Source organism: Larimichthys crocea, chromosome IX, assembly GCF_000972845.2.
Source record: "Larimichthys crocea isolate SSNF chromosome IX, L_crocea_2.0, whole genome shotgun sequence".
Classification (NCBI taxonomy): Eukaryota; Metazoa; Chordata; class Actinopteri; family Sciaenidae; genus Larimichthys; species Larimichthys crocea.
In genome coordinates, this window is record NC_040019.1 from 9312770 (window position 1) to 9883731 (window position 570962).

General features: G+C 38.7%; 5 protein-coding genes across 11 annotated transcripts; 3 read left to right on the forward strand and 2 right to left on the reverse strand.

Annotated features, from left to right (window-relative positions):
- Positions 1-22899: 22899 nt before the first annotated feature.
- Positions 22900-62751, forward strand: znf618 (zinc finger protein 618). Of its 5 annotated transcripts, none has more exons than XM_019274102.2 (15): positions 22901-23787; positions 38440-38725; positions 40703-40780; positions 43307-43351; positions 47095-47184; positions 48875-48955; positions 49446-49535; positions 49910-49999; positions 50206-50295; positions 52128-52205; positions 53596-53640; positions 54360-54437; positions 55334-55546; positions 55737-56836; positions 57165-62751. In XM_019274102.2, exons 2-15 carry the CDS (start codon positions 38467-38469, stop codon positions 57708-57710), a joined length of 2883 nt encoding a protein of 960 aa, XP_019129647.2. In that variant the 5' UTR covers positions 22901-23787; positions 38440-38466; the 3' UTR covers positions 57711-62751. The 5 variants fall into 5 exon arrangements, with proteins under 5 accessions (XP_019129648.2, XP_019129647.2, XP_019129650.2 ...); XM_019274101.2 differs by having other exon boundaries at positions 23004-23787; positions 38440-38779; XM_019274103.2 differs by lacking the exon at positions 54360-54437 and having other exon boundaries at positions 22900-23787; positions 38440-38779.
- A 13870-nt stretch (positions 62752-76621) lies between these two features.
- pappaa (pregnancy-associated plasma protein A, pappalysin 1a) lies at positions 76622-167823 on the forward strand. 2 transcript variants are annotated; one of them, XM_027282268.1, is made up of 22 exons: positions 76622-78190; positions 83389-84493; positions 93611-93756; positions 94066-94359; positions 94723-94915; positions 95169-95290; positions 102942-103443; positions 111906-112034; positions 112209-112300; positions 115311-115507; positions 131340-131450; positions 131881-132016; positions 132264-132477; positions 135626-135800; positions 143399-143582; positions 143927-144128; positions 144308-144542; positions 145237-145384; positions 145693-145808; positions 149656-149727; positions 150938-151036; positions 161876-167823. In XM_027282268.1, the coding sequence occupies exons 1-22, from the start codon at positions 77803-77805 to the stop codon at positions 161978-161980; spliced, it is 4965 nt and encodes a 1654-aa protein (XP_027138069.1). In that variant the 5' UTR covers positions 76622-77802; the 3' UTR covers positions 161981-167823. The 2 variants fall into 2 exon arrangements, with proteins under 2 accessions (XP_027138069.1, XP_027138070.1); XM_027282269.1 differs by having other exon boundaries at positions 144308-144512.
- A 5010-nt stretch (positions 167824-172833) lies between these two features.
- astn2 (astrotactin 2) lies at positions 172834-413079 on the reverse strand. 2 transcript variants are annotated; one of them, XM_027282012.1, is made up of 23 exons: positions 412375-413078; positions 366788-366975; positions 343270-343690; positions 322737-322889; positions 304477-304584; positions 301785-301931; positions 296095-296262; positions 286742-286826; positions 285804-285878; positions 282712-282849; positions 269499-269649; positions 257661-257827; positions 254625-254813; positions 233663-233787; positions 232360-232464; positions 231907-232086; positions 219420-219742; positions 211692-211825; positions 209571-209719; positions 188425-188566; positions 177973-178073; positions 176861-177044; positions 172834-173929 (listed from the first exon to the last, which is right to left on the reverse strand). In XM_027282012.1, the coding sequence occupies exons 1-23, from the start codon at positions 412832-412834 to the stop codon at positions 173692-173694; spliced, it is 4131 nt and encodes a 1376-aa protein (XP_027137813.1). In that variant the 5' UTR covers positions 412835-413078; the 3' UTR covers positions 172834-173691. The 2 variants fall into 2 exon arrangements, with proteins under 2 accessions (XP_027137813.1, XP_027137814.1); XM_027282013.1 differs by lacking the exon at positions 304477-304584 and having other exon boundaries at positions 412375-413079.
- trim32 (tripartite motif containing 32) lies at positions 224713-228187 on the forward strand. Its single transcript, XM_019274108.2, has 2 exons — positions 224713-224851; positions 225648-228187. The coding sequence occupies exon 2, from the start codon at positions 225660-225662 to the stop codon at positions 227709-227711; it is 2052 nt and encodes a 683-aa protein (XP_019129653.2). The 5' UTR covers positions 224713-224851; positions 225648-225659; the 3' UTR covers positions 227712-228187.
- Positions 413080-484854: 71775 nt separating the features above from the next.
- Positions 484855-485888, reverse strand: cmlc1 (cardiac myosin light chain-1). Its single transcript, XM_019276272.2, has one exon. It carries the CDS (start codon positions 485781-485783, stop codon positions 485175-485177), a length of 609 nt encoding a protein of 202 aa, XP_019131817.1. The 5' UTR covers positions 485784-485888; the 3' UTR covers positions 484855-485174.
- Between the last annotated feature and the right edge of the window lie 85074 nt (positions 485889-570962).

Here is a 570962-nt window from a genome sequence, read left to right on the forward strand (position 1 = left end):
ATAGTGGGTGTTATTTTTGTATTTAAGACAATAGCTCTGTTGGAGTCTTTTTTTTGTTCTCGTTTTAATTTGGTTTTGAAGCACCCTTAGTATTTGCCTCTCTTTTGTTGTCATTCCTTGTTAAAACAAGCGCCTTTTGTTAATTAAAAACAACTTTTAAACCTCATAACACCTGGGTATTTTTATGTTACTTCCCTTTTCATGTTACTTCCCTTTCCAACGAGCTGGTCGTAACATAAAGTGGGGGCTAGTCCTTCCCCAATGTCATTATCCAAAGCTGCTTTGTTGTCAGTCCATGTACTGTAAGGGGCTTAATGTGCTGGATTGGAATGTATTCTTGGAGTATGAGTAAAGGATAGAAAACACTTTTTTAAAAACACTTCTGACTTGCAAGTATTGAGAAAAGTGTAATTTGTGGATAGTATTACTATTAAATATGTTTTCATATATGGTGAAATTGTTACCAATAAACAAATCAGAGACAAGCACAAGATTGTTTCTTTGGCATAACCTAAAGAATGAGTCTATTTGTGATGGCAGGAAAAGATGATTGGATTTAGAGGTAATGGAGAGGTCATAAGCGATACAGGGGTGATTTTTAGTAAGTGAGGTATTGAGTTTTCTGAAATGAAATATAAAGGAGCAAATCATCTGCATAGTGTGACGCCTTGTCGATCATTTCTCTCCTCATCACTTCAAGAAGACCATCACTTCTTTCCTTTTCCACTGTTAGATGCTCAGTGACCAAATTAAATAAAAAGAGGGATAAGAAGCAGTACAGAGGACTTCCTGTACCTTCACATTGGGATATGATTTCATCATACATAAGTTTAACAATTGGGGGAAGGTTTTGAGGAAAATGCTGCATAAAATTCAGTGGGGAACCCTTCATAAGTAAAATACCCAACAATGGTATGATATAAAGATACAATTTATATGTTTGGGCCCTCGGGAGATTCCAAAATTTCTCATTCGGGTCTTGAGCTGAAAAGGTTTGAGAACCCCTGAGGCCTTGGATTTTTCAGGTTAACTAGAAAATATTGTATAAAGTATTAACTAGAGCTTCAGAGGAGTACAGGGAAGAGTAATAGTGTTCGACCTGGCTAATAATTATTTTTGGATCAAATGTTGTTGTACCTGGGCCTGTGCGAATCTCTGAGATTACACTCCTGGCAGCTGACTGCCTTAGGTGGTGAGCCAAAAACGTCCTGGCTTTTTCCCCATGCTAATACAAAACCTGACTTGACTTCAACAACATCTTTTCTGTCTTTGTAGTATAAACATTGTCATACTCAAACTGGAAAAGCAGTCTTTACCTATACAGATCAGGATCTGGGGATGTAGCATACCTCCTAACTATATATAAGATGAGTTGAGTTGTGTTGTATATGAAATGAGTTGTTACCTTGAATTAGCCAGTGCATTGACAGACTAATGGGGTGCTGTTTCCTCTGTGTTGAAAGGAATTTATCCAATCTACTACAGAATAATATGCAGGCTATTTCATATGGTCAAATTTTATAACATGAAAGACATGCAATGTAGCCTGTTTTCAATTAAAATGATAATACACTTTTATACTTAAAGAGTCTTGGGCTGCACCCAAGTGGTTCCTACTTACATACTGTAAAATAAAATGACTTTCAGCTTTAGAAAATAGTAAATCCTTGAGTCTGACTGGTGGAAAAGAAAACCAAAATAATTATTAGTTCTTCATCCAGAAACAAGATACAAACAAAGATACATCTGAGATACACTTGGCAAAGATCTCACCCACTAATATAAAAACCTCCTTTACAGAGAGAGAAATATTTGGCCAGCAAGCATCAATCTGAACTCAGTTGTATAAAGTTTATCTTCCATCACTAAGAATGTGGTGACTGATGGCATTGGATGAGCTAAAGGGGTTTTCAGAGGTTTCCATTTGGCAGTGAGTCATACATCTGCAAACTGGATCTCCTTGAGGATTCATGTGTCAACCAAGTATGTGCAAGTTAATGCAGGAGGCAGAAAAGAATATAGTTGGGGCTTAGGTCCTAAGAACATTGCATTTAATAATAACTTGAATGTGTTCCTATGACTTTTTAAGTTGCCTACAACAGACAGTGTGGCTGAATACATGCTGTGTCAATGGGTTGCAGCTGGATGGTTAACCTTAGCTGGCTTGCTTTCTAATGTTATTATTAGTAAAACACTATGATCTGAGTGGATGTGTATTAGCTTGCCAAATTACCTCAGCAACTAATGTAATCCATGACACTACCTTATTTATTAAGACAAAAGTTGACAATAACAATAACAATAAATGATGTAACTGCCGATACATACAGATGAATACAAAACACATTTAAAAGAGGTAAAACACATGAAAGGTGGCAAGAGGACTGGAGAAGGGAAATAATAGGAGTGTCTGCTTAAGTACTCTTCTCCATACTTTTCCTAGTAGAATATTTCCTAGAAGGATCCATTGAAAGTCCATTATTGGCTCATCGTGTGTGCAATTATGGCATGAGGATGGAAAAGACACAGCAAGAGCTTGGCCACAGCTTATGCTGTAGCTGCATTAAGTGACTTCTGACTGTTAGAGTGCTGACTCCAAAATATGCTCACAGCTACAGTCTTTGAATTTCGTACTGTATCACTCTTTTGAGATTTTTTTATGGTGAACATGTTAGCAAGTATTTCCATGTGGTAACTATGTCTGTAAGAGTCAAACAGACAAAGACAAGGTCTAACCTCTGGATGGTAACGCCCAGTGGGAGAGTTATGGATTTGTTGAGGCAGGTTACTGTCTGACATGTGGATGACTTGTTTCATCTCCTCATCATCAGGGTAGGGTGTGGGTGGGGGTTTGGTTGAGGAGTGGTGCTGTCATATGGGATCAGAGGCTGACACGTCAACAGATGTTCACTCTTGGCTTTTGGCCACATCCTGTGATTGCAGACCACTAATTCTTTAATGGTGCATTTATAGGCTGCCGGATAAAAATGGATTGTATACTTGATTTAAAAATAGACCAAAAGGGAGGGGCTGGGTGTAAAAAAAAAAAGAAGGACAGCATCTAAAGCAGAGTACAAGGTCGAGATAGAGTGGGGCAGGACAGGACACAATACAACTTTCTCAACATACACATATTATGCCATGTTTATGTTATATAAATTACTATATTAGTAAATAGTAATTTGTATAATTAGTTCTTGACTCCTTTTCTAGGCTTTCCATTAAAAACATGTCTTAGGCAGAGTAATTTCTAATTAATTCCACACCACTCAAAGTCTCCCTTAGGTATGGATAAAATGTTGCATGAATCTATAAATAATGAGCATGTGCCCAGCTCGGCATCTGTCTTTAAGTCTTATTTCACAAAGCTCTCCCCAGTGGCTAAAAAGTAAATCTCAGATTTACTCTTGTCTGACGGCCTCTTGAATCTTAGCTTCTTCGGTTGTCCTCTTCAGTCTCTTCACAGCTGCCATTATGTCCATAGAGGCTGCTGATCCCGGTTACATTGCCCGTTTACCCAGCTCCGGTTCTGGCACCACACTGGCTCTGCTCCCTGTCAGCATTCCCGGGCTCCCTCAGTCTTAGAACCTCCTCTTCACAGTGGTCCAAAATGCCTGGTACAAATACTAAATGATACAAAAATGCTCCATGAGTGCTCTGAACCCCCTGAACAAACTGACTTTATCCATCAGGAAACCTTGTAAATCACATAAAGTTGAGGCTGAGCAGCCAGAGGACATCAGCTGGAATACCATAAAACATTTTCCCTTAAAGTATGATCGAGTTTCAATTTTATGGTTTAATTTTTATTTTTGGTATGATTGCAGGTTGAGCCAAATAAGAGCTGCGGTATGTGAGGAAGCCTCATCCAGCAACAGAAATAGCTGCTTCTGTGCTATTTTAGACTACTCAGAGACAGAAAGAGTTGGACAGTTTTACCACTAATCTTTTAGAAATCTTACAATCCACTAACTCTTACCTGCTGACAGAAGGCTATAGTTGCAGAAGGAAATATCTTCTTCTGTGCCTTGGTTTCAGGAAAACAAATGTGCTTCATGTTCCAGCTGTCACAAAATAACAAAATCATAAGCAGTGAGGTCTGCCAGCCATTAGTCTGGTCATTATCACACATATTGTGGAAAGATTGTTGTCCAGCAATCCTGGAATTTATTCACAAAAAAGTTCCAGCAGATGATGGTGTGCAGCTTTTCAGACTTTTTATTTCTATTTTTCAGCCCCATTGTGTATCCTTTGTTGATTACTGCTCCTTCAGGCTGAAATCTATACTCTGTACTCACTTTGGTTACATCACAAAAAGCAAACACGTGGATGGGTGAGCTCGTGGATGATTTTTGGAAAATACAGCAGTGCAATTTTGGTCTCCAAACAGCTTTGCTTCTTTGAGGCTGTTCTTGTCCTTAATAAACACCTCTTCCATGTTAAAAAGGGACTTTAAAAAGTTTATTTGGTTGGTGGTTAGACAATGGCAGAATAACTGCTTTGAATCTACAATAGTAGCCACAAAAGCCTAGTAAAAACCATAGTGATGACAAATGAGCTTTTTCCACTGGGTGACTGCTTTCACTTCCTTTGGTTCTATTCCTGTCTCAGACATTGCGTCCCACATACTTAACTGGTGGTTTGAAAAATTGCAGGTATACAAGGTTTCGCAGCAGTTTCACATCTCCCACAGTTTTTTTTTCTTTGAGCCTCTTAAAAACAGCAGGGGGGCTATTGATTTCTATAAGTACAAGTCAAAGTCTGGATCGTGTAAAAGCTTTGGCAATCTGGCACCTCACGTTTCGAGAGATCAAGTGTGGAAAACCACTTACACTCTGACAGGCAGCTGAAAAGCATGGTGTAGTGGAAGAGTTTGACGTCAGCTGACATCTTCAGAACATCAAATTCACCCACGGAACAACAATCTCAGTGGTAGTCTGTGGCAGCACGGCTATATTTTACATGTTTGTGCCCCTGGAACAACGCTTTCTTTCAGTGACTGTTATACCTGCACAGTGAAGCTATTTTGCAAATGGCACAGTGCATGCTTGTTTGCTGAAATGGCTCATTACGACTCTCTCTCTCTCTCTCTCTCTCTCTCTCTCTCTCTCTCTCTCTGTCATGACTCCATCACATCTTAGAAAAGGCAGTGGATATTTTCTGTCAGGACTGTTTTTAGAAACAAGAATATTTTAATCTTTAATCTTGCTTTTGCTTGTGTGACTATTTGCTATTCGTGTGAGAACTATCTTTAATATCTTATGTTTTGTGTATGTGTCATTGGATGAGACAACACATCTGTGGGACTGATGCATTCAGAAAAAAGATACATAAATGGCCGTCTCACAAAAGCACCTCTGTAACACACACCCACTCTCTTTTTCATTGCAAATGTCAAGGAAAAACCTCATTGTAGATCCACTAAATCAAGCTAAACCTAACAGGAACACATGTCCTTCCTTTGCCCACAAGCGTGTTACCTAATACCACAATGGTTAATGTCAGCTTGTGCTGCCAGGTTCTGAATGTGGGGCCTAAGTTTTCTAAGTCTGGAAAGACAGAAATCACTTCAGGTTCATTAGGCCGAAGGTGAGTTGACAAATTAATTGGTTTCTGACAATGACAATGTCTTCTAAGCTTCACTCACACAAATTATATGCAGTTCAGTATAGTTTCTGTTGTTTTCACTGTCAGTTAGAATTACAGTAAAAATCTGTTGGGCTGATGATTATTTTATTGTTCAAAAACTCACCAGGCAAGCATTGATGACTTCAGGAAGTCACTTCGCTCAGTCATAAAAATAGTCCCAGCACATATATAATTCAGGCACCTAAATCCCTGTAAAACCACAACTTGTCATTAACTTGTCATTTTTACATTTCAGTTTTTAAACAAATGAGGTGTAATGTATGGGCTGAAATATGTGCCACCAGAAACTGAATTCGAATCATTTAATTAATGCAAATGTTAATTAGTGAGTTGTGCAGGAGCTGGAATTTTACAGTTTCTGCCTGTTTCCAGTTTGTGCAGGAGCTGGAATTTTACAGTTTCTGCCTGTTTCCAGTCTATGACATGAAAATGGTATAAAATGTCACAGTTAATTTTGACCAGTGGTTTGAATTTTACTTTTTATTCATGTTTTATCAAGTGCAGGTTAGACACCTAGCTGATGATGTCAAATACTTTTTTTCTGTCCATGATCTAGTTAATCCGTGCACAAATCCAGCCTCATTGCAGTGGCGTCAATAGCACATTAATAGCACTGGGAGGGCCAAGTGATGCGTAATAAGTGCTGCTAACCTACTCATCCTTCTCATTTCTCTGCTTCGTTACACATTATTAAAGACACGCTGCACGGATGGGGATTCACATTCACACAAGCTTTGTGTGACTAGAAGGAGCTGAAATAAACTAATTAAAGTTCCTGAGGGACTTTCCTACAGTATAAACCGCACAATAACTGGTGCTGAGCTCTTTTTAAGGCAGAGTGCCATGTTTCAGGGTGTCTAATTATAGGAAGAAATTATGAGTCATGCTTTGAATTGGAATTCCTCTTTTCTAGTGGAGCGCTGATCAATAAAATTGTGTCAATCCAAAACAGAGGCTAGAGCATATGAGCAATAATGTAGTAATATGCTGCACATGCACACAAACGGATGTTGGCATGAAAAAACAAACCAAAAGGAATGATGATTCTGCTTATTTATACATATTATTTTTGTTCCGTAGTGATGTAGAGGTAGAAAATTTTGTATCATTTCCTGCGTTCATTTTTGCTTTCTTTCACTACACATTTTCCCTGGTCAATGACTCACTCTTGTCATTCCTTTAGCCCCTGACTTTCCATTAGTCTCTTAGCAACCAGGGCTTGATCCCTCAGGATGCAGTCCAGAAACCCCTCATATCCTCATGTAAAATTAGAAAACAGGAACCAGAGACTGGCAACATAATGCCTCATTCTACTCCCTACTGACTTGACAACTGGCTGGCTAAGAAAAGGCAACAGATTGTAATTTCTACTATGAGCAATTGCTATGTTTTTCCATCGTTGTGTCAGGCAGTGGCATGTGTCTGCAGTACATCAAGAGAGGATTATAGGGAGTTTTGGGAAACTTATCAAGATATCTAGTGTCAGAAAAATCTTTGCGGGAAACCACATGTGTTATCTGAAACAGATTTCAAAATAAAACATCTTTCTCTAATATCCTTTTTACTTTCCCTTAAATACTTAAAAAAACACACATCACTCAGAGCTTTTCAGTGAGTCCAGGTTCAGTGTTGACAGATGCTGAAAAGGAATGTTTTCAATTTATTTTCAATTACACGACCTGTTACACTGAGTGTGGCTTTCCAGTTAAAGATTTTCAGTATTTTCCTCTTCTTACATTCAAAATGGCAATAAACTGTAATAATATTGAAACTGGCAAGTTTCCTTCTTCTGCTCAGCATGGAAGAATGATAAAACACAAACTGCTGATCTGGGGCTAAAAATAACTAATGAAATTACAGCAGCAGTTCTACCAGGAAGGCCACCTCAGTCTTTACCCCTCACACAAATCTAACATTTATAAGTAGCCTTCTGTGTACCATTCATGCCTTAGTTATTCCTAAAAGATTGAATCATGTAATTTCTCTATTTTGCCCACGAAAGTATATTTTTGTTGCTGAACTGATGTCATAACAGGGATCATCTGAGTATGCTGCATAAACAAACTCCTATGTACAAAGAGAGGATGAGTAGTTGGGTGTGGTGGATGAGTAGATGGGTATAATGTAAACAGATAGTTCATCAGATGATCAAGGTGACGGACAAACAATTAAGAACCGGAAATGAATGAATCAACACAGAACTTTTGAGTTATGTTGACTCTTACAGCACACGCAAAGACGCAAATAGTTACACCAAGCTCATGCCAATAACTCTATCAGTTCAGTATGACGCATGTTTTACGTCACACTGTAACTAAGTAGCTCATGTGGCCATTTAAAGAGGGATTTGAGAATTGTTCCCTTAGTGTAATGCTTCAAGAAAGCATGACCAAACACCGTGGCAACCAGAATGACGCCACTCTATTCCCCTGAGGAGGAATGAGACATAGGGAGAGAAAACATATAGCAGGTATTTTTCTTGTTATGGTGAATAACTCAGCGTGTCCACCCCCAGAGTAGGAAGGTCTTGAGGTAAAAAGATACAATTTTCCCAGAGAAAGTCTAATTCTGGTGCTTTTTTGGGACACAATCGTTAGTGTCTTGCCACTTGAGGTTGTCTCCCATGTTTTCCAGGCTTGAAATGTGCAGTTAAGCTTTCCCACAGCAAAAGGTTGTCTCTTACCTTCAAAAGAAGGTCAAAAGCATGGTTGTGAAGGCCACCGTGATACAGTTATCTGTCCTCACCACTGTTAACTTTAGTATCTGACGTCTTTGTACAGAGTCTTTTAGTCATATGTCTGCTTTTAGTCCAGAACCGGCTGTTTTAACAATCTATGGACCAGTTTTAGGTGTGCTCAGACAGAAAGTCTTTTAAGAAAGGCATAAATGCTTATTTATTAGAATAACATACATATATGTATGCTATTGAATTCCACAAATCAGAATTTTAGGTATATATACCTAAAATTCTGATTTGTGGAATAATGGTGGATGCTAAATGGATAAGCATTAGAACAAAAGACACTGAGGAGTATTTAGTCAAACCTAAAAATACTCTCAGGTGGATCTCATTCATTCAGGAATAAAACCATAACTGGAAGCCTAGGAAAAAGCATCTAGGTCACCTCAGAGCTCCATTCCTACTCAAACCTCAAAGATAAGATAGGAGCTGTTGGGAAATCATCCAGATTAGACCTCACGTTTGGTTTAGGATAATCCTCAACACTGGCATCATCAGCAAAACGTTATAATTGGAAATGATGCATAAACAAAAGTGCACATTCACATGTGTGTGTGTGTGTGTGTGTGTGTGTGTGTGTGTGTGTGTGTGTGTGTGTGTGTGTGTGTGTGTTCGTCTGTACACACAGCTGGATTTGTAGCATCCAACGTCACAGGAGAAGGACTCATCCATTAATGTTATTTGATGTCTATTTTTACCTGCGTGTATGAAAACAAAACAAAAGGATGAATGACATCATGTTGATACTCACAAATATAGAACCGAAAATCGTGCAGCTTTGTTGTTTTTAACATTAAAGGGCAAATCTTTGTTAAGGAAATTACCAGCGTAAAGTTCAATGTTAAACCATTGATTGCGGTTCTAATCCAATACACAATTATTGTTATTATTAAGATTATTATTATTATTTTATTTTATTTTATTTTTTTTTGTTCAGATTCAGTGAATATCTCTGGCTCTGTGAATGGGACGCCAACAATCTGACCAAAACCACACAACACTGACTTGCTATTATACTTATAATATACATAATTTTAGCTGTAATAGTCGGAGAATTGTGAGTATCACTGTCTGGAGCTGGCTCCAAGTTACAAAACTTTATTTAAAATGTATTTGTTTTTACATTTTCCCACATTTGGAAGAATAATTATATTTCACAGCATCAAATAGTACATTGTGTTTGAAATCTTTGTACTTCTGTACCATCCAGTGCTTTCTGTTATCATTTCTCTCTGTATTTGGGCCAAAGAGGACGGAAATTACGGTAGTGTTTTTACTTTGCATTGGCTGAACAATGAGAAAATAAAGAAAAAGAACAGCATATTCCCTACTCTCCAAGTCTGTTATACCTGTAGGTCAATTATGTAATTTCACACAATTAGAGCGTGTGCTTGAGTGGCTCTATTTCTGATGCATGTAAAGGCAGAAAACGGACTGACAGTCCGTAAAAGAAAGGAAGGAGGGACATACAGAAAAGAACATGGAGGAGAAAAACAGGAGCACCCTGCAGTGGGCTGATTGAGAACCTCATCAAGGTTTGCATGTGCATTTGCACGTGCTCCTGAATTAGACTTTGATAGGAATACATTTGGACAACTGCACCCACACAAATGCACAATAAGTCTAGTCTTGTTTGTTAAAGTCTGTGATGTAATAGTTCTGTCTCATATCTGTCTAAAATAAGTCCATCCATCCATCCATGAAACATTTTCTCTTTTTCTGCATAAATAAAAAAGTCATCCTGGATATAAGATTACCCGACATCAAGGCCAATTCAAAATCAGGTGCCTTGGCTATACAGCTTTGGAGTTGCTCTATGTGGGAGCCATCAGGACTTCAAAGAGGATTTTTTATTCCACTTTATAGGCAGTAAATTATTTTATGTGAAGCAGCAAACATGGAGAATGGACTTCAGCTCTGTTCAGTGGTGGAAACTCTCTCTCTTGTTTATCAGAAACTGGCTGGTACAAAGTGTACACATGTATTTATTCATTATTACTGTCCAAAATCAGTTTAAATCTACATATGAGTCACTCATAGCTAATCAGTCCACTCATTGTAGGTGTGTGTGCGTGTGTGTGTATATATACATGCACGTATAGGTACTGATGAAAGTAGGGCGGCACTATGAATAACAAGTGCTGCAGTGTTTTGTAACAGGCTGCAGAGTCCCATTCTCAATCTCAGTCACTGACTTTTCATTCACAAGAGAGAAAGACAGACAGAGGGAGGGAGAGGGTAGAGGACTGAGGGTGGGTGGGAAACTTTCCTGTCTTTATGATGTGAGATGTTAAAGACGATGGAGGACAATGTAAAGGTAATGTTCAGAAAGGAGAGCAGGAGGGAGAACATGCCCAAAATAGCAGCAGTTGGGTCATAAGACAAAATTTAAAGAGGAATGAAACAAAAAAAGCTAAAGTCCATGTCCAAAGACAGAACTGTGAAATGTCCTCCACCTACTTATAAATTCAGTTTAATTAAGTCATTCTATTTTGTCTCTGTGGCTACACTTATCTGCAGTTGCTTGTCATGCTACACTGAGGACAAAGGAGACAAAACCAAGCCGAGAGGATCCTGAGTGCAGATTACACAAAGGATGATGAATATGGAAAATGAAAAAGGCTCTTCACATAAGAACAGTGGCTTCAAAGAGCTGAATATACAGCTCTCAGAAAATGTGGTTGGACAGGCAAGTGCATACTGAATGGACAAACATTTAACAAGGTAAAGGAGCCACAAAAGGGGTAGAGAAGTTAAAGGATGGATAAGTAAACAACCTAAAACTATATATTTCTAAGCCCAGTAAACATTGAAATAATCTATTCACGTTTTTTATAAAAGGCCCATATAGCATCTGTTTAAAAAATAGCTTTTTCCAGTTCCTTACGTAAAATAGAAACACTACACTATGAAAACACTCCTTCACAATTGAATATCCTGCCTACAGATTTTTTTTTACTTACTACTGTTTAGTAATATACAGTAGTAGTAAGTATTAACAGTAAAATGTAGTCAGTATTATCAAAAATAAAAGTGCTTTCAGAGTGTTACACTGATAATTGACCGTATAAAGAAGGGGCATCGCATCTGTTACGTCACACATAGTTTCTGAAGAGCTGTTTTCAAGCTAAGACTGCGGTGGCTCTAGCCGCTGCCATCTTGGTGGTCGTACTTCTTCTGCCTCCTGGTTAGTCTAAAAATCAGCAAAGACGTGGCTCATAGCTGGACCTGAGGTGGGCTGAATGATGCCTGGGTGATCAAACAAGCTATCTATAATGACACCCACCAAAGTGGCCACGCTGTTAAGTATGCTGAACTCTAGGCCTTAATATATTTTGAAAGGGTAAGTTAAATAGAAATTCAACCTTATCATGAACTGTCATGAACGTTGAAATTAGTTGTACCAGCCTGTAAACATGTTTATTTCTGCTATGAAGTTAGATATTTTTCTTATGGTGATTGACTATATATATATATATAATGATATTTTATTATTGCAACATGAAAGCAGTCTGTTTTGGTCCATTCTCCATAGTTTGCCTGCCAGACTCTGCTAACTTGCTTGAATTTAGACATTTTTCTTTGGTTTATGTGATTCTACGATGGGTAAGTTGGCTACGTAGTTAAATTCTTTCCCTTCTATCTGTTTTTATGATCGGGTGTCTGCACAAGATGTTTTATTTTGCTGTTTCTGTGTCTGACTTCCAGCCAACTTGATCTGCTCTGTGTCACTTGATGCAGCTGGCTGCATATTCTGCGGAGCAGAGCTGAGCAACGCTTCTGAGCCACTTCTGATACATGCTGACAGTCCTTCTCTAGAAGAGATGCAATGAGCTCTGGCGGCCATGAGGCAGCCGAAACATGTTGCAGCCATGCCTGATGATGTTTAAGAGTCCAGTATGTTGAAGAGCTAATGGAAGGCAATACAGAGCTGAGAGGAGAGTGATATTTGCATAACTTGCATGCATCAGGTGAATAGAAACATGAAAATGAATGCTAATAAATGCAACTAATGTTTGTTAAAATGCTAACTTAAAAGATGGCAATATGTCATTGCTGTGTTCACAGTTTTCTTCTAATAGTTTTCTTCTCCTCAAGTGGCCAAAAAACTGTTATTATAGGTTTGAAGCAAGAGAAATCAAAAGGGCATTCAGTGGACCAATTTTCTGTAATTGCTGTAAGTGATTGCTGTTAGGTTTCATAGACTCACTGGAAAGACTCATGCTTTAAGGTACAAGGTCAACAGGAAAACCATCAATAAATGTTAGCAAAGACTCTGGTGAGATTCAGATTTAGAAATATTTTAAAAAAACTAAACATTGTAGGCTTTTTCTTTTCCTTTCAAAATGAGCCTCACAATCTGCAGCAATGACACACAGTATAACTTTTCAAAGGTGATATCAGGCAACAATTCAGAAATGAACTCTTTTGCGGAAGAGCCAATAAGACGTCTCTTAGTGTTGCATCACTGGCAGAATTTAAAGCCCCCAGGGTCCTTGAGATGCCCCGTCTCTATTCTAACAGCCTGCTAATGAGGTTCCATTTATAGACTGTTCATTTATATGATGTCAGTGCTCAGGTCAAGCCAACACACACACATGTATCTTCATATCCAAGTCTCAAAGGAGCACATTCCTAATGGATAAATGTAATTTACGAATACCTTGAGAAGTCTTGCTTTCCTAATTTATTAGTCCAGTAATTTATGTTAGGGGTTCCTCTTGACCCATATGCATACTGTTACAGTCACATAAGATTGGATTAGAAACTAAAACTTGAGGATGTACTTGACAGCCTTCAAGGTCAATCATATTAAAACCGCTGACCAGCCATGAACAAACATGGCTGCCATGCTGGCATGTAATCACTTCTAACTGAATTGAACCTGGAGTATCTTGCTCTTTTCATGAACTATAAAGGTGCAGATCAGCTGTTTTGGGCTTTATGGCTCAGCTCTCGCTTTATCATCTTGATCCAGTACTACCTGCATCCCATGATGTGTGAACTCTTCTTTTTCAGGCAGCTTCTGTCTGATCTCACTGATGTTTATCCTGCATCACATTTTAGGACAAACCATTCCCTTGCAAGGAACTGAATTGTAAAGTTGATGGTGCATAACAATGAGGATTTTGCAACATTTGAATCAGATTCTAATCACAGGTGGTGTATTGTTTGATCAATGTAAAGCAAAGCTTGTCAAACAAAGCACACAGTCCAACCTCCTGATGAAGCTGAGTGTTAAACCCTTAATAAAAAATACTTAATGTTGTTTCATATGTTGTTGTTAAGCTTTAAATGTTGCTTGTTTAATTATGGATGTAGAGGAATGCTTTTAAATCTTTGAAATCCAGTTTTTAGGGGCTTTAGGGAAAGTGCTCATGAGCCTTTTCAGAATTCATTACACAAGTAGACCCCAGTTTTAAATTCCCATTATCTCTGAATAAACTGTGACCTCTGGATAATTACATTTTCAGATGGGATGAAGCTATGCATCATAACCAAGTAATATCAAGTAGTTTTCCCGACAGCATCTCTAGTGGTGCGTGTGTCATCAGCCGTCTCCACATCTTCTGTCTGTCTGGTCAGAGGTCAGACAGTCTGTCCCATGTCAACTGTCACAACCCCTGCTGTGGGTCAGAGCAGAGGTCATCTTTGAGACGATGAGCATGCCACATGGTGTCAAACATGCAAGCTCTTCCAGCCTGCCAAAAAGAACTGACTTTGTTTACATTGATGTGAAGCTGAGTAAGGCACAATGGTGTCTACTCTCATATAATATCTAGCTGGATAAAATGTGTGCCCTGTGAGAGGTTCCTGGTTTAACACTTACTGTATTAAGATGACTTTACTATTGCCCTGGTGGCCCTCTTTGTTGCCACTGACACGTTTTATATACACTCTTGAAACGACATATGTCCAGCTTTAACTTACATCATGTGTTTTGCACTTCTAAGCATTTAAAGAGGGTCATTTATTGAACAGTTGTGTTTGTCCTCATCTTGATAAGAAACCATCTGTGCTTTTTGTGAAATTTTGTCACCATCTGTAATTCCTGGCACGTACATTCCTCCCTCTGCAGATGGAAAAATCGTTTTGTTTTCCTTAATACTTGCAATGCCTTGTAATCAGATGTCGCTGTATTGGCTCTCTTCCTGGTTTTGTTCTCCAGCAAGCTATGACAGATGGTGCATTTAGGTCATTGTCACTGTTTTCAATACACTAAACTCAATTTATCTATCAGTGTGCATTCTTAATTTAGCTAGTAATAAACTCAGCAGCCCTTGAGAATGTGGAGTGCTGCAAAGTCAGCAGTGTTCAGAGTAAACCAGGACTTGTGGGGAGCGTCATGTACTGTACATGAGGATACATGGTCATTCAAATCAGTTTTTATGCCTTCTAAGAAACTGTCAACTTTAAATCACTAGTAGTGTTTAACGTGTTGGTCTAGAGAGATTCATTTTTCATTTTTATCTTTCACCTGAGGGACAAAAGAAAACAGGGTTTTGCTGTTAAGATGTATCAGTTCTGGAGGACATCCAACTGACCAAAGAATGACTCTGACACAGGGGAGAAAAAAGAATAGAAATAGATAACGGACAGAACAGATAAAGGATGGAACAGGATGACCTGGCTTCATTTCATTTATAGTTTTGAACTCGCAGTGGCAAATACTGAGTGCTGGAAATTTTTGTGATATGGTACTATCACATTTGGCATAACATATAAAGAAAGAGAACAAAACTGGTGGTGCTTGTTTGGCCAAATATGAGTGATAATGTTTTTGTATAGATGGCTATAAATAATATATGACATATATAATATGGCAGTAGTCTAAAATTTCTTATGGGTGCTTAAATAAACCTCTACAGGCAAAACACAAAGTACTGTGTCCAAGAGACAAACCAGACAAAAAACAGAGACAAGAGACCTCATAAAAACTTTTAACTTCTTTATGGTATTATATTACTGTGATGAAATGAGAAGGAGCCTTCTCTCACTTGTAGTTACAGAGGAAGAAATTCTGGATTCCTGACATTGTTCACCAATGGTAGTTTTAAATAATACTCCACAGAAAATGAGAAACAATTATTCACCAAAGCAGACACGACAGTAGTGCAAATAATAATTTCCAAAAGAAAATCTATGAAAACAAGGCTGATGAATGCTTGGTGCTACTTGGTGTAGCACCAAGAAGTTTTACTGCTAATTGGAGGAGACATGAATGGAATGACTTGTTAACCTTGGCCTTAGCGTGAACTGCATTGTGTTTTTTTTGGAGGACTAGAAATATCCTTTTATTTGAACTACAATAGATTCTAAAATATAAAGCAGTGGGAGTGTGACTCACAGGAAATGGTAACATACAAATAATAAATATGTTTTTCTACATTAGCTTTTTTCTTTTGGCCTGATCCTTAAGCCATACTAGACACTGATTATCAGCCCACCACTTTGATCCAGACTGGAAAATCTAAAAACTGTTGGATGGATTTCATTTTGGAAAGGCATTCATGGTTTCCAGATGATGAACCCCAATGACTTTAGTGATCCTGTGAGTTTGCCCTACACAACCATGAGGCTGACATTTGTAAAACTAATTACATTCCCATCAGAATCAGTTGTGCTTCGTGTTTAGTGCTGATTAGCAAATGTTAGCACGCTAAAAAAGGATGTTGAGATAAAAACAAAGGCATCTGGAGAAGGTTAGATGTGTTGTGTTTGAGAGAGAGTTTGTTTGTGAGACATCATTCTCATGAATTTAAAGCATATCTGGCTTTCATTGGCAAGATTAGAAAGACCACAACACCCAATTTGTGTTTAGAGGTTTATTTTACAATAAATAAGTTAGAATTATTTAGTCACGTACTAATTTTACTAAAGTCACCGGATGTCTGGTCTGATTTCCACTTTGGGCGAGTTAAAATATAAATACACTGCATGCAGCCTTTGGTATTTTCAGTTCCTTGATGAAAAAAAAAGTTCTTTACAGTGACCAAACATAAAAACAACATCCAAGTGCAGAAAGTGGATAACTATAATTAGCTTAGGAAAGGGCAGTGCTGTAATCAGATGCATTTTGTCATTGTGGGCAGCAGAGGTTTACTGCACAATCATTGTACGTTTTATTCTTAGCTTCTTCTTTGACTTCTCGTACATATGAAAGCATAGGAGGTTCAGTCAGTTCATACTACCCTGTCATAACTATAATTACATTACTCACTTTTCTTTCCCTAATCAGGTGCTCACAATATAAGTGTAGAGATGGCGTTAAAGCAATCATGGGCTTTTTTTTTTCTGGTTGCTATGTGCTCTTGTCATGGTTTGCAATCATGTTGGGAACAAAACAGCCAGGAGCCTTTGATTACCAGCCTGAGGTTGAAAAGTAAAAATGATCACTTGTCTCAAAATAGGCATAGTGCCATCAGTGTATTGTGGAATCTGTAAAAAAAAAAAAAAAAAAAAAAAAGCTACACTTACACATTGACACATAGAAGCACAATGTTTTACTTCTCGATTTGTGTGTGAGAAGGCAATGAGAAGAATATAACTGGACCGACAGTGAAACTATAGCGCAATCACAAAACGTCACAACTGCAAAATGAAGGTATACAGCATACAGGTAAAAGAGTGTGATAAGTTGTGTGATGTGTATTTTTATATAATCTCTATAAGTATTTATTTCATTGTGTGATCCTATAGCCAGATTACTTAAAACCAACACATTTAATCCCATCATCAAGAGTTAGTGTGGGTGACTAAAGTTGACTGTTTTCAAATATAACTAATATTGTGAATAGACATTATATATAATATGCTTATATACATTGAGAGGCAAATTAAATTAAATGTATATGTTATGTATGTTGTGACCCTGATATAACGCACATGAGAGACAGCTTTGGAGCTATATACCGTATACTGGGAGGTAATGCTTTCAGTCTTTGTGCAATGCTCAACTCAACTTCACAACTGACTAAACTCTGAGCAAAATCCACTGATAAAGACTGTAAGATGTGTTTGATCTCATAGATCTGTATGTACAGACATCTGTGTGTCTGTAAACTAGACACAGTTAAGTTAAATACATGTTCAACCTCTAATCTGACTCTCAGCAAACAAGTGTGTTTTTCAAAACATCTGACTGTTCCTTTAAATATGTTAAGCCTAAAGTCTCCAGCTTGTTTTAAATTCAGGTAGGTTAGAAAAACAAAATCATTCTATTTTTGGTTTGGGGTCAGCACTGAACAAGTTCCCTGATCCTAAATAACACACAGCACATGGACACGAGAGGCTTTTGATTGGCCTTTGACAAAAACCTGCAATTACCAGTGAGAACGCAATGAACAACAGCAACAGGATTCCTACCTGCTTAAACTAGTCTGTGGTCAGCCAACAACTACTGTTTTCTTGTACCAACAATACATATTAGGTAACAGATGAACCTGGACAACAGAGATTGGTCAAAGATTGTATCATACTGTTTACTGATGAGGTTATAGTGTAGTATAACTATTGTCTGAATCAACACTGACATCATTGCATCATGCATGAATGTCAACATACCCGAACAACAACAAAGGTATGTGTACACATACTCTTGTCTTGTTTGTGCTCAACACTTTCCTTTCCGTAAATCCAGGCCTCCTCTTGCGTGATTTGTGTGTTTAACAGTTTGTGCGTAAATTAGTACACTGAAAGTAAACAGTATTTCCATTCCAAGGCTGTGATTCAAGAAAACTGTGTTGTTCTTCAGGGACTGCTTGTTACATGATGTTACATGTTTTCCTGGAAGTAATTCTGACATGTCCCGGCAGGAAAGATGTAAACAATAAAAGGAATGATGGTTGACTTCCATTTAGCTGCTTTAATTTGAGGGTATTGCGCATGCTGTACCACTGTCACACTGTCATGGCCTATTTGGATACGGTATTATGACAAAATGTCTGAACAACAACAACAACTGTGTTGCAGATATATGAATGAATGAACCGGTCAGAATTCATCACTGGATGATGAAATCCTGTCTGTTCTCTGTTAAAAAGAAAAAGAAAAATCTGATTCTAATTTATGTAACTGTGGTTTTTATTTCGTAAGGAGTTGAAACCATGCCACTCCTGCATGGAAGGAAAGAATTCAACCACTGAACCTACACTAGTGAAATATAAGATGAAGTGAAAGAACAGATATGAGGCTCTACAGAGGTTCAGGGCCAAGATGTAGAGCTTGCGTCTGTTGTTCACTTTTTCGTTTATGTCAGAAAAGATTGCCAGAGTAGAAGTTGCAAGAAAAGCATCTCTTTAAGGGATCAGTTCCTTTGTCGACCAGTTCTCCAAAGGGAGATTTTTTTTGCTGTCAAACAGCAAGAACTGAAGGCAGAAACTGCAGCTACAGAAAGACACAATGAATTTTAATTAATTTCTAGTGAGATTTGATGTGCTTACACTTTGTTGTAGTAAAACCACTGAAATGTTTTTTCTGTGACATGCTAAAATGTACTTGTAACTTATTATATTCTGTTGAATTTTGGACCCGTTACATTGTGGTAGTATTAGTTGGTTGTATTAGTCTAGTGTGGGAGAATTGTCTCCTAATATATGCCGAGCTCTTGAGCGTGCAGCAAAGGTCTGCCGGCTCTCAAGTCCCAAGTAGGTCACTGAGAAAAAATAGCATCCTTGTTGTCAGCTCCACTCACCTGTTGGTTCTTCTGCCACTTGAAGGAATATTTCTCAAAAAGTAGGCTGAGAGGAGGTCAGGCCAACCTTGAGCTATGAAAAATGAGAGAGGAAAGCTAGATTGTGTTTTGTAATATTAAGGACACTGTGGTTGCTAGGTTTTATCCCATATTTCTAAACTGCCAAATGCTTCAGCAGGAGTCAGAAACTCCTTCTCAGTATGAGTCAGTGGATTCAATTTGTTTTCAGCTGCTGCGAAGAACTGTCTCATTCATTCCTCTCTTCCTGAAATATCCTTAAGTCTTGGGCTCATGTCTTACATGCAGACCTCAGCATTGAGTGCATTTGTTGCCACCGCTGTGGAAGAAGAAAACCTCTTAAAGCAACATTGGTTGACTTAAAACGAATCACCATGGACGCTTGGACACAAATAGTGAGCTGCTGGCTTCAGAGTTTAGTGTGTTCAACCACTTCCTGCCTACAAACAAAGCATCCTGGGAGTAATAACTTATGTTGACCTCAACTTTTACATCAGCAGCATCACTAAAATAGCCTCATTGTTTGCTTGTTTTTAAATCACAGTCAGACCTGGAAACACATGTCTATACATGCTATACACATATTTTTCATCACTCTGTAAATCACTTTGTATTGCTTTTGTATGAGATAGTGCTCTGCAAATAAACTTGAAACTATATCCATTTAATCCAGCATTATTATAATAAACAGGAAGAATTCCTCCACTTTAGTCACATATAATTTCCCAGCTTGGGATAAATAAAGTCTATCTATCTATCTATCTATCTATCTATCTATCTATCTATCTATCTATCTATCTATCTATCTATCTATCTAGCATATCAATCACTACTACAGAACCAAGAAAGTGATACCATGAAGAAGAGATTATGTTTTGCCAGAGAAATCTGGACTCTCCTAGACACCAAATAGATGCTATTTGCTGTCCGCACCGCAGGTATGCTGATGTTTACTTAACAGCCCCAGCTAAAAAAAAAAAAAAATTACAACACTTGAATGGATGATTAACTTTCTTGCATGAAGACATGCCAGAACCCATGAGGGCACTTTTCCTGATTGTTTCTGGGCTTGAATCCGAGACTGAACAGCTTCATTGTTGAGTGTCAGACAACACATTATCCTGGGGGACAGACTCCAGTAGTGGTAACTTATGGGATGAACTGGATAAGACCTTTGCAAAGTCAAGGCAGCAGAGGGAGACAGAGAGCAAAAAGAGGGCAGGTTCTGATGTGCACATGCAGCCTACTCGCTGGCCACTGCATAGGAGCAAAGGAAGTGACTATTTATTGGTATGTTGGTGCTCTCTGCTGGACAGAAACAATAAATACATCAAGACAGAGAGACAGGGAGAGGGAGAGGGAGAGAGAGCAGGGTTCATCTAGTGTAAAAGTGAAAAAAAAAGAAAGAAAAAAGATTGGCACTGAGTGCTGATCATAAACACTTCACTGTACGTGATATGCAATAAATCACACCAGGACCAATTACGAACTTACAAGTATATCTGTGATAGAATTAGCATACAAAGCAACTCTGTGGAACTGATGAAAATGACAGATAACGAGAGGAAAGTACGTCTTTATTTATGAGCGCTTTATGAGCACAATGAGGGCAAGTATTGGAATGGACGTAAACTATTTCCTCCACCCTGTGTGATCATTAGACTTGTTATGAATAAGACAGGATAAATGACCTCCATTAGTATGTGTCTGTATTGTAAATAGAAAGAATAATTCATGAAATTATCAGTGATTACTTTCCAGTGGTGAAGGGCGATAATTTCATTATTGAGCAGTTGTTGAAAACATCATGTTGTTGAGAACATCATGTCTTCTGGATTCTTGAAAAACAGGAAATTGTATATATATACATACATACACACACACACCCACACACGCACGCACACACACACACACATCATATCCTCATATTTTATTATTACAGTGCCCCACTCCTCCTTCTAACCTTGGACTTCTTCCTGTGTTGTTTTACAACAATGAATCACTGAATCACTGTGAAATTATGTTTTAAAAGACTGATAACAGTAAAAAAAAACAATGTCAGAGTGAAAACTACAAAGTGATTTCAGTACAAACACACATTAAACAACCAGCTTTCAATTAATTTGGCAGAGGCACCTTTGCTTTGACAGCAATAGCAGCCTTCGTCTATGCATATATTTTTCAGCTTTTTACATCTGGCCCCACTGCAGCTTTGTTAAGTTACACAAGAGCCACAAGGCGAAAGCAAGTTACAAGTCCCGCAACAAATTCTTGACTGGACTCTGGACTCTGGCACTCCAGGACATAAACATGACATGTTTTTCAGTCATTTCTGTGTGGCCGTGGCTTCATGTGTAGAGCTGTTTTGCAGCATTCACCTGACCCCTCTGCCTTCACAAGCCCTCCTGAACCTGCTGCAGAGAAGCATCAGCATGAGGCAGTATATTGTGGTCTATGTTTCTGAGTCTTTTGCATGCCTTCTGTACAACTTCAGCCCAGATGTAATTGATATCATCTTCTTTCTATCATTTTCTTTTGTCTTTCCTTTCCTGTCACTCTGTGAAGCACCCAGACATTTGCAGCTTCTTCTGAGTTCTTTTGGTGACCACCCTCAGTGTTGTTCTCGTGGGGACACGGGTTTGAAATAAGACCATATTTTTGACTGATTTTACTTTACTCTAAGGAATATTTGATGCCTTGAATGATTTCTTGCAGCCTTTCCCAGATTAGTACTTTTTAATAACTTTGTCACAGATCTTTTTCTGTTCTTTTTGTTTTTTATAAGATATTGTCCATTTTCTATTTATACTTTCGGACTTGAGCAGTACTTTCTTTCATCTCTATTTTTATTTTTCTCGTACTATATTTATTATTGTTATGCACCAATGCACCAAAGCAAATTCCTTGTATGTGAAAACTTGGCAATAAAGATTCAGATTTGGAGTGTTTCTTGGTATACATGGATTCCTTCACCTTTTGAGATATTTACAGGTCCCTTCTAAAAACAACTGGTCCAGTCAGATTCAGCTGTGTCATAATAAAGTTAAAGTCAAATAGTTATGCAACAAATTATTTACATTATTTTGTTTTCTGTAGTTAAGAATTCATTCATGACATTTAGTTATGTCATGAATGTAAAAACAGTTACTGTGATTTCATGTAAAAGTGTCAAAATAATCAAACTGTTATAAATAAATCAAACTGAGAGTAGGGTTGTAAGAGATGGAATATTACTGAATGAATGTATTAAACATTTGTAGATTGATTGTAGTTTTCTACAGCTCGTAGATTTTAGTGTCAATTACTGTGGCTTTAACTTACTTATGATCCATAATTACTAGCTCACTAATTAACTAATTACAAATGTATTAACTGAACGACTAACTGGATACATTTATGTTTTATAAAATGTGTTTAGTAACTAATTCATCTATTAATTCAGATTCAGTGGAGAATAAAAGCCTTAAAAGGGACAAACTGTCCTAAATATCTTTAGTATTTATTATAATTCTGTTGCTTATGGAAACGTGCTATACTGCATGATGTTTTATTTGTTACTGTATGTTTTCATTATTGTCAACTTCAGTAAGTCATGACTGCACAATAAACACATCAGAAACATTAGTGGACGAGCCAAAGCTGCTTCTTTAGACATCCTGTCACCAACACAGCACACAACACATCTTACTGGAAACAAAAACTGAACTATAAAAAAAAAAAAAAAAAAAAAAAAAAGATTGTTAATTCTCAGAGTGGGGATTTGAAATCAAAATGTGTTGGCCAACCAAAACCTTTCTCTTGACAAGTGCCAAACTGCATGTGGAGCCTTTGCTGCAGTAAACATTCACATTCACATGATGTGTCATAATTACTCACATTGAAAACAATTAGAAAACTTCCCTCTGGAACAAAGAGGGGGGGTTGTTATTGTTTTCCCCCTTTTCATTATTTCTTCATTAGAAATGAGCAATTTGGGAAGCAGCAGTGAAACTTAACATAAGCTTAAACATTAATCTGATTCAAACAGCTCCATGTCTGAGCAGCGCAGAGCTGCAGTAAGAATCCTGCGATTATAACGCACATGTGAATTTTTTCCCCTCTGCGTAATTTCGGCTCTCTCTCTCTTTTTTTTTCTCTTCACCGTGTAAGTGCATAGTCGTCCATCCTCTCTCCCCCCTCCTCTCCTCCTCCTGTCTTCTTCCCAGACTTTTTCCCTTTTTCTTTCTTTCTTTCTTTTCTTTTTTTTCCTCCCGTGTAGGCTAAAATACAAGGGCCGGCGCTGCAATTTTGGGAATCTGCCCCCCCTCTGTATATGGCGGACGAAATTTCCACGGGAGGAAACCGCGACACGAATCCCACCGTGCAAGGCAGAAACACGGGGAGAGAGAGAGCTCTGCACGGAGCGAGAGAAAAAAGCTCGGCAAATTTACGATTCATTACGCCATTACTCTTTCTAAAAATGTAACGTAGCGTGTCGCGGAGGGGGGGCGAGGAGAGAAGAGAAAAAAAAAAAAAAGAAAAAGGGGGGGTGGGGGGGGGGAGAGAGAAAAAATTGTAACATTTGGGAATTTCTTCATAACTAATTCACAATTTTTCTGAGGAAGCAGTTGTGCAGTCACCTCTGGTCGGGGAGGGAAGATTTCTGGAGCGGCAGCCTGTTTCGCATGAGCTGCATCGTTTTTTGGAGGTATGTCACACACACACCGCTGTTTTCTTTTTTTTTCCTAATTTTGAAATCTTCATTTTTTTTTTTTTTTTTTTTAGACATTTTCTCTAGAGGATGTTAAGTTTCTGTTTCTCGTACTTGATAGTCGAGACCCTGTCAGTGGGGTTTTCTTTGCACTATTGCCTTGCCTTATAAAAAAAAACCAGGTGCAGGGCTTTGATCCGAAATAGACCTAATCTGTTGATGTTTTTTTTTTTTTTTCTGAATTTTTCCTAATGAAGTTTTAACTGCTGACTAGTCGTCTGTGCACCTAGTTAGTTCACATATACACCGCCTCGGTAAAACGCACTGTGCATGTTCAGATAGATACAGCAAAAAAAAAAGAAAAAGGGGGACCGGGCGATAGTGGCAGCAACATGAAGGACGATGAGGGGAGGAACAATCTGAAACACAGAAACCTCCTGCAGCCATGTTTTTGTGAATTTTTTTTTCCAGCAAATTTGAGCAGAGCTCCGGAGTTGCTTTTCCTCCTCAAACTCAGACAGCGTTAGCGTTTACTCCCGCTCGCATTTGACGCCTTCGTGTTCACCGTGAATGCCCATGAAAAGCCAAACCAAAAGTGTCGTCATGTCAAAACACATTTTGGAATTTTATTGTATTTTTTTTTATTTATTTATTTTTTTAGGGAAGATACAGGATTTTTAAATCGCCATGTCATTGGCGCCACCTGTAGGCAGTCATTTTTAGAAATTAAAAAAATTGTAATGAGACTTGTTTTTGATACTTGTTTTTTTTTTTTTTAATCTAATGTTAGTTTATGCGAATGGAGACACATGTTGTTGTGCTTTTTAAACGAACAGACGCCATCTGGATTTGATGTTCACGCATTAAAATGAAAAGTGCTTTTTTTTTTTAATGCTAATTAATACAAAATGACCTTTTTTCTTCTGTGCAAGTTAATGAAATAAGTCCTCTTTGGTTTTATTCATATTCAGGACTTGAGGGTTTATTCGAAACAGCTTCGAGTGCATGAGAGATATAAGATTTAAGAAAAGGGGAAAAAAAAATCCTAAATCTTTTCAGCCTAACCTGCACATTAACTGTAATTTTCCTCTTTTTCCTCACTTGTTTATGTGTTTTTATGTGTGCTGGCTATGCAGGTATAATTTACCACTTGGTAAACATGGAACAATTTGGACTTTTATTTCTAGAGATTGGAAACGTGTACGTGGAAAATAACTATCCAAAGTGAACTGAACAGCACTGGAAGAAGAAAGAGCATGTCAGCATAATTTGAGGGCAGGAAAAACAATCACAACCAGTGCCTCCACTGTTTATATTAATCCTGCAGACGCCAAACAGTTTCCCATCTTGCATGGCTTGCTTTTATTTTAATGTAAGGGAAACTGCGGAGGCCATTTTGCTGTGGGTAATTTTAATGCTGACCTTCAAAAAATCTGTATAAATTCAAAGAGCTGTTTGGAAATTGTATGGTTGGTTATGCAAAATCTGGGTGTAAATTCTGACCTTTTCCTTGGAAAGTCTATATCAGAATGCAGGAGTTTGAGTTAAAGTACCCCGAAGTGAAGAGAGGCAACCAGTGTCATGACTTTAACATGGATCAGTCTGTGAGTGATGGGAATGTTTATGCAGAATACCTGAAGGACCAAGTAATAAACTATAAAGCTCTCAGGAGTAATGCTGCAGTGTTGAAATGAAAAACACCTAAAACCCTGATATGGCTAATGGGGAACTGTACTCTGGGAGTGTTCTCATTTTAAGTAAGGTAGGAGGAATGCTGGTCTGTCTGTACTTTAATGAACAAAAGCTTTGTTTCACTGAGGATATTTGGAGCGAATAGTTTGGATGGAGAGGTGAAACTTGCCCCCCCCCCCTCACCCCCCCACCCCAGGCACTGATAAACACAAGATGGTGAGGGATCATATCACAGCCTGTGGGTTACAGCGTTCGAAAACATAGTTGCTGCTCTTAATTGTCATTAACTCAGCACAGAGGTTTTGTTTTCTGTGTAAAGGGTAAGCGACGTTCCACAAACAGCTTCTATCTTTGATGTCATGCCAGTCCTTCTCTGTTTTTCTTCGTTATTAATGCGCAATTACAGATTTATGATCTGTGCTTAAGATGTGTCTGAACAAACATACATCCTTCCTAAACACGGTGAGAATGTTAGATTCTGCTGTTTCCTTAGTGGCATGTTGAAAATGTCTGAAAATGGCTTCACTTAAATTAGTCTCCAGGGAATGGCTTTTCAGGGGTTGGGGCTGCAGCATAAAAAAAAAAAAAAAAAAAAATTCTGTGCATTCTGCACATATTTTTTCCTGCCTCTTCCTTTTTAAAAATGAACCTTATTGGTTTCATGAATAATGCATAAGGACGTTCAATTGCTGCTGCAATGAAAATTAGGCCTGTTTACGTGCAGTGGTTATGTACACAGAAGCTTCTTTTTTTTTCTCTCTTGACCATTTTCTGAAGGTAGAGCAGAGCCTGAGTAGCTTTTCTGAAAATACAAATTTTCAGCAAAGCAAATCTCATTTCTTTTGAGTGAAAAGGGGAGGGGTGAAACTCCCGCGGGTTTAATGAATCCATAAATCACAATAGTGCCAGGTTTGCTGCGCCTGCGTCAGTGTGCAGTGTAATTTTGATTTTCATCAAAAATTTAATCTGCCAGCCTACAAGGGTTTAGCAGCAGACCGGATGCCGCCCTGAATTTCTAATTTTAGGGGCCTGATCTTTCAGGATTTATTTTTGTATAATTCAAGTCTGCTTTTCAATATCTCTTGTTATTAAATTTTAATTCATGGCATTAACATATAGATTGAAAAGGTTTTTATGGGGGTTTTGAGTGTATGCTGATGGAATTTTACTAGACGACACAGTTTCTTTTTCCAGTGCGTCCTGTGTGTGTGTGCGAGGTGTGTGTGTGTGTGTGTGTGTGTGTGTGTGTGTGTGTGTGTATGTTTGAGGGGGGGGCGGGTGGTCGGTTTATCCATTTCTCTGCATTATTGCTTTTTGAAATCATTGGTCATACACCATCTTGGAAGACATTTATTACAGAGGACAGGAAAATGTGCATTTGATTAAAGAAACAGGGAAAGCAAAGCTTTTAGTGTGAAACAGGTTTTGGTCAACCCTTGCTCCTAGTCACTGACTCTGCTCTGGATAATACAAACATGCAGTGAAAGCAGTGATTGAAGTGACCCCCCCACACCCCCCCTCCATCCCCCATTTTAGCTGATTACTATTTTTAATCCCTCCAGAGTGGAAACATTTTCATGAGCCTTAAACAAATTTGTATTTTATATTTGGAATCTCTACTCCGGTCTACTTAGCATGCGGAGCACAGTGATTTTTGGCAATGCAAGGTACAATTCAAACTAAGAAAATCTCTCTAAGTTAGAAGCACAGGATTTTTTTTTTTTTTTACCAAGCACAGTGATTGATTTACTTCTTTATTGTGCAGAGGCAGATACAGTACTGCCCAAATATAGGCCAATTATTTTAAGTACCTCGACTAAGCTCTGAATTCTGAACAGAGGTATGTCCTAGAGATGTTTTTTCTTGTATGCCTAACCTCCTTATTCTGTAACCCTAGATACATTTAGTACAGCGATATAATATATTATTGTTAATAAGCACACACCGACATTTTAAAACACAGCTGGCCCAAATCACAAAGAGAAACTAGTTTAATAAATTGACATGTACCACCTACAGTTTCCTGCCTCGATACCCATTAAAGTGATAACATCTATAGATCCTTTATCTGCAAATAGTTTTTGATTATTTAATGTGGCGTTTGTCTTTACTGGCCTTTTTGTTTTGGTTGGTTTTAGGTTGTCCTTTATTTGTAATAAACATCAAGCAAACGTACATCTGGTTTGGATTTCTGTTCTGCATAGTGCTGTAGGTTACAGTATATCAGAACACTCAGACTTTGAAAGAACAGAAGGCCAGATGGCTAATTTTGCATTTTGACTTTAATTAGAGGAAAACAGACCACAACAGGCATTTCATACATTCAGGCTATGCATTGAAAATGTTACACAGGAGGTATTACATGGTTGACTAAGGGATCGATCTAATTCAGACATGCATGTTTCCTTGCCATTATTTTATAATTACACACTATTTAAAGTATTTTCATTTTTATTTAAGAAGTCAGTGAGATGCATTTCTTTGTTTCACCCAGAGCAGGGATACTCCGATCAATCAGGATCAATGTCTGCCAATATTCATTACAAATGACTCAACTGGCGGTCTTAAACGTAGCTGATCAAAATAAACAAATAAACAACCCAACCAAAACATCGCTATATAATAGGCGAAGCATAGAATTGATTTCACTGCTCGATCCATCGTGGCTGCTTGATCTCCTTCTCGCAGATGTCAGAGGCAGCTTATGGTTTTCTCTAACCAAACACAGACTTGAGGTGGCCATGTTGACCACGATGTTAGTGAGTCCATGTGGGACTCCGGTCCGCCAATTCTCTCCTGTCAGCTACTGGTAGTGCGCACCAAGCACTGGGGAACTTTTGTGAGCAAATTTCCTGTTCTTTTTCTAAACGAAAGCAGATTTTTCAAAGATAAGAAAGACACTCAGTGTCTGAATTGCCAAAATACGAAGACGGGCAGCTGCAGTAATTAGCTAATTTAACTAACAGCGTTAACTAGCTGACTTTACAACATCATTACATGAGATAGGGTCATCTTAGGCCAGAGCTAGAAATTTATTTGGACTATCTGAGGTGGCAAAGGTCCAGCGGTCCTAATTCTTCACATTTTGATATATAAATCAGCTCATTTACAAGGAACAGTGGCAGCAGCCTGGATGTAATGTAATGTAATGTTAAAGTTGCTATCTCTCTCTTCTTGCAGTGGATGATAAATACACGTTATGTATACAACATGTAATGCACAAACAAACTAGCTCTTATCAAAAGCAGAAGAAAACAGGAAGGGATGTATTTATTTATTGTATTACAATAACACTGGGGAACAATTAAAAAAAAAAAATCTGTTCAGTTAGATTTTTTTGCTGATTAAAACTAAAATTGGCATGCTGATTCCAAAATTGCAGTCAGTTTTTTTTCTAGCACGTCAAGTTTTTTCTCCACAGCTTACCCTCCAGACAAGAAAGCTGTAGTAAGACTTGCAGGCTGATTACGATTGGACTCATCTACAGCTACGTGGCAACTTGTTTGTGCAGTCACAATTGAGACAGTGCGGTGAGAGGTGTGTGCAGCTCCCAATAGGTCAGTACTATCAATATCTGCAAACAGAAAACTAGCATTGTAGGAATGAAGAGGATTTGTTCTGGCTTTTCTCTTAACCTTGTAACCATGGGCATACCGTTGTAAGTTCTATTTCGTTTTATGCTTTTTTTTTGTAGTTTTCGAAGCTTGTAACTATTCCATCTTAGTGTTTTATTTACCTAGGTGTATATATTTCCTTTGTTCCAGATCATGTCTGCTCCTGCTACTTCTCGTCGTGAATGCCTAAACAACCCTGACTCCTTTTGCTATATTTGTGGTAGTTTCACCATTCCAAGTCAGAGGGCAAACATCAGTGCATTTGTCAAACAAGCATATTTTGCATATTTTAAAGTCAAACTCGGTGATCAAGACAAGCCATGGGCCCCTCACAAAGTGTGCAAGCAGTGTGTCGAGAGTTTACGGATGTGGACCAAAGGAACACGTGAAAAGTTGGCATTTGGTATCTCCATGGTTTGGCGAGAGCAAAAAGATCATTGCACAGACTGTTACTTTTGTTTAGTGAAAACAAGCACATATCTGTTAAGTACAGTATTTCTCATATTTTTTTAAGAAAACGGGGATCCTATAGTTAAAAAACCTGACGTGATAGAGAAAAACTGAGATCAGTTTTGGATTCCGCACCCAAAAATGAGTTAAAAACAGCTGTCAGACCTAACTCAACAAAAATTGTGTTCCCCCAGTGTTATCAATGTTCCTAACTTTCCTATCTACATGTTGGATTCAGTAACAAACAGACCCGGCTTTTTTGCTAGCTTGCAATCCCTAACTAATGTTTGTGTTCAATAATTATTTGAATATTCTCTTGTATTAGTCGATATAGCAACTAAATGCAACTTCTGCCTTAATTCTGATGGATTTCTGCTAATTATACACTTTTGGTCTATTAAATGAATACTTTGTACTTTATTATGTACTTTACTTCATTACGTACTATGTCAGCACCAGAGTTATCATAAAATCATCAGTAATTAGCATTTAGTAGTATATTAAAAAAACCTTTTTCACCTGTTACCAGTCAGCATGCCTGAATGTTACTTTAAGCTATTCTCATACTCAAACATGGCTGTTAAAATTACACGACTGTGGAAAAAGTTAAAGTAAACATAAAACACTGAATAAGAATGTCAGATGATACAATGTCTAATGTTATGTTACCATAACAGCAATGACGCAGAAATAACTTTTTAACATGGGGGTGATAAAGAAACATTTAGAAAATCAATTACACTGGGGGAACACAATTTTTGTTGAGTTAGGTCGGACAGCTGTTTTAACTCATTTTTGGGTGCGGAATCCAAAACTGATCTCAGTTTTTCTCTATCACGTCAACTTTTTGAACTATGGGATCCCCGTTTTCTTAAAAAATATGAAAAATACTGTACCTAACAGATATGTGCTTGTTTTCACTAAACAAAAGTAACAGTCTGTGCAATGATCTTTTTGCTCTCGCCAAACCATGGGGATACCGAATGCCAACTTTTCACGTGTTCCTTTGGTCCACATCCGTAAACTCTCGACACACTGCTTGCACACTTTGTGAGGGGCCCATGGCTTGTCTTGATCACCGAGTTTGACTTTAAAATATGCTAAATATGCTTGTTTGACAAATGTACTGATGTTTGCCCTCTGACTTGGAATGGTGAAACTACCACAAATATAGCAAAAGGAGTCAGGGTTGTTTAGGCATTTACGACGAGAAGTAGCAGGAGCAGACATGATCTGGAACAAAGGAAATATATTCCTAGGTAAATAAAACACTAAGATGGAATAGTTACAAGCTTTGAAAACTACAAAAACAGCATAAAACGAAATAGAACTTACACCGGTATGCCCATGGTAACAAGGTTAAGAGAAAAGCCAGAACAAATCCTCTTCATTCCCACTATGCCAGCTTTCTGTTTGCAGATATTGATAGTACTGACCTATTGGGAGCTGCACACACCTCTCACCGCACTGTCTCAATCGTGACTGCACAAACAAGTTGCCACGTAGCTGTAGATGAGTCCAATCGTAATCAGCTGGCAAGTCTTACTACAGCTAATCAGTGGCATTTTTCTTATCTGGAGGGTAAGCTGTGGAGAAAAAAATTGACGTGCTAGAAAAAAAACTGACTGCAATTTTGGAATCAGCATCAAAATCTAACTCAACAGAACATTGATTCGAACAAATTGTTCCCCAGCGTTATAAGTGACTACTTATAGAAACACATTTATGTGTGTTAATAGTTCCATTATATCATGCCTGCGCATGGACAAAGTGTCCTGAGATGCTTTCGCATATGTCCGTGCTTAGTGAAAATGGGACATTTTCGCATAGCAGAACTTAGAGCACCACCTTGTTGGGTTTATGTCTAAAATACTCCCACTCAAGCACATCAGACTTGATGATCGTGGGTGAGGTGTTTTTAGCTGCAGCTTGTTCTCCGGGTAAAGTCCATGGGAGAATAATGAGAAAAGAAAGGCGGTGTGGCAAAATAGGATCGACCACAGCTATATAATCAGTTATTATAATCACCAAGATGGCACCCATTCAATCCAATGAGAATGTTCACTTGGCGCATACACTAAAATAGTTTTCTAGCTTCTTGGTGATGCTGTTAATTATGCGTAACTTTAAGTCTTAATATTATCTGAACGGGTGAGTTAAAAAAAATTAATCCTCCTTACAGTTGTCGTGAACGGGGAAATTATCTATAGAGACCAAAATGGTTGCCTGAACCAGGCTGTAAACATGTTTATTTCTGCTGTGAAGTTGGGCATTTTAATCCACATGCTTGTGGAGGTTGACTTCTGCAGCCTGTCTCAAGCGCTCGCTCAAGGATTTACAGTTTTTAGCACTTCTGCAGAGGTTGCCGCTTGGCATTGGTTACCTGAGCTAACTGAGCTAACAGCAGGTATAGTTCGCAGCAGTTACTTTTCCATCAGGAAATTCTGTGAATCACAGAGACCTGAGGCGGAGTAGAAAACATTCTCCATAAAATATGATCCAGTTTCACCAAAATAAGTGAAATAGTATGTTATGTATGTTACTTAGTGCTAGGGATGTAACGATACACTCAACTTACGACTCGATATGGTTCACGATTTTTTGTTCATGATACAATTTTCTCAAGATTTAAAAAAAAAAATTTTTTATCAAAATGAGCTACAGACAAATTATGACCAAATAAAATTATCGTTTTATTTGTAGGAAAAAAATCTTAGGTGCTTTCTTTACAGAGACTCTCAAACACCTCGACTCATTTTTTCTGTCAACCGGTGCGAATCGTCATGCATTTGTACCGATTTTTAATCATGTCACGATACATCGTTACATCCCTACTTAGTGCCATCAGTGTAACATACTTCTCCCGATTCAGGTGCCAAAGTTACAGAGCGTGCATAGTGGAAATTCCCTGGTTACAGGTCTGCGTAATATCAGGATGACGGTGAAGCTGTTACACAATGCTTGCTTGGAAAAATATTATCAGTAAAAGTACTCTTTCCACAGTAATATAATGTATGACATTATCATACTGTTAATGGTAATGTAACAATGTGTAGGCAGCATTTTACTGTAACTGGATGAGGTGGAGCTCACTGGAGTTTACTTTATCAACTTTAGACAGTCAATCAGTTTAATCCACCTCTTCTACATGTCTGAAGATAAATGGTGAGATAATTAATGGGAGAGGAAAGTTCTGCTACACAAAATCTGTTTGGACTTTTTCTAATCTTTGCTTTTTTGTAAAATAATGGATAATTTCAACCGTTTGAGCTTCAAAGACTTATTTAAATGAAACCATGTGAGAAGTTTAGAGGAGGGAAATGTCCTTTTTAAATGTGGCAAAAGGGTCCCAGCCAGACAAACACAAAGATTGAGAACCACAAGTTTAATCTTTAGCTGTGTGTTCTATTTCATAATCTTGCTAAATAAAGTCCTGCACACTGCCTAGCTTGTGATAATACATTTATTTGCAACATTTCTCTGCTCAAACGTCATCAGGCAAGGCAAAATCCAGCTCCAAACGGTTCATTTTGCAAATCTTGATTCACTCGTCCCTTTCCTACACACATCATATGTCTCATCATATGTGTTTCCATGTAAAATTTAAATCTGTGAAACAACAAGTAACTTTCTGTCAGATATATGTAGTGGAGTAAAATGTACAATATTACTCTCTGAAATGAAATGTACTGGAGTAGCAGAATATAGTAATATAAAATGTTATGTACTTCAGAATTTGACCCCAGGACAACAGGAGGGTTAACTCAAAAACAGGGTATATTTGTAATGTAAACAAGGTCTATTGGCCCTAAATTACAAAATGAAGGGGGAAAATTGTCATAATGTGATGGACTGAAGTAAGACTAAACGTGTAACACAGAATTGGGTGACATTAAGTAAATCTTAGTTATTTAACACCCATTGGTAACTAGAAGTATCAATCATTTAAAAAAAGAAAAGAAAAGTTAATCAGGTAATAAACGGGTCCCGGGGCTAAGTTGTTGATAAGCTGTGGTCGGTATTGGAGAAATTAAGACTTTAGTCAGGTGATTGTTTAGGTATAAATATCAGTGTTTATCGATTCAATCTGAAATAGTCAGAGCATCATCCGAACAGTCGTTCAGAAATTCTGTTTCAGAGCACTCAGAGCAACCTGTTGACTCAGTCTGGACTGATGCAGATTGTTTGCGAACATTACAGGCCATTAATGGGATCAATGGACAGTATCTTTAAGAGTAGTAGTACCATTTAAAATCTCAAGACCCATCCCTAGTTGTACTATAGATGAATAAGTTTGACTTTTACATGTTTTTTTCTGTTGAAGTAAAAATGGTGAATAGGAAGTAGTTGCTGCGTTGTAGTACTTAAATCAAATGGCTTCACTCCCATAGCAAGTGACTTGATCAATGCATCTTCTTTAGTGTTAATAATTTCTAACAAATGATAAATGCATCAAAGATAAGAGTCACTATATTTGTGCTGTCTTCGTTTGTTTTGGCTGGGATTTAAGCTGACAGAAGGCCTTTACCGATCATTCATAAAACAACAATGATGACACATTGCTTTTTTGTATGCGTGGGGGATTAGGCTTGTCACGGTAGGAAATTTTCATACCAGTGTAAGTTCTGCCAGAACACCGCCAAATACTGGTGTTGTCGACTTTGAAATTGCTTCCCTAAGGCTACGCTATGAAAAAAGGCTGAGACAGAGAGGCCTGGTTTTACTGTATTTTTCATGACATACTGTTAAATTTGCACAGAAACAGACTTCACACAGCATTTTCAGCAAGGGGAAGATTATAAGAAAACATAGCCAGTTACTTTAAAATTGCCTTTTAAAGGAAAAAAAAAGAAAGACAATCCACACACTGTAGCTAAGCTTCTAGACTGTAGGTAAAAATGGAAAAACAGGCCTCACAAAATTTACATTTCCCGTATACGTTGATCAAACTTGCATGCAGTGAGAAGTTGGCTCAAGGCTGAACGTAAATTGCTGCCATACTGAAGTTTATTTTGGCAAACAATTTACTCCTATAATTTATCTACAGTTACATCATTTCTTTCTCCATGAGTCAGAACATGTTAAAACTGAATTCCCTTTCTCTCCCAGGTGCTATTTGTTCTTGTGGATGTCATTTTTGTTTTCACATTGGCTTTAAAAAAAAGTTACATGACAGTGCGTACGTGTGAAATTACACTGACGTAGTATTGTGGACCAGTGATAGTGGGAACTACAACAAGCCTTGTAAGGATATGTTTCCAGAGATGTATAGTCATATAGAGACAAACACCAGCAAAGCTTTTATTATAGTTGTGTTCTGTAATACAATGCTTCAGTGGTATTAATTAAAACAGAAATGGAGACATGTACTGTTTACACATCAGTGTACTAGAAACAAAATATTTTTCCTGCCTTAACTCTAAAACATAAAAACAGTTGTTCCTTGAGCAGCAACATTTGAGGTGTCCTCGGGCAAGGCACTTAAAGGAGAACAAGAATAAACTCGTATTAAAAACAGCCCAGTCCTAAAGCCAGAAAATGGAGAGCTGACCATTTAGTTTATGATGTCACTGGGATGTGAAATTTGGCACTGCTGCGTAGACAATATATGTGGGCCACTGACTTTGCTGACCCAAAATATTTCTCTGCAAGTTTTCTCTGCATTCAAATGAGGTTTAAATTGTGGTTCATAAATCACTGTAGCAGTGCTAAAACGTACTTTTCATTTGCAGCATGACAACTGCTGTTATGACAAAACAAGTGTCACAATTTTAAGATTTTGCTCTATTTTCTAGCTTTAGATAAAAGAGAATGATACATCCATAGATATTACATATAATATTATATATATCTATGGATGTATAAATGAAGAGTTCATGTGTGATCTTAAACTCTTCAATCTAGTAGTATATACCTGCTGCTGTGATATACAGACCCAGAGTGTTAAATATGGAATAATACATTATGACTAAATAATCATGTGATGGCTGTTGCTGTTGTTGGTCTGCAAAAAGGGTGCATATTTATGTATTTGACCTTTTTTAATATGTTATAATTCAAATTAAATAGATTTAGTTTTTTATATGGTATTTCATTTTGATTCTAAAAATGAAATTCGAAAAATGTTTCCAGCTACGAAGTCATCAAATGTCGTATGGAAACAAGGAAATACATTTAAAATAAGTTTACTGTAATATACAACAAGGAAGAGTAGCAAATTCTCACATTTGAGAACCTGAAACGATCAAATGTTTAGCACTTTTGCTTGAAAATTGTTCAGGATTGTTTTTCTTTCGATCGATTAATTGACTAATAGTTGCAGCTCTTTCTGCATAATTATTTTTTCAATAATTCAATCAAGTCACTGTACTGTTTACTTCTAATTACTGTTAATTTATAGTTACTGTTATCTTTAAAAATAAAGTTAAAAATGTTTCTCTGCAGCATAAATACTTTCAATGTCCATTTTACTACACAATCCAAGACACTGTTCTCTGATAAATTCTACCTTTGTGATACCTTTCTAGTTTTTTTTTTTTTTACACCATCATAGAGGTGTTAATTCAATCATATGTTTTAGCAATGAGGTTTGTTAGTGGTGGTTTTGTGCTACGTTATATCCAGAGGTGTTTCTTCTACGTTATATCCAGAGGTGTTTCTTCTACATTATATCCAGAGGTGTCTTCTTCTGTAAATAGAAATAACCAAAAAACATCACTCAATAAACACGCAGTCCAGTACAACATTGACCCCTAACTATGACTCACGGATAAATATGCAGTTGATTTTTACACATTTTTGACAATGCCAATAATAAAGGAATATTATAATAAAGCTGTAAAGGTATAACACTGTTGTATTGAATTATATAAGATTGTACAGGCTGACCTAAAAAAAAGTATGTGTATGTATGCCAGAGTATGTGGGGCCTTATAGCTTTTCGGCCTTTTTTCTCAATTCGTTAGCTGCTTCCAAATGTAAGAAGACATTGACTAAAGATGACTCAGAAGAAGGCATGGTTTACCTCAACACATTTTGTAGATTTGTTGTTTACAAAAGCTAAAAGCATAAGTATCTTCATGTAACCAGCTTTGTTGTATAAATCAAATCTGCCAGCTAACAAAAAGTTGTAAAGAATATTCAAATTTAAAGTAATAATCTTAAATCTAACCTAATCTTAAAATACCCTAAAAACTCATCTCACTTGTACTGAACCTCTCCCAGAAACCCCGTACTTTTGTTGGCTGCTTCAATTCATTGTAGAGAGCTTGAATTCATGTGGATTCATATCCCATTAGTGACCAGTTTTCACTGTGGAAAGAATGAATGTATAAATGTCATTCATTACTTTTTATTTCACTTCTAATCAGGCTGTTAAATGGAACAAAATGGTTCACACAGGTGTTAAGCCCTCTGCAGAACACAGAAATAGGTTTTCCCAACAAGTGCTTCCCAAAGGTCACACTGAACAAGCATGTGACACACTTTTTTTTTAACGTTATGTAGACATATACAGCACACATATGAATGTTCAAGGATCTATGGATTAAAATTGTAGTTGTGAGCCTTTGGTTAAAGGTGTATCAATCTGGTTTATTTCTATAGTACAGAGACATTTTTATTTTATTAACAGTATTTGTTGGTATTAAAATCTGAAACAAGGTCTTGTTGCTAACCCGTAAAAATAAACAAAGCTTGTTGCTTTTTTTTTTTATTGCTCACACTTTCAGTCCAAGGACAGTATAAAATTACACAGCTGCTGTACACCGTATGCCACTGGTGAAACTAAACACTATGTCCAGAGTAATAGAAAGGGAAATTGCAAAACCTAGAAATGGAAATTCCTTAAAATGGAGAAAGACATAAAAAATAAATGCTTAAATACTTAGTGTGGCAATGGAAAATTGAAAAGGAATCCCTCTTTAATGAAAATGAAAATGAAAAATGGCCTTAATGGAGAACCTAAAATGGAAGTACTCAGATTAAAATGGCAACGTCGGCCATTAAATAGATGGTTTGCCATGATATGTGGCCCCAGAGGTTCTGGCTATGATTAGCCCTGTAGCACCACTAAGAGGTCAAATTTACTCTTGTCCAACAATTTTGTTCATTAAAAGATGGAAAAATTGACTGAATTCTCATGAAATATAAATGGTTTTTATGGCATACAGAATAAAGAATTGAACATAAAATCTACCTCAATATCTAAAAAAAGCACAACTTGCACAACTACAGGCCTGCACGATTGAGCTGACAGTACTTTTTTTTTTTTTTCTCCACAGATGAATGTAAGCAATTTTAAACTGAAAACCTTAAATGTTTTGACATGACATTATCCATTTCATGGGCCTGTTTGCTGAGGTGTCTTGGTCGTGTGTCATATCCAGAGAAAGGTGTATTTGGGCTATGAAAAGGCTTGTTGTTGCTGTATTGGTGCGCTATTATTAGAAGACCAATTTTCCCTCTTTCCATAATATCAGTCATCCTGGCATAACTCTGTTTTGCTTGGTTGCATTTTGAGCACATTCTCTTGACAAGTCCTTTTATAGCCCTGTGCTGAAGTGGCAAGTTGTGTAATTTGGATATTTCTGAAATTAGAGCATTTGGGTGTCACAACGCTGTGGAATTTATGCCATCAAAGGTCATTTAAGAACAGTCAAGCATCCGTTCTTTATGGCTAACAAGGAAATCTTTACATTGTCACAGATACATTACCAGTGCATTTTGAGCTCACACTCAGGAGGGTTTTTCTAGAACACAGGCTACTGCTTATTATGCACAGGTTGCTCTTAGGTACTTAAGTACCTAGATACGTACAAATTAATGCTGAACGCTGTATATTGTTAAAGTATAGTAAAGTCTTTGCTTGTCTCTGTTTATTCCCTTGGTACAGAAGCACAGGCTCAGAGGAGGTGGAGTCATGAGCGCACAAGAGGGACCCAATCCTGGGAAGGAGCAGGCGGACAGTGGGAGTGCACCCGCAGATGGCCCCTCACCAACCTTAGCCCCAAAGTCCAATAGTACTACTCCACCACCTGTCACAATAAAGAAAGAGCCTGGGACCTCGGAGACGAGTAACGGAAAAGTGGGTGATGCCAACCCTGCTGAGATCTGTGTTGTCATTGGAGGAAATGATGGAGGAACAAGTGGAGGTGGATCCCGTAGAGCTCAGACCGAGGGTATGTTTGCCCTTGGTACTCCTCCTCCAACGAAGAGCACAGACTCATGCATAGGTGTGTGAATATTCTGTACACATGGATATATACACGCATTTCCTGACTGCAATCATGTTTCTCTTGACCCTGACCTTTCTTCCTGACTGACAAAACAACATGAACAAACTGCACGGCATTTAAAAAGGAAAAAAAGCAGCTGCAGTGCTTCTTTTCTTCAAATTAAACCCACAGACCTCACTGAAAGCTTAAAGTCAGATATCTCAATAGCTGTGCAAATGAAATCAAGACTAAACAACACTATCTGCATAACTACAGACCGTACTTGACTTCCTTTTGTAATTTGGGTGAATAATTTGCACAAATGCCCACATTCAACGGCGCTGCAAAAATCCTACTTTCATCAAGGTTATAATGTTTCTAATATTTAGTGTATCTGAATGAGGAGGACAAAATATAAAGATTTCTCAATTTAATATGAGTCATGTAATTCAACAGCACCATGAATGGATACAAAGCAAACATTTTGACCTGTCTAAGCCGGAAAAATGCAGGTGGATGTCTCCAGTATGACCGCCCCATAAAGTGGTTTAAAATGTCAATCTTGGCACCTGACATGCAAATTCTTTGAATCAGATTTGTAGTACTTCTTTGCTTGGGCAACAAAAGCTGCATAAAAAACCCATCTTAGAATTTTAACATGCAGAAAACATTAAATGTGTGTGTGTGTGTGTGCATGTGGATGTTTACTTGACGCTTCCAACATTAACTGATTATTGGTAATATTTTGGGTATACTGGTATTTAGTTTGTTATTATGGAGATTACTAAGAACATGAAAGAATGTTATTAATATGCTATAATCTATGTACAACCCCATTTCCAAAATGGTTGGAATGCTTGGTAAAATGTAAAAAGAAACAAAATGTGATGATTTGCATTGAACATTAAAACCCCATATTAAATTGAAAACAGCACAACGACAACTTTTACTGTTTTTGAAAAATTATATGCTCCTTTTTGAATTTTAATTTCTTTTGAATTTCTTCTTTTTAACACTGTCTGTGAACTGAGGACACCATTTGTTGTAATCTTAAAAGTGAAATGTTTTCCCATTCTTGTTTGTAAGATTTCAGCTGCTCAGCAGTTCGGGGTCTCTTTTGTCATATTTCATGTTTCATAATGCGGCAAACATTTTCAACAGTCAGAGTTACAGGCAGGCCAGTTTAGCACCTGGACTCTTTTACCATGGAGCTATGCTGTCAGAATACATGTTGAATGTGGTTTGAAGCAAGACCATCCCAGAAAAAGACCCAATCATCTTGGCAGCATATGTTGTATATATCGTTCAGCATTAATGGTGCTTTCACAAGTTTGCAGTTTACCCATCATGCCAAGCGCACTAATACACCCCCATATCATGACGGATGTAGGCTTTGAACTGTGCCCTGATAACAAGCTGGTTGATCTCTCCCTCCTCTTTAGCCTGGAGAATGTGGTGTCCATGATTTCAAAACAGAACTTCAAAATTTGACAACTTCACCCCAGTCCATCTTATGATAAATGAGCTCAGGCCCACAGGACATGGCAACATTTCTTCATATTTTTAAATGATATTATGTACCATAGACAATGAAATCCCCCAATTCTTTGCAATGTTAAGTTGAGAAACATTCTTATTTTATAGTGCAACACCTTCCTATCTTTACTTCAGAAAGACCTATTAACCTTTCATTTCACAACTCTCCCAGTCTTTTGTTACAACTGTCCCGACTCTTTTTAAACCTGTTGCTGGCATCAAATTCAACGAGTTTCCAAAAAATAATAAAATTTCTCAATCAAGTTGTCTTTCTGCTATTTTCAATGAAATATCAAGACTCAATGTATTGCACATCACATGTTGTTTTCTATTTTGGAAACGGGTTTGTGCTCCTGATGATACTGTAACTTTGTTTCTCTGACACTGTTTTGAATTCTTGTGCAGGTTCCTATGTATGTGGGGTTTGTGGGAAGAAATACAAGTATTATAACTGCTTTCAGACACACGTCAGGGCACACAGAGGTAAGATGTTTTTTTTTTAATGTACACTAAACACAAATATAATTTAAACTTTTTGCTTCCATTTTTAATGAATAAAAGATCTAAAACTTTCTGTGATGTTTAATGCTCCTTAAATCTTGTTAGCAAATTTATTTGAATCCGTGTTGGTGAGAATCCATCCGCCTGACAGGTGTGGATATCAAGATGCTGACTCAATGTCATGATTATTGCACAGGTGCGCCTAGGACTGATCACAATAAAAAGCCACAAAAATGCAGTTTTATCACATAGCACAATGCCACAGATGTAGCAAGTTTCGAAGGAGTGTGCAATTGGCATGCTGACTGCAGGAATATCCACCAGAGCTGTTCATTTTACTAACATAAATCATCTCCAATGGCGTTTCTGAGAATTTTGCAATATCCAGCCTTACAACCACAGATCACGTGTAACCATGCCGGCTCAGGACCTTTACATCTGACTTCTTCACCTGCAAGATGGTCTGAGACCAGCCACCTGTAAATCTAATTCAACAGTTGGTTTGCTAAGAGAATTTCTGCACCAGCTGTCAGAAACTGTCTCAGGGAAGCGCATCTGAGTGCTTGTCGTCTTCACTGGGGTGTTGACCTCTCTGTAGTTTGTTGTTCTTGAGTGGGCTCAGCTTCAATAGTGGCTGCCACTTTGAAGAAGTGTTCTCTTCAAGGATAAATCCTGGTTTTCACTGTACCGGGCAGATGGCAGATAGTGTATATGACAACATTGTGAACAGAGTGGTGGCAATGGGGTTATGGTATGGGCTGGCATTAGCATAATCTGGGCACAGCTTTTTCCCTCAATCTTTTTTCTGGCTTGGTGGTATGTTTTAAATGTTTTGGATCTTGAATATACCAAATAAATAAAGTATTATTAAGTAGTGATTAAAGTAATCAAAAGGATAAGTTTGTACATGTACACAAGTCATCGCTTTACTTTATCCTCTTTGGCTTGGCAAAGGACTTCACCATGGCATGATGATATGGAAATGTATTAAAATCTTTATCCACTCTTAAGTGCTCTCTTTGCAGCTTGTTCCTAAGATCTGTTTTCCCCTATTAAAAGTATAGATAGATTTATATTGCTATCAAAAGCAATGATGGGTTGTAGTGAGATGTAACCCTGTACCCTATTCATGGTGGAGAAATCGCATTCAAACCATGTTCACAGTTCAAATCAGTGTTGTGCAAGTTTACTCTATGCAAGAGCTATTTCAGTTGCCAAAGTGAAGTTCACAAAGATTAAATTTAGCTAATTAACCCTCATCGGTCCCAAAAAATTAAGTTTTTTTTTTCTTTCCCTTTTTTTTTTTAAATGAACCGACCAACTGACTCGTGGTCCCTTTTGTTAATGATTCACTGAGCTGACTTTCCAGCATTTGGTTTTTCTCTCTCTTCAGTGGTGCACTAAAGATAGCTCTGTAGGCAAATACAAGTGAAACTTGAGTTCTGCCTGGTATCATTTCCTTGCTTGGCTCTTGGTTTTGGAGAAAAAGGTTAATTTATTTTTAAGTGACACCACGGTCAGGTTAGCTAAAGTGAAGTCCATCTTGCACCATCCAAGAGTTCCCCAGACAAGAACACAGAGATTAATTCATGTTTCAGAACAGCCGAGCACAGACACACACAAACGTGATATTTCCTGTTATTTTTGGCATTTAAAAAAAACACTTTTTTGAGCCTGTGCTAAATCTGAGAAACACAGACAAAGGACACAGTTGCATTTTATTGATGGCAATTTGAATGCAGAGAGTTACTGTGGCAGGATCCCTGAGGCCCTTTGTTGTGCCATTCATGATAATAAAAATGCACTGCCACATGATGCAAGGATCTATATGCAATTCCTGCAAGCTGCAAAAAAAACCACCCCAGTTCTGGCATTGCCTGCGTCCTCACCAAACATGTCGCCCATTGAGTTTGGGATGATCAGGATTGGTGTTTTTGGCAGAGTGTTCACAAAGCCATTGAAGAGGAATAGGCCAGCTACAATCGACAACTTGATCATCTTTATGCAAAGGAGATGTCTGCGCGCTGCATGAGGAAAACAGCGGTCACACCAGATACCCTACTGACTGGTTTACACCTGTGCAATAATCATGCTGTTTAATCAGCATCTTGATATGCCACACCTGTCGGGTGGATGGATTATCTTGGCAAAGAAGAAGTGCTCACTAAGGGCTTGTGTCCATACTGCGTGCCAGCATTTTTTTTTTGTCAATTGTTCCCAATAAAGACAGCGTGCATGTGGCAGCTTGCGACCACTCTGCGCCCAAAACGTGTTGTTCAGTTTTTGTTTGGTCTTTACAAAAAAGCCAATAAATAACTGATTGCTTGCCTTGTTTTTCTCTCTTGACAGTCCTGAAATGATTCACTTCCTCTACATGAGTCATACATGTCCTGTTTTGGCCAAAAATTGTATTTTATTAATTTTATCTGGATTGTTTTGGTGCGAGTTGGAATTCGTGAGCACTCATTGATCTATTTACAGATTTGTTATTTCTTCCCCCCCCGATAGAATCAGAGAGCATGGTTGGAGACGGTCTGCCACCAACACCCAACAGTGAGTACACGTTTGCACACTCATCCAGTAAACACAATTAAGTTTATTAGCATGCCAACACAAGCTGTTTATTTCATACTTGGCTCATTTAACAGACATAACTGAAGACACTGTTTGTCTCCATGATGTAGCAGGCTAAAAGCCAGATTATTTACTCTCTTTTTCCCCCTTCCTCTCCCCCACCCGTCGCGTCTCCTTAACATCATCACACATCACATGTGACATCCTAATATCAAGTACTTGTAATGGAACATCCAACATAATCTCAGCATTTCCGGCACAGTCCTACAATGTGTGGACACAATGTTCTGATTATCACAATGATATTTTGCTGATGATATTAGCTCAGTTGAAGTTTAACTTAATTATCTCACTGGAACCAATTTAAGACTCTCCTCACAGCCAAAAAAGACACACTATTCTCATTGTCTGGCAACACCAGTTCTTCCAATTTAACTTTGATAAAGCTGTAACTACTTATAGGGGGGTCTTTTAATTGTATGCAATGAGCTGCCAGGGTCTGTATTTATCGAGTATCTTAAAATCACAGTGAACATTTGATTAGGACTAAAAATACTCCTACCTCGGAGTAGTACTTGAGAGTTATTTATAAAGTGTCCCACACACACTTTCAGCAATCATTACAGGAATGTGCACATAGCTTAAAGGCAGCGGTATCAACATGGCAGGGGGAAAAGACAGAGTAATCGTCTTTATACAGGCAGACAAGCAAACACACATTTTTCTTTTCTTTTTTGGCTGCATGAGGAATATAAACAGTGTAACCAATAAGACTGTGATATTGTTAATAAGTAGGCCAGTGACAAAAAAAAAAAAATGCTGATAGATTAAATTGTTGAGAGGATGGAACATCCTGTGGAAAAATTCGGTTGACACCACATATTCAGACTTTATACTTAATAATGACTGGCATGCTAATTTATGAATATATTTTAAATATAACTTGCTTCTGTGAGCGATCCAAGTGGCCCCAAAAGAATGTGGCAGCAAGATGAAACAAGCAGAGGCAAATTATAACCTGTTTCAATAGCAGTTAATTTCATATATATTTCATATAAGAAATAGAATGATTGCCTTGGGAAGAATAACATTGGTTCTAAGTACCAGTGATCAAAAGTTTAAAGCTCAGGTTTAGAGCAGCAAAGTGAATATATGGTATTATTGTTCTTAATAATTGGTTACTATAGCAACTTACTCGAGATTATCCCATGCTGCCAGCATTTTGAAACCGACGGAGGAAAATGAAGCCAGGCAAACTGATAATAAGCCCGGATTTTTCCAGTTCGAATAGTTTGTAAACGATTGCTGCATTAAAGGAGTGTGGGTATTTTGAAAAGCAGAAGACAACACCGGCTGTAGTGTTGTGGAGGAGTTCTTGGAATTGAAGAGAGTATTTTCAGAGCCCAGCTAGAACAAACGTTTACGTAGTTCAGACTGAGTGGGCGTTAAGACCAAAAACAGTCCTGCGTTTAAAAAAAATAGGAAGGCGTAGGTAGGAGTGTATTGCTTCAGGTACCGGTGAGACAAAACAATGCGATACAGGAAGTCTGGTTTGACTAATAGATCGCATATCTATTCAAACCATCAGGCAGCCAAACATTGCACAGAGATGGGAATCCTATGAGGTTCCGATCACACTGACATCATTTCATAGAAATAGAATAGAAATATGACATTCACGCTGCAAGGTAATATAAATCGGCAGACCGTGTGTAAACGTGATACAAACTGTACATTGAATTTGAATGTGAAATATTTCATGGCTTGTAGTGCTTATTCAAATGAAAATGCAAACTGGCATTTTGTTTTCACTCCATAACAGAATTTTCCGAGGTCATCCATCACAGCTAGTGGGTGGGTGTTTTATTTAAACACCCAAATAAGAAGATGGGCAACGCTGTCAAATATTTTCGCACTTCTTTTTTTGGGAGTCACTTAAATAAAGTGGAAGTGGTCTCTTTAGCTGTGTAATAGCCAGTGACACAAAAACATCACAGTAAAGAGTCCAAACTGCAAGGATCGTGTATCCACAACCTGTTCTATCTGTGTTGTTACTGTATTTGTGTCGATTTGCTCTGAATTTGTCCTCACCTGTGCTTGAAGCAATGATATTATGTGAGCTTTAATTACACACAAAAAAATGCCAGGAATTGACTAATTTGTGGAAAATAGTTTTTATCATGTTAATTTGTGGGGAAATTGTAGAATAGAATATGCATACTATTAGAGCCTTAAGGTGTTATAAATGCAATTACAGTTGGGCACCTTAATAATCGCTTTTTTAGCTGTATTTTCTTGTTGCCAAATAAGCATAAATTGCATGAACCCTCCTGCTGTAAAGTGGAGAAACTGGTTGTTTTGAATCAGCTGTGTTCCTCTGCCCCCATGTAGCCTCATATCTCATTTCTGGGACAGCCATTTACTGTGTTTCCAAAATATTGAAAATTCTTTTTGACAAATGTTCTCTTGCTTCTCAGTGGGGTGGACCAAGATTATGAAGACTTAAGTAAAGTATTTTGTATAGCGTTTAAACACATCTTTGAGATACCTCAGGAATCCAGCCAAGAATGCAGCTGATTGAATTAACAGAGTCGGAATGAAAATGTAGAAGTTGTCGCTCTGCTGCTAAATGATAAAACATTTGTCACATGGGTGTCTAAGGTCAGGGGCCTTCTGCTGGGGTAACATCACTCAGACATAATATTATTATGGAGAGAAGAGTAAACCTGAACCAACTGGACAAAGGAGGTTAGAAATTGACTTTGTCTCACAGTTGTCCTATGTCGTGCTGTTTATGCAACAGATTGCCTTCAGACAGGATTTCATTGTAGTGTGTCAAGAGGCACTTCACTGAATTCTTGTCAACAGCCACCTGGCTGCACGATGCTTTCCTCTGCAACTAAATTAGCAAAAGCAGAGCACGTAATCTACGTCCTTTCCAGTCCTTTCACTTTCTTGGCTCTCTCACTTGGCATGAGGTGGCTAAAAGTTAATAAATGTGTAAATGAGAAGCAAAATTAATGCACGTCTAAAAATGCACGTTTGCATGATATGTTACTCCAGTTCAAATAATCCAGTTTAAAATATGTGTCAGCAATATGTGTAATCCGTCAAATTCTTATTTTATTCTTAATGACTCTACTTTATATTCTACTTTATCAGACTGTTTTAATTCAAATGTAAACCGGAGCGTTGATCTAATTTGCATTGGAATTTGTTTTGCATGCTCTTGTTATTTTAGCTTTGTTTATATGGAGGTGTCCCTCTTAAAAATAATCAAATCATTATTAACTTTTCTCTCACTTTCCCTCCAGGAATTCATCTGCCGATTTATCTTGTTTATCTAATCTCATTTAGCCTCCCCGTCTGTCTGTCCCAAAGCAATCAAATCTTTTCCTGTGTATTTTAATCTTATTTCTTTGTTCATTTATCCATTTTTCTAATGCGGAATGACTAAAATCACAACTCTCCTCCTCTTTGTATGGCTCAATGAAATGCTTAATTGGAACACCTCGGGGTACGAGGTGTTCTTTAAACTCTGCACAACTCAAGCAAGGTTTCGTCATTATTTAAATATTGTCAAGTTATTATCTACCAAGTTTGCAATTTTGGCTTTGGTCATCCCCAAAATACTGGTTGTCAGTGCCATTAATATCCATTGTCTGCATGTTAGTCACATATAAACAGTGCTGCTCTCTCTCCCTCTGTCTGTTCATCTGCAGATAGCTTCCGTTACTCCTGTGACATCTGTGGCAAGAAGTATAAATACTACAGCTGCTTCCAGGAGCACCGTGACCTGCATGCAGTTGATGGTAACCAATTGAACAATTTTTTTTCTTTGAAACTTGCTTAAAAAATAGACTAAATTAAATCAAATGTTTAATAATAGTTGATCTCAGGTAAAATACATTTCAGACAGGGTAGTTTTCACTTTAGCAGAGGTAGACATGTCAGAATTCACTATACTTTGACAAAATGTCACATTTTCCCCATCTTACCAGCACTACAGACTATCACTCCATTTGAAGTCATAGCTAGGAAGGTAAAAAATGTATAAATATGTAAGTGAACAGTAGAATGGCCTTGCCACTCTGCACTGTAAGTAGAACAGAAGCATAGATGCTGTTGTTGGTTATCTTTTCTGTTTATATAACCCCCTTTTCCAAAAAAGTTGGCACACTGTGTAAAATGTAAATCGAAACAAATGTGATGATGCAAAACATTGAAACCCCACATTTAATTGAAAATAGCACTAAGACAACTCATGATGTCTCATATATATTTCAGTAAATGTTGAAACTGAGAAATTTTGGAGGATTTTTTTTGGGGAAAAAAATGCCCATTTTGAATTTGATGTCAGCAACATGTTTCAAAAGTTGGGATAGGGTCGTGTTTACCACTCTCTTGCATCACTTCTTCTTTTAGCAACACTCTGTAAGCGTCTGGGAACTGAGGAGACCATTTGCTGTAATCTTGAAAGGGCAATGTTTTTCCATTCTTACTTGATGCAGGATTTCAGCTGCTCAAAAGTTCTTTATCGTATTTCTACGTTTTATAAAGTGCCAAACATTTTCAATAGGTGACAAGTTTGGGCTACAGGCAGGCCAGTTTAGCACCCACGAAGCAAAACCGTCGTTCCTGAGATGGTGTCCACTCTGCAGCATATGTTGCTCCAAAACCTGTATATGTCGTTCAGCATTAATGGTGCCTTCGCAACTGTGCAGGTTACCGATCATGCCATGCGTCCTAATGCACCCCCATACCATCGCGGATGCTGGCTTTTGAACTGTGCGCCGATAACAAGCTAGATGATCCCCCTCTTCTTAGGCCTGGAGGATGCGGCGTCCATGATTTCTAAACAGAATTTCAAATTTTGACTCATAAGATCACAGGACAGTTTTCCACTTTGCCTCAATCTATCTTAAATGAGTTAGGGCCCACAGAAGGCAGAAGCAAGGTTTCTGTATCTGGTTTATATACAGTTTCCTTTTTACATGGTAGCATTTCGACTACAGTATCGTGCCTGTTTTTGATGCAGTGCCATCTGCGGTCCAGAAGATCATGGCCATCCAATATTGTTTTTTCAACCTTGTCCCTTGCATACAGAGATTCTGAATCTTTTAATGATGTTATGTAATGTAGACAATGAAATCCCAGGAATCTTTGTAATTTCACGTTGAGAAACATTATTCTTTAATTGGTGCACTATTTGCCAGTGCAGTCTTTCACAGAGTGATGAGCCCCTCCTCATCTTTACTTCAGAAAGCCTCTCTGGGATGCTCTTTTTAGACCCAGTCATATTACTAACCTGTTGCTAGTTCTAATTAATTGTGAGATGTTCCATCAGGTGTTTTCTTTTAGCATTTCATAATTTTTAAATACACCGTTTAAGGGAATATGCACACGTTCAAAATAACTTCCGACAAGCAGCAGGATGAGATTTCTGAAATGTAAAGATGATGTAAATATAATATCTGCCAACATCTTCCTCATCTCTCTTAGATCCATATGAACAGGTAGTGTTACCTGTGGATGGCCTTAAAGAGGAGGAGCCAGTTGAACCCTACCAGAAAATTGGACCAAGTAAGACTGTTTGATGCACTATTTGAGTTCCACAGACATACCATAGCAGAACAAGATTACAAAATGTACTATGCATTCAGTAGCTTAAGCAGCAAATTATACCCTCCAGAAGAAATAGATTAAATAGGGATCATTTGTCACTGTAACTCATTGCTTCAAAATAATTTGCTTGAATTTGTTACATGTTTATATTCCAGTGGTTATTTAGAGGAGAAAATATGAAATCTGAGCTCACATATTTTCTTAGTTGGCATTAAACTTCTTAATATTTTTAGGTGCATCCATAATTCCTTTTGATTGTTCTTAACATGCCATACAGTTTAACAGCTTCAGGTCCACCTGTGTCCAGTTCAGTGCATTGGACACAGTTTGCAGTGAAACGACCTTAAGTCATGGTGATGGTCCATTTTAGGAAAATAACGCTAAGCATATGAGCTAACTCCACACTGGAAAGGTTTCAGAACATGAGTCCAAAAGTCCTCCTTCGCAGGGGAAAAAGCACTCGCCCACCTCCGCAGAGACCGCGGGTTCAACCGACGGCAGCGGGTGTCCCTTCAAACACAATTGGCAGTGTTCGCAGGTGGGAAGCCTGCACTTGTCACTGCACTAATGATTGGGGGGATAGCGTGAACCTCCACGCACTATGCAGGGGAGACCCCATGTGTGTTTTATGTTCTCTAACATTGAGGTCTTGCTAAACGTAAACATTTAGATGGGAAATTTCATTCGGGAAAAGATACGATCAAAATCACCAGTTCCTTCCTCTTCTCCACTCTGTTAGGACCTGTTCTCTCCATAGTTAAATGAGACATGATTAACAGACTGATTCTGTTCTTTTTAAATTGAACACAACTAATCCACCAAACCTGATCTTAACTGATATCACACAGGTTTCACCAGTACCATTAAATTTGATACAAACAAAGGTTTGAATTTGCGTTTTCTTAAATACAGAAACTGGGAGCTATGTTTGTGAGTTCTGTGGGAAGCAGTACAAGTATTTCAACCCATACCAGGAACATGTCGCTCTTCACACACCAATGGGTGAGCCCTTTTAAGTTTCTGCCTGAAGCCACGATGTGTTAGATTTGAAAATGTCTTCAGAAATGTATTTATTTTACTGATTTTGTTTGTTTGTGTAAATACCTCTTATAAACATGCATTATTGTAGGAAGTGCCAACATCTTGAATTTAGTTTTCAAAATGAGCTATCATTGACCGTACTGAGAATCTGCTGTGTCTTGATGTAGGCTCCTTTGATATGAAGGCATCACGGGTACAGGAATGTGGTAGCATGGATATGACTAAATTTGGCCACAGCCAGGCTGGTAAGATCAAAAGTAAGCATCATTTTTTTCACTCTATATTTCTTTAGTAGTTTTGTCGATTCATTGTATAATGCTAAGAAAGGCTGTTACGATTCTTTGCTATGCCGTTGTTTATTGTTTTATATTATCAAATCCTAATTTCTAAGATCAACAGATTATTGGTTTAACACCCTCAAAACTGTCATTACATGTTCAAATGAATCTTTAAAAAGATAAACTACACAGAATCAAGTGTTACTTGATTGGTTGTGGATTTAACAGTCATATCTTTTGGAATGTATCACACTAAGGCCACATGGACAGATTTTAATAACAGTAACTTGCCATGGGGAACAAACACACAGAGTCAGTAGATGACAGAAGGATATTTTACAACAGCTGACCTACAAAAACCTGGGTACTATGAAATTGTTGATATTGCTTTTGATATTTAAAATTTAAAGCCCATTTCAATCAACAAAAAAAGAATATATAATTACGTTGTTTCTGCACTGGTTGGTGACTAATTGAAATATGTTCATCAAACTCAGTCTCATGCATCTTTTGTTTTAGCTTTTACTGAGAGCTAAGTATAATATTTAGACATCATAGACATGATATATTTGTTTTTTTGTTTACGTTTATTAGGGACCATGTACAATTAAAACATAAATGCTGCCATTTCATTTATCACTAGTGATGTAGATCTTAAGTGCTTTGTTGAGGGCTCAGAGTGTCAACATGACAAATTGTAATATCGTTGGAAATGGATCAGGTCAGAATCGAGCAGAGATTGATGTTGATAAAATGTGAAAACAATCAAGTGAACACGATCAGAAACCAAACACCTATTGGCTGTACTGTTAAATAATGTATTTTTAAAATGGCAGCCAGTTTAAGGGCACGGTCTGTCACAGAAATATCATTGTCCTGCAGTGAGCGGTGGTAAAAATTCGGAAGAGCATAACTCACTATGGCTGAAGTGTGTTACACCGAGCCAGTGGAAACAGGATATAAGAGAACCCTAAGAGATTGAATGTAAGGTTCTGGGTCACCTTGCCACTGTATTTGTGGCAACCCTGCTGGAAACTATTAACCTTTAGTGAATGGTTAATTGCACAATTTCACTGATGATACATTAAGCGTTTTTTTTTTTTTTTTTTTCCCTTGTTATGAATCTTTTTTAATTGCCTCCAGCACCAAAACATATTAAAGTTATGATTAAAAACATTAAAATGAAATTTAATACAGGCCGTGCAGATTCCCTAATTTCTTACCAAATGTTAGTCTCATTAAAGCTGTTGTCTTTTTTTCTTTTTTTTTTCAGAGATTAACTAAAAAAAAAAGCAAACAAGACTGACTGCTGTTTTAGTATATTACATATAGTACATTGTCAACAATGCAGGCAATTTTTCGATTATGTTACTCTGCTGTATTGCTACACCAAAACGTTTGTCCAGCTGTCATAAATCCATGATTATTTTTCTCCCAACTGGTACTGTATTTTGTGGTACATGACCCCCTCGTCTTTCTGCTAAGAAGCACTCTGCCGTAAAGAACTATTTAAAGCATGGCACACACTCACATCTTAGAAGTGGGTCAAAAAGATGGAATGAAGAGGAGGAATTAAACCCATATTTAAATGTAATACGAGCATTTGGATCCTTTTGTCAAAGCTGTTAGTGTGATTGATTTGCATGCTGCAAAGTAAAATAAAGATTAAGAAATTGCATATCGTGACTTTGCACCATCTTAACTGCTGTGTGTGTGTGCGTGTGCATGTTCATAGCTTAAATTAAGAACATTATTCACATTATTTAGCACGGGCATGTCAATCATTGTTTCTCCTGCGTTTTCACTTACAGGCAGTCCTTTCAGGCGGAAACTGGAAAGTGCAATTCAGTCTAGTCTGGTTGACACAAACAGCTCACAAAATTCAAGCGGTGAGCACTGAGCCACTTATTTTATGTGTATGTGTGTATATTTGTGTGGAAATGTATCATTTCTACCAAACAGTAAAGGATTTTCAGTTGCCTGGGCTGAAAATTGAGATGGGGGTTGATGATGTAAAGAGGTTTATGTGACCTACCTCGCATCAATTGTTACTATATAAAACTCAAGTCCAAGAGCTCTGTTGTTATTATTCAACTCCACACTCAAACCATGAAAATGGACACCTTGATAAATACTGTGTTGGATCATCTTTGGCTCTGGGAACAGCTGCCATACCATGGCAGTCACCCAAAAATAGACTTGTAATTAAAGGCCCTCAAAACATATTTTTATAATCAGCCACGCACTGTGAACAATGCCGTCCTACATGAACACAAAATTGTCTGCAAAAGTTACAAAAGACTGATGACAGTTATTTGCCTGTGCTGTTTTTGTCTGTGCTTTACTTGTTTAAAGCAGTTTGGACTAAGTTGGAAAAAGGTGACGTCATATATCTCTGTGCCCCAATCAGCAACATTTGTATCAAATCTGATGACTGTGTGACGTTTGTCTGCTTCTCTTGTCAATTCAACTTAATGCAACCACACCCACCCAGACAAATTATACCCAAGGAAGTTAATATTTTTCAGAATGAATATTTCATGTTATGAAGAAGATTTAAGACTTGAGATTTGAAACCAAAGTTTCCAGGGGCTTTAAGTTAAAGCTGTCAGTGCTTCACTTGATGTGTGCTCCTCTCTGTGGATGGCTTTTCCACTTTCAGTAGTTTTCCATGGACAACAGAGGTACTGTGAGTCTGTCATGATAACTGTTACAACTTATGACATCTCCTACCCAGCAATCATTTTGAAACGGGGAACTCTGCCGTGTTGATCAGGCTCAAACCAGCCCTTGTGGCATCCAAGAACTTTTTCAGACTTTAATAGATCACACTTTTAGCGTGTTCCCAGTAAATGTAGAGTTTAAGTTAAAGTGACCATAACATAAATACAGTAGGGGCAGTATAATACCTTTTCTTTACGGGTGTGGTTCTATTGTCTATTGATCAGTGTGTGTAGTAGGTGCATGTGTTGATATGAGGATTGAGACTTCTTGTGGTTTTGGGGAACTTGTTTGTTTGCCTGGTGGTGGAATCAATCAATATGTGCCTGTAATAAATACAGTATTTCAATTGAGTGTATACAGTGACTGATGAACATTTGTGTGAGGTCTCATAAGGTTTGGTACCAAATCATTGAAATATACAGTAAATTTCTTTGATTGCAAATCATGCTTGTCTTAAAAACAAAAAAATAAAATGAAACCATGTTGACGACGGACGGAAAAATGGCCCACTCTGTGTCTGTAGATTTAACTCCCTCTCTATCCTCTTGCACACAGGAACTCCGAGCCCTCTGGTGGCCACCTCCTTCTCTACAACCCAGAGTAAGTGCAGCCCCACCTTCCTGCTCAGAACAGAAAATATGCATGCTGCCCCTTTCCTATTTCTTTTTTTTTTTCTGTTGTGCTTCAGTTTGTGTTAATCCGTCATTGTTTGGTGTATATAGCTTCTCTGTAATCCATTGTGATTATCCAGATTCTCTGCATTTAGCTTCATTATCACTAGGCAATGTTTGAACGGGATTGTTAACATCAGTCCTATTGTACATCTGCATTGTGTTCAGATAAAGTAGTGTGTTGTATTGACTGATAACTAAGTTGACTAAAGTTTTCTTTTGAAAAACAAGAATTGTTGGAATTGTTACAAATTTTTGTATGTTTTTATTTAAAGATGTCAACATCAATTTGTTTATGTTTTGTTGTTTTATTAGTTAGGATAGAATGAATAAAAAGCAAAGCCTTCAGCCAGATTCAAACCAGGGACATTGTGCTTACATGATTACATGGTCAGCTCATTAAACCCCAGCAGGACGCCCCAACATACAACTTTTTAAAGATCGCTTTAATTATTTGCAAAGTAACACAGTAACTTCACAGTTTTTCAGAAATGTTACTTACTAAAAATCTCAAATGCCATCTTGGTTGAACTGATTTTCAAAGCAGCTGATCAGGACAAATAGAGGCTAGCATATGGACAGATGCAGTGTATTCATTTTGTCCTCTGAATAAGAGTCAACACTCTTCTGGGCCTTGTGATTTTTTAGAACCCTACACTTGTGGTGCCTGTGGCATCCAGTTCCAGTTCTACAACAACCTGCTGGAGCACATGCAGTCCCACGCTGGTGAGTCCACGACTACAAATGCATGTTAAGCTCAACAGGGAAACAAATAGAGAATATGAACACACCCTCAGTGGCTCCAGTGCATGTGAAAGTCAGATCACACATCATTTTTAATTGTTTATTGACGGGTAGCCGTTAAATTCTTCCACACAAGATGAATCCCATGGAATTTATTGTTGTATTGAGGGTTGTTGCAGATCTGGTTCTGAGACTGCTGCATATGATTTTTATGTTTATCAAGTAATGAATTATTTAGTGTGTAAAAAGTTAGAAATAAAGTCCAATTAGAATCTCAAGCAACCACAAGTGAAACTCTAAAATTAGAAGTATAAAATTATGTAGTCTTGTCAACAAAAATATAAATTTTCAATGGTATGAAAACAAGGATAGCAAGCAAATAACCCTGAGTTGAGCTACCTAATGTTTGGTATTTCTTCTTGATAAATGACTTAAGTGCAGTTTGTTTACCCTCTGCTGCATGAATCATGTTATCTGTCATTGCATGCAGTTAGAATCATAGTTATTATCTGGACAGTCTTAAAATAATATTATCCAGGCTTTACCTATGAAAAAAAATTATTTACACTAGTAATTTATCATACACTTTGCAGTTTGGCGTTTCCTGTGAGACTGACTTCATTTAATGACACACCCTGCAAGATATGTGGCTGAATTATTTTTCAGATCATTTTGAAGGAACATTTTGTTAATGAAAGACTGAGGGAGGCCATGTATTTTTCTCTTTTCCTTTGCTGGTTGTTTTGTTTGTTTGATTTTGTGTCATATGTTTATTATTTACCTTTTTCTCCACTGGAATCACTTACCATACAAACTTCCCATCAAAAACCTGCAGTATTGTTGCTTCTGCCTGATGTGCCATCTCTGTATCTCCTCAGCCGACAATGAGAACCACACCAAAGGGGACTCTCCCAAAACCACCTCAACCTCCGGTCCTCAAGAGCAGTTGTGGAGAGGTGCTCAGGCTCAGGCTCAGGCTCAGGCTCAGGCCCAGGCCCAGGCCCAGGCCCAGGTCCAGGTCCAGGCCCATTCCTCAGTTAAACTACAAATTCAGCCTCAAAATATCTCCCAGAGAAACCACACCCTCAGCCGTAAGTACTGTCATTAACTTCATTTCACACTGTTGGAGTTACTGTATTTAAAGGGCTATGAAATTTGTATACCCTTATAGTCTTTGAAATGGAAAATTTACTAACAATATGTAAAATCAAACATTTACACTAATTATCTTCATATTTTGCTCTGCCTTCCTACCCATCAATCTGCTGTCTATGCTGGCAGAAAATAACGGACTACCTGAGAAGGAGCGACAGCAGGTGGCTGAGCGTCTCTTACGGGTAATGTGCTCAGATCTGAGCATGCTTAACGTGCTCAATAGCAAGGACTTCCTGAAGTTGGCACAAACCCTAGTGGATACGGGTGCTCGTCATGGTGCCTACTCCACCCGTGATGCATTTGGCAACATGAGTGCCTTGGCACTGCGTCAGCTGCCCCGCATGTACAACCAAGTCAAAGTCAAAGTCACATGTGCTCTAGGTTCCAATGCTTCACTTGGCATTGCTGTTACCTGCCACTCCCAGACAGCAGGCCCAGATGCTTGCTATGTTCTAACAGCCTACCAGGTTGAGGGCTCGAGACTGAAGCGCTACGTGCTTGGTGTGAGGGAGGCTGAGCTGAGGGAAGGGCCTGAACAGGTTCACCACTGGGTGCAGAATGTGCTGTCTGAGTTTGTGATGTCAGACATTCGCACTGTGTATGTCTCGGAGCCAAGAGTTTGGGCAGCAGGATTTGCGGGATCACCACTTGGTGGTGGCGGCCGGGGCAGGATATGCTTGCGATGCGCAGGGTGTTCACTCGGTGCAGTTGTCCAGGCTGTGCTGGGGAAACGTAGCCTCCAGGCCCGAGGTCTTCATGAGTTGGCTGAGCTTCTCTCAACGTGCCGAGATATCGCCTCCTCCTCCACGCTGGCCCTTCGTGAGGACCAGTGCACCAACACATCTGCAAGCACAACAGAGGAAGGTACACAGGGCATCCCTGCACAGTGCCCCACCCCTCCTTGCTGGGATCGTATGGCCGAAGCTCTTCTGCAGGTCCATGCCCACTTTGAACAGATTTGTGAGGCTTATGGACGCAGTAAGTCCACGGCTCCAGTCCTCCAGGGTCTCAACAAGCATCTGCTAGGGACATTGGCTTGTCTGCTGGCCCCTCTGCGCCTGGCAGCTCTCGAGCTGAGCAGTCAGAGGAGACCAACTTTACAGCAGGTGCTGCCCGTCTACCTACGCTTGGAGAAGTTTTTCACGTCCAAAGCTGGAGAGGCTGGAACCGGCACGGCTAGCAAACTCTGCCACTACTTCCTGGAAGCACTTAAAGAAAATTTCAAGGTACTAAATATTTGTTGTCAAAGTTGTAAGATTCCTCTTAAATTAGTAATCTACCAATTCTGGTGCTGATACAATGAGTTTTGGTTTTGTTACCAAAGCAGCTGTACAAGAACTTTGCCTAAAGTCTAAAACTAGAAATGTTTAGACCAACTATTTTAGTCATTTGTAATCAGATTATACAGTACAGATTATACCAGACATTTGTTGCTTTGACCAACTTGACAGTTGGTACAATTGGTACCAAACAAGTATTGCCTTGCCTTGATACATGATGAATGCATGGTTTTAGGAAAGACCGACAGTCATTGAAATGTTCTGCTGTTTCTAGGTTGAACGAGCTCACCAGGTAGCCATGGTTCTGGACCCACAGCTCAAGCTGCGTTCAGTGCCAGCGTACCAGCATGAAGACATAATCTCTCGTGCTTGCGAAATGGCTGCTGAATCCAGGGATGGAGGTATGACTGGTGGCGGCAGTTCAGGTGGTGACGAACGAGACACCGATGGCCCACCAACCCCTAAAATAAGCCGCATAGAGGGAGCGGGAAACACTGGTGGCCCTTCAAGGGGGAGCTCCTCATCTGCAGTGTCTGGTAACGATGAGAGTCAGAGCCAAATAAGACAAGAGATTTTTCAGTACCTGGCTGAGCCTCTTCTCCAAGGCACACCTGACCTTTTCCAGTACTGGAGTTCAGCAGTGGGCGAGAAGTTTCCCAGGCTTGCTCGCCTTGCATTGTGGCTCCTTGCTGTGCCTGCTGTGGGCATACGCAGCGAGTGTGTGACTGTGTGCGAGCAGAGCTTGGCTATGAAGAGGAGGCAGCAGGTAACCGTTGAAGAGATGAACAAACTCATTTTCCTTCGCTCCAACATGGGCTAGGAGAGAAACACAACCAACCCTAACCAACCAAACCTTCACCTCCAACCAATGACTTAAGACTATTATTTATATACTGTAGGTTTAGTCCAACTGTAAACTTAAATGTGTATGGACATAAATACTTCTCAAGACAGATATTTACAGGAAACTCACAATGTACAGGTTGCAAACACCCATAAAACAATACTGCTTATTACATATTTTATACGGAGAAGGGACTGTTGAAAAGTACTGTGGACAAAATGTAGGGGTGGAACGGTAACTCTCAAAAGATTGTCCTGTTTGGTACGCCCCCCTCGGTATAGGATGCACATGAGCAGGATGAATTCCAGTCCTTATCCCAGCCAGTGATTTGAATTACTCCAGCCTAATGACTAAACTGCTAAAAGGCTGTAATGCTGTTATTCTCACTGGATGGCAACATTTTCAGGTAAAGTCAGCTTTCACTGCTTGAAACTACTGTCATAGACCTCTGAAAACAATAGAGATATACTGTATAGCAGCCAGTACTGCAGCATGTACAGTACGACAGAAAAAAAGATCATTTTCATTGGTATATGACAAGAAATTGAAGTGGTGAATCCTCACTGCCATTGCACCTCTGACAAATAAGTGAACCAGGTTCATGATTTACTATCATGTCACTGAAACATATATTTTTAACATATTCAGCCACGGGAGATGGTCAGGCAACTGAGAGCAAAATCATTGCAGCTAATCTGATGGTTGCTTCACTGGCCTAAAAATGTAGCTGTGGATCATTTGCATGCACTGTGCTGCATGTATTTTTATTTAAAGTGGTAAAAAAAGCAGCCGATAAAACATTCATGATAATATGCTTTCCTTTTTGTTTGTTACAAATTGTTAAAAAAAAGAAAAAGGAAAAAAAAAGGAATCTAATGATTTATTTTCTTTCTAAAATTAAGTTGAGGTCTTATGCTGCTAGATGCAAATCAAATGGTTAGATTTGCAGTGAAGGGCCAGTAACATGAAGCTAACTTGAATAATAATCAGGCTTTTGGTTGAGATTTCCCCCAAAAAATATTTGTTTTGTTTTTTGCACAAAAAGTAAAGCATCATATTAAACTATAACTGTAACTGTACTATACTGTAGCTTGATTACACCAACAGGAAATTAAATGTTGGATTAGGTAAATCCTTTAATTTGTGATGCTGCAACTCAGTTTTTATGTCCGTATCTACACAATAATGACATGTAGAGGCCATTTTGTCTGGCTTATTGATAGTTTGCAGTGCTGGTAATTCAGGAACGTTACATCAGTCAGCTCTGCAAAAAGAGATACCTACAAGTATAAGTTGCCCTCAGATAAACAGCAGTAATGTTTTTAGCCATCAGTTTGGTAAGCTTGTAGGCAAGGATTTAATTCATAATTGCATAAATCCTTGTGTGGTGGCCCACTGTGTACATGCATATATGTATCTTCATTGGAACTTATTATTTTATTTATTCTTTCCTCATTCTAATATAAACATCGTCTTCCTTATGTAAGCTACAATTTTCCATTTTTAAGGCAATAAGCTTTATCCTCGGGCATAGTTTCCAACTTTATCTGCTACATATGACTGTTCTCATGACGCACCTACAGTTTATTATTAATAGTAAATTATTTTCTGTTTGTGAAATCAATGGGATTTTCTCAGGAATGAGTGCACCCACGCAGGCACCGCCACTTTTTTCCTCACTGTACCGAAAAACACACCAAACTGTGACCTCAATGCCGAGGTATGTACTGAACCGTGACTTTTGTGAAACGTTCCACCCCAAATACAGTTAGTGCCATTTGCAACAAGCAAACAAAAAATGGATCACTGAGGGTTTAATTTTTTTTCAGGATGCAGCAAACTCTGCCAGTACATTCACTCAGTCAACACATGCATACTAATGAAGTTATTTATTTTTTTATGGATTCTAGTATACATTTACTTGAGCCGATACCTCTTAAAATGACTTGGATGAATGGAAGTTATACTGTAAATGTGTTTGTTGCATTTGGCACTAACTAGTCAAGTACTAGTTTGTCATCTCTGTTTTTGGGCCTTAAGTCTCTTTCATGCGACCACATTAAACCCTACAGTCAGAGCCAACATCATGCCTTTTTATTGCTGTTAAATGGCCTTCTTTTCACCATCTTTTCTAAAGCTTGTAGTTTTTTTTTTTTTTTTTTTTCCTTGGTCCTTTTTTACTCATGTAACTTAATTGGACTTTGGCTGATGGTTGAAAACAGTGTCCTCTAGTGGTCAAATGTAGACCTGGTATTTGACAAGTGCTTTATTCCAAAGTTTTCAAAAGGTTGAACTTCTCGAGCATGCATGCTTTTTGTAGTAAATTCTTGTTTTATAAAAACAAGTCAGGAATTATTTTAACAACAACTTCAACAACACACCCAAGCACAAGTATCCACTGTATAAACTTACACTGAAAAGACTCCGTAGTAGATTAACAAAATCACATTAGCAGGTCTATATTGGAGGCAGTACCAGAGCAGGAAGATATATCAATACAGATATTGTGGTACAAAACTCTTTTCTTGTTTATCATAATATTTGTGGTGCAGCTTAAAATAAATATTTTGGATCCTAAAGCATGCAGTACAGTTAAATGCTCCACATAAATGAACAGGGAATGTCTCCACCTGCTTGGCCAGAACAGTGTTTTTTTTTTTGTTGTTGTTTTTTTTTTGCCAGAGGCTGCATCATCTACTCCTTATTCCAATATTAAACAGTAATAGTGATAACTGAAAATATATTCCCATTATCAACAGCAAAAGACATTTTTTTCGTGTTTTATCATGTTTCTCAGCATTAAGCCCCAGAGGTACAGTCACCTTACATTTCTGCCCAACACACATTTACTCAGTCTCCTGTTTATTTCAGCTGAAGTGTGTATGGTGGACACGGGTTAGAGTTCACCTTTTGTTCGATTTTGACCTCACTTGGAAAGTCACTCTTGTAGCCCTGTGGCAATTTTAACGTAAGGCTAATGTGACTGTACCTTTTTATGTTTATGTTTAGGTTATAAGGACACAGGAAGTAGGAAGTCAGTACACTGCACATGGGAAATTATAGGGCATCTGAGTGAATGGTCTAGTGTAAAGCTAAGAACAGAACATGGTTCTCTCTAGAATGAGAAACTTTTAGTCTACCTGAATACAGTTGTCAGTTTTCATATGATTCAAATATTTGTATCAGAAATGCATAAAAGGTCAAAAATGCTTGTCAGTCAATCAAATGTGAATGGCTCTGCATTGCAAACTGTTTCACAACTACAGAAGATGTTTTTAACAGACTCCTTACCTCCAATTACTGCTTTTGATTTCAGTGTTTCATAAATGTTTTTCTCTCCTTTTTAAAGAGTAACTTAACACCAGCACTGTTTTGCCGCCCTCTCTGGTTGAAGGTTTTCAAGGCTGTTTTCACTGGTCAGAAATGTGCACTGTTGCACCTGTAACCACACCCAGCAGTGATGTCATGGGGTCTTGGAGTACACCTGTATATCACGGCAGCCAGGTGAGAAGTTAAACCAGTGGAGGTCAGCAATGACTACATTTTCAGGGGGTGTTAAGTTACAATATAATGGTTTCTTAATGTCTGATTTTTTTGTTGAAAGGAATTATTATGTTTGAGTTGATTTGGCAATCAAACCTCTGAACAGTCAATCTGTTTTTCCTCTGTATATCTTGGAGACTTGATTCAGTGTAACCAAGACATACATTTTTCTTTTCATCGTGATAATTTTCATTCCTGAAATCAATATGTATACTGCTGTTTTCAAACTGATTTATGTCATACATTTATATTTTGGTAAAAACAGAAAATTGCTGTAAATTATATTTTAAATTTAATTTTCTAAGTACCAATCCAATGTTTTACCTCAGTACTCAGAAGGTAATATTGTAACTTAAAAATTGGAAATCAGCTGTTCATACAATATCTAGCTTTGGTCAGAAATCTAGTCAAAATACTGTAGATTGGTTTGCGGTTTTAGCAGTGATCCTTGATTGAACTGATGAAGGGATTTTTCTTACAGTTTTTAAATAAGTATTTTAAATAGAATATGCTCTGGGACAAAATGCCATTGTTGACGTGATGATGTCAACTTGATTTTACTTAGAAATAGCGTTCCTTTTGTTGATTAAATGAAAATTATATCTAAGATATGCATGCTTTTAATAAGAGTACTCATATATAAAGTTAGAGCCAACATGATTCACTTGCATCTGATGACAAACACTGGCGTTTGAGTAGACGTTACCTTAAAACACTCTTATCAAGAGTCAGATGAGCAACCCGGTATGAATTTGAACCTTTTTCAAGGTGAGAGTAGCGATGCTGATCATAGGTTGGTGTTTATGGGTTGACATCATCCATTTTCAGAGGATGTTTTATGTAAATACAAGAGAACTGCTGTTTTTATGCCACAAGGGGGAGCCTTCATTTCAGAGATACAGTAGGGAACACCAATAACATTATACCTCTATTTTCTACAGTAGCATTTCAAAAGGTTTTGATATAATAGAAAACTCAACTTAGATACTGTTATTAGAAAATTGAAATCAGCTGTAAGTTTTATTTTGTTTCAGGATTTTAACTTATTCAGATAATAATTGTACAAATATGGTATAAGAATGCTAACATGGAGATCTGTTCTGTTTAACTATGGATTATAGTCGGTATTATCAATTCAGGTTAAGAATTTAGTGTTGCTTTCATCCTATTTTACAGGCATTACTTCCTTTTATACTCTGCTAAAATGCAAAAAAATGTGTTTGATTCTATTCTTTTTTATTGCACTTTGGCAGCAGATTCCTGTGTAGCTTCCAATCTGAGTTGTCTTATTAGTAAGCCTAATTTATACTTTTGTAGCAACACTATTTTTATATAATGGCAAAGAAAGGGTTCAGTGTCTTTTTTTCTTCTTCTTTTTTTTTCCTGTGTCATATGTGGCAGCGCTGTTCAATGTTTCTTGAATACATTACCCACTGTAGTATGTGATGTGTGAATAAACTCCAAATCTGTCAAACTGTGGTGTATATATAGGAATGATAGCTTTATGTATGTATGTGCGTGTTGATAGAGGGAGGATGGTGAGGGACCTGGAAAGTATTTTAATGCCTTAAATCCAGTTTTATTCCCGTAGACGTGTGTTTTTAATGGTTAGACTTGAACCTAAATAGCTTTAAACTCCCTTTGCCCGCATTTACAGTGAAAGAAGTTTCTTTTTCAGTCAAGGGGTGATGTAAAATGTTTAGAGAATCTGCTTCTGTATTTATGAATCAAGAGAACCTGAGAAAATATTTGACAATCTTCCTGTAAAAATGAGCCTGGTTGCTTATTTTCAGTGTGAATGAGGACTCCCACCCAGAGAGAAATGAAGCAGAGCTTTCCACAGTGGCTGAGAGGGAGAGATGGAGGGCCTCAAACACATGTAGAGGGGAAAGAGGCCCTATATAAGGGCAGAGCGATTGAAGACTTGCACATGGGGAGTGAATATACAGAGGCTGCTTAGAGGTGCGTGCAAGGGTTCCCCAGGGGTTATGAATAGGGCAAAAGAGCAAGGCAGTGAGACAGAAAGAAGGGAAAGAGCGAGCAAGTGTTCATCTCAGCCTGCTGTCTTTCTCCCTCCGTTTGCACCCGGGTCAGTCAGCCCCCAAGGTGCGGCAGTCTGCAGCCATGCAGAAACACCCACACCCTTGTCTCCTTGGCTGCTCCCGGCACAAGGGCTGCCTACCAAAAGCCTAATTTGCAGCACATGCAGTCCAAGTCCCCCCCCCACATCCACCACACACACACACACGCATACAATACAACCTCCTCCCTTCCTCCACACCCCACTGCTGAAGGTGACGTTCTTCCACAAGTCATTACTACAGTGACATGCTAAGTTTGTTTTTTGCTTACAGCACCAAGTGTTTGTGAGCGGACCCTAATGAGAAGCAAAAAGGAGTGGAAAACAATCGTTTCCATTTCATTCTGGGTTAGGGGAAAGTCGCACATCAGCTCTTTGTATGTAAGGACGTGTATGTGGGACTGTTGTACAATCGGCATACATCCACACAGAAGTCACAGAAGCAGAAAATATGTTCAAATTCTAAAATGATAAATTTGGGCTTCGACTGCACTGGGAGTGTGATAAATAAATGCAGCAGCAGCTGGATATAAAGGGGTTTCCTTTGTGTACCAGTTTGTGAACACTAGGTGGCAGTATCTGGCTTTTTATTGGTTACAGAATCAAGAATAAAAGCATCACAATACAATGCAGTCCATTATAACAACACTACAAACTAAGGTCTCAGAAGTTCACATAGATTTGAGAACAAAAATCATATATTAGCTTTTGATAACTGGAAACACTGACATGCTGTTGAGACAGAGACTGCCAAATGCTCATGCAATAATCCAAAATTTGGAAAGTGAGAGCAAGCCAGAGCACCTGAAGAAATCCCCCGACAACACGAAACCATATAAACACAACAACTAAAAAAACACACAGTCAGGTTGATAGCCATGAATGCAGCACTGTACCTACTGTACACTTGACCCCCCTTCATGTTCACTCTCTGCGCTACTACACTTAAAACAGTTCTCTTTTTTTCTGGTCAGTGCTTATGTTTGTTAGCTCTTTCATGCTGACACATTAAAAAAGATTCAGCCCCTGAAGCTGGTTGTTTTGCTTCACTCAGTAAGACACTTGTAGCCGTCCAGCTACATTTACAGTAACAGAGAAACTTCTGTGGACTTCCCTTTGCCCTTGGCTGTTACACAACCAAAAGAGAGGCATCCAGGTTTCACTTTCCAAGCCCAAATCAGGCGATGCTTTGCTCCTACCTCTGGCACTGACAAGGTTGGCACCTTCACCCTTGCCCAACCAATGTCCATCACAGCTGTCCCGACTTGTCTGCTCAGTGAGCACTGGAGGGACAGGGAAGGAAGGAAGTGTTCTCATCCTCCTCTCCCTGTCCTGTATGGAGGACCCGGTGGCGCAGGAACGGTAGTTTCTCCTGCTCAGCAGGTGCTGACTTTTATCAGTAGTGACATGAATGTACAGAACTGCCAGGGCGCATCCACCCAGTTGCTGTCAGGTGTCGTTCCCGCTAACACTCCACCTAGCCCCTGACCTCACAAGTACCCGGTTTGCCTGTCTGTTCGCCTGCCTGCTCTGTTCCCTCTGCACACCTGCGCATACATACACATGCACGCACATCATACACGGACTCGAGTCTTTTCCCACAGTAGGCCAGAAAGATTGAGTTAGTGGCTTCTCATGTACCTCTCAGAGTTGCTGGATTTTGCCCAAAGCCACATATGATACAATATGATGTATGATGCTCTCAGTGACACACAGTGATTGTCCAGGTGTTTTTGCACTTCTAGTACACACCAGCACACAGGTGGTGGCAACATCCTCCCTGGAACAAAGAGCACACAGTCTGTGAGGCTTGTGATGAGGAATTTCACTGCCTATTACAGTAGTCAGAGCAGCATTTGAATATTTCATGTCTAAGTCAGAGTTATGAGATGATGCCTAAGTGTGAAAATATGATGTTTGACTCTTGGCTTGAGAAAGGCAAGTGTGGTCACTGTGAAAAAGGAGGTCAAGGTTAAATTTGCTCTGTGGATATAAATAGCCCTTCAGTGATGTCCCCCTGATCTCACCGTTGTTATTTATTAATCATCGTCATGATCTGGGGAGCACATCCAGCCTCACTATGCCATTGAACAGCTGAAGTCAATGACAAGAGGAGCACAAATATCTAACCTGAATTTTAGACCCTCAGAATGAAGCCCGTATATTCTGGGGTTTAGTGAAACAGGCCTATTTGTTTTGTGCAAAGACGTAATTGCCCTTTTGTTAAACTGCCATATACAGGATTGCTGACGCTGGTCTTTACAACCATTGTTATTGCCAGGGCATATCAGTGGTTATGTTCCCGACATGACTCTGCCTTTTGTTAAGTATGTTTTTCATTGACATAATTTCTGTATTGTACAGTTAATTTGCACCAAGAGAACCTAAGGCTTGACAAGTAACATTGCACATACCAATAAAATTGTGTTATTTGGCTGGGAATTATTACAAAATGTCAGAAGTTGAAAGTAATCAACTCCTCTGTCTTGGCTTATTATACGATCTGTTCCTTCTGTTGCAGTTTTTTTTTTCTCGCTCCCTTGTTTTGTCCCTCCTCTGTAGTGTCTGCACAGTTTTCAGCTCCTCAATCAGTTCACCTTTTGCTGCACCTTTCAAACTTCTTTCCCTGCAAATGAATTGTTAGACACAGTCATTTGGGCTGTGTTGACAGCTCACTAAGCTTAAACATATACCATGTACATGTGACATAGTGAATTTAAATCCAGTTCATGACCTGTTTGTTCTTTCATTTCCTTTCTCTCCTCCCTATTTCAGGAACCTGTCCCCCACTGCATATAAGTATCATTTAAAAAATGTTTTTAAAGGACCAGTGTGTAGGATTTTGGGCAGAATATGAAACAATTATATCATAATCATACTCATAGTGTATAATCACCTGAAAATAAGAATTGTTGTTGTTGAGTCCACCATGTTAAACTTCCATATTTCTACCATAGCCCAGCAGGCAAACAATTACACTGGCTATAGATAGGGCGTTTTGCTATTCATGGCCACCATTGTTTCTCTTATACACTTGGATGGGGATGGTGAGGCGAGTGGTACTCAGTTGGTTTCAGTTTACAACTTCACAACTAGATACTACAAAAATATACACACTGGACAATTAAAGAATATAGTAACACCAACCACCAACATTGGTCATGTTTTCAAAGTACTGAGTTTGAACTCAATAGTACATAAGAGTATATATATATATATACCACCATCACTTCTGAAAAGGTGGTTATGTACTATAGTACATAAGAGTATATATATATATATATGGGAGATTTTTTTTCTTTTTTAACTTTGGGACAGAGCTAGGCTGTTTCTTCCTGCCTCCCAGTCTTGTCCTCTCAGGCTAAGCTAACTGTCTCCTAGATCCAACATTTTTGGCATAGAAAATTGATAGTAGTATGAATCTCCTCATCTAACTCTCAGCAAAAAAAGCAAATAGAATTTCCTATTCCTTTAAAGCCTGCATTGTTTCAACTCGCAGGATTTTATGATTCATGATATGATGATTCATGCCCGTGTCACTTCTCTGTATTTAAAAACAAAACAGGAGAATGAACAAAAGAGGAATGCACAAATAGAGCACATCAAGAGTTTTCTGTTTGTTAAAGATGATGTTATTCTTTTTTAGTTTTTTTTTTTCTTTTGTTGTCTTTTTTTGTTTTGTGGCGCCAGGTGATGGCGATGGCAATTTACTGTTTTCTCACAATAATGAATGCATTTATGATCTTAAGGTAAGACAGTAATGAGGTTCAAGAAGTTTTGTGAGTGACTTTCTCCTTCTGGCAGTCCAAGTGTCATCACTTAAGTATACTGTTCTGTCTGATTTTAAAGCATTCAAATTGTATTACAAACCTTTTAAATCTGTTTTACTGCTGCATGTCATGACTGTGTTGTTAGGATATTGCCCTTAGTTTTAAAAGAATTATCTTCTACCACAGAATAGCATAGGCCAGCTCACTCTTCATGCTTGGCTCTCCGCCAACTAATGTCATGTGAGGCGTCGCTTTGGAGCTGAGGTAAAGAAAGTACATTTTTAATGATTTAGCATTGAGTGCCTTTCTATTCTATATTCCATCATCTCATTTCCATGATTTGTAACTACTTGGTGGCTGGAATGATTCCTTGGGGAGAATAATTCCTTGGCACTGAAGCAGACACTGAATTGAAAATACACACTGGGCAATTTTAATTTGAGAGGATACTGAAAAATGACCCATTTATTAAGCCTGTTTGATAATCAAAGCTAATGGATCATTTCAATTTTCTTAACTCTGCAACTGCTAAAAGGAAATGAGGAGAGGCCGTCTGTGTCTGGTGATTTGGATATATGAAATGAGGTGATTTATAATGAATGGACGTATGCTTTTGTAATCGTAACGCTAATTGTTTGAGTTATTTTGCAAAAAGCAGTTTTTTTTTCCAACATAAGGTTTTTAGATGAATGTGTTCTCCTACAAATATTAACTTTCTTTAAAAATTATTGCAATCACTAGATAAGGCAAAGATGATCAGTGTGTGTCTGTGTGTGTTATTGCCATAAGGAACTGATCACTATGCAGCCAGGGATCAAAATCTCCTCCAAGGTGTCTCTGATCTGGAGCAAACACAGAAGGACCCAAGGGCATTACAGGTGCATTGTGATGACGCACACCACTCATTAATGTCCTTCTAAACTGAGAAAAAAAAAGAAGCTTCTGGGGTCTGTTCACCGAGGCGGGCTTGTTTACATTCTCCCTTTTCCTACTCCTCCTGATTCTCTCTGGCGTTCTTTTTCCTCTCACTCCTTTGTTTTGATGGAAGCTGGCATCTCATTGGTGGAAGCAAAAAAGACAAATTGATTGATCAGGCCGGGGGGTATTGATCAAGATGATCCTCTGCCATGACCCTTGACCTTCTGATTGACAGCAGCGCCTATAATGAGGCCTCAGAACAGAGACCATAGCATAGGGGGTTTTTGGGAAGGGCATCTGTAGGGAAAAAAGAAACCCAAGGGGACGGGTAGTGTACACACACGCACAGCTCAGCTCAATCAAGTTGATGCCATTGTTACATTGCAATGCCCTCGATAACCCCAATTTGCATAATCGGCTTTTGCATTGTTTGGCCCAGACACATTAAGGTGCGGCATTGCATTGTTGACTGCAAATCAGCACGTGCCCATTGTTTGCTCATTTCAATGTAGCATTAGGCATTGTTTACTTATGCTGCAGCATGTGTTTTTCTGCTTACTGACTTCACCATCTCACTAAACGCATTATGTTTTCTTTCCCAGCCAGAGTAAAATATACATTACATCTTACACAACACACTGTGTGTACAGAAACCCCAACGTTGTTTACGTATTCCACAAACCACTTCGATTATTTCCGACACTCCCAAACAGAATAATACAGATATATACGTGTTCTTTACAAAGGTAACTACGTTTTGTTAACGTTGTGTACCAACCACATTCTATACATTCTTCTCTTAGTTATAGTTGCCTAAGGACTGCACCTCTTTGAATACTGGGAGACATTTCTACCTTTACACAGAGAATTCACTTTTTTTCCATATTGATTAAGGCACGCCTGCTCACTACCATAAAGTATGCTGGCTTAAACCCAGGCTATTTCCATTCGTGCTCACAGGTAAAACACACCTCCGCCGACCATGTGCAATCTACTTAAATGCAGTCATACGTATAAATACTGGTGTGCAAGTGTGCACACTCATACGCATATATACCACAGAGCTGTGACACTGGCGCCACTCGATGACTCTGATGCTTTATGAGTATTTGTCACGTAGTTTTTCTTTTATTGTTCAGTGTAAACATGCCCTGCCAATGAAACACATAACCTCAGAGACGTTGAGCAACGAGGCTCAGTTGTATTAATAAAAGGTCAACTTTAATAGATGTGAAGCTTTGATATGTAGTCAAAAGGATACTTGAGAGAATGTTGACTTTGTTGTACTTGTGTAGGGCTTGTCCATTTTTTTTTGACAGCTGTTAAGTTAGCCTTAGTCATTCTTGCATCTACAGGTCAGTAGCGTATAGTAAATATTCAGATTTATTTCTTGTATTTAAAATTTCAGACTGAACAGCAAAACACAGGGACATTCACTGGTCTCTGTGATGATTCCCTTTTTGTTTGTTACTAATCGTCAATGTGATGTGTATGATGTGGAGACCTCCTGACCTTCACACTATCAAAGAAATTGTGCTGTCTCAAGCCCCACATCAGCATTACCTCCAGTTTGAAACCAGTTAAACTATGGCGGTAGTTATCTATATCTTTCATCGGTAATGTTTGAGGTTTTCTCTCCTTAGTGCTTCACAGTGTCGCTGCTGCTCTGTGGTCACCACTGTCAAATTTGATTGATCCCTTAACAACCTCTGTGCAACCTTATGTAGTTAGTGTGCAAGTGTATGCAGTAATTTTATGACGTTTTTTGATTGATGGATATGAAATGAAAGAATTCTTTATGCCCTTTTTATGATCATTCTTGCAACCTTTAACTCCAAATTGGACATAAAGCCATTAGTCTTAGCGTTCAAAAAGAAAAGTTATTATGAATTACGAAAAACAAAAATGCTGCCTTTTTGGTTTTGGTTTAAAAAACAAATACAACAAACAAACATTTGTTTAAACCTACATTAATTGATTTTGTGGTTATTCATGGGCAGTGCGATAAGCTGTAAACACAACAGTGCAACATTAGCAGTCCATTTGGTGTCCAGTTGTGTTCGCCTAAGAAATGTAAGTTCAATATTCACTCTCCTTTTAGCTCTTTTTCTCTCCACTTTAACTCCTGAGGGAAATATTTTGCTCTTTAGTTGCTAAATGCCCCACTAAGTTCACAAGCTAGTTGCTAACATTGTCTGGTCTGTCATTTGGCACCGGGAAGGTAGCGTATAGTGAGTTTATTAGCTTTTTTTGCAGGCTGTAAAACCAAAACAATGCGTAAAAAGACCCTATAAACCTCTGTTGTGCTGATGGGGTAGGTTCATCTCTAAAGGTTTGAGCAACATTTTTCACGATGCACTTAGTCATTTGATCAGTTGCTAATGTAAAAATGTTTATTAATACTAATAAAAGCTACAATTAATGTATATTGATTGTTTGATTAAGATTGGGATACGTGTGGTCATGTTTTACTTACATTCATGTAAAAAAAAATAAAAAATTGTGGGTTAAAAGGTTTAAATTTTTCATGCAAATCTAATGGAAACAAAACTTTCTTTTTTGCACAGTTAAGTACATTTTCCCCCGTGGTAGTACGTTCCCTAATTAGACTAAATCATGCCAGTCTTTGTGAATGTACAGTAGGTGTTGAAAGGGCTTAAGGTGCTTTAATCTACAGCTCCAAATGTCAAACGGGGTCAGATATACCATAAATATCATTTTTATGGGTGTATTTTACAACGTGAAAGCCTACACAATATATCGTTTATTTTATGTGAGGAACATCTTGCAAGTAAAAGAAGGAGGGGTTTGACTTAGTTCAATGAGTTCAACGTGTGAATGTAATGCTAAGAATTCAGTAGTGACAAACTTGGAAAAGCTGTTGCATGAATTTGGTCTTTGCACACCCTTCATAAAATTTTTCAGTTTTTTAAATAAGACCAAGCCATTTTTCTTCCAATGGGCCATATCCCATTCACCTTACCAGACATGTTTCCACTCTTCCTCACCCAGATGGATCAGACTACCTCAAGCAAAAAGGTTCAGATCTTTTCCAAGAAATAATTTCTTTCCTTATTTCTTTCTTGGAAAGCATGCAGTTTGAGCCATCGTTTGGTGAAATTGAGGCCTGCGCCAAATTGTTGTCAGTCCTGGGGGCTTGATGCTTCAACCTGGTTAATACCACTCTACTTTGTGTTTTTATGGACAAGCGTCACTGCAACTGTATTTCAAGTAGGCCGGCTAATGAGCTTTTTAACCATCTCCATATGGACGTGCTCTAACGTCTAGACGGAGGGGCAGTAGTGGTGGCAAGCAGTGGTGTGCTGACTGTGCCGTACTCTGCTCCCCTGCACATATAATTCTTCCCCACAAGCAGCAGAGTTAAACCAAGGGCAAGCCTTGGTTGCCGTTGGGGACCCATAATGGGTTATTGTTTACCACACAGCTCACAACAGCGGCTAAAATCCAGGATGTGAAGATGATGAGGAACACACTCCTCATGCACATTTACATATGCAGACAGTGATGTGATGTTTAGCATGGTTCTGTATTTCAACTGAAATATTTAACCTTGGGAGTTAGAAACATATTCCTGTTAAACTATTGCTCATAGACTCACAACAGTTTCAAACTATTTACTATTATATCAATGTACTGAAAAGTCTGTATTATTTAGCCATGCTTCCAGTGGAGTGGCACTTGTCCATCTTATCTCAGTAAATACTATTGGACTATATCATCGTGCATCTGGGAATCATGTTTCATCATGATTCTGAAGGTGTCTGCTTTCAAAGTTTGACAAAAGCATTATTTATATTGTGCGTCTTGGCTGTCCAAAGCAGATAAATTAGAAAATGCCAGTCTTGCATTGCAGTAAGGATGGGAAAGTTACGCTGATGTATAATTTTTATGTGCTGAAGCTTTCAAAAACATAGCCAATGCACTTCCATTTACTGGAAACAGAAACACACCAACTTTCTGCCACCTCCAACTCTCTTATGCATTTATTTACTTTATACTAGCCCAGTAGTCTGACAACAGAAAAAGCAAGACAAGACCACAAAGAAAGTAAGTTGCAACAGAAGTGAACTAAGACTGAGCAAAATGCAACAGCATCTGAGTTTGTCAAATAAATCTACCTAATTAACCGCACGGCTTACCAGATGCTGGTGGTAAATTATCATGGCATTGTTTGTCAACCAGCATTTTACTATAATACAATGAAGGAAAAAAAAAAGGTTTTGGCATTAAAATGTGGACAGCAAACATTTGGAGAATAACCTAAAATGCAAGCGTGGACAGAAAAGTTTTGATTAGTAAATTACATTTTCAATTGTATCCATGTTCCTCCTGTCTTAGTATGTGAATTATCTCTGTCTGGAAAGTTTGCATGAAATTATACTGTATATGTTACCTTGATTAGCCTTTGTGAGCTGTTATATAACTGAAGTGGTGCTGTGTGGTTAAGCCTTCCAGCCTTTTACTTGAGAAAGTGGATTTTTTTGTGCTATGGTGGTGTTTACTTTTGTGGGTGGCAGTATGTTGGGTAGAGTATTTGAGAATAGTGTATGAAAACTACCGTTTGCTCTAAGAAACAGTTTTGATTTGACAGCGAAAATCTGCCCTAAAGGTGTAGGTAAGTGGACAGATGTAATCCGACTGGATTCTCTGTGGTGAGAAAAGCTTGAGGCAGAGATACAACATAGTCACATCCTCTTATTTCTGTTGCTCTACAGCTAGAAGCCATGACTAATGAATGATGTAGTACTTGGATAAAGGAAGATAAAGGGGCAGACTGGAAAGTTAAGGGGGTGGTTGGGATATGGATGACATATAGAAAAAAATGAATAGAATGTAATACAGTATATCATAGCACAGTGATACAATTGCACTTAGGACAGATGATTAAATTACAGACAAAAAAGTAGGACACAACCATGTGCTTGAGTTAACTTCTCCCTGTTCGCTATGATCCAGAATGATCTACTATCTGACTTAGGATAATTCAATTTGCTGTGATGAATTCATGTAAATTAAACAGTAGACTTTACTAATTCACGTGGAACGAGATGGAAAAATTGACATTTCGGTATTCATCAACAAAAGATGACATTTTATTGATTTTATGCATCATAGCAGGCAGTAATCTGACTACTCCCTGCTATGAATATTTAACGTATACAATTCTGCCAACACTATGATTGTGTTTTGATTCTCAAACGATAACACAATAGCGTTCTCTCACCCCGGTGTTCGCATTTACTGTCCAGCTGAACTGGCTGCCCTTCCATGCTAAGAGCATATAAATGACAGCTGTGATAAGTATTAGAAAAGATTAAACCCGATTTATGTGAATGTATACATTTTCTGTAATCTTTGCGATATTCTATTTAAAAGTAACAAACAACACCTCTATTTCAGTCAGCACATATTTGGGCCAGACACTATTTTTAATTGTGTCGCTATTGCTTTTATTTTCCTTATACGTCTCTCAACTATTCACAATTCCCCCATATTTATTGTAATCCTAATCTGCATTATTCTTTAACATGTTAACATTGTTGACACTCGAGTGCATATCATTTTACTCTGCAGATCATCCACGAAATAGTAATAATGATAATAATAATAGCAATAATAATAAGGCAAAAGCATTTAGGTTTGCACTTTAGAAACAGCCACAGTCACAGATTAAGCTGGGTGCATTAATGGATTATAGGACAATGTTTTTTTTCCTATTTGACTCACACTGCTCCACAGTCACTCAGATGACGTGGTGGGATTATTGTAAAATGCCTCATCCACTTTTCTCTAAACAGAAGTGATATGGAGGCACCATGGGAGCATAGTGGAGCTCCAGATGAAGCTTGAGGATGCTTACGATCTACATGTTATTAGACAAAGTTAATACAGTGAAAGTTAGATACATGGAAACATTTTTTTAAAGAGCCATAAAATCCACATGTTAAATATAAACTTACTGATCTCTGTGTTCATATTTCACCCATCTCACCAAGCTGTTTTTAGCCTGCAAAGATGTAATCTCTCTGGGTCAAAAGTGAGTGGCGAGAGAGCGAGAGAGAGAGAGAAAGAGAAAAAAAGCCCCAAAAATGTTTGCATGAATTCAGATAATGAATCTAGATAATCCTAAAAGTGTCATTTATTGTTATATCTCCTTTTATTTTACTTATTCCCATACTACACAGCTTTTGTGTAAGGATAGATGGTTTGACATTAAGCGATTTCATGACAAAAAGGTCAGATAATGTCACTCAAATAATTTGGGAGTCTCTGCATTTTCAATTGGGTTAAAAAGAGATTATTATATTATAATGACCCTGTTCAAGATGAACCAATTCCTGCTGCATGTGTCTTTTATTCCCGTTTTTTTTCCTGATTTGTTGAAGGTTTGTGTTTGTCCAGTGCTGTTTCACTCACTGTTGAACTTTGACTGTTCTCAGCATTACGTGTCTGATAGCGATGCAGTCGGTTCTACTTTATGGAAAGACTCAGATTTGCAGTGGGATTTGCAGAATTGCACAGGGGCTCCATGACATAAACCATCAACATTTATTAGGTTAAGATGGGATGTTGTCTTCCTGGACCATCAATTCCAGGAATAACTAGAAATCGGCCTGTTTTGAAAAGAAGAAATATCGTGACGCTCTTCGGCAAACTGGCAAATGGCAGAGCCAGGGAGGTACACCGTGTGAACTTTGTGCATGTTGATTGGTCTGTGACCTGAGGGGTTTGGTGGTGGGTGCAAGACCATATTAAAACAATTCAACGTAATCTCCCTGCATAACAGAGCGATGATGAATGACCTTTATGTGAGTATGTTTCAGTGCCCCCCCCTTCTTCAGTCTGCACATAGTGTACTAACCTGAACGGATGCTGACTGTAAGACATTAGGTCATCTTTTCTATCTTCGGCACTCATGTTCCTTTACAGAGACAGAGGGTTACAGTCTGATGTGAGGTGAAGAATGCAATTACAGGACCGGAGAAGTCTTTCACCTTCTGTCATGATACTTTGGCACCTTAGTGGGTTCGTATTTCCATTTTTTTTCAGTGTTAACTTCTTATATCAAGTACATTTTATGAAGATCTACTCACAGTGCATTGCAACACTGAATTACATTCAAGTCTGCGATCCTTGTTGGCTGAAAAGATATAGGTCAGCTGAAAAAAAAGCATGCATTTTACTTCAAATTGTGCATCAAAAGCAAGCAATCTCATCTGAATCAGGGGTCTCTGAGACAAGAGCCCAAACAAAACGTCTTTCAAAGAGATGGAAGTGTTGCCACACAACCAAATCTGAAAGGAGAATGTGTCATGTGAAGTTTGGACACATAAAGTAATGTACTGACTCCTTTGACATGATTTAAATGTGTGGTCCATGTGAAACTCTGCTTCCAACTACTTTCAAGGTCAAACTCCTTTCAGTATGTCATTTCCCCCTGCTCAAGACACAAAAGGAAATATGTGGAACCAAAGTCGCAACACCATATGAAAAAGAAAGCAAATATTTAATGTTTGTTCTCTCTTCCCTTTATGGTAGGTGGCAATTTTTGGCTGTCTAAACACACATTTACAACAAACAACCGTGGGAGAGCAGAAAGGGGAACACTGACATTCCAGCTGACCGTCTCTATGGAAAACCATTAAAGGTAGAGTCACTGTCTTCTCTGTGTCAAAATATTCTCTGACTAACAGTAACATTGACCAAAGGATCGTTTTCATTTCACTCAGCAGCTGAGAGTTACGAAGGCTTCGTCACTGCCGGTCTCAAAGGCTTATAAACCATAGTCAAGAGTGTGGTTTTGAAACTCACATCCATCTAAAGTGACGGGTCTGTAAACACTAGGATGTGTGAGTCAACCTGAAACCTACAAATCTGTTACATTTTTCTTTTTCAAATCCCTTTGACATGAATCCTTGTATGGTAATAGTAAATTGGAATAAACGTGTATTGTTGAGTAAAACGATGCAGATTTTTAAAGGGGAAAAAACAAACATTCGCAGGCAGAAAATGCACGCATAAGTGCACTTATTGCCATTTTGTGATTAAAAACATCAAGCTATTGCTTTTAAACAGTAAGAAGAAAGGGCATATTATCCATCAAATTAAGTTAAGTAAAGAAGGGACAAGAAGTGCTATGGATTTGTCATTGTTCTCCCATTATATCTTTGATCTACTGCTTGCTTTATTTTGAAAAGACATTAATGGGAAACATGACTTTGACGGGACAGTCAGGTCTACTTTTAGAGAATACATCATACTTTAACAAAGTTAAAATGGGAGGACTTTCCCGAAAGTCTGTGAGTAGCCTAAGAGTGGTAGAATTATATAGAACATGTAGTATTTTTAAATTGATTACTCTGGATTATAATAGGTCTTTTATTTTGATATAAGCTTTGATCTCTAAGTCATATTTTGCACAATATATAGAGCCTATATTGTGTTTTACAGTGAACTGGAAGCATTTACAGTGAGGAGTAGTCTAGTTAACATTTTCGTGCATATCTGGAGGAATGAGTGTCTGAATGACTGAATTTGAAAATGAAATCAACTTTAAACTAGATCTTTTTTCGGCGAATTTGAACAAAGAACAACAAAGATCGCAGTAATTCTCTTGTATTCTGCAATAATTCCCTTTTATTCTCAGGCTGCTTGGTTTCTGGTCCTGTGTTGTGGACTTGGTGGAAGTGTTGGATTGTTTAAATTGTAACCGCTAGAGGGATACATATACGCCTTTCAAACTCCGTAAACACCATCCTATCACTATGTGCCACAGAGAGAATTACCGTCAGTGAGAGTTGCCTACCTGTGTGACTTCCCACTTTGAAAAAAAAAAAAACACACACACACACACACACATACACACACACACACACACACACATACACACACACACAGCCCCGGAACATTTGAAACATGAGTTGTTCTTTAAAAGACTTAGAGAGAAACTGCCTCTAAAGCGGACGGCGAGCTCCGACTCCTCCAAGTATATCTGCTCCAGGCAATCAATGAGGACCGCGATGCTTACTTCTGCAGCTCTCTGTCCCTCTTTCTCTCATTCGCCTTAGCAGATATTATAGTGCATTTCAACTTTTGTACAGGCACACAGGCAAAGGGAAGTTTGGATTTGATTTTTTTTTTTTTGATCACATTTTACCTCTTGTTTCCTGTAATAAATATGAGAGGTCGGTTTGTTGTCACTTTTCTTTGGAATTTAACATGTGCCATTTCTTATGCTGTTTTACGGGTAGGATAAGGAAACAACAAAAAGGTGTGACAAGAGCTTGGCGGACAACTGTGGATTTCTGCGAGTAACTCCTACCGTCCAAAGGGGATGAGGGGGGCATCGGCCGGACCCCCCTCTTGATTGATTACTTATTAGTCATCCCTTTGGCTAAATGGGACCCATTGAAAAGGCACCGTGGAACACATACATGAATGAATTATTCTTGTGTCCCCTGAATGTCTCCAGAGTAGTTTTGCTTAAGAGAGGGGGTCGTGGCTTAGCATTATAAAGAGGGAAAAACAGCATAGCTTTATGGGTTTATTTAGACAGTTTCTACGGTTTGACAATCTACCGCTGTAAAAAAGAGAGAAGGAAAAACTCGAGAAGATTCCAAAGAGGAGAACATTGTGGACATACATTTTTTTCTAGTTATTCCGTTGTTTCTTTTTTATTTTATTTTTTATTTTTTTCTTATTTTAAATATTTTTTTGCCATTTCCTCTCCCGAAAAATGAAACTTTGGACATCTCCCTGGGTGTCTTGCCTGGTGATTCTCATCTTGTGTTTTGGATCAGAGTGCGGGACAGTCAGAAAGGGGAGATCCAAGAGGGAGTTGGTGCGCATTAGGGAGGCGAAAGCCACCATCCCAGGGGCTTGTGCCACACGTCTGCCCCGGGGCAAACGGTCTTTGCCCGGCTTGGAGCGACGGGTGCCTCGCCAGCGTCGGCGCTCCTCTCAAGCGGAGGAAAACTCTCCAGGCCGGGGGAAAGCTGTCTATTTTACCGGCAGGGGAGACCAGCTACGGCTGAAGCCCGGCGTGGAGATACCCAGAGGGAATTTCACTCTGGAGATGTGGATCAAACCGGAGGGAGGTCAACGATCACCCACAGTGATTGCAGGTAGGATAGTCTACACATCCTCCATCCAATTGTCAACCCAACTCCTTTTATCTGTAAAAACTCCAAAGCGAGTTCAATTCTCATTGAGAAGTAAACATGCAAATGTGCAGTATTTTATCCCAGTGTCATGTAGTCTATCTAACAAAGCAACATGCAGTTTCAGCGAGTTGAAAATGAGTTCATCTATCAGACTAGACAATGATGTAATGCACTGAAAAGTACAGCGGATATTTTAGGTAGTGCAAGCACAGGGTCACTGAAGATTTTGATCACATTTAAGTTGGCGACCTTACAAGAGAGTAAATCGCTGCAATGTGATTTTACTTTTACAAATTATTATTTTTTCCCCCACTTCGGAATGATGATTTGTGCGGGTCATGATCATAAAAATCTCATTGAGGAGTACAGTGGCAGCAGATATAAGCTACTGCATCATTTGACCGGCAGCTGATGTCACTGTGCGTAAAATGTAATTTCTCTCAACCGACTTGGCTATTTTAGAACTATGACGTAATGGCCAAAACTTTGTGAGCGAGCACGTCAGGCACAAAGCGGGAGAGATCTGTTGTGTATGTGTAGCCGCTCTCAAAGCGCGCAGCACAAGCCGCAAAGCTTGAATGCGTGCCCCCCCCTCCCCTCCTAAAGAGAGAGAGAGAGAAATAAATCGACACCTTTGGATTGGCTACCGGAGTTACGGGACAGGACTGAGAGATCCAGGGTTTCCCCCCCCCCCTCCTGCCCCGAAAATGTCCTGCTTGCTTATGTTTGTGTGGTGACCGGTGATGTCGTGCACAGTCTCTCTCCAAAAGCGCAGACCATTGTGCGAAATCACGGCGAGTTTCTAATTTAAGGCACAATCAGATAGTGACGATGCATCTCTATCCACTGACTGCGCAGAGGAGGACACAGACACTTAAGCAGGTCCCTGTCGGAGGAGGAAAGCTCCATACTCTGTCCTGCCGGGGTCTGCAGCCACGCGTAAAGGAGCAACCAAAGAGGTGTTAAAACTGCTCTGCATTATCTGTTATGACCAACAGCGCTTTTTGTGCATTACAGTATAGGACATTTTTTTTTCTGTTGCTTTTCCTTGCCGATAGGGAGCGTTGCATACACAACTCATTGCCTGCTACAGTACTTGCAGATGGCTTCCTTTGAACTGAACTGAACTGAACTGAACTGAACTCCTCAGCCTCCTATATGCCAGCCACATTTGGAGACTTTATGAAACCATATGAGTACATTTACATACTCATTTATTTTCTCTCTGTCTGGCTCTCTTAAAGCACTGTCCTCTCTAAGGCACACACACACACACTGTTATGACCTCAGTGACTTTTAGATTTACAGAGGTTGGACACAATAACAGGAACATCTGTACGGTTTAATGCAATCCAGTACAATAACAACACGAACAACATCTCCACAGTGATCATAAAACACCTCCTAGATCTAATCTTGATAGAAAAATGAACATTAATAAGCGTTACAGATGTAAAGATCTTATTATTTTGTACAGGTGTCATTGTTTTGACACCCCCACATTTTTTACTGGCTTCTGCCTGCTAGGGGATTACCACTCATTTTGTGTGTTCATTTTTTTTTAGGATTGACTCCCATCATGCTCATGTCAGTGTTCTAGAGAGGCGACCTAAACAGAGCAAATAGGATGACCAAACAAATTCAATAAAGCCTAATCTTTTAGACCTCAGAAATCCCAGTGCCATCCCCTTGTTTTGATCCAGGCAAAGTGTTGTTTGCATTAGCAGCTGTTTTTTTTTTTTTTTTTTTTTTACTGTGTTGTTTTGACCACTGCAATTTCTCTCTCTCTCTCTCTCTCTCTCTCTCTCTCTCTCTGTCTTTCATTTGTTCTTTGCCTTCTTTTTCCCCCCGATTTCAGTTGACCTTTTTGTTACAGCATGTTGACTTATGTTGTTGTTTTCTGTGCAATTGGTGGGCAATCATCACACACAGTCTTAAAAATGAAAACTAGACGTTGTCTGGGGGCTTTTACATCCTTGACTACCTCTGATGACTCTTGTCTTTGTTTCTAGCACACACACACACACACACACACACACACACACACTTCTCATAACTCTGTTGAGATCATTTCGAAACAATGGATGAGAAATAGAAAGTAGAAACTAAACGACTATTAAAGTTGCATTTGTTTTTTTTGATTTGACAATATGATTTACTGGCGTTACAAAAGTTCAGTTAACCAATTTTCTTATCGCAATTCCTTGGCAAAGTAGAGCAGGACTACTTTTGGATGAAATGAAAATGTTCAGGAATCAATAGCTGTTATTTTATACTCGCAGATGACTGGTCAAACCATCACCGACACAAGTGTGGATTGTCTTCTTCTGGACAAACTGAACCACAAGACTACAAAAACAGCGCTTCCTGTGCTGTCATTTCCCGAGTGTGACAGTTACATGTGGTCAGAATTGATCCCAGGTTTAAAAGCATTTGAAACCCTATAAGGGTTCAGACCCACACACACATATACTCAACACGCACGTACATGCACAACCCCACCCGTCCACACACATACACACAATCACACAATCAGAACATCAAGTTCTGTGTTCAAATGTTATGCAAACTTTGTTGTGCCCTATTAGCCCTTGTATCCGGGTCATGTTGGGTTGTCCCGCATCAAAGGAAGAAGAAAATAAATCACAAGAGGAATGGAGGCTCTCTTCCATGACCTGTTGGGGACAATTATTTACAGACGTTGGCAGATAATTCAAGTGATAACGAATATGCTTTGGTGCTGTTTTCTAGTGTGATGATACTCGCTGAGGATCTCCACAGTCTTCTCAGTAGTTTGAATCATCATCATGGTCATGAGTGCCTTCCTGAGTGTTTGGAAAACTGTTGATGAGTACCCCAAAATCCAGATTAATATCTTTAAACTTGATTGTGGAGGTTTTCTGTAATAACAGTGCTGCAGTATAAGTTACAGTGCAGAGAAAAGTGTTGTCAATTTAAGCAATCTGACATTTATTTATGACTCATTTAAACCACCATTCAGTTGAATGAATTCATAGTGAATCTTGACAGCCAAGTCAAATGTTTAAAGTCAAGTGTTTTTAAGTGCCGTGATGACATTTTTAGAATCAATATCCTTGTTATGTTCATTACGTTTGTTTTTAAAATATCAATGGAATTTTCCATTGTCTCCATGGGGAAGTCACTTCAGTATGACTATGAAAAGTGCCTTTCTTTGACCTTTCAGAGCCAGAACAGCTCAAAAGTAAACGGAGTCTTCATTGTTCCCTTCCTCCCTGCTTTTTATCAAGTCCTTGTGACATTTTTCTTTGTGTGTGTATGTGTGTTTTTTTTACTTTTCCTTTTTTCCTGAGCGTGTTTTTCTTGGAAGAAGACAAATGGCAAGTGCGAGGAAGGTTGCCTTTGAACCTGACAGGAACAGCTCTCTACCATGGCGTGTGCACATGCAAATCCCAATGCGTGTGTGTGTGTGTGTGTTTCTCTGAGAGGACACAAATGTGTACTTCAGTATTTCAATTTGTCTGTGTGTATGGATTTGTTCATGGGCATGTATATATGCATGTCTGTATAAGTATGTGCATATGTGTGTGTAGGTGTATTTGTGTGAGCCAGAGGAGGTGCAGTGCAGGGTCTGGAAAAGTGTAGTGTGTTAGATTAATTGAGCATGGCAGAATTATGACAGCTGTTTACACTAGGAGCCCTACGAGCATTTTAGCACACCTTTTAGCCTTGAGTGCACTAGCTGACAGATGGAAGGCTTTTTCCTTCCAGTGTAGTGGAAAGCCTGAAAACGTCATCCACCAAAGGACTGACCTTGATGCTGAACCCAACCCTTACTCTTTGAACATTAGTCCATTGAAATACCAAGTTAATGAATGCATACTGGAGTGTGCATCTAATTAGAAACAGGTCAAAGCAAGCAAGATGTCAGTGCAATCACCATTAGCCAGCCACTTATTGCAGGCTCAGGTAGCCTAATCGATGGGGGAACAAAGGCATCTGAGTGGACAAGTACTTTGAGGCAAAGATATGATCATCACCATGATAATCAGCTTATAATTTCAGATGATACTAAAGGTAGCACAGACAAATATCAAGGGTATTTACAGGGATATGATACACAAATCCGAGAAACAACTGTAAAGGACACTCCATGCCTATATGGGCTGGGTGTGCAGGTCACAGATTGAGTGTCTCTTTGTGGACAGATATAATTAGAAGAAGTACTACCCTGACAGCAAATCCCTGAAAAGTATTCTTGTGACAAGAGTGTAGTCCTGCTCTCGCCCCATAATCACCTGTGAACACAGACTTTCACTTGCTGAGATGGACCTTGTGAGGCATGTCAAGGTGCTTTGGAATCTTTGCACACTTTGACTTGACTGTATATCCACATAGTCACGAACATGCATTAACAAATACACATGTACACACACACACACAGACAGACATGAACTTGTGCGCCTGCACACACGTACCTCAACAAGCGCTAAACAAACAAACAGTTAACATTCAGAGATCCCCTAAGAAGTGAAAACACATTACCATGCTGAAGCTGACATGCACGGTCCAAGTGAAACAGGAAAAAGGTGTTTTGGTGCCTCTACAAAAACAAGGCTTTAGCAGAAAACTACGCTTTTCTGGCTACCCCACTGGCAAGGGACATTTACACGAACAGCTTTAAATGCGCTCAGTGTTCACGAAAGACCTATACAGAGAGATTTCCATGGGGTCTCCCTCTGCTAAACATGCACTTCAACCCAATATCAAAACAACACACACTTAGTTATAAAAAATATATGTCATATTAAAACAATTGCTCACTAATCTCAACTGTATTTTCTGTCTTACTCTGTCTCACTTTTCTGAATATTCCAGAATGAAAGTGTTCAAAATATACACATTGAAATCTAATTTGTATGTTAACCAAAAAATAAAATGAAATAAAATTAGCATTAAGAATCATTTGGATGTGATCTGTAAACATCCCAAAAAAATGCTATTATTAAAAAGAGATGTGGTCTCACAGTGCCAGGTAAAGTGGCAGCTCTCTTACAGGTAACCAATGAGCAATGCTTTTTATTACTGCTGTTAATTTTCTTCCATGTTTACTTTCACATTCACACTTGAAAATAAAGGCAGTCACATATTAATAGATTTTTTTTTCATTCTCTCTACAGGCCTATACGACAAATGTTTCTACGCATCCAGTGACCGAGGCTGGCTGCTTGGCATCCAGGCGGTTAGTGAACACGGGAATCGTGACCCCCGTTTTTTCTTCTCCCTTAAAACTGACCGTGCCCACAAAGTGACCTCCATCAACTCCAACAGTCGCTACGTACCTAACCAATGGGCACATGTGGCAATTACATATGATGGCGTGTACATGAAGCTCTTTGTCAATGGAGCCCAAGTGGGCGTCAGTCGGGAGCAATCGGGCGATGTCTTCAGCCATTTGACCAAAAAGTGCAAAGTGCTGATGATTGGGGGGAATGCACTGAATCATAATTACAGGGGGGCAGTGGAAAGGGTGGGTCTATGGAGGAATGCCCGAGGGCAGAGGCAGATTATCAGGGATATGCAGGGCCACGAGGACCCCCAAGATCTACCTCAGCTGGTTATTCGTGAAACATTCGAGCACCCAGGCCGAAAGTGGCTGACTGTAAAAGATGGTAGCTTTCCTCAGCCTGAGAAGGGAGGAGGTGGACGATTAGGGGTTGTGGGTGGTGGTGGAATTGGAAATTCAGAGGGATTATTGGACACAACGTTAGAGCCTCCAACTTGTGGTCAAACTGTCTGTGACAATGTTGAGGTCATCAAAAACTACAACCACCTTTGGAGCTTCCGTCGACCCAAGAAAGTACGATATCGTGTCATAAATATTTGGGACGATGCACGGATGAGGCCAACGGTATCAGACCACCAGATCAGCCTGCAGCACCAGCAGCTAAACGATGCCTTTGGCCCCTACAACATCACCTGGGAGCTTAGCATTCACAATGTGACCAATTCCTCCCTTCGAAACCGTTTGATTCTAGCTAACTGTGATATCAGCAAAGTTGGCGATGATGCATGTGACCCAGAATGCAACCACCCACTGACAGGGTTTGATGCAGGTGACTGCATGTCAGGTCATCGGAGCCGTTGCCCCGAGATCAAGCAGGGGAATGGTGTTTGTGACCCTGAATGTAACTGGGAAAACTTCTTTTATGATCTTGGCGACTGCTGTAACCCTAATGTGACGGATGTGACCAAGACATGCTTCAACCGCTCTTCTACACACAAGTAAGATTGCTTTCTTCTCATTTTTCATGTTATCATGTTTTCAGCACAAGTAATCCTCTTAAGTAGTTGTTTAATAAACACAAGACTTAAATTCACCGAAAAGCTTTAACTAACCACAGCATTCCTTGCCTAATTTGATACATTTTTTGGTTGACTTGATTGAATAATTTTGGTGAACCAACTCCACACCATGGCCTTACATGCCTAGAGTAAATCAAACAACAAATCTTTCCATACATGTGTCCCCGAAGAGAGGTTTTGATGTCTAGTCCTACTGTTTCCTGACCACTTCAGCTGAGTGTAACATAACCCCCAGCCTGTGTGGCCTGAGAAATCATCTGGGAGCAGCGAGTCCACACACTAGTCCAATCTAGCCTTGGCCTGGTTCAATCAGTGTTCCACACTTAAGCAGGGCAAAACAAACTCAACCGGATGACTTTCCTGGTAGCAAATGCGTAGGCAAGACTGTTCAATTTTGTATCAATTTTTCAACAACTCTCCCTACCTTTTTCTACTCTCCTATACCTAGTGGTCCTAATTAAGCTGGCTTGATTGGAGAAGGGAGTTGGTTTGGAAAGAGTGACATACTAAACAGAGTTTAAGGACAATTAGAGGTCATAAAAGAGAGTTCAATATGACTTTTGCTTGCAGCAATGGAAATAATTTCAAAGACATACCACTCTCCAGGAAACCACTGAAAGACATGTTTCCTGAGGAGGAAGGTATGGGTCCCTAAACATTGATGCCTGAAAGGATTTTCTAGGAAAAAACAGTTAATAAAGTTTACTTCACTTGCACAAAAATACCAATACTAGGTGTACTGTACATCAAGCAAGAAATGTGGTTTCATGCGGCTACTTTAGGAGAATACAGAGGCCTTTATAAATGCATGCAATTTTTTGTTTTTGTGGTAATCTCATTGTGGCTTGTAGATGATGAGTAAAAGCTGGCAAGGAGAATAAATCTCAGGAATTTCACTGTAATAAGGTTTGTGCCAGACCTCCAATAGCAGGATTGTTTGTTTCTCGGTGCGCTGAAACTCAACACAGTAGACTGAGACATTTTTGTGGACAATGTAGGGGGTCTTTATGGTTACTCCAGAAAAAGAGACAAAAATGACAGAAATTCAGATGTTTTTTAGTATTTCTTGCCATTGTCATGTGGGGGACGAGCAAAGGGGCTAAAAAACTAGTAGACCTAGTGTGTGGGATTGTTTGGGTCTTTTCTTATAGTTTGAATCAAGGGAACCAGACTGTTTTCAATCACAGTTAAGCTGGGAGCATCGTCTGTTTGGCACTATCCTGTTGTTTAAAATGACCGCTAAATAGCGAAATAATGACATCTAATTAACAACATCAGAGGGAAAAGCAGGTGGGTTTGCCGTTACTTCCATCTCTCAATTCCCACAACATCCCTTCCAGCATAGTCATCATTAGAAGCTCATTCATCAAGTGACAGGCAAACTACTTAATTTAGACATCAGCCATTGGCAAAACACTTGCCGCTGCAATGTTCAAACCTCCTTGTGGGCTTTTGAAGGATGGGCTTGTGAAAGGAAGGTTACCACCATGAGAGAGAAAGACACAGACATAATTCTCTTCAGAGAATTCTCAGTCTAAAAAAAAAAAATAGATATAATCTCCTCAAGTGGTTGCTTATTTTGCTTTGATTATGGTATGTCTGGAGAGACTTGCAGAGAGCTGCACTACAAACAGTTAGACATTCCTCCTTAATTATGGAATTCTGGATGAACAATGTACTGCGTATGCAGGGGAACAATGGTTGTGAGATCCTGCATTTATTTTTGCTAGCCTTTGCGCCTGTTACCACTTACATGTAGTGTTTTTTAAAAATCTGGCTAACACAGGACACAGGCAGCTCTGTGGTCCTGCAATAGTCTCTCCTCTGAAAATACCATTGATAATAATCCCACCCCACCCCCAGCCCCTTTCCCTCCCCCCACATTTGGCTGAAGAAAATATTTTGCATTGTTTTCACAGCCCTTGGTTTTGACACTTCTTATGGTTTTGGTGGTATTCGATGTTATCTGACAGCTTGTATTGTAAGGCTGAACATTCTTATGTCTGGCGCTAGGGACATCTGAATTTGCGGCTGTAATTTATACACTGTGAATTACATTATGTCTGCAGAAAGGCAGAAAACAAATAGCACTGTGAATAAGTTGGTTGAGAAGCTGATGCGTGTGTTTGACTGTCAATGAAAGATGAATGTATTATCCGAGCAACTGGAAAGAAGATCATTCCCATAATATCAGAATTCATCAGAGTCAGAGGGTTTATGTGAGTCCCTGAAATTAAAATGATTTTCTTTTTGGAAACACCTCCCAAACTCAAGCAAGATGGATAAACAAACTTTGAAAGGTGGATATTAGGCCCATTTCAGCCCCCATATGTTTTGGGGAAATGAAGTTCTGGTCTGGCTTTATCAGAGGCTAATAGGTCATCTGTTTTCCCTTGGCCTCTGTCTCTCTCCCCCTCCTGAGTCAATACCTCTCACTGTGGCAGGTTAATGGATGAACCACTCTTTCTCTTTCCTTCACTCCCTCTCCCTGCTGTATTCTAGCCCAGAGTGGGGAGCTAATCCCCAGGGCCCTTGACTTGGGTGTTTTACAGTTGGTCGTCTAAACCTTAAGCCCCCATCCCATAAAACATAATGGAGTGCTTGGGCGTAAATACCAGGACTTTGCACTTCCCCTTTAAAGCCACAGCACACTTATAAAAGCACCTGTTGTCAAGGTTTCACCTGTGCTCTCATGGGGGCTGATAGAAGTCGCTTTGCTTCTCTGGGAGGGAAAGTGGAGAGGGCTTTGCTTAGGCCACTAGACAGGTAGGGCAGCTGCATCTGGCTATGATGAAATAGCATGTTGCCAGATAGTGTAGGTGGTCTCTTGGAAATATGACACCCCAGGGAATTCAGTTGGTAATGCCTTGGCGAGGTCATTGTGGTTCAGAAGTCAAGGAAGGCACTGATGAAGAGGTTCACAAATCTTTGCCAGCACCGAGAATATTCCTCCCAGTATTCATTGAAGAGTTCTGACTTCAGATACAAACTAGAAGCGTTTGGGAGCATTTGCACCATCCCAACCATCTATTCCATATGTCTCCACATCCTGCTTTTCCAAATTCTGCTCTCAGCAGCGAGCAGTCATGGCAGGATCTCTGGAATCTGAGTGTTGACACAGTTCATATGCATGTGTCTTCCTTGGAAGGGAAAAATAATCAAGAGGAGTAAGTTGGAAGGTTAAAGAGGAGAGTGCAAGTATAGTAATAAAGGTAGAGATGAATGATGGGTTTAGGGGCTGTGGTGTTGACCGACTTGATGACAGGGGAGTTGAGGGCCCCCTCCAATTTTAAAAGTGTTCTTGGCTGTGAGAACGTCATTGCCATGCCAGCTCACCCCAGCTTTCACCCCATGCCACCCCAGACATATGTATACAAGGCAACATTATGGGCTTATATGAATTATATATGGGTGTAAATGGATGAAGTCATAATCCCCCATTTAATATGTATCAGATATAAAAGCATTAACACGGCAGTTTGCCTCCTACACCCCTGGATCTCCCTACAACAGAGGCCTGGGAGTGAATTGAGTGAAGTGAATTTAGCAAAGCTTTCTGCACCTTACCTTTCTTAGTCTCCCTCCCTCCCTCAGTTTTTTTTCTCTCTCTCATTCTCTATCTTTGTAAGTCTTTAAAAGTTTCTTTTTTCCCAGGACATGTCTGAAAAGTGGTGTGGTTAAATGCATGGAAAATCCTATCTTTCCCAAGTGGCTCATCTCGGCTGAAAAAATGTATGATGAGAGGCAAGAGAGGGAAACAGGGGCTATGGGATGGGGAAATAGTTGAGGGGTGTGTGAGAGAGGGAGAGCACACCAGGGGCGGGGTAAAGCGGGGTAAAGGGTTATTGGTTTGAGTAAGATGTGGATGAACAGATAGACAGTGTTTGAAACGTCCAAACTGACAACACCCTCACAATGAAGTCATTGGGTACAAACTTCACACAGTGGCAGTTAACCAACGCCTTTACCGAATCTTTATTAAGGTGATCATTAGACATTAGTGTGAAAATCAAAAACATGTAAACACAAGTATTCACACATGCAATGCCTGTTTTTCAGTTGATTATACTAAAGCTGTCTGCTTTTAGTCTGAAAGTTCCCCTGTGCATAAGTCCAGCATGTGATGCACATTGTATTTTTGTGACAGGGCCAAGGGCGTTAGAAAAATTGAACTCATATTAGTTAGGTTTCAACCCTACAATATAGTTGCTGCTCTTATTCATTGCTGACTCAATCATTTCAGCATCAAACTTCTCTGACCCTCTCCCCCCTCCTGCATGTCCAAAACTCTGGACAAATATTTTCTAAGGAAATAATGAAATTCCTGAAATTATTAGGAAGAGGGACCTTTTATCATCTGTTCTCTCTCTCGCTGCTTAGACCTGGCCCCAGCGAGTGCCCCCAGTTGCTCTAGCATAAGCTTGAAGAAAGCATTTTCTACACTGAACCCTTTATTCAAAACGTCTGGTTCAAGGGAATGCTGCATCTTCACTAAGCAGTTCCTTATCCAATTTGTCATTTGAGACTTGTCCAACAAAGGCTGTAGAGACGTTATGAAACATTTCATGTAGCTGCATATGAAATGTTCATTGGTGGTAACCTTAGCAGGCTTGTTGCAATGGGAGAATTATCTCACTGGTGTAAATTCTTCCAGAACACTGCCAAACATCAGCGTTACTGACTTTTAAATTGCTTCCTTTAGGCTACATTGAACATACGCTATGAGACATCTTGGTCCACATTTTAATATTTTATGCAGACATGTGGTTTTCAAACATAGAACTATTAACCAAAAAAGGAAAACAGCATATTGCTACAGTTTGCAGTTTATTATGATTTTAAAACATGCTACACGTATAAAATAGATTCTTCAGGTCAACTTCAGAGTCTTCACACTAAATAAAACAGTCTAATGATCTAAAAGAATAGATTGTCTAATAGAAACAAGACTTGGCGCAATTGAAATGTCTTTTATATGATGAATAGAAATTGGCATATGAAGAGAAACTAGCTTAACACTGAATACTAAAGTGGTACCACCCACGCAGTTGCACCACTTTGGCAACCAAATATTCCACTATAATTTATCTCAAACCTCAAGACGTCAAATTTGATCCCTTCTACTTTGAGCTGCCATTATCACAGGGCCATTAATCATAAACTGTGCAGCATGTCAGTGAGTCTTGCTGAATGATTTTCTTCAGAAAACTATTAAATGACAGTATGCACAGTAGTGAAATTTTACCAGTGTATGGGCTATACTGTGATAACCTCACCCCCTTATCTTGTACCAAAGGAAATCAAAGTGTCTTTGTCCAGTGGGACTGTACACCACCTTATAACTTTACAGCAACTCAATACGTAGAGTAAATACACTTTATTTCAAGTCAGCTGTTGAGTAAGAGAGTAAATATAAATAGTACACACTAGGGTTATGCACTTTACAAATGTAGTATGAGTCTTTGAAATTTTTGCTTTTATCCTATATTTACCTTCACTCAAGTGGGACAAATGTGCTGTGTGCTTCAAAAAAAGACAGAGCATGACATTTATAACATTTACTCTTAGAATGGTGTTGCAGAAAATTACACGTGTGTATGTTTTAATAGTTGCTAGTATAACTTGAGTAAGAAATGTCCAAAAACGTTTGTCAGGTTTTGTGCTTATGATATATGGAATGGATAAAACCAAAACACCATGATAATGACATAAAATCAGATATGTACTTCATTAAAAAAACAAAATATGCAGTGCAAATCATTCTTGCACCAAGGTAACTGCTTTGACATGACCAATCAGTCTATTATTTGGCAAAGCACAGTCACAGATGGCACATAAAGTGCTGTGCCTATTCCTAATCTCATTTATACATTGCCATTATCTATCAGCTTGTTTACCACCCATACGATTCACATTTTCATCCATTCATCCCCCGTTCACTATTTATACTCAGGTCTGAGCAACCCACTTCAATTTCAGCCAAAACCCTTTCACAAAGGTCCATTCCTGTTTCTTAGTGCACCCTTTTGCTGGGAGGAGACTCTCCCTGGTGTATGGGGTCAGGTGCAGTAAAGGCATGTTGTTTTAGCTCCAGTGTTATTGCACTTAATCTTAAAGCCTAAGCACTTCCAAAATATGAGTACAGAATATAAGGCGGGCAAGTGGGTCACGCAAACTAGATTAGAACATCTGAAGAGGATCTAATTTGGGATAGTAGGGCCAATATCATGTTTTTTTTCTGATAAACTCCTGTTTTTGTATCCATTGCATATCTATTTCCAAAGCTGTCTAAAGCCAAAAGAAAGGAATACACTCTCACTTCAGCATATGTGACAGATTATTGACTCTTCCAAGAGATGACTGAGCTTGTTGATGCTGTTTGCCAAGACCACCAGCCAGGCTCAAAAAGAAAAAAACTTGTTTGGTGTGTTCATAAAATGAATGACAGTCTTACTGATGGAAATATATCGGTAAAACCATATTTATAGTGCATTATAGGGAACATCCATAGTGAATTATAATGCATCCATAATGCTTTAAGACCACGCTCATGAACACACATAATGCAAAAAACATTATAAATGCGACTTAGAATAAGTAACTTCAAGTAAAGTAAAGCACATATTGATGCATCTATAACAAAGCATCCTTCATCATAACATTTCAGTGTTGGTGCTAAATAAAATGTAATACATTTTGAAGCATTAAAAATAATCTGTGCTGTAACCAGTGGTGGACAGTAACAAAGTAAATTTACTTGAGTACTGTACTTAAGTACAGTTTTTGAGTATCTGTACTTTACCTTAGTATCATTTTTGGGGGATAGTTTTACTTTTACACCACTACATTTGAAGAACAAATATTGTACTTTTTACTCCACTACATTTCTATTGATGCTCTTGTTATTCGCTACTTTTGAGCTTACGTCAGCTGCTGATTTTTTATTTTTATTTTTTTCATAATTCTGAGAAAATAAACTGTTTCTGCTGATTTGCGTATGGTTTGTCTTAGTCGGAGGAAGAAACTGGAGAAACACATGGAGATACTCCCACCGAGCAACTGTGGCCTTATTTCAAACCCATGTTTGAAAACTGATTCTTTTCAGTTTAAAGTTGTGTACTCTGTCCACCTCTGGCTGTAACACAAGTGATAGAACCCCCAATGCAGAGAATTACAAGTAAAACTTTGCTGTTTTTGAACCTTAAGGTTTAAAACCTATATAATATATTTTCAGAGTAAGTCATAATGTGTTATAAGCACCATCAATAAACCACTAGTTTCTAACTAGTCAGGAGCATCCATCAGATACTTATAAATTATATACTTATACTTAATAATAATACTTAATAATAATAAATATATTTTTTAATATAGTCACATCTATAAAGCTTCATGACTGTATACTGCATCAGAAAGCATTATGCATGTTAATGAGTGTAGTCTTATGAATGCATTATAATTAACTATGAAGGTCTCCATAACACACGATAGATGTGGTATTCTTAAAAAGATATCTCATTGTGCTGAACGATTCCAGTCTTCAGTGTTGCTGTTTGACATCCCAGGGCCAAAACAACACATTGTGTCTTGGATAGAGACATCAGAATATCTAAACAACTGTCTCAGGCTGACTTGAATGGGTCTGGCTCATCTGAAATGCTATCAGACAAAAAAAAAAAAGTTAAAACACATTTTGTGCTAAAGATGCAATCTAAATAAAGAGCAAACGAGACCCATCACTGCAGGGACACATATTTCATGGCCACTCTAGCACCTTGTCATATTCAGTATATTTAGCGCTTGTGTGAAGATTTAATCTGTAATATCAAATATCAATGTGTATAAATCAGCCTAGCAGAAGTCACACTTATTTCACTTAGGAGTCCATTCGAATAAATTTAAAAAAGTAATTTTACAGCCGTTCAGCCTATAAAACCATAAAAAACACTGACACAATATTAAAATGTCTAAAAAACCCTGATTGTTTTTAGTCTCACTAGTAAAGTGCATTTATTCCCACAAGCACCTGTTTGGTACTTATGTGGCTTGTCATGACATCGCTTACTGTAAATGAGGAAACACACTCGAGGGAATCGTCAAAAACAGACGTATAATGAAAAAAAAGTTTTATTGCACTAGTTATTGCATTCACTTTCTTCCAACATAAGACATCCGACATCGTCATGCACATAAAAACATTGCGGCTTGGCATTTTGTGTCTCCACAAGCAACAATTCAACTCTAAAAAGCACTATACGCCAAAAACTGCATACTTGGGGTATTGTACTGTTTATTTGCCTGCTGCACATCCTAGACAACAACATCAACAACATGGTCTGTAATCACTCTTCTATTACACAAGTGTAAGTGAGCAGACTGCTATAAAACCGAAAGGAATGAGAAGAAATGATTTGGTCGAAATTGATACCAGCCCGACCTTATCTGACACCATTTCGAATCGCACTGCAGGTGCACAATCACTGTGCCAGGCCTTCTAGACAGAACATTGGCAAAATTCTCTTGGTCATATCCAAGTGAGCAAGTGTTGTTGTATGTCAAAAGAAACTAAAACATATTGTTGTGGAATTATCAAACTACAAGATGGTTTGTTATGAGGTCAACCTTCATTCTGGTCACAGAAAGAAAAATGTACTTTAGGCTCTCTTAGGTAGAACAAGGAGAGAAGTTTTGGTAAAAGTCTTTATTCGTTTAGGCATATTGGTTAAAAAGCCAATGGGTTCCAACCACACAGGGTCAAATATTCCTATTCAGCTTTCATTCTGTTGGTTTAAGGGCCATTTAAATTGTCAATAGACTTTAATCAAACATTTAAAGTCAACAGGGACCTAATTCTGAGTTCTGTTTTTCTGAAAGATAACACCAAACTCTTTCTGGCCAGGAGCACTGTTGTTATTTGTAAAACTCTGCCATGATCAAATCTGTATTTGCTAAAAAGAGACTAACCTCATTGCAAAGCTAATAACTTAATTTGAAATACTCTTTTTCCCCCCTAATTTTTAAAAAAACAATTTCCAGAGCCTATTTGGATGTGAAAGAGCTGAAAGAGATTCTGCATTTGGATGGCTCAACTCACCTGAATGTCTTCTTTGCCAATTCTTCTGATGAAGATCTGGCGGGGGTCGCCACTTGGCCCTGGGACAAAGAGGCCCTCACACATTTGGGTAGAAGACCAACAAACACGTATACAGTACATGCATGCATACATGCACACTCACTTGCACACATCCCTTCTTTGCCAGCCCAGATTGTTGATTTTGAGTAATTACAGTTCAAGCCTCAAGCAGTCTTCATCACAGGTCTAACAGGGAAGAAGGTGATAATGAAGCTGAGGAGGACCATAAATAATTCATTATCTGAATCTTACTATAATTCTACGTTTACTTTACTACACTAGGAATAAGCTTTAGTGTTGTATGCATGCTGTAGTGTTTACATCGTGCATATGTGTATCTTCTTCTGTGTTTTCTCAGGTGGCATTGTGCTGAACCCTTCCTTTTATGGTACATTTGGTCACACTGATACAATGGTCCACGAGATCGGTCACAGTCTTGGGCTTTACCACGTGTTTCGAGGTATATCAGAGATCGAGTCATGTAACGATGCATGTTTGGAGACTGAACCCTCAATGGAGACTGGGGATCTGTGCGAAGACACCAACCCCACTCCCAAATACAAAGGCTGCCACGATCCTGAACCGGGCAACGAAACCTGTGGCTGTCGGCATTTCACACACACGCCGTTTAACAACTACATGAGTTATGCAGGTGAGATGCGACTTACCTGGGCAAAACGTCACAGTTATACCTCTCACATGCAAAAGCTGACACACAGAGATCACCATAGAGGAATTTGTTGAGTCTGTGTGCATACTGAGACAGGTGTGGAATTTAGCAGGGACATTTCATGGGAAAAACAAAGCAGGGGGCACATCCTTTAATGTTGCTCCTTTTGTGCAAAAGTTCAACATTTTTGTCATAGCTAAATGGAAAAATATACAAAGTGGTGGTTTCATTTATTTAAGCTTGAGACCTGTGGAATGATTTAATACTTCCTTTACCTGTCATCGATTAATCACCAAAATCTAATCCCCTCTTCTTAAACCAATCAACCCCCTCTGTTACCTGCAGACGATGCCTGTACAGACTCCTTCACACTGAACCAGGTGGCAAGGATGCACTGCTACCTGGACCTCATCTACCAGACCTGGCAACCCGCCTCCAAACCTCCACCAGTGCCAATGGCACCCCAAGTGGTTGAGCAGCATCATAATTCCATCACCCTGGAATGGTTTCCACCGATTTCTGGACACTTTTACGACAGGTGAAATGAGCTACATAGGTTGCCAAACAGATGCGGGTGTGTATGGTAATAAAGTTGATAGAGATTAATTACATTATCGATTATTATTTGCCTCAAATTAATAGTAGTGTAATTAAATTGTGTGTAATATGTGTTTAAAACTTTACATAAAATCTTAGGTTATTGTCATTACCATTATCTTTATATACTTGTGAATTATGTGTATTTGGCCTGTATCTAAGTTGGTTGCTGTGCCTGTCTGTTGGTTTCCTAGAGAAGTGGGATCAGTGTGTGATAAATGCACTGAGGGGAGAGTTCTACTGCAGTACGCCTCCAATTCCTCCTCTCCACGACCGTGTGCTCCTTCTGGACACTGGTCCCCACGAGAGGCTGAAGGTACTGTCTTATGATACTATATGATCAATGACTAATATGATACTATACTATACTATACTTTGTTGTTGTTAGGTTTTATGGTGTTAAGGTGGTTGTTGGTTTACTTTGTGTGGCTCAGGTATTCACTCACTGATGCTTATAATAATAAACATAAACATTTTTCCTTCCCCATTCCACACTCTGCGCTCAATCTCACTGCACTGATGGGCTGTTTCTACTTAAAGCAAATTTAATATAAAAGCAAAGCCACATCCACCTTTTATCCACAGTTTACAAAAAGTATGATAATATGATTTGAGGTTTGCTTTTTGCTGATTTTCTGAGTAAATACTCCAACATGCAAAACAGTTTGGTGACTCAACCTCAAAACATGCAAATGACTCACTGCATTCATGACACTTGGGCCGTGGGACAACATCGAAGGATCAAGGAGGTCGCTTCCCAATGGATGGTGCTATTGGGTACCGCAATTCCCATATGAGGGCTCAGGCCCAAAATGGTTAAAGATCATGTCTTAGCTGTAATTCCCCCTTTTTTGAAATTTCAGTTTAGGAGTATTTAAGTGCCATTAATGCTGAAATTAGTGGGACTTCATAAAAAAAGCAGTTTTCTCTTTTCTATTTTTGCCCTGCTAGTGATTCAATATTAGAACAGCTATACATGGACAGGCATTAGCGATGAGGTATTTAAGATATAAAAATAGCTGTTGTCCCATCTGTGCACCTCTGATTACTTTGTTGTTCTGGCAGTAGTAACATGAACATACTCTGGATATTATGCATGTGACTATGTAACTATGTGTATATTTTGTTGTTCGTTTACACTTTACTTCACTAATGAACATTTTCACTTTTGTGTTTTTAAAATCAAAGTCAGTTGCATTAGACACCATGTCTTGGAAGGTTGTGTTCAGTCAGATATCTTCTCGGGAGTAGCAGTGTTTCCAACTTGTGAAAAATATTGTGGCAGTATGGTATCATAGATGCCCGAACCTTTTTCTGTTAATTTGGACTAGCAAATGTTCTCTTTAAAAGGAGCAAGATGACTGTGTTTCTGAGAGAGCCCGATGATTTAAGAGCATGTTGCATTCTGGGTTGGTTGTAACCTTAGTGTTGCTTGACTAACAAGTTTATGCCTGTCATTCACAATAGTACAAATGGTAAAACAGCCAGCTTTTAAATGACAGAGACTTAAAACACACTGAGGGTATGCCAAGCAAAGGAGAAAGCGATACTTGAACCTTGAACCCATGAATCTGACGTGTATCTTGGGTAAACAAGGACACAGCTGCTACATGAACACTGCTTTGTAGTACTAATACATACTAGCAGCATTAGAAGTTAGCTAGTTACTGGGTTACTCTCTTTGAGACAACAAAATGTAAAAACACGAACTTCTCATGTAGTCCAATATTTTATAGTTAGTACCAGTAAATTGTAGCCTATATTTTAATTAACCCTACCAAGAAGGCTGTGCACAGTCAATCATCAGCATCCATCAATAAGATGTGATGATTTTTTACATCATTGTAAGGTGATGTTGTCTGAACCAAGTTCTATTATCCATCCGTTACTCCACCTTTAAATCTAAATGGCTGACTTTTACTGTTTTGGTCCTTAAACTATGGAACCATCTTCCAACATATATCAGATCAGTTAAATATGTCAGCAGAAGCATTAAAACACATTTTTATTTTAAATTATCCCTTATTTGTTTTTGTTTATTTTAATTGTAATTTGTAATTCTACATCTGTATGTTTCTGTTATATGGTGCAAGTTCAAGGCTGAGTTTGATGCAAGTGAAATTTTAATTGTACTTCCATCAATAGCAGATAAATAAATACAAACAATCAATAATACTATTAGTACTACTATTATTAGTTGTAATGATGATTACATAACAACACAATTTTTTTTTTTAACTTTTCATTCTGAGCTCATCAAATGTGAGCTGTATATACAGTATATAACAAATATGGTGTATAATGTGGGTAATGGTGTCATCTGCTCAATGCCACATATTCCTATGTTTATAAATGAGCCCAGAAGTAATAGGAATGGTTCCCTAAATAATATAAACATCTCTGACAACCAAGGATGCATATATAAGAGAAAAACTACAAAAAGTGTACTTTTAAAATAAGAATAGTAATTATTTTATTATTCCCTTTGGGAAATTCATTTTCACTCTGTTAGTATATTTTTACACACACACACACACACCTGGTCCATACTGGCCACTCCCCAGTACTCAACACGTTACTGCAGTCCTAAACCTACCTTTGGCTGATGAGTGTGAAGTTGATAAAAATCCAGATACATTCATCTTAATTTCATCCATTTCAAATTTTGAACCAAAACCTTTCATGAACAACAAACCTTTTGTGTATTTCCATTTAATTATGATTAAATTGACTTGGTTTTACAGTAAACATAGTGAGTCATCAATCATCATTCAATCAAACCAGTATGTAGAACACTGAATCAAATACTGGATGGAAGCAATTTGTGCTTCCATGTGCAAACCATTGACTGGAATCACCTGCATCAAATAAACACATAATAATAATCCAACAACAATACAACACCAATAATAATATAATGACAATAATATTATTCCAAACTATTTAATTTGCAGTTTTGTGTCTTTAACCCTGACTGTTTTGCCTTGTCTGGATGTCCATCTACATGTTTGCATGTGTGTGTGTGTTCGTGTGTGTGTGTGTGTGTGTGTGTGTGTGTGCGTGGATGCTATAGATTTTAAAGTCACTGAACCTTGCCTTAACACTGGCTATAGTGTGTGTACCAGAGGCAAGTCTGGGCTTGTCTAACATGCTGTGTGTGTAAACTGTACTCTATTTTCCCTCTTGGAAGGGGTCCCTGTTTGTGGCAGCTCCCCATTCCCTGTTAACTCTGTTTGGGCCAGCTTCTTACTGGATACCACAGCTGCTGTTTCCTGCTGTGATGGTGCATATGTGTCCAGCAGTTAGTAACTTCCAATACACATTCTGGAGAACTGCTGACTCTAAGACACTGTATTATGTAACTTAAGCATTAATATATTAACTACTGGCATAACATCCTTATATCTGAAGATAAGCGTGTTAACATATGCACTTGTTTGACTGTGCATGTGTGTCGACGCGCATTCATCAACATTCATGCACACACATGGCACCTGTTATCAGAAGTATTTCTGGGCTGTGCCCTCACACTACTTGACTGGGAAACACTGGAGTGGTCGGATTGACCCAGAGTACCTCTCATAAATCTTTAGCACTCTGTGCTCTGAAAAAATATGGCTTGAAGCAAGAATGAAAAGAAAGAGGCAAAAACACCCATGGATATGGATTCAAGGAGGTGGTAGGAGAGGTTGGGTGGGGTGGAAACAACCCAAGATAGTTAGGAGAATTGCATGTGGTTAGTGACATCCACAAGGGAGGATCCTGGGTTGATTGAAAACAGCAGTGTGGATGAATGGAAGTGAAAGGTCCAGCCAGGATGTGTATGTTCACCATCGTGTGTGTATGAACGTGTGTAGCTCTAAGCGAATACACATTCCTGTCATTATGTGCACATGGAGGTGCACTTATAAAGTAAAGCTCTTCATATGAAATTGCAATATACGGAATGTACAAAATGTTTGCTTGTGTGTAAATGTATGGATTTACTTAACAAGTCTTAACAGCAAACATATGTCTACATGTATTGGTCCAAGAAATTCGTAGAAGCTTCAAAGAAACAAAGTATTGGGCCTTTCTGGTTTATGTGATGTCACACAGGGTTTGTCTTACTGACATTTTTCAAGAACAGAGGGTTCAATTTAATGCATCCTCCAGGTCCATGAAGAATAACTAACTGATATGAATAAAAACATGCCTTTCAGACACTATCCATGTATAATTGCCCTGATGCATCAGCCGGTTTTTAAGCTCTCTGGTCAATGAAACAACCTTTTCACCACAGCAAAGATGTCAAAGTTCATCCATTGGTTTTAACAAACACGATGACATTACATGACTCTGCAATTCCCTGGTAGCAGTCAATTTGTATTTGTACCTAATTTGGGACAGAAAAATGTATATGAGTACTGAATGTACTACTCCTTGATATCTTGATGTAATCCATTGTAATCCATTGGTATATTATGTGATTAGCTATGTGATTTAGAAATGACACCCCCTTCCCCACACACGTATGTGTTTCGTGCAGCGCGTTCGCACATGAAGTTTACTCAAATTTACTGACATTATCCCCCAGATACGATGTCAAGGTTCTGCCTAACATAACCTCCCACATAATAACTGTTGAGCCTGTTGAAAGATAGAAAAATGTTCTTCACCGCATGCTGCCCTGCACGTCATCCATCTCATCATCTCTCGAGATTTCACTCTCCTGATAGATTTAAGCTTTCTCTTTCATGCTGTCTAGTGAAATAAGCCTCCTGAATTTGTACTCAAAATGCTGTCAAAACTTTTATTTCGAATTTCCAATGCAGCCTTGCAAAAAATAAAATAAAATATATAAATCACACAGAGTACTATTAGCGCTAGAGCACTATTACAGACATAACAGATTTGCTCAGGATTAGAATCATGTATGACAATTTACACAATTATTACAAATGACTAGAGGTCTCTAGGTAATACATGTGAATAGTACTAATGTCATTAAAAGAGAAAGGGTGTTGTCCTTTGATCTGCAAGGATCAACACTGGCCAGGCTCGAGAAAATGGTCTAATCTCTGATGTAGCTGACTTTATTTATAACACCCCTAGTGAACAATAACTCTTTAGAGAGAAAACCACAAAGCTCCCTTCAAAAACCTGTTCACTTTTACTTTGCTTGAAGCTAACATTATTTACAATGTGAAACAGCCTCCACAATTTGTTCTTTCTCATTATTTTCCCTCCGTAAACTTGATATTAAAAGCAAAAGAAACATCAATCTTCAAATTTTGGTTCCCATACCATCCTCTGCTGGCCATGATCTTTCTAGTCAATGATTGCTTTACCAACAACTTTCACTCAAACCCATCTGTAGTGATGCGTACCCAGAAGCAACACTTGTAACCTCTGAAGACAACGTGATGTGACATTGGTTCCCAAGCCATGGAGTGTCTACAGTATTGCCCCCATAAAGCGTGTCTGTGAAGTGTCTCTCTGTTTGTGTGTGTGTCAGGGCGAAAGGGTTGGAGTGGGTTGATGTCTGCCTTCTGAGTGAGGAAGTGTGTAACAGTGTGTGACAGTGAGTCATCAATAGTGAGAGCCAGAGCCAGACACTTCTTAGAAAGCATAAAGCGTGCATGCCCGGACATATCCCTGTCTGTTTATCCATCCGGCTCTGTGGACTTTTTGTGGATCAGTATGATTCTCCAGAGCAGAAGGATTATAACTGGATAGTGAGTAGGCACCAGCATCTATCCTGTTATACTTTGCCAACTAGTCACTCTTTAGATCATTTCTGCAAGTTGTATCAAACATCGCTTGAGAACACTATATCACATTTTTTCCACCAGGCTCAACTTTTCTGCAATGTGCGAGGCCACAGTTGTGGCAGATTACTTTGTAACATGAATTCTGTGCTTCTACTGTTTACTCATGGATCATTACAATGAGACAAGATAAATTATTGTAATTTACATAGTCCTAAGATCCTGTCTCATATTATTATAAACCGCTGTCCAGTCTGATAAGCCTTCAAACCCAAGGATCTATTACTCAAGCTAGACTTCCTGGATCGTATTCCAGTTTTCAGTGGTATCTGAAATAACATGACCCCCCCCTTTTGCCTTTTTCTATGGTCTGAACACAATAAAATCTCAAATCAAATCAGCTGGAACAACACCATGTTGTCGAATTAGGTCGAACAGTCAAATAGACAATGCTTACTATCTATTCTAAGGTCGTTATCCAAATCTAAAACTTTTCAAATGAGGAATTCACCTGATTTTCTACAGTACAAGTCAGTTGTAGCAGCAGCTGTAAGCTTCCTATCAAAATTCAAATAAAATGTAACCTTGTCCATTTCAGTCACATTTATTCAAAACTCTGCCTGTATCTATGGAATAGTGGAGAGCTTTTAGGGCACAGAAATATTGGCTTAAGTTGAACATAGCACTAATTACGCCGCAGTGATGCCTTATGTATTTCACTCATTTTTGCCAGAGTCAGAGTGTTTTTTGTCGACAGACTAATACCCAGATGGGATCAGCTCATCAACACAGAATGAATAGCTCATATTCAAAGCTAAGGTCTGGTTGGTTCAGTCACCTTGAGGCCCCTTCTCCCAGCTCTAAGGGAATTATAGGTTAAACACTTCAGAGGTTGGCTGTTTGTACAGTGATACACATTTTTGGTGGGCCTGTATTCTGCTGTGAGGTTTGGAGAACTGAAACATTGATATGAAATATAGTATTATATATTTTTGATATCATTGCTGTGTTTACAGTTAAGCAAATAATTAAATATAAATCATGGTTTTGATGTTAGATTTCAAGCCCTTCGTGCACACAGATTGTACTGCCAATCATAGATATATCTTCACAACTTTGAGTGCAGTTGAGTACAGTTTACATTGCCTTAGGTTACACAGTGGATGACACCTCTATTCTGTCTCCTCTTAAATCTCCAACCACATTAGCAGCAATGCCAGACCAGGAGTAGGGCCCATCATAACAGCTGACATTACAAAATATTTTCAGTGGCTACAGCTCCTTTCCTTGCAAACTCAATGAAAATGTACCCAGAAATCCAGGACTACATGAGACGAGCAAAGCCAAACTCTTGGAGTATCTTAGTTCACTCTCTCCCAACCTTGCCTCCTCTTTCTCCCTCCTTCTCTTTTTCTTTAATTCACCTCCACTCTGGCCACACACACACTTACAGTACAATAATAAATGTGTTGAGATAATGTGGCTTGGAAACCGTATTCAGTCCTCACTTGATTAAACACTGGAATTTTTGCACGGTGCCCAGAAATGAGGTTAGCAAATGGCTTAGTTGGTTGCCAGCTTGGAAATGCACAAAAGGAAATCGAGGGAGAACATAGTGTCTGCTGCTTGCTGGCTTCTAAAAGTGCTTGATGAATGTTAGTGTACGTCACTTGGGATAATGCGAGTTAGCTGTGTGTGGACTCCAAATATGGCTGGAGTGTGACTGTTAGAGGTTGTAATGACTGTGCTGAAGTGAGAACCCTGCACAGGCCCCTCTCATAAGGTACACACCTCAGCTCTGCCTTTCCTCTGCAGATGGACTCACAATGAACTCTCAGTTTCATCTCTACCTTGATGTTGCATGAAGTGTAGATACACTAAAAATATTAGTGATGCAAATTCTTGTTGCGTCAGCTCTCATATCATAAAAAATGATATTAACTTCAACATTTTAATTGAAATCGCTATCTTATCTACATCTTTTTCTTTTATGCATTATTTGAGGAATTAAAGGACCTGAAGCATTAATATTTATATTTGACATTACACATCGTCTAACAATCTAATAATCATTCATTATGTTAGCTAAGGAAACGGCCAGGTGGTTTTTGCTTATTGTGTCTCGAGTTATATTGAATTTCATTTTGCTGTATCTATAAATTAATTTGATGGCTCTTTATAATTTGTGTCTCATTTTTTTGTAATTTTATCACACAGGCCCTCCAGATGTGGAGCAGGCTTGTGAGCCAAGTGTGCGCACCTGGAGCCCCAATGCAGGGATTGAGCAAGGAGTTGTCGGCCTGTCGGAGTGCCCTCTCCAGGGCTGCATGCTTCAGCTAGAGTTCCCCTACCCGCTGGTACCAGACTCCCTGACTGTGTGGGTCACCTTCTTCAGCCTTGATGAAACAGCACTGCCAGCCATCCATAACATCTTGCTACTGACTGTCAGTGGCAACGACATTTCATTGGGCCCCAGTAATGTCTTCTGTGACACACCACTGACTCTGAAGCTGGACATAGAAGAAGAGGTGTATGGGGTACAGTTTTTCACTATGGAGCAACACCTAGAGATTGACGCCACTCTCTTGGCATCCCGGGCCGACTGCAAACTTTGTAGGCATTGCCAACCATTACGCTACCACCTGTTGCGCGAACCACACTTCAGCCATGCACCCCATGGTCTTATGCTGAATGAACCTACCCGACGATATACAGACAGGTGAGTGATCTGGTAGGTAAATATTTTAGTCTGAGTGCACAAATCCAGACATCAGTCATCAATGACTGGCTGTGCCAGTGGTCCGCATAAAACTCAATGTTCTCCCTGACATTTCTGGGTTCAGAGAACTCTAAATTACATATACAATAAAAGTTTTTTTTACAACACATTGGAGTTGCTTTGGTTTAAAATCTTTTTTTTCTTTTATGAGTTGAGAATTGCTGATCCTCTGATTATCATTTAGTTTCCTTCTTCATTGTGAAGTAATTAGGAGTTTTGGACACAACAGTAAGAAGGTGTTTATCTATCTGTGGAAACTATCCACAAAAATATGTTCTTGTAATACCAGATATCCTTTTCATTACCCCCAGGAGCACTAGCAAGCCACTTCTGCTTCTGCAGTTTCAAATCTGCAGCCCAACATTTGTTTCCTAAGTCACAGGTCAATCGTTGCCCACATTTGTTTTTTCCCATGTTCCATGAAGCAAAGACAAACACATGGCTTGTTAAAGGTATTATCTGCACACTGTGGTGAGAGTTTAGTGCTTTGCTTTCATGGAATGTGCTGACTCGATAAAGATTGTGCTATGCATGGCACTGCTGCGCGTTATGCCATCTCACTACTGTGCTGTCAGCGTGGTTCACATGAGAAGGAAAATGCTTGATAAGAGGCGAAAGGGTGAGTATGCGTGTTATGCAAGATGGAGTGATGATACCTAAGTTTCATGTCAGTACACAACTTCCTGGTTGAATTGCAGTGTCTGTGCAAGACTGTCTGCAGTAGGGATGTGTTTATTTGGGGGGTTTGGCACACTTCAGTGATTATTGATGTACTGTAGGTAGTTTCGCTGCTGTGGTATATTTCACTAGCTGTGGTTGCATTCCAGTGGTAGTGGTCAGTGGTGCTGGCTGACTGTTTTCTGTTGTGAGAGCATATGGTATCTTGTCTCTGTTAGATGGTCAGAGAAGTTTTGTATCAAGTAAGTATATGTGTTCCAGTGATAACAAATATTTAGTCAATTTAAATGAAGAATAAGTGCGACAACAACTAAAAAAAATATACAGTATGTTTGTAAATATTTTTTGAAACAAAATATAAGAACGTAAAATCCTTAAAAAAAAATAAAAAAAATTTAAGAATAGAAAAGCAAAGAAAACAAGACATGCTTTGTACTTTTAGTGTACAGTTATTGATCAATGCACTGATCTCTGTATCAAATGTATGATACTTAGAAGCAATATGTGAGTATGACCTATCATCTCATATAACAAACATAGCCCTTGACGTGGTGAAGAAGAGAACAAAGTTCTCTCAGATGTTTTGGCATGCCACAAATCTAATGTTAAGTCTTGTGTTTGATGATCGTTGGTCCAGCTGCTGAAATGCTTTTGTTGACCACACAGTAAGCTGCTTCTTCTTGCAACATGTTCCCATGGATAAAGCAATGGAAGTCTTAATGGGGGTGATTGACCTCCCGCTGTCAAACTATTGGCCTTCACCTGAGCAGGGGCAAACAGAGCAAGAGGACAACTGACACTTCGGCTCCTTTGGCTTCATCCATGGGTGGTGGTTTGTTTGAAATAGCTAAGGGCTGGGAGGTCAGAGTGACAGAGTAAATTATGGTGGGGAGAAAGAAGGGTAAAGTGAAGAGCAAATGCAGGGGTGGAAGGTTGGACCAGTTGGGGGTAAATCATTGCTAGGCTGAAGGGGGCCAATAGGTGATGGAGGAGCACATTAGGGGGTCGAGAAAGTATGAAGAGAGAGGGTAGAAGGATTTGGTTTGTTTGACCCTATCCCTCCGAGGTACCCCAGCCCATGGACTAATCCTCTTCCTGACATGGGCTTCAGAGCTGTCATTCAGTCAAAGCCTATCTCAGAGCTGATGTGAAGAGACCTCCCAGCCAAGAGAGAGAGAGAGAGAGAGAGAGAGAGAGAGAGAGAGAGAGAGAGCTGCTCCCCCAGCATCACTACTACCCCCACACCCCCCCTGTAATCTGACTCTACCCTGGTTCTGCACATCTCTTCCTCATTACATTCCCCATTCATTCCTTAGCTACTTTGCTGACATGTCTGCTTCTGCTTGAAAACTGAGGGTACCTCATATTTCCTTTTAAAAAGAAGATGCAAGATGTACTTGTTTATGTTTTTGTGCTACACACTTTTTGGCTAATGTGAAATACTGCCGAAATAGCTCCGCACTCATCACAGTCTTCACTGTGAATTTCAAATTTGAACTGTACTTTATTGTATTTCTTTTATTTTATTTTATTAGAATTAAATTTTTAGTAGACTTTAAGTGTCATTGGCAATATTTTAAACTATGGTTTTGGCAAAACTTTCTGTTTCCCCATAATTTTTTATTTCCTCTCATCACTCAATCCCGTTGATTTTACTTCTTAACAGTTTCTTCTTTTCATATCAGGCTGACCCCCCCCAATCACCACCCCCACCCCCTTACACTCAACCCTCCTTCCCTATATAGGATGTTGGCCTTGCGTAATCCTTCTAATATGAACCATTCATAAGTTGCAGACAGAGTGAATAGTGTAGTCCTCATGGGGAGTCATGGGATGTCTGGTGCAATCACTAGAATTTCTCCAGCACTCCTGTATTCCAGGATAGGAAACAGACAAATTATATAGGAATAAATCGGGACTGCTCTGACAAATTGGCTATCAGAAGTGGGTTGACAGGTTTGTATAAGAAGAAAGTTGAATATTCTTGGGTTGAGGCTAGACCGGTGGTTACTGTACCCTTTTCAATGTAAAGACAGACATTTTAATCAATAGCTGCAATGTAGGCATTTAGCAGGCTAATGAAATATGAACAAACTTCACCTAGTATGCGTGTCTGTGGAAAGGTTGGGGGCATCCACATGATATGAACCATAGTGAGCTGGATGCAAGCTGTGATTCAGGTAAGTAGTCAGGGAAAACTGGGCTATCTTTCTTTCTATCTTTAGTTAGCTCCATTGATGATGTATCACCAACACGAAGCTGTATCTGTTAATGCAAAAACAAGCTGTTAACATAGCAAAACAGACGCCCTCTATAATGCATGCATTTGCCATTAAAACAATCTCCTGTCTCCTGTAAAGAACCTCTTTTAGGTCTAAATATGTGGAATTAGTTTGTTAGATATGCTGTATGTGTAAAATTAATAGCAGTAAAACCTCAAATTCATCTCAGTTGCCATGCTGACAAAAGGAGTAATGTCCTGTTTGTTGTTCTTGCAGGCTTCAATCTAAGATCCGTCCTTAAATTTATCTGCCTTTCTCATCTGGGATCTCTCAGCCAAGAACAACAAGCAGCTACAGAACGGAAACACATCCATATGAATGCTTACACATAAACCTAGAGCACACATAAGTGAAGGCTGGAACACACACACAGATGAACACAGACACACACCAACACTCTCAGTAGCAGGCACGTACATTAGCACATGCTTCCATATGTAATCACCTGGTGTTATCAAAACACCTTTGAAAGGCATATTACAGTGCCTTGTGCCTGACTTTGAGTGAGAGCCAAGATAAAACTTCTACTCCTACAGTGGTCTTGAGAAGAATGTCTGGATGCACAAAGAGGCACCAACGATGAAATCTTATCATGTGACACCTCGTCTCCAACTAGAGTTCTTTGAAGTATGAGTTGCATTTTAGATCAGTTACATATCATGTCTAATCAGTTAGAGATGAAAGTGATGTCTGGATGGCTGCCAGAAGTCATGTCTATCACTGAATATTATCAATTACACAGACGTGTAAAATAATTGGACCATATCGAGTGAGAGCTGGAGATGATGCTGGCTGGCCATAATCTCACATTCACAACATTTCTGTTAATTAATGTCCATGTTGTTTTAAATGTTGTTCCCACTTGCCGAGTTTGAAAGGATGGAGAAGTTGTGGAATTGTGTTACATCTGCACCATATGTTCTGTCTTATTCATCCCTGCCTAACACAGCATGGCTATTAGTAGTGAGTTCAGGACAAATCAAGCATGCAACTAATTGGGAACAGGGTGAGAGCCGTGTTTAAACAGTTGTTATCACGCTATGAGAAGTAGCACTGTTGAGCCTGCAGAGCCAACACAACACCCAGGCTACATTCTTTCCCATAGTGATTGAGTATATTGTGAAAATGTCCTTGGATATCTATCTATATATATTTCTGAAATAACATATGCAGTCTGTTTAGAGAGATTTTGGTATGACATAACTTGTTATGACATTTTTAACTCTGTAACAAACAAAACGATGATAACCAACTGCTTCTCCTGTGAAGCACAAAGGCCTGCACTAGGCAAAATAGTTCTGATCTAGTCATTTGATAGCTTTGATGGGGGCAATGGCCAGCATTGTGTTTGCTCTGCGACTGAGGTAGTAGCTGTATAAAGAGTAGTTCAGGAGACTATAGATCTCTTCAACTGAGACCTAAACAGTTAGATAAGAACAAGGAAAAGTTATGTCATGTCCTATGGGAACCCTTTGCGTAGGAAAAGTGCCATACACAAAGGCTTGCTGCAAAACAAAACCTTTTATCTAGGACCATAGAGAAAGGCCCCAAGGCCTGTAGATGCTTTGATAGTGTGAGGGAGCTGCCCATGTGGCCCAAGAAGGTAGCAATTCATGACATCTGAGTCTTTGTGTAGTCTGGGGAAATATTTTGGGATGGTCTGGTAGAGTTCAGAGTTCAACTCAGTGTTTTGAATTGAATCAATATGCCTGAAATGTAAGGAGCGGACTTTTGTGAAAACTCTTCTAAAGCTGCCTGAGACCTTTATGACTTTTTACAGGAGGAAGTTGTGGAGTCTGGTTCAAAAAAAGTGTTTGCAGTAGGCTGCAATTGACACTGCTGACTAGTTTGAAGTTCCTAGCCTAGAGAGAAAATCAACGTTGACTGTGGATGTAAACCACAGCCTGTAGTCTAAGAGACTGTGGTTGTCACACCAACATTACTCTGCTTCCACCTTTTCTGCTGAAATGGGACTGCCATTAAAACATTAAGACAAAACTGCCAGACATTGTCAGGAAAATCTTCAAAATCTCCAATAACTGGCTACAGCATGAGTAACTAAACACCAGCTGATTTAATGCTACTGGGAGAGTGCTATCTTGAGTCTAACTACGCGTCGGAAGACCAGTGGAATAAATCAAAGCATAATGTGGAATAGATGACTGTTACCTCATCATATTTTCCGCAGAAGTCCCCCTGCCCTATATGCACAGCTTCTCTAGACCCTTTTTTAGAACTCACCATTTTCCCTTATCTTTTCTATCTTTGTTGCGCTATGTATTTTCCTGTTGCCAATCCCATTTACCTCCCACTTAGTTAGATCTGTCCACTTGTCTCTTTGTTCTGGCTTGCTCTTGCATGACCACGTATCTCAGTTTGGCCTTATCAATGAGCGCTTATTTTCTGTGCATTGGATTACCTATGATAGCCAGAATGCCTCAATTAATGTGCTGCCTTGCTGCAAAGCAATATCTGTTACTCTCTTGTTTCCGTCTATTCTGTGTATTTGCTCCCCCCCAAAGATAAAGTCTCCCACAGCTTGACTTTTCCAGGGGCTAAACTAATTCAATTAGAGGGGGCATGTTTGAGTGTAGCCTGGAGTTGCACCAGTGTGAGCCAACATTGCAGAACAGGACATACTGTAATATAAAAGAGAGTCTGTCAGGTCAAACTTCTGTGTTGATAATAATAAAGCCAACATAAATATCCCATTCTAGGTGCACCTTTTGCTGTGGGGAAATTCATTTTGTTACTTGATCTTTAGGTCGATGATTTTTTTTTACATTTAGGGCACAGCTAAGTTGAACACGGTCTACTTCCATCTGCTGGGAATGTGATGAACACAGGACAAATCAAAATGACGGGGAAAAAATCAAAAGCCACAGACCTTAGTCAGAAATCCCATGAAGAAAGTACTTTTTCCTGTAATTTTCTTTTTGTTTGTACCTAAAAATCTCAAGCAATGCAATGTATTTGTGCAAGAGTATACTAAATACCTGCATCCTTCATTAAATATGTCTTCAAGAATGTTCTGGTATTCTTGATCTGCACTTGAATATAAATGGTAAATGGACTGCACCTATATAGCATTTTTCTACTTTAATGGACAAAACAGTGATTTGCCTCTCATTTTACCATTCCCAAGTGGTCAGATCGATGGTGATAGAGCTACCATGCAAGAAACTGGAATTCAGTGTTTTGCCCAAGGACTTTGCATTGTGGACAGGAAGAAGACTGAACCACCAACCCTGTGATTAGTCGTCCTCTTAATTACTATAGTTTGCCTCATCAAACTGAATTCAACTGATTGGTTTGACTTAAAGCTCATCAAAGGTTATGGGTTCCCTGCACATCGCTCAAGCACTTTCTTGGTTTGATTGCTAACTTTAGCTTTGGCCTTGGGTGAAACCTTTGTGGTACCAGAGCGATGTTTGCTGTTGGTGTTGCATTGCCCCCACACTGGCGATTACATGGCCTCAGTGGGAATAGTGGTTTTTGCCTGTACACTCTTGTTTAAGTTTAAAGTCCATAGTTGGCTGGCAGTGTGTTAACCAATACCAAAGATATTGTGTGTCTGTGCCAGCATGCATGTGTGTGAGTTGTTTTGCTCCTCACGAGCAGCACAGTATCCATTGCAAAGGGTATTCAAGAGGGCATTAGGCCTGTGGTACTTGATGGTCCACATGAAATGATCTATGGCTAACCTACTGGTCCTTTTTATCCCAATTTGCTAATGTTGTTCCCTATCTATATAAATATTTTTTTAGCTAGCTATAAATAATATATAATATACTAGCTATAATTATGCCATAATGTTGTGCTATAATTATACACAACAATTCCTAGCCCTGTATGCATTCAGAAATAGAGGATGAAGCATCTCTACTACCTCATTTTCTCTATAGTGCCATAGTCATGTGTACCAAAAGTGAAACTGCAGTAATTTTTAATTACATAAAAGTAAAGTATAAAAGAACTGCCGAAACTTTTAAAACATTTCTTACTTTTAGAACAGTTCTTTTGCTTACCGCTGATATTTTTTCCATCCTGAGTAAAACCTCACATGAGCATATCATGTCCTTACTGAACATTTGTTTTAAAATCTAATATTAAAATCAAGTCATCACCTGCCATTAAAAAAAACAAAAAAACAAAAAACAAACGAAATTGCAACCTTATCAGGATGACAATAAATGGAAACTACATACAACAGTCAACGCTTAAAATATAGATTTCACATATTATAACTTATTATAATGAGTGCATATCTAAATCAAAATCAGAATGAATAGAACAAACTTCTTAACTTTGGTCTTCGGTCTTGTTTACACACATGCTCATAAACACTACTCACGCACCCACAATGAAGGGTCAGAAACTCTGAAAGCCAAAAAAGAAAACCATGAAGGAGAAACCATGACCATAAGCTACAAATCAAAACTAGAAATGAGAAACCAAAACTATAAGCAAAAAGAAAAAAAAGGAAAGTCAAAACGGAAAGAAAACTGTAAACTGTTGCAAATGAGTGTGCTGATGTGAAAATCAGTTATCCTGTTTTTATTGTTTATATCAGGTAAATACATAAACTCTTAGATTCTTTGTTTGCCTTTACCTGTTTTTTTGTTTGTTTATCCTTCTGAAACAATACATAATAAAACTTTTTATTTAAATTTTTTTTAATTTTTGATAAGTCTGAAGAGAACAGTGGCTTACAGTACAGAGCCAGTAAGGCTGCCAATTGTTAAAACAGTGTTAAAACTATTAGACTTTTAATAAAACAAATAAGATGTAAAGGCAAACAACAGATGGAAGAGATAGTTAGCATAAAGTAAAAATAAAAACAGGACAACCAAAACCATGTCAGCACACTCACTTGCACTTTTGTGATTTCTGAGTTACAGTTTTCTTTCCTTGAGTTTTGTTTTGTTGCTTTGCTTATGGCTTTGGTTTCTCATTTATAGCTTTGATTTTTTTGTTTATGGTTTTGGTTTTCTCATTTATGTTTTTTTCCTTTCAGACTTTTATTTCAGACTTCCTTATCATGGTGACTCAAGAAACCATCATGGCGACTTACACCGGCAAAGTGAGTAGTCCCCCAATATTTCTCCTGTCCATTGTGTATCCATCATGATGGTTCCTTCAATCACTATGATAAAGAAACAAAGCCAAGCTGGACCCAAAGCGGGTAAATGCAGCCATATCTACGTGAACGGGATAGGTACATATGTGGAAGTATGTCAAGAGGGATATTTTTATTTGTGTTGACTGGTACCACCAGTGTTAGCTGCTAAACGACATACACACTCACTAGCAAAGTCCTATCAACCCATTCTTCACAGGCTTGATCCGAATTTTTACTCTTCTCCTTTCCTTATACAGATTCCTTATCAGATATTATACAAAAATGTGTAGACTTACTCTCGTATTTGCCTCTCTATGCAGGGATGTGGCGCCACATGTTGTGTACACCTACCGAGTCCAAACCATTTCCACCCGGAGTGAGAGTGAGCCCTCCCCACCTCTGGTGCATGAACTAGGAGCACATTACTGTGGGGATGGACGCATCCAGAGGTAACAAGCACAACACTAATGTGATCACTGGTACTACTACTAAAATGTATGTATACAGATGTGCAATGAAACATTTTCCGAAATAAACTTTAATCGCAATGTTTTTTGGTATTTATTAGCTTGGCAGTATATTTCTGTGTGGATGTTTTCTGAGTGCCACCTTCTTCTTTTTAGTTCCAAAGGAGAAGAATGTGATGATATGAACTCTGTGAATGGGGATGGCTGCTCCAGTCAGTGCAAGAAAGAGCCCTTCTTCAACTGTATTGGTAAGTCATGAAGGTTATAATAGGAATGCTTGCTCACTGGTGGTTTATTTCTCTGGTTTGCTGTTGAGAAAAATATTGGAAACAGAGAAGAGTTGGTTCGAATCCAGCGCAAATTTTGACCAAGGTATTTAACACCTGACTTCTCAAGCATATCCGCTCTATTGAAATTAGTTGAAGGATGTGATTGTAATACATATCAGAAGCAGTCTGACAAAGCAAAGCATTGCAGTAATAAATGTGTCTAGGACTGACGCAGTTTGGAAAGAGAAGAATAGGATACACACAACCAGTTAAAGACTGATTTATTTTACGAGACCTTTGAAGAGAAAAACTATGAACAAGAATAATAGAAAGAAAAACTTGGATGATTATATTATGTACTGTACAGCAGCGGTCCCCAACCACCGGGCCGCGGACCGGTACCAGTCCGTGGGTCATTTAGTATGGGGCCGCACAGAAATATCTATCTATCTATCTATCTATCTATCTATCTATCTATCTATCCATTTTTCTCGGATTCTCTCCCAGTTACATCCGACTGTGCCTCTTGACACAGGTTAAGACAGGTCAAGACGCTCGTCTCGGTCACGGGATACGTTACCCCAATTAAGCCCTCAAAGCTAGCAAAAATGAGTAAAAAACAAACGTCTTTGGAAAGCTTTTCCAGCCACCAAAACAAAATTACGGAATAGACTGGACATAAGGAACACACTTTGCGTGTCATTGTCTTCCAGTACTCCTAGATGTTTGTGGTGGAGAAACAAGCTCAGAGTTCCCACTAATTCAGTGTAATGATGAGTTGTATTTTTATGCACTTTATATTTGTTTTTATGCCGGTCCCATCATTTTTTTTCGTCGTATTTACCCCACACACCTTGAAGGCCGGCCCGTGAAAATATTGTCTTACATGAGACCGGCGCAGAAAAGGTTGGGGGCCGCTGCTGTACAGTATTCAACGTGTGTTGTGTGTGCAAATATGTGTTTGTGACTATTTTAATAACATTGATTGATAAACCTCTAAGCCTGTTTTGCTAGCCAAAAATGACATTTTAAATGGCACGTAACATGCACACGCCGATAGGAGCCACAGGCTAACTTTGTGAATGAACAGATTTGACATCTGGGCATCTTTTATCCAAGTACTTCATGCCTTTCTCAAAAGAATAAAAATGCCATTAGATACCATAATCACTTTGACCTCCAGTTAAAAAGAAAAATCTGGAAATCATTATTTTTCAAAGGGTGAGTCATTTTACTTTACATAGTTAAGTGACTGGCATCTCCTACATTTTTTTTTTTATGAATAGATGGATAGTTTCCTGTCCAGTTCTCCTGCTGTCTTGACAATCATTTTACCCCCTGTTGTGATTTTTGGTGCATGTGTGTGTGCATGTACAGTATATGCATGCATGCACACACATGTGCGAGCCTCTGTGAAGTGGCCACTTAATCCCTGTCAGATTGCTGGATGACTGCATTGGCTGTGCTGTTTTTCCACCAACTGCAGTGCTCAAGGGTGTGCGTAAGTGTATGTGTGTGTGTGTGTGTTTGTGTGTCTAACACTGTCTGACATAGTTGTAGTTTTGCACAGAAATCTGACACTATAATGATGGGACCTTCTGTCCATCTGCCTGTATGTGTGAGAGAGTGCCTGCTTGTCAGCGTGTTGGATAGTGAAAGAGAGAGTTGGATGGAGAATTGACACTAAGTATACAACAGGGCCAGGGTGCTACAGTCTGGATGAGCTTTAATAGGCTATTCACACGATTGAGCCGAATTATATCTGGAATTGACGAAATCGACAAGTTCTTTTCACATGACCCCACCTGGCGTTACAATCCCAGTGGGCTTGTCTCAGTAGGGCTCCAAGCCACAGTAAACACAGGTGCAAATAAAGCATAAAGGAAACGCAATCAGATTTTCTTAAGCCATATTCACATATCCATGCTATCATAAAAGTGATGGTTTTAGCAGGTCAGATTTGCCCCACTTTGTCATAAAAACACACAGGTATAGTTTGTTTTGACAGCCTCTGAGCCTTTTCTCCATCTCTATTCATCTTTGTTCATCTCATCACTCTCTTTTTTTCTCCAACTGTAGCGCTCTTCTTTTTTGCACTTGCACTAATCATCTTTCCACTTTTTCCGTTATCTGTTTATTCTAGCCCTATCCAAATTCAAATACTGTTGCAATACTCTTTCTGTTTTCCATCCTTTTCTCTCCTCTTCTCTCTTCTCTCTAGCTCACGCTCTACCTATTACTTGTAGCTTTCACAAGCCACTGTTTGAGCTTCCTCTTGTCTCAGCTTCGCTCCTTCCCTTCTTCCCTGCCTCTGTTCCTGCTGAGTGAGTGGCGGGAGCGTATTCCGTATGCCCCCTCAGTAGCCCCTTGGTTCACCATTGCCGGAGCACAGAACTGACTTGAGTTTTTGGCTTTGCTGAGGAGGCTGGAATTTCGAGGAGGAGGCCCCGGCCAACTTGGCACAGAATGCCGCCTTTCCCCCTCACTGGAACCCCACCGGCTGACACTGCTTTAGCTGAGAGCTGAGAGCAATGAGGCCCAGGCAACCTCCCTGCTCTGCTCCCCTCTCCTCCAGTCCATAAGCCTCCAGTTCCAGACCTTAACTCCGGGTGGAACGTCTGTAAAAATTATGGCTGTATTTTTCTTTACCTCTCCTCCACCCCTCCTCTCACTCTCATTTTATCGCTTTCTCCCTTTCATTCTTTCTTTTTGTTTCTTTCTTCCTTATGTTAACATATTCTCCCATATGGATACTCATAAACCCAAGAATTTATCCTCCCTTTCCCATGCACTTTTATCTCTTACCTTTCTCCCCCTGCTTTATCAGGTCCTCTCCCTCTTCACCTTTCAAAATAATAGCGATAAGGTTATAATGGTATCCAATGGTGGGAAATATGTAGAAACAACTGATACTTTAGCTGTACTCAATCCTCACTTAAAACACAGATTATAATTTATTTGATTTTTTCTCTCATCTGTTCACCTGCAGAGGAGCCAAGCATGTGTTACTACTATGATGGTGATGGAGTGTGCGAGGACTTTGAGCGAGAGACGGGTGTGAGAGATTGTGGCCTCTACACCCCCAGTGGTTTCCTTGACCAGTGGGCCTCCTCTGTTGAAGTTTCCCATGAGGCCAAGCCCTACTGCTCCGGTGAGGTGGCTGCTGGATACCCTGCTGTTACTAAGGTAAGGTTATGTAAAAGGTTGGTCCTGTATACAGTACATGTGTAAAACTATTTGATGTAACATTTACAGTTTTTAGGGGGTGGTTTAGTTATTCTGCTGATTTGTTGCTATTACTTTCTCAATCATAAATAATTTTACACATTAATAATAATGAAGCCTCAATTTTTGCAAAACACTTACACTTAGTAACTTATTTTACTTGTTTGCCAGTTATGTAATTTGAGAGGTTGGGACATTTAATTAGATGTCTCCCAGGGTGGGTCACCTCATTAGCATTCTCATTGCTCCAGGAGGATGACTCATACTGTATTTTCATTTTTGTTCATCCCATAGGTTAAATGCTGCATAAAGAAATTGAACCATAAATTAAACTCCAATTACACACAATTATGGTTGATTAACAGCCTTTTGGAAGATTTTTGCAGTTGTGCAGGTATTCAGTGCATGCTTTAGGCCAGGTGAGCCTGTACAAACACCTCATTAGCATTCTCATTGCTCAACCTTTTGTTTGCACTCAATGGGCTTTTTGGTCTCCCATTGTCACACAAATCACAAAGCGGAAAATGCAGCTGGTTTGTCTACCGTGTACTATACAGTAGCCTTGTGATTTGAGTGTGTTCATGAACAGGAGGATGTTATGTTATTATTCAATAGTCATAAAGGAGGGGGAGTATTTATGGTGTTTATATCTAACATGGCACTGTTTACTAAATCAACAACATCTAGGCTATTCTGTCATTAAATAATTACTGATGCTCTCTTCCCTCGTGCTTGCGCACTATCTCTCTCCTCGCTCGGTCCTGATCGGCATGTAGTTAAAGCCACAGCTGGACACACTGGTCTATAACAGCTGTTCATATGTAGCAATCAATATGACCGCTATGGCGGTCTGAGGAATAAATACTAAGAAATCGGGTGTGTTTCATTGGCTTCAGAAAGCATCAAGCCCTTAAAAAAAGCATGTTGTTGTTGTTCTGCGCAACATGGAGCTGCAGATACGAGCAGCCTCAGTGTTATCTTATCACAATTTTTTTTTCCATCAACCGATCCGTGGACCACTTGGTGCCGGTCTGTGGGCAACGGATCACGGATCAACAATGATCCATTGCACCACTAGCCACATCCATGATTGTGCTCTGTCTCAGCTGATCAGCTCACCCGCTCACCCCAGCGTCCCCATCTGTTCAGATGTGTCTCTTTATACAGTCTATGGTGAGAGCAGAAAATTAAAATCACTGCTCCTCAAGCTGGTTTTCACTGAGGCTGCTTAGGGGCGTTCACTGACTGCATCATCGCGGGGGATCACACTACCCCTGAGGATCAGTTAAGGACCAGTCAAGGACCAGTCACGAACCAGCCATGGACCCATCATGGAAACAGGAAGGAACCTTTGAGTTGCTACATCTGTAGATATACTATTAATTTTAAAGCTTTATTCTTGTCAAGTTCCTTAATTGTTCTTTGAGTGACGACATTATGCAAATACTGATAACCATGCAATGGACACTTTGTGTCAAAGTTATTAGGGTTCACACCTCTGCATGGATAGTGCTCTCTCTTCAGAGGTATGTGTGTGATGTTGGCTGTAAAGCTTGTTCTCACTGCCGATGATGCATTTTACAAGGCCAGTGAACTAGGAATTTTTGAACAGCTGCGGTCAGGTACCTTGCTCAAGAAAAAAAAAAAAAACAAAGGTAGGAGATTAACCAGCACCGTTTATTGCATTTGATATTTATATGGCACCACTTCTGTCTGAGCAAAAAAGTGTTCCAACCAACAACTTTGCAGATGGTTTATTCTCTGAGAGGAATGAGAAACCGGTGGAACAGGTCCATGTAACCATAAAGAAAGGATTTCTGTTGTAAAGGACACTTTGTTCATACAAAAACCACTTTTACTGTGGAGAACACACTGTTCCTCAAGGGTCATATGTGGTGAGATGACCTCATTACAAGGCCTGTACACTCTATGTGCACACACAAGTATATGTGTGGAAAATATGCAAACACAGGTTAACAAAACACTCTTCCGAATCGCTTCTTTTCACTAGCCGTAAGTTCTTACACATTTTGTCATCTATCCAGTAAGTCTTGAGCGTGTAGGTACACTGTTACAATAAAAACTGTGTCCTTAAAGCCAATTCTTCTCACCAAAATCAGCACATATTATTGTATCTCTGACATTTATTTTTCCACTCTAGTAACATGCACTACAGCAGCACCAAATGCCATGCCTTCAACTCCAAATTAGCTTTGGTTACACTGTGTCCTTGCAGTTTCAAGCATATGCACACACAAAAAAAACCCTGCACGCACAATTGTGCACACTTGTGCACACTTGTTTGCTTATGGTAGTCCCTCTCGAAAAACAAAGATAACATAATAAGGCCTTAAATAACTGAAGTTGAGATTCTTGTTCAGGCAATGATCCTAAGCAATTGTGCAATTGCATGCATGTGGCCGTGGCAACTATCCTGGAGGTTCATGCCACAGATGAGGCATGCGAGGATTGGTTCTGGAGATGAAGACCAGGCAGTAGGCTTTCCTTTGTTCATGGATCCAGTTTAAATGTGGCAACTTTAGAACAACATATAAAATACCACAGTGTCTGATTGGTAGCAAAACTAAATTATTGAATATATTACCTATTTTGAAGGAGCTTTTAGTGACATCTTGCATCTGGTATTTTAAATGCTGTTTTAGCCAAGAATTGGTCTTGATACCAACCAGAATCAGCCAATGAATAGTTATTTTTCAGACATCTGGATCGCATTCCCTATCTAGAGTACTTTGTCCTAGTTTTCTCAGTTTGTAGGTGATTGTTGGCATAAGGACTCTTTGGTGGAATGGAATGTGAAATGGCTAAAGGCATTTGATGTGATAGCAACCAAGAGAACCAAAATCCAAGCCTCAGATCTGCAAGTCACTTATGATGGTAAACTGTTGAGGTCTGATCTTTGTTGAGATTTTGATGTCATTTTTCTGAGCAATGTAGTCTGCCAAAAGCCCTGTGGCTTTGCTGATGCAGACTCCCATATTGCCCTTGACAGGGAGTTAGAAAGTAAATTGCTTGGCAACTTTGAGATGACTGTCATCAGTGGCAAGGACTGAGAAATGGTAACTGCTACTGAGGTGCAGGGCTTATTTTCTGTATTCAAGGGAGGCGACACTGAATACTTCTTATGTACTAAACATTTGTCCTGGAAAATGAGTATGAACTCGTGAAGTCACCTTATTGCAGTGATGTTTGTTGGAAGAGCTTGACACCTGCTCTCTTGGCAATAGAAAGCAGAGAAATGTTATTGCTCGCCTTTTATTGACAGTGACATGACAAGATCTATTTGGCACTTATTGAATTTTGTAACATAGCTGCCAATGTTAATGACTTCCATGCAGTTTCTGTAAATAGTTCATTGCCATGGATTTACCTACTACTTCAAGGCTCTCAGCAAAGGTCAGACAATGTCATCAATTGTCTGACACATTCATGAATAAAGTGAATAAATTGAATATGTAGGGTAGAAAAGGTTAATTGGGCCATGGCTTAATCATTTGAATAATTTTTTCTCTCCTTCTACTTGAAGTTACCGAGGTAGAAATACAGGGCATATTGCGACATAGTATCTGTTCTCAAGAAACAACTGTTATGAGCGCTGAGTGACCATGCATAAATAAACTTAAGGTTGACCCTGTCAGGAGCTAAGCTGCTGTTTGCATGGCTCTTGGGTTACATAGCATCACAATGTTGTTACAACACACTCATTCCCTCTTTGTCATTCACCTATTCCCTGTATACTAAACTTACAGTAAGAAACTTACACTACAACAACCATGATACTAAATGAGTACATCAGATTCTAAAGCCTGACAGGATCAGTAATAGAGATACAGAGGAGGGCAACTGTCATTTGTTGTTGGGAACTAGGCACAAAACCCTCTGATATAACGCTCTGATCTCAGCTAACCACACCCCAGAGACAATGTCATTACCACGGCATAAAGCCAAAATGACAGTAAAGTTCTCTGCTGGAGTTAGTGTCTGGTTAACCACTAGCATCCATCCCACAATATGTACCATTATTGTCCTTCTCAGTGGTTTTGTATGTGTGTATGTGTGCTTGTGTTTGTGTGTGAGAGAAAAAGGAAGAGAACCAAACTGAGGGCCAGAAATAGGTTAGAAGTGTAAAGAGAGGGTACAAAGTAAACCAAAATTAAGTGTCTTAGTAAGGTTCTGGGTCACCACAAGCCACCAGATCAGCTTCAGTGCTCCTTTGCTTCTCCAGATCCCTAATGGTGGAAATGAGCACTGAGAAACTGAACTATGAACTAGAGCCGTATTCTATCTAATATTTTTTGAATAATATATACTGAATACACAAATGCCAACCAATGCATCAACCCCCCAACAGAATTGTTCAGCCAGTGCCCTAAAACAACATGTGTTTACATTCAGGCCATCCAATTTACTGTCATCTAATTTATCCTCTGTAGGCAATGGTCAATGTTTTGGGGCTTCCAGTGTAGCCCATGTGGATAATGCATATCCAGCCAAGACTTCCTCTGCAGTTGATTAGCAGCTTGACACTTCATAATATGGAGAAAGACACATTTTGGCACATCTCTATGAACACATCAATAATCTGTTCATCTCTATGAACAGAATAAATCATTGTCAACACATAACTGATGGATTCAGAGATTGCATTTCGGCTAATACTTTCTGCTTCTTTTGCTCTGTACATGGACTGTTTACCTGCCTGCAACCAAAGCCTGCTCAAACAGACAGACAAACAGAAACCAGAACACTTCTGACCAAATTCTTCATCACTTGCCCAAAGATTCTACATTGATATGCAGATATCTCTTTATAGAGATTAACATTCAAGTGACAAAGCCGTCTAGAGACCATAGTGATTATGACTCTTGGAGGGAAGGTGGAAATAGTGTGATGTTGTTATAGAGTCATGAAGTCCACAATGAGATGGGGACAGGGTGGGGGACAGAGCAACAAAGTGTTTTTGTTTTGTTGTTTGACACGGGACACGACTGTTTGTTTCCTGTGTTTGACCATCTTTTAACCATGACGATAAATTTTCCCCACACCATACAAGTTTTTTTTTTCCTGAACCAGATCAAAAAATGACTGTGTGAGATTTCTTTCAAAATACATTAAATGTTGGAAAACAGCTGCTGAAAAGACTTGATGGGGAGTTAAAAGTCATCCTGCTTATATGGATGTTAGTCCATTTACAAACATGTTTTTTCAGTTTATTTGGAGAACCTGTTGCAGTTTGGCTGCGGAAGTGCGGTTCACACAGGGATGTCCACCTGAAAACACAGCAACCTGTGGCAGAGGAGTAGGATCCAACTTTGGCAAAATCGCAGCCAACTAACCAACCAATCAGAAGATCAGATCAAGTCAAACGCTTCCACAGTCAGCCTGAAATGAAACTGAAGCTATCCAGGTGGAGTTAGGGGATAAACTATGATAATCTACCTGTTGTATTCTGCCTTTATTTAATTCATGCACTCATCTTAACCTTTCTGGCTAACAATTTTCACTGCAAAATAGTGATAAGAAAGATAGAGAAAGAAGTTTAATTAGCTTATGTCCGATGGTTTGAGGGAGAGAGAGAGAGATAGAGAGAGAGAGAGAGAGAGAGAGAGAAAACTTTGGTCAAGAGACATAGACAGTGAATGAGACGCTGAAGGCTGAAAGTCCAGGCTAGTTGTAGTTGTTATAATTTTCTCAGAAACTAACAACACATTGTCCTGCCTTGTTAATAATAACTCACTTCATTCTTTGCGGTTTAATTTAATCAGGCTTCCATGTTCATGGCTCACAGCTCATTGGTAGGAGTTGTGCTAAAAATGTGCTTCCCTGATACAGGACAATGTGTAACCAACTCTGTGTGTTTGTGTGTATTATGTTCTGAATGAGCGTCACAGTACATCATTTCCTTCTGATCTAGTAAACAAGTCCTGCACTGGATTTGTGTACCAGTTCTGTTTGATGTCTAAAGACAGTCCTGATTATGTGTGTGTGTGCGTGTATGTGTGTACGTGTGTCTTTGTGTCTGACAGAGAGAGTGCAAAGCGGGCAGCAGTGATAGGGATCTTTGCGGATGCAAGAAAGCAACAACAGCACAAGAAGGCACTTGAGCAGAAAGAGAAATCATGTATCTGCACGGAATCTACTAAATGTACTTGCGTGTGCGTGTGTGTAAGGGGTTTACAAAGAAGTATATGTCTACTGAGAGGGAAACAGAGATACACATCAATTTGCCCATTAAATACCATGGTGAATGATCATCTCAATATGCAGCATTAGTGCACGACAGCTGAACTTTTTTTCTTAACTTGTGAATCTTCATGCACCAAAGCAAGGCCAAGGAGAAGGATGGGTGAATGCTCCCACATTTAAAGCACTGCTGAGGGAGGGTTCAGCATCATAAAAATAATTGGTGCATAGAGCCATAAATACATATTGCCCTTTTGTACACAATAGCTTAGTAGCCTGCAGTCTACCTTTACAGAATGTAAATGTGTGCTAGATTTTTGTAAGAATGACACACATTCATTTTTGGGTCATAGAGTGTTAGGTTGAAGCTACAGTGGCAGCGCTATAGTAATGTTTTTTGTGCTTGGACGGTACACAAAAGTTACATGATGAAATGGCAGAGAGTAAACAACAAAAACTAGTCAAGTAATGCAGGTTAAGAGAATGAAGGACATATTTGTACATGAAAATGAGTAAAAAAGACACAGCTGTCAAACGAGCAAAAATAAACGAGTAATCAATATACACTATATGATAGCTGAAATGATGTCTGAAATTATATACAGAGTCAGAAACACAAATGAAGGATGGAGTTAGTGGCTGTAATTGGAGGTAAAACAAACTGGAAATTAGTTTGACCGACAGTCTTACTGCATTCAAAAGAAAATACATCATTGAATAAAAATGATTGTGAAAGTAGAAAATGGTCCAAAAACGCTCTTATTGGCAATTCCCATATTAGAATGTCCTCAAATGAGCAGTTTGATCCAATCAAAATACCATATGGACACCAGAGAATGTATGAAGTTAATAAAGTCGAGGCACATTAATGATCACAAAAAGGCATAACTGCCAAAAACATTCTAGCCAGGTTTAATAGTTATATTGTTTTCCATTTTTGGGAACCTTTCTGTTCCTTCATTTAACGTCAGACTCATTACAAAATGATGTTGAAGACCTCTAATGTGGGACTACCTGTAAATAGATTAGGGTGGCTTCAGCTTGTTTAAACGATTCTCCTTACACACAGGTATACAGTCAGACACACACACACACACACACACACACACACACACACACACACACACAGTACCGACTCCATGCAGGATTATAGGGCAGGTCCATAGGGGACTGAAATGTACTACTGCTGTCTTTGTGGAGCAGAACATAATGTTCCCCCACTACCACACCATGGAATATGGTGAGCCAGCTCAACTTGCTCTAGGGGGATTGGACTGGAGAACTGGCCCTAGCAACTAACCTGTGTGTGTGTGTGTGTGTGTGTGTGTGTGTACCCATGTGTGTATATCCATCTATGTGTGCAGGCCTTCATGTACATGTGTATGTGTGTGTAGATGAGTTTGTGTTAGTGGTGAGTGTGCGTGTGCATTCAAACTTTAAGATCAAACAGCAAACCAGGTGATTTCTCCAGAGAGGACTGCTGCCCAGGCAATCTCTGACGCAACCCTTGGGCACCCCTGGAGAACACTCCCCTTAATTATACATAGGCAGCAGAAGGGATAACATTTTAGTCCTCTCACGCTGCACGAAATTGCCTATATGAAGTTCACCCATCTTAAGATGTAAAACAAACATATGTGCATGAGGTTTGAATTAAATAACGCCTACCACATCTTTAGGTAAGTAATGCTTTAGAGGTGAAAGGGAGAGAGAAGAGAAGCACTGTAAAATAAATTATTCTGGCTGGTAAAAACAAGGAAACAATAATTGGCCCAGTTTTGTCCCAAGCAGTGTGTGTTTGCGTACTCAAGTGGGGGACACGTGCATACTGTATATAGGCTACTGCAGAGCACACATACACATTTAAATACATTTTGGTCTACATATACATGCAAACAAACACACAGACAAACTTGCACATACCGTTGCGTGAGCTGAAACACACACACACACACAAATACATAACATGCCCACAAAAACAAAAGCTCATACAGTAGCCGAGCTGTTGCTTTCAGCAGCACAGGAAGGCCAGCTTTTCTGGCACTGTCTCTCTCACCAACATTCCCCCAAACCACACAGCCCTCGTCAGGCACAGTGCCAGTGACATAAGCGTGTGGTAACATTAAAAAGAAACCTCTGGGATGGCGTTCCTTTTTCCCTTTTACTTTTCCTGTTTCAATTATTATTGTGGTTCTGCCATGTGGAAACCTCATTGTGACTGGGGTATTTTTTTCATGGCACTGATGACCCCCCATAACATTTTCAAGCTGTTAATATGCAAGGTTTTGGCCCTTTTTTATTGAGCATAGGGGGCCACTGACTGAAGGACATTTATATTCTCCGCAGACCCATCTGTTTTCAACTTGCTGGCATTGTACCCTCACCAGTCCCTATACATTACTTTGTGGTCCGCGTTCCCTACCACCCAGTCACTACTCATGTCTGCCTTGATGAGACTGGGATAGGTAAACTGCATAATTGCACCCACTCACTAACTTTTACAGCCCCATTCTCAGTAGGCCATGGAAGTGGCCCATCATTAGGCCTGGACCAATGAGACGGTGAGCTTCAGTGGGTATGGGTGGGGCTGGGTGACAGGACATTACCTCACACACCAGGCGCTCACCAGCATTCCAGTAAACCATGGGATGGTGCTTGGAAACTCATACTAGTTTCTCTCTGTTGCTCTTTCTCTCTTTTTCTCCACAAATGCCTCACAGATGCTCACTCCTGCTTCCCGTGCTCGGGCTTCACATTTGTATATACAGTATATGGCTTTGACAAAGAGAGAGGGAGCAATGGAAAAGAAGAAGAAATACCTTTTAATGGAAATAAACACTTTTTAGGAGGTGCTGTGACAGGATAAATATTCTGTTATATATTGTTTTCTTAATTTGCATGTGTCCAAAATTTCCACAAATCCGAAAGTAAACCAAACAAACCAGGTTGCTGCCTCACTTCACACAGTCATAAAGCAGATTCTGGGACAAACAATAAACTCAGCAGGTATCCTCCTGTTGACTTCTGGTGCACTTGTGCACACACTGTGTTGAATAAAGTGATTGCATTTGAGACACGCAAAATTAATGAACAGCTTAGTTGTTTTAGTGATTATATTCAGTGGCTGCTTGAAGACAAAAACATGCACAGAATATAAAGAAAAGAAAAAAAGCACAGAAAAGAGAACTTGTAAATTGGTGTAGACAAGGGGATTGTGGGTGAGTTGGCTGACAAAGATATAGTCGTAACAACTGAAATGCTCCTACAAGCCAAATCACTGATAATATACCATTTTCATTCCTCCACATGGAACATAGTATGTGAGACATTACTGTATGTTGTGTCCTTGTGTCTGTCTGTATATAAATATATGTTTCCATGATCACCACTTCATAATACCTATAGAATTCATTTTCGTGAAACGGATGCATCATCTTAATAGTTTAATATATAATAATATAGACTGAGTTTATCTATTTATACCACAGGTAATCTGTTACGGACACAGAAATATATGCTAGTTAGTTATTATGTTGTATTACAGTACTTTAATTAATGACCCCATTAGGTGTGGCATGGGTTTATAATGACAGGCCATGCCAATTTGAAAAATGACATCTCTCTTCTTTGTGTTGTACGTAAAGAGACGTGAGTATAGACTAGAGTGTTAGAAAAGTCCTTGGTTGAGCTGAGATCTTCCTCGAGCTCCTAGGTCATCCTCCTCTATTTAAACAGGGAGGACCTTTGCATGGGCCCCCTAAATGTCTGAGAGCCTCGGTAGTCTTTCAAGAACATATGGCCCATGTTTGTGTTTGTGTCTGTTTGGTTTATTGATATGAATCCAAGATAGGACAGTTTGACAATCTGGAGGCTTCAACATCAGTATTCGAGCCAAGGTGGATGTAGCATATGTTTACGTTTGTATGGCTATGTGCAGGCATCCCTCTGTAGAGGTGATCTAACTTCACTGTGGCGCCAAATCTCCATCACAAGGGCAAAGGCTGTGGTTGAGGTACATTATGGTTATTAGAGCCATTATTATTGTCATTACTCTGTCTTCACTAACAGCGCCACTCTCTATTTCCCCCTTTTCAAGTTTATGTTTTGTTTTATGCTCCTAATGAACGTTTTTACGGCACACACATATTTTCAGGGTAATGAGGCAGAAGTTGCACCCTCTCTTTCTCCTCACCTTTATCTCCCTCAGTTTCCCCTTGGCTCAAGACACTTAGCTCTCCTTTTATCTGAAGTGGTGATTTACAAACACCAGTTTGTGTCTACAGACCAGGGATTGGCTGTTGTCTGCCAGTCTGACTAGCCAGCTGGTACAAATTAAGACCATGTGTGTAACTGTGTGATTGTGTGTGTGTTAAGAAGTTGAACTCATCTATAGTGTTCTTGTTACTGTTTTCCAAGGAAGGTGAGAAGTTGTTGTTTTTTTTCCCAGACATTTCGTCACGTGAATTATGCACCTAGAATTTGGTTATGTCTTTGTCATGAATCAGAATAAGGGAACGTGTTTTCGAATGAATGGGGTTAGGAAAGGCTATCAGAGGTAATAATTTAACAGTAACGACTTCCACTTAGAGGCAAACCTCTTTAGAATGATTACACATTATGAGCATTACAACATCATCGTTTCCTGTCATCTGTAACAGTTTTAATCATCCATTTTACCTCATAATCAGCAGATCTCGCATGTCTTTTCTCAACTGAGAGACTACTTTTGACTGTCTTTTGTTAATTCCTGCTGTGATATTGTAGTTATAATCAACTATTTGAAGGTCTGCTGACAGGTGGTATATTTTACAGACATAATGGATTGAAGGAGGAAACAAAAACAGGATTTAGTTTAGATGCATATGTGCTGTTTCTTTACTTAATTTCTATATTTATTTATTTTTTCTTGCATGATCTGTTTAGACTCAGAGCCTATTCATATTCAATGCTTTTGAGATCCTTTGTGAAACACACATACTGTACAAGGCATCCATTAATGTGATAATATTGGTGTTACATCACATGTGCAATTTTTTTTATTTTTATCTTTCTGTTCACAAGAGGAGTGGTTCTAAAAACCAAACAAACCACACAAAAATACAGTAAATAATGTATTTGACACCAATGACTTTTTGCTCCAAATCTGATGATTTAATATTCCTAATATTAGGGGTGGGCTGATTGCAGTATGTCTGGGATAGAAGAACGCACATCTGTTTTTTCATTTGATCTCACTGGATTCAGCTGATGTATTAGCCATAAAAGTGTCTGATGGGACAGAAAAAAAGCCAAACCAAAGACATAGACAGAAGTTGACCTGTACTTTTTAATAACAGATTCTCTGTAATAGAATAAATTTATGAAATGATAATACTGGGATGTTTTGCGCAGATATTAAAAATAACAGTACTTATACTGATAAGTGTAGCCATATGTTGTGAAGCTGCAAATTCTGTGCATCAGGTCTTGTTACTTAATCTATGATAAAGTGAGGGCTATAAATGTTTCTGGGCTCCCATCCCTCTCTCCTCAGTACATTAATCAACGCACGTGCCTTTTACCGTCCTTGGGGACTTACTGTTGAGAATGCATTTACCTCAGTCCTTAATTAACACCTGATCATGGTACACATCTAAATCTTAACCAAAAGTGACAAAAATGGGCACCGAGTTCATCATATTTGTTGATTTTATTTGTAAGGAAAAAACTTATAAACATCTATTATCGTCAAGAGTGAGCAGAGCTGGCAACAAAAGAAAGAAAAGTGTTTTGCCTGAAACATTGTGCTTTAATAAAACAAAAAGGAAAATTCTAAGAGGAGAAGAATGCTGTTTTTGTTTCCTGAAAGTCTACCATATTGTGTGAAACATCGACTGTCAACAGTTTCTCTGGCATGCTTGACAGAAAATTCAAAGTGGCAGTGTGGTTTATCAACACTTTTGTTTTAGATTAGCACCATTAGTATGGGCTGAAATATGTGCCGCCAGAAGCTGAATTTGAATAATTTATATTTGAATTTGAATTGCTTAACTTGAATAATTGCATTAAAAAACTGCATTTGAATCACATAATTTGAATTTGTATTGTATGTTCCAAACTAATAAATTCAATTTCAAATTACAATTCAGATTCAGTTTTTCAATGCAATGATTCAAAGTGAACAATAACAAATTCAAATTATGTGATTCATATTCAGTTTTTTAATGCAATTATTCAAGTTAAGCAATTCAAATTCAAATATAAAAGATTCAAATTCAGTTTCTGGTGGCACATATTTCAGCCTATATATTAGCTTAAAAAAAAAGAACATTTGACAATTCAAATTTAAAAAGATATGCAGTGTTAAAATCTAAAAAAAAGAAAAAAAATCTTGGAATTGAAAAGACAGTTTGACAGTGGTAGCACCATGGTGCAATGTTTTGCATGGTTGACTCACAGCAAGAAGGTCTTGCAGTCTTTAGATGGCCATCTGGGGCCTCTGGAGTTTATAAGTCCTTCCTGTGCTTGTGTGGGTTTCTGCCGGATGTTCCAATTTTCTCTTTCAGTCTAAGACATTCATGCTATGTTAATTAGCCACTCTAATTTGCCTGAAGGTGTAAAAGAGAGTTAAAATGATTGTCTGTCTCTATGAGTAAACCCTGTGGTAGCAACCTGTCCAGGAAGTACCCAGGCTCTCACCCAATGTGTGCTGGAATAGACTTAGCCCTTTGTGACTCTGAAAAGTATATACAAACATGCATTACCATCAACTTTCTTACCTTTTCTTTTAATAATTAAATCAAATCAATAACCTCTGATGTTCTATTTAAAGAGCTTTGACTCTTGGCATTGCATGAGAAGGAGGTTAGAGGAAGTGTACTGAGCCATGGGAGACTTGTGAATTGTATCCTACTGTTGTGATACTTTATGGGGGTTGTTTGCTTGAGTACAGGGGCTTTGACATGCCAAGTAGTGTTTGCCTGTCTCGAACAGTGGGTTGTTAGAAAAACACACTAGGAGCTGAGGAGTTAAGGATGAAAGCAGGAGGGTGGAGGAAGGTGTAGCTAGTGCCACCTGTGTTTACACGAATAAGTAATCAGTTTGCAAGTCATCACAGTTCTACGAGTGACTATTACCTGACAAAGTTCACCAAGTTGAACTCCATTGAATGTAGACATCGTCCCTTTGCTCACTCAGAATGGAAGTATACAGGAGAAAATTCACCAGTTTTGATTTTATGTCTGACTGTAGCCTTACAGAGACTTCAGAGTGTTGAGGGTTTTTGTGGGTCAAGACCAAAGTCAAAGTTGGGATGGTAACCAATGTTGGACTCTGGGTTCCCCCACACTTGCCAGAGTAAAATAATCCTGTCTTTCAATTTTGTTACTGTATTTATTTCATAATTTTATTGATTAGCAAATGACTATGTTTTCTGATGAATTAAAAATAAAGATCTACACAGCTCAAATGCGCGCTCAAATGGAGCCAAAGTCTCATGGCGACTGATCTCAGGTGTTTGTCACCTGCATTTCTCATTTCTGCCACTTCAGCTCTGGGCAGAAAGGTCACGTCAACAGATCCAGGGGACAGATATATAGACAGATAGCTGGCCAGTTTTCCACGGTGGCAGGATCTTACAGCAGCCGCTCTAGCAAAACTCTCATGTTACTGGTGTCTCATTTCACTAGCTCAGGGCAGCGGGCGAAACTCACCGTCCTTGGGTATGTGCCCTCTCTCCCCTTTGTCTGTTATCTATTGCTCAATAGTCTTTTACAGATGTGTCCATCTATCACTTTTTTCTGTCTTTCTATTTCCTTTTTAATCATAATGACTTTTCAAATCATTTCATCACAGTTTTCTCTACATCCTTTCTGTCCATGTTTCTCACCATACCATGCATGACCTCACCCTAACCTATCTAATGAGGTGATAATGTGTGGGACACAAATCCTAAAGGCGCTACTTTGATCTTCTGCATGTCAGCAAAGCTACAGCAATGAGATGACTTTGTCAATGTAGAATTTACAATGACTGGATACCAGTATAGTTTTGAATTCAGCTGCATTCCTGCTCCTTTTAAAACTATGCCATACTGTTATAAGTGCTTCTGATGATGGAGTGGTAAAGGAGAGGTTGAGTAGCTAATCACCTTAGTAGTTTTGGCTTGAATATTCTATATGTGTAATTACAGGTGGGTTACTAGGGTAGAAGAAAGTTTCAGTTGCTGTTTTAAAAGCTATTTTTTGAAGATTCTCTATGTTCCCCAGATGCCATAACATGATGTGTGGTCATAGTAGAATTGGCCTAGTGAAACTGACTCCACAGGTTGCATTTTCCGTTTATATCTGTACTTGCACACAACATTCTGTCCCATTCTGCTACTTGTATTCTTTAAGTATGTAATTATACAAACAAATACAAAAACCCCCCAAAAAACATCAAACCATATAATAGTGGATAGACTTTGTTTGGTTTGGGGAACAAATGTACCTTCTTTTTTGTTGAAATAAAAATAGGCCAGAACCTGTTTTAAATTATCTGCTTGTGTAATTAGCGGTAACTTTTAGTGCAGCCGGAGTTCATGTTGTCTTTATTTTGTATTGTCTTCATTTTGTTTCACCATCAGGAATGTTTTCAGTGTCATCTTTTTCACCGTTACTCACAAACCTCCACTTTCTTCTGTGGTAGGACAGATCCATGGTCACATTGAATGGATTGGGATTCTGTAACCACTTGTAGACACAACAGCAATGGTTTATGAACACATAATTTGTTTGTCTTTTACCAGACAGACACATTTTTTTCATCATTAGGAAATATCTGTGCAACAGGTGAGCATGCCTAGGGAGAAACTGCCATGTGTAGTACACATAATGAGTCTGTCTGGCACACTAATTCAGGTGCTTCATGTAATCATGAAAACTCTCTGAGGGCTTCTAGTGGGCAGGTGTGGCATGACAAGGTTTAAAAATCCAGTACAAGGCGAGAACACAAAAACACACAAAGACTAGTCTGCAGGAGAATCCGACACAGAAGTAGAAAAGAGGGATGTGTGGCATGTGATGCATCACCGGGTGCTGGGTTTGTTGACAAGACACAAAAAAACAGCTTTGTACAGAATGCACGTCAGCTACACGTCAGCCCAAGCAGCAGACAAACAGCTGACAGCTGTGGAAAAACAGGGGTCACAGCTTTTAAGGGCAAGACAGTAACCAAACTGAAGCTTTTTCCAGTATGTGTAAAATACAAGTCAGTTAGCTACAGAGCTAATACTCATTTCACTGTGAGGATACAGACACGGTAGTTAAGTGTTTCCCATACAAAAAACAACAAGAAAACAAAAACAAAAGAAATATCATATCATAGACACAGATTATTTTGATTTTGATATTATATATATATCAATTATATATATATATATTTTGATATTAAGTTTGGTTGAAAAAAATCTGTTTAATTTTATTTCTTTATATTTTTTGGACCTAAAACATGAAAAAACAAACAACAACAATAACCAAAAAAAACAAAACAAAACAAAACCCCAAAGACATCCTAGTTAGAATGATGTCCACAAATGTCCCAATTTCCTTCTTTTTCTCTTATGTTTCTCTAGACATGTCAGTCCAAGGTGTTTGATCTATCAGATGGCGTGTCCCAGTATGCATGGTTCCCCTGTCGTGAGGCCCATTTGGCACCAGCAGCGTATCCTAACTATGTGCTCACGGTAAGATCTATCTGAAAAGAATGATGCAGAAAAAGAAGTCCGAATCCGTGTATATCACTGTTTCTAAAGCTATTTATGATGATGATTATAATGATGTTGTAAGCTTTAATGGACATTTGAAATTTAATGGAAATTAGGAGTTATTTGTATTAAAAGGAATGCCCAACAACAATAATGTACAATAAGGTGTGCCAATATAGTAAGATAATGACACCATGCAGTGCATTATAACACCATCATTGCCATCGTTATGGTGGCTTAGAAAACACAACACATTACAACTTAAAAATAACCAAATGCAGAAGAAGTGTGGATGATTTTGATAACATATGATGCATCAAACATAATTCCACTGAGGAAATTATGCATTCAACTGTTAAAAAAAACGGTTGCTTGACTATACTTTTTCTTTTTCTTTTTCTTTATTTAGGCCTTCTTTTCTCATCCCATGGTGGCAGCAGCAGCCATTATACATCTCGCAGCTGATGGGACTACTTACATTGACCAGACTCAGTGTAACATCACTGTTCAGCTGGTGGATACCAAGGAGGCCATCCATAGTCTTGGTGAGAACTGTCTTATGTACTTTTAAATTACAACCTTGAATCAACCTTGGTGTCAGATTGCTAAAACTGTGTGGAAAGTTGAGCTCAAAGTAGCATTGTACAAAATGAAGCCAAGCTCATCCATCTCTGCATCACTCTTTTAACAGTAGCATGCTATTTTATGCCTTTCAACCCTTTTCCCCCCCTAGTTCACAATCAAGGTTTGATTCCTTTTTCTCTCTTCCTATCCCCTATATCTTCTCCACAGGTGAATGGCGTCTCAGCTGCCGCACCAACCCTTTGGTGATCCCAGTAAGCCACGACCTGTCAGTGGCCTTCTACCACACCAAGGCAATTATGGTCATGTTCACCTCATGCATCGTGGCCATCTCCGGTATAGGCCTGCGCTCCTTCCAGTCCTTCGACCCCATCACGATAAGTGGTTGCCAGAGCAATGAGATCTACAACCCCACAGGCCAGAGGTGAGGCTGGAAATAGGGAAAAGAAATGGAATATTGGTGAACATAAGGCCTGCATATGTTACCCACCCATCAAAACCCTAGACATGCCTATGAAATGACATTTCACAAGAATGCATCAACTCACACCATAGTTTATTCTTACCATTCACACAAAAGGAGAACAGGAGACAGGAGAGTGTTTGTGTGTGTGTATTTGAGCCAGAGAGAGGGAGAGGCAAGCATTAATTAATGTTCCCAACAAGCTGTTTAATGTTAGAAGTCTGCCCAAAGCTACAGCTATAACAGTAAAACCTTCTAGGTAACAAATATAATATCGCTGGAAATGTACAATTAATTTGAACCTGTTGCTGAGCTCCACAAATTTCCAACAACAGAGCCGCCGTGCTGCCTCCAGCAATAAATCTTGTTTACCACCCCAGTTTGTTTTGTATTGAGTTCGGCTGAAGTGCTCTCTGCATACAAATATTCTTTCCAACGTCCTGCCAAAGCGGATGTTTCTCTGGTAATAGTTTTTGCATTGCTCAGCTATACATTGAGGTTATTGGTTGCCATTTTTCAACTTTAACTAGTTAATTAAATTTAAAAAATGACCTGTCAATCAAAGCTATCACTTCAAAGAAGCTGCCCAGGGCAGAGCGGTATTCCATATTTGGATATTTTTCTGTGTGTGACGACATGATTCATAACAGCTGGAAATCCAGAATCTAAACCAGGAAATGAAGATGAGCCAATTTGAGTAAAAAGCCCTAACAGTCACTGAAGACATTTCTAAGAGCTGTTGGCAAGACCACCAAAAAACAGTTAACACCCATTTAGCTGCAAATTCACAATTTCTGAGTCTCCGGTACCTTCAATTTTAACTAGCAACCATATGATGTCAAGTCACTCCTCACAAACACAGCTAAACCAGACCACACATGCACAACCAGTCACAATTTACCAATTTCCACACCACTGTCATGCATGAGACAATTCATGCTGCTGATGCTCCCACAACCCTTTCAACAAGAAATGCACTAATAAACACCACAATACACAAAGAATGGATGCTCGGGGGTCTGTGCAGGGAGATAGAGTTGTTTGTGGCTTTTGTTGTGTGCCAGTAAGACATCCAAGAGCACCTAAATAGATTAAAACTGCTGTGTATCTGCATCAGCCAGGAAATTGTTTGTTACCACACACACACAGAGTAGTTGCTTTCTCCCAGAGTTCTCGCTGACTTTTCTTTCTTTCATACTCTGCCCCCTTCTCCTAATTGTCATTGGTTCTTGAAAACAAATGTTCTTTATGATCGCAAGTCAATCAGACCAGTTTTGACTTGAACACAGCACAAGTTGATAATTATAATATAGTATTATGATGAGTTATGATTTACCGGCTTGTTCTTACAACATCAGTGGAGAATCCTGGCTCGGTCTCTTTTTCTTTTTATGTCATTGATCTGTTTCTTCTCCTTAATCGACTCCAATACATCATCATTCTGTCCTCTATACCCCACTTTCCAAATTTCTTGTCCCTCTTCTCCACTTTTCCCTCTCTCTGTCTTCACTTCCTTATTCCCTCTCCCTGCTTTTCCACATTTCCCCTCTCCCTCCTCCCCTTCATTATATGTTATCCCATGCTGTCTTCTCATCCTTCACTTTCACATCATCCTCCTTTGCCTCTACTGTAACTGTTTGCCATCCCCTTCTCCTTAATTCTCCCTTTTCTGTGCCTCCTGCTCCCGCTTTCACTCTCATTCTCCTGGGCTGAGCAACACATTTCCCGTAATACTAATGCCTCCACAAAACACCACATCCCTTTTCCCTGAGTTGTTAACAACAGGAGCTATTAACATGACTCAGTTTTATGTTCCATGCTTGCCTGCAAATACATGCACATGTATGTTTCCCCTTTCCTCTCAGTTTTTCGCCCCCTTTTTTTCTCACTTTAATGTTTATTTTTCTCAGTTTTTATGCTCATCGCCTCTTTTATTGTTACCGCTCTGCCCTTTCTATTCAATGCTTCTCTTTGTCGTGCATACTATTGTATTGTGCTGTATACTGTACTTCTCATTTCACAGGGGAGGAGGATAGTTTTCCAGGTAGTTAATTGTAATTTATGTCAGAAATTCCAGAGTGACTAGCAGAAAACCACAAAGAGATTTTGTTCCAAGCCAAAGTGTCCACAGAAGAGGCTTCTAGGCTTCCCTAGTTTGTCCTCAAAAAGCCTATGAGGGACTGCAACTCTTGTGCTTTATAAACCGTCTTCACCTGCCCAGCTTAGCATCATTTCAACATGAGTAATTTAATTGTGAATTTAGGGTTTTATTTTTGGTTTTACTTTCTTTTAATATCAGTTTTTTTTTTCTGAGTGTTATAGTGGAAGGGACAGTATGGTGGTGGGAAAATTAAGAATATACAGAGTAATATAGGTGCATTAGAAGGTTTGGGTTATTAATGCATTCAGAAAATCTGGATAGAAAGGTGAAAGAAGTAGAAGCAGGAAAAGAACTGGATGAAAAGAGCAAAATAGAGAGTCCATTCTTACAGGAGCAAGTTTAACAATGTTTCCCCAGGTCTGTATTTCCTTACATCCTCTCTCTCCCTCTCTTCCTCTCTCTCCCTCTCGATTAGCTTCATAAGGGAACCCTATACTATAGAATGTGAACTGTTGTAAAAAGGTGCCTTGGGCATCCAAGCATTCCAAGAGCATTAAATGCCTTCTCTATCAGTCTACCAACATAGAGCTGTGACCAAACTCTGCCATTGTAGCCTGCACATAATATATCCTGTCGCTCTTAATTCACAAAGTACACTCTGGCGTGTGTGTGCTCGCGCACAGACACTCTTTTCATAGCAAATATGGCAATCTTTTCTCCATGTGGTTTATTGATTCGATATGTTAAGCAGTCATTGATGGATGGATGTGGCAGACTCAATGCGTAGCTTTTCTGTTTGGGAGCAAATGTATGACTGCTACCATGTTTTAGTGTCTGCAGTGTTATTTTATACACTAAATTTATGTTGGTTGTAACTTTAAATGTGATGTTTAGTTTTTTTTCCCTCCTTTCTCTCTCTCTCTCTCTCTCTCTCTCTCTCTCTCTCTCTCACACTTTCTTTTACCAACGACCCCCCCCCTCTCTCCATACACACATGCTCACTTGTAGTTGTGTACATTATTCGTGCGAAGCCATTGACTGCCAGGAACCATTAATCCGCAATGCAGAGCTCAAGTGCAGTAGCCCTGGCCGCCACTTCTACAATGGAGACCGCTGCACCATCTACTGCAACTCTGGATACGTCCTGCAAATCCACCAGGATGATGACATCATCAAGAGCCAGGTAAACACACTGCTACACACATGTTTAAAGGCACACACACACACACACACACACGACACACACAGGTTGGTCGAGAAGCTCGGTGCACAAAGAGGCACGCGGATGCATAAAAATGTACACATGCAAACACTTAAGTGCAAAAGCATTTCTGCAGCATATGGTAACCTGAGTGCAAACATGAATTTGTGAATGCACACATGAAGATGCATTGATGCAAACTGAAGTACGCATATGGCCATAAAAGAGAGAAACGCAAACACGCTTTTCTCTCTGCTCTCCTCTCTATCTCTGCATTTATTTTGTCACCTGCAGAAACTAGGCTTGGCACGGCAAGCCTCAAGGGAGAATGACATCATGAACATCCAGGTAGATGAGTGCTGCACTGAGGAGTGGAGACGCCCCAGTCCCCTCCTCCTGTTGGCTTGCTACACATATACAAACACACACACATACGTGCACGCACGCACACACACACACACACACACACACACACACACACGCACACACGCACGCACGCACACACATTCTGTACAAGCACAGACATAATAGTGTTTAGTCTCTTGCTGAGCATGCTGCACCATCACCTCAAACAGTCACTTTGTATCGCTACTCCGCCGGGACGATGACATCATCGCATAGTGTCTGCTCCCTCTCCCTCCCTCGCTCCATCCCTGCTCATTTCGCACACATTGAAGTCTCTGTTAAAGGGCAGAAATTTGCTACTGCTCTCACACAGCAGCACACACTGACTGCTTCCATGTAGATACCGACACAGTACAAGACAATCTCCTGCATAAACAGAACACAGATGTGTACAGATAGAGTATACACACAGATGCACGCACACCACAAGTAAACAAACAAACAGGGTAGTTGACACCACATTGTAAACCTTTTGGATTGAGGCCAAGCTGCTGTAAAGGCCATATAAACGCTTTATCCTTCTCCACGGCTCTGTAAAGCAGTCTGCAAGACAATCTATTAATGCTCCCTCAGAGAGATGGGAGGTTCAGAGAACAAGGTAAATTTTGTTTTATGTGTATTACAGTCTGGGACCGTATGTGTGGGTGTATTTATGCGTATGTGGACAAAAACATTTACGAAAAGAGAGTTTTACAGAGTAAAAGAGAGCGGGAAATGATCATGGCAATGTGTTATTTATCAAATCTTCACAAGGCTGTCACTGTGATCTGTAACTCGTCATAATTGCACGACTTTTAAAACCTCAAAGTCCGTCAGCTGTCTTTCAACAAATTACCATATTCACACGTGTACATACTGTATAATGTATCTGCACACAGAAATAGGCACGTGTGTGTGTGTGTACATGCACAGAAGCACATTTAGATCCACGTCTGTACTGTATGTACAAACACTATCAGAGTAGTTTTCCATTGAGTCTGTACAGACTTCTAATTGCATTAGATTTTGATTGACAGTGCACTATGTGGCTATTCATCAATGTCAATTCATTTAGTGATAAATTATGCATTTCAGAGAGGGGGATGCAGGAAAGTACAGGAAAGTACTGAGAACGTGGGGGACAGGAGAGAATAGAAAAGAAGCTAGGGCTGTGCCAAATATCTTTTCTTTTTTTTTTTGGACTTGGAAGGTGCACAAATGATGACTGACAGTTCAAAGGTATTTAGAGGACCTGTTATTTATGAATAACTTTTGCCATCCATTCAGTCCACTAAAAGGAAAATGGTCTGTTTTGTTGGTTTTTATATCAAATTAGCATTTTTCACTTACTTTTAATTAACAGTACTTTCCAGAATTAGATACATACATACATACTTGTAAAATCTGGACTATTTAATTTTCCTTCTTGGATAGCAAAATATCACATGTTTTTAGATGTGATTAAAAAATCTAATTTGTGTTCTGTGACCTAAACTGTGCAAAATGGCCACATGTAGTGCTAATTTTGTAAATATATTGGATTAGAGTGTTTTGAATGACATAAAATATCTTTCTTTGTACAGTATTATCTACTCCACTTTCTGGAATTCTGTGTTGTTTATAGATGTTATGAATACTTGCATGTGCTGTCATTCAAATCTTTATTTAAAAAAAAAAAGTGTACTAGTCTAGACTTGATGTATATGGAAAAAGTCATGAAATAACTTCTATTATGATTTGGCGCCATATAAATTAAATTGAATAGAACTGAACTGAGTCTTCATACATAGCCATTCCGCGAAACAACAGAAATCTATGTGCCAGAATCCTGTTTCTAAGTTCCGAAATCATTTTAAGCTCAGCCATTTAATGTCAACGAGGACAAATAAATCATTGTGTTCAGCTGACATGCCACTGGTAAAAAAAAAAAAAATGATGCTGCAAACTAGATGTGCAGACTGAATGATGTTTATAATTACCATAACAGAATCAAATCCTCTTTTAACTCACCCTGTCTGCCATAGCTTCTATTACTAGCTTGTTGATCCATTTCAAGTCCAAGAGTGAAACAATTCTCTGGGAAATGATTTCACCAGTTGCACGTCCCTCCAGGGGCAGTAGAAGTCTCCTCCCAAAAGCCTTTGTAAGTTGGAACGCAGGGACAGTCTCACTGCAAGCAAACACATGGGCACAATTCAGCAAGTTGTTTTTCTTGTCCAATCACTGTAAACTTTTATTTATTTTAAGAGAAGAATGCAACATTTTGATGCAGGTTTTGTCGCCAGCTGTAGAATCCAGTGAGGGACAGCAGTGTGTTGTTTCTTTGACTGCAACAGCGGCACAGCTGCGACTGACTAAACTATATGACTGCAGGACAGAATTTAAAAAATAGGACAATAGGGATTTGAAAGAATCACTGGGCACATCCAGTCAAGTTCAAACGTAATAAAGGAAATGTGCTTTATGTCAAGTAGTTAAGGAATTAGGGCCAATAAAAAATTGATCTGGCAAGATTCACGGGGTACATCTGCTCTCATCTGCAGCTCAAATGTGGTGAATTTTTATATAAAAAAACAAACAAAAACAAAACTTTCAAAAATGAAAGAAAAAAAAACATTTAAAAAAATAACTTCACCTCAGACCACCCTGCAGCCACCATTAAGCACCATTAAGCACAATCTTGTCTTCTTTCATTAGCCAATTACGTTCTTGTTTCAGGGATGTCAAAGTGGTTCTGGGAACACCACCTTCTTAGATAATACTATCTTTGGAAAAAATCAGTTTCCCTCTTGTATGATTTGTATTTGTGTGTTTTATTGCAGTCTGCTTTCCCTATCTTTCTCTTTCTCTTTGAAGTGGTTAGGGAACTCTGACTGCTGGCACTGAAAAGGACAGTTTTATTTCAGATAGAATTCTCCTTTAACAGGCTCTTTATGCTTTACTACTGTACACCATATAATGTAGAACAAGGCCATCAAATAACCATTACCTGCCCACTATGACGCCTATCCACTTGCTTTAAATGACTGAAAGACCTTCTTCGGGTCTCATCAAAGTGATGACCAAAAATTCACACATTTAGAAAATAACCTCATATATAACTTCAGCTATTATATACAATATGAATTTAAGGCCTAGTAATAGCCATATCAACATATTATTTTTGTCTCATACAAGTGGGCAGTCTGCCAGCTTAGCCAAAGAAAAACTTGTATGAGTGTGTTTTATGGGCACCCAAATATAGACGTCTGAAGATGTTTTTCAGCATTTATGCACAGTGAGCAAGTGGGAACCATTTTAAAATACAGAATCCAGCTTTCTTTTCAATCATGGTATAGAGTTTGGATGTTAGTGCTCCATATTTCTCACTCCAAAGCATATGCATGTAAGGTAATGCATTAGAAGTACTCTTGCCTTTGACCTTCATCAAAGCACTGGCCTGAGAGCTGGAGTTGATCCAGAGGTGCTGCGCTGTAGCTACTAAGGACGGGTCGACTGCAGAGGACAAATATCACCATAGTAATTTGTAAAGTATAACATAAATAAACTTAAAGGCCCTGTCCCAGAATTACATCCCTTTCCCCTGAGCCAAGAAGTAAAGTAATGAAAGCTATGTGCAAGTTTTAATCCTCTATCCTCCATCTCTTGTTACATGCTACATAACAAAATCTTGAACTCTGGGATGGTTTCATTAACGTATCTAATCAAATTTGTTTTGGAGTGACTAGCTAACCACACCCATCATATAAATTGCACTTTTCAGTTTCACATAAAAAAAAGAAAAAAGTCACATTACAGAAGCTCTGTGATTTTCGGGTCTATCAGGCTATTTTTAAATAGCACTTTTTACTTTTTCCTCACCATGTGCAGAGGTGTTATGGAAGCGCTAACAACACTACCGCAGGGAAAACCGCACTGGGCTTCACCCTTGTAAGCTTATAAGCAAATCTTGTCTGAATGAGAGTGAATGCTTTGCATTGTAATCCCTTTAACATTGTCACTCTGTTGCTCCTCAAGCTGTAGACTTTGTGTTATTTAGTGATAGCGATTAGTGATTAAACAGTTGTATGGCTGGTACCAGTTGGGGCCACTGTGGCTCAGGTGGTGGACTGGGTTGTCTGCTTTTTTTCAGGGTTAGCAGTTCAATACCCACCTACCCCTTACCGTCCCACATGCCGAAATGTCTTTGCACACTCAACCTAGTAAAAGAAATGTCTGGTACCAGTTGATTAGCACCACCTCACTGAACCGGCAATGTCAATGTGTGAAGAATGATCAAACCTAGAGAGCCATTCCCTGTACTCCATGTCTGCAAACAGAAAGTGTGTGTAAATTTCATTTGTGTCCACAATGGGAAAAAAAACAAGTTTCTTTTTTTTTTGGACAAACTTGTACATTTTCATCAATGCAAACTTCTTACTTCTTCCACTCTCTCTTCCAAAGCTCTCACATAGTGGTTTGTAACACAAGTTTTAAATCCACTCTGTCCAAACGTGGTTATTGTTTGAAGAAAAAACAAAAAAGCCCCCCAGAACTTTTATGTACTGTACTTAGAAGCACATCTACTTCTGAGTATCGTTAGGTCAGAACATGTACAGTATATTCCAGGCAAATAAAAACCTCTCTGCTTCTAAGTATTGTTGATTATTTTCTCCAAAACTGTTTCATAAGGGCTTTTCCATGAGGACTAGACAATAATAAATTATACTTAATACCACAACTGTAAAATCTCTGCCCATTAATGTGCAGCTCTGGGTTATTACTATACATGTTTATGTGTTTGTGTGCCATTCAAGCTAAGGTAAGCTCCTTAGCTGAAGGAAGAGGTTGTACGTCTGTCGGTTCATTTGTCTGTTAGTCTGTCTGGCTTGAATTAGGCAGAGTAGCCAGAGGTTGTTAAAATTGCTTCTGGAAGAGAAATAGTCAGCTGCAAATTTTTTAAAGGAAGGAAAATTCCCACACATTTACACACACAGTACACACAGAGGCACACAAGCCTATATACACTCACACACTTGGGGATACATGCTTGATTAAACGCAAAAACATCGCATGGCAAATGTATGTAAATGTGTTTCTGTGTGTCTTTGTATATCCGTATGCATGACCACAGTTTTATAGACACATGTTGTAGGACGGGCAAAAAGTGTACTTTCCCACACACACACACACACACACACACACGCACACACACAATTTCACAAACTCACTTAACGTTCCATTTACAGTCAGTGCATTAACACTAAATACATCCTTCCACATTTTCTTCCACGTAGACGTCCCCCACAACCTCCCATCATCGTTGACTCATTTAACCCTACACCCAGTTATTTTTCAGCAGGCGCTCACATGTGATGCATATGTTACTTTGTTGGATATCCAAATATGAAAGGAGCTTATTTATTTTGAGGGAACCTGATACTGTTATGCAGTATCATATAATGGGATCAAGATGAAAAATAGAAATACATGGAAGAGGGAGAAGGTTATGAAACAACAGATATGTAACGCTAACTGAGTCCAGCTTGTGTGGCCTTAAAGTTTGTCCACTCTTTACAAAGATGTGTGTAATTAAAGTTAACCAAAACAGGGGAATGTAACTCTGGTAAAACACAGGTTTCCTTTTTTTTCTGTTCTGAGAAGGAAAAGTCAGAATGATTGAGCTCTCACAGCTTTGTTGTGAGATTTCTTGGCATCACTTTCAATTTAAGCATTCTTTTTGCGTTACATGGTGCTATTTAATGGAAGAGGATGAAAACAGTTGAGGTTTGGATGATGCAGTGGCTCCCCATTTTGGTCTCATCTTTGCAAATATCATACCGCAAGCCAAATAATTTACAGGAATCAGAGCTATTTCTAATAGGAAATAGACCTATTTTTCAGGAACAAGAGATTGAACCATTTTGGTTGCCATCGCTGTTTCCAGGAACTTCTATAGCAGCAAATGCTGGGTCCTTAATGTTATATTCTCTGCACAATCTTCTCATCACTCTTGATCAGGAATGGTTACACATTGAAGTGCACAGGGTATATAAACACAAGTTCACACACACATACACACACAATTAATGCAAGACATGTGCTAGGTCATAGCTCCTTCAGCAGTATCCTGAATGGCTGCTGTTTCTAATCAAGGGCTATTCTCTATGACAGGTTCATAATGGGAATGGAAGGGATGTTAATCTATTGTACTAGGTCTTATATTGTGTTGTAAGACTTGAGGTTGTCTTTGTTTGTCATAGTAGAGTGGTGTTACAACTGTTGGTCCCGGCCTGAGTCAGTTTCTTGCAGATTTTTCATGTTCTCCCCATGTGTGGATTTCCTCTGGGTTCTCCAGTTTCCTCCCACATTCCAACAACATGTAAGGGCCCAATCGCACAGAATGTACTCTGTAGGCTTGAAAGTGTGAGGCAGTGCCTTGATTTTGAGAAGCTTCCACAAAAAGGAGTACTGGAAAAGTTGTTTTTGTTTTTTTTATTGTCGACAGGCAACTGCATAGGCGACTACTGTCAACCACTAAGCCACGCAGAGCTAACTTTAAATTGCACTCATGGCATTTGTCTGCAAAGCTGGTGTGCTTTATTTTTCTATGTTTGTGCAAGAGCCACCTTTTTTTCTCCTCTAGTTTCTCACCTAACAGCAAAATCGATCGATTGCAAAGCAATTCCTGAATATAATTTCTGTACTGGATAAAAGTCATACATCAGAAATGTCAGCTTTTTATTTCTTAGTATCATGATAAACAGCAATTCTGAAAAACGATAAATTCCCCACAGTGTGTGTGTGTTTCTCAGAAGTTGTCACACTTCCACCAAAGTCAATCTGTTTTGTGTTAGGGCTGATTGTGCAGTTGTTGGATATCAGTTGTCTGAGTGGCATGACTTGACCTTACAAATGCTATCAGCAGTTACTTGAGCTGCAGGGTAGCCTGTGAGGCTTACTGACATACAGTAAACTAAGCCTGATCAAGCTTTGTTGGGTTACACACTGATTAGAGAGCGAGTGCTGAATTGCTGTAGTCATTTTTTGTGAGGTAAACATTTAAAGGATGTGTGTAAGACATCAAGTCATCGAGTCTCAAATGAATACGGGTGTCAGTGCATACTTATATGCATATGGCCCACTTTGGAGAAAGCCTGTTGTCCATATATCTGTCTCTATCTGACACTTACTTAATATATTGTCTTATTTTCCAGTCGGACTCTTCAGTGACTATAACCTGTGCAAATGGGAAATGGAACAGACAGGTGTCATGTGAGCCTGTGGACTGTGGTCTGCCAGACAAATACCATGTTCATCCTGCCCATTTCACATTCCCAGAGGGCACTACCTACGGCAAGAAAAGCACCTTTCAGTGTCGAGAGCCTGCCCAGCTCGTAGGTAAGATACATAGAGGAGCGTGCACAACCATATTTTTGCCTTAGATTTTACAAGCTTAATGCACAGGATCCTGATTAATTACACATTATATCATGAATAAATGATCTTATACGTATACGTAATATGTATTTTATTTAGAATTATTGAATTTGAGTTGTTTTTTATTTAGGTTTTAATCACAATAGTCATAAAACTGTCTTTCATTGGTTATTTAACAACTGCATTTCATATTCATATTTCATTTCATACTATATACAATCTACAGAGTTTCTTTTTTGTTTGTCTTCTTTTGATCTCCTTTTTCAAATTCACTGACCATATCATTTTCTCCTTTCTCTCCTCAGGTACAAACAATACTCTCACTTGCCTAGAAGACGGTCTGTGGTCCTTCCCGGAGGCTCTTTGTGAACTCCGCTGCCCTGCCCCTCCCCCCGTCCCCAATGCTGTACTGCAGACCAAGCGCTGCAATGAGACAGGCCTCAAAGTGGGAACCTTCTGCAAATACAAGTGCAAACCAGGCTACCATGTGACCAACAAACCTAAAAGGTAAACAACGAAATAGAAATGGTTGTTTGGTTCTTCATCAGAAAAATGTTTCCAGCTGAAAGTAAGGCCTGGAATCAGTTACATTTAAAGACTATTTATGTGAACCTTTACTGTATATAAACCTCACTAAAGTTACCAAAACCCAAACTCTAAATGTTAATTGTCTCCCTTCCCTTAAGGCGTGCTTTTAAGCGGCAGTGCACAGAGGATGGCAGCTGGCTAGAGGGGGCATGCGAGCCAGTGACTTGTGATCCACCGCCTCCCATCTTCCACGGCTCCTATCACTGTACTGATGGCTTCCGCTTTGACAGCGTCTGCAGACTCAACTGCACTGATCCTGCCGGTAATACAGCTCACGCCGCCACAGGAGGCTCTGCCCATACGGTGAGGCTGCTGCACGCTCCATGCAAGCAGGTCTGTTCATCTCTTTCCTCTCTGTCTTTTCTTGCTTTATCTATATGTTTGTCTTCTTTTGGTCTTTGGTATAAAAAGTAAACATTCTCTCTTTTCCCCCTGCTTTGCAACCTTACTTAGTAATGAATAATTTAATCAAAGCGAATGCTTCCATTAGAAGTGTATTGTTATATATTTAGGAACCAGACCTTGAATAATCCAGTATTAGTCTACTACAGATACATCATTGTAGACATACTCTCAAATAATCAAATCAAATATCAAATAATCAAATCAAATATCATATATGTATAATATACTCGTGATAGCTGAAGATAATATGCAGAATTTACAAATACACTCACTATCCTTGTTGTCTTTTATCCAATGCTTCTTACACTGCCCTCACTGTCTGAACTCCTCTCTCTCACTGCCTGTCTCTCTCCCTGTCTCCCTTAGCCCTACTCAATTTGACGCCATGCTAATTAGATTGTTATTGATTTCCAGAATAGTCCTGCTGCCACAGACTTTTGAAATGTATACACCTTTTAATCTGTTCTGCCTCTCAGGCGTTGTGGGTTGGATGCCTGATAAAAATTGGATTGTATTTCCCCTTTTGCAACGGGATGCCATCTCAATGTCCTTGGCCTGCTATTGTTTGCGTGTCGATGTGTGTGTGTAATTGTTTGTTAGTCAATATATGTGTTATTTTCAGGGGGCAGCGTCCAATGTGATCCGCTGTAAGAAGGATGGGAACTGGACAGGGTCGTTTCGCCTATGCCCACACAGCAAGGGCCAGTGTTCTTTACCTCAAAACCTCCAATTTAGCCTGCAGTACTCATGCAAGCGAGGATATGGCATAGGTCTGTATTACTCTTTTATAATAACAATTTTCTTCTTCTTCTTTCATTGTTTGTATTACTCACAGCTTTTGTTAAGTGTGCCATTATTCTTCATTGTTACTCATTCCTCAATCAATTTGTACTCTTTATAATCGTTATTATGTAACATATCACTTTGAATTTAACACAATATCATCATCATTCGAATGTGAAAGGGGAAATGGGTGAAAGATATGTCATTTGTCTTTAATCTAGTTGTAGTTTGAACGTACTGTTCTCTTATTGGTTTTGTTTTTGTGGTTCTCTGTTGCTCACACACATGCACACAGGTGAGGAGTGTGAGCTGACGTGCAGGGAGAGTAACAACGACGTGGTGATCCTCCCTAGCAACATGACAGTTGAAAGTGTACTTAAAGAGCACTGGAGGAACCCGCACAAAGTCAAGGTAAGTTTGTACGGGTGTTTGTGTCCACCTCGCAGCTCTGACAGACGCACTTCACAAAGTTCCGTGATCCACAACTCTCCTGTAAGGAATTTCACACGTAGCGTCAACATCCTGGCTCTATTACCCACAATGCAAAATGCCAGCTTGTCTTTTGTGCACAATGCCATGCAAATATTTGTCTTTGATGCATGGCAACCCTTCAAACATTTTTGCTCTGTTTTTGATTGCAAGTGTGAAAACATGGTGCTGCCCCTTCGCATCCCTGCCCCGACATTTCTTCTTAGAGAAATAAGAAGCTGCAAAGCATCTGTGGGAATTATGTGTTGTCCCTACAGTGAAAAATGGTGCAATTTGTAGAATTCAAATCCCCAAGTATTTGTCTTAAATAACCCCAAATGAAAAAACAAAACAAAACAACAAGAACTGCAGAATTCTTGTGAGACATTTGGTCCCCACTACCACTGTGTCCAAGTTGTAAAACCTTATCAAATGCCTACTCATTTGTAATCACTGTAATTTTCTGAAATAAACCTATGACGTTCACTGGTAAATGACCTCATTTGATTTAGATATACCTCACAGCTACCGTACTGATTAAGTACTGTTTGCTTAAACTGGCAGATAGCAAAAACACAGAGGTTGGAGGTTATAGTGGGGGAGGTCATTACACACAGAACTGTACACCTTGTCCCTGTGGGAGTGCCACTCACACATGAGTGTGGCCCCCATGGTGTCATTTGGGACTTTTATGGAGCCTGTGGGTGGGGTCAAGAGGTGGGGGTAGGGTTATGGTGTGTATATGTGTGTGTCCGTATGTGTGCAGTAGGTGAAAAGTACTAGACTACACCTACTCTTCTAATTTTACTCTCCCCATTTAACTTGATTAATGTCAACGATGTGCAATTTGTTTTAAGTGTTTTGTCAGCCTAATGCCTTTTTAGCTGTGCATTCAGAGAGAGAGATCCTACTAAATGGCATCAAGTTTTGTAACTAGAGAGGGGGAAAAGAGAAGCCACGGCCGAGTAAAGGAACACATTGTATTTCTCACTGTATTTTTTCCCCCTACAACTCCTTTTGTTTTTGTTTCAGAGTCACACTGAGTCAGCAGCTTTTTGTGGTGGATGTTGGGAGAGAGAGGTGGCTTGGGCCACGTGGACATGAAATGATCTGTTCTTCATGGATTTGTGTAATTGATATGATTTGTGTCTCAGTGGTAATTTGAGACCAGAGGGTATGCTGCTGCTGGGGGTAGAGGATAGCATAAGAGAAGTCAGAGAGGTGAGGGTGATGGGGTGAGTGTTTCAGACATGTACCAGTGGTGGAGGTTGGAGAAAAAGAGTTGCTGCTAGTAGCGCACGCTTCAACATGTGTCATGTTTCGTTCTCTGCCAGCGGTCAGCCTATAGATTCCAAATAGATTGTTTCCAGAGTTTCCTGTGTTGATATATGTATAGCAAGGACAGTCAATTACACCACAGACTCTCTCACACACACACACACATGTACCAGCACATAATGTACAACTTTTCCAACAGTAATCAAAATGATTGCAAACATCTCAATGATGAGCAGACAGAAATGTGTCTTATTTCAAAATGCAGGACTGTAGGACAAGTGGATGCTCCTGAAATGAATACCCACTGGCCAAGCGGAACAGATACATATGCTTATATAAGAAAGAAGATAGAAGAAATGCACAGGGCTGTCAGGATTGGTGTTAAGAAACAAGAACAGGAGGAGACTGCTGTGGTGGAAAAAGAAATCAATCACAGCAATGGCTAGCAGTTCTAGTAACAGTAGGAGTGTAGTAAGTAGGAGTGGACATTACGACGTACTTTTAAACTCCCCTCAAGGATGGGATTCTTCATTCTGTATCTAAAACAGAATCCACGTCCCCAGATCCACTTTCTAGTTCTACTTTGCTGAGTTGGAGGTTAATGTTTCCCACCTTAATAAGTGATGTTGATTTATTACCTTTAAACTAGTTGTATTTCGGTTCTTAGTGTGACCCACTTAGAATTCTCTCCTCCTTCCGTACCTCCACCTCCTCCTATTCTCTTTCCTGTCCCTCTATATCTAACGATTCTGCGCCCCCAGCACCCTCCTCCCCCTTTATCAGCAAAATTACCCTGTCGGGCTTGCTGTGGAATTAGTCATTTTCTACATGACATGACCTCGTCTGTGGTGGCGCTGAGATAGGGATCTATTTTTATGTGGTGTCAGCGCCCCGGGGAGGTTTCAGAGGGTGAGGATCCTATACGTAGTGAGGGGTGAGGCCAGGCCACGATCATGGATTATCATGATTTACGGCCTTGCTGAGAGAGGAAAAAAAGAGTGAGAGAGAGAGAGGGGGGGGGGGGGGTTGGGGGGGGGGGGGGGGGGGGGGGGTTCTGGATGACATCATCATAGCAGACCATGGGAAAGAGAGAATAAAAGTACAGAAGTTGCAAAAAGTTTCACCTCTAAGACAAAAAAAGTGCTTAATCTTCCACCATACAGGGACTAACCATCCTAATGAACACACATGCGTACACACCACAGACGTGCCTGCATTCTGCCATGCAGTCCTACATCGCAGTAGTAGAGCAATTACTCCCGCAGCTCTCAGTTGTCCTCAGATGCTATGTTGTTCTTTCTATCCACCTTCAACCCCCCATCTTTCTTTTTTTTGCATTGATTTGCTGACAGCACTGAAATGAAAAAATACCTTAGTTTGCAGCAACAAAAGAAAAGCACGTCAAATTTGTGAGATATTGGGACACAGGGGGTCTGAGAAATGGACCATCTGAGGTCAGCCAGTCCTTTGCTGTGGATGGCACTTTTGATCATGCATACACTACTATCCAAGTATGGGGTCACACTTATACTGTAAACAAAACCTTTCTCCACCTGCTGGCTCGAGTAGACATAGATATACACAACTGCACTTATACCTAACACAAACACACACACAGTCATGAAGCGCAAGGCACGCAACTCCATTCAGAGTCATGTGAACACATGCCGTCTCGTGTGCCTATAGCGTATGACTGCATGTATGTATTTTCCATGGTACACATTCTATGCACAGTGCTTCCCACCTCCCCTAAGCACAAATGTTTTCTGTTGCATTTCAATGAAGAGCACAGTGGGGGAACAGGATGGGATTCCACACATTCTGCAAAGATATTTGAGAACATGGTGCTCTTTACCTCTCTCTCTCTCTCTCTCTCTCTCTCTCTCCAGCTCTCAACTCCTTGCCCTCCTGGGGCCATGACTTAGTTATGAAAAAACACATTTTTATTAAGTTATATCATGTCAAAATCAACTTATTCAGCTGTGTTATGAGGTGAGAGAAAGAGAAAGGTCACTTTAAATCAAAGAAGGATTCAGGGTGTCATTTAGCTCAGTTGATAGAGCATCCACCCCATGTACAAAGGCTCAGTCTTTGCCGCAGCAGCCGAGGGTTCGAATCCGACCTGCGGCCATTTGCTGCATGTCATTCCCGAACTCTCTCTCTCCCCACATTCCTGTCAATCTTCAGATGTCTCTATACAATAAAAGCTTGAAAAAAAAAAAAATCTTTAAAAAAATCAAAGAAGGATTCAAAATGAAAACCTCCATTTGTAGCACATAAGCTCTCCTGGTAACTCCTGTGTTTCCCTGTGTTTGTATATGTGTGTGTGCAGCTAGAAAGTACCCAATGACTTTAGTCAGGGTTAGAGTTATGTGGACTGAAACACAGGTAAAAAGAACACAGTATTTGCAAAGCTTTTCAATTGGTTCAGTTAGCACGTGCTGCACAAGCAGTAACCCAAACCATTGAAAACACCAGTGTTTCTAACCCCAACTTTTGTCTTATCTTTCAGAGTATAGTCTGTACAATGGGACTGAAATGGTATCCACATCCAGAATTGCTCCACTGCCTCAAAGGATGTGAGGTAAAGGCTCAACCTGATTTATTTTTATAGTATTTTCTTTGTATTTGTGGAGTAATAGTCTCAATCATACTAGATGTTAATACTTAAATACTTCCACCTTCCTTGATCCCAGACAATAAAAAAGATGAGAAATTTAATAGAATATATTGCCAGATTTGAGTATATAGCTTGTAGTGGCAAATATCACATTACACAACGCTTTTATGGTGAACATACAAGCATGAAAATACAAATACATGAAATGTACACATGGACATGACTGTCTGTACATAGTTAGTTTTAGAAACAAATTAATCAGGCTTAATCCTTAATCCTCTTCAAATGTGGTTTTATAATTTTTTATTCGTAATGGAGTTGGACAGATGATCGTTGCCAATTCAGACAATGGATTGGCAGATGCTTGACAAGTAAAACTCTGAGACCAACCTTCACTGTCTATGAAGATTTAATCTCTTGGATTCATAAGTCTAAACATGCTTCTATTTAAAGCTGAGATTGGCAGGTATTTTTTTCTACAGGCTGGTAGATATGGGGATGAAATAAAAAATATCTAACTCGCAAGTAATTGTTCACACTGATGTTTTTTTCTGGTGCCAGTTGGTGAGGACATCCACCTGCACAGGGTGCATAGGTGGTTGTTAGCAGAAACCATTCAAACATTTGTAAGCCAGTTAAAAATGCTATTGCCACATCTGGTGTTAGACTAATGTGGCTACTAGATGCTTATTAACCTGCTGTAATTAGATGACACTAAATTACTACAATAACCTTTACATACACAATCACATGCTAAACCTGCTTTCCGCTCAAATTGTACATCCACATGTGAACACTTCACTTCAAGGAAGAATGATATCATCTACTCAGTTTAGGCCAGTTGGATAACCTGATTGGTAACCCAAGTGGACAGGGTGGGGCCAATCCAATAAATCACCTTATTGGAGTGTTTTGTGCAGTGAATAGTTTATGGTGTTTGATTTACGGGTCAGGCCCACTAAGGGCTTAAAAAGTCACATTGAGAGATGAGGGAAATTTAATGTAATCAGATGCATCAGCAAAAACCCTCTAAAGGGCCTCTGTAGAGGAAACTAACACTACAACAAAAAGCTTTGTCGGTAATCTACCTTTTAAGCATTATTAACCAGCTTAAAGGTGGCACTTTCCTCACTCTGTGTTTTTGTCTAATTGATGCCCTATCACTCTCGTATAGCCTTTCATGGGAGACAACTACTGTGATGCGGTCAACAACAGAGCCTTCTGTAACTACGATGGGGGAGACTGTTGCCAATCCACTGTCAAGACTAAGAAGGTTAGTGGCATGCTTGTACTTCAGAATAATCCTTACACTTCAAGACAATGACATGAAGTTCGATTTGGTCCTGATCACACTGATCAAGAATCAGTGTTTGTCCCTCAAATCTGCAGTTACACATATCTTAGGAGTACGTAGGCTTTTTTATTTTCCCTGTGTCTTACCCACGTGGACTTTACTTTCTCACTGCTGTGCATCCAGTAGAGGTCGCATGTTGTTAGTATCAAGCTTTGACATTTATAAATGATTATTTCTGTCTGCACAAGGTAAGTATAACGGAAGAATGCTGTATTTCACGTCTTGGAACATCTCTAAACAAATTCTTTCTTTCTTTTCCTTGTGTCCAAACGTAGATTACTGGTAGACAGATTACTGATTCCACATCCAAGAGTGTGGGAGTTTTCAGACTTCAATAGTCTTTGTTTTTCTGTGCAGTTTCCTAATGTATAAAACGTCTATATTTGTCTTTGTATGCCTGTATTCATGTGTAGTTACTCACACCACTGCAAAATGAACATGTTTTAAATGTAGTTACTATAGAGAGTAAAGGTCATGTCTATAAGAACTTGACATAATTGACAGTCTGGTTAATAAAACATCTGTCAACACTCTATTAGCTGTGTTGTATTTCAACATTAAGCTCAGCAAGACAAAAGTTTGGTCATCTTTGTGGTCTCTTAATTCAGGGAAGTACTTTGTGTAGCTCGTTCCAACCAGCTGCTGGCAGGGGATCCGATTGGAAGTGTATTGTAGCTTCTGTACTGCAGCATCTTATTCTCTGGCCTGGCCTGTTTCTGTGAATCTGACAAGGGACTTTCATTGTACTCCTGGCATATCCATCTGTATGTCTGGCTGGATTTATATTACAGCCTATGTGTCTCACTGGCTGTATCAGTGTGTTTATTTGGGAAAATGTCATACAAGGGACATCTTTCCATTTTCCACAGCACAATCAAAGTTCCCATGATTGCTTTCCTGGTAGCAGTACTTTTTGTATTTATTCTTCGTTATATGACAAAGGCATAGCCTTTGCTTTACAAGGAGCACCGTGACATTTTTAAAATGGACAGCAATCAACAAACACATTAACTTTCTTGCTGGCAGAACAACAGCACAACTTTTAGAGAGATGCAACCTGATGTCACACTGAGGTGGCCAAACTAGCCATTGATCGTCAAACTGCTTCACAATTACCTTGAAATGTTTCTGAAACCAGTCTCCTGTCCAGGAGAAGTTCACGGACCTATTATACTCTCCCAGTAGTGTCCTTGCTTTATTTCGTGTACCCAGCATCTACATCTGTGTCTGACTTGCAGTCTATGTTCTAATAATTAAAAACCAAGAAACTTCCTTTGGTATGTGTCTGACATAGAGAGACAACAGTGGTTGAGCGACATAGACGATGGCCGAGTAGAGGGAGCACTGGTTATATGGTTATATTCAGCACAAATAAACACACTCACACCACTGCATAATTGTGCAGCTCACCGCCACAATGTCTGCTTTAGTCTAAAGACAGCCTGACATCACTCTGGCAGCCCTCCAGCTGCTTCCAATCAAACTCAGACACTGACATCCCCCTCGGGTTTATCGTAGCATTTATCATAAAAGTACTAGATGTCTGTCAAAATTAGTACTAAGCATATCAGGTTTAAGAAGCCAAACAACTACTCTTCATACACTTGATTGTACTGTGCTACTCGGCTATGACAATAACTCACCTCCGGCTAGAAAGTTTGTTTTTGTCCTTTATTCATAACTTCAGTATCAGATGTAAGGTATTGTATCCTAAGTTCAATAGCAGCGGGATAGTCAGTGAGCAGCCCACTGGGAAGTGACCTCACCCCTGAAGTGGTTTCGCTGCTGTTGATTGACGCTATCTCATCTCTACATCTCCTGGCCCCAATCCAGTCCAGGGGCTCAGCCAGAACTTGCATAACTCACTTTTACTGACAGACCCCAGTGGGAGGATAGACTCCATTGAATTACTGCAGCAACAAGAGGTTGAGTGGAGCAGGTTGAGGAGAGCAGGCCATAGGTCTTGCTAGGGTTAGTGTCTGTCATGTTGTACATCAAAGAGGGGCATGGTTAGTTTAACTGAACATCTTTTGTTCATGTCACGTAAAAAAATTATAGTCTTAAAATAAAATTCCTTGATGGCTTTGACATTTTGGTCCACGACTAATCCAGATCAAAGACAAATTTCAATGGAAATGGGTTTTTTTTTTTTCTTTTCTTCTGCTACAGCGTACATACCAACTCTGTAAATCACAACCTGTCTTCCTCTTTGAAAATAAATTCAGAAACTGGAAGGGAAAATTTTATATTTAGCTTTTTTTTTTTTTTATCTGTGTTGGCTTGTTAGTTGTGGCTCCATCTATGCAGATGGAGAACTTGGTTCAATACAGACAATCAAATTGCTTAATTCTGTGAAGGTTCTCAGTCATCTGGGTCATCTTTCTTCAAAAAAGGTTAAGTCTGGGGCAACTGGACTCTTTGTATATCTGTGACAATCATAAACAGCACTTCACACTTAGCCTCATGTGACTCTAACGTCCATCGTTCACGCTAGACCATCAAGAGGAATCTGGTCCAAATTTGCTGTTGCTGTATTTCCAAGCCAAGGATGCTACATGCCGATGGTCAATAGTAGTGTCTGCACAACAGGTGTTACCAGTTTGCCTAAATAATAATTACAAGCAAATGGAGCATCAAATTACGTGGTTGGTGCTATTTTTTGTCACACCAACAAAGACATACTGGGTAAAAAGCAGTTTTATTCCAACTGTTCCAACTGTTATTTCAGTGGTCTGCTATAGTATGATACAATAAGTGGATTACCTGGGCTTCAGAACTCCAGGCTGCTTTTCCAAATTCTCCTTGAATGCATTTTGCTCTGGCATTGTTTGAGGAAAACAGTCTGCCTGTGTTTTCCACTAGTAGATCCCTGGAAACTATTCGGAAAGATACGAAAAATTGCTCTGAAATAACCAATCATAATTTGATTTATCGGCTGCCAGGAGAAAGGGGAGAGGAAGGTTACTGTGGGTGAGAAACAAAAAGGAAACACTAAGGAATGAGGCTGATATGTGAAATTGATATGGGAACAGAGGAAAGCCAGATGTTTGATATAATCCCTTTTGCCCATTGCCTAATTGATGCCGCTTGCTTGCATACACATGTTGTTTAATGGATTGGCCAGTATAAACATACCTTATTTCCATGAAATTAACCTGATTGTCAGTTTTAAATTAGTAGCCAGCCAACCTTCCTGACAACATCACCTTGTCATTTTATTACTTTGATATTTTTTGTCCACATTTAAATTCCCTCTGTATTTATTATCGTTTTGGTACTTGCATTTAGTTAGGCATTTGGATTTAGTTGTTTATTCCTCTTGGGCAGAGCTTATCCTCATAGTCATCCCTATTTGATCAACTCAGTCAAAACAGAAACAGGGTAATTTTGCACCTGATTCTGATTTTCCACAAACTGAACACATGCGTGGCAGGCGCCCAAGGACGGAGCTGCATAAAAACCTCAAAAAACAAAACAAAATGACACAATATATGACAAAAGGAATCTGTAACTCATTTATGACAGTCTCTCTCCTCTGGAATAACACACTTGCTGGGTGACAAAGACACCCAGTGTTTTCCTCTTTTGGGGGAAATCAATGTTCTTCTCCAGACCACAAGTGAAGACTTTGTCCTAACTTGTTTAATTGTTCCTGTACACAATTTTTGTTATTACAGATTCTTTTTGCCTGTGTCACAGTGGAGGTCATTTGATGTCAATGATAAATTATCTGTATTTATTGGTGGTCCTGGCATTTATTTTATACACAGAGAAATATTATATTGTGTTCTTCCTGTGTATTTAATAGATCCTCTGTTGGCTCTCAACTAAAACAAAAATTGATTTATGGATAGTACAAATAATAAAATCTGTTATTTGTGGGGTTGGATTGCATTCATTTCACTGTTACAGTTTAAGAAGCAACTATTTCAAAGGCCTAAAAAAGACCTAATAAATATTTACTTATGTAAAGGTTTAGTAAAATATATATTTTAAATGTATTTCAGGCTGGGTGCAGTGCAAACTATATGACATGCCTCTTTTGGTCTGACCTGCTCTTTCTGACAGAAAAATCCATGCACTAAAAATAACTTTAAATAACAGCAATAATGAAGTCTAGAGATGTCTGGTATGCATTTTATTGTTAATAACAATGAATTAGTCCTATAAGAGTTTGAATATATGTAACCAAAGCCTGACACAGCTCATTCGTATCTCATTCCAATACATTAAAAACATACCAGTGAGCCACAGTGTTGCATGTTCATTATAATGAACATGGTATCTGTAGTTTCATTCATTTCAACCCCACATACTACATCCTGCTGGATAAATACTATATCATACTAATAAATACTGACCCAGGAGCAATGGTCTATTAATCCACGTCCATTTTCTTAAGGTTTACATTTTCAGTAGGAACAAACACAACAGACATTGTGTTAAGTTAAAGAGAGAGGGGTTTTTGTTATTAAGTGACCCTCACCAATGTAGAGGGGGTGGACAAAATAATAAAAACATCTGTATCAGCATCCAAAATAAGCACACAGTTTCAACAACAGGACTGCTCTATTAGACTATATAGTTTTGCTAAGAAACTTGTAGTTGTGTGTATACTGTATGTCAAGTAACACATAAATATTGTCATATATGCAGTTTCATACACCAAAAACCACAAGTGTTACTTTTTGTGACTTTGGACATTAAGGCCTGTGAAAGACAAATGAAAAAGCACACCTTCTTTCCCCCTCATTCACTTTCTCTATCTCATTCAGTCTTTCTCTCTCAGATACTCATTCACATTATCCTTCTTTCACTCTCACTCTCTCTTTCTCTCTCTCTCTCTCACACACACACAGAGCACATGAACAGACACACCAGCCGTCAGCTGTTAAGCACACGAGGTCTGTTGACTCAGTGGGAATCTAGCTCAGTGTTGATGTCCCTAGTGTGCTGTGACATAGCACATTAGAACAATGATATGACCCCTTTCATGCCACACACACACACACAAACACACAGAGACACGCCTATTATTTCTTCCTCTGCCACACACTTTTACATCTATTAAAGACTTCCCTCATCATCCAGAGTCATATATATTTTTGTCCTTTTATCCCATCCAAACAGCCCAAAGCTTAAAAAATAACACTCATCTGCCTCACTTGTTCACTTTGTGACCTTAAACAACATGCTCTTAGCAGTATTATTTCTTCAGTCAACTGATGGAGGAGTCACAAAACACGGATGAAAACATCTGCTAACCCCTCCTTAGCAGAAGATGCTTAAGGGACTTCTTTACAGCAATTGCATGATTGTTTATTATGTTTTCAAACATCAAACACCATGTCTCTTCAGTCTAAAATGATTCAATGGTTCAATATGAAAAATCATTTTCCAGTTTTCCAATTTCTTCCAGATACAACAATTGGGCCATTTATTCTCTATCCAAATAGTCTTAAATGCTATTGTACGAATTAGGTTATCAGCAAATATTAATGTTTTCCACATTCCTCCTGTTTCTCCTGTTTCTTTTTTTTTTCTTGTCAACTCAGAAATTCATCCTGATAAGAGCCGAATAACTGAGAAAGGAGAAAAAAGGGAAAAGTGACCAGTGTTGTGGAAAGCAATGCAACTCAGCCGCACATTTACTTTCACTCCCCTTCCCAGCATATGCTTCCCTTGTCTTTTATTTTGGTAGAGATTTGTGTATTAAGGAGTTCTGGATGACTTGCTGTGTATTATTCCACCCTAGGAGCTTTGAAGGTGCAAGGACTGGCTGCACGTAAGGTCACCACAGGATCTCCCCTTAATAGTTGCAAGCTGTTGGCTGGATTTGGAGAGGCAGGGAGGAGAGGAGGCAAGGGTATGCAGTGTAGCTTTCTGAGGGTTGCCTGTGCAAGACCCTTTTTGTAGGTCCCCCCACAACCCCCACCCCCCACTAGTTTGGAAGGAATTCCTTTCTTGGATGCTGGAAGCAGTACGCAGAGGGCACCGATTATATAGTTATACGGCTTGGCCTCTCTAAAACAACGTGCCTGTAGGTTTTTCTGTCTGCGTTGGTGGTGGGGTCTTGGGTAAGTGCTGAGATCCCTCCCAGTCCTTCACCCCTGTTTACAACACTCAGTCTGCCACAAGTATGCTCAATACGTGACTTGCTTTGTGTCACGACTGATGTTTGTGTCTAAACTGATGGTCCGTGATAGCCACCATGGCCACAGCTGACCACTTAACCCCTCTGTCTCTGGTGATTTGCGTAGACAGAATCCTTTAAAATAACATATCGGATGTCATGTTCTCATTTTGGTTTTGGGCTGTTACTTATTCCTATTTAATCCACACAAATCGGATTTTAACAGACCATCTTTTGGTCATTTACAGGCAAATAGATATAGACAGTTGTTGACAGATGTTTATCAGTAATAAAAAACATTTTTTTCCACCTCATTTTCTGCTTTAACATATTCTACAATAAATATTCACATAACTAGATGCCAAAAAGGCATGCCATCAACAGCTCTTTATTTTTTAAATGTCTGAGGGCAGCTAAGGTGACTTTATTTCCCCTTTGCCAAGGCTCTGCCAGGGCAGTTAAAGCAAAGGAAGGGGCTGAGGCACAGATAAAAGCAGGCCCTGCACATACAGTCAAGGGATTTCTTGGTCATGGCATTAAGAGTTTTTCTTCCTTATTACCAAAATACATCTGAGTGGAAGGAAAGGATAATGTGGAGGGAGGAGTAGGGCTTTTCTATACAGCTGAGCAAAGGTAGTTACACACTGGGATTGGGGGTAGGCACAAACTCCCCACAGTTTTTAGGAGTTTTGGCTGTTTGCTGATGCCAAGTGCTTGCACTTATTTTGCCAAACTCAGTTATGTGTTCTTTTGCTCTTTCCCCTTCTCAATCGTATCCATTAAAACTCTCCTCTCCTCTTGCTCTGTTTCTTTCTGCTTCTCTCATTCAGACATTTTTTCAAGTTAGGCATATAGAGTAAATATTTTTTTTCCCCAAAGACTTTAGATTTTTGTCAGATGTCACACTTGGCTCAATGGTTTCCAGTGATTGATTTATTTGAGGATTGATTGTGCTGTCAGGCAAGGTTGTTTGTAATCACAAACCGTAAGAACATAATTGGTTAAAGCACAGCTCACTTTTTTGTATTCCTATTATTTAGCATTTTCTTTGCAGTAAATTGTATGTCCCTAAAACACCCCAGAAAAAACAAACAAAGTTGAAACTGTCTTAAACTGTCTCTTAATACATTTTGAAGACTGACAAAAATGTTGCAAGGTTTAACTCTCTAATAGCAACTGTTACTTGCTAATGAACAGTGTGTTATGCATCACTAGATCAGCCGGCCCCCCTTTCCCCAGGAGTGTGCCCCTTACACACCTTCTTCCCTTTAAGCACAGGCTGACACGCACATACTGCGCACACACAGAAATGAGAGGAACTCTGTGTTATTTTGACCTGTTCCTGAGGTGGAAGGATGGGGCTCTGACAAGGTCTGCGTTCTTCAGAAGGGCTTTCATGTTGCTGTTAGTGGGTGTCCTCCCCCAGCCCTCCTCCAGCCCTGGGACACGGGGCAGCATGAGGGCCCCCAGGCCCACAAGGCCAGCCAGTCCCATTTCCCAGCCACCCTGCGAGAACCTCAATTCAGGGCCAGATGTGGCAGCTGGCCCAGCCACCCTTGAGGTCAAGGTCAAAGGAAACCATGTCAAATTTGCCACCCACCATCATTTTCTAGATAGAGAGATAAACAGAAGTGGCCTTGGAGTGGAAGTGAGGTGTAGAAGGGGAATGTGAGGGGTAGTGGGGACTGCAAGAGAGAGGAGTAATAAAGCAAGGCAAAATAAGGAAGATAATCTAAAGGAGACATGGTGAAAGTGTGAAACTGAGAGATAGTGTAATTAAACTAAGAAGAAGTCAGGTGGGAGTGAGTAGCCGTGTGTTCTTGGCTTCTAAATGCCACAGAGGAAACACTGCTCATGCGGTTGACAGCTGTTTCTGAAGTGTGTCCGGCCCTGGGCTTGTAAAGTCATCACATGCAGGCCTCATTTTCTCAGAGGAGTCTGGGCACTGCCCACCTGGCCCTCACATTAGGAACACCCCCCGACACAAACAACTTATTTTATACTCCCTTTCAAAGGGGAGCCTGCGTCACTGCTCCTCAGTGACTAGCATGCTCCCCCATGTCATTACACAGACCCGCTGTCTACAAATCACTGACTCTCACAAACTATCGGTGGTGTGTCTTGCATTAACCACTAACTATAACATATATAACAAGCAAAACGTGAGACCAATTTAATGACATACTTTTAACAAAACTAAAAGAAAGTGGTTGTGCGATTTTCCAAAACTCTTCTTCATCAAAAAATGTTTGAACAAAAATTTGATTTTCAAAGAGTAAATATTTATCCATTCAAACATAGCACCCTGTAGCATTTTTGAATTGCCATGTTGCTGAAATGTACTATACAAATAAACTTTATTTGTCTTAAACAAACAGACAAAGAGACTCTGTTTTCTGATCCTCTTCACTTTCCATTATTGGAAGATTTTCTGAAGTGCGGAACTTGTTTAACGGTGGTCAAAATATTTTTGTAGCAGGAAACACAACAACCTTCAGGCACATGACAATCCTCATCTATCAAAGCAATTTAAAGGAATTTGGTCCTTTTAAAAAAAGTTTGTGTATTTTTCCACGCAAATTGACAAAAATGAAAACAATTAGTGGTAAGAAACCTGTCACCACCGTTCCATTAATATTTAGCATAACAAGATGAATTTGTATTTATATGTTTAGTCATTCGGGGACTTTGAAGCTGACTTAGGAACCCGGACATTGATGTTGTGCTATATAATGGATGCTATTGTTATGAATGCATCTTTTAGTGGATGGGAAATTCTCATTCTTTTCTAATGCATTTCGTAATTACCTGACTACCCCCCACCCCCCCGACTGCCTAGCCCCACATAATATTAGCTCATGATGCAATTTGTTTGTTTGATGTCACTACGGTACTAGTCTGAGTAATTATACAGCAGCTACTCCATATTCAGAGAATAGCACCATGACCAGCACCAGGCAGACATCAGCTTTCGCTAATAGCATTGAAGGCATAGCTGTCTTTGGTATGAGGTGCACCGTCAACTAAGCATCTGTGTTCGTTACAGTGCCCATTATCCAGATCCAGAGATCCATTGTGCAAAAAGCCAACACCATTCAGCCAAAACACCAAAAAGGAACACTGGCCACAGGCCCCCACAGATTGATCTGATAAGCCACCAGGACACACATGCAGACATGCCCTTGGTCTGCTGCCTGCCTTCCATGACTTAGACCACATGTGTTCCTTGTTTGGCCTGGAGAAGGGGGACACATTTTGTGTACCCAAACAGCTGAAGCAGGCCCCCCGAGAGGCAAGCAGACAAGGCAGCAGCAGCTGGTGCTTGTGACGCATTGCCAACGTTATCCAGTGACGTCAAACGCCAGGGGCAACGGCCACGATCTTCCGGTTCTATTTTCACCTATTTCACTTTGACATCAGACTATCAGAGAAAGTGGGATAACAATGTCCCTGATATTCTTAGACTGTGATGTATTAAGGGTCTTCTATGAACGCCAAAGGCACATTCCGTATTATGACCTTAAGTATTAGAATAAAGAAACATACTGCTTGACAGTGTCACATACATGTATGTGTATAAAGACATACGAGTTGTCGCCTGTCATTAGCAGGAAGGTGCTCATTATTTTCTTGGACCTACTTATCTCTGATGCATTGTTTTTTTTTCTTTTGCCATTTTTAAGTTCAGAGTGTTGACATGTTGAAATAACAACACTATGGACACTATGAACAGTTAAGCTCTGAGTTTAGGTACACTTTGTACACTGAGTTTGTGTGCCCATTACAAAATGGCCTAATGAGAACCACAACAATTCAATTTCAGACCTGTTTGAAATTTGCAAGGATCTGGTCTACATCAACTATGAGAAGAGAAAAAATTATAGACCTAGAGTGTTTGTGTGTGGGGACATCTGACAAAGAGAGAGATTCGGAAAGCTACACGAAAGAAAGATAAAGAAAGATAAAATATTAGTGACAGTAAATAAATTAAATGAACTACTTTTTCAAAAGTTTGATCACTTCACAGTTTGACTCCATTGAGACAACTAATAGAGCAGTTTGCCTCATGGAGTATATGCCTGAATTAATTTCAGTAGGTGCCCCAAAATGACCATCATGTTACAAAAGCCTCTAGTGTCCATAGTAATTATGACAAGAGCAAAGGAAGAAGTCAAGTGATGCGAAGTCCACAGACAGACAAAGCCAGAATAGAGTCAACAAAACATGGTTACCACAAGGGAGATAGGCCTGAAGGGGGCACCCTCACTATCATGACCACAATCTAGCCTTAACCAAGTAGTCATTAGTTATTATTGTAATAAACTTAAGTAGTTAACCCAAACCATGATCTTTCCTTAACCCTAAATCCCCTAAAGTTCCTTAAAGTTCTTTTTAGTGTTTAAACCTTAATCATAACAGTGTAAGATCAGATTCTGATTAGAAGAAATTCTGTCTTTAGGGCATTGACCAACAAAGTCTTTTTTTTTTACCTATTTCCCAGGAATTCAGCATGACATATCTTGTGTTTTTTCAAATCGTACCTGGAATTTCGAATCATTGTTACAAGCCTTTGGGATGTGGAAGTTATTACACTTTGTGAAGGTATCTTTCTCTCTCCCACCCAGGTGATTCCATTCCCCATGTCCTGTGACATACGGGATGAGTGCTCCTGTCGGGATCCCAATGCTATAGAGAACAGAAAGGATGAAAATGTCCATTCCCTGGGGTGACCAACATGAGCAGGGACTTCTGTTCAACGTCCCAGGACCCTTGCTCCAACACAACACAGCCAGAGTGGCCGAGGCAGACCCCTCCTTCATCCTCCTCTCGGTCTCCAATTTCCTGCACATGCTGCTTAACAGGCATACCTCTCCATCCATACTGCAACCCCAACCAGCTGAAATGCCTCCGCCTCCACATCACAGAAAGATCTAGAATAGAGGCTGGGACTCATGAGACTCCACAGAAAACTTCATTTCTCAGCTAAAAGGAAAGTAACCATGCAATATCATCATTAAAAAAAAACATATATAGCAAGGAGAAAAAAAATTACATGAAACAAGACTTTTTTTTTTGAAAGAATGCAAAAACAAACAAAAAAAACCTAAACTAACATAATCAAGCATAGGTAGCATGCCTTTTGTTCAGTTTTGTGCTGGCTTCAGTGTCTATTTTAGTGACCTTGCTCTACAGTCACATGATTGAACCAAAGGTAAATCAAAATGTGCAAGTGGGGGATTGTGTTGATGTTGGCTCTGTGTTTTGCAAATATGAAGGAAATCAAGACACATGTTAAAAATAATCCTCAGACACTTTGAAGGCGTGTCACACACCTTTTTTTTTTTTGGAGGGCCTAGAAGTTTGTGCTTATATCATTCCTGGTTTCAAACTGGTCAGACATTCTGTATCTCTATGTCCTTTTCTGTAAAGTGTGTTTCTTTATAGGCACATCAGAGGCTATAGAGGTTATTCCTAGCTTGGTGGGGAATGAGACAGCCATATTGTTAAGTTTCAAGCCACAAAAGCCAAAATAAAATGCACAAACACACACAAAAATATCAGATAATTGTTGACCAACCACAGACATAATTTCCTAAGACAATTTTATACTTAGAGCAAAATCCTGAATGCATAATTAAAACATTTTTAGCATGGCTTCTGCTACTGTGTTTGCTGCTACTTGCCATCTTCACATCATAATATCTAATAGGGTTAGACAGCTTTGTCTGCCTTGCTGCTTACAGTACCTCTTTATAGCATTCATTCACGCCTGCATGTTAGTCCATAATACCTTCAGAGAATATTGACAGCACCACATATGAAATGCACTAAGAACTTTAAGAAAAACCCAGAACCTCACTTGTTATTCCCATTTAACTTAACTGGCCAAGAAAAATACGACATTGACCACGACTTAAAGAATGTCATCGATAACACCCCACCTCGGGTTGGGGTGATATTAGTTTCAGTTTGAACTTCTCCCTCATGGTGCTTGATAAGAACTTTGTTACCTCAAGCGCTTAAAACAGTTTAAACTGAAACTAAAATGATCCCGGCCTTGTTCAGAATGTAGTCAATGCTTGTCAGGAGTCTGTGGCTTTTTTCGATCGCACAGTTCTGCATAGCACAGTCACACAAGAGTATAGAAATAAAGGGCTGGATATAGGCCTTGGCTTTTAGTGAGAGTGAGTATAGATGGAAAGAGACCACATCTGATGCACACAGACATGAACGAATGAACGCATACACACATATCTCTCACTCTGTCCCCTCCGTGTTGTATTGGACACTCAGCTGTAGTTCTGTCTCAGTGTGATCAAAGGTTTCAAAGATTCTGTACTGGGTCTTGTGTTTAAGTAATTAATTTAAACGTTTGTCTCTGCAGTAAAAAGTGCACTTGGTTGTTCTGATCAGCACTTTTCAGTATTGTGAACGGGTGTCCGTCCCCCACCAATTAACGTCTTTAGATTATATAGCTGCTACAATAGCTTTGTATTTTGTTACTCTTCATTCCAGACACATATATACTAGTTCTTTCTCATGCACATTGGATAATGGAGGCTGCTTGGCTTATTGGTCCAAATTTTGCTGCTCTTATTTGGCTGCAACTATAGTCATGGTTACAATCAGCATGATTATGCTTTTTCATTTCATTTTGGGCCAATGGCACAGTCCCTCTGACTTATATTAGGCTGCTATAGCATTCCAGATCATTCTCATAAATCATTGTACTCAACAAACTGTACAAGTGGCAAGGCCAATTCCATGTCATTTTAAAACCAATGTTAGCGAAGAACCAAGACAATACCACAACATGCAGAGACCGTGAGAAGGTATTATTTTCCACCAAATACAAAGAAAGAAAATCAAAAATATCATGTAAATATGTTCTTGATAGACAGGAGCATTGGAAAATGTTTTTAGGTTTTTTGTTTTCATGTATTTCATTTTTACAAAATGTCATATTTAATCAGTGTTTGTATTATTGACCTCAGTTACTGCACTTTTTAGTTTCCATGTAAGAAGAAAAAGTATATCTTTCAAAAATGTTTAGAAGCTGCTATTGTCAGAATGGTGATCTGAAACAAACTGTATAATATTCAGTCGTTTGACTCCCTGTGTTGCTATTAGCTTTCCTGTCAGTCATTTTATTTGTATTTGGCCGTAGATACTCCTCTCCAACCTAAACTGACTTTGCATTCAATGTTATCAATGATGTAGGGAGGTATTGTCACTATGAACCATATGTCCATCCATCATCCATACAGGCTTTACACACCCCTGCAAAACAGGGTTCACATCAAGAAAATATGTTTAGATATATTGTCATGTATTTAAGGTGTTTTACCCTGATGTGTGTAACACATCATCTTAGGTTAGAGGTGTAAATTTTGGCAGAGAAACCAAGAGATGTCAAAGGGGAAGGACGAGCTTAAATGAAGGAATTCCCATTAAAAGGGGACTTTTGAGAGACTTTGTAACTTTTATGAAACATGAAACTTTGTAAGAACGTTGTTAAGGCTACATCATCGTCGAAGATTGCATTTAACACTTTATATGAAAAAAATATATAGCCCTGGTTAAAAAAAAAAAAAAAAAAAAAAAAAAAAAAAAGACTTGTATTATGTTGCTATTGTCAAATTATATGTAATGTTAGTACTCCAGATACTGCTGCTTTACATAGAACTGTTATCAGTTGGAAGATACTGACCTGCAATCACTACACTATGCCAACGACATGCAGTACTGTGGTTCATCATCTGCCATTGAGGTCACTGGAAAGCCATTCTAGTCATTTGAATGGATGAATCCGACATCTGTCATTGGATCCTTCCCTTCATTCTATAAACTGAGTTAACATAACCTGTCATTGCTTCAACATACTTTGAACTAACTAACTTAGAGATATCCTCCTCAAACAACTCAGTTAATGTCTGGATACCAAAATAACTGATCTATCAAAAAAAGGCTACAGAATGTGACAGCACGTCAACTTGAAAAATTATATTCTTAATATTGGAGAAGGTACCCATAAGCCATAGCCAACAAAGATATTCATGGAAGAAAGTATAAGATTACGCATTGGATGAGGACATCACCTCTCTACTGTAGTCATCACAGGATCCCTTGCTGTACCTCATGCCTGTAATGTTTGCTGCTTCTATATTTTTGGTATTTTAGTGACATTTTTGCGTCTCATAACAATGGTGTAAATAGTAGAACTATTTATTGAGAGTGTTATACTTTTTTAAGTTATATTTAATGTCCATGTAAGTTATTTTTTACATTGTTCTTATAAACAAAAGCATTATAGGTTGTGAGTCAAAACTGTCATTTTGTCTCTGTCATCACACTCTGATGTGATCATTGCTCAAGCATTGATCAGACATACAGTACACGTCAGGCCCACAACCACACAATAATCTGTCTCATTGGTCATTAAGTGTAGATGGACACTGCTTGCATCCAATGAGGATCCACCACATTTTCACATGTTATTGAGTGCAGTGTATCTTTTTTTTCCTCCTTTTAAAACCAGAATGTAAAGTTTATTTGTTTTGTTTTTTTTGTTTGTTTTCTGTTTTTCTAATGCTCACATTAGCCATATGTACAAGATGTTGTGAAAAGAAAACCAAGTATATATTGGTCAAGTACATCCATAATATAGCAAATAATGTTTTGAGAGACCAGTGTAAGGCACACAGAATATATGTACACAGCCAGCTGAGGGCAGGAGAAAATGGGCAAGTGGCAAAGAGAGGGACAAAAAAAAAAAAAAGAAGGAAAAGAAGGACTGGAGGTCAGAAGGCAGCTGATGGTGTCCCAGATAGAATGTTCTTGGATGGGGAGGGGGGAGGGAGTAGAAGGTGGGCAGGGAGAGAGGTAGGGATGGGTGGGCTGCTTTTCCTGGCCTGTGTCGCTATTTGTCCAGGTGTGAAAATGTGTACACACAGAGGCTGCCCCTGGGCCAGGGGTGGCCAGCACTGACTGGCAACAAGCCGAGGCCAATGAGTCAGACTTTCTCCTGGGGGTGGCAGCCATCCCTCTCTGGGACTCCCACCACCCCCTCCCTCAACCCTCCCACCTCCACCTCCCCACTCTTCGACACACTGCCTCATCTGTCACTGTCAGGTATGCCTGTGCGGGGCTGCCAGGGTCAAGCTGGCCCTGTGAAAATGAGAGAGGATGTTTGCCCAGCTTACAGAGCCTTTTGAAGTTAGGCTGAAGGAACACAGTTCTCCTCACCTAGAGCCTATGCTTATCACATAATATGATTTGTATAGCAGTCTTTTTTTTGACAGGCTTTGATACCTCTCCACATTTTCCACCAACAGTCGCTCCTTTGTTTCCAATTTAACACCTAGTTGTTGTATTGCTTGTCTAAAAATGGCAAAAAAAAAAAACTTTGTAGTGTCATTACAAGGCGATGGGGATTGTAAGAAAGAGTGTCTGAAGCCCTAATATTTTTTGCTCAGATCATTGTGGAGAAAAATACTGATGTGCCATCTTGTTGTAAGACATTTTCTTTGTGTATTGTAACACATGAAGTACCTCTCACAGGCCTCTGGTTATAGAATGGTCCACTTATCTCTGTTTCCTAATCCCTCAATGAATAAAAAAAGGTGAATTGTCCTTTTTCTAAGTGGGAAGTACAAAAAAAAGTGTATTTACATATTATATGAATATCTAGTGGTATTACTGCAATGTTTCGTACCCGATTGCTCAACAAATATATTTTAAGATGTAAATAATAATATTATATGATGATTGTATTTGCAAACCATGTACTAACTGTTTGGGAGTAGCTCTTGGATTGATTTTTATCATAACTATTATACAAAGAGATGAACCGTGAATATATTGTGCATTGTGTCAAAGTATCACCTGCAAGAAAGAAAAAGAAAAAAAAAAAAAAGACCTGTGATGCTTTACCACACCACTCGCTGTCAGCATTTATTTGTTCATAATGGCTTAGTACAAGCACTGTTGTCAGTTGTCTAAACCATGAATTTATCCATTGAGTCATAAATTATTTATTTGTTGTCAAAATTAATAAAATCATAATGGTCATTTCTGGGTCTTAGGAGTCTGTTGACTGAAATTGATCCTCATAATCAAACTTGACTGATCTTTGCAATGCATTGAGAAAGTTAATTCAAAATTTGTCTGTTGACTGGCACCAACCAGCAGGTTTCATTTTTTCCTCACTCCATACTGTTTATTTGTTGAGTCTTATCCAAACCCAATGCCTTTGTGGTTGCTGAGAATTTCACCAACACTGTAAAGGTAGCCATCAGACTCAATAGTCCCTCCCTCCTTCTGATGGCCTCCTCTCTCTTTGGTTCTTACACAGTATGCACTTTTTCAGGCACATATACAACAGATTGGACTTTTGTGTTTCAGTTGATGTTTCTCTCTGTTTTCACAGTTGCAATTATATATATTTTGGTGCTCTGGTACATGGCAAAACATGTCTGATGTGTACTATATTTTCATAAGGAAGAGTCATAAAGATGAGTATCATGTTCATTTTGCTGTCATTTATTGTGTAGAAATAAAACACTGGTTAAAGTGAACATAAGGCGGAGGAGTGTGGTCAGTTCTCTGAAAGTTACAGTAGATTGTTTTTTTTTTTCCACCCTTGCTAAAAACATCATGCAAAAGTGTGACAAGGTTCTGGTTCTGCTTTATATTGTATTTTTTTTAACTTCTCTGGAAGTCAATGAGGTACCAAAAATCCATAGAGAGCCTTTTCAAAACCAAAAAAGAGCTGAGGTGGTTATAAAAGAGGAACTCATTCTTTAAGCTTTCATTGATACATTGGCATCAAAATGTGAGTGCTGTTCCTGGCACACCAATGACGTTAATGGCCTAATTTGTGAGAATGAACATCAAGCTACTGATTTTTAAAGTGCAGTTAATGTTGCATGACTGGAAAGAAACTGGATCTGAGCTTAAAGGAATAGTTTGTTGAGGGAGATGGAAAAAGAAAATGCTTCCCAGCAGCTCACATGCAGAGAGGCATAGCCACCTTCAGTTAATGATATAAATTAGAGTAATTCATAGGGGATAGCTGTCTGTTAGTTCAGTGACTGATTTCCCCCCGTTCCAGCTCAATGTAAATATTTTTCATCTGAATCGTGGTAAATTGGGTAAATCCTGGGAAATAACAGCACTGCATTGCATTCTACAAGTTAAAATCTGATTACAGTTATTTTTCATCTGAGTCTCATTTCACCATTTTGCCATCATGCTAACTAATTCCGATCCAAATATTGTGATATTTCGCAACGTCAATGTAATGGTTTGTACCCAAGTCTGTGTCGGTTCAGGCAGGACACATGTGCACCACATCAGCTGATCAAAAGCATCTCAGATTAAATTTGACCTGGCTACTCTTGAGAATGAGACCCTGTGTCTCAATGAGATTGTTGTACTTGACTAAATAAGGGTTAAATAAAAATCAATAAAATTAACAAGACCACCACACTATTCCTCATGATGCTCCATGTTGGTGTTGATGTCCTGAGCTGTTAACAGTGTTTAACTCAAAGTATTAAATACAGCTCTTTAAATGGTGCATGCTGCAATGCAGCTTTCATTTTTTTTTAAAAAACAGTGTGGAAACAATTAGAGAGTTAAAAAGAAAGAAAGAAACTCATTGCAGAACCAATCCAAACTCTTTAGGGAGGCTCTTTATATTGGAGCGGTGACATGAAGACGTGTGCTTGTAACTCGGAAGGGGAGCATCAGTTCTGGTAAGGAGTATCCTTGCAAAAATGTAAAGGGTGTAGGTTTGTTAACGGCTGTACTCTCCATTCAAGTAACAACCATAAGATTTCCATATTAGATTCATTTCACAGCCACGGAGGTTGCAGCTTGATGCTATAATGTGCACAGTGACAATATGCTGATATTCAGTCCTTACTGTCTTAATGTAGCGTGTTAGCACGCTAAGATTTTCCATTTAAACCAAACGTACAGTTGAGGCTGACGGGAGTGACACAACGATGGCACTAGATGTACTTGATTTCTCGCCAGATGGGATTTGAACATGTCAGCCTCGTGTTGGTACTCAATGAAAAATCAAGGGATAATGAAAAATAATGGCTTCATCCTGTAGTGAAGTCATTACCATCACAAGAGGTGCTAGAATGACATCACCCCGCAGTTGAATGCAATGTAAAACATATAGGGAAGTATGACAAGATATTCACAAGATTAAGTATTTTCCGCCATGGATGTGTTACCACAAAAAGTTAAAATTGTATAATCAAAAGAAGCACGTATTTAAGGTATTGAAACATTTGTTTTCATGTTTGATGAACAAATGTTTTTTACCAAAAAAGTGAATATGTGCAACAGTTTATTGATTTGGAAGGCACAAATACAATTGGTTTTGTATGTGGGTGTTCCAACATGTGTTAACACTTTCAAGTTGTGGCAACAACATCCCATTCTTCGGTTTCTTCTGATATGATGTAAGATGAGCAGTCAAGATTAAACAAGGAAGTGTGGAGTATCAAGTATCAAAGTATCAAATGGGCTATTAACTAACACACTGTGACAATTATTTAGGCAGTAAGTGTTATTTTGTTGAAAAGACGCATGTGTGTGTGTCATTCTTTAGTGTAGACAGAGTTTTCGAGATTTGAGTTAATTTTGTTATATTGAAACAAAGTTAGACTTACTAGCAGAAACCGTACCTTTTAATAGAACATTTTCTTTCTGTGCAACATGATATTGTTTATTGTTCTCAACAACAGAAAACATTTGCTTTCATTTAGGAAAATAAAATTAGTTAACTCAACATTTCCACTAAATACATGACAGGTTCTTTTCAAATGTACAAAATATTTACTAACAAGATGATGTGCCTTGAAGCATGTAATAAAACAAATCAAATATAATATCACAGCATGTCATGCAAACAGCAAGCGAAATGCAATATCTCAATAACACATGATCCTGTACTTCATGATGTGTCTTTTCTTCACAACCTGTTCAACTGCTGAAATGCAGCTGCAATATCTTTTTATGTTGCAGTGCAAGTCCAGTCTTGACAGATTGCAAAGAGAGTGGTTGATAAGCTAACTTGCATCTGTACAATATGTGTTTGCATTTGCACCGCGGTTGTTGTATTTGCAACAAACAATTTACAATCTAACACAATCCCATTCAAAACAACAATGGCCTCAAAAATTGCATTTTTATATCCATAATAACTCCAGGGTGCCCCCCCGCCTCTCGCCCAAAGTCAGCTGGGATAGGTTCCAGCCCCACCGTTACCCTGATGAGGATAAGCAGTTACAGATAATGAATGGATAGATGGATATCCATATCAACAAACATATTTGTAGTTTTTTGTACCAAAAACCACCTTAACCAATTATAATTTTACATTTTTCTCTGGAGCTCTAGCAAGAAAAGGTGTTTGTGGTGTCCCATTAATATTAAAGTGTAGTCTACCCATATTATGGGTCTTAGTGGGCCATGGTGGTTTAGGGTAGAAGTCTGTATAGTTGTGACATCACAACCTTATGGAAGGTGGTGCGATCGCACTGCTTGAATTGTACTTAATGTCAACATGGATACTGAAAAGAATCATGTTTGTGTCATAGAACGAGCCTTTTATACCTACAGACGCTGCAGCTCCTCTTCCATGGAGTCCATGTTAAGTCACCATGTTTCTGCAGTAGCACAGACAAGACAAACTAAACACTAGGTCTAGAGAGGCATCCACCATTTTGCAGCCACTGTAAAATAAAATTCATTTTGAATGAACAAAAATATCTATTGACACGTATACAATGAAAAGAGAGATGTGAAAAATCATTAGACCTCATTGTGAAGTCATACCATGATTACAAAACCCACCTGTTGGAGTCTACCACTAGTGGTGGCGGTGAAGGGATGAAGAGACTGCTGAAGATTTGGATGAGATGAAGAGTGGACTTCCCATGAGCTCGACTTGAGCACAGGATCTGATGAACTGAAGGTGAATGGTGGTGGAGGAGGTGAGCAACAATTTCACACTGAAATGACAACTGACAGCAGCACAGAAAATCCTGTTGATTTGAGAGAGAATTGTGAAAAAAATAAGCCATAGTCTTCCTGATTGAACTGCTCAACTTTTTTTTTTTTTTTTAAACTATGCATTTTTTTCTAAAATAAAAGATTATAACTGAATCTTAAATTACCTCCTTCTTTCTGGAACAGTGAAAGATGATCAGTAGGTTGGGCTGTAGGGGCAGTTGAATAAAGCACTCAGACTCTCTCTCTTTGTCATAAAACACCAATCAAGCTGCAGGGATCACAGTGAAGAAGTGCTTTATTTTAAAATTAATCTAAAATGACTGTTGGGAATATTTTCCTTTTAAATATTTTTGCTGAAAAGTTGGCAGTATACACACTTAGACTTACTTAGTGCTCTAAAAAGTGTTGATTTGAAATTGATTTTTTTTTTTTTTTTAAACCTCATATAGAAAACTTTCTGACCACAATTCATTGTTGAATGAGCAAGTTTTGCTGTCTGGGAAAAAACAAAGAAACAAAACAAAAAAGAAACTACAGTACCAGGTGGAAAGTAACAAATAATAGTCATGAACTCTGGGAAAGCCAAAAGCTAGCGGCTAGGATATACATGCCACTTGTGATGTTTAATCAAGTTGAAAATAACACAGCCGTTGCGGATTCATTTTTAAAATTTAAAATACTCCACTATAGTGATGAAAGAAACATATTCTGATTTTATATACATTTTTAATATATTTAACATTCTTCAGAAAAAAGACAATCAAAGCCACATAATAATACATATGTCTTCTTTTTTTTTTTTACAATTTAAAATTTACAATATAATAATTTATTATTACAATTATATAACATGAGATGAAAGTACTGGAAAAGGCAATCTTTTTATCTTTATTAAAACAATATTCATGGCTTTGAAGATATGACACTGGATTCAAAAATAAAGGACCTCAGGAGATCCCTAAAATTACTGATCTTCATAATTCAATACAGTTGGTTCAACGCAAACTGTTTGGGCACCTGAAAATATTCCTTAAAATTATTATCCTATTATCCTGCCATATTTTCTATTAGCGCACATAAATATGAGCAAATATCAAATTCTGCTGCGAGGGAGAAAGTTTTCAAAGATGCACACAGCATATTCAGTCTTAGGTCTTAAATTCATTCGTGACCATATTGTGACTAATAGTATGTCTAATATTGCATCTCTTATCTGTCTATAACAGCAGATCTATTTTTAATTTGCAGAACTTGTCAACTGATGATGACAAAGTCAAATTCCACTGACAAGCTGTAATTTATTAGATTATGAGCATAATATACGGTCTTGCCGCTATCATTAAATCTAGCTATAGGATGTGATTTCTCATTTTCATCAGTATCAGTATCGTTGCTCTGTTACATCACACACCAAAACCCAACAAATTATAGAAAGCATTTCATTTCAAGACTTCAGTGTGGCAAAATCATTGTACTTCTTGGATAATCCACTGTGTGAGGGTCTAGTTCAAGTCTTAGAAATGTCCTTGATTTTTTTTATTTTTTATTTTTTCAAAATAGTATTTATTTTGGGCACTGTCATATCAAAGAGAAATGATGACACAAGGATTTCCTAGATTTCAGCTATGAAATCAGCGCTGAATTAAAAGTCTATGAATGAATGTAATGTTTGAATGCCACTCTGTCTTTGCATAATTTAAACCGGTCCTCGGTAGTCCGTTCGTCAATCCTGTTACACAAAGCCTTGCTATTTCAATTGAATCTATCAAATGTAATACAAGACTAACTACAAAGTTTATCACTTACTGATTTTAAATTCATGAAGCAAAGCTTAATTTTTTTTTTAATAAACGTGAATTTGAAAACAAGAAAGTGATTTTCAAATGGCTTCAAAACATTTCAGTCTCTCCTTTCAAATAAAGGTAGTAAAGGCAAATAAGTTATGCTATTGGTTTTTCCTTTTTTTTTTTCTCTTTTAAGTGTTCCAGGTAAGCTTCAAAGCACCGAAGAGGAACTACAATATTACATTCAAAAGTATTTAAGCCAACCAGTTTTTCTCTTGGCTGAATAATATTTTACATGTTGACACTGCAGTTTCTTTGATATGTGCAATCACTGGCATTTTGCAGTTGAGAAATACGTCAGCTCCAGTGTTTTTTTTTTCTTTTTTCTTTTCCATATTCTGTCTTAAAAAGTAGGCCACGCAAAAATATGTTTTTTTGGTAGCTTAAACACAATGTCCAGTGAATTCTGAGGTTTTTTAGGCTCTCCTGGTTTTCAAAATCCACCTGTCACTTGAGAGACACCTGCTGCAGAGTGGGCGACGAGGTACATCAATCACTGATGTCATTTTGCAGGGGAGGGAGGGGGGGTAAAGCGCACCGCTTGTCTCCAAACTCCTGTCTCATCGGAGTTTGGTGTTGCTGTATGTGTTACGCTGTACAGAAATGAGCTTTTCCATGCACATGGTGCGACTTTCATGTAAAGAGCCATGCCACATGTTACTGGGAGGTCGGCCCTCTTCACTCCGGCAGTAGACATACGCCATGGTGTCGGTGCGGCTCTGGATGTGCGTGCTGCGCAAGAGGGATCGGCAGTAGTGGCTAATTTTCTCCGCCCTATGTAGTATCAGGTTGGCTTTTCTATTGAAGGAGAAGACAGAAAAGAAAGAAACAAAGCTTAATATCTTTACATAAATGCAATTTAAGTAATCACACCACCAATACATTTTCTCTCAGGTTTAATTTGACATCTAGAATTGAGACATGCAGATGCAGAAACTGATTAAAAGGCTTTTTAAATTTGGGGTGCAAGCACATATGAACACATAGTCCAGCAGTTTGTGTGACCACAGACGCAAGCAGAATTCTTGTGCAATCTAGAAAAAACACTTAGAACAATATGATTTATTAAAATGAATTTAAGGTATGTACTTTTGGGATCTGGGTGTTGTCTTACTTCAATCGTGAACGTCATAAAATCCTAAAAATAGTTCATAAAACAATGGAGAGGTGAATACTACTTTGTGTGAGAGAGAGATGTGTGTGTGCTTGCGGGCAAAACAAGTAACAAAATCTGTTTTTTTCTGTTTGCGATTAGTTGTTAGCCATGTTTTGGGTGGATGAGAACAAAAGAAAAATAAAGTTCATACCAAAGTGGGCACCTTAAAATTCAATGCAGCACCTGATCTGCATAAAAACAACCTCAGATGCACCACTCCACCCGTCTCATGTGCAAGGGGATTTATTTGGTGCTACAAAGTCAACAAATACATTTAAAAGAAAACAGACAGATATGGCATTGAGCCTTCATTTCCACCTCCACCGGCTTTGTGTCTGCACGTAAGCATGGCTTTAAATGTTACCAGAATTGATAGAAATTGCAACCGTGTCTCTCTTGTGATTCTGTCGGGACTGCCAGTCTGGGTCAACACCACCACATGAAATTGCACTTTAAATTCTCGGATACTGATTCTGTTGAACACCAGAGGCAGCTGTCTAAAGTGAGTGAATCACTCATTTTTGTCTCCAGGTCCAGAGTCTGGAGCTGCTGTTTACGACATGAAGGAGCCATATGTCAGGTCACCTTTAATTTAGAAAAGATGCCTCAGAACACAAAGACACACACATTATTTCCATACATGCAAAAAAACAGAAATACACCTACAGATTACTCCTACAGTATGAGCATTCAAGGTTGTTAAGCTCATATGGATACTAAAACACACACACAGAGAAGGGCAAAATTCCATTTGTTTTGAAAAGCAGTGTCTGCTGAGCATCAACATCTGTCTTTAGTTAAGCAAGGAGTACAGACATCCTTTTCATTTATTTGCTGAAAAAAAGGGGAAGAGGGGGGGGGTGCATTTTCTCATTTCCCTTAAATTCTTACGTCTGAAACAACAGAATACCAAACACATAATCAGGAGTGGCTTACAAGCATGTTAGCGAGGGGCTAATTAAAGACACCAAATGGCATTCATGATGATAAAACAAAAGAAACTACTATAAAAAGAAGAAGTACATAAAATATTATTTCAGCTTCACCTTTCAGGTTGCAGCTAAGGCAACAACTAGGTAATAGATCTGGCTTCATGACATTTAAGCTACTGAATCCTAAGTAATTGATTACGACACAAACATAGCTTCAAGGGAACAAAGCCCAGAACTAAAATCAACATCAAATCAAAGAGACTGACAAAAATAGTGTTGCAGTAAAAGATAATAGTGTTTACAATAATGGTAAAAAAAACAGTAACCATGAATCAAAACATGTCCAGAGAACAATGCAATTATGAAAGAAGCCAGTGTTCAGTTGTAACAATGCGGGCGGACATTTGGGGGCTCCTGGGATTCTCGGCTCCTGGGGGAGTGCCGACTGTGCTTACGTTTCACTTGGCCATTCTGTTACCTTTTAAAAAGGCACCACCAATAGAGGCTGCTTGTAAATTACCCCAACAAGGCTCAACCCTGCCAACTTCAGGCAGTAAATAATCCATGCTCGCTCATCCACTACCCCCCCCCAACAACCCCTCCAACACACACACACACACACACACACACACACACACACACACACACACACACACACACACACACACAGCTGCTGCTGCCCACACACAAATACACCATTCGACCACCCCATATTAAGTCCCAATGGCCAACCTGTGCCTCCCACCCCCCTTCACCAATCAGAGACAAGCATAATCTTCCTACAGACCAAAGTTATTCAACAATTATTATATTATTTATGGCTTTAGCGGAGTGCTTCCAGGCAGTGGGGCTTGACAAACCAAAACATTGGGGCAGTAAAATCTCGAGTTGCTATCATCGGTGCAACTGCTCTGTCAGACTCGCATACACAAATGTTTTTGTTCTATACTTACTTCTATTGTTTATGACTCCCCTGTTGCAGTTTTGTTAAGTCAGTGAGTTTTCCCTGTTGTCTCCATGTTGTTGTAGTGTCTGTTCACACAGCAAACTATCAATGGGGGTGTCCCTATTAAAGGGTCATGGGTGAGGGAGATGTGGGGCTGGAACTTTTTTTTTTTAATGAGAAAGAGAAGGAAATGGAGTTGGAAGTTGAGTTAGTGTTAGCTGACTATCAAATTTAGTGTTTGGCTTGGCTGTCAAATACTGTTTTGGCATCACCATGGTAATGCGAGGAAGGACTGTAACCCCAGAGTTTTTCACGGTGACCTTGCCCACTCGCTTTCCAGTAGAAGCACTTTGGAAAGGGGGGAGAAAAAGGAGGGGGGACGGGGTAGTTGTGCAATGGTGCTCCTGCATAGAAAGGGTGCAGACAATGCCATGAGAACTGGCTTAATGGTCTGAATCTGGCAACACCAGTTCAGACAGCTTTGGCTTTTGTTATGTAAGAAACCTCAGGATGACTGTAATTGATCTTAAACGTCATCAAACATGATGACAAGGATAAATAGTGGCAGACTGGAAAAATAAGGACATTTCTAGACAAAAAAACAACTGTTCTACATAAAAACCCAACAATTGGAAATATTTGAAGCATCTTCTGCAGCCTGCGGGAGAGAACTGTGCTCATTCAGATTTTCTCACCTGGGGCCCAGCTCATCCTCGCTACGCCAGACAAAGTCTCCAAACTTCTCATAGTGGGCATTGTAGTGGTACTGGACTCTGTATAGCAGTGGAGGAGAGATCTCCATCAGTGTGTTGTAGGCCATCTGCTGCTCCTTGCCGCTGGTGTAGCCATTATACAAGTTGTAAACCTTGTCTGCTATCTCTGTGATGAAGTAAGAGACAAACAGAGGAGAGACACAGACATGGTGAGGAAAGGTGAGGGAGGAAAGCAGACAAGCAGATAAAAGTGTTTGATAGGAATCTGGAATTGAATTTCATAGAACAATAAGATTAAGGGAGGACTTTTTAGTCACTAATATAGGTCAAGCTTCAAATACACTGGGTCTTATAATTCCCATAATGCATCTCGCCTTTTCTTAGACCCTCCCCGCCTGGCAAACTCCCCATGATTAGTAAATTGGATTTGACATGTGAAATTGGTAGAGGGGCCCTTTACATGTTGCCACAGCTTGTTTTAATATTCATAATATGTAATCAAGTATGTGCACATCCGACCTCTTTACTGTAATGTTTTGTCCCAACTTTTTACTTCAGTTTAGATAAAACTTGATGGTGTATTGTATGTCTATGTTTAAAAGGGACAATTTACAGATGCATGAACAGTGTGGATAAGTACCCTTTTAGGTAAATTGTGATTATGTGAAAGGATGTAAGAGATATGCAAAAGATGGAAATACATTTACATTGACATTTTGTCATTTAGCTGACACTTTTATCCAAAGCTACTTACAAAAAACAACGAAGGTACAGTGCGACTACGGCATGTTAGTGCAAAAATAAGTACTGTGACAGTTCCAGAGAGTTAGATTTAGGATGTTGGTAGTACTAGGAGAGGAGGTAGGAGCTGGGTCTTCAGGAAGTTTTTAAAGGTAGAGAGGGACGCCCCTAATCTGGTAGAGACTGGTAGAGCGTTCCACCGACGGGGAACAACAGAGAGTTGTCCTGAGTGAACGGGTGGCAGAGCCAGGCGTCGTTCATTGGATGAACACAACAGTCGTGAGGTAACATGTGCCTTTATAAGAGCATTCAAATAAAATAAATACAATAAAAAAGAGAATAAGAGAGAATACCTTCAGCTCGGCTGTCATCCACCATTGGACAAGATGTCCGTACTGAAACAAAGCTTGACTCAGAGTGGCTGCCTCGGCTATCCACTGCATAGAGAGTGAATCTGTAAATGACAAATAAAAGCAAAAGAAGCAAGTTCATTAAAAGTGACCGATATCCCAAGACCTGGTAACTTAAAACTTCAGCCAAACAAGTCAGTGATGCAGCCTTTCACATTGCTGTGATTTAGTAATGGTTATTTGACAGCAAATACATTGAAATAGTCTTGATGGCGGTCTTGCTAGGTTAGATTATGCTCGATAATATATAACCATAAACTGACATTATATGCTATTGTAGAAAATGTCTTGTGAACAATGAGCCGAGGATTCCGGGATTTAATTATATCGGATTAAATGAGTGCAGCCTGTACCACAACAGCAGAGGAGAAAGGAGTAAAGGGGCTTGACTTTAAGCACTCTGCAAGGACAAAAGTTCCTCTCTTTGAAAATGTCAAGCATCAGAATTTTTTGGGTTCCATGACAGACTTCCAGGCCACTCAGTATCCTGATAAGATATAACAGTGAACAGTTCAAGACATTGCAATAGGAAATGAGACACACTGGGAAAATGTAACGCATCTCAAGTAATGTAGGGTCACACAGCTCGGAATAAAAAACAAATGACCTTTACATGTCCTTTTCAAAATGCCAGTCTGTGTACTTCTGCATAAGAAGACGTACAAGGAGGAACTGGTCATATTGAATCTAAAAAAGGGGCAAGGGTGGCACAGATTAGGACATCAATATCCTCGCAGCAGCATGGAGAGAGGCTGGCTGCTGTTCTCATGAATGTGCCACGGCTATTTGCCACTGCCATCTTGATGATGGTTGAACTTTTAGCCTGCCGCTGTGGCTCTCTGTGCGACCATGGCAACCACGGAAACCACACCAAGGAAAACACACAAGCTAGTTTCTACTGGTCTCTGACGTCCCTGAATTATACATGTCTTATCCAAGCAGTAAACAAACATATCAATTACAAAAAGGGTCTTGGAGTTACATTAGCAATGATGTTTGTTTAGGGTAACGTGCTATATAAATACTATATCTATTTTCTCTAATACAAGCTACAACCAGCTACAGCATATTGGCCTTTTTTTTTTCACAGAAGACACTTTGACATGTCACTGTAGGAAAAGCACAGATGAAAATAATCAAATTAACAATGGCTGAATTCAATTCATCTGCTTTGTTTTCAGGGTCCTGGTGTTGTGCATGCTGCATAACTTACACTTTCTTGACACTTGAATAAAACGGAGCCATCTGTAATGCAGTTAGTAACAGCTGTGCATTTCGTTCAATGACACATCAAAATGACGGCTGTGAAAAAGCTTATTTGGCTACATAATGAGATTAGAGTAGGTGGATTCTAAAGATTGATGATTGTCGAGTCTCATTCCCTGGTTGTCAGATATCCACATGAATGGGAAACAAACAAAGTGGCTCGGCACTCAAAGCGTCTGTATTTGATGACCTGACCTGGTGGTTCACTCTGAGCCCCTTTGTTTCCTATCTACAACAGTATAAGATCTAGGAATGTTACTAGAAGTCTGCTTATTTTCTCCAGTATGATTGACCTGACCTTTAAAGCTCAAGTTAAGCATTTTTGGAATACAGTTATTATTATTATTTTTTTTAAAACATGTCTTTATTGGTTTTTGAGTTACAACATCTCGAACATCCCAAACAATTGGCAGCACAGAAAACAATAGCACAGACTTAAACAATACTGAAAAGGACAAAGACAAATAAACAATAAAATAAATACAGACATGAAAATATAAACAACAAAAATAAATAAATAAAAATAAATAATAAATAAATGAATAACATAAATAAATAAACCTTACTAATCTGTCAACAAGTTACTGTGCACTGAGTGTTAGGTCACAAAGTCCATTCCTAACATCAGATTAGATATATTTTCCTTATTTTATTCTTCCACTGCTGGAATACAGTTATTTGTTTTCTGGTGAAAACTGAAGATCAACACAGCTCTTATGTCAGTAAATAGCAAGCAACAGCTGGTAGCTGGTTAGCCTTTTTTTGGCTATGGAAACTCCAGAATGTTCTTAGCGTGAGAAATAGTCGAGCTTACTACCCAGTAAAAGGGCAAAGTGTTGTTTTTACACCTCGATGTTTGTATCGTCGGAACAAACAAGATACAACATGTTAATTTGTGAACGTGCTTTTAGGCAGATTTTGTTACTATTGGACAGAGCTGGGCTAGATGTTTTCCCCTGTTTTTACTTTGTGCTAAGCTAACCTGGAGCTCATATTACAGACAGACATGAGAATAGTATCAACATTCTCATCTACCTCTCCGGCAAAAAGTAAATGTGTCACCATTCTTGTAAGACAGACAACAATAATATTGAATAAGGCTTACACTATGCTAGCCAAATATTAAAAATAGCTAAGACAACCTACAAAACATACTAATATGGATAATACCCAAAACTAAATATTACATTACAAGTTCTGCACATCCAACATATAAATGATTTGAATTATTTTGGCTAATTAGACTTTTGTGGGTATGTACAGGCTGTGTTGATATGTATCTTCCTGAGAGTCTTTACAGCTTTGTTTAACCTGTTTATGGCAGGCAACTTTACAACTTTAACATCCCTGTCGGTACATGTAGCCTGGAGACCTCACACATCTCCAGCATAGTTCCAACTAATGTCCACCTGAGCAGAGGTCTGATCAGAATACCTGAAAACAACCGTGCGTGTAAAGGATTTTTAATGGAAGCTGTTACTCTACATTTGATGTAATTTATGCAATATGGTTTTACAGATACACAGCTGAGTGCACAATATAAACATTGCCCTGGACGCTGAAGGTTTTCCAACCAAGACCTGTGGTTCAAGGTTGTATATTGAATGGAATGATAAATGATAAATGAAGTATGCTTTTAATAATGTGCAGTTGTGCTGAAGGTTGTTTTTGAGTGAAAAAAATAAATAAAAAAATCATCATTTTGTCCACATGCACTGTTTTTCTTACTGCAGGGGAAGTTTTGAAAAAGTGAATTTAGTATTGAGAAATGTTTGTAACTAGTTATGAAAAACTGTAAGCTTTCAGCAGTATTTCCACAGAGTTACCACTGTAAAAACAACAGAATGACAAAAAGGAAACCACAAAACACAGTGAGACAAAATGAGCAACTGAGATGGCATTCCAATGCTAAACACTTTAAGAAATACAAGAAAATAAAGAAATTAGGATATTATTGTTTTTACAAAAGTTGCTTTTCTTCCTAAACCCATTTTTTCATGTAATGTCTTTTGAGATTCATCCCGATGCTGTCAAATGATTGTTTTGTTTGTATCATGACCTGTTTGGACATTGCTCACATAGTTTGTCTGGTCTTGTTATTCAGCAGGGTGGATGCGGTATTCCCCAAGAACCTCACAAAAGACGCACAGGCCTCACTGGCTCCTCTGCCCAGCAAAACAATGCCAGCATGTAACAGTCACACTGTTTAAATTATGTGGCCACATAACGTGCAGATGGATACAATGAGGTGGGAGAGGGGAGGGGAGCAGGAGGATGACGAGGCGGGAGTTTTATCAAGGCAATTTGTTAAAAGTTTTGTTTGAGATCCCAGGAGGTGAGTATGCCAGCCTTTTATTGCCATCTTAGGTCATTTAAATGGCTGGCATCAATGACAGGTACTGTTTCCCCTTACACAGCCCCTACAGCAATTACAAGATTGTTATGTACTGTAATAAAGCTGTTTCTGCCAGAAGATTGAGCCTCTCAGAGAGTCAGTGTTGGAGATCTGTATTTTATTTGGGTAAAAGAAGGATATCATGTTCATTTGTGCAAGTATGAGCAACTTCACAAGATTTAGATCACAGTCATGCAAAGGATCCTTGGCGAGGAGTCTTTCATACTGCGGGAATCTCATTCATAGACACAGATAGTAGAAGGGAGGCTTAATGGACAGTGTGGTGTCTGAGTTCAGTACAGGACTCAGTGATGATAAAGATCGCCTGGGAGAACAAAGGAACAAACCACGGTCTGGCCTGCCATGGAAATGTCAAAACATCAAGAAACAGAATTGGCAAGACACACACAACCACACCGGCAACCCACCCAGCTACTCACACACACACACACACACACACACACACACACACACACACGGATACACTTTCCTCTGTCTTTCCAATTTTCTATCTACATCGCTTGCATACAGCTCAGCTCTGTATATCCCTCTCTCTAATTCCTCTCTATGTCTATTCCAGGACTGCACATGACTCCATTGGAAGTGGCCTGGTTTTATCCATGCGCCATAGTTTTGAAAGATCAGCAAATAATGAAGTGGACAAATGGCTGATTAATGTTTGTGTAAATGAACAACGTTGCCATTAAAGTAACCATTGTCCTCTAATTTAATGAGACAGCGGAGAGACGGCTGAACAAGAGATGACAAGACAGAAAGGTCGGAGACAGACAGAGCAAGAGAGGAGGAATGAGAGAAAGTGAGAGTGAGAGAGGATCAATTAGGGCAGTATTTTTGGCATGCTGAGAGAAGCCAGGGCAGTAGGGAATGCCTTTTCCATGACGTCAGCATTTGGACACACATCAGTTGAGCCAGTCCACAAATCAATCAAGGCCACATAGAATTGTCTCTCACTGCCTGAAGAATTTATGGCAGCTTACAGTGTCTCATGACTTTGAAATCCTCAGATCTAAGTGGCATTACACTGGTGCAACAGCTCTAAACACTGCTTTGCCTTTCATTGTACATTAGAAAAGTTATCTCAGCTCTGAATGATCTCACTTGCAGATCAAGCAAGACTCACAGTCGAAATGAATGTAATGATGACAACACCCCATTAAAAGTCATTCAACAGTTTTAAAATGTATGTACCAACTATTTCTGGAAACTGAGATATTTCTAGAATATTTGAATCATTTTAGTTGAACTAGTACTGCAATGTGTGGCCATGACTGCCCCTTCTTCTTCTTTTCACATAACGCTATTAAATAACATTCAAATGACTTAGCACTTGCACTAAGTTTTGGTGATATGCAGCACTGCAATGTACTTGCTTATTTTCAACTAAGGTCTCCGATGCCCAGAAACAATCAAAATAAGAAACAGAAGTAATTTTATATTAGCTCAGCCCTCTTTTCTGCTGTTGTCTTTTTATTATGTTTGATTTCAAACCCTTGGTTTCTTTAAAAGCTCCCTGTGGATATTAATGAATGAAGTCTGTCACAAAGTTCCATCACTGCAATAATATTTGTTTAGCAGCAAAAACCTCAGATCTTAATTCTGTATGTCAAAACACTGGCCCATAAAAATATAACTGACCTTTAAGTCATTTTTAATTTGCCATGACTGCAACCTTTTTCTGACCACAACAAAGTAAATGTAGCTGCCTTAAAGTCACCAAAGTAAATGAAGCAAACAATTCAGAAAATGGTCATCTGCAGGCATCCTGGTCAGCTATAGTGCTTGAGATGTACAGTAGGTCTGTCAAGTGATGCAGAGAGCCAAGGTGTGAATGCATATATTATAACAAACTGTCATAAAATAAAGGAAGGAATACTGTTTTGTTCTGTTCTGTGATTCTGTAATTATAGAGGTGTACATTTTTGCTGTGACTAGTCCAAGAGGCATGGCAGACTATACATTGATCCCCGACCAATCATAGCATGCTGTGTTTTATGATGTGCATGATGTCACAGAGAAGGAGGTATAAAGGGATGCCTTCAGAAGAAACAAACAATGGCTATGCGTATGATACTGACTCAACATTACAATGAAAAAAGCCTAAAAAACACAGGTGACGGTGGCATTTTCTCCATTTCACAGCTTGCGGCACTAACAACATCGTTCTACTTTTTGCTTTGTCAAGTTTAGAGTGCAGAGAAGAACATTATGTGCTCCTGGTAATGGTTATGAACAAGTCATTGAAGGAATATGAGATTCTAACATGCTAGTCTTTCTATGTGAAGTCACTTTCTTATCACTATGATACAAGACACGGGATAAAACCATCAGTTGTTGTTGTTGCTGTCAATTTTCTTTCCCGACATCCTATTTCTGTCGGGCCAGGCTATTATCGTTCAGTAGCATAATTCACACCTATAATATTACAGCAGTTTTTATTATAGAAACTACTTTTCAAACTAAATTTGGCCTTACTAGCTGTGAAGGGAACAGGGTTGTCCCGTAGTTTCAGACTTCTTGTCACAGTTTTTTCTAATTGTACTTCTTGATGTTTTAATTAATTGCTGTAATTTTCTGTATTCCTTATTTATTAACTGCTGTCTGCAAGTCAAATCACCCCTTAGAGACATTTAAGCATTATAACAACGAATAAAGTCACCAATTTAATAACTCTACTTAAATGTCTGAATAAACAAATTCAGCACTCACACAAAAAAGTTTGTGCTGTGGTTAGTGATTTGTGCAGAAAGTATAATAATATCTGGCCTGTTGTTCTCTAGAGAATTCTGGCTTAGCACATGCTACTTTTAACACCTGATTTATGCTTTTTGGCATCAATATAGCACACTATTACATCGTGTTCTGATTATTTTCTCAAAATTCAGCTTCTGAAATGAGCTGTGTAACTTTTCGTAAAGCAAACAGCATTTTAGTTTGTAGGGGAACATAAGGGCCATAGCAGCCTTGGTAATGATCAAGTACTAAGCCAATACCAGTAGAGGTCTTATCAGGCTCTTGATTAAGACAAGCGGAGTTGGCTGCAAACAGATGTGCCCTCAGACGTAATTCCGACGTAAATTCTGCTCTTATCAGAGAAAATAACACTGTGGAGAATGCCTAAACAAAGATAACACTGCTACAAAGTTGGAAATTAGGCTCTTGTTGCAGGTTTTTGTTAGTGTAAGCCTGACTACAGATTAAACGAATAGTATTTCCCCTATTTTTCCTTATCCACTGTCAAAGCTTTTAGGAAACTCAAAATCATGAGTTTTGAACTAAATAGATGGTAATTGTGTTGTTGACATGGCCATAAACTTCTGGAAGTGTCATCAGTGACTGTTGACTGCTTTTTGACTCTTTTATTGGATTTAATTCATCAACTTTATTAACTTGTTTAAATGTTCAGTACAGATGTCAATTCCTGCACCACAGACAGGAAAATCCTTCAAAAAAAGACTAATCTGCACTTCCCTGGGTGCTACATTGTATCTGAAACTAAAAAATACTTTAATGTTAATGTTGGATTAATTTAAAATACCACATAGCACATATTTTACTGTTTTATAGCTGTATTGTTGGGAGACAGTAATGTTAAATAGTTAGTTGGCATTGATACATTAATGCATCAAGCACCTTCCCTCTGGTGTAAACACACCCACACAAGCAATAGAAAGGCCTTGTTATGCATGTAATGTAGCCTCTCCAAACTGTATCTCTGCTCTGTAGTGTGTTTGACACAACTAAATAACCTTTCCTTTGGGACACTTGCTAGCTTAAATGTGGCAAGAATGTTCTGCTGGACTTACATCTTTGGTTGTTAAAGCTCATTAAAGTTTTGGTATATCCCACGGTGAATGTGTGGATTTGTTTTCTTTTACTTTATCGTCTTTGTTTGCATTTAATAGAAGTGGTACTACCATGCTGATGTTTGGAAGTGTTGTGTTGCAACTTTTTTGTGACCTTGACTGGCACAGTATATGTATACCTGGATTTGAGTTGGGGAAAACATGCCTGTGGATGAAGTTTCCCATAGCTCTAAATTCTGGCTGCTTCTTTGAGAGGGGAAATGTTGCAGTTCCCAAAACAAACCAAGGCCGGCAAATAGCAGGAGCATTATAAACATTTGACACTTAACAAAACCTGAGAAGACAGTGTGTTTCATGTGTCCAGTGACAGCCACAACAACATCTGGGTTCTGTCTGCTTCACCCATTATTGCTGCTCTAGCAACTTTCTTTCAACGTGTAGAGGAAATGCATATTACAGCAATACCCAGTGGGGAAAAAAGACAAATATATTTCAAGTCCAAAATGTTCTTCTTATTGGTTAACTGAACAGAACTGAACAAAATAGAAGTCCCTGTTTATAGTAGCTCAATCCTATAAACAGTTGAGTTTTTTAATTGTCTTGACATTGTGTCAGAGCGGTCTGACACAATGGTCATTTTTGTGGTTGTACTGTTGTTTGGTTCTTGTTCCCATAGGTTTAATTTGAATGCATTCCAGTACAGCACCAGTCTATCATGCAGCTAATTTAACAATGTTTGTAGGACATGACGTGTTATTCATATGACCAACTCAACTGATGGATGGGTTAATCCCATTCACTAACAAATCCACAATCGGCAGCAGCAGATAGACTTGGCTGCTCATTTGTCACACTGTCACAGTTTGCTTTACTGTTGTAAATGCATGGTATATTAGAGTGATGACTATGGACAGAAATAATGCCTCAGGCACGGCCTGTTTGTTAGCTAAATCCCCCACAAAATCTAAACACAGTGGCCAATTAAAATTTTTCAGGTTTAAAAAATACTGCCTCTTAACAGGGATCACTAAAACCATGTTCTCCTCTGACCAAAGAGAACATAAAAGAATGGAAGCATCCACCACGTTGAGACTAAGTATGCTTCCCTGGTTAACTCAACCCAGCTGTTGTTCAGAAGTAGGTAACAAAATTCACCCCCTGAAACAAAATAACATTTGCAGTGGGAATTGTAGACACCCAGGGGAGGATGTGGATTTGCTGATATTTGCTCAGTCACTGTTGTTTGGGAAAGATGCAAACATGGCCACAACATAATGTTTAATGAAAGGTCTTTATATGGTAATGGGAAACACTGAACCCATAAAAATGTGGTCAGAAAAGGATCAAGTCAGTTGGGTTGCAATAAATTGTGAGCTGAAACCATGAACAATTTTACAGCATATTGTAGGTGAGTCACAACGGGATTGTCCAGCCTTGGTAAAGTGATTCACTTTCTCATTAGATTAGATTTCTGTTTTTATATTTATATCTCTAGAAATAGTAGAAATGTTTTAATTAACAAAAACAAATCCAAATCCAATCCTGAACCCACTCTGATCCTAATTTAGAATAAAAAACTAATCAGTTGTTGCTTTGCTGATAGCATCATACACAGATAAATGAGGCACAACCCCTAGTTCACTTTCTATCAAAAATGGGAGCCTACTCCTTCTTCTGCCAGTTCAGACACATTACCTGACCTCCACATCAGACCGATGGGGTGTTTTTACCAAGACTGCCAAAACATGTGACTTGTTTTTGCCATTTCTGCTTTATTTAGATAGTGGCTGCTGGAGAAAGAGTGAGGTGGAGATAGCATGCAGCTCATGCACTATGGCCATAGTAAATGGTATACCTGGTGAGCTACCAGGGCACCCCAGCCAAAACATATCTTGAACATTGAGAATTTCAGAAAAAATCTTGCTGCACTTTTTGCCTACCTCTATCAAAGACATGGGTGCTTGCTTCCCAAACCCCCTCCACAGATTTAGTTCAGAGACAAAAGCTGCAGTACTTCCTAAAATGTGACCACTGATTTATGAGTCCCCTGGGTTAACCATCTCTAATTGTCTTAGGTGTCCAACCACAGGATCTTGTCACCAAGATGACTATTAGGCCACACCTACAAGAGGCTACCTTAAAAAATGGACTAAACAACAAAGATGATTGTGGATTTTTAGGAAAAGGCTTGACTATGGTTGTTCAATATAGAAAGTTCCAACAGCATGCCTTCCTTGCCCCAACACACAATCATATTGACACTCTTGAGAAAATGCACTTTTGATCATCGTCGACCTTGCCTCTCACACTAGCAATTCTAGAAAACAAGGGAGTCCAATCCCTATCAAGAAGTTTGATTCTACTTTTGTGAATACTTCCATATTATACAATATCTTCTTAGTATGACATAGCTGACACTTGCCTCTGTATTTCCTTTACCAGAAAAGTGACACAAACATACCTAAACCCCCAACTGAGGCTGATTAGACCCCATAGATACACAGGTCCAGTTTCCAAGCATTTACCTGAAAGCTCTCCTAGCTTCAGGACGTGGCTCTGGTTTTCCCTCTTCCGTGCAACAATGTTCTTTTTTAAGATACTGACTATATGACCTTTGAAAGTCTGGCCCTTAACCTCACCTGGGACCAATGTACCATGGCAAATCCTACAAGGAGCTCCATAATCTGTATTGTGTTTATCTTTATCATGACACAAAAACACATTTTCCCCCAAGTCTAATATCAAATTTGTGCAGGAACCCTGTAATCATTTCTGCACTAACTACAACACAACACAACACAACACAACACAACACAATTTATGACTGAAGCTTTGCATATGGCGAAGAAATAAATCAACTAGTTAGTCGACTGACTTGTAAAACTTGGCAAAGGGCATCAGCAGACTTACTTGTACAGACTGTCAGGTTCCAGGCACTTGAAGACCACTGAATATAGCACAGAATGAGGATGGTCTCCAGTCCTCCTCCCAGCAACAACACAGGATGAACCCAAACCAGAGAACAGATCATCCATCAAGCTCAGAACCTCACCTGGTAGAGAGATGAAATTACAGGAAAGATGGAAAAAGGGAAGGGTGAAATGAAGACAGAAAGAAACAAAACCAGAAAATCTTAGAATATGGTCACTTTGAAAAAGTTATTTGTATTTTTTGCAAGCTTATCTTTCAGCATAATATTTCATCTATTGTTCTTAGTTAAACAAAACAATGCCACATGTTTTGGTTGCACTACATGTTTCATCACAGGAAAAACAATGGTGCACAACATGAACTTAGTCATGAATGAATTTATATAATTATATCTGTCTAATTATGGTTCCATTTTCTTCTATGGTGTTGTGTGTTTCACCTCTGCCTGGTCAGGTGGGAGCCATCTTGCTTGCACCAAGCCCAAGGCTAAATTAAATATTACCTTTTACTGGCACCAACCCATACACAGGACATTATAGAACTGTAAGAAAACAGGATTTCTTTCCTTTATGGGCACATGGTACTGTTACTATGATATCTCACTGAGCACCCTGGCGTCTCACAAAACACTACTTCACAAGTTGTGAAATATCTTTCATGTCAGCTTACGGGAAAGGCGAGCAACGCACACTTGTTCATTTAGACACACACACATACACAACGCCAGTTTCCAGTGCTCATGGGGGTGATGGAAAAAAGAGGGAGCTGTCAAAATAGTTTAAAAACTCTCAAACAGTTGGATTTCCAACTATTTCTACACGAGGTAAAGGGCAGCTTAGTTTTAGCTTATGATACATGGGCCAACTTATAAACACAGGGAGTAAGTCTGGCTGGTAGGGCATAAGGAGATGGTAAGAAAAGGTTGCGAAGAGAGGAAAAAGAACTGCACGAATGAATGATTTGACCTTTTCACAGAAAGAGCTCTGTGTATAGGAGGTTTCCCCCAAACACATTCCTGCACTGTTGCTCTTTTGAAGGTTTTACCTTTTTAAACACAAATCTCAGACTAGGTTCTTTTATGCTGTTGTTAAAACCTGCTTAGGGCTGCAAAAAAAAGTTGTCAATATCAGTATGTCTACATTTTCAATCATAATGTTTTTGTAAAAATCTTGGACTGACCTCCCGTGAAGTGTGTTATACTTTCAAGTTGGAATTCACATTTGTTACCTTTTACTATAAACAACTTACAAAATCACGTTTTTTGTTTTTTTTTACGTTCTTAAGCCTCAAGACCACCTGCGTACAATGACGTACACTGCATTCTGATGGGGAAAATCATTAGCTGCATGTGCACCAAACACAGTAGAAATAAGGCTAGGAGAATCTAACAACCTTTTGTCCCTGCTGCGAACAGGAAGAACGTTTCGGATATACCAGTGTAGAACTGAACTTAGCTATTCAGCTATCAGTAATCATAACGTGACTCCCATGATAGAACTATAACAGTAATTTGGACATAAACAAGAGGGAATTCACATGGCAGACCATCAGCCTGGATGTATTAAGTAAACATTAATTTAAGGCTAAAAGCTATGTGTGGTTGGTATCAAAGACAGGATTGCCACCATGTGTCAACAAATCAACCTGTAATTTGGGATATCGCCACAGTCAAGGAACTTTCACTTAACTCTCCTTACTTAACACTAGTCGTTGTTCATTTCTGTTTCATTTCCATGGCTACCACACGTAGAGCACTTGTCTGCCTGTCTATTCACATGAGGAGCACAGTGAGAGCCTGTGGATCCAAAAGGGAACGCAGACAGAGAATCGCTCCCCATCTGACAAGACCTATACAAATGCATGTGTACATCTGTCCATATTTACAACAATAATACAGCATACTAAAACTGGTGGTGCTAAATTGCAAGAAATACTAAATCTTAAATAATGTTGCTTTAAACAGATAAATTATCTTGGTTTGTCAAAAGCCAGATGTTTTACACAATGACTATTTTCCGTACAATTGTCAGTTATATTTTATAAGATATTAACAAAGTCCATAGTTGTTGTTGTTGTTTTGGTAATGATAAACCTATGCTTGAGAAATAGAACATTAAAATTCAGCAAGTATTATTTTAAGTATGTCTTTCAGTGGTGCCACATACTTTGTGTTAGCTATTAAAAGGAGTAACAATGAAGATTTACGTTTATTTATTTATTTATTTATTTAAGTTTGCAGCTGGCTAATTCATGAACACATATACCATAGATGCTATACTGTATACAGCCATGTCTCCTAGAATTTATATACATGCACTAGTAAATTGCAGCAGCAAATTCACTTTCGGAGAAAAGTGGTGCGGCCTCAATAATGTTTTCAACTTAATAAAGGAACAAAGTTGCAAAATGTTCAGTATGAGCATATCTGAATATAACATTTAATAACATAGTTCATTTATTTGTTTTACAATTTCAGCTCATTACAACTGAAACATGATGTGTGTTTTTATGGTTATGTTTTGGCCACTCAAAGCACTTGATTAAGATTAGGGTAAGATTGCGGTACTGGTTGGAAAAAGTAATTACTGACTGAAAATATGAAGCAGGACCACAGTCTTATCCTAACCTTAACCAACGTGTTTTGGTAGCCTAAATCTAACCATAAACAGAACTCAGGATGTGAAACCTTGTCTAAAGTGTCAGTGCCCAGCACTGTGTGCCCATATTTACACTGAACAACCATCTGGACTTTTTCCTTTAGTTTTGCTCTAGAGAAACCTGTGGTATAGTTGTCAGCCAGTTTCCAAGCTTGGTATGGATACTCAACCTGCCAGCATGGGTCAGCACACCAGTGTCACAAATCTTATTGTGTTATTTGAACTGTATAAAAATGTAGGTGGTCCAAACCTTTCAAGTGCAAATCAGCATGCAGAATAATATTGCATGATACACCATTAGCTTTGTGGTAAAGGCCTCTGTGATTCTGGGAAGTGTGCCGTCAAGTAAAAGTTTCTATATTGACTATAATATCGTGAGCCTTCACAAGGATTTTCCCAGGGAGAAATGATTTGTAACCAACATTATACACACATAACCATATGTCACTATTCCGTGTGATCTGTTTAACAAGGCTGTCCTCTACACTGTGACAGGTGTGTCATCTAATTATCGACTTTTAAGCGCAAGGATACAGAATTTTCTAAAAAGACCACATGACAAATGTAATACTGTACATGAACTGAATTGAAGGTGAAGGGCAGATTTATTGCTAGGATGATATTGGATCCAATGTGTCCTATCAGGTTTTATCGTCCAGGAGCTATTCACTCAGATATTTGATTTGTCTGGAGGCTCATGACACTCAATATGGCTAGACTAAACAAAAAACTGTTTAGGTAGGATGAAATTCATGATATCAGCTTATAGCTGGTACTGTACATGCGCTAACTGGCTCGTTTTTTTAATTAGCTCCACTTTTTTTAACTGGTTATTACTAGTTGTACTGATCCAGAACAGAGAACCAAGTTTTTTGTATTTTGTTCACTTACTTTTTTTAAACTCACTGTTAGAAAATCATGGGCAATGCAGGTATTCAGTTCTCTTAATTTTCATGCAGTCAGTGTATTTAGTTAGCTAAGTATACAAACCAAAATTTGGTGGAACAATAAATTATCCCCAGTAGACCACTTAATCTTTCCCAGAAATAATTGCTAATGATCTATTTAAGATCTAAGATTGACTGTTGACCTGACTTGGCCTGTGTTCATTATGCCTTTCAAGTCTGTTTCCCCCACCTTTTATTGGAAACAACTACGAAAGGAATGCCAATTGAATGCCAGATTTCTGCTACTTGACAAAAGCTAAAAGTAGAAAGAGACAGCTCCAAATACACCGTGGACAAAAGCGGTGTAACAAAAGGAAAAGGAAAGAGAAAAAAAATGGAGAGAGAATGAGTCAAACAATGAGAGGGGAAAGAAAAAATGACGGTGAGTGCTCTGATGTTTTATGATTTTGGATGTGGCTGTGGAGAGGAATGATGATGTCAATGGATGTTTTGACAATCAGAATAAATCAAGGAGCTGATGCGTGACTACAGTAGAGTTCAGGAATAACCACTTGTGAGTTATTTAGTGCGGGTGAGTTGATGCATGTGATTATAACATATTCCTGACTTGCAAACTACCCTTTATTGGCTACCCTTTATACTGTCTGATGTTTATGTTAGATATTGATCATTTCAAGGTCACAAGTGTTTTTTTTTGTTGTTGTTTACATTGATAATGCAGTCTGTCGATGATTGACACACATTTAAGAGAACAGCACACATGTCTCCCAGAAGACTTGAAAGAAGAATAAAAACAACAACAACAAAGACAAACAAATTGTTTAAGGACAGAAGAGACGATAAAATGATATGGCAAACAAAGTTCTGCTGCTGCTTTATGCATGCAAGGCTACCGCTGATGTTTTCACAGCACATAGTTATGACATACCTATACCAGATGACTTCCTTTCTTCCTTCCTCTTTATAAAAACTTTATAGGACCTGTACCTGGGCTTTGCAGACGTTTCAAGTTAATGTGACAAAAAGGAAAGAATTACTAAACCTTTATTTGCATCTTTCCAAAATACAAAATTGTATGATTTATCAGGGACACAATGCACTACAGCAATTATCAAATGTGTTGATCATAGTGTTCTTACTGTGGCTAATTTGCAACACTGTTTTCTCATAGTTTGAGTCCTAAACCAGTACTTAAAATAAACTTGGCGTGACAATATCCATTTGTACTAAATGAGTTAGAAATATGTTATGTCTCCCATAGACATAAATAGAGAGGCATCATGAGCTTAGTGACATGAGGCAATGTGTCATAATTGAACATTACTTGTACAGTGATAAATAGACCACTGACAGCACAAGGAAGTGCTTAAGTAATTTTGATCCATCTGGAAGACTAAACAAAAGACAAATGGCTTTGGTCGGTGGCTCTTGAGTGGCTTACTGTATAATTATCAATTTAAGGACTCAGCAGGAGAACGCAGTGTGTGTTTTAGTTCTTTTAACAATCATATAGCCTTACCTAGCAAACTCTAGCCGCACATTCCATCGGTCAAACCCTCTTTAAACAGAGCCATCTGAAAGCTATAAACTGTTATGCAATTACATAAATATAAGACCAGTAGGGGTACACAATGTACCATCATTTGCACACAGTAAAAAGGGAAATATTGGCCTTTTCTATATGCAAATGTCAGTTTGCAAGAAATAAACAACTGTAAGTAATGGAAATCAAATACTGAAAGAGTCTACACATTTGGAATTATACAAAATATCATTATGAAACAAAAATGCAAATCTGAATTATGCACAAGCCAAAAGCAGCATGTAATTCCAATAGAGGGCAGAAATAGTTGAATCAATGGCCCAGTCCTCTCTCCATACTGACTTAAGAGATATCAAATATGAAGTTGCAAACTGAGCCTACATAATCCTACATATGAACACTGACAGACAGGGTTGGCAAGGTTAGGGTGGTGAAAGACATCTAGGAATACTGTTCACTGCAAGTAACCATTACCAGGCAAAGCAAAGAAACAATCAAACTGGAAGACAGAATTGTGTGTGCTCTTACAGCTGGAGAAACCTTAAAAAACCAAGTCCAAGTTCAAAGCTTTGAACCTACATACAGCTATATGTTAAAGTTTTTAAAATCTGGCTTTATGCTTTAAAAATAAGGCAATATAGATCGAGACAATCTATATCATTCCTATTCAAGCTGCTGCTTGATTCAAAGAAGAGAAATTCCAACAACACTTGCTCTATAACAATGGTTATGAATCAGTGGCACATGTTTTTACAATCCCTGACAAAGGCAATATGCCAAAGCGCAATGAACTTTCTAATAAATATTGTTTTTTTTTGTGTCCCAGTGTTAATAATTAATCATATACAGCCGCAAAACATACCCTGGTTTACTTAAACATACTCCCTTTATTAACAGATTGCCCCTCCCTACACTATAGCCTTGTGTTTGAGAGAGTCCAGAAGAAGAAGATGAGCAGACCTGCTTTCATTCACTATCATAGGAGAGGAGAGATGAGAAAGAACGGCGTTGCATGTGTGTGTATGCAACTGAAGGAGCCCAGACTAGGCAGAGGAAATGACACAGGGTGACAAATAGAACGTGGAGTGTTCGCACATGCAAAATTATGGTATGACTCAACTACTAAACTGGAAGTGTTTTTATAAACCACTGGCACACATGCATGGCTATCTCTGTGGAAGTTTGCTCATTTCTACTGAAGATCAATCATCCACTGCCTCCAAGGTGGTAACTTTTAAGTGCTTGCATAACAATCTAGAATTAGTTAATAATGCTCAAAATGAAAAATCCATTAACTGTAGAATAAGATATTTAAACCCACCCAGAAGCAGCATTTATGGTTCTACCCTTCTGAGGGGTTCCTCATGGGTAGCTCTGTGGTCCATCAACATTTCTGTCAATACCAAAGCCAAAACAGCACACAGCTGGCAAAAATTAAGGCCCCCGAAATTCTATTACGGTAAAAGCCATTTTGCGTGTTCTCCAGCTTACATGGCGATTAAAACCTCATGGTAAATGCCAGGTGACCTTTTTAGTAAGCAGAGAGGGGAACAAATAATAGCAAATCATGGGAACATGACGAGACGGGCTGATGGACAGCGTACAGAGAGAACCACTCTGCTTCAAACACACACAGGCCTCCCAACTATGATGTAGTTGCAAACAAGTCAAGTCAAGTTTATTTGTACAGACCAATATCATATACAATGTCTCAAAGGGATATGCCGGCCCACAACAGCAACAGTTCCTGAACCAGACTCACAAATTCTCTAAGAACACAAGGAAAATCCCTCTCAAAAAAACATTGGCAAATAAGGAAACACAAAAAACGAGGTGGGGGAAGGCACGGCATGGAAAAAATTCAGAAAGAGGTCCTTCCTCTGTTGGCAACATGAGGTGAATAGTAGCCATAGGCGGGGAAAGGGCAACAACAAAGAGTAAGCAGAGCATTGCAAAGCAAACAGTAGAAAAACAGAAACCCAACAGTGGGATTACAAACCACACAATTAACATGTATACTATTTACAATTTACCGTATGTACGTCTACATGTATGCAGATACGCACAAGCACAACACACGTTCACCTTATTTGTCCCTTTTGTAGCTGGATGTGAAGACAGGTGTGAGCATGTTGAAATTTCGTCTGATGTTGGAAGCCAGGCTTACTATATTGTTATCCCTCACATCATTGCAATTACACAACTGAATTCAGGCACAGTGTAATTGCCTCAGCTATTAGCTCTGTGTATGGGTGTATGTGTGTGGGTGAGTTAGAGAGACCATACGTGTAAATCCTCAAGGTCATTGATCATGGATTCAAAAAAGAAATTCAAGAGAAAGGTGTAAGAAAAAACACACTGTAGTATGGCACTGTCATTCACTTTCTCTGCCCAGGTTCGATTTAGTATAGAAGATGTATAAATGTATATAGATCTATAATGTGTGTACAAATTACTAACAGAACACACGTTTTAAACAGCAGTAATATGATAGTTTTGTTAGATGAATGACATTTTTCTGTCCTTTCTCACAATGTTTAATTAATTCTTATTGCAAATGACTAGCCAGTAGAGAATCAAAGGTTAAAATCACTATACTGTAAACTGTAAGTTAATGTTTTAAGGTATTTTTGTGTATTTTATTTTCATCATACTGGCTCAAATGAATATCACACTCAGGTAAAGTTTGAGCTTATATAATTTGTCTAACAAAGTACAAGTTATGCAAAGCAAAGAAACTTTCTATATGATTTGTAAAACTCTGTATTAAATGTATTTTCTTGTCTCTTATGTTTGTGGGCTTAACTGTAATAACAGCTTAAAATGTCACACAATAATAAACATGGCAGGCACAACCTGGACACACATGAGTGTGACAAAATACATTTTTGCTTCCATAACCAAATGTGGTAGTTGAATGATAATTTAACTGGAAATTGAAACGTGATAACGTCACATGAATTCAAATCAAATGATCTAGTACTGCATGGATTTTTTTTCTCTCATATTTTTTCTGTTTTTATTCATTCTCTTTCTCAAAACACATTTCTGTTTGTCCTTTTTTTTATTGTGTTTCTCTTTCCACGTCAACCTATGAGTCCTTGCAATTGCACAGTGGACTCTTTTTAAACAAACAAAACACAAGCTTTACATTAACAAACAAATCACAAGCTTTATATTTCCTGTGGGCTGCAAAACCTGCAAGGGGCCTCTTCTGTTAAACTGTCAGCACTCAACCCTCCACTCCCAACACTGAACCTACACGTCACCTTCCTCTTTCTCTTACACACACACACACACACACACACACACACACACACACACAGTAGTAGACGTAACACAGGTATACACAAATTGTCATGTGGAACCTAATGCCACTTATGAAAAGAAAAAAAACAAAACAACTAGACGCACATCTGAGTGTGCCTATGTGAGGGGGGAGGGGGTTGCAAGTGAGTTGTGGAGATTAACTAATGGCATCCAGGATAGATATTTAGAGGGAGGAACAAAACACTGTGGGAAACAAATTTCTCCATGCAGGTTGAGTTGCACATAATTGTCCAAGGAGGGAGATTCCTTTGGACAAACCTGATGAGGCATTGTGCTGTAGAAAAATACATCATTTATTCATGAAAATGTTTTTTCATGGTTTGAGAGAGAAGGCAAAAATAGACTGAAATAGACATAAACTCAGTACGGAACTGTCCTCGTGCCATTACAGGTTGGTTTGGGTGTAGACTAAAGATTTCAGTGTGTCTTCTCTGATATGTACTGAGTTGCCAGCAGCTCCTTTTCTCCTGACAGCACGGAGCTACATCTGCAGGGCGTAGTGTTGCAATTACCCTGCTGGTTGTTAGATTTACAACCGGGGTCATCAACTTGTCCAAAGGCCAGAATTTTTCTAAGCAGACACTGTTGGGGCTGGACTTTCAAATAAAACGAAAAAAAAAAATTATTTAGGCCTAAATAGCCTATAATTAATGTTTTCACTTTCTTACAAAATAAATGCCTATATAAGTGTAAGTAGACTCCTAAAAAACATGGGAAATCCATAATGATAGATAGCCAATAACTAGATAATCTAATCTAATTTTAAACGCTCTGGCCATGTACGCAGATCACTTAAGAGTTAATGGAACCAATTCTTTTTTTCATTGAGACATTTTGGTTGCAATTATGAGTCACTATTGAATAGGGCTGCCAACTCTCACACATTGACCATGAGGCTTATGCAACTGACACTTTTAACAGACTCTCACACTAAGGCAGTGAAAAACAGTTTGCTGACTGATAACGGGATGAAAAGATGACACTGACACAAACAGACAGTCAGGCAAGTGAGCAGCTCTTCTGACAAAACCATCTTTTCCTCTCCTCTCACAGCAGGACTTCTGTGACATTACTCACCGCAGGGTCATAATAATCATGTAAGCTCAATAATCAGTAATGAATAAGTATGATTGATCAGCATGATATCTGGGTGTGTCAACACCCAGATATCATCATAGCCTAAATTGGGAGACCAAACCTAACTTGGATCCCCAAGTTACCCAGCTCCAGTCATGATTTTGCATAGACATACTAATGTAATAACCTATTATTGGGAATTAGTTTCAGAATGACAAAGAGCATCCCCATAACCATAGTAAATCCCTCTCACTTCGACTTCCTCACTTCTGCTTCCCAGTGCACGATGTGAGATGAGAAGGGGAGAGATGCTGAAGACGGATGATATCAGTTAAGAATTTGAGAAAATGGACATGTTGCTTGAGAGTACGGAAAGTGTCAACTGAGTCTCAGTCAATGCATGAAAGTCGATGGCCCAGAATAGAAAAACCAGTATAAAAACATAGATATAGACATTTCTGCAGTACATTTGAGAGATGTTTCTCACATATTTTGCTATCATAACCAATGCTGAGGACAAAAATGTGTTCCACCCTGACTGAAAGGTACAACTGAATATCATCAGCATAACAACAGAACAGGGAAGCCCTCTACTTGTTCTTTGATTCTTTGACCCAGAAGTAGCATATATTTGAACAAGTCAGGACTGGGTCTATAGCCATGTTAGCAGAGTTCTGAGGCTATAAGTACACAGGTGTGCTTTAAAAAAAAAAAAAAAAAGTTAACATGCTTACAGTGGGAATGCTAGCAGGTGTAATTTATGCTAATGCAACACAAAAAATAGGCCAATTCATCTAGAAAATATTTCACTGGATTGGTGAAATGTTGTGGAAAGACACAGGTAAGACAAAAAGTCACCAGTCATTAAGATTCATCCTCTGGCCATCAAATGTGTACCAAATTGTCAAAAAAGTCATCATCTAGACTGTCATTGTTATACTTATTATTCACTAGTTGTTGAGATTTCTGGACCAAAATAGCCATCAAATGACCAACATTTCCCAGAATGCTGCACCTCCACACCTATGTATTGGCTGCATCTTGTACTACACACACTTACAAAACTTACCTAATGTGTTGACTGCTTGGACTGCATGTTGTTGTTGAGCAGTAATACAATGGACAGTTTGGTGGAACTCTTACATCTTGATAACATGTTAATTTGCAAGAGTAATAACAGTATTACGTGAAAGCCTCACAGTTATCTGAAATTAATCAACTTCCCTCCAGCTAATAATAATTGAGTTTTCATCAAGGTCATGTTATAATCAAAGATAAAATATGATATTTGAAGCTAAAGTAACATATGGGTCTGAGTGAATGATGTAATGGTAAAAATTGATTAATTATTTTATTGGCCTTTAAGACAGATTTGATGTTTAATTTGACTGTCAGCCTGTTCGTCATCCACAGTATAATGATATTTCTTCAACTCTGTCCACTGATGATATTACAGGCATGAGGTCAAATGAGGTCATAGCTGAACAACGGTAACCACAAACAGCAAATAAGCAGCTCCTGTCTTGAATGTATTGAAAAATTCTCCACATTCAAAAGCCCTATCGTAATTCAGCAGTATCATGGTCCGTGTCCTGCCTGTTGGTAACAACCTTTGTGTCCGATCTTAATGGGTTCCTCTTTAGAACTGTGTGGCACATTGGCTCTAATAATGTGGAAATGTCATGCTGTTCAGCATTGGGGTCCCCTTGCCCTTTCTGCATAGCAAGAAATTAGATCCTGTGTGGTGGTTTCGTCATGGACTAACAGCCACCTAGGTCCATGTCTACCATTTTGATGTGACCCGTATGTGGTCTGCTTTTACTGCCCCTGGCTCCTTTTTACTGTGGCTCTGTCTCCCCCTGGGTCTGTACTTAGCACTAAGAATAGAGCTGTGGGTGTTGACAGCCTGTTGGCTTTTGTCTTACTGTGATGCTGCACTGTATTGACTGGTTGATGTGTAGTGCCATCCTCCACCTGCTGTGCCACAAGACTAGAGGGCTCTGGTGGCTTCAGCTGGCTATGTGAAGTAGTCTTGTGTAGGGTGAACAATTGTTGCTGGTCACTGAGACCAGCTTGTGCCACCTAACCTCCCTAGTATACTGGCTAGTATATAGTTATTTGCCCCCTCCTATGAAGTAAAATGTAATCGTGGTTATCCATCGCAACCCTTTTAGTTACAGGTGGAGGTCCATGTAGACAAAGAACTATAGAAATAATATAATGTATTATTGTTCAACAACACAACAAACCATTCTACATGTACTTCTGTTATTCTTTGTTTTTTGTACAGTATATTGTGGGTAATAGAAATACATATACTACATCAGCAGCAAAATGCATCTGGGCAATGATTATAATAGCTTCAAATAAATCTAGGCAGGGTTGTTGGTCCTTTCCTGTTCATTAATAGACAGAGCAATTCCATCATGAGTAAATATTTATTTCTACCACTTTAAGTGTTTGCAATGCCCCAAATTGCAAAGTGAGACTAATCAATCTCAATTTAATGCTTAAATGCATTTTAAATCGATTTTTAGCTAACGCCAAATTCAACAAAGTTCTAGTCCAGACCACCATAAGTTGTGTCATTGCTTCATAACATAAAAAGATCTAATTAGTAGCCCTGTGTCTGATGGGGACAAAATCCCCCACAAGGCATAATGATGAATGAAAAGGAAGGCAATGAGATGCACCAACCTTGTCTTGTCTTAATTACAATTCCTGCACAAATCCATTCATGCCACATTGAGGTTCCATGAGCACACATAAGTGTCCATACCTACATAAGGGACATCGAAGGAATGTCATGGTTACTGAGAGATGGAAAGTAAAAAAAAAAACAAAAAAGGAAAGTCTAGACCTATGGCGAGGAGAGAGAGAGAGACTAACAATGTGTCTGTGAAGAGGCAAAATGGGAAAGGAAGCAAAAAGGGAAAGGGAATGCAGAAAGCCCTTGGCCCCCTGCCTGCAATCTGCAATCTGCTGATGGCGAGGCTCGTGACGAGGAGGTGCACAGCGTCCATTTTTAGCGATGAGGTCATCTTTAATTAACAAAACAAAGAGAGTCAGCTGTGTCACTCCAATCTGTTATCTGCACCCATGCTCAAGGACACCGTTTATCTCCATATAATTCAATCTCTTTGAATGAGGGCTTATCGACGCATTGGGGGGCATTCTTGGTCTCAACCAATAATGGAGCTGTTACATAAACAGGGGAGGGGGATACCACTGACCCTGTTCGCAGAAGAAAGGGAGACATGAGGATAGTAGAGAGGTATGAGGTATGTGACAGAAGAGAAGGGTAAAACAGAGGAAGATACACATGTCATGTATCCCAGTAAGCTGGCTGCGTGAGCTGGGAGGAGGAAACTGGACCTAAAATAAGGGCAAAGATCAAATGTCTAATCTGTTTCTCAGGCCAACAGTGCCAGCATGAGGTGACATCATTGCTGTGTAACCCTCAGAGCTGTCTGCTGTCTGCTGCCTGGGTCCCTCTCCCACTCCTCTACACTGTGAGACTCTCTTTCCTCTCCCTCTTTTGTCTTTTCTTTTCTGCCCATTTCCCCCCCGGTTCTTCTCACTTCGCTGCGTCTTTCCACATTTTCACACAATCTCTCCTCATGTTCTCATTTTCCTGACAATTCTTGTAGTTCTGCTCTGCTCTGGCTTCTGACATGCTTGTCCTACGTGCCACAAAATCAGGTGTCATACAGCGATGATGCAACACAGAGAGACTCACAGGTTTTTAATTAGCGTTAAGTGTGTGCGTTTGTGTGAGAGTTGTGGGAAGCACAGTGCTACGCTGATGAGCACATTCACAAAAAAAGTGTCACCTCAGCATAACTGTGATTTAAGGACAAGCCGACCAAATTAGCAACTGACGAGACAATAGAGGGATTGTAAAAATGTGATAATGGAACCCAGAAGCAGTCTGAATTCAGCCAATAAGGGATACTTTTGGTTAAGCCTTTTATTAGACAAATTTCATAACATATTTGGTGCCTTCCACTTTTTTCTGGGAACTCCCAGTGAGATCGACAGGAAACAGAGTTGAAGGACATCTGACATTATAGTCTAGGTAAACCACAAATTATTCCCATGCAGTGAAAATACACTCTTGCATCCTTTTTTACAAAACATGTGCAGTTGCAGCCACAGTAAAAGGCGTTCACTCAACTTCAAAGTAGATTTTTAAATGGTAGAATGTTGATTACCTGGCTGTGGTACCTTAGATGACTGAAACCTAAATGAAACCAGGCGAGTTCCTTAATATTGGCATAGTTACAAAAAACAAATCAAATTATCCTTAAAGGGTTGTTTTTGCAATTTTGCAGGTTTAAAGCACCAGGTAAAAGGACATGCCCTTAATGTCAATACATTGTCATTTACACAACTTGCAGTTGCTAATTTGTTGTTGCTTTGTCATAGATTTTTGGCTGATGCAGGTATTAAAGCTACATTTAGAGCTTTTCTAGCATTTGTCCATTTTAATGCTCTTATCAAATTTCTTAATATTGTTTGTGATCCTCAATATCTTCTCACATATCACAGCTGGTTTGACCTATTGCTGTAGAGGAATGCTGAGCCCCACACTAATACGTCAGCACTGCCTTTCCAACTGGATTTTCTGTGAATGCTGTCTCTGCCTTGGTGTGCCATCTAGAGGCCTGTGTGAGGCCCAGTGAAGTGGATCACTCATATCCATCACAAATGTGACTAAAATGAGCTTGTTTAATAAATTACACAATGGTCCAAGGTAGTAATGAGTAGGTTAAGAGTATACTTCACAAAGGCCTTTTTTAACAATTGCTTTGGAAAACTTAAATAAATAATGTGGGACATAGCTAATCATGACACAATTCCTTCTCCTGAAATGGTGTATAATTAAAAGTGGTATAGTTAAATTATTATCTTTTTTAATACATACTGTATTTATATTGTACTGTGATCACTAAAGCAACCATGAATCAATACACTTTAGATATCTGTATATGATTTGTGCCCACAGATATGTTACTACAGATGCAACTGTCTGTGAATCAGTCAATACATGAATCGATATAAATAAATAAATAGATCTAGAGGTTTCTAGAATATGATGCTTTACTCTATAGTAGCATTAGTAGGGTTTCAATTGACATTTGCTTCTTGAAAGACGAGGAGTAAGAAGACAGTAAGGTAAATGAGAAGTAAATGTTTTACTAAGGAAATAAATACCATTGGTGGTCAGGGTTTATTTTAATTATCGTTCTGTTTCACACAGTCAATGTCCTCAACCAGGGTCTAAAAGCTATATCACTCACCAAAATTTACATTTGAATTTGCCTGCCAATCAGGGTGAGTTATCACGTTTGGAGACTGTGTATGGCCATTAAAACTCACCCTTGCATTTACTTTTTTTTTTTCAGCACTTGAATACACCCTATTGAGATGATTAACTGCAATAGGGATGACCTCATCTTCACCTACGCTTCATCACAGTGAGTCAGTGCCCCACTTGCCTTACTGGCCTTGTAGGAACAGGTGATCCCTCTCTGTCTGCTCCATCTGTACATCTGGCATTGGTGTTCGGACATCTTCTGTGCTAAGCCGCGGGACCTGGATCTTGGCAGCAATGACAGTGTCTGCAGTACCCTCATCCTCAATGTTCGTTTTCATGACAAAGACAGGATGGATGTTGTGAATAAGACACCATCCATTGACACAGTGGTTCCCATTGACCTGTTCTTGATTCCCTGCATCACTTTCATCCTATGCATATGTTAAGGTGACAGACTTCTTGGGAACTCCCTACCAAAGCAAATTTGGTTGTCATTGTATCTCACAAGCAGGGCACTTTTGCTTTCATTTATGCATACTCTGAAATGTTTTTAGACTGCTCTGTCCATTGGATCACTGTGAAGACAGTTTGAATGGTTGCTACTTGGTCTATACTATGTAGTTGCACTTTCCTGGGCAAGGATCTCTCGGCACAAACTTCTCTTGTTTTATCTCTTCAGGAGACTCTTTAATGTCACATTGTCCCCACCTTCAACTTTGCTGCAAGGATTGGTCGATTGTTCTGAGCTGAAATGATGTCGGCCTTCTGCATTGATAAATGGACAGCGAGTGTAGAACAATGCTCAAGTCTCTTCAGAGACCAGCAGGAGTGGTTGGCAGCATCCTTGTTCTACAGGGTAAGGCTGAATGTTTTGATCCTGATTTGAATTATGTGAATAGGGAATTAAGGTTTGGAGAGAGCTTTTACTGATAGGAATGCCTGATGCATTATCTTATTACTATGTCCATCTTCAGTTTCTTAAAGCATGTAGTAAATGTTAAAGAAATAAAACAATGGTTATGAACTGCAGCCCCAGTTCTTTGACTACAGGTAAAATGACAACCTTGTGCTCGAAGGTCAGCGTCTATTGATGGATGCAAAAGTCTTGACCATTTATTGTCTTGGCTGGCAAAAATAAATATGTATAGCTTGTCCTGACTGTCCGACAAAAAAAGGACACTGGTAAAGGGTTACACATTTGCTCATAGAACCAAAAAACATTCCTGGACAAAAATTTAATTATTTTTTTGGTTATTTTAGAAATCTATATAAATTTCACTCCCAGGTTCTATAGTGTCATGTAGATGACAGATCTGAATTAATAGCATCCAGGGGTTCCAGCAATAGTACAGGCAGTTGTCAGAGGCAAAAAAAGTTGCCCGGGTACCCTTCACTTTCAAATTCTTGGAAAAGAAAAGCCTAGCTTCACTATGTAGATATAGGATAGAAGGGGGTTTGATATCTGCAAGCAGACAACCTATTGTAATTAAATGCTAATGTGAACTACTCTGATGTATGTCAGGGTATTTGTGATAGGACACAAACACATATTCTTTGTTGGTCTCGGGGCTTTCTGCCAGGTCAATTTGCAGCTGGTCATTTCAATTTTAACAAAATTGTTTAACATCAGAGTTTTGAGCAGACAATCTGATATTGCAATCAGAAAACATTGTCAACAGATGGTAACCATCTGTGAACAAAGATAAACAATTGGGGATGATTCAGGTAGTGCCTTATTCTGTCTCCCATGCTTTACCACCATGCAGATATAGGTCCAGACCTGAGTGGTGGTGGGAATACTGATGGCTGCCAATAGAGCATCATGTCCATGTAAACAACATGACATATGAACTCAGGGCTCAGCTGCTCTCCGTAACAAGTCTATGTTCCTGTCACTGTTGACCTCAGAGGGATGATTTGTGAGTGACCAGGGAGAAGCCTTCAAGAAAAGACTTATTTTCTCAACACTGGGAAAATCTGAAAAGAGAGCATGATGATATTCTAAAACACTAAACTCTTCTTCATTATCACAGTTGATTTTGGTCCTTGTTTTTACTTTCAGGTCTTTATTTTCTTGAATCAAGGTGATGTAAGCCAGGGTACACTGAGCAAGAAATTGATGAATTGCAGGAAGAGGCCTAAGGCAGCATTGGAAACAGTCAGTAAGCTAACATGGTTGATCCTTACACCACCCACCATAATGATGGAGGGTGTATAACTATAGAAGGCACCTCCAAACAACACATTCAAATTCTGACATGGCTTTTCCAGTCAGCACTGATGCCCACTGCAAGAAAATGTGCAGCCCTATGTTATGTTATGAGCGTAAATCCATTTCTACAGTTTACATCAAGCAAGGGGGAGTCACATCAGCAACATTTATGGATATTAGCTTTGAAGAAAATAGCATTCACTGTCAAGATTGTCAAGGACTCTATGATTGCATCTATTCATGCAGGAAGCTGTTACGGATGAAAAACCTGAGCCAAAAGGGTGGCATATTACATCATTTGAATCAGCTTATTAACATGAAGAAAACTGTCACCCAGCTTGTGGAAAAACTCACTGCATTCCAAAACAGACGCGATTCCTCATCTGCAGTGATAACTGGAGTAATGATGGGGCATTTGGGGGTTTTAAAAACACAACTTATCCCCACATATCCCCAGTGACATGAGATGAATTTTGTGAATGATGCTGCTGGGGAGTTCTACATCATTGAATAAGCAAAGATTCATTCACATATACAAGCACTGACTTAAAATAGATATAAAAATATATAAAAATGGGAAATTTAAAAAACGTGGACACAACTTTGATTGATAATACCAGTTGAAGTTGACCTGCATACCATTTTTAATTAGGTTGCTTGGATAGCCCTGAGAAAAAAATAAGAGCAGTATAAAAGCAGGTCACACAAAGCGTTTTCCCAATGAGATTAATCTATGGAATCAAGTAGGCTACCTCTTGCAATTAGAAAAGCCACATCTGTGGAAACATTCAAACAAGACCTATTTATTTACATTGTCGAATGACGAACCTTAACAATATATATCTCACGGGCGATACAGTATCTAGTCTAGACAGCACTGACATAGAAACATGGCTTCGGGAACCCATTGAGCGCTGCATCCAAGTGTCTGCATCTCCATACTCACTCTCTGTCTCTGTCTGCCATCTGTATGAGTGTGCACATGGCTGAATGTGTGTGCTCTGAGTGTGTGACTCATGCTCAGCATGTCTGTGTGTGGCTGTCTGTTTATCTTTCCTCTCTCTCTCAGACACCAGCCTGAAGCAGTGTTTCGACTTGGCAATGGATCTGGATGCAGCCTCAGCTTCTGTGGATGGTGGCGCCGGCTGAATCCAAGCCACTGGACACAGGTGCTGCCCTTACTGATGATGTTGGGGATGGTCAAAGTCCCATCTCTCCACCAGACCATGTTTATCTGTGTCTCATCTGTCTTCTGATTGCAATGGTATTGTCACTGTAACTGTCCTTGGTACTTTTTTGTCATCAGGCATCTATTTTGATCTGACCTGTCCAAATATTTTCCATTTTTTGTCAGCCAGCTTGTGGAAAAACTCACTGCATTCCTAAACAGACATGATTCCTCATCTGCAATGATAACTAGAGTAATGATGGGGCATTTGGGGGTTTTAAAAACACAACTTATCCCCACATATCCCCACTGACGTGAGATGAATTTTGTGAATGATGCTGCTGGGGAGTTCTACATCATTGAATAAGCAAAGATTCATTCACATATACAAGCACTGACCTAAAATATATGACTTAAGTAAAGCATTTGGGTGCCACTAAATGTCTGATTACATATGTGCACATAATAAAAATGGGAAATTTAAAATATGTGGACATAACTTTGATTGATAATACCAGTTGAAGTTGACCTGCATACCATTTCTAATTAGGTTGCTTGGATAGCCCTGAGAAAAAAATAAGAGCAGTATAAAAGCAGGTCACACAAAGTGTTTTCAGAATTACTCAGATCTTTGTTGTTTTTTTCTGATTTCAATTCATTTTTGGTTTTCTTCCTTTCATTGTAGGATAAACTATCAATAATCAAATGCTACTGGTTCCAGCTCCGAAAGATGATGTTTGCACTGTATTAAAAAGTACTACTGTGTTAGCTGTCAGTGCTGGAATTCAGAACGGTTTGTTCAAATGCTGCAATCTGATTACATAAAAATATGGTAAAAAAGCGAGGAATACCATCTTTGTGCTTCACTTGCACTTAATAACACATATAACGGTGTCTTATTTTCCATAATATTCTCTCTTTAAACTTTTAAATAAAATCCGAACACCTCACACTGCATTATGGTGCCAAATATATCAGCACCGACTAAGCTTTGGATCAGGACTTTTTTCCTACGATTGTCTAGATTGTCAAATATGGTTTACAGTAAATCAGCCGAATAATCCTTTAGTGTGTACCCGCCCTCATATGTTGGAGAAGACTCGGCTGCAAGCTTGCTGGTTCAAATCATCACGCAGTCTTGGAAAATATGAACAGGGAAAATGAAGGAGAAACACTTGCTTTCCAGAAAACCACCAAGATGCCCTCGAGCAAAGTATTTATCCAAGTATTTATCCCCAAACTGCTCCATTAGAGCCGCTCAGTGGCCAACGGTAGAAGACTGGTTTCACTGGCAGCTTCAACAGGGGAATGCGTGTGTGTGTGTGTGTGTGTGTGTGTGTGTGTGTGTGTATGTGTATCTGCAAAAGTGGAAAGGGAGCGCTGCTGAGAAAAAAAAGCACAGAGACTTGACTGAGCTTGACAGCATGAGATGAGTTTGTTACTTTGGATCCACAAGGTGAGCAGGGCACAAGACTAAACTGGACTCCTTATTCACCTTATATTATAGACTTACTAGACGTACTATGGCACAGGGAGTACAAATCCAATAATTTCAAAATAAGTCAGAGTAAGTGTGAGAAAATGACACTTTTCAAACACTATGGCTTTTATTTGCTGAGTCTAGAGAACAAGATCTCACCATTTTAAGAGGCCCCTATTATTTCATAAATCGACCCCTGCAACGCTTTCCAAGTTTGTATCAGCAATCTTGATCCCTCCGTTTTGGAGAACAATGAAGGTTTTGTGTAGCCGCAGTTTTCAGTATTTGCAATGGAAGTGGGAGCTACCCAGATGCATACCTATACAGCTCATAATACACGATGTTTCTATAAAAGGAGAACCTATAGTCTGCCAGAGTTTCCTGCCAATTAACATTACCGACTCCTCTATAAGTGGGTCATATACCGTACACACATATATATCAATTTACTCAACTAACTTTTTTTAAACACTAATTAGCAGAGATAAATAGAGATGGGCATAAAGGGAAAAGAAAAAAAAAGACAAAGACAATGACTTCTAATCTGTATCATACTATCTGTTATGACATGATTTATAGTGGTGACTGGCACATAGCAGAGTGAGTCACCCACACCATCTGCCCCTTCCTACCTCACCTCTGCCAGCATGCCTGTGTCTAGCTGTCTGTACCCTCTCTTCGCTCACTGGTGCCCACGCTTCATCAGCACTCCTCCCAGGGGTGATGGATGGCCTGTCCATAGTTCCCAATGACTAAAGCCAGCTTCTTCCAGACCACCTAATTTCTCCAATATTATTAAATTCCTTCCTATCACCCTTCCTCTGACTCACCCCAGCCCCTCGTCACAACCATGACCACTTCCCTAGCCCCATGGCACAATGGTCAGCACCATTTATGGCAATTGATAAATTGCCCTGCGTCATGTTCTCTCATCCTCAGTCTAAGCTCCTCTTTCTGTTCTGTATCCAGACCAAAACTTTAACCTCATTGTAAATTTAACTCTATCTTCTATCAATTCATTAAACATCTTTATTCTTCTATCTTTCGGTTTACTGTAACTCTCATTTCTGATCTAATTATCTTATTACTATGTCTATCTTCATGTTTTCATCACTGTTTTGAAAGAATACTCTTTGAGGAGAAAATACAAACTAAATTGGACTTTAGCCCTGGTCTCTGCTTACCTTACATAAAACGTGGCTCGTTAATGATTTCCTAGCAATACATCACTTGATGTGGGCTTGAAGTTAGTTATTTATTTTCCCTGCAAGGAAATCCAGGATCCAGTCTCAGATGTAAACATACAGAGTTATTAACCCCTGTAACTTTATTTATAGCAGATGTACTATTATTTGAACACAGACCGTTTTCTTCTATTTGCAGTTGAAACATTAAAACAGAATCTAAAACTTGGATGATCATTTTTCTACCTGTGTAGACCTCTGCCTCAGAGGGATCCTCCACTCGTTTATGCTGGATGATGTAGTCAGAAACTTTGCAGCCAATCAAAGGCTCGACATCCATCCACTCCAGGGCCACCATTGTGCTTGATGGCTCCAGGTACGGGGCTAGACGCAAACTAATGGAGTAAGACAGAGAAGACAAGGATTACGATATGGAAATAAGATCAAAATTCACAAGAGATAAAAGATCAAAATGCTGCTACCTCAATCTGGAATTTCAAATTAAACTATGTCTGTGCATGTGTCCAACAGCATGGACCTAAAACTGGGATGGATGAGTAGGTTCCCATGTGGTCATTATTGTGTGAGAGTAGAGTCTGATTCATCTTTGCCTATATCTCATTGGACAACAGGATGACAAACAGCTGCTTTGATCAAAACAGCATTCCAATACCACCTGTTCTCCAGCAGTGTTCCCTGTGCTCAAAAGAGATAAAATAACAATATTTTCATTTTGCCTGCCCTCCAGCTGTCTCTTTGAAAAAGGCTGAGAGAGGTAGGTAATCCCTCTCTCATAAAATATATGCAGCTCAGTTTCCTTCTCACAGACAATAACAGTAAGTACTGGAGGTCTTTACTGGCCTTGGACTCCGGCACTGGCCAGAGTTGGGAGATTTGGCTGCTGCAGCGACTCTTCACTGGTCCTTTCGGGCCAGCAGGCATGGGCCCAGGGAAAGCCTGACAAAAACTGTGATTGTGGCACCACACCCTTGCTCTCCAATTCCACAACCGCAATCCACAAACAAAACAATACCAAAACCACATTAAGCGTCTCAAACTACTTGTGCAATACTTACTAGTATTAACTACTTAGTAATACTGTAGTATCATTGTCTAAGTCCCAAATAGCACTAGTTCTGGTAAAGACTTAACACCAATCATGCCCAGTTTTCATGGAATTGTAGATGGTTACATTTCTATTTATTTTAGTTCTTTAAGGTCTTTTAGTTCATGTTGGCCAAATGGACAAATTAAACACTGGCTCTAGATAGGACCTTTCACTTTTTTTCACGCTTTTTGTGGCCACTGTAGTTTCTGTAGGGGTGGTAATTAAAATCTTACATAGTAGTCATGTAAAGCTAATACTGGTTATATTTTAAATAATCTACATTCATCAGATCCTCCTTACTATGTCCTCTTGTCTGTTGGAGTGTGTCGAGTTGATGGGCCAGTCCTCTCCAATTGACAATGCCATTGCTACCTAACCTTGGAAGTAAGATTTGTTAATGTTACCTTGTTTTTGGGCAATGGCATTATTACTACCACTAGTACACCAACAATGACAAGGTAAAACAAGTTTAATTGCACTTCTGTGTCGTTTGAGTGCAAAGAAAAGATTTCAAATTTCATTTGTCCAGCATCAGCATTTTGAAAAGCTGGCTTGTACTGTTGCATCTCCCTCAAAGTTATTACAGTATTACCACCAAATGGTGTGGAGTTCATGAAATTTAGAAAATAAATATAATGCAAAACTATAAATTGTGGTAACAGTTAGATAATGTGGGCATAATCTCTGCAAACAAACATCAGTCTGGTTGCAAATGTCATTAGGTCTTGGACCCCAGAATCCTCTTTTGCTGCTACATTATATTTTATCCTTGTCAAGCTTTTATTGTTATTCTAGAGCAACGGCAATAAATGTTGCCCCTCATTAATTCCATAATATAACATACTAATAAGCATACTTTATTGTCATTCTTTAATTAAATGCTGTAGCCTTATCCTCTGAAGTCTTGGACTTTCAACTTCCTGTTACTCTTTAAAAGTTCTCAGGGCAACAATAGCTGGGTTGGATGACTCACAAAAGTCACAAGAGTATCATTAGGACACCTTGAATGACAGCATGTTCTTTTCAGAAGGGTGTAAGGGCTGACTGACAGCTATTAGATCTTTGGGGACTGTGCTTTTGTCTACAACTTTTTCAAGTCCCCCTAGAGTTAGTAGAGACAGATGTGTGTGTGTGTGTGTGTGTGTGTTTGTGTGTGTGCATGTCCATGTGCATACGTGATGTGGTGCATTAGAGCATGCATCCATGAAATCTCTCTTGTGCACGAATTCCTAGGTGTCATGGTGTCACCTCACACTTACATTGGCTGCCTGAGGGGGCTGCAGTTAGGCAGGCCATCTTTGCTGAAGGCACTCAGGTCACAGCGACACCAGTTATCAATGACATCGCCCTTTCCAGCACACCAGTATGAGCTCATTGTGGCACTCTTGAAGGCCTGTAAAGGGTAACAGGTGAGAGAAATGCAATTATCTCTTGGAACATGTGCTTCCTGTCCATCTATGCTTACCCCACCCCCAGCTCATCCCAGAACACACACAGGCACACATCTTAGTACTTCAGTCTATATGATAACTCTTCATTGACTATATTAATTTTCTTTTCCCCATCCCTTAAAATTCATATAACATATTGAATCTCATTCTTTCTTTAATATCCCTTTGACAAAGTGAGGTAAATGTCCTTACTTTGCACATGTCTCTGGGTCTAGAACTCAAAATGAGTCTCACAAAGACAGACGTACAGGTACACATGCACACACCCACACACGGAGTGACCTTTTCATACCCACCGTTCCCAATTACCGGAAGGCAGCAACATCTCACTAACATTGACAAGCTTACACTGTGATATCATAGATGCACTGTGACTTTTATGATGGAGGTGTGAAAGCTGTGACACTCCCCACCTCCTCCATTCTATGCGTATGTTTGTGTGCGTGTGTGTGTGTGTGTGTGTGTGTGGATCTGACGTTGGTGCTGTCGGTCTGTCTGTGAAGGGGATGGAGGGGGGGAGGGATGTTAGGAGATGACATCATCTCCTAACATCTCCTTGTGCTGCTTCATTAACGGGCGAAAGAAAAATCAAAGGCAGAAGCTCAGCCATCCTCTAAAAGGCAGCAAAATGCCAATATAACCGTCAAAGCAATAAAGTATAATGTCAGGGCTTTCCCTAAAGCCACAGGCATGATAGAGAGTGAGTTCAAGGGAGTTCGCAAGCACTCTGGCTCCCTCTGTCACACTATGGATCAATGGAGCACTCAGTTATTTATGTGTCTAACCAGTTGGCAGTGCTGCCTCATGCAGACAACTTTGGAGATGCAGTTGATCATGGTCACAAAAATAGGACACTGGAACCATGCGGAAACATTATCACTGGGTACCAGGCATCCAACAAAAAGCAGAGAGAAGCCACTCCTTTGTTAAAATACACCATGACATTCACTTATCCGAAAGCAAAGGAACTGATGAGACCACACACATCTTTAAGACAACCACGCACATGCAGCATGCACACGTGAGCACACACATGCACTCCAATTAAAGATTGATTTCCACAGTTGGTTGTTTCATTTCATTGGAGAAATGCCAAGGAAGATTTCTGCAGTGTGTTGATTAGTGAAAGTGACATTTGAGATGACTTTGGGCATAGTCCTGACCAGAAAGGCAGATGGCTTGGCCAAAAAAAGAGTCAGGGTATGCACTCAGAAGCTGATGTTAGCATTTCCACAACACTGCATTGTTAGCTGTAAAGGAGGCTCAACAGTCTTTCATGGGAACTGACTTCTTCCAATACCAATTGCTTTCACTCAGGGCAAAGGATCTTGAGAGTGAAAGTGACCTAAATGAGCAGCAGAGTAAGAAAGAGTGAAACAAAAAGAGAACGAGGCTGGAGAGACCAAAGAAAATAGGACAGTAAAAAGTCAACAAGATGAACAAGGAAACAAAGGTGTGAAAAAGGAGACTCCGGAGTCCCAAAGAATTCCCTACCTTACTCTGGGACAGGATCAAGATCCTTCAGCAGTCAAGGTTTTCCCATTATTTATCCTCCAATATAAGCCCCTCTAAATGAGCATGCTGAATGAGCAGTTATTATAGAGGGTAAGCAAGTACTCCATGGCCATATAATACCCCCCTGGAAAAACCAAAAAGGGGAAAAAGGTAATTACATTTCTCCCCCCTTGCTTGAACCCATGTGGCTAACTGCTGCCAGAAAACAACAGCAGCAGGGGTCTTGCCACCTCATGTCAATGGGAAGCAGGCCACAGACAAAGGCAACAAGAAAAAACCTGAACACAAGGTCTATGCACGCACACAGACTAGACAAATATGAGAAATGAGAAATGACCTCCGCTGCTAGGGGCAAAAGAGAAAGACCACAGGACCGCCATGCATTTACCACCACCAGATTCCTAGAAAAACCCCATATGGGTCTGTGCGCTTGATTGCATGGCTGCACATGTGAAAAATAGACAAAGCGATTACCGCCGTGTTTATGTTTGAAGAGTAATGCAAGCCAGTCTCCACTGGGTAAACAGGGAATCTAATTGTGGTTTAGAGAATGAGGTGGGGGGCTGGGTGGGGGGCACAGGAGGTAAAACAGAGATGAGGATTTCGAGAAAAGCAAGAAAAAGCGATAGTTAGCTAATCCATGTTAAGTGATTATATGTGAAGTGCGATGTGGTGAAAACTTTAATATGTCCTGCTGGTGCAGGTAAAAAAAAAGGCCTGGGTCAGTAACGGAAATCCTTTAGTGAGATGAGCAAACACTCTGAAAGGCCCAGGAGAACATACTTCTATGTTTAATGCAGTTACTAGATAAGTCATAGCTGAAAAGAGGATACCCTATGCTGTATTGATTGACCAAAGATCATGCATTTCCTAGAACACTATAGATCCACATACATTCTGCATTGGTCACATAGAGGCGAGGAATAAACCTTATCCATTATGTTTCATATTAGCAAAGCAAGTGTTTTGCCAAAGATGGTCCACAGTTTTGTGCAGTCATGACAGATTTGCTTTCAGGAACCATGTGCTTTTACCCCAATGGTTACAATAACACATCATTTTACCATTTCACAAATATGCCACAATTCATCTCTATTGACCTTATCGATACTGAACAAATTGAGCTGAAATGTAATCACCCCCTGCTTTGAGCAGAAGACAAGATCAGTGTACAAGCAAGGCTACTGAACATCAGCAACAACTCCAGCCACAAATTCCAAGCCTTGACATCATCTGGGCCATGCAGACTCACTGGCACCAAAATACTATTTGGACCTTTCACTTTCGTACAAGGCTGTCGTGACTTACAAGAAAGCAAGGGAGGCCATTGTGACCTCTTTAATGTATTAATCTGTTTGTCTAGTCTAAGCTGACCATATTACTGTCTGTATTCAGACGCTAATACATGAAAACACTGGCCAGCTGGCCCACAGTATTGATTTATAAGATGATCACCAGTGGTGGTAAAGAGTCTAAGTCAGCACACACAGGACACCATCAATAGTGACCTAAGTGTGTATGTCTGTGTGTGCGCACACATGAATGCGTTTATGTATCCCTTCCAATCATTCAGGGATAATGGTGTTAACGAAGGAACCAATGGGCTGGTTCTAGGAACGTTGTCAGAAGTAGGTTCTTTCCAGGAAATTGGACACAGGGGGCAGCTGGAGGGTTGGTTCACCCAGAGGTTGATGGGGAATTGTGACGTCACTGGAGAACCATCAAAGAAGTAGGTGTCAGTCTGGCAATGTTCTAAACTAATCTGACCTTTCAAAGCAAAGTAAATTTACTTGTTAGTCTGCTATCTTATTGTGTGTTACGAAATAACATTCTGAGTCAACAATAAAAAAAAGCCAACAGAGGAAGGGAATGAAAAAAGAATAATTTTAAAAACATGATATATTGCCTTCTATGTGATTCATGAAATAATTATTGATGCTGCCTTTGAACCATTCATTATTAGGGGGGCTGTTTTGGTTAGTTTTTTCTTTGTGATGGGAAAAGTTTTAGTGTCAGGGTCATCAATTTGGTTTTGTCTGTGCTAGTGCTGATTTTCTTTTTATGAAACAAATGCTGACTAGAACAAATAGAGTTGCCAGTTTACTAGGTACACCAAGCTAAAACTAATGTAGGAACATTCTCTAATCTAATACAAAAGCCTTGTAATATGGCCCTAAAATAATAGGGCTGCTCCCTTTTGTTGTTGCCACACTTCCACACAACCAAATTGACCCCTTTTTTGGTACTAACTTCTCCACCATAGAACCGGTGTGATATGACACACCCCTACCTGCAATAAACAATACCACAATCTTCATCTCTCTAAAACAGTTGAACATTATCAACTTCGTGGAGGTAGGACTTATTATAGGGCTGCTGTATTAGACTGCATTCGTTTTAGCAAGGTGTATATACTGAAACAAGGTCACAACTGAGTGTAGTAGTGGTCATGAAGAGTTTATATGAATCGGTTTAATGATCTATAGGAATGTGTGCTCTCCTTGGTACTGAAGCGATGGTACTAGGATCAAAACTTGCAATTTTTAGTAGCAACATTCATGGTGTGTTGCTTCTTGATTTTTTGTGGAATTATCATCATTATTATGTTCACTTCACTCACAATTATGTTGTTGCTCCTTTGCTTTTGTGCTCCCCTCTTCCACCACTGAAAATGTACTAAGCGCGCCCCTGCAAAGGGCTGCAGTAGTGCGTTATGGTGAGAGCATGACAGCGGCCACTCGGCAAGATATAGAGCATTCTGACCCATTAGACTCACAACCAATTTGTTCAAAAGGTTTGCCATAATTCAGTCACAGCAACACAGGGCATAGGATCACTGGCAAGCTCCACAGGCGTTAGTGTATTTATTTATCCACTGAGGTATTTTTTTTCTGGCACTGAAACAGGGGAGTATCTGTGTGTGTGTGTGTATTTGCGTGCACACACACCAGGCCTGTAAGCAAGACCACCTTAGTCGTGTCCAAGCCAAGTCCAAGACCGGTTCCAGTCGAATTCAAGTCAAGACCAGGTTTAACGCAAGCCAAGCCTGAGAACAGAGCAACTTGAGAATACCAAGACAAAGGGGGAGTAACCTCAAACCTTTCCTTCCAAATGCAAAACATAATCATTTTGTTTCATTCTCTTAGAGTACTCTTGAAATACATTATGTTTCCTGCTCTTAGAGGAGCAAAGCTAATGAAGTATTCACAAATTTAGCTGTACGTGCAATTGATGAACGCTTGAGCAAATTTTAAGAAACATGTTTCCACAGGTGAAATTCATTTTATATTGCAAGGTGAATAATGAATCAAATAATTATTTAAACATTTCTTTCACCCCCACTTCCACTGAAATGAAAAGAAATCTCTCATGCCCCTCACTTTTAGCCAATAGGGTGAATAGATTTTATTTTCATAAAAATGTTTTAAGTTAACAACAAATGTTGCCAATACTCTGCACGCCACACTGTAGATTTCACTATAACAGCAACAGTTGGACAGGAAGGCCTGTGGATGGTCCACAAGGGGAATTGTTTCTGGAAAGAGAATTTTTCAAATGTCACATATTAATGCGGTGAGCACCATTCACCTTCATTGTATTGACGTGGAGGTAAATATATCAAGGATGCATGTCTTAAAATCTGGCATGGATAGACACCACAAAAGGTTTGTTTTTCTCTGTTTGGGTACACCAACCATTTAACATGTTTCATGTTTTCTAGGAAATACTCAAGTAACTATCCAATACTGACTGATAGGATCAGTCTTCCAGGTATTATTTTCCCCAAATCCTTAACTAGTCATTGGTAATGTCAGTACTGGGCATGTATACAAAGACATACTTTATTCCCCATTCTCCTCTTTGACAGAGCCACACTGAGCAAGCCATCTACCATTTAATTTGGTTTCTTTTCAGTCCTGGTAGTGGTCTTTTCAAGGAAGGGGTAATTTTACATTGTAACAAAATCCCCCTCTGGCTTAATAATGAGGAGGTTTTGTGAAAGGGACATGACATGTCCTGTCAAACAGTCAGGCAGCCAGGGAGAGTCCACTGAAAGATGCAGGTAGCTGGGACAGGAGGGAGGGAGGGGGCCAAAGAAAGAGTGACAGATCTATGTAAACCAGATAGTTGGCACACAGATACATGCATACAAATATTATATATACATAAAGGTATGACCTCAGGCCACCTAATCATAAGCAGAACAACTAAGCCTCTATCTTGGCTGCTTTAAGCAGTTTATGGTAAAATAAAAGAAACTAATCTCTGAGAAAGCTTTTGCAACATGGCATCTGTCTTTCCTGATAGACCCAGCCAAAGAGAAAGCTTGTCTCAAGTAAAAATGTATGTGAGAAAGAGGGAAAATGAGCAGTTGTGTGTGTGTGTGTGTGTGTGTGTGTGTGTGGAGGGGCAGGTTGTTGTGGTGTCACTTGTCTCTAATGCAATATACGTATGTGCCTTTCAGACTAGCAGCAGCGGTTGCGGCCAAGAGAAGACGAGAAAGAGAGGAAAAAGAGGAGCAGAGTGATGGACTCCCCTCCCTCCCAAGAGGTCGATGACATCAATAAGAAGCTAATAATCCTGCCTCAAGCTACCTCAGAAGGGCTTGCCAGAGCAATCCACTGCAGTCTACCCCTTCTCCTCCTCCTCATACATCTCACTCTCTACATCCCCAGAAGACCATGGTTTGGGTAGGGGGAGAGAGAAGGATGGATAGTGAGGTGTTTGGAAGAGAGGGAAAAGAGACATTTTGCTCTTCCTCACGTTTAGCTATTGATGAGGCCCACTAGGGATCGTCTGCTATTGATTGTGCCTTCTTTTCTTTGGGGCTGTGGTGCTTGTTATGGGCGGCACGTACAGGGGGCTTTGTTGCGTGTGTTTTTTGTGTGCATATATATATATATATATATATATGCGCGCGTGTGTGTGTGTTGGTCTCCTTGCTTCTGGTATTGTTGTTGCCTGAAGTCATTTCAGAAGGTAAGGTAATTAGACGCTTGATTGGGGGGAGCGTGAACCAGTCTGCTCCCTATGGCGTGTGCATGCATGTGTGTTGGCTGTGAGTCACCTGCAAACCGCTCTTGCGTTGGTTCATAAACGCTTTTGGAAAACATGTACCAGATAATAGGTAGCAAGACAATGTCAAGATGAAGCTCAAACAGAGCAAAATGTGGTAAACTAAATGTCAAGTGATGCCAGAGCCCCCTCCTAAATTACCTTATGGAAAAGAAATCTGATATGATTAACTTCCACTGCACAAAGATCCAAAGACTTCTCATACAGGATGAATCATAAACACAACATGTGGCCATTAAGCTGATATTACATTCAGCTGTGTGTGCTTGTTTAGACTCAGACACACACACACACACATACACGCACACACTCACACACACACACACATATATCTTACACATATACACATTGACTTTCCCACAAGAGGAGAAAACCATGATGTCATCTTTTTTATGCCCTCTGTATTACAGCGCTCATTTCCAGCAGTCAAAGTTAACCAACTAATGCCACCTAGAGGTGATTTGTCACAACTGCATCATCAGTTGAATGCCTCAGAAGACAATAGATATACACTGTATGTATAAAGGGATTACACCACCCCCATTAGATTGTATATAAGTTAAATATAAACAAATAAACAAATGCTGCCTACCTTCCGAACAGATTACACCTTTTGTATATATGTGTTCATTTGACTTAGGCTTAGAATAAACTTCTGTTTTCGGGGGTAGTAGTATTGTCACATCATTGTTCATAATATGTTGACAATGTTTACATTCTTAATAATTTACAAAACATCTGAATTTTAGAGAAAGTCCATTCCTGGATGTGGATGTTTTTTATTGTTATTTTTGCTTTTTACCTTCAACTCCATTGGGTATGTTCATCCATCAGATCTCTTGACTTGATTCTCTTTGTCATGCTCTCGTTTTACAGTCACTTTCTCAGCTTCTCCTTCTACACACACAAGCAGACACACACACACACACCCTGCTGCTTTCTCACCTCTTTGGTGACGTTGTCTTGGACCAGGCTGTAGAGGGGCACCACACGGCTGACTTCCAGCAGCACAGGGATAGGGGGCGGCTGCTCTCCACTCCTGCTGTTACCGTTGTGGCCTCTCCCTGACACTCCTCCCATCATGGCCTGGTGATGGCACAGGTGGCAGCTAGCTGGACAGCTGCCCTTCTCCTCGCAGCGGATCTCCACGCCATTTACCATGTCGTCAGTCAACAGCTGGCTCTTCTGCAGCGCAGACAGGTAGCTGATGAAGGGAACCGACTTCAGCTCACGCCGCCCACCTCCGCCAACCCCCTGGTCTGTTGCCTCTGGAGGGGCAGGAAGGAGAGGGGGGCAGGATATGGGTAGGAGGGGAGATAAACAAAGTTAACAACAATACTTGTTTGCATTCATTTTGAAAGAAGAGGAAGGAAAACAGCCACTTCTTCGACTTTCATATGTATTCTTTTCAAAGTGCAAAAAAAAAAAGAAAATCCTCTTCCTAAACTTTCTCTCATCTGTATTTCCATAAAACAATTTATTTAATCTTCACTTGGAGGAGGAAAGCACATTCACAGCCCCTCAGTTGTAGTGAGTGTCCGCATCTGGATTTACTTTCACTTACTGCCAAGGAAAAGAAGAAAAAACAACAACTAATCCCTTACTGTCATCAGCTTTCATAGACAAAGGATGAATGGAGTGAGGAGGGATGAGGGGTGTCACTGGCTTCTTCTCCTGAGTGTCAATAACCACTACTCGATGTTTTCACTTGAGTTGTGGGGGGGGGTTCTTACTCCCCCTAATCATTATTTCCTCTTTCACGGACAAAACAGCAGTGACAGAAGCAGGCGAGAAGTAGACACAGGAGAGAATGCTACTTGAGTGTCGAGTGTTTCACTTGGAGGACACATCAGGCCGCATGTTACAGTAGAGCGGATCTGCCATCTGTGCTGATGTGGCAGATGTGCTTTTTGTGTCTATTTGATTTACAAGGACACATATGTGAGTTTTCCAAATGAGCGATAAGGGATTCCTTTTGGTGATAAAAAGGTGTATTAAAGTTGGAATTACTGGCTTGTGATGTAGCTTTGGAGGAACTACAATGCATGAGGAATGTACAGTATATCTAAAAAATGTATGATTTCAATTATCAAGCTCTCTATCTTGCAGAATATTTATTTACCTTTAGTACTAATCCAAACCATCAGTCCCATACATGAGAATAAATGTGTTAAAACATAAAGAATGTGCAGAAGTTTAAGTTACAAACACATACTCCCACTCACATGCACACACAGAAGCCAATGGAAGGGTCGAGGAGATTACCGATGCGGTACTGCAGACGGTGTTGCATAATCGCACATACGCACACATGCAACAGAGCATATACCCACAGACCAAGACAAGAAAAACAAGTGAAACCCCAAACCCGAAGGAAGCAGGTAAGACAGCAGGATAAGCCCTTGACATTATTCAAGGTGGGGTAATTGGGAGCAATTAGGGTTAATATTTTAAATGGCTTATTTCCTGTTAACAGTTTTAATGACAGTGAACTCAAACCTACTTCAAACTATTTTAAGTGGTAGAGACAGCATTCTGCACATGAACTCAAATACTGTAGGGTATGTGTGAGAGACAGAGAGAAATAAATCAAAATCTAAATGTGTCTTCATGTGCAATTTCACTTCTGACTCCTGTAATGTCAGTTATGTTAAATGGGTTAACCCAAGACATGAAAAGGGTGTGTAAACTTTCAGCCGTTCATTTCTCAAACACAAACACACAGCGACACATGAGCTTTAGCAGAAAAACACAGATGGAGACGTTTTCCAAAATTATTTGCAGTAAAAAATCATATTACGTATTAAAACGATTAGTCAGTCATACAGCATGAAATACTTATTTAACTACAATACAACTCAAATTAATTTTCAGTTTAGTAAGTAATTGAGACCACAAGGCCTTGACGAAAGTTTAGTTTTCTGCTGTATTGTTGACACAAAAGTAACAAGCAGAAATCATGTGATTACAGGACATGGAAAACTGTAAAAAATCTGTGTTATCTTGCTTTGTTAAAAAAATAACAAACAGAATAGTGAGAAAATTGGCATTGCATTAATAATTAACATCTGCCTAGAAAATCTCAATGAGATTAATTTCCGTACTTTATCAAATTAAAAGCAGATTTAATATACTAAAAAAAAAGAAAATTATGAAAACATATACTGGAAAAGACAAAAGAATATAAACATAAAGTTGCTTTTAATGTAGGCTAACTGAGTTTTGGGGCTATTTGAACAATATAACTCACTATAGAAAGCAGAAGAAGTCAACGTGATGCAAGAGAGTGCGTGTGTAGATGTGTGTAGCCAGAATTAACAAGCTTTAGCGACAGTTCACTGCCATGGGGAAAAACAGGGCTGTAGTCAATTTTGGGGGGATTACGATGTTCACGAGGCCAATGGAGATTCTGGTAAGGGAGTTACGAAACATATTTATCTAACAGATCTAAAATATATTGAAATCAGCTTTAAAAAACAAACAAACCCTACAATGTGCAATATTCAATTATTAAATTTAAGCTGAACCACAGGTCCTTGAAACTTTCAAATTCCCCAGAAAAAAAAACAAAAAAACATCAAGGACATGACCCTTGTGTCCTTAGTTGTAGCTATGACCCTGGTGTTTGTGTGTAAGAGAGAACTTAGACTGTATATACATCTATGTATGTACGTCTTTGTCTGTGGCTTACTCTCTGTATGCCTATGTAAGAGACTGGCAAGCAGCAAAAAGGGTGGGTGGTAACTTCATGTGCGACAGTATGTAAACAGGCTCAAGGGGTGGCCCAAGAGCCCAATTACATACACTTCTTGAGGCAACACAGACACAGAAAAGAGCTGTCGAAACACAGCTCTCACAATAAATCCCTGTGGCTCACGTAGGCTCTAGCCAGCCAGCCTTATTCACTCTCACCCCCTTTCACTCATTTCACCCAAGATTACTATTGTTTATATCTATGTATCTAGCTTAACAAACACATTTTACTCAAATTCTGGCACTGTCAAGTATTTGTGGAGCAAATAAAAGACATTCCAGGTCATGTGGTTGTCAGTGTTAGCTGACAATAATAGTTCACAGGCAGCGGTAGAAAGTAAGAGCAGTACAATTTAATAGTTTTGTATTTTTGCGTCATTAAATCAAATGCACAGATTTTGCTTGTAACAGAGTATTTCTGCACTGTGGTATACTCACTTACTGAAGTAAAAGATCTGAGAACTTCTTCCACTGCTAAACTTGCTTCCCCTGTTTTGTATTTACTTTTGGACTTTTACAACTTCTTTAACTGCATTTACTCCAAACCTTGTTTTGAGACTGGCAACTACTGTAACATATAATTTCCATCTGGAATCACTAGAGTACTTTGTCTGAGTGTCTGTTTATTTGTGTTTCTGCAATGTACAGTTTCACTGACCAACGCTGACACCCTGCATAAGGAAATTAAACTGGACTATATGTATTTTTCTCCAGTAAAAGGACTTGCCTGTCATTTCGCCTTTCTATAAACTATGACATCTCATTGCTGGGTGGAATGAGTGTGATACTGCAACACTTGCCTGTCATCAAACATAGTGAGGATATAAATGGAGAGCATTTCCTAGCCATTGATCTTGCACCGCCGTTATTAATTAAAATGTCTTTGTAGACTGGTTGCAGTATAATTACTCATCAGGGACACATCCCCTCTGGCCAGGGTTATGTTGCCCAGGCAACAACAGCAAAGGTGTCAGATATCTTCCATAGCAATTTAATACAGATGTTGTTAGATATGGTTACTGTTGGCCTTGTTGTTTTTGCTTTATTAAAACAGCTACATGCACCACGGATTTGAACAGACTCTTGTTATCTCATATTACCAATTCCAAACAATTACAGCAAGCGAGAGACATGCTAATAAAATAAGCATTGTGTAAGCTGTACCTACAAAGTATTCCAATTAAAATGCGTGATACTTTACAATATCAATTATTTGAACAGCAGTTACTGTGCAACTGTCTGTTAACAGCAAACCAAACACAGCAACGTTCATAAGATATGTTAAATGACTGAACCTATTTGTTTAAAAAAAATGTTTGACCAAAGAAGAGCAGACAGTTTCTTTGTTGGGTCCTACTGCCCACATTTACTCTTCTAGTAGACTTATTCTGACATCTAGTGGCCTCTTTCTATAATTACTGGCTTAGGTCTAAAAGCTGAAACAAGTCACACAACATCTGGACGTTTTCAGTTGCAATTGTAGCCTGTGGGCAGTACTTCATGTTTTTTGTTAGGCTTATTTTCTCAGTTACAGGTCTGTTTACTAGTTCACTCAAGTGAACAAATCTTGCATGGTTATTCTTTAAAGCAGATGACTACCACAAATAATTATAGGTATGTCCTTCTAATAAACAATAAAACAACCATTGCAACATATTATAGTATAGTGTATAAACAAATATAGTCATGTAGTATTTATTTTGTTTAATATTTAGTTGGTACTGTGCATTACTATAAATAAAAAAATACAGTTTGTTCAAACTCTTTTCTTTTTTAAGCATAAGCATGTTAAGAATAAGGCAAATACTGGAGGTATTTCACTCATGTTGGAAGTCAAACATCAGTCAATCGTCATCGGAGACATGCATATATCACTTGATGATATATATATATAAATCAGACATTCATAGTATTTTTGAATTTTGTGGATTTGTTAATACTGTGTGGGATTGGCATTTTTTCTAAGGGAATGAGTCTTAACTGTCGTCATCATCACGTTGTTGAGATGTCTGCTTGAGATGTTTGCTACAGTAACATATTGTCACACATTTATGAAAGCCATGATGACCTTGTCAAGTTTTAACAATGGAACAATGTGGAGTCGAATCTTATTGTTACAAGTGTCAGTCACTGTGTTATTAGGGAGAGTGATGTTTATAATTATCATTAACATTTAACTGTTTGAAGGGATGTTTGAAGGGATGTTGTGATTTCTTCTAATGCAGCCTTTCATTTTAATATTAAGAACTGTCTTTTGTTTTCATTGACAGACACTCCATGCTCTACTTCTTTTGAAAAAAAAAATCGTCTTCATGTCAATAATAAATTGTTGTTTTATAAATAAATAAATAAATAAATAAATTTAAAAATAAATATATATATATATATCACCTGTATCACCCGACATGTTGCTCTACAAGCCCACACAGCAGCCAATCAAAACAAACGTCAGGCTACGTGCTGTGCGTATTGCGTCACACACACACCCCGGCTCTGCGTGCGTGCGTGCGTGCGTGCGTGACGTCGTCAACACTGCAGTCTCTCAGTAGCAGCTGCAGTAGCAGAAACACAGCACGCCCATCACAACCTCTGTACTTCCAAACCAGCTAATACTGAAGAAAAAGGTAACGCTTTGAAGCAGAAATGTCAGGCATTGATAAGGAGCTATGCATATCTTATTTATATCGCGCGTTCGTCAAAAAAAAACAGCCCCTCCGTGATAATGTTTGAATAACATTGTTTGCCAACGGTAACGCGTGTTGTTTTGTCGACAGGCCTCCGACTTACTTGTCTAAAAAAGAGCTAATTGTCAATGATAGTCGTTTGTGAGTCTGGTCTGCAAGGTCAATCTGTTTTTAAAACATCAAGGGGGGGAAGCACGGCGGTGCCTTCACATACACATAACCTTGTTAGCTCGCATCACGTTGCTTGTCATCATTAAGTAAAACGACGGCGTGGCAATTAGCTCCCTGATTAATAACAACAATTAATCGGAGAGCTAACCCACCTGCCAATAGCAACATTGCTTCACTGTCGGTCGCTCATTTGCTAACAAGGGGATGTGGTCATTTGTAGCTGTCAGTGTTAGCCTGTTTAATTTAGTTGACTAACGTTAGACAGCTGTTGTCAGTGAATGGTTTCCTTGTTAACCCCTGCAAATAAGTAATTTTAATTAGTTTATGTCATCCAAAGTTACACTGCGTCAGCTGTCTGTGTTTTAAAGAGAAGCTCTCTCTGATAGTTGCAGCAGGTCACAATAAGCTGCAAACTGACCTACTAACATTAGGTTTCAGATCAGATGAGGGTCAGAGTTAAATACAGAATCGGAGTGTCGCTTTTCACCGTGAGGCATCACAAATTGAGCATCTGTTTTCATGTTGCAAAACATAATCCCTTTTTTTTGTTTTTTTCTCACTCAAGGAAAGGACCACAATGGCGGCAGCATTGTCCCCGCTGGACCCAGATCTCATGAGGGAGGTTCTTGAATGCCCTATCTGCTTGGAGACCTACAATCAGGAACAAATGAGACCCAAACTCCTCCAGTGTGGTCACACGGTGTGCCGGCAGTGTCTAGAGAAGCTGTTGGCTAATACTATCAATGGCGTGCGCTGCCCCTTCTGTAGCAAGGTCTCTCGCATGAGCAGCATCTCCCAGTTGGCCGATAATCTCACCGTGCTCAAGATCCTAGATTGCACTACGTCCTGCAGTGCTGCTGCTGCCGCCCTAATGTGCAAGTCATGCTGCAACCGCCTACCACGACAGTACTGCCATGATTGTGCCACGGTCCTGTGTGAGCTCTGTAAAGGAGAGGGCCACCTGCATCAAGGCCATTCGGTCCAGCCGATTAGGGTGGCTGCCGAACAGCGTCGTAAGGAACTGGGTGGCAAGCTGACTGCTCTGCGCGATGTTATGGGTGAAATTCAAAAGAAAAAAACAGCTATTGAAAATATAAACAAGTCCTTAAGGCAAAAATACCAGGCAGTGCAGCAGGACTATACTACAGCCGAGCTACGTCTTCAAGAAGAGCTCAGAAGATCTCGAAGGACATTCACGGCTTCCATGGCAGAAGTGGAAAAGCTAAACGGACAGGTACTGGAGGAGCAGACATATCTCCTTAACATTGCAGAGGTAAAAGTGGTGTCACGCTGTGATTACCTGACAATGCTTGTGAGGCAGAGCGATATCGCTTTGCTAAAGGATGATGGTGAAAGCAGTGATGATGAAGAACTGGATCTGAGGAGCAGCTTACCCACCATGTTTCAGCTGCAAGAGCCAGAACTGGTTAGAGCAGAGCACACTAAACCTGTAGAAGTGGGCCATGTGACCACAAATACTTATACAGTCAATACAGATGATGAGGATTTGGAGATTGGATTTGAGGGTGAACTAGAGAGTATAGCTGGGGTAGCAGGGGCTACAGGTGGTGCAACTGGGGCTCCGGTGGATCTTTACAGAGACATTGACATGGTAACGGCTGTAGAGGAGGCTGTATGTGGTTCACCGGGCAGCTTTAAGTCAAAGTCCTTGGATGCAGGTGGGGGATCACCAGGAGGAGCTGGTGCAAGTGCAGGGCCGCCAGTCTGCCAGTTTGTGAAGAAGATGGGCTGCAAGGGAACTCTATCTGGCATGTTCAATTTACCAGTCAGCATCTGTGTAACACAACAGGGTGAGGTGCTGGTGGCTGACCGTGGGAACTACCGAATTCAGATCTTTAATCGCAAAGGTTTCCAGCGCGAAATCCGCCGCAATGCCAGTAGCATCGATAACTTTGTCCTGAGCTTCCTTGGGGCTGACCTGCCTAATCTCATTCCCTTATCCATCGCTGTCACTCCTCAAGGCCTGATTGGGGTAACTGACAACTATGATAACTCGGTTAAAGTCTACACTATGGATGGACACTGTGTGGCTTGCCATAAGAACCAACTCATTAAACCCTGGGGCATTACTGCCATGCCATCAGGTCAGTTTGTGGTGTCAGACGTGGAAGGTGGTAAGCTGTGGTGTATAGCAGTGGATCGCAATGTAGGTGTGGTCAGCTACAACCGATTGTGCTCTGCTGTTCGGCCAAAGTTTGTGACCTGTGATGCAGCTGGAACAGTCTACTTCACCCAGGGCCTGGCCCTGAACTTTGAGAAACGCCACAATGAGCCCCACCTGGAGGGTGGCTTCTCTATTGGCTCAGTTGATACCGATGGCCAGCTAGGCAAGCAGCTTAGCCATTTCTTCTCAGAGACAGAGGACTTCCGCTGTATCACTGGCATGTGTGTAGATGCCAATGGGGATTTGCTGGTAACAGACAGTGGCAGAAAAGAAATCCTCCAGTTTCCCAAAGAAGGCGGATTTAAAATTCTCATCCAGGAAGGGCTGACCTGCCCTGTGGGAGTGGCCACCACACAGAAAGGACAACTGCTAGTGCTGGATTGTTGGGACCACTGTGTCAAAGTCTACACATACATCCAGAGGAGGCACTCCTCTACTTCCTAGAGGAACAATCCAGTCCACATGAGCACTGAGAGGTTTATTAGGAATGTGTTGGTGTGTATGGAAGTTTAAAAAAGGTAGAAACACACTGTTTATCCGTCACTTTAGTTTGGCCGCAGTCCAAACAATTCTCACTCCAGCTTTCATTGGGTTATTAAATAAATGTTCTAGTTAGTTTGATTCTGTTTAAAGCCTATTGGATTTTATTTTAATACAAATTAAAAATCAGCTACTTAAGCTGCTTTTCACTTAATGGATCATATCTCTAAAAACGGACAGTGCAGCATTTTTATATCAAAGAATACTGGCACAAGTTGTCACATTAAAATAAGCGAAAGAAGCCATTGACGTCAAAACTAATGCAGGCACAAAGCACAGATGCTTTTCTGTTATTGACGGCGTTGTCCACCATTCAGTCAGACTGTGTGTGATGCATGGCTTTCACTGATTTGGCTCAGCTTTGCAGAAGAAAAAAAAAACTGAAGAAGAGCTGGAAATAAACATGTATTTACATATGAAATAAAGCATACCAAGGCTTTTGGCCTGTGAAGCACTTTATTGTTGACAAGACACTGTTTCCTAGTGTTAGGTTTTAGTAGCACAGACATTGGTGTTGCTGAATGCAGCTGGCAGCTTTAATGTTTACTGTGCAGTTAGCTAATGGCAAACCAATAACCAATAAAGGATCGGCATTCATTGAATTGCATTTAATAACATTCAGGGAACACTAAGTGGAGAATATTATGTTACCTACAAGAAAAGAGCAATGGTTTAAAAAAAATTAAGATATCTGTTAAATTAATTTTTTCCAAAGGTTCTCTGAGGGTAACTGAGTTACGGGCACCAATGTTTAATTTGTAGGCAACATTATTATTAGAGTTCTTTACCCAGTATTTAACACTGCCTAGCCAGCCACCCTGTATACATCAGCCACACTCGAGTAACCAGTTGCACCATTTTAGAACTTAAAAGACATCCACTGTCTCATGTTCTTTTATTCAACCTTCATCTAGTGACTCCTTAACCACAGCCTCATTTATGTGAGTACGGGGTAGCTTTAGGTAACTGTCTGCAAGATGAAATTTATCTGCTCCACATCCTCCTCCTTGTGTTTCCTTTTTGTCTAACTCTTATTGTTTTACTTATGATCACAGACTCTGCAGCTCATAGTTTTAGTCCTGTACTTCTCAGACAGAACTGGGTCCGTTATGAGTAGCAAAGTTCTCAAGTCCCAGATGACCTTTGTAACTTTGAAGGCCCTGTTCTTCAAGGCTCTGTTCTTCCTATTCCCTACACCATACAATCATATATAAATTACCTTCTGGCTCTATACTTGCTCCAGCACCAAGACCACATAAAGCATAAGTCTACAGCAGCCATGTACAACTTGAATAGTGTTTACAAACTTGTTCAGCCCTGACGTTTACTCCTGAGAACTTGTTCCATGCAATTGTGTACTCATGCCTGGCTTGTGGTAACACAGTCTTTGCATGGATCAATGGCATGGAGTGTACAGAATAGCACCACTAGGATAATGGAGAGTGAAAACTCGCATCACACACCAAATCTGGCTTTGTTGCACTGGGATGCTGGTTCCTCGTTGCTATATCTCCCTCAGGTTTTTTATTAAGCACTAGACAACTTGCAACCTGAGTTCTCTAGTGTTGCTAGATATGGTAAAGACAACAGCCATATACAGTATTTTGCTAGTTGGTGCTAGTGTTAGTTAAAACAAATCTATATCCGCATGTATTTATTATTTATCATGTAGATTTACTGAAGTGTTCAGTCCATATGAATCATTAGAAAGACGATGCTTTCAGGTCAAATAACAATGAAAGACACCTTTAATCAAAATATTTAGTGGCCTAAATATGGGGAATCAAGTTAATCATTGAAACTCACCCATCAGTATCGTATGTAAATTATTCTATATCTATAAAGTCGTAAATAGGAAATATGCCTGTTCTGAGGCCATACGTATCTTCCAGCCCAGGTTTGCTCATGAGAGCATATCGCATACTGACTCAGTTTCAGCCTTAAAAATAAATAATTCCACAAAACTGACCTTAACTCTGCACCTGGAGCCCTATTAAACAGCAACGTACAAATATACATATCTGAGAATCAAACTGTATCATAAACAATAATGTGTTTTTAATATTTCTATGTAAGAAAAGTGATAAGGAGAATAAACTGAATTTAAGTATCAGGTGAGTCTGTCACAGTCATATCCTTGAGCTTTTTATTTTACATGATGTATTCATTTTATTGTTAGACAATGTTATCTCTCAGTACTAAACTCATATTTTAATTTGATATAGTCTCAGCTGCATGTCAAACTCGCCATCAAAACAGATTTCCTTTTCAGTGCTTACACTTAATTCAAGTTGTCACTAGAAGTAGTCATCGCTAGAGAATATTCAAACTTCAACAGTGACAGATAAATGCATATAATGCTAGAAAAAAATCAAGTGTCCTTGTGTCAGTGTGCTGAACATAGTGTGTTACATCATCATGAATATGTTTTATTATATGGTATGACACTGAAAATAAGTTATTACCTTGTGCACTTCTTCAGAGTTTATTCATTTAAACTATTCAGATCATAATACTGCAATATGTCCATGAACCAAACTTCCATGTGTTTGAGGTGTTGCGTCCTTTAGAGACTGTGAACTTTACAATGTGTTGAACACATTTCAGACATGTCCGTGTAGTCAAATTCATGTTTGTATTGTTGAATATCTGAGTGCAATAAACATTTATGAAACCATTCAAAAGATTCTTTTGAGACCATTCTGACATTTGTGTTTGCTTTTATCAAATGTGTGTACTCGTACAAACTTTATCTTTTCCCATGTGACCTTGGCACCACAATTGACAGACTGTAGAGTTCCATTTAAACACATTTTGATTCATACTGTAGTTATGCAATAATGTAGTCTGTAGAATGACTAGTTTTCAAAAGGAAATGAAACTCTCAATAGCTTCCCATTAAGTGAAAGTAGAAATACAACAGTATGAAGATTTCAAAGTACAGGGACATTATGTATGTACTCAAAATACCAAAAAAATAAAGAGTCCCTGTCTTTTATTTAGTATTATTGGATAAACACTGATTAACATTACATGTAAGCATTGTAATGTTGTAGGTAGTTAAGATGGAACTAATTTAATTTGGTAGTTGGGTAGTTTAATAGCTATCTTTTTTTAAAGCATGTTTTTTTAATGTATGTAAAGTATAAAGAAGAACCTAGAAGCTAAAGCTAAAGATAGCGAAGTACACATTATAATATATGCAAAGAATTGAGATAAGTCCTTTCAGCTCAAAGTTATGTGGAGTGAATTTAATAGATACTTTCCACCACTGCTTAAGGTGTACCTCTGTACTACTTCCTGTCAGGATTTATGTACTTTATTTAGCACAACTTCTTTTTTTTTGTGCCACATAAAGAGTGAAGAGCATGACCATGTTAAGAGTCGAAATATGCACTTGTTTCAAATCCTGTCAAACATTTAAACAAAAGATTTTACTGATTCGTTAGAGTCTTGTTGAATACTAATCATTAAATAATTAAATCTAAAACCTGTCCCTGCAACAGTGCCCTCTATGTTCCTACAAGGTAAGCAAATATGTAATACTATTATTTATGAAACCCAGGTGCCAATCAATCAGCACTTTTTGCTTCACAAAAAAACAGGATTAAAAATACACCATTTAAATAGAACAGTGCCTCGAGATGCTTTTGAGATGCTATAAAGTCACACTGCTGTTTAATTCAATTCATGCAGCTTATGCTGCCTTTTTACCAGGAGGCGAATTAAGGATGAAGTTTTCAAATATAACCCAGTTTAGTTTATCGTCAAACAAAGTATGACCCCCACCCGCTGTTAAATTACAGTCAATTCTGCTCTACTTTTGTTCACTGTCTTTGGAATAGGTTATGTTGCCCTGGTTACATTTGATAGTAGCCCCATCACTCCAAAAGTGACCGCTGTTTCACCCGTTCTCAAAACATGGCATGCTCTCCTCCACACCTAAATCTTAAAATGATATATGCCATAAATCTATCTGCCTTTGACAGATTTCTCCAACAAAAAAAACAAATCTATTTGTGAGGATGTCATCTCCATTTATCTCTCTAGAATTCAGTGTTTTTGGCCTATTTTCCTTCCTGTCTGTCAGCATGCTCACCTTTCTGATACTGCAGCCAGAGCTGCTGCTGGGCCTTCTTGCTGGGAAAGTAGATGCTGCAGCTGAGCTCGGAGCCGTACAGGGCTTCAGAAACATAGTGGCTGCCGTATTGCTGGAGAAAAGCCAGCAGCTCCTCACGTGTGCTCTCGGCTGACAGTGTCTTCAGCACCTTAGAAAAGCCTACCAGGTTAAAAAAGGAGATAGGAGGATGGTGATTTTGTATGCAGAAAGGTGGGAAGGATGGGTCGTATATTGAGGTTAGGTTTACATGTGCAAAATCGAGATCTATTAAAGCTCAAACAAATACACGAGACAATGTGCAGAATATACAGAAATCTGTGTAGGCTGGTAGACGACAGTACTAAACAGGGCACTAATCAGATTTAAATTTATGTGTGCAGAGCTTTGTGATGTTAAGAAGTCACCACAGGGTTAAATTATTCAGACGCTGACCTGTAGATAAGGTGATCGAGCTGAGTTTGACTCTGTACAGATTGCTTCGCACTCTCCACTGTTGAACCATAGGATAGCCCACTGCCTCACTGAATTGAGCATCTCCTAAGAAAGACAGAAAAAAAGGAAACAAGTACACAAATTAACACAAAAGAAAGACAACAATTTAAAACACATTACAAAACTGTGATTCGTAAAGAGCAGCTGACATTTTAAATATGATAAATAAAAAATAAAAAATCAATCATTTTATTTGAGAAGTTTATTGCAGATCTGTTGTTATCCATTATTGCTTTAACATCGTTTATTATCACAGCCCATATCCCAGCTGCTCCCGGATCAATGGTAGATATATAGTGAAACTTGAACTCCAATTGGATTGCTGACATTAGAAGTGGGAGCAATCTCACCTTTCTCTGCAATTCAATTACCTAACTTTCACACCAGTTTAGAACTAAAGCCATGAAAGTGAAGAGCAAAGGGGGGGAAAAAAAGAGAGAGAAAAAAGAAAACTGCTCACGGGAACCTTGATCCTGTGCCTCTGGAAAACGTTTTCCACCTGAGCTACTCATGTACATTGAAAAGGGGCAATTTAGTTTCTGTGTGTGTGTGTGTGTGTCCAATTCTGGTGAAAGCAGAACCCAAGTAAAAATCTCAGGGGTCAATGTAGACCGAATGCCAATTTAGCTAATGGAGGGATTAGGGAGCAGAGGTGGAGATTCCAAGCCAAATGTCTAAGTGACTCTGTCCCCCAGAAGATGGGGTGGAACAGTCAAGAAAAGGATAAAGGGACGGCAGAAGTGTTATAGTTTGCAAAGTCCAGAACACATGTATGTGTGTTGGGGATGTATATGCATAATATTTGGTGTTTATTTTAACATATTATATTAGCACTGTATATAATTAGAGCATTTTTTAAATGGGGTTTAGGTTTTAACAGAAAAAAAGTCCATATATATATCTACTGTAAATGATTTTGCACTTCACTTGATTTTAAATTTCACAAAAAGAGGCGACAAGAACATGAACACACTGCCTTTTTGCATTTACCAGTTTCCCCAATTTACCCAGGCAAATGTTATAATGGAGTAAGACTACAGAGCTCGAGTACATTAGGGTCTTTCATAGACTTGTTGTTGTCGCTATGAGCTCTTATCTCATTTCACTGTGAATAGATCACAGAGAGATAATAGAGCTGCCACTGAAAATCCAATTAATCAAATCTATTTGTCCATTACTCTCAGCTGGAGAGACAGACAAGAAAAAAAAAAGTGCAATATCCCCAAAATTCACACACCCTCACCTGTGAGGAGCTGCAAGTTGGGAAGTGGCTCAGACAACACCCCTCGACATTGTTCCTCTACTGGTAAGGGGATGACCATGAGACCATCAGCCAGCTGGGGAAAGTCCTTAATGAAGTTGTTGTCCCTGAGAGAGAGAGAAGAAAGAAAGAGAGAGAGAAAGAAAGAAAGAAAGAAAGAAAGAAAGAAAGAAAGAAAGAAAGAGAGAGAGAGAGAGAGAGAGAGAGAGAGAGAGAGAAAGAAAGAAAGAAAGAAAGAAAGAAAGAAAGAAAGAAAGAAAGAAAGAAAACGCAACAGTAATTGACTATTAACACTAATGGTGTAAAAATACTCTGTTACAAGTAAAGCTCATACATCAGAAATGTTACTCAAGTAAAAGTATGTAAGTATAATCAGGAAAAATCACCTAAAGTATAAAACGAGAAATATGGATATGGTACCCGTGAGTATACTTTTCTCTATTATATCATTATACCATTAGATGATTATGCATTAATGTAAAAGCAGGATTTTACTATATAGTGTACTTACATTCCACCACTGCATCTTGTGCTAACACCTATAATAAGTTCCAAGCATTTATAAAGTAATTAACTAATAACTGGATGTACCAAAAGGGACAGACTATTGACCACCAAGTAACACCCCTCTGAGGTCATGTATAACAGTCAATGGTGCAGCTACAGATTCTGAACTCCATGAAAAAACAACTCAACAACAACAGTTCACAATAAATATCTACAACTCCGACATGTTCCACTGCCCTGTCCAGCTGCTGGCCTCCTGAATCATTCAGAGACAGGGATTTGGAGAATTTACTGTTTTTCTCTTCCAGGTTTCTCTATGATAATGTTTTATGTGTTGACATACTTCATCCGTTCTGCTTCACAGAGGTTACAATGGAGATGCTAGGCTCATTTGGTTGCTTTTAATTACTGAGAAGATAATGAACCTTCAAGGTAGATGTCGTTTCATGCATCATCATTGTGGTGATTTGTTCCATCTGCGAGTGACAGTTTTAAAGAGTTCCAATGTGGCAGAAGGCCAAAACACGTGAGTGTGTGTGTGTGTGTGTGTGTGTATGTGTGATGCTTGACAGCCCAATAAAGTAACCAGTTATGTCCTCCAGTTTGAGGGCAGAACACAGAGCTGTAGCCAAAGATAAGACAGACCCCCCTGTAATCCTTCTCTTTTTCTCAGCTGGAGACAGCAAGTACAAGGAAGGATGGTAATGAGAGAGGAAGTGTGGGAGTGAAGGGTAGAAGAAGACCCACATACTGTGCTATATAGTGAGAAGTAAGAAAAAAAACACCTAAGAAAACTATACAAGCGTACATGTTTTCCATTCTTTATTCCCTTTTGCATCTATTTGCACCTCAATGCGATTCCACAGTGGACAAATCACTTGTAAAATGAATAGCAGCAGTGCTAAGTAAAGAGATGGTGTATGTTCAGCTCCATTTTTGTTCAGCAGATAGATCATTCTAGTTGAACCAAAGCAGCCGCAGTTCATTTCCTGTCAAAAAGATGAGTTGTCTTGCTGCATTCTGAGAGCATGGCAAGCAGCAGCAATTCCCATAATCCACTTTTATGGGACCAAGTCTCAGAGCACAGACCTTGTGCCATTGGAAGGGAGAGGAATGGGGGTACGCTTCGCTCTTCTTGGTATCAATTTTTCATCCTGTTCATCTCTTCCTGTCTCTCTCTTCGCTTCTTCTAACCACAAAAGCCTGTTAGACGCAATCACAGCCTTAGCGCCACAATGGAAGGGTGGAAGGATTGACTCAAGGGCAGAGGATGAGAGGAGAGAGGGGGAGAAGAGGTGCTGTAAAAAGATTACCGTAGCTTATGCTCACAGAAAACATATTGATTGCAAAATTAAATCACCCAGTCTCATGCCGAGGTTTAGAGATCCTTTGGAGGTGTGTGGACCAAGGCGATATGTAGCTTTATGGATTTTCAAGCCCAGATGTGGACTGCCCTTGACACTCCCATTAACGCTGACATACAGCAGAAGAGGGTGACGTATATCATCGTTCACCACAGCGTTGCTCGAACAAAACTGAAAAACTGACTCTATTTGGAGGAGAAAATGTGTAAAGACTAGAGCAGAAAAAGTCTTCTACCCTTAGAGGAATAAAAGATCTAAGGCTAGCATGGACTGCTGTGGCATCCATCCTTTTTCGCAGAGGTTAAGTGGTGAGGCAGCAACTTAGAACAGTCAAAGTGTCAATCCTGAAGATTTCTGTTCACGCGATTTTTCGTGAGGCCACCTGTTCTTTGGACTGTTTTTGTTTGCATGTGTGCGTGTATATACGTATATGTGTATGTGACTGGAAGGGAGCTTCAAACATCTATTAAGCTTACGGCTTATTAGAGGAGGAGACATCCCCACATCTGTACAGTGCCACTACAACCAAAACATACAAATGTTGTTAACAAGATGAGCCAGCTGCTTGTCTTTCAAGATCATTTTCCTCTTACACAACTAGTAACTAAAAATATGCTTTTGCTGTTTCACGTCTAACTTATCTCACCTTGAAGAGACATGACATTTTGTTATACAGACAAGATTGACTTGACTTGGCCCATTAAGTTTAACTTATTGAGCTTAAACCTAACGAGCAGCAGACCTGGCGATATAATTAATGAGTGTGTTGGCCCACTGATATTGCTTACTGAAACTTAAATGGAATAGAGCCATCATTATTTATCATTATTAGTTCCACTTGCTTTTTCTTGCGACGATAAGCCAAAATGTCTGCTGTGAGTAAAGGTCTATAGAAAACCAGCCACCAGTGTGAATGTGATTACACAGCTGGATTTATTGAGTTAAATTAATTATCTATATAACATGTTTTTTAGACGTGCTGGTTGTATTCACCCTTATCCAACAATGTGTTTCCACTAATAGAAAATTCTGACATGTCACAGTAGTAAAACCACAGGTGAGAATAAGAAAACGAAAAATGGCTGATTCCATTCCAGGTGCTTCAGCTTTGGAGTCTTGGTTTATTGAACATCCTGGCTTGGTGTCACACTGTCATGACTTAGTAAGTCAAAGTGTCTTCAATATATTTAAGAATGTTAATGTCAGGAGATGCTGATGAACATATACAACTTAACATTTCATCTAAAAATGTGAGCTAATGGTCAATACATAAATAAATAAAAATATCACAAGGATCACAAATTTCAAGATATGAGATTTTTCTGACCTGAAAATCTTTGAAAAACTATTTTATAATAGATAATGAACACAGCAGAAAATGTGATTTGTCACAGTATAGCACAGGTGTTTTTTTACAACATAAAAAGAGTTCTTCTTCTGCTTCTTATCAGTTGCCAGACAGAAAGCAGAGACTGTTTCAAGCCAAGAATAGTCTGGTACGTAATCCCCCGTAAAACTGCAAATTGACATTTTCACACTTTGTTCTTTGCGCTGATTAAACAAATGAGATAACGTGTTAAGTAGAGAGCTGTACAGGTGCTGGTAGGCTTATTTCGTTACTGTTGGACAGAGACAGGCTAGCTGATTCTCTTCTTTTACAGTCATGCTGAGGAAGGCTAATCAGCCTCAGTCTGTAGCTCCATATTTGCCCTAAAGACATCTAACTATTCTCACTATTCCTTTAATGATGGCTAGGTTTTATTCCAGTGTCCCTGTAAACCGTGGCACTGTAACTATGAGCCAACACACAGTATACCAGGGCCCACACAACTGCCAGATAATTAAATTAAATACAGTCATTTTTTTCCCAATCTGACGCATAACATTTATTTTGTAGGTATTTTCAGTCAAGATTTCACTTTGAATGCATCTTTTTGCAGCGATAAAACATATGCACGTTCATCTACTCCAGCTTTCATAAGAAAGGCCAGAGTCATTGATTTAACTTCACTCAGAACTCCAAATTTAAAATACTTTAATATAGTTTTTAGTTTTTTTTTACACCAGGATTATCCCTTCTAGATTAAGACCTCCTTGTTGAATCTATCCTGTCTCCAGGTACCGAGCCCCTCATTTTATCAACCGAGCTTTTAGAAATCACACATTACCTTTACACAAACCCTCCTACATAGCCTCCCCACACTTAACAACCTGCCATACACCACACCACACATGAGTCTGGATTTGCCAGCAAACTTGTGTATTTACTCATGTTTCATTCAGTACCCATGTGTGTTCATTAAAGGCAGCGGACAGTGGGCTCCCTCCTGGCCAAACAGACTTCCTAGTCTACAAGTGGCAAACTCATCCCATTTAAATGAGAATCTCCAAAACACAAGCTTTACAAATTATATCTGGCAGAATGAATGCAAATATTCAAGACAGGTTCATGCATATATAGATTAAAGTTCTCCCTTCTATCTTACTTTTCTTCTCTCCCACTTTCCTTTATTCTCCACGTCTCTGCCTGCCCTCTGTGCGTACACAGTAAAGACACATTTGATTATTAAAGCACTGAAGCTCGGACCTCACATGCAAATTGTTTCTTGTTTTTCTTTTCTTTTGTGTTTCACAGACACGCATCTGTGTCAGGATTTCTCCTATAGAGTGTAACAACTATTCAGTATTTGCTCAGCCTAGTCCCCAGCGGTAACCCTTCCTGCTTTTCTCTCTGCATCCCTTATTTCTTCCATTGCTTATTCACTATCCCGGCTACACCTCCTCTCGCCTCCCAAAATCACAGGCTTTTTTGTGATAGGCACAGATGAGAGCTATCTACAAGTCAATTTAGAAAAATGTTTTGTGCCTCTCTCCCCGTATGTTTGAGAATGTATCTGTCTAAGTTTATAATAGGCACGAAGGCTGCAAGTCACTTGTGTGAGAACAGGTGTTCATGCATATGTTCTAGTGAGTATGTTTATCTGAGTTTGTGACTGTGTAACTAATGGTGAGCGGTACTTATCTAAACATTGTCTGAGGTAATTGGTTCTTGTGCCATTTTATCTGTGTAGGAACCTCATCCCCACATCGCAGCAGTGACTGGGCAGACACATTAAACCATACTCACTACATCTTAACTGCTCCGACATTTCACAACATCCCATTATCCACAACTTCAAGACTCATTTCGACAACAGTACTGGCTAATGGTGCCGTATAGTGGCTTCTATTGGAAAATCACATCCACCACTGCACTCCTTCACTGTTTTTCTGTCACATTTTTCCCTCACACGTTACCCTCACATTTAAAAATTCGGACTAATCTACCAAATAGGAGCATAACACACCTGCTATAAACAAAAAAAATCTTATCAATAATAAACTTTGGAAAACTGAAAGCAAATTTACAAAAGTAGTGTACAGATTATTTGGAGAGCACATTGTATCAGCTACATTTCTCATTTCAGGCCTAAAACCTCAGAGGGTCTGAAGCGGCACATTCAGAAATTCAATTTTAGAAACGATTGTGGGACAGCCAACCTATCAGTATAGAAAATGAATTATATGTGCATCCATAGTTTCCAGAGATGACTGAATATCCAGGGTTCAAACGGTTCTCCTAACAGTGAGAAAACCTATCTGTTTCAGCAAACTGGAAAGCCAGGCAGGATGCTGCTTTCCACTAATTTAGAAGTAGCCTTTGTGGACTGATGCAAGCACTAACACAGACTCCCTAATTCCCCCGAGGGAATGAGTATTGAAAATAAATACAAATCTCTGGTGCCAAGCTTACTAAGGCTATATTCTGATTATCAGAGGCTCTGTTCTGGCTTCTAAATGTGAGCATGTGTAAGCATCTTCTTAGTTTAAAGCTGAACAAGGTGAGGCTGTTCAAAAAATGAAAAGACATTTACCAAAAACGGTTTGTATGATAATTTCAGTGTTTATGTTCACCTTCAATTCCAAGTAAACTGAGGGTAACTCTACTGAATTTGTGTGTTGTGACGAGTCCACATAATGTCATATCTCGGCAATTAAGACTGGAAGTAAAATCTTCTATCAAATTACAGAAAATGATGTTCAGAAGCCTGAAAATATGAGAAAAAATAAGCCTGCCTTTTGACACTCTACAGAACAATCAAGCACTAGCTGAGAGTGAAGTTACCATATGGGTTAAACAATCATAATGATAAGTTTTTGTATAAACACTATTGCTAATTATTTCAAAAATAATTAGAGTGGATATTGATATTATTGATTTGGCAATTACTGTGTGCTGGAGTTGAAGGCCAAATACATTTTCCTATCCAAATCCTGATCTCAGCCTATTACTTCTTAATAGTCATGCTCCGTTTACACAATCCTGTCAAATGATCCAAAACGAAACTGCATCCAGCCACAATTTAATGACCACTTACAGAATAACATCGGAGTGTAGAAGTTATGACACTCTGAGTGTGTGTGAAATCAAAGAGTCTGCACTTTCTGTAATGATGAATAAATAACTCACTGAACGGTAGGAAAAAGGGGAGAAAAAAAAAATCACAATTATAATGTTCACCACTAGAGACTGCTCTTTCTCTGTGCCAAAGAAAAGACTACTGGTATTAGGATTAGGATAGGTAAGGGACATCAGTGTTTCTTTGTGTTCATGTGTGTGTGTGTGTGTGTGTGTGTGTGACAGAGCCGGAGTTCAGAGGTGAGCTGGAGAGAGAGAATTCTTAGAACATGTCAGATAGATTTTAGTTGTAACTCAGGTGGAAAGATTACTTCTCCACTGAGGCGCCAGAGGGGAGAAGAGTCTAACCCCTGGTGAGGTTGAAGAGTCAGGACAGGGCAGTTTACCACAGAGAAGGGGGGAGGGGGGATGAATCAGAAGCCGAGTGTGACACTGTAGGGTTGAATCATGATCTGGAGATATAGGGGTGCTGTGCCCTTGGTAGCCTTGTGGGCCTAACAACAGGGGTTTGAACTGTATGTATGTATGTGAGCAGCCACTGGGTGCCAGTGCAGTGCAGAAGGGGGGTGGGGGGTGGGGGGTGTATTTTGAAGAATTTATGGAGACAGAAGACGAGCAGGGCTGCAGCATTCTGGTTGAAAGGGTGTCAGAAGTGGATGCGGGAAGACCAAGAGGGAGGAAGAAAATACTTTTGCCTGAAGTACAGAGAGTGAGAATGCCTTTCAGGCTTGACAAAAGAAACATTTTTCGGAGTGATGTCGTTCTTTTACAGTAAAAACTTACACGAGGAGGACCAGAACTTTCTTTGTTTCACACGTGACTGGAAGTAGGAGAAAACAACAAAAAAAAGGAGTGAAATGATGCTGGCAAAAGCTGGCTCTCTGATTTGCCTGCACATAAAAAAAAACAAAAAGAATAATGATGAGAAAAGCAATCTACAATGCTACATCTCTCGCTACATCTTCCAAGATGTTTAAAAAAAAACAAAAAAAACACCCACTGTTCTTCCATCGGTCTTTAAAATACACCATTACACAGCTGCGAGCAGATAATACAAGTTATGGTCATGTGGTGAGCATTCGTCGGTTCATCAGCGATCTCCTCCCAATCCTCTCCTTACACGTACACAAGGGAGCTAGAAAACAACCAACAGAAATTTTGACATCCAGCGTGAAACAGCTTGTTTGTAATTTCTATGGCTGCCATGCTGTTTGGATTCATCCCTAACTGGGATAATTACCCAGCATTTGAAAAAGAAGTGTGCAACAAAAGACAGCACAGACAAAAGGAAAAGGACCTTGTTCAGAACAGTTGTCTCTACCAGAAATTATACATAACATGCAAAAGTGGCCACTTAAAAACAGACACAGAACATTTTCACTTAGGTTTGAATCCAAAGTTATTGTTCAGTATGAAAGGTCAACTGACAACATGGACTCTACAGACACATCTACAGATATGAAAATGTCAATATCTCAAAATTTCATCGCCAGCTGCTACAGAACACCTCAAATTACTCAATTATTTAGAGGAACAGTTGCCCTAAAAACATATTTCACTTTACCTGTAGTGGTGTCTACCCATGCAGACATTTTATTAGTTCAGGTTTTTAGACATCTTTCTGAGATTTGTGTCCAAATCCCAACCCTAAAACCACCAAGGTGAATTGTGTTTAGGTCTTTCTAAAAACAATAGCTGGTATTCCTCATAATCTTCTATATATCTTGGTCAAAAGTAGTATGAAAAACTGTGTTGCAGTTTTTTTATTGTAATGTGGGTTCAATTTGGGTGACTCTTGAGTAATAAAAAAAGAAAAGGGAGAAAATTTCAAATGCATTTCAAAGACATTTACATTCACAATGAAATGAATATAGCTGAATTATAGACTACGTCATATAATCTGAATTAAACATTTAATGTCTCCTATCACATTGTCAATCAATCCAACCGGCCTTCTGGCTATTTCCCTATCATTGCTTTGAAACTGTTGCCACAGTTGCCCTTGAGAGCCATCCACCAATTTGTTGGACTGCACAATCAAAGATTTATAAGAGCTGGGGTGTGTAGCCGATCCAATTGCATGTAATATGCTTAATAGCTGTAATATCTGTTATTTGAATAAACGCTTGGTGCGAATGGGGCCTGTCAGATGAGTCATAACAAAGATAAAGCACCCTGTGTCACCCAGGGCACAGACACCCAGATGATAGATTAAATAGTTATTAAAGGACAGCATCCGAAAACAGGCTAATTTGTAGTGCAATAAAACAATCAGAGATGTTTACCTTGAGACTTGTGTTACAATCTCTTATTATAGCTGCAGCTACAGCTGAGTTGATGAATGTTTCCATTGAGGGAAGGAGATCTGGTGACTTCTCATGGCCAATATTGATTAGCCCTGGGAGGTGATGCTGTCAATGAAACAGCCTCTGATGGACAGTACAGTCTGGAGTACTGTGGAGTAGTGTCTGTACATGAGAGATTGTGTGCATGCAAGCTTTAATGGTAGACAACTGACTAATTTACACGTTGCAGGATGCTGTCCAGCCAATCTTAATTGATGGTCAATATGGTGCCTGTCAGATATACAGCATGTTTCACATAGAATCAAACTTAGCCTAAAGACTAAAGAAGAAACATTAGGACTTGAAATTATGCCTTGCTGCAGGGAGAGACATGTTGAGTAGGATGATATGAAAAGTGTTACAAGTGTTTCTTGTTGTACAATATTATATTACTCGATGTTTTTGTCACTCTCTTTCCTCTTCAGACCCCCACGCACACACACAAAGCACTCAACCTCACTTTTATTCCCCTGGGTCGTGCATAGGCAATTTTTTTTTGTACCTTGATATCTCTGTTGGCCTGCCTTAGGAAATTGTGGAAATGAACTCTGTTGGCCGGGAGCATTACCATAAAGATGAAGCTTAGTAATGCAGAGTGAGGGGGCATGCAGGCCAGCTAGTTGTGGAACCGATTAAAGCCATCGCTTTTTTTCAACTTTATTATTCCACATGCACTTTCTCACGTTCTCTTAACCCCCAATTACGTCTGTCCATCCTGGCAAACTTTTGCCTTTCTTTACAGTCTCCTCCTTTCTCTTATTCATTCAAACACAGACAGCACGTTATTATGATAAACCGGCAGTTAAAAGCTCTGTTCCTGACAGACTCTCATGTCATCACTCTGAAAGCAGAGCAGCACTTCTGAGAATTTGATAGAGGACAAATGAGAGGTTATCTTCCCTCACTGGGTATAACAATCAAGAGAGAGAACAGTTTGACCATGTTCAATACTGTCAAAAAAGACATCTTAACAGGCAGTCAAAAGACAAATAATATTTTTTTTTTCTCTGTCTTTCTGATAAAGACAATAGAATAAACGGCCTCTTAAAATCTGACACTGCCAGAACGGTGATTGTGGACTGAGAAATTCACAAGAAGGAGTGCCCAATAAAACAAGCATAAATGAAGAAGTAGCTCTGAAACTTTGATTAGAGAGGTTGATGCAGATGCATTTATTTGTGCAAGTCTCTTTGTACACAAGGTATGTGCATCCATCAGCCTGCGTCCTTCATCTCTCAAGAGAAGGACCACTTTCTATCAAGGCCTTGTATGCTTTCTTCCATCTTGATATATCAAAGATACATAAAGGATGTTTAAGAGTCTCATCAAAACATGTTCTCGGTCCTTTTGTCTTGTATTAGATCGCCAGTAATGGGCCAAGACAACGAGATAGTCTTTGTATTCTTTTATTTTACAGTGTATTTACATAGTGATATGACTGACATAAAGTCATGCTTAATGTTATTATTTCATCTGGTATTCTGTCTGTCAACGTGATACGATTCGCTGAACTATAGGTGTTTTTGTAGTCCCCATCTTAAAAGGCAGACTCAGGAAATCACATCACAGAAGTGGTAATTAACTTCTTCATAGCATGGCCTTGCAGAGGTGAGAGCGGGCAAATACTCAACGTAGCAAAGTTCTTACAGTTGAATAAAACTGAAAATGGCTGGGATATGCAGGGAGATGCCGTCTATTTACGAATTGATATTTATGAATAATTTATGAATGGTAAATTTACGGCGTAAGACAACAATCTTAGGGAAAGCAGGGCAGAGTGATGGAGAGAGAAGGATGGGGAAGAGGAAGTGTTAAGACAGATAGCAGTCCAGAGGGGATACGAAATTACAAGTGCTGCCACCCTGCAGTTCACTGCTGTAGGTGTAGTTCATTAATCAATACTAAAAACATCTAGCCACTAATTCAGGATTTAGCCCTGGTCCATAAATTACTCCATGCAGGTTTTTCTTAAGTGAAAGAAAGAGGCAGCTGAAGCCACATGGAGGATTTTGACATTGTTAGCTGCCCCCTGTGAGGCAACTCCATCACATTTTGTGGCATAGGGTTCAGTGCTTTATGCTGCATATTCTTATTTTTCACCCTCCAGTCTACTATTGATTCTGCTGCACATGCAAGTGATTTTATCAGTCTTGCGCGAGTGCACAACAGCTTCGCCAGCTTAGTTAATTAAATACAAACAAATATATATATATATATATTCTTGTCTCTGGTGTGATCTCAAAGCATAATTTATGTGAGATAGAAATTCACAACTTAAGGTAAAGGTCTGAGAGTGATTTGTACAAAATTATGCACAGGATAAATTGAGTTTTGCTGTCAAATTTTCTGTGTAATCGCTAAGTGCTAAAAGTGGAGAGGCTTGTTGAATCAATAAAAAAGTACACTTCCATTTTCATGATGAATTAGCCCTTTAGTTGAACAGGACTATGTGAAAATACTTGGGGACCACAGGTGGCAAACACCGATGCAAATAAAACAGGAACAGCAACAGTTTTGAAAAACCTCTGCTCTCCGTGGAGAGTAATACAACTGACTGTATATATTTCAGCCTAGTCTGGGAAAGAACCTTTTACTTTATGATATGAGGGTCTTTTGAATTGCTATAGGAAGTTCCAGAATAATAAAATTTGGTCAGTGACAACGATGTTCCAGGGGGGAATAGTGATCCACTTCTACATATTTCTGAGGGCATCTGTCAGTTTTCTTTGCAGGATCCTTGCCTTGTCTTGTCTTGTATTTTTTTAAGGGTGCAATACACAGTAACTTTTAAATGATCAAGACTTATAACAATAAAGAGAACGGGATTTATCTCTATGCTCTATTTAAAAGACTACTTATGAAAGTAAATACCAAAGTGCCTGGGAATCACATGCTTAGCCCCTGAAGAGAACTGTACCCTAATGGCTTTACGTTCTTTGTTTGAGTGGCTAAGCATACTGTCTTAAATGTATTTTTAATGCAAAGATGCAGAGATGATTTAAAGAACAAATGCCAAAAGACAGCAGGAGATCTACATCAGGCAAAGTTATATTTGCTATCAGCATATATTGTAAAGGTTCACACACACACACACAGCAGTAATTGTTTGACAAAGATCTTTCACTGAGGCATTGTCATTTGATGTTACATATGAAAGGAGTTTTGAGGTACAGACTTTAAGCTGTTCTTTGAGCTGCATATGCCCTGCATACATTTACTTTCCTGCATGGTCTAAAATCTATCTGTGCGCAATGTCTGACTACTGCCTCACAGTTCAACATGCTTAAGAAGCCTCATTTGGTGAACTGCTGCTCTGGTTTTTTTTTCTCTTTTGCATTTCTCTCACACTTACTCTTTTTTACTGCCTCGCTCTCTAACCTTTGCTTAGCGTCGCTGGTTTGATTTAGCCTTTTCTCTTTCCATTTATTTTCCTATTCATTTTCCTTCTCCACCCTTATCTCTGCCTCTCTACCAAACCTCTCTCGCCCTCTCTCTCTCGCACTCTCGCCAGTCAAACAGCAGGTAGTCAGCTATAAGCCCCTCTGACGTTGGCTGATATTAGGCTAAGGTCTATTAGGTCCTGCCTTGCCATGTGAGTTATTGAGCAGAGTGTGGATGCCTTAAAGAATGATCAAGCTCACGTATGCACGTGCGCTGACTCACACCAGCAAACACAAACTGACAAAAAGATCAACACAAACCCATTCAAACATCTGAGCACACACTCACACAAATCCTCTGCTATCTCACAAACGTGCTCACCTTATGTCTACTAAGTCACAAAGATGGAGGAATTTAAGAACCTCCTCTTACACATGCATCTTATTTGCTAAATTCTGCTAAGCGGTCAATTTATATGCAAACTTTCCGGGGAGTCAGCTGCTGCAGTATGTGAAGAAAAGACACATTTTTTTTTTTTGTTAAATTTTGCTGTTAACATACAGTATGTGAACACCAAGTCTATAAATTACAAATATGCAAGACAAATTATTTTACTATTTATATATATTTTTATTTGGCAGATGCTTCTGTCTGAAGCGAAATTCAAATAAGATACGATCCAGCCCGCAGTAGATCAAGGAGATGTCTCAACACTTTTCTATGTTCCACCTGACATAGGTGCCACAAAGCTTGCAGGCATCTGAAGTAAAACATTTGCATTTTTTCAAAACATGAAGTCATCTGAGGAAGTCAGCATCCAATGAAATCAAGACTTCTGTCAGCAAGTGTTTGACACTATGAATACTGGATGGGCTTATAAATAATATCTCAACATACAGAGGGTATATATTCTTACTCTTATACTTTAAAATAACACAGCTACAATGCATCATATTGTATAATATGATGCATTGTTGCTACCCAACATAATATAAAACACTTAAAATTGTTGGGCCCACAGCGTTAAATGCAACATACACATTAATGCAGCAGTAATATTAATCCAAAACACTGACTGGGACCATTTTACTGTGTAATGACTACTTAAAGTAAATGTTGCTGTACTATTTTATGTAATGTGTCTTCTTGTGCTCTCAAACATATCATACAGGATTAAAACTAGCCTATTAAAACAATTTAATATTTCACTTTAAGAGACAAATAAACAATAAAAACTCACAAGAGCCAACGACATCGGCTAATGCTTTTACATTTTGGTCTTAATAAGCTTTCTTGTGATGTAGCTGTTTAGACTCTCCTCCTTTTTACTTTGCCAAAGAAGATCTTTGAAGAAAGTCTTTTTTTTAGGCTGGCCGTAGATAATAATAAGATGCTATCTGGAATGGGGTCAAACTTTATAGATTTCGTTTACACCTGGCTAACATCCAACCACCTCCAGATGTGGTCTGGGCCATCCAAACATTCCCATTTCAATACACTGTGTGTGCCTTTACAGCTGCATTAACAGCCCTTTCTCCTTCCAGATTATATGATACAAGATGCATGCGAGTGTAACTACACTTCCCATAATAGCATCTTTTCAACAGACCCTCCCGACCTCGTGAACACCATGTCCCTACCTTGTAATGCATGCTTTCTGTGAATAAAAAAATCTATGTATTTAAGTCAAAGATAACACTGATGACATAATTAGGGGTTATCTCAGCTAAAGAAAACTCCCTTCAGAGCCTCTCCAGAGTGTTAATATACTAAACTGTTTAACAGTCTGGACTCTAAAGGACAGGGGAAGACCACAGGTAGACATTCAAGATCAAGGCTGTTTCTTAGACATCTGACCAGGTTACCGTGTTCCTCAGGTTCCTAAGGGCTGGTTGGTACAGATGATTTATGCTCCAATTTGCAAGCAGGTTTACGAGCATTGCGGCTCTGCTCAAAGCATTGAACTGGCAAATGACTGTGAAGTTAACTTCAGCACCTTTGTAGCCTACCAGTATGAAAGTGGTGGAGAGGTCCTTTAAACTTCATCCACTACAATGAATTTGTAAATTCTCAAGATTGTCCCAGTTTTCAGTACTGCAGAGAAAGTGTGTGTATGTCATTCAGTGACTGAAATTAACCTAATATATGCAAAAAAAATATTATCTGAATAGCATATGTATTTGCAAAGAGTGTATCTGACCCGTTTTGAAATATACACAGACCTGCCTCCCACACACATGCATAGGAACAAACAAAAAGGTAAACGCTAAATCAAACATCAGGAGCGTGAAAAGAAAAAAAACTTAGTTTACGTTATTAAGAAGAGAAATGCGAAGCTTCACATCAACCTTGAGTAGCTTAACCCTTCACCGCAGCAGTCTGGCTCACTGTCTCATGGCTACTCATTATGTGGGAAGAAATTGCCTTATAATGTTTGTTGACTCAACTACCCAGTAGAAGCTGTACTGTGTGTGCACCAAGGAGATAATTACTGAAAATTACAGAGGAACATGGAAATGTGGCTGTGTTTATGTCTGTGAGCCTGGTGGGCTGCCAGATTCACAAATTATTCATGTCGTGGTGTCGTCTTAGTTTGAGAGGTGAGCGGCAATGAGGAGTGTGCCTATCAAAAGAGCTTTTGTCTCTTTTCTTCCTTACTGTATCTTTGCTTTTTTTGTGAAAAAAACAAAAACAAAACATCTTTCACGCCGTCAAAGTGCCAAGGGTGGCAGCATCTCCGTGACAAAGCAGGTGAAACGTATTTTTCTTCTCTTTCTTAACCATCGCTTCTCATTCATCACGACCAAAACTTTTAACAGTCATTTGCTATGGTGCATTCATGTTGTGCCATTGTTTGGAGGGAAGGGAAACACTCAGGACAGAGTGTCTGTCTAACAAAAGATGAACACATGAGCGGGATTCAAGCAGGATTCTCAGACGAACAACTATCCTTGTCATATATGTCTACATAATACAGTTTCTCAATTGTTTGTACACTAACACTGCTTTAAACACATTGACCAAAACACATAACTCGTGTACCAATCCCCTAAACTAATTCTACAAAAAAACATTTCCAGCTTTATACTCAGACTACAGCAATAAACACTACACACAATTCTCAAATTTAATTTCCTAATCCATTTCTCACTGCTCACATGGGCAAACACATGTTGTACAGTTGTTCCATTACCAATCAGGGCTTTAGCAATAAAAAGCAGAACATAGGAGTCAGGAGGAAGAGGTATCGTAGGAGGGATGAAAGTAAAAGGAGGCAGGGAGGAGGAGGACTAGGAAGAGGAAGAGCATGACCAAGGAGAGCCATAATCGCTGATGAGATTGGGGTCAGTTTGGTTGACTGTGTGGTCAACCAGGGTCCAACAATGAGGAAAGCTGGACAGAGAGTTCAGAAAATCTAATCTCATTAGTGTATTGTAGAGTTACAAATCAATACAGCATTCTTATTGTTGTAGCACAGTACAATAATAAGAGGGTATGTTTAATGTTTGCGATTTGGAATCGTATTCCTACCTACACATTATTAACATAATTGACAGTATTACAGTAACTGAATAAAACCCACCACAGTGTGGTAGACAATGTCTTATGTCTCACTAGATCGTGTCATGCACCAAAACCAAGTGAGCATGGAACACCTCTACACCTCTATTTGAAAGGAACGCGGAGAGAGTCGAAGACTTGTGCATTCACACAAATGATCAGCACTGTATAGACATAATACAGCATCGGAACCCATGCATTAAATGTTCTGTAATTTCCACTATTGACTGCTCTAGGTCTATTTCTGATATTGTCATGATGCCAGTTTTAGAAAATTCTTGAGCTACATGCAGCTGCAGTGGAGCCCTGATTCATCTTCACTACACAACATGCTCATTTCACCAGACCAGATGGTCCACAACTGATTCATTGAATAGCCGCGTTTTGCAGTATTTTATCTCCCACCATATTCTCCATTCCTCAAACTGATTGAGGACTTTTTTTTTTAACCTAGAGATGGAAGGTCTATGACAGGCAATCCCTGTACACATACACCTCTTCTGCAAGCTATGGAAGATGCATGCACGGATACAGCTGTAGTAGAAGCTTTAAGGGCTGGATTTGACATCGCTAGGTGGTACTTCCCTTAGGCGATGGGAGAGCACTGCCTGCGATATTGATGAGGTGCTGCGACAAAAACGAAACAGGAGATAGGATGATTTTTCCCATTATGGCATTATGACAAATTTGAATATAATTGTGTTACACAGGAATAAAATGCTCCTTATTATCAGTTGTCAGTTGTGGGTAGGGTTCTGTGCTGCAGATGGTCTCTGGTCTTTGAAAATTAATTTATTCACATTGGGTTGAAGTGTTTTTTTTTATGTGGACTATTTCAAATTAGGTCCAAGGACATCTACTGTGAACAGTTTAACAGTTGAAAATTGCCTGGCCTTTTATATTTACTGCTCCACTACACTTCTGCAATTTGCTAAGCACTATCCAGTGCGGCATTTTTTTCAATGTATTGTATGCATATCTGTGTCTGCTTATTTGTCCTTCTTCGGTGAATGATCATCACTGAATGCTTCCTGTCTGTTTTTGTCCCCCAGTTTCAATTTACATCCTTGTATTCATGTCCCCGATCTTATCTTATTTTATCTTATATGGCATATTTATGATTCTACAGTACATGTGTGCGGATAGATACGTAGCAGATAGATGTGGTGATTCATGAGGCAGGATCAAAAATGTACTCTTTAGGACCGATTGATGCCCATCATCACTGCCTCACCATCCTTTCTACTTCCACAGCTCTACTCTTCAGTGATCATTTGGTTTGAGTGTATGTACGTGTGTGTGGAACCACCTCCATGTCTAAGATGTTATTACTGCACATATAGAAGCACAAAGGACTAAAATGAACATGGACTATAAATAAAAAGATGGGAATGTGGGAGAAATAAGTGTTTCAAACTGATTTGAAAATTGGATGGAGAGGCTGGTATGCATTTAAATATCAGAAGGATATAAAGAAAAAAAAGATAGCTTGTAATTATCCTGTATCTGCTGTCAGTTCACTGAAAGACATTTAAAAAAAAAAGAATGAAGACTACATTTATCTGTTTTCATATAATATATATGAGAAAATTGCAATCACGCTGTAATGGTTCTCAGACGTGACGTTCACATTACAACTGCAACTTTATCACATAAATATGTGAAATTCATTCCCCATGTCCGGTTTGAGAGGCTGAGCATAGTGAGATCCACTTAAAACAAAATGCATGCAAAAGAGTCATAAATCACAGGCAATATTTTATATTAAAACGCTACCTGTGATGCTGTGACTCAGAGCATGTAATTTATCTCAATCATCTGATATTTCATTTAAGTTGCTGGTGCAAGGGAATGGGGTGGTGTGTGTGTGTGTATGTGTGAATAGACAGTGAAGGTGAGAGAGAGAAAGGTGTGCAGTGGGATGAGTCTGTGGGATGAGAGTTTTTCATCTGCATATCAAAGACGGCACAAAGGAAAAGTGGAGAAAATGAGGAGAATGAAAACTGTTACATATCACCATAAATATACTGTAGGTACCAGGTGTGAAATAGAATCTTATGGGAGCAAGTCATTCAGAAGACAACGCTATTGTTCTTTTGATAAAAGACACGGAGGACTTGATGAGCGGAATGAGCACTTTGGTGAGACATGCAGTAATACACATGTTTAATTAAAGGCACGGGGAGTCAAGTATTATACACCTGGGTGCTTAGCTTGTCTGGTTAGACTTCGACTGATTAATACCTCAAGTAAAATGTTACTTTCAAAATGTTAACTTAAATATGCCCAAGTCCATATTTCTGAGTTGTAAACACAATTACGATGCATATTGTACAAAAAAAGCAGCTTTTTCTTCTTTTTTTTATCTTCTTAATTTGGTGCTCAGTTCAATCATGATTTCAGAGAGTAACTTCTTTATTTCTCCTTTTCTTTTCCTTTGTTTGCCTGCCCTTTCCAGTATCCACTGAACAGTTTACAGTAGGTCAGTTTGCATAAATGCTCTTTGCGCTTCGTTGCAGACACATTACTACACCTTAGAAACATGTGTTATTTATCCAAAGAGGCACATCGGGCTGAAAGTGCACTATGCCTGTCATCTGCATGTAATCAGTGAAGTGTGCCTCTAACTGCGGGGAAGATGAAGTGTGGCTGTGAATGCATCTTGCAATTAGCATGTAAATCTTTCTACCTTCCGGGAGCAGGTGCAAATAGAACAGGTGTGATAAAATGAAGGTTGAGGTGCAGGAGATTAAATTTAGTCGGTCTGTATTTTACTGAAATCTCACAGAAGCCTAAGTGCACTACAAAAAAAAAAAAAAAAAAAAAGATGTGCAAGGTAGCAGCACTGACTAATCTTCTGAGAAAAAAACAGAATACCTAATCAATATATGAAGCCAGACAAAGGCTGGGTGGAGAGCTGTAGTTAAGTGGTCATTAACACTTTGACTTGGTGTTCAGTGAGAGGGAAGAGTGTCCTTCTGAGATTTACAGAGTGCATTTGACTGCAGTTATCTTGGGATTGTAGGTAGACTCCATCTTTTACAAATCTTTCTGTAAAGATTATTAGCACTATTACAATTTTAATTTTGGCAGCATCATTTGTCTTAGATAGGTGATCTAAAACAAATCTAAACACTGGACTGTATATATTGAGCGGACTGGGTAGTAATCACATGTCTATAAACAAGCAATTCAATAAAGTCAGCTGATTTACAGTAGAATCTTTTTCCCCAAATGTGCCATGTCCTCTACGTACCTTTTCCCATATAAAGACACTCAAATCTTTCATTGCTTGTCTAGTGTGTCTCGAGACTGCCAAGGTGTTTGACTAGTTTAAAGCTATCGTGTGCATAACCCCACTGGAGCCCTGGCTTCAGTGTAAATCCCCTTACTGGCCATGGTTTGATGTAACCCAGTGTGCAGCGCTGGAGTCTGGAGGCAGGAGACCCACTGTGCTCTCCACTGCTTCGGGGCAAATGGATCAAGACTGTGTGCTTCCCCTGGTTCTAAAATCCTCAAACTGTGCTTTTGTTTTATCTGTCAAACTGTGGCATGTTTGGTGTATTAACGGATAGTCCCCAGTTGGTTTAGCTTTGGGAACGCGGGGCTCTTAGTCAATATACAGCAGTAGACTTGTCAGTCATTCCTACAAATGTTCCTTTAAGATGTATTGTAAGCCCCCTTTAGCTCGTAGCTCTTTAAGTGATCGAAGTTAGCAATCCACCTCTCAACACATCTTTTTTTAGTGTCCCACTCTATGACGTGTGGTTCTTTAGTACAGACCAGTGCAAAAGGTCAAATGAAACACAATGTAACCGATACCACCCGGTGCTGTATAATCTGCTAAAAACACATTTGTATCAGTGTTCCCTTATTATGCAAATATTTGATTCTACAGTATGAGAATGATCTATGTTTATCTTTTAATAAAAACTCGCTCTGATCACTACAGTTGTGTACTAATGTATTCGAATAAATTCAACACCATTTATATTAAGAGTGAAATAATATTAAAGCAAAAGTACCTTTTTCATATACTTACGTTTTTCGGTGGATTACTAACATTCAAAACTGACGACTTTGAAAAATATATCAAATGACAACCCTTAAATTATAGCACATTTCCAAGAGAAGACTTCACAAAAGCAGCTTTCAGTGGATTTAGGGAGTGATCTCACATCATTAGCATTACATTTTTCATGGCTCCTTTCACTAAAAATTGTGGACTACTTACAGTAAAATGTACTGTGCACTACTTATAAAGTCATAGTGCAAGCAACCCATGGCCTTTCTATAAGATCTCTGTAACATAAGATTTGTTTACACTTGAAGAAATACAATACATTTTGCCTGCTCGTGAAATGATCATTCATTTTGTCATCATTAACACAAAAATTTAAAAAAGGTAAAACAGTTAACTTGGTTTCCTTTTCCATGAATGTTGTAGCCAGTGTTCCATGTATGCAGCAGACATTCTCATTCATATCAAATATGTTATATATGCCCTGAGAACCTACAGCAAACAGATTGTGTGACTGTGTTTACCCAAGCACAACTATCTGACCCAGGTCAGAGCAGATGAAAAGCATTTCACGGTGAAAAAACGGTGTCAATGTATAGTATGTGTGTGTGTAAGAGTAAATACAAGACCAACACAGTGAAAGCGGGATATAGGCCAAGCGTGGTTTTCTGTGTGCGCTGTATTTGTGCATAGATAGACCCTCATCATCTCTCTGCGATTACAGGAGCATTTCACCACAAACAGCATGTGACTTATCAGAGTGTGCCAGGTTTTCGGTGGGCTGACAGTTTAGGGAGAACTGCCATGGGATAAGTCTCAATCCTCACTCAACCATCACTCTTTCTCTCTCTTTCACACATACACATTTATGTGTGCAGACATCTGTGCAAACACAGATGCAGTACCCCAACGGCAAACCCTGACTGATGATTCTCAGAGTTGCTCCGCTGAGATCTCCGCTGAGCCGTTCTATCTCGCCTTCAACCCAAAACTGATAAAAGACGACCGTTACTCCTGATGATGTGTCTTTGGAGACGCAGAAAAGTGTAAACAGTTAAGGTGTGAAATGACAGGTCTCAAAGGAAGTGTGATCTACACCAGCACATTGAAATAACAAAATAATGCTTTTCAAAATAAAGACATAAAGACAAAATGATAGGAAGAAAGGGGATTTATGAGATAAGACAGCATTCTAAATAACATTCAAGAAATGGAAAGTATTTCTCTATGCAGTTCTGACGGTGAGCGTGCATTTGTGTAAGTGCATTTGTGTAAGTGTATATGTGTGCTCTTGTACACTAGTTACCGGAAGGTCATCTGGAATATCTGTCCCAAGTTGACTTGCTGGGTTTTGTTGTTGTATCCATGCAGCATCTCACCAAACAGCGTGTCATTGAAGTGGACATCCTGCCTTGGGCATTTTTGTCCCTCACAGTTGTCTGACTGCAAGAGGCAGGAACGCCCGTCCCCTGCCAGTTTGTACTCCTGCACACACCTGAAGAGGAGGAGGAGGAGGAAAAGCTGTCAATATCATTTGTAACATGTAATGTTTCTAAACCATTTGTGATGCAGGATGAAAAAAAAAGACACCCATAGAAAAATGGTCCAATTTTAATACTTTAACAAATTGCCAGGCCAATATCTTAGTCCTTTTCTTTGGCATTCCTTCCAACTGTAAACTACTTACCACCAATCTATGGACACCATCCCAGTCAGCTAAATTGAAACACTAGCAGTCAGAATATATCCCAGCTGTGCAAAAGTATTAATGTGAGGTTGATGTTTTTTTTCTGCCTCTTATTGTCGTAGCTTTGGCCAAAATGTCTTTTACATTAGATAAACTGTGTTCTTGCCATTGTCATTGTAGAGATTGTGGACACAAGCACTCTGCTGGAAACAGATTCCAATGAGGCAGAATTCAGCAGACCGTGCAATCAGTCACAATTATCATATCTCCTCCATTTATCTGCACAATCCTCCCTTGCAGAGGAGGATGCGTATCTGCTTGCTGTTGGCTGGCGCTGAGATTTGGACTCATCAGGTCTCAGCACCTCAGTGGGAAGAAGGACTCTTCGCTTTCCTGGCAACGCTATTGCAAAAATGCAACAGACCTGGTGGAGCCATTTCTGGTTCTATGAACCAACCATTTGCTTATCCACAGAAGAAGCCCAGCTATGACAGCATACCATATTAATGTCATCTCTTCTTTTCACAGTCCAGTTTTAACAAGAAGCGAAACATCACATACTTGCACCCTGACACTGCACTGATCAATCAAAGATGGAACTAATCATGGCTTGACCCACGGCGCTATGTGACAGCGATTGTTATTCACCGAGTAATTTGCATGTCACAGAGAGTGTGCACTTTGATGGTATGAAAATATTTTTGATTGACAAAAAAATAAAATAAATCATAATCCAGGTGAAAGTCAGTTGTAATAATGGCATTAGAGAAAGTGGACCTTGCTGCAAATTGCATTTTGATGTCGGCTTGTTCACACATCGTGTAAAGCAGCCTCATGTTCTGGGATAATAATATGCTACTCCACACTGTAAACCCGACACATCTCAAGGAGAATTAGGATATCCTTCACCTGTCAGCCTGCTCCGTCTGTTAAGTTGCTGCATGCCAGAAACCGAAAAAAGTTATCAGGAGCTGCATATAAATATGTTTTCATAGTTTCATTGCGGAAGTCATTCCAGCACTGGATCCACAGTGATGTAGGAAGTAAGCAACCTTGAACGTGGTATTATCAAACTTACTAGCTCAGCATAAAACAACTGCCAACAACTTTTTTTAAAACATTTGTCTCAGTTTGCCCCCCTGTCCCAGTCTCCGAACCACTTCTCACTTCTTCCAACTCGCCATTCTCCATCCATCCACCAGTCGCCCTCAGACTTTTCTCACCTGTTTCTCCCCAATTATATCCCACAATGTTTATAGCAGCTCATCCTGGCCAGATCGTCAGTGTTGTTTTCAGACTTCTGTGAAATCTGGAACCTGAACTAATATCTGTGCAGTACCTGCACCTGCTGGCACCTTTTTACTGCTAACCTCTGGATTCCCAGATACTTCTGTTTGAACCTGCTACCCATGCCAGTAAGTTTATGTGTTATTATTTTTCTCCTGATTTAAATTAGTGAACTGTTCTTGTCTGGATGACTGCATTTGGGTCCATTTCCCTCCTGCCACGTACACACCTGCCTGACACCCACAAAGAGGCAGAGGCAGATGTTAGAGGAAAATAGAAAGTGCTACAGTAGTGCTACGAAGCAAGGAGACAATACAGATGGCATGTGTAATAAAAGTTACCTGTTCTGTAATTTCTAATGAAATATTGCTGACAAACATAACACACCAGCCTGAACTGACTGATCTATACTTGGTGAATTCAAAAACGTTCATACACGGTGTACCAGTTCAGTAAAAGATGTATGGAATGAGGAAAATGGCATTCATAGAGTGAATTTATCTCTGAACATTGTGCAGGAAGTAAACCCAGCAAGGTTCAAGGTTTAGGTTTAATCCTTGACCCAACTTTTGATTACATGCATTGAAAAATTCAAGCTTCTCTGCAGACAAATGGGTTATGCAGTAGAAATACGGTAACCAGTGGCAAACTCAGACTGTTTGAGGGACAGGGGCAAAACAATAGATAAAAAAGGGCACTAACTATGCGTTAAGGCACCAGCGCGTAGAAAGTTGTGATGGATTTATGGATAAACAGTGTAGTCAGGGTTGGGGTTAACATCCTGCAGAGTATTTTACCATTCTTTTTTCACAGGAAGGGTGCCCTGGAAGGTACTTCATCTATTTTGTCCACTGGGAGGGCACACAAGAAGACAATTGATCTTATTTTGTCCAGTGGGAAAGCACCCTAAATGGCACTTTACTAGGTTTGATCAATCATAGAAGTATGCAAGTGGGAACATTGAGGTGATTTTTTTTTTTTACATGGGTACATGTTCACTAGTGACTGTAACTACTGATATAGATACTACATTCATGTGTACATTTAAGCTATATAAATGTATGTATGACAGGATTTATAAAAGCTTACCATCAGAGCTGGGCAGATAATAGTGACACATGGACCAAGTGATATTTTTAACATCTTGGAATAACATATGTATATTAAAACAATGCTTTTCTATATGCAATCTCACACAACTGTATTTTTTTCTCCTATTTTTCGTTTTGAATATTTGCCTTTGAGTTAAAAAAAAATCTTGAAAAAAAAAATCTGTGAAATATCACCCACAGAGCTTATTTCACAAAGAAGCTATTTTCCCAGCCTCCAGACAACTTTCAATTTTTTTTTACTGTTAGTTATTCTCACCCGCAAAACATGAGCACGTTGCTGGAACTAGGGTCATCTTCAAGGGGCACAAGCTGCTGGAGACACAGCTGTTCACATCCTCCATTGAAGCCATCCGTGCAGTCAATGCCACTGGAGTAGTCATAGCAACCTGAGCCATCCTTCATTGGCCTCAGCCCCTCAGGACACTGCACAGAAAAGAGAGACGGCGAAAGAAGCAGAGGTGGTGGGAGGGAGTTAAGGAGAGGGGGTGAGGAGGAAGGCATAAATTAGGGAGAGGGAAGAAGAGAGTAAGGCACAGAGGTCAGCGTGTGCATTTTAATCAGGATCAGTCGGTTCTGAGGAGGCAGAGATAGATAATATAGAAGAGATGAGACAGGAGAAGTGGGCAGTGGGATTTTGAGAAATAGGAAGGAGACTCAAAGAAAGACGAATGAAAGATAATAATTATCTTATTTGATAGGACAGAGCAAAAGTGGAGGTCTTTATGCAATTAAAAGGAAGCAGAAATATCATTTTCATATTCAGAACATTGAAATGACAATAAGGGCTTTAAGACCCATCAGCAATGGTGAAGAAAGTGGTGGAGGTTGGGATAATTATAAATAATGCACTGTTTGTGACCCAGCAAGAAGTTACTGATATCACAAGCGTTCATCACATGGAAACATTGTGGTGTTTTAGTCTCAATTACAGTTCATTATCAGTTTAGCACCCAGCAACTTTCACACAAAACACACTCACATACACACCCTGGACACAAATCTGAAGAAACCGGAACACTGGGTCCAAAAACGTCAGTTTGGCTAATTTACTGTACAGAATTTAATTTATGAAGTGTTTTTTAATTTTTTTTTAATGAATTACATTTCCCCTAGCATAAGAAATACTAATTAAGCATGAATACAACAACAGCAGATGGATTTTAGAACAAAGCTTGACTCCATTAAAAATTTGTTTTACTTACCATTAATAACTTGCCAACTTAGTGGCCTACTGTTTATGATTTGGGCTGCATTATCCATCTTGGATGTAAACAAAAGATTGTTACAGAAATAAACCAAAGAACTTACACTTGATGAACTTTTCTGCTTACTCAGCGTATGTGTTACAGGCAAGAGAAATGCTGACGGGAGACACTTTTGACAAACATTGTCAAGTTCAGTTAGTTCATCATTTTATACAATGATTATATTGTTGTTTTTTTTCCCCCTTTCTTTCTTTTAGAAGAATGAGATTCCGTAGCTTACAGAAAATTAAATATTAACATGTTTTAGATAATTTTATTGCTGTTACTGTTTTGAAATGCACCTTTAGTAAACCATCAGAGCCATCAGAGTAGCTCAGCTCTTCGACAGACTGATAATATAATATAATATAAGATAATATAATATAATATAATATAATATAATATAATATAATAAAATATAATTGGAGCAGCAGGGTGTGCAGTAGTTAGCACTGTCGCCTAACTGCATGAGAGAACTTAATTAATAGGTAATTGGTGACTCTAAATTGTCCATAGGTGTGAATATGAGTGCAGATGGTTGTTTGCCCTGTGATGAACTGGTGACTTGTCCAGTGTGTACCCTGCCTCTTGCCCAATGTCAGCTGGGATAGGCTCGGCTCCAGACCCCCCGCGACCCTAGTGAGGATAAGTGGCTACAGATGTTATGTATATTATATAATTATATAAAACAATGTTACAGAAGCTAGTGGTTTTCAAGTCCATTTTTTTTTTGCTTTGCAAGAGCATCTGAGTTTCACAGGTTGGTTTTGTGTCACTGCTGAGCTTGTCATGTAATATGCTGTATCCTACTGAGTGAGACATTAGATGCTTGAAAAACGACAGGTACTATGTACTGGACTGATAGAGAATAATACATATATAGTACTGTCGTTATGGAAAAATGCTCATCGTTGAATATTTGATGGGTTTTTCCTGCTGGGGTTGCAGTCCCACAATCAATTAACACACTCAGGCATCAGCCACATGCTGAAAACGTGTCGGCTTCATCCACCAACATCATTTTTCTCTGCTTCTTTGTATTAAAGCTCTGTTGGTTTAAAATGAAGACTGTAAGAGACTCACAGGATTTTTCCATTTTCACCATGTTCACCTTACAGCTACTGTGACTCATCTATGATTTTTTATGTTAAGTGTGGGTTTGTCTGCAGTAAAATGATGTATAAAAAAATGTTATCTGTAGGTGTTGGTATATTTATGCTATATATGAAGTGTCAAAGTTTAGACAACGTGTTACCACTGTTTTTATTCTTTTCTGGGTGAAAAATATGAATCTGAAAAAAAAATCTAAAGATATATCAATCACAGGAAAACCTGTGTCTTGCTATTTATGAAAACCTGACTGACAAACATACTGTAGACAAAGACTCATACCTATTTGCAGCCCTATTAATTGGATTGGGTATGATCATCAGGTCGCAAGGTGTTGCTTGTTGCTTTCAGTTCAGTAACATGACATGTATGTGAACATTTCTTCCTCCTGGACAAAGAGGTGTTGAGCTTCTCCATTTTATCTCCCTCAGTAATTGTTCCCTGTACAGTATATATGTGGCATACACAGACTAAAGCTAAGACTTAACCTTCTGCCAGCTGTATAGGTCTAAGTCATATCGTCCAGCATTTACTCAGTGGTCATTAATTAAATTTTTTTTAATACACACATCACATATTATGTACACCACCAATATAAAACCTTTAGACCTCCACCCACACTAATTACAGTCTTTCTTTCTCATTCTCCAGCATTATCCAGCATTCCTCTGGGTGAAAATAGTTCCCTTGCCCTTCAGCAGTGTTTTGACTGCACAGACTGGACAGTATTACACATTAGAACTCAACTAACTGATCTTGAATGTAGCTCTTGTTTTGCAAGGTCCCTCAGATCAGCAGTAAACAAATTAAGGATTTCCTTTGTAATAAACCTTGGGTTACCAAAGCAATTAAAAGCCTCATTTGATGGATTTATAATAGGTTATGTAATGCAGGACAGGGAAATTAGGAGGCAAATCAAGTCAGGAATAAAACAGCCAAACTGAGACTGACCTAAATGCTTGTCGCTGGCAACAGTTTTAAAGCTAAGGGGTGAAAAGATGCACTTTTTTTGTAACACTTAAAATACTATGACAATGTTTTTAATGGCACATGAATTCTAAAAGCGCTGGACTCATCACTCATAACAAATCTATTGCTGGGCGCTTAAACCTTGTGTAGAGAATGCCTTCTCTATTTTATTTTTTTGGAACAACTCATCAGCAATACAATCTCAAATTGGAAAGCGCACCCCTGCTAAATGTGAAACATTCAAAACCTCGAATGCCCTCAGAACATCAGCCGCTCTCCAGTTATCAAGGCTTTTGTGAAAACCACTAAGCACACTATTTTAATACAGCCAAGGAACCAACCGGTGAGGAAAGAGGTAGATGAGCTGAGGACGCCGCGTTATGCTTATCAAATTATGTGTGTCGACATTTGGAAGACCCTCATGTCAGGCTTTAATTTTCCCCTCAAGGATGTTTTTCCTCTCCATTTTATACACTAACAATTGCTAGCAATTGTGGAAATCCAGTTGTGGAAATAGATATATGGGGACTTGATTGTTGTCAATGCAGGGGTGACAGGTCATGGGGCTGTTTGATGTCATTAGTCTTTAGTTTGATGATCAACAAAAGCATAATTCACAATCCACGTCTAGTATTGACTCAACTAACAGTAATTAAGGGGTACGTCTCCTGATTATGAAGTTTCTTTCTCATAATGGCAAGATCATATTACCATACTTATTAAGATGACTATCTCATAGAATGAACGAATGCAGTTTCCACACAAAGGGTACACATGAATGCTGAAATTAAGGTTACGGCAGCTCTCTCTAGGCTGTAGGCAAATCTTATAAAGCAAATTGAGTGATAGCTTTTTTGATCTCTTAGGAGAACCTCTGCCAAACACTAAAAAGGAATAATTGTGCAATAAATCTTGTGCTTTTCCCACATGTTTTCTTTACAAAGTCCCATATGTTCAACATTCACTTGAAAAGCTCTCCAGTATTATATCCATTTACTGTATCTCATGAATGCAATGCTTACTTTCATACTAGAACAAGATTGGGGCCATTCATCACACCGCAGCAGAGCTGTGGGAATAAGTGTCTATAATTCAGAATTGTCATGCAGAACTCTATGGTTGAATTAAAGGATTTAAGGTCAGCCATTAGTGGTGCCCACTAGCTACTTGCTCTTTCTGCTCGGACAACTCTCCAAAGACCTACAGGCTGGGGAAGGGAAAGGATTTGCATTTCAGATAAATGCTTTTAGTCAGTTCTTCTGTAGTGATTCTGCAATGGCAACACATTGAGTACAGGCCAAGAGATCTGCTGCACCTTACAACCCAACACTTGTCCAAGAAACACAGAAACAACTTTATTGACTACAACGTTGTTACTATAATTACCACCTTGGCAGCTGATCAGGAATTGAATTTACATTCAAAAACATAAGATATTGGCAATTGAGTGATTACCTACTACTGAATATATTAAATATCAAAATAATTGGCAAAAAGGGCACATTGGACACAAGTGTGTATGTATGCTTGTGTTTATACATTTGCCAGTTCAATCACATAAAATTAACAGCTTGAACTATTAGATTAAATCTGATAGATTGGATGTTTACATATTATCTTGTTGCTCCTTGTACTCACCTGTATATCTGCTTTATTTGAGTGTAGGCATATGAATGCAGCATAAAACACCAAAGACTCTGTTCTCTGGGGGCAATTACAGATGAGAATTTTATGACACCATTAAATACCAGCGTGATGATATTTCACTCCTCTACATACTTGTGAGGTTAAAACTACAAGGTAAGCAGGTTTGAAGAAATCAAAGACAAATAAAAAAATGCAAGCATGCATGATAACTGCACATACTTCACCCTACAGATTATAAATCGCAGGCAGATCACCCCTACAAATTAAGGTTCACACATTTGGAATGACTGCTATGCATTTTCCTAATTAGCCATTAGTGTCCTCAGCTTTAATCATGAACTGAGGATAATCTATTGAGAACTCGTCTCTTAATGATCTTGTCAAAATTAAGATGCCAGATGTTCCTACATCCCACATTTCACAGCAAGAAGAGAGAGTGAGAAAAGTGAGAACAGTCAGTTGGATTTAAGGATTTATACATAGTCTGACTGCGACATTTGAAATCAACAACATAAATTGGCTGAAATGCTACGGACAGCAAAGACAAAAACTAATAAGACTATGGATAACAAGGAAACAATATATGGAATATGTGCTGAGTATTAAAAAAAAAAAAAAAACACATACCAATATATATATATACTGTATATATATTTGAAATAGCACAGCTCTAAATCACACTGACGGGTGCAGGAAAAAAATAAATAAAATCAAATACTCTAAAAGCATATTTGACAGCCTAATCTGGTTTAGTGGTGGCAGAGATGCATGCCCTGCAGCTCTACTGCTGCTCAAATGGGTTAAATTAGGCACAACAGTTTTATTGCTGCAAGAGCAAAAAAAAAAAAAAAAAAAAAAATGCGAGGGTGCAATACAGTCTCCGGTTAGAAATAAGAAGAAGTCTCCACCCAGCTGTTTGTTCCTCATATTCATGTGAATTCATACTTTGTTCTTAATCTCCACAGTTATCTCTTAGCTGTGGGAAATTGTTGCCTAAAGGCAAAAAACAGACTTTGTTATTTAAGATAGATTCAGCTCATCTTTTTTGATTTGTATTTCTGTGCAAATGGTTTACATATGCAAACATACAGTATATAGATAGCTAAAAATATTTTTTTCACCCAGGCTTTACTCTTTAACAGTATAATTTCCTTTTGAGCAGTCGTCTCCACAGCTCTGCACCATATCTGCATCTATGTGCTCAGGAAATTCATTCAAGTCTACACCATAGAAACTGACTGATTTAAAGGACATGTTGTCTCTATTTCTCCTCCACCCTTTTTTAGTGGCGACAATAAGAACAGATGACCATGAGAGCGATGGACAGCTTTGTCCTGCCACTTCCCCAGACTGTGCTGCTTTCACCTCAGCTTGATCTCCAAAGACATTTAAAAGCTGCGGGTACTTGCATTCTTAGATGTTTTTTTGGTTTTGTTTTGTTGTTTTGTCAGGAAAGCAAATAGTTACTGGACACACATTTAGTTTCAGAGTGTTGTCAAAGTTAACATATTGATTAAAATGGGTTAGTCTTGATTGGATCATTTGAATTCAATCTTCACATTGCATGGATTTTCTGAAATAAGCCTCTGAGGCAGAGATATACAGATACATAGAGAGAGGCTGATGCGCCTCCTTTAATTTTCACTGAAGGTTATTACAAAAATATCAGGAATACACAACACTTTACTTTAACAGGTGAGCAATACATATTTTCTGCTCTACTCCATACCTCAATATTGCCATAAAGAATAACAGATATTATCTGTATTTCATTTAAAAAATCCTATTATTAATTACTGGAAGGGACAGGAAATTAAAATACTAATCTTTCTCTGGGTATCTAACTTGCTAGTAGGGAATGATTTAATACTCTTCCTGAAAGCGTTCAACGTTTGCTCGGGTTTACTATTAAAAAAACGCATCTTGTCAAATAATATATAAAATATTGGAGCCACCACAAGCATTCCATTCTCAAACTAGTGTACTCTGACACATTCATGATAAAACTAAAAACGCTGCTTCAGTTGTTCATGTCACTGCATTTTTACCCATTCTGTCTAATCTGACTAATCAGTTAGTGTGCAGATTAGATAATATTAATACACTGAATAAAATTACATGTGTATTAGTCTTGCTATTCTGCTGCAACTGCCAGTACCCCTACCCCCGCACCCTTAAGAACTGCTCTCCATCGTACGCAGGTCTTAACTCACATCCTTGGCTGCAACAGTGTTATCTGGATCTCTGTGGTACACTGAATGACACACTTGATCCAGCATTTAACCAAGAGTGCCAGACTTTAAGGATGACAGAATTATTACAATTTGCTTTAAACTATAACGCATTGAAATTCAATGGTAATGAGGTAAACTGAGCTGTGGAGCTGTGCTGTGGAGCGGAGCAGGGGGGAGCCATGATGCTCAGTTGTCAGGAACACAGGACTGTGGGGACCTACAGCGGATGCTGGGTAAAGGGATTAGGGGAAGAGGGTTTGTACAAAACTTTTGTTTGGGTGGAGTTGCCATTTTTCCTCCCTGCTGACTCTTTATGCAAACCAGAGGCAACCGAGTGGAAATCTGGCTCCACACTGACAAGTCATCATTTAATTCCTGACTTTTGGAGTGTGGCACACATTTTAATAAACTCTTGCATACTGAGAGAGTATACATGCTCCTTAAAATGAGCTTGGAGACAACAATATCTGTCTTCTCCGAACTGTTATAAACTACCAGAGTATGACAGGCCAAAATTAAACTTCTGGATGTAGGCTGAAGTAAAAAAAAATCTACATCTTTGCCAAACCTGGATCCAAACAACTTTACCAGAGATGTCCCAAGAGGGACATCAACTGATGAAAGATATGCCACTAATACGCTACCATCTGCTCATCCTCTGAGTACTTCCATTAGGAAGACAGATACTATATTCGGATACAACAATGTGTCATAAAGAGAAACATTACAAGCACAGAAACCACAGTATGCTGCAGTTGTCAAACTTAAAGTTAAAAAAAATGGCAAGCTACCAGGAAAATCCATGTTTACTGAGTTTTGAACTTCACCATGCAGCCTCAGGAGAGTTCACCGAGTGCATCAGTAATACCCCTTTCTCACACAAACAGAGGATGACACGGCACATTGACCACAGGTTCAACGAGAATTTGACCATTCATTCCACACCACTGGGTAAATGCCAGATTGTTGCTGTTCACACAACCTTCGGCTGCAAAATGAAGTTCCCTACACTCCACTGCTGTTTGTGTTGGAACATAATTAAAAAGAGGCTTCTGAATTTCTGTTTCTTCAGTTTATATTCAGTGAAGATGATCCGCTGTAACTTCACAGTGCTTCTTGTTGTTTTTTTTTATGCAAAGTTTCATGGAAACTTTTTGATGAAGAGAGAAAAAAAAAATCTGTAGTGTAATAACTCGTTTTTGACTGCTTGTTCAGACGGTAGCCTCCTGCTGGGTTAGTTCAGATACATAATGTTCCCATAATGTCTGACATTTGAATTTATTCAGAGATTTTTTTCTTCACATATTCTTGGAATTGTATTGTGTTGTATCTAAAGCTCTACTTGAAATACTGCCTCATTACCTCTGAGATGTCAAAGGACAAAGTTATGTCAGATCATAGAACTTTCACTTTTAATATGGTATTACACTTTAAAATACTCATTATGAATTGAAGAAAAAAAAACCTTACTCCAATATAAGGATTTAAACCCATTTGAATCTGTCATTATTATTATAATTCTATATAAATATATATATATATAAATAATTGAAATAACCAATTTGTCTACTGTGTATGTATTTACCCAATTGATTTGTACTTATCTCTGCTTATATACTATATATGTAACCATGATCTGAAATATATTATGCCCTTATATCTTCCTTAAGCAATTTAGTCACAAGTAACCACTATCCATTTCACACAGTTTAAAAAAGTATGTGTAAACAATCCAGGACATTGCACATTGTGATGTAGAACATGATCAAGTGATGTTTGATGAGCCAAATGATGATAAAGAACGGTGCTGGCACAAAAACATTACCTGTCTGAAATCGCTAACCTGCACTTACAACAGCTGTTGTTATAAGCTGAGGTTAGCGAGCACAAGAATAAACCACCTGTCATCGTCTCCAGCTCAGCAGCGAGCAGAAAGGGAACACGGGTAAAAATGGAATAAGCAATGTCTCCAAAACTTCAGCACTGGCTCTGAGTAAAATTTAATTCTTTAGAAATGCATTTCAACTGTCTTAAGAGCAGCAGACAGCCTTGAGGGACTGACTCTGATAATGGATTTTAAGCCCTCCGTGTGGCATGTCGCTGCTCTGTGTTAGCACCCACTCTGACAAGGGTGGTTAAAATAACACCAACCCCAAAAGCGCCAGAAAAGAAAATAATACCACTGCGTCTGTGATCCTCTAAGTTAATCTTTGAAGACTAGAAGGCTTTGTCAGTCCTTTTGTCTGCGTATTAATCAGCTGCACACAGAGGCATGAGACAGTCTCAATATATATATTATAATAATATTTCAAACAACATTTAACTTTCTAAAAATATGAGTTAAAGCTAAATCTTTACTTTATTTAACACGTTAATTCAGGGCGGTTCTTTGATATAATTCTACCTGAGCAAATGGTCAGCTGAGGGAGAACGACAATATATAGTTGTGTGTTTGCTCATGTTTGTGGCAACTATTAATAAAACATGTCACAGTGTGTCCAGGGGCTTGATGTGGGATAGACTTTGACAAACAATCTAATTAACACATACTCATTCATATTTTATATACACTCTCTGCACTGGCTGCTACTTTACACCTCTAGGCCCAATAGGTATTCATCTTGGGGCAGGTTTGTTACAGGTATGTAGCAAATCTTAGTCTCCAGCCCCATATACAATGCAATGCTGTGAAAATCCATAAAACATGGGTGACACTGTAAATAATTTGACAGATTACCTAATACAGCTGTAATATCAGCTATTTCATACAATGAAAAGCATATAATGTACATTAGCCAACATGACTGGATTTAAAGTTTAGTAATCCAACCCTACATGAAAGCCTTTTAGTGTTGTACTGCACAAAGTGTTAAATTAGGTATAATGACCCTATACCTTTATACCATAACTTTAAAAGCCACTTATGTCAGTAATTCTATATTTGGAGAACAGACTAAGGCTTTGCAGCCTTTAGAATATCACAAAACAGACAGAAAAATGCACGAAATACTTGTTAGAAGCCACATTCAACTGTGCTACTCAGGAAAGAGTGACAGTACACCACTGCCATTCATGCATATGTTTAATAAATTATCCATGTTGCGTGTGCTTGGGTGGCACAGCAGAAGAACGGCAACAACAGCAGAGACCTAGGGTTATTGTAAGTGTTATCACATCATCAGTGACAAAATGATGAACATTATACTGTCAACACGTTTGGGGGCATTACCACAACATGTAGATGTAAACATAAACAGCACAGCCACAAGCTGCTAAATATGTCAAGGGTGGAAATCGTCTTGGTACTAATGAATGATGGGGAATATAACTCAGGTTTCTTAATACGGAGTAGTCGTCATGGTAACACAGATTTTCATGAATTGTATATACAAATAACAGAAGGAAGGAATACTTTGTTTATTTCAGGAAGAAGAAAGTGTTTGTCTTTGGTCGACACAAAACAACGAAAAGACCAGTCGATTTATAGCTCTGTCCAAGCTCTTAATGGCTCACCAAACCATCCTCCAGCAATTGAGATGGCTCATCAATTTAATTACTTTACAACCCAGGTCCGCCCCTTGCTGTCAGAATCCTGGCACTGGAAGTTTCCGGTCGCCCTGTACTTGTAAATATGCCAGGAGTAAACCTCTTTTGCACTGCAGTTTATGTTGCACTTAAAATTAAACTAGAGTTTATGAATCAAAAAGGGCTGTATGAAGACAGACAGACAGAAATATATATTAAAGATGTAATTCATAATACATATTCTATGCAAAATAGTAGCATCTAAATGCGTAAAAAGTGGTGTAGCATTAAAAAACGTAATGGTAGCACTACTTTTACTTTGCTCTTCTTCTCACTGGACCATTTACTATTGATCCATATTACAGTGAAAAACAGCCCCATCATATCATTAGGGTGAAATGACACAACTTATGTATCTTTTTCAAAAGACAATTTCTGTAAATTCCCTAAATTCTACATGAGTAAAAACTTGCTTTAAGTCCACAGTCACACACACCTTGTGTGGTATCGGTTAGGTCTGTGTACAATGAATGCAGGAGCACACACTACAACGGTGTGAGCCATAACTGCTTCTAACCACAGAGCCCTATAGTATACGCATATACACTAAAGAACATAGAGGAACACCAAAGCATGCTAATTATGATTGTAAACAGCACATAAAATATTATAGATTGCTTGGAAATATCACAAAAGCCACGCTATATAGCAGATGGTATGCAAATTTAATGAGTAGCATTATCTTGGGAGAGAAACATTAAAAAGAGGTGATTATGTAAATGAAGGAATTTTAGAATATATACCTCGTATCACTTCAATACTCAGTCTGCAAAATCTGAGCAGCAGAGGCCCTTATGTGAACTTAAATAACGATGATTACAGTTATTTTACATTTATTTTACATTATTTGCTTGAAAAAAAGAGGAAATAGGTTATTGTTCGTCCAGAGGTTTCTATTTCCATGAAACCGAGGGGAAATGCACAGTTGTGGCTAAAACACATGCAATGTGAATGCTAGGATTCTCACACAGCCTGCATTTGTAGCTCATGTGTGTCTCACCAGACAAAAAGCTTAAATCCAACATTACTAGTTTGGCTCTTGTCTGCTGCCCCACTTAAATCGGTTGTCAACACCTTCTGAGCTCCGATACCTAGTTAGCTACAGCTCAGTGTCAGTAAAGCTGACAGCCTGGATGATGAGTGTAACTACTAGACCTTTTATCAATAGATGTATTACAGGCATCTCTCTCTCTAACTGTACATTTTATTATAGACATTATACCAATCATTAAATGGCAAACACAAGACATTTTCATAAAACCTGGCCTTTTATTACCACCAAGGCAATTTAACACACACACTTACCATGCACCCAGATGAGTCTAACTGTCTGTCAGAAACACACTTGAAGTTTTTCTTGCAGCCACCATTATCTTTAGAGCAGTCACGGACGGGCCCAAAAGATGCCAGCAGGTCCTCGACTGTCTCAAAGTAAGTGGACATCATGGCCTCTTCCCTGGTATGGGAGATACAAAATGTTAAAAAGTAGAAAATACAGATGGCTAGATGATAAATAGGTAAATAAGGTCATACTAAGTAATGACAAGTGAATATAAATGCTTGAGCAGCTGAACATAATCCTTCACCGCCTGCAGAGAATTCTTTTGTGACTTTGCTGTTTCTAGTGCAATTAAGAAACTATTCATGCTTGCGCATAATGTGACAGAATTGTGAAGTTCTGATGGCATTTGCCCTTCCACCTGATATTAATGACTAGTTGTAATGTTTGCAAAAAAAAAAGAACATAACAAGAGATCTGTTATTGCATACAGGAAATTTTTTGTTTCTCAATATGACTTGATTCCTCAGTGAGCTTACATTTTGTTTCGTGACTGACAGTGCAAAGGCAAATATTAATAAATCCAATCCAATAGTAGTTTAAAATATATGTACCCTAGGGCTTATGTTGTGCTGCAGTATGCTACAGCAGTTTTAAAACACCTGTTTAAAAGTTTCAGTGGAGTGATGCGTGCAGGTGTTCATGCTGGTTTGTGGTGGGTCATGTCTGTGACTAATCGGCTCATTGGCATTAATTGGACATGTTTGTCACACTGTGTTGATGGAGAGCTTAGGGAATCAGTATTCTCCATCCATAAATTTGCAGTACTAATCCAAGGGCCAAGGCATCCGGGCCCGCCCTAGCTGGCAGAAGAACAAAAAAGGAAAAGCACAGACAGATGCAGGCATATGCACTGAAACAGATGCAATAAAAGTAAATAGTAGATTAAAATGAATTTATTCCTTATGTCTTTATTTCTAATTTAGTTAATTAAATGCATTTAAATTAACATTTGATTTGTTGATAGGATAACATTGTGATAATACATTTTCTTTTATTTATTTTTATTTATTTGTGGAACTCTAATTATGACTGTGTCACTAAATTACATAGCAATCCGTCCAGTAGTTGATGAAATGTCATTCAAAACCAAACAGACATTGTTGTGGTGCCACTGGGCAGACAGGATCATCAAAATTGGTGTAATCCTCTGGGGACCATGAATATCTGTGCATAATTTCATTAAAATCTGTCAGGGTAACAGATTGTACAGTTTGAGATATCTCAGGTAAAAAAAAAATGGTGGACTGACTTATCCCTAAAGCCAAAAAAGGCTGAGCACATGAGTGTGCTTTGACTGGTGTTAGAGGAAGTTAGAGTTAGGGCAAAGTTCAGTTGATTTATGTTTATGTTTATGCAATATGTTGTGTGCACGCTTATGTGTGTATCAGTTACTCTGCCTTTGCCAAGGCCACTACTAAAAAAAAAATCAAAGATAATAATAAAGAAAGGAACAATCTTTGTGGTTTCCTCTGTGAGATGTCAGCTGGACTAGTACTGTAGAGCTCAGCTGCTGTGCTCACTTCAGCATGCTCAGCCATGCCCATACACTGATCTCTGCATGCCGCTGTCAGAGTGAACCAAGGGGTAAGCAACCCCTGTGTTTTTCTTTGCACAGAAACAAAAGCACTGTCTCTCTGCAACGTGACCACGGGGACCACAGTGTGTTGTGAGGGCGACTTGACTCTACAAACAGCAACACGATCTCGGATGATGGGGAGACAGATGCCCTGCTGAGCAAGGAGGATTTTGGAGCACTGTCACTTTGTCTGTGTTGTTGTCTCTATGTACTTGGGTGCTTACGTGATGATGTCATTTCAAAGAAAAAAACTGTTTATAGGGCCACTGAACCAATAACACATACTGATGTTGGTGTTCCTTTGAAATAAAATATCCTTTAGTAACCTCTCTTCAGAAACCATCACAGATGTTTGTGATTTATCTCACAAATTTCTTCAGTGAGCAAAAAAGTCAAAGGAAATTTATTGAATCAGTATCCACTGTTAAAAAGAATATGAAAAGAACTGTATATTGTGACCTTGTCAATGGTTTCAGGCAAAACATTAAAATTCATCAAAAAGGAAGGAATGCTCTGTGCAAAGCACTGACAAAAATACCTTCAGAATTCATATCTTATTAATGTAAGCAAGGATGTATTACCGGTAGATGTGGGCTCTGCCGTATACCTACCTTTTCAATTACAAAACAGTATCCTTTTTTTTTTCATTTTCATAGTGTCTGACCATGTGTGATGAGCATCCAGAATGCTGCACAGCACCCCACATTGTTTTAAGCAAAGGTTTCTGCATTTGAAATATTTGGTTTTCATGTTAGATTTATGGCACATCAGTCCATAACTGTCACATCTTGAGCAGTGAGCAGTGAAGTATTACCACTCACTGACAGCACATTGGAACTGTCCCCCTTTGCAAAATCTAACCCTAACCCTCACTTTTCTGACACATTGCTGCGCTAATAGCAAATCACTGACTGTCTCAGGATCCAAACATAAGTAAGGAGAGTTTGTTTTTTGCAATCTAATTATATAGTAGCCCTGTGGTTATTTGCACTTTGCGTTACTAATGGCCACCTAATTATAACTATGCCTATGGTCCATCTGATTTGAGCATTCATTCAAATGTGGATATGAATGGCATCAACTAAACAGGAACTGAACATGTATTTTGAAATAGTTTCAGTCTGTTGACCACCAAGACAGAGAATAATAATATTAACAATGATATTTTAATCATTTTAGATAACAGACCCTTTGTTTAAACAATATTATATAGACTAAAACATTTTAAGATAATTAAAATGTCATCTTCGTTTTGGAGCAAATAAAGCAATGTTTTATTGCCCCTAATAGAAACTGGTGATGTGGTTATGGCAGACCCATTATGCATCAGTAGTATTGATGTCATCCAGTACTTGAGATCGATGCAGTAATGCAACCCTCCAAACACACTTTTTGTTTGGCAATATATTACATTATTACAGTACATATTCACTGTTGAGCAGCTGTGATTTAGTTCAGTATTTGGGTGATGCATGCTTTTCTTAAGGCCAAATAAACAGTATTTGTACACAGGGTGATAAATTAACCTTTTGGTCAACCAGCCACAGAAACCGGACGATATCTAAAATTCATGTACTTAATTGCATTATTCAGCTTTGTTTTGGTCAGCAATTCTAGGATAGCCATAGGATTTGTGAACTGAACTCTTCAAATATTTAGGATGAGAATTCCACAAAACTGCTAAAGAAGTTCACATTTTGTTTATTCTTCCATATTCATTTTTATAATTGGTACAGTGGATCACTATTATTGCCAAAAGGACATGCATAAAATGAACCATTATTCTTAATTATTTTTCAGTTAAAGGTCCTCATGAAGCATAGGTCAGAATGAAGCAATGGAGCAAAAATAATTACACATCCTTTATTCAGTTTACAAATACAACACAGATTAGCCTAAAATTGAGTCCTCTGGGCAATGGAGGAGGTGGAGCAGAAAATTCTGGTACTATCTATATCCTTTTCTGTAGAAACTTTGCCCACCTCCACTCTGAGGCAAGCTGACAGATGTGACAGATGAAGTCATCCCGGATCTTCCTCAAGATCTGGTCTTCGGTTGTTGTACACCTCCAAAAGAGTCAGACTGAGGGGTCATTCTTAATATAGATTTCTGAACAACTGTCTCAATGTGGAGGAGTCAGATCTTAAAACCAAGGTTTTATTCGATTTTTAAACTTTTTACCCCATCATGCAGCCTGAGACCACCCACCTCGTGGAGGACCCAACTGCTTCTAATCTCTGTTGATTTCTCTGGTTAAAAACCAGTGCACAGGCGTGTGGTCAGGACAAGGACTAAACAGAAAATCAAGACCTTTGCTTTATGTCTCAACTTCAGTTTCACAACCATTTTCTGATACTACACTTGTAGGACCCCAATAAGTGTACTGTATGATTTACAAATGCTGCTTTCTCCTCCTGGGTGGTTCAGCTCCATGACCAATGTACCTTAAACCTGGGGATAATTTTGCACATTGTCACACTCAGCTTCAAACTCTGATGTTGATCTGATGATCAGAGGTCATATATACCAAGGAAGCCAGAAACCCAACACACCCAAATACAATGGAAATGTTGCCACATCATTACCAAACTGAATAACCGTGATGAATTTAAAAACAGGAGAGGGGACAGGGTGTCTTCTTGTCACATTGATATCGCAATATAATGTGCTTGAAACACTGGCAAAGGATAAACCTTGTGTATTGGAACTGAATGGCTTACAACAGGGACTCTGGCAGCACATTTCACAGGATACCTAAAGAAACACCACCCAAATCCAGAAAACGTATGGAATCATCAAAAGCAAATTCCAATGATCACTTGATTATCTGCTTGGAGAAAACAAGCTCAGACACTGTTCCAGAGCCAAGGACCATGCAAGTCAAAAGGTAGAGATCTGTGCAATGCCTACAGGGCAAAGGTTAGAGGTGGAACAGATTTAGTCACTGTGGACCTCTGAAATGAAACCTTGCCCTTAGAGCATGGAATGTAATCACTGTTTGGGAAAAGTGCCTGATTTGGTGTATGGAGTTGAGAGGTACCAACAAAATGCAGTTGGGCTCACCTCTATGCACAGCATTGGCTCTGGAACCAATCTCCTTGATAGAAGGTGGACTCTCTCCTACTCAGGCATTGTCCATGTTGAGACGTGCCAGGCGGCTGTAGGACTACTGACAAATCACTGGCTGGGCTGCTGCACGGATGGACTCTCCCGGTGGATGAGAGGGTCACCATCATTAAGCTGCGTAATGCAGAGAGAAAAACTATTACTGTTGTTTGCGCAAATGCGCTTTGTTGCTAGGCAACAATGGCTAGTAAGCTGTCTCGCACAGCAGCCCAGGTTACAAATAAATCTAACAGCTACACAAATTAGGCGCCAAATTTTTAAATATTGGAGCTGAACACAACATAAACTGAATACTATGTCCATACAGACAAGCTTTACATTATGAGCACCAAATCCATTCTGCAATTTCTAAATCACACGTAACTATTTAAACTAGGTGTCCTGAAGTCAAGAAAGATTAATAGTGTATCTAACTGGGTTGATTTGTCTTTATACTGTATATAATCTCATAACAAAAACTGAAGTATTTGTGAGGATAATCTCCATGGCAGGTCTATGAAGACCTTGCCCTTTCTCAAACCGATTCTCATCCACTAGACCTACCTGGTGGGCACTCTGCATTAAGGGATAAGGTACGGTATTAACAAACAGCTAGGGTCCACCATCAACTCTCCACTATGAGCAGGAAGCATCAGTAACCAGGAATACTGAAAGATGCTTTAATTGTATAACTGTGGTGTTACCATACAAGTATATGTATTGTTAAAATGTAAATGTATAGCATATAAAGACAGCTCAAATAAATGTAGAGCCAGATATATTTAAACAGTATTAGGAAAGTGTATAAGTGTATGTTTATATTGTGTTTCTATCCTGGTTAGAAAACAAAGGTAATTGTGGGCCTGCTACTGAAGAATTTTAAGTCATTATTATTTATTATTGCCCACTTTTCTTGAGCATTAGTTAGTTTGATATGGCCTTTAGGGTTGTGAGCCTTTCACACAAAAAGTAGATTTGCAAACAGTAGCTCTAGCAAGATGTCGGGTTGCAATTGACTTACACTGTTAAACTATTTTTTGTTTGTCATTTTGGACTTCAAACCTCCCTCTTATGATTGAGACACAGCCTCTGGGTTGCGCCCTTGCTCAGCACATTATTGTGCTGTTAGTGTATAGTACCAAAATATTGAAAAGTTCACTCACTGTCTCTCCCATTCTCTCATTCTCACATTTCTTAGTCTTCTTCCCTTTTATATGGCAACTCGATTTTTCTGAATTACAAAGACAACACATGGTGTTCTGCGCATCAGTTCTTTCTGGCAGGCACTCAAAGCATTGACAAATGACTCCTTAATTCAGAGGAAAACAAAGGGAGGGGAAGGTGAGACAGACAAAAATAATGGGTTGTCTCAGCTGTGAGGTGCATGCTAACTGGCTCTCCTTCTGGATAGAGGGAATAGTGAGCTGAAGATGAAAAAACAATCAGTTCCAAGATGCCAGTTGCAAGAAAGTCCAGAGGGAGGAAAATTTGGAAAACAAATACTGAAGAAAACTCTCAGTAAGGCCATCAGAAAGTGTGGAAAGTATTCAGAAACATTTTCCTCTCACTGTTTAATTAACAGGAGCCTGAAAACTGATCTACATAGATGTATGGAAGAGTAAAGCATGCCATACAACACTACAAAGTTACTTAAAATACATTTTATTCTCTTATAATTCCTACATTATTTGTTACAAAACTTAAATCCTGACAGATTTCCTTCCCAAATCATTAGCTAATCAAGATCACCTCTTTTGGCACCATGACTCTGTAGCCTGACCCAGAAGCACATTGGTTGCATCTAAACACTGACTAATGTACTTGTTATTAATCTCCCTCTCTGCCTTCTTGCTTTTCCAGATGATGAATGACCAGGCGACGCAGCCCAAAGTTAGAGCGCTGCTCCAGCATGATTACAGAGCCCGTTATTGGTCTGCCCCTGCACTTGATTAATGCTCTTGTTCCAGCTTCCCACAAATATGCTGACTCTCATCAAGCACTTTCGTCATTGAATAGAGTGCATTTTCTTTAAGCTTGCTGTAATCACTGAGGAAAAATCTGGTGGGTGAAAAAAGCAGGTAAACCGAAGTGATAAAATAAAGATTGATATATCAATTCTTTGGTCTGAGTGTAGACTTGTAAAACATTTTGATGGAGATCTGGAGTAAGGAGATATGGATTTATGTATTTCATTTTTTCCCCCCTGGTGTCAACTTCCTGCTGTTGCATTGGAATATTGGCAATGGCACATTTTGATGGTTCACTTGATCATGGTGAGTGAGGTCATTAATCACCTGTGTGGAGTGTCAGCGGGTACTCAGGGTTATTAACGGTTCTTTATTGACAAAAATGCTAGTCTTTGAGCACAGTTTGTAAGTGCCTGAATTGATGTATGGAGTTATATTCTTGAAGTGTTTGTTGACACACTGACTTTAGTTCAAGAAAATGAGTTAAATAGGTCTGAATTTCTCCACTTCTATATACTCATATAGTATAAATGCAAAGTAAGAAAGTAAGTATCTTGCATTATGGCTTGAATGTACAACACAATGGCTCTTCTTGGCACTACCAAGGCAAGAAAAAAAAAAGGATTCAGTCTGAATTCTGAAACCGATGCAGTTATTGATCAGTTAACCAGACCAAACACTGCACAGCATACCAGTTCAACATATTTTCTGCTTTGCATTCCATCCAGGGTTGTGCAGTTGAAAGAAAACCGTATACAGTGTGTGAATGATTACTTTGAACAAAAGGTACTGTCAGGGCAAGTCTCTAAAGGAGGCTAATTCACAAACATGAGGTCATTTATTGTAATGATTGTCCTTAATATCTTTGCAAATAAATGCACAAAGACAAATGAATTGATTCATACATGTTATTTCAAATGTGGTATACAGAATGTACTGAGTGTCTCAATTCTGAAATAATCCATCTCATACAATAAATAATTATCCACAGCTCATGCTGAACACAAAAACAGAGGCTCTGCTTTAATTCTCATGACCCATTTTTATTGCTTTTGTGTGTCCTGTATTTCAATTTTCAATATCCTAACTGCATGAATCTTCCTCAGCAGTGTCTGGCTTTAAATGTCACGGACTATACAGGTAACGTAACACATGTATAAATAGAATGAGAATAAAGGGAGCGAGTCTGGTGATATAGCTTGATGGCTGGTGCTTTAAATCATGGCAGAATTTTAACTATTCTTTTAAAGGTAAATGGTAGACAAGTTGTTTTTGGTACACTTTAAGTCTAGAAGTAATACTGTATGTCAAGAGGACATTACCAAGACAGTATGTAGTCAAAGTGAAATCAGGGAAGCACTTTGTTCTTCACACAAGTCTTAACCTCTAACAAACTCTGCACACTCACCACTGTAGAGCAGGGCACAGCAATTTGCATACAATCAGCATGTACTCAGTAAATGTTCATGTATTTTAAATGTTTTGTGGATCATAATTCATTTTCCTTTGGAAAGTGAAAGAGTAACCAGAAACTTTAACTTTTATTTACCTTTATTGGGCCATCTGGACTAACCAAAGTAGCACACCAGGGTTACAAAATGGGTTTTCATCAATGCTTTGAACTCTTCCAGGCAAAAAATTCATTAAGCTGCAATGTGTCCTGTTAGTCCATCACCAGCTGCTCTACCAAATTCGGAGCAAATCCTGGGAACCTGGTGGAGCAACCATTTGGTAGAGCAGAAATAGCTGTTGGCAAATGATAACTGACAATTACACGGATATGATGGGAGTTCAGTTCATTCAGTATGGCTTTGTAAATAAAAGTACACCCATGATGTTGACTTAGGCTTAATGAAGACCAGGAGACCAGGTCATAAAGTACACAGTGATATGTACAGGAAAATGAGCTGGATAACAAACCTAGAGAACTATGGTACACATAATAACATATAATGTCCCTGTGGTCTAGAACAGCGGTTGCCAGCACCGTTGGCTATTTAGAAGGCCACACCTCTGTGACCTCATCAGTCTCTTGAGGTCAACTAGCTGGCTTATCCCCATTTCTCCTGCAAAGTCAGATGTCAGTGTGTTGATAGTTTTTGACGTCTGAGAAATGTGAAAGTGCTGATGACTCTGCAGTACCAAAAATGTATAGCTGTATGTCAAGAGTTACTGGTTTTATTGAAGGACATGACAGATCTTGGCCAGAATGTGTCAGTTCAAGCAAGAAGCTAAAGTATACATGATGCCGAGCAAAATGAAATGACATCAGGAAACAAAAGCTTGTCTTAGATACAAGGGAAAAGTTAAGAGCCAGCGGTCTAGCATAGTTAAGTAAGAAAGGCCCTAGTTTGTTCTAAAAGATCCACCCAAATACCCAAGTACTTAAAGGATGATACTCCTCCTAAAGTGTGATTGTCAGGCTTGTCTGCGAGTGAGCTCTAGAGATGATCATGAATTTGGTTTTGTTAGCATTAAGAACCAACTTTATCCCACACAAAGATGCCTGCAGCTGTTGAAAGATTGGAGTTCATCAACAAACCGATTCAGAGAAAAGACAACTGAGCAGACCTTGGTTATTGCCACGGTCATCATTGACTCTACTTATGTGCGACAAAACTGTCCTTCTTAATCTAAATTGTGTAACCATAATAAATGTTTTTAATATGAATGTTGTGATTCAATGACATAAAAAGAAGTCTCATAAAAATTTAAAAAAAGACACCACTTTGCATCTTAACATACTACTGTGAGCGTGTAATTATAAAACGAGCTTATTGAAGAACCTTAGTCAACAACAGCTTTGGAGATGTTGCAATAAAGAGACATAACACCTGAGCCTAGTTAAACACTCACATTTCCTTGACACGCTTATTTTTCATACAGAATAAGAATCAACTTCATCGAGTTCTGACAGTCAGCCAATGGGCAGAAGTGAAACAGCATCTCACTACCTCCCGCATCAATATGTCTATCATGACTGACTGACTACATCAATGTCTGCATAAACACTTTGGGAAAGTGCATCAGCCAGAAACTCCATAAGGTCCCGTGAGACATTGTTCCACAAAAATGCTTTGGATAATGAGTTGTCTGCATTATTCATGAAATTCTGACTGATCCTCCTATGTTACAGAAACTAATCATGTGGCCATTACCAAATACTGTCATGAAGTCATAGTCATATGTGTATTTCCTCCTTCATGCTTTTGTTGTGGTGTGATGTTTAAGAGTAATTTATCTTTCTGCAGTTCATCTGATACTGGGAGATGGGAAAGATGCATTGGTTTCTATCAACAATGTTCAAATGTAATATGTCATGTTGTCATAGTGTCAGATATAATATTTCACTTGCAGTTAACAAAGTGGAACTTAACATTCTGAAAATGGCAAACTCTAAATGGAGCTTATACCACGAGGCAGGATGGAAGCACATTCTAAGAGTGACAGGTTCGCCATTTCCATGAAGTCACGTCTTTCCACTGATGAACAGTTTAACTTAGCTCTGCCAAGAGAAGAGCTTAACTCACACCTGCAGTTTTGATATAACCCCGCAAGGCCCATTCAATACACAACATGGGTAGCACTTGAGTGAAATTCAAGAACAAGAAAAGGCACAAAAGACATCATTCTTTGAGATAATTGCTCTACCTTCTCGCTAAATAGAAAATCTCTCATGATTTCTTTCAGAAATGTTCAAAGCTGGTCAGACCAACAATTAATAGATATGTGGCTATGAACTGTCCATGCTCTAAAACATTTTTTAGCTTAATTTTTTAGCTCACCATCACTGGTTACACCCTTTTCAAAGTGAGTGACATGCATTGGCTAATCAATCGAGAGGCATGGAGAAATTCCACTTACGTCAGAGTTAGCAGATGTGTACAATTGCCTTGGGAGTTCTCTGCTCCTGGAAAAATCTCATAAAAGTTTTTGCAGTAGGATAAAATTTGCAACAACAATTTATACACATTAGACACTGATTTCTGTAATTTAAGATTTGTGAATTACACATTAGTTGATTGAATTTTTTTGGCCTTAAAAATAGCCAAGAGTGTTGGAGGTGCAGAGAAGATTCTGAGAAGTCTATCAGTCGGGTAAAGGGAGCGTGCCCTGCATAATACATGTTCAGTGCCGCTCATCACATGCGTTTGTAATGAGACACGTTGTACAGTATTAAAACAATGTCTACAATTTGAAAGTCATCAACTGAGGTACAGGACAAGGATCATTGTTTAGGATTGTGTTATTAGCTATATTATCAACATTCCCTCAGCTATAATTGTCCTCTGTAGGGACATTTGGGGTGTTGACATTTACTCTGCTCCAATCATACAGCAGGTACTTGCCAGGGTACTTTGTCAGTGCATAAAAACTACCTCAGCTATGTTTAGTGTGGTTCCAATCAGTAGAGGTCAGATGTAATCACTGCTAAAGTACCCTCGCTCTGTGCACTCTCCAAGTGTGCATGTCATGGTCATTTTAAAGTATGGGGACATTTCGGCTATGAATTAGCTGCCTTAAACATGAAGGCAGAAATACCTGAAATTAAGTCGTGATCAAGTTTTCTGTGTGTGTGTTCACACATATTCAGTGGTGTGAGATCATTAATGCATGCAGCAAGGTGTTGTCAAAGTTTGCAAAAAAGAAGGAAAATTTATCAAGAGAACAGAGAGTTCAAAGAATGACAGATTGAGAAATGCATTCATTCTCCTAAACCTGCTCTGACTGAAGCTGCTGACCAAAAAACACAGGGATCAGTGATTCCAGATGGCAGTCAGTCCAGGTTCAAGGCACTGAGTCAAGCTACCATGCTTGACAAAAAAATAAAAAAATAAATAAATAAGAACAATACAATGAAATAAAAAGATTTAATCTTTTATTTTTCATTTGTGGACCTTTTCTAAAGAAGCTGAATTCCCTTAAACGTCACAGCCACTTGACCATTAAAAACTGTGTTTTATTATTTTAAGCAAAATCTTCATTGTCTTTGTCAACTTACCATTTATTCAGCCTTGAAAGCTGAAAAGCTTTGTGTGCTTGGAAAAATGAACTTGAGATTTGTTCATTTCACATTCAAAATGGACACACAATGACAAAATATTTAGTGGTAGGTTTGAGTGTATAATAGTGGCAGGTGCAAGAGAGCAAAGTATTTTATTATTAGTATTTTTTTTTCATTTTTTGGGAAACTAGTCTTTGTTTACACACTAACTGTTAGAGTTCAGACATAGGCTTTAGTGTGCTAAATTTATTATGCATACAGTATGTGTAGATATTTAACATGTAAATATTTATGCATTTAATCAAACTCTCTTATTTGACACCCACATAAAAGTTCCATAATATGTGGTTGGTTATACCCCAGTGTGTACTGCACAGCCTCTAGTAGCCAAGTTTTACCACAGCAGTATTTTGATTAAAAAAATGCATCACTGCATCAGTTTTAATAAACACATTAAGCGCTACCATATGCATCAAGGATTATGTTGAATGATGGTGTAAACTTAAGTTTTTTTGTGGCGACAAGGGTTTGCAGCGATTCACAGGCCTACATAGGCATTGTACTCCTGTTTTAAAATACTATTCTTCCCCTTTGTATAATGTGACAACAAGTGCAGCATGTTTTATGCATCAATGGCAGACGATTTGGTTTTCAAATGAAATGTCACTTCTCAGGCTGGTGTCAGTTGGATTCCATAGATGGGTGATTGTTTTAATCTGCAGCTGATGCTCTGACACGTTTTGTAATGTTCAGCTGCACTGATGCATGCCAGAGACTGGCTGGCTGGCTTGAAAAAAAAAACTGAGGTTGCCAATATTTTGCTATTGCGCTGTGGGATTGCCAAATCCATAACCATGTTGACACTACTTTCCTGTGTGGATTAGTTTTTTAGATCCCTTTTTGTTTTCGCTTTGACTGTCACTTCAGTCCTCTAAATCTTTAAAACCTTGTAATAACTTGTTTAAATGCTGAACGGGTATCTTTTATATTTTATTTCGTTTGAGCTTTTTCAGTAATTTTTTTAAGCAAATTAACCAAATCGCCTTTTTTTAATTATTTTTTTTTACATTTATTATACTTTTTGAGTAATATGCTTAAACCTTTTTCTATGTTAATAAAATACACTCATCTTTGCTGCTTACCTGTGTTTTCAATGTCAAAACAGAATACATTACAGCCAGTAAAAAGTATACTGCTGTATAGTGACTACAGCCGTTAAAAACGGGAAGCCATGACAAAAAATATAAAGAAGTAGCTCTTTGATATCCTTTAGTCATATGGTAATGTCATCAATCAAGAATAGAAGCATCAACACTAACTCTAGTGTCATGGAAACAGCTCATAACTAAAGTAAATATATATGTTATATAAGCTTAGACACTCTTTTACTATTCCTGGAGTCGCTGAAGCAGTAGAGCCAGGGTCTGATTCCATAACCACTGATTTCACTGTATTTTTTGGAGAATAAATAATGCTGTACTATAGTGGAGTGAGTGTGGAGCTCTGAGCTGAGTCAGACTGACCTGACCTCCCCTGGATCTTCAGTAACCAACACGTCTGTCTTACAGCTGGCGATGGGGTTGATTGACAGTTCCACCGGTGGCACCACAAAGCTCTTGCTGACTGGCAGCCACAACCCTTGCCCCAGACTGTAGAATGATCTGTATTGGCAGAAGACATAAAATGTCACTCAAACTTTTCTCACATTATAATATTTTGTTATTTTACACAAACCATATAAAAGTGTGCACTGATGCCAATACAGGAATGAGCACAATAAAAATTCTAGTCTTAAAAACATCAGCACATGCTTGGTAAGGGCCTGACAGAGAGAGAGAGAGAGAGAGAGAGAGAGAGAGAGACACAATCTTCAACTGCTGGCACATTGTATAATTTAATATATTGAGGCTAATACATAATGAGCAGCATTGTCTTCCTTGTATTCGGGCTAATGAGAAAGTCCAGATAAGACAAGGCGGTATTGATTTAAGGGAGAGCCTGGGACAAGTTTTCACTAAGAAATGTGTTTTGCAATTCCACTTATTGTTTGGTATTCAAGACTAAAATCAATAGGCAAAAAATATTGTTGAATCATGTAGTTCCCATTGAAGTGATGCACAAAAAGGTAACATGGTAAAAGGAACATGCTGCAATGAATGTAGAAGCACATTTAACAGAATATATTTGTTATGGTGTATTAGCTATGACGATTGGCTCTATACAAACTGTTTAGCCTTGTAGTAAACAAATGCTGGCTTTTGATGCCAGTTCTATGTGGGAACTAATTTAATTGGTATTCACATGTAGTGCATCCATAGCACTGTTAGAAACACAATTGAACATGGAGAAATACATTAGAAGTAGCTGTGTTGGCTTTTTTTTTTATTTTTTATTACTAATTCAAAGACCTCCCTTCTCTCCAAATGAAATGCCTTACCATGTGTAAGCCGTGCGTGCTGATGACGATTGTTGTAGAAAAAAAAAAAAACCTATTTGGTTTTGCCAGAGATTTTTCTTCCTAGCTAAGATTAATATCCTCAGGAGGACACCCTGGAGCGGACCTAGACTTGTCGCTTGGGAATAACAGCACCTGGCAAGGCCTCGCAAATAGCACAGAACATGGCTGTGCTTTGCATTGTGTGCTTTTAATGCAGCTGAGCAGGTGGGTGACAAGACTACAAATTCCTGGAAACCTAGAAAGCTTGTATGGCTTTCGCTTGTCTAGAATTTTGGCATTACATTTAATCAAACCCTCTCATTTGACTTCCACATAAAAGATATCACAATGGGAATATTTTCACTTTTGCAGCACCATGTACGTTTCTCCACATCCAACCTGTCAAACATGCCTTTGTGTGTACCTGATTACCGGAACACTTTGTTATCTGGGCTGCCAAACCTCCTTTCACTATTTGACAATTCAAACCAAATGTTTTTTAAATTATTTTTTATTATTAACATTTAAATCATTTCATTTTCACCCAACCATTCCTTGTGTAACTTGCGTGTCTTTGAATAAGAAGATCAGCTCAGACGCTTACTTCCTCATTTTTCCTTGCATCAAGGAAAAAAAAAAAAGTGAGAGGCAGCACTGGTTTCCTACAAAGCTCTCAATCGGTGAAACCAATTCTGTGTTACGATTAAGCTCCTCTTTTCACTGCCACAGGGCCGACGTTAAACACTGTCCAGCTGAAGAGCAATGCGGTCTTTTCTCCTATCGTTCCTTACACAGCACTGATACAGAAACCTTCCAATGGGAAACCAGTTAAGGTTTCCACTTGGTTGCTGCATCTTCCCTCACTTTGTCTGCTATCTGCACAAGTGTGCACATGGCTGAAAGTACTCAGAAAGTGTTCTGCAGCTGTGTGTGTGTGAAGTTGTCATTTCATCTTGCTTCTCTCTCAACCTCCGACACAGTGCTTCGACCAAGCAGTAGATTTGGTTGCTTCCTTTGTGTGTGCTGGTGTGTGTGTGTGTGTGTGTATATGTGCTGGCGCCATCCAAGTAGTGATGGCAATGGACAGCTGAAAGCTAGAATGGGTTTTTGTGCAGAGCAAAGATTGTGGGTTTAGTACCTCATTTCTTAGAGTGGACTCCCACTGCGAAGCTAACTCTGCAAGGTCAGTGTGAAGAGAAACAGGACTACTGTGACAAAGAACTCTTTTTATCTTCAGACTGGAGGGGTATCCACTTATGTTATACAGCTAAAAAAAATTGCATGAAAAAATGGCTGCATCAACTTTTGAAAGGTTTACAAAAAGGGTACATGTTTGTAGATAGTCATTATTGTTGTTATCAGTGTTTGAGGTTACAAGGCATTGCATTACTGTGATTTTTGCAATTTCGTTGTACTGTACTTGTACTGCTGCAATGACAAAGAAAGCCTTCATCCAATCCAATCCAATCCAATTTTTAAGGTAGAGCAACATTTACTACTACTACTGATTTCTATGAGTAATATGCGCCATAGATACACTAGTGCTCCATAGCTTGTCTTTTCATAAAGTTTCCATAAAGAGAGCTAAAGTGAACAAGAAGAGTTCATATAGTGCATTAGTTCATTCCATATTTTAGATTAGATTAACAATGCATGGTAAACGAGTCTGCAAGTCTTAAAATTGACATAACTATTGACAATTTAAAGAGGTACAACATGATAAAAATACATTTTTAAAACAACATTAAAAAACAGGATGTTATTGTGGAGCATTTAAAAAAAGAACAACTGAGTGAAACTGGATGGGTCTTTTAAGCCTGGCACTTTTTGAAAAATGTGAGACACAATGACCCCATCAAGAACGACAAGTGTAACAAAAATGGCAGTAAAAGCATTTGAAAGGAGTCCATCCAGGGCTGCCCCTTGGGCTATTTCTCCACATGAGAGCCAGTGGGCATGATTCACCCCAGCATGAGTTGTATTTGTGCATTCATCCGACTGTGTCTATGTGTATCTGCCGGCTGCTCACCTGTATGCTCTGTCACGCACATGCACACACACACACACACACACACATATACATGCCAAAAACGCCACCATCACTTTAATGTCTGCAGAGTCACAGATGGCCAGTAGAAGCCATGCACTGGGGAGATGCACCAGAATTGAAGGACTCACCTGAAGATCCTCTCTGGGGCCTGCTCTCCGGTAACTAGGTCATAGCCTTTCTCCAAGTTAGCATACGGCCAGGGACTTGAGAGAGAGAGGAGGGAGAACCAAACCAAGAGAGAGAAATATATATAAATAAACATATATGTCATGTACAACCTACATAATTATAGTTAGAAGTGTTTATGTGATCCGAGTAAAAATCGAGGATGATCATGTTTTCATTTGTAAAGTGATTGCAGTTATCCAATTTAAATACGCCATACTTACGGTACATATAATTAAATATACCAAACCAAAAAAACAACACCATGTGATGAAATTTATGAAATGTAAAATGGTTTATCCTCTGTCAGCTGTTACTCTGGGACTAGAAATTTGATCTGACTGGACTGAATCCAGCAGATGACAGGTGGGGTTGAGCAACAATGTGGGACCTTTTAATTTAACCAATGGACAAGCCAGCTAACTGTCAAACTAGGTCAGAGTCAGAGACAGGGCTTATTTGACTCACTTTTCTACCTGAACTGTCAATTTCTATGATTTTTCTCTCTTTCGTTGTGTTGTTCTCCATTTGTCCATCTATTACACTTGTTTAACACTCTGCTCTTGGCCTTCTGTTTACACCCTTAATTCTACTAAGAGACCACACAGGTACATATGCATGTTTTTATGCACTTCAAACTCCTTGACATATATATTTTAGATTACTTAAGTCATTAGATTGATCTTCTACCTTGCTTTACATTAATTTTAATACTCTGAAGATCACCTTGCAAAGAGCTCCAGATAGCTAATCCATCACAGTGAACAATTCACCTTTATTTTATGTAAAGTTAATAACGTACGGTAATGCATTTGGGAGTAGGGACTGTGAAACCAGCCATGAGGTCATTTAAGTACAAGTGAATTATCAGATATGAGTGGATACAGCAGACAGGACTTACCCTTCGTTTCGACCCCAGTCGCTGCGAACACAGAGGTGTTTATGGACAGGATCCGGGGAATAACCCTCGTGACAGCTGCATTCGCCTGCGACAGAGAGTACAAGAGGGGCACAATGACAGATATTTATTTGTCCTCAGTAGCTGAATAAATTACCATATAAGTGACCCTGCCATCCTAATTCATTAGATATTCATCGAATAAGCAGTTGCTATGCTACCTAATTTTGCAGCTAATTCCCTCCACCGAACAGAACCCGTACTATCAGCTAGGCCATTTCCTGAAATATTTTATGAAACTTAATAGCAATCACTCTCTTGGACTGTTTGTCCTCAAGGCACAAGGATGGAGTAGCATGTTTCCACTATTGATTGTTTTCCCAGAACACTATGAACACCAGGTTCATTAGTAAAGTAAAGGACCTGTTAGATATCACTTGACTGCACATACATTTTGTCCTGTATAAAGGCTTAAAACAACAGAGTTCTGAGGTCACCATCAGTCAGCACTCAAGTAAGAAACCAGTGACATAAACATATGCTTATTTGCAGACATACTGGTACTCCCGGGAGTCCAGTGACATGGACATGACAGAAAGTGACTTTGGTTTCTGTTTGCTTCCAGTACCACTATAAGTCTTTATCATCTTCATGGAGGTATTTTTGTCCCTGAGAGTTATTTGTCTCTGTACATAATCACAGTTCTCTGCACTTGGGTGGACAGCTCCCACTGCACGATGAACATAGACATTCAGAAGGCAGCAGAGCAGCTTTGTTACTTTGTTTTGGTAGAAGCTGCCAATCATGCATCTTTCTGGCTGTAGCCTCACCAGCTAGCTATTGAGTAAAAAAAAAAGAAAAAAGAAGCTTGTTGTATTGTAACATACAGGTCAATGGACTGCAATGTCACAATTCATACTTTTACCGGCTTTTAACAGTCGGAAATGTATGCATTTCTTCCTTAGATTAAGTGAAGCAGAAAGAGAGAGGGACAATAAAAGCATGGTAGATCTTATGATCTTTATGTCTAGAAAATATCTTTGAACATTGTACAAAAGTATATAATGTGAAGTTCAAAGAAAACAGGAATAGTCTAGCCAATGTGCATCTCTCTTTCTCTGAAACACAGGTCTCAAAAGCAATGGGCATTTATCACGGCTAATCCACGACTATAAATAATAGAAATAAACTCGACAAAACAAAACTCTCTCACCCTTGCTTGGTCTGTACACACAATAAATTGTGCTCTCCTGTACTGTAAGGCTACTGCTACTCAGATAACATCAAACAAGCCAATGGATTTTGGTTTATTTGGTGTGGGCCAACTCTATCGGTTTCATGAAGACAGAATTACTTTATAGTGTCATGTATGGTTAATAAACTATTTACGATACACTGAATTTGCAATGCCTCTCAAGTGGATGTTAGCGCTGATGAAATCTGAAGTCAGTGATAGCTTTACCAACTTTTCTATCAGCAATATTCCTAAAATAAATGCCACTGACTGCTTTCTGTTGACCTATATGGAGGCATAGAACTGGAAAATGTGTAATGGCCACACAGGCTATGCCATTCACATTTTATCACCTACTGTTAAATATTTAACTGGTTGAGTTTAAAGCCTTAAGACTCACTCATGGAGTGATGCACCACTTAGGCATTTAGTCAGATGGAAGCAACAAATGTTTTCATTTGTTTGTGGCTATTTCATGTGGCCTTCCTAAATGAAGAGCAAGAGCTCTTGAAATGGCTGCACTTTAAAGTGTGGACACATCAACAGCTTTCAAATCGGCATTTAAAAAAAGATTAATGGAGAGCTTGTTTTGCCAGGCATGTATGGCTGGGAGTATGAACTATGTAAATATGTATCTAATTCATGTTGGAAACACATAAACACACATACACACAGTACACACCCTCCCACTGCTACTCTTTTACATAGATTTAGCCTCATTATATCTATCTATATTCAATTATACTCGACTGCCCTGGGCAGTGCTTAATAAGATCCGTATTGCACATGTGCAGTCAGGTCACATGTTACCAATTACATGCTGGAGAAGTGAAGAGGAAATTGCAACACCCCCCCTCAAGAGGCTGGAATTGGCATTTTCATTAGTAGCATGTTAGTGGTTAGAGTAACAAAAGTGCCCCAAGTTGGGATTTTTCTTACATATGCAATGGAAATGATTTGCATAGCAAACTCTGATTTGCTGGCAAAAATGCCTGACTGCACCTCTGATTAATTGGAGAGGAGAGATGGGAGTAGGCTGCATCCAGGAGCACCACTGACAAGGTTGTGCCTGCTGTTCACAACTGTTACACTCAGCTTGTGCTTCAAAAAAAGAAACATCTAATAGGACATGGCCATATTTTATATACACCAAAGAAAAAATCTAATCAATACCTAAATTACCAGAGATTTTTTTGCTGAATGAACTGCCAGCAAAGCAAGTCTGGAATCAAGTGGTAGTGACAGAGCTGAATGCTACACTTGCATTTTGTCATGTATTCTATTCCCTTGATGCCCCAAACACCGGTTTGTATTTGGAAATATAACTGGGCATTTAGGATGTTGACGTTAAACTAAAGTTTGTCTAACAAATATAAAGTAATCCCAAGTCTATGTCGTATCATATACTTCAATAAAAATGACCATAACCTGGATTATTGTATATCCTATTTGCCATCCATTTTCGATGATGGCTTATCCTTTATCAGTGTCACAGGGGCTGGAGTTCATCCCAGCTGACACTGGGCGAGAGGCGGGGTAAACCTTGGAGAACCACAGAACAACCGTTCATGCTCACATTCACACCTTCAGTACAGGCGATTTTAGAGGCATCCAATTGAACTGCATGTCTTCGAGTGTGGGATGAAGCTGGAGTACCTGGAGAGAATCCACACAGATGGGAAGACTGGGAAACTCTGCACAGAAGGGCCCCAGTCGGTGCCTTGGATTAACTTGTTCCCACTTGTCTAGTGCTGCTCAGTTTGATGTAGCTAAAAGGTAGTGTACATATCAAAGCAGAGTCTTGTTTTTTTACTGTCAGACCTGTGCTATTGTTATTAAAAATCAGTATTCTGCAGCAGAGCTCACCTGGATGAAATCTATTGATATATTACTGTAAACAACTGAACCAGATAATTTTTGAGTGTGTACAAGATATTAGTGAATCAAGAAAACAAGTGTATAGGTGTGTTTTTCTCTGATTCGCTTGTGTTTTAATAATGTAACAGCATGTCGATGGTTATTTTGGGCTGAAAAGGGTAGAAATTGGAAACACGGTGAACTGAAGGTTTTCATTTTAGCTTGAGCTTTGATCAAAAGCACAAAGCTGTCCCCTGCTGTTTCATCCTGGCTCTTGTTGCATTTCTTGTCTCGTATCATTTCCTGTGATGTTGCAGTCGTGTCAAAAGGTCAACATAGCTCTTTTGAAAATGTACAATTCTATATCCCAATATTATTCATGTCTTTTATTCGCAGTGTGAGATTTTCTTCATCACCTGAGTAAGACATTAAAGAAGCTGGTCTGCTGAGGAGTGTCCGCATAATTTGACTAACAATAGAAAGATTGGCAAATGCATTCAATGGCAGAAAAGAGTACGGTTATCACACTCCAATTAAGTGAGGACAATGGATTCAGATCTTCTACATAAGTCCATTCCAAGCCGTCCAGCTGCACAGTGGGAGGAGGTACGTGTTTTGTACAGCCCCGTCTGTAAAGGCCTGGAAACTGCAAAGGGACATATTTACTAAGTCTTTTCTACCTTGTTTCAGATGAGCCACACCAGCCTGGAAGCACAGTTTGTCTGCAATCTGAGACGCACCTTGCAAGTAATCAGTGAATAGTGTCTCTTCCTTTTATGCAAATGGGTTTAGAGGAAGATCGAGCAATTAATGGTACGAGATATGCCTGGTTGATTACAAATTCTGCTGGATTAACTAACCTTTAGACAACTTGCAAGAATTAGCTTTGTGCTGCATTTGTCTCTAAAGACTTGGTGCAGGCAGGGAAGGCTGCGGTAGAGACACTTAAACTGACTCTAGTTATTCTTTAGAAAACTCAATGACAGCAGACAAAAGAATGTACTACAAACAACTGTGATGAGGAGGAGTTATATAAAAAGGAGGAGCTATGCTGAGTTAGATAATTTAAAAAAATGCTTCTTAAAAATAGGGGGATGGGGGAGTTGTCATTGTCTTTTCATTGAACTTGAACTTCACTGAGATGCCAATGCACTATGGCAACTGCTCTCCTTTCACATTTACAGTGTGCATTTGGCTGGACTTAACTTGGGATTCTGGGGAGACATCAACCATATCCATGCCTTCCATCTGCTATGTTATTAGTTTGGACTGGTTGCTGATCTGGTGGCTCATAGATTTTTTTAATTTTTCACAAGCTACAGTTTCTTCTATGCATGTGTTTATAATATTCTTAAAAAGAAAAAAAGAAAAATCTATTGTGTGTCCATTCCATGCCTATAATTGCACTGATTTTGCATACTTCTTGTTATGATCACGATGAGGAGATGTTTTTGCATCGTCACATCCTTCACAAACTTATTACTTTATTGATGAGATATTGTATTTCAGCATCACATCATTTTGCTTCTTTTCTGCTCTTGAACAAATCTTAGTGTGTTTCATGAGCTATTCTTATCACCTTATGCTGCCTTAACAAATCAGCAAATTGAATGTTGAATGTTTTCTCAATAATTATGTCACACTAAATGCTTGTGACCTTCATGCTTTTTGCATAGATTTTAATTGTATGGGTTATTTATCTCTAATAGTTATTAATAACATTTGACAAGAAGTTTTACATACTGCAACAGCTATATTTAAATATCTGGTATAGGTTTTTTTTCTTTGCTATAAGCAGTTTATTAATGACATCTAATAAAAAGTGAAGTCTGGACAAAGATGAGATCAAGTACAGCAGACTTTGTAATGGAACAGTAGTCGTGATCTCCGTGATCCATAGTTGGATTCTTATTTGTGGTTGGGATCCACTGAAAATACACCAGAATAGCCCCATTTCTCAGATGATGATGATTGCGTCTGTATTTTGTGTGTAGTGTCAGTTGCATTAGATGTGATTAGTTAAGATGTTAATAGTTAAAGTTATATTGTCTTTGGGAAATGTGTGGAAACTGAGAACAGAGCTAATATTTGAAATAATCTATTTTTGAGCTCATGGCTTATCGTAGCTATGGTGACTAGCTTTACCATGCTAACATAGAGCTGTACTCTTGGCTGAAGTTGTCAACCAGCTTGAGATTCTGACTCTGCTGTGCACAAAGCTTATTCAGTGATGCCAAAAGTTATGGCTGACTGATTAGAACATGTTGTCGGCCTAATTTAGGGGCTAATCACCTGTGATTGGAAATGGCCATTTGATGAGGACAATTATCTAACTGTGCCCACACACACGTTCACTTTCCTGCTACATTCCGGGCAGGTTTCTGCACAGACACATTACCTGATACCGCACATGGGGATAGTACTATCCAGTATAAACACCAATATTCAATTGAGAATACAATGTGTCACTATAATGTCACCACTGTGCCCTCATTCTGTGCTGTTTTTCTCTCAGCTCTCTCACTTTAGCCATCCTTCTGTTCTAAAGTAAGAGCCAAAAATATAAAAGTGGCAATCACTTGAGACCACAAATAATATCTCTTCACTCTTCCACCTGTATAACCAACCTCATGCTACAAATGACGTGTTTTCATTATAATGATCTCTAGTATCGCACCAAGGCCATAATTTTCACATTTCAAGGTTCATGCTATGGGGAGAGAAAAGAGTTATTGTTGTCCTGATGCAAATATGTGCTTGTTATAAAATTTCCAGGAGGGAAAGCCATTCTGCCCAAGGTCTTTGGGCAGAATGGCTTGGTAAATTGGTAAAAAGTGTTCTCTCATAGGAGTATTCAGTGCTTAGGCACATGCAAGTGCTGTATGTATTGAATGGGATGATAAAGCAAGGCTATATATTAACACTCCAGCAGTTCCAGTTCCAATTAAGTGAGGTTGGAGGAGCCAGTGAGGCATAATTTACAGTGTGGAAAACAAAAGCAGCCAAGGAGGTTCTCAGGTCTTTATCAGGTTAGTTATGATGATAGATGGAAAGGTGCTAGGGGCAATCTATTCCTCCTTAGTAGGCCATATATGAGATAGGACAGGCTGTCTAATAATGCAATATCTCAAGTTACTGTTAACTTAAGTGAACAAGTTATATTTAAAATTATAATCACCTGTTATATAGAAATTATGTTATTATATATTATGTGCATATAAGAAATGATTACACTCATGGATGCACTGTATTTTCAACCAATTTGATTCCTCAGTATCAGGCTGTTATTGCATTATCTGTTGTTCCAAAGACAATCCATTGCCCGAGTCCAATTACAGTCAGCTACATCCCAAGAAGCTATCAGGCAACAAACAGTTGCAACATGACATCAATCTACTAACCTCCATACTAGCAGTGGAGCCATGGAGTGGAGGTGAGGACAGAGAGGATTGATTATCCACACACAATGACAACAACAGGTAGTCAACAGTGACAGTGAACCAGCGTGACACTGAAGCAGGATGGAGGTGCATGATAAAGAGCATTTGTTAGGACACAAGGAAAACACACTAAAAAATGGCTGCTGGTGTATTTGTGTACATGATTCAGGAAAACTGATGAATCCAAAAGGTTGAAATATCTAAATGTGCGGATTCAATACTGCATGTTTCCCCATGAAATGTGGGCACGTTTCTCTTAATCATTAAATTAAGAGTAAAAACGACAATGTTTAGTGCCCAAGTGGTGGTATAAAAACATGCAGCTGACATTTTACCCCTTTTAGTTGTCTGAAAAGTGAGCAGCTGGCCTTCTGTGTTCCCTTACACTTATTTTTCTTGTGTGCAATAGAAGAACTGTCATTTGAAATCTCTGCCCAAACACCAACAGGAAACACCAGGACATGTCACCGTGTCCTATGCCAGAATTTAGTAGAGCGATGAAAACCCATGGGAAGTCGGAAAGTGTTGAAGCATCCCCACACCCAGGTGGATGAGGTATTCTATATTTGTTTTTTTTCATGTTGCAAAATGAACAAAAGAGTCCTTTTCTTTTTTGTCTAAGCATAGCACCTCCCACTCAACTGGCATGAGCATGTAAAAAAAAGTAGTGGATGAACCTTGATAGCACATGATGATAATTACTTTTTGGCACCAGTATTATGCACATAAGCCTTCACAGGAATATTTGTATTCTGACCATTTCTACATTAAACTGGATGTTTTACAGAGTTGTGTGGTAATTCCACAAAATTGGTAGTTGTCAAAGTGAAGCAATTTGCAATCCACCAGACAATGACTTTTTAACACTGTCATGTATTTGTCTTTGGTTGGCTGCTTTTATTTATTTATTTTCATGTGCATACAAGAATTGGCCAAGCAGGTGTTTTTCTGTCACTCTGTAGGTAAAATGAATGAATTCCAGCATGCTGGGACATCTCAGTGCACATAGAAAAGTGCAGATACACGTTTCTTCCCTGTATGTATTTACCCTTTCACATCTCACAAGCAGGGGTTCACTCTATTGTTGGAATTGCCATACATTTGCTTGAATGAAAGAGTTTCAGGTGTGCTGTCTTTAGAAACGGCAAAGTAGTGTGTGTGTGAGTATGTATATCATTGTTGTGTGCTATTGTACTGGTGCTATAATGCATAGCAGAAGACAGTGATGGAAATAAAAAGCTTTTTTTTTTAACCACCACCTTTAATTCTGCTGCTGGATGGATGCCGGTTGCCCCGAAGAGATACAACATACTTCAGGGCAATTACTGATCAAATAATCTTGCTGCTGAGAAGAGAAATAAATGAAGACACAAAAGGGGTCTAGAGCGGCAGAAGTACTAATAAAGCGAGGACACTGAATTTACTGGGTTCCAACATTCAATTACAATCATTACTGATCTTACAATGCATAAATGTGGAGCGACTGATGCAAGCCTTTTCAGATTCACAATAAACAAACACCTACAATGTGTGCCAACTCCATATTTGGCATCTTCATGTATACTGACTGAGTTGAATCTCTGGAGCTCTAATACATTATGCATCAGCCCTCAACCTGCCCTTGACCAGGGTGACATAAATTTCACATACATTACAGATGTAATCCATTCTAATGAGCTTAGACTTTATCTAGTTAGGCACAGAATACACGAGGGAGTTGCAAACACTTGTGGGAAGATAAATATCATCGCACTGCACGTTTGGCTTTTGTCGGTATAGTTATAATGTCAGCACAAAATAAGTGCAAAATTGTGTGAGCTGATCGTGTACAGTCTGCAGTGGAGGCTGGTGATTATTTACCTGGATGTGGCAACACTGAGGGCTTCTCCACACACAAACAATGTTGTTTACTAGTTTGGTGGGTTGAGCTTGAACCCTCCAACTATAGAAGACGGTTACATTTACTCAGAAACTGAGTTAGAAACATCCCCTACACAATAAGACAAGCCTTACACTAAACAAAAAGAAAGTTTTAAAAATCCAACTGAAAACCATTCCTCTTTTTCATTTACATGAAGAAAATACTCTCTTAACCTGGCTGCCTGCTTTTTTGTTTAATAGTTAAATGTCTATTGCTGCTGTGATAGTTAGAGCAATGACATTATGCAATCTGAGTGACCCTCATTTTTCTAAAGCAGTTTGATCAGACTCCTCCAATGACTGCCTTCAGGTGAGGAACACAAAAAGACATTTATAAAATGTAACCCTGAAGCAGAAACAGCTGCCTTTCTTCGCTCTTCATTTCAGGCAATGCCTTTCATTGAAGTTCAACATACTCAACATGGCTACAAAAGGGCTTGAACTATGTCTTTACTGATATTTCAAACCAGTCTTAGTAATTTGAGGTTCACGGTTTGTACAAGCATTTTATAGGCTGATGATGAATCCCTACATTTTTGTAAACTACATTCTCTGTGAATGTACCGGTATAATCTTTACCTATGGCTGACATCATGGTTTTGTTCGTTTTTTTCTTTTTATGATATATGGTGCTTTTATGACCTATATAATGTATGATCTCATGTTCACCATGAGGACATAAATAGACGTACCAGGTGTTGGGTTAATCAGTCAAACAGCATGGGAGATATGAGTGCATGACTTTGAGAACTGTAATACCTGTAATGTCCCCTATGTTACCCTTTACCTTTTTCGTCTGCTGAATTGTTATCAGACAAAATGAAAGGAAATAAATTAAATGTTGTCAAATTATATAATTTGATCGAAGTGTGTGCATGTGTGTCCGTATGTTTGTATGGACTAACCTGTGTCCTCATCGCAAAGTTGCTCGCAGGGCTCAGTGGCCCTCTGGCCGCAGTAGTCCCGGACCCACTGTGTGGACGAATTGGTTTGATAGTAGAGAGTTAGCTTGGCTGGGTTTAGCCAATTAGAAACATCCAGGAAGCTGCCCATGCTCACCACAAAACTACTTCCTGAAATAAAGAGAAAAAAAAGGAAAAATTATAAAAAAAAAAAAAAGAAATATATATATATTCTATATATATATATATATATTAATATATATTATATATATATTATATATATATATAATATATATATTATATTATATTATATTCTATATATAACACATTTAAAGCAGGAAAAAAAGTTGATTGTTTTGTATTTTTAAAAGCTCTTTTGGCTGTTGTATTGCTAAATCAATTGAAAAGTGGCTAATTCTTTTGTTTTCACTGTAATTTTAATCCCCCCTCCTGACCAGGCTGAATTTAAATGAGAAAATTAAGACCTATCATGTGTGTATTGATGGGATTTCCTTGGTAATTGCAGTAGAGCGGCTAAAAGAGTGCCACGAGTCAATCAGTAAAGGCTATGCTCATTGATGCTGACTTACCTTTCTTTCTTACCGGTCCCCGACCAATCGTTAAACTCCGATCACTGAACAAGATTATCCCTAATTGATGCCAATGACTTTTACTTCCAAAGGGAGCTGTGAGGAGATTGTGCTTCAGCTCTCTGGTGAATACACTCTTACACAATTATATTGTGTGCATACAGCTGGAAGGTGCATTTGCAAAACAAAGTAGTACTGTAAATATACATTTCAAGGACAATGCAAATAGATAGCAGTTGTGGGATTATAAAGCCTTAATACATGTATTCTATTTTATGATGTGATGGTTGTCTTCAGGCTTTATTTTTAAATAGAGGATCATTTCAGATGGAAAAAGCTTAGACAGTTAGGCAACAGTCAAAAAAAAAAAAAAAAAAAAAGTTTACAGGGCCAATGCCCTGCAGTAAAATATACAACTCAGAGGAGAAATACCCCACAAGGTAGGCTTTGCTGAAACCGTGCAACAGATGAAGCAACAATATCCCAAGCCTCATCTATTCTTTTTTTTTATTTTAGCTTTTTTGAATTCCTAATATAATGCACTCCCATTTTCCTCCTCCTACACACTTTAAGTCAGCAGCTGCTTCTTTTAATTCAACAGAGACGTGTTACACCGGGACAGCCACATCGAGCCTTAAGAAAATACATTCATATGTTCAAGTTTTATTTTTTTATGACTAACCTGGCAAACTCTCATTTTGAGTGTACAGATCAATACTAAGCCTGCTGTGTTGCTTTTGAGTAAACATTACATTGCTTGTACCCGATATTATGCTGTAAATACAGCATGGACTGAAGTAAAGCTGAAATGCATCCACCCATAGATAGTGAATAAATGTATGAATGGTCTGTATTATTCATACAGGTCTATATATGTTTGGTGATATAGTTAAGCTTGTGTAAGTTAATCAAGATATTGTAGCACATTTCCATGAATTGAATCTATAATTTAGATTTGTAAAATTATCAAACATTGACCAACCCCTTTAGAAACAAGGCTTGTTGGTGCTCTAGCCACTAAATTAGAAACAGAATTCTGCAGCTTAGACCCCTGAACACATCTCCCAGGTCAGAATGACCAAAGGTGAGCATAATAAGGCTATTTCCTGCAGTTTAGAGAACACAGTAGCCCTCATTTGTTGAAAGAGTGGAGAAATCTAATGGCTTCAGCTCATGCGGTGAGAAGGCAATTGTTAGATTATGGGCTGGTTTCTAAGAGACCTGTGAAGAAACCCCTCCTGAGCAGTAAGAACATCACTGATTGCTGGCAATTTTGCTGTGCATGTTGTGAAATGAGTGCAGAAGACTGGGGGAAAATTATATTGCTGGATGAAGCGCCTTTCTACTGTTTGGGGAATTAAGGTGCAATAGAAAGCATTGCACATCTGTGTCACGGCGACAGTGATAATTAATGAAACTCTGCAACCTTAGCAGTTGTATCTACTGTAAAATTTTCAGTTATTTTATTTATTTTCAATTACACTGACTGACACAATATTATCATTTATTTGTTTTTGAAATTTATGTTTTGTTGCTGCTGATGTTTTTTTTTTTTATAGTGCTCTAATTTGCATTATTGTGTTTTCGGCTATCTTTAATCTTGCCATCTTTCACCTTTTAAGATCCATGATTAAACTTTAATCTTGCCATCTTTCACCTTTTAAGATCCATGATTAAATGACAGATATTTCCTCATTATGTCTTCATAATTTCTGTATTTGCTAAGCTGTATTACCACCTTTGGATTGTAAGTGAGTAATTTAATTGAGTTATGTTTAACCACTATCTGAGAGTCCTACTGCCATGTAAAAAAAACAAAAAAACAACAACAGACAAAAAACAACAATTAATAATAAATAAAAACAATTTCCCTCTGAGACTTACTGTAATATTAAAGAACAATCCAATTCTTTCTAAAATAAAGAAAGTAGTTTCTAGAAGGTAGCTCATGTCTTGTTAAGCAGGTCATATGTGCTGCTTTTCAGCCATACTGTAGAATTCTAGTTTTTTTTTCCTGCCTGCTTGCCTGTTCCTCTAACTTATATTTATACATGGCTTGCCAGTTTGGATTTCCTTTGTTTGTTTAACTGTTGGATTTTGTTTGTTTGTTTGCTTTGACTGCCTGCCTCCTGCCGACTGTATGCCTGCCAGACCAATGGCTTAAGAGGTCTTTTATCACATCTGCTCTGCCTCAGGTGTCTATTTTTCTGAGGCCAATTCCAGTAAACTCAAGTTTGCAAAGGAACAACAAAACAAAAGTCAAAAGCCCTGCTTATGGCAGCTTCTGGGTGTGCTATCCATATTCACCCCACAATGAAAGAAAAATAAATAAATAAATGCTGCATGGAACACACAATGCACAGATGATGTTCTTTGAAGATATTCTGCAGCAGTGCCTCAATGTAGTTTTCAACGTTTACCCTGAGGGTGGCACTACAGGAAAGGGCATGGGGTCATCAAAATAAACAAAATAATATATAACAATAATAATAATTCATTCTCTGGTGATCATGGATGGAAAACAATATCAACCTCCATCCAGTTTTTGATATAGTCGCTAAAAGTTGAGAACTGAGCATCGGGTCAGAGGTCAGCTGAAGTAGCATGCAAACTTTCAAGAAAACTCTTGTGTATTGTAAAAAATCTGCCTTGTTAGTAGTGATAGAGCAAAGGTCAGCAGGTCTCCAAAATCAATCAAACATCATTCTCATTCAGGGACTGCATGTATCCATTTCACATTTCACAGCACGCTGACGAGGAGTTGTAGAGATGAAGACAAAACAACAAACTGACTGTTATGGACGCTAAACTGGGTCCATTCATGAATATTTTCATAATCTTATACCAAACCTCTTTTGCTTTTTTTTCCTTCTTTGAGGCCTAGTTCCTAGTTAGGCCTAGTGTTCCTAGTTGTAAACACTAAAGTGCTTAAACTTGTAAAACATCTTGTCTCAGCCTGATGAATGCCGTCTGTTCAGGAGGAGGTGTGTATTCGTGAATTCCCATCATTAGCGTAATTGACACCATCTATAAAATGGTGGCAAATATTTGTGGGCGAGTTTCACTCACAAAAGTGCAAAAAGAAAGGATTTCAGAACGCAGAGCTTCAACACTGTTTGGAAATCACCAGGCAAAATGACAGCAAGCTTAGCAGTGTCAGTAGTGGTATTAGAGAACCTGTAAGAGGTGATGTTACACTGTCGGGTGTTATATCGGAGGATGATCCTTGATGACAGGTCTGGACCACTTGTGAATTACTTACAGAAGAGAAAATTAGAAAATAAATAAATAAATAAATATCTGTGTACATGAGTGGTTTGTATGAGTCCTAAGGTTGTTAGGATTTCATTGACAGACATGTATATCAAATCAGTGTGTGAAGTGATATATAATTTGACTAGTTTGGGTAGAACTGGTAAGAGGAAAACGCACATCAGCATCTAACAGTACAATTTAGCCTAGTAAAACTCATTAAAGCAGTGTGTCTTTTACAGTATATTACAATATGTTTTCCAGGAGTTCATCTTACATATAGTTACACAATAAACTGTAGAAGGTTTGTACACTCTTCTACCTCTGCGGGGTTGTGTGGGCTGACTAGGAATGAGGCTCCGGTGGCAAGAGCACCTGATCGACTGATACGTGAATGCAGAGCTTTTAGAGATATGGCAATCATTAGTTAAATTGCCTCAGCTCCTCACTCCCTTTTTACTTCACTTAACTCCTTGCACATTTTCCGTATTGGCCTCTCTCTCTCTCTTACCTCCCAGTGAGGTTTATACTGTGGTATCTTGCCAACACACGTACCCAATTTACAATTATCCTGTCGCCAACAAAAAATTTAAAACAGACTCAGTGGGACAACTCTTGGAGAAGCTGCCTAAGCACCTGTGTCTACATACTTGATTATCCTGAATTTACATGTATTTTAAAAATGTTTTTTTTGCATGTGCACCCACAGAAAACAGTATTTATTGTACTTTCTTGATAACATTTTGACTTTGGAGCATATAGCTTGTTTGTATGCCACACAGACAGCGTGTTACTCAGTATAGCATGAATAAACCAGAAAAAAACAAACAAAATAATAATAAAAAAAAAACTTGGAGATATTAGTCATTCATCATTTGTGCCATGGCAACTGAAAAGAAGTATAAGCCATAAAGTAGGTTAGCTTTCCAATCTACAGTGTCTGCACACTGAAAGCCCAGAGTGCAAAAATAAAGAAAAAACAATCATGTTTGAAGAACACTACTCTCGATCAGTCTGATGGCTGCCATTCAGCGGTTTGTGCTGATAATAAACATATTTTCCCACTGGGGGCTTTCAGTGTGTGGGCTTTTATTGTCCTGATTTCTACTCATCTTTCAGTTCCAGTGAATGATTTACTTTTTGTTCCATGAATGCGTGTACTTTATCAGTCGAGCAGTGAGTTCACTCAGACTGAAAAGCATTGAAATTGAAAACCACAAATCACGGTCGAGGGAGTGGAGATTTTACTGCAAGCCATTTGTAAATAGAAACAGAGGAAGCATGTGGAGCTGTCATTGGCCCATTAGGTGTCCCCCCCCCATGACAAAAAGTATACAAATCACATAATATCTTTCACAACTCAATAACAGCGTGTGCCCACTCGACAGTCATCCCTGCAGTATGCTGCTTGAAGGACAACTGCATCCAATTATGGCTTGGAAGAAAATGAAACAAAGTTCTAAAATGATTGATAGTGGCTATTATGATAACATGCTCCACAATTCTATATCCTATTTTTAGCTAACACAAAGCTCAACATTGCCCAAGGGTGAGGTATAAAGCACTAGGCACACTACATCCTACTACAGTTGCTATGGGCACATCAAACGTGATAAGTGATTTCACAGTCTTTCTCACCAAGTTTTATTTTGACCAAGTTTAGTACTTTTTTTTGTCAGCGATCAGCCTTTTTTCATTTACTGCGAGGGAGTCAATTGGCCTGAGATCCAATATTTGACAGATGTAGTGAGAGTGAAACATTTCTGTATTTTAGTTTAAATAAAAAATAAATGCACAGCTATAAACCCCAAAATGTATTCTGCCAAGGTCTAATGAATGTGTTGTACTTACCGTCTGCGACAAAATGCTCAGGCACATGGAGGGTAACCTTGACAGTGAGAGGGCAGGAGTCCTGTGTAGCATAGACAATGGCAATGACACATGTGCTGATGGTGATCAACGTCAGGGTGACCTTATTTAGAGGACTGTGTGGGTGGCCTAGAGGTAGAGAAAGAGAAAAAGTCAAAGGTGAACGTTTTTTTTATTTTATCGAACAGATAACTGCATTTGGACATCATTAACAAAAGATGCACAGAGAAACCAATGAACGAAACCAATAAATCAACGTACAGGCATAGAACACAAATATAAAACTAAATTATATACTTCAGCACACAACTTTGTCAGAAGTACAGTCTGTAAGCCTCCCTCAATCCTTGAAAGTACATTTAACTGTACTCCTGATTTATGAATTTAACCCAAGTTCAAGTCTGGCCTGAGTAAGTAAAGGATGACTGAGAATAACTGAGCTTCTGCAGAACAGAACAGAATAATTTGCAGGGGTGATATATGATCTTATTGCCACTGACAGGGTTATAGATTGCTTGTTTTGGTTGCCCTTTGGCTTTGTCAGGGCTCCTATTTCCAGGCCAGGATATAGGGAACGAAATTAACCGCTTAACCTCTGTCTACTGATATTCATCATTGGAGAGAGGTCGCCATTTTGAAAGTCGGCTTACTGGGATGTGATAGGGGCGAGGAAGTGATATCACTGGTTTGGGAACACTGTTCTAACTGACTTAAAAACATATTGTGAATCTACTCCAGACGTCAGAAAATGTGTGAAGAGCTTCTAGGAAGAGAGCTGCCCATGGTGCACAATACTTTGCAGGTTTGTTGCAAAAGTCAATAGTAATAGCAGGCCTATTCCTGTCTCCCTGTTCAAAGCAGTGGAACTCAGGCAAACTCAGGTGGCAGCAAATTATTGTTGGTTAAGTAATGTATATTGAACAAATGTCCTATTTCCTTGTTAGAGTTATGTAACTCGATCAGTGGGTACCTCAGAAAACCAGAAGCAGGCAAAATTTCAATTTTCGAAAACACTGCAACTTTCCAACTAAAGTGTGCTTTTTCAGAAGTTTGGAAGACACTGCTCAAAGTCAAAATCGGGGAGACAAAGTTAGTATACTGTATTCATCAGAACTGAATTACATGTCATGATATTGTGAAGGGACAGGAACAACAGCTGTCTGCAGCAAAAATAGGAGAGCAGCTAATCCTTTTGGGGTGTGTCTGGTGTCACCGAGCTTGTGACAGGGTCTCTCAATTACTATAAAAGCCTACTGAGTATACAAAAGCATGTACACTCACGATGGAAAACACTTACTTTATTGCCACAAACCAACACCTTGTCTAAGTGCTCATACAGTACATGTACACAAAAATACCAATAACAGGCATGTGGAGAAATACATCTATGCATGTAAAGTGACAAGCAACCACAAATACACAGGGCGAACTCTAAATAAAATGCCTTCCTTTCATTTATTTTCCTCCATCCATCTGCTAGAGAAACCTTTTTACACAGGTTGTAACTTTAACACAGATCGCGGCCATGAGTTTTATGTCTTACCCAGTCGTGAGCCCATGTGCTTTTCTAATAAAATCTAAGTGAGAGCTGACAGTTTGGACAAGGACCCTTTCATTTTGTGAATAATGAATCTATCCGTCGTGTATATATATGAAATTCCACAACAAGTGTATCACTGCAATTCAATTGAAGCCTTTAAAGCCAATTTAAGATCCCCGACTATGCTCATAAATCTGGACTTGCAATCTTTATACCCATTGCAAAAAAGGTTGCATTTAAACTGAGGTAAACGTGAATCACCAGCATTTATATAATACCTACCTAAGATCACACAAAGGTCCAACATCAACATCAAGTTCTAACATCCATCCATACATTCATTTTACTTGTTCACTGGAGTGTTGAAAAATATTAATAAAAAAAAACAGGACAGATTTCTTCAACTGAAATTTAGGTCCTCGCCTTCGACTATTACACAGAGAACCATTTTGTGACAAAAAATAAAGTGTCATGACCATTTCACCTTTGGTGACCTAGTTTAAGTTTTGCTTCCTGGGTTATAACTCCTTGTTACAACATTGTTCCTCCTGAAGTATTTCTCTTTTTCAACAAGAAACTACAGTGCCGAATGGACACAGACAGACTAATTCAATGTTTCATTTTCTCCAGGTCACTCCCTCACATGCACACAAAAGCAATATACGCAGAAAGAGTTCACTATCACATATCATTATGTGGTAAGGGAAGTTAAAATCATGCTTCCCATCAAAGTAATTTGACTCAGCTTTGCTCATCACTGAGCCTCCATTTACATCAGCTCATATATCTGCTTTGACTGTCATTGAGCGGTGCCATGGAACAGCACTTTAAACCCCATCGGGAATGTGCACGACTCCTTCCTACTACCAGCTATGCTGACAATTCCAGAAAAATGTCTAGCCTCATTTCACTCAGGTTGCCCCTCCATTATTCCCCCTCACATTCAACCAGTGTAAGGTTGGAATCATTTGTTTTCAAAATGTTTTATTGGATTTTATTGCCCCGTTTTTTACTTTATTGGGTTCTCAGCAGAATGCGGTGGATAAGAGGGTCCCCCACTGTGCAAGTTAATGTGTTTAAAATGTAGCACATTTATAACAATATACAAAGAAGTACACCTGCATTCCCTCTCACCCTTGCTGCGTCTTCGTCCTCTATGCTGCTCTGTGTAAAACTTCATTTGGCTGTCATCTTCAGGCTCTGACCCTGATTCCCCTTGAGGACCAAACACACCTCCAGTTGCTGGCAGTGAGAAGATAAGAGGAGAAAGAAGGTAGAAAGAAATCCAAGAAGAATCAATCAATCCATAGTGATAGTACTCCAGGATACACAATTATACTGAAAAAAAACTCTGCATTAGACGAAGCATGGCAGAGAAAGAGTTTCATTAAAGGTGTGAGAACTGCATGAAAAAGACATAATGGAAGTTATTCAGGCAAGTCATGATCACTATGATGATGATACTGCAAAAGACAATTTCAATTTAAGTTAAAAAGAAAAAAAAAGAAAAGAAAAATCGGCCATTCTGAACATTCAGCCATATGCAAAATATTCTAATTAATTTCTGGTAGCTATTTTAATTTTATTGAAGCTTTTAAGATGACAATGACAAATCGATCTCATTCAGGTATCATTAAGTACCATTTTCTAGAAGAAAAAAATATCTGTACCCTAACTTATAGTTTTACATATTAACATTGTTGTTTCATGTGAAATTGAAGATATAGATAGTAAACATAACAGATATAATAGAGATGTAAATCATTTTAAACTAAACTCATCTGTCAAAATAAAACTGAAATGAAACAGTTGATTGCAACCATTCTTACTACTGCAAGTTATTCTGTGGTGTAGACAGTGGCCTCATATTTTAGGCACATATTGGATATTAAGTGAAAACATTGATTATTATTATTATTATTATTAATCAAGCTTTGAATCTTTTTTTTTGTTTGTTTGTTTTTTTAATCAGGCCTGTGGATGTAAGTCTGTTTTGACCTTTTCTCTGATAACAAAGAATTAGAATTAGAAATGGAAGGTTGCATTAACGTTATACTATGGTTGGGGGATGGCAAATGAGTGTCGTTGTAGTTACCCTCCACCCTTTCCTCTTCCCCCCTTGTCTGATCTCTGTCATTATTTGTCTATATTACCAAGTCTCTGCAGCTCAATTTGCTAATCAAATTGGGTCACATCCCCTGAGTGGGTGCATGTGTACCATTGTATGCAAGTCTACCTTTTTGTTAATGTCATGGTGAGAGCAAGAGCAAGGCTGTGAGAGTTAAGAAGCTTTGTTTGTACTGCTCTGCCACTGTGACATCAAAACACACAACCCTGCTAAATGCACAGGGGCAGCCACAAAGTGATAATGATAACAGATAACAGTGATAACAGGGGATTTGCAAGATTTTGTTAAGCCAATGACGGATAAATAAATAATCTAAAATAACCTTATGTGCGGACAGCTTTGAACTGCATCTTAAAAGCTCCATCAGAGAGTTTCTGTTAAAATAGTTTTTTTCAACATTGCTTTCACAATGTATTTTCACCTTAGTCATACCCTAAAGAAATGACTATGTGCTAATAACACTCATCTAATTTCCTCATGGTTGTAGATATGTTTTGCTTGTATAATCCCCAGGATCACAGTGATTACACTTCCTAATCTCCCAGAGTGGAAGGGGGATGACGGACACAAAGAAAATCAATGTTTTTTCTCTTTGCTATGAAAGAGTATCTGAGAAGAAATACTTCACCTTGGGGACAGCAAATAAAAAAAAAAGGAAGCATAGAAAAAAGAAAGCCTACAGTTGGGTTGGTTTGTCAAAAAGGTGATTCATAATATTCATAATTGATGATGGCTCAAACATTTACTCTTCTGTAAGAAGCAAAAGCTTAACACCCACAGCGATGTCCTGTTACGAGATACTGTTAATTGTGTCTAATTGGTACATGCTAATAAAATTGCAGTGCAAATGAGAGCAAAGGGGTCACTAAAGGTAAAATAAATGTTTTGGATTGCGTTTAGCCACATATGGTGATGATTTTCTTTTTTCCTGCAAGGTTCAAGTCAGATCAGGGCCTGGATTTATCAAATATCTGCGGAAAAAATATAAAAGTAAAAAATTCTTCACTTTTTTCTTCTTAGCAAACTTTTGTAAAAGTCATGCATCATTTCTTCATTTCTTTTTTTTTTTCATGAGAGCTCAAATGGTCCAGCAGATTGATCTTAGATGTTTGCAGAGGCGAGAAGGAAACCTTTTGGAGTCACTGTATAATGAATCACTGGTCATGATGTGTTGGCTAAAGCAATGCTGTATCATTGATAAAAGGGTCATTTTTGCCTGTTTGCATTTGTTTTGAAGATTTGATAGCATGTTTTCCTTCTAGTCAAGCCAAGCGGCTGTGTTCTGAAGTAGATGGAAGGAATGATTTCTTTCTAAGGCAAGATTATATTTAGTTATAATACCGTAGACGGGAGAATATGAGGTCACGGGTGAGTTTCAGGCATCAAAAGTAAATAATAAAAAATAAATAAATAATAAAAACACTCAATTTTAGAAATGTCTCTATGCTGGCGTGCTTACACAGGGGCAAATAGATAAATGCCAAACAAATTTGTTTGGGTTGTATCTAAATATTGGAAGGTCTAGGGGATTGTGAAGGTACACATGCGGGACACCTGTTTTTATTCACCCATTCTGTTCTTTTTTCTGAGTCCCATATCTTCCTTATTAAAAGCAGTTTATTGCCAACAATAGAGCAACATATTTCATCTTCCATGCCCATTGGACACAGCTATAATTCCTGAGCAAATTCAGAGCAATGCAGGTACAATTCCCTCTTTTACTCACTTCATAAACATTGTGTCATAACTCATGAAAATATGCCCGCACCATAAAGATCTTAGACATGATTAAAAGTTCTATTAAATCTGTGTAAAAAAAGTAGTCATTCTCTTGGTCTGGTGCGCTTAAACAGGTTGAGAGTGGAGTTGGATTTGGAGTGTGAGAGTCTGGCGGTATTTGGAGAGTGAAGCCAAGGCAATGTGGTGTAAAATTGGTTCTGAATTTATGCATCGTGTTAGAACATGCCCAGAGAGGTGGAGGCTAGAGACAAAGACAGACTAAGGAAGAGAGACAGAAACGGGGAGTCGGGCAAATATGTTTAAAAAAGGAGCATGACGACAGCCTAAACATGTTCATTGTTCACATTGTTGAAAATAGGTGTTACTTTTAACATCTCACAAAGAACAGGATTCAGTTGTTATTTTCACACTAATACATCATGTTGTCTATAGGTTCTCACAGAGAGCTGTTTCTCAAAGTCAGAATAAAAATAAAAAACCTTGACAACGCAGTAATTGGTACAAATCTCAACATAAGAAAAAAAACATACTTTATAGAATGATATATTTAATAAATGTATCAACCTTCTGTCCACTATTGAAAGTGCATTTTCATTTTACTTGTTTCTCTCAGGGTCTCACATCGGTAAGAGATGTTTGCAGTCCTTGAGTTACTGTAGGCGGTATAGGGAGTGCTTCATGTCTTATTTTATAATTCCGGCTATGTACATCACACCTTTGAATGCAAAAAAACAACATTTATTGATCATACTTGATCATTTGAAGGTGCACTCAGTTTCTAAGCTTTGCAGGGGATCAACATTTGAGATGTAACTGGCTGTCATAAACTTCTAGCTAGTAAAGATGCAGTATCATCTCAGTAGTCTAAGTGTGGTGAAACAAATGTCCGCTTTACATTTCGGGTTCGGGTTTCTTAAAAAAACCTGTGATGAAATGAGGTTCTCACAAAAACGGTCTACTCTGAAGGTCTTGAGCACTAAAAGGTGGCCACCAAAATAGAACAGAAGAACAAAACTGTAATACACACACAGTAGATGCACACAGGTCATCTACTATTTACACTCTCAACCACACTTACACACATGAAAGCACAGCACAAATTAGCTTCCATTAAATTTGTACTTGCAACCTGCATCAGATTAGCATCTGGTTTACTAAGGCATGAGATAATTACACAATCAGAGACTCGGACGTCTTTTTAGCTTCTGTCTATGAGCGATCATATTTCAGTGACGCTGTAAAGGAACGACTCATTAAGGGAGCAAGATATTCAGAAACATTTGCTAAGTCTGCAGTTTAAAAGCCTAGAAATAATCTCAATCTTTAAAAGGTTTGTGCATTTGAAAAAAAAAATACATCCTCTTAGGTAGAACTTCTGAAGCAATGAAAAAGAGGTGTGATGACAAAAAAAAAAGATGTGCAAAGAAACAGCCAGATGAAAAAAAATGTGAACGAATTATCATAAATAGAGCGATTGCCATGGTGCATTAGGAGCTCAGTGAACATCCAAATCAATTTTGAGTTTAATAACTACACAGTCACAGCTCTGCACCCTGTTTCTGAACACATCTGTTCATGCAGCTAGCTCCAATGGACAGCCAGCGCTCACCTTTTGTCTGCTGTCATTGAGATCTGAACAGAAAGCTGGACAATTACATTCTCCTAGTCCCATTAAAAACTTATTTTAATAGGCCTTTGCAAATTTGCACTTTAGCCGCAGAGATACAAAGAAAATGTCTGAAGCCAGATGATAAAGCCGACAACACTCACTTATTTTGCATGATCCTGCCTCAGAGCCATGAAGTATAGGGTAACGTTTTGCAAACACTTTGTGTGTGTGATCCAGATGACAGGTAAATTGTGCTTGTGCAGAAGGGCACAAGTGTGTTAAAAACACATAAGAACACATCTAAAATAAGGTGCAAAAGTCTTTGAAATTCTGGCCCTGTCTCTTTTCTTTTTCACTGCTTTTCTTTCCTTCTTCACCATGTTTCTTCCTCATTCAGTACATTTTCTTTTTGTCTCGATCTTGCTTTTTTTTTTTTTTTTTCTCCTTCCCTCTGCTGTAATACCTTCAAAACCAAGTCCCATAAAAACATCAACTCCCAGAACACTAAGGCAGAGCTGCAGCATGTCGGTACTACAAATTTCAATTACTGAGGCATACCCATCTGACTTTTACAGTCTCTTTCACAGTCCTCGAGTCCATTAGATAATATCAGAGTCCTCTAGGTCTTTTTCGCATTCATCTGTCAATCTGCTTGTCCTCCATCTGTTGTGTTAAAAAAACAACAACCAAAAAAACATACAACAATCACACTAATTCAGCTGCTAAAAAGTTGATTCTTAAGAATTACTTCTCATCGAGTTTCAATCAACAATTTAGTACGGTGTGTTACTTTCTTGAAATGATGCATGCTTATTAACCTCCTACTAACCTGTATTGACTTCTACTCTTTCATTAGATAAAGGCACCTGCTGTCATCATTAACACTCTTCCAACAACTGTGTTTTTCTCTGCGAAAACACATGTGCTCTTAGCCTATAAAGTCACACCTCACCTCAAGTGCCCTTATTTTGGGTCTGCATTTACAATTTCCTGCGTATCAGTTCGCCACAGAAAGGATTGGTTCCAGTTTTCACTGTGTCATGATGAATAAGCATTTGTCATTCTAATCCCCGATAGAAGATTGTAGAGCTAAATGTTTAACTATTTGAATTATGCTCTGCCGGTATTATTTTAGCAGACCATCAATGAATGCAAAAAAAAGTGAATCTGAGCACATTTTATTTCTTAAGTAATAATAAGTCGACCACAGAAAGCTTTTGGGGAATGATTAAGCATCAAACTGTTTTAATTAGTGATTACTTGACACCTTTTATCTTTTAGCATGCTCACATTCTCACTCACTGACCCTCCAAAAGAAAAGCAGGTATAGCTAATGCATGGATGGATGATTGCTGAAATGTCATGTATATACGTTGATTAATGGAGAAACGTGTATGCAGAGTAAGTCAGAGCACATGAATAAAAACAAAACAAGAACAGAGAAAAGGAAAAGATGAAAATAGCTATAAACAAAAGCTTTGCAGGCAAAAAGGAGAATAAGATGGTGCAATTATATACCGAAGGAAGAATGATTCTGTGTTACAAGGGTTTAAGGAGAAAGTAAGACAGAAGGAGTGACTAAGGGCTGTTGACTGCAGAGAAACAAAGCACTCACAGCAGAGAGACAGAGAGAGAGGTAGACCTATTTTCCAACCCTTGCTGTAATGAGAATGATTAATGGTTATGAGGAAGCAGGGAGGTGAGGTGATAAGTTCAATCTGAATAGTAAAAGCTAATCATCTTCTGCATAGGTGGAGGCCACATCACACTCTGGTAGTACTGTGATACTGTATTTTACACCAGTACAAAAAAAAAAAAAACCTCACACCAGCAAACCTAATGGACCTTATCTACGCTTAAAAATTATGGAGTAGGATTGAGAGAGTGAGAAGATTGCATTAAACTCCAGTACTCTTCGCATTACAATGAATTTCATACCGCTTTGTGGCGACTCGATTTAATCTGTTCCAATCTGAAGACAGTAGCCTGATTTCTACTGCATCGACTGTAGAGGGCCTGTTGGAGTGGCAAAAAGATTGGATTGGATTGAGATAGATTCCTAAAGTGACATAATACTAATAATAATATAAGCATCTGGTGAAACTCTGTCACAACAACCCATGTCTAAACACAAGCAACTAATAATGAGTGGAAATGATTCACCTATTGTCAGGATAAGCAACAGAATGATTTTTTTTTTTTTTTTTTTTCCAGGGATCCAAAATGAATACACTAGTCCAGTGACACACACACACACACACACACACACACACACACACACACACACACACACACACACAGTGTTTAATAATAGAATTATTATAAAGTCTAATCTATATAAATCTATACATTTTCCACTGGTTTCAGCAATTTTTTTAAAGATTTTTTTGGCTTTTCTCAAGCTTTATTTTCATAGAGACAGCTGAAGAGTGACAGGAATGGGGGGAGAGAGATGGGGAATGACATGCAGCAAAGGCCTGCAGGATTCAAACACTGGGCCACTGCGGCAAGGCTTCATGCATGGGGCGGACACTCTACCAGCTACCAGCTAATTGACACCCCAGCTTTGCATCTTTTGATATATTATGGGTTGAATAGATGATCAATTTATTTTAAAAAAAAGAGAGAAAAAAAAAGTGCCAGCCCTACATTATCCCATAGTGAATGTGCTGAAAGACTCAGGTTGGCAGACTACCTGTGGAATAATAACACATATGTCAAACTGATTTTGTTGGGAAAATATTATTCCAGCTCACTGTGCTATATAATATTATGGCGCATCTGAATGGGGATAAAGCATCTGACTCATACGGAATCATGCAAAAAAACATTTTGGGTTTGGTTTTCATCTCATCAGGAGGAAAACAAATGAGTGTACGCAGTCGTACCTGTTTTCTAGGGAATACAAATAATTTTTGCTCTGGCCAAAACTGACTGGCCTAAGTAGAGATATTCAGTTGATCAAGAGTTGTTGCCTTCAAGCACAGAGTTAGAACCCAATTTGCTGGTCAAGCTTATGCTCACGCATATGAGAATTTTAAGTCCAGCCGACAGGGCCTACCTCTACGCAGTGCTGACATCACACGGATGTCATATGGTTATTATACTGAGGATAAATAGATTTTGACAGACAAATACAGAAATTCCCACACACATACAGACTCTATATACACAGCAGGTGAATTATGTACTGGGTGTCTGGCTGGCTGGGGTTACTCTACAGGAGTGCCAGAGTGTATGACAGTACAAAGAAGGCTGAAATTAATAGTGTATGAATTGAACAATAAATTATATATAGAGGTTAGCTACAGAACAGAACCCATTGAGTTGAGCTACCAGGACACACAGTCCTCCTCAAAAAACACTTCAGCTGGGCAGATGTTTGTCGACACAGATGCCTGAACCTGCATTACCCATTTGAAAGGCAGCCTTAGGACTCATTATGTATAATGTATATACAGTTCATCATGTGCAGTCACATTTTTATAGCGCCTTCATGAATTCAGCTCATTGGACAGACTTCATTTCAACTGCAGCAGTCGTGCCTGCCATACTTGAAATGAAAAGGTTACGTGCAGCTTTTTCCAGAGTAACATCCGTATAATTATACAGACATGAGAATAAACAGAGGTGTGTGAAGGCGTGATACATGTGACAGGAAAAACCTTTTCGCAGGTATACATTTGCGTTCGTGTGAGTAAAAGCCAATTGCGGGAGGAAAACAGAGTACAATGTCTAGTACAACGTCTATGTTGACAGGTGGATTGTGCATTAGGATGCTCTTGTGCTCATAAATCCTGTATGTAAGCATGACTCTTACATACTCTCAATTAATGTACTTGTATGTGTGCATGTGACTGACTTCTGTGACAACTGCTCTGACTTGTAGCTGCTAGACTTACAACTAAATGTAAGCTTGTGTGTACACTGCACAGCGTGTATGCTTGTGCGCATGCTCATGCTGTGTGTGTGGATGAGTACATGTGACAATATGTTTGTGAGTAAATTAAGCTGACAGCAACACCAGTCCCCACATAACTCAGCAACTGGTAATCACATTAAGGCACAGCTGCATTTGGCAGTAAGGCTTTCTGACACCGGGCATGCTAAATATTTCCAACTCCAACTCAATGCAAACTGACATCTACATTCATACAAAAGGTGAGAGTATGTAAATTTGCCATTTATAATTGAGAAGACAGCATGTGAGAGGCTGCAGGAGCAAAATTGAGAAGTCGTCCTCACTGAGAAAGGAAAATATATTAAAAATGTATGTGTGCAGATGTGAATACAAGTTTGCAGCTCAGCCGACTTTTAGATGATGATTATTAAGAACAATTTTAGAAACTCCACACTTGCAAGTCCAATGTATATTGACTGATCTGAGAAACAGGGCTCTACACTGGTAAAACTGGGAGGAAACACAAACACAAGCACAAGCTGGAGGGTTCAGGATAAGGCCTGAGGCGTTCCATCCAGCCTTGCTGCACCAAGCAAAGGGATTCAACACAGTAAACCGGAGCATCAAAGAGACTGAAGGAAATCCAGGAGGTGGAAGCTGTGATTTATTTTCTGTTTCTGTTTGTCCCAGTCTGCCCACAGGTATGTCACGGTGGTCTTCTCCCACTGCTCTGTTTGCCCATCCAAAATAATCCAAATCAATACTACTCTACTCTGCCAATGCACATTGTATTTTTAAAAGCCCTGCACACGCACACACACACGCAATCCTATTATACATAAACAACCTAGGCATGCTGAGAAGTTATTACAAAGGGCATCACAATACAAGCCCCGCCGACACATTTTACAACCTAAATTTATGGGTTGCTACCTGTTATATGCAAGAGAAAGGACTTGAAAAGGTGGGAGGCTTAACAAGGCACCACTTGGCTCTTGTACTCAAGTGAGCTCAGTGTTTGTGCACTCACCTCAATATTTTTTATTGTATCTCTCTTGCATCGAGAGTACGCGCGCCAATTTAGAGCTAATAAGCAAATGGTAAAATGTGCGGAGACCACTCTGGGATTTTAGATATGTTACTGCTTGAAAAGGTGTGACAGGCTGTTAAGGGTAATTTCAGATGCAGTAGCCCTTGGCATCAGGCTGTATGTTGTTTTCTCACCGTTTTATCAACCAGCTTGTGCAGTGGTAAAGCCATGGAGGGTGGCAGCTGTCAGCCGAAACAGTGTTGCCTTTCCAATGCAGTGATCCCAAATGTATGAGTATGAAAAAAGGATGGCCTTGTTTTAAACACCTTCAAACATTATTGGTGTTTTTATCAATCAGTGACTTATTCTTTCTCATTTTAAGTTGACATTGACGATTTAAACGGTTTAAGCCCCAGTTTGAATCACTGCAGAGAGATTCGGTACTCAGCAGGGCGTTGAAGGAAGCATGCACAGTCTGGTGCTTTCAGCCGATAAGCTGACTGCAACACAACAGTCTTGAAAGGGAGAAAACTGGAAGGTCATATCTATAACTCCTGGAGGTGAGGTTTGATTTTACAGTTTGCATTATAAATCCAAAATATCTGCTCTTCAGCCTCCTTAGTTACTTTCCTTCATATTTTAGACGATGGAAAAAAAAGATAGTGGATCTTGCTTTAGGGCAGTCTGCTACTGTCTGCCTCACAGAGAGTTAAAAGGTTAGAGTAATGTAGCTCTGGCAACGGATAATTCATGCTGTGGTCGGAGACGACAAAATCGTAGAAGGGATCCTGAAATGAAAAGGCAGCCACTGCACGATGGCTAAAACTAGGGTCATATTGTCAATACTTCATGTCCAGCAGTAGATACAATCCTGGGGTGGGGTTTGAATAATATACAAACAAATGCCATTCTTAAGAGCCTAAGATGCAAGAAAAATAAATGACTTCATTCAGAATGTGCGTGCAAATGTGTGCTTTTATGAGGTTCCATTGGTGTCACTCAAACAACAGCAGCATTATCAAGCCATACAAAATTTGCATATTGATGGAAATAACTTTCACAGGCAGTGGACATAGCCATCAGTCAACTTAGCATTGTTTTGAAGTTAAGGTCATTTGTGGTACTGCTTTCTATGCATGTGATGTGTCATTTATTTTCAGGTGGAGCACCCAAATTATACATAAACTTTACTCTGGTAAATCATTTGTAGCAATGAAAGCCTCTTACCTTTTTTTTTTTTATCTGAATAATAAAATACCAACACATATAGCCAAATAAAGAAGATACTCACATTCCCGGTCTCTACAGCTATCGCTGTAAGCAACATCAAAGAATATGCCCAGACTCTTTGAGTCAAAAGAAGGTAGTTATAACAAAGCAATATTATAAACAGATTGCACTTCAAGGTGCACTCTAAGAAACTATTCTCAATTTGCTAACGGCATAGTTAATCAGCAGAACGGTTGCTGATTTTGCTTAGTTTTAAAAAGGCCTTGGAACATGACCTGCGGTGCTTTCACACACAGCATCAAAACAGTTAGGATCACTGTGGGTCTGTTGCCAGCAATGAAATTACAGACAAAATATGTGAGCACAAAACAACCCTGTCTCCTAGAAATTATGTTTATTTGGTATGAAATAAGAGGTGGTTGGTGGGCACTTGGGTTACAATTTGGGAAATAGCTTAATTTGGGTAAATGCTGATAATCACGATAAACCAAGGCCACGATCATTCTTCTGATCGTAAACAAGTAGTGGCAGTGCCTAGAGAAAAACACAATGTTTAATAATGCAGAAGTCGAGAGTAAATATTATATTGTATGCAGCGCCGGTTCTGGCCACATTTACGCCCTGGGCGGTCGCCCACATTGCCCATAGCTAAAACCGGCCCTGATTGTATGATCTGATATTTTGGTCGAAAACAAATAAAATACATTACATTTTGCTGATTTATTCAGTATCATGTTTTTTTTACAACTTACCAAATGTGTGAATTAATAACATTATCAATGTTAATACATTCTCTTCTAAACGTATTTGCAGTTGCAAATTAGTTATATATAAACATCATTTTCAGGACACAGGGTTGGTAGAAAATGACCGCAGGAAAGCAGTGTGTTTATAGAAAACTCTGGAATGTAACCTCTTTGAGCTTGAGCCCAGCCCGCTCAACATCATCAAAATGACCTTTAAGCAATGAGAACCAAAGGATCACTTCACCAGCTGCTCCTGGAGCTTGGCTCAGCCACGGCTGGCTGTGACCAACCCTAATGTATACTGTCAAAGGCTGTGACAGGGGATAACCCAACGCCCCCTCCCTGTTGCATGGCTGTTTTCCTCTACCTCCCTTCCATGTGTCAACACTAGCAGCATACGCAACCTCTGCCACACTTCTCTGAATAAACTAATAAATATTTGTTCCTCAACATTAACTGCGCACAATGACCACACTCTCCGCTGAACTTCAACTATGTTCTTTAGGAAAACAGCTCAAGTACAATGGGCAGACTCTCCACGGACGCATCAAGCCTGTTAAGGAAAGTGGTGGGCTTGTTGACATATTTGTGGACTGCACAGCTCAAGTTCAACTTGAGTGTGGTCACCCCATTAAGTGTCCACTCCTTGTGTGCACACGGCCAGAAATCATGTGCAAGAAGTGGTGGCAAGGATTTTCACCTAGGATTCACTGGCGTCAATAAGGAGAAAGAGTGGACAAGCATTGTGTCATTTCTCTGAGCAGTGAGATTGTTCACAGAGCAGGATCAGTGTTTGGGATTAGGGAAAAGCTATATCCCTGTGATATTGATTTTTATTAAATTATACTTACGGACTATTGAATAGTTACTGTATATGAGTTGACTCTGTTTTTGCTGGTTATGTAGATTCTATTTTTGGTTCAAAACAGGTGGAAATCCAACATAAAAGTCAGCCGCTCTCATCAAAAGAGGACTTCATTCACTGTTTTGCTATAAACTGCGTTGATGGGTGACTTCTCGGAAACAAACAACAAAAGGCTGATAAAAAATGTGAATGTTTGCAGTAAAATTATAGTAATAAGTAGACATTAATTTAATGAGGCCTTTATGCAGTAAGTAATGCAACAGACGATTATCAAATTAGCCAATATATGAACGGGGGCATTGGAACGGGAAAAGAATAGACATTTGTGTGATCTATCTCTGTCTTTTTGTCTCTGTCTCTCTGGGTCTTTCACACACAAAAAGACATACAGACAAAAACCAAGCCACACACTGCTTTGACTTTTGGCAGTATATCAGCTGTATGGCATGTTGTAGAGAAGCCCTAGGGCTGCAGACCCACAGCTGTAATCACTGTGTTTTGTCTGCAGCGAAGATTGAAGACTGCTGAAAGTGAAGCAGAGTATGGAATGAATTCAAGTGCCATGGAACACACACACATTCCCTCTCTCTCTCCTTCATCCCTGATATATATATATATATATTTCCCTCAGACGCACACACACACACACACATACAAGACAGCCCAGAAATGCTTTCATGTACTACTTCAAAGCATCAATTAAACATAAGAAAGGCTGGATAATAACCATAAGGTTATCCTCATCGTAATGAGCCAAAGTATTCGTTGTGACACATCAAAACACTACCACAGCTTCTAGCCAGCGCATGGAAATGCACTAACACCACAGTGGGTAATAGCATGTGCAGAGTTGCATGCAAATGAGGGAGTAACGTTCTAAGGACAAATCTTAATATTTGACAAAACTGCAATGAGTTGAGACCGAAACAATGATGGTTACATATCGTTTTACAAATACTGGCATCAGCTTCTGAAGGGACTTTTCACAGAAAATTGTGTTTTTTATCAGTGTTTGAGGGTGAAGCAGGTCCTTGCTGGTGCATGTCGATACAAAAGTAATAATGTACATTAGTGGCTTAATATGGTATATTCTACACAAATATGTCCCCATTGTCAAACTTGATTTACTACTTAAAAGAAAGTGGATACGGTTGCTGGTGGTTTATGGTGGCAATTTTGAATAAGAGAAAAAGCAATTTTTGCTAACTCTAGGCTTGGCAGAATGATACAAGAAAATAGACACTTAATACCCACAACACTCTGATGTGTACAGTACATTGAGCAGGAAGAACTCTGTCAGCTGTGGGCCATAAATGACCAACACTTTACACTTGCACCACATAATGTGCGGGACAGATCAACACTGCAGCAAGGTCTTCCACTCATAGGCTTAGGGAGGGAGAAGAGTACATCTCCAGGCAATCAACGTAAACCGCCATTCCCAACGCCTACAATGTCATGTAGAGGTTGATGGGGGAAATAAGGACACAGCCACAGGTTAAATCAAAGCACTGAACAAGGCACCAGAGACATAAAAACCATTAGAATGAACTGCTCCCCCTGATCAAACTCAAGTGTAAAGGGAGTAGAACCAACGGCAGCACACAGCGTGTCAATTCCAGATCATTAGAACCAGCGTTCACAGTGCTGGATAAAAAAGCATATCCAAGAGGTTGTAGAACTACAAAAGAAAGGGCTTCTGAGTGTGTTTCATGGTAATATTCCATACAGAACAAAACATGAAAACCAACCACTCTCCAAGCTTCAAATGTCATGAAAAAATTACTGACTCACATGCTTTGACAGCAGAATTCAACAACTTCTCTCAGGAAAGTAAGGTATTGATAAGGTAGTTCAGTAATTGGAGTAATTGGCTCCACTTATAGAAATCATTTCATCTACCTCATATTAAATGTATACACTGTCAACTACATTTACAGTATGCATCTTCATGAGGTAAATCAAAATCTGTCTTGATTGTCCCATCTAGATCTGGGTGGGACACACATTGGTCAAGGTGGTGGCAATAATAGTAACAAAGAAGAAAATCACATGAATGACTTACATTAATGGAGTGAGACCAAGCAATAACCGTTGCTATGAAGTGAAGCCAATGCTAAAGAGTCAAAAACTGCAGTTTCTCAAACAGCCACTTGAGGCTGGCTACAGAACAAGTCAATCTCCATAATCCCCCATGTCAAAATGACAAAGTTCACAGAAGAAATAAACGTTATAGCCTGGTATAAAAACAGTTTTGGTCTCTTTAGCTTCCCCGTTCATGACAACTGTACGGAGTCTGAATTTCTATGCAACTCACCTGTTCCATTAAGGCTTAAAGTTATGCTTAATGAACAGTGTAGTCATTTTGACTGATAGGTGGTGCTGTTACAGATGGCTTGTTTGAGCACTTAGGTGTCATTCTGCCAAGATGACAGCGGCCAGAGGCACCATATTTGGAGCTCTGCATGGGGCTCTTGAGAAACCTACAGTATGGGTGATGTCACAGATGCAATATTGATTTATACTGTACACATGGTTTTCTCCAAATTGCCTGTCTTCATGACAGCAGCATGGGGAAATACCTATTGCTTTTAACTTTCATATAGGTCATGGGATGCAATATGGGATTGCAGGACAGGCAGAATTATAGCCTCTTATATAATTATTCAAAATTGCTATCATGTTACATAATTTTATATCCGTAATTAAATCCGTAAGTCTAGCTATCTTCCTGGTCATGCTTTGTGAATTATCCCCCAGATAAGGTCCTCAGAGTGGCTGCTAAGATGGAAAAATTGGAAAGTGAAGGTAATGACTAGAAAATCTGCACATGAGCTAACATTTTGAGAGTCCAGGTATGAGGTGGTGCTTACAAGAAACTAGGGCAATACATGCTGACAGGGAAGTGAGGAATGTTGCTATAAAGCAAAATTTCAATATGCCGGCCTGTGGACACCAGAAGAAGAGTAGATGAACAGCTGCAGGGTGTAGCTGAGTAGACATAACTACTACTGTAGTTAGCTGAGTAGATATTCAGGCGTGTTTTCCCATTAATGTAAATGTGAATAACTAGGTGCTTTGGCTTGTAAACTATAGGCAGCTATACTTGACAAACAGGCACTAATGTGGTGTGTTTCTGTACCACTCCCTTTATTTGCTCTTCTTCCTACTCCCACACAGATTTGGGGAAAATGTCCAATCCCGACAGCCCTCAGGCTCACAGATTGGCCATTAGTGGCATGCTTTCTCCCTCATATTCCAGGCTCCAAGGAAAGAAAAGTGCATTTTCTGGAAATCATTGTGTGTGCTGCTCGAAGCAGACCCCCCGACATATCATACCCTAACAGTCCATCCTCTCAAGTCAGATGTCTTGGACAATAGCTCTCAGACTAGCCTGCTATCTGTGTATCAATAACGGCATGTTAGCTCCTTCTCCCGTATGACGCAGATCAGCTACAGAATCAGTATTATCCTAGCTGAACGAAGTTGTGAGATGGAACTGTGAGCTCCCCTTTTGTTAAGGGTGAATTTCTGGGACGTGCATGTTCTTTCCTTTGATATGGTGTCTCTTTTCAAAGGCACCTTAAATATATAATGATTGTCTAGTCACTGGATTTCAGTCTCAAGATGCATTTAGGTACTAGTGCTCTGGTTTGGTGTGTTATGATTGAAGGTGTGCATCTTATTTTCCTCATAAGAATCATTGTTGTACTCCCCTTCAATCCCCTTCAAGCAGGGCATGGTTAGAAAGACAAGAAAATCTTTTACAGTGTCATTAAAATACATACAGCACATTCGTTTCCATGTAAGGAAATGTTTAGTTTCAGTGTTCTAAAAATACATTGAAAATTGATAAGACCTCTCTATATTTCATGTCACGTCATGTATGTCACTAATTCCAGTGGCTCAGCCCAAGCCCTTCCTGTCATATCTTGTAAACTACACAGATAATGTCTTCACTCGACCTGTCTGTGTCACTTGGTTAAGTCTGCATGGATCCCTGTGGAATCAAGTATTAATGGGTCTATAATGTGGCTCTCATTTTGGCTCAGAAACTTATTTATTATTTACATTGCCAAAAATCATTTCTCGGTCAAGAAAACCATTTGCAGCCACTTGTAATAGGACCCTCAGCCACCCACCATAGTCACTGGGGATAGGATTAAATGCAAGAGAAATATAGCTATTGCAGAGCATAAAAAGGTAAGCAACTAAAAAAAGGCACGTGCCAAACCGTGATCCATGTTTCTTTTGGCTTTTGCATTTGTGCACTTCTCAAGGATTTGTGCATGCATTAATTTCATTTATGCAGCACTAACCTTCTGAGTCTGGCCAATTAACTTTCCCCTTTAACCTCACTCCAACTAATAGAGTTTTCTCCTCAGTTGAAGTGTTTGCCCCATTATCATGTTTGTAGTATTGGCCTACACTTTTGCACTGAGGACACATTTTCACCCCTAATTATAGGCCCACAAAGCAAACTCTTTTACCACTGACTTGAGAGAGGACACCTCTCAACAGTGTCCTTCACAGACTTTTGAAGAGCTTGAACTGCATGGATTTCATTTTAGAGGTGTAATTTGCTCAAAATGTTGACACAAGATACGTTTTAATATGACAGGGTTAAATCCTCAATAGCAAATAAGACAAGTAAAGCCAAGCTGAAGTGCTCTAGATATAAAATAGAAATATAAACTCTCTACACCACTGGCTATGTGACTGAAGTGATTAATAATCCCCATATAAGTAAGTAGGCATGATATGAAAAATTGTTCAATGTTGTATTTTGCATCTATTGTAGGTGACAGTGATCAAGAGGAGAGTAAGTTATTCTGTCAAGGGTAGGTGAACTCATCATGGTTAATGTCTAATTTTCAATGTTAATATCTTAGGATGACCAATGATACAGACTGCATTTTTTTTTTTACAACATGCCTGATTAAAATGATTAGGGACGTTCCCAGTAATGAGCTGGATTTATTGCTGTGGCAAAGGCTGGTGTCCCCAGTATGTCCCATCTCAAAACTGCAGCAAGCATATATTTTTTTTCACAAATGTGAAACTGTGCTATCATTTGATCTTTAATGCAGCAGAAGGTCAACAGAGTGAGCTTACAGCAGCTATAATAAAACAGGTAATCACTGACTTACAAAAGGTTAGAACTATATACAGCAGCTCCTTTTTAAATTTACTCTGACAAAGAAAAGAAATCTAAAGAAATTCAATGATTCTCTTGAAGATATTTTGAATTTAAGTGATTATTTAATATTCATGCCCTCACCCTAGGCAGATAAATGCAAGCCTGTACAGTGGGTCAGATACTGGGGTATGTGGTCTGCATGCAAGATGTGGACCACAGTGCTGAATATATAATATGATGAATACATTCATTTGCAACTTACAAATCTGTCTCTATCCTCTGTCTACAGTCACTATATGTGGTATTCGACATGTGCTATAACCATACATTACACATCAGTTTCATGATTTAAATACAATATCTGCATATTAATACGTTTCACAGATATCAAATGGGATGTGGAATAATAAACCAATACTTGAAAGAAATTAATTGTGAAATGAACTGTGAAACATTGCTTTCAAAGCACATTTTTCACAGTGGCATCTAAAGGTCATCGTCCCTCATTACAAAATCAAGCAGGTCAAGCGAAAAAGAAATAATGTTTGACAGTAATGAAAACAACATGTAATTTGGCATTCTGGTTTGGTATTTTACCAACAAAAAACAGGTCACAATGTGATTTTCAGTAGACAAGCTGTGACATCCTTATACGCTTCCAAATACAAATAATGGTTAATGGCTGGAAAGTGGGTGGAAAAAAATATCTAAATTTACTCATCTCATAAAGCGAAGTAAAGTGGAAACAGCTTAAATATTTGGCCTCATGCTTATTATACACTGGCCCATGAATGTACGCATCTATTAAATGGTACTTCTGAGGGCAAATAACCCTGCCCAAAACCATTGAATTGCTACCACAGAAGCACCAAAAGTCAGCAAACATTGTCCAGTATGCACAGTAAAATTAAAGACAACGGCCAAATATTATAAGTCATCTTCTGTTGTAAATTATGTGACATTCTTTCGACAAAACATTGAACTTAGAATGACTTTTTGTCCTACCTCTGCTGTGGCTGGGGACCCTCCGGCGGCCTGTCGATGAGCTGTGCATGACGTGCTGGTAGTGAGACATGTTTGTTGGCGTGTTGGGAACACGGAAACTGTCCTGGAATCTCTGCATCAAATCCGCTACCGACTCCGTGTTTGGGTCAATGGCTATGAAAAAGAGATCCAAAGTAAAAATGGCAGGCATGTCATAAGCTTTAAAGTGAAGATTATTTTTGCAAATAGTGACAGACACACAAGATATAAGAAAAAAAAAAAAACATATTCACAGATGCATAACAGCCAAAAATAGCTTGGTTTATGTTTTCTCTTTTTTTTTTTTTTTAGAGGGGGGGTGAGAGATTAGAGTACGATACGCCCCACAAGCCACTAGGCTGTCCTATTTAGGCACAGTAAAAAGATAAAAAAATAAAAATAAAAAAAAATAGAAAGCACAGCGTTATTCTTTTTCCATCCCATTTTTTCTGGCCTTTAAATGATTCCATCAATTCAATATTGCTTCATCTCTGCAGGGATCCTGCCAACGCTTTCCCTGATGGCTCAGTTTCACTCTTCCTGATGAATGACTCCAAAACAACTGGCGGTGGGGAAAGAGGGCAGAGTAGAGAGAGGAGTTTGCTTCCCCTTGGTTACAATAGAACATTACAAAAAGGGAAGGGCAGGAAATTCATACGACTTGCCTGGATGTGTTCTGGTTCATTTATGCAATCAAAGAGACTAATTATGAGTAGAGAATATTGCCCCCTTATTGTGTATGACACAAACAAAAAAAGGTAGAAACAGGCCATGATATTCAACTATGTATGTCTCTATAGGCCTTTGTTAATAAGCACTGACTTACTTTATATGTTATGTGAAGTAGTTTGATTTGATAGATAGTTAGATCTATCTATCTATCTATCTATCTATCTATCTATCTATCTATCTATCTATCTATCTATCTATCTATCTATCTATCTATCTAAGGAGTACTGATTTGTCTATACTATATGTCTGGATTGAAAGAGCAGAGTTGGATAACTGTGTCCTAATATATCCAACATTGAAAAACAGTGAAAACATCTCGGCCTTAAAACTTAAAGCAGTATAGCCATCCCCAAAAGATGGGGCCATTTATCACCCCAACTACCACTACCCCCACCTATCATCAAGATCTTTTGATCTGTCAGTCTGGCTCTGAGGTGTACTCCTTCTATGAATAATGGTGATGTGTTGCTCCCAGTGGATGCTCATCATGCATGCCAATGAGTGTGCAAGAGCGGGGGGGAGAGGGAGATGAAGAGGATGAGGGTGAAAGTGAAGAGGCAGAAGTATTCACATTGTTTTTGATATCATAAATGTAAGTCTAATAATAACAAGAGGCTATGCAGCCTCAGAACAAATAATTATCCTTGCGCTGATATGTATTTGTTCTTGATTCTCTTGTGGTTAAACTGTGGTTAAAGCTCATGTTTTGTTAGGTAATTGCTGTCGGTAACCAGATACAAGAGATGACGCAACGGGGCCATGACCTCATTTGTTAGCGAGTTAGCAGTTTTTATAAGACATTTTATTTTTATAATATTATTAAAATACCTTCTAATTGTTTGCTCCTGGAATATACCGTCAACAAATATCCCCAGAGAGAGCCGCATTCGCATCTGTGCTCCAAGCCATCAATCAAACTGCAGACCATTGCACACATCATTACACACCAAGCAGTATATGCAGGTATCGGTCATAATAATGCACTGTAATAGGTAAAAACTATTTTATATGTGTGAATGACTTTTTGGTGTGTTAAAAACATTCATCTTCTCCCTTTGAGCTATTGTTACTTGTAAACTCTCCATCTCTCTGATACTATAAGCAGCTGTTTGGGTGTTAGTTAAGTTAGTCATCCAATTATCCTAAAATGTTAGAAAAGCAGAATTTTATTTATTGGTTAAACAATTTTTTTTAGATCTATCTACCTGCACATAGGTTGGACCCCAGCCATTTGCCAGAGGTGTTGAATCAAAACACACATTCATACACGATTAAAGAGGGAGTCAGAAAGTCCAACAATGTTTGATTTTTTTTTTTCAAGGTATCCAGATTTCTGTACAGCCAGAGGGCTACCTGCTTTCCAGAGATATTTTCATTATAATAGTGTGTTAAAAGTTTGAACCCTATGTTATCACTTTATAAATGGATCGACAATGCCCAGAAGGCAGCCAGAATCCTAAACGGGAGTCCAGCATGATCATGCATTTGAACCACTTGGTTTGGTGAACGAGTATTAACCCTATGAACAGCACAGTCAAAAATGTACAATCACACATATTTGTGCAATAGAGGTGGCTATATGTAACTACAGGTCAGCAATAGTGGTATTTTGGCAAATGACTTCATCATTTTAGAGCATAGGTTGAGATTAAATATAATTTGCTGGGGTGGCAGTAACTCAGTCTGTAGGGACTTGGCTTAGGGGAACCTGAGGGTGGCAGGTTCAAGTCCAGCACAGCATTGAGCATGGAATGATAGGTGCAGAGGTGCCAGTTCACCTCTTGGGCACTGCAGAGTTGCCCTTGAGCAAGGCACAAACCCCTAACTGCTCCCAGGGTGCTGCTACATGGTCGCCCATCAGTCCACCATCTCTCAACATTTGCATGTCTATAAACCCTTTCTGTGTGTGTGTGTGGTTGCACTTAGGGCCTGTATGTAGAACAATTGTGTTAAGGAATTAATAAGTAGGTAAATTATTTATCTATGGGTAAATTATTACCACCACAATTCTGTGAAATAATTTATAATCTATTTTTTTCTAAGAATCTAAGAACTTCCAGGTATCTTTATTAATTGATAATCAATGATTATATATTTAATAGATATTGACCATAATCTAATGTTGCCGGCTTGTTATTGATAACTAATTAGTTTACTATACAACAGTCTTTCTAGTTTGTTGTTATATGTGCAGATACACCAGTGTGATGTCTATTAACTAGTTTCCATACATATTTTGCCCCGGAGGAGAAGACATTCTTGCTCGGCAGGGAAACTGCTTTGAACAGAGCCATCACACTGAAGTCAATTGTATTTCCCATTAATAGTACCTTAAAGAATAAGAAAAATGTTTTGACAGAAATAACACTTCTTCCAGGTCGCATGCTGGCTTTGATGCTCAAGCAGCTACTGTAGCTGACTGTTGCTTCTGGCAATATTGTTGTAAACTGAAGTGTGTGTACACCAACACTTGGCTGCGAGTGCGTTGTGCCTTGTGCTGAAGGAATGCTTTTGAACACATGACACACACTAAACTAAAACAGAGTTCCCAGCATTTTCTGGCACCTATTTGTAAAGGATTTCCCCCATCCTTGCTGTTTTCTTCAAGTTAGTTTTTCACACAACTCTAAGTCACCCATGAATTAATAGAACGGTGCACAGTGATGCAAAGAAGGTAGATCACCTCTCAATGGTTAATGCACACTCCTACACACACATCACTCAGCATTTCTGTCCTGGCACTGGGAGCAAAGAATATACAGCTTTGGATTGTTCATGCCCAGCTGCACCGGAAAATAATTCAAAATATAATCCTATATATTTTGACAATTGGTTTCTGTCTATTGAGTGCTATGCAACGGCTTTATGGTATACTTCGGGACTAGAGTTCTTGAAGAAGGAGAATAACTGAACTTTTCTCTTGCGTTGCATGTCGAGTAGGAGAATGGAATGGAACCTATTCATGTGCATCATGCAGTGTGCAATTTTTTTGACTTGATGACTATTAATTTTTAGTTATGATGCTTGTAATGATTCATTTGGTTCAAACAGTTTTGTAAAACAATAATACAATGTGATCATATGACACATTTAATTTTTTGTTTGCTGGATCCAGTAGAGCTTCACCTATAGTGTCAATACATCGGATTACCTAACCTTTATAGAAAAGTGAGCAGTCAACTAAGAAAGTCAAAAGTAGTTAGATGAGCTGCATTTCCTGAGGGCATTCATGGTATTGTGTTAGCAAACAAACAATAAAGGGCTGGAGTGTGTGGCACTTAAGCTTTAACCTTCTCTGACTATGGAGAGTGTGTGACAGCATGTTTGAGGTTAACTGCTTGCATGTATATTTCATGGCCTCCTAGAACTCCCTTTATCTTTTGTTCTTTGTTCCATTTCAAGGAAAGAAGAGCAGGAGTGCCTCGCAAGGTTGTCATGACTCTCTCGCTGTTGTGTTTGTCTCAAAGCGAAACTATCTTAAAATACCAAGGCATGGTGATGGGAATGTGTGTGCACCACTGAGTGCGCTTAAAGGACCACTGTGTAGGGTCTAATGATGTCTAGCGGTGCACCCTCTCGTTTCACCATTTCCTACTGTGAAGGAGAAACTTCGGTGGCTGTGAAACATAAAAAATGTGAAAGGCCCTATCTAGAGCCAGTGATTAGTTTGTCCATTCTGGGCTACTGTAGAAACATGGCATTTCAGATTGGCAGACCTGGTATCTGTAAAGACCTGGTATCTGTAAATGCAAATAGTTATGCATATTAAATGTCATTTCATCCATATTCTGCAAACAGAGCCCCCTAAAGCCAACACAATGGACCTTTAATCCTGTAAAATTCCTGCCTGTTCCCTGGCTAATATTCAAATATGCAGAGCAATCATTCGACTTAATTACCAACAAGATGGTACTCCATGTTATCACTGATCCACCACAAGACTTCACAGATGGTGCAAGATATTGTAAGACATGCATGTCTGCGTTAGTCATGAATACTCAGCAAATATCTGTCCATTTTCTTTTTTCTATATTCCTCCTACTGTAGATATCTCACTGTGTTGCTGCTAGTCCCCATTTCTCACTCCTGTCAGAAGCAACTACCACGATATTTTATTCTGACATTTGTTTTTCCCTAGACCCCAAGTCCACACTGGCTTCTCATTTTGAGTTCAGTGTCAGCTAAAGCTCTGGTGCCTTTATTTTCTCCTTTTCATCTTCCTTATCTGCAGTTACTCCCTTATCAGTGCTGAGTGTGTGCTAACGGTGTCTCATAAGCAGTGGATGTCAACAGCACCGTGCTTCAGTCAACTTATTCCTGGTGGTCTCACATTGCCTAGTGTGAGAAGATAACCCTTCTCAATTTTCGTTTGTATGCAGACTTTTGTGAAAGTGTGTATGTATATGCATGTTTGGGTGTTTTGTGGATTCAAATGCTTACACATTACTCCCAACTCCCATCCCGCTTTTATTCTCTACTTTCCGTGCCTTGAATATATTACTTTCACAACTGTGTGGAAAGCTTTTTCATGTTTTCATGGACTTCAAAGAATGAAAATGGCCATCAAATGAAATTATTTCCAGTATAAGCTGTTAAAAAAGCTTTAAAAAATACAATTATATTTGATATATGCCTTCACATCCAATGTTAAGACCAAGGGACATTGAACATTCAAATACAATACTGCTGAAGTGTCCATTCCAAACATAATACAACCTATCTGCTTTTCCCTCCTCCTCCGTTTTCTGCATCTCTCATATTTTAGTCTCCCCTGGGACCTCATTGTTGAGCAATGCACTCACAGAGCCAGAGAGGTAAAATATGCTGCCATTTGCTTTCTGATGGACATGTACTCAGTGTTCTTATTAAGGGTCCACTGAGGTGACAGGAAAGCATTACGAGTCAGCCAAAACACAAAAAAGGGGGTTAGCATTAACAAGGTACTCACTGTCAGACTAGTTAACTGCTGTGTAATGGTCTTTACATACAGCAAAGGTTATTCTGGATATGCACATGCACCAGCAAAAAAGTATGTTTGTGTGTTGAAACTCAGTTGACCTAAACTTGACTTTTCCTTATTTACTGGTTAACCAAAACTCTTATTTTGACATAGCTATTAACTTTGATTGGTGAACAGGAGCACTGACTGTCAGTTTTCAAAATGACTTCTGATGATTACTGCGATAGAGTCAGTTAATAAAACAAAATCCAATAGTATTGGATAGGTCTATCTTTTTAATTATTTGTGTCGTAAAATCGTAAAATGCTGACATTAAGGCCTTCAGTAAGCTTGTGGCGGGATACACTTCCAATGACAAGGAAAAAATTTCACTTCAAAGTTGTCACTTTAGTCTGACTGGTAAAAAGTATTTACTTGATAATGACAGGAAGAAAAAGCAGACGAAGACCGAAGAACAAGAAAATGCAGGCAGCATAATAAATCAGAACAGATGGCAATTGAGTTGCTTACCAAAAGTATTTGCTGTATACTGTACACCACCATCAAATCAGTAATACTTTATGACACTACAATAACAGTTATAATAAATGTGGATGGTATGGTAAAACTTATCATAATCAACAGAGGAGGTAGAAATAGAATAATACAAAAATATATGTTCCCCATAGGGAGATTCGCCGGTGTAGCACTAATTTGCAGAAGCAGAGGTTTCTAAAAATATTTCGCATGACAACGTCTCATTCAATGATGCCTGTATCTGATGCCTTTGCTTATACAGAAAATGATATCCAGCACCAGGAAGGGCAACAGTTGTTTTGTCAGCAAAAAAAAAAAAAAAATACACTGAAGGACTAGCTACTCCAAAAAGCCAAATGAACAAGACTAGGCCGGTTTCCACCAAAATGCTGATACAGCCTATGGGAATTACTGTCTGTCAGAAACTGAAACCTTTGACCATGACTCTCTGTCCATAAATAGTGCTTGACCCTTATTTCTCTTAGGCTCACGAAGATATTTCCTCTCTGCTGAAAGTCAGTGAGACACAAGGCAACATTTTCAGGCTCTTCAACAATGCCCTGTGCCCTGAGGCAGGTGGTGATACAGCTTGCAATGCATCTTGGAAGATGGATTACTGTGCTCTGAATCCACACACATGCATGGTAGAAGTCAAATTCATTCCATATCATCCTGCATTTCACCCTACAGACGATGCCTCTATGCTTAAAATGGCTTTAGCCACATATGTTCATATTCTTAAGGAGATTATTGCATTACATATTTTGACCATTATGCATCTGTTCCAGACAAAATATCTCAAATATTGCACTGATTGCTGTCAACTTTGTTCCAATGTTATGCAATAGATCAGACAAAGTATGTCAAGCAATTGTAAAACAAGCAATGACTTCAATAACTGTATTTTGATCATATGATAAAATTCTATTATAGAAAAAAGTGATTATTGACCAGCTGTAGGTGCTGAAGTAACAAAGACAAAGATTTACCCAAAGTGGAACAAATGCTGTGGTATCACTTCTGCGCATATTGCCAATTGAATGCCACCTATTTCGCATGCATGTTTTAATAACTGAGAGTCAGATATTAACTCTCATGTCTGGAAGCCCAACAGCATTCATATTCACAGGAGCAAATGTAGCCACAAGGGATTTGATGGGAACATTTCTGTAGATCTTTGGACCTTACAAACCCCTGCTGCTTTAATTTAAGGGAAATCTGCGGGAGAAAAAGAAAAGAGAGACCAAGAACTTAAATTCCTGCAGATTTGTATTTTTTATTACATTTCCTTTTATCGCTCCCTTCTCACTTCTTTTCTTTGCCCATACCATACCTCCAACACATGCCAACACCGGCACACACTCTCTAGCCATATTTCTATTCCCTTGTTTTTTCTCCTCCTTCCACGGCTTGGGGAGCAAATGAGTGCAGTGGAGATCAATGGAGAGGAAATAGGGGATTCACCCCAGCTCTGATTCCCTCTGTGATTTATTAAATTTGCCATTGTTTCAATAAGAGCGGTCCAGTGTAGCTCTCTGGGAAAGCTTTGACAGCACTGCTTCTAAAAGTGTGACAGCTACATGAGAGGAGAGCAAGAGGTTAGACAGATACAAAGAAAAAGACTAAAGTGTCAGAGAAGACAGGGAATCCAGTGTCGGTGAAGACAGTGGATCCAGATATGAATGGAGAAAGAAGTGGGAGAGAAAGAGATATAGCTAGAGAAGTATGAGGACAAGATGGGGTAAACAATGCATGCCAAAGAAAGAAAAAGGAGATGATACTGGGAATGAGATGCAGTTAAGAGAGTCAGGGGGTTTAAAGTGATCACAGAGGGAAAAGAGCAAGAATCAAAGTCAATATATAGCAAGAGACAATAAAATAAAACCAAATTAGTGAGAAAGTAGGAGACAATAATAAACTAATCTTTCAATGGCAAAGGATCTATATTGAATCTGAGGAAAAGATGCGAGGAAAATAGCTGGAGGCGGGGTGTCGATTAACTCAGTTGGTAGAGCATCCACCTCATGTACAAAGCCTTGCAGCAGCGGCCCAGGGTTTGAATCTGACCTGCGGCCCTTTGCTGCATGTCATTCCCCATCTCTCTCTCCCTACGTTTCCTGTCACTCTTCAGCTGTCTCTATCAAAAATAAACTTATATATTAATTTTTTTTTTTTAAAAGTAATCTTGCCAGTGGTAATGTATTGTCACATTATGACAGAGCTGGGTAAAAGTAGTATCAGTAGTATGATTTGTCTATATAATCATATTTCATATTAAGATATTATGATTCTCTGAATTCCTGAAAATCTGTAACTGTGGGGCTTTAATATTTCTGAATTCCTGAAAATCTGTAACTGTGGGGCTTTAATATTTGCCTTTTTAATTCATATTTACAGGACTGTGTTCCAGTAAAACACACACAAAAAAAGAAATGAATGTGATTGAGTGTGATTCGGAAATACTTTACTTAACGTTACCGTGTGACGTTAAAAATATCTTCATATACTGACAAGGAGATAATTAGTTACTTTAGTTATATCACAAAATATCAAAGCACTTGAAATGATCCATGAATAGGCAAGTATGATGCCACATGCTAAAGGCATTGCCATTAGTCATAGTGCATAATCCATGCCATTGTAGGTGAAATCACTAAACAGGGGCTGAGTAGGAGGCAGCAAACTTTAAAAATCTGGTTTGACAGCAGATAAAAGAAAAAACAGGAACTCCGAAATGTGAGGAATGGGACAATTTCTCTCTTCCTACAATTGTATAAAGAAAAGCATGTGTGGCACTGAATTTCCCTCCTATGGTGATTGCCAAGACAGTACAAACTGAAAATATATTGACAAGTGAAAACACTTTAAGACATCTGCTGCACTTAGAAACACACCAGAAAAACAGACAGAAAGTCCCCCACTCTGCCCCTACTCTCTCTTTTCTCTGTAGGATTTGAACATTTACTGTCTCATGCCTTGTCATTTCCAGCCACTGGGAAGCATGTAATGTCCCATCTTTAGTCAGACACTCTTCTTTTCTGCAAGCGTTTGCCTCTGCTTGTAATTTTAAGGTCTCTGCTGTTTGCAGAGGAGCAAGAATAAAGTGCTATCTATAGCTCGGCTCTTGCCATGGGCCAAAATAAAATATGGATGTGTCTTCCCATGCTGTGCCAGCTGAACATTGCCAAGTTCTGACCTCCAATTGCTCCTGATGGCTCCTGACTGACAATCACAAATGTGTCCAGGTCATAAGATTTAAGAAGCCTGGAAACATCTTTAAAAACAAGTTTGGACACCCCTGACCTAAAGCATTTAAAGAATATACTTTGCAAGAAAGACACATCTGATTAAAAGTGGTAAATGGTGATAGCAATGCAAACGATTGAAAATACTTTTTTTTTTTTTTACTATTTTGACACATCTTTTTCACATCTTTGACAAAGATTTAATGGAAGACATTATGCACAAGGCATGACTTCTTCAGTCAGATATCTTAAATCTGTGTGTGAGTTAAGAGGCTTTGTAAGTGGTTTAGTGCAATCTTAAATGGTTCTGAGAGCCAAGATTACATGTAAAGTGAAATGCGTGGAAAGGCACTCTCACTACATAGATTTGAAGTTTGCTGAGCAACAGAGAGAAAGCCAGTAACATCCTATGACTACCAATCAACCCCTCACTGGATTCGTTGTTGACCATGTTTCAGATCCTATCTTAGGAAACAAGGCAGAAACAATGCATCCTGCAGAGCAGTGATGGTTGACCATGTATCAAAAAACCTCTCAGTAAGCAGTTTCTCTACAACCTTTCAAATAGTAGAGAGCAATTCTGTAACTGAACCTGGATGCCCTTATTTTTTTTATTTTTTTTGAGGGATGCTGACACTCTCGCATGTACATTTGGCAACTTTCTGCTTGACTGGGTCAGCCCAGCCAACATTACTGCCAAAAATATCAATATTTGCTCACCAGGCTCCCTGCTATGTCACAGCACTCGGCTAGCACTTGAGCAGGTTTTCTTGAGCTGTGGCAGAGTTCTTAACCCATGATCAGCACCAAGATTGTTTTCATATTGTTTGGTAAGTCATGACATTGTGAAAATTATCATTCTCACAGGTGAGTCACCCTCTCAGCAAATTTCACAGAGCTCATTCAGAGGGCAGCTGACCTAATGGGCTCAGCGCACATGGCAGCGATCCAGCTGAGCTTTGGGGAACCCCTCTGTATGCAACTAGCAAAAAAAAAAACATGTATTTATTCCCACTTTTTTCAAAGCAAATGTGTTCAGTGTTTCATTGTAACGCTCTACCACTCCATTAATCTGTGAGGCTTAAGAAGTGCTTCGTTGTCGACCCCTCTGAGTTTGGAAACTCTCATGTAAACTTATAAAATTGGGTTCTGGTCAGTAAGGATATTTTTGTCCATACTTAACTGAAAACTTTGAGCGTGACTGTAGTCAATTGTTTAGCTGTTACCTCTCTCAAAGGCTAGGCCTCCACATAATTTGGAACACAGCATGTTGGGTCAAAAGACCATATATCTACTCCTAGATCTTTGTCTTCTGTCTTTCTCTGTGTGAAGCTGGATGGAGTTCTCGAAAAATCTTAGTCAAGGTGCCCAGACTGTGTTATGGAATTATCATCCTAAGTTACACAAGGTCACGTGTGGGCCTTGAGGTCCTCAGCAGTATTAGTTGTTTGGCTTGGTTGAGAACAGTAGGTGCCAGTCTATCTTAACACTGTGGTGGCCAGGGTCAAAGAGACCTATTGCTGCCTTCATAGACATAATAGATAGCTTGCCGTTGATGTTCCAATCAGCGTAAACAGACATCTGTGTCTCCAGACTAGAATATGCTGACAATAACACCTGCATGAATAAAAACATTATCTTTGGCTAATTCTGGGCGTATGTATTTGTGATGTTCTTAGGGTTTAAAGTCTATCTACCAGCATGCAGAATGTGAGACCGACTCAGGCACTTCTGATGTACTTTGAGAGTGTCTCTAATTCTCCTTGGCCAAGCGTCAATAAATAATACAGCATAAGACATCAGAGGTTCCTGAACACTTTCTTCCTTCCTGACCTCACCATTGACCTTTGACTTCAGCATGAAAGCCATCTTCTACAGTGCATTCAATGGCAACTGTTTCCATTCTGTCTGCTGGGGCTTTTTCTTTGTGAGACTTTGTTTTACCTTGACCTATGACCCCACAAAGACCGGAGAAGTGATGAAGCATTCACCCAACATATGATTTGTGGGTTGTTTTTCAATGCCATGAGCTTGTTTTAGGCTCTAATGCTTGAATACATTACATTCAAGCTACTAAGGTCAAATGTATAGCTAAACCCATAATGTAACAATCATATTCCAATGCAATGTCTGAGGTAATATGACCAAAACTGTAGGTATTAATATGTCTGTATGTAACCTAGAGGGCACACAATAGACCAAACTGACCTAGAATGTAGATTCAAGTTTTATACAGTGATTGTGCAATGAGACACTGATAAATGTCCTCATGGTATAACTATGTTTAACATTTGACAGATTCTAAAGAAAACAAAAAGAATATTAATTATTTCCAGATCTTGCTGGAGTGTTACTGGGAAATTTCCGGTACAAGTTGGAGTGGAAATGAAGCAGAAAAGACATTATGCAAATATAATTATGATAGGGTGCCAATTTATCACACACCGAGATAATTCATCACACCCAGAAACAATCCAGTTAATTTAATACGCTGCAAGCAACACTATTTTTTCCTACAATGGCATATTGACCAAAGGCAGGCTAAGGAGAACAGCTTTGGATTGTCTCCTGAACAACCCAAAAAATGAATGGGTATCCATTTGTATGCCGACTTAAACAGAGGCCACATGATTTAAGGCATGCACACATTCCAATCTGTAACATTTCAGTTGTCTATTTACTTTTCAACCCTTTTGTTTTTTTTTACAGAGAAACAACTAATTATTTAGGGGGTCCAAGCATGAAGTTGTGATGCCTAATATTCTATCTTTAGTACATTTTTTTACTGCCTTTCTCCTCTAGGCCTTTTTGTTTTCTCCCCCAAATTAATTGCATACAGGCCTTCAAAGACAGTGTCTATGTGAACAGTTTGAATAAGTAGCATAACGCCTTTAATGAACTAAGAGTCTTTGAAATGCTGCAACCACAGAAACTTCGAGGCATATATTGACCATTACATGTGAGTGAGGAGCCCAAACCACATTTCAAAACAACCTCATAAAGATGGCTCATGAGTTGGCATGCAATCGACCCACATATATTGATCTGACATGGCTTTGGCGCTTATAAACCCATTTTTAGTGCCAAGTGTTGTTTTTTTTTTATGTCTGTGTTTTTTTGACAAAGGCTTTACATTGGATTACATTACCAAAGCTTCCTTGCTCAGTGAGTTACTACACCTAGACTATTCCTTTGTGTCCCCCCTTTTTTTTTCTCATCCTTTTTTCTGTAAATGATCTCATCAGCTGTTGTACTGTGCACTGAGGGCTTTGCTCATTCACTGCTTCCTGACAAACACAAAGCACTTCAGATTGCAGAAGCTATGATTGATGAAACAATGACACTGGCTGTTTTCATGCTGGAGTGGGGAAGAAAAACTAGACTTTTATGATGAACTGCTTTAAAAAAAAAGCTAATTCAGTACACACTTATTGGATTTATTACCTTAGTTTATCTTGTAGATTTATTTTAACATACAGCCTACCTGCTTAATCTTGGTTATGTGGTGATGTTTGTGCACACCCGTACATATGCAGTGAATGTCTATTTTTCAATCATCTTATTCATCTCTTTAAATGTCCCTCGTTGACAACACAGAACCTTAACGCTTTCCGTAGATTGGGCAAAAGGAAGAATGGGAAGTCTTTGTAATTATCTTCCATCTATTTGTCATTTGAAAGGATGACAAGCCTGATTTAGTATTAATCAAAACATTACCCTGAGCTAGCTTGAGTGTGCCAAGCTGGCAGCTATTTCTCATCAATGATGTCACATTAGCGATCTGAAGCTTGACACTGGATTATTACTCTCCAATCTTGAGTTCAATTAGAAGTCAGTAAACACTTGATAAGCTCGGTAATGACAGTGGTCTTGTGGGTGATGAAACAATCAGATTTTTTTGGGATTTGTTTTGATGAGACTCAATTCCTCTTGAGTAAATAGTATGAATATTTTAGGCACACAGTACATATCATTACCACTGTAAATCTAAAGAAGTCTTACCCCCAGTTATGACTCCAAAAACTCCATAGAGCTATGCAACTTTAATCCATCCCTGCCATGACCTTGTTCTTTCAAGAACAAGGACAAAACAAATCAGAAGTACTACTGACTGGCTATACCATTGCCCTGGTTTAGTTGTTAAGTTTTATTATTTGTCCAATTGGTTCTGCCCTAGTGCTTTAGTTGTAGAAAAACTGTGAAAAAAGAAAAACAACAACATGCAGATCACTGTAGTTCTTGAAGTCTTGAGGGAAATGTATGCTTTTTATTCAGCTTTTGTGAAGTGGCTCCACGGGAGGGGAAGACATTTTAAACTCCACTGTACTAGCTAGGGATCTTTGTCAAATTGAATGTTTCTCTTTTGTCTATTTTTAGCTAATATTTAGTTACACGTTTACTCCCACAAAGTTGCAAAAAGCTATGTATCCGTCAGCAGATTCTCAGTGGGTTACATGTGGTGTTGTGCCCAAGGCATTATCTGTGTTTACAATGTAAAATAAATACCTAGTAATTGCACTTGGCAATCTTTACAAACAACATCATTTCAATGAAAGGAATAAAAGGCACAACAGGAAAGCCTTTTGGGATATTAAAATGCTTAGCTATAGCAGAAATGAATTTACTGTGCAAGCTTTTTTCATTAGCTACAGTAGTATACATTTGTAGATAAAAACTTTTATCATAATATAACAACGATGGTTCATGCAAAGACAAATCACACTGCTTTCATAACAATGTATGTATTTGTTGGATCCGTTAAGTAAAGATAAGCACATGTATCACTTAAAGGAATAATATTTAACATATTTACTGTATTAAATCATAAAATTACCATGCAATGTCATCAGAGAGAGAAGGGAACATGCTCTGAGGGAACATGTTCTGTGTGATCCTGTTGACTGCCCGTGTCAACACCAAGGTTGCCAGATATGAAACAAATTTGAACAAAGCTACAGCCATGGAAGCAAACAAGCCTAATGGAGATGTTAGATTCTGCCAGTTCCATAAACATGGAAAAACTCGGCCTACCCACCTCACTGCAAGAGGCAGACACCAGGACGTCACGCCAGGTCGTGGTGACTTCTCCAAATATAAATATGTTGATTTCTCTTGCGAAATAGGCCAAAAACATTACCAACAACACCACCACACAAAGCTACAAAGACATGAGTTCAAGAGTTTCGCTTAAAATCACATCACATAATCACCATCAGGGATCTCTTAAGCTTTTACTGCCAAAGATGAGCACAAGTCTATTTAGTTAGTCTTCTATGTCGCTCAACTAGAGCCCTCTCGGTCTCTCCGTCTGTCTCTCAAACAGACACAAACCAAAGGAAACGTCTTAGGGTAGTTATCCTACGTATTTTAACTGCAAGCTGGCAGTGTTAAATTGTGCTCCTTTCAAGATCTTACCAGATAACTTTAGCTTAGCTTTTTATCACCCAGCTTAACTTTTGGTTCCATCCAAAAAACGTTACCATTGTATGTGTTTCTAGATCCATCGTGATCTACAAATACCAGGTTTGCGTGTTTATGACTTGAGTGTGAGTGCAACAGACTGCAGTCCACTTCTGTTCATAGTGCTGATATAGTGTGCTAGGTTAACACACAAAGCTTTAGGTCAATTTACTTCTAGTGCATTCGGAGGATGATTTGACCTTGAATTTTGCTGTCTCTATCACTCATAAAAATAAGTGAGAGGCAATAATGTTGGCAGGTGAAAAAAAATAAAAAACGCTGCTCTTGGTAGGACTCAAGCAGCTAAATGCATTGTGCTGCTCAACTCTCCTGATGTGAGGTAGACAGGGCTGATGAGAGTCACTCTGCATGGGAATTAGATGGATTGCTTGTTATTATTGTGAGGACCAGTTCAATGGCTCCAGCCAAGACACCCTCAGATCTGTGTTGGCAGAGCAGTGGTGTGAAGTGCTAACCGAATTACATCTGAAGTAGTTGTTCAGCTATAAAAGCTACTATTATGTTTGTTTGTGCTGTAATAAAATAGCATTTTTTTAAAAATCAGGCTATTATTATTATTATTATTATTATTATTATTATTATTATTATTAATATTTCAACTTCAATAACTGCATACTTCATACAGAGATTCTAAATCAGAGAATTATCACAGACCCGTTTAATCTCCAGAGGGGGAAAGCGGTCGATAAACGGTAAATAAAAAATGGCAGATAAAAGCAAATAATATTTTTTTTGTTTGCTTGTTTTTAATTTTATAAAATGAACTATTATCTATAAACTAGTCACACGTCGAGGCAGCACCCCGTGAAAGAATGGAGCCAAGAAGAAATTATGTATGTTTTCAGAGTTGACCGTAATGAACAACAGCACAGTCTCCTTTCCTTTTGTCCAGCAGACAGACACATTTAGCCGGAGGCCATTTCATCCCGTAGGGAGGTTGCTGCCGACCATCCAGAACAGTGCAATAGCAACATTAGCTGTATATCACCTCCTGCCATAAACTCCCAGGTCCCAGATGATGTGATTACATCTGTGTTTTTTAATGAAAAAAAAAGACAGTTGCATTTCTCACACATTTGGCAGATGTCAAAAAAAAAAAACTGTTTTGAATGAAGTATTGATTTTAATGTTAAATATGAAATGCAGTTGTATCCTTCCAGTACAGCGCAATGATGAGATCCTGGATTTTTGATCAAACCTTTCACATTAATCACATTAATTAAGGCGACAACCAACAAAAACAAGAGTGCAGGATGAAAAAACAAACTGGTCAATACTTGATTATTACTCCCAGTGGAGAATTTTGATATTTTATGTGGTTGTGGCTGACAAAACACTAAAATAGTAGCAATAATATATTTTTGTAAGTGTATAAGCTAGAGTCAGCATTTTGTGCTATCTGGAAATAGGAGGCTGGTCTCCGGTGAGCATTACAGTAATCTGATTTGATAAGATAAAAGCAGGGATAAATTCCTCAAGGTCTGCGAGGATAGAAAGCACCTCATTTTCAAAATGTTTTCGATCTACGGGACACAAGAGAATAAAGAAATACCTCTTAACTCTATTAGTGAAAGTGGTGACTATCTGAACCCTGCATATTCTGTGTTCACTCTTTTTCTTTCCTAAAAAGACTTTTAAAGGGCTCAGGAGAAATAATGCAACAAAACAAAACAACAATGTGCCAACACTTACAGGGTATCAGATTCTTAAATCTACTGGGTGCACAGTTTTACACCTAAGTTTACAACAGGTTCTGACCAGTTGTGATATAGACATATTGTGCAGTGAATGGTGCCAATATTGGAGGCGAGAAGTAGCAACTTTTTTTGTTCTCATTTCGTGCATTGATGACAAACACGTTGATGCACCTGCCTCTCATCTTGAAGGTCCAATGTGTAAGATTTAGTGGCAGTGTATAGACTGATTGCAACCCCTCACCTCACCTTTTCATTCATACCGTGAGAAGGCCATGGGTATGTCCTGGGTTACTGTAGAAACATGGCAGTTCAACATGGTAGACTCCATGGAAGAGGACCCACAATATAGATCAAAATAAATAAAGGCTCATTGTCAGTTAACAAAACTATAACAATTTTTATTTTCAGGTGATTATACACTAATAAAAAGATGGGTATGCATAACATATTCTATCTCCTCCTTATTCTTCAAACAGAGCCCCCTAAATATTACAGACTGGACCTTTAAAGCTGTCAACATCCACTGCATATACCGTTAACATTAGTATGTTTCACTCCCAAACACGACTGCCGAAGCAAAAGTAGTGCCTCTAAAAAACTTGAGCAATCCAAGTAGATAAGAAACGATTATTACACATAATGATGTGAAGAGGTAGAATTTACAGTGCGTGGGAAAAAGAAAGAGGCCCATTAATTAACAACCTGGTATTCCATTGTAACTGTGCTTAAGAAGATGAGGCATTACTGCAGGGATATTTTTTTTTTTGATGTAAGTATGAAACTGATAAAGCGCAGTGTCCATAGAGCCAATATGATTAGTTTTTAGTGGTTGTTGTTAGAAGTAGCTGTAGGTACTGTAAGGTTTTTGTCAGAGTCAACCTTATTAAACACTGTGCACTGTTTTTAAGAAATTATTTCTCTAAACATGTTTTTAATTATTCAGGGCAAGGTTGTTTGGTGTGATATATGAATAACCGTTTGTTTGAAAAAGTAGGACACAGTACTAGTGGCACATCTGTAAATAGTTACAACAATGTGATGTGAAGGATAAACATATAGGACCCCAAGACCTCTACAAAGAGCTCTTGATACTTAACTACATAACTATACCTGTATCTCACATCTGCATTTGAGCTGTAGGACTCCAAGCATATGATATGTATAATTTACCCTTCTAACAACACATGAAGGTCAGCAGTTGAAGACGGAGCTTGCTGCTGTGTACTAGAAACTGAGACGGAGAGGTAGGTGTGATGATAGCATTTGGATGGTGGTAACTGGTCCCTGAGCGATCCTCACAGAACAACATTTTGTGCATGCACCTGATTTACACTGTCCACGCTGCTCAATACATTACCAAAACCGTGGGAATCCTGCTGAATAATGAAATTGACAGGCCTCATTTGTTTGGTTGTCTGTGTAACAAAAGCCAATGCCATGCCTAACCCTGTGAGGCATAGCCCTAATCCCTGGGGATAATACTATTGAGTTCCGTTGAATGGGGTTATCTGTCAGCAAGGACAGACTGATAAAGGATGACTGGTGTTTGGAGACTTTTTGGGATGCTGAGCAGCACAGAACAGGTGGGACAGGAGTTAATCGCCTCTGTATTCAAATGTTGCAGTTTTATGCAGAGTACAGATGCCGAGGCAGAGGCATTAAATGAAATAGTTTGTGTGCCATCTTTTGGAAAATGCCAGAATGTTTATGAGACTGATGTCAGCTTCAGTAGGGTGTATATGAAAAAATAAAGTTTAAAATGTCAAAATCTGTCATGAAAAACTTTTATACAGAGTAAGAGCCCTGCTTTAATGCTTTACATTTTACTTACATATTGGCCATATACTGAATGAAATTCATAATTTCACTCACTTAAACTGATAATTAACTATCCTAACCTTAATCTATTTCATGTCACACGTGTTGTCAATCGGTCACTAGATTATTTTTTCCATACGGTATCTCAGGATTAATAACAATTTATTTAGTGCTCCATACTTGCTGGTAATTATTTGGTTCATGTATGTGTTTGTGTTTCATTACTGCTTTTCTTTGGGTGACTGGTTTGTTCTCTTATAATAATGGCAGCATTGGGTAATTACCTCAACAGATAAGTATAGACAGTGAGAGCCTTGACCTCTCTGCCTTCTGACTTAGTTCTTTATTCCCAGTGTCTAATCCAAATAATCTGCCTTTAACGTTGGATTAGAGCAAAAATCAACCCCCATCCCTTCACCACCTTGCATTATGTTCTGTTTCTTTTTTTAAATAACTTCTTTATCTGAAAACAGTGTCAACACTGGGTTGAGGACTTTAAATGCAATGGGACTGTTTGTGTTAAATAAAGGATAAAATAGCGGGTCAGCAGACAAAACGTCAAGGGACCTATACATATAAGTGTGTCCTAAATATAATAGGGGAGAAGATATAAAAAAGAAGACTTTTCTAAATGCGTTCATTTTTGGAGGTGAAAAGATAATTGACCTGTAAGGTCACATCATGAGATAGTAGTGATTACTCATGTCACTTGTCTCTGTAGTGAATCTATTTGCATGTTTGAGTAAAGGAATCTAGGGAATTCAATTTAGAGAGACAAATGAGGAAGATCCTTAAAGGTCAGCATGATATATCCACGCTTTACCGTGTTTGAAAGTTTGATTGTTAGATCCATCAGCTACGGTCGGGGATTTAAAGGCTGTGTCAACTTAACTTACGTTTTTATCCTTCAAATAACTGGTAAATGGTAATTCGACTAGAAACCATCAGTTTCTCTGTTGTTGAGCTGTAAGTAAACTTATTTCGACTGGCTCAAACATAGATCAGCAATGTGCTTTGATATAAATGAGATCATTTTATATCCTAACATAAAAAAGATTCTCAGTGGTTAGTCCTTTTTCCAGCCTATCCTACGTAATGGACACAGTCAGCTGCAAACAGCTTGTGTAATCACAGTTATGTAGCGTGATAAACACTATGGGAGCAAGAGGGCATTTCCACAAACTTAAGTCATGCATAATTCAGTATGACATGAATAACCAGGGCACCCTCCAACTCAGTCAGCACCCTTCAATTATTTAGTCTGACTTTGGAGAGGAGTTCAACTGAATATTGTATCAACAACAATTTCTACATAGCCTGAGATTATAACATTTGGGTAACTTGCTTTAGAATCTCTACAGTAGACAGTTTTAAAGTGTCACGTCTGACTTTTTGCCCTTCACTTGAAGTGCAGACCCCTGCCTATGTTTAGCAAGGGTTAACACGCCATCCACTGACACGCCTCAGCATCTAATCGACCACACTGATGGCCTCTGCCACTTGACCTTTACACATTTCATTAAATTACATGACACTGCATTACATTACTACCTGACACACAAAGTCAATAGCTATGTTCACCGAGAAGGGGCAGTGGGTATCACTGCATCATCATTGTTGTTTCACTGTTGATGTGGTTTCAGGAGGTAAGTAAATGCTAAAATATAACTGAAGGAATACAAGGATTGTTATATTATCACCAGCATGAAGAGATGACGTGAGTCATACAAAACCGCCTATTTTTGACTAAATGAAAGCAGTACATGCTGTGCTATCAAGAACACGGGTGGGCTGGCCAGAGCCAAAGTGAACTGTCCAGGCTGGTCCATCTGGGGAGCTGGCACTGAGAGCCTCGGCGGATGTACAAATCACGCTTGCAAAAGCAGGACAACCACCACTGAGCACAACAGATTTTCTATGACAAATGTTTGTTCATAGTTGAATGATAGAAATAAAACCAGCACAATAGTGTTATTATTACAGCTATTACAGTACATGCATGCATACAATCATTATATTTCCAAATACTAAATACTTTCAGAAATGTGTTCAGACAGTCAACCTACCTCGTTTTTCAAAATTATGCTTGATCTCGTTGTCCTTGCACATCATGTCAGTCTGCCCAATGTTAACTCCGTAGTCATCCTGGGCCTTACCATCATTCAGCTTAGGGTGGAGCTGGTTGGGAGTAGAGTTAAGGGAGTGTCCACCTGGGTCCTCCTCGTCACAGTCGTAATCATCAAGAATGGGGGTCTCACGTATGGGCATTCCAATGACAGAGCTTCCATGCTGGTGTGTGTTTCTAGAGCCCCGGTAGCTGTCACGGCCCTGGGGTCCAAGCAGAACAGAAGGAATGTAGTGGATCTCATGGGTGGCCTCGGTACTGGCACTCTTCTGGGGGATACGACGACGCTTGCACCATCGGTGGCGTGTATATAGGACGAGGGTGAAGAGGAGAATCAGGAGGAGGAGGGCAATGAGGCCTCCCTGAGGGATAAAAGACAAAGACAAAGGGGAGAAAGAGAATATAAAAGGATGGACACAAGGACGACAACGCTGACATTCACCTTTAATTGGTAATGTCGGTCTCTCACGTTGTACACAACAATACAAATGCAAAAAAAAACAAAATAAGACTTTACTTCTAACAATAACAACTACAATCACTGCACCAGAGCCAGTTATAATGGATTGGATGCCAATTATCACCATTTGCTAGCTATTGAAGAGGTCTGGCAATCAGCACTTCAATATGCGAGTTCTGAAAGCAGCATGAGGGAGCTAACACAGCCCTAAAGAGACTAAATAATTTGTGTCCAAAACTCCAATATACGGCAAATTATTTAATATGTGAAAAGAGAATATTCTCAAAAATAATAACCTCGCACACTCATCATCATAAAGCAAGGGGTTTGACATTGCGTACCCCTCCTCCCCCCTCAGACCAAATGACACTGATATTGCAACTTGAAAATGTATTAGAAAAGGTAACTGCCAGTATTATTTCTTTGTCTTATTATAATGTGAGGTTTTTGGGGATGAAAACAGGAAGCATAATATTGCCATGTACTGAGTAAGTTATATATGTGCTGAATTAGCTATTGGCAATTAGGACGCATCTCCTCATTTCACGCTATATCTTTGCATCTCAGCCGCCGAGCTCCCCCCTCATCAACTATCTCACGAAAACAACTGTCATATAGACAAACGGCTGTCACAAATCGGCACTAATGAACAAGCGTACAGTATGTCAGCATGTCAGACATATGCATTTTGTAAGGGCTTGACAAATACTAATTGGTCTTCTGTATGACAATCACATTTCTTGTCAGTAGGATTAGGAATGAATGAAAAAGTCCCTTAAAAAGGGTGGCGAGGTGTGTATTTCTGGACTTATTTCCAAAAAAAAAAAAAAGAAGAGGAATGATACACAGGGGACCCGTTAGCAAGTAATTCGAAGGTTGGAAGGATACAGACAGACACTAATTCACACACACACACATACACACACACAATAAAATTGCTATACAGCACATTTAGGATTTTTATTGCCTAAAATCAGCACTTTGTTAGTACATTGTGCACTATATATATAGTCAGACATACAGAGGTCACATTCACATATATGCATGGCCATGCACAGGAGACAAAAAAGTCAAAGTACAATTTAAAAATGACCATAACTTTGAATAAGCACCTCTCAACAAAGAATGATGAATTTCTTCCATGGCTACTAGTTGGGACTGCATTGTATTGTGCAACTGTCCCTGTTATTGTGTCCAATCCCTATTAATAATCTCTCCAGCACATATACACAGAAGTCAGGGAGAAATACTTTTCTTTGTAGCAATGCTGCATCTGGACTCCTATATTTAGAGTGTCACACACACCAATGCCCCAGGGTTGTTAGCCTGTTTTGCCCTCCCTTTCTTCCTCAAGCATTTACTATGGGTACTGCAAATTCACCACGGAGCATCATATTTCTCCATGGTTCACCCAATATCTCACCATCATAGAAACATCAAACACCCTGCCATACATGCTGTAGCTGGATGATAATGTAAATCCATATGCACAGAAAGGATGGTGGAAAGAGAGAGAGGGGGGGGGCATGACTTATTCTTTGATTTTTCACAATGACATTCAATAGGTGAGATGTAGTATTTGATTCAGCATGACATGGCAACCTAAAGGTGATATATATATATATATATATTGTGGTGTCAGATGGAACATGCAACATCAGCACTTTTGCAAGCACATTTAAAGATGTGGTGATATTCACAGAAATGACACATGCATATGTGCATACACATACACACACACACAGGGAAGAAGGTTGTGCACACACACATGCACAAATGTGGACACACACACACACACACACACACACACACGGATGGAAACTAAATCACGACAGAATAATAAATAAAATCCACGAGGGGTCATTCATCACAACATTTAAAATTCCATCTTCATGAGGAAAAACAAACCCCTTTGAAATTATAACTCATGCACTGCTGGGTGTCCATAAATCAAACTACGCTGAGAGGAGAGGCGGCACAGAGGACTACTACCACGGACAAACTTGTTCATTAATCTCCAATAGGATGGCAGCTTTGCAGAAATGCAGTCCCACAAAACTCCCCTTAGCCTGCACTTCCACATTAATTCCAGCTGAAGAATAGCAAAAACATATGAAGGCGTATGTTTCATTTTAGCAGCAGGGTGATAATGGAGTGACGTTGCATGGCCCTGCAGCACCACTGAGAAATGGTGATGTAAACCTACAAAGAAAAGGTTGAAATCTCGGTTTTAAAATGATCTTCCCTTTTGGCAGGCCAAAACATAAGGCAGAAATATTTTTCTGTAGCTCTGTGAAGTCTTGATTCAGTGTCGCTGTAATTCCACATCACCTGATTGTCAGTGGACAGCAAAGAAAGAACTGTCCATTTGACATGGAAATTTAAAGTAATTGCTGCTTGTACAATTACCATGCATGAGCAAGACATGTTTGACATTTTAAACCTTAATTAGCCACCTTATATTTAAATTTTAATGCTGCAGACTTGGTAATCAACCACTGTTACAGTATAGACAGTCTAAAAGCTTTCCAAAGTGCAAGCACGAGGCATTTGTCTTTCTTTTCATAGCTCTGTTAATTTGATTCTGTCTCTGTCACATCAGTGCCCTTAAGATTATCTCGAATTCCCTTTCCCGTATCAACTCACAATATTTTCCTCTGCACTTCCCACTTTTTTGTTCTCTCTCCCTCCCGATTACTGTGTCTCTCAGTCTCCATTCCCCTTCATGTTTGATCACATCTGTCTTCCACTCTTCAGTACAACAGCCATATAAATTCACAGTGGCAGATGTAGCCATGAGGGAAAATGGGTTTTCTGTTCATCTTCAGACCCTACAAATCCCTGCTGCTTTAGTCCTAAGTGACTTCAGGGGAAGGAGAGTGGCTGGAAGTCCCATAATTCCGCTATTTTCGGTACTATAGGTTTACTTCAGTCTGTGTTTATTTTCCTTACTTTCCTTAATAATGCTCCCATTTCCCATCTGAATTACCTTGCATGTTTTCCTTCTCCCTGACACACTCCCCCCATTAGTTTACCCATGTAAATGTTCTGTCTTTCAACTGTTGTCCCCGCTTTTTACCTTTCATGTCCAACCCTCACATTCCCCCTTTTCCTCTCCACTGTGGATCATATTGCCTCTTTCCTTCCATCATTCCCTGACAGCCATGCCTCTTATCATTGTATCCCTTCTCACTTACTTTTTATCCTCACTCTTTCACAGACTGAATGTAGTATTTGGCCACAAACGCCAGCACTGAATTATTCAACGTTTTTGATCACCCTTTTTTTCAACAGACATATTGTAATTCCTTAGATTAAACTATTTAGCCATGACAGTCATCTTAAAAGTACAGGAGAAGAAGGACAGCAGCAGGTTTATATTTTTTGTTGGTGCATATTAAAGTGAACAGTGATCATTCTGAATTATATGGGTTTAGTGTATGACCTCAGAATGAACCTGAAAGCAGTGGATGCAGCTTTGGAAGTCATTTAGTTGTCAAGTGAAAGTCAAGTTATAAGGGAAAAAAAAGATTTGCAGTTTTTTAAAATACTAAATCATGCTCCTACTGGAGAATGTTTATCGGATCACTTTACATCATTTTAGTGTTCACTGTAATTCATAAAGCCCAACATTAAAAATAAAAAAACCTTGTGATGCAGTTTTAGGGCTGGGTTAGAAAAAAATCAATAGCAAACATTAGCAAATGTGAGCCTAATACATTCTAGTAATTCTGTTTTCTCCCACATTCAGAACACATTACACTAAAATATCCACTATTATGTGAAAGCAATGAATAGGATTTTGTTAGATGGACGACTTGCAAAAAAAATGCAATGCAATTAACAGTGAATTAACATTTGTTTTTTTCCTGGCTGCTTATTTCTTCAAGGGAAATCGTGTTAGTTATACTGACCTGGAATATGTGAGCAATGTTCAGTGAAAGCCACTGAAAAAAATGATGGAGCAGGGAGGATAAGGATAAAATGAATGAATGGAATCTTCACCCAGTCTTTGGCATTGTTACAGCATTAAAAGGTCCAATGTGTAAGATTTAGGGGGTATATTTACAGAATATGGCAGGAATTGGATATAATAAGGTAATAATGTTTACATTAGGTTGCAATACTGTGAAAATAAAAATCATTATGTTTCTGTTACTTTATAATGAGCTCTTTATATCTACAGACACCATGGGTCTCCAGATTCTGCCATGTTAAACCACTTTGTTTCTACAGTAGCTTCAAATGAACAAACTAAACACTGGCTCTGGCTTTCACACATTTCGCAGCCGCTGTAGTTTGTGGTAAGGTGGGGGTTGCGATCCACAATTACACTGCTAGATGCCACTAAATCCTACACACAAGACCTTTACGATAACACTCCGCCAGCTACCCACCAGCCAGTGGTCAAGTCATCTATAGGGTTAGTTAATCGTTCATTCGAAAATGGTTTTAAGTTCAATTTAAAACACAAGCATGCAAGGCCAATAGCCAGTAGCTCGAACATCCTTACAGGCACTTTAGAGAGAATCACTGAGTTACACTGCAGCTTTTAATTCCCAGGGTCACGCAAACTGCACTTGCTGAATTGTGACAGTTTACATGGCCACTTGAACATAAATACCAGGTTATAGTCAATCTCAGGGAGTAGTAAGTTAAGAGGTTAAGAAACCCAAAGACAAACCTCATTAGCCCTAATCATTAGGCTTGATTGTAGTGAATGTGAATTAAAGATATTCAATCACTGAATAATTGTAGACACCCCCTAGTGTGTGTTAATGAAGGAAGTAGAAATGTGCAGGGTCCTAATTGCTTTTAAATAAAGCCACACAGTGCTTCCATAAATGATTCTCAGTTAAATTTTCGCTGTCAGTCTGTTTGAAAGTTATAACATAACCTGATGTTCATACTTACTCATAAAACTTAGATTATTTGCATTAGCATATCGGATGCAATTTCCTGTTCAGTATTAAAACTTTTTTTTCATTAAACTTATTATTTTTCTTAAATGAATTCTATATGATATTAACTTTTGTATTTCTTCTTCAAAGAGTTCAATCCCCTGAGAATCTTTTATATTGAATATAAGGCATCTTAAGTTTTCATGAAAAATTATATTAGAGCTTGTTTTTCACCAGCCGGGTTGCATTGCAAGATATGCGGTCAGCAAAGATGTAGCAACATCTTTAGTTGTGTGTAGATGTTTTTTGCTCTGATATTATTCCTTCATATTCATGCTGTTGTATCTCTGCAGTCTCATTCAGAAGCCATTTCTTCTGTTGAGGACAAAAATAGCGCTGTCACCATGGATCTCTCAGATGTGTCACCTCTCTTTGGCCCTATCAGAGAGAGCTCAAATAGCAGATGTTTAGGCAGATGCTTTGCTACATTCCATATTCAAAACAAAAGTGAGTGGCATGAAGTCAGTAAAAACAACATCATGGTAAATATCTCCATACTGTAATGTGATGGCTGTAAATGTATGTAAATGGTTATTTACCACTACAGTGCCTCCGTCATATTCCTTTTTAAATCTAAGATGTGATGTTTTTGATTGTGTGTTTATGAGAACTTATTTACTGAGTGTGTACAAAGGTTTAGCGTTCATTTCATTTTAAATGATATCTTGTTTTGTTGTTTATATATACAGTATATGTGAAGCTATGATGTTGATATTGTTTATCATGGTATCAAAATCTTGTTGTGATACGTCTTTGATTGTCTTTTTGCATATTTCATTAAAAGAAAACAGTAAGTGTGTGCCAAGTGGTTAGAAAGAAACAAACACACAAACTGCATATACATAATTGATGGCAACTTCACTCAATCAAACTCTCAAACCGCATCATCTTTAAGAGCTAAGAAGTCTGATGATCAATTATATTGATCTGCTTTTCACCCTTGCTTCAATATCTCCCGTGGTGCATCAAGATGAAGAAAAACTGGACTTTTAATGTGTACTTTGGCACAACTGCGATTCCCTTATGATCTTAATAAGCTCCTTTATGCAGCGAAACAACACAGCTCTGAGCCAACACATCCAACACATGCTCTGTGGTTTAGCCACCATCTGTGCACAGTAGAGGCAACGGCTCACTGAACCCTAGGAACCTAATACCTAATACCTCCTGCTCCAGGGGAAGAGTGGACTACCAATCTTCGGTGTATTCTTTAAAGCAGGTGCCACTGTGACATGCTGAATTCAGACAGCCAAACAGAAACAAAAGGTAGCAGATGATGTGCATGTATTACCACAAAAAATCCACAGATGACGTGCCTTGAAGCATTGGATATGAATGCAAGCTAGCACAGAAGCCCAGGTGTAAGCACAGTCATATAAATGGGCTACTTTCACATAAAAACAAACACACCTTTCGATGGCTTGTTTCTATGCTCATGCCAAAGACCTTTAAAAACATTCTTTACCTCGCTATGCGTCTTTTTCTTTTCACCATCCTTTATATGTCGACTGCCTACTCTTTCTTATCCCCCCTCCCACAGTGTCGTATCTGTTTCTCCTATCACTCTCTCGCAGCAGGAAGTTAAAGTGGCATGTGCCCTAGCATCTGCTCTCCATTCTCTCTGTCCAACTAGAAGTCGCAGCGTGAATGACAGGACTTGGCTCTCTGGTTAATGTTTCCACTCGGCTAATTCACCTTGGCGAGACCGTCTCTGTCCATTACCTGGGCGCGTGGAGAAAGAGTTACTAGTTTCGAACACATAACACAAATATTATCGGTCTTTAGACAGGGCTGATATTACCTTTACACGATCTTGCTTTTAAAGATGGTAGAATGGAAGATGTTTGGCACAAAGGTTGACTCATTTTGTTTTAATTTGAACACTTGGCAACGTGGCATTTTTGAATGCACAACAATATCTACAAACAAATGGATCATTTGTTGTCCCCTCTCCAATACTGCATATGTGTGTAGGAGGCTTTGAATCAACACTCTGTGCTCTTGTTAATACATGTTTTGTTCAGTTGTTGAGAAATGTGATATAAAAAGGTTTCATAAAAAAGGTATATGTATATCCTAATTGGTAGGGTAACACTTTTTGCTGCAAGTGAAATAATGTATTTTGGAGTGACAATAATTGTAAAAGCTATGTAAATCACAGGAGAAATTACATTGACCAAAACTCTGTACCTAATCATAAAATCTGATTAGATTGCGATTGAAAACTGAATGAAAATCTCACACAGCTTAACTGGAAAGCACCGGGTCGACCTTTCCATTTTGTCCCTCTCGCCATGAGAACTAATGCATGTTTCCATCATCCACTACCCGTCCCCTTTTCAATTGCCTTGAGACCCATCCCTTCATTATCCACCTCTACATACCACCCAGCTTTTACATACCACTATACTTAATCTATCACAGGGAAAAAAAATCTGAGGGCAGATAATGCTGTTTTGAGCCCTGGCCTTGTGAATTAGAATGGAGTATTAGGGCTGATTTTCTAGCGTGGTGCTCCCGCCCACCCAATGCCTCTCTCCCAGGCCTTTTCTAGCTTTAGCCCATGCCCCTACACCCACCACTTTCTTCTCTCAGCCAGCCAAACAATAAGTCTGTTTCAGGGTCTCCAAGCTCAGGGCCTCTACAGAAAAATGAAGTCTGTATCCACAGCATAGATTACAGAGATACATAAATCACATCTCAGCTATGAAAGGGTAGTTCTTTATACATATGGAACACTTGCAGAGCAAAGTAATTATTTAAAAAGGTACTGTGCTTGTGTTTATAAAAACTGGATTATTTTCCACATTTAGCCATGCCACACAACAAGAAAAACCTGATTTGCCACATTTAGCCATGCCACACAACAAGAAAAACCTGATTTGTATGTTATATACACACAGTAAAATGTAAACACTACATGTACTTCACCTGATCTTTTACACCTTACAAGCATCAACATGTTTCTTTCAATTGTCTGTATATTTATAACTTTTTACAAAAATCAAACATTGTTATCATTGTGTCTTTTCTTGTCTTGCTAGCTGGTCGCCAGTATTACATCTACTTTAATTGAAAGGTACAGTCCATTTCTTTCAGTGAGGAACATATTCCTGACCAAAAATAATTAGCATTATAAGGAGATCCCTCTTTAAATTGACATATTACTGTTATACGCTGTAAAATGACAGTGACAATGAGCTCTGGGAGCACAGCAACAATTAAATTGGGTCTTTTCCATAAAAGAGGAAATGGGTCTCATGCAGTGATGGGCTGCACGGCTGATAGAAAATCAGTATTTACTAAAATCTACAGGGGCATTCAGTTAAACATTTTCCATTATACCACCCAATGGGCATTTCAAAGCATAATCATACATAGATTTGTTCTGGCTTTCCCTGTGAAAGGAAACTTTTATCTTTGTTTTCAATTCACAGTTTGTTTCTTTTCTAGCTGCATACGGTTCAGGGTGAAAAAAAAATTATTCCTATTTTCTAGTTACTGTATAAATGATGTCCTTTGACTGAGAATTATTTGAACATTACAAAGAAAACAATTACAGAGTAGGCCATATGGAAACCCCCCATGAGTTTGATTTGATATAATTACATGCCATGAATTGTGGAATGAATAAATACAGGCAACTGAATATTAGAAAAATACAAAAAATAGATGACTGAATGCATCAGTTTGCTACCCATGAGCACTGTCCCCTTGAGGAAAAATACTTTGCATTTCAAAATCACACACATGTTGGGCTGCATTTAGATAACGGCTAGCATTTGTTTTCCCTCCACCATTGTAATGGAGCCTGGCTATATTTCTCAGTATAATGATATCCCATGATGCTCACTGTTTGCATGGTAACCGAATATAATTGCCTGATGACCATGCACCGCTGCTTGCTCATTACTGTGGCAAATTAGTACTGCTGGAAAAGAAGAGACTGCAATGCCCTCGCAGCTCAACACCGCCCCACCCACCTACCCACCCACCCACAGAACATTATGGCTCTTTCATTTGCTTTTAGAAGAGATAAATGATATTCTCGCATTGAGGCAGTGTAAGCCAACTGTAAGCACACTTGCCCGCCTCTGTGACATTTCAGAGAAAGAAATGTGATTAGAAACGTAATGCCAATATTTGCAGTGGTGTCACAGGGGGCCAATACAGGTTTGCTACAGCTGTTGATAACAAGGCAATAAGAGGGCCTGGACAATGAGGCCCTTGGGGTGACTTTGATTGAGAAAAAGAAAGGGCAGAAGAGTGAAAGGGGCAGAGAATGGATTTTTGCTTTTGTAAAGATACAGGCATCGAGAGTGTGGACAATAGTGCATCTAAAGGGTAGCATGTGGGAAAATAATGATGGATGCACATACAGTTATTTTTCCAAAGCTTACAAGGATTATTCAGATTGTTCTTTTTGCTGTGTTGTCAGGAGTGATTGTGAGGTATTTAACAGAATAAACCGATTGAAAATGTGAAATGAATGCTCTCTGATAAAGAAAGAAATATCCATTCCTTGAAAATATGGCGGGAGCAATGGAGCTATGTGTGATTATGGGTGTTTTTATGTGTTATAGTGTTTGTGCCCATGTACCTCCATCAGAGGCAGCTGGGGCCTCAGTCCTTGTTATATTCCATGTCGTTTAGCTTGAAGTGAGGCCTTTATTTGTATCTGCAGCTGTCGGCCAAGTGTTACCACAACAGCTTGTGAGAGTAGACCTGTCAGCAGGCGCCAGCAGCTGAAGGCAAAGGTAGTCTTTGTCCATTTGTGCCAGATGTAATCAAAAACTCACTTCCGCCCTTTATTCTGCTCTCCCCCTCAGACCCCCTTATCCTCCCCATACCACAGCCATGTCTCCTAACTACACTGGCAGCTCCACGCCACATATTTCATGTTATATGTAGTATAGAGTGTTCCTATTTAGTTTTCCAACGCCCGGGGTTAAAACACAGGAGTCTGTAGGGAACGTGTCTTTTTGTTTGACTTTCAATCAGCCTTGGGATGAGGGGAAATTATATAGAAATACATGGTTCTGCAGTGACAATGTGTAATGGATTCAGATTACTTTGAAAATGCTAATAGATAATGCAGGTCTGAATAACACTTTCAAGCCCAATTCAAATAGCACAGATGTTCCCAATTGGTGCTTGAGTCATTAATGGCTGCTAGCAAAACACATCTGCTATCATTAGCACTAAGGGGAGGGAAAACAAGCAGTTCAAATATACATTAATGGGAAATTTCCCCAAGACTTTAATCACTGTGCTTTCAAGGGGCCATTAAGAGAAGAACAAGTATTGGAATGAATCAATAGTGAGATATAGAAGCAGATGAAAAAAAAAAAAAAACTGCTTGTCTGCCAGCTTAAGGTAGTTAGTATGGCAGAGCTTGGTGTTGTTATCTTTCGAGTTTGTAGAGGTTAATGAGATATGCAGTGGGGCCGGTCTAATTCCCAACAGTAAACATCCCTGAAGTGATACATCAACATATAAAGAAGCATCCCAACTGAATATACTACTACTATGCTATTTGCCTAAGTGTTGAATGTTCCCTCGCTTTAAAACTTAAAGTTCCAGTGTGTAAGATTTAGGGGACTTTATTTACAGAATATGGCAGAAATGGATATGCATATCTATTTTTGTTTATTATTAATGTATAAGCACCTGTAAATAAGAATTTTGTTTTGCTGCATTAAAATGAACCTTATACACCAGTGGTCCCCAACCCCCGGGCCGCGGACCGGTACCGGTCCGTGGATCATTCAGTACAAGAATTAATTAGTTATTTCTGTTTTATTTAATACGGTCATTTCGAAATAAAAAAAAACGTTTCAAAATAAAAGACCGCTCGACTGGGACTATAATAAAGGGGGACTTACTACTTCATCCACAGTTGGTAGGAGAAGAAGAAATTATTACTTAATACTTAATATTTTCTTCTTCTCCTACCAACTGTAGATAGAGTAGTAAGTCCCCCTCTATTATAGTCCCAGTCTAAGTCGAGCGGTCTTTTATTTTGAAACGTTTTTTTATTTCGAAATGACGTAAACCTTGACGTGCCAGAAAAAAAACTGACCGCGACTTTGGAATCAGCATGCCAATTTTAGTTTTAATCAGCATAAAAATCTAACTTAACAGATTTCATTTTATTTTTTCAAATTGTTCCCCAGTGTTATGCGCTTGTGCACAAAAGCTCTTTGTAATGACAATATGCAACCATATCAATAAAGTGTCTACATACGCAAGCAGTCGAACGCACATGCATGAACACAGTTATTCAATAATCCTCTCCCTTTTCTTTTGTTCCCCCCGAAGTCCTGGTCTCCATCGGTAACTGTTACCCAGGCAACAGAACAGAGAGAAGGGAAGTGAACGGGCAGAAGAAAAAGGGGAAAAAAAACAAAACAAAGATGGGTGGATGCAGCCACTTCTACCTGAGTTTTGTCTCTATTAATAGTATCCTCCCATTTCACTTGCACAGCAACTGGAAGTCTGAAGAGAACTAATAGAGAACTAATTTGCTTTGGTCATGACACTTGCTCGGCCAAACAAGTGCTCCATTACAACACTTTGTGTTTTTTAAGCATGCACGTGTTGTGTTTGTGAAATAAGGACAGCCAGATTATGTATGTATACATCAGTATGTCTGTAGACGCCTGTGTCAGGGAATCTTCTCTGAAGAGATATTCAAAAGGATAATTGTTAAGAGAACAATCTAAACAGTATCACAAAGCTCAGTTGAAGAGTACAATATAATACATACATACAGTCAATCGTATATCTTCTTAATAGCAATCAAACAATCTTATATGATTTTATCAGGTGAATTCAATCTTAATACAATTTCACCAAATTAGGTTCTGGGTTTTAAATCCACTGTCAAGCTGAGGCCATTCTGTGTGAACTTTCTTTTTCTCATGTCTGCATGACCTCCCACAGTTCAAAGACATGCAATGATTTGGAAACTCAGATTACACATAGACATCAATATGTGTGTAACTTGAGTTTGTGTTTGTGTGTCAGCTCTGTAAAAGATTGGCGACCTGTCCGGGGTGGAACTCGTCATGCCCGTAGCTGGCTGGGTTAGACTCCAGCCCCCTGCGACCATGCAGAAAATGGATGAATACAACGTGACCATTCAAACTCTAAAAGAGGTGAGTGATCCCAAATAATCATACAGAATGGGAAAGGCCAGCACTATGTGCACGTGCATTCAAGCACCCACATATACAAGACAGTTCATATGGAAACACGGCACATGCACATGCATAACTGCACAAGATGTTCTACACAAAGCTTAACAACAAACCAGAAAAAAACCCAAAACTCATAATGTCAACTAAATTGTCACTGTTATTACAAAAAAAGATACAATGTCACCACTTAAATCAGCCCCTGCCTATAATATCCAACAGCAGGGCCACAGTTGCAGTTGCAGGATCTCAAGTTCTGACCTTGAAGTTCCAGTTCAACCAGCTATAGGCAAAAAAATAAAAATAAATAACTGCAGTGGCTTTGACTGGTAGATACTGATATGCAAATAAATGCTTTTGTGCCACCACTGGTATAACTTGTGTCTTCTGTTTCTAATTTCTTTGAAAGTATATTTCTGTTTGAGTATTTAATATTCAATAAAAAGGTTTATGGATCAAGCCCAAGCTCATAGTTTTCTGTTTATTTACACTTAGTCAGGTATAGGCAGCATTCACCGTACTATGGGAAATGCCTTACCTCAAAAGAAACAACAGCAGAAGATACTGCATGGGTGTATGTGTACATGCGCACACACCTGCACAGCCTTACTGTTTGTCCTGTCTTTTTTTTTCTCTTTTGGGAGTGTGCACCACCCCTCCACAGCCTGACCAACAAACCAGTTCCATAACATGCTGTGACTATAAAACGCAGATGGCTATAATTCAATGTGCGGTGGGTTATCACCAAAGGATATGCAAATAACTACTTCACGAATTGTGACAGCTTTGACAAAGAAACTATACTGTTTGTTTATGTTTTCTATGGAGGTATTTCTAAATGACTTCATGAAGTAAGACGCCATTTACTAAACAGCCAAAGACAAAGAAACAGTCGCTTCTCTGCTACACTCATGTCTCAACCAAAGCCTGGACCCAAGCCATCATGACAGTGGCACAGTCCTTGAAGCAGCACTACAGCACCTGACCATGTGTTTAGTGCTGCTAAAATCTGGGAACAGAATGGCTATGAATGAGGACATGTGGGAACTGTGCCAGGAAGTTTCCATGAGAGCTGCTTGTATCATTCTCTCCCCTATGGATACAAGTACAGAGCAGAGCCAAGCCCAAACAGAACGCATAGAGAGCACTTTGATCTACTGTATACAGATACGGTGTCGCTTGCTTGTAGTAGATTAGTAGTAGAGTGGAGAGTGAATAGTCATCTGTAACAAATTCATGTCCTCTTTATGGACTAATTAAAGAAAATTAGACTTTTTGCACTTTTCCCAAGTGTACTACTGGCCTCATATTCATGCTAAGAGTGTGTACATGTACAAGTATAGACATGTACAAGTATAGTCGCATAAAACAATATGATTTGTATGTAACAAAAACTTAAAGTAAACAAACCACAGACTCATTGGTGGTCCTTTTACAAGTAAGTAATATGTATTTGCAAGAGATTTCACAAAATGTGTAAGACGATGATAAATCCAACATATGAACACTTATCACTTACCAGAAGACTGAACCTTGCAGCTAACATGAAGTTATAATGAGAAAATTATGAAACATCATGTTCCTTGTGTCTTAATTACATCACGAGAGCCATCCCCAACTGTATGTCACGGCCCTAATGGCTCTGTTTAAGAACAATTAGCGAGGCCGTGAGGCAGATCGTTCATTGACTTTGTGGGGAAGGTGTAGACTAAGGTGTTTGTCTTATACAAAAGCAGTCAATGTCCTTTCTTATTATCTGGCAGGCACACATGTAAAACCGTCTGTGTTTTCTTGACATTTGATTCTTTGTTCTAGCTGCAAGGTGAGTTCTGATGTTTGCCCAATGCTCACCTTTATCAGGACATGGAAGGTAAAAACACTTTCATGTGAGAGGACAAACAGTCTTTTAAAAAGACCCCTATGACTTCCACCAAGAACCAAAAGGAACTACGCCCGGAATAGGGACACAAAGGCCCACTCCTGCAACTAGGCACATTTAGAGAGTCCCAGTGGATGAGAGGGTCACCCCAATGTGACTGCATGTTGCAGAAAAGGGAGAACATTAACTGTTACTTTCAAGCACCAAATAGCAAGGCTGAAGAACATCGCCTTCCTGGAGAACAGTGAGCCGCTTTACAAATCTTTAGTAGAACTAGAAGACATAAATGGGCACATTAGTGACTTGAATGCCTGGAGGGGTATTATGTGGAGGAATATCTTTGCTGTTAAGCATACGTGGTGTGTTATTGAACATCTGTGCTCATCATATGGTATATAAAGAACACCATACAATCATCCAGTAGGTTGAAAGACTGTAGCTGCAGCAGAGAAGGCTTATGTGTGGAATGAGCACACATGGGTTGACTTTCAGAAGACCTCAATTGTCACACCGGGTATGGAGAACACTGGGGAACCCCTTTAAACTAATAAATAAGCCCTCTGGACAGAGGGCAAGAGATTCATCATCGGAGGGAGCTCAGGGCTGCTCCCAATGGCAGCATTCAGTGGGTTAGTAGGAGAGCTTGAAGGGAAAGCTGAAGGCCCTGGATATTGTTAGGTTGTCATAGATTAAAATGTGTCATCGATGTAGGGTAAACAGAGTGCAGCTGTAAAGTTGCCGAAGATGATTCTGACAGCTAAATGCCAGGCCATGGTTCCATATTGGTTAGATGCCAATGTGCCCAATCTTTCCAGCCCAATACTTGCAACTAATACACAATACTTGCAAGTCTTGTCACTGACTCTGGAGAATATAACTTCTCACTGTTTGAAATGATGAACAAGGCACCGTGCCACATGTCTTGTTGTTAGCTAAGTGAAGTGGGTCAGTCCACTGCTATTGTTGTTGTTATTGTTATGCCCATGAAAACTGAAATTGGATGAACAAAATTCAATTTAAATCAGGAAAAGTCCATTCAAACAGAATAAATATTAATTTCACAAATTTAGCCATTGCCTATGAGCCATCGTGTTTAATTCAAAGGGCAAATACAGTTTTGAATTTATTTATCAAATATATGCTGCATGTGTGACATTATAGGACACAAAGTCAGAAAGACACCAGTGTGATATGAGACATAGAAACAGAATGCTGGTCTATTTTCATGTGGCGGAATTGTCGATGCCACGGTAGAGCAGCATTTTTTCAGACACGCTTCCTCGATTTGGCACATCTTAGCTACCGTAACTTCACATCTTTTTGGGTCCGGTGACAGGATGTCTATCTCTACAGACTTTTAGCTGTCACAGTGGACAAGAGGAGGCTTACTGTGGAGAAAAAAAAAACAATGTACAGTCACGGTTTTATGGAGATCATATTTTAAAAAGACATCATCTTGTGAGAGTATTCTCTTCAGTGGAGGTATCAACTTAAATAACACACTCAGGAGCAGCAAACCATGTTTTATTCCAAAACATGCTGAAGCACAACTGATGTGTGCTAGGAGCATTCAGTGATAAGTGTCATATGGCATGCTGTTGCATTGCAGTGGAAATGTGTTTTTGACTTCAGGCACATCATCACCAAGTCTGGGTCAGTTGGCAAATCACAGGTTCACCAGGAATCAAGAGTTCCATTCCAGAGTGATTCAATTTTACACTGAATGACCTCAGCTATACCACAAATTGTGCATTTTAATAAATATTCACTCAAATATTCATATAGTTTCTGGTGGGACTCATCTCTTTTATCTGGTTCCAAAGTAAGATCACACACAGTAAAATATGTTTCAATGTATGCAGTGCACATAGAATATATAAAGTTATTCATACAAATTATTTAAACAAAACACATTATTTTTTTAGAATTCAGTTGAGATATAAGCTTAGATTGCTGACATTTGCTTTCAGCTAACATTTGCCCTTTCATAGTGCCCATTTAATGTTACTGATGTACTATAATGATGTGGATGTATATGGATGAATGCTTAATCATTTTAAGTTACTTCAAGCAGCAATAATGAATATTTATGTTATTTTTTTTACATGAACAATGGGTCAAAAGACTATATTGTGAAGGTAATAACTTGTGGCAAACATTTTTGGTTCACTGAGCTACTGACAGCTGTCATTGTGTTTACAGCTTGTTGCACTGCAGCACCCCAGCTTGAAAAATAATAAGAAAGAGAAAACAAAAGAGAAAAAGGGCTAAAAAGAACTAGACTAATTTAATTTCACAAGTTTTTGTTATTAGCAGGAATATGAACAATAAGACTTTACAAGGTGAAATAGAAAGGCCCTTGGTAATGGCAACAATGAAGATGGTATCAGCTGCAGGGGTTGAAGGACAATCTGGTCAAATTAACTAGATCTGGTCAAATTTACTAAATCAAAATATTTTAGCTAAAAATAATGCCTCAGTGGCCACAGTATAATGCAATATGCCCAAGGTTTCATCAGAAATCTGTAAGTGTTAATCATCAGTAAGAGATCAAAGGAATTATATAAAATCTGCATCTCAAATCCCTCACAAGGCAGAGGTATTACACACTGCAGATGAGGCTGCACTAATTGGGATAGTGTGAGGTCATGAGGGACAGCAGGAAATGATCTAGAGCTGTTTTTAGAAGTGTCATTTTGGAAGGTTAATAATCTACGGTAGTCTTTTAGGTATGAAGATCCGCATTTTTCCAAAATTGGGTAAAAGCAACACAGAATAACAGTGATGGTCTGATATCTTAAAACTAGTCTGATATCTTTAAAACCACCAGAAAAATACAGACAACTTGTATTTGGTGGCATATGCCAAAAAGCAAAAGCATATCGAGGCTTCATGTCAGCTTCTTAAGCTCCTGGGTACCAGAAATTTCAATTAGCACTGAGTACTAGACATTTCAATTAGCACTGAACAAGAACATGCATGTATAAAATCATACAAACCAAAAGATGACAATTACAGCTTCATGCAATTAAAATGTAACTCACTTGGAATTTAATGTAATAATAGCAAATGTTCTCACCCACACGTTATACCTGCCTGTGACAGGGCATGTTGAAAATTAATTTCTGTAGCCCCTGATTCCTAAGGAGCCACGATTGCCTCAAATGCCTCGATGACCCACCACACTGATGATCATATATCACCAGTGACTGCTTAATTATAAGGACGCCATTTCAACCGTGTAGGGTGTGCTGTATCTTCATGCATATCTAACAGGACAGAGATAAGAATAGTATAGTCTCTTCACATTGTGGGAGCTCGAGAATATTAAATCAACTTCAGGCATATGCTCAATTATAAGAAACGAGTCAAAGATAGAATTCAGAAATTAAATGGTTGTTGTTTTCTTTGTTGTAGTCGTTTGCTAACTAGTGTATTCAACATAATGTCCAGATATTCAGTGACAAATGTCTAATTTCCATTTTGTGTTGTCCTACAGACACCCAGATTTCAGGGAATAGGTGATTATGTTCTGTAACGTGGCATATGAAAAGCTTTGAACTGCCAGCCTTTATTGCATCTCATTTTGGTAAAATACTACCTGTCCTCCCTGTGAACTCAGACATGCCATTTCTTTGAAAAATCCTCCACAGTCCCGTACGCAATATGACTGATTGAGGCTTCCTCTGAACTCCATATTCAAATTCCCTCTGCATTATATCATTCCCAGTACTGATGAGAAGGGAATGCAATTATATCGCATCTATAATTCTTCTATTCTCGAAAAAAAACGTATTATATTGCATCATGCATTGTGCATCATGGATGGTTTCTAGTACACAGGGTTGCATTGAGTGGAGAAAATTGCTTTTTCTCTGTGATCTGTCTTGTAGCTGTAGCATGGAGGCTTTGTTTAAGGGCTGCTTCAGTACATCTCAGAGGTCTGATCAAACCACTGGTGTGACTCTTTTCTAGAGGCAAACTGTCTTATGTTAGATGTCCCATGAATCACATTTATTTATTTTTTTCTACCAGGGCTGTGAAAGTTCTTTCCAAAATGATTTGAATAATATCAATCATCTTTGCCTCTGATATTGCTAACTGATGTATTACCCAGTGTGTGAGTGTGTGTGTGAGTTTAGGTTTCACATTTCTCTAACACTGCCTCTAATGTTGCCTTTTTTGCAAATGTGTGACGAAGAAAAAACTTGCAGCACACGGACTAGATTTTATTCATCAGCACAGAGTCTGAGGCTGCGGTTAAACAGTGACAGACAGCAGTGACCTGCAATGGAGTACTTCACTGATACTGATATATAGAATATCACCCTTCCGGTGATTTACAATCACAGTTTGGCTGCTGATAGAACATTCCTCAAAAAAGGACACAAATCAAAAAGAGCAGAGCAAAGACTAAAAGCATTCTGACAAAAAGCCAAAAACAACAAATAAAATCCCTGCTACTAAAGAGTGTGAGATCGTTTTGATGACACAATGCAAATCAAACAATTTCAGATAAAAGCCTCAGGGCATATCCAGGGAACAGTACATCTTGTAATGCCAAAATGCAGCAAAAACTTGATACAGTATTTGCATTCAATTAGTTCACAAAGGAGACACAGCTCCATGACAGACTAGCGAGTGTGCAGCAGGTTATAAGCAGACAGAAGACAGGAGTAATTTGGTCAGGGAATGTAAGTGCCTTCAACTGTAACCTTTTGATTCATAAAATATCACTAAACTGGCCTCAATAATATCCTCATTTCATTCTGTTGATTCTATATAGAGTAGTAATTATGTCATTTTATCATTCAGACATCCCCAACTAGGCCGTCATCATGTTTTGTACTATGCAAGCCTGTGTAAAGTACTTAAAGCCCCAAATGAAATGCTGCCATCATTGGCATTGCTAAACACAGTTTATCCGTGTAATGTAACAACATATGCCTTACTCTTAAGTGTCATAACTTCCACTTTAATTAAACTGCATGTGACAGGCAGTAAGTGTCTCTGCCTATGTGAACTGATGTGACAACCTATACTTCCATGAGTCTTTTTTTTATTTTTCCTTTCTGTCCAAGGCAGTTCATCAAGTAGCTGAGGGAATTCTACAGCAGGTGTTAATTAGAAGTCATTTACTATATGAGAAAACAACAGATAAATGATTTTAGAAAAGGAGAATATGAAGCTTTGAGGTGTAAGGTATTTCTGCATGCACGCTCGCTTATGTACTATGGTTTGCTGGGAATCCAATCGAAATGTAGGCACTTCAAATATGTTATCACCATGAGGTCTCAGTCATGAGTACATTTTAGAAAGAGTAAAAAAAAAAAACGTGATGTTATTTGCAATAAAACTGCAAGGACAGTGGAGGGTCACAGGTTTATGTATGATACAAAAAGGACAATTTTGCCAAGAAATGTCAACTTAACCATGAATTAATGTACTTCTATTGAAGCAAGCCTTGAGACTAACCATTTATGAAAACACTGAGCACAATGAGCATTAACAACGTACTAGCCTACACAATAGCTAACACGGTGTAGAGTATTTCTAAAATATTCTGACAATTTGTTCAACTGATGTTTTTTTTGTCACAGCAGCCATTTTGACATGAAATAGTTGGGTGTTATACCAATGATACTAATTCTTTTAGATTCTGCATAGCAGAGTGAGCCAGCACGCACAATGGCAGCACCCCGATTCTTTTTGACCTGAACAACCTTGATTAGTATCATTGGTAACACCTGTGTTCACTCTACTTCCTATCAAAACGTCCGCTTTCATTGTCAAGAATGACGCTGTCAAATGAATTGGTAAAAAGCCTGAGAGTCACTTATTGTAAAACAAATCTATCTGATCGTCACGTCAGTCAATAGTCATTTTAACCCGTGTTCAAACTGATACCTGTCTCTGCTGCTGTCATATGACGGAGAGACAGCATAAGGGAAGGACAGCGAAAGGCAGGGAGAGTTGGGGAAAAACGATTGCTTGAGTGAGGGAGAAACTGACAGCTCAATGCCAGAAGAATAGAGTGCTCACACTTCAGTCTAGGCCGGAACTGACAGCATCAGACATCGTGATGTTCACTCAAAGAGCCAGGAGACACCTTGGGGCCATGAGGCCAAACCACCACACCTTCTGTCCCATTCTGGCTGTGCTTCGATAGACTAATGTTTTTTTTTTTTTATACAGATACAGAAAATTCAGACATAGTAAAAACTACCTCTAGAAACAGTTCTATAGTTCTTGGCATGGCTGTATAAAACTATGTTTAAAGCAGCTATAATTCTAATTCCAGTTCTACAATGGATCCCATGACTACTAAAATTGGTCGCTGGTAGCTCCCTTTAGCTCTTTCAGCTTATAACTTAGGTTTACAACCTGCAACTTTACAGTGGTCACCTCTCATGGCTCTCATCAGCATCAAAAAGTGTATTCAGAAACATGACAACAACAAATGCCTACAGTACTTTATGGCGTTTTTCCACCACTGGTGGCGCTCTACCAGCTCACACAGAAATAAACTGGGGTGTTCTTTAATCAGGGGTATGAGTTGAAGGTGACATGGATAGGAGCATAAAGGAAACAGCAGTGCCTAATTACAAAGATGTATTAGAGGATGTAAAGCAGAGGACAGTGAGGTGCAACCAAGATAGGGAAATAGAGGAGAGCAATAATCATGAGTTATTCTAATAATTACAACAATATCATAATTAATTAATCCAACAGCAAACACAACAAAAGAAACATCAATCTCCTATAATAATTTCCGCTGCTCTTTGTGAGCAGGAGGCTTAGGCTTATCTCGGCATTCACTGCGAATTGGGTGAGAGCCAGGCTCCATCCTGGACTGGTCACCATTTTACAAGGCTAACACACACAGACAGATTCACATTCACACTCATATATGGTCAATTTAGAGTTGTGAATCTAAGCTAAACTGCATGTCGATGGTCTGCCAATAAAATAAGCAGTTTCCAGGAGATAGAAAATGAAACAGACCAAAACAATAACATATTGTAGATATATCCTAGTAAAAAAAAAACATATTTTGAAATAAATTAAAAATAGTATTTACTACCAGAAAAAAAAAATCTATCCTTTAAAACCTTTAAAGTAAAAAACAAAAGAAATGTGTAAAAGACGACACAGAGAATGGATTTCTCACACAAGGCTGATCTATGGATAAGATTTATAGATCTATGTATCAAGAAAGGTCAGATTTTGTTTTGATGTAACCTTCAATATGTCTATGTTAGGCAGGAGGATATATATCAAAGAGGTTACATCGAGGTAAAAACCTTGAAATGGAAAGTGTACAACTATGATAAAGGTCCAATTGTTTCAGTGATTTAGCAGCTGATTGTTTAAATTTCTTTGATTTTACTGAACTCTGCATTTTAGACCAGTTTAACATATAAAAAAGAAAAAGAAAAAAAAAGGAGGATCTTGATGTGAGCAGAGAGGGGGGAAAAAGTGCTTTAAAGTTGTGAATTTTGAAAATATTTTAGAGGACATTTTGTCATGTCACACCAAAAACAACACACAGGTGTAAATGATGAAATGAATGGCGAAGCAACATATGTGCTAGTCCTAATAAAACAATAAAGTGCTGCCTAGCTAATCAGGCAATACACTGCTATAAAAGACGATCAACCGATTAACCCGAATTGATTAAACCAAACAAACTTGACGTTATGTCTTTCTTATATTCACATTTACAGAGAGCAGTACAATGAGGGTCATGAGGTGCAGAGTGATTCAAATAGGTTGAAAAGGAATCAAAAGAGAAAAGTTGCATTAACGTAACTGGAGGCCTGTGCATTAAAACTTAAGTTCAGCTTTATGAATATTTATTACCACAATTATCATTGTCTTTCATCACTGTTAGTGCAAAGTTTAGACTTCTCCAAAGATCTTTTGGTTCGATGACACTGGGGAGATAAAAGGGACTAAATAAAGGGGTCATAAACTTGGCAGGTTTAAAAAAGCAAACGCTTTTATGACAGTGCCTAGAATAAAATGTTTATTTAATAGAGTGACTACAGTTTACGCAGTAATAACTATAACATAGTGTTATTACACTAGATGGTCTTCCATGTCAAGTTGTCAGGACAGAGATCTCTAGTTTTCCACTGAAAGTGACATAAACCAAATAACACTAACACACACACAACAGTCATATTAATTCAGAATGTTTAATTCATGGATGTGTCAGTTTCTGTGGCATATTCATGACAATATTGTGCGCACCCCTTCAAATAACGTGCCACCAAAAGTGTTTTGAGGGTGAGAGAGGAGGAGGTGGGGCTGTGAGCAGGAGAGGTAAGAGGATTCAAGAGAACGCGGAGGAGGATAGAGCAGGGAGGATGATGCACGGAGATGAGGGGAGAGACAGAAATAGAGAAGGTGGTGGGATGTGCAAGGAGAGGTGAGGCAGGAAAAAGTCAACAAGAGAATAGGTGCGAAGCATGAGACTCGAAAGACTGAAAAAGTTGGAATTCAGGGAGAAAGCAAAGGGGAGAGGTGCAGAGAGCTGTAAGAACACAGCAAGAGAGAATTCACGATAAGTTAACACGGAGGGATAAAACACCTGACATCCATAAAGGTGAGATGATGTAATGAATGTTTAAAAAAATGCAAGAGGAGAGAGAGGATGATCAATTACACCACATAAGGTGGGACGGTGAGAGAGAATATTTTGGTGAAAGAATTCTGCAGAAGTTAGGTGAGTTATCAGCTGCACTGTAGTGTGTGTACATGTCTATGTTAATAGGGAATGACTGTAGTTACGACACAAACACTGTGAAAGACAACATAGAAGCTGTCACACTTACCTGCAAAAGGTTGTCACCAATGGTGTGATTCTATATGCATTTGCCATGCTACATGTATTCATGACTGATTCTATGTATATCCACAACCACATTCCGTAGTCTTATGTGTTCATGACTTACCATAACTGAAATGTGCAGGAGATGCATGTGTTCATGTAGGACGTGAGCAGGCTCCCGGGCTGTTGGTTGCGTTGTCTCAGCCAGAAGCTCAGACTCAGTCATGGACACATGAAAGTACAGTGTCCCATTTTCCAACCACTGTTGCTTCCAGTGTACCTGAGAAATATCCTCTCCCGTACCCGACATCTCTGCAGAGAACAGGGGAAGAGAAAAAAAGGAAAAGGGTTTGTGAGATGAGCATTTAATCCATGGGATATTGACATTTAAACTGTGTGTAAAGTACACATTTTTCCCCAACCTGTATTATGTGAACATTTAAAAGAAAAAAAACAAACATAGAAATAGCCTGTGAAAAATAAACCAAAGTCTATGTTTGACAGGTTATGCATTGGTATTCAGTGCTCTGTCTCAATGCACATCAACACAGTTCTGCAACTAGAAAGGCTCTTGACTCTTGAATAGCCGGACAGAATTTTTAGGCTGTTATTTGTGCAGCTGCCTTAGTAAGAATTACTGTCAAGCAATTGAATTGCTTAGCTGCTTTGATGAAATCTTCATGACAAGTTTTTCACCCATGGTGTTAGTGAGAGATTTGTCTAAATTCAAAATTAATAAGTGGCAAGCATTGCAAATGTTTCAGCCATCACAGTCAATACAGCATTTCAATCCTGGACAAAATGAATCACAGATGGGAAATACTTATCCCAGTTAATATCCATTTTATTTACACTCCTCTTTTTTAGTCAGACAAGAAACACAGATAAAAAACCTTTACAAATGTGAAGACAATGGATTCATCAAGCCCGATTAAAATCACATGTCCAAAGCAGTTGTAGAAATTCTGTCCCACCATTTCATGTCCTTTTCCTATCTGCATAAATCATCCTACATTTTCTACCAATATTAATCCATTATCGCCGGGCCGGTGCTGGCATTAACTATCCTACATCAAAGAAAGAGCTGGAAACATTTAAAAGCAAAGCAGAGAGAAAATGTGCAAAATGGGGAAAAAAATAAAAAATTAAATAAAATAATAATAATAATAATAAAGAAGGACCAAAAACAAAACAAACACATACCCAATAGTAATTCATGGGGCAATGAAAAAAGATATATATATATATATATATATATGATATATATATATATATATATAAAAAACAGGGAGATCACAGGTTTATCTCTATATGGATGATGGCACAAGAATCTAATGCTATCAAGTGGGAGTGGTTGTTCAGTAGAGGAGTACTAAGAAGCCTCGGGGAGCCTCAGATTGCGAGGCTTGATACAGTGTTTGTCATGTGGCTGGGTGACAAGGGCATAGACATCTGCTGACATCTTCTATCAGTGGCAGGTAGCAAATGACAAATGGCTTTCGCTGTAGCTGGTTATTAACCCACTGACTCTGGGTCAGAGGACATGGACAGCTGGGGAGGGTTATGAGGGCTATGCTCAATAGTGCCATGGCCCCTCAGGTGCAAGGAAGGACCGTGTAAATTAGACATCCTCTTAAAAAATGACACACATATATAAGACAGATAGACATCTTGCTATTTATACTCTATTAACTACTGCGGAATATTAAGTATAGTCACATAGGGCTGCAATTACCATTTATATTCCTTATGCTCTCCTCTATCCTTTTCCCTATTATTTTTCCAATACATCAAATAATTAAAATAGTGACAAATCATCAAAATCAATGACCATTGATTATTTCAGTATTAAGCCAAAGTACACATTATGTGGATCCTTCTCCTTCCCTGTGAAAGTACACTTTCCCTTATCCTCCCTCTTGTACAGTAATAGTGAGGTGTTCTATACTTTTGCTGACTACAGCTTATGATAAAATTTTGTGGGGTGTGAAACACTTAAATGCCATAACTGCTGCCTATTCAACTCTTTATGTTTAATCTGCGGGCTGAAGACACACTGCTTGACCTTTCACCTTGACGAGAGATAAAGCTTCGTCTGCTGGGCCAACAGTGAGGTGCCTCCTGCCATCTGTTAGGGTTTTAAACAGACCTTATCATGCTCCTGTCAAATTTACCTTGGCACTTTGCTCACATGCTTTATGTTGATTTTCAGATAGTCTTGTGCATAATCTGAATTATTTAAAGCTAACACTTAGTCTGATCCAAATTAAAAGTGAGTATTCATGTGATAAACCGTAAAGTGACTCCTGCAATAATAGAAGCCATCACATTGCAGGATGGATGGACAGTAATAGAGTTTCTAGGGTTGTTACCTACCTTTGTGCGATTGTTATGCATATGAGGAAGCTCAGTAAGCATGCTATTTAAAGACAAAAGGATTGTGTCAGTGTGTGTGTGGTGTATGTGTGTGTGTCCTTGTCTTTTGTGCTATGAGGCTTGTCATTGGGCACCAAGCCAGACGTTACTGGGATATAGGTGTATGGCCTCAAGGTCTGCTTGTAATTCATTAGGAGGAACATTATTAATGTGTATGTGTGCATGACTGTGCGGATATGTGTCTACTGCATGTGTGTGAGTAAAGCCAGTATGCTCCCGGCAAGCGTGTCAGCACAACAGTGTATCCCAAGTCCAAGGACAACCCAAAGGAATGCTGTACTGAACATTGCATAGACCTAAAAAAATGTCTCCCTTAATTATATTGATCACAGAGAAATGGTGATGCATCACACTGCTTGAATCCTTACGGGGTAAAACAGCTTATTTGAAGTACTTGTGTTTTTGGGGTTATCCACATTGTGGCCATAAAGATGAAGACAAAAAAAACGTTGTGGCTGTCACATTATTCAAAATTGCTTAAACAACAAAAAAGGTGGGAGACCGGCTTTTGTGGCATCATCCATTTATCTGAATCAAGGGACCACACCGGGTGATTTTGTATTGTTTGGTTCCAACTATAAATAAATAGTGTACTTTACATTATTGCAGAGGTTTTCAATTCATTTTCTACCTTGCAAGCAGCCATTGACAAAGATATAACCAGCAATATTATGCATTCATTTTGCTGAAGTTATGAAATTGTGGAATGATAGTGTAGCTCTCTTAGTGTTAGCCATTTTCAAATATTCTGTAATGTGAGACATTTCATCTGCTGAAGAACATTGCAATGATGAGCTTTTAGGAAACAGTAATGTCAGGAGAAGATTAGTGAATTCCCCTGCTTCTTGCATTAAAAGGGTTGCTCTTTAGCAGAACAAAAAACTTAAAAGTATTCCAGTGTCCAATTGCACCAACAGGTCAGGTTTTCAAAATTATATCAACTGCAAGCAAGATAGTTCATATTCAGTCTGTGCAAGTGTATTTTCATATGATTAAAAATGACCTGGACAAACTGCTTTATGAAATAAAAATGTATGCTAAGCTTCTGAAAATAGTAGCAGCAGTCTATCGCTGTGGAGCTTGAAAGCAACTCTAAATGTGTCACAACTGGATAACTGATTGTGTAAATCTATGCTGTTTGCACTGTATATATTTCTCCCAATTGTTCTTCTTTGGATGACAATGAAAGCTTTCTTTATTGAGTGACTAAGTGGTTCAAAGAAGTTTTTTCATCTTTGACTGATGATATGGATCACTGATCTTTAGTGAGCAGCCATCTATGAGTTGGTGGATGAGTTAAATATATACCTGAGGTAGGAAAGTATGAAAACCTTTATTTAGTCCCTTTTTACTTCTCATGAAGTTGCATAACAATCAGGACAGAAGGCCTTTTTATTCTATGCTATGCCCTCACTGTAGGAGCTGAACACTCAACGATAGCAGAATGCTTTTTGCATGAGCTGGTGATTGTCATAAGTGCACACTCTTGCTGTGTTTTTCTTCATCGCTTTTATTTTATCTGTCTGTCCTTTAAGATCTTTCATCCTTTCTTCTATCATTTGCAAGGTTTGGCTAAAAATGCCAAGTTCAATTTTAGAGTTCAGACTGTGGTTTTCACATTCTTCAAATTTTGCCTTGAGCAAAAGCGATTTCCACTTAGCACAGTCTCACACAGTTGGATATTTGATGAGAAGAGGCTGCTCACAGCCCACATACAACTCTAACCCAGAATGCTTGTATCCTGAATTCATGTTGGAATGACACAAAAGACAACGTTTTACTCATTTGCACCAGGATATTTCACATTCATTTAACCAGGAGAAATTAAATCAGCTGCAGAAGAACATCACATAAGTGAACATACATCTGTTGTTGGCTTTAACAATCAAACCATAACTAAATAGTGTTTTTTTTCTTCCAAATCCAGTCTGTCACCTCTATCAAACCTGAATTACATTCACTGATTTTAGTACTGTAACTGCATGTTGCAGGTTCCAATTAAACCCAGACCACCTTGATTATCATCATTGATCACTGAGCCAGACAAACTGTTGTACTGTTCAGTGAACCAATGATAAACATGAACATGTGTTAAGTAAGTGATCTGTGTCACCTTAAACCAGGTGTTTGTTTGCTTCCCTTTGTGCAGATATCCATCATCATTGTAGATTTCAGCGATCAGATCTAATTGCCATCTTGCTAGTTGTTTCGCTTCACAGAAGGCAGCTGTTTTCAACAAGCGAGCTGTGAAGACCAAGCGTACACTGACAAATGTACTTTATCTCACACTTCTTCAAAGTTAAAAGTTCTACAAAGCTAATGTACTTATTAATTTAGGGATTTCATTTATTGATTTAATGGCGATGCAGTTGCTGGTTGCAACCCCCCCACCTTACCCTCTCCTCCATAGCGTGAACGACAAACTACGGTGCCCACGAGATGTGTAGAAACACAGAATTGCCTATCTAGAGCCAGCGTTCCATTCCTTCATAAAACACTGTAGAAACATGGTGTCTGTTGATACAAAAGCCTCAAAACATAAATGATTCTTATTTTCAATACCGTTCTTATTACACTAATGAAAACATAGTCATACATATTATATTCCATTTCTGTCGTATTTGGGAAGGAGCCTCCTAAATCTTACTCACTGGACCTTTAAAAGTAAAATCCACCCTAACACTGAATATACATTTGCTGTTCCAACATTTCAGCATTTGAATTAGTAGGGATTAGTTCTTCGTTACGCTGAGCAAGAGGGAGAGGAATCGTAATGATGTTTTCCTGAGACAAATCCTGGAGCTGCTCCACTGATTGCGAGTAACGGAAAAAACTCCTTTAACACTACGATGGGACCCATGGTGATTTTACTGGGATACGGATATATTTTCTGAATCACAGCTGGAACTCATTTGAATAGAATGTCTGAAAAATTCTACGAGCCCACAGAGTCAAAATCTAATTCTGTGTCAATGGACCATCTCCGAAATGTATTACCTGAATACATTTTCAGTTCAATCCCCACTGCTCTTATTTCCAGCTAGGGGAATGGTAGTCTGTGTTTGGAGATACTTCACTGTCTGAAATTTTGTTCTAACGGGAAGTGGAGTGTCCCTTGAATTCAAACTACAACAACAATATATGCCATTGAATATTACTCTCATGAACAGATTTATTTTTTAAACAACATATTTATCTTCATTTTAGCATCATCGGAGTGTGGCTTGCTATTATTGTGATTGTGTTGATCACCGTCAAGGTTGCGCTGCCTCCAACAGTGTGACAGATGGCAGATAAGAGTTCAAAACAGGTGTCTAGGACAACTCCTGTGTCTAGGAGCTGACAAACATACATGCACATACATACACAGTTGTCGGCCCACCCACACAGGAACACACATTCCCAAATGGTTGGCATTGATCAGTTTAAAGGTGATCATAGCAGCGAAGAGTCAGTGATTGTGCAAGCCTGACAGCTTCTTGACAGTTTGTCAGCTCGGCAACAAGCCCGTGTCATCAACATTTACGATGATGAAAGTTGGCACCCTAAAGGCACTTTGCTGCCTGTCATTACATACGTGGCATAACGCGTCCGTCTTCCACTGACTGCACAGCACATCCCATTGCTCTGGCTGCTTATAGTATGGATGTCTTGTGACAACACAATAGGCAGATGAATATTCAATAATTCATATGAGAGATGGATGGAGGTAAGATTCATTGGTTTCAAATGTCTCAGCCCAAAAATGAAAGCAAGGACAGAAAAGGAGAGGTGAGAGTATGTGAAAGAGAGAGACAAGCAGACAGAGAGGAAGAGACAGAAGGGGGAAGGGGATTTATCAGTCTGACACTCATCAAAAGTGTTCAGGAATATTAGCATACCGCCTCGACATTCAAATCCCGCTTCAAAACGTCTGTCAGCTGTGACAATGGAAAATTCTACATGTTAAACTTCACACTACTGTCAGATGAAAATGGTTCATCAGCAGCAAAACAAACAAATTGAAGGAAAAAATAACATCTTTCATTAGCTACTAAATGATCTTGGTGTCACATCCTCCCATTTCAAAAATGCTAATTGTCCCCATTGCCATTTATAATGACCTGATGGGAGCTATAGAATATTTAGGCAAATACAGGATGAGATACAAAAAGGCATGCAGGGTTCTCCTTTTTATTTTAACACCCATGCAACTAAATGCCACCCCAACGTCTCATTACAAACACTAATGAAATAGCTGGCATTCACATTAAGACCAATGAAAATGAAACCAATTAAAAATGCATCAAGACTTGTTTTTTCCTTTTTCTTTTTCCAGGAAACATAACAGTGCTATCTACACTAGCCTGACACACAGTGGGATATTATGCATATAAGTGTGCGTCTGTTGAAATGCTTCGGTATCCTAGAAGGTGGACCATGTTCTTTTCACACCATCAATGAGCCATGCCTAAATCTATTTGGAAAAGACAGAGTGCCACATTTTGGTGAAATTCTTTGATGTAAATGAAAAGTCAAATTGAATTGTTATCACCTGCCCAAGTTAACTCAGTTAACGCGTACCTGAACATCCCCTCAATCCCCATGAGGATCCAAAAATATTCTACAAAGAGAGATTTATTATTTATTTATTTATTTATTTTTTAAATCTGTCTTTCAATGGACAAGCTGAAAGTTCACTGTTGTCTTGTTTTCAGCCAGCACTAGCCAAATCAGCATTAGCTGATTCTAGGGCTTAATAACTACTGCATTGCAGTAAACGGTTAGTCATGTGAGACCAACTTCCCTTGCACATTATTGTGTAATTACATTTTGCTATATGACTAGACTTTTCTGAGGTTAAGCACCACTTTCACTGCAAATTTAGGTATTTTGGATTTCAGTAATCAAGAAGAGGAATTTCCTTATATAGTCAAATTAGCATTTCCAATTTAGAACTGGTGTAAAATAACTGGTACGAAATAGCACAAAGGCAGATTTTGAGTGTCACTTAAAATACCCCAACACCAAGCCTTTGAAAAGGCTGGTGCATGTTTTACACTTTCAGCCACGTTACCGACACATAGTTATATCGCATAATTGTGTCCATTGTGATAGAATACCATTGTCAGGCAAGTTTGAAATTGTCAACAAAACCTATTATCTAAATTCAATGGCTGTCTGTAAACTCAAATAAAAATCAAAAAACGGTGGCATGCTTTGGGAAAAGTACAGTTCTTTCTCTCATTTTGCTCTTTGCTTTTGTGGGTTTTCATCTGTTTTTTGTGATTTAGCACCAGCCGTTTGAGAGTGCAATACTACTGTCGAATATTTGTTATGATTATATAACTTTTAATTTAAAAAAATAATAATACTGAGCAACACAAGACATAGCAGCCAGTTAATATTACTTATTAGTCCAACAGCAAGAAGCCCAGCTCAGCCTTTTATATCATGAATCTCTCATCAGCAACTAAAGGTCACTCCTAGATTAATTTTTTTCCAGTGGCTTCTTCTCCTTTCCTCTTCTTAGCTTCCTCTGTGAACGTCCTCTTCAGTCTTGTTGCCTCTGTCATCATGTCTGTAGGTTATATTGCCCACTTGCTCAGCTCTGGTTCTGGCACGACACAGGTTCTGCTCCTCTTCAGCATTAACCCACGCCCTGGACTGGAAATCCTCCTCTCTCCTGAGGTCCAATCCACCTGTGGTACAAACACTAACACTCACAGTGCTCTGAGCTTTAAGATGCCCATTATTCTAACAGTTCTAATAATAATCTAACATCTAGTACTGGGATTTATATTGAATATCCAAGTTGTAAAATTAACAAAAACAAGCTAAAAAACAAAACAAAACACTGTCAGTATTTTCTCCTTCATTCAGACTTCTAAGCACTATAGACTGCTGTCACTATACCTCTCAGCTTAATCAGCACTGTAGGATCCAATTCTGTTGACTCAACACCGGTCTCACTGGATGACCTGTTTTTCACCTCACTTCCCCACATGCTCCTCACTGCAGAGGCCACTCAATATACATTTACAGCTGAATTTTCTCAAGATGAAATGTCTAACTAGCACTCTCTCCACCACCACTAATAGTCTTACTAGTCACTAATTTAAGGTACTTTATGAATGTAACTTCTTTTTTCCCCTTGAGTTAGTCACTGCCAGACTGTCTTAAAAGTATTTAAAGTGACTAATGCAGTTCATTCTAAATTATTGTTGCTGTGCATACAGTATGTGAAGAAAAAAGCCATTCTAGTTAACATCAGTGGCACAGGAGTAATGGATTAGAGACAGTGAAACCAACTCTGCCCTTTGAGTTCTTAGTGGGGTCCCGTGAAGGATCTCCTGCTAACGAGAGGCCCTGCCAGCGCCACTCAGGCCTTATCACTGATGTCCACACCCACGCTAGCTCCTACCGCGTTCAATCACAGTGGCAGCTGTTGGACTGCGCACTGACCACCTCCTACAGAAAACCAATCATATTTTCAGAGACACCGCCAGTGAGCCTCCCAGCATGAAGGAGAAGGTGACTTATGACTTCAGAACACACAACCCAAGGTGCGGCAGTAACAGTATTAGGAAGTCGCAGTGAGTGTCTTAAAGAAAGCAGATATTTCATCCTTGTTTATCCCCGGTAAACATCCCAGAAGTTAATTGAAAGTCACAGCCATATAACGCATCATACTCCTGCAGAAACCGAAAATAAAAATCCAATAAAAATTTTAACTACTAAAACTACAACTTAGCTATCCAGAAATGTTGCTTAACACTGTCTTACATAGTTTACCAACAAAGACGAGTGCAAACTAAGCAATGAATTACAGGATAGCATTTGTTTTATAGTGGGACTAAGACCTCTGGGAACCTGTTGTGACAGTGTAAATAGAATAAACAAATAGCTGCATGCCATTGGTCCCGCTGTGGCATAGTGGATTATCTCTCATTAGCAGTGAATACATTCTGTTGTGTGTGTCATCGTCCATGTGTCTGTGTGTGTGTGTGTGTTTGTGTGTGCTTTCCATGCACATGCGCCTACGTACTATATGCCTCCATTGTTGATCAAGGTCAGCTCAGCTTTGAAATCTTTTAATTCCATATTCAAAATAACGTCCCTTTGCAGATTTCAGTATCCAATTAAGTCAGAATACAATTTTGTATCATTAACCCACTAAAAAACATTTAAACAAGTGTAATTTATGTGAGGATCTATAAATGCTTTGTCCCTTGCGCTCTTCAGGATTAGTGAGGCACAGTGCCAGAAAAAAAAAAAGGAAAAAAAAAAAATCAGGAGACCTCCCACTCCTAATGTATTTAAAGTGACACATTAACAGGATAAACAGTCCCCTTATCTGCTGAGTGCATAGACTTCTTCTAAAACACGACAATCCCATTAACAAGACCTATTCTGATTTCACATCTCTCTCAGTCTCCCTTTATATAATGTAAAGCTTGTCCACCGATGGGGGTTGTCTTCTGGTGCCAAAGTGGGAGGCTCAGGTGTAATAGTACACATTAAGATTGACTAATCCTTTGTTTTGGCCTCTTCAATTGAGACCTCAGTCGGAAAAAAAGAAGAGTCAAATGCAACGACACAGTGCATTTAGACTGCATTGCAGCATTCATGTCAACCTGTGCCTATGAGACTAAACATAAAAACAAATGCATCTGCAAAGATGTTGATGTTACAAAAAAAGCTCTGTGCCCTCAAGATATGTAATAAGGAATGTCCTCAACGGAGCTGAATGAGAACCAATGTCATTTTCTTTCTGTTAAATCCAGGGGATATTTACTTAGCCTGCTGCAAAAAAAACATCTGTAGCACAAATAAAAAATGCATCACCTCCATTTTTAGGGCTATTTATTAAAACCACAGATGTAACAATCACTTTGATTTGCATAGCACCAGTAAAAATATCAACTGTTTCACATGTTGCCCATGGAATTGTGTTTTCTACCAGTCAACTTAATGGCAGTGGTATTTTATTATAGAGAGAATGCATATGAAACAAGAGCGTATTTATCCCATACTTCTGATGAAATACTAGGTAAATGGTCAAATGTCATTGTCTCAACAAAAAGATCAGTGATTGAATACGTTATGAATAAAGTAAGACTTCATAAAGGGCTGAAAAAGTCAATGTTGTAAAGGGATAAATCAATAATACAGCAGGCCATTTTAAGAAGTATTACCGGTAACTTTTATCATATTGAACTGTACCACTGGACCCATTTAAAGTCAGGTAACATTTAAGCAAGAGACTGCAGATTCATCATGGCTTTGAGGCCAAAACAATTTATCATTTGAACTTGAACAGAGTTTGTTTACTGAAGCTGTGTGAAATCCACAAGCTTATAAAGTTTGGATTGACCGAAGCTTAGAGGTTGATATAGATTTTGGCTTAAGATTCTAATGATGCTGGCAGGAGCTCTGTTTTAGGAGCTCTACCATCTTGGTCACACTGATCTCAGTATGACAGTCCGGCTTCTGCTATTATCCTGCGTGGGTCCTGGTTACAGTGCCAGCAAAAATGGCTTTGTAACAACAGACCATAATGTGTTAAGTGTACCCAACTGAAAAGTGCACTGGTCAAGGAGGAATTTATACTGGGAATTCAACTGGGACGTTTTCCACATTTGCCAGTATGTGGTTGCACAGGAGAAAATCACAAATAGCTTGGTCAAGGATTTGATGTCATGGCTGTCAAGGGTCACCACATGGGATGCCGACAGCCAACTCCCACTTGGTTCAGGCACTGTTCTGTTGTATTATCGTTCTCTGCCTGGACTTAAGCCTCTGCTGTCTAACCCAAGCGGTAATCTGTGGGCGAGAAACAAAGCCAAAGTGGAAGTGCTAAAAACTGCAATACTAGCCGCTGGAGGCAGGCTCCAGAAGTAAGTCAATATCCATGAGCCTCCGTATTAAAATGCCCAACTTCACAGCAGGAATAAACCGTACAAAAAACAATTTCAGCTAATTTCCACATTAATGACAACTGTATTGTACTGTACTGAGTGTTTATTCTTTAACTCCCTTTCAAAGTTGCACATAATTAACATCGTGGCTGCTTTGATTGACAGGTAGGTGCAGTTATAGAAGGCTTGATAGAGCACCCAGTCATAATTCGCTCCACCTTAGGTCCACTGGTGATCTACGTCTTTGCAATTATTTAGATTAGCCGGGAGGCGGAAGAAGCAGTACAGCCAACATGGCAGCAACGCAGAATATTTTCAGTGGCACTTCGGAAATCGTCACTCATGCTCTGTCCATTCTTTATACTGTCATTGGTCTGACTCAGTGAGCTTCATTGCTTCTACTGTACTTGATGTCTACACTGATTTTCGTACTTCTCTAGTATTTCCTCTCTGCTTTTAGGTTGTTCCTACTGCATCCATCCTCATATGTGTAACTATGACATCCTCCTCCAGGGTCTTGAAGTTCCACCAAAGTTTGTTCCTGTCCTGAAAAAGTGTCAGACTGATAGTACACAGGTGCATTGGTAATCTCAGCCCCTTCTAGCGATACTTTACTGCTAAGACAGGTGCTTTGTGGACATAGCTCATGGGGCAGGCCAAGAACAGATCTGGGTTAATCTCATACTGGCTGAGCCATATCTTAAACTTTCAGAAAAGTCTGTAGATGTTGACAGATCTCAGCCAGCAATTCAGGTCTTGGCATAATCCCTGGATTGCTGCTGTGTCCCTCGAGCTGTTCTTGTGGCCCCTAATGAATGTTGTCATAGTACTGGCACTGAAAACTTTGCTAAGGTAAAGTGAAATCAGCCTGTGACTATTTTCTTCTTAACAGGGATTGATCTAGTTTGACATGATGAGCTTGACACCTTGCCAGCTGCTTGCAGGATCCATCTTCTTCCTGGCACAGAGTTGACGCTGACATACATGAAGGTCTTAATCAGTCTCAACCAGAAGGTGGATCCTGAGCCACTATTCTCTGGTTCTGTAGCCTGTAACAGCATGGTCACTATAATAGTGCATGCTTTAATGACGTCCATGTCAAGCGTTTGAAAAGTTAGTCATTACAGACACTGATCCGATGCTCTATCATGGGTAAACTTTTAGAAAAGATGAGTCTGCAATGGAAGTTTGGCAGCATTATTGGTTTACTGCTGTGCTTTTTGTGCTGAAGCGTCATTTTCATTTCTTTTTTTTTGGAGGGGGGGGCATAATCACTAAATAGAGGGCATAGAGTTGTAAACATCACTTATTCAAAAATGTTTGCTCTGACAAAAATACATTCCTCTGAGAAATGAGTGAACATGTGCACACAGATTATTAGAGTAGTCTAAATGATGAATTATGAATTTTAAGCCACCCATTTAAAATGAAATATATATATTTATATATTTCAGATCATGAGGTATTTCATTCTGACTTATTTAGATAATTAGAGGAGCAAGACTACATGTAAACAGGTATTGACAAAGATGTCTTGCACTCACACCCCATTCATTTGCAGGTCTTCCGGGAAATTGCAACTTTTGATTTAAACAATTATTCAATATTTGGCAGGTGGCTACCATTCTCCAAACTGAAGAGATTACCATTCTGCCTCACACAGTGCTGGAAGCCTGAGAATTATGTGCAGCTCTTCCATTATTGTGCATTTTTTCATTGGTATGTTTCATAAATCTTTGCCTCAACTTTTTTGATGTGTAGTCATTGCTGGCAGTCTCCATTCCATGTTTCCCTCGGCTGCTGGTTACAGGGCACAGCCTCTGCCGCTGCCGTCTTCAAATACTTAAAAGGTTTTCAGGTCTGGCTCCGTTCCTCTCTCCCTCTAAGTGTTGTGTTTCATGTGCATTTCATTTTCTTGGTAAAATTTGAGTCATCTGACATTTACTTGTCCATTACCATGTTAACCTTGGATGTGTTTTGTGACCAGTATGCTCTTCCCTCTTATACCCCTTTACTCCTGCAGGGGTATGTTTGTTGTCAGTCAGTAGCTCAGCATGGTCTTACCTTTCTAACAAAATGTAGTTTTGGCTGTCAACACACAGCCCTAGCTACCCTTTTCCCAACTCAGCAGTCAGTATTTTTCTTTTATCAACTGAACACCATGTTCATAGTTGGCTCTACTGTAGTATGTACAAGAACATACATCCTTGTACTTTTGTTGTACTTGACAAAATAAACCTTCCCATGACCCCAAACCCATCCTCACAGGATTCCTCCCACGCAAGTACATGCTGAACTAGCACTGCAATTTTTGACGTGGATATGCAATAAATGTTCTTTATTATTATTTTCTGAACACACAAATGCATTATCACTATGGTTCAAATTTATTCTGACAGACATACTTAACATGATGAAATACTGATGTACTTTTAGAGTTTCAGACAAGAGAAAAGCACATTTTTATTATTTGTTATGAGGTTCAATTTTAAACTCAAAAATTACACCAGGTGTCACGGAATACCGATGGTGTGATTCATTGCCAGCCTCCCAAGGTGCCAAGAGTGACAATATTTACAAGCAAAAGTATATAAAATAAGACAACTTAATATGCAAGTCCACTTGTCAATAACGCAAACCAAAAAAGAAAAAGAAATCCCACACATCCCACAGATATTACCTTTTCTATAAACAGTCAAGACTGACTAGGGCCGAGGCAGCCCCTTTAAAACCTGTAGCCATTAGGCCTAATGTTTCCATAAATAAATATGATGAACACCTTTTTACAGCATTTACAGTTTCTAAAGAATTATTTGCATTTTTTATCAACATATTTAACCAAAACACCTTAGATACCACACAAATTAACATTACTAGCAAAAACATTATTCTGTTGTTCACATGACCATAAATGGCTATGCTCCTGTCTTGTCAACTAAACTTGTGATAGGAGATGGCAGGGTGAATCTGCAATACACAAATGGTGGGTTACAATAACTTGTATAAATGTATGCATAAATAAAAAGTGTGCTAGGTGATTCAACTGAAAAGATGAATGAAAGAGGGATAAGAGTGAGATTTATTTACTACGTTGTACTCCAATTGGTAAGTTAAATCAAGCAGAATGTATGAGAAAAGGCAAAGAAATTTGGTAGGATTCAATCTTGGGGACTACGTGTGCTTCCAAAGGGACTTAACCACTGGATTTAGCTGGACACACAAAGTGTCCAAGACTGGCACTGACTGTTGTTAGCCATTCCAGAACATTATGCTAAGCCCTTTCTCAAGTCCTTGAAACAGCAGCAGTCCCATACCAAAAGGAAATATCAGAGCAGGAAAAAAAAAAAAAAATACTTCATCTATATCTATCTATAATATAATATTATATCAATATATATATATATATATAATATATATATATATATATCTATTATATATATATATATATATACACACACTGTGTATATATATATCCAGAAGGTTCAGAAACAGGATCTGGCAATCAAATCTGATCAACTGCATTTTATGACTGCTACAGAGTCATGGCTAAGCGCCAGCAATTAGAGCTACTGCTCCCTATATTAAAAGAAGCGGTGCCATTTCATAAGGTCCTGTGTTCTGCACTGATGCAAGTCATGAACAGACATTTAGGAGTGTGTTCTAAGCCGCTAAAACTGTTCATCTGGAGCACTGACAGTTATTCAAAGCTGAAAAATCACACTAATTAAAATCAGTGCAAGACACTATAGTGGCGCTGACTGCTTTAGAAAGCACTATTTTTCAATCTTCCCGTTCCTCCGTCTCAACCGCCTTACTCTTCTGACACATGAATATCCCTCTTCATCTGTGAATGTAGGCTTATATGGTACAACAAGACATGCACAGTCCTGCGTTAAATTAGCCACTATAAATAATGAGCCTATCCTGATTTTTAAGAGTTAATTAATTTCCTGTGGGCATGGCAGTGTCTTGCCTGATTAATGATGGTAATGCCATTGGCATGCTGAGTTGGGTCCCCTGTCACTGGATATAAATCAGTGGTGCACTGTAAGGCGTCGTGGCCCAGCTGTGTCTAACGTGTTCACTTTAACTGGCTTCATGACCTGCGACACAATAAGTGTATGACTGTGGATGTACACGATCATAAGTCAAGTACTGTCTTACTTATGAGAGAATCACACAGGGAAACTGACAATGTGCATAGTGGATCCTTATAACTCAGACTGTTGGATATTCACCTCATTGATGCATTAACAAATATTCCACTGTGGTGATGTTTGTGTTACCAGCAAAATGATTCTGGAGATTCCATTTTCAAGTATTAATTTCTAAGGATTAGTCTTTATACTCGAAAAATCACTCTTTACCCAACTAATGTCAACTAGCTACAAGATGTAGATGACTATGTGATCAGGAAGAGCCAGAGTTACTTGTATTAATTCCTTGTAGACTAGTAATGCCACGAGCCCTATAACTAGCAGAGAGCTTGTTACAAAGAAGAGAAAACTGGGACTAGACCATACAAGTATTAGGTCATGTCCTTTGGGTTTGTGTGAAGCCTTAGGAAAAAAAAGCCCTGCACTGTTTCACAGAAATAAATTCTGAGTCAGACATTACTAGCCCGGTATACCTAGTAAAAATGTCCATTTTGGGTGATGCAAAGGCCCATGCAGGAAGTAGCATTGGTACTCATATATTGAGGCAATAATGTGGACGTGTAGGTGGTGGATGTTGTATCTGACTTTTATTGTCTGTCCATGTCCCATCATAGACCAACAACGGATCCACAATCTACAGTCTGCCAGAAAATTCAATTTCAATTGCTTAACCTCTGTCAACCTTAAACCAAGCATACGACAGTTTCTGGGAATTCAGATATATTGAATATTTAAATATGTTCACCTGATAATTCAAAATAGATCTACTCTAGATCTATTTAGATCTATTTTGTGTGAAGTGAATCATCAAAGACACCATGTTAGAACATCTACAGTATGCAGATGATACCATGTTAGAAATACTAACATGGTACCATGTTAGAACATCTTACATGGTACCTTTGAGGATTCATTTCACACAGCTGCAGATTACCTCCAAGTCCAACTAAATAATTGGGTAGATGTTTCAGACTAGACAACTATATTTCAACGTCCAAGGGTGGATATTATGATAAAAAATGATGTTCCTATAGTGATTACGTAGTTTAGGAGTTGTTGGAGGACTTAATTGTAGGAGCATGAGAAGTGATGGAGCTTTATAATGAAAATCTTCCAAACTCAGTTAAGAATTCAGTCAAATTAGCACATTTGTGAACTACTTGCACTGAGTGCTCTGCAACCACATTTTCAATGAGCTGTGCATGGCCACGGAGGTGACTCATATGTTATTAATTTTACATACAAATATCCACTTGCTGTCACAGGTTGTATGAATTGAGGGAAGAACGTATTCTCTCATTATATTTATCATTTGACAAGCTCAATTTGAAATTGCAAGGCCAACACAATGTTTTTAGACTCCAAAAACCCTAACTTGCATGACTTAGAAGGCATCAACCATGTGTCCAAGTGTCATAGGAAGATAAAGAAAAGGGAAATGTCTGTCAGGTTCAGGTACCATCATAATTTCGATTGCCATTTTCACAAAAGGGAGGTCTAACAGCTTGACAAACAACAATTTTACACACTCTGAGCAGTGATGGCACATTGAAGCCAAAATATAGTAATGTGAAATGATCTTTTTTTTAGCAATGCTAAAAGCATGGCTCTATCGAATGTCAGCCTGTTTGTATAGTCACTTCCATGCCACCATAGGATTTACATTTGTGGTTTTGTGAAGGGTCTTGAATATTTTAATTTAGTGAAATACCTGAAAGTGTGTTAATTAGCAAATATGAGCATGCTTACATGCTGAACTTTGGCATTGACAAACAATATACGTTCTTAACATGAGCATGCTGTCATTGTGACTATGTTAGCACGCTGGCCTCACCATTTAGCTAGAAGCATTGCTGCATCTATGCACAGCCTCACAGAGCTATAGCTGAAGACACAAGCCTTGTTGGATGATTAAAAAAAAGAAAGAAAAAGTAGGAACAGCATTTTTTCCTTAGGACTTGGTTCCTTCAAAAATTAACCTAATATTCCAGAACATTTGCAAAATAGATTTCCAACAGATGATAATAACATGTATGTATACACATATTATCATATATGTATGTTTCAATCATCCCCAATATCCTCAGCACTCTGTCCACCTTGTCAAATGCATAAACAGTTCTAAAGACCTTAATCTCACCTAATTCTCTCTTTTTTAGTTTTTCCCAGCTTTCTAGATAAAGAAATAAGCGGGCATGGTATACTTTATTAGCCTAAGAGGCTTATCGTCAGAATATGAACCCAGTTCCAATATTACTCAGTATTGTATAAGCTTACAGCTCTAGATACTGACGACACTGACAACAAAACAAGTAAAAAGAGATTAGGGAAAGCTGGAGAGGACCATGAAGACTTCAGTGGCATGGTTGATGGAAAGTGACAGAAATATCATGAAAAGTTCATGCAACAAGTACACTGAAAGAAGGTTGGCAGTCTATGCTACTATGAATATTCACTCTGACATCTGTTCTGGGGGAGGAACTGGGAAACAAAAAAATCTATCACATATTAACGCCAGGCAATGAATCAAGGATTATTCTTGTCCCATGCCAACCTCCTTCATTACAGCTGATAGTAAATAATTGGTATTGTAAGAAAGATGAAATCATATCTATTAATCTGTCTCTCTTTTGGAGCCAAAGAAAGTAATGCTTCACAATCTTATGATCACTTGATGTCAACTTCTCTTTTATAGCTTCAACCCATCTTTGCCCTTTGATCGCTGCTGCAATCAGCCACTCATCACTTGTTTTATCGATCATAATTCATCATGTCCCTTATGCCAGTGAGCCTCTAACAAATAGTGCTAATAGGCCCACGATCATGACAACGCTGTAGTTACTTTCCACTTGTGTCACTTTTATTTGAATTGTTTTGTGGCAGTTTACAATCTATTATTGGTGAGATGTTTGTACTGCAGTGTAAGACTGGTAACAGTAGAGCCATATTCTAGTGCCATGTTTCAGAGCAAGAAACAAACTCACTAGAATACAGAAATAGTCTAAACCTTCTCGGCAACACTGAGGCTCTTCACTTAGTCTACCGGAAAACAAAATTGCTTGATAGATGGAAAGTGAATGGAAAATGCATCTGTGCTTACAGCAGACCTGTATCATTAGTGAGGTAAAAACATAACAACACAATTTAACCTGGCTGGAAGCCAGAGGAAAGACGATAATCAACTGAGTTCAGGCGTTGTATTCATTTTAGAACATCTGCAGCTTGTCAGGATATCCACTTTTTAAAAGTCAGTCTAAGCTGTACTTTGTAAGCCATGTTTAGAATGTTAACATAAGCATGTCGGCATTGTATTTTAGGATTAATTTCAAAGCACAACTAAAGCTAAAGGGAGATCTGTCTTTAGTTTTATTGGTGTCCTATTTAACTTGAAGCTGGAAGACATATCAGGATTTAGCTACACAGACAACACAAATTCACTTATTAGGATACATTTATTGATTCTGGTCTTTTGATAAAAGACAGATAAAAACTAATCTTCAGCCAAAGATAAAAACATGTCAGTAATCAATTGAGTGGTTATTAAGCTATTTCTTCTTCAGAGAAGTGGATTAAGAGTGTTGATTGATCATCCAACAGTCTTTGCCATCCCTATATATTTTTTATACCCAGTCTAGAACTGTATTTCTTGCTGATTCTTATTTTATCCGTGTGAAAGCATTCACATTCCGCTCACCCACCGAACTACACAGTGTACCCTTTACAGCAGGTTAACAATTTTTGACAGGTTATACTTCGACCCATGCACACCACCAGGGCTGTCACATGGACAGGCACATGAGACCAAAAACTTTGACAGCTCGCTCCATTTACCAGAAAGGAGAAAAGTGCATGTCTTTATGATAATTAAGCACTTAAAAAGCCTTGCTGACACCGACAGACAGCCTGCCTGCAGACTGCACTGGATAGACATTTCATATTAAATGTGCTGACTTACAATGACACTTTCACCTAAAGAACTCAGCAGAAGACAGTGGTCTCAGAGTGACGTTGCAGGCAATTCAACATTGATTGGTGATGAATAAATATTTTAAACGGGTAGCTTAGGAAATCTTTCAGATATTCTCCACGGGTTTTCAGAGACGTATGTGTGTGTGTGTGTGTGTGTGAGAGAAAATGACTGTGAGTTGTGCATACAAAGCGAATTGTGCAGCAGAGGTGAAGTACCATTATGGGATGTCCATGCACATCAATCTGGGAATAACAGGAAGTGACAATTCCAGATCACAAGGACACATCTATCTCATTTCACCTCGCCCTCAGTCAGGCTGAATCACCCAGTCATCTGTACTATATTCTGTAACCCATTACAATGTGTAAATCAGTTTGTACAAATAAAGAAACCCAAGGATCATTGTGTGTGCATGTTTTCTAAACAGAAAGTCCAAGAAATAAGAGATACCTGATCAAAAGTTCAACAAGAGTGAGTCACTGGGCCACAATAGGAAATCTCATGAAGGTGTCCATCTTTGCATGGCCTCCAACTTCTCTATCATCCCACTTTGGCCTTTTTGCAGCATGTTATCAATTATTTTCCATGGACACCATGGTCTCCTGGAGAGGTCTCTAGCAGACAGGAGGCCACATCAGCCGAGGTCACTAAGTGGTCTGGCACAAAAGTGCAAAAAATACAGACAGATGAAGTCTTTTTAAAAAGAAGTATCGTGCAATTTGTTTAAAAATGAATGTACAGTGCCTTTACACTGTAGCACAACACACCACAGGATACCAAACTCCAGTGTGTTTATGTACACAAAAATCCTAGAACAGGCAAAATGTGCTAAGAGATTTTAATAACCCATCATGTAGTGATCACATCAAAAATGTTACCTTGGTGTGCTCTCCTACCGAGTTCCTCATTGCACAAAAATCAAAGTGCAAAGTAAGCTTTCTGTGTTTGAAAATCAGTTTTCTTACACCTACACAAACCTAATGCACCACATGCACCAGTCAGGCAACAACACTCATAACAGATCACTAGCACCACTCATCTAACCGAGGTCTCATACTAGCCTCTGTCAGTCTGTGTTAGTTCTCTGACTTCAACCCCATGTGTTCTTTCCTGAGCACCACCAGCACCACCCACGGAGCAGCCTGCAGAGTCTGAGATGTAATCTCCTCTTCTTTCCTTCCACAGTTGTCCCCCATTGTGCCATCACCCTGTGTTTCTGAACCTTAGGTAAACCTGCCTCCATGTGGTTTTGATTGTGATCAGAGGTCTGTAAGTGGATTTCTATCTCACCTGGATTCACTTGACTGGTACATTGATTCATATCTGAGCCAGATGAGGAGATGTAGGCTTGCGTAATTGATGGATGAGTGAATCACTGTATATGCCCATGTGTCTTTGTACGGTATATATATGTGTGTGGATCCAATTAGGCAAAATGATTGAATGCAATGAGATGGGTTGTGACATGTATGTACTTGTTGTACATCTTGTTTTCTCAACACAAAAACACACTGATATTTTGCCTGCCAACACTGATATTCTATTCCATTTCCTGCAACTTTCACATGAGAGGAACTGTTATGCATATAGCTGATGACTCACACAGACACAGTAATCATTATATCTGTCATGGCAAACCAGATCAAAAATGTTTTAAAGTTCAAACATTGTGTACGGTATTTTTTCTTTACTTGAGGGCCCACAGAAAACATTTGCTTTAAGCACATTATGGATTTGCACAGACAGTTTTTACTTTCTCAGTACACATATCCTATATTTTATGTTACAGAACAGAGGTGACACTATTTAGAAGTACTACTTGATTTACTGCCATGTAATAGGGGTGGGTGATGTCATATGAAAGTATATTTAATTTTGTGTTACAATATTATCGCTTATGATGGTTCACAGTATGTACAGCTGTATTACCCACCCCCTTCGTCCAATGTGGTGAAGTAAGAATCAGCCTCTTTGTATAGTGGCCAGTCTTCTGTTTTCTTGCATAGATTCTAGAGTTGTCACAATACCAAAATGAGTAACCACGATACTATTTATTTGTTTGGTGCATTATACACATAATACTGGTAAAGTAAGAATTAGACTGAAACAAGATTGAAACAACGAGTTTGTTTTTAAATTTAGTGGTGCCACTGACCCGGGCCCGGTGCGTCTGCCATGGTCTTGTGTTTGTGACTGTAAGCCGCGCGCACGTCTGGGCGAGACAGAACTTTAGTTTGTTGTTTGTTTTGAAGCGAGTTTCTATCGAAGCAGAGCAGTCTTCATGGAGTTCGTTCTTGCCGGCAGAAACACACGAACAGCCAATCAGCTAACAGACAGGCGGACCCAGCGTATGGAAACAGCCTATCATATCCCCGGACGTCACCAGTAACGGTAATCCACGGAAGTACCGTTGTGTAGAATTTCTAGTATAGTAGGAACCGTTACGTTTTGGCACCGTGGGTATTGTGCAACTCTAATGGATTCATTGGTCAGACCGCAATTCTTTCCTTCGCTGCTCTGAGACCATATCACATGACCATGACAGACGGCCTCTGTCAGATGTCATTAGCCATCAATTCTTTTTCCTTTAGACAGCAGACAGTGTTAAGACACACACAATGCAAGGGAAGACAGACAGACACCAGAAGCCACAAGCACACAAGATAAATGTATGTAAAAATACTAACACATGCAGCCGTTTCATTTCAACAAACAGTGACCCCACACAGCAAGATCACTAAGGTAGAATAACTGCAGGGAGTAAAACCCTGAAGTGACTCTTTTATGTCAGTCCAATGTCCTGATTTAAGGGGAAGGGGTCAGGCTTTTACTCAGAAAAGTTGTCCAGGTAACTGCTTTGTGTGACGAGCCCCAGGTGTCTGCAGACATAAAACGCAGACAGTCTTAACCCAGCCAATGACACAGATTCATTTTTTTCATCTCTATGATAAATGCCTCCAAGGCAAGCCTTCGGAAATATAGCTCAAGGTAAGATAAATGTGTGTCTGAAAACATTCCATGCAGTGATAAAAAATATAAAATGTAGTTTTTTTTTTTTTTTTTTTTTAAATTGGTTAGACCGTTTATAGACTTTTACAGATACATAAATATATAGATAAATAAACTAAATTTTGTTCCAAGCAGTCTACTTATGCAGATGTTGACCACTTGGATTTTCCTCCCTTTGGCTCCAGTGATTTTATTTTTTTTTTTTTTGGCTGCGTCCCTCTCCTTCTGCACTGCACTCTCCATGATGCCAAGAACCCTCCACACTAAAAAATAAACATTTTAATTCACTTGATATCTTAAAAGGGATGCCATGTTTTCCCATGAGGCAGTTTTCCCTGAATAAATCAGAACCTTGATAACACCTCCATCAACAGTGATCACTTCCTGGATAACTTTGTTGGGTTTTTTTAAGAATAAACAAGCTTAAACAGGTTCAGCCCAAAGAGTTAAAGACTCTTTAATACAAAGTGGATACACACAGGGTTTAACTGCCTCTTTCATAAAGGCAGACTGTAGGTAATGAATATTTATGTCAAGTCAGGTCCATAAACAGTCTGGAATCTAACTCATTATGTATGCTTCTATCACATATCCAAAGCCCTACAATACACTGGGAGTTGCAGGCTTCATGATATAGAGCTGTGTGCATTATAATAACCACCAAATGTATCTGATATACAGTAGTGGATAGAATATTCAGGATGTAATGGCTTTCACACACAAATCCCCAAACAAAACTAAAAACCATGTCTACAATTAAGTAATCATGATGCGTTGATCTGCTGTTAATGTGCCACGTTATTGCAAACTCATCATAGGCATTGCTAGGCTGCACAGAGTGGGATGGGGAAAAAAATGATTAAATATGTATTAGCGTTAATAGATGCTCAGTGTTTTCAGATGGTCCATATGGAGATGGTCTCAGTCATTAGATAATCTTTCTTTGGTGCAATGGTTTTTATAGCCCAAATCCCTCATATGATATGATACTGCAGATAACAGACCACTCCACTTTGGTGACAGGTGCTACATCCACTGCATTAGCTGTGGAAAAAAAAATAATCATGAATTACACAAAACTAAGTCACCAAAATCAATGTTCAAATTAAACAAATGTTACTTGCAACATGCTACAAAGAGATAATTACTATTCATGATTTTGACATTAAAAATGCCATTCCACCCATGCTCCCACTGTGTCTCCATAAAATGAGAAAAATATTAAAAAAACATATGCATATTTATTACTAATAAAAAAAAGTATTTTATGAGATTTTATATATCTACTTTTGGTTGTGTGTGAGAGAGATAAATATACTAAAACCGTGACATAGTAAATAGTCCATGGCCCAATTTCATGACTGGGGATGACAAAGATGCAAAGGTTTTAAATAAACTGGAGCACAGGCAAATGCATAGACAAAATCTTCTGAGTGGGAGCAGCTTAAAGGGTCAATTGACCTAAATCACAAAAGCATATTCATGCGTTCAGTGGTATCGAGCCATGCAGATAGTTCTGTAAACTTCCACTAAAAACTTCTGTTGCCACCAAAAACCAAACAATTCAGTTGAATTGAATTCATTTGATTCATTTGTACTATTCAAAGCATTCTGCCAAGTACATTTGGAAAATAATATTAATTTGCAGAGAATTTGCAGATCCCAAAGTCAATGCTTCGTATAAGAACTATTTATTTGGTGGCTTTTGCTTTCTTTTTTTTCCTCAAAAAATGGAATTAACCTCTATTGTAAATGAGTAGGGGCATAAATCTCTAACAAAGCTAAAAACTTTCATCACTAAAGGGTAGTGGAAGCAATCTGTATGCTTGGTTATCTCGATGAAAGACCCACACAATTTTACACAGTCTTTTAAACACACTCTCTGCTTTTACACAGGAATAACGTGAATCTCATAAAATGAGCTGCATGGACTTGTATAATCTGAGAGGCGACTATGTTAAGAAAACTTCCATTCTCATTTGATTTTTCTTGGGTGTTTTATATTTTTCCTGATAATCATATTGTGGCGTTATTGCAAAGTGAAACATGGGCTGTTGAGTCAGAAGTGCTGACATTGAGCGATTTCTGTTTCCTATGTGTTTTGGCAAAGCAAGACAAGGTAGGTTTATTTGTATAGCACCTTTCAGCAGCAAGGCAATTCGAAGTGCTTTACATGATGCATAAAGGCTTTAAGGAAAGATATAAAAGGAAGCACAATAACACAATGAAATGGAAGATAAAAGTAAGATAAAATAGAATAATATGAATCAAGCACCGGAGTAAAAACTATATTATAAGAATAAATAGACCCAGGTTTAACTTAATCACATTAAAAAAGTTTTAACTTGTGATTTAAAAGTGCTGGGTGTTGGAGGGAACTCAAGCTGAAGAGTACTGAATCAGATATAGCTATAAATGTCTGAACAACTTTTTTTAGAGACCTGTAAAGACAGTTGTTTTTCTAAATCCTGCTGAGACACACAGTAGATCCTTTAATTCTTCATATATTCCAGTAGCTTTATTTTGTAATTGTCTTACTGAGGATGTCAAAATTCTGAGTCCACCAGGATTTCTGGCATGGTTTGTTTTCTTTATTATTAGTGTTTGAAGGTGGGAACTTTTAATCAATCTTCTTTAGGTATGAAGACAATTATTTCTGTTTCAGCTTTGTGTGACTGGAGGAAACGTAGGCACATCAATCACCGATTTGTTGAATGCATGTACTCATCCAGTGATATATTTATAGATAATATTAGTTAAAAACATCTGAACAATTATGGTCTGATACTTTGTTGTTTTCCATAATCTGTGGTAGTGAGAGCATGTAAATGATGAACAGAAGTGGCCCGAGAATGGAGCCTTGGGGAACTTTTCATATCATTTTTGTATGCTCAGATGTTTTCTGATCGACACAAAGTAGTCCCAGTCCTTCAAACATGATTCAAACCAGTTTAGTACTGTCTAGTAATATGTTGTGGTTGACCGTGTTGAATGCAGCAGTGAATTCTAATAATACCAAGACTGAAACTTTTCCACTGTTTATGTCTAAGTAAATTTCATTCAAGACCTTCACAAAAGCAATCTCAGTGCTGTGGTGTGGTCAGACTATGTTTTCAATTATTTTCCGTAAAACTGAGAGGTTTGATATGGGCCTGTAACTGCTCAGAATTAAATTGTCTAGATGTTCTTTTATTTTTTATTTTTTTAAGAGAGAGGCTTAGCAACTGTGGCTTTCAGAGCCTGTGGGAAATAGCCTGAGAGTAGAGAAGTACAGTGAAGGAGCTCTCCGGTGCTGAAACTGCATCTACTTGAGTGAGTTAGAAAAGTCCTGCTTTTAAATGGTTTCAGACAAGACAGCTTAGCTGAGCTGAAATGAAATGAGTTGGCAGAACAGCATCCCATGCTGAAAAAAAATGTGGGTCTTGGCTTGCCATTGCCAATTAAATCTTCTTAAATAGATGTTCTAACATCCTTTAGCCACATTCTTTTTATTCTGTTTAGTCATTTGAATTTGTTTTTAAACTGCAACTGTTCCAACAAAAGAATGTCCTTGAAGGATCCCTTTTAGAAACTTTGAGTGGAATTAAAACATTATATGCAAAAATTCATCCACTGGGAGGAATTTATATCTTAGGGGGAAAAAACAAAGAGACCCATACAGACGCAGACATTTTTTAGTCTTTTGATGTCATCAATCATCTTTCTGAAAATGTGGATTGTTAGAGAACAAAGTCTTGGGTTCCCAAGGCACATATATACACATATATACAAAAAAAATAAGAGTGTAATGAATGTTACTGTCACAACTTGGATGAGGTCACCACTCCAGACCACTAAATTATGCAGCAGCCCCTGAGCTATGTAGAGGGTGAAAGAAAAGCTGTTACATACGCAAAACCTGCCATTACAAATGTAGATGTAAGAGCTTGGCAGTTCCTGTTAGCTACTTGGAAACAAAAACAATATCATATATAGGCAGGACAGAGGCTAAAAATCCAGATTTATTTTTTCCTCATACATAGAGAATGTCTAGAGAGCCATGCCTGAAATCACCCACTGTAAACTCATTTATTATCTTTTGTATAGTAGACACTTTTTTTTTTTCTAAAATAATCATTAAATTGATACTTCTGACATTTGTGAATCATCACCATTTTGTGTCATCAGTAAAAGTTGTGGTGCTGTTGATTTCGGTATCTGTAAAATGTCACTTATTGCATTACTGGAATTTTATCATAACGTACTTTAACATACCACGGACATCACTTCTTTTGTGTCCGTTGAGGGAATCTGTACAGAAATTAGAATCACTCAGAATTCACACAAAGAAATAAAAAAAATTTAATTGCAAGCCATAAATATGGTACACTATAGGGAGAGATATCACGTACAGCCCGAGCAAGTATGGCTGCAACAGTCAAATGAATGCCTCAACAATGACTAATAAAGAAGGTTTGCTGGAACAGACTCTTGACTTCGAAAATTGGACATTTAATCTATATAAAATAGCTTCAGTTATATGCTGTTCTGAACTCTGTAATGTGTGAGAAATATTTAGATGTACTTTAAAAAAGAGACTAGATAGTAAGATGGAAAATAAAAGAAAAAGAGACAAAAGACATAAACATGTAGAAACCATAAATATTAGATCCTACCAGACAGCGACTCATTAGGCTTCATTATAGCGTCGCCTCCGGGCATACCCGTTCCACAGTTTGTCCATTACAACATATGTACCAATGCAGGGCCGAGGTGTGCATTACATCAATAACAATTCTTAATGCATGTTGACAAAAATCTAGAGACTACATCTTTTGCTTTTTTCCACAGCAGTCAGCTGCAGTTGCCACTTAAGTCAAATGCATGCAGTCTCTTTTTTTATTAAGATTAATTCAAAATCCCACTGATCATAACACATCATGGAAATTTTGTAACCTCAAAATCAGCTTTAAATGCCATGTCCCTCAGGCTGATAGTAATGTATTCATGACAAAAAAGGCTCACTTAAAAGTAGACAGGTGTACCGAGACTGAGAATATAACAACACACTCTATTTTGTCATAAGGTGGTAAACACCATGAGGCAGATAAGGAGTAATTACGCACATACCACACCAAACAAACAGAGACTGACGACTTTTGTTTCCCTTAAAAACTATGGATAAGGAATGACAGCAACAGAAAGTCTCTGTTAACTAAATCAATATTACGTCTATGAATAGTTGTTTAAAACGGACATGCATATGTTGTGTAAGAATATGAGACATATTGTAATCAGTGCCTTGTAAACATTGGAAACAGCAGGAATATAACTTAATTTCATCCCCTTGAATGTTGACATCATTTTTCATTGTGAATTATACAAAAGTTAAATTTGTTTTATGATTATATCAACCGGGATGAAGTACATATAACATCTAGCCATGACATTGGCAATTGAATTTCATTCCTACGGTATATAACCATCCATCAATCTGTATCTACTTAAAGAAAACAGGAAGCAGGTACTATGCTGGATGGAAAATCATTTAGCAGACAGCAACACATGGCTCGCTGGCTCAATTTATTGTATGGTTTTAAATGAGAGCCAATCAACATGAGTGAAACATCAGCATAAACAGACTTGTAATAAGGACTAAAGAACAGTGTGTATGGATTGTCAAACAGTCAACCCTGAAACATCCAAGAAAATGAATGAAAGCCCCTCTGGCATTCACAATCCCAACTTGAGACGTCTTGAAAGGGTTTCTATGACTACATTGTCTTATGACAGCATTTTGCTAAATTTGCAAATATAGAACTGTCAGAAGCAAAGTACTTTTTTTTTTCTTGTTGATAGTTGATACAGTTTCCCTGACTATGCACCACATATTCCCAGTCCATTTTTATGAGCTCTTTTGAACTGAAGGGTTAATTGCTTGCAAGCCAAACAAGCTGCCATCAAATGTCATGATTGTGACATGATCGAAGAACTTTCACCTCTTAGACTGGAGAATATGTGGACATTTACGAGTGGCTTTCTAATGGGTGATTCTGCCTCAGTGACAGCTTATTAGAGTGGCCTATCCAATACTCATGGGAAGAGTCCATAAAACCACACAACACATCATTAGAAATCTGTCTGACCTTAGCAGGGATATGGCCTTGCGACTAATCAAATGGCTCCTGCCAGTCACACAGTCCCATACCAGCACCGTAACCATGAACCAGTCATTTTGAATGGCACGCTGGCATACTGAGAGATTGAAATTAGACAGGGAGTGCGAGAGTGGGGGCTATCTGGTGAGTAATAGCCTCAGATAATAGAATTTACTGATTTATTTTGATTTGATGAACACACACTAATAGTGTGCTGTATTGTTTTATGATTAAGCATACAACTTCTTGGATCTAATTTGTCTTTGCATCCATATCGGCCTTCAGACTGCCTTGAAATCATTTCTGTTGATCCTTAAAAAATGCTTCACATTCTTCACTGTGACTCTCATTCATTTATCATTACACTCATGAATGTGTGTGGTATCTTCTTGCCAGCTCGCTATAACTGAAAATGACTTAAAACGGGCGAAAAGCAGGCACTCTGCTTCCTTTTTCAGTCTGGAAGGCATCACTGCAGTGAAAAAAAATCAATACACTAAAAATATGTTTGTTTTGATCCCTGTATATTAGATGTTGACTTTCTTAAGCCATGTAACCTTTAACAGTCACTGGATCAATAGGTTGGAAACTAAGAAGCCTGTTCAAATCTACTGACAAATAGCATTAAGTAGTCAAAGGCAGCAACATTTTTTATGGAGACACCAGAAAAGACAGCACTCAAGTTGCAGTTTGCATTGGGAGAGAAAAACATTGGCTCAAACTCAATTAGGTTAAGGAGAAGAGAGCCAGCCTGCAAGAAGCTATCATCCATTAGGAGATTGTAATAATGACATATAAATGCAATTAATATGACTGATGAGTGGCAACATCCTGACAATCATTTGCCTACTTCATCATAATAGTCAGTCTGGAAAATCCCATTAGATCAGTGGATGTAATAGTGAACGAGCTAAGGAATAAATCCATCACAGGGTTGTCGGTGAGTTTATTAATGTGGAATCATCTGGCTTTGACAGTATCCAACACGGCAACGTTGTACATACAATGTCAAGTAAAATGAAACAGAACGTGATATAAATAAGCTTAAGTGTTTGAGTTTATTGTGAAAACTGCTAAAAAAAAACTCAAGAACTGTCAACTTGATCTATCATAGTTAATCTAACGTTGACCTAATGTTTACAGTAAAAGTGGTGTGTAATACTTAATAAAACTGAGATTTTTACATTTAATAGTTTCTAAGTGTTAATATAAATATTCATATATAAAGTGTTGGCTATATTATAAATAACTAAATTGCAAATGTATGTATTAGAACTGAAATCGTGACAGACACCCACATTAGTGTGGATCTTGATTACCATTTTCTATTTTCAGGTCATACAGTATGTACAGAGGCATCAGCTTTTCATGGTGAGATGCGATACATTCCATATCTTATGTACAGTGGGTCCAAATTTCATCCTTCAGTTTTTTGTTTTTGTGTCAGGGGTCATTACCAACCAACACCAGGGCTTTAGAATCAAACAATATTATTTGATTTAAAACTGAAGAACCATAAATACAATGCGACTGTTTCGAATTCTCTCTCATTTAGACTTTATAAGGGGCCATATTATATCCAATCACAGGTAGAAAGGCTGTCATACATTTTGTGATTTGATGGAGAGAGCCAGCTGAAGGATAAAAAAAGGCAATTTTCTGTTTGCATGCAAGCTTTGTGAAAAAAAGGGTTAGGGTTAAGACAAATAGAGATTAAAACAAAAACATACAGTGTAATACATTATAAACATAAGTGAGGTGAGAATGTTGCCAGTATTTACTGTAAAAGCTAAAGCGTGGGATCACACATTGCACAACGCCTTCTTGAGAGCAGAGATGGGTGGTGGTGGCAAGCTCCTGATACACTGAATTAAGTGGGTACTTTTTTGCCTTTTTTTTTTTCATCCTTCTAACACTGGAAATCAGTAAAGAAGCTCTGATAACTAAGCCCCCCTGATAAAGTACTGTACATTAAAGGATTGAGATTCATGAAACTCTGCACAAGATTACCACAGTTTTCTGAAATGTTTATAGATAGATAGATAGATAGATAGATAGATAGATAGATAGATAGATAGATAGATAGATAGATAGATAGATAGATAGATAGATAGATAGATAGATATCTCCGAAGATTTAGACCAACATTTCATGACCTATCTATCTATCTATCTATCTATCTATCTATCTATCTATCTATGGCCATGATGACAGAATTTACTGAAGTATTTAATTTTTTCAAGTCAAAGTTCTAGTGTTTATGTCTCAGTTGTTTAAGTTTCCTGGAAGTTAGAAACAAAACAAAAAAATCAATCTACACATTACATTTGTGTCTTCACTTCCACTCAAGCAGAGTATTCTCCCTGATTCTGACAGCCACAGTTACAAGCCTAACTAAGTGTTGATTGCTGAGTGCCGTTTTGAATGGACCCATTAATTCTGTTTGTTGAGCTGTCTCATTACAGAGTTAATAGTGCATTTGTCCTGATTGCGGTCATGTTACGGAACAGTGATCTCACTGTTGGACTAATGGGTGGAAGGTGCACTGCACGCACAGCAATATAGGATGATCTATCTGGTTTCCCTATACCAAAATGTCATTATTTTATCAAACTATCCATAACTACAGTCAGCTTAAGAATCGTTTTAGAAATGGAACTAAATCTGATTTGTTTTCATTTAGGTCCAGACAATAGAGGAAACAACACACAACAGAGAACAACAGGTGCCATATCCACAATGAAAAAAATACTGTATTTCCAAGGACAGCATGCTTATGTAAAATTTATATGGAATCTCCACTACAGACATCATGTGCCATGTATAATGGCACTTGTGTGTAAATAAATTATAGGTTTTATCAAATCAGTAATTACGTTACTGTGTGCTAAATAATTGAGGCAGGCCACGCCACTGGCAATCATGCTCTACCTTCTGCCACAAACAAAGGTAACTGGTTCTAATCAGTGATCATGGGCTGCAGGATTAATTACAATAATTACAGATTCCTATTAAGTTAGAATATCTTGTTCGACTACATACATAACTTAATAAAAAAGATACCATGAAGTTGTGTACGTGGCCTAACAAGCAGCTAAAAGTCAAAACTAATCCTGAGTATACATTTTATATTGCTATGCTAAACAAACACTGACAAAATATGTCTTTCATTTAGCTTACCTTAAATAACTCTGGTGCTATAGACAATTAAGTCTTTCTTGCCAAATGCATTAGGACATGTACATGTTTGAAATGGATAAATACAGTGAAAATGAAAATGTTGTGTGTTAATACTGTGTGCCTGCATCTTGTCCTTGTCTTTGTTCTGTATTGTTTCCTGTATTATTTTACGGTGAAGCCAAAAACACAATGGAATATTAAGTTCAGAATTAACATGGAAGAGTAGTTTTGAAATGGACTGGAAAATTGATGTTATAAATAAGTTCAAACACGTAAAAAATAAGTGCTCCATTTAACTCCAACTGTCAAGAAAGGTTGTCTTCGGAGTTGTGATTTCTAACCCTGAAGCAGAAATAAAGTATACACCAATGACAAACGTAAAATCAGTAGATCATCTTTACCCTCTGGCAGAGGGTATCAGAACCAAATCAGTCCTGACTATCACACACAGATATGTTGCTGCCTTTGGGGATCTCGTACACGCAGAGAAAAGGGGCCTGCAATCACACGGCATCACCCCACAACACTTTTTTTAATAAAAAAGGAAAATGGAAGTCTTTGGTTTATTAAGGGACAAAGACTGAAACTAATGATGGTTTTCATTACTGATTAATATGTAGTTTCTTTTTTTCTTTTAAAAACGTTAGTAGCAGTATTTTCCTAGTTGTAACTTTACTTTTTCATGAACAAATATGCATTTGTCATGTAATATCTACAAATGTTATCTGTTTGCTACGCACTCCAGTAACTCTATTGCTATTAGACATCTGTTCCTCAATGTGGACGATAGAGAAAAACAGAAAAGCTTCCTTGTTTTTTCTCCCCCCTGAGAACCAGAACATACATGTTGGAAGCCTTCCTCTAGAGGACAACTCCACAAATATCTTTCTTCCTTTGGACTGCAGCTATCATGATGTCCCTGCTACAGTCCTCACTGTTTCTCCCTTTTTACCTCCTGTGTGATAGACATGAGATGAGAGATGACATTAACATTAAAAACAGGCATGCTCCATGTGTTTCTCGTTCTCACTCTGAATGTATAATCCTGTGAAACAGATGGGAGGAGGATATGTCTACATGCTTATTTGTGTAAAAGCCACCAACACTTGTTTTATCACCATTGGGTCTATGCATGATTGCCTTACTTAAATCGTATTAGTGTAGAGTCTTAATCAAATCAGCTTTCATTTTGTACAGCTCTCCAAACAGTCGACTTCTCGCACCAAAATGACAATGATGAACAATCCCTTAAATACATGTGGAGAGCCTATACATAAACAACCACAAAATAAAAAGCTACAAATCCCACCGTACCCATTGCTCACCTTGACAATGCTCTTAACCAGTCCGAAGACGCATCACCTACCGGTGACCTCAAGAGAGCATGCTATGCTGTGTTACACTTCCAAGGGTAATTGCTGTTAGATCAGAGCTAATCCAGAGCCAGACAAAATACCTGGAAAAAAAAAAGCACTGCGTGCTGTGCCTCTATATGGAGGCAAGGCAGATACAGCCATGACATACCAATGAGCTTCCTCTGGATACGCATACAATGTGTGAGGCCAAATGCCCATTTTCCCCTAAGGCTTATCAGAAGAGCTGTTCTGAAAACACCCCTATTCAGTTTTACTGATGGTGTATGAAAGGAAAGATTACATCTGACTTATTCTAAAATAGGAAATATAAAGTGTGGAGTTTGATAATAATAACATGGAAACATACGTAATTATCGGCACCCCAGCGAACGAAACAATTGTTAATTGTATGTATGATTCTCTTTGTGGCTTTCAGAAAAGGTCCTTTGTGAAACCTGTACAACGCCACCATTATCTACCACCTACACTACCTGAGGTCATACACAGCTTTTGGTTACATCTTACTACACAGAGTGAAGAAAATGTCTATGTTTTGTTTGGAATCAATGGGCTGATATTATCCAGACCGACAACTGGAAAAAGAAGACTTAAAAACATGTGTCTCTGTGCAGATAAAGCAAACTCCACCAGGAACTTGGACAGATGTGCATGATGGAGCATGAAAAAAAAATGTGGGAGGGAAACCATCAGTCCTGGGGAGATTAATGGTGCACATTTTTTATCTGAAAGGAAATCTCAGAGATTGTACAGCTTGGAGCGAATGCAAATAGGTACAAACACACCAGCATAGATAAAAGGTTTAAAATCTTTTGTAGGAACCGTGGGGATATGACGGTAGTGAGCTGTGCAGAGCTGGCATGTTTCCAAGGTGCAGAGCAAATTCTGGTGGGAATCAAATTTTATGGGTCTTAAACATCATTGTGGCCAGCTTATATGAACAATGATTCTCCTTTTCCTCTTTGAAACACACACACAGTGCTTGTCATGTTTGCAAAATAAGACCATTATGTGATTTTAATAATTCCATTAACTAGGTTAGTCGAGACCATTTAACTGTACACACACACACACACACACACACACACACACACACACATAAAAATAATGTAGTTAAATAGTCTCAACTAACCGAAGAAATATGTCTACGAAAAACACATTTGTTGGAACCGTTTACAAGAACATGGCATTGAATCCTGAGCACAGTCTTCTGCTAGCAGAAGAAAAACAGTAGTTCAGAATAAAAGCAATAAAAGTAAAGGTTAGTGAACAATATAGAGGTTGAATAAAAGAAGCAAGGACAAGAGGGATATAGACCAAGTCAGGCCCAAACTGAGTGAAAATGGGCTTTTTTTTTCCTGCCTATGATCTGGAAGACTAACCTGAACCAGGTTCTGGGTAAACCATACAATTTCACTGACAGTTTGATGTTGGCTTCCATAGTATTCCTCCACAGTCTTAAGTATGGCAGAGTGAGTAGTGTTTTAGTGTTTTGCAGATTGCAATTTGATGGACCCACCCAAGCAATTCAATTTCCTTTAGCGAACAGGAAGCTTTGTGACAACAAAATCACTCACCCATAGGAATAATTTATAATTGGAAAAAACTATGATAGTTTAACATAAAAAACATTGGTAAAAGTGGGAAGGGGGAGAAATGAAGTTGCTGAATGGAGTAAAACACTTCACAGCCTATTTTTGGCAATGCACTGTTTTCTTTTTCTTTTAATTCAGACAGATTGAATTTGTCTTTGTTGCCATTTCTGTTATTGGCAAGAAGTGAATGCCACAGAGAAAAGGGACTTTGAAAATAAATTGCTTATACTGATGACTGACTGATTCTTTGATTTCCACTAAATTAATTATGCATGGGAATGGCAGAAAATGGCTAAAAAGTTAGCATATCCATATATATTTTTTTAAAGCAGCCCTATCGAGGACTCTGAAAGTTGTAAGCAGCACTGCTTTTTGTCAAAAGCTGCTTTTCTTGTGTGTCACACAGAGCGTTGGCACAGAGCAGTCTGCATCCGACTGGCTCGAGTATCAGCAGGTTGCGATGCAGCATTTTCATTACAACTCTCCCAAGATAAGTTAGAACTTGCACACACAAGTAAGAGCGCTGCCCAGGCAAAAAGAAATTCCAACCTGCTCTCGAGCACCCTGATAGCTCTCACGTGGGGACTACACAACTTTGAGCAACACTGCAGCTTCCAAGCAGGAATCCAAATGTGAGCACACACAGACAAACACACACAGCGCCTCAAGGAACAAACGTTTCTTTCCATAAATTACTCTCAGAGTTCTTTTCTGTACTCATGTTTCATTTAGTTCAGACAGTCAGGGCTACTCCACTATTGTGTTCATTCATGTAATTTTGTTCAGTCAGAATCCTCATGCATTAAAACAGACTTTTCACACAGAACAAGCTAAAGGTGTTCAGCAACTTGTTAGTGGGGGCTTTTCTTTGTATGTCTACCTGTGTACATGAAGGGGAACTGTGTAAAAGCAGACACAAAGGAATTAAGGAGCCAACATTATGTCAAAGCTCCCAGCTAATCAAATACTAATCAAGTGAAAATTCAATAATAAATTCAATAATCCCCAATTCTTCATTCAGGATAACAGCGAGTCAATGTCTGATTGGTTTCTCTGTCTGTAAATGTGTCTGTGTGAATGTCTTTTTCAATTTTAGCCCCAAATACAAACTTACTTCCATTCTATTTAATGAAAGCTATTTGTTTTTACACAAAACACTTGGTATCAATAATTTTAGGTGAGGTTCGATTCTCAAAATTAAACGTCAGGACGGTACACATATAAGCATCGATCTGCCCAACTTTAGCAGTGAAATGCCAGAAGAAAAGAAATATCACATTCTGATAGAAGCAGTGGACAAAAAAAAAACATATTCAACTCAGGCGGCTGGACTCTCCATGAACTTAACAAAACCGATCAAATCAAACAGCAGGAATAATAGGAATGGAGTTTATTCATCTTTTGGAGAAAAAAAAAATGAAAATTTTGTTCAAGTAGATTTCTGTTAAATTCAGATGACTGGTAGAGAAGGCAAAGTGTGTTAATCTGTTTAGAAACCTGGTGAAAACATTGATTTCACCTTTTTCAAAGTTGGATTCAATGCTGTCTTTATCCAAGTCTATCCAATTCCCTTCTATTTCCTGTCTTTTGTACATTTGTTACAACCATATCTCAGGGTATGAAAAGCAGTAACATAAAACCAGATTGATTTTAAGGTTAATAAACAAAAGTATTTTATTAAATGAAAGTTCAGATGGTTTTTTAAACAAAAGGAGGTGAGGCAAAAGGGAACTAAGGGCGAGTGAGTGCTGTTAAACGAACAAACAAGTATAACAAAAGGAGAACTCTAACAAAGCCTATAATATCTAACTAGAAAACCAAAACGAGAAAGAAAAACCTCACTATCTAAATCTAACACTAAATAACAAAACACGCATCCAAAACAGCAATCCTGAACTAATGGGTCTAACATAAAAATACTCTTGAGTGCAATCAGTCACTAAATGTCTAAACTAATCCCTGCCCAGTCCCAGGAGAAATCCTCACCGATTTTAACAGTTTCCAAACACGATTTTTGTAGAACAAAACGAGGCGAGCTCATAGCCATAATACAAAATCAAGCTGCCACGATGCTCTGGCGGCTGCTGTTTAAATGCCCTTTTGGGCCCCGTGGATTGGTCGGCAGAGGATGCAGAGAATCTCGCAGCCAATCCCAATCCCCTCGGCTTGGAGATCGGCGCCTCCAACCCCTCACCAGCAACCGCAGACCTGAATTTACATAAAGAAGAGACACCACACACACATATGCGCCAGGGCGAAACGGTTGCGGCCGTAACAACATTGAAAACAGAGATTTATGTGTGTTCCTCTTGCAGTACTGAGGTCTTTACTGTCCCTAGATGATGACCTCAGCGATCTGTATGCAAGTTTGAACTTTGATTTGAATCTAAAATATTCAACTTGTCTAGATATCATGCTTGGTTAAAGATGTTTTGTTCAAGTTGATGGATTTCACCCAAACTCCCTGTGCCCCATATGTCTGGTTCACATTATAAAAAAAAGTATTTCACTAAGAGAGCAAATACATTACACACATTTTTGTCACAGGGGGCCGTCTATTATGTGGTGGGGGACACACCAGAGGAGCCCAAGGAGCAAAAAGAGCAACTAAATGGAATTGCTTTTATAAATCAGTGTCACATTATGCATTCAGTGCACAGACTAGTAAGTCCCTCTACAGTATACAAACAGTAAGTTTATGAATCTTTTGGGAATCTACTTGCTAGATGCTCTTTGTTAGATACACAATCCAGCCTGTTCTTTGATACCAGCTCTGCTTTACATATCAAGATAAGTTGTCTTGGACTTACAGAGGGTACACCCACATAAAACAATGTTAAAACATACTTGCGATGAAAATCATAAGGATAAAGTTGATTATATGTTGTTGACTTATGTCATATGGCAGCACTGTGAAAATAGCTCAGTCGAAATCCATCAAGATGTCACAATAAAACGCTTACAGGCGCATGGCATGACACGAGCTGAAATGTTTAGGTTGCCTTCATTTTTTCATGCCAATGTCTAAATAAATGCGGGCCACTGGTTTCGGTTTACATGAAAAGAGACATGATAGTCCTTGTGAGAGTCCCTGTGCTTGTCACTGAACCTATGAAAGCTTTCAGGAGCATAGTGGAGGGTCCCGTTTTAAAATGCTAATGCCTGGAACGACTGTCAGGTCGGTAACAGTAGCTGTACAACACATATGTATAAGTATTCTCCAAGCGGCACGTTCAGGTTTCTACACATCAGATTTTATTGAGCTTCAAAAATTACATTACAGATTGCAATTGTGTATAAGATGACAATCTAATTTGTTTATACATAAGTAAACAGAGCTGCGCCTCATGTTTATGTACTAGAAAGGGTAAACATTTTATCAGGATCTACCTGTTTTTTGTTTTTTTTTATTATTAATATTTATGCTGTTTCAGTAAATCACCTCAAAAAGGTTGCATCTTGGCTGTTTTATTTCAAAACACGCAATATCTGACAAACAAGAACAAATCCAAACAAAAGAAAAAAGCTGTTGTATGCCCTCATTTGCCGACATTATCTTTGATCTTCTCTGCCAATTAATAAAAAAAAAAAAGGGGGGGGGGGGGGTTGTGCTTGTTGTTGCTTTGCATAAATCAGAGGAAAAGACGACCAGAAAGACCGAGCTTCTGCATTCATTACAGCTATTTACATAAACTTCTTTGTTCAGTCCGTCAAAGATAACTACAATGCGCCTCTCAGCAATGGTAATGATCAAATGATTATCTGAAGATCAAAGCTGTCCACCACTGCCACAAGACAAAAACTAAGACACTGGTAAGAAAAATTTGCATTAAATACAGTTCCTGCTAAACAGAGCAACCAGCACGGGTCACTGACCACAAGTCATTCATCCTTTTTTTTAATGCCATCACTTAGGCCTGTAACCATTAAGCTAAATGGCCATGATTTGTCACTCTCTGCCTGTCAAATGACTTTCCCCATGAGGTGAGATGACACAACCTCACAATCTGTTGTTTGTTTGGTTTTTTCCCCCTTGCATAAGAACGCCGCGTGTCTCTCTGTAGTACTCGCACCACAAACAAAAGAAACATTTAGAGTAGTCAGACTACAATCAAACATGGCGATGTAAGCAAATACCAGTATGCTTATTATGACAGCGGGAGCAAGACGCATACAAATCCATGCAGGTGCAAAAGAAATCTGCAGATGTACAAAAGGCAGAATACGTGCATGCACTCCGTACATCAAACTTCTAAAGTCAACTCAAACTAAATGTTTAGTGATTGTAAAACTGTGTGCACAAGCCTGACTTCCACTCCCAGAGTAAGCCGTCAGTGGGTGTGGAAGTGCTTCTTAATCAGCTGTTATATGATATGAACACTGATATCTGATATCTTTAAATCTGTTAATGGAAAGAACAATGAGGGCACGGGATTTCACTACATGTCAACAGACTGGAAGAAAAACAAATAAATGCTTCCATAGAAAAATCAGTGATGAGTATAAATATTATGTGAATTTGCACGTTCACAGTCACTTTAACACCTGACTGTGAATTTTTTATTTATTTATTTAGACTTTAGAGCTCGACAAATTTGTTTTAGTGCCTCATTCTAACCCAGCACCTTATTGAGACACTGTTTTTTTCCCCTTTCTCACACATTTTGTGGTGAAATGTCAGAGCTGCCACACTTTTATACAATCAAAAATATCTGTGGCTGCTTTTAACACCAGAGTCATCAATCTTTAACACATGTAAGTGCAAGCCATGGGAAGCAGTGGTGTCTCGACTATCATCAAAATCATTTAAAGTGAAAGATAAGAACTGAATAGCATGTGTATGCATATTGCACATATTATAAACAGTTGAAACCAGAAGTTTACATACACTGTATGAAAAGACACATATTCTTTAAATAAATGCCACAATAATGAGAGAAGGATTTTTTAGACAATTTTTTATTACTTTCTTCGAAGTCAGAAGTTTACATACACTGAGATTACTATGCATTTAAACAATTTGGGAAAGCCCAGATGATGATGTCATATCTTTGGAAGCTTCTGATAGGTTTATTGACAACATTTGAGTTAATTAGAGACATGCCTGTGAATGTATTTTAAGGCACACCTGAAACACAACGCTTCTTTGTGTAACATCATGGGAAAGTCAAAAGAAATCAGCCAAGATATCAGGAAGAGAACTGTGGACTTGCACAAGTCTGGTTCATCCTTGGGTGCAATTTCCAGATGCCTGAAGGTGCCACGTTCATCTGTTCAAACAATTATACGCAAGCATAAACACCATGGTCCGAAATGTGCATATCAACCCAAGAACAAAAGCAAAAGACCTTGTGAAGATGTTGGCTGAAGCTGGCAAGAGTGTGTCATTATCCACAGTGAAACGAGTACTTTACCGACATGGGCTGAAAGGCCACTCTGCCAGGAAGAACCCATTATTCCAAAAGAAACATAAAAAGCCAGATTACAGTTTGCACACAGGGACAAAGACCTTAATTTTTGGAGACATGTCCTGTGGTCTGATGAAACTAAAATCAAACTGTTTGGCTATAATGATCATCGTTACGTTTGGAGGAAAAAGGGGGAAGCTTGCAAGCCTGAGAGCACCATCCCAACTGTGAAATACGGGGGTGGCAGCATCATGTTGTGGGGTTGTTTTGCTGCAGGAGGGACTGGTGCACTTCACAAAATAGATGGCATCATGAGGAAAGAACAGTATGTGGAAATACTGAAGCAACATCTCAAGACATCAGCCAGGAAGTTAAAGCTTGGGCACAAATGGGTCTTCCAAATGGACAATGACCCGAAGCATACTGCTAAACTGGTTACAAAGTGGCTTAAAGATAGCAAAGTCAATGTTTTGCAGTGGCCATCACAAAGCCCTGATCTCAATCCTATTGAAAATGTATGGGCAGAGCTGAAAAGGCATGTGAGAGCAAGGCGGCCTACAAACCTGGCTCAGTTACACCAGTTCTGTCAGGAGGAATGGGCCAAAATTCCTGCCAACTATTGTGAGAAGCTTGTGGATGGATATCCAAAACGTTAGTCCCAAGTCATACAGTTTAAAGGCAATGGTACCAAATACTAATGAAATGTATGTAAACTTCTGACTTTGAAGAAAGTAATAAAAAATTCAAAAATTGTCTTTAAAAAAATCCTTCACTCATTATTCTGGCATTTAGCAAATAGAAATAATTTTTGTAATCCTAACGGACCTAAAACAGGAAAAGTGATTGTCTGATTTCATGTCAGACAGTGAGAAAAAAAGCATATGTCTTTTTATACAGTGTATGTAAACTTCTGGTTCCAACTGTAATTACATTCACAGCCAATGATGATAAATTATGTTGGAAGCAGACACAACATGAACTTAAATAAATAAATCATGTAATGCTGCATCCAACCGGATATATGATATATTTCTGACTGATAACAGGTAATGGTTAATTTGGCTACACAGTCGGAATACCGAGCAATAAACAAATGAGTTTCTTTTCTATCAGAAACCTGCTATTTTGCTGTGTACAAACAAACCAAAGGAAATGACTGTGGCAATACATGCACAGAGTGTAGTTAGGGACAAAATTCACACTACAAATTTGACAGCCTGTAGTAGAGCATTCATCCTAAAAAATGTCAGCCTGCTATAGGTCTATTATAGCAGGTCAAAAGATGATAAATAGACCATTTGATGGCCTATGAATGCTCCACCGTGGATCCTATTCTCTATGGTCTCTTAACACTCTCTGTATATCGGATGGATGAGCTTGTTTATAGTATTCCTAACCACACTCCATTCAAAATGTTACTAAATTAGGTGCTACATTTTTTAAATTCATCATGGAAACTCACACATCCATCCATCCATCTCAGCTCCACACATGTAATAACCACCATCTCTCCTCTTGACCTTTCCCCCCCTTCTTCATTTCTTGTCCTGCGGTGCTAAGCTCAACCTCCTGACAAAAGATTGAGATGTAGTGCAGTGTGTACATGTACTGTGCCCACAGGGAACAGAGCGCTCCAGTGCAGGCGTTCTTTTTTTTTTTTTTCACTTTACTACTGTTGCTTTTAATCTCCAATCTCTAAGCAAGCAAGGTCTGCTGTAACTCCTAGCTCAGAGAGATACAGCAAGGCAGAGAGCGGGAGAGATGGAGAGGGAGGAAAAGGCTGGTTGACATGACTGGGTTTGATAAGATGTGTGAAAAAAGAAAAGAAAAAGACTAAGAAGTGATGGAAAATGAGTGTATGTGTAAAGCTGCAGTCCAATATGATAAAGAGGTGATAAAGGACAGCAAGACGTTTGAATCACCCGTGAAGGTTTTCATAAAAGGTGAACTAAAGAGGTGTTTACCGAGTCCGCCATGTTGCTAAATGTATTGATTTCCACCTGGTCCCACAGCATCGCTTGAACATGAGCAAAGAAAATGATCCTGGGTCACAAAACGTAGCAGCACAGGAACTCCCTCTCTTGCATTACCAACATATTTTGCACATTGCACAACTAAAACCGCATTAAAAATGAACACTCAATTTTTAAAGTGAAATGATGGCGCAACAGTAGAATATGTAGGCAAGAGAGAGAAGGTGGAAAGTTCAACACGTAGATCGAAGGTGGCTGCAAACCCTGCCCCCCTCCCCAGACGATAAAATGCACCCACACAAAATACAAAAACATATCGGCAAATCTAATGCACATCATTTCACCAAAGGTACCACAAGCACCAAAGGCTGTGTGCCTATTAAATACATTGATTTCACTCACTGATTTCCTGCTTTTAAACACATATGGAAAGAGATGATAAAGGCAAAACAAGAAAGGGGGAAGGGGAAGGAGCCCTGTACATTTCCTCTGCACTGCCCTTTCTGCTCATCTATCCTCCATGACACTTGAGGTAATAAATCAAGGCTGAGCAGGCAGGCCACAGTGGGGAAGGGGACTTTCTGTCCCCCCCCCCCGCCCCTCCTTCACTAACCTCTGACGTTGGTTCGACAAAACAATTGGACATCTGACAGTATTGAAGAAACAGGCGCAAGGCTCTGCTCATTATCTGGTTGGATGCCTAATAAGGAGATCTCGGTGGTGCAATTTGCAAAAAAAAAAAAATGTAAGCGAAAGTGAATGTGGTGTAATGTAACACGTGAGATTTGCTCCTTTACACGTCAGTGAAGTGCGTGAGTGAGCGCACATGAAAAAAAAGGGGGTCCGTTAATGTGTTCCTAAAATAAAACAGCCAATTATATTATTTTAGGAATAAGAGGTCAAAATGTCTTTCACCAAGAGGAAAAAAAAAAGTGTGTCTCAGGTATTTATTCTCTGAACCAGTGAGAAATTCCACTTACACAGGATTTAAAATTGTTTACCATGAGTTGTTTGCATTATTTGCAACTATTTTCTGTTCTTTAGTTCAGATTACATTACTGGAGGTAGCATTCTCTGTGCGGTTATTGTTGTGTGGCAAGCACTGATGTCAACAGCTTTCCGAAAGCTTCAGAACAACAGACATTAAACACACAGAATACAGTGTCGGTGGCTGGTAGCCTCAGTCCAACAAAGTCTGCACACTATACAGTCCTATATAATGTTTAGTGGGTATTAAACCATAAAATGGAAAAAAAAGGAATAAATAAAAAATGCCCCTGCTTGAGCTCACATAATATGTGTGTGTGTGCGTGTGTGTGTGTGCGTGTGTGTGGCTGTGTATTTGGCAAGGCTTAAGCTTTAGTAGCATCCTGGAGCGTCTGAATTCGCAATTTTAATAGGAGGGAGAAAATGATAAGGTAGAATATTAATGCCACAAACGCACTCCCTGATAATAAAAATCCACTGTCTATGTAATTCAATTTGCTCATTTTGTTCCGCTAAATCAACAACGGTGTGTATATTGCATGACGTCGGAAGCAACATTTCATCTCACAAGCAGGACTCTGCCATTAATACATCCATCAGGAGAAAAAGCTGTCAAACATGACCGAATGCATTATGGTGGTGAATACTGAAGGGAAACACAGGTGAGTCAAAATGTCTCCTTCTGTCTTGGGCTGCTGTCAGGATCTTAACACAATTATACAAGTTTTCACGTCGACATTTGCTTTCGGTTCGTGGCCGTGTCATGACACATACCCAGAGAGTGTCTTACAATACCAGCTTGTCTCAAAAAAAAAAAAAAAAAAAAAAAAAAAAAAAGGTATTTTGTTCTTTTTTGAGTATCACACTTATTGCAGCTTAAATCTAAAAAATATATATATATATTAGTAGAAGACGTTATTTAAAAATAAAATCTTATTGGTGCTTTAATTTATTTCAGTTGTATAATGAGAAATTTACAATTTATCATGGATTCAACTACTTCATAGTCATTATTTTCCCAATCTTGTCAACGGCGCGGGCAAACATGTTCGCATTTAAACTATTAAAAGCACTTTTTTTTTTTTTCCTTACTCCCCCCCTCCGCAGCATGCAGTCATGCACTGGAAGGGTGAAGCAGCAAATTTGCTAGTTGGCTGACTGGGAGGACAGAGAGGCCTTTCTCACCAGTCAACGGCTGTCCTTAATGAGAATAGAAAGTGATTTACTAGCCTAATGCTCCAGCCCTGAGCCTGCCTGCCCGCCTTTGCTTCGCGCAGCCAGTTTAGTCGGCACTCTTCATACTGAGAATGAAACTGAGACCAAAGGAAGATGGACAAAAAAAAAAAAAAAAAAAAAAAAAAAAAAAAAAAAAAAAAAAAAAAAGAAGAAGATAGCAAACCCACAGTCCGAAAAAACTGTAGTAATGAGACGTGGATTCTCTCAGTACCCACATCACTGACCTCCACAGAGTCTTGCATCTTGGTGTTTGCCACGTAACACGTTTTCTATCATACTGCCAGTACAGTTTCCCTGAACAGATTGGGAGGTGGGAAACATACAGCATTCTGCAATTATGATCCACCGTGTGTGGCTTATTGCATTTAACAGACATTACTGTGTGCCACACCGCTCCCCGCACATCTACACAGTCATAAAAAAAAACAGTTTGCTCGCTTCACACATCAGAACGGGTAAGTATGAGAACATCCATCTTTCACATGACACTGTGACAGAAGTGAAAAAACATGGCGAAAGCAAAAAAGGTAAGCAAGTTCCCGTCTGCTCCTCTTATGAAGCAAATATCTTGTGTGGTAAGGTAGGAAATACATCCCCCCCGCTATTATTGTCCTCTATGATTTTCCAATCAGTGCTGCTTCTCCCACGCGACCACTTTAAAACCAGTGTCTTTAACCGAGGAACTTCAGATGACCTGTCAGAGATCAGCTCACGCAGTTATCTGTGACTAAACACAAAAAGGGTGTGTGTTGTGTGCAGGTTCCCCCTTTTAAACCCGACATGGTCAAATGTTACAAACTCTAACCCTATCCAGTTAAACTTAAACCACCAGGAATGTGTGTGTGTGTGTGTGTGCTCCGAATTATGAGCTCAAGTGAGAATAAAAATAGCAATTTCATGCATATTTGCAGGGCCAAATTGCATTCCTTGATTGGGGCAGCGTACTTTGGGGGGTATGCGTGAAATTTCAAAGTCATAATCATGTTTAACCACAAAAATGGGAAAGCCAGACGGAAAGAGGGAGTACGAAAGGAAGAGGAAGGAAGGAGAGAGGAGGAAATAAGAGTGTCACCTAAATGTGAGTGGTGGTTTGTGTTGGACAGAAGCTTTAAGAAGATTTCAAATGAAGGGGACACAAATGATATCATTTTTTTCCTGGATTATTGGTTGCACATGCTGGCTTAATTATTACAGTTGATCCCAAACAATGTAATGGAGACAGGACAGGTGCTTCAACATTTGGGAATGTTTGAAAACACCAGTGTCCATGGTTCCTATGCGCACAAATGCGCACAAATGCGCATCTGGCTGGTTATCACCGTGGAGTACAGTACCAAAGCAGTTTCTTACCGAGTGTGAAGTAAGGGAGAGCTGTGTTGTCAAGATCATCCATTACGGAAATTCGCCCAGGTAGGTCGGTTCTAACGAATAACAGAAGTCGGGATTCCCCCCCTCCTCCTGATCCTCCTCCTCCGGTTCCTCCTCCAGTTCCTCCTCCACCAACACCACCACCACCACCACCACCTGCTCCAGCAGCGGCGGCAGCAGCAGCAGCACCAGCACCCCCTCCTCCTCCTCCGACCACGTTCCCCGAGGCTCCGCCGGTGAAGCTGAACTCGTTCTCCCGGAGTACGGGCAGGGTAGAGACGGTGACGGTTTTCACCTCACATGGCGTCTCCGCGTCGCTCTCTTTGTCCCTCTCCTCGTCGGGCGATGCCGCCCCTCTGTTCGCTCGGACCGTCCGGGTTTGTGTTAATAAAAAGAGCCCCACGAGAAGGACGCGGACGTGCAGCAGTAATATCCTCGCCATCCTCCCGCTCCTCGCGTGTGGTTCTCTCGCTTTGAGTGGGGCTCATAAGCTGTCCGTTCACTTATAGTACAGTCGCTGCAAAGGAGTCGCGTCCGTCCAGGAGGCGGCAGCACAGGTGTACTGAGAATGACATCTCCCGGCTCCACGCATCCATCTGCGGGGATAACAAATCACTTTAACACAAGCACGTGTCCTTTAAAAGACATATATGAGGTGGAGTCAGCGTGGCAGCCATTATGTAGGCTTTTCAGCCTTTATGTGTTAGAATAAAAGTTACAAGACCTTTTGATTATAATGAAGAATCTGAAAAAAAGTTCAGAAGCTTTTACCTTTAAAACCTTTAAAACAAACTGAAATCAGTGATTGAGGTAGGACTTGGACTGTTATATTTACAAGTAAGTAAATTAATACACCAGTCTTGGAGTACACTTACAGTACAAGTACACATTTAAGGTACCTTACTTGAGTAATTTCAATTTATGCAACTTTATTGCTGGTGATACTGTATCAATTAACTAGTCTATTAACTAGTATCTGTTAACTAGTCTACTTCATATGTCTGATATCTTTAGTTATTTTTCACATTACAGTTTTATCCTCCCCGTCCACTGAATAATATCTCCACTCTGTCGATTTGTTCATTTTGACTGTGAAAAAGAATTAAGTGTTCGTTCATGGGCTGAGCAAATCATTTCACTTCTGAATAAACTGTTTCAAAACAGTCTTTGAGCTGGAAGCTGAAAAATGCTTTGTCACAAAGCTGAAAACAAGCTCATTAACTTTTTTTTTTGTGATGATATTTCAAAGGACAACAATGCTACAAACATGATTTTATACACCGTGATGCATTGCTGTAGATTAAATTACCCAGCAGTATGTCTGATAGTTCAAATGAGCATAGCTGTAAACATCAGCAGTAAAATGCAACATATTAATGCAGAAGTAATATTAATCTCAAATATAATAGTAAAACACTATTATATAAATAGAAATCATTTTCCTGCAGTATAAGGACTTGTACTTACTTACTTTAAGTAGGTTTTGTTGATGATACTTTTTGGTTTAGTGGAATATTTTCACAGAGTGGTATTACTACTTTTACATAATCTGAATGCCACCACTGATGGTCACACTTAAATATTCCTCCAAACATATCTTAATGAGGCACAAAGTCCATTCTTGAAATCTGTGGAAACATTGATTAACAAAACCATATCCGCTTTAGGTCCATGTAGGAACTATTCTGGAGCTTTCGATTATATCACATGATCTTCATCAGCAGATTGCATTTGCCAAATGCCACGATACTGGATTACTACTACTGGTCATATTTGTGTTTATTTATATATTTGTTTTTCTGTGCACTTAAAGGACCTCTCATCCATGTTGACTCCAAAGTTGAAGTTTTATTTTTCCCTCTTGACCTTGCGAACAGCATTTGACAAAACAATCCTACTTTAATATTTAAGATTTAAAATATGTCCTATGAAAATGACCTATTTGTTTTCTTGAAATCGGTTTCAGTCAATAAGTTCGACGGGCAGCTATAACTCATCAGTAATACGCAAGGATTGATGTTTTACAAATACACTACACTTCAGCATTAAATAGTGATTGATAGTAAACAGTACAAAAACACATATATGCATAAGCACTAGGTAAATAAGGCATCAGGTCTTCATCTTATATTACCTTAAAAGAGAAAGTGCTCAGCAAAGAATTTTCATTCATCCGCACGTCAGCTCATTCACTGTTAAAATAGATCTTTTCAAATATAAAAGCTACATTAAGTCTACCTCTTCAACCGAATGTGCAGTTTCACCAGAAAGAACCGAGCTGAAAGTAAAATACATTCCTTCAGCCCTGAAATCTATCCCCTTAGGTGACTGCACCAGAAACGAAGATGAGCACATTTTCAGAGTAAAGTCACATGGTGTTCTACAAAGATATACAATAGTTACATTATACACAGAATTATTCAAAATTGTTGATAATATAAATAAGTAAATAGATAAAGTTGTTCTTAAAGCAATCTTTAGTTATGTGACAACTTTATGTAATGAGGCAGGGTCTTTAAATGCTGATGGCTGACACACAAATACTACACAGTACGTGGTACTTGTACACTCATTTTCATACTATTATGTGTTTGTAATTAGTACCCCAGGAACAATGTAGCCTTCTTTAGCATTGTACTAACAGGAAAAGGTGCCATCAATCATACAGTGACGTTAAACTTAAAAAAGAAAATATATTTTATATTTTATTGTTAGCTTTCCAAGATCTGACACTGTCTCACTGCTAAGTACAACTTGTCTCCGCAGCTCGTTCCCTTTGTGTGGTGTGAACATACTGCTTTCTCCAAACTTGCTTATAATTAATATGGAAAAGGGACACAGCGCCAGACGTTCTCGCCGTCTCTCTCCATTTTGCTGAAATATTCAAACACTCTTCACAATTTTTCTCGACAGTGCTAAAGCATTCAGTAACAGGGTCTGTCACAGTACTCAAACTTACAGTCTTGAGTATTTAGGTGCACATTCGCATGCCACCTGGTAAGAAGGTGCACGTTTGTTACTTCTGACTTGTTAATCCTATCTGCCAGATCATGAGTGCAGTCCATTGGTAACACACAATAGAGTTGAACAACCACATCGTGCAGTTTTCATCTATGAACATATCTTCTCTCACATGTTAACTGAACACAGCTTAGCCCGTTTAACTCTTTGCAAGGAAAATGAGCTAATGTCTGTCTGAAAAGTTATTTTTAGAAATATAGTTGCTAAAATTCTCTTACAAGTTGAAAATCTGGCAGTTCTGGGGTAGTTCTAAGTGCACACCATGCTCATTTCAGTATGTGTTGGTTAGTCAATCAGTCATCAAGACACATTCACTCTCCTCAGCATGAGCTCAGACTGAACCTTAATAATACTTGCCTTTACTTCCATAATAGTCATTATTTATTATGTTTTGTATTCTTATCACTATCTTCTTACACTTCTTATATTTATACGGAAATGTTTCACGATAGTTGTAGCTGTATGATTATATGTGACCCTTTAACTGTATTGTATTGAATTGAAAGGCAGAAGCCAATACACTCAACCCTCACTTGACACGCACTTACTCTAATACTGGTGTGAAGCAGTAGTTAGAAATATTGGATTTAAATACAACCCACATAATTCATCTTGGTTTCCTGCACCATTGTTGGTGATACTGTATCTAACTGGTTTTCCAGCTGATACCGTATAACACATATATAAGTTAAGGTCATTAAGTTCCTTGACATGTTGCATTGGTGTGAATACAATCAATGCACTGATATTAAGTCTTCCTAATGTGCACAGTGAGATCAAACAATATTGGTAGGACCATGAAATATTTATCATTTTTGAAAAGCCAATAATGAATAACAAAAATTAATATTAAAAAAATGATTGCCCAGAGGCCTCCAAAGCTACAGGGATATTATACAAGAAAGAAACAAACAAACAAAAAAGTATCCTTAGAATTTTTAATTTTGATATTGATCCCAATGTTCTCTGCTCTGGGAAGCCAGGAACAATTATGCAGCTATTTTATTCATGTATAAACACTGACGTTTTGGCAGAACCTCAGATGGGGTTACTGCTTACTTTATTGTATTATTCCCTAAACTGCCCTAAATACGTATTTCTGTTTTTTTCAATTTTGGTTAATTGTTGGGATGTTGTTGTATTTCTGTTTGTATTTGTTTGTTTTAAATAAAATCAAATCAAATAAAAAGGCATGTGAGCTCAAAAAAACAAGCCAAAATTTGCCTGAGTGACAGGTAGATCTCATTAACTAAGCGAGTCCCAGTGCATGTTTTGAATCCACCACAATTGCAATCACTGAGAACATGTCACACAAGTCGGCACTTAACTTGCAAATACTATACCGTGGGTATTAAAAGAGTCTCTCTCGCTCTCTCTCTCTCTATCTATCTATCTATCTATCTATCTATCTATCTATCTATCTCTCTCTGTCTCTGAATGGGTTTGAGACATTAAAACCCAAGTTCCCAAAATCAGTCCTTGTTCACCTAGTACACTATATTGACTTTTGGCAATTTAAATTCTAAGCAACAATATGCCATGGCTCTTTCATATTCTCTTTAGTCATCTCAAGGAAAATCTGAAAGTAATAGTTTGAGTTATTTGGTCAGTGCATCCTACAATCTACTGTCTATCTACTATCACAAACTCTTTAAAATAAGACCCAGAACACTTTTCCAGCTGACAGCTACGCAACCGTCATAAGTCACCAACTATGCTTATCATGCTTGAGAGGCACGAACGTGCTTCCTCCCTTCCGTTTTTTTCCCCTAGATCTTTCCCTTGTATCTCCTCAATGGTTTTTAGTGGGAGAACCAAGGAAACACAAGGAAAAGATGAAAGTAGGATAAACAAAGACACAATGAATGAATGAAGATAAATGAGATGAGCCCTGTTTGCATTCGCTTGCAAACTCAGTCTCCCTCTGTGGTGCAGAATCAAACATGTTTGTGTCTGTCTTGTCTGTTTTTTGTTGAAACCAAGCTCAATTCTAAAGACACACATATCAAATTCAATGCAAATCAAATCGTGTATTTTCTTCTTTCATTTTTTAATATGCCATCATTTAGAATATCACATAACCAAGGACAAATTGTTCTTGAGTACTATAGATGCAGAGTATACTCTTGTATCTGTGTGGTGTTTTCTAGCTACCGAACAAAATCAGCATTATAAGGCTCCTGTCAGAGAATGCATCCAAATCCAATGATCCATTGGTTTCCATTTACAACCTTTAGTAAGCTGACTGTTTCGTTATATAAAAGACATGGATAAATTTGTTTCATCAGTTGAACATGATCTAAGAATTTGATGACAGATGGACCAATTTAAATGGTGTACTTGCAGAAACTGCAGAAATGGTGCTTTTCATCATATAGGTCTCCTCCTACTCTCTAGCCAAGTCATTTTTTTATCAATTTGTGTTTACAGTCTTTGGTTTTTTAATAGACATAGACCAAAATCTGTCCTATTTATCTTGCTAGTGACACCCAAGGTATGCATGGAGTTAGAAGTTAATTGGTCTCATTAAATCACTGCTGAAGTTCTGCGACTGCAGTCTTTAATCCATACTTTGAAGAGCTAACACCTACCCATCGATGCCACATACCCCTACCCATCGAAGTCACTGCCACATCCACCACCCCTACAGTAATTTGCATTTCAGCAACTTTCCCTTCTGTGTTAATTTGACATTTTAGTCAGTCTGTCATAATGATTTCCTGATAGAATAGTTGGCTACAAAGATTAGCCTAAAGGGCAAATCTGACAAGCTTCTCTGTCCTCCTAGTGAAAATGCTGACACTGTGGAGAGATCTAGTGTGGGCCCATGGAGCATACGCCATAGTTTTGCAGACATAACCTCTTTTGCCGATAGATTTCATTGAACACTGTCTGTCTTTAATGGGCAAACAGTAACAAGACATCAGATAGGATTGATTGATGTTGTTGTGTTTGGTGAGGTGGCGGAGAGCTGCAAGTAGCACCTCAAACAAGGGTATGGAAAGGGAAAATGCACTGTTAATAGCTGATGGAGAGCTGTGGTTGGTTATATGAGATTTATTGTTCAGGAAATTGCTTCGACCTGAATGCCGTGGTAGCCTCTGACTCTTACAAAATTGAATTTGATAGACAACAAGCTAACATCCACTGCATCTGGACAGAGATAGTTAAACAGATTTCTGTGGCATAATGAGAGAAGGACCTGACCTATTCCCACCCTGCTTTCCTCAGCAAGACTGGGAGAGTGTTGTTTGATGTCAGCATATGATTGAAAACTCTGTCTTCTTCTTTTTCCTTCGAGTTAGATGTCATTCGACACTAGACTTGGGAATGCGTTCTTTTTTGCCACATCTTCCCTCCAAAGCCGTCTAAATCCCCGGACAAGAGAAGCAAAATTGGATTGAGAATGAAAATGAATATTTCTTTCTGCTCTCTCATCTATTGCTAACAAAAATATATAATTCAGTAAGCTCCAAATCTTCAAATGGACCTGGGCAAAGGCCAGTTGGAAAAGACTGTGGATATACAGATTAGTCTGTAAATGTAGATACATGAGTGGGTGTGTGGCTCTAACAGCTTAATGACCTATGCATTTGTTGCAAGCAACACCCACCAGAGTTACTATAGATACAGGTCAAAAAGCTTTAAAGCAGGGGCGCCAGGGCAAATACTATATAAAACTATATTTAATGTAAAAAATTTCATATATTGATATGTGAAGCTAGTATGACTAAACTCAACTTCATATTTCTCACTTGTGACACAGCTAAAAGTTTGTTAATGCAGATTAAACATACTAGGTTTTGAAGTGAGACTATTTAACTTTTGATCCATGTCTACAGTCATGCTTGCTGCTCTGTAGGGGCTGTACAGCAAAGCAGTTATTTGAGCACACATACCATGAACAGATGTTGGCATTAAGATGCTGAATCTGTTCTAAAATAACAGAAATGTTGCCACTGGAAGTATTCTGGTTTCCGTCTTTGTAGTCTTACTGTAGCAGTACAGTGGTCCCTCAATAAACGAAATCCGCGAAGTAAGTTCTTTCTCGCCAGAAGCGATTCCCATAGTGAAACACCTCACTCTGTTATCAAAGAACCAGGGATTACGTTAAGTAACCCGACGTTTTACAATTATTATACATGTTTTAGGGCCGTAAAACCCCTAACCACACACCTTTATACACCTTTTTACACGCATTTTGTACAGTACTCCCTTAGTTAATCAGGACGCAGAACACAATGCGCGTTCATACTGTACAGTACGCTGTAAAAAAACATGCAAAATCACACTAAAAAAATCTGCGAAACAGCGAGTCCGCGAAATGTGAACCACGTTATAGCGAGGGACAACTGTATTGTAGTAGTAGTATTGGTTGAGTGGGCTATGGTTGCAGCAATCTGTGTAGAGAGCCAAAGAGGTGGAACGCCTTGGACTGAAATACATAATCGGATTTCACCGGCTATTGTCTGATGACAATTTGGCCTTTTTATTAGCTTCTAAAATGCTTACTTGCATTTATATACAGATATCTGTCAATAAAGATTAGCACAGATGTGTATTTCTAGGCATTTCTGTGTATCAATTTGCTCATCAGACTATAGAGTAGGTAAGTCTGGACATCCGTTATCCATTTTCTGGATATCAACTGGCTTCACTGGAGGCCCACAGTGTCTATGCCCCCAGAGACTAAATCATCATGAGGGTTCTGAGATTGGTTTGAGCTAAATGCTAATGGAAGCACAAAAGAACAAAAATATGAATGTCATGGTGACACTAAACATAAAGTCTGAACCAAAGTGGCGGACTAACCAACTGACCTATTGACCATTTGACCAATTCACTGACTGACAAACAGACCAATATTTACATTGATTGGCTAAAAAAGTACTGTGTTATGATATCATGTAGCTCATTAAGCTATATGAATAGTTTTCTTGTTGCTTGTCCTTCAAATGTCAGTTTGAGTAGAAACAATACTGAGAGCTGTGCTGTCCTGGCAGCATTTTCCCGAGCTATCTTTGTTAATTGATTGGTTTAAGTTATCTGGAGACTGCCGCAGTTCTGCAGGTGTAAACAAAGAGCTCCTCAATTAGAAACTGGGTTACACCTGGAGGACAAACACAACCGCACACGCACCCACAAGACACACAGCACACAGAATACACGGGCTAACAAATCGGTTTAGTGGGTGCTGAGCACACATTCCAGCAAACGCGTACAGCAGACTCCTGATAAGTCTTCTCAGTTCAAAATATAGAAACTTCAAATCTGTTCCCCTAATTTGTTGAGTGATGTAACACATGTGGGGGTTAGACCTTGATAAATTTCATGCTTCTTCAAAATATCTTCCATCAGCACTGGTAGATTTTATGAAATCAAGAAAGATAATTGTAATTACGAGTGTTTGAGTTGAAACTATGCAATCCTTCCACCGAGTGAAGATCTCAGGGAAAAATTAGGTTTGTGAGTTTTTCCAGCAGCATCAGCATTTTGTTCACCAAAATGCACATGTTTTTTGTTCTTATCCTCCATAGAGGACAGGGTAATTTACTATTTATTTCCCAATAACATAGGAGACAGCTCCCTGACTGAGGCAGAAAAGAACTGACACTGAATCAGTAGGGAAGCAAAGCATGACTTGACTATGAGACAATGAGGACCCATAATGTCTTTGGAGCAAAGTTTTGTCACATGAAAAGGAAAGTTCAAAAGCTGTCAGGATGGAGAGATTTAGATAGAAAAATGTGAACTACTCTGAGTTTTGTGACTTAAATACTGAAAAACAAAAGCACATTAAGATCTTGAGAATAGTAACATATGAAAAGGTCAATGCGTAAATGTAATGTTTCTTTAATAGTTTTGCGAAGTCCTGAAAATACATATTTACCCTTTATGCTGTTGTTTACTTGGCTGATGAGTTCATTTTCAGCAGATGAATCTGATATCAGATGTCTGTACTGCATTCTAAATGAATAAACAGATACCAGTTTGACTGATATTCTCCTGGAATGAGATTTATGAAAATAAACAAAAAGATATCAGTCTTTGAAAATTACTCTTTGTCTGTCTCTCTCTCTCTCTCTTTGTCTGTCTGTCTGTCTGTCTGTCTGTCTGTCTGTCTGTCTCTCTCTCTCTCTGTAACAACACAGGAGAGCAGTCCCAGCATGTATCTTCTGGTATGTTATGCCCACTGCAGTGCAGAGGATTCATGTCCCTACTACATGCTATGGAGTCATGGACTGTTGTCATTCAGGGCCATGTACCACCTCAATGACAGGTTGGTGGCTCCCTGACAGATTCCGAGTGTTAGGAAATCTACCTCTGGATGACCCCACCCCCTGCTCATATCCCTTTCCATCATCCCCATCGAGAGCTGCCAGGTCAGCTGTCACCCCTGTTTACCGTCCACTATCTTGGCCCACTGACTCACCCATCCGTTAGTCCCGCTGGTGACGGACAGGATAGGCGGGACAGTCATGCAAGGTCAGAAGTATGGGCTTACTCTCATTACTGTGGCCTTGCTCCCTGCCATTACTTTTAGTCCCCCCCTTCCCCAATCCATCTGTCACCAGCATTAAGAGCGGTGCAATATATTCCTCCCATCCCCAGACATGTTTTATTACATTTAAGCTGTTGCACTTGGACTCTACTGCAGAAAGTTGTTCTGAGAGTTTTATTCCCTGTTTGGACATTTGCACCCAAACACAACTTGGTTGCATAGGTGCTCATAGAACAAGTAGTAATAATTGTAAAACAAAGCAAAAAACAAGTGCAAGGCAGTAGAAATTAAATCCTGTGAAATTAATTTAAAGTATTGACAATTTAATATTGCTGTTACAGCTGTAATTTTAAAAAATGGATTGTCAAAACTAATTTCAATGTTGCTCTTGGTAATTTCTACCTTGTTATCTTGTAACTATTCTTAGCTGCCTCTCTGTCTTCTTCTAGTCATAACATTTCTGTCCTGTAATGAGCTGATGAAATTTATTGTGCTTATGAAATTTGGGAGCACTAACAATCAGACTTACAGAAATTGTCTACCCGAAGAGCGCCAACTCATTCCTGTCATTGCTAATTTAATCTTTTGGCTTGCTGAATTTATCTGACTCTTGAAAATGAAAACCGGATGATCTGTCAAATTTTACCTTAAGTACAGGAATAAAGTTTGACACAATTCTCACTTTAAAATCAAATCAAATTTATGTTTTTTTTCCTGCTCATAATAGCTAATAACTACTTCGAAGTTTAAACCATAGTTCAGTGTTGTAGTTTATACAGAAAGGTGAAGCCAGATGCCAAACTAGAACAGAGAATATAAAAGATCAATTCTTGCTTCCCTGTACCGGCCTCAAGTGGATTTTAAGACTCTCATTATAGTGCTGCTTTTCTGGATGAAAGATGGGCCAGCACTGACATTTGTATGGAGAAACTGAAAATGAAGTCTAATCCAAGGCCAGTTTTATTTGCATATGACAAACTAGCCCATACAACAGTGAATGTGTCCTCTGCACACAACTGCGAGCTTAATTTAAAATCCTTTAACACAGCTTTATTATCAGGCCCTCAGTCTGACAAAGGCCAAAGGTGATTTGTAAGTCAGGAAGTTGAACAACCACTCTGAAGAACTTTCTGTGACTAAAACTGCATTTAAATCACCACTTTAGATCTCAACTTTATTCTGTTTTTAAAATCCTGTTACTTTATTATCTGTTTTGTTGAACATGCATCTTTAGTCCTCATTTATTAAGCGAAAATTTAGATTTCTTTATAAATATATTCTAAAAAGAATGTTTACATTTATACGGTGCTGTCTTATCATTAATAGAGTTTGGATTTTATATAAGTGCATGTCAAGCTTGTCTTTCTTGTAGACAGAGCAACAGAAGGGAGAATAACATTTATCTTTTTTTAAATCTGAGGAGGTGGAGGAGGAGGAGGAGGAGGAGATCTTTTAAGCAATTCAAAAGGGAAAGTAGCCATGAGTTACAGTTAACAAGAAGCACAATGAATACTAGCAGTATGTGCCAAACCAGTTTCTTTTCATATTATTAGGTAACCTTTCTATTATTAAATATTTCAAAAAGAGAGGGGAAAGTGTTTCCATTTAAAATCTTTATCTGGTTGCAGAGGTAGATTGAGAACCACATTTCAATGCAAACTGAGTTCAACAATTAACTATATAAATATATCATTGTTTATCGTCAGTGCCCAGATCAACTTATGTAACAGGTACTCTTGATCTGATACAGAAACAAAGCACATTTACTGAACAGGATTTCAAAAGAGCAAGTAAGAAAAGATCTGAGTTACTAATGCTGCAGCAGAGATTATTAGAGCACTACTGTATCTCTTTCATCTAGTCATGGTGCACTCTGGTATCCACCCCAATGCCCCTGGCTCATCAACAAGACCCCAGACCTAATTTGCAGTTCCTGACATGACCCTCCCACACATTGACTGGTGTAACATCCCTGCCTACAAACTATTAGATGGACACCGAATGCAATTAGAGAAACTGATAACCAATGCTGTGACCAAATATGTGCCTGAAAGTTTTTTTTTGTTTGTTTTTTTGGGAGGAATCAGTGGACTGTGATCAGATATAGCAGCTGTTGGAGGAGAATATTGCTATTTCAGTAATGCATTTTAACATTAATCCTTAGTTTACACAGACTGGTTATGGATTACTTCAAGGATGAGTTAGCCAGAATACATTTGCATGTGCACTCATAAGCATCAGTGATGATTTGTCAAGAAACTACTCTCACACACCACTAATGCGCCACATTTTGTTTGTTTTTGGATTGATAACATTCACTCTTTAATTTGTGCAAAATTATGATTTTTGTTTTCCCCTTTTACCGTCTATTTGATTTTGAACTGATGATGGAGTCAAAAGTAATAGTTTTGGCCAGAGGCTGGATGTTCAACATCTTCTCATGAGCTTATTTTAATAACATCTGCATTACAAATGTATGATCTTGGATTCAGAGATGAATCATACAGAGAAAGATACTTAAGATTCAACTAACTGCGACTACAGTCTTAGATTTGATTAATAAACAGTCAAGAAATGGTTTGCAGCTGTAAATAAATCATAGTAAATACTACTATTAGTAATACTACATACCTTGTGCTTATTAGAAGCAAGTGTTCTTTAAGAAAAATAACGAAAGATCTGATAGAAGTTCTAGACGAATATAAGTATCACTATGAGTTTATGCAAAATCTAAACTACTTTGAAGTTTACTTCAGCACAATTTGCATAGAAACCCAAATATATCACATTTGATGATGATGTTGGTAATGGTCTGCTAAAACCATGCATAATGTCTAGTTTTGAACAAAGGTTGTAAAGTAGGCTTGAACTACAATACCGTATATGACTATGTTTTAAGTTAGGTCAGTTTTCACTCAGGTGTCATGCTTGTCTGTCTATCTATAAGATAATTATCTCAAGATAATTAGCCTATGGCTGGCCACCCATCAATTCTTAATCTTTTCTTTAGATTCTATATTTCTGATTTCCATTATTGTTTGTATAGTTTAGCTTTAGCGTTCAACAACACTGGTTGTGTGCATTAATATACAGAAAGACCATATGCTGCACAAAAACATCTGCACACTAACTTCAAGCAAAAGAGCTACAAGTAAGAATTGTTGTTGTTTGAGTGAGGGCAGATCAGACACGACAATGACTCACTATCACCTCTTTAGTTACTAAATGGTATCACAAGGATGTAGTTGACAAGCATGCTAACTTCAGGAGATATATATGCACAATACATAAACATTTTTTTTTTAAAAACTTCCATATTCTGTTGATAGTTTGTGTATGCTTTTTATGTAAAATAAAAAATTATATGTATAGCTCAATTAAATATCTGTACTTTTTTTAGTATGCATCTGTTGCATGCATAATGGGTCTAAGACCTATGATCAGGTGGCTATAGAAGATTGTGATGTAGTAATCTTGTGACAGTAATTAACACCCCAATAAACACCCCAATGGCAGGCTACAATCAACACCGGAATAATGTATCAGTAGAGGATGTTGCACAATTAACCATACTGTGCATTAGCACTGTACTGCTTCCATAGCTTTAACACCTTGCTGCAACAACTGACACAGGAGCTATTGAGGAACCTCAGACATGTAGTACAGACCAGCCTCCAACTTAAAAATGTTTATCCAGGTAGATTATCTCCTCAATAATACAACACTAAAGTCACATGGATTATGTATTAAATCAAATATTGTTCGGTGCAAGCTCCAAAAATCATCATTCCTTATGAACTTAAACAATAGGGACAACAAAAACAAACAGTGACAGAGACAGTGCCAAATTTTCAGAGCAGCACACAGTTTGATAGGAAAATGTTTTCTGCCAGTAAGTAAGGCAAACACAACTTTTGCCAATTTTTTTTTTCTGGTCACACCATGGCATGGTATTGTGTGACTTCACTGGCTGTGGACACAATAACAGACAAATCCCAGCATATGTATGGTTAAAAGATATTATGAATGTTTTTAACATGGTTAAATACCTGTACAGACTTTCCCACTGTACGATATATAGTCCGTTGTTTGTTTTAATACTGGTTAATGGAAAGAGGCAGTGGGAACAAACCCAGGCACAAGCAGTCAATATTTATTCTGAGCACTGTGCATTTGCAAATTTAATTTTGCCTTCCATTATATATTCTGTGGAAATGCCAATTGTCATCAACAAGGGTTTGTTATGCCACATAGCAAAAGCATCTTCAGCTTAACCCTTTCAGCAATATCTAATGAAACTGTAGTCTAAGCACCATTTTGCCGCATTGCTTTTAAAAGGTGACCTAAAATATAGTTCTGACCGTACGACATAAAGTAATAGAAATTGATTTTTTATATACACTAGTTCCATTTACACACATGCCCATTTTTTACTTTTACTTTACTTTTAAATTATTGATATGGTGCCTCTGAAATGCACTTTTCAAATATTAAGAGTTTTAGAGAAATGTTGCAGTGTAAAACCTTCACACATTATGTCCAAATTGTAAAGTATAATAGCTGCTGAATTCACGTCCAGACAACAGATAGTGTACACGCTCACACCCTCAGATTCATGTAACCAAGCAGTAACCAAGGCTAGTACAGCTATTGAGAACTACACAATTCAACGAGACAGCTTGACTAAATGCTCAACATCAACAGTGTCATGTTTTCCGTTAATTCCAACATTATACTGGAGTGTGTACTGTCAGTTTAATATTTTATTATGCAAGTCTGTCCACCAGCAGCAGCAGTTTGAAACAATGATGACAATCAACAGGAATTTTAATTGTAACCATGAAATTTCAATCCACTGTTAAGCCTAATTCACTGAAACACAAGTAAGGAAAAGGCACCTGCCTGATAACCCCAATGATTTACTTACACTGTCCCACCTGGAAGCTGGAGTTTACTACATGTTGACTGTGTAATTGTACCTGTTTTGCTTAAGATTGCAAGGCTATCAATGTGATATCAATATTATAACAGGTATGCAGACAAGATCAGCAATCAGCTGTAACAACGAAAAGTGTGCGACTACAAAGTGAGCAAGTGTGGTCTCAGCATACGTATTATGGCTGTAGGAGTGAGGATTTAAAGGTTTTCCCATGTGCAACCAACAGGGGGCAATGTTGTTCTGTGATTAAACTGATCACTCTCTAAGACTCCAGGGCTGAAAAATCTATGGAGCACATACAGTGGGAAGGTTGGCAAAAGAAGAAAATATAGCAAAACAAATGAATAAAACCACCAGAGGAGATAAGTCTTGGCTAGAGCCAAATGACTTCAGGCAGCTTCATTTAAACCGCTAAATCGGATTTTATGCTGAAATTGTTCAATAATTAGGGAATACAGTGAGGCTATCGTAAATGTCAGACCAAATATATCAGCACAAGCTATCCGACTCAGGTACACCACAAAATACCATGCAAGTCATTTCAGGGAGCCCTTTCCTGTGTTTCCCCTGACCTCACCAGAAATTCCATCTACAACAAATCTGTTTACTGGAGCATAACAACATGTTTCTTTTTGCTATTTTCGCTGATGTATATATATATATATATATATATGCGCACACCTATGTGTGTGCATGTCTTCATGCATGATACATGCATAGTGCTGCAGGTATAGAAAATCATAACTTAACATAACAGAAGCATTGCAACCACCAATGAAAATGCTTTAATCTGCCAAACGTATTAGATGCTTTGCCAGACATATTAGAGACATCACATGTATGTTAAGTGTATGTAATCCAACCTGGATGGATAGAGATCCTAATAGAGATGTCTGTCTTGTCTGCCTTCTTTCACCACACATTATTCCACCAGGATCAATATGTAATTGTGATTAGAACAATGCGGTATTTTACAAAAGCTGAAGGTGAAACATTCACATAGAAGCTCTGCTAACTTTGTGCTGGTGCAACAATGACACCGCTTATCTTATGAAAGTGAAGAACCCATGAATAAAACATGAGGTCATACTTTTTTTTATAGCCTCTACAATACCCCATACATGGCTAGAATAACTAACAATCAAAGAGTCAAGAGATCGGTTCAGTGGGGAGTGACTCTTTTGAAGTTGTGTCTCCCTGGCCAATTGTAAATTTCTTTGAAAAGAATAAGGAAATATTGGACCATAGCATGCTCGTCCCCCAGTGGAATGTTTCTTTTTCTACTGTATGTATCTATTTACTTAATGGAAAGTGGACTTCTTCCCTATTGAACTCAAGAGTTTGTGAGAGATGATTTGCACATCAATGCTCTCTCTGAATGGCTACAGCACAATATACTTTTCCTTATTAAAATCCCACTGGTGTGCGTGATTGAAATAACTTTCTGTTCCTAAGGGTAGTGACTGCTGTTGTGCTAATGTCAGTAATACAGCTTTTGGTTGTAGTTTGTGAATTTGTGTGTTTCCTGTGGTATGTACCTGTTTCAAAGGCCAGTAGTCCATTGTTGCCGAGGCACATTTGTGTCTTTTAAGTGCATAATCCGTCCTCTGTTTTCTGAATCTAATCCTTTCTGTATCAAAGATCATGGGCTTGATGGTACAGCACAATAGCCAGGGCTCTTGAGTAGGGGTCAAAAAGTCTACCAGTGACCCATATGATGCTATTTCATGGTTTTCATACACAATTCACAACAGGAGTGCAACAGAATATTGGCTGAGCTTTTCACTGACTTGGGGAATGGTCAGCAGGTGACAGAATGCTCAACAGGTGACAGAAATCTCATATTAAACTCACAGATGAATTAACACAAGACTTTGATAGGGTGAAACAAGGTCTCAATTGGGAATGGAATTCTATGAATGGCACCACAAAACCAAAGGTGCAGAACAAAAAAGTCGGGTTTTTTTCATGCCAAAAGAAGTGAAAGATCGATATAGTACAGTTCAAATCAAAAGCTTTCTTGGTAAGAGATTGTGTCCAAAGAGTGTTGTCCTTGGAATACCAAAAAGGGTGAATATGAAGTTCAGTTTGCAAAGAGTGTGTTCATGGGGTTGAGGGCAGGAGTAGGCAACAGCAAGAGCCCAGAGCATAGAGACATTCACAATGGGTCATAGTGAAGAGGAGTTTGTGGAAGGGATTTGTAAAGTTTATTAAAGAGACTGAAACAAGGCCACCAAATGTGCTTTTTTTTTTTTGTATTGTTGTGGGTCTCAATTATAGACAGATTAGAAAAAGAAAAATGTTGAAAAATCAGCACTTCGTTATTGGAAACCTTCCAGTTCTTTTCAAAAATTGCCTTTCCATACAGTCTGTATACCTATAGTTCATAATGGATAACTTACATTAGGTGCAATTGTAGCTATACGTGTAGCACTGCTATAAGACACTGTATTTCAGGATGGTTAAGTCCTTTATGATGTGATTTTATCATAAGAAATAACCCGATAAAACACACTTTGGAAGTAGTAGGCTCCAATAAAATGGTAGTTTGTAATTAGAATAAAAATGAAGTGTTACAGCAACATAAGAACCAGTGCAAAAAGGACCAAGACACAAACCAGAGTACAAGTGTACACATTGTACAGTACATGCACAGCTCACCATGTCTAAGTAAAAGGTCAAAGAATGATGAATTGATCATTTTACCACATACTGCTACAATTTCTCTGTGGACATTCTGGAAAGCCCATTACCTAACAGCCTAAACTGCATTTGTGTTAAAATATCATACTGTGATCTGATTGTCCAGATCGGTTCAACCTGGCCAAACAGTAACAAAAAGACTACAATTAATGTTTAAAAGTGTCTTAATGTAGACATGGAAATGTTAAGCTTTGGCCCAGGCTGAAATATCTTAACAACTATTGAATAGGACTGCCATAAAATTTCAAACATCCATTCATGGTCCCCCGAGGATGCAAAATACCAGCTTTGATGATCCCCTGATGCTCTTTAATGCCACCAAGAGTGTGAAAGTTTAGCACAGAGGTTTACGTTCTCATCAGAATGAACACCTCCTCTGATTTCTCATTTCTGAATTTGGTTAGAAATTAATTAATCCAGTAATTTGGGACAAGTTTAATTAATTTCCATAACCAAATACCTACAATTATATTCCCACCAGGCTCAACTGTACTTTGTTTTTAGAGCTAAGTAGCACATGTTATCATATTTACATATACTAAGATTATGATCATGGTCATCAGTATACCAGCTAAGCATCAACATGTAAGCATTGTCATTGTGAGTATGTTGGCAAGCTGATGTTAGCATTTAGCTTAAAGCATTGTTGTGTGCAAGTACACCCTTATAGTGTAGCTAGTTTGGATGTAGTCTTACTGTTTTGTTAGATGTAATATGTGATGCATTTTCCCTCCTTCTCCCTCCTTCGCCTTGAAAATACAACTGAGACGTGCAGTTTAACTGGAGAATTTCTGCATATGACTCAATTCACTGTGCTTTACACCCTATGCAAGATAAACAAGGAAGCTGACAAGACAACACTGTGAGCACATCTTTGAGTTGGCGGAGATCTGATCTAAAGTCATGTTCCCTTTAAGTAACAAAGTGAGCTCAGTTAGATACCAGAATCTATTTTATTGAGCGTTGACATTCAGATTTATGAGGTTGTACTGTGTTAAAAGCCCTACGATAGTAAAACAACAGAATCCTGATGACACCACTAGTTCTCTCCAGGTGTTCACAGACCACATGCAAAGGCAAAGCATCTTCTTTATGGCAGAAATGCAAATTACAAGGATCCAAAGGTCTTCACAGGCTGTTAGAAGGTGCTGGCCTGATATCATTAAGTTTAACCTCCCTCACTTTTTTGGAAGCTGGGATTATGCATGAGTTTTTTTTTTAGAGAGCAAAAATTTCTATGAGAGACTTACCTCACAAGACATAGCAGTGGGAGTACATCAGTGCATGGCAACCTATAGTGTCAGCTGTTTATTGTCTAGCAGCAGTCAGCCATCTTGCTGTCCTTGCTGTTTTTTTTTTCTTCCCAGGGTGAAATGCTGATGTTTGTTCCTTCCTATGCCTTAGAAGCTTAGGATTTAGTAGTAAGAATCTGCAATTCAAATGCAATTATTGCTTTTCCTTTCCGTCACTGGCAACTCCATTAGCCAATTAAATTTGCAGTATCTTTTTTTATTGGAATTGCTTGCAAGTAAGGGACAAAATGCCAGTGGTTTCCCAATGATAGATAATTTCATTTTCAAAACATAATTGGACACAAGCACAAGTGTTTTGTTACGGAGTGCTGTTCAGGGCACAGGGTGAAAATTGGAAATTTGAAGCCCTTGAAAAATAATCTACAACAGCACAAGTAGGGTTTGACTATTTTTTAAAAACCCCATATAGACCCCTAAAGCTATTTTGTTCAATTACAATTTTAAATATTTTACTTTCGATCAATTCAAACAGGTCCAATTGCATCTTGAAGGCTGTTCAAGATTATGAATCCGAAGAACAAAATGACCATCATTGTGTCGTCTTCTTTGACCTCTTGATAGTGAGTCAGATTTATATTAATACATATGACGTACTAGACTGTGCTCAGTGTCCCAGCCATAGCACTTATATGTGTATTGATCCAAATGCACCTTTATCTCACACAGCATGAATCCAGACCAGCGTCAGATAATAACCCTTTCCATCTCTGTCAAAAGGCATGATGACTTAACCTTGCTGCACCGGGGACTGCCAGCATGCTATTTAGCCTGGAGAGAGAGCAACAGATAAGGAGGGAAGTGTATTTATATTTGTGTGTGTGTGTGTGTAAGTGTGTGTGTGTGTGTAGGTGTGTGTTTAGTGCAGGGGTGGATAGCTGAAAGAGTGACTGTAGCTTATGAGCAAATGTATGACAGTGAGAAACACCAAATCAGAGGGCAAGTACTCACTCAACTAGCTATTGATCCAGGTTCAACAGGCCATCCAAAAGACCATTGATCTGAGCCACATCGCCTCTCATTGGTCATCATCACAAGAGGCAATGACACATTGCAAAAAAAACTACCACTGTTCTCAATTTTACACTCTTCTTACTGGTATATATTGGACCATTAGAAAAACAAAACCCCAACATATTCTAATTGTTTGTCTTCAGAAGTTAACAAGAGTAAATTGATGAAATATAATATCTGAAATCATGAAGGAGTAGCATAAATTGGGTGCAACCACTCCTGACAAACAGAATATTATAATTAAAGTTAACAACATTGACAGTGATGATTACAAATATGTTAAGGGCTATGCAGGGCTCTGCACCCTGCACCCGATGGATGCCAGGGTGGTGGTGGTGGTGGGACTCTCTAACCAGCAGCACCAATACTGATGCAGTACAGCAGTGGCACTGATGAGGCAGCTGAGAGATAGGAACTTTTTGCAGCTTAGGTAAACTGTCAAATTAGGAGGATGCGTAAATGGTAAATGGACTGCACTTATATAGCGCCTTTCTAGTCTTCCGACCACTCAAAGCGCTTTTACAGGACACATCTCATTCACCCATTCACACACATTTATACACTGATGGCATTGGCTGCCATGCAGGGTGCCAATTGCTCATCAGTTTGAGCAGGAGATCCGCTCTACCTCCAAGCCACAGCTGCCCCATGGGATAATTAACAGCCTAAATACTGTGAGAAGTGAGATCATATTTTGTCTCAACACGTGAGAAAATACCAAATGGCAAAAATAACATCAGATGCTTTGTAAATTCTGAGGATCAGAACGCTTGTGAACGCAGATATGTAAATCATTGATATCCCTGTAAAATACATGCAGGTGAAGACTGCCTACTTGGAATTTCTTTAAGATAGAAGTTAATGCACTCTTCAGTTCTCATCATTACCTCAGACTTCCCTTAATGCGAGCCTTACCAACATTAAAATTTGGATTAGTTGCGCATGAAATCAGCTGATTAGCATCAGATGACTCTCGTGATCTCACCACAATGCATGCAAACAAATCATATTCAAGTAAAACAATTAGGCACTGTTTATAATCTGATCAGCTCTCATTCTTCCAACATTATGTCATAGCTGCTGTCTGTGCTGTTCCAGCTGTGTTTTAGTTGTGATTGGCGATTTCTAACAACAGATGTTAACAATTTCTGGAAACATTGTTGCCTATCGCTGTCTAATTGAGTCAGAGCTTTTTCCTCACGATTAAATATGTCTCTGTATACTGCTTCAAAAAGGACATGTTTTTTTTGGGGGGTTTTTTGTACTGCATATCTTGGTGCAGCTGTCAACATGGCATGACTTTGAGGTGTTAATATTCTGCCTTCAAACCATGCAAATTGCTACTGGCTCCCTCACTAGGGATGCAGGCAGAGAGAGGATTGCATCTGTTTAAGTCATTTACTACCAGAGTCCATTTATACAGAGAAACTGAGAAAGATAACATTCTCACAAGTGTGGTCGGAACTTTTGCTTTTTGTGCTGTTGTGTGCTGTGATATGTGTTGAAAAGTTATTTAAAGGGACCAGTGTATAGGACTTAGTGGCATCTAGCAGTGTAGTAACTGATTGCAGGAAACTACAGTACGATGGCAGTAAAACGTGTGAGAAAGGTAAGAAGCCCTCTTTGGAGCCAGTGTCTGTAAATATATAGAATATATATAAATTCTAAGGTATTAAAACACAACAATTATTATTTTCAGGTGATTATAAAACACTAGACCTTTGTAACTGTAAATTTGTGATACCGCCTACATCTTTGCTTGTCTATTTCCAATAATTGCTTTTTCTTGTAAGTTTTGTTTATACAGCACCCTTCTATAGCACGGTCATCACAAAGTCCATCACACTAAAACCCAGCAATCACACTGATAACATAAATTTGCAAACCACGAATGATCCAATTTGACCTAGTGCGCTGGTAAATTCAAATGTATTGCATATCGGCTGCATTATTTCTTCCACTGCGTTTGTGTTTCTGTACTATCGTCAGTGTCTCCACACCTAAAGACTCACTAATAGCAATAGGCAGCAGAGGCTCGGCGTAATTCCCAAGTCTGTATAGCATTTTATTGTACTCACTGTACGTCCAACTTTTATAATGCAATTTGTTATAACATTAACAGCTGTAAATACTGGAGAGTCCTTTTATATCCAGGATCGATGCAAGTGGTTCAGTTCTATCATTAATCATGTACGGTACCTTTTATGAAGCAATCTCACTTTATTCATAAAGGATAACTGTATGGCTCCATTAAGGTGTCACGCTATTTATCTTCCTTATAACCTGCCCATGGCATTACAAAGCATCTTGGCTTGCTACTCTCTCTCTCTCTCTCGTCTCCACTCCATTTGTCCCTTTGCCCTCTTTCACATATAAAATAATTGGAAATACATGGAGGCAATAACAAGGGGGCAGTTTACTGGCGATAACAAGAAGGCTGTAAAAAAGGAAATGGTTCATTTGTGGAAGTTGTGTGTGTGTGTGTGTGGATGCATGTATGCACCATTTGACAGATAAGGGGGTCATAATATGGTAGGGCAGTAAACTTTTGTAATATATCAAAAAATGATTAGAAAATGTTAGAATTTAGGATAAAGAAGTCACTCAATACATGTCAGTGTTTCTTTAATGTCACACAATTTTGGTTGATATTACCTGTTTTGGCTGTAGGTTTATTGTAGCATTGGATGTTAAATTCATATCATAAGGGTGGTGTGAGATGGTCAGTAATACAGGATGAAATCCATGATTAAACATGCAGCAAATCCTATCTCCAGTATCTAAGGCAACTGTCTTAATACAACCCTGGATACAACCCTGGACCAGTTAGGTTATAAAATATACAGTATGTGATTTATTACATCTGAGCCCATGCCAAGAGCTAGCTGGGGAAAGCATGTTTTATGAATGTCCAGCTCGGAGTATTTGATGAACTGGTCGGTCACTGTTTGATCATTGGCAAAGGCTGGACCTAATATCTTCAGAGCATGTTGGCAGAGCCTTGAAGGAATCATCTCTGTCTCAGCTGAGACTCATTCATTATTGGCAAATAAATGAAAACATTAATTTCACCCAAACTGCAGACGCAGGGGTTTCATTTTCACTGAGCATGTAGTAGGTGTTGCTTTCTCTGTGAAAATCCAAAGAAAGGGATAAAAATAATCAGATCTGGAATAGAAGCTTGATATTCAAATGAATTTCAGATATTAAATATTCTTCGATTTGCTATAGTTTCTATTTTTACCGAAAAACATGTTTAAGGATAGACATCGCTTGAGTATTGATATTTACAAAGTGAAAGACCTAACAGTCGACACAGGAGAGAGCATGTTCACTCTGTTCAGTGTAGAAGTCTCCTGTCTCACATCTCAGAGGCAGTGTAGGAACAAAGGATATTTTTTGCTGTGTATAGGGTGAAAACCCACTGAGAAGAAACAAATATCTTATCATTTATACTTTTTTTGTTGATCTGTTACAGCATGGTGTCTATACTGCATTTGTGGTTTGCTACTCTGTTGTCAGTGTAGTGCAGTGAGCAGATATGTGTGTGTGTATACCCTTAACTGAGAGACTAACACTTCTCATCTGTAATCCTTTGTAATCTTTTTGAGTTGGATAAATCTATGGTGTACTTTTACTATCATAAGTGTGCATTGTGGAAGTGGAAGTCTTACTCTTATTTTATTTTTATTTCCTTTTTTCTATATCTAAATTATCATGCTATTTCTTATCACATTTCTTTTTTTATTGGGCTGGCTGTATAATGCATGACTGGAGCTGGATTCCAAATTCGTGTCTGCAGACAGAGATGTGCAACAGCTGATTTCTTCCCGTCTCTGAAAGAAATATTTTTTTTATATTTTTCTGAGGGATTAAAAGCTGATCTGGCTTCTGTGAAGGGTTTACTTGCTTACATTAAGACTGTAAGTACATTTGGTGCTCTATATTATTCCTACTGTATTAAGGAAAGAAAGATGCTCATTGAATGTTTATTAAATGATCATCGATACACCAAGTAGTTTCTAGCATTTTTGTGATTCTTCTTGTGGACAATACAAAGAAATAACTAATATTTTTTCACTGATGTCTAAAGAAAAACATGGCTTTTTGTTACATTATGCAGCACCGAAGGAATGTGCTTTTTCTTTTTATCATCAAATACCTTTTATGACCTGCAAATGTATCTACATCTTGAATGCGTGTATACTTTGTCACTGTGCATTTTCTTCTTCTGTGTGAATAACAGAGGAAATGTGTACTGCAGATCATGTGTATAGAGCAGGAGGGATTGATTCAAAGCCTGACATTTTTTGAGGAGTGTGGTCCAACACTGACTGGCCTTATCACAGACCGACAATGACAAATGCAAGAAATTCTCCACCACTTGACCGCAAGCCAGTATCACATTAGAGGTTTTTGTTCTGGTCGTATTGCTCAGCAACATAATACCTTCCAAGCTGAGTCTGAACCAGTCAACTACTGTATGATTTTGTCATGAAAGCTACTAATGAAAGATTACCCATGACCTAGAGATAGGCAGGTCGTAGAGATGGAGAACCAACACACCTCTGATATCTTCACTAAGAAGAGTGACAGTGATAAAAGCATCTATCTCTCTGCGTCTGTGTCCTCTGGTCAGATAAACATATCTGAGAAGACCCTGTGTGCCATGAGGTGCATTTATTTGGGCTCTTGGGCAGGTAGTAATCCTACATGCATTAACTAATTAACTGAGTTAACTAATTAATAAGTACCCAACCTGTTCGTGCACAATTATACACAGTGCAGGCCTCCAATTAGAAGCTTAAAATGCAATGCACATAATATTCCTGCTCCTGTATGATGTCTACAGGTATTAAAGTAACTGAAATCAAAAGCTTAATTATCTATCAATCACATGTGAACAACATATTTGGATAGAAATACCTCCAAACAACCTGTAACCGCACTAAAATGTGAATAGGATCATATATATAAGTAAAAGAAGAGGGCAGGCACATAACTGGTTTGCAAACATCTCTCTGGTCATTTCATTGGTCATTGCATTAATATGTTTGTCTACAGTAAACATCTGAAGCATTCAGTGGCAAATATTTGAAGGTGTTTATTGTATGCACACACACACCATACACCTGCAAGCCGCCCTATTCTTAAGCACGCTATTAATAGCGCTTTGCTTCTGAAGGTTACAGTGAACACTTTGACCACACAGCACAGCAGTTTTTTTTTTTTTAATTCAGCACAACATCAAGCAAAAACTATATACAGTATGTTAAAGCAGCCAAATAGATGGAGACTCTCTTGTGACAAAGACATGACAGGTTTGATCAGTGAGTCTTTTCATCAGCGGTCATGTGTCTTTTTGAAGCGTGAAGCTGAACTAAGCCGGGCAGTAAACTGAACCTCTAAGTGCTTATTCATCATGTAGATGAGTCTAAAAGAAAGCGTTATCCAAAGGAAATCCAAAATACCCAGAAATGAATCAAAACCTGCTGTTACAAAATGTTGATCAAAAGAGTTATGTCTCAAGTACTTCTTTGTTCTTCAGTCTGACAAGGCAGTATGATGTAAAGTTATATTTACATTCAAAAACGAAACATCAGTTTATTTGATTGAGTTTGAATATAGATATACCAGTTCATTTCAACACTCTTGACACACTTGCATAGGAGGTACAGGTAAAGAGACTTGAAAACAAAACAAAACAAAAATGGTCGATGAAAAGGCTCACATACTGCAAAATGAAAGCCATAGTCATGGCAAACAAGTCCACTGGGGCAAGACAGGTCAGGGACAGGCAGCAGGTCTAAACAAGTACACGATAACTGGGACAGGAACAGGGAAGCAGGAATAGGTAGGCAGAATGGCTAGAATGTGATAGCAGCAAGGACCTGGCAAGGAACAATGGCTACAGGCAGGATTATATAATAGGGGCTGATGTGAAAATCAAGAGCAGGTGTGCACGTGGGCGTGGAAGTCAGGTGATTGTGAAGGTGGGAACACAATGAGGACGTCTGAGGTTGCATGAGAAATTGCCTGGGGGAAGTGATATGGACTGAGGCTGAAAAGAGGGTCAGAGAATATTTCGTCATGACCCTACAGTAGTTTTGATCCTTTTGTTTCTAGTGTCTCTTTCAGGTTTTGGAACGCCTATAAAAACAATGCTGCCAGGTTCTAATTTTATCCAGGCAATGTAGAAGGTCATCCAAACTACTTATTTGCTTAGTCAAACACACAAAAAAAAGCCTGCATTTGCATTCAGCTCCCAAACCTTGTGGTTTGACATTACAAACCCCAGGACGTGGAGAGAACTTCCTTCAAAACTGTCACTTGGAACAGTAAATCTGTAATGGTGACCTTCATGCTGCATGAGTAGGTGTAAATACATACTCAACCAAAAAATAATAATAATCTTGTCCTTCTTCCCTTCAGTTAATTCAAACTTACTTTCACTCAAACAGCTTTCCGAATGGTTTATACTTCAGAATAGGTGATGTATGATTGAACTTTGCAAGGTCAACAGGCTACTCTAAAGATTCTGGACCCATCACTTGAAACATTGCAGGTAAAATTGTAGACTGCAATATAAATTTTCTTCTATTTAATCAGTCATACAGCTTTTGGGAAGAAACTGTTCTCCAGTCTGCTGGTCCATGACTGCATGGTCCTGTATCTCTCCCAGGAGGTCAAACAGGTTGTGACTGGGGTGTGATGGGTCCCTGGTGATGCAACATGCTCTCCCCAGACATCTCTTGTCAAAGATGTGCCGTATGGGTGCCAGTGCAGTCTGAGTGATACTAGACTGTGATATAGCTGGTCAGTATGCTCTCAGTTGTGCATCTGTAGACATCAGTAAGGATCTCAGGATTCAGCTTGATCTTCTTCAGCCTCCTCAGACAGTGGAGACATTTTGATAAGAGAGGTGAATGTTGGAGGGACCATCAGAAGTCTTAGTTTATGTGGACCCCTAAGAATTTAAAACTGTCAAGTCTCTCAAAAGCAGATCCATCAATGTACTGTAGATAGATGTGTGGTTTGTGTCTCCTAACATCCACAATCAGTTCCTTTGTTCTTTTTGATGTTGAGGCAGCTGTTCTCAACAAACCCGCCTGCTACAGTCGCAGATCTACCTCCTCCCTGTATGCTGCCTCGTTGTTATGAATCAAACCCACCACTGTAGCTTCTTCTGAAAATTTAATGATGGAGTTTGGGAGCTACCTTAATCACATTTCTGACCACTAGTAGCACTATAATGCAATGTTTTTGCATATGGGTCCACATGTGTTTGTAATGTGCAGGCCCTCAACAATGCAGATGCTCACGGTACACAGTCCTGCTAATAGATTCATGCTATTGCACTAATTGTTGGCTGTGGTAACGTGCCAAGAAATGTAGCAATAATCTGGATGAAAACAATGCAGAAATGATTCAAAAATGTATTTCTCATGTTTGTTGTGTAGACATGTAGACTTCATGGACATATAGACACTACAAAACATTGTCACAAAATTCAGTGGACCATGCTACATTTGACTACAGGTGTTTTACTCTCCTGATATCTAACTGATTCCACACCCTGTCAAGAAGGCTCCAACACCATTACAAACCAATATAATTTCCATGTCCACGTCAGGATTCACCAGTGTGCTATTAAAACATTTTCATCCTGAATGTTTTTCCCATCTTTATATCTTTCCTTTATATTTTTGAGCACTTGGCAACATGAATAGGTTTTTCATTAAGCCCTCCAATCATGTCTATCCAGTTCTGAGTGTGCCATGATAGTACCAGAGGTTAAGTAAGCTCCTGAACTAAGATTATCAAGCAGTGCTCTTTTGTGTCTATCAGTCCATCTTTGGTGACTCTCCAGCTTTAGGTTATTATATTACCGAGCTCCCTTCACCTGATTAAGGTTTTATCTCCAGCCACAGCTGTTCCAAAGATTATACACTATTCTGTGACATTATTTGAGCCATGGGATCCACGTCCCCCAGCTGCCAGAAAAAAACAACTACCACCGTGTGTGTGTAGACTCTTACAGTAAATCAGGCTATAAGCTTTTAGCATGTGAATATGTGTGTGGCAATAAATTCAGAATAATATAGTGTGCAGTTTAAATGTGTGAATAAAAATAGTTTCGTAGACTATGCTGTGTATACAAAGCTTTGTTCTTCTACATTTGTTGCCAGCCTTGTGTATTGAGGGTCTCTAAATCTCTGATGCCAGTGGTCAGCCCTGAGTCCCCATCTCTGAATCTAAAGGGCTTAAAGGCTCTGAAGCTATTTGTAATTATTCTAAAGGTTTATCTAGCATGATTTGGCTTGACATCTTCAATTAAACACAAGTCTTGGTGTATTCCATGGAGGCAACATGAAATTTGTTTACACTGTAAAGTCCCCCTCTCACGCAGCATATCTGCCTGTTATTTGAATGTCAAGCAGGTTGCTTGCAAGATTGTTGTCAGAAAAGCCTCACCTCTTGTGGAAACAATTTAGACACAGCAAAGAAAAAACATAATACGAACTGAAATGAATGTCGAAAGGGTCCCCCAGAATTCATACATATCTTGGCGATGGTTACACACTTTGTAATTTGTCTTGTAAAAGGTGTGAATAAAAACAGGTAGCAGAAAGTTTCTACACTGGTGAAGAAACAAATAATAAAAATGTATATTTAGATGAAAATGACATGCACTTGGATCTGCCTGTTTGTATACATTGCCAGTTGTGCCAGTTGTTACATTGCATGCATTATATGTGTACAAAATACTACATGCCTGTGCATTAATATCCATTTTAAGATGGATGTGTTGACTCATAACTAGGCTGTAGCCATGCAGAAAAAGTTGCATGTCTGAGCCATGTACGTAAATTTTGCAAGGATTAGTAAAAAGCAGAGATATGTTGAAAATAGTGGGACAATTCAGGCGTCCTGCTTCGCCAGCATCCTAAATTGCTGAGGCTGGGTGGATTTTGTTTGGAAGTACTGTACTCTGTGATGTCTGTCAGCACAAAAGAGTGAGTAAAACACTCCATTTTGCACCATTCCAAGAGGTGAGGTGAGGCCCAAGTTGCTCAAAGCAGAATCAGCTCATTATGGTGGGAGAGAGAGGTGATATCCAAGATGGAATTGAGTTTGGTCCCTCTGCTACTCCCTCCAGGGTCCACACAGCCCCACAGACCTAACTTTTTTTTTAGCACTTTACAATCTTGTGTGCTTTCCATTACATCTTTGCCATCAGTGATGTATTCTACAATGGAGGAGTCTTGAGAAAAGCCAGAGTTCAGTCTGAGGTGTGTAAGGTGACTTGTCTCTTGGCTTGTCCTTATGTTATTTTGCACCATGCTGGAAAAAAAAGTAGTCCTGCTATCAGACAAACTGCCTTTGAGGTAGTCTGTAACTCTAGCAATCCAAGTTACCTACATCGCTATAAGCTTGTCCCCAAACAAGCAGAAGCATGATGCTTTTAAAGAACTGGGCAAAGTTAAAGAAACTGATTCCCACCATGTGGAACAAGCCCTGTGAAGTAGTTACCTGCCTATCTGGGATTGTGTCCATGATTTTTTTATTTTTTTTTTTTTCGAAAATGAAGCTAGTCGAGGTTCAAATGTAGAGGTGGTGCTAGAAAATTCTCTCTTGGCTGGCAGCTTTGAAACCTTATCTGTCCAAAGCCTCAACACTTCCTGCCTCACCCAGTTGGCTTTGATGGATGAGGTAGAAAAATGCACGCCTCACATCTTGGAAAAAACAGGTTTGTTTTTCTAATGTGCCAAAATATTAAAAATTTAAATATCATTGGTAAAACTGTTGCATTGCTTACCCTCAACACTGTATGCTGATACAAAAAAAAAACACAAAAAAAAAACATGATATTAAATAGTTATTTTTGTCCAACATGGCCTACACCATGTTTTAAATTAATTACCGAAGGTTTTAATTTTTTATAATTACTTGACATTGATTGGTTTTTCAGCTGAGATGTGGTGTGACGCCACCATCGCTAAGACCTCTAGGTGGTAGCAGAGGTCTACTCAGATCCTCTCACTTACATTACTGCTGATAGGAGCTTTACTGCACCACACTGAGAGTCACAGTGAAAAGGCTCCGTGGCCACAGAGAGCATCAACAGTAGTGCATAGACAAAGGGATGAAAGGCGTGAAGAAGAAAAAGAAAGTCGCAGAGGCCTTTGATTTAAGATATACAGTGGGCTAAGGTTTCTTTCTTTCAGCCTCTTTTCTTAGAGACTTTACCTCCTGGTATTCATTCTCTTTCACTCTCCCCTCTCTTGCCCTCTCTCATTGTTCTCACTTAGTCACTGTGCAATGTTTTAGAAAGTCATGACGTTTTAATGACCTTATCGAAGAGGTGTGCATTGAAAGTGAGCATATGCACTTTTGCTGAGGCCATTTGGGGATACACTACAGTGCAAAGTACTGGGTGTTCTGAAGGTGTGGCCTTCCTATCAGTATCACTTTTTAAAAATAGACTGTTGGCTTCCTGCTGGGCAGAAACCATTAAACAAATGACTTTTTAGCCCCAAGCTGACTTTGAAAAACATTTTGGGTTACAGTGTATACTATTAGTGCAAAGAACACAGTCACTTTGTTTTATCTTTCGTCTCTTCCCTCCTCTAGGCTGTACTTGTTTCTGGGTTAGCATTTGCATTAGGCTGCATTAGGCTGTTTGAGCACATGCCTGTTGTGTTCATGTGTTTTCTGTGACTGCTTCATTGGGGAAAGGTTTTCAAGGGTTATGCATGTGCATATTTGAAATTCCAAACCTCTAGGATTGTTATTTTTAACTGGATGCAAGAAAAGGTTTTTACTTTCTTGATCCACACTCAAAATGACACTAGCGCCGGAGAAAGAACTGCGGTTTGATATGGCTGCATGCATCAAAGACATGACGCTGCATTTATATTGAACACTCCAGCTGACTAAAATCAAATATTAAAAGTAATAAGAGTCCACTGTCATATTTGACATGTAGAAGAAAGATGTTTTGTTTTTTTCCACCACCCTCCTTCAAATACTTGTTTGGGTGGGAGCCCTCACTTATGTAAAGAGGAAGAGAAAACACAATGCAAACACATTTTCTTCTCATACATAATGCCTCCCTGCTTGTCAAGCCAAATTTGTGACTTGTTTCATCTGGAAAATATCACTGAATCCAAGTAATCAGGAGACTGACAGAATAAACACAACCAAATATATTTATATAAGCGCTATGTGTTTCAAAGACTTTTCACGGCAGCAAACATTTTTCTTTTCCATCAAGAAATTTTGTATTGGTGAAAGGCAGCATCAGCACAAACAAATACGCTGAAGCTTTAATGGATAATAAATGACACTGGATGTAATTGGTAGACAGGAAATACAGACCATATTGCCTCCACCGTAGCTCATATGCCTCCGATTAAGGGAGGAAAAGGGAATGTAATGGGTCTAGACATGAAAACATTTGATATTCTCTTAGTTTTCAACATTAATAAAAAAAAAAATCTGTGCTATATTGCCATTTGTACTAAGACCAGTGCTTGGAGCTGATGTTATACACAAACCCATTTATTATTATCATTATTTTCATTCTGAGAAGCAAATGAGCTTTGATTACATTTCAGTCCTACATTTTCATGGTGGAAAACCGAGAGAATTAGAGAGGCACCCTTAAAACTACAGGAAAAATGATTTAATGAGTTACTTATCGAAGCGTCTGATGCTCACGTAGTCAGGCAACAATAGCACCTCCTGGTAAATTCATCAGAAATGTAATTCTCTTACTGTGAAAGACACACTGAGTTTCTGTGTTCTTGTGCCAGCAGCATTATGTGCAAGACCAGGTGATAATTCACGCTTCATAGGCCCTACAGCTTTTCCATTATGCTATGGGTTCAAAAAGTTCAGGGTGGCATATTGCAGTGCAAATTGCAGGCAAAAGCATGACAGAAGTGAGTGGAATCAATTACAGCGTGTATGACACACATCAAAAGAACGAGGAAGTAAGCTACCTTGATAAAAAGAAGTCACGTGACGGATGACAACTTGCATTCTTCGAAGACAAGCTGGAGGACGTTTATAACTTATTTCTCGCCCTTTCTTCACTGTAATCTTTCTAAGACGAGATATACTGGTACAGTAGTCATGAGGTAAAAAAGAACTGGAAGCAAGTTAATTAAGTGTTACCTACAGCAGTGGGAAAAGGGTGTTAGTGTGACAAACCCTTTTGAATAAATCCCTTGTGGTTACCATGTCTTGTTTCATGGATAAACACAATGATAGTGAGGGAATTCTTCCAAGTTAATGGTATGACGTCATACTTCTTGGTAATTTAAATTCAGTTCAGCTGAATAATTCCACTCTATATGTTCATGTTCATGTACAACGAGCTATAAAATATGGCCATGCATGTTCTCAGCATAATGTAATAGAAGACTGTGGTGATCCAGATCTGCTAATTTACTAATGATATAGTTAATACATTAACTCAATATGTTACGTTACTGGTAGTAGCGGAGTAGAATAGGATTTGAGACATGGCAGATATGAAAGGGTAACAGAACAGTGAGGTAATATACACAAAATTCAGTATTTGTACAGTTAATACATATTTTGAAAAATGATAAACATAGCAAGAGCAGTACATTGGGACATGAATTTAGTTACTTCTTCTGCCACTAAAGACTAGTCTGCTAAGATCAGCATGCTAACAATCACAATGCTAATGCTCTAAAGCACCAGTGTGTAGGATTTAGTGCCATCTAGTGGAGAGGATGCAGATTGCAACCAACTGAATACCGCTCCACTGACCCCTCCCTTTCCAAGTGTGTAGAAGAGAACCCATGGTGGCCTTTAGGTAACGTAAAGACCCTCTCTAGAGCCAGTGTTTGGTCTGTTCTGGGCTACTGTAGAAACATGGTCAATGCACAACAACAATTCTTAGTGTCACTAGGCAAGGCAAGGCAAGTTTATTTGTATAGCACAATTCGTACACAAGGCAATTCATAGTGCTTTACAGAGGCAAGCAAAAACATTTGACATTAAGACAAGCAATAGCAATAGAAATAAAAAATTAAAAAGAGAAGAAAATTTAATTAAAAACATCAGAATGTCATTTAAAATCATTAAAATAGCAAATTTGAAAACAATTTAAAACAATAAACGAATCACTAATAAAAACAGTTTTTATTATTATATTCCATGTTTTCCAATAGATCCCCCTAAATCCTAAAAATCTGCTGACTGCAGATGTCGTGACCTGTATGGGAGCACCCTCAGTTATAATTCTCCACTCATAATGCAGATTTCTCTTTAATTAGCCAGTATCTGACTCATTGATTCTCTTACTGTATTTCCAATGCTTTCATGACCACACAGGCTTCTTTTGCTCTATAAAAGAAGAGGGTAAGCCACTTAGCCTCACTTAAGCCTAAAAATTAATGTTTCATACTTTATGCTATGACAAAATTTCATTTGTGTGATGGGGACTTTATTAAGTTAACAGCCATAGAGGGGAATATTAGCTTATAGATCACATTAAATCAAATTGTAGGCTGCATCTTACAGTATCTAAATGAACTGCATATTAATTGCATTTAGATTAGACTGAGTTAGGAGGCAATAGTGGCCTTAATTAGAGTTAACAGTGGTATTTAAGTAATCTTCTTAAAATTACAATGACAGGTTTCAGTAAGTGGTCTCCCTGCGATATCTGAAGATGTCTGGAATCAGTTCTCCGTCAACAAGAGATGTCTAAAACACAAGACTTCTACCTAACTTTTATCACATTGTTTCTTTTGCTGTAAGAGCTGCCCAGCTGGCTGAAGGGAACAGAGTGCATCTGGTGTATCGAGACACATAACTCTTCAGTAAAAAAAAAAATCCTAGAGGAAAGAATAAAGACTCTCCTGCTGCGAGAACAGTAGTAACTTTACCAACAAAACCTACTTTCTGACAGCTTCTCGTCAACAAGGGGGCACACACACTTTTGCTGGATTCTAACCAACCAGCTGCCAGTTGTTGGATGTAACTTCACTTACTTTCCAACAACACGTGCAACGTACTTTGAAAAACCATTCAAGGGAAGGTTTTCGGCTGTCTTTGTTTCTCAGAGACAAAATTGACGCTATTGCAATATTTTTTATTTTTTTACTTTCTGGATGATGTTGCTGCTTTGCCCTATCCGAAGTTAACTCAGACGTAGACATAATATTTTCAGTAACACAACTGAAAGAGATGGTATTAGAAGCATGAATCTGGTTACTCTGCCACAACATGCAGCTACAGTGAGAGCCTCTGATGGGTAGCGTGCCTTTAGTGCTGGTGTGTCAATTTGAACAGAGGTATGCTCAGCTGCTGAAGGAATGTGGACCATGTAGTTTCAAGTATGATCTGGTGATGTGGGTGGAAAGGGTGCTGAAAATCGTAGCTTAGGGCTTATTTGCTGTCTTGAAAGCGTCTCATGGGATCACGCACAGCTACAGTGGCTGGCTCAGCACCAACCTGTTGCCCGTATTGAGACTTTCAACATTTGCCTGATTGCAGCTAATGTAAACTTAGTATCCCTCCAGGGTATTGACAGAAAATGCATGCACGTAAGATGCACAAACAGTATGCTGCTGCTGCACAATAGTGGCGTTATTATCTGTGTTACAGGAGAGCATGGCTGAGCGGGGCAGTGTGGTGTGACAGCACATTGCATATGTAGGCTTAAAGGGCACTTTCACATATGAGGGTACGAGCTGCACTAATGCTTCAATGCCACGTGACTCTAAGGTGTGCATATACCTGCCTACAAACAACGCGGCGTCCTCTCACAAGATATATGATGATAGTTGTCAGTTTCACCTCTGCCTACTGTGCTCTTGCAAATCACCAGTTCACCTTACTGCCTAATGATGCGACCGAATAACGGATGACATGTGCAAACAAATATCACAGCCAGAACAACAGCTGATGAGCGCTGCAGAGGAGGATGAATAATGGTGATCTAAGATAAAGGTGTAATACTTAAATGAGGATGAGTCTGTTTTATAAAAAGAAACAAATATACAGTACAGTAGGACTGATGCCGGTGCCACAAAATTGGATGGTTTGACTTTTTATATAGTTATCCAATAGAATGTCCATAAAGAAAGTAAATGGTCAAAATGACAGCTGACTTTGTCCTTGTCTACTGCTGTGTTGACACACACAAATCCATCAGTCCAGGAAAGAAGTGTTAGTGTCCAGTGTGCAGACAAAGAATACAGATGGACAGAGAGAGGAGAGAGCTCTGTGTTTTGTTTTTTTTCCTCTTTGCATGCCTGGATGTTTCCTGCTGACATTTATGAAGTAACATCAACACCTGCTGGTCTGCTGCGTTCACTACATTCCTCCACTCAGTGAACAACACAACAAAGTCACGTTTCTTTAAAACAAAAAGGTGCATCACTTAGAAAAGCAATAGAAACTTTCTCGTAATGACTTGCATTTGTACAGTAGTATGGTTGTTGCAGAGTAGGTGTAAGGGTCAAAAATATGTGTGGAAGAAGAAGAATAATGAAACAACTCGAAGTGCAGTAAGACATTTCTGATAATAAATAAAGTAAACAGTTTGTGCTTGCTGGCGCAGCGAATACTTGTATGGGTGAGGGGGTAAAAGTTTCTTCAGAGAATTAAATGCAGCAAACTGGCATTTCTGTTTTAGATGCAAAGAAAACTTTAAGAAGAAGTTACATATATTAGAGATACTACAACTGGTGTTCTCAGTTGAAGAGTTAGCAAAATGAGATCACACACTGAATCTCCCCCCCAAAAAATAACAAAGTAAAATAAATTAATAAATTATAACTACTACATGCAGCATTAAAAATCACAAAAATAACACCAAAAAATTACATTTATCTCACCGGCCAGCATTTTAATACTGAGCTTAGAGTCATGTATTAGTGCTTGGTTCTCTTTGGCATTTTGCTGACCCAAGCACTCTTGGCGATATGCTTATTTACTGAAAGGAGCAAAGCTGTTGTAAATAAATAAATTCCATGGTTCCAACCCTTTGCCTTAAAGTTCAAAGTTAATTGAGTATTTGGTGACTGTAGTGTTGATAAAATTAAGTTTGTGCATAAAATTCACTATTCAGCATAAAATATTTAACACACGTATGAAGGGACTATGTTTAATAATACTTTCAGTGTAGGGGATTAGACCAGCTGCCCATGCATATTTTACTGTAGCCCAACACTTCTCCAGTCTACAGTTAAAAGAGGTTGTTGTCACAATATTGCTTACCTGTCAAAAAAAAAATCTTTGCTGCCTATTGCTGTTCTGCATTGTTTTTAATGTCTGGAGAGTAGTGCCCCTTGATTAGTCAGTTTTTTTAAAGAAATGTGCTGATTTTTTACCTCCTTTTACTGTAAGTTATGTGCTGATTAACACTGCTGTGTTTCTCCACTTTAACCTTTTCATGTCATGCCACTCTATGTCTATCAGAGCACATTTTGCTCACTATGTTTTACTTACTGAATAAAATGAGTATGATTCTGCATTTGAAATATTTTGTTGTATAAGTGTCCTGGATGTTTTAGAAAACAGTGGGCTCGGTTCCAAATTACCCACTGGGCATGGAGCGACAAAACAAGCTGTGCTCTAGAGAGAGCTTGTAATAGATTGCAGTGATTCCCCTTGGACATGCTGTTGAGCAGGTGGTGCCTTAGCTGGTGCAACACACGGCAATGAATTTACCATTTCCTACCCCACCAACTGACTATAAATCATACAGTCTGAAAACACATTTTTAATAACCAGAGAGGCAATTAAATAAATTCAGATGAGAGTCAGAGATAACTCACTTTGCAGGTTATTTTTCTCATTAACCTAACACACACACATGCATAAGCAAACCAAGACACACGCATGAATTTAAGCTTACATTTGAATAGTATATTGAATAATGCAATTTAACGGATATGACCGACTGATTCAATATATTACAGTCCACTGTGGTATAAGTGAAAATAATAATAAAAACAATACTGACGAGTTGAATGTTAAACAGTTTCAAAACATACATTCAAGGGAGAAAGTTTTATATCAGTCCTGACAGCCAAGTTTTGTGGTCACAACAAATGATGATGCAGCTATAAACTCCATTACTACCTGTCTATTTGCAATCAATAAAAAGAGGAGCAATCATTTTTTAGTTAAACATGGACAAAACAGGACTTCTGCAAGTGTGCTCTAAGAAAGAAAGAAAGAAAGAAAGAAAGAAAGAAAGAAAGAAAGAAAGAAAGAAAAGTTAATTATCTGGGGAAATTGACTCCCTAGATTAAATCTGAGGTTACAAGTCTTGGTGTCACCCAAGATTCAAATCTAAGATTCCACATTAACAAGGTGACAAAAACTTAATTTTTCATACTAAGACACAAAGAAAGTACGACCTTTTTGAATCCAAAAACCTCAGCTCATTCAAAACTCTGCAGCTCGTCTAGAAACCAAAACCGAGAGGAGAGGACACATTAGTCCAATTTTAGCAGCTGCTCTGCACAGGCTTCCCGTAACATTTAGAATTGATTTTAAGGTCCTACTCCGTATACACAAAGCCCTTAATGGGCCAGGACCAAGCTACATTGCCAACTCCCTTGTCAACTACTTGCCTTCAAGAACACAGCGATCATCGCTGCTGGTTTATTGGAGATTCCCAGAAATAGCCAAAAGAAGATCGGGGAAGCTGCCCTTGTCAATTATACCCCAAAGCTGTGGAACACACCACCTATATCAGGGAAACCAGCCCGCTGAATATTTTTTAAAGAAAGCTATGACTTGATACAGGGCTGGAAGTCTTTATGAACTTTGCTTCACACTTATACTTCTTAACTTAAATGCTGTATTTCACTTTATCATTAGTCTATTTTTTTTACTCTATTGTCATTATTCAGTAGTTTTTTTTTATATTTCTCATCTTATGTTTTGACTTTATATCCTTATTTTCTTTATTTTTACTGTTATTATAAAATGGTTTTATTCTCCATCTTATTCATTAAAGAACTCTTTTCCTATATTTATTCTCATTATATATATATATATATATTTTTTTTTTTTTTTTACTTTTGACTTGTCTTACGTTTGACACTAATTATTATTATTATACTCTATAATATTATTCTGTTCATTAAATCTTTTTAATGTGAAGCACTACAGTGGAGTGAAAAAATGTGTATGTATGTATGCAAGATAGAAAATAGTCTACTGATTAAGTTTACTGGTGAGACATTTTCAAAATACTAATATTCATTAAAGACATAAGTGGTAAACATGTTGAGTTACAACATTTTATTCTATTTGTAATAAAATAAAACAATGCACAACACAGTCAGAATTAACAGGGCACTGATAAAGTAGCCGATGCTCAATGTTGTCTACAATACAAAAAGCCTCCTCCCAACAGTCCAGTTGATAAAAATCACTTATTTCTGCCGTGCTAAAACTGCCTACAGCAAGGGCCACTTGTCCATGACTGGTTGTTATCCTTTTTCTGTAAAGTCACACCCTCACAGGTGGTTAATCCCTGTGGAACTTAGACGCTTGCCTGTAATGGTCATATTTTCCCAGCTTCTGTGACAGTGAGGCATGAAAGCCATTAGCTGTGAATGAGGCAAACCTGATATTACTTACTTGCTATTACTTGAGGGATAAAAAGGAAAAAAGAAATAGCCATTTTCTTTCATAATTTAGAAACTTTTATATAAACCACTGCTTTAGTGTTTTTCTGGGAGCTAATAGAAGCAAAAGCCGAAAATCACAAAGATAAATAAGCTTAAGATAAAGAAATGCACCATCTACTGTACATTTAGTATATATATATATATATATATATATATATATGCTGATTAATATATATATGTGCTGATTAATCAGCACAGTTGGATACTGGTGTTTTCCACTACTGTTGTTGCCAATCTATTGTTTGTCAAAGACAAAAACATTGATGGAGAAGTGCCATCAGTTTCACCATACTGTAATGTATGTATTATGACTATTTGTTCTTTGTCTAGAGTTCTTTTATTTCTATCAGGGGACTTCACTGCACAAACACTGTTTTTTCAGCCCAGAGATGTGGGTTCGTCTTGGATGGTATCCACTGTAATTAGTTCCTCAACAGTGCCGGTGCATCCTCGGGCTTAATGGGCAACAATCAATGCCAACACAAACAGTGTATATTTCCCTCAGTGTTGCTACAACTTTGTGTTAGATTATTGAATCTTAAACTTTGAATTTTGTCTTCCTGCGGTTCTGTATGTCTATAAAAATATAACAATTTAGGTTTGTTTTACTGTAACCACACAGCCACTATTCAGTGACACACACACACACACACACACACACACACACACACACACACACACACACACACACACACACACGCTAGATGTCAGAGTAGAAGATGATATATGCAAACACTATTGCTATCTCTGTCTCTCAACCTGCTGTCAGGGGTTAGACATATAATTGTGTTTATGGCACAGCACATCTACACAGAAATATTCCACCTACACATACTTTGAAAATCTCATTTATTTTCTACGGCCATCTGCAAGTACTCCACAATGAACCTTGTGAACTGAATGAATCATTCTGTGTTTGCAGGCTGCAGCACAAAACCGTTCCTCTGAATCACATAAGTCTTTCAAATTGAAAACGTTTTTAGTTACAAGCCTCTTCTCAATGTTCAAATGTGTACATGTCCAGTAGGTGCATTTCTATAGGATGAATTAAAGCACAGATAACAATTTAAAGAATAATTCTATTAATACATTTTCAAATATCAGTATTTTGAAATTATCAATAGAAATGTGACTGTTAAAAGAAGGGCATATATTTGAAGTCTCCATATAATATGAACAGTATCGCTCTATAGCCCTGTGCCAGCCTCGTCCAAAACAGCTGAGGTTGCTGAGACCATATACAAACCACCAAAACAACATAAATTACTTTGAACAGCTTGTGCCACATGATTCAATTGTGTTCTAGCAAAATCAATCCACAGTGGGCAAATAATTAATGATGCTGAACATGTTTTTTTATGGACGTTACAGAACCAGCATTCATTTTATTGCTTTAGAATGGCTATAAAAAAAACAACAACAAAAAAACACAGAAATGTAATTGTTCTCCACAACGACTTGTGAAGATTAGATTGGCCTCACATAAACTGGTGGAATCTGGATAAAACTTGGAGACATGATGCAACTAACAAGTGTGTTTTGGCCTTTTTCTCTGTCCCAGTGGTGGGCTTTATTATCACAGGTCAAAACAAAAAGACCTTCTGACCAGCTCAGACAGAAAATTGTATTCATGGAGAGTTCCATGGGAAACATGTGGGCTGATGCCTAGTTTGATTAATGGTCCTGCTCACGTACCTCAAGTGATTTTGAATAGGTCATAGATGGATATCTTGGAATACTTGAATCTTCTGATCAAAATGCAAATGCTGTTGTTGGCTAACAACACAATTTGCTCCTTTGGTACTTTAAAGTTGATAATGTTATGCCGAGTCAAGATTGTTGTCTGACTTACAATTTGTCCTCCCTGTACGACTAATTTGAATAGAGAATTCACTTGTCTTTTCAACAAATGCCCAAAAAACAACATATGTTTATGCCTTAGGAATGACTCTTGTCGATTGGAAACAAAGGAGGGACAAGTGTTGGTTCCAGCCACCTGTTTTTATGCACATTTTCAATTTGCACATAAAAAAGCCTGAATAATACATGAAACAAACTTAAATGCCACATTTCCATCATGTTTTCTACAGTGTTTGACTACAGCTCGTTTAATGTCAGGTCTTCTTCTGCAATTAGTTAATAGCACTCGACTGGAGAATTAGCACCACCAAATGTTTGTCTCGCTGAACTAACTTCTAATATTTGCATAAGGGTAGTGGATGGAAATCGTGCACTGGTTTGTTTTTCTTTTGTTGATTTTCTAGGGAGTTAAAATCTGCACTATGTTTTGGTGGAAACCTGCCTACAGAGGCATAGAATCCACAGAAGGTTGTTCAGTTACAAATCTTAGAATTTTAAATTAGTATACCACTGTTTGCTTCCAATTGCTTACTAACTGCAATTGTTGGTTTCATTTAGTCATAATCACTAACCTTAACCATAGTAGCAACTAAAATCTACTTGTACATACAATTGTACATGCTATTACAGTAACCTTTTTGTTGCAAAAAGAAATAGGCTTATCTTTAGCTGCCCTTTAAAATAATCCACAGATTCACTCGACCATAAAGGTGTGGGCAGAGCATTCCAAAAGTTTTGGTGCTACGACCCCAAGTCCCATGGGTTTTTAGGTGGGCGTGTTGGGCAGACAGCAAATTTAACACTTTTGACCTGAGTGAGCAAGTTGATGAGTGTGGGTGAAGTAGTTCAGCCATGTATGCAGGAGTCTGACTGTGCAATGTTCTTTCAGTGTGAGAACCTTTTTTAAATTTTATCCTCCATTTTTACTCCACAGGGAGCCATTGGAGAGATTTTAGTATAGGGGTTGGGAGACTGTATATATGGCATAGTGAGTAGTTGTGCTGCAGCATTCTGGATTGTCTGCAGTTGAAAGAGAAAAAGGCACATATAAGCATATCTAATATCTATATATTATATATAATATTCCTTAAGTTGTAAAAAAACAAAAAAACATTGATGTTGAATGACAAGAATTATTAAACTATTACCTCTAAATTCTGCAGGTTGATGTGGGCAGCAGATAAAAGAGGCCCAATATTTTGCATGGTCATAAGGGAAACCTTTTCTAGAGAAAGAACTGTTACCTCTGTTTTATAAGCAAGGAGCTGTAAAATATTTCTGCCATACAGTCTCCGATAGCTGAAGTTCAGTATTGAATCTGTTTATGATCTGACACAAATTTGAAGGAAATAACAAGGGCCCAAAGGTGCCACTCTGTGGGACACCACAAGACAATGGAGAATAATCATGTAACCTTGTGGTAATGAGGTGGTCTACTGTGTTGAATGCAGATCTGAGATCAAGAAGCACTATCACCGAACAATCTCCGACATCAGAGGACATGAGGATATTGTAAGGAACAGTCAGACGAGTAGTTTCTTTAGAGTGTTTTTTTCCAGTGCTTTTGTTAACAAAAGCTGATTCAGCGGGGAAAACAACTGCCAAGACTTTTAATAATAGAGAAGGTGGTATTATATCTAGCAAGCTAGAAGAAAGCTTAATTTTCCTAATCACATACATCAAATCATGTAGGCTGATAGGGTTGGAAAGAGCCCAGAAGAGCAGGAGAGAGAGAGAGGAGTTAGAGTTTGGCAGACAGGTCCCAGGATGGATACTAGACCTGATAGCCATTACCTTATCAACAAAGAAGGTAAGGAACTTCTTGTAATCATCTACAGAAGACAATTTTAACACAGAGATTAGTGGTGAGACAATGCTATCTATTGTGTTGGGCAAAGTTTTAGGATTGTCTTTTAAAGAAGTAGTTAGCAAAGTAAGTAGTCCAGGCTTCCTTTACCAATGAATTCAGAGAGTATTAAAAATCTTTGAGATATAGCAATGCACTTCTAGCCCAGCAGTCTGTAACAGTTTGTAACAGTGGTTTGCAATGTTTTTGGGCTCTGACAAAGTCATGCCAATAGGGGCATCAGAACAGAAAATGGAGATTTTGTTATTTCATTTATTGGACTCAATATATATTATTACTGTTTCATGGAATACACTATGTTATACTCCATGGAGAGACATAAAGACCAAATCATAAATCCAGCTCACAATAATGTAAAATTGTTAATATATATCAGTCTTCATTCACTTGACGATATAGTTATGACAGTTAAAATAGTATGCCTACTGTGTCCTGTCTTTCTCGTCCAGGGTTCATCAACCTTTTCTGTCCTGTGACCCCAACTGTGATTTCTTGAAAATCTTTTGAATTCCGTAGCTAATCCATTTTGTCACTAGGAAGTCCTAAGGGACCCTGTCTCATTGATTTTTGAAGTTTTTGGCATACTGCCATACCCACTGTGGGAGGTTCTTGGAACTGACAGACATGACCTTTCATTAATTGCCTTAAACTTCATCTGTTTAGTGTTAATGAGCTATAGAAATCGGAATGACTCTGTGGACCACTGCTGCAAAACATCAGATAGTGCAACATCAGCCTTTCAAAAGATAGTCAAAAGTCAAAGGTTTAAAACTCCCAAGGCATTTCCATCGCGTGCCCTTCCAAGCAGGTTAAGTCCCTGTTCATTAAATCTTGTATAAGAGAACATCTGTTGAACAATGTTGCAAAATGAGATGTTATTTTAAAAATTATAAAAGGAACCTTTAGGCAATCTGTTGTACAGTACTTAGAGCTAGAGCAGGATTATATGAATATCCAATATCGATTCCTACTGTTATACTGTCTCAAAGATAAGCATAGCCCAAATGCAAAAGATAAGGACAAGTTATGGCTAATTAGGACTTCATTAATCACTGCAGTATTAAATTGAGATGCAATAAGGCACACATTAATTCTCTACGGACTTGCTCTACAATTTGTGTACCCTTCACAGGGCCAAGTAAGGCTTTAGTGCCAAAGATGCTCGAACCAACATATTTTCCACACTTGAACACACTGCTACCCAAGAGTTCAGTGTTGGCTTCATTAAAATGCATGGCTACTCACACAGTTGCACCTTGTGTATGCACAAATTAACATGAATGATTTCACTCTGTGTTATCCCAGTTGGAGACCTTACATGAGTCTAATGTTAACAGACTGAATGAGACTACTTTTTTCCAGAGCTGAGTGGACATGCGTTGTAACTGATGCTGCTCCCAAAGAAGAGAAACTGTGAATGTTTAAACATAGTTTCACATCAACACAACCAAAGGCAAATAGTCCCCTGCTCATAAAAAAACAACATTAAAAAATTGGTTTATGTTTGCGGGGTGAGAAAGAAATCTCAGAAGAAATTAAATAGGCTTCTTTAATTACTTGTATCACCTTAAATATAACAAACTGATTTTAATCTTGATGATTAAATTCAAAACCCAATACACACAAATGTTTTCTAAAAAAGTATTTTAAATGACAACACATGACAAACCCTTTAGCCACAAGTTATTATTCTCCTCATATCTGATTCAGAGCATCACCTTGATCATTATTTGTAGGATGTCATTTAGATTGTCCAGCACAGAACAGCGATGTTTTGCAATGGCTAGATAGGGATTAACGCCATCTCCCAAACAGATTACCAGGATTTCTCAGTCATGTTTTATTAATCAAAGTTGGGGCTTTTTTACTTTCAAGCCACTCTAAAAGAGAGGCCATGTCTGTCTAATGGCTAGTCAAATGGAAGGTGGACTAGCCACTAGACAGACAGCCAACTGAGGACATGGCCTCTCTTTCAGGGTGGTTAATTTGTCTTTGGAGAACCTCATTTGCATTGCAATTACCTGAGAAGAACCTATAAGTGGATCCTGCTGCCTCTGACAATTGAGATGGAGTGGGCATTTCTGCTCAGTGCAATGGAACGAAAGAAAAATCAATTGATATGGGGGTGGAGACCTGGAGATCCTCAGAATTTTTTCTCATACATGTACAGTGTAATTAACTGGCACACAATCCTGGTCCTACTAGGGAATAGTCTCTTGGAATCACCTTCTGTGGTAATATGTTTTAACATTTCTGCAATTATGAACTTTTATTTTGTTATTGTAGGCCTGTAAAATTAGCAGCACGTGCATTCAGTGAGTACTTTAAGTTCTACAGCGGTAATAGCCAATAAGAAGAAGGTTGTAACATGCATATCCAGGATCAGTTGGTGCAGTGATATTAAGGTCATAGTGTCTTTTCATTACTGCAAGTAAAAGTAAAATAATTATTCAACATTTTTTTCTGTAAAATTATATCTCTATATGACCTGACTCTACTCTGCCCAGAGTTACTACAATTTCCCGTGAAACTATAATGCCCCTTATATACTTTATGACACATATTGTTTTTTTTTCCATGTCAATACTGGCTACAGTATGGGCTTGAGTATGATTTAATGCAGGAATTCAGGTGCTATTGTTTCACCCACACTTTGCTAATGCAAAATTGTTCCATAATCCACAGTTCAAGGTTCAAGATTCAATTTATTTGTTCATAAAACCATGGCAATTACATTTCTCCCATCCTAATTAAACCAAAGCTGCTAGTTTGTAGGAGAATGATTGGATTTGATAAACTGCACTGGTCTCACCTTGTGTCATTTGTTTGCTGACCTTTTTAGTATGCAATACCAGATGGAGCTGTGATCATAAAATGAAATCTAAATTTACACTTATTCTAATAAAACTGTGCCTATTCAATAAAGGATTTGACAGGCAGGAATAAATAAAACTCTTTTGTTTGGATAACTATTGTTGGTGCACTGTAATAGATCGGGTGATACATCAGCTGAGCTTGCATTTTTTTCCACAAACAATCGAGCGACCTATTTAATCTGTCACACGCTTTGCCCATTCTCTACTTCTACTTTTCTTTGCTGCTTTCTTTATGGATCCATGATTGGAGGTTGCATTAATATCCCTCTTTCTGCTCCCACTATTGCTGCACTCTGAATACAAAACATCTTCTAAAATATGGTATTCTTTAACTTATTAAAATGTATGTTACCATTAAATTCTTATACTTTTTTTTTTTTGGAAGCTCTAGATTTTGTTTTTCAGTTTGATTCCTCATGTCATAATTCATTAGCTGGAGATAGAAAAAAAGATGGAAAAGAAAAGGAGTTGGAATCGTTTTTGGCAGACGCTTGACCCTTTTTAACTGCTGGCATGTGTTCAGTGACAGTGGTTAAGTAGTGCATGCCACATAGTGGAAAAAAAAACCCAGCTGCAATGAAATAGTGATGTGGTAAGGGAGGGGATAAGAGGCGCTCTTTCTTTAAGAAAATAAAGTTTATTTAAGCAGATGTGCAGTTGCAGAGAAAGGTAAAACCATGAAAGCTGTTAAACCTTACAAGTGACAAGGTCACAGTATTACAGATCTGAAAAAAAAAAAAAAAAAAACTAATAAGAAGAGTCACACGTGCTAATGAATGTGCCGCTGTGCCCCAGGGATTTTGCACAGCTGTTTCCACCTGCTGAGTATTTTCTCCCTTTGCTTGGCTTTGTCTTGTTCCTTTGAACACAAGAACATCTTGGTAGCTATAATTAGCTCTGTCACTCTGCACTTATGAACATGGAGCATACTGTCATTCATTTCTCCATGCTTCACACCCCACACCTAACCGCTCAAGCATTTGTTTTCAAGCTTTGTGTCATTCTTTTTTTTTTAATATACTTTCCCTCGCAACCCTCTCCTCTCATTTAACCTTTCTGCAATATTCCACTTTTATTTCCGATTCACTTCGCAGTTTCTTTCGTTCCTGTAGTCCGCCCAATCTTTATTTTTGCTTCAGATGATAAAAAGACTTGAAATTAATGTTGGAAGAGCTAATGACAGTAATCACAAAAGCGCTGACCTGTTCCAGATTGAGAGGGTCACTTAGCCTTTAAGCTGCCAGATGGGCTTCTGCGAGAAGAGCTAGGTTTTATTCATGCAAAAGTTAGGGTGCTAAAAAGTTACTCGTAACTAGATATATACATACATATCAACTGTTTTTAACATACCTTGAATATGTTTGCAAATGTCATATTGGACACTACCCGTAAGTGTTTTCATGCAATTAATTCATAGACAAATTCTATTAGTAGTGTTGATGGAGATGTATGTTAAAAAAATATGAAACAAATATATAAAAGGAAGAAAATATAAGTGGAATGACGGCTTATAGTGATATACTCTTAATTTGTCACAATAAAAAAAGCACTTCTTACAATGCTGTAAATATAGCTCTCTTTTAGTATCTTGTCAACCCCTTTTGCTTGGTAGTCATTACCTGCTGAGTGACAGTTTAGTGTCACTCGGAAGGTAACGTTTATTACTGTTTTTTGTTGTTGTTTTTCTCCAGCTCATCTGCATGTGTGTCTGCACGTGTGACTGTGTGGCCAGGAAAGATGTAATCAGTATTGGCTACTGTATGTGAGTAGTTCAGTACACATGACAGGTGCATATTTTTAGCTTCTGGTATAGATTTAAATGTATTAAGACGTCAGAGAAGGACAGGTCATTTCTGTGCATTTCTAACAGCCCACATCTAACGTGGCAGAGAGAGCTCAACACACGATGCAAACAGATAAGAAAACATTTTTATCAATTCGATAGCAACATTTAAAAACAAACAAACACTTTAAATTGGCCACTTTAAATATGAATGTTCCCGTATTTCTGGATCGATCACCCCATTGGCGACTAAAACTACTTGGTTCATGTTAGATGACCTTCAATGTTAAAAAAAAGACAACACTCATTTGCATGACTTCCTGAGGTTGCTTTTTAGGAAGGTATTTGAAAAAAAATACTCTCATTTTACAAATGTGGTCTCTGTAAATGTAAAATACATAATTTAAACAAGATTATTTTACCATAATGCATGGGTATAAGACAAACATTAGAGCTATGTGAAATTTCTCACGTCTAATGCAAATTTTTCATCCATAGTCGTTCCTTTTCATTTATTTTGCATCTAATTCCTTGGGTCTACCTTGCATAAGTGAGAACACCTCAAAGCAAATAGGCCTCTACAGCGCCATGAACAAATGCTGACATAAGCCAGAGCTCTAATATCTTATTCATGATGATTGCATTTTGGGCAGCAAGGTGGCTCAGCAGTTAGCACTGTCACCTCACTCACAGAAAATCCTCAGATGGCCAACTTTTTTTGGCCCAAGTTCTTTCTGAGGTGAGTTCTTACTGTTGTGCGTGACTTTCTTCTGGTTATCCTGGTTTTCCTTCCACAGTCCAAGGACATGCACTACTACAATCACAGTCACCAGCAATTTGGTGACTATGATTTGGCAACAAGTGTTCATGTGTTTACATGTGTTAGCCCTGTGACAGACTGGTGACCTGTCAAGGGTGTACCCTGTCTCTCACCCAATGTGTACTGGGAAAAGCACCAGCTCCCTGTGAGCCTGAAATGGATAAACACTTTTAGAGAATGGATGGTTGGATGTGCTTGTGTGGCCACAAGACAATATAATTAGAAATGTGTCACTGTCCAAAAAAAAAACATTCTGAATGCACTAGAGAGACAAGTGAAATATGCTTCTCTTTCAATTTCATTAGAAGGAACAATCGGCTTGATATGTAAACTACAAGCCTGATGTTTGTTGTTTCAGAGTAGCCTAGAAAGATACAGTGGATGCAATAATCTATAGAAGTTTGCTTTACTTCTCCTCTGTAGTTCCAGTCAATAGAGTGAAATCGATTCACTTAGGCAAATAAAATTAATTCAGAGTAGTTGATGAGTTGAGGGTTGTAATTAGTGTGCTTGGTTAAAAATAAGAACAATTTGGTTATGTGTTCTCTTGTTTGTTCACAAAGACGTCTGCTAAAGAAATAATACTTCACACTTCACACACCCCAGTGGGCAGAAATGTAGGTACAATTGTATGCCAAAATGGCATTCCAAAAATGGCAGTGTCACCTCATCTGCATAAACACAATGTCAGATAGGCCAACTATCCCGGGGGGAAGCTGGTCATTTGGTTCAATGAAGACACCAAAGTCACCAACGTAAATAAATGGACATACGCGTGATTAAAAGGGCACTATGTATATACTGTACGTATATGATACTGCTGGCTTTCTGCCAGTATATGCGAGTATATGCGGTGTGCCTACTTCTTTTTAAGTCAGCATTGCGTGTACCCACTTTTAAATCTTCTCTGATTCATTATTCAGTAGTGTTCCTTTTTTCTTAGGGTGGTAAAGGCATGACATTGTTGTCAGATTTTCATGAGTGGATGGAGAAAGGAATAAGAAATACTACACTCAGTATACATACTTATGCTGTTGACTCATCTGTCTGAGGGCCAGTATTTATTGCAAAATCCGTGTCTTCTGTGGCTCATGTTGATTTTATAATGATCCTTAGAGTCCCTGAAGTCAAGCAGAAGACGTTAAGTGATGTGCAAACACTACTGGCCCATTTTTGGGTGAGCTAAATATGCAAGAGTAGTCTTACATGTCACTGTTTATAACACAGGGCGTTTATACAGGCTGCTTAAAAAAAATGGGGGCATAGATCAAGAGTATACCCACTTTTCCAGGCGCCACTACACCACTGCTGACAGCATGAATATAGCATAATAGTGCCCAGTGTTTGCCAAATGCAAAATCACCAGCTAGTATTCAAATAGCTGGTAAAGTTAGCTAATATTTGTAAGTATGAGATGGCTTATTAATGCAAGATAGTCAACGAATTAATATTTCAAGCACAATAGTACGGCATAAAGAGCCTGAACAAAATTAAAAGTGTCAAATCCTTTAATGAAATGTTGCGACAGATGCAATATCACAGACATTTTAGGAGGTTGCCGGCATTACCATCAGTCTATCATGTGTTAAATTATCTATTTGTGCTGTCCTCACATTTGAAATGTCACCCGTTTTTTGACTTATTAGTTTTCGGCAATATAAGATGTTGAAAATAAGACAAAGAAGTCACATTTGTGACCAAGGGGCAGTAAATCATGTTAACAGCTGACTGTATATCACAGAGCTGTCACTTCACCTTTCATCAAAGCAGCCAGCGCACACACTGTGAGGGGGTAAAGGGACAGTGGCCTTGGAGCCAGATGACACTATTCCCCTGTCTGTGATGTGTCATGCACTCCCTGTCAACTCCCTGTTTCTCCTGCAGATATGTAATTCAGCCAGTATTATACAGCCTATGGAGCTGAACAGATTTTGAACAGAAGTGCTGGAACAAGTCATTGAAGTTATCTAAAAACCAAGTCCAAGCAAACATGATACATTCTAGCATCACTGATATGTGCTATATGAAGGGGCCGATGTAGTGAATCGGACTGCTTTAGAAAATCTAGATATTGGTCCTCTGTCATGCTTCTCAACTTTGGTTTTGGTAATAAGCTTACTGATTTCCATGGATACAATCATTTATCGTTTTAGCTCTCTTGATGTGAACCCCCTCAGTGGACCATTATTACTTGAATATAATTTTGGGATAATTGGTCTTTACAAGACTATTTTTCTATTCTAAACACTATGTGGGGAAATATTGGACATTTGTTTTCATCTTCCTTAGGCTGTTTTACTACATAAACAATCTACCATTTCCACAGCCACAAAACTATGCCAAAAAGCTAAGCCTCCAGAATTGACTTGGCTGAACATTAGAGGACACAAACACAAGGTCAGTTTTCTCTATAAAGTACATGACTCAACTTGCTACTGTGAAGGTACTGCCTCTGTCCATACTGTAATTGTTTGACTTCTTGGTTAAAGGTACCATCCCCAGTGACACAATAAGATGAGGCAGATACTTTTCTTATTCCTCTGCTAGATTTTAGACTTAATGGATGCCAAATGGTAACAGGACACTGAATTAAACAAAAAAAACTAATGTTGTTTGTGATTGCAGGAATACAGAAACAAATGACTATATCATTAATATTTTTTGCTTTAAACAAGGTAATAAAAGATGAAGAAGCCCATAGGGTTAATATAGCCTTATTGTATTGCACAAATAATCGCCTAGGCACAACACATGCAGAGACTTATGTACAGTGTGCATAAACAGTGTTATTATCATCATGAGATCATTTACTCTCCCATTATATTATGACACTTGGACACATGTATGAGCATGCAATGGCCCTAGAGGACTCACAAATTGATCTGCAATTTGCATGTCGAGAGAAGACAATCATTTGTAAAATCACTGTTGTCAAAGAGGCCCCTGGTCTACACAGCTAACAGTAACCACACTTTAAGAACAGGCAATGTATTTCCATTTATCACACAGCAATTCTACGTTTGAATCACTTTTAAAGGGTCATAAGCAAATCACCTCTGATTTTAATTGACCATATATTTATACAGCTCGAATGAAATGAAAACCTGGAGGGGTAAATAGAACCAAATAATAAAAGGAGAGTGGGGCAATCTTCAAGAAAGTGAAAAAGCAACGCTATTTTTTCACGGCTCAAGACATTTTACAGTACCTTGAAATAATACAATGTCTTTTTATTTCTTTTCAGATGCTAAAAGACCCACCCACAGGGATGGGCAACAGAGGGAAGAGAAACTACTGCTGCATCCTGGAAGTGGTACAGGATGATGGACGATACGCTTAGACCTAAACATCACATTAATCCTCCGGCCCAGTGTGACTCCCCCAAGGACGCAGCAGCGGTTTCTCCTCCACCACAAGCACAGGGCAAAAGACGGGCAGATTGTGAAGAGGAGGACACACTAGTTATGAAGCACGAAGAGCCAGACTGGCTGGTGTAGCTCCAGGAAATGGAGTGAAGAAAGGAGAAGAGGAAGAAGAGACCACTGGAGCGACAAGAGCAAGAGAGGAACATTAGAGACGGTAGAGAGGTTGGAGAGCAGAGAGGGAGGACAGACTTGCAACAGGGCCATTGGAGAATGAATAAAGGGGATAGAGAGGGATTCACAGAGAGTACAGCAAAAGAAAACAGACAGCCGTTATAGTCTCTCTAAACCGACACATGGCAATACAGACAGTGCACTGAGTTTATATTTTTTATCTAGCATTCATTTCGTAGGTTTACTTGATGTCCTTGAGGAGAGTGCATTTTACAATTTCCATTTAGTCTTTAGCTAAAAAGCAAGGTGCGTATGCCACACAACTCTGCTAGTGTGTATCACGGCAAGTTCCTGATCTACCTACCAGAACACCTACTGATTCCATGATCGGTGATAGTGCAGATTTTATAGAATGTATAAGTGATTTAACAAACCATGCGGCAATACTTTGTTAATAGTTTTCACGCGCAATTATTGTGACAAACCTCTCTAGACATCTTCCTCTACACACTTTCCTTACATTTTTTCAGCTGATGTAAACTGAAGAAACTTATAGGAAGTAAAATCACTTACATTTCACTGCAGGATAATAAAGAGATGACATAATTTAAAAGTTTGTATGTGAGTATTGGTCATAGGAATACTGTACCATGTTTGTTGATCACCTCGTGTATATGTACAAAATGAGTCTGGCATTGGAGAGCATTGCATTAGAGGTAGTTCATAACTACGCTGTGGTTGGACTATCAAGTTTCTACCAATGAAGTCAATGAAGTGAAAGTCCGCTGTCCTCAGCTCCTTCTGCCAGCAAATATCATGCAGCACCAGCTCATCAAAGACAGTAATTGATAAAGTTAAAGCGGTAGGTTATGCTTTTATATGAAACTCACTTGGTCAAAGTGAGGTACCGCTGTTGCTGACCGAAGCACCACCTTGATTATGTTATTGTGAGAGTACCCAGGGCTAATGAGGACGTAAAAAAGTTGGACGGAGTTGGAGAGTTGGACACACATTGTTCAGTGATGTATCCCCTTCTGTGAAGGAGTGGGATGCAACTGTGTATTAGGGTTCAACAAAAGACACACGCTGTTTTTGAAAAGAACATCATGAAAGTCTGGAATCTGTACATGCTGAGGGTCATCTGTACACTCGTCTTTGTAAATGGTCATACTGTTCTTAACAGAATTAGGAACCTTCCTCTTCCTTCTGTAAGCCATTTGGACCTGTCTTGCCTTGTACAGCTCTCCAAAATACCTAGAGGCATGAGCATTTATTACTTTCCCTCTAATATCTAGGAGACCAAGGAGATCAACAAAGCAGTTAATCAATCAAGCCAAGCTGCTGCCCAGTGTGTGGGATGAAGCTCTTTCTGTGTTGTGCTGTACCTCTAGAGCTTGAATATTGTTTTTTCACAGTGGCTCCAGAGAGCTTTTTGTCTCATGATATCACAACAGGAGCTCAGGATGCTGAAAAAGACAGTGGAGAGTTGCATTTAAATAGCAGGTGACTTCATTGTTTGGCAAACTGAATAAAAATGATCAATTAAAAAAAAAAAAAAGGTCAGACATGGTTTATGTGCTTTTAAAGAAAATGTTTGATTGATTTCAGAGCTGTGTTTACGGCTCCTTGTGAAAAACGGTATTGGTCCAATTTAAAGTATAAACTTAACACAAGGGACTAACCTAATCTGAGCTGCAATATTTATTTTTGGAGGGCTTCTGTGCTTTTATTTTGGATAGACACAGTTAAAGATAGACATGGAACTGGGGGGAGAGAGAGGGGACTGCATGCAGCAAAGGGTCACAATAAAGTATTAGAATCCAACAATAGCTACTGCGGCAAGGCCTTGATATATGCTATAGGTGAGCTACCTACCTATGCACTACATGTTTATTTCAACCTCAGATATTCGAAATACCACATTACAATATTATTAAAAAATAAACTATAATGTGTGTTATTATTTTAACCTTCCAGGATGTTAGAAACAAAAATAATGAAATGATTATAACTTTAATTAATTAAAGTAATGCAGCAAACCCATGATATTATATGACTTCATTAGTTAAATTAACACTGTAATGAGATTGCAGGAACATGAAGTTTGAACTAAGCAAAATAAAAACACTGTGCCTTTCTCCAGAAATCCTAGTCATGCAAATGAGACAAGAAAATGTGTGCACACTACCAATTCAAAATCAGCTTGTTTGTAGTGTGTTATGTTATGTTATGGTGGAGCTATCAGCTCAAACGTTATATATATAATTTTTCCTAAATTCTTTGTTGCTCAAAATTCACAGTACTATGAATAATTACAATAATTATAGTTGAGGTGTTTTACAGATGTGTCTCGGTCAACAATTTGGGCAACATGGGATTCTTTCGTTGCAGTATCATGGTTAGCCAATGGTCAAATCTCCAGCAATGCTATAATCCAGCTCTATTTATACATTCATAGCTTTGTTCTTGCCACAAGGAAGAAGAACCACATCGACTGTTGACCATGTGATTTCTTGTATTCAGAATGAGGTTTATCATGTAGTCTACAGCCAGGTCTGCCTGTGTGACACTGATGTGGGGTTTTCAGCATGGTGGTGCAGAATACAATAAAAATGCAAAAAGGCTGGTACTACATCAACCTTTCATTTTCCATTTCATTTAACAAATTCATTTATTACCCCACACCATTTACTTCTTCATTATCTTGACAAAATGCCACCATTATGGATGTTGAAATTTCGTGGGAACCAACAGGACTTTATCCAAATTAATTCCTGGTTTTAACCAGCGCCATAGTTTTGATTCTCAAAATGTTGCATCGCATGCTTCATTTACTTGGTCTGTACCTCACACTGAGTATTAATTATAAATAGGGGCTGCTGCAGTACATGTTTCACAACCTCTTGTGTATAAAAAAATGTGTCATGATATTTTCATGTGCTGTGCATTAATAATGACTGTGGAGGTATGATACATTCATTAAAATCAACTTGTTTTATATCTCACTTATTTTTTTTTACAGTGGGTTGTTTATATCAAGCATTCCTACTACCTCCCCATAGACATGCATGAATGGGATGAAAATACTCAATAGTTCATGTTATTTTGTGCCCTCTGTCCAATAGGCTTCAGTGATCTGTGACCCTGGGAAGAATAATTAGGAAAGAAAATGAATTAAATAAACAGATGTACTTGTCCTATTGATTTTATTACAAAGATAATTTAAATCAGTCAATAATCCTGGAGAGAAACCCCTGACTGATTTTTAACAGAGATGCGCTGAAGTGAATGCTCGTAAATGAAAGAATTTGGACAACCAGATTAATAACATATTGCTTCCTACGACACCATTGTCTCTACACTAACATAGCACTCTGCTCATAAGATGTAAAGCTCAGCGAGTGCCCTGTGCTTTAGGAAAGTGCCCTCATTCTTCTTTCTCTTCTATTGTGTTTAGCAAGAACTCAGCACTGATAAATGTCTCTATAACCTTGGAAAAAGTCACGCTGAATACATTCCCAGCAAGTTCGGCTGTCAGCTAGGGGTTGAAGTCAAACGCACAGCCTTTACTCTCACAGCATAACTGCTGTTTATCACACATGCAAGCTGTGCTCCATTTCTCACTGACAAACCTTATGAAAGCTTGCAACTAAAATCTTCGAAAATTTCTGTTTGGAAACTGATAGTGGTTGACATATTCTCAGAAGAAAACAAGCAATAATCAGCATTTTCTAACAAAAGCTTTGAACTTTACAGATACAGTAGTACTTTTAATTACCCTCTAAAAGCCATCTAATCATATTGGACACTATGCCACGTCATAATGAAGCTGAGTTTCTCCTACAGTTCCATTCAGCTGTGGCCAAAAATCAATCCTGTGCTATTTAATTAAAGGCCAAGCTCACATTACATCAACTACTTTTCAACTAGACTGGGCTCTCCCTGTGTGTGCAGCAAGCCTCTGTTTTGCTTGAGTGTTTATATAAGGGGAAAATACTTTGGCATTGTTGGCATTTATTTGGATGTGTGACCTTTTTAACATGCTTTCAATTGGGGGCCATCGTGTTCTCTCACTGAAGCAAAGGTTTTGTGAAAATGCCACAGAGTGGCAGCGTATAATGGGAGAGTAATAGGGAGGTAGTTAGATATGTCTTCGAAAGACAGATAAGGTCCACATTCAAAGAGATTCCGCACAGAGAACAAGCCAGTGGATTAAAGGGTTTTTAGCTCCATTCATGAGTTCCCTTAGATCAGTATATGTGTGTGTGTCCGTATAGGCATACTGTCTATTAAGTGGATTGTATTTCATTACTGGTCAGTGCTGTGTCTACACCCTTTTTTTTTCCACCCACTGCAATCTCCTGAGCTACAAAACGGTTTAAAAATGGAATTGATCTAGTTTTTGACATCAGCTCAATGCCTCTCAAAGCCTCATTCACATAGAGTTTCCATTTTCTTTTTCTTTTTTTTGTCATAAAGATTTAATTAAACAGACAAATTTGACAATCATATGACTTTACACTATGATATTTGGAGTTGCTTTAAACTGTTCAATCTGCACTGTCTCATCCCAGGTCTAATGAGTGTGAAGACAGATCTTCATCTGGCTCAAATTCAGTTTGTTCTATTGACAGGATTAACAATTCGACAGGTGAGAGAGTAGACGGAGAAGTCTTTGACTGACATCAGCACAGCAATACTGCCAATATGATAGTAAATATGTTAATACCTGTGTTAGATTTCATACAGAGTCTTGTTATATTTTGTGTGGTTACAAATACAGTGGCAAGAGCAAGATGTCCCAATCTGGTTCTGTCTGTACTAGTCACAATATGGTGCAACACTGGTAGGTAGGTAGCCTGTTGGCTGTGTTTTACAAATGTTGTCCTGTCAAGAAACATTTCAGCTGTTTCTATCATTCTCTGTTTGTGCTGCATGAGACCTGTTTGTATGTACCTGTCATTCTGCTAAATTCAAATTTTGCAGAGTAGGAGCAGGAGAGAGGAAATCGTACAATATGTGATTCTGCTCCATTAACAGTCAGCACAGAATCTCTCCACGAAGGACTAAAAACTATAAATTCAGACAGATCTCTGATAAATGTTATGCAATTTTAATGCACGGCGGAAGGTACAGACGAGTGAACAGCCTGAAGCAGTACATCCCGAGCTAATACCAGCAAACAATCAAATGTGTTCCCAAGACGGGGAGGAAGATGGTGGGGGCCTATGCTCTAATAAATCTGTTTTGTGATTGTGTAATCAATTCCTTTTTTTTCTTTTTTTAAACAAAGCAACAACTTCCAACTGATATCTCTGCTACTGTATAAAATAAAAATACACCATTAGAGCCAATATTTGCTTTCCTGCTTGTTTAGGTGTTGAGTCAAATTCCCTGCAGCATGCAAGTATAGCGTCTGTAAACTACCGAAGCCTACGCTGTGTTTTTCCAGTGCTGCTGTCCACCTCCACACCTGTGCTCTACGCGGGGGTGTCTAGAGCAAAGTTCTTCTTCATAGTTTAGTTATCTTTGGCTACTTTACAAAAAGACTGCTGTATCATTTGCATCTTTAGTCATTGTTTGCCTTGTACATTAGTTATGTTGCAGTGTGATATCTTGAAGTCAAGTGCTTTGTCCCTACTCAGCATTAGACTCACTGTATATAAACCATATTACATATATTACATACTATATAGTCTGTTTGACTAGCTGCCTGGAATATTAAAATAAATAGGGTCATAAATAATGTATCATGTCATTTGTATTTATTCCACCTGCCTGTCTGTATTTTACAGGCAGCTCTGTTGATGAACATTATCCATTGATTCTGACGAGTGCAACACTTAGTGAAGCTCACATGCATCATTCAGTATTGTATGTGCTTTATTGCTTAGGAGTCAGACAGACTCTCTTGTCAATACTCGTGCACACACAATATATTTAAAATCAATAGAATGTTTATTTATTTATTCATTAAATTAGTACAACTCCCTCTCTCATTTTTAAAGGCCAGAATCATGCCCTGTAAATGACTGAAGCTTTTTTTTTTTATGGAGTCTCGGTTATGAACTCTGTGTCCAGGCCGAAATGTAGTCCACCTTGTAATTAAGATATCACAGTAGACACGGCTGCTGATTCAGTGAGGATTTCTCTGCTCACTTTCACAAGATGCTGTTTTCATTAACTCTATCCTAATTTTCAGGGCAATTCCTGAAAATGTTCCTTCTTTATAATAATAATAATAATAATAATAATAATAATAATAATAATAATAATAATGATATTAATAACAAAATACGCTTGTTGATAAAAGAGCAAGAACCACAGTTAGTGGGGAGAAGGAAACTGCATTGGCTCCCCATTTATCAGAAGCTCTCACCAGATAGACAATATTGATCTGAGATGTGGAAAGGTACGGCCAGTGGGAATCTAGAGGCAATCTCTCTTTTATGCATTCTCAAACCTGCATTGCAGCATTTTTTTTCTCTAATAGATACCAGGCTGGTTGTCAGAACTGTCAAATCAGTATTTGTGTGTGTGAGTGTGTGTGAGTGTGTATGTGAGAGAGAGAGAGAGTGTGTGTGTGTTTTTTACCATGTGCATTACTACAAAGAAGGAAATACAAATTGATTGTCTGACCAACTGTATTACGTCCCTATTGTTTTAGTAATGATGTATTGACACGTCCCCTGATCTAACTTCTCAACTTAGTTAATAAAATATCATCATAGCCTGAAGGAATGATGGTCAGAGTTACAAAAATAAAACCCATGTTGCAAAAAAAAAAAAAAAAAAAAAGTATTTATCCTTAAAGGCTCTTCCTTGCCCAAACCGTCTCTCCAAGGACAGTGACAACCATAGTGCAGCTAATTGGGACATATTTAGGATCTGCAATTGACAGGCAATGTCAAAAACTAAGGTTATACACAGTTAAATTGGGAGGCCTTAGTTTACGACAAGGTCAGACAAAATTGACTGTCATTTCTTTCTGCCTTGCACAGGGATGTATACATATTTTGTGGATACTGGGACTAATAGGACCCAGGTGATGGACAGTTGTCAGACTCTGCACCTGCAGGCAAGGGGGATGGAACTGATTAATGAAAAATAAGAATATAGACTAATTATTTCATGTTATCATAAATTATTAAACTTTTTGTTTTATACAGTTTATACATACCATATTTTACCGATGACTTTCTTTTGTTCTATGACTTGTTTTTATTGTAATCTTCTGTCACTGGAGTAGGTATAGGCTACCTATTAACTATTCTAATAAATACCTAATGTGCATAACCACCACACTGCTATATAATAATACACTCATATCATACAGCACTTATTTAGATCCCATGGGAAGCGTTCTGTACTCCAGGAGGCCGGGAAACTCCTGGAGACTGCCGGAGGCATGCTGAGGTCCCACGCAGATGCAGCAAGCAGGGCGAAGATCACCTGCTGCTTTTTTGGTGCGCTGCTCTCCGTGTTCAACAATATTATATCCTAATGAGTTCATTAGAGGGCATAGCCTTTATGGAATTCTATACGTTTAGGGCCACGTTTAGCATATGTCAATCATGGCAAACACAATCACAAAGCAAAGGGGAGTGTGCAGTGGGCCGAGAGTGAAGCAGATTTTTGGTATGGTCTTGGCTGGAGGCACGCAGCACAGTCACAGAGCATGTGGTAATAATTTGGAATTAGATAGAATATATTATCATGAATTACATATCAGCTCCTCTTATCCTTACTCTCCTTTCTCTCCCCACTATGATGTACGGTTTGATACTGAGTCCAGCTTCATGCATACAAACATGCATGTTATTTGTATTGAAGTAATAGTTTGAAATACACCTTTCGCTGAGCCAGGCCACTCTCATATCTGTCTGTTACACATCAAGCTACCACCAAGAGACATAGCTTAGCTTAGTATAAAGACAAGAAGCAGAGAGAAGCATCTAGTCGAGTCCAAGGGTGATTTCAGGTCCACCTACTTGAACCTCTAAAACTGGACACAGTGACGACTCTCATGGTTGCTAGGTAACCTCACAGTGACAACAGGAATTCTCTACTACTCATTGCAAACTTGGCATAAAAGCAAAATGTCGAATTAGTCCTCTGATATTCATGTAGTATACGCAAATGCAATGTCCAAGTGCATAAATGGAAGATAGAGTATGTTTAATCATGTGCTAAACAAAATACATTAAAATACAGGTTCCATTTCATTTGGTGTAATGTTGTATACATTTCTTCTGCACTGCATTTCAGAGGAAAATATACTAGGCACCATTACATTTTTCTGCTGTGTGTATTTAATAAATTAATGAATACAATTAAGCACTAGTGCATTTAAATCTTTATGTGGTTGCATAAGCCGAGAATTCCTTTAATGACCCTCATTCATTCTTCAAAAAAAAACAGTAAAATGACAGGTTGCTCTCTGCCTTTTATAATAATTACTGTAAAAGGTGCATTGCTTTTACTTTGGCCCAGTAAAATGAAGTTGACATACGGTGGCAGTTTGATAATCTGTTGTTTTGGATTTGAACCTGGTAAGAAGATTTGTAGGAACAGGTGGTCCTGGTAGGAACAGGTGGTCGTGAGGGCAGTGGTGTAGTGAGGAGAAAATAAATAAATAAATAAAATAACTTAAATTTTCAGATATTTCATGGACACATTGTACACTGAGTGAAGATTGCAACATGCTAGGACACACACACACACACACACAGCCCAACATTCCTGATGATTTGCACGGCATAAACTGGAAAAGTACAGAAGTGTGAGTCAACCAACCAATTTCATGTTCACAATAGCTGGTTATATTGCAGCAGCCTAGAGGTGGATGCACATGCCTTCCACCTCTAAATGGTTGGGGGGATCTACTCAGGCAGTGGTTTGTTCATTTTTAACAGCATGGAAGGCCCTACCACTAACCCCTCACCCGATAGTAAAAACTATATTTGTAGTCATGTCTGGTGGCTTGGTATGTGTTATGGTATATGTTTTTAGCAACAGCCAGCTACGGGCAACTACAGGCAGCAGCGTTTCTATATGATCCTCTTGCTCTTGCACAACTACACCTTGCTTCTTGTCACTCTGATCATGAAGGTGACACTACTCTATATACTGTATAGGCTATAATCAATATCAGTGATGTCAGGCAGACTAACAACCCCTCTGTACCCCTGCACTCTCTCTGATACTAGGGGATGTAGACAGGGGGGATGGTAAGTTAGCAAGGTCATTGTATTTTGCTCATTTTCCTAACAAGTAGAATGGCATTATCCCTCGCCCCACCCTCAAATCACCTACTGCTGGATCTAATCAACTAAAAGGTAAGACCCTAATACATCATGCAGAGGCCATTGCAAGTCTATTTTTTCTAATTCTATCCGCATCACAGCAAACCACAAATGCTGCAAGCAATGAGGCAACAAATTAGGACAAAAAAGTTAAATATCAAGTCAACTGATCTATTTGAAATAGGGTATGACTATTCTAACTGGATGAATTAATGCAAATGAAATGATACAATCTATGACTGTCAACATTAATAAAGCTGGCTGCTAAAAGGAGGTCTTTCTTTCACTAAGTTGAGTGCTTAATAAATTGCTATGGAGATAAGTAAGGCACACCTCATCACTTGTGGTAGACAGGTAAAGAATGGGGTGGGCCCATTGTTTGCAGCCTTTGAAGAATTACATGACTTCTAGCCTGCACTGAAGAAACAATAGTGTGTGCTGCTCGTCAATTCTGTAACTCTACAGTGACCCCTTCTCCTGGCAGTACCGTTAAACAGCCCTTCACTCTGCCCTGCATAAGTTTAGTGTTTTGCATCTTTAGAAGAAAAATAGAACAAATTTTCACTGTTACTGTGAACAACCGGGCGTCATCTCACTGCCAAGTCTATCACACCCAATCAGATATAATACACTAGACAATATACTAGTTATTATAGAGTAGCCTTCCATTTTCTGCTCTCACCCAGAAGTACGCTGACAGACGGACAAACATATTTGGTTATCAGGAAATAACATGCTGTCACACCACTAAACCATTAAAGACAAAGTATGGTCGCCATTACGTGGACTGTGCATTAGAGCTCTTCACACTGAGTGGACGGACAGGAGACTCCACTATTATCCACAGTCTGACTAGCACTGCGGGCAGATGTGATCACAATGGCCATGTCGGCTTCACTTATCTTTGCACTTGACATTTTAAATGACTCAGTGCTTTGACAAGCAGTATACTTTGGCCTTTTCAAAAAATAAAATATATACACTGATCTAAAGCATTCAGTTTTATTGCGCTATTTCAAAATGGATACAATTTTGTGATTGAACTGAAAGAGCAAAGCAGGGTTTAGCACAAATATATTCATCATATTCCTGCCGGAAAAAAAACTTTAGGTCTTGCTCTGGGTCTGTCCATTATCTGCATTTGAATGTACAATCACATATGTGGCATTTTAAAGGAGGTGTTATCAAACACCTCTTTTAAAATGAATTTGCTTCTTGTAATTATTTTAAGGCAATGCAAAACCAAATCAAATAACAACAACAACCACAACAACAATAATAATACTAATAAATAAAGCACTTGTCATAACTTTGATAAGGCAAATCCTTTCTCTTTATGCCATGGTATCGGCATTATCAACCCAAATAAAGTTTCATATGCTTTAAATATGCTGTGAATTGAATACTGATGCATTTGCTTTAGTAGAACGTTTGCTTCCATACAGATGCTCGTGTGCGACCTTAGCCAACACCAGTATGTTTGTGGGTCATGGTAGTGCAAACCAATTTGCTCAAACTTTGTAATAGTGTGTTTTATCTTGCTGGTTAAGCGCTGCAAATGCATTAAGGTGTGACTGAAGCCTTTTTTTCAGCTTGGGGGGCATCTGTCATCTGTCCACAACAGCTGCTGTCACTCACTTCTCACTTAATCCACCTAGTGTATCTACCCATACATAGCAAATGTGTTTAGGGGCTATCTCTCAGCGAAATCACTTCATCATATACGTTACTGTTTGGTTAGAAGAACTTAGCAGTTGAATGTTTTTTGAATCCCTTTTGGCTATGACTGATGCTGATATTTAATGCACTTTTTTAGAAAACTTAGTCATCAAAAGAAACTAATTCCAGATGGAAATGGGGAGGGGAAAAAAATCAGCATCCTCTTTGCTGTAATGAAGCCTAAGCACTTCAGCGGATTAATTAATCTCCTGCCCTAAAATGATTACTTTGTTATTTCTTCCTTTACTGTAAAAAACATTTCTTAAATTGTCTGACAGACAGGACACAGGTTGGTAGATGTATGGGGTCAGAAGTACACTGTAGTCTGACAATCTTCACCTGTGAGGAAAAAGAGTTAAAGCATGAGCATGTTGTCAGCTTCACCATAGAATTCAAAGCAGACTTGAAGCAAAACAACATTTGCAATATTTAATGAGAAATGTAAGAAAGTGTTTCCTCTTAGTGCTACTTAGATGTTTTGGCCAGAGGCTGTGTCTGTAATCCCTACAATGGTTTCTCAGTTACGGCAAAAAAATAAGGAAAACACAGTCTAGAACACTCAATTAGGATTAGACCTGAGGACATAGATTTACATTAAGTGTTCCTCTCTCGAACAGCAAAACATCAATATCATGTTTAGGCAAATTACTTAATTCCCTGTGATTTACATGGCTGTTAAGGGCACATGGCTTCAACGTGTTTTCTTATTTGTATGATATTTTAGCAATGTTGCAATTTACATGTAGAGAAGTGCTACTTTGCATGCATGATGTCCCTCTGCAGCCCCAACACAGAAATAATAGGTTTTGCAACATAGTAGATACCTTTTTTTTATTATTTATTTATGCACACCCACATATCAACACAGTAAAATGGTTTGGTAGAATCCTTTCAATCAAATGAAAGCTTGAATACATCCAATCACCATGAACTGCCACCAGGCAGATGTTTAACAATTTAGGTTGTCAGTTACAGCTTTGATAGTGTTTTCTTTTGTTTTTCTCCATAAGATCAGCACATTATTACATCCACATTTATATATGTACTTATTGATGTACATATCTTCATGCAATTATTCACAATACATCAAAGTGCTTTTTGACAGTTTATAGATTTCATAGTTCACTTCAAAGGGATATGTACTTGTTAATGTGATCATTTTATACCATTTTTACCATAGAATATTTATATATATATATATTGAAGGTTAACACACAGAGAAATTAAAAAGAAAATGTGAATGCTATCAGCCCTATTTAGAACATGGGATAATGGTGCACTTCAGCCTTTTGTGGCCAGAATGAGTATTACAACAACAAACACTTGGGAAAATAAACAAACAAACATATAAATAAATCAATTGAAAGTCTCTATCTGTTTTCACAGATTAAAAAAACAATTATGAAACTTATAAAAACTAATCAGTTTTTAATTTTTTTTTTCTCCCTTTTCTTTTTGTAAGATAGAAAAAACAATTTAGATCAGACTTAGAAAATGTGTGACCAGAGTCTTTTTCTCATTTGCTTCTCGGAGGTTCTGTAGTTTAGAAATAATAATAATAATAAAAAAAATTAAAAAAGGGGAACATTCCATACTTCAAGACCAGTGTGAAGTATTTAGTGGCACCTAGCCAGTGAGGTTGCAGATTCCAACCACCTTAAATAAATAAATAAATAAATAAATAAATAAATAAATAAATATTCTTCCATTCTGGGCTACTGTAGAAACATGGCAGTGCATCATGGAAGAAAACCTCCCTCAGATAAAGAGGTAATGAAAACACAATTCTTAAAAACGATTATACACGAAGGAAAACATTACAGATATTCTATTCCATGCCATATCTACTAATAGATCCTCCTAATTACTACGCACTGGACCTTTTAAGTTGACTTCAGGCTTCAGACAGTTGAGATACAGTACATTACAGTTAGTTAAGTGTGAATGCTACATTTAAAACTTTGTTCTGAATAAGAATCCAACCACGGATTTTATAACATGTGGTCAAATCTTCTGTCAGTCTGTTGTGTCTCTCTCTACGTAATTTTATCAAATAACTGTATAAGAACAGTAAAAACAGTAAAAGAAAATTTGGAAAAAAAGTATTTTAAGAACTTTAGACCTATAAGTCAGACTTGTATTTTATTTGTTTTCCTCTGATAGGAGTTGTTGAGGTTTTAAGTTCCAGCGTGACTGTCAGCTTGACTCCTTGTCGAGGAGCACAGATACAGAAAAATAATAGCCTCATGCTGCTGAGGATGGCAAAGGAGACATCTCTGGAGGTTTAGGCAAGGGCTCACCTTCCCTATGGGCAGGCATGGGAACTGGCAGAAAAGCGTTGTCCTCACTAAGAAATTATTTTTATTTATAGGCCAGCCAGAATAATAAATGTCAAATGAAGGATTTTTTTTAAAGGTGAAACACAGCTTAGTGTAGCTCTGTTCCAGATCTTGATTCACCTTTGAAGCATTAGAGAGACACCATGGTCTTGTAGTGACCTTGCATAGTCTGCAGTGATCTTGGAAACAAAAAAGAATCTCCATATTAACCATTTGGGTTTCCAGTGTCAAGACATATTGCGTGGAATTGAAATAAATGGCAGTAAGCTGCAGCCTACAAGATGGCACACAGGTTCATTAGGCACCCTAATACATTTTCCAAGACATAATGGCAAGAATGAACCAATAAAGGCCTAAGTTATGTCTCCACGGTAACTTTACTTCAGCTTTCTCCTAAATCCAAGAGTTAACTTCAGAACTTTTAATAAGACAAACGAGGTTGATGATCATGTTTTCTCTTGCCTCTCAACATCCTATAATGCAATGAGACACTCTAATTAAGACATATTTTAGGAAACCGTTAGGGAAATCTGAGAGAATTCCAAAACACCATACAATGAATAAATCAGAGGGGGAACATTGCCCCAGCACTTCAAGCCCATTGCACAATTATGCATATTCACTATTTTGAAATCAAACTTTGACCTTATAAAACAAAGTTAGGTTGTTGTTATTTTTTCACTGAATGTGCACATTAGAATTGCATATAGACAATTAAATGGTCACTTTATGATTATCTGCCTACAGACAACCATGTCATTTCAAGTTAAGTTTACGGTATTCAGTCCACCTTTTACTTTCCCGCATCTATTTTGTTTTTTTTGTTTTTTGTTTTTAAAGAATTTAATATTTTGCACTGAGGAAAAACTTCCCTGTTTTAATTTGCAGTTTAACTAGATGAAACCAAAAAGGAATTCAACAGCATTCTCTGAGGATACTCACGTTTTTACTAAATTGCCAAATCAAGATTTGATTTGGCAATTCAAATCTTGATTTGGCACTGCACAAAAGGCTTATCCAAGAGCCACAGACTGTATTGACATTGTGTTATAAATTCTCATTTTGTAACCATTCAAACAATGTGTGAATGCATGTATAGAGCTAAATTAATCAAGTTTGTGTTCATCTTCACATTGTTTTCAAGTCGTGATCCTCAGGTTTCCAAAATTTGGAACAAATCAAGATTTGATTTGGCAATTTAGTAAAAAAGTGAGTTCAAATGGGTTCATGCAGTAATATAGAATCCTATCATATATGATGTCATATTTAGGAGTAATTGTTTAAATTGATTCCTTTATGACTAATTTTCTTTATTTGCATGCAAATACCACAAACAATGTTATAATGCAAGAGCACCTGGCCTTGATTTCTCTCAGACTGATCTATTTAAATACTATAGACTCACATGTTTGTGAGAAGCGAGATCAAGCACTTCTCATTATTGCCCTTGGAGCTGCATCTAATCTGGCTTCAGCGCTGCACAAGGTGAAGAAGTATTGATCCCTGGCCACAGCATGTGTTGAATGAACGGTAATGAAAGCGGCCGTGAGGATAGAGACAGTTTATTATAGAGGCTTTGCATTGCCTGCAGTACGCTATAAAGGACACTGCACAAAAGGCTTATCCAAGAGCCACAGACTGTATTGACATTGTGTTATAAATTCTCATTTTGTAATCATTCAAACAATGTGTGAATGCATGTATAGAGCTAAATTAATCAAGTTTGTGTTCATCTCCACATTGTTTTCAAGTCGTGATCCTCGGGTTTCCATCTGCACATGGAACATTTGGAACAAATAATTCATGTTTTAAGTAATATGTTTAACACCTTGATTTCACATGCACTTGCAGCAGGAGAATACAAGATGTCTGATTAATCTACCTAATTGTTTTGTTTTAGAAGCTCAAAAGCTTCAGGAGAGAGTACAACTAAAATTTATGGACAAAATCAACCAAAACCAAAGACGCACAGCATCAGTGTGATTACTTAACTGTCATCAGTCAGCAGGACACATGCACACTAGTGTAATTAGTGCTAACAAGCTTGTTGGTGTTGTGCATCACAATAACAATATCAGCAATTCAGGGGCTCCCATGGTAATGATACAGAAAGTTCTAGAAATCTGCACGTAGGAGTAGGAATGCTATTTAAAGTTGTCTCAATGGATTTAATTGATTAATATATTTTCTTTTTAAAGTCAACGTTATTCACTTTTAACTGCTTTAATTTGCCTGTGAAGACAGAAGTATCAGTGTTCACACAGTAGGTTTTCATTCTTTTAGTGCCAGCTAAAAGAAGATAGCAAGTCATCAGTGTGACCTGTAAGTCTATAAATTAAGAGCTGGATGGTGGATCTCAAAGGCAGATATTATGTTTCGTGTAATCACATTGTACCTGATGAATGAATGTCTATTAAAGTGACTGTCGCCTACTGAGCAGAGTTACTAATCTCATTGTGTATGGGACAATGTTAAAGAGTTGACTCCAGAGGAATTTTGCTCACACAATATCATACCTTATCCATAAATTATGCCTGCACTTGTAATTCAAAATCCAGCCAGACTGCCTAGTAAATGAAATGAGTTCATCCATTCTTAATAGAACGTGGTGAATTTGTTACTCCCCATGAAATATGATAGGCTGCCAACAAATGATGCTGGCTGATCTTGACCTTGGCACACCTTCTTTGACTCCCAGTTGTTTTATAATCAAGGTTGCCGTTCATCTTTGTCATTACTCTCATGGTGATTTGTAAGTGCTGAGCTAAACAGTGTTAAACTGGACATTAGAAATCTTCTAAAATTGTGCCTGTTTCCAGAAAAATAGATGAATGTCTCTTTCACTATTGGCTATTATTAATGGATAGTCAAGTGACAATCTGTAGCTCATTAGAAACCCCACAATGTTATGCATTTATGGCCATGGAGAAACAACAATGACAAGACCAATGCAGGAAATTAAAATTCATGGTAAGAGACAACTCAGTAGTCATTACACAGTTTGACACCTAAAATAAGGTACAGTGCAAGATCACTAGAGCAAAAACTGCTTGGCACCAAACACTGCGTGTTGCCCTTGGCAAAATATGAGGATCTCACAAATTACCACTTTAAATGAGAAATGCCACTTGATATTTCATGCGTGTGTGGGTGTGTATGTGTGTGTGTGTGTGTACTGTGGTGTTTTATGCTGCCACCTGGGCTGCTACAGCCATGTGGAGAGCAGTCTGTATCTCTGACATTTTAATATAATACGCTCTAAAACAGAAACAACAATGGCAGAAACCATGGCTTCGAAAATTGGAGGCATCACCTTGACACACCCAATAAACATTTAACATGTTGTGTCCACCTTTCAAAACCAAAAAAAATGCTCGGCATAACTAAAACGTGCATTCACAAGCTGGTGGATCCTCTCAGCCAAGAGCCTCACATATTTGACAAAGGACTTTAAAGCTAACAGCTGCTGATTAATCACGATGGGTCTAAATTACTGGCTGCCTCTCAACCGGGTATGGAGCTGGATGCCCAGTGCACTAAGAACCTCCTTTGCATGTACTTGACAGCTGCATAGACTAAGTGCCACTTCTGTCTATTTAGCTGCATCTTTCTACTCCTTCTACAGTAAGCCAAAAATAGCCTCGAAGCACACTGTATTCAAAGTGCCATCACACATTCTAATTCAATTATTAGTTCACTTGGAAAATGATTTAGTTAACTTTAGTGTTATGGTGTTATGACAATATTAATGTGTAGAATTTAATTTATATGTCACCATGTAAAACTAAGCTTTCAAAAGTGGCAGAAATTCACAAATTCTAACCCAAATTATAAAATAATCTAAGTCAAACTACTTGCAGTGACTGCAATTCGGAGCTTCATGTGGTTGCATAATGCATAATCAATACTTACTACTGCTATAAGGCTTTTATTGCACACATTATACATTACATGCACAGTATGCATAGGATACATAAAATGGTTTATTTGTTCCAATTTCCCCATTAGCAGTCACTAGCACAGCAGCCACTTTCTTTTAATACACAGACGTGGACAAATTACTGCAGCCGTTTCATGTGTAAAATCAATCTAAGGTTGAAGTACTATAACATACATTATGCACATGGATTTTGTCTACAGTGCATGTCTATGATATTTATGATTTAATGCTGACTTAGAGTACACAATAAAAGTAAGACATAATAAGGCCACTTGGCCTGCAGTCGGGTGATTTTTTTGAGGGTGCAAAGGCCACATGCCACAACTTAAGTCCATAAATTAAAAAGAATTATAATAAAATATGGAATTGGATTCACTTAAATTGATGAATCAATTTCTAAAAGCATTAATGCCTATTATTAATATGTACTGTGTGTCAATACACTGCCCACCAGAGGGCAGAGACCATGTCATAGTGCATTCCAGTTTTTAGGATACATGTCTTTATTTACATTTATAGATTACAGCAGTCATGAGCACACAGTGACAACACATGCAAATTAACATAGAAAAAAAACAAAAAAAGTTACTACTGGCGCACTGAAGTGGCATGGATTCAACAGCTCTGTTAGGCGTATTAGTTCTGTTAACTGTAAAAACACCACAACACAACAACAACTCTGTTTTTTGGATTAGACTGAAACAAGTTCGAAACAAGTTTGGTTTTTTGAGCAAAATGAGTGGTGTCAGTCATAGACATATATACGTAGACGCGCTGAATCGTATGTCAACGTCGACGCCATTTTGGATGTGGCAAAGTAACTGGCAACACATGGAAAAAGCTGTGCGAGAGTATTCTTTTCCAAGGTTTTTAACTTACACACACACACACACACACACACACACACACTGCAATTGTATAGCTGTATAGATATGTATGTTCATCAATGCCCCCCCCCGTGTAGCTCTAAACACTCAGCATTAGAAAAATACATACGTTGGTTTGGTGCTTACTTATATCCTAAACATAATCCTTAACTTAAAGAACTTTATAGAAAGGCGCTTTATGAAGTTCAGTCCATTTCCTTTTATTTGTTTACGGGGCAGATCTTCCACATCCTATATGGCGGACACGTTAACGTAACGCAGCAATGGACCAACCTGCTCAATGAGGCGTCTATGTATATATGTCTATGTATATATGTCTATGGTGCCACTAACGACGACGCTGCGGCAGACTCGTCGCTCGGGCTCAGTGCCTCTGCCATGGTGAGTGGGTTGTCTCGTGTTTGTGACTGTAAGCCGTGCGCGCGTCTGGGCGAGACAGAACTTTAGCTTGTTGTTTGTTTTAAAGCGAGTTTAAAGCAGTCTTCATGGAGTTTGTACTTTCCGGCAGAAACAACGAACAGCCAATCAGCTAACAGACAGGCGGACCCAGCGTGTGGAAACAGCCTATCATATCCCCAGACATCACCAGTAAAAGGCAAACAGTCAATCATTCAGCAGCTGTGTAGTTCAGTTGCAGTAGCTGCCATGTTGTTGTTTTTTTACGAGGGAGTAGCATGCAGTGAGAAGCCAAGAGGAGAGCAGAGGCGGCCGGTATGTAGCGGAGACTAGTATAGTAATCCACGTTAGTACCGTCGTGTAGAATTTCTAGTATAGTAGGAACCGTTACGATTTGGCACCGCAGGGTACCGTGTATACCGTGGGTATTGTGCAACTCTACAACATTATACTCACATATAGGCAGGATAGCGTCTTACAAAGGTTAGCTAGGTGAGTAGCCAGACATTCAGGGTACTGGCATGAGAAGACATGTTCTGCTCCACAGGATGTATTCCTTCAAACAAAGAGCATTTTTCTGGCATTAATTCGTATTGGCAATACCACTCATGTTGATTTTGTTACTGTTACCATCAAGTACATGTAACGTTACTTGGATTCTGTAATCAGGGCACACTAGAGAAGGCAGAGAAAGTAACACAACAGACAAAGAGCAGGGCACCAAGGCCACAATGGGCTGTGTGGCTCAAAGTTTCCCCCAAAACAATTTTAGCCATAGTATTTTATTATTTATTTACTTATGTTGTGGTTTGTTTGTGAAGTGAGGTATACCCTAGTTACCAGGGCCGGTCCTAGCTATGGGCAATGTGGGCGGCCGCCCAGGGCGCAGTCTCCGTGGGGGGCGCACGAGCGGCCGAAAAAGAAAAAAACCTCCCGAATTTTCGGTACCGCTCATTAGGTTAGCGGAGCTGGCGCCCCGTGAGCGAGGTGTTGACAAGGCATAGGGGGCGACGGAAAGACTGATGGGGGCACACGGTGCATCCAGGGGCGCACGCGAAAATGTTCACCTCCGGGGGGGGGGGTTATTCGCCCAGGGCGCAAATGTGGCCAGGACCGGCGTGCTAGTTACAGTCAGTTGTGTTTTGTTTTATTGTCCTCTGGCATCTTCGACAACCTTTACCACTGGCCACTCTGACAGGGGCAGAATAGATCTCACTTTCAGCCCAGTAGTTAAAAATAATGCAGTCTTTGTTTAATTGATCCACTTAATTCATTAAGTTCAGGTCTTCAGTCTCAGTGCAGGCAAACCTTTTACCTTAAAGGTAAAAGTTAACAAAGCACAACAGTGCACAGAGTCCTTTAACAAGAAAAAGAAAGAAAAACATGTTTATATTTGTAATAAATTGCAATAAATCTAATGATTCACTGTTCCAAGTTAATGCACCAATGTTTTTTTTTTTGTTTTTTATCAGCTCATAATGTAATTTCCCCTGAGAGTTCATATGCAATTTTCTTGGAATTGCAATTATTAGGGGGTTCATCATCATGTCTTCACTGTCCACTGCTAAAAAGGAAATACAATTTCCCTCCCATTTTGGTTTATACCACTTCGATGTATACATTATTATTTTTTTAAACAACTGTGGTTTATAGGGTATATTCTTAGTTATTAAGATTTGATTGAAAAATTATTCTAAAAGGGGAGAACAACTGACATGAGTCATCTAAACTGGAACCCTCCTACCAACTCAATGTTGTTACTCAACTCATTGTAATCTAGAAATACAATGGGATTGATGCATGAATTGAATTGCATGGTACATAACAGCACCACAGAAAGGTCTGAATACTGATGAGAATTGTTTGAAGTGTAGAATTTATCTTGCAGAAAGAGACATGATGTACCCTAGTTGCTTTTAAACTTTAAAATACAAACTACAGAACAACCTTGTAACCTTTCTTTTTTTTTTTCTTTTTTTTTACAGCTCTGTATCTTATTTTGACATTGAAAAAGCGATTTCTCATGATGTGGGTTTGCAGTACGGTCAACTCTGCTCTGAATGAAAACCTAGAGCCTTTTTTTTTTTTTTTCAGCTTTCAACACTTTTCAGCTCACTCGTCCGTGTGGTTGATTTGCAACAGCTCTCACCAAACCCTTATATAAATGATGGTCAGCAGTGCTCATTACATGAACTTGCCCGGGCCAAATCTGTGCTACCTACTCAGTGCAAAATGATGGGAAGCCAGAGAGCACACTTGACGTTTAAGTTTACCATGTAGCAATTTAATCCTCCTAGCTCCCTTGTGGTTAAAATGTTTAATGCAGCTGTAAAATAGTGCGGAGGATGCAGATGTTTGGGAGTATTCCTAACAACTGTTATTAAAGTTAATGAGACCTGAATAAATTGATGTACTGACCTACTGAAGTGATACATGCTAATATGAGCCCACATTCTTATAGTTGAGTATTTACATAGTGTATAATACTTTTCTCCACTAAAAGACTAAAAACACTAACCGATACTATACAGAATAGTATAAAATATTCTGCTCTAAAAAGGCAACACACCTCAATAGAGATGAAGGTCTGTCCTTGGAGCACCTGTTTTGTAGTTGTCAAAGGGAATGTGTGTGTATTGTGTGCGTGTTGTGTGTGTATCAAGAATGTGATAGTATATCTTGATCCACAGCAGCTGCCCCTCAAGCACAATGACAAGCACGCTCATTCAAACACTCTTTGTGTAAAGTAGAATGGACTTGTGTCTGTTCTATTTTCAGATTGTGCCGAATCCTGTTTTTTTTTTGTTCCAACAATACTTTTCCCTAAGACATTAACACAATTGATGTGTAAAGCTGAAAAGACATAAAATGAGCACATTTATCAGAAATCCTACATGAATCATTGTTTTCTTTTCTAATTTAAATTGTGGGGATACATGTGAGGCAATTTGTAATCATATTTCCTTTATTAATGGAGTTCCTTATGCACGCCCATATTCTTATCTCAATGGCATTTCATTATATTTCAGAGTGCTTATTAAAAAGAACTAATCACAGGTTTTGGGGCCAACATTTCACGTTTCACTGAACTTTTACTCCTGCTTTTGACAGAAAAATAATGCCACAGACTAAGTGACATGCTCACCTCTAATGGACAAATGTTAAGTAATGATCCAGAAAGGGGGGAGGGGGAGAAACAGCGGTAAAGTCTTTATGGTTAAATGTCCTTTTCACCCGGAGAGAATATGGTTTATAATGTCCTTTTCACCCGGAGAGAATATGCTTTACAAAGGAGGCATAGTTGATACACCCATTGGCATCCTCCTGTCCAGCCATCAGTCTGTCCACCTCATCTTCTGTCATCCTCTCTCCCAGCGTTGCCAGCACATGGCGCAGCTCTGCTCCCATGATGGTGCCATTGCCTTCCTTGTCAAAAACCCTGAGCCCCTCCACAAAATCCTCAAAGTTGCCTTGATCTTTTGCACGGGAGATATGTTGCAGCATTGGCAAGAAGGTCTCAAAGTCCACCATTTTAGTGCTCATGTCCTCTGGCCGTGGTTTCCCAAGCACTTTGAGAACATCTGCATTGGTAGGGTTCTGGCCAAGAGCTCTCATCACATCTCCGCACTGGGCATATGTGATCTTCATTTCTCCAGTCGGTGTGCGGTCGAACAAGGTGAAAGCCTCCTTGAACTCCTCAATTTGGTCAGCGCTGTACTCAAGAGTGATGCTTTTGGGATCAAACGCAGGCTCCTTGGGTGGCTCAGGCAGTGGCTCTGGAGGAGGAGCTGGCTTAGCAGCCGGAGCAGCATCTTTCTTAGGCTCTGGCTTTTTGGGCTCAGGTTTCTTTGGTTCAATCTTCTTTGGTGCCATGTTGTTAAGGGATTCAGAGGTGAGTCGGTACTTGCTGAGAAACAAGCAAGAGTCTGAGGGGATTCGAAAGTGATTCCCAAGCACAGAGGGTCACCGCTTCTTCCAAAGCTTTTATATGTGCTTTGTCTGGGGAGCAAGATAGCAATTTCCAACAGCACACCTATAAAAGGAAGAAACCCGAAATAGATTCCCCTAGCAAGTGATGTCAACATTAAGTATTGTTCTCAGCTGCTGTCATCCAGCCGACAGGGCTATTTGCTGTCATTAGCGAGGGTCCAGTTGCATTAGGCTGAAAATGTTCTGTCTCTCTGATGGACAAAGGGATCAGAGCACAGCCAATGTATCAGACCATGAGGGAGAGGAACCAAAATAGCTTTGCTCACTAACTGGTGAAAGTCTGGGAATCACTGCTTTCTGGAACAATGCGTTTTTTTTAACAGAGCCTTGTTGTGGAAAACTCACAGATAGTTAATTATTTTATGTAAGGCGTCTCAGGATGGATCAGTGCACTTTGGGACCTGTTAATATGGATTATTTTTAAAACTAGGAGGGCATTCTCTTTTGAGAAAATAAGATGATAGGGCTTGAGGGAAATGTATTAAACCTGCCTTGGAATTTATGTCATGGCTTTATAGTTTTTTAAGAGACAGAAGGTCTGCCAAACCTTTTTCGATGAGACATGTGTTTGGATAGTATCAGTGCTCAATGATACGTTTGGGGATTTTGGCAATTTCCCTTTTCCTCGATAAATGATAGCTTGCATTTTTCGTCCTGTCACTGAGTGTTCCACCATATTTGGGAACCTGGCAAGCGCTCATAAATCCTAAAGGGACTCTTAATTAAAGGCTGATGTACTGGAAAGGTCGACCAGTTAAGCCTATAAATGTTAAGAATACATTCAGTGCCTATATCAGTTGTGACACAAAATATATATATATATATATATATATCTATAATATATATTATATATATATATATATTATAATATCTATTATAATATATATAAAGAAAATTTGTTTTCTTTAATTTACTTTCATGGTTACTTTTTATCATTTACACAATGTACAGTTACAGTGCTGAAAAGAATGATACTGAGTATTCAGGTGTTTGACTGGTAGCTTCTTGTGGGGTTCAAACGTGTCCATTGTCTGTGTGTTCTGATGCCCAACTCTATAGTGTGTCTTGCACGGTTACAAGGTGAAAGCAAGTAAGGCAATTCCATTATGCGTCTAGTTTATAAATACATAATATGTCACTTGGCTTTATGTAGATGACTGCTCTGTAATACAGTACCCTTCAGTAAATGATAAATGAACCAACAAAACATTCATTTCATTTATGGGAGTGTGTATATATAGCATGTGCAAGTTCTGTGCCACAATTTTAATCACAGTAACTTTAATTTTATGCATGCATCACAGTTTATCAACTCAGTTTAAGGCAGCTAAAGCACGTCATGCGATAATCACATTTACCCTTCTCTGTTTTCATGCCAGTCCCCCTGATCTGTCAATCCAGCGAGCTTGAAGTCCTTGGACAGTGCAGTTTAAGGGTGCTAAAGTGTGTGTGTGTGCATAGTTGTCCTTAGCCTAAGATCATTATCTCCCTTCTCTTTGCTTTTGAGGTCACATGGCAAGTAAAACTGACAGCTAATTTGTCGTCTTTCAGTGTGCATGTGGGTATGTGCACATCTGTGTCTGACAGAAACCAAGAGTGAGACCTGCAAGAGAGGCCAAATGGAATGTCTGTACTGAAATGCCATATATGTGAGAATCCAGGCATTTCCCTCATGGTATTACTGAATAAAGATAAATGATGAATCTCTTACCTCATTTGCCATACTTTTTACTTGGATGAGCCACTTTCTTCTAATAACTACCATCATGTCTCCCACCGAAAGTTAAAATCAATCCACATATATCCACCATGCCATACTTACATAGTAACCTCAAAGTGTTGGCAGCTGTAGGTTGGAATCCTAGCAAAGGAAAATACCATGATGCTATAATGGACCAGTGTGTGTAGTATGTCATCAAACAATTGTATTACAAAGAAATCCTCCATTGTAGTCAGTTTTGCAGCTTGGGCATCTAAAAATAAATAATTATGTGATGCTGGCTGGATAGTTCATGAAGGGACAGTCTTGTTTTTGTTCCCATTTTCCATCAAACCTCCTTCAAGCAAGGCTTCAATCAGCTGCTATTGCAGTGATTGAACCCGTCGATTACTGCTTTTAGCATCGGAAGTCAAACGAGTGGTAATTTCATTGGTCCCCAGGATCTTTAAAGAGCTGTCAGCTGTCTGTGCATGTTGAACGAAACTGTTTTATCGAAGACCTTCAAAAACATATAAATGGCTTTTTCTTCCTCTTTTCCAAACTTACTTCCTCACATTACTTCAGACTGATTCTGCATATCCTTATTTATTACAAGAGTACAGACAAAAAAAAAGCATGTTTTTGATCACTGTCTGCTATTTGCACTTTGAACTTGAGTGGCATAAAAACAGCCGATATGATTATAAAATAATGTTGAACATGGTAAAACTCAAAGTCTGATGTCTGTAAAATGAAGAGGCCAAAATCCAGGAGTGACAGTGCATGGCAGTATCATAGTGTTACAATGCAAGTGTCCAGGCAGGCATGAAACAAAATTGCAAATTATGTAGGATGTAGTCACTGCACATATAACAAAGACTCATGGGCATTCAAGGAGCTGACAACACAATTGCAGAGAAAGCAGACATTGAGTGACAGTACAATCAAGTATAGGGGGGTATGATTAAAACCAGGATATGGCTCATAAGCACGTTATTAGAGTACATGTAAAAAAAACAAAAAAATCTGATCCAGTCATGTACTTCTTACTGAATTCTGATATGGTAACCTTTTTGGGGATATCATTGTGTTCTCAGGCCTACACTGTTGCTAATAACAGTAGCAGACTTGCAAGATATTGACATTCATGGTGCCACTTTGTCATATTGTGAGTCTGTATTTTTAAAGCTGCGCTGATCAATATTTTCAGATTTACAATGTGACTCACTGTAGATCTATAAAATAACTATGTGTGATATGAAAGAGAATACTCATGGTGATGAACTCATGGAGCATTACTCACAGTGATGAACCCACAGAGAATTATTTTTAAACCTACAAGCTGTATAGAGCTTTTTAGCCTAGTTTAGCCCATTGTATTCTAGTTTAACAGTTGGAAAATTCCACCATCATCAACCCAGTTTACAGCTGGTTCACCAAAATAAAATTAACAAATGATGTCATGGCTACAGTATGTGTTAGTCAGTGTGTGGTCAGACATAATATAATTAAATGTAGCTCTTTTTCCTTTCTTTTTGTTAAATTCACAATAGTTACTCTGAAATATCTTTGAGCACAAGAAGAAAAAAAAAAAACTATCCACCAAATCCCCCCATATAGTCAGTTATTCCCCTCTAACTCCACTGGGGAACTTGTGTGTGGGTGAGTGTGTGCTTGCATGCCTGTGTTTTTGTGGAGGTCCTCAGAGTGTTTGTTTATATCTGTGTGACCAGGCGAAGAGAGGCTGGTCAAAGACAGCAAGCCCTTAATCCCTGAGATAACACTGGGAATGAGGGCAGGCAGACCACTGGTCTGCTCTGGGCTAATAAAAGAGAGCGTTTGAGACAGCGGTTACATTCTTCCGATAAGTCTGACAGGGTGTGACTCAGACTTTAAAGATTCAGTGTTTTGTTAACTTGCTAAAAAGGGAAACTGCCCTGAACCCTTTCTTCTCACAGGAGCCCCCTTGACTGTGTTGTATGTGTAATTATTTCATTCAGCTCAAGAAATGTTCAGAATACTAAAGTTATTAATTGGAATTATTGATTCTCTTCTGTGAGACAAGAAAAAAAAAACATTTCAAAACTATTCATCCTTGAAAGATTCCAAAATCAAATCAAACAAACAAACAAATCTGCAGCTACTGTATGTCAACATTAAAGTCATGCTAAAAATACTATGAATTCATGAATGAATATGTTGAAAAGTACTATAAACACCTAGCAGTTGCCCATCAAGGTTCAATTATGTGTTGACAGTGAGATATTCAATACCACCCCCCTTCCACCCACACACAAAACACACACACACACACACACACACACACACACACACACACAGCTGCCACTCCAAAGAACGCAGTCTTTTTCATAACAAAACGAGATAGAGCACCAGCTAGACTTAGCTATTCTCAAATAGGAATTAAAATTTTATGGTGTTCTATAGAGTGCAAAGAGTGTGACACAAAAGATTTTTTTTTTTTTTTGTCCAGTAATAATATTGCGTTGTTATAATAGAATGACTGTTGCAGGAACCAGCTTGCAGACATCTGTGTAAACAATTTAATTAAGACCATGTTTGATGAATTATAGCTGGTGAAGGCACTGCCTGTTCTAATACTTCAGTTTCTTAATTACACCAGACATCCATGTGTTCATTCGCTTTGCCTGCCCCATACTCTGTCCCCATGCTCACAATGATAGAAATTGAAAAAGTACAAAAGGGAAAGTGCATTTCACACTCTACTGAAGCAAAGCAAGCAATTTGAAATTAATCAAAACACAATAAGTTTACAACATGATAAAGAGGTGCTGTGTATGAAATTAGTCAATTTGTGATACTCAACCCTATTTTTTTAAAATCGTGTTGGCCAAGAAATGCATTTGGACTAAATTACATTTCAGGTGAGAAATTTGAAATATTTACATAATAAAAAAATACACCCAGTTCAAAGTCTTAGAGTAAATGCCGTCTTCAAATGCTCGTTTCACATGAGTAAAAAACAGAATATGTCTCTGTGATAAAAGTCCTCAACAGAATTTTGTGTCTTTTATGCACACAGCTATATATATATAGAGAGACGACCTTTGTCATTAAAAAAGATACACCATCAGGGAAGCCAAGCATTGAATGTCAGCACTCGTAATAACAATAGCACTGACTTAACCCAGTGAACCTTGAATCAGAGAGGAGAGCATTTCATGCTCCGGGTCGGATTATCATATGTGATTCGGGCAATCAGTGTATCTTGTTACTTTCGAGAGGCCCATCAGATACACCAGTCTGGTTCAAAAATCAGGCAGAGTTATACTCGGGGACATTTATCCCGATTAGACAGGCTAAAGAACAGCACAAATATCTGTCGATATTATAGAAATGACCTAGAATAGTGGACCCTCATAATTTAAATCAATACCAATTACAAAGTAACTTGAAAGTATTGTAGTTTTATGATCTGTGTTGTGCTTTTGAAAAATTTCCACATGTATTGTTGCTGTATGTCTTTGCAGCTGTGTACCTGATAGAAGGTTAGCTCAGGCCATTGTTCAATACTTCAGTATTAGTTTGTACCATCTTAGACTATACCATAAATGTGATTTTAAATTGAATATCCTCTTTTGCCAACACACCATGACAGTGCATGATGACGTAATGCTAAAATGAACTTGCAAAAATTGAATATGATTCTATACACTCTATCAACTTTATAGTCTATAAGTATTTCTTATCAGGTACCTATGTCAGCAACAGACAATAGCTGGGCGATCACAGTGCACAACCCCCTCTCAGTGGGAATGAACACTATGCCTCCTTCTCACAAGCTTGGCTCGGAATTCTGACGGGGAGATTAGGGAAGTTTCCAAGTATTCATACCCCCCTCCCCCCTCCCATATTCTCTACAGTACTTGGCACAGTGGCAGAATCCTCTCCTGCTCAGCTGGACTGGTCTATTTCCGATGTGCCTCTGATGCCGTGTTTGGAGCGTGTCTCTGAATGGCTTGTACCTGTTTATCCCAGCAGCACACAGGCTTATGAGATGTTTTCCTCAAAGCTTACCAGGTGCTTTTCTCAGCTGGGCTGCCTGTATGTTTAATTCAGACCCTTAATCCTGGCAAAAGTGAACCAAACATGTCTATGTATCACAAAAAATTGGACTCTAAACTTTAAACCTTTTTTTATTTTTTATTTTATCTTTTTGCATCTCCTCTAGTCTGTTTACCTCTCTCCACAAAGTAAAACCGTGTGTGTACTCACAAGTAATGCATTCTGACAAAACCAAAAAAGATTCCCAAGTCATTACACAAGAAACCAGAATGTATTTGATACAGAAAACAGATTTACATTGAGCCATGACAAATTTGCAACAGCTAGTATTATCCATAGTGCAGATGCTATGTTAACAAAAAAGTTGCTAAAAAAAGACACCTTTTGGTTGCTGGAGCTACTGCGGCAATTATTTCTGTATTTGTTCAGTCTATATTTCATTGTCCTGGTGTACTGCAGCTGTTTTACTACATGTGGGTGAGGTGGGTCAAATTTGAGATAACGTAGACCTTTTTCCTTTTTTTTTAAACCAGCATGTCATTAGTTTGACATGTTTGTTGGGACAGATTTGTCACATGTTGTGACATATTTGGCAATTTTCTGAGCTCTTGTTTGCTAACGAACAGCATTTTTCAGTGGTCTGTGTGCTGAATTCAGCACTTGTCAATATCAGATGGTTCCATTCGTTATTTTCATTTCTATGTTCCAAATGCAGTTTTGTTTTTGTGGATACCAAGAAGAACAGCTGGTCCCTCGGTGACGACTGGTGAGGATAAAAAAAGTAACTCACGCTAGTTTCACACGCTTCTTTCTTTATGTAATTTGTGAAAATATTAAAAAAGAGGTACAATAAGTGGACATATGGCAATGCCATATTCAATATTAGTGAACAGAAAATCAGCTGAAGTTTTTCCAGTCATATATTATTTGTGTTCAGAAGAAAATAATAAAATTGGCTGCTGTGGTTAATCGAAATATAGAAATGTCTGAGTGTATACCGTGCATTAGATGATCCAACCAGATAAATCTGAAATACAACAAAGAATATTAAACATCAGATATAAACAACATGGGAGAGCTTTGGGGAATTTGAGATGGATCTTAGATCAGTGAAACAATGTGAATTGGTTCAGGATATGCTGAATGAAAAGAAGTTTTTAGATTAGCAAACTTCAATAAACTCTCTCTCAGCTGAAAGACATCAAATGTCAAAACCATTTATGAACACTGTTGGAGGGGATGGTCCTACCACGAACCACAGCATCTGACGAGGCATGTGCAGTGAAACAGGGTCAGTTGCTGGGCAACAGAAGAAGAAATCATACAGTACAGTGCATAGGCTGGTCTTTCACAAATCTAGGTCTTGGTCCAAGAGAGCCAGTAAATGTGGCCACAGAGCAGGGTGGACAATATCTGTTTATTGTTCTTTCACCGTGGCAAGAATATTTACCAGACTGTGGCTGATTCTAATGAGAAGTGGAGTGAAGCTTCTGCCTTTTATCCTGCTAAATGAGCTATTACAATAAGATCCTCCTTTTCTACAGTAGAGGTAGAAAAACTACACATATAATCCTCAAGTAAATGTTTCAAACTTCTTTGTAAGACATGGATTAGCAAAGTAAATTACAATATTAGTAAAGTTGTTGTCTCTATCAGTCTTTGAGATAATACAAAATATAAAAAGCTTGAGTATCTGACGATACTGCATCAGCATTCATCAATTTTCTATTACTGGTTCCATTTCCTAAATGGCTTATATTGTTTGCGGCATTGTGGAGGAATGGGCCTTTTCCAGCAGCGCCAGGCTGTTGCCACTTTATTACAAGGCTAACATCAATCCATAAACACACAAACACTGCCATCCACTCCAGTTTGCAATTTAGAGTTTCAAGATCATCTACCATGCATTTCAGTGTCGACACAAAGATAACCTGCAGATTCTAAACATTTAGGACAGAAAATTGATGAGTGCAATATGTTAGATTAAAAAAAAAAGAAAAAAAAAAAGCAGTGGTCACTGAACTCTCATTGTTTAAATGCCTACTGAGCAAAAGGCATGCAGAGCAGCACTCATGTGACTGCAGCTGCGACCCATCGGTGACCGGACTTGTATGGTTTGGGATTTAATGCTTTTGATAGAGCTAGTATTAACTCTCAGCAGAGTATGTAATACAAAACCCCTTGTATTCCCATTGTACTTGTTAACTTGTTCAAACTAGGACAAAAGGAAAGGCTGCTCTTTGGCTGTGTGTGGGTTTTCTAAGTGCTTTTGTCTCCAGCCATCCAAGTTTCCAAAACCACTGCATTTACAAAATATCGTTGTCATACCTGCAAAACATGGATTTGGTCTTCCATTAAAAAGCCTAACTCTAAAGTCTTGTTAGTCAGAATATGAATGCACCCTGGGATCAGGAATGTGCCTATTAGATTGCTATATCAATGTGCCCCTATTCTAACTGATATACTGTTTACATTTTACATGTTTGAGGACATTCTTTAGACAGGGCTACTAAATAATATGAATATATTACATCTTTGTAGATGCAAATACTTTAGTCATACCAAATCAAAATTAAGTCAGCGATATATTTCTTAATTTAGTCTTTAATTTTCATGTCTACTCTATCTTTGACTATTTCAAGCTATAAATCTAATGGGAACTAATCAGTCTCCTGCCCTTTACTAAGAAGGAGATAGACATTATAAATGTCACAAAGATAAAACACTTTAATTATCTAAGACTTAAATGAATTGCTTCATCTGTGCCAAAGAATTACAATGTCTCCTATTGGAATGTAGCATCAAATTTGGATAGTGGGTTAATCTGCCAGTGTCACATCAGGCCAAAGCCTCAATAATTATAAAATGAATGTGATTTGTCTTTTACATTTCCTGTGCTCCATAGTTGCACTTGCAGCACTCATTGCTTTTCGAATGAAATTTCTCTCAAGTTTATTTGGCAAAACACATCATCATTGTCATTTCTCTAAATATGAACAAACTGTGGCCAATGAATACCCATCTGGCCTGTTTTTTCCAGGATACATATTTGATGCATGATAGAGATCACAATTCATTTTTTTAAAATACACCAGTCAAACATTTGGACACTCATCCTCATTCAATGGTTGAATAGCTTGAAGGTGTGTTTGGGTCATTGTCCTGTTGAAAAAACAGGATACACTACTGTAGTACTGCAACACTGGTCCCACTAAGCACAAACAAACAGGATTGTATGCCACTGCGGAATAGTTGAGTGCCATGCTGCTAAAGTGTGTCTTGAATTTAAATAGATCAGCGGTGTCAATCCCTGGTTCCATTTTCACCACGATATAGACAAGAGCACCTTGTCAAAAGCTCCTTGTGAACTCAGTAAACTTTTGTGTATTTACTTTTTATCATGGTCTGTTTTTGTACATACTCTGCTATCACATAATCAGTATGATCGACAAACACTTGGATATGATCATCAATCAGTTTGGATTTCAAGTCATCTTTTTTCCAGAGGACAGCCCCGGGTCTTCTGTTTACCTTCACATAGTCAGAGGAAAACAAAGAGAAGGAAGCATACCAGATCTCTGTGGAGTACCCAACAGAGAAACAACAATCCTCGTCTGCCCAGTATTCTCTAGCTTATGTTCAAGCCCTTAAAAATATGCTAGATGAGCTGCATGCATGTGTTAAACACAAATTAGACATCAGGAGCTGCTCTGTTTTGGCATTCACTGTGACGTGGATGAAGCCCAGCATGCCAGACTCCAGGGGTTTTCACTGTCTACTGACAGAATGAAGGTCACAGGCAAGTCGAGGTGAGGGGGAGTGTTCTTTATGGTTATGGAATGTCTTAACAACGCACTGCTCACCAGTTCTGGAACAGCTGAACATGAGAGCTAGATCTTTTTATCTCTCCTCAAAGTTCAGCTCAGTCCTCCTCACAGCTGTTTACATCCCCCCACAGGAAGATAAATCATTAGCCCTGGGTGAGCTGTATAGGATTGTAAATGGACTGGAGAACTCTCACCCAGAGGCTGCATTCATACACTGGAAGGAGATGTGTTGCACTGCATGAGGCAAATGGTGGTCACACCAGATACCGACTGGTTTTCTGACCTCCCCAGACCCCACCAATAAAACAAAAATGCACGTTTCAGAATGGCCTTTTTGTGGCCAGCCTAAGGCACGCCTGTGAAACAATCATGCTGTCTAATCAGCATCTTGATATGCCACACCTGTGAGGTGGGATGGATTATCTGTGCAAAAGAGAAGCGCTATTTGAGAGAAATGGTTATTTTGTGTATGTAGAAAATGTTTTAGATCTTTGAGTTCATCTTATGAAAAACGAGAGCAAAAACAAAAGTGCTGCATTTATATTTTTGTTCAGTGTAGTTTGGGAAGTTTTTAACAGGGCCAACATGAAGAAGGCTCTTCCCAAATACTAACATATCACTTTTCTCACCAGTGGAGAGCAGACCCTGGATTACTGCAAGGCAGACCACTGCTGCATTCTATTGCTGCATGCATAAAAGCACCATTTGCTGCATCACACTGCTGAGTACATAAGGGAGAAATATTCAACCCAATGCATTGCTGGGCAAGCTCAACACTTTTCACATTCTGTTTGAGGTGCCCACCATGAGTCCACATGTTGGCGGAGGCCACCTATAGAAATGGCTGATTTGAGACAGTTCTTAAAAAAGGTCAACACCTGCAAAGCGCCAGGGCCAGATGATCCCATGACCTTTGGCCAGGCTCTCAGACTGTGTGCTGATCAACTTGCAGTGGTGTTCCTCAACAGCTTCAACCTCTCCCTTAGTCAGTCTATTGACTTCAGTCTATTGTTCATGTGCCAAAGATACCAGTAACCATCTGTTTTAATGACTCCCACCCTTTTGCACTGAAATCAATCATCATAAAGTGCTTGGAGCGTCTACTCAAAACCCAGATTTGCTACTCCGTCAGTATCCTCACAAACCTCTACAGGTGCACCATTGAGAGCTTGCTGACAGGCTGCATTACAGTCTAGTAAGGGAACTGTTCTGCCCACAGCTGCAAATCACCACAGGGACCGGTGGAACCGACACAGCACACCACTGGCAACAGACTCGTGGCCAGACAGAAATTTTTTCATCAGCAGTGCCTTCAGGGGGGGCACACAGGATTATGAAGACTACAGCAACCTAGCTGACTGTCCTCCTTGATATTGTCTGGCAGATGTTACAGTAGCATGGCTGCATGCACCACCGGACTTGAGAACACTTTACCACCAGGTCATCAGACTTCTCAACTTAATAGGATTGCTTTCTGAAAAAATGCATTAACGTATCAACCATTACTGCTGTGAGTGTACCACAAACAGGAAACACCCCCACAACAACATCACACCATCACACCTCGTTCTGCATGCCTCACGGTGGGAACCACAGAAGCAAATACCATCCATTTATCTTCTGTGTCTCACAAAGACACAACAGTTGGAACCAAAATTCTCAAATTTGACTCAGACCCAAGTACAGATTTTCATTGGTTTATTCCATTGGTCCATTTCTTGTGGTTTTTGGCCAAAGCAATTTTTTTCTTGTTGATTTCCCTCAGTAGTGGTTTCCTGTAATTAACTTATTCTCTGCAGCAGAGTTAACTCTTGGTCTTCCTTTCCTGGAGCGATCCTCATGAGAGCAACTCATTCAGACACATTCAGAGTTCTGGAAATGTTCTGATCTGACCATAAAATGGACTGCTATAGTTAAATAGGGTACTGTAGCACTAGCTATAGTACACATAAAACACATTAAGAAGGCATGAAATTCCACTCGTTAACCTTTGACAAAGCACACCTGTTAACTGAAAAGAACATAGTGTAGCTGAGTAAACGTCAAGAGTCTGCAATGCTGACATCAAAACAAAAGGTTATGTTGAAGAATCAAAAGTATAATGCATAATTTACTTTGTTTATACTTTTGTTTACAATAAAATTCCATGTGTAATTTTATACATTTGATATCTTCAGTGTTAAACCATGATGTATAAGGCAACAAAAATAGGGTAGAAACATTTTGACAGCTAAGTTACATTCAACTATAAAAAGTACAGCCTCCATTAAGGCCTGCCTATCATGAGACTTCTATTGCTAACATCCGTAATGTGGTTTGAATCAATGTTAGTAGCATCAACTGTGTTGTTTGCTAACAGCTAGATAGTGCTGTAGGTTAAAAAGGTTTTGTTGGTAGTTTCATCTTACACAACTCCAGATATTTCTTCCAGCCACTCATTTACAATAGCTAATCAGGACCCAATATGTATCTACACTGCCTAATTTACTTTCCAAAAAGTCACCTACCCTCAAGTTAGGAACGCTCATTGGAAATCATTTTATTTTTTTAACATTTGGGTAGTGTTATTATGAATGCAAGAACTACAACCACAAGAACACTTATATAACACACATTAAGACCAAAGCAGGAAAGACAATCCAAGACTAAAAAAAAAATACAAACCAAGGGATTACTAATGCAGTTTTTGTGTTGTTTTTTTTTTTTCTGGGGCCATTTACACATCATTCACTGATTCACACACACACTCACTCACTATGAAGACAATGAGCTACCGCGCAAGGCGTTAGCCTGACCATCCGGAGTAATTTGGCGTTCAGTGTCTTGCCCAAGGATACTTCAACATGTGCACAGGAGGAACTGGGGATTGCGAGAACTAATTGTTATACATCCAATATAGTTGCTGGGTGTGGATATTTGCATGTCCCAGCAAAACAAGCACCACCAGGCATTGAGGTAATTTGCTTCATAGGAAATCACCACCACATTTTCCTTCCTTTGAGTGATAGCGTGCTCACTCTTTTCCGGTGTTGGTTTGTAAGAATTTTTTCATGATGATTTGCGTGGTACCTTACAAAACCTTTTAGGGTCTCATTCACTTGACAGACACATTGTAGAATGGATTAAAAGTACATAAATTATTTGTCTGCTTATCCTTGCATCCATTTTATATATCTGAAAGAAATGTAATGTGGCACAGGTTAGACTAATAGCTTCTGTGTTTTCACTCAGAATCCGTTTACTGTGTTTTCATGCTCCAACACAAAGACACTTGCATCAGTTATCCAGCATCTCAGCACATGTGCAAAACAAATTTAGTATAAAAGAAGATATAGAAGCCAGATAAAGTGCAGAGGCAAAACAAAACTAATCAGATAAACAAACGTGCACGGTGCTGGCAGCACCTTTCATTTTTGGCAGGTGTTCATGCTATATCAATCGCTTAAAGTGTGAGGTTTTTATTGAACTAAATAGTATGCACGAGTAACAGCTGGGGCCACTGCATCAAAATGTAATGAGTGCATAAATAAGGACAGAGATGATGATGAGAAATTCGGAGGCCTGCTGGGATATTACACCTCTCCAAGGTAGCATGGCTGGATACTAACTAATATCTGCTTTGGGGTGTGTGTTGTGATTATGTAGGGAAAAGAATAGGTATCATTATATTCTTAAATCATACAGTTAAAAATTCTTCTGTGTAGCATACAACCGGTACAAGTCTTGCTCAGGTAATTATTTTCAGTCCACCCAAACTGTAACAAAAAAAAGTTACAGTTTGGGCCCATTTCAGTGGCCTTTAAGATAGTGCTTTGCACTCTTTCCTGAAAACTTGGTGAAAGGGTTGGAATGGAGTGAAGAAAGCACAGTGGAAGACTAATGGATACATTTAAAAATCTAATGTTTTTTCAACTTTATGGAGCTGAAACTGCTATGAATTTTGTTTATCTGTTTTGGAGGTACGGTATTGCAAAAATGTCGCTGTCACTGTTATGTTTACCCTGCATAACAGCCGTGCTGGGCATAACAAAAGATATGATCCATCTGTATGAAAGACATACATGTAGAAAATGCATCTTGTGTGAAGAGTCTATGAAGAGACATCTTTTGTCAAAAGAAAGATGTGCACAAATAGTCTGAACTGCCTAGTTCTTTTGAATACTTTCCATTATTTTCCTGTCTTTCTTCACTCTGCCATGATACTGTACAAAGTACTTTAAAACATCAAAAAGACATTATTATTCCCCCCAGAGTTCCCTTTCCTCCATATATAAAGCACAAATACATGTCATAAAAGTGCAATGATATGTTCCTTTTAAACCTCTGGGAGATGTTTTTATGCTGCTGAGGATACTTGATGAGGTTTGTTTGCCAGTCTTACCTAGTGGGGAAATCTTGTGGTAGAACCTTCCTAGAACCTTCAGGGTGTCAAATTTGTAGCAATAACCATTAAGACTGACAGGAAGGATGGGGGGAAGGTATAAGCTGTGCTCAATCTTGGTTTCACACTGACTGGAAGGCAGCACGTAATTTAATAAATTCTTCACAGAGAATCAGGAAAATGTGAACAGGTGTGTCCCAACAGGAGATCCGTCCATATCTTTGGCAACGTCTGGAATTCACACCTTCTGTGTGAAATAATGCAGTTTGTTTAATATCGGGTGAAGGCACTCCACAGTATTTGGTTTGGGAGCCCACTTTATGATCCCTGGGGATAAAAACTTTAGTATCTCCAGAGAAAACTATAAAACACGTGGGTTTGGCACCACTGGCATCTTCAACAACTCTGATGATTTTAAGATTCAGCGGCAGACTCCCACAGTAACAGTCAGTGTCATTAAGAGAATATAGCCATGCTGTGCCCTGCTGCAAAACACACAAACGCCCCCCTCCACCACACCGTTTTATGGACACATAACAGCGAACACACCATACATTCCCTCATTGATGACTATGGGCTTTGTGACCCACATGGTTAGCATTATGAAATACCTGCACCACTCAGCAGCTTTGACAGCATTTAGAGCACTCTGGAATTTATTTCAATAAATAAGCACCAGGGCCAAGCATCTAGCATAAATATTTTTTTAATAATATGCCTGCATGAAATAGTTTGGCAGGACATCTGTGACAGCAGCCTTTAAAATCGAGTTCAAGCTCAAGTATGTTTGCCATATTGCATAAAAGAGAATGTGAATAGGAAGTGTACAGACATTTTTAAAAGTGATAATAGCCTCTAAAATGCAGACATTATAAAGAGGGCCGACACATAAATACACACACCAAAGAACTAAATTTCAAAAAGTCTATTCATAGACTGGGAGCATCCTCCTATCCCCCATGACTATGACAAACAGCTCAGAGGATGGCTGGCAAAAGTTACATAATGCGTGATGTCGGGATACTGACATATACTGACATTGATGATAACCATAACATTTAAAAAAAATGAAACATTCACATCATATAAATAACACAGATATGTTAATGTTGTGTAAATAATCTAGCACATCTTAAATACCGTAATTTTCGGACTATTGAGCGCACCTGAATATAAACCACACCAGCTAAATTTTAAAAGAAAATAAATTTTGTACATACAGTAGGCAGTGCTTGAATATAAGCTGCAGGTTTTCATGTTGTAACATGAGATATTTACACAGAAAGGTACATGGAAGATTTTTTTTGTTTGTTTTAAAATAAGACACGCATTTTTTAAAACTGTGCCTGAAAATCTGCAGTACGGCAACAACATGCCATCAACACGGCATCAACGCAGGATGCAAAGATTACGTGCAGTAGCTCTATTTCCTTCTTTGATGGCCAGATTGTTTAAAATCGAAATCAAAACTAGTGTCTTCTTCGGCACATGATCTTTCCCCACGTCTGTCTCACTTTTGCGTTTACTGCTAGAGAGTGCCCCCTCTGTGGCTGTTGGCCAGTAAAAATCTATAAATTAGCTGCACCGTTGTATAGGCCGCAGGGTTTAAAGCTTATGAAAAAAGTAGCGGCTTATAGTCCGAAAATTGCGGTAATTTCCTTTTTTCAGTCTCCCTTTTGGTACACTTTTGTACAGCAAACCTCCCTCTCCATCTCACTATGCATTACATAATTACATGAGTGTAATATTATTATTTAATAAATAATGAAATCATATTGTTATTGTGAACTCTTTGGCCATAATAATGTTGTAGTAAAATCTGATATAAGGCCCCCCCTAGTATGCGTACATTTTTACACTTGGATTGTCTTTATGCACAATGTAATTGGATGTCTAATTGGATGTGTTTACATGAGCACTAATAAAATCATTGCATATCATCAGCCAGTTGACAGTATTAAGAATGGATGGCGTATCCGTGACGTCACTCACAGGTTTCCGAAGAGCCATTTTCAAGCTTAAAAACTATGTTGGCTGTCCTGCCTCTTCCTCCTCCAAGCTAATCTAAAAAACAGCAAAGACATGGATCATCAGCAACTCCAGACGGACTGAATGACGCCTGGGTGCTCAATCAAACCATCTGTAACAGCACTCAAAGTCAATCAAAGTGGCCATGCTGTTAATTAACTGCATCTGCAACTTTAATGTAGTCTTAATATAATTGACATAATAATAAAAAACTCAGTACAGAACAAGGAAATTAACTATAGAGACCAAAACCATTTTTGTACCAGGCTGTAAACATGATTATTTCTGCTGTGAAGACATGGGAGCTTATGGAGATGCTGCTTGTCATACACACATCATCACACACATTGTGCAATGTCTTTTTATACAGAACAAAACAAATACCACATTACTGCAAATATTAAGAGAATGTCCTTTATGAAAGAGCTTATATGGTATATACCTCAACTGAACAGGCAGCATAGAATACATCAGCTGCTTTCATAAAGGCAACAATTGAAACTGCATGTTTACCTCATACTGCAGCCTACGCGTACTTCATTCTTCAGGGTATCTATACCTGTAGAGGCTTTGTATGAAACAGTAATGGTTACCATTGGTAACCAAACACCCACTTTCTGTGCAGGAGTAAAACATATTAAGACACCGATTTATTTCTTATTTGTTCATTTTTTTAAATATATGAAGCATAGCAACCACTGTTCTGCACAGAGAAATTGTTCTTCTTTCCAACACGAAGAAAGAAAGACATTCTGTGTGAAAAGCTAGCCTTGCCAGGGAGTTATTTTTTTAGAGACATGCATTACATATGTATTATAGTTTGACGTTTGACTTGTGCAATGTACTGTCAGATGTTGATCTTTCTTTTTTGTGTCATATAAAAGTTGTTGTGTTGTTGTTCTATGGATGATGTACTCCCTGCATCATGTAATCTCTCTAGCATTTCCACTACTTTGTTTTTAGCTCAGGTTAGTTTCTCTTAACAGATTGTGCAGCACAGTGAAGTGGAAGTCGACTCTGATTAGGATGAACACACCCTAATTTTTGATTCCCACTTTCCAAAGTAATTTCTTCTCCTAACCTGCGGTGTTATGGGAGTCTCACTGTGCTGCAGAAGGTGGAGAAGGTTCACAATGATGCTCCACATATGTTTCTGGACAGTATGGCAGTGAAACATAGCACAGTTAGTCATGCATGCTAGTTTCATACAGTAATACTTTTTCATGTCATCCACAAGACAGGTGCAACGTGTCTCTAACCGACAACCTGACACAGCTTCAAATCAGCAGCGTGGAATAATACCTGGGCTCTGCACTTCCGCCCTCACAACCAGACTGTGATGTGGAGATGGTAGATGGTGCAACTGTTAATGATTGCTTGTGTTTTCAAACCTACTAGTGCAGTATAAGTATTTGTATTTTTTTAAATCACAATTTGCGTGAATCTGTGCCTGCGTCGACATGATGCAGTTAGAGGCTGGCAATGCGATCCAGGCATTTGCCATTTCCATGTGTGAAGATGGCGAAGAAGAAGAGAGTGAAAGTGGAAATGGCAGGAACAAAATGTAGGTGGTGTATCAGTGAGATGCAGGAAAGAACTACTGACAGAAGAGGTTGACTTCCATCGCTGAGCTCACAGAAAAATGATTTTCACAGTTTCACAGAAATCCCCTTGGTGTTCTGATTTGGCACGTTCATGTGCAACATGTTGCTTCTGCAGCTGCACGAGGCATCCATATTCACCATCCATCTGCAGCTTTCAGGGAGCTTCCATTCATGTTGTTGTGAAGTGTTCATTGTGTCGTCATCATTGTCTCTGACGAAAACACAACAATTACAGGAAACAATTACAGGAAAAATGACTAAAGCAGGGGGCACCGCGATCTCACATTGCAACAAGCTGCACATGATTATGGCTTGATTTTCTCCTATGAGGGAAGTTATGATAATTAATCCATAATTTTGGGCTTAGAAAATGGCTGCTTGTCAAGCCTTCCCGCTGCTGATAATTTGTTGAAATGGGTCCCAAGTAATGTGACATAACAATGTTTCAACCTTTAACACATGGCTTTAAGTCTGAGCAAGCCTGATTAGACAAATAAGCCAGAAACTGAATCTCCTTTTTACTATTTTTGTCAAAATTAACATTATTGCCTTCATCTGCAGTCAACACATTTTTGCAACAAAAAATGCTGGGCTTTGAATATTTAATTTCACTTTTTTCAACGTGTGTCTTGGGGTGATTTGGAGAATTATGGTTTAATTAACAAGGTCTTTAAGGGAAATTCTGTTATATTTCAAAATGGCATATTTCTCATAAATTTGGCCATTGTGACTCTGAAGGTTGTGCTAAATTTGCACTTGCCATCTCTGTTACAGATTCAAGGAAATGAGAACTCTCACAAAACAATGTGAGTATATTAGCACAAGCAGCTCTACAGCTTCCCCAATGAATCTAACTGTTCATCTGTTTCTCATCACTTGGCTTACAAATGGATGTCACACTGATGAGCAAAAGTGACTAAATCTAATTTTAGGTTTAAAAATATTGATTGAAATTTGGATTTTCTAGCTTCAGAAATGGACAAAGACAACAGTAAACAGCAATCCCATTTACATGCTTCGAAACATCCTTTCAAAAATATATTATACCTTTTCTAGAGTAAATGACAGCTCCTAAAAACTGAACATTTGTCCTAGTAAACCTTCGTTTTGCACAACAGTTAGTCACTGTGTATGTGTATGTGTGTGTGTGTGTGTGTGTCTGTGCCTTCTTTTCTCAGAACAGATTTATCCTCTGACTCACTACTGCCTGTGGTGTTTTGCGTTAATGAGTTGGGTTGAGTGTGAGGTTCCTTACTTCCTTGCATGCTAATAGTAGTTGAACATTTTTACTGATATGACATCTCACTGACATGGTGCAATAATTTAGATTGTGAGAGTTTTGTTCTCAGGAGTTTTAAAAGATGGAATACATTTGAGTAAAACTTAATCGAGTAAAGATATTTTGATCCTCAGGCCTAGAACCCTGAGTGACATCCACCTAATCCAAAGTGACTGTCACCCAATTAAAAAGTTACAGCTTGTTATACCTTCTGACTAATATCTATACATATTATTATATATATATATATATCTATATTATTGTTTTCACAATGCCATCTTGTGGTAATATTCTATGCAAAATATAGGCAGCATTAGAGCTACTTTGCTGCTGCAAACTCATCCCGTGATTCACCTTGTAAATTAACCAAATTTTAATTATAGCACATTACATTCCAAGGGCATTTGCCTGTGTTCCATTACCCCATTGGAAATGATAATAATGTCACAGATGGAAAGGAGGAGGGGAAAGCATGCTTAAATAGCCACTGTAATCCTGTGAATAAAGAGGGAGAGAGACGAAGAGAGTTTTTTCTTCTTGGACATGTGTTATCAGTACTTATTAAACTTTGTGTACAACACCTTGCTACATACTTATAAACATTAAGGTTACAAGAGTAAAATGCCTCTTTGCATTCTGGAGTCTGCAGAAAATAATAGCCACTGCTTATGAAGAGATTAATTAATTACAATAAAACTAGCAATACTTGTTAATGTGAGTGACCCCTTTTTTCTAAATATATATATCCTCTCTTGTTTCTTGTACATTCATTTATTTTTGACCCCATTGCCACTTTACTGCCACACTACTACACACTTACCTAGACGTACTACACTTGTCTGGACTATTAACAGATACGCTCCCACATACTATTACATATACATACTGTCCTACTGTGCTATGACCTATCTGACCTAAAGTGCATTTATACCTAGCTGTTTATTCTGTAACTTATGTCTACCAATTGTATTGCTTGTACTCACACCCACACTGTATAATTACTTGATGACTGTAACTGCTGCTGCACATGCTGTACATACTGTGCATTATTTTCTCTCTGGTCATACTGTATTTTTTCTAGGCTTAATGTATTCATATTTACTATATTTATTATATATTATATTTATTTATATATAGCTATACACATTTGTACATCACTCTGCATTAGTTTTGCACTTCTGTTTAGAGACTAAACTGCAACTTTTGTTGTCTGACTACTTTGTGCACGGACAATAAAGTTGAATCTAATCTAATATTGTATCACTGCACATAAGATAGCACATATGGCAATTTTCCTGTTCATGTTTTAATAATGTAGTGATACTGTGAACAGATGATGACGCACACGCATTTTGCACTCCACTGCCATTTTTATCCACATATGGTGCCATCAGGCTGGAGTTTTGTAACATATGACAGCTGGTAATATGCTGAATTTTGTAGTGCACAATGTGTTTTCTGTTTTTATTTTGTCTGTAAGTTATGTCTTGAATATTAAATGCAACCAATACTGACAGGTAAAAAAGGGAAAGAGCATCTATGGCCTGGAATAAAAATACATGAGAAAAAAACCCCCAAACAATTAATATGGGATGAGTCTAGCATGGGACTCGCAGCTCTGAGGTGAATTTCTCACACAGAGGTTCTTCTGATGCTGCATAGAAATCCTGCCTCCTTTGTGAGGACTGGCAGACGCCATCGGGATCAGTATGCTTTAAAGTTCTTGTCCAATCATCGTGCAGAATCTCAAACCCACTCCCAGACACCTTTCAGAATTTTTGCAACTTTCCAAAACCAACAATCTACCAAGCACTTCATGCAGCCATAGGCCCAGTGTGAGGTGTTGAGAAAGTAGGCATGCTGGCAGATTTTTCACTCTGTGTCAAGTGTGGCTGTAAACACTGTTGCCTTGATCAGACAGCACATCGTACACACTAGGTTGTTTCGAGCATACCCTGGCCTTAACCCTAATCATGGCCCCGACCTTAACCATCTTTATCTAAAGTATTTGATTAGTCGAGCTTATCAGATGCTGTGACAGCCCGGAAGGACAAAGAATGTCTTTCTCCTTATTTAATCGAGGAGCATGTCCCAATAAAGGTTTGCGACTTCACCCACATGACCTTGAACTGATTGTGGTTATTGGCTTATAGGTCCTGTCAACATTTACTGTGTATGCTGCATTCTTCCCAATCAAGCCTCACTGCCTGCTGAAGCTCAGTGTGACCTCTGGGTGATGTCTTGGGAACACTAAGTTAATGATTACAATATATTATTTCTTGTATTTTTCAATATGACGATGTCACCTTGGTCTTTCTTTGTAAAGCCAGCCTTCTCATCTTCGCCTCTTGCTGCGTCCGTCCAGAATTTTTTATTTTTTTATTCACTTACTTGACATTTCACCTTTTTCTTCTCACTGGTTATAATTGCACAACTACTGCAACAGTTTGCTGCAGGTCTAGCTCCAGTCTGTTTCTGGAAATGACAATTTAGGCCGCACAATTTACTGAGAGTGTAGAGTGTGTACGTACATACTTTATGTGAAAGGAGAGATAAGGAGCAGACTACAGAACAGCAGCTATATGTTCACTTATTTTGAAAGGTGTGTTCAGACAGAAAAGAGAGGTACACTTTTGCCTTTTCATGCAGCCTGTGTTTATTTGACCCATGTGCAAAAACAATATCTGCTCATCCAAAATACATAGTGCACAGAGGAGACTCTGAGATTTGAGTAGAGACACTACAGTACATAGTCCAGCATGGCACGACATGGGCTTATTTTATTAATTATTTTACTATGAATAAACAAAATATTACAACCTTGGATAAAAAAACATGTGTGAAATCAAACATTAATACCTTCATAATCTGCATTGTAGCTTGTGACACTTCATATGACACCATAGTTAAATGCTACAGCAACCCAAAGTGAGATATCTGAGATAGCTGTAGTCTAGCTAATTGAATGAAATCTAAATAGTCTTTTCAATCTGATCTGTGCTGGTGGATGGATGTTGCAAGACATGTACAATAGGCTGTGTCAAGCAATCAGGGCTACAACCTTTTACTTCTTTTCAATGTAGCCAGCAATAGCGACCAGAAGTTAAAAGAAATGGAACAAACGGAAAAAAGAGAAGGACTGTGCAAGGTACATAGTGTGTGTGTGCGTGTGTGTATGTGTGCGTGTGCGTGTTCAGCTCAGCCTTTGACTGATCTCAGAACTCACCGGGGACTTAAGTTCTTTCTGTTGATTCCCTCCAGCCTCTCTCCTTTTCCCTCTCATCTCTGTACATTTATGAATTTAAATAATAAATAAAGCCCCGGAGCAAAGCCAATTTTTTTTGCTCAAGTTGAAACATTTTGAACTTTGTTGAATGCAACTTTGCGTCTTATTACATCTCTCGTTGACCTTGCACTGCCTCTTAAATTCACTTCTCATTCCATTTGAGCATACAATAACTCTACACACCCAGATTGTTTTGTACTTGTAGTCATCAGGCCCAACCGATGTCACCTCAAATTACATCGCTGGAGACTGAGAAGAATTATCAGACTTCATACAGCTCCACATGGAGCTCTAAGAGGGTTTATAGCACATTTTTTCACAGACTGACGTAAAATTGCACAATTCTCTTTCAACAGTGATATCTGGGATGCATGTTTTCATAGTTGAATATGTAAAAGAACTCTTATGAACCTGTTAACAATAGTTGAATATGTAAAAGAACTCTTATGAACCTGTTAACAATAGAGTTAGTGAATGTAAGAAGAAAGGGTCATGGGGGTGGCTTGAGCCTTTCCCTGCTGACTTTGGGTGAGAGGCGAGGTACAAGTCGCAGCTCATTGCAGGGCACATAGAGACAAACAACCGTTTATACTCACATTCACACTTATGGGCAATGAACAAATTAAGTGCTTGTCTTTGGACTGTGGAAGGAAGCCAAAGCCACAAAGAACCCGTGCAGACATGAGGAAAACATGCACACTCCACTCCAACTCCACACAGTGCCACCCCAAAGGCAACATGTAAACAAGTTACACATATGTTGCCATGAAAAATGAAGATTTTTTTGGAAAAACTGGCAATGCAAACCACATGAAATAGTCAACAGGACATCCTGAGACAACAAGACAAGGGAATTTACTCAAAGTTCATTCCACTTTTAAAGTTAGGAATAATTGTTTCCATATAAGTTTGCATCTGTTTTGTTGGACACACACACACACACACACACACACTATACAATTTTATTGTTAATGACTTGCTGAAGCACATCGGTGCTTTTTTGCTTCAAGAAAAACTAACAAATAAAAAACTTATTATTGGAATTTTCTCCCTCAACGACCCCCTGATTACATTCCCAAATGGAGAACAGTGAGATCAATGTGGAGCTATACACACAAAGAGGCCATCACCTGTTTAGTTGAGACACGACAAAAAGGCTAAACCTCCCAAGTTCTTAGCTGTCGGCATATACTGTCATCACATATCAATATCCTACATCTCAGTACAAGATGGATTGTTTGTACAGATGACCGAATGAAGTGGTGACGCAAGTAATAGCTAGAAGATTTTGTTTTGTTTGTTCAAAGAATGAGCACACGGAGAAAGGAACAACAAAATAAAGCAAATAGAAATATCAAACATTACATCTGAAATCCGTCATGACTTGCAGAACATAGTACTCTGTAACACTGTATGGCCACCATCTTCTGGTGTGCAAAAACTGACGGTCGTGATTCCAGGAACTGCTCTGTCATTTGTAATTCTGTGGTCGAGATGTTGACAGCCGGTGCCTGAAGGTAAAATACGAGCCTGCCATGCAGCTCACGTAGCTGTTCCACTTGCAGCTCCTGATTCTCTGTAGGGAGATAGTAATACTGAAATGCTTTTTGTTGATGTGTGCACAAGGATAGACAGATTTAACTGGTGAAGTAGCTTAGCTAGTGTACTGCTCAGGGACATCATTGTGAACAGATATATAACCTATGAAAATGTCCAAGCGTGACCTCAGTTACCAAGCAACCGGTACAACTGAATTGATTACTCTCTTCCCTTAAGCCTAGAGCAGATCTGGCATTTACACAGCTCCCACATCTATTTTTGTTTGACAAAGCCCGATCTTCTATAATTTCTGTGAATGCAAAAGTGTTCTTTATGTACAAAAAGTGTTTTTCGTACCGTGAGGTGGTATGAAAACATGAGAACAGGCAATAAGTGTGATACTGAAATATGAGAAAAGTCCTCCGGTTAGGGAGGTGGGTGGTACATTTGGCTCATACTATCGTGACCCATGTTCCGGTCTCTACTCATGAGGAGTGTTTTACAATGTATAAAGCTGAACTTCTTCTATAACCATGACAAAAAAACTATTGATTTAAGTTTTCCATACTTAAAATCATGAAACAGTCAAATAAAAACAATATGCCTAATTTGTGTTTTTGTGCCTTTTGTAGTAGAGGAATATGATTATCACATTACATCTTACTCATGCACTGTGTTTTTAAAAGTGCTCAACAAATGTATTTGTAATTGTAACAGAAGCACACAATCTGAAGACAGAAGGCTCCATCTTCCGGTGTGTTTTTATTGTAGAAAGAATTTCCTTGTTTTTGTCTGTTTGATGTTTTTAAGACTTCATGAACTCCACAGCATAATGGACAGGGTCAGCACTGGAACAAAATCCAGCCCCATATTTCTCCAACCTTCATTTATAACACATTGGCTAAGCAGTAGATATCAAGTTGGCAGTAGAGGGGATCACCTGCTGGGAGGTTGTCATGTTGCTCGTCCTCAGCATTGGCCTTCTCTTCTTGTTTCTGCTCTCCACTGGAAGCAGCCTGCTGCTCATGTGTCTAGATTCTTTCCTCCTCTCCTCCTTTTCGTTTGGTACTTGCAAACTGTTAATATTGTTGCTTCAGCTACCAGGATATTTTGGCACTGGTAACATTTCTGAATAGTACATGTGTTTTAAACAACTTGCAGCATTTTTCCTCTGATCTCTCTCTGCTCCACCTTTTCAGATTTTCTGCTCCTTATTGATTTCATTTGTATTTTCGATTCAAACTGTTTATTTAGTCTTTATTTCTGACATCACATGGATAGACAGATCCACTTGAAGAGGTTGGGGGTGGCGATGTGGGTACCACTCCCTGCACTTGCCTTACGGTCTAGTTAGCCTATTGACAGTTTCGGGACTGTGTAATCAGACAGTTTATCAAGTGAGCCATGCTGACATTGCTATCTTCCGTTTTATAAAGCAGATGAGAATAAATTTTTGAAGACTAACTGATGTTTTGAGCTAGCCACCATTTTGGTTCAAGTCCATGCTGTGCTATTTTCTGCACTTAAAGTTTTTCATCTGTAGGCGTAAAATGGGCTATGTTTTCCTGATGAGTGAGTAATCACTGTCTTTCCTCAGAATGGTGCGGACGTCGTTATGTGAAATGTTCTGCAGCACTTTAACCCTGTCCGTGCTGGTTGCATTGTAGATGTATTGCATCTCATGTATTTTCTGACAGAAAGTTATTTTGGTGCCTGAACCTAACCAGATCTTAATCATAAAATAGATTTCTTTATCAACAGTTTTGAAAGGCACAGACAAATAATATCATTCAGCTGAGTGAGACGATTTGCATACTGTTTCCTGTCATTTCATCAGGACTTTGTGCATTAATTAATTCTCACACAAACCCCTTGTGTTCATTTTGAAATAATTTTGTATTCAAATGTATTTGTATATATTATACAGTGAGAATATAGTTTTATTTCAATTATCTGATTCTTACCAACACCACCTCACATGCTCTATGACAAGCGTGGCTGTCAGGTACAGTATGTTTTCCATATGTGGGTATTATTCTATATTCTAATTGTTTTGACATACAGTATGCACATCTGATCTGTTGTATGTTATAGCAATAGATGATCATTTAAGTAAAAGTTCACAACATCAAGTACAGAAAACTGAAAACTGTTGATCTCTAACCTGTCAAAATGTTCTGATATGTGATCCGTCATCTGCTGTCGGCATCATAGCTAGACTGCTGTATCTTCAAACTTGCAACTCTGCACGTTCGAAGCTAGAATATTAGATTCTTCAAGAAAAGCCGCTCTGAACTCCTCATTCCATTACCAAACTGTCAGTACGTCACGGTGGGAGAGCACTGCTTTTAAAAAAGGATGAGAGGAGCCTGTTATGAAAGGCGGACTGACCCTAGCACCTAGCTCTGGGAGCCACCAGACCCTGAAAACAGGTAACCGCAAAATACTTCAAATTCATAGAGACTGTCCAACATACAGGTCAATTTACACTGTGTTTGTTTATATCTGCCCAAAAGTTTGACTGTCCCCACCTTCCCTGCTGCTCTGCTGTCATACTTTTTACCAGCTGGTAAAAATTGTAAATATAAAAGTTCAGCTTAACACATTTATTAAAATTCAGGTTTTATAAAAAGGTGCAAACGTTTCCTCATAGCCGATCTTTAAAGATATGCCGAAAACAAAGTAGATAACTTTATGCAAAATTCCTCCTCTGAGTAAAAAAGATATGGCGCTGCCACCATTTATTGTCCAACTGGCTGACAGTTCTCTGTTTATCTTACCGATTTTACTGCGAGTTAATCTGATTTCAGCGCTGTTACATAAGATTAATGTGAAAAGTAAGAAGCAAAGCATGAATTTAAACTTTAAATGAAGCACCTCTCCAAAATGAATGTGACATCTAACTATTCTTAAATATACTGTACCAGGTCTAATAACTTTGCTGTCTTGAACACACTTAGTAAATGTTTCTGCAATATAAAAATGTTATGCAGCAGCCTGTGACAGTTCAGCTTAATTCTGTGGAAACTGAACTGTCGCCAAGATAAATTGAATATAATAAGTGTGTAAAAATGTAAATGTTAAAAAGTTAGTACATTGAGGTTGATTGTAATTTTTGCTCTATCATCATTAAGTATCACAAAATGACAACAACGCAATGATATATTGCAGTTCCATGCATCTGCAGGTCTGTGCTATAAGCACTACTGATTATGCACTTGAGTTTCATTCAAATTACTGATTTACTTTATGGCTAAAAATTGGTAACGAACGAAAAGAAAAACATACAATATTTGCAACACAGTGATAAAAGGTAATGGCGTGGGAGGAAAAGTACACATCATTATGTGAAAGCAATCACCACAGCATCTTAAAAAAAACATGACTGCGCTAACCAGAACCCTGTGACTCATGCTCTGAAAGATAAGCTTCACCCAAAGGACGTTGTGCAGGACTGAAAGTGATGCAACTGGGAGGTAAGCATGTAAGATAAAAGGATACGAAACAACTGCCCATCAAATCGGTCTGATAGCAGGTGATATGAAACAGACTAATATAAATCTAAGTACGTAATCTTGGAAAAATACAGCACTTTATCCTATTTTTGGCCCGTGTAATAATAACTCATAATTTCATCATTACTGAAATACCCTCATGTAAAAAGGCTGTTTTCAAATAAGTAAATATAGTGACATTCTTGCTACTGAGTGTGCCTTTTTATGTCATCAGTATCCATGTGTCAGATTTACTGTGAACAATAACCCTACCGCACATTAGCAATGAACCGTGAACATAGCAGGTACACACACATAAACAGAGCCATATGTTATAGCTATTGCTTCCTGTGGAAGGATATAGGTGTTATCGAGTTTTGATTTTCTCTCTGAACGCAGTTAACTTTATCAACACCAGCATCTCAAGTTCTACCGTGCTGCAATATTTGTCAAGTGGATACTGACCATCGCTCACTGCCCCTGCGCAGAGAGGTGAAGTCGTCTAATGCTGACATGTTCATTTTGTCTAAAGGAAGGAGTTTTCATTCTGTGTGACAAGAAGCCTGATCAAGCAGATGTCTTGATGGATTAGAAGTGGCTTGTTTAATTTGGCTATCTTGCAGACATATTCAGTGAAGCAAAGAAGATGTGCAGAACGACGCAGCGATGGACACACAAACAGCATCACCCAGCATGAACGAAAATTGTGCCTCATCTAGAAAAACTGCAGGTCAGGTTTATGTGTATAACCTGTTCCTGACTGAGACAGAACAAAAACAGTCTGTTCTGCTGAGCGCTCCAGTGTGTTCTCTAGTGGGAGATTGTAATCCTTCTACTGGTTGGATAAAGCATTTTTGTGCAGCAGCGTTGGATATGTCTGACACACTCGTGTAAGTATCTACCTGACACCTAGAGAAAAATGATTGGCAACTTCTAAATACCAAGTACTAATACTGTACACTGTAGCATGGTTTTAATACAATTTATATCCCGTGAAGCTGATACAACTATTTCCCCATAATCACTAAAAATCCAAAATGAATACAACCATCTGAATAAAAAATGACTGGATCACACACAACATTTGATCCCTGGCTTCTCACAATATTTTTTTCTTTGTGACCAAATGAATAATTACAAAGAGCTACAATTAACCTACCATGTATGTCTCTTTAGAAAAAAGGAATATAGACAGAATAGTGAATACTGTCCTTTCCAGTGAGGGGATTTACATAAAATTGCAAAGGGTGTGTCACACAGAGAAATCCAAGACATCACATATTCAGAAGCACAGCAAGATCAAGTATCCCCATCAACGCTTTGGGGAATAAGAGCATCTTGCAAGATGTAAAAAAAGAAAGAAAGAAAAAAAGCTAAACACACACATAAAAAAAATAAAATAAAAAATACTGTGTGGAAAAAAAAAAGGTATCCTGAGAACAGGAGGCCAGACTTGCAGGAAACAACAAGTGCGATTAGGACCATCTGTTTTCTCTTATTACCTTCGCAAAATAGGTTTTCAGCCAAGTTTGTTAGTCTGATAGCAGGACATTGTCAGCAGATTCCAATAAAGATGTGGTGTTAAGTGTTACAGGCAAACAACTCATTTGTTTTTGACTAGCATCCGGATTACATGGTGCCACCATGTGGTCAATATTTTGGATCATACTTTCAGAGTAAACAAACATGTTTTTTTGGATTCCTCATTTCTTTGGTTGAGGCTGCTTCCAATTGTAACATTTCTTCATTGCCAATATATCGCTGCATTGTTTTCACAATTTACTCTAACAAATCATATATAATATCCCTCAGGCAATAATAAATGAATTTAAATATTGCTTACCATAAGTGTTGCAAAGTTGATGTATGTATGTATGTATGTGATTAATATTTTATATATATTCTCTACTCAAATACATTTTTGGACACACTGTGAATGCAAACCAATAAAACCATGAAATAACAAAATGAAATAACATTTTATCTGGCACTGCAACATCAAGACGAATTCAAACTGTAAAAACATCCTTTGTACAAACCCAAGTATTCCTGAAAATAATGTATGCATTATCCATCAGTTAATCATCAGTATGTCCATTTTTAATTCAAGATTTATATCATTAATATTTTGTGTTATTAAAACACAATATTTTATTGAATCACTTGTTCCTTGGCTCAGCTTCCTACCGAATTCGATCAAAATCTGTGATCACATGTTCGAAATCTTTACAGACAAACAACTGGGACCAAAAATATAACCTCTTTGGCAGAAGGTAATACATACTACCAGAACAGTAGTAGTGGGGTGAGAAGGACTTTACTGATGAGAGGCAGAAGCTGTTGCCAATAGAAGAGGGACACCATGCTGCAGTGAGTTCCACTGGACTGTTTATTTTTATTGGATTCTGTTCTGGATGGCCGCGCAGAGTGAGCTCTTATGTGTGTGACAAACAAGGGACTTGAGACTCTGTTCTAAGCTTAACAAACAAAATGAGCAAACCAATGCCAACAGGAACAAGAGGACAGCTAATATTCAAAAATCTGAAAGAAAAAATACTGATTATTTCCCATCTTTGTTTAAGTTTTTTTTTCCTGCACTCACACACTGGCAAAAAAAAAAAACATATTAAACAAAAATAGAGCCTTTGTTACACTGTCATACATTCACAGGAACAAATCATCTGATTAAATGAAAAATATTCCAAGCAATTTCTTGAGTCTTATTGTAAAAGGTTTTGTTGTTGTTAGACATGCCTCAGTGAAAAGTGACAAATAGATAGTTGCATAGTCTGTTACAGTTGCCTTGTTAGCGTTTCACTTTGTATTTATGTTGAACGGCCATGAATCTTCACAGCGTATGTAAGGGTCAATTCAGCAAAATAATCAGGTGCCTGTCTATTTTAAGTTCTTTGTAATATGTGAGACATTTAATCAGCTTTAAATGCGGAAAAATAACAATCCAATAAAAGATACATGTTTGCCAGAAACATTTAGTGCATTTTAAATGATACATTTTAAAATACACAGACAAATAATATGTCTTTTTGTCCAGTGAATGCTGGTATGTTGATGCCACATCTGTTAAGTCTCTGCTTGCTATCTAAACTTGGCTACATTTGTCTGATGGCTGCCTCAGTCTTTCTTGTCATGTTCATTTTATGCCTGTTAGTAGGGATCGGCAGTTAAATGCTTATCTTTAGCCGCTATGTGACACTGGTGTGTTTGGGAAGGATCATCTTTTATGAATCCTGACGCCATATAAATCCCATTCTCAACACAGTATTTCAGCATTCCAGTGGCTCACTTTCGTGGGTTATGGTGCGAGCTCCAGCTCTCACTTCATTCTTTATGCTTCATTTCTTTATGCATCTCTGCCTCTTTGTCTTGTGTGACTTCTCATGCGAATTACTTAGCACTGCAGTGAGGTTTGCTGGGAAATCTCAGCAGATTAGTTTGATGAGCTTCTGCTTATTTTGACACAAAATAATGAATCATAATTAATCATTGAAACTATAAAAAACTGTTGACACTTTAGTTATTACTTTAAGATCTTCTTTCATATATGTAATCACACATTCACATCTACACCACATATCACACATGCATACATGTTTTTCAATTTAGCTAATTATGCCTATTGCAAAACAAATAAAGACAATAATGATTAATTAGATGCAAAAATGGCATGTCTGTACCATTTAACCTGAGAAGTTATACTATACCTTAACTAATCCCCACTAATGCCATTTAATGAGATAAAAAAAAAAAAAAGTCATTCTCCTCAGATAAGACGTAACCTCACCACCCCCAACACTACGATTAGGGTTGTGAGTGTACAAATCTTTGACAGCAGAGGGGTCTGAGGCCTCTTGGCCCCAGTAGCAGCAAGCTGTTCAAGTGCTTTGTGTGATGTTTTAAAAAGGGCTGACAATGCATGCAAATCATCTTGAGTGTCTGGGATGTTAATGCGCCGGAATCACCAGAGAGCAGTATCCTGCCAAGCTGAACTTTAACCAGTGCTATACCTGTAATCACGGGGTTTACTCCCTAGCTGTCTCATTGGAGTGAAATTAAATGCCTTGTGGGGTCTCCACAGTCAGATTGAATGTTTGTGTTGTTACCTCTGAACACACACTGTCAATCATGACAGATTGCCCAAGGTGGAAGGGCAGATTAGGAGACACTTTATGGGTTTAAATCAGCTTCTTGTCAGGAGCCACGCATCTGTGAATTAGTCTGGGGCTTTTTAATGTGTTTCTTAAGCCCTTTATTTAAAAGTGTCTCATACCTTGATTAGCAAACTTTCCACAGGGACGATGGTTGTAATTATAAGCAGTATCTGATTGTTACTAAAAATACCAAAAGAATTTTCTTGTGCATGTAATAGGCACTTATTTGAGTGAAACATACCGAAGCAAAATGTCACAGCAACTAATACAATAATGCCCTAGTCTCCTTCTTCTAATCAAAAAGATACAAAAGAGTTATAGCTTCTGACATGTATTAGATTGATTAAAGTATGATGTTACTGTGCTGAGTGGAGACATTTTTCTCTTGCCCTTCTCTATCAAGCTCTAGTCAATATCACCTTGGGGGGATTCAGGGGTGTGGAGGTGGGTTATATGAAGTATTTGGTTGATATATGACTGGTCTGCATCATTTGTGACTGCCTTATCGCTCAATCACTCAGCAAGATGGAGATGCACAGGCAGACTGTTTTAATGACCCCAACCTCTACCCAAGTCAAAAGCAGGTAATCTCAGCAGCTTTCTATTTGCTTTCTTCTATAGTTCACATAACATCACAGCTATGTACTGTAAGGTCACTCATGTGTTAATGTGTTTTCTGTACGTCAGGTGACGTGATTTTCAAAATGAAACACTACATATAAAAATGCATATGATTTAAATTATTGTGAGCATGTGCAAGGTCTCCTGTACCTTTTATGATAGGTGCTATCTCTGCTTGTACTGGTACTCCAATGCTCCAGTGTAACGACAAAGTTAAAGTAATCTTGCAAAATCTTGTTAAAAGAATATATGGATGGCCCATTTGTTCATGACGCCATATCATTTGCAAAATATAGTAGCTGCAGTGTGTGCAAATGTGATTGAGGTTGGGGTTTAAATGGTGCACAGTCTTCACATGTCAAGCTTAATTCCAAAGTGTATGCCAATCAGGTGCACCGAGCCTTATCCCTAATGCAGTTTTGACCCTCCGAATAGATATATCTGTGTGTGTGTGTCTAAGAAATTTTGCAGCCTCCTCAGTATTTTTCGTCCATAATTGCCTCCTGTCAAAATGTCTGAGTGAGCTGATTGCAGGAAATAGGACAGGACATGCATGGCCCTCATTAACCCATCAGTTGGTGCAGCAGATGTGGCAGATTGAAAGATTGGGTAACACGGGCAGATATCACCTCTGTAGCTGATTTTTTTTTTTTTTTGTCATTATTTTTACATTTATTAAGCGAGAAGTATGTGCTGAAATGAAACTTTGCTTAATTAGTGTGTTATGGTAGCTATGGCAAGTCTTGCTGAACCTGCAGTTTATACAGTGTATAACATATATGATGACAAATGGAAATTACAAATTTTGTCACGGATACGTCAAAGGTTTCAGGACTTTTTATTGGAACAGATACATCCTGTTCAGGGTCAAATAGAGTTAGGACATATCCGAGTTTGGATGGGAGGCATGTTTCACCCTGGACTGCTTGCTTGATTGACACATGGCTAAAACTATGGATTTGCACAAACTGTACACTATATTTGGAGTTCCCAATTCACCTTCTGCTTGCTCGTTTTGTCATTTCGTCTGTCAAGGAAAACCAGATTATCCAGAAGAAACCCCAGACACAATGACAACACACTAACTCCACATACATGTCCCAGCTAGTGTTCAGCCAGTCCCAACCCAGGATGCTCTTGCTGTGAGGCTGGACTACAAACCACTGACTGATGACCATATTTAAATATAAAAAGGTTCTGTGGCATGTCGGTGCTCCCTAAATGAATCCAAGCAGCATAAGAGATTCTCAGGGAGCACATTAAAACTACAAGGAATATACAGAAGAGAACCCAGAGGGTACATATCACTGAGATGTGGGATATACATAATGCACAAGGCAGGAGATGTCATCACAAGTATGGTAATAAGACAGTTGAACAGGAGGTGGAGGAGGGAGGTATCAGCGCGTACACTACGGCAGGAGTAAGCAGCAACACTAGCAGAAGTAGAGGCAAGCATAAACGATCAGAAGAGTGAGAGTGAGAGTGTAAGCTTGTTAGATTACCGGTGATTGTAAGAGTCAGCTAGTACTTATCAGCTAATGGTGTGCACGACTTCAGCGCACCGCCTGAACTCACACAATTTCAGTCAGAAAGGATTTAGAAGCATTTATTGCACCAAACGACACACATTTGCACTTGGAATTAGGGGCTTTGTGGTTGTGTGTACTTCCCGCATGAAACCAAGCTGCATGTGAGATTATGAGGGAAGCAAATTAAAACCACCAAAATCACAATGTTGATCCCCTTTTTAAGGCTTGATAAAGCAGAAAAAACACCCCAAAATAACAGATCCAACTATTATCCTAATAATACAGTGCTGATGCATCCTGCATTTCTGTGGAATGATAGTTTTATGTTGATACAAGGATAGAAAAACCTAAAAGACAAAAAGCATATTGCATTTCTAAAAAGACTCTACAGTGGGAAAGCCAAAGTCAGTCAGTTGCTGACATGTTGCCCCAATTGCATTGTGATGACAGTCTCCAAGCATACAAAAATATAACATAAAATATTAATGTAAGTGGATATTAAAGATTAAAATTAATGTTAAATATAATATTCATATACCCCAAGTTGAATCAGCAATCATTTGCCAGGCTGAAGAGGCTTAAGTTTCTAATTGCTATTCAGATTGAAACCATTTCAAAGTCATCCATCATAGCCTTGCCAAACATACCCATTTACTTCCGCAACCACAACAACCTTCTGGCCTACACAGCCTTTTGTGCCTGCTGGAAACCCATGCTCTCACAGAGCTAAACATTGCTAACCAGGCTTGGAAGAGCTCTTTCTGCAGCTCGACAGCCTCCCACACTGCTGGTGTCCATGCTGCAGGGTTTGAACATTTTCCAAGTGTCCCCAACCTCTGCAGACAAACAGAGAAAGTTTGCTCAGAGGTGAAAGTTGAAAGAATTTTGGACAGACATGTTCTCACAAAATCACACTGCCTTGTGAGAACAAACGTTACCTTTTTCACCATCTGATCCAAATCACGACCAGGTGGTGATCAGCTCAGCTCCACACTTCACCCAGGACATAACACCTCAAGCCTAATGAGACAGCTACAAAGTCAGTCATTGATCTTTGGCCCAAAGAGCTCTGCTAGTGCCAACTGAACCCGCATGAGAGTTGGGCAGAATGGCACAGCTGATTTTGTGTTTATGCAGATCAGTGGCACAGTGTGAATTTTGGTGCACGTTTCGGCATGGCGTTTTGTCTGTGATTCTGCCTTCAAAACACGTTTAAACACAAGTACAATGAAGAGTTTTTATGGCAGCAGACAAAGTAAAAACAAGCAGTCCTGCTGGGCTCACAATAAAGTCACGTCTTAATCTATTTTGTAGTCTAAATTTGAAAAATCTTGCAGTTAGATTAGTGTCAGGCAGCTCTCAAATGCCTGAGCTCCTGAGCTCCTCAGATCTTGTAGCCATTGCTACAATTCATCCATAATGATGCTTAGCTGATTGGACCAAGACAATTTTGCAGGCTCATTTGAGACACAGTACATTAAAACCTGTGTCACACTAAGAGACAATTAACAACAGTATATATATATATATATATATATCAGCTTAATATCCACAAACACAGACAGTAGCACACCAGAGGGAGACATATATATGCCCTATATTTATACTGACATCATTAGTAGATTGTATCCTCATGAGAAGAGCAATGTCAAAGGCAAAAGCTATATTGATTAAGGAGGATTACCTTGTATAACTCAACGATTAAGGTGTAAAAAAACACAATGTTGTGGATATAAATTGTGCACTGCATAATAATAATAATAATAATAATAATAATAATAATAATAATAATAATAATAATAATAATAATAATAATAGTAATAATACTACAGTATATTTTCAGGAAAATATAGTGAGACTTGGCTGGTTATATGTGTGCTACAGTGTTGCTGCACATTTTCCTACAAAAAGCACAATTTTGTATTACACTTTATATATAGACATAATTGTTATTGGCACTCTCAAAACATTAAAGAATTAAGAAGCATGGCTTTTTATAATCCACTGAAATTGCATAGCAACCATAAAAGTATTAAAAAAATGTCAATCCTGAGACTCCTAAGGTGCACAACAAAGTTAATTAGCCTAAATAAAATGTGTCGTTAATTATGCCACAAATATTCTGAGAGAAATGTATTTCAGTTAAATATCATCACAGCATGATATTAAAATATTTAGTGTGCACAGAACATCTTATGTACCAGCAATATATTTATTTATTATCTTTTGACAAAAATGCATTTATTGTTGACATAAAGCATAAACACACTTTATGTTGACGCTACATAGGCCTCTCATCGATACAGTAACAGTTTGCAGGACACTCATTCTCAGCTTCATATCCACAAACACAGACAGTAGCACACCAGAGGGAGACAGACATTCCCCCCAGTCTTGTTAGAATTGACTGCAAAGCTTTGTCACCAAATGAGTCAGACGTTGGGTACATGGGCTAAAAAACCAAGGCCGCTCAGATACATGAGCCAGCTCCAATCATTCACCTCAAAGAGCCAGCTTGTTTGTGAACAAACATGAGCAATATGTGATCTAAATATTGTGAGGTTGAGGGTTTTGTTGCTTGGGATTTCACAGCTTGTCACAAATAATTCATGTTTGATCCTGCCATTTAACATTTAGAAAAGATATGATATAGTATGAGTGTTCATGATATAGACAAATAACAGCCACTGAATTAACATATTTACCTCACACAATTAAAATACAGCCAAGTGCTAAGAATGGAAATTTATGTGTTAAAGCAGAGAATCAATATGCTACAGTATTCCATTTCACAAATCCCCTCTCACCTCTACTGAGCAGATGGCTTGTAAAAGGAAAAAAAAAAGTATGCCAACCAGTAATCATATGTGCAATAAATGGTGCTGGTTATGTTCCTGTGGAGTGACTACAGATGGCATGGTGATAGTCTTGCCTCAGAGTGCATGTGCACATTTTAGACACACCCTTTATACTGCCCCAATGGGAACTTTTAGCACAGACCATGTCACTACCTATTGCCAAGGCAGCTTTCCAAAAGAGTGGTAAATCACACAGGAAATGACTTTTATAGACATCTAATTTTATTGGTATTTACCAGGCCAGATGCTAAGCAGTAAGTATGGCTAATTATCTTTGGTTTATACTAAAAATACAAATAAATATTTATAACCCACGAGTTCAATTTTTAAGTGCAAATCAGAGTTTTAAGTATCAATAAAATAGACCCAGATGAATATCAGGTAATGAAAAAAATATGTTCACCTTTACATACACTTGCATTACAATACACTAGAACTATAAATGTATAACTGGTGCTTGATCAGAAGCATTGGTATTAAATTCCAGTTTACCCAGGTATTCTGAGTTGTCCTCGCTGCAGTGCAAGTGGGGCCATATTAAATAATAATAATAAAACTGTTACCTCGTAGAAAAGCCAACATGTAGACGCATCCAGACACATTATATGGTTGAATATTAGTTTACAACTGTCTGTTGAACGTACCTTGTTGTGTTCGGTGATTTGGACTGATTTGTGGCTCGGAGTTAAATTAGGTGACAGAAAAAAAAGCACATGAAAGCTTTTGTACATTTAAAACAAGAGAGCCCACAATCATCATCTCTCACCATCGAATAAACATTTTATGCCAGATTATGGAAGACATAGATCTCTGAGAGTGGAAAGCTTTACTGATATTATATTTGCCTGTATATTCTGCAAGGCAGTTGTGTTTGGGATTTTTGAGCAGTTTCCTGCAAATGTTGCCATTAATCAACATAAATCATAATCAAACTTAAATATAACGACCCACCAACCACTTCCCTAAGTGAGACATTATTTTAATATTTATGTAGTAAAACAACATGCAGAGCATGCAGTTCGTGAAGGTGAAAACAAATGGAGCATAGCATCACTTAAGGCAGAGCACTGGAATCGCACTTGCATTAGCTGATTAATAATAATAACAATGATGATACACATTATTTATACAGCCATTTTCCAAAACAAGGTTTGGCTTTGCATGGCTGAACTAGGATTAATGTCCAATAAAGTCCAGTCATATTTATGCAGGTGTACAGTGCGTAACATGATGCACTCATGCTAATGCTATTTGTATATATTTGCTATTTACTCACTCCAGCACCCCAAACTTAAAGGTTGCTGACTTAACTTAATTTTAAAGCTCATGTGCATGCATGTGTTTATTAGAGGGGATTAATTATCCTAGCAGAATCAGCTTCCTTAAAGAGCAAAGCCTTTTTCACCAAATCTTTATAATATTTTGCTATATGTGGCCAATTCCTTGAATCAAATGTCTCTGTCTGAAGAGTTAAAGTTGCCCGCTGCTTTGTAAAAATGCAGCAGTCGTGTTCAGGCCCTTACACATTACATCACAGTCTGAGTTTCCTTTCCACAATATTGCTCTGCACTGCTGAGTGGGTGAATGCTTGTTCTTGTCAGCTGGCTTCTATGGAAAAGCGGCATGATAGCAAGGTGAACAAGAGGGCACAAAGAGTTGCTGCCTGCGACTCTGTAGCCCATCACATCATCACCATCTGGTGCTGTTTGCTATGCTATGGAAATCTATGGACTGTCCTCCCACAACTGTGACTGCCTGGTGCAGTCAATTTACTATTAACGCTGTCTGCACAACACTGCATGTCTCAGGACGTGTGCATAAGTCTTCTCTCAATATGCCGCAGTGGCAACAAGAACTACTGCAAGTCAATGTTACTTAAGGGTAAGACCTTGGTGCATTTCAACCCAATGCCCCATGTCAGACATGTCTGTTGTAGACTTAAGAGTTGACCCAGACAGAATAATACATTTTTAATATTGATATAATGCCGCTGTGAACATTTGATTTTCAAAACCCTTTCTTTGTCCTTTGACACATCACATTGTTTGGCTGCCAGGCAGCCAAGTGTGTGACACAAAAGAATCAACACAGACAGCACGCTGCGACGGTCACATGTTCCTTACCCTTTTGCGTTTGGATTAAGGAACTTAACAGCCCTAAAGCTAAGCAGCAAAAAAAAAAAAAAAAAAAAAAGTGTGCCTTGCACCATCTGTGAGTAAAAATAGTTGCATCCTGGTGTCCCAGCATTTGAGAGGCACGTCATTATCCTGCGGTGTCTGTGGTTCAGGTCCAGCCAAGGACCCTTATCCCCCTTTGTCCTCCTTTCTTTTCCCATGTTTCCTGTTGCTCTCTACTGTCAAATTAAGGCAAAATAAAAAACAAAAAAAAATTCTAATAATAAATAAATAAATTACACTCCAGCAACATCCTCCAACTTCTTAAGACTCCTGCAATACTTCCAGGCAGGTCAGTATATTGCTATTGTTAGCGCAACCCTTGATCCGGGACCAATGCTGTTCTTGCCTTAAAGTCAGATTTGGCCTCCGTCCTGTTAACTTTATTCAAGTAGTGCTTCATTGTATGTTTGATTTCACTGTTCCAAGTGTATTTTTAGAGAAACGCATCTTTTTCTCTTCCTTTTATTTTAGTTCCCTACCGAGGCTGATGACACTGCTCGTTAATCCATTCCATTGTTGTGTCACATGGTGGCGAGATGTGAGCTGCCGCAGTGCTATAGACCGATAAGGAATGATAAGCAGGGGTCTTTAGTTCACAGTGATTGCTACTTTTAGTTGAGCCTTTTTAACTCCATGCTTTTGTGTATCATTGAGTTTCCAATGCGCATACGGTGCTTTCAGACAGGGAGCCGCCACCGTTTCCAGTGTTTTCAATGGAAACACCGCAGGAACTGTGCTGCAGAGGGACTGATTTTACTGGACTCCGAGTTCCCTGAATGACACACCTCTTCACTATTACAGAACAGGCAGATCAATGAAGAGAAACAGCAGCATCAGCTTCAAAGTTTGACTATCCGGTCTGGGGCAATAAACAACATTTATGATATTAATTATCTTAATTGTGTCATTATGCTGATCATTTCATCTATTTAAAAACACAGGACATTTTTAGGTGCTAAGTCAAAGTGTTCGCTCGTTATTTAGGGAGTTCACAGGAATTTAGTCCTCTTGGGGGTGTTCACTCATTAGGGTAGAATGAAGGCTGCTGCCATCGGATGCGACTTATCACATGGCGGTCGTTATAGTCACGTGAACTTAAGTGTGAATTGGTGTGAAACTGCCTAGGACGACATTGTAAGTATCTGATAAGTGCTCCTGCCGGCCTTCTCCTCTGTTCACAGATGGCTGTTCATGTTTGACACACATTCTCTCCTTCACTCCTCTCTTAAACTATCTACTGTCTCATCATCACTGTGTCATCTGTCTTTTCCCTTCTCGTGCACTTTCACAGTGTCTGGGAATAGACGAGACAGTATGTCAAGAGCTCCAGCTTGGACAAGACGTTCTATTGCTGTTCAGCACCAGGGACAGCGCCCACTCCCCATCTGGGGTGAGTGTTGTTGAATCGATACTGGATCAATACTCTCAGGATAAGTTGACAAGTGCTCTCAACTCTATGTGCCCCAACCTGTGCTTTGTATCTTGATTACTGATTAAGTGGTTGCCCCCAGGACCTGACCTGCAGTGGGAGAACTACAGACTCAAGCACTTGTAAGCCTTGTATTGCCCTATTAGATCCTCATCTCTCACTCTCTGTGATTTCTGTATCTCCACCAGTCAAATTTCCCCCCCGAGTTGCACGGACACGAAGATGCTTCTTGCATTTCAAATGATCCTTCCAGTTTTTAGGTATGGTAGGAGTATTCGGACACCGACCAGGCACATTGGAGGCACTGCTTTCTGCCTCACGTTTGAGTCATTAAAAGTGACTGACCTGTCTTCTTTGTGGACTATAGCTAATGGCATGTAGTGGTTAAAGACATAGATCAAACTGAAAAAAAAAACACTTTAAAATAAATCATATAAAACTGCAACTCACACTCATACAGTGTGGTATCCAACAGTGTATCCTGATGAAATAAAAGCTGATCCTTTTAATCAATGATGTGCCTGGGGTCCAAGAATAGGTGTCCTGTAGGTTATGATTAAATAGACATAAAGCTGTACTTTCTGTGAAATTTCTCCAGGATGGACACAGTGGATCAATCAGAACAACATCAGAAGAACATTCTGAAAGAATAAAACAAGGACTACTATGTGGCCAACATATATTGGCTGAGACACTTTGAACAGGCAGAAGTTGTCCTACATCAGTGTATTCCAGATTTCATGTATACTGTACTACGGGTTCAGCATTTCTGCGTTCTATTCAACAGTTTGTTTTATTTAACCTGTGACCAGAATGTGAAACGGACATTACACTCAATGTGTTGTGGCTTTGTAAGCCAAAATCTCCTCATCACACTACCATGACCTTTACATAGTCCCATTACAAGTGTTGCCCCTTGTCACAATATGTCATTATGCCTAATGTTGCAGCTTAGCTGCAAAGAATTCCAATACTGCTTTTTCAACATGACCTATACCTACCAGACCAGAAAGAATCGCCCTGCATGCCTGAAATATCACCTTGCCTCCGGCAAAATGACCTGCCTAGTCGCCATCTTTTCCATTATCTATTTTCTTATTCTTTGCATGTCCATACAATAGGGACTTCTGGCTGTCCCAAGGTCAAGGCTGAAAAACTTAACTTAACTTAACTAAGCTTTTGCTGCAGTTTCTCTACGACAGCTTCCCTCAGTGGTTCAAGAAAGCTAAATCATTCTTAGAGGATGTCTTTAAACTCCACTTTTGTCTTTTGCTTTTTACTTCTTGTTAAAGTTTGCTATCTCCCACCTCTATTTCTGATTTACTTTTTTAATTCAGGTTCTTAAACATATTCTTGTTTTTTGTTTCTCGAGGCTTAGGTGGCATTGTTGGAACATGGTGTATGTGTTTATTTTTTCTCATCAATCAGTAATCCTCTCAAATTCAGAATTTCTCATTCTAATGTCCGAAACTTTTTGACCATTAGACTAATCATTTCAGTGCGTTTTGTGTTTTGTTGCTGGTTCCATTATGAGGCAAAACCAGATTACTTTTTCTGTGCAGACATTTATTGTTTTAATGCCATGGGCCTGTCAGTAATCCTTGCAGAGTATCTGCAAATTAAACTGTATCGATCAATCCAGAAGCTGCTGAAACTCCTGAAAATCACCTTCACACATCATTATAAAGATGCTAACTCTTGATTCAACTTGAAATGCTCACACAATGTCATTTTTGGTCTACGAGATGTGGGTTGTCTCCTGTTACCTTAAAAGGAAGTTTAATCGAGATTCTCATCAGGGGCTTAGAAACTGTCTGCTATTATTAAACACATTTCTCTTATCACAATCATATTCACCTCTTTCTCTCCCTTTTTTTCTACCACTGTCAAATTTTCTCTCCTTCATTTAATCTTATTTCAGTCTTTCTCTGTAATGCTATGCCTCTGCATGCCCTATCTGATGTGCTTGCTCTCTCAGTTCAATTCCATCATTGAAACCCAGTTCATTCTCTCTTTGTAATTCTCTTCCTATCTTGTCTGCACCTTCATGTAGTTGATCACAACCACCCCCTTCCCTCCTCTCTGTAATCGGGCTATTGGCTGTGGTGTATGTTTCAGTGTCATTTTGTAAAATGCTCAAACAGCTCCTTGTTTAATGCCTTCTGTATTTATAAGTGTGTTGTTCAAGCGGACAAGGGGAGCGGAGTGAAAGTTGGAGGTGGTGTTAGGGGTGTGAAAATGGGCATGGCACTCCTCAAACTATTTGATTATCAGCTAATAAACTTTCCAAGAGATATGCACTGCTGCTGTTTAACATTTAGCCCTAACTACTGCTGCTACAACAAGCAGAAAGGTCAAACTTTGTCAGAGAGATGGCACAAAAGGTTTGAACTGTTAATCCTGAGGAGAGATCAAATTTGACAAAATAACTGAAAACATCTGTGCGAGGATAAAATTACTCTGAGTGCAATCTGCAAACAGTCATTAACATTCACAACATGCAAGGCATGCTACAACTGTGATTTTTTTTAAATTTGAACCGCCATTTGAACATGAACAAAGAATTTAATATCGTAATGATCTGCACAAAAATGCAGCTACTGCTGCTACAAAAAGCAGAAAGGCCAAATGGAGAACACTCTTCCTGAAAAGAGGTCATATTTTTCTGCCCCGACAGCTGTGACAAAACTTTGTCAGAGAGATGCCAAAAAAAAGGTGTGAACTGGTAATCCCGAAGAGAGATCAAATCTGACAAAATAACTGAAAACATCTGTGCGGGGATAAAATTACTCTGAGTGCAATCTGCATACAGTGATGACTATTCATAACATGCGATGCACACTAATTTGTACACCTGTGATTTTAGTTTGAAATTTGAAATGCCATTTGAATATGAACAAAGAATTTAATGTGTTAATGATCTGCCCAAAAATGCAAAAAAAAAAAATAAATCACAGTGCACTGCCTTGCACAGCAAGAGACACATGTAAAATGTCATTGTAGATGTAGACAACAAGCCATGTTTGACAGATAATCATGTCACCGAATCATGTCACGGATGATGTTGGTGTCGACACCATACATGGATATATTTCACATAAAGGTGAGGCTGTTAGCTGCCTTTTAGAAATACTTCTGTTTTACAGTAACATTTTGGCAACAATAAATCTGAGATCACCTGTAAGCCTGTCACTACAGTCAAGCAACTGAGGCAAATGAACATCCATCCATCCATCCATCCATCCATCCATCACTGCTTATCCTCACAAGCAGCTAGAGCCAATCCCAGCTGGCATTGGCTGAGAGGCAGGGTACACCCTGGACGAGTTGCCAGTTCATCACAGGGCTAACACATAGACAAACAACAATTCACACTCACAGACCTACGGGTAATTTAGAGTCACCAATTAACCTATTAAGCCTGCATGTCTTTGGACTGTGGGAGGAAGGCGGAGTACCAGGAGAAAGCAGTCACAGGGAGAACTCCACACCAGTGACCTTCTTGCTGTGAGGCGACAGTGCTAACCACCGCACCTCCGTACCATCCATGCCAATGAACAGAAGATCATAAATTCTGCAACACAATTTATAATTAAACTACGTGGGTTGTGTTTAAAATTCATTAGAACAAATTACATGTTAGTTCTGGTTCATACTTAAGAGACTTTAAAAAGCAATCAGTTTTGTTGATACAGAAATGTATCCCTGACTCTGAATCAAGGAATCTAATTAGATTTGATAATTTCCAAACTAAATGTTAACATGACAAACATGATGTTATTCAACTATGAGAGTAAAAAAGATTTCCCAAAAAAAGAGAGCCTGATAATATGCCTTGCAATCACCGGGTCTTTAATTGAATGATTAAATTGAAGTGACACTTGAATATGGCATGGATTGATACGGTCCCCTGGGAAATCATTAACTCCAAGACAATTCACAGCATCCCCAGGGAGGATGGGATGACCCTTACATGATTATAACACCCACAAACATTAACCAGACCTCAGCATGTAATGTCTTTCCTTAAATCAAGATCATTTAATTATCATGACCCTGCACCCTGGACATGCACAGTTATCTCCTAAAGTGAAGAAAATGGGAAAGAGACACATACTGTGATTAACGTGTTAGAGCCAAAGTACTTTGAATGGTGAATAATTTATTCATATTTTCATAGTGAATAGTGAATTTTAGATTATTCCGTTTTAGTTTAGAGAGAAAACCATTTCCGCACAAAATAGATTATTTTAGTTACATAAATAACTGTCATGTTCCCATATGCTCAGGTCAAAGCGAACCCTCCCATTCTATCTGAACACTGTGTAGAGGAGAAAGTATAGAAAATAGTAGCTGATAGCTGAATTGAGAGATAATGGAATGATTTCTTCTCCTTCTCATTTAGTCTCTCTATACTATCCCTTTATACTACCTTTAACCATAGGAGATTACTACTTCTAAGAGTAATGCCTGAGGTTGCACCACTTTTTCATCTTTTTTCTGGAGGGCCATATGTGCTGCTTGAAGTTTCTTTGATGTGCTCTACTGTGGGTACCAGAAGGTGAAACTCAAGGTCACACAAAGGAATTGGTGATTATAACTCCGGCAGGTTAAAAAGAAGCTGAGGCTTTTAATATACCACCATGCATGGATTTGTCATGCTGCTCTGGAGTTCTCCAGACTAATTGAAGTACAACTTTTTTAGACTCGTCATGTCTCTGCTCATCTCTTAAACATTTGCTTTTTACTGCACTGTTCAGCGAAGCCAAGATAATACTTGATAGTCCGGATGAATCAAAACAGCAGCATAACAAGCACACGTCCAATTCACAAAGCGAAACACAGCTGTCAGATTCATTGTTATTTCACATTCTGATATTTTGAGAAACCCAAACAGCGCCGAAGCAAATGTATAAATAATGTGGAAAAAAATAGAGATTAGTTGAAGGCTGTTTATTTGATTTTTGTTAAAATTTGTTTGATGAGGTCAGTCTATGCCAACAGTATTTGTTTGCCTCTCATGGCTGACATCAAAGCAACAACCCTTATCATCATGTCATACACCCTCTGTCATTATTCATTCACATAACTGACAGCTTGCCATTTTGTTTCCCTAACAATGGGAAGGGCATAAACTGATTTCTTCATAGTGTCACTATTACCCAATTAGATGCTGTGTTTCACCATTTATAGCATACTGACCAGAAGCTATGACAAAAAAAAATAAATTGGGTATACAGTTCAGCTCACACACAAAATGGAGCACAAAATGCACTGTGCATGAACTGAGGATTAACACCCATCCTACCAACTGGGGCACCTACAGACCCTAGAGGTATACTTTTCGTCAAATCTCACAGGCACTTTATTCAATAACACTGTTTTTGGCTACTGGCTTAATTAGTGCTTTTAAAAAATACCAAAGTAATGGGATCCTGGGGGACCCCAGTCAAAAACGCCCACCCAATTCAGCCTATGCAGTTTCAACAGATAGATCTCTTTTTTTTTTTCTTGTCCATGTTTGTCATGGTTCCTAATTTAAAGTAAGGTTTTGCTATGATAGTTGGTTCTCACAGACTCTTCAGTCGGTAATCCTTGTATGTTGAATATGTTGGTAGGATGAGGGTTAAAAGTATACATTTTTCACATTGATCACTTCCAGTTTTAGCCACTGTGATGCAGTCACCAGTCCACACAATCCTCATGTATTTGCAGGGAGATGCAGTTTGAAAGTTCTTACGGAAATAAAATGGCAGAACAGTTGTGGGAGGTTGTGTGGATGACTGTTTTCTTTGAATCAGCCGCTGTGAAATGTGTACTACCACATAGCAAAGTGTAATAATACTGAGTGGAACTGACTGGACTGGATGATATATGTTCGTTATATTATCCATTGTGAATGTTGAAATATACTTAAGTTCCCGAACCAGTCCAAGCTCTCTGTGATGACAAGAAAACACTTTTTTCCCCTTCCTTTTTAAAAAAAGCATTTCAAATAAAACTGCAAATTGATCAGACTAGCATTTTCAATCAAATAATAATGAAGCAAACACCTGTTCATACTCAATACTGTGTGACATGGGTGACTGAACACATGCTGACACTGCTAAATACAGACATCAGGTAAAAACTGATAAAAAATTGTTGAGGACACCTTAGGAATTGATGTCTGAAGCCACACTGAAGTTATCGCCACTGGGAAATTTACTTCAGTCAGTGTAGCTGATAAAAACACCATTAACGTTATTGTTTTTTAGTTTATGGTGCCACATTAAAGTCAAAGACTGAGATCACATTCATTGTCAAGTACTGTCAACATGTGTATTGTTTGTAATTTTTTTATGAGTAAAGGGAAGAAAAAAGGTCTTTGGAGAGATATCAGAAATGTGTTTTCCTTTCATCTCGGCTGGCTGGAGGGATGTGCCGATGTCTTTGTATGATTGACAGCAGCTGGCAGGCTGCCAGAGTGCCAGTGTTATATACAGAAAGAGAGACAAAGCAAACAAACTGGTGCTACATGTCAGAGGCAGACAGCGTGTTGTTAGTGGTATTGAAGAGAATGAACCACAGCAACATTTGACTGGACTGAAGTCACACTTGCAGGCACATTTAAATTCTGTTAATATAATGTGCTGCAACTGTATAACTAATTAGTTATTTGGCCTACAGAGTGATGACGGTGAAAGTTTGTTGAATGAACTAGCGGCAAACAAAGGTTCAGGACAAATTCTGTTTATGTTTGTGAGTTGTTAAGATCAGTGTGGTGTCGGCTCTGTCTGCAAAACTGTGTTATGAAAGATTTGACTTCTTTCTGTAGGAAAATAAGAACCAAGATATCTGTCAAGTATGTATGATAGACAAACATACTTTTACAAAGGACATAACACTGGTCACATACTATACATCTTAAAACATATACATCCTAAACATCATGAGACTAAAACAAACAAACAAACAAACAAACAAACAAACAAACAAACAATATATATCTATATATATTATTATTATCTCTATATATATATTATATATAAATATATATATATATATATATATATATATATATATATATATATATATATATATATAAATAAATAAAGGAGAAGACATAACACATAAATTAGATACAGATTATGTGCTGAAGCAGGAAAAAATAGACTTGAGCCAAACTCGTTTATTTATTGAAGTACACCGGCTAAATTTTGTTTGATAAGATCAGTACAAGCACAAACATAAGGGAACTGTCAGTACAAGCATTTTATACTGCATGACGATGACGAACAGAAATAGTATTGTGTATCTGCTTTCCCAACACTTCACTCCAGCTATGATGCATTTACTGGATGAAATTCACATATGGATCATTAAAAAGAAATGGATTTTCTTCTTCATGTTTTGTGCATCAGTTTTACACAGTCCATATCACGATAAATCAGCGTTTTATAATTTGCCAATAGGTGCTGCATCTGTCCATTTGTCCGTCCGTCTGTCATCTTCCCTATCCATCACACCCTTTGTCTTTCTGTCTAGTGCCCCTCTCGTCCGTCTGCCTATGTCCGTCTGTATGACACAGTCTGTCAGCTGGTCAGTGCCTTAATGGCGGCCCCTGTCACATCAGTCTTGGTTTAAGTTATTGGGTCCCTCTCCATCTGTCAAGTGGTTGTTGTCATCAGCAAATGCCTTCTGGGAATCTTGACCATTTTCTTGACCTGTCTTTGAATAGCTCACACTGTTCCACTTTCTCCTGAGGACACTTATGACATCTGATGGTGATGTTCCTGAAAATTGTTTTATAGCAGTGCCTGGAATTCTGAAAAAAAGAGTGGAATAGTTAAGAGCAACTTTTTTTATTTGGAAACGAGGTCTCATTAAAGCGGAAATAAAGAAATGAAGCAAACACATGGTTTCTACTAGTCTGTGAGATGTTTGAATAATGAACTTACCACGTTTTTGCCGTCATGATTGACCTCTTTTTGCCACATCCTTGTTCTGACCATTACAATTGTTGGAAGCACATCAGTGCAAATCTGTTAAAAGTCACAGATGTGCCTTTTATGTGTGTTTTGCTTATCTGTCTTACTTTTATTACACATTCTTCAGCCAACATCTAAATGGCCATAACAAACACCGGTTTAATCTAATTATACAACAATGCTGGAAGGCTAAAAAAAAATTGATTATGTGATGCTTACAGCATATGTCATCCACAACAGCTTGCATGTATGAAGGCCTTCCCCTTCAGTTGATTAACTCCCTTTATAACCATCTGAAGTCAGCAGGTATGCTCCATCTGCAGCCTCTAATTTCAGCGGCACACATCACACGTGCTAGTTCCTCTGTAGTCACCTTAATTAAATTTTGCAAAACCACCGCCAGGTTGTTGCTAAATAACCAGACAAATGTCTGTGTTGTGTGAAAATCTGATTGGCTCAGAAACACACAGAGTGAACTGACTTTTCACAGTGAAAGAAATGTACAATTTAAAGTTTCCTCTAATCACTACATAACTGAACTCCCCCAAGACTACTTATTCTTTTTCAGTTCTGTGACATAACAGCGAGTAAGTGGGGTGCCACAGCTGAGTGCGTCATCAGCTTTGTTCCAACAGAGCTGGCAAAAGTTTCTGCCGAGAAGAATTGAATTTTTTTTTATATATACACATTAAAGGTCATAATAACAACATGCTGGCTGTTTGTTCCTGTGCAGCTTAAACCCACATTTCCCGCAGCCTCAGTTTGACAGAAGTGACACTGTTACATTTAGGTTTTTCCAATTATAATTGAATGAAACCATAATTTCTGACTGTGACGTGAGTCATGAAATAATCACCCTGCTCTAAGTGCCAAAATGCAGTTCAGAATCATTGCCACCATTGGATAACGTACTTTCCTGTTTGGCTGTGTTGCCAGGTTTTTTGTGAACATGATCATATTCAATTCAGTTCCTTCTTCACTCATGCATCTTTAATAAGGATATTTAAACAGCATACTGGTGTCCTTGCATGCTCCATTTCACTCTACTGGCATGTTATCAGAAGTGTAACAGTGGGTTTATGTCCAAAAAAACAACACAAAAAAAACTCTGCTTAAGTCTGCCTTTATTAATGAAGAACGAAATATATTTTTTTAAATTTATGATTCATTATTTATCACCTCATGTGCAGTAATGCAGAAAGTAAAGGCCATGGGTCAGCAATTACAGTACCAGCCACTTTTGGAGCCCCCTGACAGACTGCTGCCAGCTGGATATATCCTTTCAAGTAAACACAGCCCTGTCGTGGTCCAGCCAGCGTTTCTAGATGGCTACATCTGTAGGTTCAACTCCAGGGCAGTTTTTCTTTTTTTTTTTTCTTTTTCAGCATTGTTCAATGGGATGTCAACATAGTTTTGCAGGCATGGTGGAGATGCAATACCCTGCTCAAATGATGTATTGTGCATGGGCTGAAATGAATAGCAAGTGCAATAAGTGCATATACAATTCCACTAGTTAAACGGCACATAATCTGGGCACAAAGTGGTCTTCTAATTAATCATAGATAGAAATCAGAGTGTTATCTTCCATTTCATTTAAAATCCAGGTGTGCCTGCACCTGCCACATGGCTATTTAAATGCCCAGTGTGCAATATTTAGGGATAATATTTACAGAATATGCCACTAATGGAATATAATATGCAAAACTATGTTGTCATTAGTGTATAATCACCTAAAAATGTGAACTGTTGTGTTTCTGTTACCTTAGAATGAGCCATTCTGCAACTATGCCACTAAATCCTACACACTGGTCCTTTGAATGGCGGAATGGGAAAGTTGGCAGTTTTCTACTGAGGAAACAGATATGGTCATGCACGGATGACCTTGACAGCAATGGGGAGTGCAAAGGGACAGCTGGCATTGAGCTCCAACAGGGTTAATTTTGGCAGCTATTTTCAATTTAGTCTTTAGACGAAAATACTAATTAGTTTTAATCACATTTTAGTCATTTTTATTCTATAGTTTTAGTCTAGAAAAAAGAAAAACATCCAAAAATTACAGTTAATCATAGTTATTAAGTTCTATTTTTATCTAAGCAGCATCTTGTTTTAGTCATGGGCAAAAAGGTTGTTGATGAGAAATGTTCATCATCATCACAGTTAATTTATGGTCTCCAAATAGTCTAACAGCAGATTACAGATGTCTGTTATAGCCTGGCAGGATAAGTGAAGTTGCTTAACTGCTTACCTAGCTAAGGGACAAGTAAGTGGTCCTTGGCTGGCGGACCTACTGCCACTTTCCAATCCTCTGTCCTATCCACAAATCCATCTGATTACATGTGTACTGTATTTACAGTAACAGAAGAGAAGGAGCACTGTGTAACAAGCAGAGAGTATGCTCACTGTGTACCTGCCGACATAAACACATCTTACTATTGAATAATAGCACAATACTGCACCACTGGCTTTAGACCAGCTTGTTGTTGGTCAATGCTGCAACCATTTTCTGCTGCCACAAAATAGCAATGCACCACCAATGCACCTGACCACACCTATGGTCCAGACCAATGGGCACAAGTAAATGTGTTGAAACAATATACCAATGATAATACCAACATCAACAACAAAAGCAATGACTGTGCAAGCAATGAATGATGCTGTGCTGTGCGCCTCTTTGTGTTGTCAGTTTTGAGTGTATTTCATTCTTGAGAATTGTATTTCCTTTAAGAATAAAGCAGAGATAAAGCAGAAATACAGTACTGCAGTGTGCAAAGCAAAAATATAGTTTCCGACAATCCAAGTTGACATCTTTAGATGTCTTAAATATATTCAGATTACGCTGATATGAAACAGAAAAGCGCAATCTTTGCATATTTGATTAATTTTCTGTTGACTGACTAAATGGTTAGTTGACATTTGGTGGGTTATCTACACCCAAAAAACTGTGAGCTGTCTTGCTGAACGTCAGCACACCATGTCAACTGCTATTTTTCTTTTTACACAAAAATCGTATTTATTTTCATGTTTATTATGTTTATTTGGAGTTTCACAAGTTAAAAGCTTTCCAGGGGTTGGGGGCAAATATTTTTGTAGGGGGGGATGGGGGTGTAGGGGGTGTGTGTCAGATTTGGCCCATATGCACTCCCACTAATAAAGGGTTTCTCCATTGTTGTATTGTTTCTCACCTTTCTGCTATTTCCTGTAAACACTCCTCTCTTTTCACTTGCTTCTTTGCCCTGATCATTTGTGCCTATTCTTTTTCAGCGTCCTATTTCACCTTGTGTAAGAACTGTGTTACAAAGTATATAATGGTGTTGCTGTTGAATTATGAGCCAAAATTAAGCTATAAACCATGCACTTGCCAGTAAATAGACCCCCTAAATCATCAGAAGAAATGCTAACTGCCGTGCATTCTGTTGCAGTGACTTTAAGACCTTAATTTCATGAATGCAGTCGCTTGCCTCTCATCAATATCACATAGGCCAAGATGCGATAACCTATGTGGGACCATAATATGAAAGGCTCTGCAATCCTCATTAAGACCTGAGAGGGAAATTGTTTTTGTCAGCATGAGAGGAAATAACCTAAGCTCTCTACTAAATGTGCTGTAATATTGTAATGGAATGCATGCGGCAAGAGTTCATTTCTGGTATGCAGCAGGAGAGATGGATGTGATGTACGTAGAAGGAGTGAAAGAAACACCAAACTGACCTTGATCAGCCAGTACAGTGGTTGATGTTCTTGTAAATGGACATGGTTCAATGAAATTCCTGTTTGTTGAATACTATTCTGTAAATACGTTCATTTCAATGGATACCTTGCTGTATGTATTGAGTGTATTTGAGATTGTTGTGAAACCATGGTCACAACTTTCGATGCCAGACATGAATCATCATGAAATGTTAGGATTAACGAATGAATTATTGATGTCTTTTCTACAAATCATCTGAAAAAATTAAAGCATTTATAAGTGTTCATTGAAAAACTGCTTATGTCGTTTAACCTCTGACCTCTCTGATATAAAGCCAGTCGTTTTTCATTCATTCTGTACACATGTCAGTGGTTGAATGAATATCAAACTGCAGAGAACATCAGTGAAGGACAATAAAGGGAATGTTTATTTTTCATAAAACGCTCACTAATTGGTTGCCAAGTTAGATTACACCTACCCACCAGTGTTAATTGAAAGCATATGAGACATGAGCACATTTTGATCTTATCCACCCACTGCAACACACTCAGAGAAGAAAACTGTCTGGCAACCATAAGTGAGAAGGCATGTTTTATTCATTGTCTCCTGACATATTTGAATGATTATTTATTTATTGAACCAATTTGTGGGGAACATGGAAAGCGGCCACAACAGGCTGAGGCCACAAATCTATAGGGGCAAAGAATTTATCCACTCTTTCAGATATCCATTCATCAAGCTGTCTCAGAAGGAGTAAACGACAAAGCTGCATATATCCTGAACGGTCCTTGGTTAAGTCTGCTGGGTGTTTGCAGCTGACAGTGGGGGCAAACCATTAAGTCCCTGCATGCTCTCTGTCACAGTGAAAGTGACAGCACCCGATGCTTTCGTTGCCATCAGCTCACTCCCATATAACCCGGGTGAGGCACCTGGCGTGAGCCAGAGCACCTTCAGCTTGGTTATATTACTATATTACTTGGTTACATTGTGAAATCACAATGCATTTCTGAATGACTGATTAAAATGTTATTGTGAGTTATTGTGTTTAGTAGTCATAGGTGAGTCAAATAGAAATTCAGATGTTTCAGATGTTTTGGTCTGCTCTTGTTGATCAGTTGCCTCATAAAGATGTCATCTTCACATTGTCACTTGTCACTTTACCCCGAAACCCCACTGGGCACATTTCTGCCATGGCGAGGCCACGACACTGTTTTGGTCGATGCTCCACGCGACTTCTAACCCCACCGGGAGCGTGTTGCCTGCCAGACTTTGTTTACTTGCTCAGAATTGGTCATTTTCCTTGGTTTATGTGCTTCGAAAAAATGTTTCTAAACATGTAAATATGCTACAAATATGCTAGTTTTTACAACTGGCAGTTTGTACGAGCTGTGGTTTATTTTGGAAATGGACCGGATTCTCTGTGCGTTTCTGTCTGGATTTCGGCCAGCTTGAGCTGCTCTGTGCAGATTGATGCAGGTTGCTCACGGCGTCCATTAAAAATATAAAAGGCCACTTATTCCATGCGGACCCAAGTGAAGGCCCACTTCTGGGACGCTTCTGAACTGAACCGTGGCTTGGGGTTTGAAACACTGACTAGAACGTATAGCTCCGGTGGCCACAGAATGCCACACCAGGTGGAATTTAGGGGTTAGATCTACTTGCATGAAATTCTTACCAGTTTACACTCTTTTTTAGTAACTTTCAATCCATCTACAATTTGATGTCTGGGATATTTTCGGACTTTTTATCAGGTCCATTCTTAAATTCTGAATTAATCAAGTGACAACAACTGGCCAAAACCTCACCAGATGGTGTACAGTACAAAGATTCAGGTCACACCATTTTGCAAGTATTCTCAAAAATCACACTGGTTTACTTGAATAAGAAAAAGTGATGTTTGATCAAGAGAGCTTTCACACTGGCAGTTTAGTCTGATCATCAAGTCCACTTCATGTGCACATATTGGAACAAAATCATTAGTGTATCTCAGTCCTAAGTGGCAAAGGTTTGTTATGATAAAATATTTTTGAATCCTATTATTGTTTGCGTAGAGGAGAACACTTGACGCCACATATTTTTTCTCAGCGGTAAAGAGCCGCAATTTTCTATCAGGGATCATAAACAACAGTAAACAACTGTGACAGCAGAGCAGATCTGTCTCTTTCATGGCCCCTTTACTTTGATTAGCATTTTCTAATATTTCTGTTTTTTAAGCCCACTAGGTCCAAACAATGCAAATAAGTTTATACTATGTGGCAGCAGCATTCAGGGGGTAAGTTAAATACATGTAAAATGAATAAAACATAAAAGTTTATTTGATTTCAGGATTTTCCAATAAGATTCAATTTTACATCTTGGTTGGTATGCAAACCTGAATATGAAGAATACTTTTACTTGAATCTAAAAAGCCTTTGTTCAGTGAAAAAATATCCTAGTAACCAATTGGAAGCCTTGGTCTACAGCACCTGAAAGCCTTTAGAGGCAAGTATCTTGTCTGACATTTGAATGTGCTTATTTTTCTGTGTGCAGGGAGGAATGCACTTCAAGGAAACAAATTCCAATTCATGAAGAACCCAAGGACAGGAGCAAATATAAAAGCAATAAAAGATATCCAAGAGATAGGTCCTATCTGCAGTCATCACAGTGCAAAGCATGCATCATGCTTTTGTCCTTGAGACATTTTCCCTCTCTCCACCTTCCCTCTAATACTTACCCTATCATATGAAAAATGTGATTAAACTGTTCTGCAGCTGAAAAACTACTGCGATTTTCCCAGAGCCATTATTTTTTGAAGCTGCAGATGCTGCTGCCTTCCTATCTACACATGGATTACACCTTCTCTTCACAGTATTATTATTATTTTTTATTATTATTCCTCGCTTCAGACACATTTTAAGAAACCCAGGGGAAAGCCTTGGTCATGGTCGGAGCTTCTCAACATTTGAAATGCAAACACTTCATTATCGAATATAATCCATTATAAATGAAAGTTGGGTTCAGCTTGGAAAGGCAAGACAAACAAAATACTCAAAACGAGTGCTCAGAGTTTGTCAAACAAAGGGGAAAAAAACAGAGGCTGCTGCATGTTGGCATATGTATAAATATATATCCTTTATTTGTGAAGCCATAATATGAATTACCAGTTTGTGTAAAAACAGTTGGTATACCTGCTTTTCTGTTTCACTGACCATTGCAGTCCACCCAGGAGAGATGTGGAGGAGTATTGTTTTGTACACCTGTGGAGTTTATACGCTCATTTTAATATTTAAAATTCATATAATTATAGCTTTCATCTGGTCAATGCAAATGACTATAAAGCCTGTATTTTACAATCTAAACTCACCATCATTAGTCCTTCTAATTCTTTTTCGTGTCTGACAACATAAGTGATTCTTGTACTGCTATTAAGTAACAAGGGTCTGCTGTGAAGTCTGACTGCACAAATTATAGAAGCCTAAATGAAGTTCGCAAGTGTCATTTGTTTCTGTTTGTATGATGCTAAAATATTTCTTTTTTGAATCATCTCTTCATCTCATCTTTGATTTTTGCACTGATATGATTTCAGACTACCTTTGTCGTTGGCTACACAGACCCATTGCCTCAGAGAAACACTTGCTTGCTAGTCAACCAGCTGACAAAAAAAAGTCAATGTACTTTTTCTTGTGAACAGCAAGCCATCTTGTGATTTTCATTTTTCAAACAACAGTAAACATTTGGACAAAACTGTCATGGACAGAGACTGAAGTCAGAAGGAAAAAATGGGGGGAAGGTGAAGTGGATGAAGGGAAAATGGGATTAAGCCTAGAGAAAAAGGATGGATAGAGTGAGAGAGTGATGGATAGAGGGAGGAAAGATAAAATGGAGGGAAACAGTGAGGAAGGAAGGTTCAGTGTGAGAGAAATGGATGGAGGGAGGGGGGGAATCAGGGACAGAAAGAGGAAGGAAGGACAGAAGGAATGAAAGAGCGAGAGATGAATGGCGTGATGCTGTTGCCTTCCTGGCCTCAAGCTTTTATGATTGATGACATGATTTTCTCTTCCTTTCTTGTGTGCCACGTCTGACCATCCACTGTAGGGTTGTGTTAAGGGACCACTCCAGGACAGTACAGATGGCTGGGCAGTGTTTGAGAGAAGAAAAAATTGACCAAATGGCAATACCAACACATAGAGTGGAATAATAAATAACATTTGGAAAGCTCAACTGAGCTAGTACTATGGTCATCTTTGGATTATACTTGCTACATAAATGTGTGTGTGCGCTCATATTTGAAAAGCAAACCAAAGCAAAGTGTTGACTCTGCACCACTTAGGGGAAATTGGGAAATTTGTCTGTCATGTTAGGTAACGTTACAAAGTGGATTATTGCTCCTGCACTCGGGGAGAAAATCCTATTTATGCCACTATCTGTTTACAGAATGCAGTAGCTGACACAATGGGGAGAGTCACAGTGTCATCAAAGTCAAATCCTGTGAGGTCAGTTTAAAAAGTGATTTTCTTTGAAACAGCAAAATACTGTAATAACACCAGAAAAATAAATATTTATCTGTGTATTAAAAGTCGCGCAGCAAATTTCTTTCATACAACTGTAATTATTCCAATCTATTTTCCAAGTCACCTCCCATGCTTCCTGTGTTTCTACTGGTTTAAAACCAGGATTTGTGATTTTCTTGTTTTGTTCTTGTGCCTTTCCAACACATAGTCCTATGAATATTTACAAGACTGTCATTTCCTGCACCAGGCTAATAAAAATGTTCAGCAGACCTGTTCCTCCCTGGGGCCACATCTGGTCTCAGCTAAGCACAAGCCATGAGAGGATCTAAATAAAAACGTATACTTTGTCAACCACATGATGCTGAGAGTCCAGGATCTGCTGAGTGTGCATGCTGTCATCATCAATAGGGTGGCTGATTTAAGACGTCAAACTCACTGCTCGTTCCCTGTCGCCGTTACTTATGCATGTCATTGCCCACAATTATTCAATTATCCCCCTGTTGGTTCTATTTCTTCATGGTTCCCCAAAGGAAGGGAGTATTGATCACTTCAGCTTTCACTTTTTTATGTCTTTGAATTATTTCTCACTTATGAACCAGAGAAAATAAAATATGTAGTTGCATTTCCTATTAAAACGACCCTGTCCAATACATGAGTTGACTGACAGTAACTCCAAACAAGTAAAAGTAGATGAAAGTGGGTGTCAATAGTACTGGACACAACTAAGGGGAAGTGACTGGAAGATACTTTATCAACTTTGCCTCAGTGAGTTATGAGGTAAACCCAACAGCACATAGACCATCAATCAGTTATTGTACTTTTGCCACTGGATCTCACACCTGAAATCTTACTTTACTTTTATAAATATTGCCCTTTTCAAACCAGACTAGGATACAGCAGTTGAATACTTGCACCATTTTCTAAAATTTGACTTGACTGAGTACTTTGAATCTGCATTTGACTATATGAAGGGTTTTGTCGCTGCTGAAGTTTTTACACTATGACATTTTCTTTGCTCTGGTTATTCAAATTAAATCCTTGAAAAAAGATATTCACAAAGCATATTTTGCCAAAAGACACCCTTGAAGGTGAAGCGTTGTTGAGGTAGTGCATCTTGGGAGGTTTTTCTGCAGAGAGAGGAGTTCAACAAATCGTGACTAGCAGGGATTTAGTCAAGTGCTGTAGATTAGAATGTGCAAGGACAATGTTCCTGATCTTTCCCCCAGAAGTGTTTGTATTTCTCACCGAATGAATAAAAGTTTTTAAGCAATTAAATTAAACTATTCCAGGACCATAATTGATTATATTTCCATCAGACATATGTACCAACCAACAACATAATTAATGGATGTATCGGATTTTCCCTGTGTCGTCGGGATCAGGTCCATCTCAGTCTTGTTCATCATGCTTGCCAACGTGAGTAAGAAATTGCACTAATCAGCGAATGTCTTTTTCACCTGCTCTTGATGTTAGATCAATCTAAATGTAATTATTTCTGTGCAAATAAAGGTCTATGAGTGCTGCAGAATTATAACAAAGTTAGGCCTTAGTTTCTTTTAATCACTAAATAAGAAATCCTTGGAAAGTATCAGTGGTTTAGTTTATGGATTATGTCACTTCCCTGTGTGCACTCAGAAGGATTAATGAAAACATGATTTCCTTGATTGACCAAGGTTTTGAAACAGTAGAACAGAAAAGGGTAAACCACGCCTACTCAAAGATACAAAAGCTTTTTTACGTTCCTACCTTGAGTCGTTATCAGAAATGTTTTTTTCCTATAAACTGAGACTGCTTGCTCGTAGCTGTGGGACTTCTGTACCTTTAGAATGGTTTATAATAAGACCTCAGGTCAGCACATTTCACACAAGACTGCACTTGGAGTATCATATATATCACTGAGCAAATAATTATAAAAGACTCATATGTGTTGGACAAGGCCGTCTCATTTTTTTAGATCTCTTTTTTCACTTAATTTGTCCAGGGAAGTTTGGGGCAATGCTCTTTTTTTCCAGAAATGCCTTGTCCACACTCACACAGTAAAGTATACAGTCTGTTCTGGTAGCCATGCTGCCATTGAAGCAATAGTTGTAGTTTAGTGATGTCTGGGGAAGTCTGCATAACCTTAATTTATGCACTATTTTTCTTTATATTTAGCAAAGAATAAACACTCTGTGCTCAACAGTGGCACTTAAACTACTCTTTCATATTTAGCTCATCCAGAAATGGGCCAGTAGTATTTGCACATTGTCACTTGATTTCTGCTGCTTGACTTAAGGGAGTAAGGATCTCTATGAAAACAGCATTAGCCACAGAATAGGTATATGTGTTATCATAAATACTGGGTGGGTGAGACAACAACATAATTATGCATTTTCAGTTCACCTTGTTCCTACTAGAGAATAAATAAAAATCAGGTTGCAGAACACATTTGAATGATGTGCATCAGAAGTGGATATGCACAATGCTGAAAAATTAGTAGGTATACCTGCATTATATCACTGGATAGAGGCACGACACAGGAGTACCTCAGAGGGAACAACAAGTGCTGCTCTTTCACTTTCCTCTACCAGATTTATGCTGCTGGTTTGGGGAACTGCTGACCTTTACTGTAGAGTACTACAAAGGCTGCCTTTACACTTTAGTGTGCATGATCTCCTGTGACTTTTTCTGCAAAAATTAGTGGAATCGATGCCTTGGATGGGTTTATTACTTATACTGCAATATGAATCAGCTCTAAACCTTATTTATAATCATTTTTGCCAAGCAGTCTGTAGTATCCTTTAAGCCTATGCTTATAAATTCATACCAAAAAAAAAAAAGCTTACATAATAAGCATGGTCACAGTGAAAGGGTAAATATGTTCACCGTCTTTACATTGGGTTGAAGCAGGTGAGTCTGTAGGGACTTATCTTCGGAACCGGAGAGAGGCCAGTTTGAGTCCAGCATGGACCAAACTATAGAGGGTGGACTGTTAGCTGGAGAGGTGCCAGTTCCCCTCCTGGGCACTGCTGAGGTACCAAGGTATGGAAGGTACTGTTCCCAGGGCGCCGCTATGTGGCTGCCCATCACTCCACTATCTCTCCACATTTGCATGTCTGTAAGCGGTTGTATTTCGGACCAATATATGTAAAAACTAAAAATCAGCATTAAAATCTGAGACCAATAGTGTTACATCTATAGGGTGTCTGTCACTCAGAACTTTTGTCATTAACACAATGTGTCAATTAGAAACAACATCTCCTTACTTTTATCCAAAAGGGGGAAACAGTGTGACTAAAATTCTGCTTATGGCAAAAACATTTTACATCAACAGTGCTAAAAAAAAAATATATATATATATTATAAATATCACAGAGAATAAATGGGGTTAAGCTCTATTATTCTCGCTCATGCGGATGGGCCCCCAACAGCTTCTGGGCAATGGTGTGCTGCACCGGTGGTGCCTCCACTGTAGAGACACATTCTTTGTCTCCTGCTCTGTGTATAGAGCGTTGTTCTGGATATCTATTGTCAAATGTCTCACTTTCCATAAATAGACGATTGAATGTGGAAACGATGCGCAAGGCAAAGAGCATAAAGAGCCAGGAATCTGCACGCACTTGTGAGATTGCTTTAGACATCCTAAAGTCAGAGAGAAAATAGACAAATTGTGTTTCAGCAGAGGTTAAAGCCATGGGCTTCTGAATCAATCTAATTGAAGGAAAGGGTCTTTGCTTTAGAGCCCTAGAGCACTTTTAAACATCACTCCAGTGCCAGCATTAAGAAGAGTGCTTCCTGCAGACTTCTCGCAAACCAATCCACTCCACCCCCTACCAAATCCCTAAGCTATGGTGATGAACTGGATTCATAGGGGCTTTAAAATGAAAGGTCACAATATTCTTAGACCAGGGAAGAGGTAAGACTCCGTTATGTCAAATTATGTTGTGGCCTGTGGCAGGCCAAAACAAAATTACATGGAAGATGGGAGTCAGCTGAAGCCTCAGCTGCTGCGGGGTCCATGCTTTAAAACCTGGATAAATCTGAGCAAAAGACAGAGTATGCTCAAGAAATAAACACTACCAGCCACAATTATCCCTTTAAAAGCAGATCCGTGGCCGGATTTTCTAAGGAAAACACAACGTGGTAAATGCTATCTTATCAGTTATCACTTAATGTCAATCAGCGTATTATCTTTGTGCACAAAACATTTAAATAATTTCAGAGTACCTGAGCTAAGCAGCTATCAAGAGAAGATACAGTAAGATAAGATAAAAAAAAAACATATCAAGAAATCTTAAGTCTTTTTGAAGCTGTGTGGGCGATATCTACAGCCTATTGCGTTAACATCCTGTGGAAGGTCCATACTGATTCCCGAGATTGATGCCAAAGTAAAAGATATGATCCTCAAAGGGCAACCTTCAAAGGGCGATCCTTACATGTAATTGCCCATCTTCTGCGGAGTGGGTCTGAGAAAGATGGTTTGCAGGGTTGCTTTATCTGATATTGTAACAGCTTGAGATTGTAGGAACTTGTTTCATTGGTTCTTGGCCTTTTTAATATTTGTAAAGATAATTTATACATTTCGTATGACACAGAATTATCCACTTTGAATTATGTTTCAGTCAGAGGCTGAACAAATTTTCTTGGAAGTTGGTTTCCTTGAATGAATCTTAAGGGAAAATTTGCATTTTAAGCACATTTTACATAATTCCCAGTGTGTTCGTTCTCGGTATTTGAATTCAAAATGTATGTTGTAGAAGGTTGAATGTCAATTGAAGCACATGGATATAAATTAATGAAACTATCTACTTTATGTTTCTAACATAGCATTTAAACACATAAATCCCTTTAATGATTTGTGGTTTCACCTGGTTGTTCTTTTTCAGTTTCTGATTCTCTGGCCCTAACCAAATTATATCTTTTACAATTTAAATGATAAAAACTTAAGAAATGACATCACGGATTTTAACACAGCAATGTTAATAAGCTCGAACTGAAATGTGTGTCATTGCTGTCTGATAAAGCTAAAATCATACAAAACATTGAGCCTTGAGTCAACACCAAATGGTTGAATTTGTTTTTGTCATCCATCTATGAACAGATGCTTTCCTTTTTAAACCAACACTTTTGTGACGCTTGCTTTCCTAACAACTTCTAACAGGGTCTGTAACACAAGTGTAAGACCCCTGTTGCCTTCCCCTTCTTTTCTATAGACAAAAGCAACTGAAAAATCATCCTGTGCTGGCTATGTACAAAACCCCCCTGACTGAATGGAAAACTGTGAATAACTGCAGCCAGATTCATGTGCTTACCCCAGCCTAACCTTTAGGACCATGATTAAATTCTTTTCCTAGTCACTTCCTTTTGTTTGTGTTATGTAGTTGTCATAATGAGGGAAAAACGCAGCTGCGTCAATGCAGGTGGACAGAATCCACACCTGCTCTGTTTTACTGCTGACATCCCAGAAAAGCAGCGTTTTTTATTTTCTTTCTGCAACTCACCGCCTAGTTTGGCATGTCCTGCTGCACTTCTTTTTATTGTCTTGTCAGCTAACATTCGTTTGTAATCTCATAGTTGTCACGACGCACAAGCAAAACTTTGTGAAAGAAAAATACCTAGAACTTTATGACCTTCAGTCCCGGCATTACAAAGCCCATACTGAAAACGTCATTGGCTAGTGAGGGGTAGCAGAGAGATTTGCTCTGCAGGTGAATAACACACAATAGATTTCTGAATAGGCTGTGTAGCCCAGTTTGTACTAGAGGCGTCAAATGGCGAGCACCATCCATTGCAAAGCTTTCATTCTTTCTCATTTCTTTCTTCTGCCCCGACATCTCCCAGGGGAAAAAAACACTATGCACTGTGTGTGTTAGTTTATTCTGTGAAACAGCTTTTATACGCTGTACGTGATTAGCTGTCTTTCTGTCCACCAAGTTTCATATTTTCTATGGTGAAGCTAATTAAATGGGAATGTGGAAACTGTTTCATAGCCTGATAAGTGTAACTTGTAGTGATTTATTTTGAATCTTGCCACCCTTGAATAAGTGTGATGTTACAGAAGTAAACCAATCTTAAGTTATGGACAGTTTGTTTGTGTTACTGTATGTCTGAGTATGTCCGAGATGAGTGTCTGTGGTTATACTTTATTTTTATGAGTAATACAACAATACAAATGTCTGCAGCATGCTCTGGCTGCACCATAGCTGCCGGAGCTGTTCCAAAGTTCTAGACAATGTTTGCGATTCCACCAGAAATGCTGCAGCGAAGCATCCCAGAAGAAGCTCTCTGTTGCCAATCCGCAGAGTACATGCGGCTGATCTATTTTTGATGGATGCCGCAACAAGCTGCCTTAAGCAGCACAGAACAGATCAAGCTGGCAGCAAGTCAGACACAGGCATGAAGAACCTGGTCAATTTTCAAAATAAAACACCCTGTGCAGACTCTGATCATAAAGACAGACTAAGAAACTATGTAGCCTACTTACTCATGGTAAAAGCACATAAACTAAGGAAAACTGACCAAATCTGAACCAAACTGAACCATCCAAAGTCTGGCGGAAAGAATGTTCCACTTCTGATGCGGTGGTGGGATATGAAGTCTCATGGAATATGGACCAAAATCAGTGTTGCAGCCACAGCGTCATTAAGCCTTGGCCAGTGGGATCCAGGGGTCAGTTAATGAGTTCAACTTTGAACATATTCTGTGTAAGCCTTCATGACAAGGCCATAACTAGGAATTGTGGTACGCATACCCTCAACCCCTCTGTTTAACACCCACACCTTTATTCCATCTAAAAATATACACAGAACATAAGAAAACTTTACTTCTATTGTAAGGCTTAACCTTGGATTGCATCACATTGTGCAGAGGTGCTTCCTTTTATTGTGCTTATCCTCTACATGACTAAATTTATCTAAGAGCTCGACAAGCCATTGTTGACTTAGTTTCCATAAAAGTTTTCCCTTTATTCATTGACCTATTTATGTCACTAGCCGTAATGTCTCTGTACCACTATTGAGTGGGTGAAGATTTTGACATACTGACGTGTTAGACCTGGAAATTGTCGGCATGAGATTTTATGAATTCATTTAATATTAAACAAAGAGTGTGCAGTAGCAGCAAAACAACTGCTTTTGTTTACAAGTAGTTTTAGAGAGAAATAGGACACGTCATGTAAAATGGATTGCACAGAATCTACTACATACAGTATATTTACTGTACAGTGAAAATACTCGATCCATATGTTTTATGCTACTCTATCATTTCACACAACAAGGGATGCTTCCCTCACTCTGAAAATTCCACTCTACAGCAAAAAATAAAAAAAATAGTATCTATCATCTTGAGCCTGCATGTAAAAAAAGAGTACGAACATTTCAGTTTTTGACAATATTCAGTTGTGCAGTAGGTTCATTGTCTGGTGAAACAAGACTTGTCCTGTCTTGTAGAAGATTTGAAACAATGTTGTCCCTGTTATATAACAAAAGGAATCATCATTTTGCTTTGATTATGTTTTATGTATGAACTTAAAAGGTGTTTGACTTTCCACATTTTTTTCCCCATGATAGCCAAGCAAGATGCAGATTGCCTTGGACATGATATGCGCTGAATTATTCTTTTTAATTAGGGGGCTGATGTTTATAAGCCCCCAACAGTAACTCTAGATAATAGTGTATTCATGTCCAGTTAATCAAAATCCTGTTGGCAGATAATGGCTGCCAGGGGCTCCACCAGGTTTGCAAAAATTTAATTAGCAAAGCCATGAATCTCTACTCTACAATGCTTGCTCAAGGGTGAAAAAGGACTGCACGCACATTGAGTTTGTGCTTGACTGGTATAAAAAGTTAAAAGGTCTTCTTTTTTTTTTTTAGACAGATGGTAAGACGTGATGTCTTTCTCTTTAAATGAAAAACAAGACATAGAAATGTATCTACTATACTCAATTGCCATGTGTGTACCAGAGCTTGATTTAGTTTTTCTGCCATCATTTGATAATTACCTTAACTGTAGTGGCTCTGGTAGAGGATGCTCAGACTCTGCAGACACAGCAGGTTGTTTTAAAGCACAGATCAGCAACAGTGCAGTCAATCAGTAAAGGCAAATATATTTAAAGAGGAAGCAGGCCTCCAAAAAAAGCAGATAGGAAACATGAGGCTGGAAAGCTTTACAGCTACAGGGGCACAATAAATGATCTGGCAATGACTAGCTGGATGTCTGCTTCATATAGTCTACCAAGACCTAATGAGGTGAAAAGGAGAAGGTGAGCATATTGGTGTGGCGTTCAGGTAATGTGTAAAAGCTGAAACACAATGGGGACAACTGCTGTATGGGGAGGAAGTAACAGGTTTGGAAAGTTTGAAAAAAAAAGAAAAAAATCAAGGGACTCTGGGAAATTATAACACTGGGGAACAATTTGATAATTCTAGATTCTTATGCTGATTAAAACTAAAATTGGCATGCTGATTCCAAAATTGCGGTCAGTTTTTTTCTGGCACGTCAAGTTTTTTCTCCACAGCTTACCCTCCAGATAAGCAAAATTCGACTGATTAGCTGTAGTAAGACTTGCCAGCTGATTACAGGCTGATGATTGGACTCATCTATAGCTACGTGGCAACTTGTTTGTGCAGTCACAATTGAGACAGTGCGGTGAGAGGTGTGTGCAGCTCCCAATAGGTCAGTACTATCAATATCTGCAAACAGAAAGCTGGCATAGTGGGAATGAAGAGGATTTGTTCTGGCTTTTCTCTTAACCTTGTAACCATGGGCATACCGGTGTAAGTTCTATTTCGTTTTATGCTGTTTTTGTAGTTTTCAAAGCTTGTAACTATTCCATCTTAGTGTTTTATTTACCTAGGTATATATTTCCTTTGTTCCAGATCATGTCTGCTCCTGCTACTTCTTGTTGTAAACAACCCTGACTCCTTTTGCTATATTTGTGGTAGTTTCACCATTCCAAGTCAGAGGGCAAACATCAGTGCATTTGTCAAACAAGCATATATTGCATATTTTAAAGTCAAACTCGGTGATCAAGACAAGCCATGGGCCCCTCACAAAGTGTGCAAGCAGTGTGTCGAGAGTTTACGGATGTGGACCAAAGGAACACGTGAAAAGTTGGCATTTGGTATGTTTGGTTTAGCGAGAGCAAAAAGATCATTGCACAGACTGTTACTTTTGTTTAGTGAAAACAAGCACATATCTGTTAAGTACAGTATTTCTGATATATTTTAAGAAAACGGGGATCCTATAGTTAAAAAACTTGACGTGATAGAGAAAAACTAAGATCAGTTTTGGATTCCGCACCCAAAAATTAGTTAAAAACAGCTGTCCAACCTAACTCAACAAAAATTGTGTTCCCCAGTGAAATCTGAGGCTGAAGGGATTTACAAAGAGATAGAAGATGTGTCCTCATGACATTAGGGAAGGCAAGGTAAATTTATTTATTTAGCACATTTCATACCCAGAGGCAGCCCAGAGTGCTTTACAGAGTAGACGGGCAAAGGCATAAAAAGAAAAGAAGATAAAATTATAAAAACAGAAAAGAACACATGGAGTGAGGACAGAGTATCAAACTAATTAATTTAGTCATTTAGTCATTTTACTGATGCTTTTATCTAAAGCGACTTACAAAATAGTGAAAAAAAAAAAAGATTAAACAGGTGGCTCTTTAGTTTGGCTTTGAAAGTCTACATTGTCTTGAGTCTTTCACAATTTTTTCTGCATTTAAGCAGCACTGAAGCTAAAAGCAGCTTCTCTGGGTTTAGTCTCGGAACAGTCAGTAATCCAGAACCAGAATCAATCTTTGCAGATCTCCCCACATTGCTGTGAGTTGCTCTTCAACCTTAATATATGCCTGTGCCATTTGCTGATTGCATATCACAACATAAATTATCTATCAGAGAAAACAAAAATCCGGCATGTTACACTTTTTTGAGATGTTATGTTGAAATATTGTACAAAAAGAAAGATCTTCAAAGAGAGTTTTCTTCATTTATTTTATTCTTACGGGTCTTTACATGCCCATAAACTGTAGTGGACATCTAAGATCTAAAGTAATTACCTAGACAAGACAAACTTGGACATTCATTATGGCACTCTACTTTTATCTTATTTTTTTTAGTTGGATAAAGACTAAATGAATGAGGAGTTGTGTAAAGTAGTTTCATACAGAATCATAATTAATTCATTTCGCCTGTGAATAAATATTTTTTGGATTTAAAACTGTTTATTTAATGGAATCTTGAGTCTTGTTTTGAGGTGTGAAATGTGTGAAACCAATGAAAATGTGTTAAAGCATTTGCAAGAGAAAGAGAAGACATCTGCTGTGCTAAGAAGGTTACATCAGAGATCAACTGGATCACAATTTTTAATTAAGCATGCAATCAAGAAAAAACTGGAATATGATGTCAGTCATATCTAATGCAGCAGTAAGGACCAAAACTACAAGGGCAGAGACTTTACCAGAATATATGCAGAGATTAATGTCATTCAGAACATTGATGAGAGCTGTCTCTGTACCATGGTGGTGCTTATATCCAGAATTTTTTGAAAAAGGCAGTGCATTAAGGCAGTATGCAGAGAGTTTGAAATGTTAAACAGTTTCTTCAAGAGTAGTGTTTGTGACATCAAAATGACTCATCTTTACCAGATTAGTTCTAGTTGATTGCTGAAGCGTGTTATTTAGAAAGGAAGCGCTGATAGTTTGCCTAATCTTTCGAAGTCATTACACGACTTTGTAGAATTGAATTCAGGAGGCACTTGTACTTATGGGTTGGTGCATTTATCCACAGTGGAAAACAGTGTGCATGTTCTGAATTAATGATCTGAGACAGGAATGATTGTCTTGCATTTTTCAGCTCTACATGGTATTTGTGGAGCCTCTTTGTAGCGATCATAGTGAATTTGGAGTTTAGCTTTCAACAGTTTTGAAGTTTGGGGTGTTCTTCCACAGTTCCTTTTGCTTACCAGAAGTTACTTTGACTCTAACTGGTGCAATTTAAATCGATGCCAATTACAATTTGAGGATTAAAATCAATCCAGGAGATTAACTGGCGCTGACAGAGAGGAGGGACGTTGCAGGAGATGGATCCATGCCACGGTTTTCATTGATATATCATTTGAAATGTTTCAAACCTGGTGCAAATGCCCATTATGACAGTCATATCAAACAAAACACAAAAAATTATTTGATAAAGGCAGAATAAAGGACCCTGGCATTGAAGATATTAGGACCTTTGGAGATAACCAGGTCTAGTAGCCTTTGTTGTGAGTAGGCTCTTGCGTGCTGTGAGATTAGGAAGGAAAAAGGAAAAAGGACAATTCTTAAGCATTCCTATCATTTGTGTTATCAACATGGATAATAATCACTAGTAATAATTACATAGTCAAAGACAGACAAATCAGTTCCCCCAGTCTGAAGCTGAATATTTCAGTGGACTCTAGTTTCAGTTTAATAGAACAGTTTCTAGAACTGCTAAAGTTACAGTAAAGTTGGGGACTCACAAGTATCCAAGGGAAGTCCCAAAGGACACACCTCGACTGTTCTAGTAGTTGGATCATCGATGGTTTGTCATGTAACCCTTCCTAATTTAATTCCTTATTTAAAGCTCATAGAAGAAATTCTCAGAGCATGGTTAGAATCTGTAGGGTTCATCACTTAAGCTATAACCAAATAGACTGATGTTTGACTTCAGCTGTCCAGCCACAAAGAGTGGTTTTATATTATATTAAGTCAGAATATCCTGAACAAAGCAGCAATGCAATGTCTTGTCTGAAATCTTATGAGGACCTATGCAGCTCTATGAGACCAAATGCTTAGTAGAGCATGCCAGCATGCTAATAATGACAATGCAATCAAAAATGAAACATTGCACAGTTTAATTTTGAAAGGGCTTGTACTGGCTTACACCTCACGTTGAGTGTGCTCCTAAAGTAACAGTGACAATGCTAACATGCTAATTTATATCAAGCATAAAGCTTACCATGTTCAGCATCTTAGCTTAGCATGTTTAATCCTCTGGAGACCATGAATACCTACATTTTATAGTTGAGATATTTTTTTCTGCTTGTAATCAGTGGTGGTCTGACATTGTCAACAAAATGTGAAATTGCACACTGTGTCTGAAAACTAATCTGGTTATCCTCAAAGTGTAATTTGCTCCCTCAATTTATGTACTTGCATATGAATGCGATTCTAAGGATGGGTTGAATAAATTGTCTATGTCTATCAAATATACTGTTTAGTCTTGATGCTCATTAAACCCAAATTTACTGTGTCCGTGTAAGCATTGTGTAAGTCTGGCAAGACCAGTGCAAAAAACAGAATGTTTGCTTCCTTGTCAAGATATATATTTTTTACCTTCATCACATATCTTTGTACACGTGGCACTGTACAATTATATAACAGGGAGGAGTATGAGGCTCATGGATCTTCCATAGAAAAAAGGGTGCCGGACAGAGAGCACATAAAGAGCTTACATAAAGAAAAAAACAAATAAAAAAAACATTCAGTGCTGTTTACATCCTTTATCTTCTTGTGTCTATAACATTCATAAGTTATATTTTCTTCTAACATTGACTCATATACGTTGTCTTCCTTTATACCTTTATTCAGCCAATAGTGCAATAATTCTAACCACATTCTGCAAGAAATAAAATGAGTTCTGGATTCAGATCTCTGCTCTCGCACAGCTGCCATCCAGACAAACAAATGGAACCGTAGTCAAAGCAAAGCCTAATGCACCACGGAGAGGACATTAGAAACACATATCCTGTTTTATTAATGTGGTCAATACAGTCCATTAGGCCAGAGATTTAAAAGCCACAGAGCTTTTCTACCTCCGTTAATATTTTCCTCTGACAAATGGTAATCTTGTTTTTTTTGTCCAAGTGAGCCAACTTGCTTTCCATATTCCCTAAGCAGCACTAACATGAAATTGTTATGTTGTCTGTATATGAAATTTGTATAGCATTTGTATGTTTAAACTTGGGTCACTTTCGTTTATCCTCAATAAAGCATAATATGGAAGTTAATATTCGAGTAAAGTAAATGCTGCTTCTGTAGTAGAATTTATATTAAAATAAAGTGATGTTCACAGAAAAGCAGAAAATTAAATTTGAATTATTCTGCAGCTCAACTGGAATAAGAAATGCAAGCGTAAGGTGATGTTGGCAAAGACAATGTCAAGACATCCGTGATCAGTGACCCCAATGTCTGTACATAACTCAAAGTGATACCATATGACAAGAGCAAAGGCTGAGTAAAAGAAAGAAAGGATTACGCTACATTTAAGAACTCTGTAGCCAAGAAATCCTGAGGGCATATAGACATAATTGGAAACATCAAAGAATTTACAGTGGATTTGGGTAGCCCATATATTATAAAGCAGGTGTCGCAGTAAAATGGCATGAGTTGGCAATGGAAGGCTGATATTGCAAATTATCAAATAAATGATGCAGTAATATTCAAATAATAGATGTTTAATATTCAACTCATGAATAGTATTTAGGGTGATATATACTACAATAGAGTTATCAAACACAGTAGAAAGTTGAGGAATAAAAACTATGTTTCAAATAAAGGCCTAGTTCTCTCAGGTGAGAATATTTAAGAATCTATGGTACATTGGAGCCAAATTTAAGAGTAGTTAATCTGTCTTAAGTGCTAAGAATTTAAGTGCATTATCCCTCTTCATTTGTAATGTTATAGAGTGTAAATGATACTCCCTCCCAGACTTCTTCAGTTCTCAAATGACAGCCACCATAGTCAGCCTGAATTCATGCAGTGTACACGTATTGTTATAAAAAACTATTCATTGCATATTACGACTTTATTAAGAACTCACCTTTCAGTAAAATGTGATAAAAAATGTGCAAAAGTACCAAAAATGCCTGACAATTCTTGGGGACTTTCTACAGAGGTAGAGCAAAGGACCTAAAAGCTGTCACAGGAGGTTGAGTTGTACTTTTGTCAAAATGTTAAATAAGCTATGACTATATCTACTATGTACCTTTGACTTGTTTTTTGTGAAAAGCAATAGTTTTCTCATTTTTTTTATCTGCTAGGAGATTACAGACGCGTTACCCAGTATTTTCTGGGACCATTAGAGCATATCTGTGTCTGTACACAATAAAGCCAAGGTTGTCGAGTTATTTCCCTCTGTAGTCCCATTCATAGCTTGTGTCAGACCACTCCCTATGACAGTAATGGTTCTTTAAAAGCTTGGCTGAGGTGTATTCCCTTTGCTGTTTGACAAGGTTGAACAGCAATGGTCAGAGCCCACCTTGTCCCACACCTGCCCTCTCACAAGAGCATTATTTCAGGTGTGTGGATATGGAGTCTGTCCTAATTCACAAAGACATTATGCTGCACAAAAGAGATTCATGGGTGGAGTGTCATGCCCTCATTCTAGGGATCTGTAGTGATCATTTGAGAATGTCCCTCTTTTTTCTTCTCTATTGTATCCTGATTCCCAGGGCAGAGGGGGGCAAGGCAGATAGCATGGGTAGATAAAACACAAAAACCCCTTTTATTCACCAGCAGTTTTAGAACAGGGAAATTAATTCAGTATTATTATCTAACTCTTTCAAGAGCCAGAGGGCTGAAACATGAATGTCATCTACGGAGATTTTCCAAAATCATGTTCTAATGCAGGTTCTGTATGTCATTCAATTTCCATATAAAATATGAAATTAGGCCTTCATTGAAATGTTACAAACTTTAGGAGTTCATAACTGCTGAAGTAATAAATTCATTTGATGTATCAGCTGCAATGATTCATTTGTTTTGTGACAGAAATAGGAACTGAAATAGTTCAGTATTTTATGAAGAACAGTGTACTATTCAGAAAAAATAAATAAATATGGGTTGCAGAGTTTCAGAGTGTTTTGCATGCCTTCCTCAGCCCGGATTCAGGGATGGGTAAGCTCTGACCCCAAACAGTTTCCCACAAGGTTAGCTTGCCCTCCCTACCATGTTCATCTAGTAGTCCCATACATCAGCGGTGACACTGGGAAAATTAATGTCACTGAGATCCCAGCCCAGCAATGCCACTGAAGGCATCTTGCTCAGTGCCCAGACATATGAGAGATCAGCTAAGTTCACCCTCAACAAAGCATTATATGTTAGAGCTAATAATAAACGGAAAGTAAATATCACCTTTCATCTCTGCTTTTGTCTCAGTACAATTCATCTCAAATACTATATACTGTATATAGTATTAGTAGTATAGTATATACTATATACTTATTGCAAAAGATATTGGATTTGCTTGGTTATATCTTAGGAATGAATTGTGTTTTTTTATATGAAGAACATTCAGTTGGGGGTTAGAATAACTGGAGTGAAAAGATGAGCAGTTCTCAGTGAGAACCCCGTTATTTTAATTATGCTATCATTAATAACACATTATAGATCAGTCTCAGGGAGAAACAATTCATCATGTCAGTTGGAGGGTCACAAACATGATGGAGTGATTAAAAGCTAATGTTTAGTTAATGATCATTGCAATACTTTGAGTTTAACAGAATCCAAGCGCTCCTTATGAAGAAGACTGAAATGTTTAAAACATGAGATCACAGCTTTGTCCTTGCATTGATTAATATGTGGTGTGTTGTTGGGTAGTGTCCATTCGAGCAGATTCATGACAGTGAATAAATATTATAATAAAATTATTCTTTGTAATTAGTGTGCCTTTCATCATCTTCTAATAGCCACTACAGGTGACTGATTACCCTGTAATTCTTGAACTTGGCAAATGCCTGTAATTACTGTATATTTAACTTGTAATTGTTCTAACAATATCAAATGATGTTAAATACGGATAATTAACATTCAGTAAAAATAAAAAAATAAATGTAAATATTGGCATGGTTAAAACAGATGTGTGAAAAACAGATATTACATTATAGAAAAAAATATCACATTTTGAAAATGAAAAGTATGTCAAGTTGAAATTTACAAATAATACAACAACCATGTGATGGTAGTGTTTACAACCAAACTCGCCGGCATAGAGAGTCATTTATATTCAAAGCAATCTTAAAAGTCACCTAATAATTCAATAGTGCCAAATCATAATAGGAGCTACATCGACCATTGTAGGCTGGATAACTACAGCAGCTAAGACGATTTAGCATGGAGCCGCACTCCCAAGTCGTACCTCTCATTCAATACAGCAAATAAACTGCATTTATTACATGTACCATTATCACTAATGGATGCAGAGAAATAACTAAACATTAGTTGCACTAAGCAAAGAGGGAACCATTATTAGCTGCTAAGCTAAAACACTGTAGCTAGCAAAACCGAATCTCATAAAAAACTGTGGAATTATGATGTTACGACCCGGCTCGTTTGGTGAGCCGTAACATAGAAAGGGATAAGCAATAAAAAGAAAAATGACACTTGTTTCAGGTTCATCCGTTTATTTTCTTACTTTAACAAAAGGTGGTGAGGGAAAATGGAACAGAAAGGGCACACAAGTGCTGTTTAAAGAACAAATAAAGAGAACTCTAACAGAGCCTATTCCATACTAAGTCACTGAACAAAACCAGAAACAAAAACCTCACTATTTAATCTACTTTTATCAATAACCAAAAAACATTGAAAACAGCACCCCTAAATCTAATGAATCTAACAAAAAATCTCTTCTTGAGTAATCAGTACCTAAATCAAAACTAAATCCTGCCCAATCCCAGAAATTCCAACGCCAACCTTCTCAAAACACAAAATACAAGGCGAGCTTCTGAATAACACCAAACACAAAGCCGCCACGATGCTCAGGCGGCTGCAGTCTAAATGCCCGGGCCAGGACAATTGGATGCAGCGGATTGGCCGGCTGGGAGAAGATGCAGAGGACGTCGCACCAATCCCAATCCTCTCGGTTTCCAGGAACCAATCAGTTAACAGCCACCGCACACCTGCATTTACCTACTGGGATAGACACACACAAGAGACCTCATGGGGTGAAACGGCGGCGGCCGTAACAATGAAGAGACGCGCAAAGAAGATGAGGTCTATAGGTGTTTGAACAGAACGAGTCTCAGTTTAAATGTAGCGGGTAATTAGCAGATGCAATGAAAAATTACTGAGTGGAGTGGAGCAGCACAAGTATGAGTATGACTATGACTATGAGTTATTACAGAAGCACGGGCAAACAGAAATGAGTACAACAACTACAAATGTTATAGACAAACTATTTGAATATTGATCTTCGGATATTGTGTTTTTTTCCTGGGTAACCACTGTACCAATTAACATATGAGGCTTTAATACATTATGACTCTATCCCTCACTATATACCTCAGCAAATAAGTGTAGTATAAAAGTCCATGCAGTATCATAATGAAGTAAACATTATTATAAATACATCAATAGGTACGTATCTTTACTTAACACATACAATGATAACTTATGACACTGTATGGGCTGTTATAGCATACTATAAGTCGAATAAAGAGTGCCCCCATGAAGTGCTCTGCATACTTTATTGCATCCCCTACAGTATAAGTTATTACCTTTTCATCAATAATTCTATGGCAAATGCATTTGCAAGATAAAAAGTATACAGCAGAGTTTTGGTTTACTACCAAGTGGATATCCCAACTGAAAGTAACCCTTTAAAAAAAATGTACAATGATTGCCACGACTAGCGTCTTACACAGACAGACAATAGGTGTTACGTGAGAAAGGATGAAAGATAGAGAGAGAAAGAGAGAGAGAGAGGAGGAGGAGGAGCCGGCAACATTCCAGCCAGCAGTAACCTTGATGACACCCTTCATTACTATGTGCAGGCTGACATCCTGACAGAGGCATGCGGCACCAGATGGAGGGGAGGGACACAGCACCATTCCCACCCTCCGCTCGTCCTTTGTAGAGGAGCGGCAAGAAGGAAGTCGTGGGTAGTGAAGAAAAGGAAAGGGATAGCAGTTGTGTTGGTGCACAGCTTGACTGACACTGCACTGGCTCAGCTCTGCAAGGCTGCCCTTGTCCTTGTGCTTTGACAGCAGGTGGCCTAAACTCTGGCCCGACCTTGCCATATCAAAAACCTCAGCTTACTACTCTGCATGACTCAGGAGGACCCTCACACCAACCCCCGTACAATTTAAGAACATCCCCCATAGAGACATCAACGCCAGCATGCTTCATCACAGATTTAAAATCACAGCGGGGTGAAACAAGTTCCCTGACTTAAAGATGGTGCGCAGAAAATTCTGACAGTGTTAAAATATTCTTAATTAAAGGCTCATTTTATATTGATGGTCACAGTTGAGCATGAAAATCCTCTTCTGTGAATTAAGTGGATATTCTTGCTTAACTCATTTAATCCAGACTTCCACCATTGAAACCAAAGTGCTAATGAATAACACTAAGCCTGAAAACTGTATTTTCGATAAAGTATGGTTTTGAAAAAGACAAAACCAATGGTGAGCAGAAACCACAGGTTTGATGAGAGTCTCCTTAAGCCAACGATGTTGGTTTGAATGCTACAGTATGGCACAGAAAGCAATCTAACAGTCCCAGTGCTATGGGAAATACAGTCATGGTGGACTGATCAAAGGTGGCATTGCCAGCAAGTCCCCTTTAAGGACATTGGCAGTTAGCACAGGGCTGCCCAGCCTCTTTGTCTTTCTGGCAGCCCTTTGATGAGAGCCCCCTGGGTGATTCACTCTTACTTACAGAAGTGCACACGGCTGTTAAGAATTGGATCAAAACAGATTGAGAGGGGGTTGAATGCACAGAGAGGAAGAGTAGAGCAAATGATTAAAAATGGGAGATAGATGGGAAGGATAGAGAAACAGTGTGTAAAAAAAGTAAGAGATGGAGCATGGGGAAGACAGAGGGTGACTTTAAGAGGGAGGATTAAAACGTTGAAATATTCAGTCCTATTCATCACTTCGTTGTTGTCACATTGAAAGACAAAAAGGTCACTGTATTTAATGGCCTTCCTGTCCTGGGGTGGGCAACATGGGTTGCGCAATCAACTCATCAATTTGAACAGTGAATCAGTCACGCTCATCTTTCCATCTTTACAAAGCTGATGTAAATTTAGATGAATCCCTGCCCTACTTAACTCATCAGCCTTGACAGTTTCGCATGGACTTCTCCAGTCTCCATTGGTGTGTATTGCCTGAGTTGTGGGGTGAATCCAGAGGGCTTTCTGTTGTATTCGTAAAAAATGGAGATCCATGTAAATGTTGATGTGTGAACAAAGTAGACACATTTCATAATATGTCACGAATATTTAACTGTCTGGTCAGGCCATTTTGACAGCTTTCTGTTCGATTTCCCCCAATATTATATTTAACAGACTGGCGCTTTCTGTCAGCATACAAAACCATTAATGCCTCGATTGTCAATTTTAAACATGTCACTGGTAATTCATGGTATAAACATAAATGGTGACAGATATCAGTGAAGTTTGTACCTGTTCCCCACTTCACACACACACAGTCTCCTTCATCAGTGATTACAACCACTATTTCATCTTTTTCACTTGGCTGCACTTCCAACCTTGTCTCTTTCATTTTGTTTAGTCTTACTCATTTGACAGGGACCCTTCCTCCAAATAGTATTGAGGTCCTGCAGAGCCCTAAGTTTTTTACACATTGTTCAGTAATGATACGTTTTTAAAAAAGACATTAGATGTCATTCTGACAAAAGTTCCAGGGGCTGTAAGAGACACAAGAAATTCAGTGTGCATGCTCTTTGAAACTTGTCTAAGCAGCTACTATTGGTACATCTATTTATTAAGCATGACCAAAGTCTTACTATACTCTTGCCAGTTGTGTGCAATTGGCAAACCTTCACCATGATGCAACGTATTGATGTGGATGAACACTGACGGAATATCCAAATGATTAGCAGGAAATCTTCTGTAGATTTTATGCTCTGAATATGACATTTGAACAGAGAAGAAACATTAATAGTGGAACTACTTTTCTCTGAAAGCAGATTTTGATGATGCTAAATATTTAAGTTCATCAGATAACAACATAAGGTTGCTCAGCAATCAGCTTTCGAGTCTTTTAGCATATGTACATTTCTACTTTGTCTATTTTAAAGCTGCACTGATTGATTGATTTATTTCATTTTTTGCCTAACATGGGCCAGAGAAGCCTCAATATACGCTGTCAGACATTTACACACCACCTATGATTGGTTTATAGATTTCCTGTTTAACAATGCAGCAAATGTCACTGACAACGGCCTCCCACAGGGGTTTAACAAAGCTGCTTAGACTCAACCGTACAGTATAGTTGCTGGGATAAAACCAAAACGAATGACCTAGAAGAGGCTAAAAACCTCTGGAGCTGCAGGGTTGGGTGGGTAATTCTCTGTAATTCCCACATTATGAGGGCCCCTTTTACATTATTCAGGCATACACAGAACATAAGTGTTATTAGATGAACATAAAAATGCAGCAGAGCTTTTCTCTTTTGTCTCTGTTCGTCAGCAGTGTAATATTTCATCCTATCATTGATTGGCAGCAGCATTGGGTCCTGGCTGTTACTGCAGCGGCAAGAGGCACATATTAGACCTGCTAAATTTTGGTGGCAGATGGCAAAACTGTGTGCTCTCCCATGGGGTGACAGCCAGCTGGCCTCTCTTTGCAACTGTGACTAGGGTGAGCCGTAAAGTTGCCACTTTATGTATATTGAAATATGAAACATTTTTTAACTTCCTATTGTGTAAGTATTGTACATTTAGGCATGCATCGGAAGTGATTCAATATGCTTTTATTTGTCATGGATTATTATTTTTTTAATGTGGACCATAGTTCAGTTGTGAGGAGGCTCAAGGGTGCCTGCGGGGGGCTTAGTATTGAAGAAAATGTATTATTGATACTGCTAAATCTGCTTGGACAAAGGGGTGTTGCATTTCAAAAATCATCATGCTTTACACCATTTACATAATCTCAAAATGGCAGTCTGTAATGCACTCATTTGTTAGAAGGCGCGCCTTCCGGCCCAAGAGGACCTTGCCTTATTTGTGATGATTGAGGAGGGTCATGTGGTAATTTCAGTTTTCTATATAACGCAAATAAAAACCACGAAGAGTCCATAAATAATGCAAACAACCTAAAGACAAAACACCAAAACAAATGCACATGGCTGAGGTTGCTAGGCGACAGGCTCATTAACTATGGTGTACAGCGTGAAGGTAATAGAGTAATCCCAAAGCCATTTACTGCAGCTGGAGAGCTTTAATAGCCACAACAGTCTGGAGGAGCTGATGACATTATTGCAGTCCTGAAATGTGGATAAACCTAAACACAACACCATGGCGTAACGAGTCCTGTATTTTATAACTTGTGTTTTTTTTTATTTTAGGCAGAGACAGGACGTAAGAAATTAGTGATGCCACAAAGCATCAGGTCCAACTAATGCTACAGTTATAACAGTACAACACTAGGCGTAGTCTAATTAACACTATTACAATTCACATTCACTTTGCAAGAATACAACTTTATTTTGTTTTTTGCCGCAAACAAGTCTTACATGTTTGAATTGAAAGCTGGTTTATGTGCACTGTACACTGCATGTTGTACATGTTGTCTTTGCGTGTGATTTGAAATCGTGCTATGATCTTTTAGGGTGAAAAAAAAAAAGTCAAATAGTGCTTCATGAGTAGTATTCCTTTCACAAAATTTAGCAAAGCATCATTCTTGCAATTTTAACGAGTACCTAGTACCCAGGAAAGAACAATATTCCATACCCAGAAACTTTCGAACCTGCTAGTCAAACTTGTTTTTACTTTATTGTTCATTCTTATGTTGAGCTCAAGTTAACCATATTTTCTCAATATACCAAAGCAGTTAGTCGTACCAGTTGCTACTTAAAGAGGGAACTTAACATTTCTCAAATTAATGACAGAAATATGCTGATTAAAATGTTAATTCTGTAACAATGGCCTGCATTGCTATGTCAAACTCATCCATGGTGCATCTGAGATTAAGCAATTTGGAATGAATCAAAACAGAGAAATCACACCATCAAAGTAAAGAAACAGCAAAGAAGAACACTTGTTAATGACTTGTTGCAATGCTAAAAACATGCTATGAACAAGTATACAGTTCCACAGTCTTATGGGATTTAATGTAATTAAAATCCTAGTTTTAATAAAATCTAAATTTGAACATGAAAAAGTCCTCAAAATATCTAATCACTAAACATTTGTATGCCTGCACTGTATATTCTTTGGATACATCAGTTAGCAATAAAACTGCTGTCAAAATGACACTCTCTCAATAGAGTAGTGTGGTGTCAGCATAGACAAATTACTTGTCCTACAAATCATAATTTGTTTTGCTAAAGATTCCTCTCAGTAACATGCAAAACAAGGCCAAAGGTAATCTCATTGATTAGTGTCATGTGAACTCCGCACCTTTTAACAATGAGGTGAGCATGTCGTCCCATTAAAATTAATTAATTACCTTTTGCCATTTGGGAACCATTTAAATTTGTAAAAATGTGCCTGGGCCAGGCAAGGTTAATTGGGCATTTAGCTCTCAGAGCTCCCCTCAACACCCAGGAGGAACTTGTCCCTAAAACAGAAGCAGGTCCTTAATAAAAGTAGCACAGTGACCCCTCCAACAGACAGTAACTGGAGGCTTGTCTTTGACCCCACCCATCCTGATACTGATAAATGAATGCATACAGATGTGTCTACCTAATCTCACTACAATCCCTGGAAAGTCAGAGAGGGAGACTAGAAAGGAGTTCCTGGCTTGTGTTTTGAAACTGTGATCATGGTGTGTGTGTGTGTGCGTGTGTGTGTGTCTCCCCCCTGACAGAGACAGATGGAGTGGGAGCCACCAGATTTACCAGAGGAAGCAGTTTATAGAATATTGTCAGGGGAGAGTAGGCAGTTTCTGAAATACAGCTTTCAAGTCACAGCCATCAATCTCGCCAGTGCCTGTCTAGATCAAGCAGGCCGGAGAGCTAGTTTGTTAGTGTTCACAAAAGAGGAGGAGTGTGTTACGCTACACTATTCTGAGGCCTCAGAGACAAAACAGCCTCCAGCAGCTTCATGCAAAGAACTAAGTAGTAAAAGGTGAAGCTGTCGGTCATCAGTATGTAAATAAATTGCCCCATTCTGTCAATCAAACAGTGAAACTAGGGCAGTGAAACTGTAGGTCCTGTGTTAATGAACAGCCTCTGAGGACTATTTGCAGGCACATACACATGAGAGTCGCAACATGTTAAACAAATTTGACCATCCATATTTTGACCCTGTTTTTATACAATGGCTCTAAGAATTATGTGTTAACATTAATTTTCTTCCCATCAATGAAGGGGAAACACGGTAGGTAAACTACAGTTTTCCCACTGTTTACGCACCTCAGTATTTACCATGACACCTTGCTCATTAAATGTGTTTTAACACATTACAACTAATTATTACAGGATAGATAAGTAAGAAGATGGGCTCATTCATTTTCTGCCACAGTGTGAGTATTAAAATGTTTAAACTGCTTAAAACTGAGATTAACGAAATGCATTTTATTGATGTATAGAAATGTTTGACAGTGCAAATACATTTGTCATATGGATGGAAGGAAATTAAATAATCCTTCACACTTTCACTGACTATTTACTGCTGTTTGCTGACTCAAACTCTGAGTCAGACTTCCATAAGGCAGCATGCTACTTCTATTCCTTATTAACACAAAGCTGCAACTCAGTGATACTAGAAATGACATTTGTGTCTACGTCTTTACTACCAATGAACGGTTATCGATCAAGCCACTGAGTTCGATATGAAACGAAAAAGGTAATACTGTTCTCTTTCAATAGAATAGGTGGTTTTAAATTCCATTACCGCGATTACTGTTCGTGTTCCTGCTGTTCATGTCCCGCTTTTGTTGGCCTCCAAATCTGATTGGACCATATGGCTTGTGAGGCTATGACAATAAAAGTTATATTGGAAATGAATGTTATGTTCAACATAGAAAATAAACCTTAATATAGTTCTAATACAGAAATAATACGTTACGAGAACAACTGTGTGCTTGCACCAGAGTTCAAACCTCCCCGACATGTATTTTCTAGCAGCATCTGAGGAGTTTAGAAAAACCTTGAAAATGAAAGAAGTAATATATTTTGACAAAAAGAAGGAGATGAATCCATCATAGGGGCCAGAAAATCAAGTCTGTGTGGAAAGAACTTTAACTTTCATCGTGAACTCAAAAAGTGTCCTTGCAGACAAGAAAGACAATGTTTAGAATTCAAAATATTACAGGATGTAGCCAACTGGGTACTTGCAACTAAAACTACTGTGGACAATGGCTTGTGCTACATTTCTTTCTTGTTTGACCATAGGCATAAAACTCTCTCCCCTCCGCCGGCCAGCCTTCCACGCGGCGTCCGACACCGCCCTGCGACGCCCAATGTGCCATGCGCTTTAGGCAGTGGAGAGGAGGGCGATGGGATGACTTCTCTCCCAACTGCGGTTTAAGCCGAGCAACACTTCACACCCCAGCCCGACCGACCCAGCACTTAGAGGGGGTATAACAACAACAACAACAACAATAAAAATAATAATAATAAAAACAACAACAACAACAACAACAATAATAATAATAATAATAATAATAATAAACACTACTTACTACCATCTGGTTTGTGGATGTTGAATGAGCATTTAGAGTTTACAACTTCAGGTTTGGACATTTACGCATCAAAATGGAAAATTTGCTGAAAAGAGATCAACTTTATGGAGTCAGATCTTGCAAGTTAGATAGTTAATAGTTACATTTTTGGTGTCATTTTGTTTTCTGATTAATAAATTTATCTTGTGCCATCATACTGTTTACAAATGTATATGTTAGCCTTTGATTTGTAGTCTTGTGCCATTTTGTGCTTTTAATGTTAGCCTTTGATTTGTAGTCTTGTGCCATTTTGTGCTTTTAAAAAGGTTGCTTTGACTCATTATTTCATGTTTTCTTTGCAAATTTGTGATATTGCTCTGCACCTGAGGGAAATCATAAATAACACCTCCGCTGAACCCAAAACATAATATCAAGACAAACCACAGTAGCTTTCACCACGCGAGAAACTGCATTAGGTGTTTCAAGTCATTTCCTTCTAGCTGCGAGCCGTATGACAACATTTTGCACCTAAAATACTTTGTGCTGTTATTTTTTTTGTGGCTTGTCATGAAATTCACTCTGCAGAATGCCCTTAACATAGGCACTCACACATTTCTGTCATCCAGAGCTGTTAACAAGATTCTAGAATAACAACAGCCTTGAGGTGTTTACGGTGTAGTGTCTTCAATTATCAGGAGAGCTACCTGCCAGGTTGTGTCTAATTCCTTGCAAGCCGAGAGTGTACACTAACAAGTGTGTTTATTCCTGTCAGCTGTTTTTCTGCCAAGAGGAAAGCAAAAACTTAACAATAAGTTCACCTGTTCCTTGATAATGGGCTTTATTTAGTTGACATTTATTTAACTGAGGTTGAATTGTCCCCATGACCTATGTATAATATGAGGATATGAGTTTTCATTGTCCCACTTTTAATCATTCTAGTCTACTTTCCCGTTGTCTTGGAAGCTCCACGCTCTGAACTTTAAGAAATATGTTTCCTTTCTCTTTTCTTTGCTTCAAAACACAATCAATTCCTGTCGACCAGAGGGAGTCAGTGAAATGAAGTGTGTAAAAGAAAAAAAAAAGGTGGTTGGTGGCTTAAAATCAGACCTTGCACTTACCATGTAAATTTCATTGTCCCATAGCTATTTCTTCCTTTTTCCAAATCTTGTGACCTACGTTGTTGCCACCTTATTCTGATAAAATGAGTCACAGAACATTGGTCTTCAGCCAAACTGATTGGCTGCGATGTCTTTGATAGAAGATATGTTTACTCTCATCTTTTCGCTCCTGTGATGCACTCTGCCAGGCTCTGATGTTTCAGATACTACGCCACAAAAATATGTATGCAAGACACGGATTTAAGCATGACAATGTGCTTCAATGCAAACGTCAAACAAGCAGACACTTGTAAACAGTTCTTAAAAATGATTTTATTTAATTAAATTCTTCTTGAGATCATCACTAAGACATCCATTTAGAACTTAAGGCTCGGTGGCCTGTTATATGTGGGTGGCTACAACTTGTGTGCACAAGTTTATTCATTGTAACTCATGCATTATGATAATTATTACTGAGCTAGCTGATTGATAGATTGGACAAGATAGACTACATGGGTACTGTAGCTGTCTGTGCACAAATTAAGCTTTTAGGTAATTCTGTATGGAGATACAGTACTTATTTTATTGTTTATCTTTCAGTAGCAGATGATTTTGTTGCCACAATGGATCATCTGTTTACATGTCACAGCAAACCGGGCTCCACCTCACCAGGCATGGAGTCCTAATGATCAGGCCGTTTCTGCTGGTTTCTCTTCCTGACGCAACCCTCCTCATTTATCTGGGCTTGGGACTGGCAGTTAGAAAATGTGCCGGCTTGTGCATCGCTACTGGCTGTGGAACACCGTAGGGTTCGGCATCCTGATCTCTCCATAATAAAATGGATCAGCTAATGCCGCTAACCGGGCTACAGAGGAAATAGTGGTGTGATAGTGGAGTATCACATGGCTGAATGAACTCGCTTCGGACTCGTTGGTATCTCTTCGACGACTTTCAACTTGTGAGAGCAGACAGCTGAAGACAGACAGGAAAGCAGGGAGAGACAGAAGGAATGACACACAGCAAAGGAAATGTCCGACCACAGGCCGGAGTCAGAACCGTGATGTTACAGGACTCAGGCTTTGATACATGCAGAGCCCATTCTACTATTTGAATCACCAGGGCAGCCCTATTCATTCATTCATTCATTTATTAATTTTCTACCTTGTATATCGTGAGCCACTGTAACAAGTTAGTTTCTCTGCTGTGGGATCAATGAAATCTCTTATCTTGCACAGATTCCCTACAGTTTACATGAATCCCAGTATCGAGGTCAGACATCTGAAATATGCTTGTGATGTATGATTCAATTATGTAAAATTCAGTAAATGCACTATTTCAGTTATGCAAAGGATATCCTAACATAGGTAAGAGCTTAATTGAATTTGGCAGGGAGATGTTGGTATAGCAACATGCACTAATGCCAAACATCGCTGTTGCTCACTTAGAAAATATGCCAGTGGGCACGAAAGCAGTAGGTGAGCATTCCTAGAAAGACAAGACAGCTTATTAGGTAAACTGACAATTTCGTGTCTGGTTAGGTCAACTGAAGAGCATTAGGAAATCAAATGTGTCATTATAGAATGTTAAGTCATTTGAAGTAAAAAAAGCCAAAAAAAAAAAACACTCTACTAAAAAAGAAACCATTGTCTTTATTAGAAATGATGAGTTCTGAGATTCAGGAGGGAGCTTATATTTGTAGCTCTCACTCAATAATGAAGCAATTAGGAGCCAATTTATTGAGACTGTAATATTGCTTAGGAAATTAGCTTTAGGGAGCTTTGAGCCGATATACAAAATTTTACATCTCATGTGTGTTGCTGCTGTAAGAGTCGACAGGGTAGTGTGATGTTACAGCGTGCCTCGTTAGGGGAAAAAAAAAAGTTACATCAGAAACTGATATTCCAAATGAGGACTAGTCCCAGGGTGATATTATTGCAACTCATCTTTTCATGTACAAAATTGTATTATTGTATATATTTCTGTTGTTTATATATTTTAGTTGAGTTTTTGTCCTCCTTATATTTTTACTTAATCTTTGTTATGCACCAATAACACCAAGATAAAGTCCTTGTATGTAAAAAACCTACTTGGCAATAAACCCGATTATGATTCTGACAAAGCAATTATGTGGTGAGGAATCTTACTCCCTTTAGCAATACTTACAGGCCAGAAGAAATATGTTACGGCCTCATAAAACTAAATTAAATATTTAACTTGATGCTGGTTCAATGAGACCATAACATAAAAAGGATGCCATACAAAAGTTTCAAAGTTTTCAAAAGGAAAGATTCTTTATTAATTGCCACTAGGGAAGAAAATAAAAAAAAAGGGGGAAAAACAAAGTAATGGGTTGCACCCTGCACTTTCCCACTAACTAGGAAAAAACAGGCCTAACCTAACACAAAATGGAGGTCTCCAACCCAAACTAAAATAACAAACTAAAATAAGAAAACTCTGCCATCACAGACAGAGTAAAAAAAAAAAAAGGGGTTAACTCAGCTCAAAAGAAAGAAAAGCAAACTTTCCCCTGCTGCTGTTGCCCCAGAGTGAGAGCGCGCGGCGTGCCTCCTCCTCCTCTTTAACCCTTCCCTGATTACCAAATTGACTGCTGCCTGTGGAGGAAGGAACAACGAGGGAGGACAGGAGGGAGAACAGCAGCACCAAAAAGAAAAGAAACACTCCCAGGTGTGGAACACTCCCACTCTGGAGAACCTTTAAAAAAAAAAAGCTTTGTAAAATTATCATCAAAGCTCTTTGTGCCATACATGCGATGTTTTGACATTCAGATATGACAGTGTAAAATTTGTTCAGAAAATGTTATATGGTAAAATAATATGCAAGGTTGCACAATTATTGTGTAATGTAACGTTCCTGAGATTTAAGTGTGAAAATTCCTGTGTTGGGGAACTGAAATGCGTTTATAGTTCCCATTCTTTGCAGAGAGCAAATATCAGCCCAACTCAAACTTTTATAAAAGCATTTTCCCCATGTGTCGTGATATCTTTGAATAATTTAAATAATCTTCCATTCTCTGGTCTAAAACCCAGGTGGCAGCATGAATCTCTGCGTGTCTAGCTGACATCTTTTAGTGGATGTCTGCACACCACCTGAAGCTAAGTCCCGACAAGACGGAGCTGCTCTTCCTTCCAGGAATGGCATCTCACATCCATGACCTCTCTATTACCATTGAACTCAGTGGTGTCCCTGGCTCGGACTGCAGGAAACTAGGTGTGACATCCTGACCAGCTGTCCTTCACTGCCAATATTGCTGCAACAGCTCA

What these genes read in the sequence shown, in the direction of transcription:
- znf618 (XM_019274101.2), top strand. Translation starts at nt 38,467, where the DNA reads ATGAGCGCACAAGAGGGACCCAATCCTGGGAAGGAGCAGGCGGACAGT. An exon ending in CCAGGCTGGTAAGATCAAAA is followed by an intron (nt 50,296 to 52,127) that starts GTAAGCATCATT and finishes TTTCACTTACAG; the next exon opens with GCAGTCCTTTCAGGCGGAAA. An exon ending in GCACATGCAGTCCCACGCTG is followed by an intron (nt 54,438 to 55,333) that starts GTGAGTCCACGA and finishes GTATCTCCTCAG; the next exon opens with CCGACAATGAGAACCACACC.
- pappaa (XM_027282268.1), top strand. Translation starts at nt 77,803, where the DNA reads ATGAAACTTTGGACATCTCCCTGGGTGTCTTGCCTGGTGATTCTCATC. An exon ending in ATCACCCACAGTGATTGCAG is followed by an intron (nt 78,191 to 83,388) that starts GTAGGATAGTCT and finishes TTCTCTCTACAG; the next exon opens with GCCTATACGACAAATGTTTC. An exon ending in TCTGGACACTTTTACGACAG is followed by an intron (nt 94,916 to 95,168) that starts GTGAAATGAGCT and finishes TTGGTTTCCTAG; the next exon opens with AGAAGTGGGATCAGTGTGTG.
- trim32 (XM_019274108.2), top strand. Translation starts at nt 225,660, where the DNA reads ATGGCGGCAGCATTGTCCCCGCTGGACCCAGATCTCATGAGGGAGGTT.
- astn2 (XM_027282012.1), bottom strand. Translation starts at nt 412,834, where the DNA reads ATGGCGAGGATATTACTGCTGCACGTCCGCGTCCTTCTCGTGGGGCTC. An exon ending in AGGACGAAGACGCAGCAAGG is followed by an intron (nt 301,932 to 304,476) that starts GTGAGAGGGAAT and finishes CTCTACCTCTAG; the next exon opens with GCCACCCACACAGTCCTCTA. An exon ending in TAGACTCATCTGGGTGCATG is followed by an intron (nt 257,828 to 269,498) that starts GTAAGTGTGTGT and finishes TTTTCTGTGCAG; the next exon opens with TGTCCTGAGGGGCTGAGGCC.
- cmlc1 (XM_019276272.2), bottom strand. Translation starts at nt 485,783, where the DNA reads ATGGCACCAAAGAAGATTGAACCAAAGAAACCTGAGCCCAAAAAGCCA.